The 479,588-nt window shown below is 62.2% G+C and overlaps 36 protein-coding genes and 2 long non-coding RNA genes across 87 annotated transcripts; 18 read left to right on the forward strand and 20 right to left on the reverse strand.

Moving 5' to 3' along the window:
* The first annotated feature begins 229 nt into the window (after positions 1-229).
* PYCR1 (pyrroline-5-carboxylate reductase 1) lies at positions 230-5,575 on the forward strand. The gene is made up of 7 exons (XM_027471404.3): positions 230-444; positions 537-607; positions 690-869; positions 1,549-1,770; positions 2,258-2,350; positions 2,752-2,915; positions 3,029-5,575. Exons 1-7 carry the CDS (start codon positions 378-380, stop codon positions 3,186-3,188), a joined length of 957 nt encoding a protein of 318 aa, XP_027327205.1. The 5' UTR covers positions 230-377; the 3' UTR covers positions 3,189-5,575.
* Positions 5,576-6,174: 599 nt separating this feature from the next.
* Positions 6,175-12,407, forward strand: MAFG (MAF bZIP transcription factor G). Of its 4 annotated transcripts, none has more exons than XM_027471246.3 (3): positions 6,175-6,353; positions 10,750-10,811; positions 10,894-12,407. In XM_027471246.3, exons 2-3 carry the CDS (start codon positions 10,776-10,778, stop codon positions 11,344-11,346), a joined length of 489 nt encoding a protein of 162 aa, XP_027327047.1. In that variant the 5' UTR covers positions 6,175-6,353; positions 10,750-10,775; the 3' UTR covers positions 11,347-12,407. The 4 variants fall into 4 exon arrangements, with proteins under 4 accessions (XP_027327047.1, XP_027327050.1, XP_038021186.1 ...); XM_027471249.3 differs by lacking the exon at positions 6,175-6,353 and adding an exon at positions 6,650-6,668; XM_038165258.2 differs by lacking the exon at positions 6,175-6,353 and adding an exon at positions 7,070-7,088.
* A 3,068-nt stretch (positions 12,408-15,475) lies between these two features.
* Positions 15,476-19,543, forward strand: SIRT7 (sirtuin 7). The gene is made up of 10 exons (XM_027471245.3): positions 15,476-15,635; positions 15,702-15,839; positions 16,329-16,433; positions 17,036-17,106; positions 17,276-17,348; positions 17,835-17,933; positions 18,393-18,629; positions 18,871-18,951; positions 19,137-19,243; positions 19,314-19,543. Exons 1-10 carry the CDS (start codon positions 15,540-15,542, stop codon positions 19,519-19,521), a joined length of 1,215 nt encoding a protein of 404 aa, XP_027327046.1. The 5' UTR covers positions 15,476-15,539; the 3' UTR covers positions 19,522-19,543.
* A 79-nt stretch (positions 19,544-19,622) lies between these two features.
* Positions 19,623-31,048, forward strand: PCYT2 (phosphate cytidylyltransferase 2, ethanolamine). 3 transcript variants are annotated; one of them, XM_027471242.3, is made up of 13 exons: positions 19,623-19,783; positions 20,225-20,313; positions 21,029-21,190; positions 23,088-23,154; positions 23,653-23,737; positions 24,803-24,847; positions 26,288-26,426; positions 27,064-27,146; positions 27,330-27,407; positions 28,091-28,156; positions 28,417-28,482; positions 28,969-29,057; positions 29,737-31,048. In XM_027471242.3, exons 1-13 carry the CDS (start codon positions 19,695-19,697, stop codon positions 29,822-29,824), a joined length of 1,146 nt encoding a protein of 381 aa, XP_027327043.2. In that variant the 5' UTR covers positions 19,623-19,694; the 3' UTR covers positions 29,825-31,048. The 3 variants fall into 3 exon arrangements, with proteins under 3 accessions (XP_027327043.2, XP_027327044.2, XP_027327045.1); XM_027471244.3 differs by lacking the exon at positions 19,623-19,783 and adding an exon at positions 19,896-20,102; XM_027471243.3 differs by lacking the exon at positions 24,803-24,847.
* A 3,359-nt stretch (positions 31,049-34,407) lies between these two features.
* Positions 34,408-35,640, reverse strand: ANAPC11 (anaphase promoting complex subunit 11). Of its 2 annotated transcripts, XM_038165261.2 has the most exons (3): positions 35,482-35,640; positions 35,241-35,401; positions 34,408-34,584 (listed from the first exon to the last, which is right to left on the reverse strand). In XM_038165261.2, exons 1-2 carry the CDS (start codon positions 35,588-35,590, stop codon positions 35,256-35,258), a joined length of 255 nt encoding a protein of 84 aa, XP_038021189.1. In that variant the 5' UTR covers positions 35,591-35,640; the 3' UTR covers positions 34,408-34,584; positions 35,241-35,255. The 2 variants fall into 2 exon arrangements, with proteins under 2 accessions (XP_038021189.1, XP_038021188.1); XM_038165260.2 differs by lacking the exons at positions 35,241-35,401; positions 35,482-35,640 and adding an exon at positions 34,825-35,232.
* Positions 35,641-35,739: 99 nt separating this feature from the next.
* ALYREF (Aly/REF export factor) lies at positions 35,740-40,334 on the forward strand. The gene is made up of 6 exons (XM_038165256.2): positions 35,740-36,006; positions 36,294-36,425; positions 38,570-38,717; positions 38,813-38,876; positions 39,042-39,219; positions 40,063-40,334. The coding sequence occupies exons 1-6, from the start codon at positions 35,776-35,778 to the stop codon at positions 40,075-40,077; spliced, it is 768 nt and encodes a 255-aa protein (XP_038021184.1). The 5' UTR covers positions 35,740-35,775; the 3' UTR covers positions 40,078-40,334.
* A 135-nt stretch (positions 40,335-40,469) lies between these two features.
* ARHGDIA (Rho GDP dissociation inhibitor alpha) lies at positions 40,470-47,899 on the forward strand. The gene is made up of 6 exons (XM_038165257.2): positions 40,470-40,629; positions 44,308-44,517; positions 44,737-44,820; positions 45,417-45,493; positions 45,675-45,738; positions 46,184-47,899. Exons 2-6 carry the CDS (start codon positions 44,328-44,330, stop codon positions 46,381-46,383), a joined length of 615 nt encoding a protein of 204 aa, XP_038021185.1. The 5' UTR covers positions 40,470-40,629; positions 44,308-44,327; the 3' UTR covers positions 46,384-47,899.
* Positions 47,900-51,373: 3,474 nt separating this feature from the next.
* Positions 51,374-60,429, forward strand: P4HB (prolyl 4-hydroxylase subunit beta). The gene is made up of 11 exons (XM_038165285.2): positions 51,374-51,698; positions 51,815-52,021; positions 52,787-52,920; positions 53,138-53,275; positions 55,925-56,029; positions 56,308-56,433; positions 56,827-57,027; positions 57,664-57,784; positions 58,005-58,186; positions 58,636-58,722; positions 59,370-60,429. Exons 1-11 carry the CDS (start codon positions 51,389-51,391, stop codon positions 59,451-59,453), a joined length of 1,695 nt encoding a protein of 564 aa, XP_038021213.2. The 5' UTR covers positions 51,374-51,388; the 3' UTR covers positions 59,454-60,429.
* Positions 59,668-63,992, reverse strand: LOC119713146 (uncharacterized). The gene is made up of 2 exons (XR_005260089.2): positions 63,220-63,992; positions 59,668-62,982 (listed from the first exon to the last, which is right to left on the reverse strand). It is a non-coding gene; the product is annotated as an uncharacterized lncRNA (long non-coding RNA).
* On the forward strand, positions 62,088-64,383 carry PPP1R27 (protein phosphatase 1 regulatory subunit 27). Its single transcript, XM_038165286.2, has 3 exons — positions 62,088-62,942; positions 63,989-64,139; positions 64,240-64,383. The coding sequence occupies exons 1-3, from the start codon at positions 62,756-62,758 to the stop codon at positions 64,361-64,363; spliced, it is 462 nt and encodes a 153-aa protein (XP_038021214.1). The 5' UTR covers positions 62,088-62,755; the 3' UTR covers positions 64,364-64,383.
* A 329-nt stretch (positions 64,384-64,712) lies between these two features.
* On the forward strand, positions 64,713-67,010 carry MCRIP1 (MAPK regulated corepressor interacting protein 1). The gene is made up of 5 exons (XM_038165287.2): positions 64,713-64,855; positions 64,948-64,994; positions 65,082-65,200; positions 65,279-65,377; positions 65,510-67,010. Exons 2-5 carry the CDS (start codon positions 64,987-64,989, stop codon positions 65,572-65,574), a joined length of 291 nt encoding a protein of 96 aa, XP_038021215.1. The 5' UTR covers positions 64,713-64,855; positions 64,948-64,986; the 3' UTR covers positions 65,575-67,010.
* Positions 67,011-70,987: 3,977 nt separating this feature from the next.
* On the reverse strand, positions 70,988-80,370 carry GCGR (glucagon receptor). 2 transcript variants are annotated; one of them, XM_027471594.3, is made up of 14 exons: positions 80,215-80,370; positions 74,717-74,873; positions 74,420-74,516; positions 74,185-74,292; positions 73,893-74,014; positions 73,695-73,801; positions 73,469-73,622; positions 73,243-73,363; positions 73,084-73,144; positions 72,774-72,843; positions 72,567-72,655; positions 72,208-72,346; positions 72,049-72,090; positions 70,988-71,966 (listed from the first exon to the last, which is right to left on the reverse strand). In XM_027471594.3, exons 2-14 carry the CDS (start codon positions 74,765-74,767, stop codon positions 71,670-71,672), a joined length of 1,458 nt encoding a protein of 485 aa, XP_027327395.1. In that variant the 5' UTR covers positions 74,768-74,873; positions 80,215-80,370; the 3' UTR covers positions 70,988-71,669. The 2 variants fall into 2 exon arrangements, with proteins under 2 accessions (XP_027327395.1, XP_027327394.1); XM_027471593.3 differs by having other exon boundaries at positions 73,243-73,402; positions 80,215-80,369.
* Positions 80,371-82,888: 2,518 nt separating this feature from the next.
* SLC25A10 (solute carrier family 25 member 10) lies at positions 82,889-88,089 on the reverse strand. Of its 2 annotated transcripts, XM_027471596.3 has the most exons (12): positions 87,931-88,089; positions 86,077-86,196; positions 85,846-85,960; positions 85,718-85,766; positions 85,336-85,377; positions 85,137-85,180; positions 84,623-84,693; positions 84,431-84,523; positions 84,078-84,155; positions 83,942-83,998; positions 83,426-83,502; positions 83,001-83,142 (listed from the first exon to the last, which is right to left on the reverse strand). In XM_027471596.3, the coding sequence occupies exons 1-11, from the start codon at positions 88,018-88,020 to the stop codon at positions 83,428-83,430; spliced, it is 834 nt and encodes a 277-aa protein (XP_027327397.1). In that variant the 5' UTR covers positions 88,021-88,089; the 3' UTR covers positions 83,001-83,142; positions 83,426-83,427. The 2 variants fall into 2 exon arrangements, with proteins under 2 accessions (XP_027327396.1, XP_027327397.1); XM_027471595.3 differs by lacking the exon at positions 83,426-83,502 and having other exon boundaries at positions 82,889-83,142.
* Positions 88,090-88,432: 343 nt separating this feature from the next.
* Positions 88,433-92,006, reverse strand: MRPL12 (mitochondrial ribosomal protein L12). Its single transcript, XM_027471597.3, has 4 exons — positions 91,665-92,006; positions 91,462-91,542; positions 91,218-91,352; positions 88,433-88,788 (listed from the first exon to the last, which is right to left on the reverse strand). Exons 1-4 carry the CDS (start codon positions 91,917-91,919, stop codon positions 88,672-88,674), a joined length of 588 nt encoding a protein of 195 aa, XP_027327398.1. The 5' UTR covers positions 91,920-92,006; the 3' UTR covers positions 88,433-88,671.
* A 113-nt stretch (positions 92,007-92,119) lies between these two features.
* Positions 92,120-100,756, reverse strand: HGS (hepatocyte growth factor-regulated tyrosine kinase substrate). Of its 2 annotated transcripts, none has more exons than XM_027471603.3 (21): positions 100,623-100,756; positions 100,402-100,486; positions 100,006-100,081; positions 99,386-99,478; positions 97,328-97,451; positions 96,898-96,950; positions 96,377-96,445; positions 96,088-96,212; positions 95,809-95,887; positions 95,623-95,721; positions 95,413-95,508; positions 95,014-95,052; positions 94,785-94,928; positions 94,431-94,641; positions 94,091-94,263; positions 93,784-93,924; positions 93,528-93,705; positions 93,315-93,448; positions 92,883-92,999; positions 92,618-92,713; positions 92,120-92,544 (listed from the first exon to the last, which is right to left on the reverse strand). In XM_027471603.3, exons 1-21 carry the CDS (start codon positions 100,657-100,659, stop codon positions 92,437-92,439), a joined length of 2,277 nt encoding a protein of 758 aa, XP_027327404.1. In that variant the 5' UTR covers positions 100,660-100,756; the 3' UTR covers positions 92,120-92,436. The 2 variants fall into 2 exon arrangements, with proteins under 2 accessions (XP_027327404.1, XP_027327403.1); XM_027471602.3 differs by having other exon boundaries at positions 94,431-94,644.
* Positions 100,757-100,758: 2 nt separating this feature from the next.
* ARL16 (ARF like GTPase 16) lies at positions 100,759-101,912 on the forward strand. The gene is given in 5 exon segments (XM_072025702.1): positions 100,759-100,977; positions 100,980-101,047; positions 101,130-101,243; positions 101,341-101,456; positions 101,634-101,912. Coding segments are annotated over 5 exon segments (663 nt in total). The 5' UTR covers positions 100,759-100,784; the 3' UTR covers positions 101,806-101,912.
* Positions 101,913-102,287: 375 nt separating this feature from the next.
* LOC101791571 (uncharacterized) lies at positions 102,288-106,654 on the reverse strand. 6 transcript variants are annotated; one of them, XM_038165577.2, is made up of 6 exons: positions 105,673-106,654; positions 105,193-105,298; positions 104,786-104,820; positions 104,513-104,645; positions 104,080-104,250; positions 102,288-103,534 (listed from the first exon to the last, which is right to left on the reverse strand). In XM_038165577.2, exons 2-6 carry the CDS (start codon positions 105,214-105,216, stop codon positions 102,851-102,853), a joined length of 1,047 nt encoding a protein of 348 aa, XP_038021505.2. In that variant the 5' UTR covers positions 105,217-105,298; positions 105,673-106,654; the 3' UTR covers positions 102,288-102,850. The 6 variants fall into 6 exon arrangements, with proteins under 6 accessions (XP_038021505.2, XP_038021504.2, XP_038021509.2 ...); XM_038165576.2 differs by having other exon boundaries at positions 104,513-104,648; XM_038165581.2 differs by lacking the exon at positions 105,193-105,298.
* A 324-nt stretch (positions 106,655-106,978) lies between these two features.
* Positions 106,979-108,483, reverse strand: LOC119713243 (uncharacterized). Its single transcript, XM_038165585.2, has 3 exons — positions 108,324-108,483; positions 107,447-108,041; positions 106,979-107,301 (listed from the first exon to the last, which is right to left on the reverse strand). The coding sequence occupies exons 1-3, from the start codon at positions 108,353-108,355 to the stop codon at positions 107,167-107,169; spliced, it is 762 nt and encodes a 253-aa protein (XP_038021513.2). The 5' UTR covers positions 108,356-108,483; the 3' UTR covers positions 106,979-107,166.
* A 544-nt stretch (positions 108,484-109,027) lies between these two features.
* TMC6 (transmembrane channel like 6) lies at positions 109,028-116,396 on the reverse strand. Of its 5 annotated transcripts, none has more exons than XM_027471600.3 (21): positions 116,196-116,396; positions 115,381-115,488; positions 115,062-115,180; positions 114,687-114,815; positions 114,389-114,547; positions 114,164-114,269; positions 113,993-114,089; positions 113,636-113,890; positions 113,261-113,451; positions 113,029-113,173; positions 112,656-112,811; positions 112,297-112,472; positions 112,070-112,151; positions 111,644-111,741; positions 111,429-111,524; positions 110,661-110,736; positions 110,309-110,442; positions 109,756-109,932; positions 109,512-109,590; positions 109,268-109,346; positions 109,028-109,166 (listed from the first exon to the last, which is right to left on the reverse strand). In XM_027471600.3, exons 2-20 carry the CDS (start codon positions 115,434-115,436, stop codon positions 109,275-109,277), a joined length of 2,403 nt encoding a protein of 800 aa, XP_027327401.3. In that variant the 5' UTR covers positions 115,437-115,488; positions 116,196-116,396; the 3' UTR covers positions 109,028-109,166; positions 109,268-109,274. The 5 variants fall into 5 exon arrangements, with proteins under 5 accessions (XP_027327401.3, XP_027327399.3, XP_071881797.1 ...); XM_027471598.3 differs by having other exon boundaries at positions 116,177-116,395; XM_072025696.1 differs by lacking the exon at positions 116,196-116,396 and adding an exon at positions 115,602-116,052.
* Positions 116,397-116,494: 98 nt separating this feature from the next.
* SYNGR2 (synaptogyrin 2) lies at positions 116,495-118,817 on the forward strand. The gene is made up of 4 exons (XM_038165584.2): positions 116,495-116,654; positions 116,857-117,094; positions 117,419-117,558; positions 117,673-118,817. Exons 1-4 carry the CDS (start codon positions 116,550-116,552, stop codon positions 117,868-117,870), a joined length of 681 nt encoding a protein of 226 aa, XP_038021512.2. The 5' UTR covers positions 116,495-116,549; the 3' UTR covers positions 117,871-118,817.
* A 296-nt stretch (positions 118,818-119,113) lies between these two features.
* Positions 119,114-123,297, reverse strand: TK1 (thymidine kinase 1). Of its 2 annotated transcripts, none has more exons than XM_038165587.2 (7): positions 123,043-123,297; positions 121,796-121,827; positions 121,576-121,689; positions 121,414-121,507; positions 121,003-121,092; positions 120,801-120,920; positions 119,114-120,680 (listed from the first exon to the last, which is right to left on the reverse strand). In XM_038165587.2, exons 1-7 carry the CDS (start codon positions 123,064-123,066, stop codon positions 120,522-120,524), a joined length of 633 nt encoding a protein of 210 aa, XP_038021515.1. In that variant the 5' UTR covers positions 123,067-123,297; the 3' UTR covers positions 119,114-120,521. The 2 variants fall into 2 exon arrangements, with proteins under 2 accessions (XP_038021515.1, XP_038021514.1); XM_038165586.2 differs by lacking the exon at positions 123,043-123,297 and adding an exon at positions 121,970-122,144.
* AFMID (arylformamidase) lies at positions 122,257-125,899 on the forward strand. 2 transcript variants are annotated; one of them, XM_038165582.2, is made up of 11 exons: positions 122,259-122,585; positions 122,702-122,792; positions 122,887-122,991; positions 123,086-123,134; positions 123,316-123,401; positions 123,475-123,547; positions 123,898-123,995; positions 124,471-124,549; positions 124,790-124,919; positions 125,108-125,212; positions 125,427-125,899. In XM_038165582.2, the coding sequence occupies exons 1-11, from the start codon at positions 122,550-122,552 to the stop codon at positions 125,454-125,456; spliced, it is 882 nt and encodes a 293-aa protein (XP_038021510.1). In that variant the 5' UTR covers positions 122,259-122,549; the 3' UTR covers positions 125,457-125,899. The 2 variants fall into 2 exon arrangements, with proteins under 2 accessions (XP_038021511.1, XP_038021510.1); XM_038165583.2 differs by lacking the exons at positions 123,316-123,401; positions 123,475-123,547 and having other exon boundaries at positions 122,257-122,585.
* A 300-nt stretch (positions 125,900-126,199) lies between these two features.
* Positions 126,200-129,701, reverse strand: LOC113845562 (uncharacterized). The gene is made up of 8 exons (XM_038165575.2): positions 129,529-129,701; positions 129,189-129,313; positions 128,950-129,033; positions 128,146-128,234; positions 127,760-127,945; positions 127,509-127,646; positions 127,169-127,361; positions 126,200-127,052 (listed from the first exon to the last, which is right to left on the reverse strand). The coding sequence occupies exons 1-8, from the start codon at positions 129,666-129,668 to the stop codon at positions 126,715-126,717; spliced, it is 1,293 nt and encodes a 430-aa protein (XP_038021503.2). The 5' UTR covers positions 129,669-129,701; the 3' UTR covers positions 126,200-126,714.
* Positions 129,702-146,947: 17,246 nt separating this feature from the next.
* On the reverse strand, positions 146,948-149,208 carry SOCS3 (suppressor of cytokine signaling 3). Its single transcript, XM_005031814.5, has 2 exons — positions 149,071-149,208; positions 146,948-148,822 (listed from the first exon to the last, which is right to left on the reverse strand). The coding sequence occupies exon 2, from the start codon at positions 148,753-148,755 to the stop codon at positions 148,126-148,128; it is 630 nt and encodes a 209-aa protein (XP_005031871.4). The 5' UTR covers positions 148,756-148,822; positions 149,071-149,208; the 3' UTR covers positions 146,948-148,125.
* Positions 149,209-149,234: 26 nt separating this feature from the next.
* On the forward strand, positions 149,235-168,200 carry PGS1 (phosphatidylglycerophosphate synthase 1). Of its 3 annotated transcripts, XM_072025697.1 has the most exons (11): positions 150,714-151,001; positions 154,549-154,738; positions 155,881-155,958; positions 156,969-157,068; positions 157,708-157,897; positions 158,266-158,444; positions 158,846-159,219; positions 159,325-159,379; positions 163,028-163,176; positions 165,775-165,917; positions 166,556-168,200. In XM_072025697.1, exons 1-10 carry the CDS (start codon positions 150,829-150,831, stop codon positions 165,892-165,894), a joined length of 1,608 nt encoding a protein of 535 aa, XP_071881798.1. In that variant the 5' UTR covers positions 150,714-150,828; the 3' UTR covers positions 165,895-165,917; positions 166,556-168,200. The 3 variants fall into 3 exon arrangements, with proteins under 3 accessions (XP_027327088.2, XP_071881798.1, XP_027327087.2); XM_027471287.3 differs by lacking the exon at positions 150,714-151,001 and adding an exon at positions 149,235-149,365 and having other exon boundaries at positions 158,846-159,379; XM_027471286.3 differs by having other exon boundaries at positions 150,716-151,001; positions 158,846-159,379.
* Positions 166,362-201,437, reverse strand: DNAH17 (dynein axonemal heavy chain 17). Its single transcript, XM_072025703.1, has 81 exons — positions 201,341-201,437; positions 200,699-201,080; positions 199,925-200,118; positions 199,397-199,589; positions 199,225-199,324; positions 199,052-199,137; positions 198,808-198,933; positions 198,445-198,600; positions 198,288-198,374; positions 197,857-198,024; positions 197,509-197,625; positions 196,605-196,873; positions 196,296-196,491; positions 195,978-196,124; positions 195,561-195,669; positions 195,196-195,299; positions 194,973-195,113; positions 194,483-194,626; positions 194,113-194,295; positions 193,794-194,036; positions 193,528-193,697; positions 193,178-193,400; positions 192,989-193,105; positions 192,778-192,864; positions 192,400-192,552; positions 191,871-192,119; positions 191,580-191,702; positions 191,021-191,368; positions 190,852-190,943; positions 190,545-190,671; positions 190,158-190,310; positions 189,510-189,635; positions 189,040-189,147; positions 188,790-188,921; positions 188,207-188,367; positions 187,968-188,124; positions 187,505-187,609; positions 187,068-187,225; positions 186,336-186,474; positions 185,674-185,901; positions 185,377-185,514; positions 185,086-185,218; positions 184,681-184,808; positions 184,425-184,573; positions 184,025-184,307; positions 183,726-183,899; positions 182,834-183,041; positions 182,587-182,752; positions 181,958-182,060; positions 181,673-181,820; positions 181,302-181,393; positions 180,986-181,147; positions 180,667-180,831; positions 180,326-180,517; positions 179,633-179,899; positions 179,039-179,200; positions 178,340-178,573; positions 177,993-178,157; positions 177,794-177,889; positions 177,466-177,683; positions 177,076-177,283; positions 176,650-176,765; positions 176,112-176,304; positions 175,774-176,009; positions 175,487-175,609; positions 174,624-174,828; positions 173,993-174,157; positions 173,746-173,886; positions 173,437-173,607; positions 173,127-173,249; positions 172,321-172,514; positions 172,067-172,215; positions 171,831-171,958; positions 171,520-171,747; positions 170,854-171,045; positions 170,109-170,288; positions 169,583-169,765; positions 168,680-168,862; positions 168,265-168,408; positions 167,525-167,750; positions 166,362-166,737 (listed from the first exon to the last, which is right to left on the reverse strand). Exons 2-81 carry the CDS (start codon positions 201,065-201,067, stop codon positions 166,490-166,492), a joined length of 13,407 nt encoding a protein of 4,468 aa, XP_071881804.1. The 5' UTR covers positions 201,068-201,080; positions 201,341-201,437; the 3' UTR covers positions 166,362-166,489.
* Positions 201,438-201,819: 382 nt separating this feature from the next.
* On the reverse strand, positions 201,820-216,809 carry CYTH1 (cytohesin 1). Of its 4 annotated transcripts, none has more exons than XM_038165447.2 (13): positions 216,669-216,809; positions 209,826-209,908; positions 208,781-208,845; positions 208,035-208,101; positions 207,808-207,926; positions 207,414-207,494; positions 207,173-207,285; positions 206,952-207,100; positions 206,752-206,863; positions 203,955-204,031; positions 203,697-203,768; positions 203,251-203,405; positions 201,820-203,049 (listed from the first exon to the last, which is right to left on the reverse strand). In XM_038165447.2, the coding sequence occupies exons 1-13, from the start codon at positions 216,688-216,690 to the stop codon at positions 202,971-202,973; spliced, it is 1,194 nt and encodes a 397-aa protein (XP_038021375.1). In that variant the 5' UTR covers positions 216,691-216,809; the 3' UTR covers positions 201,820-202,970. The 4 variants fall into 4 exon arrangements, with proteins under 4 accessions (XP_038021375.1, XP_038021373.1, XP_038021374.1 ...); XM_038165445.2 differs by lacking the exon at positions 216,669-216,809 and adding an exon at positions 213,965-214,871; XM_038165446.2 differs by lacking the exon at positions 216,669-216,809 and adding an exon at positions 212,038-212,278 and having other exon boundaries at positions 203,955-204,033; positions 206,751-206,863.
* Positions 216,810-216,969: 160 nt separating this feature from the next.
* USP36 (ubiquitin specific peptidase 36) lies at positions 216,970-225,368 on the reverse strand. 3 transcript variants are annotated; one of them, XM_038165449.2, is made up of 20 exons: positions 225,262-225,368; positions 224,667-224,932; positions 224,367-224,579; positions 223,760-223,870; positions 223,399-223,501; positions 223,065-223,132; positions 222,632-222,702; positions 222,462-222,544; positions 222,097-222,208; positions 221,705-221,845; positions 221,480-221,580; positions 221,081-221,219; positions 220,316-220,948; positions 219,587-219,714; positions 218,584-219,087; positions 218,325-218,470; positions 218,111-218,221; positions 217,822-217,937; positions 217,594-217,726; positions 216,970-217,498 (listed from the first exon to the last, which is right to left on the reverse strand). In XM_038165449.2, the coding sequence occupies exons 2-19, from the start codon at positions 224,917-224,919 to the stop codon at positions 217,595-217,597; spliced, it is 3,165 nt and encodes a 1,054-aa protein (XP_038021377.1). In that variant the 5' UTR covers positions 224,920-224,932; positions 225,262-225,368; the 3' UTR covers positions 216,970-217,498; position 217,594. The 3 variants fall into 3 exon arrangements, with proteins under 3 accessions (XP_038021377.1, XP_038021379.1, XP_071881865.1); XM_038165451.2 differs by having other exon boundaries at positions 216,971-217,498; positions 218,111-218,224; XM_072025764.1 differs by lacking the exon at positions 224,667-224,932 and having other exon boundaries at positions 216,972-217,498; positions 218,111-218,224; positions 225,262-225,347.
* A 654-nt stretch (positions 225,369-226,022) lies between these two features.
* Positions 226,023-235,440, reverse strand: TIMP2 (TIMP metallopeptidase inhibitor 2). The gene is made up of 5 exons (XM_038165452.2): positions 235,127-235,440; positions 227,931-228,031; positions 227,743-227,851; positions 227,492-227,616; positions 226,023-227,398 (listed from the first exon to the last, which is right to left on the reverse strand). Exons 1-5 carry the CDS (start codon positions 235,251-235,253, stop codon positions 227,201-227,203), a joined length of 660 nt encoding a protein of 219 aa, XP_038021380.2. The 5' UTR covers positions 235,254-235,440; the 3' UTR covers positions 226,023-227,200.
* Positions 235,441-237,375: 1,935 nt separating this feature from the next.
* On the reverse strand, positions 237,376-241,447 carry CANT1 (calcium activated nucleotidase 1). Of its 2 annotated transcripts, none has more exons than XM_038165469.2 (4): positions 241,297-241,447; positions 239,334-239,973; positions 238,923-239,126; positions 237,376-238,567 (listed from the first exon to the last, which is right to left on the reverse strand). In XM_038165469.2, the coding sequence occupies exons 2-4, from the start codon at positions 239,950-239,952 to the stop codon at positions 238,197-238,199; spliced, it is 1,194 nt and encodes a 397-aa protein (XP_038021397.2). In that variant the 5' UTR covers positions 239,953-239,973; positions 241,297-241,447; the 3' UTR covers positions 237,376-238,196. The 2 variants fall into 2 exon arrangements, with proteins under 2 accessions (XP_038021397.2, XP_038021398.2); XM_038165470.2 differs by having other exon boundaries at positions 241,288-241,440.
* A 616-nt stretch (positions 241,448-242,063) lies between these two features.
* On the forward strand, positions 242,064-254,515 carry C1QTNF1 (C1q and TNF related 1). Of its 2 annotated transcripts, none has more exons than XM_038165453.2 (4): positions 242,064-242,304; positions 245,384-245,561; positions 245,681-245,820; positions 245,985-254,515. In XM_038165453.2, exons 2-4 carry the CDS (start codon positions 245,398-245,400, stop codon positions 246,533-246,535), a joined length of 855 nt encoding a protein of 284 aa, XP_038021381.1. In that variant the 5' UTR covers positions 242,064-242,304; positions 245,384-245,397; the 3' UTR covers positions 246,536-254,515. The 2 variants fall into 2 exon arrangements, with proteins under 2 accessions (XP_038021381.1, XP_038021382.1); XM_038165454.2 differs by lacking the exon at positions 242,064-242,304 and adding an exon at positions 243,702-243,821.
* A 680-nt stretch (positions 254,516-255,195) lies between these two features.
* Positions 255,196-259,459, forward strand: ENGASE (endo-beta-N-acetylglucosaminidase). The gene is made up of 14 exons (XM_038165363.2): positions 255,196-255,368; positions 255,521-255,597; positions 255,698-255,899; positions 256,144-256,292; positions 256,405-256,562; positions 256,730-256,878; positions 257,071-257,236; positions 257,561-257,664; positions 257,768-257,876; positions 257,980-258,152; positions 258,390-258,544; positions 258,631-258,733; positions 258,817-258,931; positions 259,036-259,459. The coding sequence occupies exons 1-14, from the start codon at positions 255,265-255,267 to the stop codon at positions 259,429-259,431; spliced, it is 2,160 nt and encodes a 719-aa protein (XP_038021291.2). The 5' UTR covers positions 255,196-255,264; the 3' UTR covers positions 259,432-259,459.
* An 816-nt stretch (positions 259,460-260,275) lies between these two features.
* RBFOX3 (RNA binding fox-1 homolog 3) lies at positions 260,276-424,680 on the reverse strand. 19 transcript variants are annotated; one of them, XM_072025772.1, is made up of 16 exons: positions 424,125-424,680; positions 349,903-350,020; positions 341,983-342,230; positions 294,374-294,418; positions 283,279-283,331; positions 268,832-269,083; positions 267,959-268,096; positions 267,438-267,491; positions 266,705-266,797; positions 265,494-265,554; positions 265,170-265,223; positions 264,742-264,874; positions 264,034-264,073; positions 263,321-263,382; positions 262,949-263,027; positions 261,560-262,102 (listed from the first exon to the last, which is right to left on the reverse strand). In XM_072025772.1, the coding sequence occupies exons 5-16, from the start codon at positions 283,327-283,329 to the stop codon at positions 262,058-262,060; spliced, it is 1,062 nt and encodes a 353-aa protein (XP_071881873.1). In that variant the 5' UTR covers positions 283,330-283,331; positions 294,374-294,418; positions 341,983-342,230; positions 349,903-350,020; positions 424,125-424,680; the 3' UTR covers positions 261,560-262,057. The 19 variants fall into 19 exon arrangements, with proteins under 19 accessions (XP_038021385.2, XP_038021384.2, XP_071881873.1 ...); XM_072025765.1 differs by having other exon boundaries at positions 283,279-283,623; positions 424,125-424,679; XM_072025767.1 differs by lacking the exon at positions 424,125-424,680 and adding an exon at positions 389,132-389,337 and having other exon boundaries at positions 283,279-283,623.
* On the forward strand, positions 389,744-392,988 carry LOC119713200 (uncharacterized). Its single transcript, XR_005260135.2, has 2 exons — positions 389,744-390,799; positions 391,810-392,988. It is a non-coding gene; the product is annotated as an uncharacterized lncRNA (long non-coding RNA).
* Positions 413,807-418,560, forward strand: ENPP7 (ectonucleotide pyrophosphatase/phosphodiesterase 7). The gene is made up of 6 exons (XM_038165551.2): positions 413,807-414,314; positions 415,411-415,556; positions 416,441-417,061; positions 417,195-417,408; positions 417,832-417,935; positions 418,197-418,560. The coding sequence occupies exons 1-5, from the start codon at positions 414,041-414,043 to the stop codon at positions 417,918-417,920; spliced, it is 1,344 nt and encodes a 447-aa protein (XP_038021479.2). The 5' UTR covers positions 413,807-414,040; the 3' UTR covers positions 417,921-417,935; positions 418,197-418,560.
* A 519-nt stretch (positions 424,681-425,199) lies between the features above and the next one.
* Positions 425,200-433,419, forward strand: CBX2 (chromobox 2). The gene is made up of 5 exons (XM_038165506.2): positions 425,200-425,408; positions 425,493-425,536; positions 426,087-426,152; positions 428,146-428,215; positions 428,561-433,419. Exons 1-5 carry the CDS (start codon positions 425,337-425,339, stop codon positions 429,893-429,895), a joined length of 1,587 nt encoding a protein of 528 aa, XP_038021434.1. The 5' UTR covers positions 425,200-425,336; the 3' UTR covers positions 429,896-433,419.
* A 2,299-nt stretch (positions 433,420-435,718) lies between these two features.
* CBX8 (chromobox 8) lies at positions 435,719-440,539 on the reverse strand. 2 transcript variants are annotated; one of them, XM_038165372.2, is made up of 5 exons: positions 440,372-440,539; positions 439,759-439,802; positions 439,488-439,553; positions 439,323-439,413; positions 435,719-439,106 (listed from the first exon to the last, which is right to left on the reverse strand). In XM_038165372.2, exons 1-5 carry the CDS (start codon positions 440,438-440,440, stop codon positions 438,267-438,269), a joined length of 1,110 nt encoding a protein of 369 aa, XP_038021300.1. In that variant the 5' UTR covers positions 440,441-440,539; the 3' UTR covers positions 435,719-438,266. The 2 variants fall into 2 exon arrangements, with proteins under 2 accessions (XP_038021300.1, XP_038021301.1); XM_038165373.2 differs by having other exon boundaries at positions 439,323-439,389; positions 440,372-440,538.
* An 18,660-nt stretch (positions 440,540-459,199) lies between these two features.
* On the reverse strand, positions 459,200-464,043 carry CBX4 (chromobox 4). Of its 2 annotated transcripts, XM_038165370.2 has the most exons (5): positions 463,797-464,043; positions 463,627-463,670; positions 462,744-462,809; positions 461,986-462,052; positions 459,200-461,432 (listed from the first exon to the last, which is right to left on the reverse strand). In XM_038165370.2, exons 1-5 carry the CDS (start codon positions 463,863-463,865, stop codon positions 460,101-460,103), a joined length of 1,578 nt encoding a protein of 525 aa, XP_038021298.2. In that variant the 5' UTR covers positions 463,866-464,043; the 3' UTR covers positions 459,200-460,100. The 2 variants fall into 2 exon arrangements, with proteins under 2 accessions (XP_038021298.2, XP_038021299.2); XM_038165371.2 differs by lacking the exon at positions 463,627-463,670 and having other exon boundaries at positions 463,797-464,041.
* Positions 464,044-479,588: the final 15,545 nt, after the last annotated feature.

Here is a 479,588-nt window from a genome sequence, read left to right on the forward strand (position 1 = left end):
GAAGGCGGCGGGCGGCGGCCGCGGCTCGGGCGTGCCGAGAGCTCCGCCTCGCGGCGCGTGGCGAGCGGCCGCGGCTGGCCCCGCGCGGCCCCCGTCGGCGGCGAATGATGCAAGGCCCGGCGCGGGTTGCGCCAATCGCTGGCGGGGGCTCAGCCCGAGGCCCCGCCCCTCGCCGCTGAGAGGCGGAGGCGCGGCGCGGCCCCGCCCTGCAGCGCTCCCATTCGCTGCGCGCCGCCGCCCCGCCCCCCGCGCCGCGTCATCGCCCGCCCGCGCCGCGCGGGGCCACGTGGACGGCGGCGTGGCCGCAGGTGGGACCCGGCCCAGCCCGCCCCGCACGGACCCGACCGGCTCTGACCCGCTCCGCTCCGCTCCGCACCATGAGCGTGGGGTTCATCGGGGCCGGGCAGCTCGCCTTCGCCTTGGCCAGGGGCTTCACGGCCGCAGGTGGGTGGCGGGGCGCGGGCGAGGTGGGCGGCGCGTCCCGGCCGGTCCCGTCCCGTCCCGGCTGACGCGGTGCCGCCCGGTGCCGTCCGCAGGGGTCCTGGCTGCGCACAAGATCACGGCGAGCTCCCCGGACACCGAGCTACCCACCGTGAGCGGGCTGCGGGTGAGTGCGGGGGCGCGGCGGGGAGCCCGGCGGGTGAGCAGCCCCGGCCCACAGCCCTCCCGTTTGTCCCCGACCGCTGCAGAAAATGGGCGTGAACTTCACGGTGAGCAACAAGGACACGGTGAAGAGCAGCGACGTCCTCTTCCTGGCCGTGAAGCCCCCCATCATCCCCTTCATCCTGGACGAGGTGGGCCCCGACATCGAGGCCCGCCACATCGTGGTCTCCTGCGCTGCCGGCGTCACCATCAGCTCCATCGAGAAGGTGAGGGGAGCCGCGGGCAGGGCCCTCCTGGCGCCACGCCACCGCCGGGCCCGCGTCCCCTGGCCCCGTGCTGCGGCGGCCAGCCTGGGAGTCAAAGCTGGTAGGGCAGGATCCTGCTGGAGACGGCCTCGAGCCTGTCCTGCTGTCATCTTCCAGCAGCTGGTGCAAAGGGCTGGCACTGCTTGCGATTCCCGGTAGTAACGTGTTTATACTGCACCCTCCTGGTGGCTTTGGGCCCCCTCTGCCTGCCCGCATCAAAATAATCTGTAGTAGTTTTTGTGCCAGCTCTTTTATTGTGTGTAATGCTATCAGATCTTTTTTCTCTCAACAGAGGTGGGTCATCTCCCCTGAATTTCTGCAGACTTTCTGCTAAGTGTCTGCAGGAGCTGTTTTGGAGACTTGTGAGTTGATGTGGGAGGTGTTCAGGATATTGTTCCCAACAGTAGCTTTGCTCAGCTTTCTATTTGCTGGTGATACAAAAAACTTCCCTTTCAAGTTTTGCCTGCTTTGGCTAAAAGCAGGGGATTTGGGATACAGGAGTCTGTCCGCTCCTCTGCTTGGATTGCTCTTGCCCCTTGGGAGCCCTTTCCTAGACAGCCTATGTGGTATGCCAGATATACACTAAAGTTTTTTCTTTCTCCTTCTTCTTTCTCTCTCTTCAATAATTTTCTGTCCTAAGAAACTCTCGGCCTTCTGCCCCACCCCTAAAGTAATCAGGTGCATGACGAACACCCCTGTGATTGTCCGGGAAGGTGCTACAGTCTATGCCACTGGGACTCATGCGGACGTGGAGGATGGGAAGCTCTTGGAACAGCTGATGGCCAGTGTAGGCTTCTGCACGGAAGTGGAAGAGGACCTGATAGATGCTGTAACGGGGCTCAGTGGCAGCGGCCCTGCGTATGTATGTGCTGCTTCCTCAACTTGTAAAAATCTAGGGGAGAATGGCGGACTTTGCATGCAGTGAAAATCCGTGCAACTTCAGCATGTGGTTTCTTGTTTTTCTCATTACTCACGTTCGTGATGGGACATGTAATCCAGGTATCTGGTTTATAACCAGCATAGGTCAACAACAAAATTCCATTACCAGATGGATGAGTCTGAAGTCCGTGGTCAGTGTGCAGTGTTCGCATGTCCATGTTGCAAAACCTGGGCCTCTTGTTAGTATGACCTAGAAGCTAAATTTTTCCCATTCCCCCCATAGCTCGGCTGTAACTAGTGGGAGGGAAGCCTGGCATGGCATCAGTACAGTAAAGGGTCTGACTTCTGTCAAGTGTTTGTAAGTGACAGGAGTCACAATGTGATCCTGGATCCCTGGATTCTGTCCTCCATAAGAATATTAGTCTTGGAATGGAGCGTTTCAGTCACTTACTGATTGTGTCTCATCTCAGGCATTCACTGCCCTGGATGCTCTGGCAGATGGAGGTGTGAAAATGGGACTTCCCCGCAGGCTGGCTGTCCGGCTTGGAGCCCAGGCTTTACTGGTCAGTGTTTCTTCTCTGAAATGCACTTGAGTTTGTGCCCACTCTGTGCAGAGAATTCTGCACATCATGGTTTAAAAAGATCTCAGTCCTTAATGAATCTACTTTAAAATATGTTTGGTTTGAATGCACACACATTCTCAGCGAGGGGACATAAGAAGCATCTGCAGCAATCTTCTGGCACTGATGGTGGTGTGGGAGCCTAGGCCTGGGGAACCATCACTCCTGTGCAGGCTTTTTCATCTCTGAAAAGTGTTTTGGCAGCATGCTAATAGTTCTCAGGCAGACAAGTTTTGCCTGCTGTGTGTGTTTAGGTGCTGCTCTGTGCAGCAGAGAACAGGAGTATTAGACAGTGGGTTTCCTCAGTCAGAGTTCTGGTAGCTGTCTTCTCTTCCTCACTACAGGGTGCTGCCAAAATGCTGTTAGAATCTGAACAGCACCCGGGTCAGCTGAAGGACAACGTCTGCTCGCCGGGGGGAGCCACCATCCATGCCCTGCACTTCCTAGAGAGTGGTGGCTTTCGCTCACTCCTGATCAATGCTGTGGAGGCTTCTTGCATCCGGACAAGGTGGGCAACACAAAGTCCTAAAGAGCCTGCAAACTTTCCCTCCCAAACCCTGCTTCTTCCTCTTGCTATGTCTCTCTCTCTCTCTCTCTCTCTCCCCCACTACCCCTCTGCAGGGAGCTGCAGCATTTGGCAGACCAAGAGAAGATCTCCCCAGCAGCCATAAAGAAGACTTTGTTGGATAAGGTGAAACTGGAGTCTCCTTCTCTGTCTTTGGCATCTGCCAGCAAAGTCAGTCTGTTTACCAATAAGAGCCCCAGCAGCAAGAAGAACTGAACAGACTGCTGTAGTCTGGCTTTGCTGAACATCAGTCTCCTCCATGCCCTTTCTTTCTTGTCTAAGGAAAATGCTTACTCTGAATGTCGGTGTCCTCCATACCTGGCTCTTGGCTTGCAGCAGCTGTGGGACAGAGCACAGCTGTAGAAAAGGGTCTGTAACCTCTAGAGGAGTTTGTGCCAACTGTCCCTAGCATTGCTGTTCTCCAGTGGGCAGGTGTGATACCATCATCAGAGTTTATCAAGGGCATCATTTGACCAGAAGCCTTGAATGATTCCAGAACTCAGGCAGTGTTTGTGTCCCATGCAGAAATGGTTTCTAATAGGTTTTTTAAGGAGTCTCCAAATGCTCTTTGATATCAAAGGTTTGAATCAGGCTTGGATCCCACTTAACCCATCTTGCATCTGCTGTCAGAGCTTGTGTCTTGTTGCTGTCTGTATTAGCTAAAGCAGGTACTGCCACAAAAATATAATTCTGTGTGCTATGTTAGAGGCTGGGCTCTAATGTACCTCTTACAAGGTACGAAAGTGCATCTTCTGCATTTCCCATCAGCCTTGACTTTGACAAAGTGATGGTATGAACCCCTGGGCCACACTCCATTTCTTTCTTTGCTGTTTACCATTTTTTTTTCCCACTCCATGCGGTTTGAGGAACTACGAACTGCTCTTGCTGTCCTTCCTGTGCTGCGAGCCTTGCTTGATGGATTAGGCAGGTAGAGGAGTAGTGATTGCTCCGTATTCCCTTCCCTCTCCATGGCCAGGATCTGCTCCCACATACCCATATATGTGTTCTGATTCCACTGTGCTCCCTGATGCTCTGCTCTTTGCACTGCTCCTGAAGCAGCAGGGAGCAAAGCTGCAGGACACCCTCCTACAGAGAAAACTTTGTGTATGTTCCCCTAGGCTTGAGCAGGGTTTGGTACCTGGGTGCTGGGCTACCTGTTGATGTCAGGACTCTTCTCAGCACCTTTCTTTGCTTCAGGCTGTACCTCCTTCTCAGACTGTAGTGTTGATGCTTATTAACACTGCTTAAGCTTGTGCAATCCATCAGTGTTGCAATGAGCTGATTGTCCCTTCCAGACAGCCCTTTTCCCAGTAGAATTTCCCAGCAGCTCCTGGGCTGCTGAATTCCAGCATAGAAGTCCTCAGACTCACTTTATGTTGGCACAATTATGTCTTTTCTTTTACCATTGTTTCTTTGAAGGTGTCATGTTGCTAATGGCTAAAATGGGGAAATGCCTAGAAATGCGTTGGGGGGTGCCTCACGCATTTGCATTCCTACTTCTTTAGGATACAAGACCAAAGGGAAACACTGAGTCACCTGGCCTAGCTTGCGGCTCAGATGTTGTCCCATCTCACCTAACTCATCTTGCATGAGACCCAGGAGGAAAGTCAGTCCCTGCTTGACGCAAAAGTGGTCAAGGTGGGACATGAGTGCCTCATACCTATCTGGCAATAAGGACTTGCTTGGTGAAATACTCCTCTGCAAAAGCATAGTCAGCTGGATGTAAGACTTGCTGTTCCAGTGTGACGAATTTCCCAAGTCTAACTTAAATTCATGAGCAAAAAAAACAGAAGTATGGGGTCTAGAAGCAGTGGTTCCTTCTGCCGGCCAAATTCTAGTATTTGCGAGGGAAGGAATCTGGCCAGCGTTGCAGCTGTAGAAAGCAGAGAGGGAGGCCTTACTCAGTCCTTCCTGGTGCTGGCACAGCCCTGAGCACCAGGCCAGGCGCGAGCTGGTGGTGTGGTGGGCTGGGGGCAGCTGGGGTCAACACAGCAGCTCTCTTCTCTGGACCCACAGGGAGAGGGATGTGTGGTTGTAGCCTCAAAGCACAAGGGACCAATGCTGATCAGACAGATGATGGATGACAGACAGTCACTTGGAAAGGCAGTTAACCTTCAGGCACGGTTCTGGCATTCATCCCCGTAACAGCCCTAAAGAGTTAGCATCTGCTGCTTTATGTGGTTTCTTTATAGCTAACTTCCCTTCATGTTTTCCCTGCCTTTACTCATCTCCCTGAGCCTGAGTCCTGTCTCAAGCCATAAAACTGCACAAAATGTGTGTGCTGCCCTTGTCATTTTTACTGGGCTGCAGGGGGAGCAGCAAACTGGATGGGACAGAATGGATTTGGGTGGATAAATGCGTTATGCCATGTTCTACCTTGAGATACACTGAGGGAGGACTTGGTACAAGTCCCTTGAGGTGGGCTGTCTCCGGAGGAATCCCGTGCATTTAGGGGATGCAGGAAATGCATTTACTGACCAGTGCAGAAGCTGTCAGAGGTGCTCGTGCTGATTGTTCCTAGTGTTAGGCTGGTAGCAGGGCGTGATGCTGTAGGCATGATAGCCACTCCTCCTCGCTCTTTACATAATAAACTGTTTCTCTGACAGGGGTCTGTGCCTGGTGCCGGCTGTTGGGAGTGGGTACGGCTCCTGCCTCCGAGAGCAGCCCCCGGGCCCTCGCTGTGCCGGGTGTGGGGAGCGCCCGGCCTGCCGCCCTCACTGCTGGGGGGCCCCGCGCCCCCGGGTTGTGTTCGGGAGGGAGGGAGGGAGGAAGGCGTCCGGCTGCAGTCCCCACACCGAGGGCTTCGGGCGCTAACCCGTGTCCGCCCGCCCTGACCCGGCGGCTCAGCGGGGCTCTGCCGCTGCCCGCGCCGTTCGCTTGGAGCCGGGCGGGGGCTGCGGGTGCCCAGCGCGGGGCTCTCCGGGACGGGCGGTGCCGGGCCGAGCCCCGCTGCCGAGCTGCGCCCCCCGCCCGCCCCCTCCCCGTCAGGGCCCGGGGGCTTTCCGGTCGAGGCTGCCGGTGGAGCCTCGCTGCCCCTCGGTGCTGCGGCTGAGGGGGTGTCCGGCGCGGACCCGCGGCGCTACCGCGATCCGCCCGCGGGCCCCCGGTGCGGGGCGTGCCCCCTCCCCCTCCCCCCCCCTTGAAGGCGCGGCCCCGGCCCGGCCCCGCCCCTGTCCCCGCCGCCTGTGCCGGCAGCGCGCGGCCCCCTTAAGGCGCGGGGCGGTTGCGCCGGGCGCTTCATGAATGGAGCCACGTGACCCAAACATCACGTGACGCGGCGGCGGACGGCGGCGGCGAGCGGCGTCCCGGTCCCGGTCCCGGTCCCTGCAGCGCGGCCTCTCCGCCCGGCCCGGCCCCGGCCCCCGCCGGCTCCGTCGCGAGGTGGGCGCGGGCGGCGCGGGCCGCGCGGCGGGCGGAGGCGGCGGCGGCCGCGGGAGGCGCGGCGCGGGCGCGGCCCCGGCACCGGGCGGGGCGGGGCGGCGGGGCCGGTCCCCGGGGGCGGGGCGGGGCGGGCGCCGCCGCCCGGGGCCGGGGGGGGCCGGGGGGCGCCGGCGCGGGCGGGGCCGGCGATCGCCGCGCGGGGTCCCCGCCGCTGACTCATGGCGGGGGCTCGGCGGCCGCCCGGCGCCGCCCGTGTCGCGGCGCGGCCCTGCCCTGCCCTGCCCTGCCCGGTGCCCCCCGGCGGCCGGGCAACAGGTGCACGGCCCCGCGCCGCCTCCCCCGCCCCTCCGCGTCCCGCGGGCGGGAGCGTTCCCGGGGACGGGGCCGTCGGGCGGCTCTTCCCGGCGGCTCCTCGGTTCCGCCGCTCCGGGACGAGGCACCCGCGGGCCGGCCCCGGGGCTCGTTCCCCCCCCCGGCCGAGGCCCTCCCGGGACGCCCAGGAGGGAGCTCGCGGCCGCGGGGCTGAGGCCCCTGCCCGGTGCCGGGCCGTGGGCTCGCCGCCCCGGGCAGTCCCCGTGGTCCCGGCAGGCGCCGGGAGCGGCCCGGGGCTGGCCCCGAGCGGAGCGAACGCCCAACGTCGGGAGCGGGAGGCGAGCCCGCCGCCGGGCTGCGGAGCAGGGCGGGAGCCCCGACCGGGGGGGGCTTCGCTCCACGCTGCTGTTCGCGGGGCGCGGGGTGGGTCCTGCAGCTCGCGGACGGGGCCGCCTCCAGGATGGGGCCGTTTGAACCGCGTGGGGGAAGGAAGGCGCTCCCGGGAGGCTGGACGGGCTCTTGGGGCGCTGGCTGTTGCCGTTATCTGTGAAAGCACCGCCAGAGCCGGCTCCGTGGGCAGATTCCTCGAGCGAAGAATTGCTGGGGAAGTGCTCTGGGTTGGACGCGAGTTCACCGGGGACTCCCGAGGGAGAAGTGGGGACGCGCAGCAGCGGCGCTGCCCTGACGTCAGGTGTAATGGGGGAAACTGCCTGATCTGTTCCGAGTCCTGGGAGGACCGCGAACTGATTTGCACAAAAACCAAACAAACAGAACGTGAAATCCACACTGGGGGAGAGCGTCCTCGTGCTGTGTGCCCAACAGCTGGCAGCAAAACCGCCTCTGTGCGTGCTGCGCAGCGGAGGCTGCGGAGGAGCTCGGCCCCTCGCTTTGCCCCCACGTCCCTGCAGATGGGCCTCCCTCCCGGCCTCCCTCCCGGCGCCGTCCCGGCCAGCCTGCGCCTGACGTCACCGTGTTTACACTGGGCTCGTGGCACGGTTCTGCGATCAGGAATGTGGAGAATGGGGCCTGCGTTGAATCATGCGCGGTGCTGTCAGCTCTCTTGTGGTGCTTTCAAGCTGAGGAAAGAATTGGCTGCACTTGTGCTGAGTTCAGGCCTTTAGAGCTCTCGGGAAATGTGTTGAGGCTGCATTTTCTTCACTGCAGTCATCACATTTGGCTCTTTTCAGTGCGATCTTTCTTTGGGAAGCTATCAAATGCTGAGAAATCAGCAGTCTGGAGAGTTGAACCAAGTTTGGTCTGTCTCAGCGCCAGCTCTCTGTGTGTCCTATGGGCCAGCTGCCAGATAGCCCCATCTCCAGTCCTTTAAACGTGACCAGAAGACAGCCACCAGCTAGTTCCCAGGCCGTTCTTCCCATTCTGTTTGGCAGGCTTGTGTGTGGCTGCATCTCCGTTTTGGTCCTTCTGGAAAGGGGGCTGTGGGATAAAGGGGAGGTGAAATCGCCAGGTGCTTTCAGGCATGGCCTTGTTACAGAGTGGAGGCTGCTCTGAGAACAAGGCCTGGCCGAGTTCTGTTCCTCTGGGTAAAAACACTCAATTCAAGAAAGTTAATTCCCTGTTGCAAGGGGGCTGGAACCAGTCTCTTCTTTTGTCTGATTTCTGATAGCTCTCTTGACCCCATCTCAGCTTTTGGGGCTGTCGCAGTCTGCGGGGTAACCCCAGCTGTTGTCTCTCAGCTACAGACCCTTTTGGTTCGCATCTGCACTGACTTTCCTCACAGCAGCTCTCAGGTCTGAAAGTGGTTTGGCTGTGGGTTTGGGAGGTTGCAGTGAGGTTTGTTAAAATTACTCCTCTTGGCAGCCTTGAAAAAGTCACTTCATCACCTTTAGCTATATGATGTAGATAGGAGTTCTAGTGCTTGAGAGACCTCTGAATTCTCCCAGTAAAGGGTTTTGCTGAGCAGATTTGGCTGTAAACTCGAGCATCCGATTTCCTCCCACAGGTTAGTCCATTCTTTAGCATTCCCATTTGTGGGTTTATATAGATTTAACGGAAATCGTAATGCAAAGGATGGAGTAAGTCATTGACTTTGTAGGGTCTAGACTGTGCGAGCACCTCTCCTGATTCTGCAGCCTGCTCCAAGAAGCTCTCTTCCCTGTGCCCTGCCTGGTGCAGCACGGTTGTTGCTTTGTTTGTTTTTTCAGCTCTGCTATAATGAAGGAAGTCTGAGCATTTGCCAGACAGCTGAGAATTGTTTAGCACTGCAAGGCAAACAAATTTCTGCAGCACCATTGACTGTAGCTGCCCTTGGTCCCCTGTGCTCACCAGAGAGCAGTGCAGAGAGGTGCTGAAGTGGTTATATTTTTAGCCTCTCCAGTGATTCCCTTCCTTCTGCTCCTTTCCCCGGTGGGCATTTTGTTTGCCGGGGGGAACAGAGGGGAAAAAAATAGAATGGTATGGGAAAGTGAAGAACTGATCTTCACAAGGCAATATCTTGTGTGTGATCCATCCTCTGTTTGCCTGCTTTGGTGCAGCTGCCTGCTTTGGCTGGCAAAGTGACCCTTTTACACTAGCACTGTCAGGTTGTAGCGGACATCTCATTGCAAGGAACATTGTCCTCTGGGTATAAATAGCCTGCCTCCTGGCAGGCTCGAGTCTTCGGGAACATCTGAATTTTACTTCTCTGCTAGGTGTCCTAGAGAATGCTGAACCCGCTCACCTCTAACAGGCAGTAGATGCACTGTGGGGAGCCTGAGCCACAGCTGCTAGAAGAGCACAAGTTCATATTTGCTGACTTGTACGCCGTGGCTTGTTCTTGGCAACAACTCTAGCCTTTAAATCGAGCAACCAAAATAGTAGCAAACTAAATTGCCGTTGACTGGGACTGAAGGTACAAAGGTGCTTATGGATTGCACTTGTACAAGAATGCTTGCCTTGCTTAAGGACGCCCTCAGCTCCAGATTGTTTGAGACACGATTGTCGAGTGATATCTGGGGGTTCAATCCATTGGGTGGTGCAGTAGCATTCTGAACTAAAGCCTGAGAGGAGGAGGTATGTGGGGACAGAAACAGGAGCTCCAATATGATTCAGTATAAAAACAAGCTTGTGAGTTGCTCGTTCCCCTTCTGAAATCCCACCTTCCCTGGCAGTGAAGGAGTCTGCTCTCCTCTGGGTTTGGTCTCCCTTAATCGTTGTTCTATTGTGAGTGTAACATGGCTCTGAAGATAAGGGAGGGAGACGGTGGTGCTGTCCTGACCTTGCCACAGACTGATAGGGACTTCCTTACAGAAAAGACCTGCAGCTGGGGGTCAGCTTTGGGTGACTGGGAGAGGTGGGGGCTGCTGGGGTGTCAGCACAACCTTGTGATGGCGTCCCAGCGTGCCCACATGCTTGCTTGTGCGGCAGTGTCGGGTTGCAGGTCTTTGACTTTAATCTACGTGTGGTGGCTTTGCTGGGAAGCAGAGAAAGGTTGGAGAGGAGCGACCGCAGTAATGGTGTTCTGTGCCCAGGGAGGTGCGTTGTGGAGGCGAAGGCTTCCCCTCTGCTTGCTACCAGGGCCACCTGCTCATGAACCGCGCTGGTTTGTGTCCTTGGGATCGCCAGGAGTCTGGTAGGACTCTTGTCCTGAGGAGTTCCTGGTTGTGCTCGGGCAGCAGCTGGGCAGGGCGTGCTGCAGCGGCCAGGCGCCTCGCCGTGCCTGGGGGCTGCGAGGATGAGGCTGGGAGCAAGAGGCGCAGGCTGCCAGCGTGCTGAGTCAGCGTGACTGGCCCGGAGCAGGCGTGCTCTGGACGCAGCCTGCTGCCTGCCAGGCTATTTTTAAAGATGTGGCTTCCGTGTATTCTGGCTCCTCCTAGTTTGTTTTAATTTTCCCCCACCCCAAACAAAAAACAGCATTGCTGCAAGTCTCCATGGGCATAGGGGTGTGGAAGGGCAGCAGTTTCTGCTCGGGGACAGAACCTGTCGCTTGTGAGTCCGGTGCAGCTGGGGGCTTGTTGAGCGTTGCCTGGGGAGGCGAGTGGGATGTGCACCAGCACGGGGCGTTGCTGCTGGACTCCGCTCCAGAAGCAGAGCGGTGCAGGCTCTGCTTCATCTTGTGGGGCTAACCTGACCTCCCCTTCCCTTCCAGAACCCGACTGACAAGGCTGTCGTGTTATGACGACCCCCAACAAAGGAAACAAGGCCTTGAAGGTAAAGCAGCAGGGGGAGGGAAGCAGGGGCCGTGTGGGTACCTGCTCTGGGCTTCGTGAACGCATGCGGCCTTCTCTTCCAGGTGAAGCGGGAGCCAGGCGAGAATGGGACCAGCTTGACAGATGAGGAGCTGGTGACCATGTCTGTGCGGGAGCTGAACCAGCATCTACGGGGCCTGTCAAAGGAGGAGATCATCCAGCTGAAGCAGCGTCGCCGCACGCTGAAGAACCGAGGCTACGCAGCCAGCTGTAGGGTCAAGCGTGTTACCCAGAAGGAGGAACTGGAGAAGCAGAAGGCAGAGCTGCAGCAGGAGGTGGAGAAGCTGGCCTCTGAGAACGCCAGCATGAAAATGGAACTCGATGCTCTCCGCTCCAAATACGAGGCACTCCAGAACTTCGCCAGAACCGTGGCCCGGAGCCCTGTCACCCCTGTGCGGGGGCCTCTCGCCTCCAGCATGGGGCCCCTCGTCCCTGGCAAGGTTGCTACTACTAGTGTCATCACAATAGTGAAATCCAAAACGGACGCCCGGTCTTAGTGAAGCGAGTGTTGCCTGAGCTTGTCTGTGCAGGGCAATTAGGCACAAAATCAGCCTGGAATCCCCAAAGCACAAACCCTCCCCACACGGGTCCGGTTTCCTTCTTCTTGGCCCAGGACTGGCCTGCTGATCGCTCTGGTTTTATTTTGTATGAGCAGTGGTGATGCATCCCTTGTCCTGTGCAGACAGAGCCTCCCACCCAGCAGTCTGTAGCCCTCAGCTGCCCCTGGGACAGACTGTGAGATCTTGGTGTTCTGGCCAAAGGAAGTCTGCGCAGCGTGGCCGACGGCGCGGCAAGTGGGCTTTTGGTGGCTTGGGGGAGGCCTGGAGGGAGGCTTTCTTCCTGGGGGTTGGGAACCCTGGTTTTCAGTCACTTCCAAAGGCTTTATTTCATTACTCTTCCAGGTGGTGTATCGCGGTGCCTGACTGCCAGGTGCCTGAGCCTGCTGCTTTTGTCTCATCTGGTACCAGTAGTCGCAGTTGGGGTGTTCTGTGTAATAGATTTGGTATTTGTTTCTAGGTGTGCCTCTGTGCCCGAGCGGTGGGTTTCCTTCAAACTTCTGTTGCGTTAGCAATGTGGACTAGTGGTGGTGGAAGGGAAGATGCTGCCGTGCCCTGCTGCCTCTGCTCCAGCAAAGGGGAGGGAGCCAGGACAGGGCCCACAGAGGGGGCCCAGCACCTGGGGGAGAGGGAGGGAGGGAGGGAGGGAAGGTACCATATTGACTGCAGGCCGGTTTTGTGCCTAATGCGTTGCACTGAACAAGACCAAAATCACTAGTTGTCCCCGTGTTTTGAGGGTATCAAGTGTCTCTAGTGTGATGGTTTACACAACCAGTTTATGTGGTTAAATAGCCCTTTATTTAAAGAGAGAAACATCATTTTAAGAGTTATTAAATTATCTAAGTTTAAAATGAAAATCAGACAGAAGAGAAGAGCGTATTTATAGTCAGCTTTTTTTATCCGAGAGGGTGAGAATATTTGGCCATATAAATGGGGAAATATTCTCGGAGACTTTGCTAGTTAAAAGTTAATAAATAAATAATTTTAAATTTTCTCATGAACCTCCCGCAAACTGATTGTGGCTCTGAGGTTAGTTTTTATAAAGAGTTATCAGACTTTATTTATAAAACTTAGAAAAAGACAAAAAAAGAGGCAAGTCCTGTTTGATATCTTTTTGCAATTGTACCAAAAGTGACTTATTCTCGATCTTGCTGGCTTCCGTTGTGTCCCCTTGTGTTGCGCTCTCTGTGCTCTCTGAGCTCGTGCGTGGCGCTGTGGTGTGGTGGTGCCAGTGGCTGCCTTTGCCATGTGGTGTCGTTTTCATGCTTCCATTGTTTTCCCTGAGCTTAAGTGAGAGATTGACTTGGAGTCTCTCCGAATTCTCCAGGAGGATTCTGGCACACAGGCAAAGTTGCTGCTTTTCTTAAAGGCAAAAAGGAGCAGCTGGTGCAATGAAGTGGTGATGCCTGCCCAGAGAACGCTGTTCTGCAGAGGTGCTTTGCAGGACGAGGTCTGCTTCTCTCTCTGGGTGTTGTAGCAGTTGCTTCTGCACAGACAGCTCAGGCCTCTCGCTACCCAGCCAACGCTGGGTACCCGAGTTACCTGAACGGTGGAAATGTTGCCAGAGGAGCTGCTTTCTCCTTCCTCCAGCAACGCTGGTGGAGAAGTAACACATGGGAGAACTAAGGAGAGGAGGAGACTGATGGGATTGAACTCTGGAACTGGATTTGGGTCCTGTGGTCAGAGCTTGTGTTGCTCTTGTGGCTCCTCTGAGAAGAGGCAAGTCTGCCAGCCATTTGGGGCAGCGTAGGACCTGCACCAGTCCTGGAGCTGCAGCCTCTTGTGCTGAGTGTCTGCATATTACTGAAAAGTAAGCTGTGATGTGGTTGCTTTCTTTCCTGGTTCAGCTTCTGGCTGTGGGTGTTGGTAAGGTGCTTAGACTTACAGTTGCGTGACACAGCTGAGAAACTATTTGTGGTCAGGCTCCGTTTCCACAAACACTTTAACAACCCCTTCCTCCCTCGCCTCCCTGAAAGACTTGAGCTGATTACTGAGTTGTTTTAGAGAAGCAGGACATGGAGCTGAAGTCCATGTGATGATCTCTTGGTTGCTGAAAGTCTCTTGAGCACAGGGGACAGGCAAGAATGGGACAAGCGAAGCTGTAGTCTTGTGGGGAAGTGCAGTTCGCTACACCAGGAGTTTTTTGGTGATGTGTTTCTCACATAGCTGAACTGGTACTGCTCTTCTCTGGGCTGAGAAGCAGGTAAAGCTGATGAAAACTACAGTGGCAGGAGAGGAGCCAGTGGTTGGTGGGGATTTCCTGCTGGAAAGGGAACATCAGCTTTGCACTGGTTGTGAATTTAGAGAGAAGTTGTTTGGGGTGTTTTTCCCAGTGAACTTTGTGGGTGAGAACATTGCCTTCAGGCTTCACCCTCCCGGCCCTTGGGCTTTCTCTTCTCTGAGTTGAGGTGCCTGGGACGCTGCTTCCCTGCTGTTTGCTGGGTGGGCTGCTTGCTGTGCAGCACTTAGCACGGACCTCTGGGCTCCAGCCTTTGTCTTCCACCTGGTGGATGGTGACAGGAGGGAGGGGATGCTCCACAACAGAAGAGTCCTCCAGTTTGGCTCAGGGTGTAAATCTCAACCATGTCCCTACCGGAGCCAGTCTGAGATCTAACCTGGCAAGAGAGCTGTTCTAAACCCAGCTGGAGGCCTGATCCCTGTGGGGTGAGCAGACGAGGTTTTGTGTATGGGACTGGGTAAGAGCTGAGCTCCAGGTGCTGCAGACTGTTGTGAGGAGGGTCCCATCAACAGAGTGGGCGATGGCAGACAGTCCCACAGCCCTGGTGAATTTGCTCTCATTGTACTCTGCACCAAGGAACACCCTGGTCCTTCCCTGCCTGCTGGATGGCAGCTGTTGTTGCCAGTAAGAGCTTGCGCTGCTCTGGAGTGAGGCTGTGAGTCAGGAGGACAAAGAGAGCAGGCATCAGCACTGACTTGACCGGCCATTAATGCTGTCACTTCTCCTCCCCTGTGCTGTATTTGCTAGCTTGTGGTCCCAGTTTGCTTTGAGTGGCTCAATGCATTTGGTGAGGACACTGCTTGACGGGGAGCAGGCGCGAAGCTACTGCTGGAGTGTGCCTGCGTGGTAAACCAGCTCTGTTGGTGTGGGGATCCTTTCCATGCAGGTTCGGGCTCTGGCTGCAGGCGAGATGGTTCCCTGCTCGTGAAGTGCTCTGTCCGGCTCCATCCTGGGGACGTTGGAGGGGATGTGGTCCCCTCGTGAGTGCTGCTTCCCCATGCTAGCGTGGTGTTTTTGGTTTTGTCAGTGAAGTATTGGAATCCAAGTAATGTATTTCTGCAGCGTCCAAGGAATCTCGCGTCATGCTCAAGGGGACCGCGTCCCCCACCTGGCATCCTGTGCCTGTGTGAGACAGCCCCTGCCCCAAGCCCATCACTCCGATCTCTCTCTTTTCTCTCTCTCTCTCTCCCCTCTCTATTTCTCTCGTATATAGCGTTCTGGAGTGTGACAGTTCTTGTTCCTAAGGTGCTCGTCCGTTCGGTTTCCTGCTGTGGAGGGTGTTGTGTTTCCTTTCTCCTTCCCCCGGTGCCCTTTTGATGCAGTGGTTGGGGGGGGGGGGGGCTCCGGCCCCGCCTGCCCGCGGAGCAGCCCCGTGAGGTGTCCCCGGCGCGGGGTTTGTGTATCTTGTGGTGAATTGTGTAAAGTTCCTCTCGCGTTCCGCAGCGCCGCCGGGCACTGAGCGGGGCCCGGCCCTGCCCGGCTCCCCGGCCCCGGCCCCAAGGCGAGGGCGAGGCCGGGGCCGCCGCGCCCGGGGGCTCGGGGGGGGGCCCGGTCCCGGCGGCGGGGCGGGAGGCGGCCGGGCCGGGGGCCGCGCTGGGCGGGCGGGCGGCGGTATTTATTGCTAAGTTATTGCCCCGCGCGGCGGCGGGCGTTATTTATTGCTGTACATAGTGTTGGTGCCGGCGCGGCCGCCGTTGTTTTGTACATGACAATAAAATGCTTTCAAACACCGCGGCCTGCCGCTTCCTTCCGCCGCGCTCCGCCGGCCGCGCGGGGGCGCTGCGGGGCGGGGCGGGGAGGGGGGGGGCGGCCGCTCCCATCGGGCGGCGGAAGCGGCGCCGCGCGGCGGGTGCCGGGGGCGGAAGCGGGGCGCTGGCGGGGCGCTTCCGGGCCCATGGCGGCGGGCGGCAGCCTGAGCCGCTCGGAGCGGAAGGCGGCGGCGCGCGCCGAGCTCCTGCAGCAGGAGGAGCAGCGGGACCGGCGCAGACAGGTAGGGCAGCGCGGCCCCCGCCCCCCGGCCGGCCGGGCCGCCGTGACGCGCTGCGTGTGCCGCCAGGTGTCCCGCATCTGGAGGAAGCCGCCGGCGGAGCGGAGCCCCGAGGAGTGCCAGGTGCTGAGCGAGAGCGACGACATCGTCCGGGAGCTGGAGCGGCGCCGCAAGCGGCGCGAGCGGCTGCGCCGGCGGCAGGAGGAGGTGGGCGGCGGGGCCGGGCCGGGATGGCGGGCGGGAGGGCGGGGACGGCGCCGGGGAGGGGGCCCGGTGCTCCGGGGGGCCCCGGAGCTGTGCCGGCCCCGGCCGCAAGCCGCCGTGCCGCCTTACTCGGAGCGCGCCAGGCCCCTGAGGCGGCGGCGGTGCTCGGCCGTCTCCTGGCACCAGGCGTTCAGAAGCTGCAGAATTTCCACGTTTGCCAAATGCGTGCGGATCTCATCGGGTGTGCCTCCTGGGAGGGTGGGTCTTCGTGTGCCACCACCCAGGAAACTTCTTTCCTCAGTCTTTAATATGTAATGCGGCCAGAAAACGCCCACTTTCTTTTATTTTGGAACTGCCTCTGATCGTATTTGTGCGTCACTTCTTTCAGCTAGGCTAGACCCATGTCAAAATTTCCAGGGAGACAGCAATTCCTTCAGGGTCAGTGATGTGCTCTATCTCGGGAACGTGGAATTGCTCAGTTTTATTTCCTAGGTTTGTGACGAACCAGAGGAGTTGAAGAGAAAGGTCACTGAGCTGGCTGCTGCTGTTCGGAATGCCAAGCACCTTGTCATCTACACGGGAGCAGGGATCAGTACGGTAGGATTCTTTGGGGGTGAGTGGCTGGAGCTTTGGGAGCTCCTTCAGGAGTATTGCAATGTTTGGAGACTTTTTTTTTTTTTTTTTTGTGGAATCCAAATGACGACGTGATTGTAGGATGCTGTATTAATATTGCTGAACTGCAGAGTTCAGGGTGTATGAACACTAATGTCATAAATATGTGCTAACAATCACCGTGTACAAGTTATCAGGAATCAGTTTAGTGAAAATAACGAAAAGATTCAAAAATAGGGTTCTGTCTAGGGAAAGGTGAAGTAACAATTGGAGAAAAAAAAAAGTTCTGGAGGGATTCCATAATGGAGAAAATAAATACTGGGGGTGAAAATGAGAACTGCGAGGTAGGAGAAGAGATGCTGGATAAAAGAAATGTAAAAATACGGGGGGGGGGGGGGGGGGGGGGGAAAAGGTTGCTAAAATTAGGGAGCCGCTAGAAAACTTGGACTGAATAAAAATGCAGCGGTGAATGCATCTCATCCTGGGTGAGAGCAGGCTGATGCGTTTGTGGACAAGAAGCATGAGCTTTCCCATCAAGCCCTGTACGTGACTCAGGGTGTCACGCTTTGTCTCTCCCCATAATGCAGGCAGCTTCGATCCCAGACTACAGAGGCCCTAATGGCATATGGACGTTGCTGCAGAAGGGCAGGAGCATCAGGTAAGGAGGTGACTACTGAACTTCTCTTCCTTTCTCTTTTCTGGAACGACAGTTCTGCAGCCACTCAGGAGACTAATTCTGAGCTGACAATGACAAGCAGAAAGCTGATACTGAAAGAGAAATTAATGTCAATTTCTGCTTTTTTTTGTTTTTTTTTTTTTCTTGTCAGGGCTACAGATCTGAGTGAGGCTGAGCCCACGCTCACCCATATGAGCATTGCTTCCCTACACAAGCATAACTTGGTAAGATTTTTTTTCCCCATGCCTTACTTGAGCTGCACTGCCAAAGTAAGATAAATGAAACCCAAAAGGAATATTTTTTTTTTCATGAGATTGTATAACCAGTGCCCTTACTGAGGTGACTACATCCATGTAGGAACAACTGTCTCGTGTTCCTGTACAGTTGAGTCTTCATCAGGCCAGCTCCAGATGGTAGCTCAGACATGTTTTTTCCCTTGTGCCTTTTCTTCAATAGCTTGTGTTTGCCTCCTTGTGAGGCTGGCCTGAGAACATGGCCACAAAGTAAGCCAGACCTAGTAGAGCTTTGTTTAGCAGGAGGAATCTTCATTTAGCTTTCATAGAGGTCTGTTCTCCATGCTTTTCTTTTGTTAGCTCAGTATACCAGAGCAGATCTATTTAGTGCATATTAGGACACACGTGTTACCTGCATTTCAGTAATACTTTGGGTCCTTTCTGTTTGTGTTAGCTCAGTGTTTTATTCTCTTCAAGGTGCAGCATGTGGTGTCTCAAAACTGTGATGGGCTGCACCTGCGGAGTGGGTTACCCCGAACAGCCATATCTGAGCTTCATGGAAACATGTACATAGAGGTAGGTAGCCAGAACAGGATGAAAATACTGTCAGGTGGCCTCACAAGAAGGTAATGTGAACTATTTGTCTCTCCCTGGAGGGGAAGAATTAGTCCATGGGCTAGTCTCAGCTTAGTTCATATCCTTGGGTCATCATTTTTTTTTTGGATGAACTACTTAGCAAGCCACAAAACTTTTTCTCTGTATTTGCTAGAGCCTTCTGTTTCTGACTGTTCTTCTTCAGGCCTTCCCTGAAATCCCTTCTATCGTATAGCCAGTGTGTACTCCATAGTACTTGCTAGTTGAGCTCTTCTGACTGTTTTCAAGTTAGCATCTGATCCCAGATGATTCGTTCTACTGCTTCCAATTTTTTTGTCCCCAAAAGGTGCTGCTCTTAGAGAAGTGTCTGGTTCCTGGGCTTTAATGGGCTATAGAAGCTAATGATGCAACTGTTCTTTTATTTATTTCTTCCTGTACCAGGTCTGCACTTCCTGTACACCTAACAGAGAGTATGTGCGAGTATTTGATGTGACAGAACGCACAGCCCTGCACAGGCATCACACTGGCAGGATGTGCCACAAGTGTGGGTCACAGTTGAGAGATACAATCGTCCACTTTGGGGAGAAGGGGACGTTGACACAGCCCCTGAACTGGGAAGCAGCAACAGAAGCTGCAAGCAAAGCAGATGTGATTCTTTGTCTGGGTTCCAGCTTAAAGGTAACTTTAGAGACTCGGTGAAGATTGTTAGCAGCATTCCCTCTTGGTGATACACCTTGGTGCTGAGCAGTCTCCTCCCAAACAGACAACTGTAAACTCTGGTGTCAGGATTCGCCCACCATCTGTGATAGTCTCTCTTCCTCCCTCTTTCCCTTCCTGGTAATACAATCCTTTTCCTCTCGCTGATACCGTTCAGTTACACGTGCCTTTGGCTGTGCTGATAATCTCTGTTTTCTGGCAGGTTTTGAAAAAATACCCACGTCTTTGGTGCATGAGCAAGCCACCAACTCGTCGTCCGAAGCTATATATTGTGAACCTACAGGTGAGAGCCTTTCTGGCCCTGGGTTTGCAGGTTTGGGGCAAGCCTCATGTAGGGCGTGGTGATGCGCCTGTCGGTGCAGAGCATGCCGGCAGGGTGCGAGGCTTGGTGCCCCGACCTGCGCCGTGGGGCAGCCGGGCTGTGCAGTGGGTAGGCACGCGGCAGCAGGCCTGCTGTTGCTCCTGCAGTGGACGCCGAAGGACGACCTGGCTGCCCTGAAGCTGCACGGCCGCTGCGATGAGGTGATGCGGCTGCTGATGGAGGAGCTCGGGCTGGACATCCCCAGCTACGACCGGTGAGCGAGGGGGGCCCGCCAGGGCCGTGCCCCGGGCAGCGGCCGGCCCCTCACCTCCGTGTCTCCGCAGGGCGCGGGACCCCATCTTCGCGCTGGCCGAGCCGCTGCGCCCCGGCGAGGAGGGCACGCACTCCCGGAAGCCGGTGGCCCCGCCGCCGGGCGCGGAGCCGCCGCAGGAGTCGCGGGAGGAGCCGCCGCAGGAGCCGCCGCCCGCCCGGCCCGGCGGCTGGCTGGGCCGCGGCTGCGCCAAGGGCACCCGGCGGAGGAAGAGCAACTGAGGGCGGGGGGGGGGAACCGGGGGAGGGGGGGCTCGGGGCCGGCCCGCCCCGCGCCGCCGGTGCTGACGCGCCCCAAGATGGCGGCGGGGGCGGGCGCGGGGCGGGGCGGGGGCGGGCGGGAGGTCCCGGTCCGCGGCGGGGTCGGCGGCGGCGCCGCCGGTGACAGCGGGGCCATGCTGCGTAACGGGGCGGCGGGCGGCGGCGGCCCCGCGGCGGGCGGCGCGGCGGGACAGCGGCCGGTCCGCGTCTGGTGCGACGGCTGGTGAGTGCGGCGGCGGAAATAAACGGCGGCGGCTGCGCTCGTGCCTCAGGCTCCTCTCTGACCGCCGGCGGGGGCGGGCGGGCCGGGGCGGTGACGGCGGGGCGAGCCGGGGCCGGCCGGCGGCGGGGCGCCCGCGGGCATCGGCGGGGCCGCGGGGCGACCGCTGCCCGGGGCCGGCCCCGTGGCGATCGCGGGCAGCCCGGGGCCGCGGCCCGGTCTCCCCCCGGCCGGGGCAGCCTCCGAACGGGCGCCCCGCGGGCAGGCTGAGGGCGCTGCCCCGGCCTCCTGCGAGGAACCGGCCGCGGGTGCGTCGTGGCAGGTAGGAGCGAGACCTTGAACCTGCGGGGCCGTGGCGGGGATCGCCCGGGGGCGAAGGGGAAGGTCACGGCCGCCGAGCGCGGCCTCGAGCCCCCGCCTTCAGCAGGGCCTGTGTCTTTCTAGCTACGACATGGTGCACTACGGGCACTCCAACCAGCTGCGCCAGGCTCGGGCTATGGGGGATTATCTGATTGTCGGCGTCCACACGGATGGTAAGAGGTTTTCTCAGCTTTTCACCTCGTGCTGCCTCTCAAATCAGCCTGCAACATTAGCCCTGAGAGGGGGGAGATCCCGGTACAAAGCCGCTTTCTTCCTACGTGTCCTCAAGGAGCAGCAGCTACCAACAGAAAAAGCATTTCTTCCCCGGGTGAGGCGGCGGAGTTATCCTCACTTTTTCCTCAGCGATGGTTGCGTGGTTCAGAGCTTGCAGGCTTCCTCTGGGGAGGGATCTGCGTTCTGCTCTGCAAAGCGATAGAACCAGTTGAAAATCAATTGGTGTTGCAGGTGCAAACTGCAGAACTGGTATTCCAAACCAAATTACTGTGTGGAGAAAGGTCATTTCAAGCCCACATGAGAGTTAAGTGCTACACGTTAATTCTTGCTTGTAGAGATTGGTTTTTAATTGATTTATGGATGCGTATTTTCTAGCATAAACCAATGTAGCTTGAAGTTACTGTTTAAGAGGAGATGTTCCCCTAGGGGGCTGCCAGGGGGCTGGGTAATCCGCTCAGGAAGAAGTATGAGGTGCAGGGAGTCACAGATACCCTTTGCCTTCAGAGTGAATTCTAAGGCCTTTGCCACATGCTTAAAAAGCAGGCTGAACTAAAACATTTCCTGACCTACCTGGGACTTCCTTCCCTGCTGCAAACCAATTTCAAGCTGAGTTTCGCTCAAACGCTTCTAACTGGATTTTTCTTCCCCACGCAGAAGAGATTGCCAAGCACAAAGGCCCCCCTGTCTTTACACAAGAGGAGAGGTACAAAATGGTGCAAGCCATCAAGTGGGTGGATGAGATTGCTCCAGGCGCTCCCTACGTCACCACACTGGAAACCTTGGACAAGTATAACTGTGACTTCTGTGTGCACGGTGGTGAGTGGTGTTCTGAGGTGGCAGTTGTATTAACAAGGGACCTTCAGGGCCCATGTGTTTTTCCTGCTGCAAAACAAGGAACTTTCTGGCTCAGGGGATACCTCATTTGTACAGATTTCTGTGTTGCCAGTGCCCGCCCTAGTCAATGTAGCTACTCAGGTGTTCAGGTATTTCAGGGAAACATGTTTGTGTTAGGTACTGTGAGAGTGGTCAGATTTCTTGGTTTAAGCATCCCTTTCACTTACAAAGATGAAATGTGTTGTCTGACAATTATCCCGAGATTGTCTTTAACACAAGAAAAAAATTGTGCATGGGAAAAATAGTCATTTATACAACCTAAGCATGAAAAACACTGTTACAGAAGTTCAAAAGTGTGCAAAAACACAATCATGTTTATATCTGCTTATCCTGGGATGAGATCAGATCTGAAAAGCTTCTGTCTCTATCTAGCTGATAAGCTGTTAACGTGCTTAGCTGACTGTGGTCAGAGACTCGGTTCTCGTTATGAACATTCTTCAGGTTGCAGTCAGCGAAGAGAAACAGTGTTCTGATGAAACATTCTTGGTTTTGTACTCTGTCCCTTCCGTGGACTACGTCTCATGTTCATTCAGTTTTGGCCCTCCTCCCTACCCCTCTGAAGGGGGTTTAATTTTGTTAATTGAATCTGCAATAGTCTTTGCAGTTTTTCAGTTTTCCTTTCTCATTTGATCCCAGCTATCTATTATTGATAAGACAAGTATTTTGTTTAATGTAAATAAATTGTTAATGTTCAATTAGATAGATATGCTTTTTTTTCACGTGGACAGGGTGATTATCACATTACTTGCTAACTTAATTGCTTGTCCTGAAAGTGCCTTTGGGGTACGTGACCCTGTACTGGACTTGGTGAGGGATTATGACAACAGAGAAGTGCCTGTGGCCTTTGCTCCAGTTTCCCTGCTTTTATCTCTTTTGTCAAATAATGCAATACTTCTACCTGAATAATACTCTTAGGTGCTGCAGATTTGCAAGGCTGTGTTTATGCAGAAGGTAAGTTTAGAAATAGCTGGGCTTAGCTGGGAAAGTGGCAGTTAGCAAACCCGCTGTTTCTGCCTCTCTTCTGGCACACAGTGTCGTAACTGCAGTATGTTCTCTTCTCCTGTCCCTGTGCCCTGAGGTAGGGGTGTGGAGTTTTAGAACTCATCAGCTTTTCTGAGGGTGCCACTGCTACTATATAAGAGAGAGTACATGTGAGTTACCGATGCCTGCACTGTAAACAGGGTGTTATGCCAACTGAAAGCCAGCTTAGATTTTTGCTGTTGAAGATTTTAAGCTGTCACTAAAAGCAGGTGGTTTTTGTACAGTGAGTCAGCAAACATGCCAAAGGTGAACCAGAGTTAACTCTATAGGAGTTCAAGGGGTATATTAATATCATGGTAAAAGTGCCATCGCTGAGGGGAAGAATTGGGTGTTGAAGGACTGTTTAATTGACTAGGGAAGCCATAACATGAACAGCTAAAAATAGTGCTAGAGAAATTAAAGTTAAGGTGCTTTTTAACACTGGGAATATTTGTAGCTGTTCATGGTCATCCAGACAACAATTCCGTTGTGTCTGCTGTTGGAATTGCTACCAGGGCAACAAGCTCAGATTTTCTGGAGTATCTTAAAAACAATTGGTGAGATGGCTAACGGCCTTTAGCATCCAGGAATATGCTTGTCTCTACAGATAGATTAGTCTTGCAATCCCATGATATATCCATGGGATGCAGGGCATACTACACGTGTAAGCACCATGATTCGGATTGCAGGAATAACAGTCTGGTTTATGTGCTGGATGCATTCAGTTATTGCTATAATTCTAACAGCTCTTGTGCAGGAAGACTTGGAGTGCAGTTCTGAGGCTTTTCTCTTTCTGCAGATGACATCACCTTAACGGTAGATGGCAAGGACACCTATGAGGAAGTGAAGACAGCTGGGCGATACAGGTAACACATTTCTCCTTTGGTTCTTACACAGTTTTGGGCAGTTTCTGAGAGTTCCTGTCCTGAAGGAAAGTCAGATGAAATACAGCTGTCTTCAGGTCACACTTTAATTTTGTTATTAAGTGCGTCAGAGCTTAAGCTGCTCCAGGCATTTTGGTTTCCAGAAGGTGATGCAGACTAGCAGCTGAGTGACAGGGGCTTCCTGTTCCTAGTATATGCTGGTTCTAGTCTTGAAGCCTCACTGGGAGTTAGTTCTGTTGGGAAGTCCGTGCAAGGTAAGTTTTCCTCATACGATGGGTCGCTGTTGTGTGAAGAAGATGCAGAAGTTCAGCAGGCAAGTGGTGTACTTTATATCAAGGGCAGATAGTAGGAAGACTTTCTCTGGATCATCCCTGGTTTGGATTTACCAGGTTTTACACGTGTTCCAGCGGTAACAGTGGGAAGAGAAAGAGGCATATGCTCCTATGGCTTCTGCTTTATCCTTTGCTTGTCTTCCTGCAGGGAATGCAAACGCACCCAAGGTGTGTCCACTACTGACCTTGTTGGCCGCATGCTGCTCATGACTAAGGCTCACCACAGCAACATAGTGAGTCACAGGGCTTTGGGTGGGAGTTTGGAGTCTAGGGCGTATGCCAGCACTTCCCTTTTGCTGTTCCAAAATGGTGGTGCAGCTCCTGGGTCTGGCTCCGAGGCTCATGGAGAACTGGCAAACCAATGATGGGCAGTGACAGCAAAACACCCTGTTTATATTTGCTTAAGTCTGCCTGAGATCACAGTGCAGAGCCTGTGCTGCTTTCAAAAGGTGTATGGAGATGAAAAGCTTTGATCCATCACGATTGGTGTGAGCTTCAGGAACGTTATTGGAAAGGCAGGCTAGTCTACAGCTTCTCTGAGTGTGGAATTACGTTGTGCAGCCCCATTGATCTAGCAGCCCAGTGCTGCCAGAATTGGAAATTCTTTTCCTTCTAACCGAGCTGTATGCTTTTGCCTTCTGCTGTCTCTGAGTCTTATCAGGCCTTTCTCTAGTCTCCTCAGCTCACTATGTGATAAATAGCTAACCTAGCCAAAGCAAAATAAAGGAAGTAGTGTTCTGTTGGTTAACGAGTTAAATTGTCTCAGTAAACAAGCAATCCATTGAATGGAATCGCTGAGATAATAGCAGGGATGAGACAATGGAGGAACAAGAGAATTTGGGGGTAGAGGGAGATCTTTCAGCGTGCTGGGCTGTTAGATTGGCTTAGCAGTAATATGTAAGTTCACATCAAGATTTGACACAGCATCGCTAGCTGTCTGCACAGATCTGAGCCCATCTCTAGTGGAGTGTGTTTGGAAAATGTTGGGACGCTGCCCTATTGGGGGCTTGCATAGTTGAGAGAGGGCATAGGTGTGCAGTGCTATCAGCTGTGAGGTTGGGCAAGAACAAGAACCACTGTCACTGCCAGGTCGAGGTCAGATAAGGAAGTTCCATCTGACTCCAGCTGGGATGTGATTCTGGTTTAGATATTAACTACTTGGTCAGCATTTAGTGCCAGCGATCGATGATGTGCAGTCTAAGCCTGGACTTTCCAGCACTTCTGCCACACACATGCATATTTCTGGTTGGATGAGCTATGTGAGTGCTTAAACATTTTGATTCTTTATCTCCCTTCAGGATGAGGACCTAGACTATCGGAAGCACACTGACAACTTTGGGAAGGTAATGTGAGTTCTAGCCTCAGACGTCTGGTTGTTGTCATGAGAAGGATTCCAAATGTGCTTTCTGGCCTGTATTGCAGGCTTGTTTCTTCCCCTCATGTTTAGTAGTAACCTCACTAAATGTTTGCCACTGCTGTAGGCAGTGAAATGGGCAGGTGTGGCTGCACAGGACCAGCAGTACTGGTGGTGTGAACAGTATGTTAGCGGCACCACAGTGCTGCTGCACTTGTTGAGCTGTTGCTGTTCGTTTGGCTTGCTTGTAAATTCTTTATTGCCACTTCTTTGGGATGCAGGTGCCCAGAGTTCCAGCCTAGTGGCAGCTTCTAGCGATGCTCCTTTTGGTGCTTACATTTTAAAAGGTGTTGCATTAGGTTTGGGAAGCATTTATGTAGCAGGCACATAACTAGCATTCCATACTGCAAAGAATTCAGTTGCCTGGTCTTCAAATAGCAGAGCGTTCCTCCTGGGGCACTCTGCTCTTATGTTCAGCTCTTGTCTTGGTCTGCCTCTAAAGAGCTATCAGCTTTTTTTTTTTTTTTTTCTTTTTCTGGGTGTTAGCTTGTCCCTCATTAACAACCACTTGGTCCTACAGCTTGAGTAAGTATTTTACTCACTGGGATTTTGCTGACCAGGCTGAATTGTTCTCCACCATGTTGTTGGGTGGTGTGTTTGTTTGTTTATTTTGGAGAAGGTTTTGTCAGGCCTGTTGTTCTAATGTGTCTCCTGGTTCTTGGATCTAAGGAAGGATATCTGGGCACTAAGTACTGTGCATGACCCCCGCCAGCAGCATACTCCCTTCTGTATACTGTTGTTTGTGTGGCTTGTCCTGGTCATAGCATAATTGTCTTTGTTTTGTTGCGTCTTTTATTGTTCTAACATCAGGGGAGCAAAGCAGGTGCCAGGGCCAGTGACCTGGTGGCTCTTTCCAGAACTGCCGCATGGTGGGGCTCAAGCTCTATCTTCGATTTCGCTGCAGCTGGGATATTTGGCCCCTGCTGAGTTCTGGGTGATACCAGCCTAGCATACCATTCAGCCAGGTGAAAGGGTAGGCTGCCTTGCAGCTTGAAAAGATTGTATGCCTAAGAAGATATAGGTAGGTTGTGCATTGCGTATCTCTTCTATTAGTAAGTTCTCCCTCTCCTGGAAATCCTGGACTGCCCTGTTGCCTTCTTCTTTCCTAAACTTTCTTCTCACCATCTCCTTAGCTGGCTGTTGAAGGAATGATTTAGGTGGTGTCTGACAAAGTGAAAAAGGCTTTTGTGAGATTGCAGAAATATTTGGTGCCAGGCATGTAGAAAGTGCAAGCTGCTAAGAGCTGCAATACTTGCTAGCAAATTAAGATGCAATCCTGCCTACAGCTGTGTTCTGGCACTGTATGTGTGTGGTCCAAATCTCCTCTTGGAGCTTGAAAAGGAAATGTGTGTGGTGTGTGTTTTCCCAGGGACCAAAGGGTCATAGTCCCTGGACTGGTGTCTCCCAGTTCCTGCAGACATCTCAGAAGATCATCCAGTTTGCATCAGGAAAGGAACCGCAGCCAGGAGACACTATCATCTATGTGGCCGGAGCCTTTGACCTGTTCCGTATCCTTGACTGTTTTGTCATGAGTACAGTGTTGGTGTGCTTGTTCTTGTATTTTAAGGCACTAGACTAGGATATTGACTTAGTTTTTGCTTTGTTTTGTTTTTTAGGTATGCGGGTGAGGGAAAAGGCAGGAGTTTCTAATGACAGTTTCTTAGTCACAGGACACAGAGCAAGGAGTTAGAACTACTCTCTAGAGAGACTTGTGGCTGCTAGAGGATTTCAGAATGATAGTTGGATACTATCCGTGCTCTACTGATCACACGCTTGTCCTTCTTGAGGTCTGGCTGTCACAGACCAAGTGACTGCTGCTAGAAAGCACTGGGTATTTGGAGCAGACACTTCATCCCCAGGACAGTCTTGGAGGCATTGTGCCAGAACACGCAAAATGGGTAGAAATTCTGAACAGAGGCAAAGCTGAGTCCATGTAAAGTGGAACTGAAAAGATGCCTGGCTTTTGTCCAGAGCCTGAGGGCCAGAGGAGGAGGAAGGCAACTGTTCCTAGCACATAGGCAAAAAGCAATACAGAAATAAAATCCTTGGGGTTACTGTCGTCTGCTGTGCTTTCCTGGTACATCTGTTTCTGGCTTCCTTTCCCCATTTTCCATGTTAGGTTCAATTCCTTAAACAGGTCTGCAGATATTGGGCACGTAGATTTCTTGGAGAAGGTTCACCAGCTGTCAGAGAGACCCTACATCATCGCTGGGTTGCACTTTGACCAGGTCTGTATATAATGTTCAGAGATGGAGCAGCTTGGCACATGTTCTTTCTGAAACAAGCAGGCAGTGCGCTGGAAGACAAGAAAGGGTTGTATTGGCCAATATCGGTTTTTCTTACTGGGAGAAGGCGAGAAGGAAAGGAATTGCTTTGTGTTTCTTCTAATTGTGACTGATGCTTTGCCTTAGGAAGTAAATCGTTACAAAGGAAAGAACTATCCCATCATGAACATCCATGAGAGAACACTCAGTGTCTTGGCCTGTAGGGTAAGTGCCTACAGCTCTGTCACCTTCCACTGTTCCAGAAATTGCCTAGGAGCTGATGTTGTTCACCCATAGCTAACAACCTTGTACAAGATCTTTATTATTCATTGAGAAAGCAAAGATAAGACTGATCACTTCATGCTACCAGAGGTGCTGGCACACTCCTGTGAGGAATCACTGGGCTTATCTGTTGTCTTGGTTAATCTGAGCCATTGCACCCACTCACCTCTTCCACCAGCAGTGAAAAGGCAGAGTGCTGCTCTGCTCTATGCAAAGACAACTGTGTTCTTGCAGACAACTATCTACTTTCTGCAGCAGGGTAAAAACAGGGGAAAGAAATGTAGGGTGGCTCAGAGATCCATGCTTTGAGCAATTGATTCTGGGATTTGCTGTATACACCCTACCAGAAAGCATAATCTTTAGTGGAACAAAAAGATCATAGAATCATGGAATGGTTTGGGCTAGAAGGGACCTTCAAGATCATCTAGTTGCAACCCCGTTGCCATGGGCAGGGACACCTTCTGCTAGACAAGGTTGCTCAAAACCCCAACCAACTCACTTTCCTATTTGCCTTATTTGAGTTCCTAAATCTGTAATCAGGTGGCCTGCTCAAGTCCATGTAGAAGATAGGCTGGTCTTTGTTGTGGCTTTTTTTTTTTTTTCTAATCTGGATTCTTTTTTTCTAGTATGTCTCAGAAGTGGTGATTGGAGCCCCATATGCTGTCACTGCTGATCTGCTGGATCACTTCAGGGTGAGAGCCTTTGTATATAGATTTACATAAAGATGCTGGCTTTTGATGTGCTTAAAGAGCTAAAGTGATGGAAAACAGCAATATAGCAGAGGTGGTCCTGCTCAGCATAATAATAGGGAACTCTGGATGAATTGCCAAGCCTGGTACATGAGGGTTGGCTTCCTGATCTTCTGCCTGTGCTGCAGGGAGTGCGGTGGGAAAGTCCCCATCACTTTCTGGAGGGAATGTCATTGTGTCAGTGACTCTGTGCTCCTCTTTAGGTAACACTTGTATGTCATGGAATGACAGAGGTGGTGTCGGACAAGGATGGTTCTGATCCATATGAGGTAAGATGCTAGCTGCTGCCATCTGTGCTTTTTTGCCAGCATTTGTGACAGATACAGCATGGCTTCGTTCATGCTCCTGGGCTGAGAGTTAACATGCAGAGTATTGCAGTGGATGCTACCCAAGCAAGTCTTTGTCAGGTGATTCTGTTTTTTATCAACCTGTCAGGTGGCTACTTGGAGCAGAGCCTGTAAATCATTCACAACTCCATTCTTTTAGTCACAGTTTTATTTTGCCTTTTTCTGATGCCTTCACGACAGAATGAGAAATCCTGTCATCTTTGCTCTATGCAAATCCCTCGCTCAGCTCCCAGATACGTGAAGCTTTGCTTTCATCAGTGATTTATTCAGCTTAGGAGATGATTTTGTGTCGTGCCTGGCTGGGTGCCCACAGGACCTGCCATGACTTCTGCTCAGCTTTCCTTTACTGAGCTGTAAATCCAGAGGTCCTTCATGTTTTTCACAGATGTCTGCTTTGTTTGTTCACAGGAACCGAAGAGACGTGGCATTTTCCAGCTGGTGGACAGTGGCAGCAATCTTACCACAGATTTAATCGTGCAAAGAATCATCAAGAACAGGTAGGCTTTCTTCATCCCCTAGTTCTGTTGCATGCTGTTCAGCTTGTCTGAGGCCTGATTAATGGGATCAAACAGGAAGGGAAGGGATATATGAAGGGCACAGAGGAGGGAAACAGCGAACTGGTCCTTCATCTTCCAAAGCTTTGTTCTGTAAACTATACTACATTAGAATGTGATTCACAGCATGTTTTATTATTTTTCCTCCTTCTCTATCAATGAAAAAATTCCCTTGCTGTATTCTTAAGGATTTAGAATGCAGTTTCTTTCAGCGCTTTGCTCTTTTAAGCCTTTCACCGTTAGTGGAGTCACCGTTAGTGACTCCAGCTCAGGTCAGTTGTAAATTTGAATTTGGTATTGCAGTACTATGTGGTCTGTCCTAGGACAGACCAAGCATGGAACAGCAACAGCAGCAGCAGCAGCATCTTCAGAGGGAGAAGTGTTGTTTGACTGGTGTGGGAGCCTAGGACATCAGAGAGAAGTGATTGTAACACTTGGAAGAAGCTCTGGGTGCTGGCTCTCTCAACGAGGAGGGTGGGAGGTTAATGGTGAAGCTTCTGAAGTACTCTTGTAACAAAACAACGTTTTTGTTACGAGAAGGTGGTGCTCCCGTTCCAGAGGGTTTTGGTTGCCTAGAAGGACAAACAGATAAGACTCTGATAGTGTTTTATGATTGATGCAGGCTGGAGTTTGAAGCTAGGAACCAGAAGAAGGAAGCAAAAGAGCTGGCAGTATTGGAGGCCATGAAGAAACTGGAAGAGAAGCACTAGACCAGCAGAGAGCTGATGCTTGGGTCGCAGAATGCTGCAGCCTCGCCCTCTTCTGGAGGAGCAAAGAGCTCTTCTAGAGAGGACCCTGAACAAGGATGCTGCTGCTGGTGTGCACAGGATGTGCTAGCCTAGCTGTCCTAGCTCCTCCTGCACTAATTATGCAGACATAACGAGTTGGGATCCTGCTGCCTAGTTTTTCCTCCGTTAATCAGCCCCCATTCCCTTTCCCAGGAGAAGATTTTAAAAAGAAAAAAATTGTTTTAATTATAACTAATGTTTTAACATGTTGATGTGCTTTTACTTTCTGCCATTTCTGGCTTTTACAAGGTGGGAAATGAAGCAGCTGCCCAGGCCCTTTCTGCCTCCTTCCACAGTCTGCTGTCCTGACTGGAGTCTGCATTTCAGAACACCCCTTCAGGTGGTGGTGTGGGCTGCTTGACAGACTGGAGAGAACAGCCTTCCTGGGAGAAAGGGGTGGCCAACAATTCCTCTGTGAGCTTTTTGGGTAGGGATGCTAGGCCAATCAGTGTGCCTGCTGCTGGCGGTGCTGACTGCGCCCTGTGCTCTGAGATTGCTGGTGGTGGTGCTTCTCAGCTGAGCTGCTGCCTCTACACAAATACCAGATCGAAAGCTACTTATGGTCTAATTGGATAAAGCTTTCCTCCAGCTGTGACTGTTGCCGGTGAATCATTCACTTCCCCAGTGACAGGCAGCAGCTCAGCATCTGCTGCGGGTTGCGAGGCTCGTGGCACAGAGACCCTCAGGTCTAATGTGTTCCCTGGTGAGTTTGAGGAATTTCTCTGCACAAGGCATGAGAACACTGGCAAGTTTTGCCAAAGGCTCCACCTGCTACGAGATGCGCAGGACTCGACGCTCCTTGTGAACCGTGCTCAGAGCTCTGCTTGCTGTTGCTGCCAGAGTCCACCTTGTGCCTGACAGATGTTACCAAGAGAAGTGACCTTGTGAGCTGGAATTTCAAGACTGTTTTCTTAGGGTTGAAGTGCAGCATGTTTACCTCCTGTGGGAACCTGCAGGGCCTGAGGGAATGAGTCTGGGAAGAGCCAGGTGCTGGGCTGAGCCCTTCTCTGCCTCGTACATTCCAGGGTGCTGTGCTGGGTGTCTCAGCCACTCCCTGCACTGTGCTGTACAGTCCTTCCAAGCCGATTTTTTGTCCTCTCTGTTGTAAATTTCTGTTGCTGATCATTAATAAAATGTTGAAGAGTTGTCTGTTGGTCTCTTCAGGCCTCGAGTCCAGGTGGTAGAAAGGTTTCGGGTCTTTGGGTGGAGGCTTTTCCCTGGAAGCTATGTCAGGAATGGACAAGAGTTCACTGGAGGCATCAAAACAAACTTTGCTGTGGGCAGCTCTGCCTGAGCTCTGTGAAAATCTTAAATTTATTCTGGTACAAGGGTTAGAGATCACTCTAGCTAGAAGCCCTTCTTTTTTGCCAGGTGAACAGATTTTTGCTGAATTCACCCAAAAACTGAACTAGGCCAGGTGAGGGGATCTTTGCTATGCTGTTCTAGGTTTTTGTGCTTTCTGGATTGCAGCACAGCTTGCACTGGAAAGGTGTCCGGGCAGTTCGGCAGTCACTCAAACACCGTGGGTGTGGAGTTAGGATTCTGCTGGTAACTTGGTGCGTTGCAATGCTAAAGCAGTGTCTACGAGCAGCCCTGATGGCTCTGTCCTGCTGCCTGCAGAAGGGCTGCAGTGTGCGCACATCTGCCACAGGGCCTCAGCATCTCACGGCTGTGCAAGTGCTAATCCCAGATCCTGCGTTTGCATATTGGCATCTCCTAATGAATGTGTCATTTGTGACAAGGTGCTACCAGGAGCCAACCCACCCACCTGTGTGGGAGGAGAGCCTCAGGGCAGGAGGGGGAACTGGAGAACTCGAAGCCTCCTGCCCTCTCCCAAAACCTTGCTGGAGCTCCTCAGGTGCCTGACTGTTCGAGCATGGCACCGGCAATGCTCTGAGTGCAGCTGCCTGTCCTGTGCTGCGCCCCCCTCAGCTCTGCAGCTGCTGGGGGGCTGCGGATGCTCCTGCTCTGGGGGATGCAGGGAGCTGAGGCAGGGCCTTCGGCTCCGGCTCTGTCCTGTGTGGGCCACGCTGGTGCTGGTGCTGGTCCTGGAGGAGCAGAGAGGGCTTCTAATGGTGGTGCCGTGTGTGGCAGAAAGCTTTTCTCCAGAGCAGCTCAGCAGCTGGAGGGAGGTTGAGGGCAGCCCTGGGGAAGTGTAGGAACGACCCCACTTCCACCTGCTGTTTTTGGGCAGAAGATGTTTTGTCTCTAGAAAAATGCTGCCCTTGCTGGCTGTCAGCAGGGTCGTGGCTGTGGTGGAAGGGGTGTTGCTGGGCCCTGGGCCTGGCTGGTGCCATGGGGACAAGGACGGGGGTGGCTGCTCTCTGCGGGGCCAGGCCGGTCCCGGCTGCTGGGGCCTGTCCAGCTCCTGCGCAGGCTGCTCCCCCGGGGCTGTTCCCTGCTGCTCTCCAGCTGGGGCTTTTCTCTTCCTGACTGGAGGCGGCCACCGCTGCTGCTTGCTGTCAGAGTGGAGGCCAGGTTACTGCTGGCCGGGATCCTCTGCGGCCCTCGTGGTCCGTGGGGCCGGGCTGAGCCAACAGCACAAAGAGCCCCGCTGTGGCGTGAGCCCCCCCAGAAACTGAGGGGAGTTTGTCATTAAAAACAACTCCACACGGTGACAAACCTACCCCGAGCCAAGCATTTGCGTGTAAATGAGCTGCCTCTGGGACCAAAACAAGTGCTGTTGTTATTAAAAAATGACTAAACAATTTAATTTGCATTCTCAACACTTGTGTGCCTGCCTGCTGGTGTAACTGTTCTGCCTGGAAATTTCAGCTTCACTTGTGCAGATGAGCGAGCCGTGCGTGGTGGAGCTGCCATTCTGCATGTCCTCATTGCTGTTTCTGAGCAGAAAACTTTTGTGTATTTCTTACTTCAAGTGCCTTTGGGCCCTTTTCCTTCCAACCTTGTGTTCGCTGACATCTTGTGAGTCCCGGAGGGCAAAAATGAATGGGGAGTTAAACCAGGGAAATAAATTGCGTGAATTTCAAGTTTGTGACTCAGTTCTCTCTCCTCCTTTCTCTCTCCTCCTTTTACCAAGCACAGACAAGACTGGCTCCTGCACTAATCCTGAGGAGGCCTCCCCTGCAACGTGCAGTAAGTGTCTGACGGTTCTCTCATGGGAATTAATGTGCTGGAACATTTGAATAAGGCTCGCTAAATCTTACAAGAGCAATGGTGACCCTGGTGCAGGAGGGCAGCAGCTCTGGCCCTCACCCTGGGTCGGAGCTGCAGTGCCCAGGACTGCCCCTGCCTCGGGGGGACGCGGTGGTGCGGGCAGCCTTCATCTGGGCAGAGCTCGGGGCCGCCTGTGGCAGCTTCAAACAAAGGGGACACCTCTACAGGGAGGGGCTGCTCCTGCCCGCAGCTCCCAGAGGACTCAGCCTTGCGTCCTGCCCAGGCGACACGCGGGGACTGGGGGCTGCGCTCCTCCTGTTGCCCGGGGCAGGCAGGGTCCCTGCAAGGCTGGGCTGGGGCTGCACTCGCTGGTGGTTTGCCGGGGGTTTGGTGGTGCTGCACCGGGGTTCTGCTGCCAGAGCACAGCCTGGGTGCCCTGGGGCTGGGCACAGCAGGGCCCTCTGGGGGGGATGGCAGGACAGTGATGCTCTGGCTGCAATAATTCACCCAGCAAAACGAGTCAGGTTCTGCTGCTCCCTGCAGCTCCGGCTCTATCACCCCATCACTGCTGCAGGCACCGTGCCTCACAGCCACGGCTGATGGGCATCACACAGCCCTCGGGAGCGTGGGGCCATCTGTGAGTTTCCAGCGGGGTGGTGACTGCTGGTTGTGATCCACAAATGATTTTTCCACCTGGGTTTGAGCAGCCACAGGCACCTGGAAGATGCCAGCCCTGGCCCTCAGAGGCAGCAGGGCTGCAGGTCGCTCAGTGCTCAGCCCCAGCTGCTCCCACACACACCCAGCTGGGCTGTCCTCATCCTCTGAGTCCGCAGCATCACCAGTGCCCTGCGCAGGTTGTCCTGGCCCAGCCCAAGTCCCTCCCAGGCCTTGCTTGGCCTGACCTGGGCAGCCCCCTCAGCCCCAGACAAGGCTCCTGAAGGGTTCAGGGATCCAGACCCTGGGGTGCGAGGTGGGGGACTCAGCAGTGACATGGGGAGCTGCCTCCCCTGCAGCAGCTGTTTGCAGATGATACAGAAATGCTGCTTGGAGCTGTTCTGGGCATGGAACCCCTCCCATGCCTGTCCCACAGACCTCAGGACCCCTCTTCCCAACTAAGTCAGGTGCTGTTCCAGCACCTGGTGCTCCATTTCAATGGGTTCCCTCTCCCTGGGCTGTCCCCTCATCCTGAGCCCAGCAAGTGGGCCCCAGGCTTGGCTCTGTCCCCCTGCCCACAGCACCAGTAAGCCTCTCACCCCACGCCAGCTCTGCTTCCCTGGATCTACGCCCAGTGGGGCAGCCCCTGTGTGCCCCAGACCCCAGTAGGTTTCCTCCACCCCTCCCGGGGCTTTCAGCAGCACCTCCCTTCCCCACAAGGACAGACGAGATCATTCCAGTCCAAGTGCATTTATTGTTGCTGCAGAGCCACAGGTGCTGGCTCAGGCATCCACGCACTCCCTGGGGTCCAGGGACAAGGTCACGTCTGCTTTGCACTGGAGAGTGCCGGGGACTCCCAGCAGCGCCTGGCAGCTCCGCGGCTCGGGGGCGACATCCATCACGCACGGTGCCTGCAGGGGAGACCATCAACAGGACCGGGGGCCCCAGGACGTGGTGCTGCCGGGGGCGCTGGGCTGCCCCAGTGCCCTGGAGCCCTGCGGGCAGCTGAGATCCTGCTCCTGCTGCTCGCTGGAGCACGGGGTCCTGGTGCCCGCAGCTGGGCAGCCCCAGCACACCCCGTGCCCGGCACCCCACGGGGAGCAGCCCCGGTGCCCCCTGTGCCCAGAGCCCCCGGCAGCCCCGGTACTCACCGCGGTGCGGGGCAGCACGGGGGGCCGGGCCGAGCCGGGCGGCAGCGCTCCGGGACGGCTCTCGGCAGCGTCGGAGCGGCGGATGTAGGGCGAGCGGCGGAGGCCGGACAGCAGCCCCGAGGCTCTGCCCACCGAGTAGAGGCGGGGCCCGGCCGCCTGCCGGTACCAGGGCGCGGCGGGGCGGCAGAGGCAGAGCAGCGCCAGCACCAGCCCCAGGCAGCGGGCGGCGCGCATGGTGCCGGTGGGACCGCAGCGCTGCGGGGCGCCGCCGCCGCCGCTTTATAGCCCGACGGGGGGCGCCGCGCCCGCCCCCTCCCCGCCTTGGCCCGGCCCGGCCCCCCCGGGGCGGCGCAGCCCGCGGCAAGGAGCCGCTCGCCCCCGCCCGCCCCCCCCTTCCCCTCCTCCCCGGCTCTTACCGGGGGCGGCGCCGGTCACTCCTTGAACTTCCACTCCTGGCGGCACATGGGGCAGTGCTGCTGCACCTGCTGCGAGTGCAGCCACTTGAGGATGCAGTGCATGTGGAAGCAATGCGAGCACTGCCCCCACACCAGCGGGCAGTCGTCCCCGGGCACTTTGCCTGCGGCGCGGACACGGCGTCAGCCCCGGCCCGGCCCCGGGCCCCCCCCCCGGTCCCGCCCCGCCCGGCCCCGCGCTCACAGTCGGGGCAGCAGCCGTTGAAGGCCATGCGGCAGATGCCGCAGTTTTCGTCGTTCGCCACCCACAGCCACGAGGCGACCCCGTGCCAACTCCGCACCCGCACCCGCATCGCGCCGCCGGAAGTCCCGCCCCGCGCCCCCCTCCCGCCCCGCCGGAAGTGCCGCCCTCCCGCCCCGCGGAGCCCGGCACGCACGCGCGCGCGGCGGCGCGCCTTCCCCGCCGGCCCCGCCCCTTCCGCTTCCGGCGGCGGCGCAGCGCGGCCGGAAGTGCGGGCCCCGGAGCGGAGCCGCCATCATGGCCGACAAGATGGACATGTCCCTGGACGACATCATCAAGCTCAACCGCAGCCAGCGCGGCGCCGGGCGGGGCGGCGGCCGGGGCGGCCGGGGCCGGGGCGGCGCCACCCGCGGGGGCGGGCCCGGCCGGGGCGGCGTGGGAGCCGGGCGAGCGGGCGGCGGCCCCGTGCGGAACCGGCCGGTGATGGCCCGGGGCGGCGGCAGGAACCGGCCCGCGCCCTACAGCCGGGTACGGCCGGGGGCGCCGGGCGGGGGGCGCCGGGAGGGGGGCGCCGCCGCCGCTGCTGCTGCTGCCCGCGGGCCGGCGGCGCCCCGGGGAAACGGGAACGGAACGGGAACGGGCCGGGCCTGGGCAGGGGGCGGCGGCGCGGGGGCAGCCCCGGGACGGGGCCGCGCGGGCGGCGGCGGCGGGGCGGGGGCGGGGGCGGAGGGGGCTGGGCCGGGCCGGGCCCTTTGTGCGCTGCCGGCAGGCGGCGGGGCCCGGCGGCGCTCAGCGAGGTGCCGGTGTCGTTGCAGCCGAAGCAGCTCCCCGAGAAGTGGCAGCACGACCTCTTCGACAGCGGCTTCGGCGCGGGGGCCGGCGTGGAGACCGGCGGGAAGCTGCTCGTCTCCAACCTCGACTTCGGCGTCTCGGACGCGGACATCCAGGTAGGGGCCCGGGGGCGGCCGCGACGCGCGCGCGGGGGCCGTCGGGGGGGGGTTTCATTCATCGCCCCGCGGCCGGGGGCAGGGGGCGGCGGCGGGAGCTGCCCCAGCCCCGGTGCCTGCTGGGGTCGGGCAGGGGGAGCTCCGTTCCGGGTGGCCCCGCGGCCCCGCCTGGTTTTGTGCCGCGGGTGTTTGGGGGCAGCTCCGGCCGTGGCTTCGAGGTGGCTGCGGCTCCGAACGGCCGCGGTGCTGTGCAGAGCTGTGGTTAATCCCCTCGTAAATGGCTCTGCCGCGGTGCGTGGGGGAAGATGCTGCTGGGTGGCTCAGTCCTGCTGTGACTGCAGAGGTTGGAACGGGCCCTGTAAGCTCTCGAGGTCCGTGTAACTCCAGCAGTTCAGTAACTGGATGCGGGCATCCGTTTGCTCTGTTTTTTTGCGTGGCTTCTTTTTTAAAGTCACGTCTTGTTCAGTGCCAAGGTGTTCCTGTAGATGCCTCAACCAGTGACACTGAGGAGACCGATTTGTGAGGGAGAGCCTGCTTCCTTGTGCTGCAACTTCTTTAATTACTTTATCTGTTTTGCAGTAGCTAAATTTCCTAGCCCCGTTACTGGTCCCGGTTATATCGCTCGGTTGAGCAGTGCCTTGGGTAAGAACCTGCCAGGCTCTTTGCTCGGGCGTGCGGTACGGTTCGGCTCTGAGCTGGTTGGGATGGGCTGGGGCTGAGGGCACAGCACTTCCGTGCTTTCTCCATCTGTTAATTTATTCCAGTTTTTCCACATGCTGATCTGTCCGTATCGGGAGAATTGGAAGCAAGGTTTTTTAGGTCACCTAATTACCGGGTGATGTGCTTAAAACGCTTCTTTTTCTCACATAAGTTTGGGATTGGTTTAAGTAAGTTTCCCGTTTGTTGCAGTCAGGCAGATCTGTAGTCAGTAAGAAAGCAGATCTGTGAAGTCTCCTCGGTTTGATGCGTAAAGTCGCATCAAGTACCACGCAGTTTGACCGTCAAGTCCCATCAGTGTAACGAGCCCGCGTGCTCTGCGGGACAGTTGCGTTTCGCCTCTTCCACTGTTGGCTTGGGCTGCAGGAGTGGACGAATTTCCACGAGTGTCTTACACAGCAGCAGAGCTGATGGATGTGTTTGCACCTCGCTCTTACCACCCATCCGTGACGTCGCACTGCCCGAGATGTGCTGCCTGAGATGCGCTGCCTGATTTCTTTGTTTCTGTGCTGATGGTGTCAGCAACGTGGCAGCACAGCTCAGCGAGCGCTGGCAGGAGGGCACTGGAAGGAGCCTCGCATGTGCCTTGCTCGGTGCTGCGGCTCAGGAGGAGCCGGCGGTCCCATGGCACAGTGAGAGGGGTCGCAGCGTCTCCTCCCGTGCTGCACTGCGTTCCGAGAGCTTATTTCGGGTGCTGTGCTGGTGCTCGTGTCCAGTAAACGAATGCGAGGGAGGAGCTCGCCGGCGAGGTTGTCTGAAGCACTGCTGGCTGGCGAAAAGAAAGAATATTTATAGTGCTCTTCTCAAATGCTTGGGTAGTGGTTCTGAGACAGCAGAGCAGTGTCTGGGCTCTGCAGCACAACGCAAAAGGTGGCGTGCGGTGCCCACTGGGGACACCCGGCGGTTCTGCTGTGGGTTTGGAGCTTTGGAAGCACGGGGCGTAGCGGGGCCTCACAGTGTGATGATACATCCCTAGGTGATGCACTAAACGTAGGGCCTGTGAAACAAACCAGGTGGCTCTGTGCATTCTTACAGATTGTTCTTCCTTATAGAAATGGGTTAGGGTCTGGGTAATTCCTAAAACAGTGACTCTGTTGATTCAGCATTGACAAAAAGGCTTGCGGTGTCCCTGGGAAAAGAAACAGGCCAGCGTCCCTTGAGGCTGCGCTGTTGACACCCTTTGTGCGCCCTGAGAGTGGTGAATAAGGAGTCCTGTTTGGTTTTGCCACTGATGGCTCCTTTCTGAAACTCTTCTCATAGCCCAAGCTCCCGTCTGCCATGGCTGCTTTCTCTGAGTTGCCAGGGAAGCTCGGAAAGCCCGTGTAAATCCTGACAGCAAGTGGGGGGGGTCTGCCTCTGCTGCGTCGTGGCTGTTCAGCGTTTGCAGCGCTAATGGAAGCGTGCTCTCTTCTCTCTCTGTTTCTCAGGAACTCTTTGCAGAGTTTGGGACCTTGAAGAAGGCGGCAGTGCACTATGACAGATCTGGCCGCAGCCTAGGGACAGCAGACGTGCATTTTGAGAGGAAGGCAGATGCTCTGAAAGCTATGAAGCAGTACAATGGAGTCCCCTTGGATGGTGAGTCCGCGCGGCTGTTTGAGGCGTTTCCCTGCCTGGCTGGAGGGATCTGCCTTTCCATCGTGCTCCCAAGCTAACCGGCTGCTTTTCCCCAGGGCGCCCCATGAACATACAGCTGGTTACATCACAGATCGACACACAGAGGAGACCGGCACAGAGGTGAGGCGCGGTGCTGCCACGCGCGGGAGTCGCTGTGTGAGTCAGCGCGGGGAGCGAGCTGCCTCCCTCTGCGGGAAGCATGGATTGGTCTCCCGTGCTGAAAACTCTGGGTGCCTGTGTGGGTACCCAGAACGCGCTGTAACGGGTGCTTTTTCAAAATCGCAGTGTAAACAGAGGTGGCATGACCAGAAACCGTGGTGGTTCAGGATTTGGTGGTGGAGGAGGCAACAGGCGAGGTAGTCGTGGCGGGAGCAGAGGAAGAGGCAGAGGAGCTGGGAGAACTTCCAAACAGCAGCTCTCTGCAGAAGAACTAGATGCACAGCTGGATGCTTACAATGCCAGGGTAAGTGCTGCTTGCGCGCTGTGCACAGGTGCCCTGTGGCATCTCCCTGGGCTGGCTGCAAGGAGAAATCATCTTTCAGCTTACTGGGCTGAAATAGTTTCCGTCCAAAGCTGAGCATTGCCCTGTTCCTCTAGTTACCTTAGCTCTCCAGAATTGCTGCTGCTCATAAGAAACGGACCCTTTCCAGCGTCCCCAGACTCGTTAGGGGCTGTGTAGGCCAGGCTCGTCTGTAGCCAAAACAGCTGGGATGAGCGATAGCTGTGTAACAATGCCCGGAGAGACAGTGGGCTGGAAAAATGAGAAACAAAAGGAAAAAAAGTGAAGGAACTGCCTTGGATGCTGAGAGAGATAAAAGTGATGCTGGTCACAGCGTGCAGGTCCCTAATGCAGAACGAGATGAACAGAGCAACGCACCGTGTGTCATTTGGAAAGAGCCCGGATATCGTGCCACAGCAGGGTTAAAATCTTGATAGAGAATCGAGGTTAAACGTGCACCCGGTGTGCTCTGAACCGTGCTGTCTGCGCTGAGGGAAGGGGACACGGTTGGGGCAGTGGCACAGATGCAGTGAGCTGAGTTCCAGAGTTCCAGAGAACATTGGCACGGAGCCGTGTTCTGGAGCAGTGTTCTCTGGAACCCGGGATGCTTCGAGATCGTCTGAGACAGATTTGGGTGGAGGAGGAGGCCGGGGAATGCGGGGAGCGTGCCTGAGCTCCAGGGGCAGCAGGCTGGCCCCGGTCGGGAGGTGTCGTGCGGTGGGGGGTGATGCTGGGGGGGGGGCGGTGCTGGGGGGTGCTGATGCCGGGCGGTGACGGCTCCTCTCTCTCCTCTCTCCTCTCTTGCAGATGGACACCAGCTAAAGCGGCGGGCGCGGCGCGGCGCACGGGGGGGCTGCGGCCGCCCGGCTCCGTGGTGCCGCGGGAAGGCTGCGGCCGGCCCCGAGGACGGGATCGTTTTCCTTTTGGTTGGGATAGGTTTTAACCTCGTGTAAAGGTTTTTTTTAATGCCGAAGCAGACCCGTTTTGTACCGAGTTATTTTGGGATACATTTTACTGGTTGCCTGCCGGCCGGGGGGGCTTTTTCACCTCGGCCGTAATAAACTAGAACCGTGTCTAGAGCCCTGCTGCGTGCCGCGCCCCGCGCGCCTTTCCCGCGCCCGCGCCCCAAGCCCCGCCCCCTCCCCGGGCGCCGCCCCCTTCCTGTGCCCCGCCCGCTCGCCCGGCCCCGCCCTCCATCGCGCGCGCGCACGGCCCGGGCCAATGGGCGCGGCGCTGCCGGGCCGGAAGCGAGGCGCGGGCCCCGCCCTCGCGTAACGGGAAGTGACGGGCGTGGCCCGGAAGTGCGGGGGTGCGCGGGCGGCTGGGCGGATCCCGGCGGCGGTGTCAGCGCGGCGCGGAGCGCGAGCAGGGCCGGTACGGGGCGGGGGGAGCCGGGGCGGGCCGGGGGAGCGGGGCGGGGGGCGCGGGGCCGGGTCCCGCCCGCTGCGGCCCGGCCGGGCCCCGCCGCTCGGCGCCGCGCGAACGGGAGCGGCCGGGGGGGGGGGGGCCCGGCCCCGAGCGCCCTCAAACGACCTTCGGGGGGGGGGGGGGAGGGGCGGCGCCTCCGCTCCCGGGGAGCTCCCGCGGCCCCCGCCCGGCCCCACCCGGCCGGGAGCGCCCCGCGGGCAGGGCGCCGCTGGCGGGAGGAAGCCGCGTCCCGGGGCCGGGCCCTGTGGCGGGGGCAGCCGCGGGCCCCGCCCCGCCCCGGCTGCAGGAAGGGGCCGAGCGGCGGCGCTCCCGCGGGGTCCCGGCGGGTTCCGTGCACCGGGCCCTGCTCCTGGCTGGGGGAAGGGCCCCGCGCTGCGGCCGGGCGGGGGCCGGGTCCGGCCCGCGGCGCTGCGGCCCCGTGCCCGGGGGGAGCCGAGGGAGCTGCAGCGGTGCTGAGCGGAGCCCGTTCCGCCCGGGGCTGCGGGGGGCGGGGCTCAGCGGGGGCCTCCTGGACCCGGTGCGCTACGGGACCGTGCGGGGCTCAGCGCTTCCCTGCCGCGCCGCCCCGGACAGACGGACAGGCAGGCGGCCGGCACCTCGCGGGGGGCTGCGAGCCTCCCCTGTGAGCCAGCGCTGCCCCGAGCTGGTGCCGGGGCTCAGCCCCGGGCGAGGCGGGAGCTCGGCAGGGCCTCGTGCGGGGAGGCAGCGCTCGTGCCTGAGGTCCCCTGGGCCCAGCCCCGCTGTCACCTGTTGTCCTGGGCGGCCGCACGGCCCCGCTGGTGGCAGCACTGGGGGCTTCCTGTGCCCGCAGCTTGTGCAGCCCCGCAGGGAGCTGGGTGGGCGAACTGAGCTGGGGGAAGGCAGCCCCGCAGAAACGGTCGTGGGCTGGATCGGGTCCCTGGGGGTTGCGGGGTGGCTGCGCGGCCTTCCTGAGCCCATAGGGAACGGGGGAAGGGTGGGGGCTGCCGGAATCGGGCCCGCCGTGGACATCCGAAGCAATTCACTGACCCACAGAGGCTCTGAGCAGCTCCTGCCGCTGCTGCCCCGGGGTTTCAGTTCCAGCCTGGGCAGAAGTCACAGTTTTTCGTTTTCTGTCTGGAAACGGAGTGACTTCCCGGGCAGTTTCTTGCTGCAGCAGCAGGTGGGGCTCTCGCGTTCGCTGCTGCTGGCTCCTGGGCGCTGCACGAAAAATACCCAGAAAATGCAGGAGGAACTGCTGCTGTGCGGCTGTCAGATGGGGGAAGTGCTTCGGTGGCTGCTGGGGGCGCTTGGCCCCGCATCCTGCTGCCACCAGCCCCGTGGCTCTGCCTTGCCTGGCGCTGTGACAGCTGCTCTGGCACGCGCCTGGGGAAGAGCCGCTTTGCTGACTGGAGCTGCAACAAACGCACTGTCCTGGAAGCCTGAAGGGTGAGGTTGGGGCCCCCGGAAAGGTTCTTGCGCCACTGGGAGCCTCCTTCCTTCCTCTCTGGCCCAGGGTGCAGGAAGCGGCCACGTGCCAGGAGGAGGCACCCGGGAGGAGCTGCCGCGGGGGGGCTCTGTGCCTGCCCCACGGGGGGGGCTCTGTGCCTGCTCGGGCCCTGCTGCCGGCAGGCCGGGTGCCGGAGGCACGGTGATGTTTTTCCAGTGCTTGCTGGCAGAGCTGGGCCCTGGCTCGAGCTGCTGCCCGGAATTCCGCTCGTCCTTTCCGGGGCTTTGTGTCGGCCGGGAGAGCCGTTTGGTGACGCTGCCGGGGGGGTGCCGGGGCCCAGAACTCGGCTCCCAGCAGTCGGCAGCACCCGGGCGCTGTGCAGCGAGCTCCCGGCCTGGCCCCACTGCGCCGATGCCTGCGGCTGCTGCCTGCTGAGCTCCTGCGGCCCGGGAGCTGTCAGACAGCCGCTGCAGGTGCTCGCCTGCCCCGTGCTGAGGGGTTCTGCCCCTGCCTCTGCCCAGCCCGGGAGCTGAAGGCAGCGCGTGCCTGGGGGTGCTGCTGGAACACCTCATGTGGGCAGGGCTGGGCCTTGCACCACGCCCTCGGGAAGGCTCAGCCTTAGGGACCTCGGGGGTCACCCGCGCCTGCAGTTCTTCGAGGCTCTCGCTGGAGGCCGCCGCTGCCGTTCCCTGGGGGCTGCAGGCGTTGGAGGAGGTCCCGGAGCTCCTCAGCTGGGGGGGGGGCGGCCTGGGGGCGATGCCTGGCTTGGAGCTGAGGCACAGGGCAAAGTAAGGGGCCGAAGCAGGGGAACAAATGCTTGAGGGAGTGTTTGCTGAACACTTCTGGGAGCCTTCAAGGCTGGAGCTTTTTTGGATGGGAGCCCAAAGGAAGTGGCTGGGTTTGATAAGGATTTACCCGGGTGAAATCCAGGCAGTTCACGCACAGTGTGAGCTGAGTGGCCTTTTGAGTACAGATTTCCGTGACATCCCGTGCCAGGCTCTGGGGAGCCCCCGCAGGGGGGGCGGTTTGTTGTGAGCTGAGGGGTGGACGCAGGCTGCTGGGGCTTGGGGGTGCAGAGGTGTGACGGGCACAGCTCCCCCCACAGACCCAGAGCCCCCAGAATGATCTCGAACCCTCGCACCTTCCCCACCCCAAGCCCAGCAGTAACCTTTGGTCACGTTTAACACCCAGCAGCAGCAGGAATGCTCCATCGTACCAGCCGGCTGCCCGGAGAGGCGGGCCATGGGGGGAGCACGGCCGGCCCGGGACAGCTCCGGAGCTGTTCCCAAGTTTGGCTGTGGGCGAGAAGAGCCCCGGCTGCACCTCCCACTCCTGGGGGCTCCAGACTGGGGGCTCTGCGGCTGGGCTCGGCCCCCCCACCCCTGCCCTCCCTCCTCTGCCCCACACGTTTGCTGGCGGGGCTGGAGATGTGCGCGGTGCCATCCGAGCTGGCAGCCTGGCAGAACGCTCCTCATGTTTATGGCCAAAAGCAAGGAGCCGCTGCCAGGCCCCTGCAGGGCTGGGTGTGTCGCTGTGCCCCGAGTGGGGTGAGGAACAGCACCGCTGGGGGATCCTCTCCTGGTCGGGAGGCACCTTGGGAGAAACGGAGCAGCTGAGCTGCGTGCTGCTGGCAGTCACCTCTCAGACGGGAAGAGAAAGGTGCCTGGCTGACCTGCTACAACCTGTGTGGCACGCCGCGGGCAGAGACCTGGCTCTTCTTTAACGAGTCGGCATTTCTTGAGGAAGGGAGAGCAGCCGGGGGCTGCTGGTGCTTGGACCAGTGGTGTGCAGAGCCCTGGTCTCGGCTGGAGCCGTATTGGAGAGAGGCAGAACTGGGCTGGGTTTGCTCTGGGCCTGGGTTTATCACGAGGAAAAGCTTTGCCCGGGTGTTCATGTGGAGGAGTCGTGTTTCCTATAGCCTGGGGGATTTATTTGCCTGTTGCAGCTTATGAACGAAATGCAGAGGCCGATGTTTCTCTTTTGCGTGGGCTGAACGCAAGACCTGAGCTACCGGAGGAATGTGCCCAGGCTGCGGGGTATTGGCGCTTGGCAGGGATGTGTCCCCCCAGGGACAGCCCGAGCAGGGCCCCAGCGTGAGAGGGAGCCCGTGGAGTAACGGGGCCGTGCTGGGCAGGCTCTGTGTGCTGCCAGGCTGTGCCGCTCGGGAAGGAGCCGGCGCGGGTGGGAAGCTGAAGTTTCACTTCTCCTCCCTTCAGTGTAAGTCGCGTGTGTGAGGATGGCGGAGCAGGAGCCAACGGCAGAGCAGCTGGCCCAGATTGCAGCTGAGAACGAGGAGGATGAGCACTCCGTCAACTATAAGCCACCTGCCCAGAAGAGCATCCAGGAGATCCAGGAGCTGGACAAGGACGATGAGAGCCTGCGCAAGTACAAGGAGGCGCTGCTTGGTGCCGTCACCGTGACTGCGGGTGAGCCCTGGGACGCTCTGGTCCCCTGGAGCAGGGTGCGGGGACAGAGAGGTTCCTCCAGCCTTGAGGGGGAGATGCTCAGGGAGGGACTGGGCTGGGCAGAACACAGCAAGGAGCCCCTGCTTCTGTTCTTGCTTTTTCTAAAACTGCCTTGGGAGGAACGATGTGTCGGTTGGTGTGAGGGGTGGGTGTTTGAGAGCCTCTTTCTTTGTCTTCTAGACCCTAACGCTCCAAACGTGGTGGTGACCAAACTGACGTTGGTCTGTGCTACTGCTCCCGGCCCTCTGGAGCTGGACCTGACAGGTGAGCTGGGAACAAAATCGGCCCTTCCAGGTCAAAGCTGCTTTAATGTGGGGCCTTCCAGAAGGTGCTGCCAAGGCACCGGTGGCACGGTGGGCGAGCCCTCCTGCACCCTCGCTGGGTGCAGAGCCACTGCCCCGGCCACAGAGGATTCTCCACGCCAAGCCCCGCTCCTTGTGTCTGAGCTCCCCTGTGTGAGCAGCAGCCTCTCTGCTTCCGCTCCACTGCCTGCCCTGGCGTTGTAGATGTGCGAGCTGCCAGGCGGGGGAGCCAGCTGTCCTCAGCACAGCGACACTGATGGCAGCTTCGAGATGGTGACAGCTTTGGGGCAGACATTACAAAACGACGCCTGTGAATGACCCGCGTTGCTGCCTGCAGTTCCCTTTCGTAGGGTGTTGCTTGCCCACCGCATGTAGCACGAGCAGTGTAACAAGTTGAGTCCTGAAACACGAAATAAAAGGATAAACTGCGTGCTGTGCGTGCAGTAGGGGTCCAGTCCCCAGCTGCTGCACATCCTGTCCTGATCACCTCTTGCAACTTAAATCCATCCCAGAGCATGATAGAAAGGGACCCCGAATCACCATCTCCCTTCTTTGCAGGTGACCTGGAGAGTTACAAGAAGCAGGCGTTTGTGCTGAAGGAGGGTGTGGAATACCGGATAAAAATCTCCTTTAGGGTAAGAATTCAGATCTGGAAAGTGAACAACAGTGAACTTGGGAGCATCTGACTACTGCAATCCCAGCACAGGGAGTGCTTGAGCCCCAAAACGAGTGGGATGGAGCAAATAGGCCATGGTGGGTGGGGCAGGCAGCGTGTGGAAAAGATCTGTCTTCAACGGCCTTTGCTTGTCTCTGCAGGTTAACAGGGAGATTGTGTCAGGGCTGAAGTACATTCAGCACACGTTCCGGAAAGGAGTGAAAAGTAAGTGCCTCGTTGTGGCTCGGGTACTGCTTCGTGTAAGGCTCACAGTGCTTTCCACTGCTGTGGTGGGGGCTTGCCTGCTGCCCCAGCTGCTCGCGATGCAGGAGGCAGACTCTAGTGGGAAGCACGGCCACGTCTGTGCCGCTTGGCCAGTGGCAGCGTGTGAAGGCTCCCAGGCCTGCGCTGGGGTGGCAGCCCGTGGTCCTGGAGCCCCGAGGTGATCACATCAATTGTGTGCGGACAGCGGTGGGGGGAGGCACTGCCTGCAGGGCTGCTCCTGGAGCGAGTGGTGCTGCTAATTGGGGGTGACGTTCGTGTTCTTACAGAGGCCTTTACAGTTTGTGAATTTTTGTAGGAGTAAGAGACCCTTCATTTGCTTTCATTTGCCCCGAATGCAGGGGGGGGCTCTTAAGTAGCTTCCCTACATTCCTTCTTTTTCTCCTAGTTGACAAGACTGAGTACATGGTTGGGAGCTACGGCCCCCGAGCAGAGGAGTACGAGTTCCTGACCCCCATGGAAGAAGCCCCCAAGGGCATGCTGGCCCGGGGCAGCTACAACATCAAATCCAAATTCACAGATGATGATAAGACTGACCACCTGTCCTGGGAGTGGAACCTGACCATCAAGAAGGATTGGAAGGACTAGCCCTTCCCAAAGCCAATCCCCAGAGAGCGTGAATCAGACAGTGGCTACCGTAGAAATCCCTCCCTGTACCAAAGTGCTGACATTGGAACCCTCTTACCTTCCATCCCCTGTTAAATTTGACCAGAGCGCTCGGTTTTGTAATGTGCCCCCTCCCCAGAGAATCACTGAGTCCGTTGACCAAACCCTGCTGTCTGCATCTGATCTCCAGCTGCTCGTCCCAGGGCCGCGCTGTTCCAGCACAGGGGGGAGCGTTCGCTCCCTGCCAGGCGCTTCGCTGCTTCTCACCTTCCTCTCTTCTGGTTGGTGCTGAAGGGGAGAGTCCTGCCCTCGGTGTGGGATCCTGTGCTTAGCTCTCCTGTGCACAGCTCAGGGCAGCTACTGCCTCCAAGTAGCTGAAGAACCTTGATGCCAGGCAGCTATTTGAATCTGTTTGTTGGCTCAAATCATGTCCAGCCTGCCCCTTCCCCCCAGCCAGTGTCCCGAGGACGCTGGCACCTTCATTTGTGGATGTTCCCTGTAACCATGATGCCTTAATGTGTAACACGTATCCTCTAGGGAGGGGGCCCTGCCCTTGTTACACTTTTTAAATGCCACCCACCCTCCCCCTGTTTGTTGGCATGGCACTCAGCTTGGTCACGCCCCTCCTGGGTATTAGGAAAGATTCACAACTTCCTGCTTTGCTGCTGGTCCATTCCTCACCCGAGACTGGACATCTCCGGAGAGGAGGGCATTGTGACACCCCGGGTGACATCCCGCCCCTTCCCAGGCCACCCTCCCAGTGCCCAGAGCTGGCCTGGCAGAGCCCTGTCCCTGTTTGTCTCCGGACTCTCTGGGCAGCCCCGGTACCTCCAGAGGCATAGAGGGGGTTGCAAGGCAGGTGGGTGCGGGAGTCACCAGTGGTGCCATCACCTCAGACTTATTGCAGCCAGAGGAGCTGCAAAGCACTGAAATACCAGGACAGCACCTGCCCTCCCGGCTGTTTTGGGCTGAGGATGGACTAGTCTGTTTCTGCAGCTGCTCTCCTGATGCGATCAACAAAGAGCTTGCAAAGGACAAGTATTCAGAAGCGGTTAATGCCTTATGTATCTGTTCTGCCTTTAAAATCTGTGCCTGGCCTGTCAGTATTTATTGCCTTGACACTCGACTCCGTGCCCCGAGCCCACAGCAGACCCCTGCAGCACTCCAGCCTGCCTCCCGGGGCTGCGCTGACACGGCACTTGGGGCGATGGGGGGGCCTCTGGGGGCCGCGAGCCCCTGACGGCAGGCATGTTCCAGCTCCGCAGCCCTCTTATTTGGATCTTCCCACGTTGAGGTTGTATTAGAACTGGGACCAAGTACATGTGGCTTTCTCGTAGCTACGTCTTTGCCTCTAACTCTCCCTCGCCCTGCCCCTAGAGAGATTTTTGTTAATTTGATTTGGTGCATATTGTCTGTAAATCCTAGACCCGGGTTAACAGGTTTGGAATCATCGTCTGCTTCTCCTTTTATGACAGTTAAATAAAATCTTTGAACTGACTGCCTGCTGTCCCTTCTGGGTCTGTTCTGGGTCTTTGTGGGAGGTGGCAGAACTGCTATCCCAGAGCCAATTCCTGCAAACAGCCGTGGTGGGGAGAAGAGCAGGATCCTTGGGTTGCCTGTGTTGTGCAGCAGCACTTTGGGGAAGTCCTTGCCAGAGGAGAACAGGCAGGAAGCCCACGCTGCCGCGTCCTTTGCTGCTCTCAGGGGCTTGTGTTTAAGATCTGTACGTTGCTGCTCGCTCTGTTCTTTATGGCCTGCAGTATGAGGGGTGAGAAAGGGAGAGAGGGAAAACGGTGGGTGTGAGGCAGTGAGGGGACGCCTCCTGCCAGCTGAGAGCAGCGGGTTCTGAGCCCTGGCCTGCCCGCACCAGCGAGGTGATTCCCGTGCAGGGGAAGGGGGGAAGCAGCTGGAGGGACAGCAGAACCCGGGGGAGGTGATGTGTGGTGAGAGCCTGGGGGGTTACACAGCACGCGGTGTTTGTGCTGCGGGTAAGGAACTTCACGGGGGAGCTGGGAAACGCTGAAAGGAATCCACAGCACTGCAGAAGCCTTAGAGATGGCTCAGCCCTGCTCCTGCGCTCAAGGACTCACAACGGGAAGTGAGAGCTCCAGACACGAGAGGGAACCGACGGTGCCGAGAGCCAGGGCCCCTTCTGGCCCTGGAAAGCCGCCAGGGCTGCCTGAGGCTGCAGCGGGAGGAGACGTCACTCAGAGCCCAAAGGAAAGTGCCAGGGCCCAGCGACAGCAGGGCAGGAGCCGCCTGCAGCCGGGGGGAAGCGCTGCCCAGCACCCTCATGGCCTGCGCCCGCCTCACACCTCACTTCTGTCTCATCCCCCCCGGCTGAGCCCAGCCAGGTGCTGCGGCCGCCTCCCCCCGTGCAGCGGGGCCCGAGGGGCAGCGCTGCGGGCGCCCCGGCATCACCCTCCCGGTGTCGGTTAGCGCCAGCCCAGATGTGCCGATAAAACGAACAAAGGCTCCTTGTGGCGGCCCCCAACAGCCGCTCTGCGGGCAGTTACTGTCAGGGCCGGCTCCTGTCTGATGCAATCTCCGGCTCTTTGGCAAGTCTTCCCAAACGGCCGACGTTGGCGTTGCTGCCAGATGGGTCCTGCGGTGGGGGTGGCGGGGGTGAGTTCGGGGGGCTGCAGGGGGCTGCCACGGCTCAGCGGTCACTGCCCAGCTCCCCCCAGGGCGTGGTGCCGGCCGGGCTCTCCCTCCTGGCAGCTGAGCCCCCACTGCGCACGGGGACAAACCCCGAGGGGCTCTGCTCGGGCGTGGTGGCTGGGTGGGCCACGGGATTCTCCCTGCTTGTGGCTTCCAGGCAGAGGCCTCAGCCCTTTCCAGGAGCTGCACCTTGTAAACCTTGGCTCTGCGTTTGCACAACAGTGGATCCGGGCTGCTCTTCTGGTTTGGCGGCTGCTCACAGTGCAGCAGCTCCATCTTGGACAGTGCAGCGGCTGCGAAGCTGCAGAGCTGCAGGTCCCCGGGCGTGGCGGGGTGCACGCACCTCTACTCAAACGGCAGCCTGGGAAAGCTGAGGTCGGGGGAGAGGTGACGTTAAATCCTGGGTGGTGCTCGATGTTATGGGCCTGGCCCTCCTGCGCTGCCTGGTTGGGTTTGGAAGTCGAGGGCTGCTCTGCCCCAGGCTATGGGCCCAGCAGGGAACAAGAGAGCAGAGGAAACATCCTGTACAGAGCCAGGCCAGGCAGGGCCCCACCTGCGCAACTTTGGTGTTTGTAGCCACAGCAGCAGGGGGATGTTTAAGGGGTTTGAAGAGAGAATTGTGCTGTTTGTGGCATGCTGGAATGTGGGTGTAAGGATGTCACACTCAATGGGGAAAGGCTCCCCACCAGCTCCCAAAAGAACAAGAGGGCTGCAGCATGCCCGAGATGTCAGAGGGCCCCGTCTGCCTCGCCTGCACCACTGAGCAAACACCAGCAGCCCGGCCCCACAGGTGGGCCCCACCGGCAGCACTGACGTGTGGCAGTGCAGCAGTTCCCTGCCTTGAACCCCACAAACTGCTGCCAGCAGCAAACACCACTCTGGCTGCTGGCAAACCCTGCCTCCGGCACCACCGGGTGCAGCTTTTCTGGCACGAGCTGCCTGAGCTCAGAGCCCAGCCTCTACACAAGGGAGCACCCCCCCACTGCACCCCGCTTGCAGGTAGGAGCCGTTCGCTCAGGGCAGCAGCTCCCAAACACTCTTTTGTGTGGAACCAGCCCAGGCAGCCAAGTGTGAATGCAGGATCTTTTTGGCAGCAGCTGATTCCCCACCCTGGCTGCCCGACGTGCCTGGGCCTGCAGCCCCGTGTGGCGTGCTCAAGGTGTTGGCTGCTGCTTCGCCCATGGCACCTTCGTCACCTGGAGTTAACCTGGATCCTTTCTGGGCCACAGCAAGGCGCCCAGCTCTGTTCCCAGCCAGAGCTCCCAGAAAGGCACCTGCTCACAGCACCTGCAGAGAGACCGGGCAGTCAGGGAGCTGGGGAGCGCCGTGCTCCCAGCCCTGCTGGCCTTGGGCACTCGTGGCCCAGCCCTCGCAAGGGGAAGAACGGAGAGCAAAGAGCAGCTCCCGCTGCTCCTTGGACTCGCTGCTCCCCGCGGGTCCCTTCCAACTCAGCCGTTCTCTGACTCCCCGGCAGGTGCCATGCTGGCAGCTGGGCAGGGCGCGGCCGGGCAGCGGGGCCGGCTCCTGCAGCGCCCTTATCAGCGGGCAGGGGGGTGCCGGCCGTGCCCTCGGCCACCCGCCCGCTGCCAACGCCGCAGCCAAAGGCCGGGCGCGCTCCCCGCGGGGGGGGGCAGGGAGAGGCCCTCGTGCCCCGCTGGGGCCTGCGGCAGCCCAGAGCCCGCAGCGGCCCCGCACGAGGCGCGCAGGGCCCGGCACCCACCGGGCCCCGGGGCTCGAGGCCTCCGCTCCCTGCGCGGAGTCGCCCCGCCGCTGCCGCGGGCCCGAGCCGTGGGGAGGCCGCCGGGCGTCGGCGGCACCCGGGGGCCCCTCTGCGCCTCGGCGGGCGGCCGGGAGGGGCCCGGCGGCCTCTTGGAGCCGGAGCCGGGACCGTCCCGCAGCGGGTCCGGGGGTCCCGGCCCGGCCCCGGCCCCGGCCCCGCCGCCCGCTCCGGGCCTGGCGCCACGTGCCCGCGGGCCCCGCGGTGGCGGCGAGGCGCGCGGCGGCGGCAGCGCTTCCGCTTCCGGCCGGGTCAGAGGGCGGCGGCCGCGGCCCAGTCAGATCGCACCACGCGCGTCTGGCCGCGCGCAGGCGCAGTGCCGCCCGCCGGGGCCGCCCCACTGCCACGTCCGAGGACGGGCGGCCGAGGACTGGGCGCGGGCGGCCGCGCGAGACGGCGGCGCCGACCAATGGGAGCCGCCGCAGCGAGGACGGGGACCAATGGCGGCCCGGCGGCGGCGCGGCCGGCCCGGCGGCCAACCCGCGGCGGCGGGCGGGGGGCGCGCCCGAGGCGCCGGCCAATGGGAGCCGCGCGGCCGGCCCCGAGCCAATGGCGGGCGGCGGCGGCGCCAGCGCGGCGCGGCCAATGGGGCGCGGCGGCGGCGGGGGGAGGCGGGTTTATAAAGCGGAGGCGGCGCCGCGGCCGCCCCGTCCCGGCCCGTCCCGTCCCGCCATGGCCGCGCTGCCGCCCGCGATCGCGGCGCTGCTGCTGCTGCTCTGCCTCTGCCCCGCGCTGCCCCGCGCCGAGCCGGGCCCCGGCGGGCAGGAGGAGGCGGAGGAGGAGGACGGCGTCCTGGTGCTGCGCGCGGCCTCCTTCGAGCGGGCGCTGGCGGCGCACCGGTACCTGCTCGTCGAGTTCTGTGAGCGGGGGACGGGGCGGGGGGGTGGGGGTGGGGGTGGGCCGGGGGTGGCGGTGTCGGGCCGGGGCCGCGGGGCCGTTCCGGTCCGGTCCGTGACGGCCCCGCCCCGCCCGCAGACGCGCCGTGGTGCGGGCACTGCAAGGCGCTGGCCCCCGAGTACGCGAAGGCGGCGGCGAAGCTGCGCGAGGAGGGCTCGGAGATCCGCCTGGCCAAGGTGGACGCCACCGAGGAGTCGGAGCTGGCGCAGCAGTTCGGGGTGCGCGGGTACCCCACCATCAAGTTCTTCCGCAACGGCGACCGGGCGGCCCCCCGCGAGTACACAGGTGAGTGCTGGGGGCAGAGGGCAGCGACGTGGCACCGGGCCCCGCGCGGCGCCGCTCCGGGGCCGGACAAGGTCCACGGCGAACTCCTGGGAGCAGAGCCCGCTGTGCCCCGCAGGGCACGTGAGCGGGGCCACGCGTGTTGCGCCTGGCAGGGGGGCGGGGGGGGGCCTCTAATAGCACCCAGCCCGGGGAGCTCCCTGCAGTGGGTGCAGGCAGAGCCGTCCTGCTGGAGGGAAGCAGAGCGCTCCCAGCCTGCGCTGTGCCTTGGTTTGACCCGGCTCAATCAGCGTGGCTCCAATAGCTGAAAAGTGCCCGGGTGGCTGGGTAAAGGGCCACACAGAAAGCTTGAGACAAGAGGGTAATCGAGACTCAGCACAGCAGAGATGAGCCGAGTGAAGCCCCGTGGTTCAGGGCTCTGAGAATAACCTGCAGAGCGCTGAATCTTGAAAGGAAGCCACGGCATGTTTCCCTGAAACAGCAGCAGTATCTCAGCAGTTCTCTGTTGCTGATCAAAGTCTAGGAGCATGCTTGGGCTAGACCAGTTGTGAGGAGAGTGGATTCCTGAGAGCCCTCGCACAGTGACTTGACAATTATGGATGCACTTAATTATGCTAGGAGGGGAAAGACAGAGTTGCGTAAACGATATCTCAGCTTTTCCCCAAGCTATCAGCCAGCTGCTGAGCAGTCTCTCTGAAGACTTAGGATTTTTGTATTCTTAGTCGGGGGATAAAAAGTGCGTTGGTGTTCTCTACCTTTCTGGTGTAGCTGGCAGAGAAGCAGATGACATTGTCAGCTGGCTGAAGAAACGCACCGGCCCGGCTGCAACTACCCTGACAGATGTTGCTGCAGCAGAGACGTTGGTGGACTCCAATGAAGTGGCTGTCATTGGCTTCTTTAAGGTAGAGTTGGTGCTTCCCTCTGCGTGGCTCTTGTGTATGTTCAGCGCCTTTCCTGCTTCTGCCCCATGGGGATCCGACAGCTGGGGAAGGCTCCTCATAAGTTGTGAAACACTTGCTGTCCTGTCCTACTTGATCTTCAAGTTCTCTGGCTGGTAAGCCCTGGGATGTTTATGCTCTGGTTTGTGTCTCATGTGAAATGCTTTCCTTTATTCCCCAGGATTTGACATCAGAGGCTGCTAAGGAGTTTTTGTTGGCAGCAGAATCTGTGGATGACATTCCTTTTGGGATTTCCTCCAGTGACGATGTCTTTTCCAAGTACCAGCTTAGCAAAGATGGAGTGGTTCTCTTCAAGAAGGTACGGGGTGGTGCAAACGTTTCCACCACAACTTGAGTCTTTTTCCTTGTCTTACCTTTTCTGTAAGAACTAGATTTAAGAGGGTGCTCCTGGATGAAACTTCAGAAGATTCGGTGCTGTGTCTAATTTCCAAGCCTTTTCCAAGCCTCGGAGACTGGAGGAGGGGGGAAAAGCCGAGTCCATGGTCCTGTTTGGGGGCAGTGGAGCCAAGTCCCTTGGCAGGGAGCAGGCTGGGGAGTGGCCTTTGGACAGCAGAGGGCGGCCTCGGCAGCTCCCTGGCTGTGTGTGGCCTCTGAGCTTTGTGTTCAGAACCTTTCTTCACTTTCACTTTCCTGTTTCTCGAGTTTCTGGTTGCAGTGCAGTGACGGTCAACACAATCTTTAAAATACTTACGGCTGTAACTAAGGTCTTCTGTGTCCCTTTTTGAGTTGTAAAGGCCTTTAACAGAACGATAGCAGAGTTCTTGATGACTTGCCGTGATATTCTGTTAGATTGTGGCTTAATGAAGTTGCTTTAAATGCACCCATTACTGAGCTCTGCAGTCAGTTGATGGCTGCTTCCAGGAGTTCTGTCTCATTGCTGTGGGCTCTGCTGCACAGCGATTACAGCAAAGTTCCTAAGAGGATTTGCAGCTTCAGCTGACAAGGCTGGGGCTGTTGGATTATGTGTGAAGGGACGTTGGTCATTTACAGAACTGGAAATAAACTTCCTGATGTCATCTTGTCTATTAAAAGCCAAGATGTGGGGATGAAATTTTAAGTTTGAGAAGACAAGTCGAGGTTCCTTAGGTTGGGTTGTACTGCACAGAGGGGTGCAGCAAGGTAGGATAGAGTGCAGCTTTGGGTTCCAACTGGTAAGTGTAATCTAATCACAGTTGTCAGTCTGACCTAAGACAGGCTAAAGAACTTAATGAATTCCTACTTCATTTCTTCTTCCGGCTGAAATAGCCTGTCTCATTTCACTATACATCTGAAATTGTAGTTAACTTTGTGGTGTGAAGTCAGAGGGTTCCTCAGATTAAAATGGTCAAGGGTGCAAGTAGACTATCATAGGATCAGAGAACAGTTTGGGTTGGAAAGGACCTTAAAGATAATCTAGTTTGAACCTCCCTGTCACAGACAGGGATGCCTTCCCCTAGACCAGGTTGCTCAAAGCCCCATCCAGCTATTTTCTGGCTAACAAGTTTGAGATGCTAGGATCTCACAACTGGAGAAGCTGGGGCTGGGGTAGGACAGCAGTGTTTGGATTTGGCTGAATTACTACCTGTACCTTGCTGTTCCTGCAGGTACAGCTTTTGGTATGTGACTCCTGTGTATACTCTATTCATGGGTAATACCCGGCTGAAATAATCCTTGCAAACACAAGTCCAAATAGAAATGTTCTGTTAAAGCCATCTCTTCGGTAGCTGTGGGGAGTAGTAGCATCTGGTTCTGAGTTCAGAGCAACTGAGGATGTTGCCTGAAGTGGCTAGGATGCAGCTAGGACTTCCAGCACTAACAGGTGGTCACGCTGGGTTTAATCTGGTACCTGTGCTACCCATTTTTACATGCTTAGTTCTGTGCAGTGCGTTCCACGGTCTTGGGTGGCTAAGCAACAAAATGGAATTGTGTGGATTTGGTCTGATGTACTATCTGCTGACACTGGTAGTCATTGTAACGTGCCATGAGAGTTCTAAAACGTCTCCAGTCTCCCCCAGACCAAGGTGAAAATGAGCACCATTGGTAACCAAATACAGTGTAAGAACTGACCTGCCTTTTATTTTACCAGCAGTCCTGATTTTGGACTTTGGCTCAGAGTCCCGTGGTTAGCTGAGCTTAAATCAAGAGGGTTTGTTGGCTCTTGTGGCTCATCGTTCTTGCCTTATTCTTTGTGTGCCTTATCCATGCTTCCAAAGACCCTCAAACAACTGCTTTGAAGGCATTAAGGACATGAGCAATACTCTGGAAAGTAACTTCATTGCTATGTTAAAATGTTTAGTGTTTTGCTCAGCTTTTCAGCTGTGACTTTTGCTTCCTCTAGTAGAAGGTTATCTGAGTCCACTATCTTGCTTCTGCCAGTAACTTGAGGGTTGCTGTGCCGTGGGACTGCTGTGTTGTTCTGCACATCCTCTCTTTAACCTTGATGTTCCTTTAAAGCTATTTCGCTCTCCAGGCTGTTGGCTGGTTTCTGAGAATCCTGACCAGATGCAGGTGTTGGTCTGATATAAGAAGGGATTTGGCACCTACAGTGCAATGTGTTGAACATGTGCTGTCTGCTGTAACGATAGAGGCTGAACCAACCGTGTAGAGCTCAGTAAGCTGCTACTTCCACAGCACAGTGAGGCTTTGCTGTCAGACTTCTTTCATAGCACTGGCCAGTTAACGTGTGTGTATCTACTCTGGTGCTGCAAACTCCTAAGCAGGAAGCTGTCTGTGCTGTGGAAGCTCCTCACTGGTCTACCTAATGCCTTTTACAGTGCCGTGAGGCTGCTACAAAAAGTCCTTCTCGGTGACCTGTTTCACAAGTGTTTTCATGCTTCTGCAGAACATTAAGATGTAAGCTGGATGTCTGGCTGGCTGTTAGGGAGTGACTTAAAACGGCTTGCCGGGAGGAAGAGAACCTTGATTCACTCTCTATGTGAAAATGTGGTGACCATATTTCTCTTTGCAGTTTGATGAAGGCCGTAACAACTTTGAAGGAGATCTCACAAAAGATAACTTACTGAACTTCATCAAGTCTAATCAGTTGCCTCTGGTTATAGAGTTCACTGAACAGGTGGGTGCTCAGATATTTGAGGCCTTTCCATAGCTACTGTATGAATGCAACAAAGTTTAAAATGTAGATTCAGCTCTTAGCTCGGAGCTGGCACTAGTTTGATATTATGGAGTGGTCAAAAATTACTTATGCTAGAGCTGAATCAAGTGAAGGAAGAACACAAGGGAAAGGAGGTATAAGCTTGCTGTTTAAAGCAGTCCTGCAGTATTCTGACTTCTGTGGTCTAATGAGAATAGCAGAGCCAAGCTTTATTTTTGGTTTTATTTTCTACTCCTCAGACTGCTCCTAAAATCTTTGGAGGAGAGATCAAGACTCATATTCTGCTGTTCTTACCAAAAAGTGTGTCTGACTATCAAGGGAAACTGGATAATTTCAAGAGCGCAGCTGGAAGCTTCAAAGGGAAGGTAAGATGGATGGCTGGGACTATGAATTATGTGACCACCTCCTACAGAGCTGTAACACTCTGCCTATACCCACTTAACAGCTGTGGAGGAAGACTTGAAGCTAGCACTTCCTCTGCCTCTCTCTTGGTAGTAGGTGTCTGAGTCACTGGTTTGTATAACTGATTAAGGAATAGTAGTTAACTTATGACTTTCCTTCTAGATTTGACTTAAACATTGATGCCAGGCTTGCACATGTGCTGCTTAAAGCACTGCAGCTTTAGCATGCGTGCTGTGACAGGGTGCCCTCCTAACAGGCTTGGCTGTTTAGCTCTTGTCTAGCTCTACAAGTGTCTGTATAAAGTATCTTTAGCCAAGAGATACCTGTCCTCATCATGTTATCTCTTTCCTCCGAAGATCCTGTTCATCTTCATAGACAGTGACCACAGTGACAATCAAAGGATTTTGGAGTTCTTTGGCCTAAAGAAAGAAGAATGTCCAGCTGTACGTCTGATCACCCTGGAGGAAGAAATGACCAAATACAAACCCGAATCAGATGACCTCACAGCAGACAAGATCAGAGAGTTCTGTAATAAATTCCTGGAGGGCAAGATCAAGGTAACAATGCTGCTAATGCTAAACCTACTGGCTGAGCAAGTGCTAAAAATGCTCTCTGTGAAGAGCTGGATGAAATGTGCAAATCACCCAACTGACGTACAGGATATCTAGCAGCCTTTGTGCTGAAAATAGTGTAAAACCATTGGGGCATGGAGACTGTAGGAAAGCAAGTTACATGCTGGTACCTGAGTACAATTGAGGTCTGCTCTTCCTGCTTCTTGGAGATGTGCTGTTCTTTCTGCTAATGAGCCATGGAAGGTACTAACTTGCATGGCACAGTTAAAAGAGCTCTTGGCTCTAATTTGGTGGAGGTGGCTACATGTGTCTGACTCCAGCAGTGACTGTGTAGCTAAGCTCTGTCCTTAGAGAATAACATTGTGGGAAGGAAACAGTATTGCTGCTAGAGCTGAAACTGCATTTCTTCCCACACAACAGCACCCATTTTCACACTTCGGGGTGGGGAGTAGACTTTATATTAGCAGAAGAGGAAGTGACTGATGTATCCGATTTGCTTATAGTCTATGACTGGGGCACTTGGGTATGGTTAACTCAGGCTTTCCAGCCTATGTCACTGATGGACATTCCAAGTAGCTGTACAGCAGATTGCATGTGTCTGAATTTCACTTTCTATTCCAGCCCCATCTGATGAGCCAAGATCTTCCTGAAGACTGGGACAAACAGCCTGTCAAAGTTCTAGTTGGGAAGAATTTTGAAGAAGTTGCTTTTGATGAGAATAAGAACGTTTTTGTGGAGTTCTGTACGTATTTTTCAACAACAAATTCCACGTAACTGGTATAAAAGGAATGCCAAAATACTTCATGACCAGGACTGGGGAGAAAGCATCTTACAGAGTCTAAGCCACAAAGGGAGCGCATCAGTTAAAAACAAATGTGAACTCTTGTCTGGCGTGGGGTCTAGGTGGTGTGTGGTGTTAAATTGTTGGGCTGTTGGTGCTAAATATGTTTGTTAATTAACAGATGCCCCCTGGTGTGGTCACTGTAAGCAGCTGGCTCCTATCTGGGACAAGCTGGGAGAGACCTACAGGGACCATGAGAACATTGTCATTGCCAAGATGGATTCAACAGCCAATGAAGTAGAAGCAGTGAAAATCCACAGCTTTCCCACACTCAAGTTCTTCCCTGCAGGCTCTGGCAGAAATGTAAGAAGGCAGCTGACACTCTTACAGATCAAATAATGAGGGAGCACTAGATATGCTGAAGTTGCCTATTTGAGTTCCTTTTTGGACAGGCTTGTGGGAGGGCTTTCCCTTCTGTAAGGATAGAACACATCAGGTCTACAGGACATCTGAGACCCTTTTGGGAGGGGGGCTGGGTTCTAGGAAACAGTTTGGGGATGGGAAGTGGGAGTGGGGAAAAGAAGAAGTATAGCAGAAGACAGTGTGCTCATCTGCAGGCTATTCTCTCCTCGCAGTGATCTCTGAAGTCTAGTGGCTGAGCTGTTTTCCTTCGTCTCATATGGGTGAAGGTGAATTTTTAAATTCCCTTTTGCTTGGCATGTTAACTGTTGCTCAGAAAGATAATTTTCCTTTCCAGGTGTGTGGTTCTGTAGGTGCACGTAACAGTTATCTTGATGTGTTTTCCTGTGTAGGTAATTGACTATAATGGGGAGAGGACGCTAGAAGGATTCAAAAAATTCTTGGAGAGTGGAGGACAGGATGGGGCAGCAGCTGATGATGTGAGTAATATAAATTAATACAGTACTCTAGCTCTGCAGAATGCAGGGTATGGGTTGCTTTGGGTGGAGTGATCAAATCCTAAGCCCTGAAGATCCTGGGTTATGTGGCAGGAAAAGAGTATTGGTGAGCAAAAGTGTCCACATCATAAAATGTGACCCGTCAATTCACTTGTAGCCTGGCTAGCCTCTGGCCTGTTGTAGTGGACTCCTTTTATTAAGAATACTTGAGGTGGGTGTGAAATAAATGCCTCTTGAGAGGCTAAAATACCAAGAGCATGGAAACTATTGGTACAATAACCTCTAAACTTAAACAGGCTTCCTCTGGTCATTGTGCAAACTGCTGGTGTATGTAGGGCTTGTTCTTTAAGAGCTCTTGCTCGTTGCCTTGAACTTAAGTGCTATGATGAACATCACTTACGCGGTATATTTAGTCAGAAGCTCCTCACCTGCCTGGGTGGGAGGGTGTTACAGGTTATGGTACTGCTTTTCAGAGGGTTCTAACATGTAACTTCCCAAACTGACTACTCCTGGTAGTCTCTGGATGTCTTGTTGACATGGCAGCAGCAAATATGTTAGAGAAACTGTTATTTGGTTTTGGATCTGACTAATATGCCAGAAACAAGTAGTTATCTTTGTCTACGACACAGGATCTGGAGGATCTGGAGACAGATGAAGAAACAGACCTTGAGGAAGGTGATGATGAGCAGAAAATGCAAAAGGATGAGTTGTAAAGAAGACTGATCTACATCACCCAAAAATCAGACACTAAATTGGCTGCTGTTACGCAGCCCAGTGAGTCAGAAACCCATAAAGATTTAAAACAGAAGGTGAATGACTGGAAATCCAGGGATTGGCTTTTAAAGTAACACTTCACCCTCACTTCTCTTTACACTTGACTATCTTTTTCTTTCACTTTCGAAAAGGGATCTGTCACTAGGTAGCCAGCCCTGCCAGCTGGGTTCATTCTTTTTTTATTGTGATGTACTTTTTTTGTACACAGCTTTTTGTTTCAAGTATTCTGTTCTTCTGGATAGAAGCAGGTTGTGAAGTGGTAGCATGAGTTTAATAGCCCAACATTTTGGAGCCTTGCCACTAATACCTTCCAAGAAAGCTTTTTCCTTTTATCTTTGAAAACTAAAGCCTGTAGCTGATTTTTACCACCTGGCAGGTTCCTTATTGGTCTCAGCTGTTCTTCCCTGGAGCCTTCATCTGTAAGGGAAGAAGGATTAGGCTGACTGCATCAGTCCTGGTGGAAGGTGGTTATGAAGGTGCTTCTCTTCATGTAGGCCAGCTTTTCCCTGTACTTTAAGACATTTAGAGATGACTGTTTGAAACACCTGGAAGGGTGGAATACTATGTGCACTGGCTGTGGCAGGCTCTGAGGGTGGAGGTGATTGCTGGCTTACCAGCTTAGATGAGACCTTGCTGTGTTGCCATCCTTTTGATCAAATGCGAGACTATTTTGCAGTCACTTTACATGCATTATTTTGAATGGGTTGACCAGGCAGGTGGGGGGTGGGAGGGCCTGATTAAAAACACATCAAATGCAAAACAAACATGGGACTTCAAATTACTGGGTTTGGGGGAGGAACTTGAACAAGGGAGTGCCTCAAAGGCCTGATCAGTGTCAGGCTTGCTCTTAGCATTCCGCTATAATAACATTGGAACTGCATTTGTCGGCCAAATAAAGTTGAGATTTTAATACTACTCTGTCTTTGTCTATTGGGACCCGGAATAAATATTTGGACCTGAGCTGGAAGAAGATCAGAGTTCCAGGATGGTTCTCAACTGATTCTGCCAAAGTGGTGTTAGAAAAGACCATCACCTTTTCAAGCTCTTACTAGATACTATATTTTTGGGAGAAACTAGTTTCTGAGCACATCCAATTCTGCAGGTGGCTGTTGATGCCTTACGCAGCATGAAGCAACTTCCATTAACTAATCTATACATGGGAAATTTAAGATGACCACATCAGGCTCAGATTAAAAGAGCTGTTGGAGGTACACAATTACCAGCTCTGAGCAGTAAGCATGCATTGGCGGGGCTGCTGAGTGTAAGCTGCTCTGCCTGCCAGCTGGCTTGGGGTGGTGGGACCTCACTGCTCCTGAGCAGTTAACCGAGGAATTTGCCTACAGGGGAACCTGGGACTGCCCCTAGTGCCGCTAGTCAGGCTCACATGATCCAGTGAGCTACACTGCTATTTCCACACCAGTCACTTACTGCTGAAAATATTTTTGTAAGGAAATATGCTATAAATGTCACATGGGGAGGCCTAGTGAATCTGGAGGGCACCTCAGGAGGCTACCGGTGCCAGTCACCTAATGTGGGCGCACTGGAATGGTAGAACACAAGTGTGGCACAACACTGGGCTCTGACTGGGCAGTTACCTGGGAGCAAGGACCCTTCTTGGTCCTGTTCTGGTGTGCAGCAGTGCTGGGGCTGCTGATAAACGCTGTGACACCTGAAGAGGGCAGGGGCTCTCTGGCCTCCAAGGGCTGGCTGTTAGCAGCAGCTTTGAATAAGAAAACTGCTTTGCATTTTGAGGGAGGAGAGAAAGAGAAGTGAGTAAGACTTTCCATGGGAGTGCTCCTGCCTAGAAATCAGCTCAAAAAAGTCCATTTTGTGGAGTGACTAAAAATGTAAACAAGACTGCCGCTCTGTGGCGGTTCTCTTTTGTTTATAGTCTGAGACCTGCTCAGAGGAGGGGAGCTTTTCTCATGCACCACGGCTGCTCTTGGAGCAGGGCTCCATGGGAGGCATCTTGTGTACACAACTCGTCGCTGCTGCGAGACAGCAGGGCTGCAAGTGGTCTGACTTGGCAGCAGCCAGTTCAGCCTCCTGTCGTGTGGTGCCTGAAGCAGGGCTGAGCAGACACAGCGAGAAGATCGCTGTATTTGCCAGAAGACGGAGAGCTGCAGCAGGCAGTTCCCAGGTGTGAGATGGGCCGACCTGGTGGGGGCTTGGCACGGGGTGAAGCTGCAGCAGCGCAGTTGAATGCTCTGACAGCGTGGGACAGGGATTGCTCCTGACGTGCTGCTGGGCAGGCCCCGTCAGTGAGAAACAAGGCACCGTGCTCGTGTGTCTGAAATGCCAGTGCGAAGTCTGAAGCAGGACTGCGGCGCTGGGCACTGAGGGCAGGCACCGTACTCTGGTTCTGTGTCTGCATCAGGAGCAGCAGCAGCAGCCCCGGCCTCACGAGGTCACCGGCGGTACCGCGGTGCTGCAGCGTGCTCCGTGCCTCGCTGCACTCGTCCTGTGGTCGTGTGGGGAAGCACAGCTCATGCTGCTCCCTTCCAGTCAGCTGGCGCACCGACAGGAAAGTGACGTGGCTCCGAATGCATTCGGCACCGCGGCGATGACATGTCTGTTAGGCTCGCTACTCAGTACGTGTGCGGCCAGCTCCCCTCGCCTGCTGAGCAGATTTTTGTCTTCTCCCTGGCGTGCTCATGGTGCTGTGAGGACATACTGTGGGGCAGTTCTGTTTTCGGGGCCCTGGGCTGCTCTGAAGGCTAGCCATGCAATGGATTTGACCCCTTGGATGGGCACATCAACAGGTGGGCAGTAAGATGAGCCGTCATCCTCTGCCCAAAAGTGGGAGGCTACGGGCCTGGGCGGCTCGATTACAAAGTATCACGGCAAATAGCATGAGCTGCACCAACCCAAAATAGCCCGCGGGAGCCTATATAACGCCATGCGCCGGGGGAGCCCTCAGTCCTGGGCCCAGAGCCTGAGGGAGCTGCACGAGGCCAGCACCACCCCTGCACGCTGCGAGGGGCCCTGCGGCGAGGGACAAGCACCTGAGACAGGCCCCAGGAGGGGACAGGCTCCAGCAGGGACAGGCCCCAGGAGGGCCGGCGGCAGCGCCCGGCTCAGCGCCCACCACCCAACTGGTGAAACGGGACCACGAGGCAGAAGAGGAGAGCAGTGCTTCGAGGCCAGCGAGTGCTGAGCACTGACCCACCGGGCTGTCCTACAGCCCCCCACATGCCTCTGCCCCCTTCTTCCTCGGCAGCGGCCTAAGGCTGCGCTCAGCATGAAGGACTATTTCCCCGTCTCGATGCCCCGGTACAGTCGGTATAGACAGAGACTGAGAGCATCGCGCACCGTGCGCTTCCCCAACGACGTCGTCTTTCAGGACCACATCAGGCAGGGGGACCTGGAGCAGGTGGGCAGGTTCATCCGTGCCAGGAAGGTCGCTCTGGACACCATCTACCCTTCTGGTGAGTGCTGCTGGGGCTGGCAGTGGCACGGCTCAGTGGACTGCAAGGGAGACGAGAGAGCAGCGTGGCCAAAGCTCAGACATGGGCCGCCCTGGGCAGGGCAGCAGGTTGAAATCAAGTTGTTTTCCCTCCCCAGTGAGGAGCACTACCCCCTACCATTGCCAGCAGGGCCCAAGTCCGGCTTCACTGCCCCAACGCCCCCCTTAACAGCACTGCAGGAAAGGGGGAGATTTGCCATCAGGGTCCCTTCAAGGCACGACAGTGCACCTACACCTACCCGGTGTGGTGTGGCGTAGGAAAGGAGCAGGCAAAAAGAGAACAAGGGAGAGAACGCAGAGCTCTGGACCGGGCAGCAGGACTCGTGTCTCCTGTCCTGATTTGGTGAAAGGAGCGCGGAGAAGCACGGTTCTGCTTCTTGCTCCTGGCTCTGTCCGTTGCTCACAAACATCGTTCTCTCTCACGCGTGGGTCTGTGGACTTGCAGAATTAATTGTTTAGGAAGGCGGCATTGTGTTATGTTTGTACCCAGCCTCACTAAAAATTGTTTACGGAATGCCTTGAACCACACAGGCTGGTTCAGAGCCCAGATTTGTCTCTTTCTCGTACTTGGCTTCAGCGTCTGCTGTCACATGGCCATGGAGGCACGGTCTCAGATGACCCGGGCTTCCTCCCATGTACGCTGATTGCTTCATCGCTTGCGCTGCAAGGGACTGCTGAAAGGCCAGCAGAGCGAGACCCTCGAGACACCCTCCTGCTGTGCCCATGGGGGTCCTGGAAGGGCCTCAGGTCGGGCTGTTGGCGGGGGGCTCACCTCAGGCACCGCGCTGCAGTCCCTCGGCCTGTGCTGCCTGACCCGGCAGGGGAGCCAGGCGCTGCACCTTGAGCACGGCATTTGGGCTGTGAAAGGGCAACAGGAACCTGCAGCGGCTCCTCTCGCTTCCTCGGTGTTTGTTTCTTTCCCAACTCACCTCCCCGCTAACGCCGCTCCCCCGGCACCCCCCTCCCTGGGCCGCCGCCAACCGCGGTGCTGAGCGTCCCCCCTTGCAGGCATGGCAGCGCTCCACGAGGCCGTGCTCACCGGGAACCTGGACTGCGTCAAGCTGCTGGTCAAGTACGGCGCCGACATCCACCAGCGGGACGAGAACGGCTGGACGCCCCTGCACATGGCCTGCAGCGACGGCTACGCCGACATCGCCCGGTGAGAGCCGGGGGCAGCCCCGGGCCCTGCCCGCAGAGCCCCGCGGGGGGCGGGCGGCGGGGGGGGGGGGCGCGGCCCTTGTCTGACGCTGTCCCCGCAGGTACCTCATGGCCCTGGGGGCCAGCCCCGAGGCCACCACGGACGCCGGGGAGAAGCCGTCGGACCTCATCGACCCCGAGTACCGCGAGCTGCTGCAGCTCTTCCAGGCCGCCACCGTGGGCTGAGGCGGCTCGCGGCCGGGCAGCGGGGCTGGGGCGGGGCGGGGCGGGGCCCGGGCTGGGACCGGGCCGGGGCTGGGGGCCGGGGGCCGGGGGCCGCTCGGTGCCGCCGCCCGGCCCCCCCCTTCCAATAAAGCGCTCTGCAAACAACGCCTCGCGCCACGGCTGGGGCGGGGCCGGGGGGGCGGGGACAAGGGCAGGGGCGGGGCCACGGGAGGGGAGGGGCGGGGCTCAGGGCAGGGACGGCGCCCGTTGAGAGGGAGGGGGCGGGGCTACGGGACGGGGCGGGGCTGGTGGCAACGGGAGGGGCGGGGCTAAGGCCAAGGGCGGGGCCGGCGCAGGGGCGGGGCCGGGCCGAGCGCGCGCCGTGCCGGGGGCGGGGCCGGGTGACGCGCTGTTGTGGGCGGGGCCGGGCCGGCGGCGGGGCGGGGCCGCGCCTGCGCGCTGCGGCGCTTCCGTGGCGGCCCGAGGGCGAGCGGAGGCGGGAGCCGGGCCCAGGTGAGGGGCGCGCGTTGCCATGGCGACGGGCGGCGGGCGGCCCGCGGCCTAGCCCCGGCCTGGCCTGGCCGCCCTCTCCTTTCTCCCCGCAGCCGCGCCGAGCCGAGCCGCGCCGCCGCACGGACGACGCCATGGCCAGGTGAGCTCCGCCCCGGCCCGGCCCCGGGCCCCTCGGGCCCCGCCGCGGCCCGGCCCGGCCCGGCTGAGCCCCGCGCTTGGCTTGCAGCTCCCCCGTGTCCCGCGTGGTGTACAACGGCAAGCGGAGCGGCGGGCCGCGCTCCCCCGGCGCCGGCGGCGAGCTCTTCACGCCGGCCCACGAGGAGAACGTGCGCTTCATCTACGAGGGTGAGCGGCGGGGCGGCGGCGCGGGGCCCTCCCGGCGGCCGGTGCCCCCGGCGAGCCGCCCGTCTCGTGTCCCCGCAGCCTGGCAGTGCGTGGAGCGCGACCTGCGCAGCCAGATGGGCGCCGAGCGCGGCCTGGTCGAGGAGTACGTGGAGAAGATGCCGAACCCCAGCCTGAAAGGTGAGCGCCGCGGCGCCCCCCGCTGGCTGCGGCCGGAGGCGGCGGCGGGGCCCGGCCGGGCCGGGGCGGGGGGGGGCGGCGGCGGCGCGGCCTGTGCCGCCCGAGTGTCTCCCTCCCCTCTCGCCCCGGCAGCGTTCAAGCCCGTGGACCTGAGCGATCTGAAGCGGAGGAACGCACAGGACGCGAAGAAGTCCTAAGGCGGGCCCTCGGCGCGGATTGGCTGTCTCCCAAGGTCCTCAAGCAGATTTAATTTGAGATTTTTGTGTTGATTTCCTCCTCTGGTTACTGTACTCTGCCTGTGGAGAGCCGGCCGGCTTCGGGGCTGGCTTCGATGCTACCTGAATTCCAAGATGCTTAGGGGCTTGCCGAAGGCATCCGGAGCCCCTTGTAAAAGATACCAGCCCCTAACCTGCAGCTTTCTCTGGCCTCCAGCTGTCCTCCTCCACCTCACGCTGGGCTCACAGGTCACTTATTCTCCTTCCATCTCTGTCCCTGGCGCGCTGCGTACTCAGGCTCGCTGGGGTCTGGCGTATGGCAGGGCAGAGCCGAGTAGCTGTGTTGTCAGTAGCGGCAGCGCCAGTTCTCTGCTCCCTTCTGCGAACCAAAGGCTCACAGCTGCTGGAGCAGGCCAAGGGGAGAATGAAGGAGACTTGGTGCTGACCTTGTGCCTCGAGACAGGTGGCCCCAGTTCAACACCAGGTAGTTCAGCACCTTCTGGCAGCTGGCTGCTGCTGCTTTGGCACACTTTGCCTGTTCCTGGCTCCCTGGTGGGAGGGCTTAATTTGTACCCGGGCTGCTAATGCCTGGGACTCATCAGTGCTGCCAAAGCTCTTGGGTCCATATCCGATGCCGGATTTTCCTTGTGCTTAGATTGGGCCAGGTCCCTGCGGTGCTGACGATGAAGCTGCTCCTCTCTCCCTGCAGGTGGAGGGAGAGGAGGGCACCAGCACTGGCCCCAGCCCCAAGCATCCTGGAGGTGCTCGGAGGGGGAGCGCTGGGCTGCTCTCAGCTCCCCCCAGCCTCAGTGCGCTGGCAGCAATGCAGAAGGTGGCGGAAGGGGGCTGGGGGGGCTGGCGCTGACTTTGTGGAAAGAAGCTTATTTCCATCCTTGCCTGAGCGATGCCTCACTGTTCTAGCACTAACACAGCTTTCCAGACACGCACCCTTTGAAGAGACCTGGCCTCCACAGCTGGCAGAAGCGCTGCAGTGTGGCAGCTGTGGTGAGCAGGTCTGACTCGCTGTGGGCATTGGCTTCCCTGGCAAGGCTCAGGTTCCTTCTGCCTAACCACCTCTGCGCAAGGGAGAGTGACTGCACCCTCAGCCGTGCGGGCAGAGAGCTGCGTGGCCGCGGGGCTGCTCGCTGTCCCTGGGACACGCGGGGAGCTGTGGGAGCCGCCTGCTGCCTGCCTGAGCTCAGAGAGCTGGTGGGAGGGGGCTGCTGGGGCTCTGCCCAGCACGAGTGGGCTTCGTGGCGGATGCAGGGTGCAGGGGAGTTGTGGTTGCTGTTAACTTTCCTTTGTTGTCATTGAGCTATACTGTTCCCTTTTTTTTTCTTTTTTTTTTCTTTTTTTTCTTTTTTTTCTGTTGTCTGTCACTTGAGGAGTGTTGTAAATAAAAGCTTGTGTCCTTTTGAGTCTGCCTCTGCGTGGCTCTGCCTGCTCCTCTCGTTGCACACCGCAGCATCCGTCAGCTCGGGGGCCGTGGCTGCCAGACACGCTGCTGCCTGCTGCCCTCCGGGGGCTTCTGTCGGGGCGGTGGCACCCGGCACGGCCCCTGCGTGCCCCTGGCAGTGCTGGTGCCTGGTGCTGGGGAGAGGCCTCGGCCACGTCGCTGCCGTGGGCGCTGGACCTGGTGCACGGGGCCGTGCCCTGCTGAGCCCTCGCTGCTCTGCCCGCCTGTGCCTGCAGCCTGTCTGGTGTAGCGCCCTTGTTCTTCCCTTTTTTAGAGTTCAGAACTTTTCCTGTTTTGTCGCTCAAACCCTGCGCTTCCCATTTTAGACTTGAGTGCTGACAATAAGCGGCAGGGTTTTCCATGCCCCTTCAGACAAGTCCTGAGGACAAGTAAGGTGGAGAACAGAATCCACCTCTTTTATTTATTTATTTTCCAGAAGGGGTCTTGCTCCCGCACTTGCTTGGGGCTCTTAATTTCACTGCGAGCTGGTAGCACAATGCCCTTGGGCTCTGGCAGCCCTCCTGTGAGCCAGCATCCTAGAAGCTGCTGCTAGACCAAAGATTTAAATGTTGAGACTATTAATACACTCGTATCCTTTTCCCTCCCCTGCTTTAATGGCATTTAAACTATACTTAGCATTGCTAGAATTTCTCCTCAAGTGCACCTCCGTGCTGCGGAGTGACCCTGTTTACCTCCCATCTCCAAAACATCGCCGAGGAGGGCGCGTGCCAGCTGTGTTGGCCGCGTGGTGCCCGGGGCCCTGCTCCACCCCAGGCCCTGCAGGAGGTGCCCTCTGCCGGGAGCGGCAGCGAAGGATTTAGGGTCACTGCCCTCACGGCCCGTCTCCCTTGGCCTTTCCTGCCGGGTGGGCCTTTCCCTGGAGCTTCTCAGGGCTGTTTGTGAGCAGCAGCACTTCCAGCGCTTCTCAGGGGCTTGTGCGATGTGCTGGAGGCTTCAGCCCCATGTCCCAGGAGCACGGCAGCCGAGCGGGCTTGCCCTGGCTCTGGGGGCCCCAAACATGCACAGAGCTGCCTTCTCCTGCACTGTGTGCGTTGTCCTGCATTGTCCTGCCTCGAGTGCCTGCAGGGGAGGCGAGGGGCTCTGCTGGTGGTCTGCTGGGTGCTGCAGCTGATGGGTGTGCGCTGGGCAGAGGGGGGGAGGCAGGGAGCGCCTGTGCTGGCTCTGGGCTTTGCTGCTCGGCTGACCCCTGCCAGCAGCACGAGGCTGGGCTGTGGCTGTGCCCCCGTTCCACCGTCATGGAGCTGAGAGAGCCCGAGGCAAGGCACAGGGGTCTGCGGGGAGTGTGTGTGCAGGCGGGTGGGTCGGCCCCATGCCTGCACGTGGGCCCCTGCTGCCAGCGGCGTGTGGAGACCCCGGGCAGCAGCGAGCAGAGACCCCGGGCAGCACCGTGCTGCCATCATCCCCACGGCCATGGGGAGCTGCTGCCCGCTGCTGTGCGGGGCTCTGGCAGCCCAGCCCGACGGCCTCTGCCTTGTTTTTCTCTTGGCTCGGGCGCTGTGGAGCTGGAGGCGAGGCGGTCACTCAGGCAGGCTCTAATGAAATGTCATACAAAAATGATTTTATAAACAGGCGATTTTTATAAAGACTAATAACAAACCACGGGGTGACCGCGGTGAAACAGCAGAAAGGAAGTGTGAAGTTCAGGCTCGGGGGGAGCCCCTGCGAAGGGGGGAGGCCGGAGGCAGTGAGACCGGGCTGTTTACCTATAAAAACCGGACCTGGCCACGGTTTATTTTCGCCGTGACTCGGATGCGGTTTTTATCATTAGATTAAGTTGTGGGAGGAGGAGAGGTATGTGTTGTATCATTGAATTAAGTAGTGGGAAGAGAGAATGGTAACGGGCAGAATCTACTTAGAAGACCAATTTGTGGTCTCCAATTACCTTGATGAAGCAGGAGGATTGCTGCGGGCGGGCGGCGGCCAAGCGCCACGGCCTCACGGGCACCGGGGGGCTGCCCGCCGTGACCCGGGGAGGGGGGCACCCCGCGGGTACCGCTCCCAGGTTGCAGTTTCTCCCCTGTCTTCTGTCTCTGCTGCTCGCTCCTCTCCGTAGCAGCGGCGCTCAGCCCCGCTCAAACAGCCGGCTCTCCCCGGGGTGCCGGGGCCGTGTCTGGGGGCTCGCCCAGCGCTGGTGCCGCGGTGGCGGCTGCCGGGGCGCCCGTGGGTGGGCGAGCGGCGCGGGGCCAGCACGGAACGTCCCCGTCCAGTGCTGCCATGGGAACCCGCAGGCGCCAGCGGCCGCATCGCTGCGCTGCTCTGCCCACAAATGTCAGCCCCGTCGGGCTGGGGGCTGTGTGTACTGGGTGGGGGCTGCGGGTACCGGACCCGGCAGAGTGGTGGGCGAGTGGGTGCGTGTGGGTGAGCGTGGCTGTGAGTGCGTGTGCAGCATGGATGTGTTCAGGTGTGTGTCTGTGTGTGTGTGTCTGTGTGTGTGTGTGTGTGTCTCTGTACTCTGTGTACCTGTGCCTCTGTGTGTGTGTGAGCGCTATGGGGGGTGCGTGTGTGGGGTCTGAGTGTCAGGACCCTGTGTGCACACAGGCAGCTCTGCTGGCCCCCGGCTCTGGGGACAGGGGGTGCTGCTGGGTGCCCGCATTGCCACAGGGCCCCCATGGGCTGGGGGTGCCTTGGGGTGCTGGGGGAGCCGCAGCCACCGCATGGTGCCAGTGGAATCCTGCCGGTGGGGGGGTGCCGGGGTCCCCAAGTCCCCAGTGCTGTGGGGCCAGCCTGGCCCCATCAGGGTGTCGTGGTGTTGTGAGGGGATGGCGGGGGGGACAGGGGGGAGTTGCCATGGCAATGCTGGAGCAACAGGCACTGAGCCCGGCGCCGCGTGATGACCATATTTACCTTCCCAGAAACCGCCTCGTGCTCCAGCAATTTGCTTCAATTAGGCTTGTTACCGCGTCAGGAGGCCACGGTGGCGGCCACAGCCAAGGGGGCGAGCAGCTCGTGTCTGCTTAGGGGCTGCCCTGGCTGGCGTAGGACCACAGCTCTGGGTAGGGTTCATCCCCATCCCCATCCTCACCCCATCCCCGGCCTTGTCCCCATCCCCACGTGGCCCCATGGCACCACTCCCCCATGGGCACTGCCGCCCCGGCACCGGGGTCTTGCAGCCCGGCCGCCCCGGCCATCACAGCTCGGGCCTCACGGCCCCCAGTTGGCGCTGGAGTGGCCACACGGTGGGCAAGCAGAGCAGGGCCCAGCTGGGGCAGCCGGGAACTTGTGAAGTAAACAGAGGAAAATTACTGCGTGCCCGGCACGCCGCTGCTGCCAGGAGCCAAGCACCACACAGCCGGGGCCCATGCCATGGGCAGGCCCTCCCCACCGCGCGCCAGGCCCCTGCCCTCACCGTGCCCAGGGCTGGCTCCCGGCAGGCTCAGGCAGGGCTGGGGCCAGGGCCATGGGGGCGATGCTCGGCTGGGGGGGGTCTGTGGGCTGCGTGGGGCTGAGGATGGCTGCTGGGGCACGGCACCGAGCGTCGCCTCCTCGGCACGCCCCACGTGCTGGGTGTGTGTGGGTCCTGCAGCGTGCCCGGGGCTCGCGGGGCCGTGGAGGTGTCTGAAGCCGGCTGCCTGTCCCAGTGCCCCCCGTCAGCAGGGTGCACCCCCGGCGTGGGGCCATGACTGCGGCTAATCCCCGCACAAAGCGGTTGTGGTTCCTAAAGCCGCGGCATCCGGGCTTAGCGCTCATGTGCGAGGCACAAGCCTCTTAGGGTGCCGGCCCCCCGCGCTGCTCCATGCGCTGGCTGCCTCTGGTCCGATCTGCGGGGCCGTGCGGGCGCCACTCCCGGACCCTGGGTGTGGAACCCCCCGCGGCCCCATGCCCCACGGCCCCGTGCCCCGCAGTGCTCGTGGTGCTCAGCGCCGGCAGCGGCCACCGCAGGCTTGTGCCGTCTCCCAGGAGAGCGCGGGTGCCCAGGGGGCAGATCCAAATGATTTAATTAAGGGCTCCTGGCGGTGTGAGGACAGAGCTGATTAGCAGCCAGAGGAGAACATGTGCTGCTGAGGGGGGGCTGCAGCCCACAGCCCCCTCAGCTCTGCCTCGCTCACCTGCGTGGGGCTGGAGGGCAGGCGGCGTGGCAGCTCCTGGTGCTGCGATGGGCCCCATCCCGCTCTCAGGGCTGTGCCCAGCACCTGGGGGTGCTCAGGGGCATGCTCTGGGGCCGCAGTGTCCCTGGTCCCCCCAACCCCGTTCCCCACAGAGAGGCTCACTCAGAGCTGGCCCTGCAGCCCGGCACGGGCCCACACCTATTTACACAATTACGACAGATAAATTACACCATTGCGCAAAGGGTCTCGCAGGCGCACAAGAGCAGCACCACAGGATGAACCCCCCCCACCCCCCCCACCCCCCCAGATCCCCCAGCCCCACAGGTCTCCCCTCAGCCCCTGGCCCCCTCCCACAGAGGTCCAGGCCCCGCTTGCCTGCCCCAGGCGCTTCCACTGTCCCACACGACCCCAGCCTGTCGCAGCGTCCTCGCCGGGCAGGCAGGGCCCCGTGCAGCACCGGGGGGCGGCCGGACGGGGGGGCAGGCAGTGGCCGCCGCAGCGGGCTCAGTCTGCCGCAGAAGGGCCAGTGCAGCCCTCCCGGTCCATCCACAGGCTCAGAAGTGGCTCTCGGCCGTGGTCTCGGGGAACTCATAGCAGTGGTGCCGGTCCCCCAGGGCGAGGTGCTCGGCGGTGCCGTGGCCGCTCCTCTCGAGGTAGTGGGTGGGGGGCCGCGAGGCGGCCGGGCTGCGCCCCAGCCCGTTGGCACAGCCGCTCACCAGCTGGTGCTTCTCGCAGGCGCTGCCGGTGCCGTTGCGGGCGCTGGGCGCGTGGCTGTAGGTGTGCTTGTACTCCTCCGCCAGGTCCTTCCCCAGCTTCCAGCGCTGCCACCTCTTCAGCAGCTCCGACTGCACCTGGGGGCGGCCGCCATCAGCCTGGTCCTGTGCCCGCGGCCCCCCAGGCCCCCAGCTGCCTGCTCCCCGCCCAGCTGCTCACCTCCTTGTTGACGAAGCAGTAGAGAATGGCCACCAGCATCCCCTGGGCGGAGGCAGGAGAGGTGTGAGAGGTGCGCAGGTGATCCCCAGCCCTGGCCCTGGTCCGGTCCCTCCCAGCAGGGAGGGTCCCCGTGGCCGGTCCCGGCTGAGCTGGGCTCACCTGGAAGGAGCTCAGGAAGAGGTCGAAGAAGAGCTTGACGTAGCGCAGGGTGCCCTGGGCGTGCTCGTCCGTGACAAAGGCGAAGACAACCTCATGGATGCCCAACAGGGGGATCAGCGTCAGCGTGGACTTGGCCAGCCTGCTTGGAGGGGCCAGCGTCAGCGCCGGGGCCAGGGGCTGTGCGCACAAACACACACACACACAAACACACACACACACACACACGCGCGCGCGCGCACACACACGCACACGCACACACACACACTCACACACGCACACATATTCACACGCACACACCCCAAACCAGCACGTGCACTGTGCACAGACAGTGCGGGGCCGGGGCTGCACCCAGCGCCCACCTGAACTTGTAGTCCGTGTAGCGCATCTGGTGCGCACGGAGCTTGGAGATGAGGATCTGGATGATGCGGATGAAGATGAAGAAGTTGATCTGCAGCAGAGCAGAGTGAGCCCGTGAGGGGCCAGCAGGGTGGCGGCAGGGACAGGGCGGCCAGCATTGTCCCCTGCCCAGGGCTGAGCAGAGGCAGAGCTGCGGGCTGGGGACTCACCAGGATGGCCAGGAACACGGGGAAGCGGAGGATCCACCAGAAGCCCATGTTGTTGTTGGTGCTCCAGCACCTGTGGAGGAGGGGGACGGGGACTGCTGGGCAGCCCCTGGCCAGGGTGGCTGCTGGAGCCCAGCGTGGTGTCGGCAGACGCAGCCCAGCCAGCGCTGCAGCCCTGCTCCGTGCTCCCCGCACGTGGATGGCAGCGCAGAGCCTCCCCGGGGCTGTCCCCCCATGGCATGTCCCACGCACGCCTGCCCATGACCCACACCCCCACATGCCCCTTGTGGTGCCATGCACAGGCTGTACTCACTGGATGTTTTCGTAGAGGAACTTCACAACGACCCAGGGGATGAGAAATAGCATGGGTGCCCCTGGGGGGGAGGCAGGGAGGGGCAGGTGAGGCACGGCACGGGCTCGGGGGTGAGGACGGGGCACCAGCCCGCCGCAGCCTGCGCCTGCCTGCACTCACCCCAGCCGATGCACAGGTAGAGGGTGAAGTAGCTCCGCTCGGAGAAGACGGCCACCACCAGGAGGTTGTGCAGGTAGATGCCCTCCACCAGCAGCCAGCAGTAGTTGGCCACGGTGCCGTACTGCATGAAGACCGTGGCCGCCCGGCAGCCTGCGGCAGCCTGCGGGCAGGGGTCAGGGGCTGCCGGCCCCCCGTGCCCCCGCGGCCCCCCTGGCCCCCCACTCACCTCGTCGCTCAGCCAGATGCGCACGTTGTAGTCATCGATCTTGTCGCTGTAGTGCGTCTTCAGCAGGGCGTCGATGACCAGCACGGAGACGCCCTTCAGGATGAAGGAGGCGAAGAGGTTCATGTGGATGTAGTTCCTCATGCAGTGCAGCTTGCTGGGGAGGCAGCGGCTCGCTGTCAGTGCTCTGCCCCGCGCCGCCCCTGCCCGCCCCTGCCCGCGCCCCTACCTGAAGCCCAGCAGCACGGCCAGGGCGAGCAGCAGCGCGCACAGCGACACCGAGTAGCCCACCGTGTACATCACCTTGAAGCTGCCGTAGGTCTTGGCAAACTTTTCCTGGGAGAGAAGGCGCGGGTGAGGGTGGGGTGTAGGGATGTAGAGCACGGGGTGGGGGGGCTGCTCGGAGCCCCCTGCCAGCCCTGCCCACCTGCGCCTCCAGGTCCTCGGCGTCGATCTGGCACTGGGTGGCATCCCGCAGGGACTGCCCCTTGGGGCCCGTCACCCACTCCCCGTCCGGCCCGCAAGTCTTGAAGACGTACCTGTGCCTCACTGTGCAGAGAGGGGGGACACGGGGCTGCTGCGGGCCCCCAGCCGCGGCCGGGCTCCGCGCGCCGGCCCAGGGGAGGTGGCCGGAGCCGCGTGCACGGCACACGAGCACCACGCACAGAGCTGCGCACCCTGCCCCACGCGCCTGGCCCTGCCCCATGCCGTGCCCTCACCTTTCTGGTACCAGGGCAGGAACCAGGGGCAGGAGACGTTGATGGTGGTGTTGGGCAGCGCGTCGGGCCAGCAGGAGAACTTGTCAAAGGTTCGGTTACAGACCAGCTCTGCGGAGGGGTGGGACATGGTGGGACTTTCCAGGATGACCCACAGAGGCTCCCCGCTGTCCCCCTGTGCCCGCCCTCTTGGGGTCCCCATCCCGGCCGGGGCAGCACGTGGGGCACCCGCTCTCACCCGTGGGCGCAGGCATCCGGCTCATGTTGCGGTGACATTCCTCCTTGTAGGCCTTCCAGTTCTCAAAGAGGGAATCTGTGATCTGGGCGGAGGGGCCCTGGGGACAGCACAGAGGTCACCGGGGCTGGGCAGGGGCAGGCGGCCACTGGCCCCGGGGTTCAAGGATGGCTGTGGGCAGGCATGGGCTGAAGAGCTGTGCCGTGCCGTGCCGTGCCGTGCCATGTGGGTGGCAGGGCTGGGCAGTGGCTGCTGCAGCATGGCATGGTGAGGGGCTCCTTGGGGGGTTCCCATCCTTACCTGGCAGCAGAGCAGCAGCAGCAGGAGGGTGAGGAGTCGTGGCTGGGACATCCCTTCGCTGGGCCACAAGCTGCATAGGGAGCAGGGGGCCTGGCTTCCTACTGGCCCTCAGGAGCTCCTCTGCCCTGGGGGTGAGGGCCCTGGTGCCTGGGTGACCCTGAAGGAGAGGACGGGTCATGGGGACGCGTGGTGGGACCTGCCCCAGGGCACAACCCGGGGATGTGCTGCAGGGAGCAGCCCCCGCTCACACCGCCACACTCGTGGCCCCATCCTCTGTCAGCCCACCTGCCTCTGACTTTCACCTTCTTGTTTGTGCACTTTCCCAGCAGACTGCAGCCCTTGAGCACCTGCCATTTCCTACCCAGGATGTCTTTGTGACAGTGGCCAAGTCGCCTCTCTGCCTTCCTAGAGCACACCAAGCAGCCAGCGTGCCTCGGGCTGGCGTTTTCACCAGCCTTGAGCAAGAGGAGCACAGCCACACGCAGGACGTGCCATCCCCTCCCTCCTACACCCCTGCCATGGGGTGCATGTGTTCAGCCTCCCCATGGCCACAGCCAGGGGCACAGCCTCCCTGCCACACAGCACTCACAGACATGGGCCAGGCCCCCCTGTATTGGTGTTGGTGCTTGGCTTTGTGATGGTGCTGACCCCCGAGAGCCCAGGATCTCAAGAGGCAGCCAGGAACGCCCCTCACCTGAGCTGCCCCCTTCCCCTCTACCCCGTGGTGCTGTGGCTCTCAGCATCGCTGATTCTGGATCTACACCCAGGTTGGGTGCCTGTGGAGGTGCCCGGGCCCTTGGGACAGCCCTGGGGTGGCCACAGTGCCCAGAGCCAGCTCAGCCCATGGCTGGGGCACCCGGTCCCTCGCCCCATGGTCCCCCGGCCTCAGCACCCGCGGGGTTTTGAGGTGGCCGTGGAGGTGGCGGAGCCCGATCCGGCAGGGATGCTGCCAGCCCCGGGGTGGTTAACCATTAACCCGCAGGGATCCCCGGCTCACGGGGCTGCTCTGCTGCTGGCTCCGTTGCTCCCAGCCTGGGTGAGCAACGCGGAGCCTCATCTGACGCGGTGCCTGGGAGCTCACCCACAAAGCTCGGCGCACGAGGAGCCGTAATTCTCTCCATCCACCCTAAGCCGGTTACGGGGCTCCTGAGCGGGATTTCAGCCCCTCCGACAAGGGGCCGTTCTGTGGGCAGCCCCATGGCGTGGCCACGGGGCACGAGGGCAGCTGAGGTGGGGGCAGTGCCGCGGCCACTGCAGATGCTGCAGCACCACCGAGCCCCGGCCTCCCCCAGCAGCGGCAGGAGCGCTGTGCTCCTGTGCTCCCCGGCCCGCCGCCGCTCCCAGGGCTCGCCGCGCTGCTCGTGCCTATTTTTATCCCTGGGAAAGTCATGTTTCCTCCGTGCAGACCCACTTGCCATGTCGCAACGGCTGCCTGAGAAGCTCATTAATCAGCCCATGGCGCTCCAGATGCGGCGCGGGGAGCCGGACCTGCCGGCTCGCTGCCTTATTTAGGCAGCCCGGGACGGACGGCGCGGCCGCCGGGGACAGACGGACCCCGTGGCTGGGCTCTGGCAGCGGGGACCTGCCCCGGTGGGTGCCCACCAGCCACCTGCCTGCCCCAGCATCCCCGTCCCACAGCATCCCCACCTGCCCCCCTGTGCTGCCACCCGCGGCGTGGCCCCGCGGGGACCTGCAGGTGCCCGGCCCTGCCCCGAGCATCCCCACACCGGGAGCAGCGACGTGCAGGCAGTGCGGCCCCTCTCCGGGCTGGGCAGGCAGCTCTGGGGCAGAGGTGCCTCTATTTTTAGCGGCCTGCAGTGGGATTTGGTGGTGGGGAGGCCTCTGCCCTAGACTCCCCTCCCTGGCTGGCAGCCGGTCCCCAGGCCCCGGGGCCCTGCTGCGGCCAAGCTGGGCAGACTGCACTGGGTGAGGGGTTCTGGCGCACGGGGCCGGTCACGCTCCTCCGGCACGGGGCCCCCGCCGCACCCTGGCCCTGCAGCGGGCCCTGCCCAAGTCCTTTGCCCCAGCTGCCCGTGGAGCTGCGCTGACCCCGCTCCCCTCTGGGCTGCGGGGCGGGGGGACCCCACCGCTCGGTCACCCCACGCTGAGGTTTCTAGCAGGTGTACAGGCGTGCCAGAGGAACCAAGGGCTGGGTGTCCTGGCTCTGCAGGGTTAGGGAGCGATTCAGGAGGGGTGACAGCCCCACGGGGCCCCTGACAATGTGTTCCCCAGCCCCACCACCTGATGTCCCACCTGCCAGGCCCTGTGGGTGCCCGTTGTGCCGAGCCGTGGGCACCCAGCAGCTGCTGTTCAGGTGGGAGCATCAGCCGGGGGCTGCAGCCTCCGGAACAGGCTGTGCAGGGGACTTTTGCCCCATGTTGGCGTTGGGCAATGCAGCGTGTCCCTGTGTCACGGCCCTGCGGCTGCTGACCCCCGCAGAGGCCGGGCTGCAAACACCGAGCGCAGCAGCAGGGAGGTTTTGTGCCTACAACTGGAGAGGAGGGAAGAGGGATCCGGCTCCGGAGGAAGCTGCACACCTGGGGATTTGGTGCCCCAGCCTGAGGGTGTGCAGCCCCTGCCGCTGGCCTGACGCCACCCTGCCCACCCCCTCGCCCCCCTGGGGCTGCCATCACATGGACAAGGCCACGAGCCCCACATCTGGGATCGCTGCGGCTCGTTGCTACATGGATCAATGGCTTGGTGAAGCCTCCATGGGGACACTCATGGGCATCTGCAACGTGACCTGGCAGCGCTCTGGCACAGCCGCAGCCCCACACAAGCGCCGGGGAGGTTGGCGCAGCCACCTGAAGCCCGGTCCCTCTACACGGCTCTCACCCCCCTGATCCCAGGGGCTGGGGTGGGAGCGCGGCTTTCCGAGAGCTCAGGAGGCGGCGGTGGGGGCTGCTGCCCTCCAGGCGCAGGGATTAGCCCCCAGTGCGCTAATGCAGCGCTTTCCACGGCTGGCTTGGCTTTGAGCTCCAAGCTACAAGCCGGCACAGCAGGGGCTTCGGCACTTGGCAGGGGAGGGGACGGTGGAAGGCCAGGGCTGATGCAACGCCAGCGTGAGCCTGGTCCTGCCGACTGCTCCTCTTTTTTCCCAGGGCCGCAGTGAGCAGGACGAGTGGTGCCCGGGGATGGCTGCGGTGGGGAGGTGTGGGGTCAGGGGGGGCTGTCCCGCACCCGGTGCTGCCCCTGTCTGTGCCCCGGCCCCGAGCTCTGGGACGCCTCCTGCTCCCCACCTGCGACCCACAACTGCCCCAGCCGCCACCTCCCCTCTGAACCAGCACACAGAAGTTCTGTGGCAGAGGAACTGCTGAGCTGCCCGGAGCACCTCGCAGGCTGCAAGACCACGGCTCGTTTGCACAGAGCTGCGTGGCTCTGAAACACGGAGCGGCGGCATGGAGAGAGCCGACGTCACGAGGCACCAACAGCGTTGGGGTCTGTGTCACTTTGGACCAAGAAAACCTAAACCAGCCCTGACAGCATTTTCGTCAACAGAAACACGGGATGCAAGCAAATGTTTTTAGCCCCTGTGCCTTTAGGACGAACGCCGTTTGCATCACCTCCAGCACTGCCCTGGCACTGAAGGAGAAGGGGAAGGGCATCTCCCAGCACAGGAGAGGAGTGGTCTGCAGGTGCAGCCAAGAAGGGGGCAGATAAACCCGCTGCCCGGGGCTCTGGGAGAGGGGCTTTAGCTCCGGGGAACGGGTTTGTCTCGTTCATCACACTGCGTGAGTGGGGATGTGAAAAACCCAGCACAGGAGGACAGCGCGAGAGACGCAGCGGGTGACACGTGTGGTTACCGTGTCGCAGGGGAAGCGCAGGGCTGGGAAAAGCCTAGCAAAAGGTCAGTGCAGGCAGGCGTGTGTGCGTGTGCCTGCACTGGGAGCTCGGCACCTGCCTCCCCAGCCCAGCTCATGGCACGGATGAGCGCCGCGGCCGTCCCTGTGCTGGGGTCTGGGTGTCTCGGTGGTGAGTGACACAAGGTGCCTGCAGCAGCCCCGTCCCAGGAGGGTTCCCCCCATCCCGAGGCAGCATCACGGTGGTGGTGCAGGGCTGCAGGCAGCGCTCCTGGCCAAGCTCCCCAGGCTCCCTGGACCAGGACAGACAGACCCCGGCACGCGGGCCCCTGGAAGGCACTGGGGCCCTGCCTGTGGGGGACACAGGGCCGGGCAGGATACGCTGGAGGAGCACAGGGGGACACGAGCAGTCCCACCCCTCCTGCTGCTGGCTTCCCAGCCCCTGCCTCTGCCTGTGCCTGGCACAGAGAGGTGCACAGAGCAGAGCTGTGCTCCGCAGCTGGTCTCAACGCTGCACTGCTGCTCAGGGCTTGCGGTCACATTTTTTCATTAACTATTTTTAATCCGTATTTTGCCTCTTCTCCGCTCAGCCTTTTTTCTCTTCCCCTCTCCAGGCAACAGAACAAAAAAATCTGCATCACAGTGTGTGGAAAGGAGTGAGGATTGGTGGGAAGGACAGGAGCTCGCAGCTGGGGCGGCACTAACACGACGAGGAGGGGTACTGCAGGCCCTGAATTCTCCCGCGGATGCACAGATAAAGCCGAGGAAATCACAGGGGCAACAGCTGAACTCGTCATGGGTCAGGACACCCACAATGCGTGCAGCTGAGTGCTGTGTGGGGTAAGGCAGACACATTACAGGGTGTGCAGCAAGGCGCTGGGAGGACACAGGGCTCGGCCAGTGCTGGCTGGGCAGCCGCAGCCGCCCGTCCTCTGCCCTCTGTGCCTGAGCCAGCCCGGCACCGGCATGCCCTGCTCCCCCGTCACCCCAGGGAGCAGGTGGGCTGGGAAGCTCAGCGCCGGGCAGAGGTGAGCCCTGCTGCTGCTTTGGAGATGCGCATGCAACCACAAGGCCGGCAAGGTCACATACCCGACATGTCCTGGTTAAACAAAGCCATTTACCAACGCCGTGTTGACACAGCAGAGCTCGGGACAGAGTCACAAAGGGCACTCGCAGCGGGCCCCTGCGGCACCCGGGGAGCCTGGGGAGCGCTGCGAGGGGGGCGAAGGGTCCCCGGCTTCGGTGCCACCAAGAAAGCCGCTCTCTGCCGTGCCCTCCGCGGGGAGAAGAGCGGGCACCGCGCTGCCCAGGGCTGCCCGGGGAGATGCTCCCGCTGCGCCCGAGCCCGGCTGGTGCCGCTTTCCCGGGGAGCACGGAGGCCGCGCCAGCGCCGGGTGCCCGGCGGCTGAGCCCTACCCAGGGGGCTGGAGGCTCCGGAGCGGGCCCGGCCCGCGGGACGCCCCCGGGACCGGACACCCCTCGCCCAGGGGCTCAGCCCCGCCGGCACCGGGCGGCTCGGGGAGCTGCGGCTGCGGAGCGCCGGGGCTCGAGCAGCGGCCCCGGAGCCGAGCGGTCCCGGGCCGGGTCCAGAGCCACGCGTCGGGGCGCGCCGTGTCCGCCGGTGCCGTCCGGGAGCCCCGAGACCGCGGGGATGGGCGCTCGCCTCCCTCCCTCCGCTCCCCCCCCCCCCCCCCGTACCTGTCGGGGCTGCTCTGGCGGCGGATCCCGTGCGCATCTCGGTGCTGGCGGGGGCCGGGACCGGGACCGGGACCGGTGCGCTCGGCCGCTCCGGCGAAAACTTTTGCCGGAGCCGCGACGACGGCGGCGGTGGCGGCTCGGGGGGGAGGGACCGGCGCGGGGGGAGGGACCGCGGGCGAGGAGCCGCTTCCCACCGCCCCGCTCCTCCCGCTGGCACGGGGAGGGGATCGGGGGGGCGGCCCCGTGCCCCCGGACCGGGTGCTCGGCTCTGCCGCGAGGCTCCTCCAGCACCGGTGAGAGCGCCCGAGAGCTGCGAGCACCCGCGCCTGCCGCTGCCGTCGGTCTCCGGTGTCGGCTCCTCCGCTCCGCTCCGCCCCGGTGCCGACCACCCCGGGACCTGCCGGTGGAGCGGCGGGGCCGGGCGGGGGCAGCTGGGCGCGCACCGCCCCGGTGGGGGGGAGGGATGGGGCCGCCCGTGCCTCCGCCGGTACAGCTCCCGCCGGGGGGTGCCCCGCGGATGCTTCCCCGGCCCCAGCCGCGGTGGCCGGGCCCGCCGGTCCCCCCGGCTCCCCCGCGGTCCCAGCGGGTCCCTCGGCACCGCCCGGTGTCCCCGTCCCAGCTCTGGCAGGAGGCGAGGCCCCGCCGCCTCCCGGCTCCGGTGCCCGCTGCCGGCCGCTCCTGCCCGCGGGAGCGGGGCTGCTCCCCTCGGGGCCCGGCCGAGCCTCCGCCGGGCGGCCGGGAGCTGCCGCCACCCTCTCGTTCCGGCCGCCGCTGGCGGTGACGGGTCCGTGTTTGCCTCGCGCCGTCCTGCTGGAGCCCGGTCCGGTAACCACGGCCCGCAGCGCGGCCCCCCCGCAGCACCGGGGCCGGGGCCGGAGCCTGGCCGGGGCTCACCGCGCGTTTGCCTTCGGCTGCCCGCTGCGACCCCGCGCGGGGTCCCGGGGCCGCCTCGAGCCCCCCAGGCCCGGGGGGGGCTGTGCGGGGAGAGGACCGGGGCGGGCGGGGGGCACCGGGCGCCCCTCCGGGGGCCGAGCCCGGGGCAGGGGCCGGGCCGGGAGCGGCGGCAGGAGCGCAGAGTGCCGGCAGCCCCCGGCAGCCCCCGGCCCCCTCCCGCTTCGTGGTGCGCGGAGCGGGGCCGAGCACCGACGGGAGGCGGCCCCGGACTCCGCGACGGAGGCTCCGTGCCTCCGGCGGCGGGAGGGCACCGGGGGGGTTCCGCAGCTCGGGGCATGGCCCCGCGGGGCAAAGCCCCCCTCCCGCCCGGCCTCTTGGAAGCGGTGCCGGGAGGAGCGGGGGCCCGGCTCGCCCCTCGCCCACCTGCCCGCGGCTCTCGCACGGAGCCAGGCACGGGAACAAAGCGGCGGCGCCAGCCGCATCGTTAGGCTTCGTTAAGGTGACGAGCTTTCACTTCGCCGCCGTCCCGGGCTGGCTCCGGGCCGGCTCCGCGCCGCCCGCTGAGCCCAATTAGCGGCAGCCGGGGCTGCGAGCAGGCAGAGGCAGGAGCAGGGGCAGAGGCAGGGACAGAGGCTGGCTCAGCCCGGGAGCCCCCCCCTCCCAGCACGGCCGGGCTCAGCCCGCGGCCCCCCCTGTGCGGGGCTGGGGGCACGGAGCCGGTGAGACCCCGCTCGGTGCAGCGGGGACACGAGCGCTGCGCTCCCACCGCCCCCAGCCCCCCTGCTGCAGGAGGGGGCACACCTCCCCCCCCCCCCCCAAGCAGGATGCCGGTCACCGTGTTTGTTCCGCTGTTTATTTGTCATACATTAAGGTCACAGATATTCCAGTTCTTTGATCCCTCAGAGCCGCCCTGCACAGGGCTGTACACAGCAGGGGGCTGGGGCCCGCAGCCCCCCGAGCAGGGTCGAGGTGGCCACCAGGCAGGGAGGGTGCAGGGGAGGTGTGCGGGGCTGGGTCTGCCCCGGTGCAGTGAGGGACAGGGGGGGTGGCGAGGCTGCGGGGGCGCTGGACGGATGCCGGGTGCTGTCCCGAGGCCGGGGGATCCACGGGCACGCAGCGCCTGGCGCTGGCAGCGGGGTGGTCACCGGCAGCGCCCCAGCAGGGCAGCACGGCCGAGCGGCTGCCCCGCACCCCCCACACCCCCGCTGTCATCATTGGTATAAGGCACAATCCCTGAAGAGCCCAGCGGCCGTCGGGCGCTGGTGAATTTTGGCTGAGCGGACACGGGGTGGGGGGAGGCCGGGGAGCCGAGCAGCAGAGAGAGGAGGCAGAGGCCGGCCTGTGTGAGGGGAGCAGGTGGGGGGCAGAGGCACCAAAGAGGGGACGGTGCCTTGGGCTGAACCTGCGTTCCCCCCCTTGCTGCTTGCAGGAGAGGCAGGGAGCAAAGAGCCCTGGCCCTGCACAGGCCCTGGCTGCGGCGCTGTCACAAGCATTAGGGCCCCCCCAGCCCCTGCCCCTTGAGGCTGCGACCAGGCAGAGGCAGGGGGCTGTTCCCCATCCGCCCCGGGACGAGGCCGTGGGGACAGAGCCGAGGGCCCCTTGCTGAGCCCGCCTCTCCAGCCAGCGCCGGGGGGAGGCAGGGACAGACCTGGAGGCCAGCGGGGCAGGGGAGGATGAAGAAGAAGAAGAAAAAGAGCAGAGTGCAGAGGGGAGGGGGCCTAAGGACAGCCCAGAGGTAACGGAGGTGCTGAGAATGGAGGGGGAGTGAGGGAAGGGCAGCCTGGGACCGGCTGGCCACAGGCCCTGGCAAGGCACGGGAGTGGGGATGAGGGGAGGGGGAACAGCCCTGGCCCCGGACAGGGGGAAGGGTTCTGGGATCCCGGTGGTGACCTGCACGCTCACCCCCAGGGCAAGGCAGGGTCCAGCCCTCCCTCAGGTGACCACTTTGATCCCAAAGTATTTGCGCAGCTGCTCCAGGAAGACAAAGGTGAGGACGGTGTGAGGAATGAGCCGAATGGCAGCAGGAACGAAGCCCTGGAACGGGACAGTGAGAGAAGAGTCAGCACGTGCCTGGCCTCCGGCTTCCCCGTCGGGGCCAAGGGTGCCCAGCAGCCCAGCCCACGGGCAGCAGCACGAACTTGCAAGCACGGGGGAGGCTGGCTGGGCATGCAGCACGAGCCCCAAGCAGCCGGGGCCTGGGTGGCAGGCAAGAGGCTGCCGGAGCAGCAGGGGAGGCACCGCAGCCATCGCTGTGCACGCAGGTGTCAGCAGCATGCATGAGCCCCTCTGCCCCCAAACACATCAGTGCTGGCATCACCACTACGTAGGCAGAATCTCGGTAGAAGCCAGGGTCAGATCCCACAGCCCCCGGATCAGAAGGGGAATGGACGCTGCCTGGGGAAGATGAGCAGACAGGCTGTAACGGGGGGCGCCTGACTGGCCACAGCTGGAAGAAACCTCGGGTCTGAAACCCCACTTCAGGGGCCCTCCCAGGAGCGAGATGTGACACGGGTGACTGCACCCAGCCCTGCACCTCGGGCCCGAGAACCGACCAGCGTCTGCAATGGTCAGCAAGTGCCGGAGCATTGCTGCCAGGACCCGCACTCCTGTCTGGGACCCGAACAACAGCAGAGCTGCTGCAGAACCCGGACCCAGGCAGCGAACCCAAAGGAGGCCACGGCTCACAGCGCTCCGGGGCCAGGACAGGGCCTGGCGCATGAAGCAGTTGGGCTGCAGGCGGCAGAGCCCTGGAAAGCTCTGGCTCCACAACCACTGAGCGCCACCTCCGCTCCCAGCCTCCCCACAGGCCGACCCACGCGCCCCGGGGAGGTACCTTGTAGAAGGCGAGGGGCCCGAGCTTGGCAGTCTCCATGGCACAGTGGGTGACACCCTGCAGAGACAGGGGGGGTGACGAGGTGCCCGGCAGCAGAGGCTGCTGCGCCGAGGGGCCGGGCAGGCCGCACACTCACCCGGTACTCGCCCTGGGAGTTCATGAGGCGCGTCTTGAGCACGTCCAGGGGCTGGCACAGGAATGTGGCGCATCCGCCCTGCGGAGAGGTGGGTGGGGGGTCACCAGCTCCAGCTGGCAGAGCAGACCCAGGCCGCTGGCTGCTGGCATGGCCCGTGTCACCGGGGAGAGGGCCAGGCCCGCAGCCTAGCCTGGGTCTGAGTCCATGCTGGGAGCTGCACAGGAGCCTCAGCACCAAGCCCAAATTCACCAGAGTCCTGACACGCAGCTCTGGCAGCCGTGCCCGGGGTCCTGAGCCCAGCTGCGGGCAAACCCAGTCCCAGCCCTGCCTCCCCCACACCCAGCCCTGCTCACAGCAATGAAGCTGGCCAGAAAGTGAGTGAAGATGTTGTCTGACAGCAACCCAGTCGTGAGAACCAGCTGCTTGGCTTGGTCATAACAGGAAAGCTGCAAAGACACAGCGTGTTAGTGACACAGCCCCTCCTTGCTGTGCCAGGGTCTGTCCTGTCCCTCCCCAGGCACTGCTGCCCAGCAGAACCGTCCTACCTGCCCAACAGTGACCAGGGCCCCTCGACTGGATGCCATCGTAGCTCCTGAGAACAGTTTCTTCAAGCCCTCTGTGGACAGGCAGCGATCAGCACGGTCCTGGCACATTACTCACGCTCCCTTCCCCCAGGGAGCCTCCTTCCCCGCTGATCTGTCCCCTAAACCCCTCACGCGTTAAGTGCCGTTGTGTGTTGCAACAGCGAATACCCCGGACCCCCAAGCGAGGAGCCTCCTCCAGCACAGCGCCTTCTCCCCCTGCCATTCACCCCCCCGACCTGCTCCAGCTCCGTGCTTTGTCCCAGCAGCTCCCTGCAGGCAGCCACCTCCTCCCTGCCCGCACCAGATGTCGGGGGGATGCTGGCCCTGCACAGCCTCGGCTCGCCGGCCCCGCTGCCACCCTCTGGCCCTTTCCCTCCCCACACTGAGTGAGCGCCCACAGAGCCATGTGCCCGTGGCCGCTCCTGCTGATGGAGGAGGCCCCGGGCAGGCTCCCCCCCGGCTGGCACAGCCTCACCTTCCCGGAGGACGCGGTACATGCCATCCAGGGCATGGGAATAGCTGCAAGGGGTGAGAGGGGAAGGTGTCAGGGTTGGGGACTCCCAAAGCTCCCCCCAACCCGCTGGCTCCCACAGCTCCCGACCGCTGCTGGTGCAGCGCTGCCTCCCCGCGGCCCCCCCACATCCCCCGGACCCCAGGGCCCGCACCCCACTCACTTTCGCCGCAGGTGGGCCGGCTGCTTGACGTCGTTCTGCATCCTGCAAGGCAGAGCATGGGGGGCTGCGGGGGGGGGATACCGGGCAGGGGGGCAGGCCCCAGCTCAGGGCTGTGGGGGGAGGCCCAGCAGAGGTCCCACAGTGTCTCTGTCCCAAGGGACGAGAAACCTGCCCCAGGCCTGCGCCTCGGGGGCCCTGCTGAAGGGCAGGAGCCGCGTTCGGCCTGCCAGACACACAGATCCCCACCAGGACCGGGCCAGGGACCACGGGGGGGCTGGGGCAGGAGAGAAGCCAGGCACACGGGCAGCAGCCCAGTGCCCCAGCTGCAAGCCGGCAGCAAACGGCCCTCCCCAGCAGTGCCAGAGGTGCCAGCAGCACTGACCTGACGTTCACCATGTCCGCCGGGGTCCCCACAAAGCCGCCGGTGAAACCTGCGGCCAGAGGAGAGCTGGGGTCGGGGCTCCTCCGGCCAGAGGGAGCCAGGGCCGAGGGTCCCTCTTCCTCGCTCACCTCCCACTGCACCCAGGAGCACTTTTTGGTAGAAGGGGGGAGGCCCCTGGCTGCCCTGGCCCAAGCGGTCCCTCGCAGTCTCATAGATGGCGAAACGGGTCAAGGAGTACGTCATCTGCAGGAGAGAACGAGCTGCCGCGTCCTGCTGGCTGCCTGCCTGCCCCGGCACCACTGGGGCGCTGGTGAGGCTGGGAGGGCAGCGCCGTGCTGTGCCAGCCCCGGGGCACTCACCTGGCGGCACAGCGAGGCGCTGAGCCCGTTGTACAGAGCCAGGAAGCCGTCGGTGCGGACCACGCGCATCGCCATCCCCATCATGCGCATCTTCACCTCCTGCTGCGTCTGCAGGTGGACCTGGGGGAGAGCCTGGCAGGGTCAGCACCAGCCCCGCGCTGCCACAGCCCGGCCCCATGGGCTGGGCAGAAAGGGGTGGGAGCCCCCCTGGGCCGCGTGGTGCTGCAGGCAGGGCAGCCCGTGGGGCAGCTCTCGGTGCTGGCTGGGGGAACTCCTCAGCACCCATGAGGAGCTTCCCTACAAACAGCACCAGCTCCAGGCTCCGCACGCCCACGCGGTGCTTGGAACCTTTCCTGGCCCAGCCCAGAAGCGCGGGGATGGGGACGCCGGAGAAGGCGGAGTGTGAGGCACCTGCCGGTCCCTGCCTCCCACATGGCCGCCAGCTTGGGTGGCCTCAAGAACGTGTCCTAAGACAAAGTCGTGGTGCCCAGCCGTCCAAGAAAAGCCCTGGACTGCACCAGCGAGGGGGAGGACCCAGGAGCACGTGAGCAAGCAAGCAACCGGCACAGGTTTGGTCGGAGGGAACCAGACAGGACCGCTGAATCCGTGACCTCCTGCTGCCCTCCACGCTCGCCACGCAGGCCTCCAGAAATAGCTTCCTCCTCCTGCCGGCCCCAGGAGCGGCACAGGCAGAAGACGGCCCCGCGGTGCTGCTCTGGGTCTGGGCTGCTCCCTGCCACCGCCGGCTGCAGCCCGGGCGCCCCGGCGCTTCCCAGCAGCGGGGGGGGGAGCGGGGCTGCCCCGGGGCCGGCTGCAGCAGAGCCCTCGTGCGCAGGAGCTGCGCCAGCCTCTGCCGGAGCACGTCCTGAGCGCACCCCCAGCTCCGTGCTGCACACACCGCACGTGGGTCAGAGGCCCCAGGAGACCAAACGAAAGCAAACACAGGGCCCCCGGCGGGGACCGGGCCTGGCTCCCGTTACAGACACCCCGCTGCCACCGGGGCGTGGGACACACAGCGGGAGCGTGGCCTCCATCCCCTGCACGTGCAGGGAAGGGGCCCTGCACCCAGTCAGGGGTTTGGGATCTCAGGGACCAGAGCTGGCGGTGTCACAGCTGGGTGAGGGCTGCGGGCAGCCCAGGGCAGTGGGACCCGGTGGGAGCCCCAGGGTCAGCACCGCACGGGGCCAGCTCCGAGGACCCCAGAGGGGCGCGAGCGACCTCCGGCCGGGCTGGGTGGGGCCGCCGAGGGGCCAAGGTCCGCAGGCACGGAGCGGTGCCCTTGGACCCCTGCCTACCAGGCTCAGAGGTCTCCTCCACACCTGGCACCGGCCCCGCGGCCGGAGTCCTGGTCCAAAGGCGGCCCCGCGCCCAGCGCCCAGCTGCGAACGCCCCGGGGCAGCCGGTGCCGGCCCGGGCTGCTCCCGGCATCGGCCACGGGGGAGCCCCGGGGGAAGCACCAGGGGGACCCGGCCCCAGCCCCTCCAGGCGCCCCGGAGCCAGGCCTGCGGGGGCACCGGGGGACTGGGTGGGGGCTGCCCGCCCCGACCCCGCGCAGCCCCAGCACAGGTCCGGGTCCGGGTCCCGGCTGCGCCCGGCACCGGGGGGACGCCGCAGCCGGCGGTCGCGCAGCCCGGCGGGCCCCGGGGCAGCCCAACCCCACCGGGCCCGCCCGCACCCCGGCCCCGCGCCCCCCTGCAGCGCCCCCGGTCCCAGGGGACCCCGCAGCCGCATCCCCCGGCGGCCGTTCCGGGTCCCCGCGGCAGCCGTTCCCGGGGGGCAGCCGTTCCGCGGCCCCCGGCGGCCGTTCCCGAGCCCTCCCGGTAGCCCCCCCCGCACCCCCCGCCCCGTGCCCACCTTGAGCAGGTCCAGCGGGTGGGTGCAGCAGGCGGCGCCGCAGGACGCCAGCCCCCCGAAGTACCAGCGGGACACCCGCCGCTCCGCCATCGGCGCCGCTCTGCGCGCCCCGCCCCGCGCCCGCCCACACCGGCGCCGCCGCCGCCCGCGCCAGGCCCCGCGCGGAGCTGGGGGGGGGCGGGGGCAGGGCCCGGCTGCGGCCGTGCGGTGCCCGCCGGGGGGGCGCTCACCGGGGCCGGGCGCTCACCCGCTCGCGATTAACCGGGGCTCGGCGCCGCTCCCACGCGGCTGCAGGCGCCGGGCCCGCAGCGCGGGGGGCGGAGATGGGCGAGGGGCGGGCAGGCTGCAGCGAGGGGCAGCGCGGAGCAGCCACCGCGGCGTGCTGAGGGGGGAGCAGTGCACCCCGGCAGCCCCTCTGCAGCAGCCCCTCTGCAGCAGCCCCGCTACCACCCGCAGAGCCCAGGGGCAGGCTGGTGTCCCACAGATGACTGCTTCCACAGGCTTTTTCCCACTGGATATTTATGACTGTAAAGTTCGTGGTGCTGCTGGAACATGGCAGCGGCCCCGCCAAACCGTACCCCATCCTTGCACTGAACCCCGCTGCGCGAGCATTCCCCCCACGCAGCCGGGGGACGTCTCGCCCAGAAACGCCCGGGACCCCGGCTCGGTCAGTGAGCGGTGCCCGCTGGGCAGCGGCGATGCTGCTGGTAGGCCAGTCCCCCCGCGGTCAGACGGGGCCCTCTACTCCAGAACCACAGTCCCTCCTGCTGCCTCCAGCGCCGCTTTGATCTTCTCCGCTTCCTCCTTGGACGCGTTCGCCTTGATCTCCTGTGGTAGGGACTCCACCAGCTTCTTTGCCTGTGAGGGGGCAAAGTATGAGACTTGCAAACAAGCTTTCACTAACCAGATTAACAGATTTAGAGACATGAGCCTGACCTCTGCGTAAGCGGACCAGAGAAACTCGCCTAATGCTCTGGAACCCAGACCTCTACATGAACTACGCAGCACATCCTGCTGGAAGGCCACAGCCATGTAGGGCCTTTTTCTGCGTGCAGTTGCCCACAAAGTCCCGTGTCGGGTGCATGACGTGTGCTGTGTTCCCCCATGTTCAGCCTGGCCTGCGAAGGCGCCTGGGGCGCACACAGAGCTACCACGTCATGAGCTAACGCAGCCACTGACCCGGGCTTCTGCAGTGAGAATGTTTTGGTTTACATATTTCTGCCAGCGGGAAGGAGAGGCTCTCTCAAGTTTTGTACACAGCTGTGCTAGGGAAGTCAGAGAATCTGCTGTACTGCGTAGAGTCACGGTACGGACTGTGCTTGACAGCACAATTTGGTATTTTCAGGACTTATAGACAAAACTACCACGAAGTACCACAGGAATTAAGACAATCCGAAAAGTTCTGTAACTGATTTAAAGGGACTCCCTAGAATAGTGGGTTTTTTATTATTATTATTATTTATTTATTTTTATTTTTAAAATGCAGTGAAAAAAGGCAAGAGGGTGCGGGAGGAAAAACACCTGCTGCAGTCTGAGTGCCGCTGCTCTCACACCAAGCAGCAGCAACAAACCCTGGGGGGTTCCACAGTGAGGAGCCGCTGTCAGCTCCCCCCATGGCACTGCGGGAATGCACAACTGCAGTTCTGGAAACTAACGGAGTGACCACTGCTGACAGAAAGGAGCTTTCATTGGCTTAGTTCACGTTGGGTGCTCGTTGACAATGGCAGAAAACATTTTTTTGTTTGCAAGAGCTGCGAAGGCGCAGAGCTGCGCAGGCAAAGCTCTGCCGCGTGGGTGTGCCTGCACTCACAGGAGCCCAGGGCAGGATCTGGAAGAGAGCCTGCTCTGCCTTGCTGCAACAAGGACACGCAACACAATTGCAGTTATTCATGTAAGAACCTTGCTCCCTAACACTTCAACTTTTGTTCTAAAGCAGCCTCAGTCCAAGGAAAGCAGCTTTTCACAGCTCTAGGGAAGAACAGCAGGGCCCTAGATGGGCCCACGCAGTAACAGCCACTAGGCAGGGACAGGACATCTTCATCAGACATCTTCAACCCCAGTCTGAGCAGAAGAGAATTCCAGAGGCAAAGGAGTGAGCTGAGTGTGTGTTGGAGAGGCTTTGGACAAGCTTTCAGAGGTGCAAACAGGTGGGTCCAGCCCACTCTGACTACACGCCTGTCACACTGAGCGGTCATTTCTACAGGACTGACTGACTGGAGTCAATCAAAATCTCTCATCAGCACGCGACGTCCAAGGGCTTTACTGGCAATACCTTCTTCCAAATCATTAACAATCTCACAGCCCAAAGAAAAGATCATTTTAAAACACCTCAAACCTCACGTAAAAGCACCTCACCTGGATGACAACTCCTCACTTACAGTAACGATTTGTCAGCTACACTTTGCATACAACTCCCACAGGCAGAACTACCCTCAGCAGCAGTTCTTGTGTGTGTTTTCAATCAAAATATCACGTTGGGTGAATCGCACTTCACAGAGTTTACCAGCAATAACCTGCATCTAACCGTGTAGCTGCGTTAGAACTGTAACCAGACTGCTTTACAGGTCCCACGTGCTCTGACAGAGCATTAGTTCTGCAAATGGTTTTTAGTTATCTACTGGCTGTACCTGTTACAGGGCTTTGGCATTTTAAGATTTGCTTGGGACGGATAACAGATAAACAACTGTCAGACTAACCAAGCTGACAGTCAGCTAAGGGTCCCAGTGAGCCAATGAAACTACCACCACTACGACCCGAGTTCCTGCTATTGAATTATTTCTTTTACGATACAGCATTAAAAATATTTTGGAGGATGTTCTGCAAACGCTGATGTTCTGGGTTGCACATCAAAGTAGATTTTTACAATGCTTAGCAATCACTTCCTTGCAACTGGGTAAACAGAAAGTGCTGCCACCATCCCCAAGACACGGAAGCACGGTTCAGTACAGAACCGAAGCACGTTAGAGCTCTTTGTTCTGACTCTCCTTTCTCATCTCTCTTCTGCTAGGGGCTTGGCCCTTCACCACTCAGCAGAGCTGTGAAGGAACGGGCTCTTATAAGAGCACCGCACAGACAGGTGCAAGAGGTTCCTGCTCTGTCTCGCCCTCTTTGCTCTGAGGTGCGCACACAGCCCCCAGGCAGGCTGTTCCTCTGAGGACGGTGAAATCCAGGGTCCCTTTTGAGCAGGGAAGTGAGGCCAGGGCCTGCGATGTGCTCTGGAACCTGCCCGTGCATGGCAGCGGGCCCAGGGCTGCAGGGGCGGTGCGGGTGGGCAGCGCCCTCCTCACCTGCACGAGGTTCACTCCGGGCACGAAGTTCTTCACCTCCTTGATCAGCTTCACCTTGTCAGCGGCCTTCAGCTCCGTCAGCCGCACGGAGAACACCATCTTCTCCTTCTTGCGCGGGACCTCCTCCTCCTCCTCCTGGAAGCAGCCGCAGCTCGGTGAGGGCGCCCGGCCCCGGGCCCGCCTAACACCGCCACCCCCACCCCACACCCGCCCCGGGACCCCAGGCCCCGGGCCGGGCCCGTACCTGCGGCGCTGCCGGGGGCGGCACGAGGGCGGCGGCCGCCCCCACGGGCATCACCCCCACGTCCGAGATCTTCAGCGTCTCCTGCGGGAAGAGCGGCGGCGTCACCGGCAGCGGGCACAGCGGCGCCGCGGGCCCGGCCGGGCCGAGCGGGGCCGGAACCGGGCCGGAACCGAGCAGGAACCGGTCCGATCCGAGCCACCCACCTTGAGCAGCGCGTTGAGGTCGGCCACCTCGAGCAGCGTGAGCCCCGCGATGTCCCTCACGAGCTGCTGCACCTTGGGCGAGTACCGCTTGGCGGCCGTGTCCAGCGGCGCCCCGGCCAGCGCCTCGGAGCGCCGCGCGCGGCCCGTGCCCAGCGGCCTGGCGGCGCCCCAGCACCAGGCGGGCGGCGGCAGGGGCCGGGGCCGGGGCCGGGGCAGGGGCAGCAGCGGCAGCGCCCGGCGGGCGGCGGGCAGCATGGCGGCCCAGAGGACACGGCGGCGCCCTCCCTCCCGCGCTCCCGGCGGCCCCCGCGCCGCGCCGGCCGCTCTAGGCCGCGCCGCCTCTCCTCGCTGGCGGGATGCGGGCGGCGCTCTACCCGCGCGGTCCTCCAGCTCTCGCTGGTTCCGGCCCGGTGCGCCCCCTCCCGGCGGTCCCCCCGGCGGCGCAGCGCAGCCCCGTTCGTTCCGCACACTTTATTGTCACCGTTGCGGCTCCGTCGCCTCCGGCTGGGACCGAGCGCGGGAACCGGGGGGCAGGAGGGGGGCGGGGGGGGAGGGAGGGGGGAGCCCGGCGCCGGGCAGCGCCGCTCGCCTGCCCCGGGGGAGGCCGGGCCCGGGGGGGGGCGGCGGGACCGGGGCCGCCCCCGGCCCGCACGGAGCCGGTGCGGGGGCAGGAGCGGGGCCGGGCGGGGGGGAGCGGCGCGGAGCGGTGCTGTCGGTAGTGCCGGTAGTGTCGTTGAGGGTCGGTAAGGGACGGGGCGGCCGCGCGGCGCCGTCAGTCGAAGGAGATGAGCTGCGCCTCGCCGCTGCCCGGGGGCTGCTGCTGCCCCGGGGCTGCCGCCGGCTGCGGCTGCTGCTGGGGAGCGGCTCCGGCGGGCGGCACCTGCGGAGAGGAGGCGGCGCCGTCAGGGCGGCCCCGAGCCCCCCCCCCCCGCCCCTTGGCCCTTGGCACTCACCTGCTGGTAGAGGGGCTGCTGCCCCGGCAGGTAGGGCTGCTGCGGGGGCAGGCTGCTCAGCGCCGCGTCCTGGCCCGGCAGCGCCGACATCAGGCCCTGAGGAAAGGGAGGGAAGGGGGGAGGTCGGGGCGGCTCCCGGCCTCGCAGCGGGGAGAAGGCCCGAAGCAGGCAGCCCCCCTAAGCCTTGCCCACCCCGAGCCTGCTGCTCCCTGCTCCAGGCCTGCCCCGTCCCTGCCCCCAGCAGCGCAGGCCCAGGGGTGCTCACCTGCATGCCGTAGGGCTGGTAGCCCATGGACACGGACTGGCTGCCCATGTAGCCCATCGCACCGGACTGCGGGGCCTGCGAGATGGCAGGGATGCTCTGTGACTGCGACGCTGCGTTCTGGGGAGGAAAGGCTGCTGGTGAGAGGTGGCCCAGGCAGCTTTGGCTCACCTCAAACCACCCAGGAGCTCCGGGACCAGTAGGGCTCTCCCCTGGAAGCGGGGCATACAGCCATACTGCCCCTCTGCACAGCGGGGAGTCCAGAACTGGCTCTGCTCCGTGCCTTTTCCCAGAGGGGAAGCAGCAGTTCCAGGTGTGGGACCAAACAGCTTCCCCCTCCCACTTGAGAACTCGCCCCCAGAGTCAGATCACCTGCACCAGCCCCACACAACTCCCCAGCCCTGCCCCAGCTGGCCACAAGCCGCCTTTGCTTGCCTGGTAGCCCTGCGTTGGAGTGGGTTGGTAGGACGAGTACGCTGGGGTTGTGGTGGGCACCGCCTGGCCCTGCTGAGCCGCCTGCCCACTGCCGGCCCCCGCCTGGTACATGTAGGCGTTCACCATGTTGGGATCTGCAGCGGAGAGAGCAGAGACTGAAGCAGCTCCTTGCTTTTGGCCTCCACCCATGCTGGATCCAGCTCGCTCACGAACCTGTCCCCGTGACGGGCATCGCTGTGTACCCCCCTGTGCCCCCCTGCGCTGCCTGGTTCATGTACACGGTGTGCATGGGAGAGCCCTCCACAGAGCCCGCTGGGCTGAAGGTGCCGGGGAAGCTCGTGGGCCCAGAGGGCTGGTAGATCACCCCGCTGGCTGCTGGCATGGCCTGGAGCTGGTGAGGGAAGAAAAGCAAGCGTTTCTGCCAGGTCCTGGGGGACGCAGCCTCAGGTCTGTGACCCAGCAGCCTTACCTGGGCATAAGGCAGCGAGAAGGCTGGCATCTGGGCTCTCATCTGGATGGTCTGCTTCTGCTGCTCCAGGCGCAGCTGCCTCTCCTTCTCCTGCTCCTGCAGGCGCTGGATGGCCAGCTGACGCTGCATCTCCAGGTACTCCTGTGGCAACAACGCCGCGATAGCCAGGAGCCAGGATGTGGCAGCATCCCCTCCGGCCAGCACAGCTCTCTGTGCCAAACCTGGGCTAGCCTACGGTGCCAGCAGGAGCACAGGCAGGCCTGCTGGCTGGCAAGACCCCGGATCCCTGGAAGTGCTCCTGCCTCACCTGCTTCTTCTGCCTCATGATCTCCAGCTTCTGGGCCAGCTGGATCTGGCGCTGGCGCTCTGCCTCCTCTGCTGCGCGCCGCAGCTTCTCCCGGTGCTCCTCCCGCAGCGCGTTCAGAGCCCCACGCGCGTCCCGGATCTGGGCCAGCTTGTCCTGCAGGCCTTCGTAGTACACTGCGGGGGAAAGGCAGCCTCAGGGACCCTCTAGAGCACTCAGACTGTCCCTGCACACTGCTCTGGCTTCTCTCCGGGCAGGCTGTGCCACGGGAATGCCAAGCACCGGCTCTGGGGGACGCCCTGGCAGCCGCCTGCCCCTCCCCAGGACCCCCAGCACCACGTACGCCTGCGCTCATCCAGCTGGTTGAGCAGCTCCAGCAGCTGGGGGTGCATGTTGTTGATGGACTGGAAGAGGGACAGCACGGCAGAGTCGTTGGTGATGCTGCGGCCTCGCATGTGGTTGCTCTTCATGCGGTTGACAAACGTGGTGACCGCGTTCTGCAGAGCCTTCAGGAACTGCTCGTGGTTCTCCTCCGACTCACCGTTCTGGTACTGCTGCTGGGGAGACAGGGCGGCTGGTCAAGGACATCCTGAGCTGAGGGCCAGCAGCAGCCCCGCAGAGCTGTGCCTGGGCACGCAGACAGGCCGGGTGCTGCTCAGCCCTGCGGGCTGCAGGACAGACCCAGGCCGCCTCTTACCTCGACGACGCCGAGCGGGGTGGGGTGGGCTTCCCCCGGCTGCGCGGCTGGCTCCGTGAGGGACAGAGGTGCCGACGGGGTCGGGCTCTTGCGAACCTCCTCTTGTTTCTTCTCCCAGTAGTTGCGGTTCAGGTACCGAGCCAGCTGCCAGGAAGAGAGGGAAAATGAGCACCACAGCCACGCTGGGAGCAACCCTGTGCCACTGCGCTCACCAGCCCCGCGTCCTTACCTCAGGGTCAATGTCCTCAGCCAGGGGAGCAGAGGAATTCTGTGAGGAAAAAGAAGGAATCCCGTTCAGAGAAACAAGAAAACTGCAACTCCCACGCAGCTATCTTGTCCAGACCTGGCCCTGGCACAGCCACCAGCGCTGAGCACCAGCACTGAGAGGGGGGCAGCCACCTCCTTCCGCCAGGCACAGCCTGCAGCTGCTGCAGGCAGCAACCCGAGCCTCATGCCAGCAACACAGGCACCTAAGTGCCAGCTGAGCACAGAGCTTCTGGCCAAAAAACAATGAAAGGAGCAAAGTTTTTCCCAGAACAGGGATCCAATCTGACCCAAGCAGGGCAGAGCTGGGCTGGGGAACTGGCCTGTGCCCGGCCACTTCGTGCTCAGCAGCCTGTGAACGTACCACAGGTGGGGAGTACAGTGTGCCCGCCGGTGGAGCTGACGATGTGACGGGTGTGGGCTCAGCCTTCGGGTACATGGAGTAGGATGTCTTCTGCCTCTGCAAGAGAGAAAAGAAGTCAACTCAGGGACCGTCCAGACTCCTCTGAATCAACCAGACAGCAACAAGCTGTGTGGCAAAAAAACAGGCCCAGATGCCCAGCAGTGTACAAACCATCCTCTCCTTCTCCTCAGCCTCTGACTGAGACAAAGCAATGGCTAGCTGGAGCTCTTCCTCCTCTTGCAGAGCTGTCTCATCACGCTTCGGGGGCAGCTGCAAGCAGAAAGATGAGGCAGCAGTCAATAAAGGGATGAAGGAGCAGGCCAGTGTCACCAAGTCACCCAGAGGGCAGCCACTCACCTGGGACTGCTGAGAGAGGGGGCTGGTCAGGTACTCGGGGGGCAGTTCGGAGGTTGCAGCAGCTTTACCCTCAGCTTTCCTGCAGTCAGAAAGAGGTGTCAGCACAGACCGAGTGCTCTTTCCCCAGCACTGGAGCCCCAGCTCTGCACAACACTACAGCTGTAAAGCCCACTCCCAGCCTACACAACTGGGAAACCCTTATGCTAATTGCCAGAGAGGTGGCTCCATGCCAAGTTTCTCCCCTCACGGTCCCAGAAACATGCCACAAAGGGTACTGACTTGTTGAGATGCTCATAACAGGGCTCACAGACTCTCACTTCCTTCTCAATCCCAAACTTGGGGATGGTCGAATACTTGGAGGAGCATTTGCCACAGAAGATCTGCCCACAGGCCCTGCAATGATGCTGCAAAGAACGGGAGACATCAGTGTGGCAGCAAGATGCTGCTTCACCGTTAGATGATACCCCTCAAATGGTCCCGGCACGTCCCGGGCAGTGGCTGGGGGCAGTCACCCAGACGCACCTCCACACAGGACCGGGGAACCCAGAAGGGCAGGAGCAGCACCCACCTTCCGTGTCACAACTCCGAACTGCACTCGACATCGGTGACACTCCTCAGCATCTACCCAGTCTGGAGCCTGGCGGGGTTAAGGAAACTCGTGTAAGGCAAGGAGCGAGGCCTCACGGATGATGTCGTCATAGAACCTTTCAGGAGCTCCTACGGCTAACCCAGACACGAATGGGGAGGCAGGAAGCATTTGCATCTACCATGCTGCTAGAAAGCCACCAAGTAGGGCCACTCTGGGGTGTGCTTAGCAGGTTGAGACTAATGTTCTGTCCTGGCCAATTCTCCCCTCCCTCTGGTAATTTTAGGCTAAGCTGCTGCACACCAACCCAGAGCTGCCCATGGGACAGCAGGGAGCAAGCAAGCAATGAACACAGCAAGGTCTCCAATGCGAGTGAAATGGAGGAAAAGCAAGAACTTGGAAATGGAGGCAAGCAAGAACTGAAGGTTTAGTAGCCTGAGGGATACAAGGGCAAGGCCTGTCCCACAGCACCAGCTCCCTCCCCGCCAGCAGCGCTCACTCACCCTTTCCGCAGCGAACATGGCATCGCTCTCTTTGAACTCCGGGAACACATGGCCTGTGGGAGAAGGGACAGCATTCCCCTGTGAAAGGCTTCTGCACTGGGACGCTGTGGTGCCAGGACTCAGCCTAGTGCTGCAGGTCCCAGCCGTACACACCAAACACAGCTCAGCATTTCTACCCCAACCGTTACGTTGTTCTGATAAGAGCAGCAGCAATCTCCCTGCTGCAGAAGGCCAGGTGGCATTGCCAGCGGTGCCTACTGCTCACACAGAGCTGAGAAGAACTGCACAAAAATATGCTGAGAAAAAGCTCAGCACTGTAAATTCAGACTTCACTAATACCTGGCAGGGACCCCAAAACCATTTTTTCCTCCAGCAAGGCTCCTCCAGAGCACGGCCACTTGCCAGCCACCTTCACCCCCAGTTCCCTCACCTTCCACCTTCATTATTTGATAGGTGTCCTGCACCACCTTGTACTTAGGCTCGTTGCGGAAGGCATGAGCCCAGGCCTGGATAAGGTTCAGGATCTTACTGCGCACACTCGCTTCCACTTGCCTCTGCAGGGAAAAAAAAAAAAAAAAAAGCCTGAGAAAAAGACCCTGAAGCCCAAGGGATGTTACAAATCCCTCAGACAGGAGCCAGAAATACCATTCATAGGGAGAGAGACTTCAGAATACTCGTGCAAGGTAAAAGCTGTCAGAAAATTACAAGCAGGACAATCTACAGCAAGGACTACATCCTCCTTCAGCTTCCCGCTCCCCTGCTCCAGCATGAACAGAAGGCTGTCCTCAGAGCAGCACAATAACTTGGAAAGGTGTGCAGGCACAATGCTTTTGGGACACATCCACGGAGACTCACACGGTTACTCCCCAGGGCAGGCACAACATTCTTGTTTACCTCCTCACAAGAGCTGCTGGTCCCTCACTCCACAAACTGCAAGGGTGAGAGCTGCCCGGGGCAGCACCATCATCTCACCCCAGTTCTGACAGGGCACCACAGACACAGCTGGAAGGTGTCTGAGGCTGCTGGTGCCCAGCTGCCAGCAGCTCCAGCTCAGACACTCCTGTGCAGGAATACCCAGAACTACCTCGAGACGTGATGCAATCAGGACAGCTGGGAAGCCTGCCCTTTGGAGGCAAGGGACGGCTGTATCACAGCTCAGGAAGCCAGAGGAAACTTGGCAAGCCCGTTCCTATCCCAGCCCCAGGAGCAGCCCTGCCATCAGCTGACCGAGTCATCGCCGCCTCACATGACCGGTTGCTCCAGAAGTCCCCCAGGAAGCAGAGATCGTCAAGCTCCCGTTTCATCCGAGAGCTCAGCACAGTGTGACCCAGTGACAATTCCTGGAGCTCCTAACTTCTAGGAGATTTGGCAAAACCCCGCATTCCACAAATGGCACAGCCCTGAGCCTCATCAGAGCTAACACCATTTTAAACAGCACGAGGCATTCACAGGCAGCAAATTTCCGAGTGTAGGATGACAACGGGTCTGCGACAGTTATGAAACTGCTGAGGCAGACAAGGACTGGAGAGAATCCCAGAATCTTTGATCTGATCGTATCTGATCCCCTCAGTGCTCAGAGCAGCTGTGCTACAACACCCGGCCTTCACACTGCTGCAGCATTCCCATTTCATCAGGAGAGGCCGTACGAGGACTGAGTAAGCCCTAACAGGAAGTTCACGCAGGAGACACCTGGCTACAGGGCGTGAGGTGGCAGGAGCAGCACAGCTCACTCCACAGATATTTGGGTCATCTACGTGTCTATTTGTGGCAGAAGATAGGGACTACAAGGAAGTAACAGCATTACTGTAACAACCTCTTGTCTGTGAGTTACTGTTCTCAGGACTGGAAACCAAAGACCTGAGTTCTCATTTACCCTTCCCTTGTGGAAGTCTCAAGTCCTGGGGCATAAGGAGCTCCTGCAGGCAGCACGTTGTACCAAACAGACAAGTGATACAGGTCCACAACCTGAAAAGCTCCTCAGGCCAGTTCCACAGGCCAGTGAAATTGTCATAGTAAAGAGGAAACTTCTGTCAGTTTCACCTTGCTACTCACCTTCTTGGTGTCCTACACTGGACTACAGGAATGGTATTCACCTACCCCTGCTCAGATCCTTGGTGAAACTCTGACAGTTGTTTGCTTGTTTGTTTTTTGTTTGTTGGTTTGTTTTCAGTCTCTGGCCAAGCAAAGCACCACACCCATGATCACCCGTCATGAGATGGCCTATGCCTTTACAGCATATTCCTTCCCCACTTCATGGTATAGCCAAACATTATCTTTGCTCTCATGACATCTTCTCTCCCCAGCAGGCACTCTTCAGCTCTCTACACTCACCTCTTCATATTAAACAATACAGGTTGCTCTTCTCTGAGAGACATTTCCAAGTCTCTGTTCCTTATACACAGGGAATGAAACAGAGAACACGTACATTTCCTCCTTTCGTTGCCTTACAACCTCATTCAAAAACCGGAGTAAAACAAGTTAAGTTTACCTTAAGTATTTCCTTCAGCTCCTCCATAGTCTGTTTATTAGCTACTTCATCATGGACTGTTTGGCCACAGTTTTTAACTACAGACTCCATGACCTGCGAGGGCAAAGGACAGCATTAGCCTGCCACTTTCTTCCTTCTCTGTGGCCTACAGAGACTAAACAAAAGAGCGGTGTTTCAGCACCTGTTACAGGTTATTGCAGCAGGTAAGCTAAGAAGGGGGCACTATTTAAATAATGATTAAAGTAAAGAAGTGTCAGTTAAGCCAGAGAAACGCACACCACAAGGCTAAAGCATAAGCTATACTTCAGCTTCATGGTGGCCTTTGGACCTCTGCTATTTAAACACACAGAGGCAAGCAAACAGACCCCCACACAAGCTCTGGCTTGGCCCGTTTCTAGCTCTGAGGTTGAATTCAAGACCAAAACATCACAGCCTGTCACTCAGTCACGATGCCTCTGCGCTAGAGCCAGGAGGCAACTCCAAGTCACGCCCTGATGCTGCTGGGCAGGGCAGAGGGAACGCTGCGCAGGCTGCAGCCCAGCAGGCAGGCTTGGGAAGGATGGGAAGTTCTGGCCTGTGGAACGGGCCCCCAGAGGGCTGGGGGTTCGGGCTGAAGTTACCTCTAGCGCATAGAGTGCCACATGGGGATTCTTGTCGTTGACTTTCTTCTTGATAGCGTTGACTGCGTATTTTGCTCTGGATGGAGACAGAGAGCACATGTTCCTGGGCGAGGACAAGTCTGCAAGGATACTCCCCCTGCCCCTGACAACCCCCCGACCCCCACTAACAAAAGGTGCTGTCAGCTCCCAGCACACCCAGCCCAGCTCCCCCACCGCAAACTGGGACGAGGAGGATCCGACACGCTCCGGCCTGGGTTTCCCCACAGCCTTCGGGCCAGGCCCAGCCTGCAGCCGGGGCCGGGAGGAGGGCGCAGGGCAGGGGGCGGCCGCCTCGCAGCGCCTCCCGGGCACCGCGCGGCCGGAGCTGCGGACAGGGCCCCCCCCGGGGGCACTCACTGCGTGTCGCCCTGGCGGATCATGTCGCAGATCTGCAGGATGGATTCCCAGTCGGTCTCCAGCAGCAGCTGGCTCGTCGCCTTGTCTGCAAGGGAGCGCGGCGCCGTCAGCCCGGCCCCGACAGCCCCGGGCTCTGCCCGGCCCCCGCCGCGCCCCCCCCCCCACCGCCACCGGCCGCGGTCACCGGCGCCGAGCCCCGCGGGGGGCGGCCCGGCCCCTACCCAGGAGCCGCTCGAAGGTGCCTCCGCCGCGCCCCATCGCGTCCCCCGCTGCCGGCCCGGCCCGGCCCAGCCCCGCCGCCAGCCCGCGGCCGCTTCCGCTTCCGCCTTCCGCTCCTTCCGCCTTCCGGCGGGGCGGGCGGCGCCGCTTCCGGCGGGGCGGCGATGGCGGCGGGGGGGCGGCGCGGGGGCGGCTGCCTCCTGCTGGGCGCCGCGGGCGTCGGTAAGAGCCTGCTGGGGAAGCGGCTCCGCCATATCCGCGCGGGGCGGGGGGCACCGGGGGGGCTCCGAGGGTACCGGGGGGCTCCGGGGGGGTCCCGGTGCGGCGGCGCGCCCTCCCCGCCCGTTCCCGTCCTTAACGCCCCGCACAGCTGAGCGCCCGGGACGGCGCCAAGGAGCTGGGCGAGCCCCCGGCCACGCTGCCCACGGTAGGTCGGGGCGGGACAAGCGGGGGCCCGGCTCCGTTCGGTCCCGGTCCCGGCCCGACCCCGCCTTGTCCCGGCCCCGCAGGTGGGCACCAACCTGACGGAGCTGCCGCTGCCGCCGAGGGTGATGGTGAGGGAGCTGGGCGGCTGCATGGGCCCCATCTGGCCCAGCTACTACGGGGACTGCGGCGCCGTGATGGTGAGACCCGGCCCGGGGGGGCGCGGGGGTGCCCGGGGCTCCCGGCCCCCCCCCCAGCCCCGGGACGCCCCCACGGAGCCGCCCCCTCCCTCCGCAGTTCGTGGTCGACGCCGCCAACCCCACGCAGGTGTCCTCGTCCTGCGTGCAGCTGCTGGCCCTGCTGTCCGCCCCGCAGCTCGCCACCGTGCCCGTGCTGGTGCTCTTCAACAAGATGTAAACGGGGGCGAGGGGGGCGCGGAGCTCCCGGGGCACCCCCGGAGGGCAATGCCCCGGGAGGCCGCTGGCTCTGTGGGGTGGCAGTGGGGCTGTGCGCCCCCGGGCCGGCTGTGTGGGTGCTGGGGGGGGGCAGGACCGCGGGGCGGTGGCTGACACGGAGCCCTCTGGCCGCAGTGACCTGCCCTGCTACATGTCGCTGGTGGAGATGCAGTCTCTGTTCCGCATGCAAGACATCGTGTCCTGCGCTACGCAGCCCGTCACGGTGCTGGAGGCCAGCGCGCGCGATGGCACCGGGCTGGCCGACGTCCTGCAGTGGCTGAGGGACACCTTCAGGGACCCCGGCTGACCCGCCCTGCCCTGGGCACTGCCAGGGGCTGGTGGCAGGGGGCAGCTCCCTAGGGCTTTGCCTGTGGTGGATTTTTAGGACTTTACAGTAAAACTGGGAAACTTCCACCTCCGTGTCCGGACTTCCCTGTGCTGGGTGCAAGCCCCGGCCTCTCAGGGAGGGGCTGAGCGGGAGCCTCAGGCCGTGCTCCTGCAGCAAACCGTCCGTAGCCACGTCTGGCTCTGAGCTCTGCCTGGAGCTCTGCAGCGCTGCCACGGGGCTGCCTCGATGCCCGTGCTCCTTTCAGACACCAGGGCAAGCTGCCCCTTCCTCCTGCCTGCTCCAGGCTTTGAGCCCCTGTGAGCAAAGCCTGGCTGAGGGCGTCCTGCGTGCGCAGGCCCTGCTGGCTGCTTGTGTCACCAGGAGGATGCAGCTCCTGTGCCTGAGAGCGGAGCAGTCTGGATCTACACAGAGGCGAAAGGAGGAGGCTTCACAAATGAACGGTCTCTGTTGCAAATCATCAGGTACATAATTTAAAATCACACACATCTTCATTTCCACAGATTGACAGCAGCGCCCTGTGCTGCTGCATCTAGCAAGCAACCAACGGGTGCCCCATCGCTGGGCAGTTTGCAGACATGGAGCTGGGCTGCCTCGTGCCACGCAGAGGCTGCACTTTTGCCTCTTCTGTGTCCTGTCCAGGCTCTGCTGCTGTGAGCACGTAGCCTGGTTTTGGAAGCAACGTAAAGGCAGGGTGAGAAGGCTTTCCTGCCCTCCTGCTGGGGCTGTGCCGGTCCCTTCTGCAAGAGCAGTCATAGTGCTTGGGTCAGTGGGGCTGGGCCCCTGGGCTGGGGCTGCTTGCAGGCAGCACTCTTACTGCTGTGGCCTCGCGTGCCCTGCGCCAGCCAGAGCACAGCAAGGTGGCCCAGGGGAGCCTGTGCAAAGGTGGGGGCCCATGGGTGCTCGTGGGTGGGGGCAGGCAGAGCTGCCAGGGGGCTGCAGTCGGGGGTGTCTCGTGAGCTGCAGCAGGCACCAGCCTGCGGCTGCCTCCAGCGCTCACCTGGGCTCAAAAGAATTGCAGAGGAAGGTGAGAAAAAAAATGTCTTTTCTGGAGCAACTGGACAAGGTGATATCTAAAACTGTTTTCTATGACGTCTGCAAATTCTTGCTCAATGGCCTGGTAGGTGTTTGGCTGGGGGGGAGTGTGTGTGGAGACAACCCTCTCCTGCAGCCCCGGGACGCCCTGCAGCAGCTTGCTCAGGCTCTCGTTCTCGGCACAGTTTCCGTATGGCCATCGGGAATTTTCCGTGGCGCTGCCTGCGGGTGGCCTGAAGTCAACCTTGAACATCTTCCTGCATTTCACGCAGGGCTCCTTTTCCACGAAGGCTCCGTGCATGTAGTAGAAGGCCCGGGACTGTACCCCATCAGGGAACACGATGGCCAGGTCATTCTCCCCGTGGTGCACTGCGAACGCCACCGCCTTGTGCCAGGTCTGTAAGCACAGGATGGCAATCATGATCTTCCTCTCCAGCAGCCCGCTGCAGGACAGGGACGCTCCATAAAAGAGAGGGGTGGCTGCTCCATCCCCAGGGTCTCTGTAGATGCTGAAAGAAACAACTGCAGCTCTGAAGACGAACTGACTGGGCTTCAGGTTGGCTTCTTGCTCCAGTTCTTCTTGCAGAGTTTCGTTAAAGTCACGCAAGAAAGACTCCATTTGCTCTTGGGTGCTGCAGCCCGCTTCTTCAGTGCCCTGGGAACAGACACAGCTCTTTGTACAGACCCCTCCCTGTCTCTTTCATTCCCCAGGAAGCAATACTCTGCAATAGAAGGGGATGAGCGTGGGGTTTAAAGACAAACTCAGAAATTGGCTGTTCCCCTGAGTCCGTTCAGCACCAGCTGGTCAGTGCAGCTCACGGTGACTGCAAAGTCTGAGAGAGAAACTTCTACAAGAAGGGCTCTGACTTAAGAAAACGGGGACATTTAGAGAAGCAGTAAGGAGGTTGGGTTGGCTTTGGCCATGAGTGTGTCTGTCTGTTGAAATGCTGCCTAGTGGCAGCCTGCCTTTGGAGCAGGATTGGCACCGTTGGAAAAAGAGATTGTCGTAAAGGCTAAATGCTGCTGGAGGTGTGTAAGGCTGCTGTTTTGAGGGAAATGGCCCAGCCACTAAATAGACAAAGCAGTGCCCAACAAAGCCAGTGGGCCTCCCCACGGCCGTGCTGGGTTTGTCCCACCACCCGTCCTGTCCCAGCTCCAAGGGAGCCACCTCCGGAGCCGTGCACGTGTGGGGATACTCACAAACTGCAGCAGGATGGAGTAGGGCGTCAGGCTGGGGAGGTGGGTGCTGTACTGTTCGAACGGCCTGGGGAACTTCGCCTGCATGATCTGGCAAGTCTTGGGCCCTAGGAAGTCAACGGGTTTCACCATCCTCTTGTGCAGCCTTCCGAAGAAGAACACCGCGTGCAGCACCTGTTGGCGAGCAGAGACCCCGGCACTGAGCTGTGCCTGGAATGCGGCTGCAGAGCCCCCGCGCCGGCCTGCCAGGACCCCAGCCCCCCGCCCCGTACTGCCCCTCCCTGCCTGCCCGTGCTCCAAGCAGCTTCTCCACTCTGGGCACCAGCTCCCTGCTCAAACCAGCAGCAGTGCCTCTGGCCTGGGGCTGCTGCCGGAGGAGCTGGGACCTGCAGCATGGCCATGGACGGGTGGGGAGGACAGGGGTGGCAGCGCTGACCTTTTCTATGTAGTGCTTTTTGATGTCTTCAGCCAGCTTCTTCTGAGTCAGCAACTTCAAGAAGTGCTTGATGAAGAGATTCCCACTCATCTGTAACTGGCTTTTACACCGCTCCTCTCGCTCTGCCAGCATCCTGCTGAAGCACAGAGGAGCGAGTGGCAGCAGTGCTGGGGTGCTCTGGGCTGTGGGGCGAGCGCTCATCCCCCTGGGGCATGGCCGGGCTGGGGGTGGCTGCTGGCAAGCGGGGAGAGGGGAGGCGAGGCTCAGCCTTACCTCTGAGCGTCCTGCACTGCAGCATGGCCAGGGCCCTGCGGAGGAAGAGGAGGCTTGGTGGCGTGGCACTGCGAGGAGCGTGGCTCCGAGCTGCGGGCAGGCGTGGGAGCAGAGCTTGCCACGGGCTGGTGGCCGCACCGTGCGTATCTGCTGCCTGCCCCAGGGACTGGAGTGCACTGCAGGACACAGCCCGGGCCCAGCCCCTCGGCGTGCCCAATGGCACAGGAAGCCAGGCCCAGCACTGCAGAGGCTTGGGTGCGCCAGAGGCAATGCCACGCACCAGGCACTGCATGGGCTTGGGATGTCCCTCAGCATCTGAAGATGGCAGCACCGGTTCCTGCCGGCCAGGATGCTACACAGGAGCATCCCTCCTGGCCTCCTGGGGAGAAGGGGCAGTGCTCACACACCTGGTTTTGGTGCACAAAGTTCATCGGGAACACGTAGCCTGGTACTGCAGCGGTTGTGTCCTGGTCCGCAGGGCTCCAGGAAAACAGCCCACAGAACGGTGCTGTGCTGGAAGGGCAGGAGGCTGGGTCACCCCGAGGCTGGCCAGCTCCTGCACCTGTGCCTCTGGGGACACCGGGCAGGGGCCGTGGTGCCGGCTGCTTGCTCGGGCAGCGCCATGCAGTGTGTGGCTGGGGGTCCCGGGGCTGCTCCCAGCTGGAGCAGACACCTGAGGGCACCTTCCCTGACAGCAAGCCATCAGCAGAGCTGCTGCAGCCCCAGACTGAGCAAGTTTCACGCTGGGGAGGCTGCCTTGGCATTCCTCTACCTTCAGCTGCAAGCCCAGGAGGGCTTCCCTGGGAGGGTTTGGGGATGGGTTCCTGCTCCCGAGGGGCCTGTCTGCAGGGGAAGCAGGCAGATTGCTTACAAGCAACAGCACGTACCTGGCAGAAGCAAAGGATCCTTGGAGTCTGTGCTGCCTTCAAGCTCTTGAGCCACAGAACAGCGCAGGGTATGCTGTCGTAACGAAGACGCCCAGGTCCCCGCACTGCCACCAGCGCTTGGTGCAAGCACTCCTCCCCCAGTCCCAGCCTGAGGAATCCCACCGGCGTTTGCTCGAACCTGGTGCTTCGCAGCCTGCTGCCGGCACAGCGGCTTTTACAAATGTACTGCTCTGCTGGAGTGTGACGGCAGAGCTGTGCGAGGGAGGAGCAAGACTCTTGCTTCCACTTTCATTTCTCCAGAAACGAAACTCAAAACTCAGAGCTCAGAGCTTCCGCATGGGGACAGGCGGCCAGCGCCCACCGCGCCATCGTGCTGGAGCCCTGGGCGTGGGGAGCCGGAGGGCTCAGCCCCACCAGTGCCCTGGGTGGGGGCTCGCTGGGGCCAGAGACCTTGGCCCCCACTGCCGGCAGGGTGGGTGCTGTCATGGGGCTCCTCAGGGGCACGGAGCCTTTCAGAGGCTGCAGCGCAGTGGCCAGGGAGAGTGGGTGCCAGCAGCACGGAAAGTGAGGAAGGGGGGGGGGGGCTACCCAGGAGAGACAGAGACAACTGAACAGGAGCTAACGAGCTAACGAGCCTTCCCGGTTAGTGGGGATGCCTCCGGGTGTCCCCCTCAGGTCACTCCTATGGGCTAGCCGCTCCCCTGGCACCCGTGACACACAAAATGCCAAAAAGTTGTCAGCATGGGCACAGAGCCAAGGCAAACTGGCAAACAAGTGGTAGGGGTCCCAGCCGCTTGTGCCCCATATGCGCTGTGGAGATCTCCACAAAACAACGATGACATCAGGCCGCCCAACCTATGGCCCTGCCAACGTGTTTTTAAGAGATAACACCACACCCTGCAATCAGCTGCTGTCCACACAGCTGCACACCCTGCTCCCACCCCCAGCGGCAGACACAGCCCCGCAGGGAGCCGCAGGTCTGCCCCAGCCACAGGCACAGCGGGCAAGGCTCAAAACCCACTCCAACCCTGAGCAGGGGGGCGTCAAACGAGGGAGCGTGCTGCCTCCAGGACAGAGGCACAGCCCTGCTCTGCTGGAGTCGCCTGTCCTGAGACAAGGATGGGTTAAGGTCCACTGTTTATTACAAACTTTGTCAGGCAGCATGAGGTAATTCTTGAAGCCTCTCTTTGCTCTGTTACCAGATGGGGAGGCTGGAGCAGCCCCTCTTAGCAGGCCTAAAATCTGGCTGGCATCTCAGCAGACCAAGCCATTTGTCAAGCTCTTAACATGGATAAAGCAGAACACATCAAAAGCCACACGCTTTTTACATGCTTAAATCAATACAAAGCTTCTGGTACTCACTTCCAGAGTTGCTCCCAAAAAATTGTCCTTTAAAATGCAGTTTGACACCACTGAAGCATTTAAGAAATGCAATTTTACAGCGCCAAGATTTGGAGGTACGGTTCCCCGTATCTCTCTGTCCCCCCCACAGTTTTAACAAGCAACAGCAGGCACAGTCTCCAGTAGCTCCAACAGGCTATGGAACTCTTCCTCCCCTTTCTTAATGAATTTATTGACGTTCTCTCTGATCTGCTGGACTGTTGGGTCTTTGTCCCGCTTCTCCTCATCCTGTTGGAAGAACAATCAGGGAACTGTTAGGGACCGAAGCAGGTGGGATCAATGGCACGGCAGACCCCAGCACGCAAGCAAACTCAGGCTGACTCTTTCCAAGGCAAGAAGAGCTGCAGATTCCTTCCCCGCCAGCCCAGCTTACCAGCGGCACTATGTGCTCTCCGCAGCGGTACACCTCCTTCCCCAGGAGCTGCAGCCCTATCTCCAAGAACTCGGCGAAGCTCCGGGCCACCTTGTGCAGCGTCTCCTCCTCGTAGGCGTACACGTCGCCGCTCTCCGCGACGAGGATGACGAGCTGCTGCCCCGTGGCCAGGCAGGGCACGTCATCCACCGTGCCCGCCACGATCATCTGGGTGGGCTGCGGCAGGTAGAGCGCCTGGCACCACCGCAGCAGCTCGTCCTGCCCCTCGTACAACGTCCCCTCCAGGTCGCCCACCCGCAGGCACAGCTGGGGCTGGGCCTTGAAGAACACCAGGGCGCCGCGGTTCTTCTGCACGTACTCAGAGACCATCTCCAGGCTCTGAGGCGCGGGGCCACTGCTGATGGCCGGGGGCTGCCCGCCCGGCTTCTGTGCCACTGTCGAGGGGCTGCTGCAGGGCCGCGGGGGGAGGCGGAAGAGGCCGCAGCGCTGCACCCCTAGGCTGGGGACGGGCCGCCCGAGTCCCGGTGCCAGTGCCTTCGTGGTGCCACCCCGGTGCCCGTACACACGGTCCCCGGTGCCGTTGTGAGCCCTCGACCTGCCCGAGGAACGACAGCGCCTGAGCGGGGGCCGCGACGGCTGCGGCCCGGCGCAGGCCCAGCCACGGCCGCTCCCGGCCTCCCGGTGCCCCCGGCCCGTTCCCGGTCTCCCCCCACCCCCCCAGGCTCCCCGGCCTGTTCCCGGCCTCGTCCCAGCGCCCCCCGGTTCCTGGATCCCCCCGCGCGGCCTCCCCGGTGCCCGCCGCGCCCTTGTTCCGGTTCCAGTCCCGGCCCCCGCGGCGCCCCCGCGGCCCTCCCGGTGCCCCCCCGGTGCCCCCTACCTGCCCCTGCCGAGGTACCGGCGCGGCGCCATCACAGCGAGACCCCCCGCGCCCTGCCCCCCGCGGCCCCCCTCGGCCCGTTCCGTCCCTGCGGTAGCCGCGGCCCGGCTCTGTCCCGGATCCCGGGCGCGGCCCCGGCTCCGCCTCGGGCTGCGGGGGAGGAGCGGGGCCGAGCCGCGGCCGCCGTGCCCCAACCCCCCGGGACCGGGCCGCAGCCGCCACCGGGCGCCCGTTCCCCGGGCTGCCGGCAGCCCCCCGAGCCCGAGCTGCCGCCCCCACAGAGCTGAGGCGCCCACGGCGAGCTGCGGGAGCGGCTTTAATGGTGCTGGGCACGGACCCCCCACACACCCCCAAACCCCCCCCCGGCCCGGGCAGCGCCGCGGCGGCTCCTGAGCCGCTCACCGGGACGGCGGCGGCCGCGCGGTGCTGGGGGCTGGAGGCCGCTGCTCCCCGTCCCGGGGCAGAAACCCTCGGTCCGCGTTCCGGAAGGCTGCAGGCAGCCGGCCAGGAGCAGAGCTGTTCACAACACGGCTCCGCTGCACGCCCCGCGGGGAGCTGGGCCCCCGGACACAGGGCTCCGGTCCTGCCCCGCTCCTGCCCCGCTCCTGCCGTGTCCCTGGGGGCAGTGCCCCCAGCCCTGTGCCGCAGCATCCCCGGGTTGCTGCTGGGTGGCGAGTCCAAGTCAATCCTTGGCCACTGCAGGCCAGTGGAGAGAAAGTGTCCCCGGCCCGCCAGGCCCCGCTGGTTCCAGGGCCGTGCTGCGGTGGCTCCAGGTGGCTGCAGATCCAGGCTCTGGCAGGGAGCGGTCCTGGTCTGTCTCGCTCCTTCCTGGGGGCTGTGACACTGAGGGGGGACACAGAGGGACGGTCTCTGTGAGACGCTGAGGGTCAGGGAAGGGGGTGGCCCCCAACCCTGATGGCCTGTCCCCTTTTTCTGGGCCTTACCTGGGACTCAGGCACGTTCCTCTTTCTGCTGGTAAATGCAGTGAAGCTTCTCAATGAGAAATATTTTATCTTCTCCCTCCTGCAACAGCAGAGATGCCGCAGTGAGCAGCCCTGGGGGCTGTGCTCCTGCAGCTTGGAGGCAGCAGCAGGGGTAGGGCTGGAGCCCAGATCCAGCTGCCCTGGGGCTGGGGGCTGCAGGGACGGGGGCTCAGGGCCCGCAGGGCAGCAGGCAGAGCTCACGCACGTTTGCAATCTGCTCCTTCAGCAGGCAGATGATCCTCCGCTGGCCTTTCACCACCTGGATGTGGCAGTAGGTCATGGCTCTGCAACGACAGGCACGATGGGGATGGTGGCACCGACACATCCCTGGGGCTGGGATGCTGTGTCCCTGGCCTGGGCCAGGAGGGACACCCCAGCTGCCAGGGCCATGGCAGTGACAGGGGACCCACAAAGTGCAGGTTTCAGCCTCGGGTTCTCCCCATACTCACAGCAGCACCCCGGACACGAAGAAGAGGAAGAAGGTGTTCTCCACCAGGTACTGCTGGATCCAGGTCAGCCAGGTGATGTTGGGGCTGGACTTCTCCATCAACTTTGCCCAGACGTTCACGGACTTGTAGATGGTTTCCAGCCCCTGGAAGGGGCCACAGGTTTCTGACGGCTTCACTCTGAGCGGACAGAGCAGTGGAGTCAGTCGGATGCTGTTGAGCGGGGGGTTGTTGGGTTCTGGGCGGCCCAGCTGGCCAGTGCCCCTAGCTCAGGGCAGCGTCCTGGCCCTTGGGGCAAGCTTACAGCCCTCCAGGGGCCAAGCCTTGCCCTGCTCCCAGCGGGGGGGTCCCCATCGCCTTGCCCAGCACTGAGGAGCATCTGGGCATGGCTGGGTGGGAGAAGCAGGCACACACCAGAGGCTGTCACACCACATACGGTGACTGGCAGAGGGCAGCACTTCCCTGCCTGGGACAGTGCCCGCAGCTGGGGACAGCACCTCACAGCCCTGTGCAGGGTGTGGGGCTCTCTGCGCCCTGCGATCTGGCAGGTACTCACGACCAGATGATGTAGGAGATGAAGACGGCAGCGCCCAGGAAGGATGGGAAGCAGAGCAGGGTGATGAACACAGTGCTCATACGAGAAGCTTGCCAGGGCTTGCTGGGGGCCTGGCAGTTCTGCATCAGACTGGTCTGGGGACAAGGAGCAGAGAGCTGCGTGCTGCCGCCTCCCAAGAGACCCCAGGAGCGAACGCAGGGTGGCTGCGCCCTCCTGTCCCCCCGTCCAGCAGCCAACTGAGCTGGGGGACCCCAGCAACACTTCTGCCCTCAGGTGAGGACGGTGCTGCTCACTGTGTGCTGCAGCACTGCCCATGGTGAGGCTGCAGCAGGAGCAGCGGGGTAGCACGCACCTTTTTGATGTAGAAGAGCAGCAGCAGCTTCAGCACCTGCACAGCTGGCAGGAGCGGTGCGAAGAGAACACCCAGCCTGGAAGAGAGGGAGATGGGACTGAGCCCCATGGGAGCTAACGGTGCTTGGAGCCACGAGAGGAGCAGGACAGCAGTGCCAGCTGCAGTCTGGCTTTCATAAAGCAGAGCGGGCACCCCGTGCCCTGTGCTGGGTTTGCTGCACAGCCTGTGCCTGGGGGCTCATCTTGCAGGTCGGGGCTGGGAGCACCTGAGGGTTCACTGACCCCCAGTGCATTTACAGCCTGCGTGTCTGCCAGCTGTGCTGCCACGCAGCAGCACACATCTGGACCTCCTCCTCTGGCTGGGAGTCATGCAGGGTGGCGTGAGGCTGGGGGCTGCAGAGGGGAGCCCTGAGCAGTGAGCACCGTTATGGTTTGGACAAACGAGGGGCTGCACGTGCACCAGGACCTGCTCCTCCTCCAGAGCTCTGGAGGGCACCAGCTGGGCAGGTGACACTGGGCTGGCACCAGGACACTCCACTGATGGCTTTCACCCGTCCTGCCACAGCCAGACCTCCCAGTGTGTGCGTGCGGCTGCACGGTGCCAGCACCAAGCGCTGTGACCACGGTCTGCCAGGCTGCTGCTTCCTTTCCCTTGTCCTTCCCGTGTTGGCCGGGGGGTCTCTGCATGCTGCAGGGCTCGCAGGCAGTATCAGCACTGAGTGGTATTTGCCAGCAGCGGACAAGCCACATCAGGCTGAAGATGTCTCACCAGGTCAGGGTCTGCCCATAGATCAGCTCCAGCACATTTCGGGCAATGTCAAACTCAGGCCTCTGCTTCCTCTTCAGTCTCTTCTCTGAGATCAGCCTGGGAAACGAGAGGAGCTCTGCTCTGACAGCCACTGCAAGAAGTCGGGCACGTGGTCTTCTCTCTCTGGTGGCTGAAAGCAGGGCTGTGCTGGGGGGACCCCTCCTGGGGCACGTTACCTGAAGACCAGCTCCCCAAAGATGGTGTCCAGCAGGATGAACACGAAGTCCATCACCATGAAGCGGTACAGGTCCTGCCCGACACACGTCTCCCAGCACTGGGGAGACAAACACGGGTGGCACGAGGCAGATGGGGAGGTTTCTCCCCTGCCACGGCTCCCCCATGGGCTGTGAAGGGCTGGGTGACCTCTTCCTCTCCCACATGCCCCAGCTTTGGGGTGTCCCTGCCCGGCTGACTGCCCCCTCCCCACCAGCAGTGCTGCCCAGCAGGCCCCGTGCTGCCAGACCCCTGACGGTGCTGGCACGGCGGCCTTGGCTTTGCTGCATGCTCCCTGGGCCAGGGGCAGCCTGGGTGGCACATCCCCTGCCAGCTCAGCTCAGCAGAGCCCGGCCCCACACTGCCCCACATCGCTGGCCAGTGCCAACCTCCTCGTCGGAGCAGACGACTCTCCGGCTGAGCCAGTGGTAGCAGAGCAGGCCGAGGACCAGCATCTTCAGCAGGAGGTTCCTGGAGAGCAGCAGCGGGGACAGGAGGCCCTGAGCCCTAGGCAGAGGGGCTGAACCCCACGTATGGGGGTCCCCCGGCCCCAGGGCCTCTCCCCACAGCAAGCCAGTGGCTGGGGGCTCCCCTGCCCCGTCCCCAGGCAGCCCACCTGCAGATGGCCACGTAGACCTCCACCGCCGGGGAATCCTGCCTCTCACATATCGCCAGCAAGTTGTAGAGATGGGACATCAGCGTGTTGAGGAGTGACACGGTGAGGGGCAGGACCAGCAGGATGCCTTCCCGCTGCCACGTGCTGCCCGCCAGGGCTCGGTGCTCCTGCTGAACCTGGCAAGCAGGCGCCTGGGTGAGCCTGACCGCCTGCAGCCCCGCGCCCTGGGGCTCGCTGTGCCGGCTGTGGAGGTGCAGCAGGGCTGCCCCTGCCTCCTCCGGCTGCGCTGCCCTCCGGTCAGCCTGGAGAGCCCTGCCCAGGCCGGCAGAGCTGCAGCGTGGCGTGGGGGCTGCGCTTACCACATGCATGTGCTCCAAGAGATAGTGCACGGCCACCACGCAGCCCAGCACCGTGCCCAGGGAAAGGACCCAGGCCAGGAGAAGGACAGTGACGCGCCCCAGCCGCTGGCAGAGGCTCAGGGGGCAGGAGCGGGACCGCCGCTCGGCCAGCAGCTCCTGGAAGACAGCAGTGCCAGCGGAGCTGCTGAGCAGCCTGGGGCAGCTGAGAACATGTTCCAGGTCCGAGAAGGTGCACGCGTTGCTGCAGGACCCCCCATGCAGTGGGCAGTGGGGAGCTGAGCCCCATAGCCCGGGCTGGCTCCTGTGCACACCTTCACCTTCCCACCACGGGGTGCAGGGTGCGCACAGACTGAGCTCCAGCCCCGCTCCTCACCTTCAGCTGGGTGCAGATGTTCTCGCACTGCAGCTTCACCGAGCGCCTCTGGACCACCTTGAAGTCCCAGGCACAGAAGACTTTGATGGCCAGGTCCCCCGCAGAGCTGCCCACACGGTAGCTCTCCCCGAAGGAGCGGTACATGCTGCAGCAGGGGGGCAAGGGGTGGCGGCAGGGCTCAGGGCTGGGCGGCCAGGGCACGGCCAGCAGGGCTGAGGCGCTGCCGACTCACCTGTACACCAGCAGGATGCAGGTGGCAAAGAAGGAGACCCCAACGGTGAACAGGTAGGCCAGCGGCATGTTGTAGGGGAGCCGGGGGGGCGCTGAGGGGGCCACGCTGCCGCTGAGGCTGGAGGCAGAGGGGTCATTGAGGGTGATGTTGCTGTAGTAGCCGTAGTACAGCAGCGAGTGGGTGAAGTAGCCCTGTGGGAAAGTGCACAACAAGGCCCACGGTGACCTCAGGGGTGCCCACGGCTCCCAGCCTGGCATGGGGCTGCACCAGCCTGCAGGGGCACAGAGCCCGGGGCAGCATCGGGCACCCTCCTTCGCACCCACAGTGCTGGGGGGTCCAGGGAGGCACAGGCAGGGACGCGCTGGAGGTGCTTACCGCTCCTGTGAGGAGCTCAAAGCCAGCAAAGGGCTGCTGGTTGGCCTTGGCAGGGGGATACGCAGCCTGCAGGGCCACTACGAAGACCAGGAGGATGAGGAGTGAGAAAACATTGAACATGAGGAGCGTCTTGAGGAAGAGGAAGTAGGAGAGGACGCTGGAGCCGAAGCGGCCGCTGATCTGCTTCAGGGCATAGTGCCAGGGCTGTGCAGCGGGCAGCAGCGCGAGGAGCCTGTACCAGAAGTGCCGGCAGCCCTGCGGAAAGGGAGCCTGGTGAGGGCGCCGGGGTCCCCGCAGCAGCAGAGCCCCCACCACCCGCCTGCTCCGGCTGTGCCGGCCGCTGCGCTTCAGACTTACGAGAGTGATGTAGTCCTTGCACCACCCGCAGGGAGACGGGGCGGCTGTGGGGTGGGGGCGCAGCCCCAGGGGGCTCCTCTGCTCATCCAGCTCCCGCCTGCCAGGCAAAGGGGGGGTGTCAGGGGGTGGCTCCGTCTGCGGGACCTGCAGGAGGCTGCCAGGGGGACCTACCAGAGGGCGCGCTTCTCCACCAGGCAGAGGGGCAGCGAGAGCAGCATGTGGCTGCGCTGGCTGGGCGAGAGGCTCAGCAGCTCCTTCGCCAGCAGGCTCCGCTTGTCTGGGGGCACAAGGGGCTCAGTAGGACACGGCTGGCCGGGGTGCAACACGCCCGTCCCGAGCCCTGGTGCAGGGACGATGCCCGGCTCTGCCTGCCCCCACCCCAACGGGAGCTCTCACCTTGCAGCGTGGCGCGGGCCGGGTCGCTCTCCAGGTCGTACTGCCGCAGGCTGGGCCGCGCCGTGCGGCTGAGCTGCTGCAGGGACGGGCGGCTGCGCCGGCGCCGCAGCCGTGCCGTGCGGTTGTAGTACTGGGAGATGATGGCCCCGCGGCTGCGCCCTGCGGGTGGCAGCAGGACACTGGGGTGGGCGGCCGCAGGGAGAGCAGGGCATGCCTGCAGCAGGTGGGAGAGCTCCCAGCCTGGTGTAGCTCGGGCAAGGGTGGCTCCGGGGGGGGCAGGAGGGCAGGCGGCACTCACCGATGGTGCGGCTGGGCATGCTGGCGAGGATGCGCAGGGTGGTGGAGTCGCCCGGGTGCTGCTCGCCCTGCCCAGGCTCCAGCCAGGCAAAGGCAGAGGTGTCCGGGGGGGCCAGGTGGGCCGGGTGGCCTGGGGATGGGGGCAGGATGTGGGCGGTGAGAGATGGGGTGCTCAGGGCCCAGAGGCTGGGTGCCCACCCCGGCATATGCCCTCCCTGCAGCACCCCATCCCTGGGGATGCTCCTCTGTGTCCCCAAAGGCTGGTGCAGCCTGGTGCCACGAGTGCTCTGTCTGTGGCAGCGGTGTGAGCCCCAGCTGGGGCTGCAGCCCCGGGTACACACACTGTCCCCATCCTACCCCTGCTGCGACTGCCTACCTCTGCCCCTCTCCTGCAGCTCCAGCTCTGTGCCCGCCTCTGCCAAGATGCTCTGCTCCTGGATGAGCTCGCGGAAGGAGGTGTGCATGGCTCCTTCATTGTCCGGGCTCAGCTCCTGGCTGCGGGGACACAAAGCTCAAACCAGCAGCCTGGCTCTGGGGATGGCGTCCTGGGAAAGCCCCCAGTGCCAGCCCAAAGCTGGGTGGTGCTGCGTCCCCCAGCCGAGGCTGCAGGATCCCACAGGATCCCACAGGATCCCACAGACTGAGGGTTAGCGAGGGCAGGGCTCGGGGAGTGGAGGAGCAGAGCAGGCACTCACTTGTCGCTCCCGGTGTCCTCGGAGATGTGGAGGGTGATGAGGGGCAGCTGGGACATCCTGCTGGGGCCGAGCAGCCTCGGCAGCACCCGCGGCCTCCCTCACGCCGTCCTGCCACAGCAAGTGGAGGATGTCAGCCCGGCCCCGTGCCGCCCAGCTCACGGCCCCCTGCTCCTCACCCCCCTTCTCCTCACCCCCCTGCTCCTCACCCCCCTGCTCCTCGCCCCCCTGCTCCTCGCCCCCCGCTCCCGCGGCTCGTCCGGGGCGCGCCGGGTGCCGCCTGGCCGCGGGACGGAGCCGAGGGGCCGCGGGGCTCAGGCAGAGCCGCCACAGCCCACGGAGAGCTGCAGCGAGGGCAGGAAGGAAGGGAGGGAGGGAGGAGGAGGAGGAGGAGGCTTTGTGCGGAAGAAAGCGGGGCTGCTGCTCCTGGCAGCTCCGAGGCAGCGCGGAGCCCCCCCCGCAGTGCTCAGCATCCGCTGGGAGCCCGCAGCGGCCCCGGCAGCCCCGGAACCCGCAGCCCCGTCCCGAGCCGGGGGCTGGGGCAGAGACCCCGACCCCCTCCCGGCAGCGCGGCCGAGGGGAAAGCGGGGAGAGAGGGGCGAGAAGGGCTCGGCAGGCGGCGTCCCCTCCGTTCCCCGTCCCGTCCCCTCCCTTCCCGTCCCGTTCCCTTCCCTCCCCGCCCCGTGCAGACAAAGGCTCGGGGCCGGAGGCGGTGCCGGTAGCACCCGGGCCCCCCGCGCCCCCCGGTGGGAGCCGCCCCCGTCCCGCGATCCCCCCCCCTCCCGGTCCCGGGACCTACGGGAGCGCCCCTCCGGTACCCGCAGCCGTCGCAGACCCGTCGGGGTGTCCCGGCGGCGGCTCCCGTGGGCGCCGAGCCCCGTCCCGCAGCGCAGCGGCTCCCGGTGCTGAGCCCCCCTCGGGAGCGCTCGGCAGGAGCCGTGGGCGCGGGGCCGGTTCGCGCGGCGTGGACCCCCCCGGGGCCGCGTCCCCCCCGTCCCGCGGCACTCGCTCGGGACGGACCCCGCCGGCCCCCGGGAGCCCCCCCCGCGTTCCCGCTCCCCCCGCCCCGGGGCGGTCCCGTCCCGTCGGGGCGGGCTCCCGGCAGCTGGGAGCGCCCGGCCCGGCCCCCCCCGGGGCGGCGCCGCGCAGGAGCAGCGGGCGGCGGCGGAGCGATGGAGGGCGGCGGCGGCGCCTACGGGGCGGCCAAGGCCGGCGGCGCCTTCGACCCGGGCCGCTTCGTGCAGCAGCCGCAGGTCCTGGCGCGGATCGCCAGCGCCGTGAGTCGGGGCCGGGGGGCGGCGGGGGGCGGCGGGGGCGGCACGGCCCGGATCGGCCCGGCCCGGCCTGGCCTAACCCTTCCCTTCCCTTCCCGTCCCTTCCCCTTCCTTCCCCGGGCCCTGCCCGCCTCCCCTCGCCTCCCCTCTCCCTTCTCCTCCGGCCCCCCCGCCCCGCTGACGGGGGTCCCGCCGCCCCCCGCAGGTCTTCGCCCTGATCGTGTTCTCCTGCCTGGTCGGGGAGGGCCACACCAACCGGCCCAACTCCGGAGAACTCTTCTGCATCTTCAACCACAACGAGGACGCCTGCCGCTACGGCATCGGCATCGGCGTCCTCGCCTTCCTGGCCTGCATCTTCTTCTTCGTGGTGGACGCCTACTTCCCGCAGATCAGCAACGCCACCGACCGCAAGTACCTGGTGCTGGCAGACCTCGGCTTCTCGGGTACGGGCGCCCCGGGGCAGGGCCGTGCCTCCCGCAATGGCCGCCCGCGTCCCGTGACGTGGCCGCCGCTCGGTGCCTGGCAGAGGGAGCTGCTCCTGGCTCGCTGCCCGCAGGCCACGCGTTGCCAGCCCGAGCTCCTCTGTGGAGCCGGAGCTGGCGGCGTGCAGGCACCTGTGCCGGGCCGTGCGCCTCCGCTGCCTCCAGCCCACCTCAGTGGCAGCTGTTGGCAGGCAGGATCCAGCCGTGCTGCGCTGCCTGCGGCCGGGGACCCGCAGGGACCAGGGGGACGCGGCCCCTGCCACTCACGCTGGCTTCCTCCCGCAGGCCTCTGGACGTTCCTCTGGTTCGTTGGCTTCTGCTTTCTGACCAACCAGTGGGCCTGGACGCAGGCCCAGGACGTGCTTATCGGGGCTGACTCGGCCCGTGCCGTTATCACCTTCAGCTTCTTCTCCATCTTCTCGTGGGTGAGTGACCCCGGGGTGGTCCCTGCCGGCAGGGTCTGGGCAGCGGCTCCTGGCCCTGCAGCCGGGGCCGGCCTCTGCCCGGGCGCCTGGCTCTGACAGCCCCCTGCTCTCCAGGGCCTCCTGCTCGCCTTTGCTTACAAGCGATACAAGATGGGGGTGGAGGACTTTGCTCACAGCTACGTCGACCCCACGCCGGAGGTTTCGACTCCCTACTCCAGTTACCCCAACATCAGCCACGACAGCTACCAGCAGCCGCCCTTCACCCAGACCGCGGACGCCACGGAGGGTTACCAGCCGCCGCCGGTGTACTGAGCCCTGCGCCGGGCGGTCCGGTGGGGACGGCTGTACAAGTGCAATTTTCTCTGGGGTGGGAAGGAAGGGACCTGCAACTTGAACGGGGAAGGGGGCAGGAGGGTGGCAGCTGCTTCGCGTGGAAGCCACCAGGCTTTGGTGTTGGGGCAGAGGAGAGGGCCTGGCGCTTGCGGCGCTGTGAGCTCCCCGCCGCGCAGCGGTGATGGGCAGGTGCCGCGCAGGACCCGCTGCGCTCCTCGGGTGGGTTTGGTGCGCGGGGGCTGGCCGAGCTGCAGCCCTGCTGTTGCCCCTCTGGGGAAGCGGTGGCGAGCACGGCCCGCGCCCCTCCTGGCACTGCCGGCTGCAGTCCTTTAAGTGCCACCTTTCACTGCTGTAGCGAGCCTCACGTCCCCAGCACAGCCGTGTGACACGGTTCAGCTCCTGCCTGCCACTGGGTTCGCGTGCCTTCCTCCCCTCCCTCGGCTGCTGCCGGCTGAGCTTGATGCCAAAGTCCCATCTTCTGAATATGCACCCTTGTGCTGTGCCTTCCCCAGAGCCCGCAGGACAGCAGCTGGCGCTCAGATGAAATTTTTTAGGATCTGTGGGAGCGGTGGGTGTCGGGCTCACAGCAGGGCCCCGGCCCCGGTCTTGTCACAGGTCCAGGTGCTGCCAGGGAAGGTCCCCCTGCAGCACCTTCCCTGCTGACACGAGGCTGTCCCCCTGTGTCCCGCGTGCTGCTCTGAGCCACGCTCTGCTCGGCAGCTGCTGTCCCCGAGCTGGGGCCACACCGTGCCTTTGTGCTGGGCCTGGCGGGCTGGCTTGTCTCAGGTTGTTTGCTGCTGTGCCTGTTGTGAAGCTGTTCCCAGCAGCGGTGTGGGGTATGCGAGCTGTAGCTGCTGGGGCTGATAGTCAAACATGCCTTTGTTTGTCACTGTAGAGATGGAATAAACTTTTTCACCTAGCCACCACCTGCGTTTCTTCTCTGAGGAAGCAGAACCGGGTTCTTCCCCTCGGCCCCAGGAGTCCTGGCTGGGGGTTCCAGGAGGGGAAGCGGTGGAAGCCAGCGGCCTGCTGCTCCACAAACACTGTGCTCAGCGCCTATTTTTAGCAAGTCCTGCTCCTCACGGACAGCTTAGCAGTGAGCAGGCAGCTCCCGCAGCCCCCGTGACCGGGCTGCCGACACGCTGCTGCTCTGAGCGCTCCTTCTGCACGCTGCGAACCGCAGGAACCTGCGGACCAGGCCACTCCAGGAAGACACACGTGGGCAGTTTCAAGTTCTTTATTAACCCAGAACAGTACTACTGCCTCCCCTCGTCCTTCAGGGGAAAGCCCAGGCCTGGCAGTGAAGTGCTTGTGAATACTAAAGCTGTAATTGCTTCAAGGAATGCAGAGCAGAGATTTCAGGCAACTCTCGAAACTATCTTGGCGGGCGCCTCCTCCTCACTCGTGTGTAAGTAAACAAGCACTGGAGACAGGAGGCGGTTTGAGCACGGAGATCTGTCCTAATCAGCCTGACCAGAATCCTGTCGCTTGGAGCTTGAGGATTCTGACTTTAAAAAGCACTTTTACGAGAAGTTAAAAAAAAAAAGAAAAAAAAGAGAAAACCCTTCCAGAAGCTGAGTCAAGCAAAGGGGAGAAGAAAGAAGAAGGTCCTCCAGTTATGTTACAGCAAAGGAAGCAGGCTCAAATTTTTGGAAGGCTCAGGAGGGAGCTGGATATGGGATCTAGAGTCAAGAACCATTTACTCAAAGCAGAGACCCTTTTCCAGGTAGCTGCATTTTAACAGTAACTGTAGCCCAATCCTTTACAAATTCAGTCCTGAGCCTCCAAACCCTTCACAGATAACTAAGCATTGTGAAGTGGCAGCACTTGAGCAGAAAGTCCTGATTTTAGAGAGGTGACTCTTCCTGAAGTGGTGTATTTCCAAAGGAGTCTGCTTTAACATGCAGACTCTTACTAGACTCCGCACTTTTTAACTTCAAAGGCTAGAAAGAGCCTAGGAGTCAGGCAGGCAAATCAAGCCCTCCTTCTCCCCTCTTCTATTTTAAAAAACTTGCAAGACACCTCCAGCAAGTTACCAGCCGGCTGGCAGGCTGCACAGCGTCGTTAAGAGGCTGCTGAGGGCCAGGCTGCTGCTGTGTCAGCTGAGGTTGTGCCACGGCTCCATGGCAAGGAAAGGGCCATCTCCCCAGACTACATTAAAAAGGAAATGGGTTTTGGATACTAAGTTACTGCACATTGTCTTAAAAAAACTGGAATTTAGGAACAGCACAGGAGAGAAAGAACTGGTTGTGTTCACTGCAAGCCACCAGGCTGAACGCACGCTGGGTGCAGAGCCCACGGCTGTGACGAGCGACCAGTGCCCTGCAGCCCAGCGCAGCAGCCTTCCAGTACCTGCTTGTGGGGCAGCGTCAGTCATTAAAACTTTTCCATGCTCTGAGAAAGGACCTCCCGTACTGTCAGCCTCTGTCGTCAGCTCCCCCCGGCATCAGCTCCAGCTGATCCTGGCTCCTGGAGCAGAGGCCCCGCAGGCTGGTTTGGCAGGCAGAGCTCTCAGAGCTGGGACCCTTTACAGTTTTGCTAAAAGCAGGGGAAGCCGGATCTGAAGTCCGGGAGCATTCGGCTTCTTCCCTCGTTCCCCCCCCACCCACCCCCCCACTGAAGCGCAGCAATCAGGAAGTGAAGATCTTTCGGGCGGCAGGCACATCCAGCTGCTTCGCCCCCAGGGGCACGTTCTCTTTGTTGTCTGACCCCAGCTGCTGGGGCCGCTTTTGGAAGTAGCAGGCTCGGCAGACAGAGTGGTATTTGTCTGCGCCTCCGATCACCTCCACCTGGCAAGGAAACGGGAGGAGGGACTCTGCAGGGCCCAGCTCACCCGGGGAGATCCCTTCTAGACCAGCAGGGCTGGCAAACAGAACTAGTGGGGTATTTTCGGTTCCAAGGGAACTCACCTCCCTCTCTGCTCCCAGCCTCTTCGTGTAGGAGGCCTCTCGGTAGCACTCCATGCACACCGCGTTCAGCTTCACCACGCTCTCAGCCAGCGGGACCAGGTTCAGGATGCTCCCAAACGCCTGTGCCAAGACGGGGGCGGTTCTGTTGGCTGGGTTCCACGAGGCTCCCAGTACAGCTACTGGACTGGAGGACGTGCTTTACCTTTCTCTGGAAAGTTCCATCGAGAGCAGCAACAATGACCGTTTTGCCAGCGTTAGCCATCATCTCACAGAACTCCACGATGTCTGGGAACTGCAGGAGGCACAGAAACAGCAGGTTCAGGAGGAAGGGGCAGCGCTTCGCTCCAGATCCAGCAGGATGTGCCCAGGCACAGCACGGGCAAGGAACACGAGAGCCAGGCTGCCCGTGAGGAAATGAGAGCCCCCGAAATGGAGGGGCCCTGTCCTCAGCCTGTGGGACTGGGGAAAGGGAAGGGATTGACTGCAGTGAATGTCATGGAGCAGGATCGAACCGCCCGAAGGTGTCCGAGCACGAAGCCGAGGGTTCCGACCTCCTTCACGGGGCGTCCCGGCAGGGAGCAGAGCCCCCCGGGCTCCCCCGCCATGCACTTACGAACTGCCCCTCGTCGATGCCGATGACCGCGGCGCCCAGCGCCTCCTGGTACACGTCCCTGAGGAGGCAGGCGGGGAGCGCCTCCATGGTGTTCCTGCGGGAAGGGGGCGGTGAGCGGGGCGGCCGGGCTGTAACGGGGGTCCCGCGGCCGCGGGGACTCACCGGTCGTGCGTGGAGAGCCCGGCGGTGCCGTAGCGCGTGTCCTTGGCGTACTTCACCAGCAGGCAGCGGTACTGGGCGAGCTGGAACCGCCGCACCCGCCGCATCAGCTCCGTGCTGCGGGACACAACCGGTCAGCGGCCCCGCACGGCCCCGCTCCCTGCCCCCCCCCCCCCCCCGGTCCCGGTCCCGGTCCCGGTCCCGGTCCCGGTCCCGGCCGTACCTCTTCCCGGAGAACATCGGCCCGAAGATCACCTGCGGGCAGAGCCAGCCGGTCAGCGGGGCACCGGCACCGGCCCCGCAGAGCCCCGGCCCCCGCCCCGCCGTCGCCCCGCGCAGCCCCCGCGCCCTCCCGGTACCGATCGTGCCCCCGGTAACCGACCGGGCCCCGCCGCACCTGGATCTGCCCGCGGGGCCGGCCGGGCGAGCCGGGGTGGACACCGGGCACGGTGAGGCAGCTCATGGTCCCCGCTCCCGCGCTCCCCGCTCCGTTCTCCCGCGCTCCCGCCGGCTCCCGCCGCGCGCCCAACCGGACGCGGCCCCGCGCCCGCGAGCCGCCCGCCCGCCAATCCGGGCAGGGCTGGCAGCGAGCCCGGCCAATGGGGGCGCAGGGCGGGAGAGCTCGGCACGGAGCGGGGCGGGGCCGGGGTGGGCGGGGCCTAATTGGGGGCGGGGCCGAGGGGCGGGCACGGAGCGGCCCCGAACGGCCCCGGGCGGCCCCTGGCGGCCCCGGCTGGCCCCGGCCCCGGCCTCGACCCCAGCGGGCAACGGCCCCGGGGCGGGTCCGGCACGGTACAGCCCGACCCCGGCCCGACCCCGGGCGGCCCCGGCGGCCAATGGCAGCGGGCGGGCACGGCACGGCCCGACCCGGAACGGCCCCGCTGGGCTCGGCACCGCCCGGTGACGGCACGGCCCGGCCCGGTCCGGCTCGGCACGGCTCTGCTCGGCTCGGCTGAGGTGGCGGCGGTGGCGGCGGCATGGGCCGGGGGCGCTGGCAGCACATGGCGGCGGAGGTAGAGGGGCGGGCGGGCGGTGGCGGTGGTGGCGGTGCCGGTACCGGTGCCGCCGGCCCGGTCCCCGCAGCCCCCGCAGCCCCCGCAGCCCCCGCAGCCGCCGCGCGTTCCCGCAGGAGCTGCAGCAGCAGTACTCCCCCAGCCGCTGGGCCCGCCGCCTGCGCGGGGACGCCGCGGTGCAGGCGCACATCGAGGCGGTGACCGCAGGTGAGCGGCGGCACCGGGACACCGACGGGGACACCGGGCCCCGAGGGGGCGGCGGCTGCCCGGTCCCGGCGCTGAGCCTGTCCCCGGCCCGCAGGAACGCAGCGGGCGCGGGCCAGCACCCGGACAGCGCTGCACGTCCCGTACGGGGAGGGGGACGGCGAGAGGCTCGACCTCTACCTGCCCGAGGAGCCCTCCGAAAGTAGGTGGGGGCCGGGGGGCGGCGGGGCCGGGGGGGCTGCCCGCTGCTCACCTCTGCCATCCCATGCTGTCCCATCCCGTGCTGTCCCACGCAGCCTTCCCCGCCTTTGTCTACATCCACGGTGGCTACTGGCAGTCCCTGAGGTAAGGCGGCCCCCCGGTGAGGGCTCCCTTGCAGGAGCTGCCGGCCCTGCCTTTACCTCTCCTTCTCCGGAGAGCGGTGTCCCGCCGGGGCTCGCCGCGGGTGCCCCGGACCCGTGGGTGCCCCCAGGCAGCCCTGCAGGACGCCCGTCCCCGCGGCGTGCCCAGCTTCTGTCCCCCCCAGTAAGGACGCCTCGGGTTTCGCAGCCCTGGCGCTGGTGGCACGGGGCGTCGCGGTGGTGGCGGTGGGTTACGACACAGCTCCCAAAGGTAGGCACTGTCCCGCTGTGGCCGGGACGCCCCTCGCTGGCCCGGTGCCCTCCTGACCCTGCTCTCTGCCCAGGCCACATGGACGCGATGGTGCTGCAGGTGCGGCGCAGCCTCGCCTTCCTGGCGAAGCAGTACCCCGGGATCAGGTGGGCAGCGCACGGCTCCGTGTCCCCGTCCCCTGCTCCTGCAGCCCCTTCAGGCAGTGAGCCCACGTCACTCCCTGGGTGGTTCGGTGCTCGGAGGTGGCTGCAGCAGCAATGGGATGGGGTAAACGAGCCCTGAGCTGTAATAAAACCTCAGTGCCCCAGGCTGAGTGCGGGCAGCACCCATCCACGCTCCTTTGTCACTGCAGAAGGGGTGATTTGGTGTGCTGGGAGCCGTGGCCATGCTGCAGCCTTTGGGGCTGTGCTGCTCCCTCCGCTCTGCCTGGGATGTCCCCAGGCAGCACGTGCTGTGCTGTTCCTTCCCGTGTTTGCTCATGGCTCCTTCTCTTTAGGGGAATTTACTTGTGTGGACACTCGGCAGGGGCTCACCTGGCAGCTATGGTGCTGTGCACAGACTGGACGGAGTTTGGAGTGGTTCCTGATATTCGAGGTAGTGCCCAGAGACCTCTGCTCCCCCTGCTCTGGGAGGCTGGTGCTCAGCACCAGGGGGCTGCACCGGGGCATCTCCTGCTTTCCTGGCCCAGCTGCGTGGCTCTGAGCTGCCAAGGCCCAGGGACACGTGGCAGCGGGGGCTGCTCCCTGCAGGGAACTTCGCCAGTCTGCTGGCGAGGATGGGCCTGGGCAGAAAGTCTGCCCAGGGCAGGGCTGCAGCTGAGCTGGTGTCTGCAGCTGGACATGGCCCTCTCTGCAAAAAAAAAAGCTGAGGGGGCAGTCAATGGGTGCTGACTCAATGGGGGCAGTCCGTGGGTGCCGGGGGGACAAGAACCCGGGCTCCTGGGCAAGCCGCCCTGGGGTCAGCAGCGCTGCCAAGAGCCAAGGTCTTCTTCTGCCCTTTGGAGGCCTGGGATTTGGGCGTGAGGAGGCTGAGCTGCAGGTCCACTCACCCCCCCCATCTGTGCCTGCAGGAGCTGTCCTGGTGAGCGGTGTGTACGACCTGGAGCCCATTCTGCACACCTACGTGAACGACGCTCTGAACATGAGCCGGTGAGGCCGCCCGCTGCAGGGACGGGCTTGGGAAGGGGCCCAGGCCGCCCGTGTGTGCGTGGCTTCGGCCAGGGCAGCCCCTGGGCGAGCAGCAGAGCCGTGCAGCCCGCGCTGCCCTCCTGCAGAGCTCTGCCAGCCTCGGCTCAGGGCCTGCAGCCTCTGCCGAGGGCATGGGGAGCACAAAGGGGCCCCCTCTTGGAGTGAGAGGCCACGTTGGCTGCCACTACGTTTCCTCCGCAGGGAGGTGGCCCAGAGGAACAGCCCCATGCTGTGTGTCACGCAGGCAGTGCCTGCGGCCTGCGAGGTGCTGGTGGCCGTGGCCCAGCACGACTCCCCCGAGTTCCGCAGGCAGTCGCAGGAGTACAGCCAGGTGAGCCCCACAGCGCCTCGCCCAGCGCCCCGGGGTGCTGCTCGGACCTATTCTCCCTCTGCGAACCTCCTGCGGCTGGGGCGGTGGCTGCTGTCAGCAGGGGAGGCTGCTGGTCCTCGATGAACCATCGCCCCTGCTGTGCTCCGGGCCCTGAGCAGGGTGCGCTGCCCCGCGCTGTGTCCCCGCAGGCCCTGCGCTCAGCCGGCTGGGCTGTGTCCCTGCTGGATCTGGCCAGCGTGGATCATTTCGACATCATCGAGAAGCTGTCGGAGGACACCTACATCCTCACGCAGGTGAGGAGCCCCCGTCCCCTGCAGCCAGCATCTTTCGCTGTCCCGAGCACAGCTCAGCCCCGTGGGCCAGGAGGGAGGCTGGTGGTGATGGGCAGCGCGGGACTGCTGCACGGGGCCTGGCTGTCACCTGCAGGGCTCGGGAAGGGGGACTGTTCCCCCGGGTCAGGAGCAGTGGGGCCAGGCACTGTTCACAGCATTTGGTTCCTCATCCCAGATCATTCTGAACATGATTGCAAGAGCCTGATGGCACGCTGGGAGCAAACTGGAGATGGAAACCACAGCGCTGTGCAGGAGATGGAAACCACAGCCTCGGCACCCTGCTCTGCTCCACCCTTGTTCCAGCCTGCTGGGTCTCCTCTGGTGGCACTGGGTGGCTGCTGCCCCAGACACCCCTCTGTAAGGGCTCTCTGGGGCAGATGTGCCTCCTCTGCTCCCCCCAGCCTGCCACCAGGCAGGGGGGCGTGCAGGAGGAGAGTAGCAGTTACCCCCCTGCCACTCCCTGTGCTGATGTTCCCCCACCGAGGTGTTCCTGTGCTTTGGGGCTGTCCTTGGGGCTGGGCCAGCTGCGGTGCACAGGGCTGCAGGCCTGCTGGGCGTCTGGCTGGATGACCAGGTGATGCAGTTTGCTCCCTCGGGTTCCTCTAAACTACTGATTGCCAAAATGAAATAAAATAGGAATAAATGCTGCCTGGGTGTAAATCCTCCAGGGAAGGCGGTGCTGTGCTCAGTTAGAGCACTCTTAGCTGATACACAGAGAAGCTGCCCTCCTGCAGAGCTCAGGTCCAGCAGAAGGGCTCCTCGTGTGACAGTCCTGGTCAGGTACAGATTGTGGTGCTGCAGTGCAGTGGTGTTGGTCCTGTGGCCGTGAGACACGTGCGTGTCCTCAGGTGTGCTCACCCTTCCATGGGGACCTCCGTGCTGTGAAAATATCCCCACTACACAGCAAGGGGAGGGAGCACCCTGGGGAGGAATTACCCTGCACAGCCATAGCACTGCCAGAACACGTTTATTTAGAGCCCAGTTAGAGCAGTAAGAACTGAGCTGAGCACACAGGGCTGCACGGCATGCCTCCTGCCCTGCTGTTCCTGTGCAGCCCGGCCCCTACGGCCCCAGATGCTGGGGTGCCTGGAGCGGGGCTGCCTGCCTCTGCCTCTGGGTGCTGTGCGGGCTGAGGACCAGAGAGTGCTCAGATGGTGTTTGCTGGGTGAGGAGCTGCCTTGGCACAGCCTGGGTGCTGGTGTGAGCTCTGGGCTCCCCTCCATCCCCAGGGCACATCTGGGAAGGAGCTCCCTGCCAGGAGGCGTGGGGCTCGCTAGGGAAGCTGTGACCTGCGCTCTCCTGGGGCTGGGCTGGCTTGGGGGGCTGCAGGCAGGGGTGGGGGGTGTCGTGCTGCAGCCTGGAGCATGCTGCAGGTGGTCCCAGCCCCTCTGCGGGCTGCCCCAGCCTGCAGACCTGCCCGTTGTCCCCCACTGGGGCTGGGGGAGGCACGCTGCCGGCTGGGCTCAGTGCCTCACAGCACTTGGAGGCCCAGGGCCCAGTCCCAGGGCCAGCCTCTCCTGGCACTTCCTGGCCACAAAGCCCAGCTTGTTCAGTGCCAGCTCGGTGTCGTGGGCTGAGACGTCGCGGTGCCAGACCGCACGCAGGGTGTGCGCTGCCCAGGGGAAGAGCAGCACGCTGACAGCATGGCCTGTCTCAGCCAGCTCCTCCTCGCTCACTGCCCGCATGTACGCGCAGAGCTCTGCTGGGGACGGCCACCCCCCCGGCACCGCCACCATCACCATGTTCGTCTCCACGGCCGGGAGGCTGACGGAGCACAGAGGTGACTGCAGCTCCTGGATGCCTGAGGGAGGCAGGGGCTGTCAGGCTGCCAGCCCGGTGCCCGGCTTCCCCGAGGGGAGGCCGCTCGAGCCCTGCCCAGAGCCCATGCTGGGGCCCCCTGCCCAGGACCCGAGGTACCTCGAGCGAAGCGCCGGGCGTTGCTGTGGTCTCTGCGCAGCGTTTCCTCTGCCTGCTCCAGCCCGATGCGGGCAGCGGCTGCCAGCACCCCTGCCTGCCGCATCCCTCCGCCCAGCAGCTTCCGCACGCGCCAGGCCTCCGCCACAAACGCCCGGCTACCGGCCAGCACGGCCCCAGCCGGGGCGCCCAGGCCCTGGGGGTCCGGGAGGGCAGCCTGAGCGCTGCCCTACCCCAGCCATGAGCTGGCTCACAGCCCCTGCCCCGTGTCCCAAAGGAGGGCAAGGCTGCAGCTTGAGCTGCTCCCGTCCAGCCCCGGGCGCTCCCTCCCTGCCCAGCTCACCTTGGAGAAGCAGAGGGACACCGAGTCACAGTGCTGGGTGATCTGCGCCGGCTCCACAGCCTGGGCCACTGCCGCGTTCAGCAGCCGCGCTCCGTCCATGTGCACCCGCAGCCCGTAGCGCTCCGCAAGCTGGTGGACCTGGGATGGGGCAGAGGAGCCACTGGTGTCCCCGGGAGCTGCTGGTGCCCCCTGGAGCCGCTGCCCCCAGCCCCTCCATGAGCCCCTCCGTGCCGCCCGCTGCCGGCTCCCACCTGCTGGAGGTGGGCGAGGGGCAGCGCGCGGCCCCCGGCCGAGCTGTGCGTGTTCTCCAGGCAGATGAGCTCAGGACGGGGATGGTACCGGCTGCCGTGGGCCTCCCGGACGGCCAGCTCCAGCTGCTCCAGGTCCAAGGTGCCGTCGGGCAGGTCCTGCAGCGCCTGGGAGTGCACCCCAGCCACCTGCACCCAGGGAGCGGAGCTGGGGGGGAGCGGCCCTGCCCTCCCCGTCCCCTCCGTCCCTGCCTCCCCGGGCTGCGGCTCGGGCCGTGCTGTCCCGGGCCGGGCCGGAGCCTTCCGTGCGGCCCCGGCAGCCAGAGGAGGGCAGCAGCAAGCCGCCGTGCCCGCAGGGAGCCGTGCTGGGGCCGGAGCCCGGCACCTACCTGCGCCACCCCGCCGTGCTCGTAGACGTGCAGGTGCGCCCCGGCGCCCAGGAGCAGCTGAGCCCCCCTGCGCTGGCAGTGGCACATCACTGCGGCACACAGGGGCCGTGAGGGAGCTGCACGGCCGCGGGCAGCCCCGAGCAGGGCGGCTCAGCTGGGGATGCCCGCGGCCCTGCGGCTCTGCTGCTTTGCAGGGCTCCGGTGCCGGCCGCGGCACCGCTCTGCAGCAGGACATCGCCTGCGGGACGGGGGCACGACCCTGGGGGAGTGCTGGAGCTGCTCCGAGCGTGGGGCAGGTCCTCGGGGGGTCTGACTGCCATGGCAGGAGGCAGGGGAGCAGGGCGAGGATGGGGAGCAGCTGGGGGGGCCCTGCTCGCCCTCCCTGCCTCGTGCACGCACGTGGCCAGAGCTGGAGCGGAGCCCACCCTCCTTGCAGCGCACAGCAGAGCCCTGCTCATGCGCGGGGCAGGAAAGCGAGCTGGGTAAAGGTTAATGGAGCACGAGGGGTGGCCACGGGAGCCCTCTCCACCAGTAAGGGGTTTGGTCATCCGCAACGGGAAGCAGGGCAGCGGCTCTGGGGTCTGGCCGGATTCATGCTGCACTGCTGAAGCTTGTGGTTGAATGGGCTGAGCACACCAGGAGAGGCACCCAGCTGAGCAGGAGCTCCGAGCTGCCTTCTCCACCGGGCTCTCCCCTGTGGCCATTCGGACGTGATGTACCTGGAGCTTTCTGAGCAGGACCGGGGCTCTCCTAGAGAGGAGTGAGGCTGGGGAGGGAGAGCTGCACTGAGCTCTGGGCACTCACCTGCGATGAGGTTTGCCATCGTGGCTGTGGGTACAAAAAGGGCATCTTCCATCCCTAGCAACTTTGCGGCCAGGTGCTGCAGCTCTGCACGGAGGAAAGGCACAGACAGCCTGTGTGAGAGGGAGGTCTGCTGGGCCTCGGAGGGGGCACCGCAGCCCCGTGACCCACAGCCTTGGCCCCCTCCCCAGCCCTGGCCCCGCTGTCCCTTGCAGCTCAGGAGCAGCTTCCCCCGTGCTCACCATTGACTGTGGGATCCTCGCCATAGTCATCATCCCCCACAGCAGCCTGGGCCATGGCACGCCTCATCGCCTCGCTGGGCTGGGTGACGGTGTCACTGCGCAGGTCCACCACGTGCTGCGGGCGCCTGCTGGGGACAGCGGGGTCCCTGCAGCTGCGCCAGTCCCTGAGGACAGGCCTGCCCCTCACCCCTGTGCCCTGCACTAAACCAGACCCCGCAGCAGTGGCTGTGCAGAGCTGGCCCTGCACCAGCACCTGCTCTGGGAGGGTCCCGTGCAGCCCACCCAGGCGGTGCTGAGCCCAGCCGTGCCCCCCAGCCTGCCGCCTGCCGCCTGCACGCACCCCAGGGCCGCTCCGCCCTGCACCGGCCACGCATCGCCCCCGGCTCCGGTGCCCCCATTTGCCCTGCTGCTGCGGCGGGGCCCCGGTCCGTGCAGCCAGGCCCGGCGGAGCGCAGCGCCCGCGCCCCGCACCGCCAGCATCGCCGGGACCGCCGGGATGGCCGGGACCGCCCCACCGCAAGGGCTCCCGGGGCGCGTAGTCCATGCAGGGCCAGGCCGTCCTGCACTGCTGCCTGCGGCCCAGCCAGCCACGCTCCCCGGCGGGGCTGCAGCATGGGGGGCAGCCCGAGGCCACCCAGGCCATGAGGGCTGCAACCCGAGGGACAGCCAAGGATGGCGGGCGCCCCGCTCCTGCCTCACGGGCCCCCAGGCACCCCCCGGGGCCGGCTCAGGGGATGTTGGTGCCCTGCAGCGCCCGGCCCTCTGCAGATCCTCCCCGTCCCATGCCCCTGTGCTGTGCCTGTGGCCACTCGGTTGTCACCATGGGGGCAGGTGGAGGTGCTGGGGCTGTGGGGTGGGCGCTGCTCGATGCCCCCATGCTCCCCTGTGGCCCCTTGTCCCATGGCAGGGCTGCCCGGGGAGCCCGGGTGGCACGAGGCCGCCTGCCCCGCTCAGCTGCGGCTCCGCGGATGGACCTGCGAGTCTGCACGCACAGAGAAGGGTGTTTAATGGCAATTGCTGCCGCCACGCTGCTGACAGGAAAGGCTCGGGGTGACCTTTGCTGCTGGGAATCGTCTCCAGCTTCTGGCTGCATCTGCCCCTGCAAACAGCTGACAAGCAGCCCTGTGGCACTGCCGGATAAACACGGATTAGAGCAGTGCTGCTGTCAGCCGCGGGCAGCTCCGCAGCTCTCAGCACTTTCTGCACTGGGGAGGGGGAACTGTGGGCATCTGGCTGCTGGCACAAATCCCTGCTGCAGCCCGCGGGGCACCGCCTGGCACAGCAGCGAGACCCCCGCCTCCTTGCCCTCGGGCTGGACCGGGTGGGAGGCTGCACACGCGGGATGCTCCATGGACACTGCGGGCCTGCGCGCACGGGGCTGTGCCGGGAGCCCCTGGGCTGTGCCCCTTGTGCTGCAGGAGGAGCAGGGCTGCCACGGGCTGGGCGCTGCAGCTTGCTGGTGCTGGGGGGTGGCAGCACAGGGCCCCAAACCTCCCCTCAGGGGCCTGGTGCCGCTCCTCTCACACATGCTGTGCCCGCAGCCTCCCTGTGCCATGTCCCTGGTGCAGCCACATGCATTGCGGCCCCGCTCTGCTGCTGCCTTCCTCCTCCATCGCCCGGCCCCGGCCCCCGCAGCCCCCCTGGCTCACTGCCCACGCTCCTGGGCGCGGGGCCTCCTCGCTGCCGCCCGCCACAGCCCGCGCTGTCACCCTGCAGATGAGTGAGCCATAAACAGTCCTTCACAGAGACGTTTTTCACACACAGGGCCACATGTTAACAGTTTTTCTTTATTTACTGCCTCCATTTCCTCTTTGTTCCAGGAACTTGTCCTCCAACTTCAAGCTGCTCATGATTAGGCAAAAAGGCCTCTAATCTCCCCGATCTGATTTACCGTCACTGAGAGCAGACGCTTCCCGTTACTGGCCCTGGACCTGGGAGCACGGACAGCCGCGCTCTGCCGGCTCCCCGCGCCTCGCCTCTCCTCCCCGAGGCTTCCCCGCCGCACGCGCTGCCTTCCCAGCAGCTTCCCCTTCCAGTAAGCGTGCGGCAGCCCCGCGGCCAGGCCGTGGGCGAAGGGCTGGGGGAAGCGTGCCCGCGGGCTGGGCACCCGGCACCTCTGGGCGGCTGCCTCGCGCCTTGGCTGCGGCCCCCCCGCCCGCTTGCCCACCCGCTCCTGCTGCTCCCGGTGCTGCCGGCGGGGCCGGGGGTGCCCGTAGGGCGGTCAGGCCAACATCAGCACCATGCACAGCCTGGGGCTGGGAGCGGTGTCTGCAATGCTGCGCTCAGGGACTGGCGGGGCTGTGCGGGGTTTTGCAGCGTGCAGCCTCCCAGCAGCAGCTCCGTGGCGGCCCTGCTCTGGGCCTGGAGTTTGGCGCCAGGCAGGGGACACCGCGCTGGAGGTGGCCGAGCCCTTTGCAGCACCTCGCTGCGTGGTGAGGATCCTCTGCGGACTGCCACGTCCCGCAGCCCCCTCGCTGCGAGCCACCGGGGCTCTGCCTGCGATGCTCAGCACCAGGAGCGGCCTCAGCAGGACCCTGCAGCCACCAGCATCTGCCCCCCCCCCCAGGCCACGTGGAGCCCAGCGGGGCTGTGGGGGGGCTCAGCGGGAGCCAGCACCGGGCACCCAGGGGAAGGCTTGTGGCCGCGTGCGGGGCTGGAGGAGCCAAGGCCACAGGCGCGTGGGCAGCCCGAGGGCAGTGCTGGCGCCTGGCTGGCAGCTGGGGGGCTTGGCTGGTGCCTGGGGGGGCTCAGCCGGGGCCAGGCTGGCCACGGGCTTGTGGCCACCACCTGCCAGCACCGACCCAGCGGCTCCCGGCCCCACCGAGCGTGCAGCCGCCGTTGGGCTGAGCGCATGCTGTGAAGGTGCCTCCCCAGGGCTAAAATTAGCTGCTGGGCCCTGGCCGAGGAGCGGATCCCACATCCCGCTGGGGAGGATCGGGTTTCCCTACGCCCTCCCCCTGCCACAGGAGCTGGCAGCCGCTGGGGCGATTCCCGGAGCCGGGCCGGGCTCCCCCCTGCCTCCGGCCCCACAGGCGGCTCCACAGCAGCCAGGGCCCGGCACCGCGCCCCTGCCCGCACTGGCAGCGCACCTCCTGCCCCCCCGGCAACCACCCTGGGGCTGGGGGCCCTGCTGAGTGTCCTCTCTGTGGGTCCCTCGGGGGGGGCTTGGGCTGGGGGCCGGTGCAGCTCTGGGCTCCTCAGCCATCGCTGCAGCCGGGGCTGAGCCACTGCCCCCCCCCTGCACACACGTGTGCCCAGTGCCGCCAGCCAGGCTGTGCGGACATGGCCTGGGGAGCACCGGGAGCTCTGCTCCCTGCCTCCCAGACAGAGGGCTGAGGGGTCTGGGGGCTGCTGGGGTGCTGGGGTGCAGGGAAAGGTCTCTCAGCGGGGCCATCAGGGGGTTGGGTGCAGCAAGGTGCTGGTTCTGCTCGGGTTTGGGACTGGTCCTACTGGAGCTGTGGAGGCAGCCCTGCCGGGCTGCAGGGTGCCGGTGCCACGGGGCATCCCGTGCCATGGGGAGGTGGGCTGGCTGCAGCACTTGGCAGGGGCCCTGCAGCCCTCGCCACGTGCTGGGGGTGTTTTCCTCCTGTGCTGCCTTGGCCACACGACCTCGCTCTGTGCTCTGAGGGGCGCGATAACTTATCCGGCAGGCTGGAGCTGGCCAGCCCTGGAGGGCCCCGCTAAGGCCTGGGCAAAGGGAGCGTGAGCATCAATCATCCCCGAGTGGTAGGAGCCGTGGAGCCAACTGATTTCCTACTGTCGGGAACCATGGAGCGATGCCTGGAAGCGCTGGGATGTGCTGGGCTCCTGGCTCAGCCTGTCAGGGGGACAGCCAGGCCTCCAACATGCCGTGCTGTGCTGTGCCACGTTGTGCCGTGCTGTGCTGTGCCACGTTGTGCCACGCCATGCCACATTGTGCTGTGCCGTGCCACGTTGCGCTGTCCTGTGCCGTGCCGCACTGTGCAGTGCTGCTGCCCATGCCAGGCCGTGCTGGAGGTGCAGGCTGGCACCGAGGGCGGGGTGCTGCGTGGCCCCTCTGCACCAGCTGCTGGCCCCGGCCCCCCCATGAGTGCCCCCATGTGCAGGAGCCACCAGGGCTGCCCAGCACGGCCAGCCTCATGGCTGTCCCGGTGTGCCGGCACCGTGCTGTGCCATGCCGTGCTGTGCCGTGCCGCGCCTTTGACGTGTTCGGTCCAAGCTCTTTGGGGCGCGCTCCGGCAGCCGTTCGCACGTGCGGCACCCGAACGAGACCGAGCCCCGAACAAACAAAGCCTCGACGGCCCCACCTGGACACCGGGGAGCACCCGGCGGGCGCCGCGGCCCCAGCACGGCTCGGGGGGGCGGCCCGGAGGAGCGGCGGGGGCCCGGCCGGCGGGGGGCCGGGCTCCTCGCCACCGGCGGCCCCCCCCCGAGGAGGCACCGCGGCGGTGCAGGGGCCGGGTCCCCCGGCGGAGCGGGGCCCGGGGCCGGGCGGGGAGGCTCCAGGCGGCAGCCCCGCGGCCGCCGCGTCCCGGCCACCCCGGGCAAGGCAGCGCCGGGGCCGCCCGGTGCCCGCCGAGCTGCGGGCGGCCCGGGAGCGGCGGCGGAGGGGCGGCCGGGCCGGGCGCCCCCATCCAACCTGCCGGCCGCCCGGGTGACCCCTCCCTCCGCCGGCAACAACTTTTCCAGTAAACCCACTGCAGAAATCCCGGCTTCCCGACAGGCCCGCCCCTCGGCTGCCCTGCGGGTGGGGGCCGCGGCGCTTAACCCTTCCCGGCCGGGCGCAGGTGGGAGCGCGCCCGGCGGCGGCTCCGCGCCCGGAGAGGCCCCCCCGGGGCGGTGGGAGAGGGGCCGGGGCCGGAGGCGCCCCGCGGGGCTGCGCGCCCTGGAGGAGCGCGGTGGGCTTCGTGCGCCAGGCGCGGGGCGGCCGTGCCCCGGGGGTCCCACCGGGGGCAGCGGCGGGTCCGGGGGGCCGAGGGAGAGCGCTCAGACCCCCGGCCCCCTCCCGACCCCCCTCCCGGGCGGCCACTGCGCCCCGGCCCCGCGGAGGCGCGGGGGGAAGGCAGGCTGGCATCGCGGTGCGGGGCCGTGCCAAGAGGTCACTGCCAGCGCTGCGAGGCCTTTTCAGGGCGTGGGTGACACCGTGGGGGGGACACCGTGGGGGGGACACCGCAGGGAGGGGGCTCAGCCCCGCAGCAGGGCAGGAGCATCCCAAAAGCTGAGGAGCCAGAGCGCGGTCTGGGATAGCCGCAGATACCCGGGGGGCTCCCGAGTGTGACCCTGCCCGTGGCACAGCGGGGCACTGGGTCCCCCGGCGGGACGGTGTCCTGCCCACCCCCAGCTGAGCAGCAGAGAGGTGCTGTGCAGGGCTGCGTGGTGCCGGTGCTGCTGGGTGGGCATGCAGCCCCCCCATAGGCAGCGGGCACCCCCAGCCAGGCCCAGCTCAGCTGCTGGGAGCAGTGGGTGAGCGTGACCCACAGGGACGGGAGGGAGCCGTGGCCATTGCAGCCCTGCCTGCGCCCTCCTCGCCCCCCGCAGGAGCCAGCCGGCCCGGGGCAGCATCCTGGCTGCATGAGGGGCTGGGCTGGGAGGGGGTCCTGGTGCAGGACGGCTCCTGCGAGGTGGGGAGCAGCTCTTGGGGGCACTCTGTGAGGGAGGTGGCTCTGCACAGGGGCACGGGGGCTGGCGTGCCCTTCCCAGCGCCCCCGGGATCGGGGTTCTGTGCTGGGCTGCCCCTGGCGTGCCCTGCCTGCCGCCAGCCCTGGCCCCACGCTGGCTGCTGCACTGGCCCAGGCAGGGCTGAGGTAAGTGCTGTAATTGTTTTCTCTGTGGCCCGAGATGAATAATTGAGAGGTCTTTGAGGAGAATTAATTAGCCCGTTTATTGGCAGTAAATGCTTTTCTCCAGATGATGAAATAGATCCTGCGCCACACGTGGGGCGGGCGGATGCAGGTCGCTGAGGTTGCTCTGGAGCTCACCAGTGCCAGGTCTGTGCGCTGGCTGTGCTGGTGCCCTGTGCCCACCACGGGGCAGGCATGCTGGTGCCGGTGCCTGCTCCACCACCTCCTGCAGCCCCATGTGCCTGGAGCACGCTGTGCCCACGGGAACCTGGCATGGGCAGGAGCAGGGGCACTGAGGGGCAGGAGACCCCACCTGGGAGCTCCTTCCAGGCTGCTCCGCACAGGGCAGACCAGAGGGTGTCTCTTGGACAAATCCGTCTGTTTTTGGCCGAGCTGTGCCCCGCTGCACAGCACAGCATGGCATGGCACAGGGGTGCAGAGGGGCAGGAGTGAGGCACGGAGTCCCTTGGCTGCCTGAAGCCCTCAGCTGAGCCGCGCTGCCCACCTGAGCCAGTCCCTTGGTCACCCACTGCTGGCACCCCTGCTGTCCCCATGTCCCTCCTGGTCATTTGTGCTGCCACGGTGGTGCTGGAAGGGGAGACCCCGGCGTGTGGCAGGGGGACCCTCTGCCCCCCACCATGCCATGGCTGCCCTCTGCCTCCCGGCTCGCAGCCTGTCCTGGGGGCTCCCACCCTGAGCAGGCCCCCGTGCGTCCCCTTCTGCCTCCTTCCTTGCAGGTGCCAAGGTGGTGCCAGCCGGGAGCTTGGGGCTCGCATCTCTCACATCTCCTGTGCCTCCTCCCCTCCTCCCCCGGGTGTGAGGGGAAGGGCCATGCATGGCCAGAAATGCTTAAACAAGGATTTCCTTGTTGCTGCACGAGCTGTTTGCCTTGCTCCCAGGCCAGCCGTTAATGAGGTTTGGCAGGAGGCACTGGCAGCCCCAGCCATTGGATTTCTATAAATCAACCTGGTGCTAATGCACGGGGCTGGCTGGGATGGATCTGCTCAGCCTCGGTGCACGGGTTCGCAGCCCGCGGGCTGCCCGGCGTTGCCTGCTGTGGAGGGGAGGCTGTGAGCAGCCAGCCCAGCCACCGGGGCTGGGGTTGCTCTGCCACAGCGAGATGTTCATGTTGTTTGTGGGTTGGTGCAGTTGGATGAGCTGTGCCTGGATCCAGGGGCAGGGTGGGTTTGGCAGCACCGGGGCGGCTGTGCAGGCCCCTCTGGGCACGGAGCAGCTCCTTGGGGGAGCCGTAGGCAGCCTCTGGGCACGGAGCATCCTGGAAAGGCGGGGAGGGGGCTGCGGCTTCCCAGCAGGCCGGCTGGAGCGGCCCCTGCAGCTGTTCATTTCCAGGAAAGTGTAAAACAAAATAAAGCAGCTCCCCACGGCCAAAGTCCTGCTGCGTCCTGGTCCTCCCCCCTCGCCCCCCGCCTCCCTTCCCCCAGACCCTGCAGAGGCTGCTGCGTGCTCAGCACCGCTGGGGCAGGGGGATGGTGTGGGGACAGCGTGGGGACGGCTCTGCCCCACGTGTGCCCCGCTGTGGGGCCGGGGCCGCGGCTGCCCCACACCCCAGGCCTCCTGTGGGTGACGCACGCCCTGTGTCCCCCTGCCCCCGGGCAGCGTCAGGCATGCAAAGCAGGGTAAACAAATTACCCAGCCCTACGGGAAGCATCGCCGCAGCTGTGCCTGGTGGCTGCCACCCCGGCCCGTGGCCACTGCCAGGAAACGGCGCCGTGGCCACGGGGCCGCGCACGTGGGCTCCTTGTGCCGGGGCTGCTTGCGGCAGGCGAGCGGCTGCGGCTGGCCCGGTGCTGGGCTGCGTCCCCCCGGCGTGGCTGGGCCTGGGCTCACCACAGGGGATTTGCCCCAGGCCTTCGGGAGGGCGGCTGTCGGCGCCTTTCCCCGGCGCAGAGCTCTCCGCAGCCCTTTGTGCAGGAAAGGAGGCGCCAGGAAGCGGGCCCTGTTATCTCTGCTTCCCCACAGCGATGCGCTCGGCTCTCCAGCACGGGCCCCACCAGAACAAGGGCAGCCAGGGCCGTTTGCTCCCCTCACCTGGGGTTGCTTTTGTTTTGTCTGGGGCCCTACAGGGCTCGTCTCCCCGTGCTGCGCTCGCCAGCCTGGGGCTGTCCCGCAGCAGCTCCTGCCAGCTTGGCATGGCCAGCTTTGTCGGAGCCCCCTTGCCACTGGAGCTTGCTGCCTCCTGCAGCGCTGCCTGGCCCTGCCAGCATGGGGATGTTCTGAGCCCCCTGTGTGCCCCCCCTCACCTGGTGCCCACCCAATCTCCCCTCCCGGCCCTGTGCTGGGAGGGCTCGGTGCAGGTTGGGCGTCGCAGTGCTCGTCATGGGAGCCCCGGCAGCCAGCACCAGGGATGTTGGGCAGGAGAAGGGACCGGGATGAGCCCACCCGGGCAGGGTCTGGAGCAGGATGCTGGAGCAAGCGGGACCCCGCACTGCAATGGGCACGGGCTGGGGGCTGCCACTGTCACTGCTGCGGCCACGTTCACTGCAGAGCTACCAGGGAGCAGCCAGGGCCACAGCCGGCGTCTGGCTTAGAGGAAGAGCTGCCCGTCTCAAAGATGACGTTTCAGTTCCTGCTCAGAATGTGCTTCCCCCTTTATCAAGAAACCCCTCTGCTCTCGCTGGGAAAGAGTTTCTGCAACATGTGGAAACTGAGAGAAACCCCAGTCCCGGCACAGCCCTGCCGCCCGCCTGGGCTCGGCCCAGCAGCTCCCACGGGGCCGGCGCTGGCTGCCCGGAAAGCCCCGGCCACAGCCCCCTCCCCACCGCCCCGCTGGCCCTGCTGGGGGTGCCCCTGGGCTGGCAGCTCCCTGAGCTGTGTGACCCTGCAGGGGGCTGCATGGGGAGGACGGGGGGGCTGCCAGCAGCTGTCCCTCTGTGTGCAGCTGGACGCCTCCTCGGCTCCTGACAGCCCGGGGTGCTGCCAGCACAAACCCGGGCAGGATGCGCAGGGCAGAGGGAAGGTGGGGAAGATGCTGCTGCTGAGACCGTGCTCCCACCGAGGCTGGGTCTGGCCACTTCCCCTCCTGTCAGCACCTGCTCCTGGGTGCGAGAGCAGCTGGGGGCTCCGACCCGCGTCCAACCGCCGCGGTGACAAGCTGCCAGCAGCGGTTGCGCGGTGCTGAGCACAGGCGGTGCCGGCACGCCCGGGGCCCCACGGGGACTTGGTTTTGGCTGTGCAGCTGCAGGGAGCACAGGGGGGGACAGTGTTGTGGGCAGGGGGGCCCGTGCCACCCCGGGAAGCCAGGCTCATCCCTTGGCAGCCCTGGGGTCCCCAGCGGCTCCGAGGGCCCTGGGCAGGGAGCACCCCAGCGGGGTGCCTGTGCCTGTGCCCCGTGGCAGCTGCTGCAGCTGTGGGCACAGGAGCTGGGGACCCCCGTACGTGCAGGGGGCTGGGAACAGGAACCTCCTGCGTGGGAGGTTGTGCAAGGAGGAGGGACACACTCCCGCATGTTGGTTCGCACACACCCAGGGAGGGCACAGGCAGTGACTTCCCTCTGGCCATTTCGAAATTCCACCGCTCTTACAGAAAAGCCCCTGGGCAGAATTCCTGCAATGCGGTGATTCATCCCGCCAGGCTGGAAGCAATGACTTGGTGTCTCCAGTAAACCCTCTTCAGCGAGCAGATGAAAGGGGCAGCGAGCGTCGCTGCGCCCTCGTTATCACCAGAACCAGATGTGGGGTGATTCCCCCCCAGCCCCTGCCCGCCCCGCTGCCTCCCTGCCTTTGGGGGGCCGGAGGAGCCTCCCCAGGGAGGCCCAGGACCATGCAGGGCCATGAACCGCTGGGCAGATGGGACATGGGCACCGAGCACCAAACCCTGCCCTGTCCCCGTCCCCGTGGGGGCTGGATGTCCTGGCAGCCCCTGCCCTGGCTGCAGTTCCCAGCCTGGCACTGGTGAGGGCTGTGGCCAGGTGCTTCGGTGGGACCGTTCCCCCAGCAGTGAGGGCACGCGGGACAGCCCCTTCCAGGAAGCGTGTGCAAGGGCAGCCAGACTGCGGAGTTCCCGACAGCAGCTCTGGTTTTAATAACAGCAAATCAATGGATGCCCGATTCCGGCCAGAGCAAACTCCTGCCGCTTCCTTCCCGGGGCCGCCTGGGCAGGTGGGCTCCGGGCAGGGGTGCAGGGGCTGGGGGCGCAGGCCCCGGGTCCCACCCGTGCGTTTCCCAGTGCCCGGTGACCTGCGCCAGCTGTCCCGCGTGCTTCAGCCCAGTCCCTGTGCTCACCGTACCCCAGCCCTGCTGCACGGGGGTCCTGGCAGCCCCCGTGCCCACCCTGCAGGTGCTGCTCACGGGGCACTGCTCTGCCTTGGGGCATTTCCAGCTGCTCCCAGCTGCTCGCCTTCCTGCAGCTCTGCATTGTGATTCAGCCCCCCTTCCCCGCGGGGTTTGCACAAACCTTTCTGCTCTCTTTGTGCTTGTTTTGAGAACAGATTAGTCATGGTTCTTAGCTGGCTTCCAGCAAACTGCACAACAGCACCATGGAAAAATGAGAACAGCAAAGTGATGACTCAGCAGGGCTCACGCTCCCGTCCCTTGGGTGCCAACTGTCCCCTGCTCCCATGCGGCCCCAAGGATCATTAGGGACCACCCAGCAGCACGGCCGGGCTGGGCAGGCGGCGCGGGGAAGCACAGCTGGGGGGGGCAGCGCCTGCCTGGAAGCAGCCGTGGGCGAGCAAGGGCTGGAGAGGGGCTGGCTGGGCTGGGCGCTGGGTGACCGGGGGGTCCCCAGGGGTACGGGCCCTTGAGCTCAGCCTCCACCCGTCCCTGAGCCCCCTCTTTGCCTCGTGGGTGCAGGGTCCCCTGGTGCCCTGGGACCTCTCCGTGCCCAGGGCTGGTCCTCATGGAGCACCCTGCCCTCCGAGCACCCTGCCCTCCTGCTGGCAGCTCCTGCTCAGGGCCTCGCAAGGTGGCAGCTCCGCTCCTTGGAGCCGCAGGCAGGGGCTCGGCCATCACCCGGGCACCGCGGCCCCTCCTCGCCGGCACCTGCGGGCCAGGGCTGGGCCGGTGACAGGAACTCCCGGGGCGGGCCCTTACCGTACCTCGCACCTCGCTCCCAGCCCTTTATTGCCCTGCCTTGGCCAGCTGCCCGGAGGCACGGTGCGCTGCCAAGTCTCCGTGCCAGGTGGCTTATCGTGATCCCATGGCGCTGGACACCAACTGGTGTCGGCTGCCAAGGATGAACAATGTAATTGCTGGAATTACAGTAAAGTGCTCCCATTCCCACTCGTTAAATGCTGAGATGGGGCCCGCGGGTCCTTCTAGGGAACATCTGCTCCAGCTGTGACCCGTGTCAGCTGCTCCCCCCCCCTCGCCCGGCGTGGTGGCTCCTCCGCCCCATCGCCCCCAGCCCAGCGGGCACCGAGTGGGGTCCGGGGCTGGTGTCCCCACACCACAGCTGGTGGAGGGGTCCCCGCTCCCCAAGTCCCCTGTGTGCGGAGCGTGGTCCAAAGCACCAGGGCATGTGTGGGCTCCTGGGGCTGCGCTGCACCCGGCGGTGGGTTTGGGGTGATGCCTGCAGCCCCCACATCGGTGCCACCAATGCACAGCGGTCACCTAGAGACTGGGACGCAGCCGCTGGGCTTGTGCTCAGCCTGGGAGTGGTGGCACGTGGCTCTCGCTGCTCCCCAGCCAGCCCAGCTGTGGATGTCCCCTGCCCCATCCCCACGTGCCCTTTTCTGTGGCACCGGCAAGAGGGTGGCACCTCCGGGGAGGCTGGTGATGGGTTGATGTGCCCAAGCCAGGGGCCCGCAGCAGCTCCCCTTTGCTCCGTTCCCCTGGGCTGTGAGCGGCCCTCCTGGGGGAACGGAGCTGCTCCCCCAAATCCTGCCCGTGGGACTCGGGAGCCATTGGGTAGACGTGCCCCACCAGGCTCGGGGGACCTCAGTGCCCCCCAGCCTTCTGCACCCATGGGAGCGGGGCAGGGCTGGGGCAGGGGCAGCAGCACCAGCCCCGCAGAGGCAGGGGCCGCGTCCCTGCCCCGAGCCGCGTGTGCAGCTGCCGGCTCCTGTGACGGGGAGGAGGCCGGGGCTGATGCGAAGCCAAGGGTTGCTCCAGGGCTGGGGTTTGGCACCTGCCCACAGCTGCTGCGCCGGGGTCATCTGAGGATGCTGCTCCGTGCTGGGCAAACACACCCACGGCAGCCAGCAGCCGGCAGCATCCACGCGGCCCTGGAGTGACGTGCCCCCAGCGTGCCTGTGCCCAGCCGGCACCGCAGCTGGCAGGCGCCTCGCCAGCTCCGTGCACGTGCAGGTGCTGGAGCGGCACAGCCCCGAGCCGTGGTCACCAAGCAGGAGCAGGAGAGGGTGCAGGAGGGGCTGGCACAGGACGGGACCTGCTTGTGTGGCATCCCCAGCCCACCTCTGGCTCGGGCAGGGGGATGCCCCCGGCACGGGCAGGGCGGGGGCTGGCAGGGCCGTGGCTCGCAGCCGTCCTCCTGCCGGGCAGCCCCGGCACCTCTGGCTCTGGGCTGCTGCTGCTCCCTCATCCTTGGCCGTGTCCCCAGACTCGGCCTGCGGCTTCCATTGCCACAGCAACGTGGCTTTGTTTGAGACGTTCCTCTGAAATGTCAGGACTTTCTACGGGCTGCAGCTTCTGCTGCTGGGATGAAAACTTCCTCTGTTGCTCTGGAGGTGCACGGGGGGCAGGGGGTGCTCCCTGCCGAGCAGCCCCCCGGGGGCAGTGGGAGCTCTGCCCCAGGCAGCTGGGGAGCCCCCGGCCCTGGCAGCAGGACCCGGTCGGTCCCGGTGTGCCGTGGTGGAGGATCTGCCTTTCCCAGCCGTTTGCCCCTGTCTCTGCCCACCCTGGAGCATGGCTCTGTGTGGCAGCTCCCCGGGGCCAGGAGGATTTGCCAGCTGCAGCCTGCAGGCAGCAGGACCCCTCCCCACCTGCTGAGGGGCTGGGAGCCAAGGCTGAGGGGCTGGCAGTGGGTGCAGATACAAGCCCCCCCCCCCCGTCTCCTTCCCCCCCTGCCCCAGCTCCCCATGCACCACCACCTTTCTGTGCTCTCAGCGGGCGGATGAGCCCGGAGCAGGGTGGTGCTGCCGTCAAGCAGGTGCCTGGGCTCCCTGGCACAGCCGGGACGCTTTGTGAGGGCACAGCTGGGACATCCCTCCTGCCCCGGACACCCGGGTGCTGGCCGCCTGCACCCTCCTCTCGCCCGCACATCAGCCGTGGGCTCTGGCACTGGGCTGTGCCCGCGTCCTTCACGGTGCCGCGGCTGGCCCCACGCAGGGCAATGCCCCCGGGAGCAGGGCTCAGGGCAGCTCCGTGCTCACCAGCACCATGCGAGCGCGTGGCCGTGGCCTCCGCTGCCACCAGCCCCGGGGTGCATGGCATGGGGCACGGGGGGACCTGGTGGAGGTGCCTGGTGGGACGTGGCCGGCGCAGCGCAGCTCCCGCGAGGAGCGGGGCTGATGGAAGGAATGAGGAATGCTCGGCTGCTGGCTCCCTCCACCAGTTTACTGCGGGTCTCGCTGGAGATCCAGCAACAGAGAGGAGTTTCCATGGCAACGTACACAGGCCTCTCCGTTAACTTCTGCATCCCAAAATACACCCTGGGCTCACCGCGGGGCCCCGTGGCTCCATGTGCTCCCCGGATGGCTGTCAGCTCTGGCCGGGCAGAGCTGGACACCAAGGCCGGTGGGTGCTGAAGGGGCACGGGGCAGCCCAGCAGCCCCCCGGCCACTGCAGCCCTGCCTGCAGGCAGCGATGGGGCAGTGCCCGCTGAGCCCTGCCGGGGCCGGGGGCTGCGCTGCACCTCGGGGTTGTGCTGCCTGTGCCTGCCGGGGGCAGCCGGGGGGACTCTGCGGGACACGGGGCTCCCGCGGGTGCAGGAGAGGCTGAGCTGTGGAGCTGCTCCCCTGGGAGCTGCCGCTGCCCCAGCCCGCGGTCAGGAACGCAGCGGTGCCACCGCAGCTGAGCTCGGGCTTCCCGGCAGCGCGTGCCGGGAGCAGATGTCTCGGTCCCTGTTCCCAACCGTCCCCACGGCCCTGGCCCCGCAGGAGGAATTGCCATGTAAGGAGCAGGTGGTGCCATTTACAGTAAGTCCCCGGCTGCTGCACAGCACAGCCCTTTCCTGCATCCTACTGGGAAACGCGGCGGTGGATGTGGGAACGTCCTGGCGCTGCGGGGATGGGGAGCGGAGCAGGAGGAAGTGCGCGAGGGCTGTGCCGCGGGGTCGGGGTGTGCACTGCGCTCCCCACCTGCCTCTGTGGCCCCAGTGGAGGCGGTGCTGCTGCTCGCTGACACCGTCCCCGGGTGTCCCAGGTGCAGGCCGGGGCTCACGGCACAGCCTGGGCTGCCAGGAGCCTGCCTGGAGGCAGCTGGCGGGGGCAGAGGGGCTCCGAGCGGGGAGGTGCCCTCGTGCCACAGCCGCTGCTCCAGCCGGGGCACCAGGCTGCTGCCCACGCTCCGGTGGCTGGGGCAGGCTGCTCATCCCCGTGTGGGGCTGCGGTGCCTGGTGAGCCTGCCCTGCTCCCCGGGGATGGCCTCGGGGTGTGCCTGGTCGGGCTTCCCCGCACCCAGGGTGCCCGTGGCAGAACCGCGTGCCCGGCCGAGCTGTGCCAGCTGCCTGTCCTGCTGGGGGCTGTCTGGCGGCGACAATCGCAGGCTGCAGTTGTTTCCTGTTTTTGGGTCTGCAGATGCTGGTACGCACCACGGAGCGGGTTTCCTGCCACCCCCTGACCCCGCAGGGTTCGGGTTCACCATCCCGGTGGATGCTTCCTTCTCGTGCCAGTAACCAGGCGGCAGCATGGTGGGAAGTGTCCTTGGGCTGCTCGCGGTGCGGCCGCTTGCTCCTGTTCCACGCGAACCCTGGAGAGGTGCGCAGTGCCAGGTCCTCTTTTCTCCCTGCTGGGCCCCATGAGCAGAAGCACCAATCCCCAGGGCAGGATCCTGACGCTGCGTGCCCTGTGTGCAGCCCCTGCCCATGCCAGGAGGAAGAGCCCTGCTTGGGGCTGGCTCGTTGGGGCTGGTGCCCAGGACTGGGGCCGTGCACCTTCCCCAGGGCAGTGCCGGGTGGGCTGGGGGAGACAAGACCTAGCACGTGGCAGTGCTGCTTGAGGCACTGGGCACAAAGCCCCTTTGCCCTGCAGCCAGGGGCTGGGATGTTCCCATGCCGAGAGTTTTGTCCCTGCGCCCTCCTGGCACGGCTCTTGGGCACATCCCAAGGACAAGCGGGTTTTGGGGAAGCAGTGGGGCTGTGAGTGCGTCCGTCCCCGGGCTGGCCCCGTTCCCAGGGCACGAGGTGGGTGCTGCTGATGGTCACCAGACGGGGCTGACGGCTGTGGGCAGAGCCCAGCCGCATTGCCCCAGCCTGCAGCCTCCCCGGGGATGCGGCTGGGAACAGGCTGGGGGCAGCGGCACGGGCAGCCCGGTGGGACGGCGGCTCGGTGGCGGTGGCTGCAGCGCCCGGTGTGCCTGTCCCCGCTGTGCCTGGTTTGGGCTGTTAACACACGGGGCTGATGCAGGAGTGGAGGAGAGCCCCAGGGACTGCAGCCTTGGAGCTTTGTTTGCCCATCCAGGGTGGACGGGACGGGGCGTGGGGCTGCTGCCTCACTGGAAGTGCCTGCGCCTGGCCGGGGATGCTGGCTGGGTGGATGAGAGCTGGGACTGGAGGCCGGCTGCAGCATTCCCTGCCCTGCCCCGGCTCCCCGGGCAGGGTGACCCTGTCTCAGCCCCTTCCCAGTCCCTTGTGCTTGCCCTGCTTCCTGCCCCACGCTGCGGCAGTGGTCTGAGCACCGCAGGGACAGCCGTCCCCATCGGAACGAGCACCACGGGGACAGCCGTCCCCATCCAGGAAGGCTCGGGGATGGCACACTCGGCCCGGCCCTGGGCACGGTGGCGCAGCGGGGGGCCGCCTGTCCACGACACGTGGCCTCTTGCGTAAGCCGGGCCAAGTCCGCTCGACTTTTCTGGGGAAGGCGAGAGGTTTGTGAAACCTTAGGCAGGGATTTGCCCACTGGCCGCCGCGTCACCGCTGCTGCGAGGTTGGGTGTATTCCAAGAACCCCGCGGCGCTCACAGGGCTTCCCGGACTCTCGAGTCAGCAGCGGGTTGCAGCACTGCGCCGCAGCCTGAGGCAAGAGGGAAGGGGCCCCGAAAGGCAGCGGACCGGGGCCCTGCTGGGAAGCGGGGCCGGAGCTGTTCCCACAGGGATGCGGGGGCTGCCGGCTCCTGGGGGGCGGCTTCCCCACTCTGCCCCACAGCGGGGCGCTGCCAGCTGCCCCCCAGGAGCCTGGGGGTGCCAAACCCCTCCAGGGACCCCGGGTACCCCTTTTCCATTCCCATCCCCAGGCCATGCGAGGTGGCTGCCCTCCACCCGGAGGGGCTCAGTGAGCGGGGCTGCCCGGTCCTGCTGGCACACCCGGTAAAATATCTTCCAGGTAGAGCTGCACCTTCCGCTGTCATGGAGCCCTGCCGGACCCCCAGACCCGAGGAAGGCAGAGGGGGAGGCGCAGCAATTCCTGGGAGCGATGCTCCTGGTCCCTCCCCAGGGAGGCTGCGAGCTGCAGGAGTGATGCTCTCCTGGGGGCTGCTCTCCTGGGGGCTGCTCTCCTGGGGGCTGCTCTCCCCTGCAGCCCTGCTCCCACCCCGGTCCTGCCGTGGGCTGGGAGCCCGGTGCTGCCGGGGGGCTGGGGCAGGGAGTGGCGGGGGGAGCCCTGACGTCGGGATGAGTCTCAGCAGGGCCTGGCGGGCGGCCACCCGCGCGCATGGACATTCCTCACATAGCTCTGGCGGGTGCCCGGGCAGGCTGCGAGGCGCTTCCTGGCAGCCCACGAGCCGTGGCCCCACAGCACAGCACCAAAATAGTCACTGGGGCCGTGCCGTGCCCACAGCCCGAGGCGGGCGCATTCGCCATCCCTCTGCTCCGGGGCGATTCCTAAGGGAAGCCTTCTCCCAGCGGCTGGGGATCCCTGACAGGAGCGCAGGGCACGATGCCCAGCACCGTGCACGTGGCCCCAGGGCTGGCTGCGGGCTGGGGGTGCTGAGGGGGCTCGCTGGTGATGGAGGGGCTGCGGGGCACCTGGGCACAGCCTGCTCTGTGCTGCCTGGCGGGTGGGCTGGCACCCCTGGAGCTGCCCCTGTCCTGCCAGGCGTCCAGGCACGGAACCCGGGCTCCCTCCTGGAGCTGGAGTTTACTCTCTCAGCTGTTTCACGCACCCAAGGGCCGGCACCTCCTGGCAGCTGCCCGGGGTTCCCGGGGGAATTCCTCCTCTTGCCTTGGGCACCTGCTCTGGGACAGGCTGGGGGCTGCCGGGCTGGGGTCTGGCCCTTCCCTGTGGCACCCGGGCTGGTGGCTCGGGATGGAGCCAGTGTCCCATACCATGGGACAAACACCCTGACCCTGCTTAACCCTTTCTCACCTGAGCCCTCCTCACTTGTAGAAGCGCCACCTGCCCTCGGTGCTGTGTTTTCTAGCCCCGTGCCCCCCGGTGCTTTGCTCTCAGAGCTCTTTGCCCTTTGCTCACCCCTTTGCTCACTGGCAGGGTGGGCTCGCTGCAGCGCACAGCCTCACAGCACACCCCAGGTTGGATGGCTTCATGCCACGGTCTGCCTCCGTGCCACCAGCACCTCCGTGCCCGGGGTGAAGGACCGTGCCCCGCGTCCCAGGGGACCCCTTCCCAGTTGTGTCCGCAGCCGGCCCCGGCCCCGCAGTGCCTCGCGGCCCCGGCGCAGCCAGCAGAGCCGCGTCTGGGCTCAGACATACCTGAGCGATGGAGCAGTGCTTACGCAGGCCGGGCGGTGAGTCACCGCGGCAGGAATCACCCCAGCGCCCAGCGCGGCTCCAGGAAGCCGGCGCTTACGTGGTGTAAACACAATCCCGGCGTCGCAGCGAGGGCAGCGGCCGGGAGGGACGTGCGTCACGCCGCGGGGCCGGGGTGGCCTTGGGGAGCGCAGGGGAGGAAACAGACCAGATTTGGGGGTTTCATTAAAAAATAGTGCTCTTTATTATAAATTATGGAAACATTTCCTTTCTGAATATAAATATAAATATGTGCAAAGTTTCATCTGAGTTTTGTTTTGGTTGAATTTTCAAGCATGGTTTTGCTCAGCCCTCGAGGCTGGAGGTGAAGATGGAATCTTTATAAAAGACAGTGATTCACGTAGACCTGTAAACATCTCTTCGGTAAAAAAAATAAAGAAAAAAGGCCAAAAAAAAACCCACCACAACTGCTTCTCCAGGCAGACGCAGAGGAACGCTCACGGGACAGCGCTCTCAGGGCATCCTCCTGCCGCGTTTCCGCAGGCATCGGTGCCCCAGGGAGCAGCACGGCCAGGGGCCCGGCTGGGATGGAGAGCTGGGGTCCGTGGGGAGGGGCCGGGCAGGTGGGGTGCAACACTCGGAGTAACGGCCCGGTGCCAGCTCCGTGTCCCTTCGGTGCTCCTTGCAGACGTGAGCACGCAGGACTCTGTTGTCAGGACGGGCTGCTTCCCCTCCGGCTTCGCGGCGTGTTGCCGGGACCATCACCACTCCGCGTCGCCAAACAATGTGCAGTAACCCAGACCACGGGACGAGAAGAATATTAAGGCTTAGTCCCTTGGAAAATGGCAACGAGGGCAAAAAGGCAGCGACCTCCAAGTCTGGGGCCTGGTGTGAAAGGAGCTTCCACCCACAAGGAGGCAGCAAGAGGTAAAGTACGGGCAAAAACCACTTTCCCCTTAAAACCGAGGAAAAGCGTCAGGCACCAGCTGGACTCCAGTGCTTCTCATTCTCTCCTGGCGGGAGGGCTGTGGCCAGACCCCTCCGGCGCGGTCCCACCAGGGTGGCCATGCCATGCAGCGGGCGCCGTCCCTGGGCTGCCCGCGCCCCGGGGCTCTGCCGACCCGGCTCCCCCCGTGCCGGGGCGCACTGTAACATCCACAGTTCGACCAGAGCAGTCTCCTTCCCCCAGACAGGGGGTGTCGCGCTTCCTCGGGGTGTGCCCCCCAACACGACGGGCACGAGCCACAGCCCCGGGTCCACCACAGCTCGCCCCCAGTCCCCTCCCCTCCTTCCCAGAGGGAGAGGCTTCTCGCGCCCCGCAAGTCCCTGCTTCTGCGGGGTGTTGTGCCTGTCCCCTGCTCTTGTGCTTGTAGCGTGCGACCTCCCTGTGCGGGCCCCTTAGAGGGGGGCATCGTACTGGTCCAGGAACTCCTTGATGGGGGCCGGCAGCTGAGTCATCTTCTCGTAGGAGTCCAGGTGCCCGTTGACGGTCTTGCGGCAGAGGTGCTGCAGAGTGGAGACGCTGGAGGAGAGCGGGCGGCTGAGCACCAGCGGGATCTTCTCGCCGCCCGAGTAGATGTAGTAGGTGCGCTTGGGGTGCAGGCCCCCCCCCGGCTGCTCGGGGACGGCGCAGGGAGCGGGCGGCATGTAGTGATGGACCAGCTTGAGCACGCAGTCGAAGCGGGGCACGGGCTGGCTGCTGCGGGGGTCGCTCTGCAGGGAGAAGCTGCCCCCCTCGCACTGGATGCGCAGGTTCTTGGTGCCCGACTCCGTCTTGACGCTGAGGGTGAAGAAGTGCCGCTGGTCCGAGCTGTCCCTGATGAGGAAGGTGCCGGCGGGCTCGGCGCTCAGCAGCAGGTTGGCCTCGCCGCCCGTCACCGTGCTCCAGTAGAAGCCGCTCTCCTGCAGCTTGCGCACGGTGTTGACCACCAGCTGGTACTCGCTCTTGGAGCTGAACGTCTTCAGGCGCAGGCTGGTGTCGAGGGGGCGGCTCATCCCGGCGGTGGGGAACTTGCTGTGGGTGACCATGGCGCAGGGAGCCAGCTTTGCGCGCTCGGGGTGCTGCTGCCGGGAGCAGCGGCTGCTACACCATCACCTGCGGCGGACACGGCGGTGAGCGAGCGGCGGACCCTGCCCGGGGCACCCCCGGCCCCGCCGCCCCCGGGGCACGGCGCCCGCTCCCCTCCGCGGATGGCCGCGGCTCCGGTCCAGCCCCGGCCGTCCCTCGCGGGGGGCACCCCCGGCCGTCCCCCCGGTCCCCCCAGTTCCCCCGGTCCCTCCGCCTCCCCCCGATCCGATCCGATCCGGTCCCGTCCCGTCCCGCCCGGTCCCGTCCGTCCGTACCTGGGGCGCGGGTGCCGGTCTCGGCGGCGGCCGGGGCGCGGGGCGCGGGGCTCGGTGCGCGGCGGCGGGCGGCGGCGGAGCTGCCGGGGCCGCCCGGGGAGGCCTCTTATAGCGGGCGGAGAGCCCGCCCTCGGGTTCCTGGAACTGCGCGGCTTCTTGTAACGCTCCCCGGCGCCCTCCCCGCGCCCCGCCCGGCTCGGCCCGGCTCGGCTCGCCGCCAGGCACCGCCGGCCCATTCCGGGCAGCGCGGCCGCCCCCTCCCGCTCCCATTCATGCTCTTTCCTTCTAAGAAGAGGTGAGTCCCCGGCCAGCCCGGGGGCCGCTGCCCCCCGCCCGCTCCGCCCCCCCCCGCCCCGGGGCGCACGGCAGCGGGCGGGGGGCGACACGGCACCGAGTGGGGGGCGCACCCCCGGGCTGCTCCGGGGCGCGGGGACCCCGAGAGCCGCAGCGGGACCCCCGCCCCGCGGCAGCCCCCCCGGACCGGCCCCCGGTGGGCGGCGGCGGGGGGCCCGGCCCGGCGCCCACCGCCCGGAGCCCCGCAGCGCCCCGGGGGGCGCGAGCCCTGCGGGGAGGGGGCCGCAGCCCCCCGGCGGATCGGGTGTCTGCGCCTCGCCGAGGTTATTTCAAGCACCACATTCCAGCCTGTGCTGGCCTCGGTTGCACTTCCCAGCAGACCTGCAGGGAAGAAAACCGCCCTCACTTCGCACGCTTGGGAACGACCGGGGTGACCCCCCCCCCGGCTGGGGCCCGGGGGCTCCGAGGGGCCGCCCAGCTCGCCCGGCCCGCAGCCCCCCCGAACCCCCCCCGGCCGGGACCAGCGCTGCCCGGCACCCCCGGGGCTCCGGGCGGCCGCGGCGCCGGTCTGCGGGGAGCCGCGGCGAGGCCGAGCGGCCACGGCCCTTGTCCCCCCTGGCCGGGAGCCCCGGGGCCGGTCCCGGGGGGCGTCCTCATCGCCTCGGGCCCGGCGGGCGGCGGTGCCGGCGCCCCGGGGGAGGGCAGAGCCCGGTTCGGGGGGGGGGGGGGCTGGGAGCCGGGCGGGGAGCGGCACCGGGACCCCCGGGGGGGCTTCCCCCGTTTATTTCGGGTGTTGTGAGCGGGCCCCGAGCACTGCGGGCTTGGCTCCGTCCTCGGGGCCCGCTTGGAGCCGCGGGGCTCGGCCCGGAGCCGCCGCTGCCAGGCAGGGGCCGAGCGGCGCGGGGCGGTTCTGGGAAGCGAGGCTGCGGGGAAGCCGCGGGGCTGAGCTGCGAACGGGCTCTGGAGCCCTGCCTGGGGCGGGGAGGGGCCGGGAGGCTCCGGCACGGCCGGGCCCAGCGGCGGCTCCTCCCGGGATGGGACGGGGGCGGCCCCCAGCCCCCTGCCCCCAGCCCCCAGCCCCCAGCCCCCGGCCCCCTGCCCAGCCCGGGGGGGCTCCCCCGGGGCCCCTCCTCGCCCGGCCGGGCCCGGGGCAGCCTCGTGTGGGGGGGGGGACGGTGTCGGGGGGGGGGGCGCTCCCCGCACAGCCCCGGGCCCGGGGGGGCCCTGCCGGGATGGGGGGGGGGGGGCGCAGCCAGACGGGGCCGTGCACCGGGGGGGGAACCGGGCACGGCTCGGGGCGTGCGGCCGCGGCCCGTGGGGACGGCGCGGCCCGGGGGGTGCGGGGCCGGGGGACACTGAGTGGGGGGGGGCACTGAGAGGGGGTCGGGGCCGAGCCCCGGGGCCGGGGGCGACCGGCGCGGCGCGGGCAGCCCGGAAGCGGAAGCGCGTGGCGGGCGCGTTGCCATGGCAACGGGCGGAAGCGGAAGGCGCGCGGGGCTGATGGCGGCGGCGGCGGGGGGCGCGGCGCTGTGGCGGCGGCTGTCGGCGTGGCTGCCGCGGGGCCGCCTGGGCCTGGCCGCGCTGCTCGGCCGCCTCTCCGACCGCCTGTCCCGCGGCCGCGACCGCCGCGCCCGCAGGTAAGGAGCCCGGCCCAAGGGGGGGGCCGGTTCCGTGGTCCCCGTGGTCCCGTTACCGCCGATCCGGGCCTGCTGGCGGCTGCCGGGCCTGTACGAGACCGCCGGGAGCGGCCCCCGGAGCCGCCCTGGCCCGGTCCCCCCCCGGCCTCCCGGGCACCGCTCGGGGCCTGCGGGGAGCGGCGGGCGCGGGGCCGGCCCTGGCGGGGCCGAAACCCGAGGCTGCCCCCGCCGCTACCGGGCAGAGGAGGCCGCGTGCTGCAGAACCGCGCCCCGGGGCAGGGCCGGTCGGACAGGGCGGTTTGACAGAACCCCTGAATAAAGAGGGGCCTCGGGCACCCGCGGGCACGGCTCCTGCCCCTCGTGGTGCGGGCGGCAGCGGGGCCCTGTCCGGGGCGGGTTTGTTTCAGTGCCCCCGGTGCAGCCGCCCCCGCGAGGTCATCGGGGTTGTGTGGGGGGCAGCTCCGGTGGCACCGTGCCTGTCCCCCCTTCCCTGCGGGCAGCAGATGCGTGGTGGCCGCGCTCGCTGTCCCAGAGCTCTGTGTTTGCCCAGCGTCTGCTGCTTCCCCTTGGCAAGCCGAGGAGGTGGTTTTCCAACTTCTCGTTTGGTTTGATCGGGGTTTGTTAGCGCAGACAAATTGCTGAACTGAGCCCTGGAAAGGCCTGACGGAATCTGACAAAGGTGAGCAGCGCGTGGATCCCCCGCGGCGGCTGTGGGTGAAAGGACAGCGCCAGATCCTGCAGTTTCACTTCACCTCGGGCTCTGAGGATGAGGTTTTACAGAGAATAAATGTTTCAGCTCCAGCATGAGTTGGTACCAAAACCGCAGCTTTTAAAAATAGAACATGCGAAAAAAAATCCCTCGTTTATATTTAGGGTCAGCTTCTTATGTAGAAAAGATCTGAGGTGGTTCCTCTTGGTTCTGTTTTCTCTTTCCGGTTAACGCGATGATGTGGAATCCGCGGGAAGGGTTTCCCCCCGCCGCTGGTTTCTGTTTCTCTGAAAGCTTCCTTTGTTGAAGTGTGGAATTTTGACGATTTCTTCATAATGTGACAGGGTTTCTATTGTCGTGTGCTGCTGAAGGATTGTGTTACACTCAGGCTGGTGCTTGAGCTTTTTGCAGTCACTTTTGGGTAGAAGTTGCTGCTTTGGTGAGCGGCTGCTGTGCCGTTGTTAGTGCTGGCTGGGGCAAAATACTGCTTTCTGTGATCATTGTACGAGTCTTGGGCGCGTGACGCTAAATGAGTTCAAACAGTTCTGTCTTGGATTACCAGCTCAAACACAGCAGGGATCTCTAAAGCACGGAGGGAGTTTGGTTAGCGGGTAGCAGCACCCGCACAGAATTCATCTGACTGTAAGCTGCTGGTGCTGCAGGCGCAGAGGAGCCCACGAGCCGAGTGTTGGCCTGGTGGAGCGAGGGTGTGGGTGAGGCTGCAGCTCGGGAAATGGCTTGGAATCCTGCTTTAGGAAAGGGGGTTCTCAGCCTTCTGCGAGGGCAATCGGTCAGCTCTGGCCAGTGGAGCAATAAGGAAAACAGCTCTTTTTTCCTGCTGATCAATTATTGTCATATAATGCCTAAAAAATTGCTACTGTTACCTCGGTGGGAATAATCGTAGAGAACATAATTTGCAATCTGCAGGGCGAGGCTCTAGTCCTGAGTTTGTTACTGCTCAGTGAGCTGCGTGCTTTGTTTTCACAGAGTGTGTGGGGATGCTAATTTGAATTCAGGGCGCTCGGGCGTCCTGGCTCCATTCGCCATACGCCCTGGAACGATAAAGGGATGGTGGGACCCTGGGCCCATACGTGGCCGGCGCCTTGAGACATGAGCTGGGCAAGGTCCCAATCAAGTTCTGTAAAAATGGACTTGTGTGGGCTTAAAAACCAGCACTTCTGGTATTCCTTTTCTGCGTTGAAAAAAAAAAAAACGAACTTTTTTTTCCTCCATCTCCTACGGGAGATTTCTGTTGTTCACAGCTGAACTGCGTAATCTGTAAAATTTACGGGTGTCCAGTCTGAGCCTAGTCCCCGTGATCTGTTGAAAGACACAATCCCAGGAATTCTTGCACAAACTGACTCAGACCTTTGTTGCAATGAATAGTCAGTGACAAACTAGTGGATTTTCCAGGAAACACAACTACAAAGTGTCTGGCTTCTGCGTAAGGGTACTCGGAAACCTTGTGAAGATCCAGTGTTTTATCATGAAGCAGTTGGGTGAAATCATCTTCCTGGAATCTGTGGTCATCTGGGCTTTGGATTATGGTAAAACCTAAAAGTTCCTCCTAACGAATTCTGGTAAAGGTCGTTATCAAGTTTCTCCTTGGTTTGTGGTGATGGCAGAATGCGCTGGGGTGGGCCGCAGGCTGGTGGTTGCCTCCTGGCCCCGCGGGACCTGGCGCTCCTCTGGGACGAGGCAGCCGCCCCCGTGCTGGCCTGACCGAAGCCGGGCTCTCGCGAGGAGGTTTCGCAGTCCCAGACCCTTTCTGTCGGCTCTGGGGAGGCAGTTGGGTCACTCGCTCTTTGATTCCTGGACCTCATGGGAGTTGTTGCTGCTAATTGTGCTGAAATGTGGTTTTGTCATGTGGACAGGCTCCTACCGGGGGTTTTTGTGTGACTTGATGATCTTGCATGCATGCGGAGCCTCCAGAGGAGAAAAACACCATTTCCTTCTTGCCATCCCCCTGAGCGGGACTCCTGGCAGTAAGTCGGTTTCTTCGAGTGACTTCAGAGCAATGCAGTTTGTTCTGGAATCTCTTCTTGAAGAACGAGCCTCCTGCTGGTGCCTCGACTTCCCCGTCACTTGGAAGTCTGTGGCAGGAGCGGTGTCCTGCCAGGGCAGCACGGCTGAGTGGGGCTGAGTCGGGCTGTGCCTTGCCTTGTGCCCCCCGAGACACGCTGCCCGTGAGCAGTGCTCTGGTGCTGTGCCTTTTGCTGGGACTGCGTTCAGGCACTTCGCATGTTCGGGATCTTCTTTTGGATGAGTTTGAGGGCTTGAGGCTTGTTCCTTTGTTTCATCGAGGAACTTTTAGAGCAGTGTGCCTTGTTCTGAAACATCTTTACTTGAAGTAGAAACTGGTGAGCCTTAGCCCAGCTGAGAGCTAAGCTAGACATAGAAATCACAGTTAACCACGGAAAAACCATGCGTGTGTGATTGAGATTGAGGCAGAATTCAGAAGCGATTGGTTCCGGGGATGGCTGGCAGCCCCAGCAGCACCGGACTCCTGGTCTGGGGGTGTCTGGAAGAGCTGGCAGCTCAGTCTCTTAAGCTTCTAGCCCCTGTCCTGTTCTGAGTGAGCTGTTTCCCCCTGCCTCCCCTGCTGGTTAGGGGCAGGAGCCGAGGATGTTCAGATCTGTTCTGTCCCCTGTTGTGTATGTTTTCTATCCCAGATTTGGTTTTGATGAATCTGCTGGAAGTATGGGAAGGGCGTTCTTGCTATTGTGAACCCTTCCGATGTATTGGCCCTGCTTGTGGCTCTTCCTTTACCTCCTTGGAGGCTGTTTGTGGGAAGCAAAGGCTGTGTCACACAGAACTCCCCCACCTCTCTTTTCACAGATCCTCATGGCTTCTCCTAGCCCCGCTGCTCACCCCTCCTGTCCCTGTGGTCACTGCCCCGCCGTGCTCCCTGTGTCCGGAAGGAGCACACAGGTTCCAGTGGATCAGGAACCTGGTGCCAGAGTTTGGGATCTCCAGCTCTCACGTCAAGGTGCTTTCATCCCCGGCTGAATTCTATGAACTCTTGAAGGTCAGTTGTGGGTTCCAAGCACGAAAGGGTTTTGGGAACTGCAGTGGTTATGGGCAGTCACAGGCAGGTCAGCGCGAAGGAGCAGCTGCAGGTTAATAATCCTGCCTTCTGCGTGAAACACGATTGCTGTCAGCACTAGGTCAGGTCGGCCAGGCTGGGTCTCGCTGAGTCTTAAAAACTGTCAAGGGCAGAGATTCCGCCCCTCAGTAACCAGTTCCAGTGTTGGGCCATCTTAGTTGTTTATTATTATTATTATTATTTTTGTGTCCAACCTGAACTTTCCAAAGCACTGTCTGTGGCTACCATATGTATATATAAATATTTATATGACTGTAACTACAAAGAAAAACTTGCCTCTGTCTTTGTAACTGCTCCTCAAGTAGCTGTAAGCTGCTGCTAGGTGACTCCTGGCCTTCTCTCTGCCACACTCAGCAAGCACAGCTCCCTCAGTCCCTCCCAAAGGTCTCTGGTCGGTACAGGGTGAGTCCTGTAACTCTGCATCTCGCAGGTGAGTAGCGGGACTGAGGGGAGAATTCCAGCTCAGTTGCTTGAGTCTTTTCACGACGTGTATGTAAAGGAAGTTCAAGTCATTCTGGAACATGATTTAGAAGGTTGCAGTAAGCTGTTGGAGAGCAAGACTTCAGGGTCATGGAATAACACAACAAACGACTTGAGGTTGGGAAAGACCTCTGGAGGTCTGATCCCTCCCACAGAACAGGAACAGCTTTGAGTTTAGATCCAGCTAGGTTCTGGCCAGTTCACAGGGCGGGCTATGGAGAATTAAAGCAGTTGCAGAATGAAAACTGGGATTGCCAGTGTGATAGTGATACATTCCAAAGGCTGCGGCTGGGGCTGTGTAACTGCTCTTGTGTTTAATAGTTTTAAGTGTAGGGAATGCGTTCCTCAGCTTCCCAAAAGCACTTCAGCTTTTGGATGCAGCAGCGGTGCTGATCCTGCTCTGGAAAGACCCGAGTGTTTTACATCCTTGCTGTCAGTGTGTTGGTGTTTCTGTGCAGACTGTGGTGATCTGGCAAAGTGCTCCTCCTCAGGGGGAACCACGGCTTTTCTGTGGTTTGAATTGTTAGCTCCTAGTGATCACAGCGATCGAGGATGAACCTGAATTTATTTTCTGCTCCTCTCAGGTGCAGATAAAAACAGCCAAGCAGCGAGTGGTGATGGCTTCACTGTACCTGGGAACAGGGCTCCTCGAGCAGGAGCTGGTGAGTGTGGGAAGGGATTGGGAAGGGGTGAAAATGAATGCAGAAAGAAAATGCCTACCCTTGCAAAAACATTTACATACATTTTCTCCTCTCCTTGAGAGCTTTCTCACGGTTCCTGGCTGTGTTTGTGTCCTTGTACTTGGGATGGAGAAGGGAGGTGTAGGCAGTTTTTTCTAAGCCCAGTACAGAGCCAAGTAACTCATGAATGTTTTCATGGGGTAATGAGCCTGGATATTTCAGACTGCTAGAGGTTACTGGCATAGTGTTCAAAGGGTTTTTGAAGAACTGTGGGATCACGGGTGATTTTTTTTTTCCTTGCCATTTTTCTTGAACATGATTAAAGTTGTATGTATTTAGTGCTGTGTTTTATCCTGCAAATGGTGAGTTCTGACGCGTTGCTAGCTCTTTGCATTTAAGACAGAGGTCAGTTTTGCTTCATGTTGTTTACCTTTTCTGTTTCCTGTCCTTCCCTCGAGAAACAAAAGCATTCCCTAAGTCCTTTAGGGAGAAGCCTGACCTTGGCCAAATTCTTATGTTTGAATTCAGATTCTGTAGCAGGGTAAAGGTGGATGGAGTCCTGAGCAGCATTTTATGCCTGTCTTTGTCTGGGCTTGCACACAGGATTTGAATTTGCATGTGACAAACAGCCTCAAGGTTAAGGAATAAAACCGCCTCTGTATCGTTTGTGAACTCTCCCAAGGTTTTCCTTTGGTAACACAAATCTGCAGTTTGGGAATGACGTTGGAACTTTTTCTGCTAAAATTAATTGCTGTTCAGAGCCCTGAGTGTATGCACATAGAACTGATGCCCTTTCATATGCTGCTCTAGGCTGATAGAGTAGGATGCCAGTCTGACAGATGCAGAGTGTAAACCACAGTGTTTTGCATGACTAGGAAAGACTTAGAGTAGGGTGTGGAAACTTTCGTGACCACTGACTCCTGGTTTCTGAACACTTTCCTTATAAAGCTTCGTTTGTGTTCTGTAATGAGTGGTACAATCTCTCTGCGCAGGTGGATTGCTTAGAAGAAACACTGGAGAAATCATTGCAAGCAAAAGAATCACCAGACCTCAGAGTTTCCATTCTTCTTGACTACACCAGGGGGTCTCGGGGTAGGTATTATGATGCTCTGCTTTCTTTGAAGGCTTGTTCTATAGTTGTACCGGACGTGCTGTCATTTTTAAGAGAGAGGCTGCCTTGGCTGGTTGGACCTGCAGGCTTAAATCACATCTGTTTCAAAACCTGTCCCCTTGTATACCAGTAACTGCACGTTCCCAGAAAATCTTCAGGATGAGCAGCTTTTTTAAAGGAAATAGGTGTTTGGCCCAGTGATCTTCTGGCTCCTGACTGTGCTCTGTGCAACTTGTTCTTTCTTGCTTGTTCAGTTCACTTGTCAGCACATTTGCCCTTATCCATCATGCTCTTATGTTTTCATTTTTAAAGGGTAGTGGGGGAATTGTTGGAAGCAGCAGTACACTTAACCTTTTGTGGTGACTCCTTGTAGCACGTGTTATTAGTGCTGGGTGTGGGCAGTGTCAGTCCTGCCCATCATTTGCAAGGCCCATTCATCAACAAACGTACAGGTCTGGATATTTTGATATTGACATAAGTGTAAATGAAAGTGATTTTTTAAAAAAAAAAAGTTAGGCACCTGCAGATGAGGCAGGTGCTCATTCTGTAAGCAGCTCCTAGCTGAGGAGTTGTGCCATGCCAAGGTGTGATCCCGTGTGTGTAACTCCTGTATCTCCCAGGCAGGAAGAACTCTCGGACAATGCTAATTCCACTGCTGCAGCGATTCCCCGAACAAGTCCGTGTTTCCCTCTTCCACACCCCAAACCTGCGTGGACTTCTCAAGCTCCTGATTCCGGAGCGTTTTAATGAGACCATTGGGCTGCAGCACATCAAGGTCTATCTCTTTGATGATAATGTGATCCTGAGCGGGTGAGTCCTTGCCTCTCCAGGCCTTTCTGTGATTCATTTAGCTGAGGTTTTGATGCAAGGTATGCATACCACTGGTATTGTCTGAACTTCAGTATTTGCATCTGTTTTTTTCTGTAATGATCATAGCAATGCTCTTCTGATATGGAAGAGCAACCATAGGTCTGTCACACGAGATTCTCATAAGAAAGACAGCCTTTTTCAAAAAACAAAAACAAAACAAAACAAAATCTTCAAGATTCAAAAGGAAATGGCCAGTTTGTGCTTTAGTCTTGTTGTATGTGGAGTGTGATCTGCAGCTTCAGCTGGGGCATTCAGGATCACAAGTATATGCTCTGTTCTGGAACTCAGCTCTCCTTTTTCTCTCCTAGTGCAAACCTGAGTGATTTGTACTTCACCAATCGTCAGGACCGCTATGTTCTCCTGCAGGACTCTCCTGAGATTGCAGACTTCTTCACGGAGCTAGTGGATGCAATTGGAGATGTGTCTCTGCAATTACAGCAGGATGATACAGTCCAGATGATGGAGGGGATGGTGCACCCGTACCAAGGTAGGAGGGAGTCTCCCTGTCTGGTTGGGTAATAGGATCCAGAGGAGAGCCAGCATTTTATTTAAGGAGGATGTGAACTCTATCCATTTGTGAACTGTAGAGCGTCTGACCTCTGTTTACAGGCTGTGGGGCATCCCATTTCTGTGCCATCCATTATGAAAAACAAGGTTGCTAGAGTTTTGCAACGGAATCTATCAGGATGTTTGTAGCACAGTTCCTAGCTGCCTTTGAAACATCTGTTTCTCAGACATAGAGGAGAAAGTTGTTTGATTTTTGTGTCAAAAAACTCCTTTTTGTTCTGATATTGATGTCCTGTCATTAGCGTTTCCTGCTATGTCATAGGTGGTGCATAGCTCGGAACTATTAGGTCCTAAATGCGACCTGTCCTGGCTTTCCTGCAGGGGACAAGGTGGCTTACTGTGAGATAGCAAATCGCAGGGTCATGGAAGTGATCAACTCTGCCAGGACACGACAAGAACTCCTGCATGCAAAGACTTTCCACAGCAGCCAGCAAAGCAACTCCTTGTTATCCCAGCAAGGCTCTCAAGCATCTGGGGATCTGAAACCAGAACCTGACACCTGGATTTATCCCTTAATCCAAATGAAACCTTTTGGCATTCAAATAGACGAGATGGTCACAGAGACGCTGCTGACAGAGGCTGAGCGGGATGCCAGGATATACCTCACCACTGGCTACTTCAACCTGACGCAAGCTTACATGGACCTCATTCTGGGCACTCGGGCAGAGTATCGGATTCTCCTGGCCTCACCAGAGGTGAATGGCTTTTTTGGTGCCAAAGGGGTGGCAGGCGCCATCCCTGCTGCCTATGTTTACATAGAACACCAGTTTTACAGTGAGGTCTGCTACCTTCACCAACAGGAGAGGGTCCAGCTGCAGGAGTACTCGAGGGCTGGGTGGACTTTCCATGCCAAAGGTAAGATGCCCATTTCTCAAGGGGACTCATTCAGAACGCATGTGAGCCTTTCCATATGCTTGGGGTGTGTGACTAGTGAGGGGATGGCTGGGTGCTGAGCCTGGATTTAACCGCCAGATTACTCATCCAGGGCTCGAACACTTGGCTTGCACAAACCTGAGTGTTTGGATCACTCAGGAGACAGCTATGCAGAGTCATGTCTTGCCTCAAATGCAGTTAATTTAAAAATGAAAACAGTTTCTGCCATCATAGTCTTCTGTGGAAGACTCCAGTTTCCTTCTTACTTGATGGAAAGAAAAGGCATAACTTTCACCAGCCCCTCACCACCTTGACCAGAGCATAAATATTTTCCCTCGGCTGGTTGTTGCTGGTTGTCTCTAAATTTGACTGTTCTCTTCTACGTGACGCTGTAGGAACCGCTTGGCCACTCGGCAGTAGTTGTTACCAGTGCAAATAGTTTGGGACGTCTGCTGGAGCCGGGGTGTCTTTTTAAGAAGTCTGACGCCTGTGACTTTACCAGTGCCGTGCCTCTTACGGTCGCCCCGTTGTGAGGCGTGCTGGTGCAGCACCTCCCAGAATGACTCGGAGTCGCGGTTGAGCGCAGCCCTCGGCTCAGCTGAGACATCTGTGCCGCGTGCCGCGGCGCCTTTCCTACCCCAGGCCCCGGCAGGCAGAGCTCCGCTGCGCTGTCACTTCCTGCGGTGGCTCCGGGTCCCCCAGGACAGCTCTGTTCCTGTAAGCGCTGCCCGCCTGGCACTCAGCACCACGCACGTTTCCCCGGCCGGCTCTGCGGCGTGCTGAGGGGCGTTCGTATTGTTTGCAGCGTGTCTGATGGGAAGGTGGAGGATGCAGCCCCGGAGCCAGCGCGGGCCTGTTCAGGGGCCATGACCGGCAGTTCATCCGGGTTTGTTTGTTTAAGGAGATTGTGGGAATGCCTCTATCTGCCCTGCTTCCTGCAGCACTGTTCGGAAGAAGGTTCAGAGGTGGCGGGAGAGAAAGCTGCTGATTCGGCCTTCTCTTGTCTAAAGAAAACAAACGAGTGTTACGGGGCTGCCTATATATAGAAACTACAAATCTTCCTGCCGAGCGCTGTGCCTCGACAGCAGTGACACCGGCACCTCGGGTGCCCTAAAACCCCTATCCCCCGCCGGGGGCTCTGCTGAGGAGGTGCCTGCCTGGCTGGGAAGTCGTGAGTGATCTGCCTTCCAGGAAGCACGTGCTCAAGGGTTCTGTGGTTTGCAGGTTCCTCCTCTTGCCGGGCACTGCTGGCTCCGAGTGGGACTTTGTGGTTTGGCATGGATTGAGCACGGGCTGCTTCTCCAGGCTACCACAGGGCACCCGCCTGGTAGCCAGCCCCTTCCTGGCCTGGCTGTGCCCGTCTCGGGGAGCAGCACGAGGCTCGGGGGCTTGGCAGGAGGGGCAGGCTCTGGTGCCACCGCCTCGTGCCCGCTCCTGCTGTGGAGTGCAGGACGGGGCAGCTTTGGCTCCCTGCTCTGGCACGCTCTGCCCTTTGGCCCATGTTCGATTCCATTCCCTCTGCAGGAGTGATGCAGTGTGTGAGAGAGGACAGGGCAGAAAGGGGAAAGGGGTGATCCTGGGGACAGAGGAAAGGCGCCTGGAGCTTGGCTGCTGGGACACAAGACGTCTGCAGCAGCACAGGGCGCCTGTTATCACCCTGGGCTGAGGTGAAGGCCGCCCTTCAGTCAGCCTCCCGTGGGATCCAGCTGATGCGCGCCCAATGCGGTCGTGCTGCGGCTGGTGTTCTGCAAAGCCTTCCAGCTCCTCCCGAGCGTTTTGTATCCCCCAGCCCAGCTTCCTGCACCATGTACTCCTGCAGGGCTGTGACTGTCCGGAGCTTTGCTGGGTGCGGGTGCAGCTCCAGCAGCCCAGCTCAGCACCGCGCGGCTGCCGGGTGCGTGGGGTGGGAGACACAGCCCTGGGCAGTGGGAGCAGCTTTCCTGGGGGCGATGCCACAAAATGGGCCCATGGAAGCACTCTGGGTGCGGTGCTGCAGGTGAGGCAGGCCTATCTTTTAGGGTTACGGCCCCTTCCACAGAAGCATCAGGTGACAGGGTGCAGGCAGGTGGCTGTTTGCGCCGAGATAAACCTGCAGTGCTGCTATTGAGCGGCGGCTGGGAAACGGCTCTTCCTCTTTCTGGAAAGGTGAGTCACTGTTTGAGCAGATCCTGCCAGGTGGCCATAAAGCTAGAGGCACGGGAAAGGCTGCCGGGCTGCCGCAGGGCCGCTTAGGAAGAGCGTGGCAGCGCAATCCTGGGGGCTGCTGCCCAACACGCCTCTGGCTGGCCGTGGGGAGCCTGCTGCTGCTGCTGGGCTCGGGCACTGGGCAGTTGCTGCAGCTGCTGCCTTTGGTGGCAGGGATGGCCAAACCTGTGCTGTCTGCTGGCCCCTGGCCTCCTCGCCTGGTGGGCACTGTGTCCCTCTGTGGCAGGGGGGTGACAGGAGGGTGGCAGGGGGCTGGCAGGGGGCGCAGCGGCAGCTCAGGGCCGGGAGACGCAACTGAAAGCGGCCGCGGAGCTGCTGAGTGCGTGACGTGGGGGCGGGGAGGAGGTTACAGGAACCAGCGGTGAATCGGCAGCTTCTTACTCAAGGCATTCTTGGAACTGCTCTGGGGTTGAGTTAGGAAACCTGCTTCTATTTTAAGGACTAGGTGGTTTTTTGGCTACGGGTTCTTTGTTGTAGTCCTTGTGTGACTTGCAGTAGGGATAGGGCATCTGGCAGGGACCTGCTGGGGGCCTTGCTGAGCGCTGGTGCGCTCCAGGGGACAGCAAATGCTGCCTGGATCTGTCTGTGGGCTGTGGAGCTGGCCCTTGGCACCCTCAGCTGCTGTTTGCTGCCACGCTCAGCTCTGTGCTTGACAAACCGTCCTGGGCTGTCTCACGCTTGCGCTGCCTTTGTGCTGGTGAAGCTGTGTGTGAGCTGCAGGGGTGGGTGGACCTGGGAGGCTTCATCCTGGCAAGAACCGAATTCATCTTCTGGTTGCTCCTCAGGAAGTGAGTGGGCGTAATAATCTGCACTTCTCTTACTAGTGTTTATTTCATGTGAATTCACCTGGCGGAGCGGCGAGATGCCTCCTCACACCACTGTCTTGTGAGGTCTCAGGAAAGGAGTTACTCACTGCAGCCGCTCTGTTTCGCTCCGAGCTGACAGCTGCAGTGCCGTGTCTGCCTGGTGCTGCTTTTCCTTTCCCTGCTGCAGAGAACACACAAATTGTTTGCCTTATTTCAGTGTTACTGAGATGTTGTGGTGCAAAACGACCTCGGACGTAACAATGGTGACTCATTCTGAATTATTTTTGGGCCCCCCTTGCAGTGCATTTATGTTCCTAAGAACGGGTCCCTGGGGTGGCACTGCGGGTGCCGCAGCCCCTGCAAAGGGCACGCAAGGCTGGGCAGTGCGAGCTCTGCAGGTGTCCCCCAGGGTCTGCACCGAGCTCTGCAAGAGCTCTGCACACTTCACTGGCCAGAAGGAAGCGTGTTTTTGACAACTTGCTTTGTGTCGTGGTCATTTATGGTTACTGTAAATCCAACATGTTTAATTCATTTCTTTTAAGTGAAGCAATTGTTTGAGGCTACCCCAGTCATTTCCTTTGTCTGCCACACTTCCTTTCTTCTCCTGTTTTTCCTGCAGGCCTCTGGCTGTACCTGGCGGGAAGCAACCTTCCCTGCCTAACGCTGATTGGCTCTCCTAATTTTGGGTATCGATCGGTGCATCGTGATTTGGAAGCCCAGGTCGCGATAGTGACAGAAAATAAAGCTTTGCAGCAGCAGCTCCACCAGGTAAGTGGCTGCTCAGGGGAGACGATGTGCATGCCGTGCTTCTTGGTCACGGAGGGAATGCTGATGACGCAGTCGCAATAAAAACCTACAGCCACAATCATTCAAACCCTTCTTGAGCATAGGAAGTCTCAAGGAGCTGTCAGTTAAGTGACTATTGATGAGATGCCTGCTACAAGTGCCTGTTTCTGGGAAATGGAGGCCATAAATGGGCAGGAACATGTGTCCCCAGTGAACTCGAGTATCAGCGCTCAGGCGCTGGATGCTGAGACACGGCGTTCGGAGAGGATCATGCAGCACGTTCTTGGGCCTCATCCCCCGATATTTGGGCATTGCCAAGGCAGCACCGTGCTCTGGGGTGATGAGGTCGGGCCCTCTTAACCACCAATCTCACACCCGTGGAGGACTTTGCTCCTCAGGCATTCGGGAAATCCTCTGTAGGACCATAAATGCCAAGCAGGTAGCTTTTGGGTGGCTGCCCGCAGGCGGTGGAGGTGAACAAGGGCAGGGGATCTTAGTGGAGTGTCTGCAGTAAGAGCATTGCTGGGCTGGTTGTGCTGCCCCTGAAGTTACGTGCTGCAGCTCCCAGTGTTGACACAAGCATTTTTCAGTGGCTTAGTGTTCAGTGTCCCAGGTTTTTCTGTTTTCATTAGGCAGCTCAGTCCGTTAAGCACTCTTCACTCAGTCTTGACTCTGAATCTGCTGCTGGAGCTGACATTGTCCCACGCAGTTCCTCGTGTAGTACTCTGCTACAAAGCATATTGGCTTTTGTTGCCTTTGTGTGTGACTTAAGGATCTGAAAAATGTATTGTAATAAGCTGAGTCTTGGCATAAGAAGGCACGGTTGTCTTCAAGATCAATGGGAATTGCCCTATTGCATCAGGGCTCTTCCACAGAATGAGTCAGAGTATATCTAATCAAAAACAATTCTATTACTGGAAGAGTTGCCTGAATATTTCAATTCATATCTTGCCTCTACTTGTTTCTAATGGAAGGAGAGAATCAATGAAAATATGACAAAGGAATTTTTCTCAACCAGTGCTGCTGCAATGATCTAATTTAAAGGGCTTTAAATGATTCCCGTTTGCTGGAAGCTGATTTTGAGATTGGCTGTCTGTTTACTGTTCTGTGATCGTTGTTTAGAAGACTTAATTTTATGCCAAGGTGATAAAGCCTCTAATGGAGTGTTGTGTTTCTTTCTCTGTGCAAATTGTAACTGTTCAGCACCCTAGCTGAAGTGACATTTCAGCTGTATGAACAACCTGAACACCTAGCTTTTCCAGTGTCTGGTTTCCAAGGAATCTTGACATGTAAAAAAGTGTGTTCTGGGCTTTTCTATTTGACATTTCTTTTTTAAGCGTGTAAGCTTTCAGTCTTCTTAATAATAACCTTCTGAATAATAACTGAGCTTTTAATATTGCAGCTGATGTGCACTAGCTGCTTCTGAATACTTAACGTGTTTGTGCCATGAAATCACTTTGGCTATGTAGCGTTCAGTTCCAAACCTCACCAAGGATTTTTAAAATGGGGAAAAACTGAGTGGTTTGGGTATCTCACTGAGTGAACCGAGTATCCTGGTAAAGTCTCTGAATTTCAGTTCATATAACTGGTCTCATTTCCAGTGGTCGGATTACCTCACTGTATCAGATGGCCATGGCAAAGGTTCTTCATTGCAGGGTTGATCATAGCATTTTGAGCGTTTTGGGTTTCTAAAATTAAACTGATTTGGCACACAAATGTCTGCTGCCTGTTACTGTTTCATCTTCCTGGTGCTCCTTTCCAATGCTTAGTTCCTGCTTCCGTGTTCCACTCTGAATTTTAACAGCACAGTGTTCTTTCTGTTGTTTGTGACAGTTTAACTAGTTAAAAAAAAAAAAGATTAAGAACAGATTTACAGGAGCTGGTCTGCTCTTGTTTGCCTGCAAATCTAGAAATCTAACTACCTTTGATAAGAAAACCACTTCTACCTTTGATCAAGCAGCTGCTTTCACGTGCAATTCGAGCATGTATCATCATCACGATGGTTCATTTCCTTCTTCAGCAGTATTGTGTACACACTGAAGAAGCCTAAGTGTTTCTGGTAATTTAGTTGAAATCATGACTGCATATTCATTTGAAAACACAGAGCTTGAGCTGTGTCTAGAAAGAGCTGCGTAAGCCAGTCTCTTGAGATTATGATAGTTTCCTTTTCTGGCAATTACAGCAAGGGATTTAGGATTCTTCTGAAACTGAAGGTTAGCTCTCTTGAAACTGTAGGGCACAAAAAGGCAAAACGTTCTCTCTTTGCTCTTTGTAGAGTTTAAATTGCTGATTCTCGATGGTCAGTTACTTAGCTCGATGGTAGTCATCAGGAGGAGGAGTAACGTGGCAGGCGGGTATGAAGGACGGATCCTGTGCTAACTCCTTGGTGGTTTGCTTGCTCTGTGAGTTGTACTGCATGGAATGAGACTCCCGTGTTCAGGCTTGTGGGAGAAATGATGCATCCTTTTGGCAGGATCAGTGGCCAGTTTTACCTGAGAACTGCCTTTTCTTAAAGGTCATTATATTAGAAGAAATTGAACACTTAGAATTGACTGGGATGGTGTTTCTTTCCCTGTACAGGAGCAGGAGCAGCTTTACCTCTGCTCAGGTGTAGTCTCATCATCAACATTTGAGCAGCCAAATCGGTATGTGAAGCTGTGGGTGAAGCTAGTAACGCCTCTGATCAAGAATTTCTTTTGAAAGAAGAAAAGTTGCTGCTTTGGGTGAGTTTTCTGCCATTTTCACGGGGAATTTAAATGATACTGACTGTGGTTTATTAGTGGGGTAGACTTTTTCATGTGGAAGAAATGGATGATGGAAATACACAGATGTGGAAAAAAAAAATCAGGTGTCTCTCTTCTCCTGAGTTACTCATCACTTTGACTAGAATCACCTACTAACATTTCTGGAAGCTTTGTGCAACTGTATTTTAGAACCAGTCGCTCAGATATTTAACGGGATGGAGGGTAAAGTTTAATGGGTGATCAAACAAGTAGCTGTGAAGAGAGAGAGCTCCGAGAAGGAAAGGAGTTTAGATGGTTGCAAGCCATTGTTCCATTTGGCTTGCGTCAGTGCCCTGGCTGCCAACCAGCCCTTTATCAAAAACCACCAATTGACTGGTATCTGTCATGAGAAACTACGGGTTGTAAGAGTAGTCTCCACATGACAGCAGTTCCAGCACTATTTTTATTGATACTTTGCTAAAGTAGTATTGGTACAATCAAACTCAGTTACACAACTTTGTTGTTATTTTTGGCAAGTAAAAGCATCTGCTCTTTTCCATAGTCACTCAGTTTTAGATCTGCAAGAGCAGGGCAACAGCAGCAAGGATCCACTTGGCAGCTTTTTCTTTTGTCTTTAGGTTAAAGGTCCAGACATAGGTGGGACCTCGCATCCGTGTCTTATAGACAGGACATTCGTAGACGTTCTTGGTGTCCATGCGGTCCACAGGGATGGCTCTGATGAAGATGACTGGCATCATAGGCGTCAACTCCTTCAGCCGAGCATCTGCGATAGCCCCAGACTGGATGTCCCATCGAGCGCCTGCAATATTACAAAATTGTTGTGGTACCAGCTACCCAAAGGCCTCTTCACTTAGAGGTGGCTGTTTTTGTAACTGTTAATGGGTGGGAAGGAATTTTTCTAGCAGCACAGTCCAGGGATAAAGTGTGCAGGTTGGGGAGCTCTGGCTTAGTAGTCATTAGGGCTAAAGTTATCCTCTCGCTGTGACTCATGAATGCATTTTGCCTTGCTGGGTGTGGGATGTCTAAATAAGTTGTGCCCCTGCTCATCCCTTCAGCATAGGTTTGCATGGAAGGTGCATAGCTGAAGGTAGAACTTGGCCATGGGGGGGAACTACAACAAGCTGTCTGGTGTGCTCCATGCCCTTGTTTAAGTCGGCCCTTTTGGTGCTCAGCTAATGCTACCATCTCATTCCCTCTCATTTTTTTTAACAGTAATTACTTTAGGTTCTGAGTTTCCTGGTTTGTCTTATTCACACATTAAATAGCAGGGTCATATGTTTGTTCACTAGAAACATGTGGCTTCAAACAACCCAGTCCTCAGGTTCACAAAATGCAGTCTGCATTTCCAGAAAATAAATCTGGTTTGTGAAACTCCACTCGTAAACTGGATGGGTGCTGCCCTCAGCTGGCGTGTCTGACACTAGCACGGATCAAGGCTCTGCTGCTTGGAGCTTTTGCAAAAGCTGTACAAATCAAAATTGAGTAAGTTGTAGAGTATTAACACCTGCTCTGTTTGCAGTAATTTTTTAGGCTGACCTGGGATTTCTCAGTGCCTGAAACATCTCACAAAGGATGCAGTCTTTTACCTTCCATGAATAATCCATGTACATAGGAGCCTTCTCTGGGTGGAGCTGTCATATCCTCACGGTTTTTCTTGGTCACTTCCACTGAAAGGCACATCTTGTCCAGTGGCCATTCATTTTTTCTGGCCATGGACTGCATGATAGCAGTGAGGAAAGACTGGGGATTGAAGAATCCTGCCAGCCACACTGTCGCAGGCAGCACAAAGTCCGTTGTCCAGACTTCTAGTTCCTGGAAAATAAAACAGCAAAGTCCTTTAGAGTGAAGCGTGGCCTTTGGACAGTGGAGTGCTGCTTTGCTGTAACAAGGATGTGCCTAACGCACAAGCTTCGGGTAATGGGTGGATGGGGATGGAGTGGTCTTCGATGAGTAAATATCAGATTGCAGTGCAGCAATTAAACTTCAGCTATTAATTTGGATTGCAGTAGATACTGCTGCTATTTCTTTTTAACAAAGCCACTCTTTAAATACATGGTTTTATTAAATATTTTTTCTTCTGGGACTTGAAGTTACTATTGGGATATTTAATGTTCTTTTAAAGCAGCGATATGTGCTAAGGGTGGGCCTTTTCAAACTTCTGCTCTCATTCTTGGGGTTACAGTCCATTTCAGATACTTCAAACTGCTTAAATTAATATTGAAAAATAAAACAGTTAACCACTGTGTACGCTGATGGAAGTGATTCCTGGCCTTCTGTGGTATCTGCTTGCTCCACAAGATCTAACGTTCAAAAGAAATCTGCTCACCCTGATGCGAAGGAGCAGGTCTGCGTACCAGGCTCCTAAGCTAAGAAGAGAGGGGTAGGCGTAACGCGTCCACGACTCGGGCACGTTGTCGTAGAAGAGAGCATTTGCCAGCTCTTCCATATCTGATGTAATCGTTAGTTCTCCCTTTAAAAAAGAGAAAAGTCAGGGCAGTTTTATCTGGAAAAAGCAAGACTGGTGGAAGTATTTGATTCCAGACCCAGTACAAAGCACAGGGCTGGTACTGCCGGGCTGTACCTCACGGGGTGGGGTGTGTAAGGGGGTGAACAATGGTAGCCAACAGCTTTGTACAACACAGGGTTTGAAACAAGCAACGGCCACGTGCAAGTCACGAGAAATTATTTGGGAGGGAGAGGTGCAGGAGAGGTGCTTTCTAGCCAGCTACCTGAACACTTACCTTTAGTCCCAGATCTAGTTCTTTCAGAGAGCGCCTGATTTCGTGGGTCAAGATGTTCATCCTTTCACATTCCTGGAAGGCAACCACCACGTAGGGCGTCTTGTCCTCGGCTTTAGCCATGATCTCCATCATGTTGAATGGCTCTGGCAGCTTCTCAATGATCTCGTCTAGCACTGACTTCACCTGGAAAGAAGAGACCATAAAACTCCTCTTATCTAGGGAAAAAATGCTGCAAGTTAACAGTTTAAGCTAGTAAGATTTTTCTTTTTCTGCCTTTGCCCTTTCCTGTGCTTCCTCCTTAGTAATTCTCTATACTTTTACTAACACCTCTTTAATCTTAAGAAGTGGCAGCTCTTTGTTGAGAGCTAGGAAGATAAGATTTCAAGCTAAGACATCTGAAATTCAACTGTAAAATCCAAGGAGTCAGAAGGAAGACTTTAAAAAAAATAAAAAGTCTGTATTTTTAGTAGTTGTCATCATGCACAGAAATTACTAGGCATGCTCAGGCTGTGGAGGATGCTGCGTGTGAGCCACGCTTTGCCTTTGGCACGTCTCTACCTATCCGAGTAACCTCCCTGACCACTGCTGCCTCTTGTAACTGCACCGTGTGCTCACGTATATGGTCACACAAACCCAGTGCAAACACACTCAAATAAAACCTTGGAGGAGCGTGCAGCTTGTGAGCGCTGAGCTGGCCGCTCCCCGGTGCCAGGCTGGCAGCGTGCAGCCTGTGGCTGTGCTGGCCTTGCAGCTCTGCTCTCCTGCGCTGCAGGGAGCGGGGGTGTCCCTGCCCCTTGCATTCCCTGGGGGGTTGTGCGGGGCCTGGCCCTGCCCTCCCCGGGCACCCCCCTTGTGGCCTCTGCAGCGCCGTGTTCGCTGTGCAGAAGCAGAAGCTGCACTTGCCTTTTCCTCTCGGGAGACACCGGCACCTCCTCCAGCGTCTGACTCTTTGGGCTGCATTTCTAAAACTGTCCGAAAAAGCCTCTCCGAGGTGACGGTCAGGAAGCCAATCTCTGCGTTGGGGTGAAGGCCGTACAAGTAGGGGCTCTCTGGGGGCAGGTTGTCATCGATGTACTCGTGGTAGCCCTGAGCACGAGGCAGTTACTGATGTCACCTCAGCGGGTACTTACGTCTGAGCAGAGTTTCACTTCAGCCTTGAAAGTGCATCATTGCTTTCCTGCTGATGGTGCTTTACAGCTAGTTGGCCTTGCTTATTTAAGACGATTTTCCACTCGTGTCTTAAATAAGCCTTTACCTTACCACACCAGCCACAAGAATTATTTTTCCAGTAATTCTGCCTGTTTCCACTGGATTGAAAAGGCACAACTTTTTTCCTACACTCCCTCTTGGTTTGCACGAGGGAACTTTGGTTTTCCACAGCCAATAGTAATGCTAATTACCACAGCCTATGATGAGAGATCCATCTTACCTTGTAATCCAAGCTGGGAGGGATCTGAAAGCCCGGCGCTAAGTACAGTTCCCCGTCCAGCATCTCTACGCTGATGTATTCACTCAGGTAAGTCCGACACAGCCGGCGGTCCCAGTCGTCTGTGATGTGCCCACCGTACATGATTTCACCAAAGAGGTACCGGAGATCATCCCAGGGGACCTACAAGGAGACAGATGCTCCCCTTGAGCTTCCTGCTGCCTCTGGGGCTCCAAGAAGCCCCTTGCAGGAGGTGAGGGTGGCTGCACACATCACTGTGGAGCCACACGAGCTCTCTTTGACCCACAGAGGTAACAGTGCCCCGGGACCTGCAGAAGCAAAGGGGAAGAGGACACGGGGCTGTGGCCATGGATGTGTCCTGTGCTCGCCCACCGATTGCCCCTGTCCCCATCTGGGCTCCTGCACCCTGCCCTCCGGCTTTGCTCGGGTCAGCAGTGTGCGGCTGAAGGGCAGGGCTGGGCAGGACACTGCTCGGGGGGGAAGCCCAAGCTTGCTCCTTGCACTCCTGTTCTTGGGGCACGCTTTGTGTTTGGGGCAGAAAGGCGTGTTAAAAAAACAGCACAACCCAGCCAGGGGCTGAGCCAGCGTGGGCTCTGCTCCCAGCCCGTGCTCAATGCGTGTGTGCCACAGCCCTGCTGCACAGCTCCCACACGAGCAGGCGTCTGTGCAGCAAACCTGGGCTTTGTCCCTTCCCCTCCCGAGGTATGGTTGTTTGTAAGGCCCTTACCTTTGGGTTCGCCTCCAGGTAGTTGTACAGGACGTTAATGGATATGGTCAGGTCACCGTTATTGAAGGGGTAAGACCTGTTCCAGCCCTGAGCACCAAACTTGCGCCGCTCTGCCACCACGGCGTGGAAGTAGCAGAGTGCAAACAGGATGCATTTGAACTCAATCTCTTTGCTGCACATCTCTAACGTGTCCTGCAGTGGAAGAAAAGAGAGTGGGCTTGCAAGTGAAAAAGTGAATATCACCATCAGCCCCCTGGCTGTTGAAGAAAATTTCAGGAGATGGCAAAGTAGAACTGAAGATGGTATATTTAAAAAGAAAAAAACAACAAACACATAAACTTATCTTTTAAAGCCTTGCTGGGTGGTTAATTATTGCACTTGATTGTTTACTAAAAAAATGAGCAATCTATACACACAGACACGCTCGGGCTCACACCCCCGGCATGCTTGGCTGGGGCAGCGCGGTGCCGCCCGGCTCTGGGGTGAGCCAGCAGCCTCCCAGCACCCACCCTGCCCAGACAGCCCCGGGGGGCTCCGGCTCTCCCCAACGCCCCTGTGAAGGTGCCTGGGTCTGGCTCCTGGTGCAGCACCGCGGGGGCTCGGCGGGGACCAGGGGAGCCAGCAGCACTGGGGGGGGGAAGCATGGGGGGAGCAGGGTGCGGGTACCTGGGAGAAGAGGTCGAGGGCTTTGTGCAGGTTGGCGTACATGCCGGTGGGCGGCTCGTTGGTGATTTTGATGGCGTTCTCCAGCAGGCCCTGCGGGATGATGTGCGCCTCGGGGCTGGGGGCTGGCTCGGCACTCATGAAGACGCGGTAGTCGGCGTGGCTGCCCATGCCGTGCTGCTCCACACGCTTCTCCAGCGTGCCCAGCCAGCGTGCCACCAGGTGGATGTTCTGCAACACAGAGCCCTGCTGTACGGCGTGCTCTGAAATCCAACCTCGGCAATTTGCCATGGGGCCGGGCAGCCCCCACCCACCTGCAGGATGACCCAGTGCCCCTGCTCGGCCGCCACCTCCAGCGCGCGTTCTGCCACCACCTCCTGGCCCTGCCCCAGCGAGACGTTGTGGATCCTCCCGTTGTCGATGGTGAAGTTCAGCTTCTTGCCTGGGGAGGGGAGGAGACGGCCACGATGCGTATTTTGTTAGGAAGATGGGGCTGTGCGGATCCTGCCCAGAGCCTTTGTGAGCTGGTGCTGGCTGGGGACCACCTTACCCAGAGCTTCCACATCCTTCAGAGGGTCGACGCCAGGGGAGAGAATGAAAAACACGGGGGTGGAGGGGCTGCTCTCCTCGTATGACTTGGAGAACTCAACGCTTCTTCCTTCCACAAACTTGCTGCCCATCTTCTCTTCCACGAAGTTCCTACAGAAAGGCAAAGCCCCGCGTGTGAGCCGGGAACAAAGATGCTTGCTGCGGTCTCTCGCCGGGCAGCAGCCGAGCTGCATGCGCCGGGTGGGTTTTGGGCACCTGACGGCGTAGGTCATCCTGTCCGGCCGCATGCAGCGCAGCATGCACAGCTTCTGCAGCGCCGTTTTGTTCTTCCACTCCTTCGGGAACACCTCCTTCTCGGGCACCTCAGACTCGACAAATTTTTTCCATCGCTTTGCTGAGCCCTCGATGTCACTATCCAAGTTCTTGAACTCGTCCATTTCCGAGAGGGCCTGGGGGTCCGGCAGACAAAGACCAGACCCTCGCTGGGCGCTGCTCCACCCAGCCCAGGGGTCACCGCAGCGCCGGGTGCGTGGTGCCACAGATGGGCCCTGGCAGCTGTGAGACCAGCCCGGTGCTGGGCACGGCTGTTTCAGGGTGAGGAGGGGAATGGCCCCCCCAGGATGTGCAGGGTGCCAGTGGAAAGGGGATGCTGAATGTGGGGGCATGGCTGGGACATCCCCTCATGGGGCAAGAAGCCGGGCACACGGGGGGGATGCTGCTACCGATGACAGCCCAAACTGCAGCAAAACACAACTTGTCCATAAGCATCGTTTTGCTGTTGAGCAACCTTTTGTCCATTTTCCCTTACGCCCTCCCCTGCCATGAGCAGGAAAGGCACAGCGAGCACAGAGGGAGGTGCTGCCCCTGGAGCCCCTCGGGCAGTGGCTGTGCTCAGCACCCACCCTCAGCACTGCTGCCCCTGCTCCTTCCCGGTCTCATGGGGCCGAGAGGAAGCCGCCTCTCACCACCTGCAGCCGGTGCTGGCTTCTGTGCTCCCTCCCTGGGTGCCACAGCTCAGCCTGACCCCGCTGCCGCACCGCGCTTGGGAACTCGGGACCCACCTTGATGCCTCCCCAGCCCTGGGACTGCAGGAAATCCACAGGGGACGCAATGCCGGTCTTGAAAGGGAAGCGCAAGAGGAAGTCTAGCTCCAGCGGGCTCACTTCTTTCTTGATGGTCAGGATCTGGTGAGGAGGGAGCGCGTTGCTGTGGCTGCCGCACAGTTGCCTGCAGCCCTGCGGCACGGCGTGCACCGGGCAAGGAGCTCCTGAGCCCCCAGTGGCAGCACAGCAGTAGGAAAATGTGTCTAAAATAACACAGATTCAGAAAAGATACTAAAATACAGCAGCCTGATGCATTTGCTCGTATTACCTGGAAGGCAACCTGGGCCAGGAAGATGAGTTTGTCTCTCTCAAAGAGTCCGCGTGCAGTGTACATGAAGACGGAGTAGGTGATCTCGTCTGTCAGGTTGATCACCCTTTGCTTGACGTCCTCGGCCGGAGCCGTTCGCTGAATGGCTTTCTCAAAGACCACGTTGAAGGCCTAAAGGAGAGCCGGGGTGGGCTCAGCACCCGTGTTCCTGGGTGCTTTATTGGAAGCATAAAGCCGGAACACCGAACCTCCCGCATCCCCCAAACACCCGCCCCATACGCATCAATCACCGCCTCGCTTTATGCTCACCTTCAGGGAGAACTGGTAGATGGGGTTGATTTTGTTGAGGTCGCTCAGGATGAAGTACAGCAGGGATGCTCTTTCTGCCGCTGGCCTGTAGTTCTCCCTAGCAATGTTTATTTCTCCCTCCGTGACTTTTGCTTCTTTCACCTGGAGGCCCAGGAGCGCAGTGTTACTGCCGCATCCCGAGGCAGCTCCCGATCCCCCACTGGTGTCCATGGGGCCACCACTCCCGGTGTGGGGGCCGCTCGCCTACTTTCTCCTCGATTTCCATGGCCGTGCGCTTCGTTGTCTCCAGGTTCTCCACCAGCGCGGTGTCCCCCAGGAAGTTCCCTGACGCGGCAGAGAGCCGGGCGAGCAGGGAGTCCTCCAGCTCCTTCAGGTTGATCTTAAACTCGTTCTGGCTTTTTGTGAGATTTGCCTGCAACACCAAGGCCCAGGGGAGCTGCGACTCCTTCAAGAGCCTGCGGTGACCCCCCCGCCATTGCTGGCCAGGATCTGCACTGGGGGCTCCCCAACAAAGAGTGTGCAGTGGAGTGCAGATCACTGGCAGCATGGCTGGCTTTATCTTCTTTTGCATTAATTATAAATTCTCTGTTCACAAGCACAATCTGGACAAGGGGACGCGCTGGCTGGCTGAGCGATGGGTCCCCGAGAGAACAACCCCAGCTCATGAGACCCCCGAAGTGCAGCTGCAGGGCGCAGCAGCGAGCGCACCGCAGGCGGCAGGCACAGGGAGAACAAAACCCACAAACGATAAATAAACAGAGCAATAGGTCAATAAATAAGCAAAAGCAACCACAAAAAGGAACGAGCCAACCCCCAGAACACACAAAGGACTCGGTCAGCAGACAGAAGCCGTCTCCCCGCCACCGCAGCCCCCGCACCTTCAGGTCCTCCAGGTCCGGGCGCTCCTTGGCCACCACGGCGGCCAGCAGCTGGTCCTCCAGCCCCTCGCGGGTCACCAAGAAGTTGATCAGGGTGCACTGCGCCTGCATCTCGGGCTTGTAGTGGGGGTTGAAGTACTTGGTGTGCAGGATCAGGCGGAAGCGCGGGTGATATTCCACTTCTTTATCGCCTATCTTAATGTATCTGTGCAGGCAGTGAGATTGATCTCTGGATTTTGGCAGCGACTCCTCACAGAGAGGAGCCCTCCACCCGCGTGCTGCTTCCAGCCCCTCGAGATGTTTTTCTCTGCTTGGGAAGTGGCACAGCAAGAGCAGAAGAGCCAAAACAGCCCGGGCAGGGCAAAGCACTGAGGAGCAGAGGGAATCTGAGGCTGCTTCTGGGCTCCTGATGTTGTGGGTGCCGCACCATGAGCCCAGGGAGGGCCACCAGGGGTGCAGCTCCCCATGGCTTCAGCCGGTGGGGGCAGAGCTCCTGTGTCAGGGCTGGGAGCACCAACATGGTGCAGGACATGGGGCAAGAGCCCCATCACTGACCACGCGCCTGTGTCTGCCAGGAAAAAACCTCCTGGTTGATCAGGCGTTATCCTGCAGGTGCACTGGGGAACATCATTTTCTTAAATCACTAAACTCAGCAGACCAGAACAGCCCCAAAGTCCCATGGACTACAAGTGTAAACCATGAGAAAAGTGAGGGATGTGGCCAGGGGCTCCCATGTGAAAAGGGCATGGATGTGGCCCCAGCTGCTGTCATGCAAATGGGGCATAAAGGGACATTTTAGGGCAGCAGTGGGTCTCCCAGCAGGTACAAGTCCTCGGCCACCAGAGACAAGTGTGCGTGCCAACCTGCCCTTCTTGATGGTGTTCCTGCCCAGCAGGTGGTCCAGCACCGGCTCCACGGTCTCACCGATGTCCTCGATCAGCAGCGTGTGTCCCTCAGAAACCGCCTGCTCGATGGTGTCCAGGTAGCTGCAGCCAGGCAGGGAGGGGGGCTTGTGGTGAGCTTGGGCAAACGCCCCCCAGCCAGACCCTGCAGCACACCCTGGCCCCTGTTGCTCTCAGGTGCCTTGGCTCTGATGGGTGTGCAGAGCCTGTAGGGCACAGGGGGTGGGCAGCCGGCCCCCCCGACCCACCTCCTCTGGCCCAGCCGGATGGCTTTCAGCTCCCCCCCGTATTTGTTCTTGATCCACTTGATGCCCTGCAGCTGGGCATCCACGACCAGCGGCCACCGCTGGGTGTTGCAGAGGATGGTGGCGTTCTCGGTGGACGTGCGGTCGCTGGGCAGCCCCTGGTTGCTCCACGCAGCCACGTCGGCAGCATCGGTGAGGAGGCTGAGGGGGTCCAGCCCCGGGGTGGTGGGGATGGGCACCTGCCATGGGGGGACATTGGGTGCCCGGCCCCCGAGCAGTGCAGGCCCCTCGGTGCCGGGGCAGGGGGCAGAAGTGCCCGGGGGGGCTCCGCAGCTGCTCACCTTCAGCGCCTCGAGGTAGGGGATCCAGTACTTCTCCATCAGCTCGGCCCTGTACTTCTTGGTGAAGTAGCCGACATAGGACACGAAGGCGGAGATGAGCAGCACGTCCCCGCACAGCGTCTTCTCCTGCTCTCTGAACATCTCCACCGACTCAGCCCAGCGAACGTTTTCGGACGCCAGCCCCCCAATGAGCCTGCAGGGACGGAGCAGAAGGTGCAGGGACCCAGCCGGGACACACGGCGCAGCCCTCGCCAAACGCCCGGTTCGATGAACCCAGCTCTGCTTGCGAATTTGGCAGAGGGGCAGCTCGGGCAGTGCCTCAGGGCCCGCAGCTCTGTGACTGCACCATCCTGCCCCACCGCATCGCTGTGAGTTTCCAGCCCAATTCACATGTGGGAATTTTTAATCTGGGGGAAGCGAGGAGCCTGAATCTGGCCTTGACCTTTGTGTCGGAGGGAGCGAGGCAAGGCGGGGAGCAGCAGCAGTGCCGGCTGCTTGCCCCCAGCCCCGCGCTGCTGGAGCCCTGCTTGCACAGTACCTGTTGGCCAGCGTGATGACTCTGTTAGTTGCATCAGCCTCTTGCTGACATTTGATTTTCTCGGCCGTAGCTTTCTCAAATTGTGCAGTGAGAGTTGCCAAGTTGGCATTCAGGTCCTTCAAAAGACAACACATTTACAGTTAGCTCCCACACATCCCAAATGCAACTGCAGCAAGCTTGCCGGCCAGGAGAAAGCTTTGCAGACGCTAATGAGCTTGCAGTCCCTGTTGAGAAGACAGCACCTGGACTCCGGGCTGCCCAAATGGTAAGAATCTTTCTAATTCATTGTTGGCATCTCTCCGCGGCCCGCAGCTGAATGGTTAGCGGCTGATCCGGAGCCACGGTGGATGCCGGCCAAGGCAAACAGCCGCGGGCTGCAGCAGCCAGCCCTGGCCGGGGACTGCCCGGGAGGCAGCGCGCACTTACTGCGATCTTGTGCTTAATGCGACTGAGTTTTTCTTGCGCCTCTGCCAGCTCTGCGTTTGCTTCCTCGAGCGCCTGCCGCTTGGGCTCCACGTCACAGTACACCTCGTAGAAGCGGACGATGTTTAAACACCAGGAGCACAGCCCTGCCGCGGCCGTCGACTTTGACATTATGAACTCCGGGTCAAAGCTGGGGTCCGACTGGTAGGGCCTGGAGAGGGAGAACAACACGCCGTGCTGAGCCTCCCCGCCGAGGCCAGCGGTGGCTCCTGTCCCGCTCTGCTTTGTGCAGCTCACAGGCGCAGTTTTGGAGGGCAGAGCCCGTGTCTGGCTTTGGTGCTCGGAGCTGAGCTGCCCCCAGCCCCCCGCCGGTCCTTCCCGGGTGGCACTCACTGGAACGCCTTGAGGCACGCCTCCGGGATGTGCTCCTTGTCAAACTTCTTCAAGGCATCAAGGAAGGTGTCCACCTTTCCCATCATGACCTTTGCCGCCTTCCAGCTCTTATCCTTGGGTATCTTGCCGTTGGGCGCTGTCAGGATCATCACGGCTGCCGTGACATTCACCACCGCTTGTGGTGGGGACCCGAAGGACTTCAGCTCTGTCAGGTTGTTCTGGGGAGGGACCAGGGGCTGCTGAGCATCGCCTGGCACCGGGCAGGGCTGGGGCCCCAGAGCCGTGCCGCCACCCCCGGGGAGCCGCACCCCACCGGGGGCTCTCGCACCTTGTTGAGGGTGTTGAGCGCCTCCTGGGCGGCGATGAGCGCGGGCTCTGCCTTCGCCAGGTCGGTCTCGCAGGCTCGCTGCTTTTCAGCCACGTTCTGGGGAGGCGAGGGGATGGGACAGGGTGAGAGCCGTGCCCGGTGCTGGCTACGGCCACAGCACCACGGTGCTGACAGAGCTCGTGCTGCCCCAGCCTCGTACCGTGTTGATGGCCTGGACCTTCAGCTCCTCCTCATCAGCGATGGCTTTCTCCTTGCTGACCTTCTCTGTTTCAACGCCCACCACGTGGATCAGTTTGTCTGCGTCCTCATTCTTCTGCTTCAGTTCTGCCTCCTGGATCGCCAGTGTGGCTTTCAGGTCATCCACCTGGATGGGGGAGGATGGGAGGTGGTGGGATGCCTACCAAGCCCTGCCGGCCTCACAGCAGCAGCTTGGCATGGCTCGGATCCCCGCACACTGTGACCACCCTGTGTGGGGCAAGCTCTGAGAGCCCGGCTCTGGCTGCCCAGCTCGCTCCCCCCATCCCACCCCAGGAGGGGGGCAGGCACCTGTGATGCTGTGCTCTGCAGCTTCGTCAAGCCATTCTCCAGCCGCTCGATCTTGGCAATGAGCTCACTCCTCTTTTTAGCGAGCAGGTTTTGGTAGAGCTTGATCTGCTCCAGGAAGGTTTTTGGCGTGGTGTAATTGTAGCGCCTCTCGGTGGCCAGGTAGATCTGGGACATCTCCTTGACGCTTGTGTGGACGTAGGACATGAACTGGCTGATGGAGACCTTGACCTCGGGCTGCAGCAGAACAACACAGTGAGCCGCCCTGTGGCACTGCTGCAGCACACACACGAGGGGTAATCCAAGTGTTTGTGCAGTGTTAGCAACACATTTAGTGGCAGAAGCCAGCAGTCAGAGCGCTGCCTCACGACAGCAGCACAGCGCACGGCTGGAAAATGCAGGCAGTCACAACACAAACATTTGTTCTTAAGCCCTGCTTTGGTTTTCCCCAGACTCCCACCACCCAGCTTAGCCTGTGCAGCACTGCGGGAAAGCTGGTCTTGGCTGTTAGTTGTGGTGTCTTTTAAGAGTTTCGTCCCACGTGCACCGCGTGAGGCTGCAGCCTCTGACACCAGCACCAGCTGGGAGCTCGTCCCCGCTCCCATCCCCGGGGTCCCATGAGCAGGGAGCAGGGAGCAGGATGCAGCTGCTGCTCCCCTTGCAGCACGCTGTGCCCTGACCCGGGGCCCCTGCAGAGCTCACCTCGATGTCCCCCGTTTCCTCCAGGAACCTGCTGCTGACGGACACCAGGGCATCCTCGGGCCACTCGTGGAACCAGTCGATGGCTGTGCAGTTGACCACGGCCGGGAACCTCCTCGCCCGCACCCGCAGCGTGGAGCCCACAGGGGAGAAGCACAGGATCACCTGGGCAGGCGGTGCTGCTGAGTGGGGCGGCCGCTGGCACAGCGCTGCCTGCACCCCACTGCTGCACGCGGCGCTGCTGAACGCTGAGGCTTTGCCTCCCACCCATTCAAGTCCTTCCCTGCTCCCAGGGCCGCTGTGCAGCTGCGTGCCCTGCTCTGCTCAGCAGGGGCTGGGCCAGCGCTGCTGCTGGTGCCGAGCTCCCTGTGAGTGCCGCTCGCACCCCTCTGCCTGAGAGGTAAGGACGTGGGCGTCAGCAGCTGCAGCCCTGGGGCCGTGGGGCTTGCAGTTGGCTGAGGATGCTTTGAAAATGTCTTTCACTCAGACTCATTACAGCATAATGAAACCACAGCATTCTGTGTCATGTTTGCAAACAGATTTTGGATTAAGCACGTCAGAGCACTTGCAAAACACCCTTGGTGGGGGCACACCTACCTTTAACTGACGCCTGACTTTTTCTATAAATAATTTCCAGCAGTTTTCCCTTGAGTCTTGCAATCCGAGAAACTTCACTTGCGGCCTCATGGCACTGATAATGTTTTCCAGTTCATCGTCCTGAAAAAGCCCCGGCACCTCCCCAGATGCCAAGAAGTCATTGATTAGGACCAAGAACGATTCCTCGGCAACTTGGGAGTCCGTCATCAGGAACACGGTGGGGATGTTCTTCACAGCTGCCTTGATGTACTGGGAGGCGAGGTCCAGCTGGGCAGGGGAGAGGAGCCGTCAGACCCACGGCCGTTCTGGAGCAGAACCAGGCACGGTGCCCGGTGTCGTGCAGGGGCAGCACCACACCAGGTGCCCTGCGACCAGCCTGGCACCCCTCGGAGATGCAGGGGCTGTGTTCGGGAAGGTGCAGGGTGCCCGATGCTGTGTGCTCAGATGGAGCTGCCCACGGTGCACCCGCCCTATGGGCTGCTCCTGCCTGTCCCCTGGATGGGGAATGCTGTGTGGAGCAGGACCCGAGGGTGTTCAGCAGACACCTTTGTGCAGTGCAGACATGCACAGGGCAGAGCAGGGTGCTGCGTGTGCCCACCTCAGACACAGGGCTGGCTGCAGAGCGTTTGCATCCTCTGTCCCCGCCAGCGGGCTGCACCACCCAAGGAGGTGTGGGAGGAAAGCCACACTCACCTTAAGGTCTGGGATGCCGTATCCCTTCCTCAGCGTTATCTGAAACACATCTAGAGAGCTAATGTAAGCTGCTAGCCGCGAAAGGCTTTGCTTCCCACTGCCTCCTACTCCCACCAACAGCGCATTCCCTCGGGGAGACTCTAAGATCCGACTAATTCTGCAAATATGAGACACCGCGTCTTCAAAGAGCACCTAAAGAAAACACGGGAGAAGGATTAATATTCTGAATCACAGCACCAAACGCTGTGAACGCCCCTAATCGCACAGAGCTGACTGAGAGCGGTGTCACAGCGGTGCCCACATGCTGCCTCGGAGCAGGTGTCCCGCGGCAGGGCGCTCACCAAATTCATCACGGCGTTGACCTCGTTGTAGTTGTCCAGGGCTTCTCCCAGCAGCTTGTTCAGCGACGGCCAGCTTGGCACCGGCAGGTACTTGGGCTCCCCGATGCCCTGGGCGAAGTGGCAGTAGATGTTGGGCTTGGCGAACACCAGATCCTCGCTGAGGTCCTGGGAGAGGCAGGGGCAGCGCTGGGCACGAGGCGCAGGGACGCCGCCTGCCCCCGCGCAGCGCTCCCGGCACGGCCACGCGCTCCGGCTGAGCTCAGCCTGCCACGCAGCCCTGTTGGGCTGGGGCCCTCCCTTGTTTTCCAGCACAACTTACATCAAAGAATTTTTTACAGGTGTCGGTTAGCATTTTTCCAAAGGTTTTTTGATCCTTTTCATCAATGAGCTTGTCTCCATAGACCCGCTCGGCTTCGTGGAGCCAGAGCCGCACCAGGTCAATGGGGCTCTTCAGGCATTCGGGGGTGGAGAACAGCAAGCCCTGGCAAACACACAAATCCTCAAGGTTTATTTTGCTGCTACTCAGAGCAGAGTTAAGAAGTTGGCTTTGGGAAAAGGTCGGGGTACTTACAAGGACATACAGCAAAGGAAAGCATGGACTAAGTGTGTTTTAAAGGGAACAGCCCCACCGGTACCTGGAATATGTTGGAGAGGTCCCGAAGGTTGAAGAGGTAGTGGAACTTGATGGCCGTGGGCAGGAAGGTGGAGGTGACCCTCTGGTGCAGGGCTGTGGGCAGGACACGGGGTAAGTGGGTGGGCAGCACCCCGGGACCATCGGGTGGCTGCACCTCGCTCCGTGCTACCCCCACCCTGTGATCCCTGAGACTTCAGCAGCACAACTCCTAGGGACCCAGTGCTGCATTTGGAACGTAAACTGGAGAGAGGGGGGAGGCCAGGCTTTCACTGCAGGTGCTGCCCACACCCTGCTGCCGGGACCCTGGCACAGGGCACACGACACAGGGGCTGCCGCGCGCTGCCCTCCCCACCCGAGGAGGCAGGGGCTCACCCAGCGCTGCCGCCACCAGCTGGGTCTGCAGCCTCTGCACCGCCAGCGGCACCTTCTGCAGGGCCAGGTGCTGCGTGAGGATGGCGCTGTAAATGGTCAGCAGCGCTTCGTGGCCGGGGAAGCTCACAGCGAAGACGCAGAAGTGTCGCTGCAGCAGGAAGCAGAGACTCAGGGGGGAGCATTGCCCTGCAGGGGCCAACGAAGCCAGCCGGCACCCCGGGGCTCTCCAACCCCGCCTGGGCTCTGGCCCCGGGCTGGGACCCCGGCACTGTGAGCCCTGCGTACCTGCAGCCTGGAGTCGATGGTAAAGGACCCCGCGGTGGGGTTCATGCAGGCCACGTACTGGCAGTTGTGGATGTCCTTCAGTGTCAGTTTGTTCCTGTCGTACCTGTGCCAGGGCCCTCACGGTGATGTTTCCCCTGGGGCACATTCCTCCAGCCCCACCAGCCCCTCTGCGCTCTGCTCTAGGGGTGCCCAGATCCCTGGTGCTCGGTGAAGCCTGGCAGCGCTCCTGGCAGTGCTCTGTGCCAAGACCTCCCTGCTCCCCAGGGCCAGCCCTGGCCCCGTGCACACCCTGCAGCAGTTGGCACTTGTCACCCCCTCCTCGCTTCCCAGCAAACCCTACGTGCCACACGGGGGGTCCCAGCTAGGGGTTATTTGCTTTGGATGGGTCTGTGGGGTTTGGGATAGCTGCCAGCTTTCCTAATTCCTCTGCCAAAGCCTTCCCAGCAGCTGCTGAGCAGGGGCTGCGGGGCTCTGCTGGCTGTGTGACGCCAGAGGCAGCGTGAGCAGGGACACGGCTGCGGGTCCTCCACCAGGACGGGAGGGATCAGCCTGACGGCTGTGCCACGGCACACGCCTCTGTGCCGAGCATCACCGAGCTGCAGTGGCCGTGCCACCAGCCGGCCACCTACCAGTGCCCGTGGTCCATGTGCTGCCGGATGAGCGTGTGCGGTGCCACGGTGCCGTACTTGTCTACCTCGGGCATGTTCATGTCATCGATGAAGTAGATGAGCCTCTTGGTCCCCGGCGGACCGTAGTTCCTCCCCGATTTTTTCTCCAGGGGCTTCTCCAGGATGGCTGCAGAGGGAGGAGAGGGTTTGTGGTGGGGCAGTGCTGCGGGGCCCCCCCAGCACAGGGCTGGCTGTGACCAGCTCTTACCCTGCAGCATGGCCGAGGTGGTGTAGAAGTTAAAGGGCACGGACTGCACGAGGTACTCGTCCGTGCTGAGTGCCTCCAGCTTGTCCCACATCAGCACCGATTTCCCCGTCCCCGCGTTCCCCACCAGCATCACCGGCCACTGCTTCTCCATCAGCATGTCCATGAAGTACCGAATGCGAATGGTCTCCGTCGTGTGCACCATGGAGGCCTGGGGAAAAGAAGCTCTTGGTCCCGCAGAGCTCACCCCGCGCTGCCGAGCTCTGAGTCTGCCTGCAGATCTTCCCTCCGACCCGCTGCCCGGTTCTCCTGGCACTACCAGCTGCTCTAACCAAGATTCCATCCTGCTGTACTAATCTGGTCCCTCTCTACAGCAAAAGGTCTCAGGTGCTTGGTTATTGTAAAAACTTTCTGACCCAGAATAGGAGCTGCTGGAAAAACATGCCATCAGAACAAAACAACACAGCACAGCCGAAACCTGCCCATGTCCCTGCCCAGTTCGGCTGTAACATTTCCCCTTTTCCCTGACATCTTTGATGCAACCACCCCTCCCTCATCACAGCATTTCAAAAGATATATGCAAATACTTTTTTACGTGCATTTTGCATTCAGGTAATAGTTATAATTATTTCATGAAAATCTGTAAAGCCACATGTTAGAGTGAAATTGAAGAAGCAGCGTTGCAACTTGCAGCTCGCACTGAGGTTTCCATGGAAGTAAAGCAAAGCGCAGCGAGCCCCGGGGGGTGCCTGATGCCGTCCTGCACAGCGCCGCGGCAGGGGCAGCCCAGGTACCTGCGCTGCTGCAGATGCTCTGGCCTACGGTTGCTTGGGGGAAACACCACGGGGTAATAAACAAATCAAGGATGCAAATGCAGACAGTTTGTGGGAATTACCTGCAGAGGGACTTCAGGATCGAGTCTGAACGTTGGCACTTTTTCAGTCCACGGCATGAATTTCTTTGTTTCCGAATCAATGTAATAGTCAAAAATTGTCCCCTGAGAAGGAAACTTGATGGTTTTGAACTCGTTCACCCACCACTTGCTGAACTCCACACGGTAATCCACGAGCTGGAAGGAACCAAACAGAGAAAAGCTCCGAAGGCGGCCACCGCGGCTTCCTCCTTCCTGCAGGGACGTGGCCGCGGGAGGAAGCGGGCGCGAGGCTCTCACCAGCGGGCACAGCGGGGCCGTACCTGGTCCTGGAACATGGCCCCGCCGAAGGCCCAGGTGCAGGCGAAAACAAAGTAGAGCTCGTACAGCTCCCGGGGAGAGTCCGGCGGGGTGTTCTGCGGCGTCAGGAGGTACTCCAGCAGGTACAGGATCATCTGTATCACCGTGATCTCAGGGATGGGGGTGATCTTCTTGAACCCAAACTTGAGCTTTTCGAGACACACGGGCAGGTACTTGTCGAACAGGATGGTCAGATTGGCCTTCTCGGACTGCACGGTCCTCTTCTCGATCCAGCTGGTCACAACGCTGTGGAAGGGATGGGCAGGGCTGCAGGCGAGTGCAGGGACTGTGCCCACCCGTCCCATCCCTGTCCCCATCCCCATCCCATCCCTGCCCTTGCCCCCATCCCATCCCTGTGCTCACGGGTTCCAGCCCAGGTCCGCGGGGTTGATGTAGAGGATTCCTGCCCGGGACACCGTGGCCGGCGTGGCGGTGCGCAGGTGGCTGATCTCAAAGAGCAGCCGCATGGTGGGGTTGAGAGGGATGCGCTCATTGCTGGCCAAGGTGAGAACCTGAGGGAAGTGGCCCATCGTGAGGGGGGGCAGCTCCAATTTTGGGGAGCAGGCATGAATGCAAGCTGACTTCACAAGCAAAGCTCCCCAGGTGCGATGGCACCAACCTTATTGTCATCCATGACCGTGTTCAGGGACTCGATCCACATGGGGTCGATGTCTCCATCGAGGATGATCCACTTGGGCCCCTTATGCGTGATGTTGGCCAGGTCACGCATCGTGGAAGAGAAGAGCCCTGCCCGCAAAGAGACGCGTGGGTCATTGCAGTGCGCTCACTGGGGGGGACACACTGCACTGGTGCCTCCCCTGCACACGCCGCCCTCCCTGCTCTCCCCATTGCTCCAGCAAAGAGCCCCAAGGAGAGGCCTTCCCGCTGCTGTCACCGCTCACAGAGGTGTTCTCAGAGATGCATCTCAGGGGGTGTTTGCTTGTGCACCCGCCACTTGCTTGCTGGCTGTATGTGCCAGGTGCCACCCTTCATGGGACCGCCCGTGCCAGCCTTGGTGTCTCACCGTCCTTCCACTCCCGTGTAGCTGGGTGAATAATCCCAAACAGCTCATCGCAGGTCACAGCTTTTGGGTCGAGGTCCACAGTGACCGGCTTCTGCTTCATGTTGCGGTAAGTCTTGTTGAGCGACCTCAGCACCTGCGGGAGAGGGGAACTTGTGCAGCGGCGACGGCTGCTCCTGCAAGGGCGCCCACAGCCCTCGATCTCCTTCTCACTGCCGTCTGCTGCAGCGTGCCCAGGCCTGGGCAGCCCCAGGTGGGATTGCTGCAGACCTCGGGGCTGCGTGTGGCCGCTACCTGGGACTTGCCGCAGCCGGCGTTGCCGATGACGAAGACGGAGTGCCTCACTTGCAGCAGCTCCTCCAGCTGCACCACCTTCAGCACGAAGCTCTCCTCCGCCTGCAGCTTCAGCTCCAGCACGGACTGCTTAATGATCTGGGGGGGGGGAGCAGGCGCCGACCACGCGGAGCTGGATCAGCCCCAGCAAGACCCCAGGGAGCTGCCAGCGCCCGGCGGTGCCAGGGCCGGGCTCATGCCCCAGCCCCGCGCACGCCTCCACCTCTCCCACCCTCCCGGCTGTGCCTGCGCCCAAACCTTCTCAAAGTTCAGATCCCTCTTCCTGGGGACGTCCAGAGCAGGGAACAGGTCTCCGATCAGCCCCATGAACACGGGCAGGTCGTCCGTTACGATCTTGGGGATGTTGAAGTCTCGCAAAGCTCTCATCAGAACCTGGTCCTCAGCGCGGCCGGGGTCCCCCCTCTTCAAGGAGCCCGCTACCACCAGCACGGACTTGATAGCCCGCAGGCCCCAGTCGTAGTGGTCCTGCCGGGTGGGTGCCAAAATGTGAGGATTTCATTTTCATTTCACCCCACGCCCAGGTCATCTACACGGTGCCTGTCCGGCTGCCCTGAAGTGAGCTTGTTTGCAAGGCCAGCCCCAGTCAGCCCAGGAACGAATGTCAGTCTGTCACACATCCAGCCTGTAAATCACTTCTGCTGGGATGCAGAACATCTGGATGCTCGTGCCTCAACGGGCTACGCTCTATTCTATTTTTGAACGTCTTGATTTCTTCCATAAGGCAGAAATATGCCATATGACACACTAGCGTGGAGTGGAACTCGTCCAGCCATAGACATGAACTTCACAGAGCACACGCCAGCACATCACTGCCAGCTGAGAAACTTCTGAACTGTCTCTCAGGGTTGAAATTCGGATTAACTCTTTCACTTAAAGAACCGTGAATATGGTTAAATTACCTGCTTAGAGAGCAGCTCCTTGCAGAGTGTGTACAAAGTAATGAACTTTCTTGCTAGAAGCTTGGCGTCCATAAAACCTTCTGCAACCAGCATGATTTCGCAGATAAGCTCAAAGTCTGGGACAACCATGGCACAGGGTCTGGAGGAGAGCAGTGCTGGGTCAGCAGAGCTGTGCACGCAGCCACAAGCCCCCGCGCCCTCCCGCAGCCAGCAAAAATCTGCACCCCTGTTTTCCATTTAAACCCTTCAGTGCTGCTGTCAGCGTTACAGAATTAGGCAGTAAATTAGGCTGTGGGGGGGGGGTCTCTGGGGGTCACTGGTCCAGCCTCCTGGGGCTGCTCTGGCTGAGGTCTGGGTTCCTCCAAGAACAGAGGTCCCACAGCACCCCTGGGCCACCCCCTCCTGTGCTTGACCACCCCCACGGGGAGCTTTTTTTCATTATTGTTGAATTTTTCTCTTGCTGCAGCTTGTTCCAGCCATCTCCTGTCCTTCCACAGAGCACCTCCAAGGGCCTGGCTCTGTCCTCTCTGCAATCCCTGCTACTGACGGTGGCAATGAACAGCCCCGAGCCTCCCCTGCATGCTGAGCAGCCAAACCCCGCAGCCTCTGACTGCCCCCAGCCACGGGGAGCCAAGGTCTCACAGCAGGCTCAGGACACACGGGTGTCCTCATTTGCTCTAGTAAAGGCTGTGGAGGTTGCTGGTTAGCGGTGCCTCATCTGCCCGCAGGTACCTGAACAGAGCTTTTAAGTTCTCAGGCAGTTCTGTCCGCCCCGCGTAGCCAGGGTTCATCGTGATGAACAGTCCGACCGACGGCACCAGCGCTATTGTCTCTCCAAGAAAATTGAATGTTTTCTTTTTGGCACGAATCGCATCTTGGACGCATTTCACCTGGGCAGGCGAGCAGACGTGTTAGTGCGGACGGCCCCGCGGGTCCCTGCTGCCAGTGCTCGCTGGGGCTGGCTGCTCGTAACCATGCCCAGAGACCCCGCATCGCCACGCTCCCCACCGCGACACGGCACAGACACTGGCTGCAAAGGGTCCCTCTGGAAGCTGGGTTTAACCTGGGGCAAGCTCAGTGCATGGGCTGGGAATTGAGACCAGAGAGTCCGATGGACTCATCCCATACCGGGAGGCACTGCGGTGTGGCTTTGTACGGAGGGCACCTACCTGCACAGCAATCACCGACAGCACCTCCACCGCGATGCGATTGAATTCATCGAAACAGCCCCAGGCTCCGGTCTGAGCCAGCCCTTTGTAGATGTTGCCACAGGACTGGAGATCAAAGCAAAGGGAAGAGGCTTCAGAGACACGGAGCCTCCCCAAGAAGGCTGCAGCCTGGGGATTTGTTACGAAGCTCAATTGTTGGGAGCCGCTCGGCTCTTGTGCTTCGTGAAATGGCCCCCAGCTCCCCCGGGACAGCCTGGCAGCAGCTGCCTGGACCCAAATCCCTCGCTGGCAGCTGAGCCGGGGGAGAGCAGACCAAGAGCCCAGCCTGGCTTCAGGCATCAGCGCGGGGCGCTGCAGCTGGAGGCGGGGGGCGTCCTGCAGGGGTGCCTCCCAAAAGTCTCCCCTCATCCTGGAAGATGGCTCTCACCTGCCTGGCACCACCGCCTGCTCCCTGCGGCCCTACCTTGTAGTCCATCTGCTCGGAGCAGTTGAAGACGTAGACCATCATGCCCACCGCCCGGCCCAGGTCCTTGGTGGTCTCTGTTTTCCCAGTGCCCGCGGGGCCGGCGGGGGCCCCCCCCATGTAGAGGTGCAGGGACTGCGTCAGGGTGATGTAGCACCTGGGGCGAGGCCAGGGGGGCTCAGCGTTGCCCATGCCCCCTGCAGAGCTGAGCACACGGGGCGCGGGGAGCCGAGCCCTACCGGTCGGTCAGCGGGGTGATGACCAGCCGCGGGGTGTTCCCCAGGTACTCGTAGGAGTACTGCAGCTGCGCGTCGCAGATGTTGGCGTAGCAGTGCATCCTGCCCTCGTCCCAGCGGTGCCGCAGCTGCGACTGCCAGGTGAACGCCTGCGCGCTCTCCACCTGTGGGGCAGCCGCCACCTCCTGATGGGGAGCGTGTGCCCACAGCCCACCCGCCCCGGGGACCCGGGCTCCTTTGGGTAAGGAATGCCTAAAGTGACTCCACCAGGGCTCAGGGTCACTGCTCAGGGTCACTGCCTGAGCCTGTGCCACCAGCAGGTCCCAGGCAGCAGCCGCGTGGCCAGGACCCTGCCACCCCCGGAGCTTTGTGTTCCCGGCACGGCTCAGACCCAGCCCGGTGTGAGCCCAGCTGTGCTGCCCCCCCTGCTCCCAGGTACCCCGAACTCTGCACCTTTTTACCTTCTTTGCGCTTTCTCACACTTTGGATACTTTGAAAGTATCAGAAAATAAAAGAATAAGAAGAAAAACTTTGCTCAGAAGAGCCAAGAAAGGAAGCAGTGAAAGCACCATGGTGTAACTTCTACCTTCGCGACGATCATTTTGGCCACCACGTCCCTGGCGTGCACGTCTATGGTACAGATCGTCATGATCTTCATTCTGTCTCCGGCAGTCAGGTTTCCAATGAGGAGTGAAATCAGTGCATTCAGCTGAGTGATCTGAGGGAGGAAAGAAAGGATAATCAGAAAACGGCGTTGTACTTCCCTACCCATCTGAGACGCCTCAGCCTGCTGAGAGCTGGGGGGGGCTGCAGGACAAGGTCCCAGGGATGCAAACCTGCTTTTTGTTATAATCCTTAATTGCATTTTCATAGCCTTCCTCCAGCCTTGCAAAGGCAATGCCAACTTCTGTGGTCCACCAGATCTGGGTGCATGTCAGAGCAACCTGCAACAAATCACAGCGACAAAATGAGGCAATAAGAGGAAACGAGCCCTCCCCACCACGGCCTGGGACAGGCTTTGTCCTTGCTGCCCCAACCAGATTTTCCTGTAAATTACTGCCTGTTCCCACTCTCGGCCAGAATTTTAAAGGAGCCAGGCTGCAGCAGCTCTGCACTGATGTGCAACATCTGGCTTCCCCTGCCCTGCAATCTGCTGCCCGTGCAGAACCAGATTGTTGGATTGTCGCTGTCCCGTTTTGGGGACCCGTGCCGCAGGCAGCAGCAGCCCCGGTTCCTGCATCGCGCCCACCCCTGTGGCGGCTGCCCTGAGCCCCTCAGCTCGGCCCCGGCCCCCCCAGCTCCCCACCTGTGCCGGGTAGTCGAACACCCACTGCTCCCGCGGCTTCTCCTCGTAGGTCACCACGGCCTCGGGGATCAGGTGCCGCAGCGTGGAGCGCATGCTCGCCAGCACGCGGTTCAGCCACACCTCAACCTGGTGCGAGCAGCAAACTCTGAGCGAGCCCTCGGCAGCCCTTTGCTGTCCCGGCTGCCTGCGGCTCCCACCGCCCGCTGCTGTCATGGAGCTGCCCGGCCATGGCTCCACACCACAAGTGGCCTCTTGCTCCAGGCGGGGATGCGGGGATGGGAGCCTCCATCCTGTGCCCCAGCTGCCCCAAGAAGGGGCACGGGGACATCACAGACGGGGAGCGGTGCAGAGCGGGACCGTCCCCCATGGCCCTGGGGACCGCACACCAGGGGAGCCCCCCCTGGCTGAGGGCTGCAAGGCAGCTTGTTTCTGTGTTCGCTTACATTGCTGCAGCTGTTCTATACCTGTAACGTGGGTCCTATTCCTGGTTGTTTGTTTGTTTGGTTTTTGTTTGTTTGTTTTCATGGAAACCTTTATGAAAGCATTTTAAAACCGCTGCCAGTCTGCTACTGCACAAGCAGCAGGTTTGTCTCGGTCCTGAGCCTGCACAGCTCCACCCCCCAGAGCCCTGCCCGAGACCTCGCTGACCTGCCCGGATAAGTCGCACTCCTGGTCCAGAGGCACGTACTCCTCTTCCTTGCTGAACATCCCCAGGGCAGCCTTCAGGGGCTTCTTGTCAGGGCTCATCTTGAACTTCAGTTTAGCAAGACTGTCAAACAGCTTCGACAGGTGACGGGACACCTGCAGACAGAGGCACGACAGCAGAGTCATGAAAAAGGACTCGGCTGTACCTGACCAGTGCACAGAGCTGTTTTACAGCTTTGGTTCACTCCTGTACTGCTCACGGTGCTGCAGCCCTGAGAAGCGGCGTACCAGGGATGCAGTTTTGTCTTTTAGAGTATTTTAAAACTGCCGTAAGAAGTCAGCACGTCAGAGGTGCCGGACTTGTCTCCAGGCTTTGCATTCAACCCGTACCTCAACGGGCTCGTTTCCGTTAGACAAAATGTCAAGCAGGTCTGCAGAGGAAACGAAGTAGAATCTAGGGAAGGCCAGGCGTTTTGTCTCCAGGTACTCAGCCAAAGCCTTCTCACAGATGGCCAGTCTAACAGGAAACCAGGAAGAGAAAAAAAAACAGTTAAAAATGTCCTGGTTTTTAATCTCTGCAAAGTTATTGTTCTGTTGAAGTTGACGTCACTGCTGGAGGAATTAAACGCCTCTTTGGGCTTAGACTGGTCGGTGGAGGCTTCTCCACGATGCTTCATCAGGGTGACTCAAACCTCACCTTTTCTGCAGTGCTTCCAGCTTGTTGTAGAGCCCAGGTTTGTTGGTAGCTTCAATCACGTTGGGAGTTTTTACAGCATCGGCCATTAATTCCTGTGAGACAAAAAAGGATTCAGCCGTACCTGAACCAGTGACAAGCTCGCGGGGGCGCAGGAGGGGAAGTTCCTCACTTTGAAATCCTGATCGATAGAATCGAACTGCTTGGAGTCCTCTGGCAGCTGGCTGCGGATGTCTTCAGAGCCAATGAAGATGCTCTCCAGGTGACACCACGTCCGCTGCACCTCGAACCAGATGCTGATAACGGAGTCGGTGGTCGACAGCTTCTGCTGCCAGCCCGACACCTCCTGAAGGAAGAAGGCCAGGTACTTGGACGTCATCAGGTTCTGCAGCTGCACTTGGTTGTCCTCCAGCGTCTCGATGAGCGCCTCGTCTGACTTGAGCAGCATGACGCCGGTCCTGGGGTGGGGCTCGTGTTCGAACTGCATCGTGGCCCAGGTGGTGTTCAGGGTGCTCAGCACCTTTAGAGCAAGCGTGAGAATGAGCCGAGCTCCGCGCACCGAGGGCAAACCCTGGCAGGGGCCCCGCGGGAAGGCAGGGCAGCCACACAAAAACCTCCTCCAGAGCACGAGCTGCTGGGGCCACGCTGTGCAAGTGCCCCCAGCTGCAGAGCCGCGCTCGAGCACGGGGCTCTCAGCAAACTGGGAACGAACCGAGCCGTGATTGCCGTACCTTCTCCATCCCTGATTCTTTCACAGCTTTGTCCACGATGCCACGAACCTCATCCTCGAACTTGTGCAGGTTCAGCTGCAGCAGATCCGCGAGGGTTGTGTCCTCAGACATGGTGAAGTTCACCTGCGGCAGAACCGGCACCGTTGGGCACTGACACCCCCCCGCAGGCTCCCCAGAGCAGCTTCCTAACAAACATTTAACGAGCCTGCACAAACATTTGTGCACAGCCACCCCGATGCAGCCTGCATGCTTCTTCTGGGGGTGCAGAGCTGGGGACCCCCTGGGGCACACCTTGGTCGCCTGCATCAGCTCGTGCCAGTGCCGGTCCCTGATGGCCGGGTTCTGCAGCTCGTTCACGGCGCGCAGGGATGTGATCATGTTCTTCATGCTGCTGTCCAGCCCTGTGAACGCGTCCCAGCTTCTCATCTCCTTATCCAGGCTCCGAATGTCTTTAGAGAACTTCTTGCAGTCAATATCCATCTGCTCAACGTTGATATCCTTCCACTTGGTGGTCTTCCAGTCATCAATGCTGGTGTTAACCTGAGGTTGGGAACACCCCGTTACAGGACGCGCTCAGCAGGAGCAGCCCTGCCTGGGACAAAGAGCCGTGCTGCCAGCACCCGCACACCCCCCGCACGAGCAGAAATGCACTGGCTGAAAAACTGCCCTGCGCCCACCCCACCCCTCCAGTGCTCCCCGGAGTGCGAGGCCGTCGGTGGCTGCAGGGCGGCTCAGCCCTGTGATGGGGCTGGTCCCGCACGCACACGGAGCTTGCTTTGCCCGTCCCTGTGCCCCTGCTCCTCCGGCTCACAGCACGTACCAGGACGATCATGTCCCAGAGCTGCTTCAGCAAACGCACTTCCCTGTGGCAAGCTTTGAGCTGTTTGTACTCCGGCACTGCCACCTCAAACAGCCCGGCTGACTTGGACAGGGCAGCCAGCTCGCTCTCCATGGCGGCGATGCTTTTTTGTTGCTAGTGGGGAGGAAGAAAAGGGCTCAGCCGGAGGCTGCGTGTCCTGCCCTGGGGACGTGTGTCCTGCCCTGGGGACGTGTGTCCTTCCCGGGGGCAGCACCATCCTGCGGCACTCACTGCGGTGCAGCGGGGACAGAACCTGCTGCAGGGCTGAGCAGCGTGGCACGGGCAGGCATCACCCTCCGCAGGTCCCAGTCCCTGCCCCGACATCCTCACCCTCCCTACCTTGTTCAGGGATTTGTAGGGGTCTGGATCAGTGTACAAAAAGGGGGCTTTTTCCCGGAACTTCTCCCTGAAGGCCTGCTGCTGGACCTGCGGGGGACACAGCGTCTTGGGGGAGCCGGGGCCGTGGGGCTGGTGGCCCATGGAGAGCACAGGGGTGTTCCCGAGCAGCTGCAGGCTCGTCCCCACCCCTTTCCCAGACCCGTGTGGGCACCTCGAATTGCTGGCACTTCCTGCGGATGATGTTGACCTCGTTTGTCTGCAGGGGTGCCACGTTCTGCTTCACGCGGAAGGAGAGCTTCTTGGTGTTGTCCCAGTGCTCGGGGAGCTCCTGCAGCGAGCGCCGTGTCACAGCCCGGCCCCGGGGAACCCCTGCCCAGCCCTGGGGCCTCGAGCACCTCACCTGGAGCTGCAGGTGGATCTCCTCGGGCATCTCCTCTCCGTAGGTGCTGAGCAGCGCAATTGTCTCCTTCAGGGGCTCGAACATGCCGTCGGTGGTGGCCTGCCTGTCCTTTACCCTCATCAAGTGCCCCATCACCTCCACCAGCCCATCGTAGTCTCCCTCTTCCACAGGCTTAGTCAGGCCAGCAGTGGCTTCTTTGATGAAGCCTTCGAGCTCCTGCAGGCTGTGCAGAAGGCAGGGGAGCTCGGCAGGGCTCCCCGCCAGCTCCGTCCCCACGGGGCCAGCCCTGCCCCTGGCCGCAGTGCCCTTGGGTGCCCAGGAGCACCCTGTCCCCATGCCCTGTGCCCTACCTGGTTGTGACGAGGTTGGTGAGGTACTGCTTGAGCACCAGCTCACGTCTCCTGATAGCGCTCAGCAGCGCCTGCTTGAAGGGGCGGCAGTCGCTCTGCAGCCACCCCCCGAACACGCAGGTGTTGGCAAACCCCGACACCTCCTCGCACAGCGCCTCGCACGAGTCAATCTGGGGATGAGAGATGGTTGCAGCCCACGGCTGGTGGTCACCGGGCATCCAGAACCTCCATGGGCACTGCGAGCCCCCTGGAGAACCCCCCGGTACCTCCTGCTTGAAGAGCTGCAGGGGCGGGGGCCCGTGGGGAGGGGGCTCCTCTGGCTCCCCAGGGCTGGAGGCACGGCGAGAGGTGAGGAAGCGCTGCAGGAACTCCTCGGGGTCCTCCAGCCACAGCTGGGAGTGCTCCTCAAAGCTGGCACTGTACTCCTCGCCTTCCTTCATGGCGTTGACCACCAGCGTCACCACCTCCTCCCGCATCCTGCTGAGCTCCCCATGCTCCTCCAGCTCGGTCTGCAGGGATGGGCAGAGCTCCTGGGGACCGGCCGGGGGACACCGCAGCATCCTCGCTCACCTGCCAGGCACCCACCTTGTAGCTCAGTTTGCCCTCCAGCAGGAGGGGCATGCACTCTGCGGCTCCGTAGATGTCGCTGAGAAGGTTTTCCACCAGCTCCAAGAAGCTGTTGTCATCTAACATCTCCAGGGACGGGCGGAACCCCACTCTGCTGTCACACAGATCCATGTGCACCTCGAACAACGGGGCCACGTTGTCCTGAAAGAGGTCAGCACCCTGCGTGGCCGCTGTCCCCGTTCCCATCCCACCCCTGGCCCCAGGATTCCCCCCAGGGAGCCCTGAGCTGGGCACGTTTACCACCGAACAGAACACCCCAGAAAGGAAAGGCACGCAGGGGTGCACCCAAAGCACACAGAGCACGGGCGTGGAGCAAACCTGGACGTACATCAGGGACCATGTTGGTGAGCAGCAGCTCTAGGGATTTGTGAGTAAGTCTGTTGAATCCATCCAACACTATTTTGTGTATATATTCTACGTAGTTCTGCCATATCTGCGATGATGTATCGGCCTTGAACAGGTCTGCATTCTCCTGCAAGCCAAGGAAAACCAACCTAATGTTTGCTGATAAATTCCCAGCAAATGTACCAGTTCCCAACACCCTGGAAGTGAGCCCTCTCGGGACCGATCACAGCTTTATCTCGTGAGGCTGCTCTTCAGATCCTTCTCTCCGCTACACACCACCAGAAGCTGTGGCCGAAGCCCTTCCCGTGAGGAGGCAGCGGATTTCTGCGTGCGGTATTTCACGGTCTCTCCAGGAGTTTTGACTCAGCAGAGACCAGAGGGTTGCACCCAAATTTGCGCCCAACTCTCAGTTACAAAACGTGGGAAGACGCCGGCGTCAGGGTGCGCAGCGCTCCACGCAGGATGTGCCTCACCTTCACCGCGGCCTCGATCCTGTTGCCTGCTGCCCGAATGGCAGCGTAGCGCTTGCTCACGTTGCTCGCCCTCCCGTCCAGGTCCAGGAGCGCCGTCTCCTTGTGGTCTTTCCTTTCAAACATGGGAGTGGCCGAGCACTCCTGCAAGGGAAGGAGGACGGTGTGACTTCTCAGATGCTCACCAGGAAAGGCGTTTGTAAAGCAACCAGCAAAATCCTGCTACCTCCATCAGCTGCTTGACACTTTCCACGTTTAACTTTGTTCTCTGGACTCGGCTGTTTAAGGCATACAAGATATCTCTCATCTCCTGAATGTATTCCATGACACCTGGGAGGAAAGCGCAGCTGGCGGTGTGGGGCTGATGCTGGCACCGCCTGGTCAGCGAGCCTCTGGGGGCACTTTACCACAGCGGGGACACGCTGCCTGCCCCCCACCTGCCCTTGCCTGGGGGCTGGGAACCTGCATTTCAGGTGCAAAGGTGGTGAAAGGCCCTGCTGGGACCCGGTGCGAGGCAGGACGGTGCTGTCCCCTGGGGTGCATGGCTCCCGTCTGCAGGGACCCCCGGATCCTGCCCTGGGGGGCTTTTACCTTCGTGGTGCCAAAACAGGGTTTGCTCCGCAGTGCTCAGACGCCTGTCGATGTCCTCCAGCTCCTCTGTCACCAGCGGGATCTCCACCGGCAGCACTGTGAGCTTCACCTGGGGAGCAGAGGCAGCTGCAGGAGGGAGCTGCGGGCAGGAGGGAACCCGCTCTGCCCTTTGGGACGCGCTCCTCGGGTCAGGCTGGGGGTCCCTGGCCACCAACACAGGGCTGGCAGGAGCCGGTGCCTGGGGTCAGCCACCCCGACATGCCGGTGCTGTGCTGGGGTCCCCTGACCACCCTGGGCTCTTGGGACCTATCTCATCGGACCCCCCTTTGCTGTGAGGCTCTGCCAGGCTCTCAGCGAGGCTCAGGGCATGGGACAGCAGCAAAACCGCAGCAGGTTGCCTCCTGCATTGCAACTTGCCTTGTTGTACCAGCCAGTGATGAGCTCCAGATTATCCACAAACTTTTGGAAAGTCTTATTCTGAGCGAAGAGGCTCTCGGCACTGCCTGGAATATCCTTCTGCTGCTGGAAGTTCAGGTACTTCACCTCCCGCAGGATGGCGGCGAGCTGCGAGACACCACGGTGGAGACAGCGCTCGTTAGGAAAACCCAAAAGGTTTCCCAACAGCCCCGAGAGAAAGTCGGGTGTGCATTCGGGCGAGCTGATGCTGGCGTTACCACAGCACGCAGCGGAGGACTGTGAGGGCTCCGCGGGCAGGGGCTGCGCACCAGCACCCACCTTCCTGCTGAAGTTCACGCTGATGAGGGAGCTGGAGGGGTCCCTGAGGATCAGGGGCTGCTCCAGGTTGAAGCGGCAGCCCTCGTCCACGCCGCTCATCCACCGCCCGTAGGTCTCCTCCCGGTAGCCCTGCAGCAGCGCGATCATTTCCTCAAACTTCCTGGACACCAGCTCGGCTTCGGCACTGCTCAAGGCGCTGTGGGGGCACCGCAAAACGCCGGCTGCCGCAGCAGGCTGCAGGAGGGGCACCGGGACTGCGCCCTGCCCGGCCCCGCACAGAGCCCGCGGAGCAGTGTGAGCCTCACGCACGGGTGGTTGATGGCGAAGAGCTCCTGGTGCGGCCCCTCCAGCCTCTGCTGCAGCTCCAGGGACCACTGCAGCTGCCCGGCCACCGGCGGCATGTTGGTGTGCGCGGGGAGGGCACCGCCACCAGCCCGTGCCAGAGCGATCTGGGTGTCATACAGAACCTTCACCGCGTCCAGCTCAGCACTGAACGCGGCCAGCAGGGATGAGTAGTAGGGGGAAACCTCAGCCTTTATCAGGGGCCGGTCCAGCAGGGAGGAGAACATGTGCACCAGCTGCAAAGGGAAGAGAGGTGCTCGCTGCTGGCCAGCCCGTGCCGCTGGTGAAGGCGATGAGGTGGAAGGATTGAAACTTCAGGGGGAATTCCAGGGAAATTTGCCAGTTTCAGGGAACTGGTGAATTTCTCGTTTTCTCCCAGAAGCCGTTTTGTGCAGGGGATCTTCCAGTGTGGAGGTGAATGCAGCATCACTGAGAAGCTCCAAAATGTGGATTTTTCTTGTTAAACGGAAGAAAACATCACCCACAGCGTTTCCATTGAATAAATTGTTTGGAATTTAACAATTGAACCCGTAACCTTTATGAATTAAAACCATTTGTTTTTTTTTGTCAATTGGTTTTGCTCCTGACAGAGAACTATTTCAAGGGCCTGTTTCCAGCCCACGCCAGCACCCCCCCCCCAGGCTGCCTCTCCCCAGACCCCAGCTTTGTTCCCTTGTTTGAGCCTGATGCCATCCCTGAAACGCTGCTCAGGGCAGGAGCTCGTGCTGGGGCACTCAGCCTCTCCCACAGCTTTAGCCCGTTGTTCGTGGGTTTAATCTCTGCCCCGTTCACCTCCTCCAGCTCATTCATACAGAGCCACCCCCCCAGGTGGGGGGTCCCTCCCACCGAGCTGGCCGCACAGCGCAGGTACCTTCACTGCTGAGGCCAGGCTGTTGCAGTCATCAAACCCCTGGCAGAGGATGGTGGCCAGCCGCCTATCCAAGTCCTGGATCTTGCTCTGGAACTCTGCAAAATCCTTGTCCAATTGCTGTCAGAAAAAGCACAGCGCTCAGGGGGGCGCAGCCTCCAGCCCTCATTCCCCAGCCCCTACAGGAGGATTTGCTTAATCTGATCGGCCAAGAAAACCCACGACTGTCCCCAAAGCAAGCACGTGGGTTGCCGTGGTGACAATTTTACATGCAGGTATTCCAGCATGTTCCATCAAGAGATTTTTTTTTCATTTAGCCAATGCATACGTTCCGTACCATCATTCACTCACCTCTTCTGCAGGATCTAAGGGATCATACTTGCAGTCGGCAAATCCCCTCACGAGCTCAGAGACCTCTTCGTAGATCTGAAACACTTGGCTCCCAAGGATGTTCCCTCTCGCTCCACCCATCTCTGCTTTCTCCAGCTTCAGGAACTCGATGGATATCTCGTACAGCTCCTGGTGGGCACCAACAGCCTCCAGATCTGGCTCGGCTGCGTGCCCAGCCCCGGCTCCCCACTCCCTGGCACTGCTGGTGCCCAAGCTGCAGCACCAGGGCTGGGCTGTGCCCCGTGAGCCAATGTTCCCAAAAGCATCCACCCCGGGACCAGCCCAGCCGGGGGCACCGCCGTGCTGCTGGGTGCCTCTGGCAGCCAGGGCGGTGTTTGCCCCCCCCGTCTGCCCTGGCGCCCCCAGCCCCATGCCCTGTGCTGTGCTGTCACCTCGATGGTCTTCAGCCTGTGCAGGAAGGAGTCCATTCTCCTGAAGACGAGGGAGGGGGGGAACTCCCAGAGCCGGGGCTCCTTGTCCTGGGGGCGGACGGGGTCGTTGGCACAGCGGAGCTGGCGCAGGGAGACCCGCACCCAGCCCAGCACCTACCGTGAACAAGGTGGGCAGCAGGTCAGAGCAGCAGCTGCTGTAGGACTGGAAGAGCTTCTCGATGGTGGCAATGCTCAGTTTGATCCCTCCCAAGGTCTCTTCAAGCTCTCCTTGCAGCCCCTTCATCACCTCCTCAGGGCTCAGGAAGTTTCGGGTCTAGAAAAGACAAAAGCTGCTGTGGGCAGGGGGGCCCCTTGTGCCCCTTGGCTTCCCTGGCTCCCTGCAGCCCCCACCTGCCCCAAGCCCCCCAGCTCGGTGGGGGTGTTATGGGGGCCTCCCGCTGCCCTGGCTGGGTTCCCCCCCCGACCCACGCCACCTCCCCTGGCTCAGGGGTGGCTCGGCACGGCGCAGCCCCGGCAGTACCATCTCAATGAGGAGGTTGCAGATCTCCTGCAGGATGACGATGACCCGGGAGGGAGTGCTGTAGTGCTCCGAGTGCACCCAGGTGAGGCAGACGGTGTACAGGACCCTGTCGATGTAGGACTGGAGCTGCCGGAGCAGGGTCCCCGTTAGCGTGCAGGCCTTGAGCTGACGATGGGCTGGCAGAACCGGGCTGCGCCCCTGCCTGCACCCAGCCTCTGGGGTAATCCCAGCAGCTGTAACCCACCTGGGCGTACTCCGCTTGCTCCATCTCTTCCAGCAGGGTCTGCAGTGGCTGCAGGTAGAGGCTGATGTTGTCGGCTTCCTGCAAGCCTGGCGCAGGTGAGAAGCAGTGTGGGCGGCCGGGAACCCTCGCTGGCGAGGCAAGGGGCAGGGGCCCGCAGCCACCCGGAGCCCTACCCGCACTGACGTCCCGGAACATGGCCTGCAGTGCCGGCCAGTAGCAGCTGTCGGCCTTCTCCAGGATCTCGGCCAGGGCGCTCACCCGGGGCGAGAGGAGCTGTGGGAGAGGCACCGCGGTGGGTTTGGCTGTGGGGGTGCGGTGCCGGCCCCCCCCCGGGTGAGGCGTTACCTGCTCATTGATGCACTGCAGGTTGCTCGTCCTGGTGCGCCAGAAGTCAAACTCTGTCCTGGGCAAGGGGTGCAGCCCCTCCAGCAGCAGCTGCGCCGAGTCCTTGCTCAGGATGTCCCTGATCTGGTGGGACCAGTCGATGACGATGGTCTCGATGGAGTGCAGCACAGACCCCTCCACCGGCCCCGCCAGGCTGGAAGGCAGCCGGGTCAGGGAGCAGCACCACGACCTGCCCCGATCCATCCAGGGAGCCCCGAACCCCCCTGGGGAGCCCCTCCACAGCCACCTCCACCCAGCACGGGCCGCTCAGAGCTGCTGTGCTGCTGAGGAGCTGCTGCACCCGGGGACCTGGGGTAACACCCCCAGATTTCTCCCGTTAACCTGAGCCGAGGTCAGCCTTTGGTGCAGCTCAGCACAGGCAGCCCAAGGCTGGTGCCGGGACGTGGGAGCGGAGCCGACGCGTGGCCGCGGGCTGTGCAGGGAAGGAGCCAGTGTCCTCCCAGGGGGATTCCTGCTGGCGGCACCCACCAGTCCAGGACGGTGCTGGAGCCGTCCCGGCTGTCCAGGTGCTCCGGCAGCGGCAGCAGCGGCTTCCCCTGGATCTTGCCCCCCATCACGAACATCTCGTTCCTCAGCCTGCGGGCTTGTCGCACCACGTCCTCCACCACCACCCGGGGCCAGCCCAACACATTCTCCTTGCTCAGGAGCAGAGAGGACAAGACCTGGAGGACAGGAGCAGGGCTGGGCATGCCGGCTCTCCGTGCCAGCAGCCTTGGCAGCAGCAGCAGCTGCGTTCCTCACGAGCCTGGCTCTGGGACCGGTGCTTCCAGGCTCCGCTCACCCTGCGTGGGGTTTTTCGTGGTTTGGGAGCTCTTGGTGAGCTGCAGCGAGTGCCCGTGGGGGGAATGGGCTGGTGCACAGCCAAAGGCACCAACATTTGGGAAGGGGAGCCCTGTGGCTCCCAGTGCCCCCGCTGGGCAGTTCTCTAAGCAGGAGTATTCACAGCACATCTGAGAGGAATCCACTCTGACATCCCCCGGTGATGGGGTGTGGTGCAGGGGGAATTGAGGTGTTTCTACAACCACACAGGGGAAGGGATCCGGCTGTGCCAGGAGAACACCAGCCCTGTGACCGGCACCAGCGAGGCTTGGGCAGCCCCATGGGTGGCAAGGTCAGGGTGAGCACTGGGGAAAATGTCAGCTCATTTCCTTCGGCTGCTTTTCGAGCCCCCCCTTGAGTGCTGGCTACAGCAGCCCCACGGCAAGGGAGCCCGGGCAGCCGTGTCCCGTGGGGCCGACCCACCTCCTCCACCACCACAATGAGCTGCTCCACCGGCCAGGGGCTGATGTCTCCCACCAGCAGCGCAGCCCGGCAGTTCTCCCGGGTGACGTTCTCCTTCTTCCTCTTCACGAAGTAGATGCCCTTGCCCTTGAGGGTGGGCAGGAAGCAGGTGGAGGGCTGGAGCTGCCCGGCGGGGTTCAGCGACAGCAGCAGCTCCAGCACGTCCGGCTGCCTGAAGAACTCGTCCAGCACGGCCCTGGCATCCTCGCTGCCCTCAAACTTGCTCCACTTGTCCGGCCGCAGCCGCAGCAGCAGCGTGGCGAAGCTCTCCAGGAAGCTGTGCCGCTCATCCGGGGCTGCCGACAGCCTGCGGGCACCGGGCTCGGCCATGGAGCCCCAGCGCCTGCTGGGGGGGGGGTCAGAGCCCGGCTTAGTGGGGGCTGCACCGAGCCCCCCTCCCCTGCCTGCCCTCAGCCTCCTCTTGCTGCACGCTGCAGCCCTGCAGGGGGCTGCCAGGCCCAGCCCCAGCTCCGTTGCCCCCCAACCTTCCCCATCCCTGCCCGGCCCCACCGCCCCCTGGCTCCGCAGCCCCCCCATCCTGCCCCATCCCTGCCCCACAGCCCCCAGCCTGCCCCATCCCTGCCCAGCCCTATTGCTCCCCACCTTGTCGCACCCCCAGCCCCTCAGCAGCCTCCGACCACCTTCCGCAGCCCAACTGGTCCCAGCACCGGCTCCAACTGGTCCCAGCACCGGCCCCAACCGACACTGGCTGCAGCCCAACGGTCTCGGAACCCCGGGGCTCCCCCCAGCTCCCCATCAAATGAGGGGCCAAGGCCTCGGATGGGATCAGGCGGGGGCTCAGCCCAGCACCGTGCTGCCCGCAGAGCCTCCTCCAAACACCCCCCACCCTCCCACAGCCCCCAGACCCCCCCCTGCCCCCTACCAAGCCCCCCTTGCCCGGCCAAGGCTGCCAGCACCCCCTCGCTGCCAGGCTCTCCCCAGCAGCCACACGACATCACTGCGGGGCTGGGCACCAAAATTTTGGGGTGGGAGAAGCGCAAGCCTGGTGGCAAAGGTGGGGGGCGAGGGCTGGGGGCAGGGGGGCCAGGGCCTGACCCACACACAGAGCACAGGAGCCAAGATGAGCGCAGTTTGGTGTTTATTTGCTGCAGATCCTCAGCACTACTTTACAAGGCCGTGGCAAAAAAAAAAAAAAAAAAAAAAAAAAAAAGTTAGAATAAAAAATGCTGCCACACCCCACCCTCCGGAGAGGCCTCTGCACGGAACGACCCCAACATACAAAATAATCTAAAAGGAGAAAACTATACAGGAATATTTACACCTCTGATAAATAGACTAATACTGATCCGGGCGTCTCCCTCCAGACCCTGTGCGGGGGGAGCAGGACAGGGCACGGCGCTTGTGGGGCAGAGGCGGGGGCACAGCCCCGATGGGCACAGCCCCAATGGGCACAGCCCCGTGCTCGGTGCAGCCCCCGGGCACGTCGCCCCCCTGCTCAGGAGCCACCCCTGGCGCAGGGCTCGTGGCTGTGAGCTGTGGCAGGGCAGGGCCAGGTCCGCGGCACCGCGGCACCGTGACAGTGACGACCTCCCTGCGCCCACGGGGCACGGCCGGGGGGCTCCAAGGCAGCAGCGTGGGGGAGCTCAGCACAGACCCAGGCCCGCTACAACGAGGGCCACGAGTCCTGCCTCCGCGGGGCTGTGCCCACCACCCTGGGGCTGCCACCCAGCACCCCAGTGCCTGCAGCACCCCAAAACCGCCAGCTGCTCACCCGCACCGTGGGGCACCCCAAGTGCTTCAGGAGACACGAGTGCTGGGGGGACACAAAAGCACGTCCCCAGCACTGGGTCCCCCCGGGGCCCTCCCCCGAGCCAGGCTCCCCTCCCTCCTGTCCAGTTGCCCCCTCGCCAGTGCCCAGGGCTGGAAGTTGCCACCCGGGGGAACCCGGAGCAGGAAGGGTGCCCGACGGCCCCGCTGCCCAGCCCGGTGCCCGCAGGCAGCATTACCACCCCACAGCCCACCGGGGAGCAAGCAGCGGGGACTCCCCGCGCACACGGGTGTCCCACCTCGAGCCCAGCACTGCCTGGAGGTGAGACGGTGGCACTGGGGCCAGAGCCACCGGAACGCCCTTGCCCCTTCCCTCCCCCCACGGTAAAGAAACTGCGAAGCTGAAGCTGGGTCCTGGCACCGCGGGCCGGGCTGCAGCCCTCCGGGAAGGGGAGATGCTCGCGCTGACGGGGGCACGGCGGTCCCGCAGGGCCAGCGGGGGCTGCTAGTGTCTCTTGGTGGAGGACACCTTCTTCTTCCTGGCGGCCAGCATCTCATAGAAAGGGTCCCGGCTGATCGCTGCCCTGGCAGAGGGAACAGGGCTGGGGTCAGCCACGCAGCCGTCCTGCCCCGAAGGGTCTCAGGAAGGCCCCTTTGTGCCCCTCGGGGAGCCCGCTGCCCCCCTGCCTTGTGGGGTTTCCCAGGATGTGCTGCCCCCACCCCAAATCCAGGGGACGGTTCCCACCACGTCCCTGCCCAGCGCTGTGCCCCCCCCGAGCACTCACTTGATGCACTTGATCCACTCCTCCTTCTCCTCGGGCGTGGGGGCCGAGATGCGGTACACGGTGTGGTTCCCCTCCACCACCCGCCCGTCTGCCTCCGTCTTGCAGGCCTTGATCACCTGGTCCTTGTTGTCGGGGATGTAGAGCTCGAAGCAGTTCTGGGGTGGAAGAGACCCCTCAGGGACAGCCCCCAGGGCAGCGGGGACCCCCGGGCACCCCGAGGCAGGAGGGACGAGGCAGAGCACTGGGGCTGTGGGTGCTCCCTGGCACCCCCCTGCAGCAGGACAGGGACACCCTGACACCCCCAGGCGTCCCCTGCCACCAGCCCCAGATGCTGCCCCAATGGGCAGCAACCCCATGGGGCCCTCCTGCCTCTCCCTGCCTGCTCCTGACCCCCCAAAGCACCGAGATGCTCCTTCCAGCCCCAGGGGACCCTGCCGGGCACTCACGGGCTTCTTGGAGTCCTCCACCTCGCGGATGCTCAGGTTCTCCAGGGGGATGATGCCACGGGGCTCTTTATCCTGGGGGGGCCAAGCAGAGGCTTCAGTCGCAGGCCGGACACCTCCAACCCCTCCGTGTGCACCACGAGGAAGGGCTGGGAGCTGCCAACACCCCCGTGCACAGGCACCGAGTGCTGCTCGCCCCCCGGCCCCCTGGCGCAGCACCCTCCCTGCCCCAGCTCAGCACCCCACACGAAGGCCACTGACCGTGGTGTACTCGAAGTAGTAAAGGCAGTTGTCGGTCAGGATGAACCAGCGCCGCTTCCACGTCTTCACCCTGCCTCCTGGGAGCAGAGAGAGCCGTGTTGGGCACCGCCGGGCTGCGGCACGGCGAGGCCGGGCCCGCGCGGACACACACAGGCAAGCAGCGGGCGCCGGGGCGCAAGCAGAGCCAGGCAGCCCCGTGGTGCCGGGGCGCAGCAGCAGCAGGCAGCACACAGCACGCCGGGCAGCGCACGAGCAAGAGCAGAAAGCAGGCGGATGGGGATGGAGGCGGAGGGTGGCGGGAGGGCAGAGCCGGGCGGGGAGCGCGGTGCCCGGTCGCACCGATGGCACCGAGCTGTGCCAGGCGCCGGCTGCAGCGGGGGGCTCCGGGGGCGCACGGGGCTCCCGCCTGCACCGGCCACGCTCCCACTGCTGTCCCCAGCCCAACGCTGGGCAAAGCAGGAGCCCGGCGTGCAGGTTGTGGGCTGCGGGGAGCTCCACAGCCAGCGCTGCCAAGGAGGAGCTGCTCCCCTGCGCTCGGGGACTGCTCCCAGCTGAGCCCGGCTCCCCTCCGCCACGCTCCGGCCGGCACAGCGGCACCGGCTGCTCTGCTCAGCGCCGCGGGCTGGGCACCCAGGCCATGCTGCTCAGGGTGGGCACAGGCGCAAAGCAGCAGGGTGTGCACAATGGGCTCGTCTCCCCCACCCCGGCTGTGTCTGCAGGACAGCCCTGCCTCGCTGCCCCTCCGTGCCACCTTACCTCCCAGCCCTGCACCTGGCCCAGCCAGAGCCCCTTGCTGGGGAAGGTTCACCCCAGTCCCTGCCCTACAGCCAGGCTGAGACCAGGCTTTCCTAGAAGGACGAGGCTCCCTGCCCTCCTCCAGCCAAGCCCACCCCCCAAACCCCTGGGCTCGATGCCCCCCAGCCCCCAGCCCTCCTAAGGAGCTCCAGCTCCCCCAGGCCCTCCTCCAGGCTGCATCCTCAGCAGGGCTGTGGGTGGAAGAGCCGCATCACAGCAGCTCTGGAGGAGGAACCGTATGGCACCGAGAGGCAGCGCAGCCCCAGATTCAGCACTCCCAGCACCTCGGGGCTGCAGGCGGCCGAGCCGGGGCCGTGCCCAGCTCTGGGACAGCCGCACGGGGCACCGCGCGTGGCTCCTACCTGCTCCCTGCACCCAGCCAGCTCCAGGTGCTCCGTGTCCCAGGCTGGGCCCTTCCTGGGCGCCCCCCAAACACCCCAAACCCGGCCCCATCCCTTGCGGTGCCGGAGACGCAGACCCGCTGCGGCAGTGCCGAGCCACCCGCAGGCGCAGGGAATCGCCAGGGGTGGGTGGCCCGGGCAGCACCCGGGCGAGGAGCGGCCGTGGCCCCGTCTGTCCCCGGGCTCTGGCGTTTGCCCTGCGGGACCGGGGCAGGGGAAGGGCCCGGCAGGCCTCGGGGAGCGTTCGGCATCGGCGGGGACCGGCAGCCCGGCACCCTGCCACGGCGGTGGTGGCGGGCATGGGGCTGTCCCCTCGGCAGGCAGGGTCCCCCGGGCAGCGCGGTGGTTAGCAGCAGCAGCAATGAGACTAATCGCCAGCAATTAAAAACGAAAAGGAAACGAAGCCCCAGAGGCATGAGCAGAGCAGGGGATAGGGGTACGTACCTCCTGGAGTTGGGGGCAAGGAAAGGAAGAGCCAAAATCATGGAAACATACAAATGAGGGAGAAAAGAAAATTAAAAAAAAAGGAAAAAAAAATAAAAAAGAGGAAACCCCGAAGAACCCCCCTCACCCCGCGCAGGGCCACGCATGGCAGCGGGGCAGGGCTGCAGCAGGGAAGCCCAAAGGGGCCGGGCCGCTGAGTTCCCTGGCTCTCTGTGGCTGTGTGGGATGGGGGGGCCCAGCCCCTGCCCCACGGCCTCCCCAGGGGCTCTCAACCCGCCCACAGCCTCACCACCCCCTTACTGGGCTCGGAGGGGCTGGGGCCTGCTCAGGGACAGAAGGGACAGGGGCCTGGGGCTCTCCAGGGCCCCCCAACATGTAGCTGGGGCATGGGTGATGCCTCGTCTGGCACCGGGGCTGGCACGGGGCAGGGCTCCGTGCTGGGCAGGGATAAGGCCCCATTCCCATCACGAGGGGTGGTGGTAAGGTGAAAACACCCCCTGGTGAGAGGACAGAGCCCCCACCCCGGCAGGAGCCCCGGGAAAAGCCGCCTCCAGCCCCTGCTCCTGCCAGCACCCCCAGTCCCCTCTCCTTGCTCGACCCGGGCAGAGATCCCTAAGGAGGTGCTGAGATGAGAAGCCACGGGAGCCAGGGCGTGGGGCAGGCTCGTGGTCTGCGAGAGCTGGGCTGTGCCGCGGGGATGCCATGCACGCTGCCTGCATGTGGAGCTGGGATGCGGAGGTGATAATGCCGTGGGAAGGTGAGGCAGGGACCGGCCGCTGGCATGGAGGGGACGCAGCCTGGGGGCAGCTCGCCGTTCGCTCCCTGGGGCCTGCTCCGGCAGGACCCTGCTGTGCCTCGGTGCCGACAGGAGCCTCACCAGCCCCCTGCTCCCACACCAGGCCCTGGCACCAGCTCTCCCCCCCAGGGCTTGCTCTGAGAGGCAGAGCCCCCCAGGAACCCACCCGGCTGCGGCTCTGCTCCTGCTGCCCAGCCCAGGGAGAGCTGCGGGTGGGAGCTCTCCCTGCCGGCCCGCAGCCTCTCGCCCCTCTCGGGGCCGTGCTCCAAGGAGCCCATCCTGTGGGCAAGGTGAGCCGGGAGCATCGCGCCCCCACCCAGCCCCGTCCCCCAGCTGCACCCACCCGGCTGCCAGCACTCACCCAGCTTCAGGAGCCAGCCCTCCCGGTCGGGGTTGAAGAAGGTGTGGGTGAGGTCGTTGCCATCGTCCTCGGGGATTTTGAAGGGCTCGTTCTTGATGCTCTCATAGAGATTCTGGCACAAGGACACACGGGGTCACCTCTGCTCCCCCCCCCGAGCCCCGGGACAGCCCCGCTGCGCACCCCGGCCCTGAGCCCCTCACCCGCAGCAGCTCCTCGGGCAGGTCCCCCCCGTCGTTGATGCCGCGGTTCATGGCGATGAAGCGCTCCGCCGTGGGCTTGTCCTTGACGTTGGGGTTGTGCAGGCTGGTGTTCAGCATGATGATAGCAAAGGAGAGCACGTAGCAGGTGTCTACAGGGACAGAGGGGAAAATCAGCCTCAAGGCGGGGGGGGGCTGGGGAGTGGGGCCGGGCAGCTGCCCACCTGTGGACTGGAAGACGCCGGGGTTGCACTGGCAGTAGCGCTGGGCAAAGGCCTCCATCATCCGGTCGATCTTCTGCGCCTCCCCAGGCAGCCGAAAGCTCCAGAGGAACTGCCTGCGGAGTGAGGTGCCGCGCTGCTCCTGGGGCCCCCACACCCCCTGGCCACGCTCCCATCTTGCAGCCCCTGCGAGCCCCCTGCCCGCAGGGCCCCACTCCCGGCCCCAGCCCAGCCCCTGGCTCACCGCAGCGCCTGCACGAGGTTGAGGTCGGTGAACTCGTGCAGCTCCACGAAGGCGTGCAGGACTTGGATGTTGAACTCATCCCTGCGGAAACAAAGCCGCAGCACGAGGGGCACACGATCAGCCAGTCCTGTGACTGCCCGGCAGCCCCACGGCTCCCTGCTCTGCTCCAGACCCTGCTGGCCTTCGGGCAGGATCCCTGCGGCTCTGTCCTGCTCGTGGCCCCGCTGGTTTGCACACACCGGCCTCTTCCCAGTGCCAGCCACGGCTCCAACCACCCCGCTGCCAGCCCCGGTGCTCAGTGAGGTGTTGGCACAAGCTACTGGGACTGTGCCGGGGGCTGCCCAGAGAACCCCAGGGGCTGCCAGGTCCCCAAGCTGCCCAAAGCCCCGTGCACCTCTCGCCCAGGTAGTCCCCGATGGCCGTCTTGTTGAGGCCCTCCCCCTTGTAGAGGAACTGCGCGATGTCCTCGCACGTGTTCTTCAGCAAGTCGTTCTCGATCAGGAACTGGATGCCCTGCAGTGGTGCGAGAGGCGCGGCTCAGCCAGGGGGCACCCGGTGCACGGGGTGGCAGAGCTGCAGCGCTGCCCTTGCTGCCCGGAGCCCGGTGCCAGACCCCGATACCTTCTTAGGATCCATGTTGAACTTCTTCCTGCCCATGGCCACCTGCTTGTTCCTCTGCATGTTCTTCCTGCGGAACAGCACAGCCCTGAGCGCTGCGCACAGACCGGGCTCCCCCTGCCCAGCCCCTTGCCCTGCGTGGACTCAAATGGGAGCCGAGCTCTGTGGGCCAGGCCAGGCCCCCAGCCTCAAATTGGGCACAGCCTGCCCGGCGGGGATGCAGTGTAGGGCTCCGGCTCTGCCCCACCCCACAGCTGAGTGGCTGGGGCTGGTCCCAGTCTGCCAGGAGGAGCTGCCACAGCCTGTTTGTGGGGTCACCCCATGCAGGGCATCCCAATGGGTCCCCTTTGCATGGGGAGAGGCTGGAGCGAGCCTGGTGGGGCTCTGAGGACTGCAGCCTTCGTGCCCCAGTGGGGCCGGTGTGAGGGGGATTGGGAACGGTGCCACGAGACAGCTCCCACAAGGACCCCTAATCCCAGAGCGGCACCGCCTGCACCAGCCCAGAACAACAACGTCTCTGCGGCCAGACAGGGGGATGAGGCTTGGACAAACAGACTTTCGGAGGAACAATTCAGGCTGGAATCCTGCTGCTGCTCCACGGCATTAATAGTGCCTGGGAAAGCCACCGGCACCGGCACCCACGGGACGGGGCCACGCCGCTCAGCAGCTCCCAGGCCAAGGGGGTGAGCTCAGGGCTGGGCACGCTGCGGGAAGGGGCCCCGCCAGCTCCGTGCCAGCAGGGGACTCACCTCTCCTCCGTGGAGCCGAGGTTCTCGATCTCATTCGTCACTTCTGCTATCTCATCTTTCAGCCGCTGAGGGGAGAGAGCGTGCGCTGAGCCAGGAGCTGCCTCCCGGCCTCCCCGACCCCAGGCACCCCGGCAGCAGGCGGGGGGTCCCCACAGAACGGGGCTCGGCGGAGGCAGGTGCCAGCCCTGGGCCCCCCCAGCCCCCCACGTGCTGCCCCAGGCTGAACCCCCTCGCAGGGCACTTGGCAGAGGGGGGCTGGCTGTGCCCTGCTGCTAATTCCCTTGCTGCGTCTCTGTGCATGCAGGAAGGAAGAGATTCGGAGGTTAACGACATTACCCCCTAATCCCTTCAGATGGTGCTCAGCATATGGCAGTAATTAGCCTCTGCTGCCCTAATCACAGACGTGACTGACGAGTGTCCCAGATGAGCACTGACCTCGCAGCCACCGGCCAGGGCAGAAACACGGCCCCGAAACACGGCCCCTGCCCGTGCCACGGAGAGATCGACGCCCCGGGCCGCAGGGAACGGCGCAGGCGAGGGCTCAGCCCGGGCCTCTGCAGAGCACGAGGAAGGGCTGGGGCTGCCTCTGCCCTGCGGGACCCCCCCGTGCCCCCACACGGCTCCTGTCCCCTCCCAGGGCCCTCAGGAGGCAGTGCTATCGGGGTGGCAGATGACGGGCTCCCTGCAGCAGCTGCTCGTCGCGTGTGCCCAGCCCTCCCTGCCCTGCGCTTCCAGCAGCTCCAATTTTCTGCCCCAGAAATTCCAGGGGAGCCTGCACAGGCTGCAAGGAGTGGGGCTGGCGGGGAAGGGGATGGGGGCACGATCCTGATCCCAGCCCGGCACGGCTCTGGCATGGGCACTGTGGATCCCAGGCACTGCAGCCTGCTGGGCAGCCCCGGCCAAGGCAGCCTCTCCTTCTGCCTTGTCCCCATGCCCAGGAGCGGGGTAGGGGACTCGGGACACAGGGACGAGCCTGCGCAAGAGGCCACCTTGCCCAGGACAGCCAGGGATGGGGGAGCACGCACGGCAGCCCTGAGCACCGCACCTGAATGTCAGCCAGCAGCTCCTGCTTGCGGCGGCGGATGTTCTCCAGCTCCTGGCACTCCTCTGGGGTTAGGTCGCTGGGCACTGCGAGGGGACAGGGACAGGGACAGGTCAGCGCACACGGACCGTGGGAACCGTCCCCGTGCCGGGCTCCAGACCCGCACCCGTGCGCAGCTCCCAGTGCCCGCCCGGGGCTGGGAGGCTCCGTCAGCAGCGCCCCCGGCCGAGTGCCCCTGACGGCACGCCAGGAATGCGACGGGCACCACGCTCCCCGGGCCGGGCAGCGGCTGCAGCGGGGGAGCCTGGCCCGGCCGAGCCCTGCTGATTCAGCCAGCAGCAGCCGGCAGCGAGCCCCGGCCCCCGCTCCTCCCCGCAGCCCACCCCTGCTCAGCCTCCGTCCCAGCCCTGCAGGGACCTGGAGCTGCACCGGGCGAGCCCCAGAGAAAACCGGCTCCCAGCCGGCCCCTCCATGCTGAACCCCCCCTCCTGAGCTGGGGGCTGGAGGCAGAGCCCCCCACCAGGCGCTGCCTGCACGTGGTGACACCGCTGCCTTGCTGTGCCCCTCGGGAGCCGGACACCCCACAGCCCCTGCAGCCCCCGCAGCCCCCACAGCCGTGCGCTCCCGTCCCCTGTCTCACGCCGCAGCCCACGGGTGACATTCCTGGTGCTCCGCAGCGCGTGACCTCCTGCTTCAGCTGCTCCCGTCCCCAAGGTCACCCTGCTCCTCTGGCAGCCCCCGCCTGCCCCCCACCCTGCCAGCACGCTCCAGCAGCTTGCTCGTGCCCCGTGCCAAGGCCACAGGCAGGGCCCTGGTGTGCCACTGAGCTCCTCGCGCCCTCCTTCCCCCAGCTGCTGCGTTCCGCCAAGGCACCGGGTGCCACCGCAGTCTCCAGGCCCCCTCTGCCCCGTTTGCTCTGTCCCCGTGTCACCACCAGGCCCCGGCTCACCCCAGTGCTCTCCGGGGGTCCGCTGCTGGGGCCCCGTCCCTGTCCCTGCACCCTTGGGTGCTGTCCGCAGCCGCGCGTCACCCCCGAGCCGCTTCCCTCCCCGCGGGTGCCTCTGGGGCGGCCGCGCTCACGCAAAGCGAATCTGTGAGCTCAGCACTTTCCTCGCTCCGCTCGTGTTTTCTGCCGAGCTTCCTCCTTCGCAGAAATCCCCCGCTGCCGAGGTCAGCAACAGCCTCAGCTTGCGACACGACCCCCCCGGACTCGAGAACACTTCCCGATATTTTCGGTCCTCAACACATGGAAGCGTGACCCTGACAGCCCCCAGCCCTGGGTTCTGAGCTACCCACGTCCAAAACGCCGCGGGCTCTGCCCTGCCGCACACCCGGAGCCTCCAGCACAGCCCCCACCAGCGCCGGGGCGCGGAGCCGGTCCCACCGGGGCCCAGCCTCTGCTGCACGGCTGCAGCCGGCACCGACAAGCCGCAGCGTGCCGCGACGGGCCGGGACGGGCCCTGCTCGGAGCCACCCGCACAGCCCCGAGCCCTGCGCGGCCGCGTGGGAAGAGAAATTCGGTGCCAGACTGAGCCCCCCCCGAGCCCGCAGCGGGTGGGTGGGGGTGGGAGGGAGGCTGCAGCAGTGCAGGGACGTGCTGGCACGCGGCGGGCGCGGGGGAGCTGGGGCTGGAGCTGTGCTGCCTCCCTGCCCCCCCCTCCCTCCCCGCCGAGGGGCTGCGTGGGTCCCCTGCAGGACCCAGCCCCCCCCCCCCATGGGGACAAGCACTCGTGACCCTGGGCCAGCCGTGTCAGCAGCAGCAGCAGGAGGAAGAGAAACCCCAGGCACAGCTTCAGCTTCTCTGGGGAAGGAAGAGGGCGGCACCCCCTCCCCGCACCCCGTCCCCGCAGTGCCAGCAGGGTTCTGGGGGGCTCCTGAGCCTCACCCCCCAGCAGCCCAGCGGGGGGCTGCGGGGTGCGAGGGGACCCCACGTGCCAGACTGTCACACACAGGCAGGAGGCTTCCCAGCATGACACGGGGGGGCTGTGTGCCATCCCCCCACCCTCTGCTGCCTCAGCCCCCTGGCCCCCGGTGGTGAGGGGCCCACCAGGCTCCGAGCACAGCGCCTGCGAGCAGCAGCAGCGCACCCACCGCCCCCCCTGTGCCCAGCACCGGGCGCAGCCCCACCACCACCACCACCACCACCACCACCACCACCATGTGGGGGTCCCCGTGGCCTCCTTCCAGCCCCTCCCCACCCTGTGGCCGTGCTCACCGCTGCCCTGTGCGCTCAGGACCATGGTGGGGGGGACGCCTGGGGCCGGCTGTGCCGCCGCAGCTCGGAGCAGCTCCCAGGGGTGCGGGCACCTGCCCGCCCCGCGCCGCCCGGGCTGAGTCAGGGCCGCGCCGCGCCAATGAGCTCGGGGCCGCGCCGGGCGTCACCGCGGCACCGCCGCCACCGCCACCGCCCTGCTCCTGCCATGGCCGGCCCAGGGCCCCGCACGGCTCCGCCACCCCTTGGGTTGCTGCTGCCCACAGGCACCCGGAGCCAGCCCGGCCCTTCCTTCCTTGGGGGCCGCCAGGACGTGTGCGCCTTGGCACGTCTTGAGCTCGCTGTGGTCACGCTGGGGACCCCGCGCAGTGGGACCAGCACAGGACCGGGGGCAGGACCAGCAGCCCTGGGAGCGGTGTCGGTCCCCCTGGGGTGCCACCGCCGTCTCTCTGTCACCCCCAGCTCAGGGCAGATCCCCGCTCAGACTGCGCTGCTGCCCGCAGGACGGTGCCGAGGCAGGGGCTGGGGGCCCACAGGGCTGTGCCTGCAGCAGCAGAGCCCCCGGCACGTCGCTGTCCCGCTGTCAGCTGCCTGGAGAGGCCGCGTGAGCCTCAGCCACCTTGACTCAGCTAAATCCTGCTCCACAGCGTGAGATGGAAAAACAGCACCCGGAACACCGGCTACGGAGATCTCCCCGGAAAGCCTGGGAAGGAAGGGCCTAAAAAAAGGCTCCTGAGGCCTTTCAGCCCCAGCTGCGGAGCCACCCAGTCTCCTGCCGGCCGAGGGCACAGCTCTCACCCATGTCACGTCTGTCGAGCAGCCCCACGTCTCGGACAGACCACGGGGACACCCTGCGGGAAGGGGCTGCCCGTGGGGCCGGCCCCGGTGCAGCGGGGTGTCACCAGTGGGCTCGGCCGTGGCTGTGCTGGGGGGCTCCCGCTGCACCCCACTGCTGGGGGGGGGGCTGCGGGGCCCCAAGAAACTTCCTGCCCCCGCCTCGGCGCACCACATCCTGTTTTCACCGTGCTCTGTGCACATCCTGGGTTGCGTCAGCCCCGTCCTTCCCCAGACAGCCGAGGTGCGTCAGGAGAAGGGCTCGGGGTCAGGGGGCTCCACAAAGACCCTCCCAGGCAGCCAGGTCCAGCGCCGAGGGCTGGCCAGGGCCCTGCCCCCCCCCAGCACCCAGCTCCTGCACCCCACAGCCGCTGCCTCGCTCCCCACTAGTTCCAGGCTTGGGGGCCCAGCCATGGGGCTGGAGCACCACCAGGGCACACGACGTGGCCCACGAGCAGCAGCTTGGCCATGTCCACTCTCACTGAGCCACTGACACAGCCACGGCCTGGTCCTGCAGCCACGGTCCTGCAGCCCCGCATCGTGTGCTGCTCGCCCTGCCATGCACCTCACTCCCCCTCCACTCCCGCACCTCTCACCGTGCTCAGCCTCAGCGCAGGCAGCGCTGCCGCAGGGCTGCCGGGAGCTGCTCTCAGCCTGCGAGCAGGAGCCCAGGGACAGCAGCAGCAGCTCCCAGGCGCTGACAGCCCGCAGTGACAGCCCCGACCTGGGCAGGTTTCCTTTGGAGAGGGCAGCCACGCACGCTCCCCCCTGCTCTCAAGCGGGGCTGCAGCAAGGGCATCGCTCCGGCAGGGCTGGAGGCAGGAGGGGTGAGGGGCTGGGGCAGGATGGGGTTCGGTCCCACCGTGCTGTGTGCACCCCCTGGCTCTGCCGAGGGCTCCCCGGCTCTACCAGCACCGTGGGGAGCGCCCCGCACCCAGCTGTCCCTTGCGGGGGCCTGAGGCCGGCAGCGCGCGGGGGCGGCGAGACAAGCGGGACGCTCCGTGCCGCCGATGGCAGGAGCCATATGGAGCCGGAGCCACGGGCCCTGCCGTGGGGACGGGGTCACTGCGGGAAGCAGAGGGCACGGGGCACCTACCTGCCTTGGTGGCCACTGAGGGGCACAGGAAGGCCTGGAAGCTGGAGGCGCAGAGCTCGCTGACCGTCCCCATGGCGCGCAGACCCCGAGTGGGGCAGGGGGAGCCCGGCGGGCACTGTGCGGCGCGGCGGCAGCTCCCTGCGGCCGGGACCCCGGGCAGCCCGAGGTGTCCCCGCTCTGTCTGGAGCAGGGGAAGGCGGCTCTGGCAGCGGGAGGCTCCAGCGGCAGGAGCCCACGCGCCCGCCGCAGCCAATCCCCGCTCCCTGCCCGCACAGGGGCCCGCTGGGGCGCACGGGCAGCGGCCGGCGGCTCAAAGCCACTTGGAGGACACGGAGCTGGGGAAGTTCATGGCAGCAGCCCCTGGGCCTGGGCTGCCTGCCCCCTGCCAGCCCCCGACCCCCACGGCGGCTGCCGGCGGGGTATTTTTAGAGCGGTTTTATCCCTCCGTATTAGAGCTTTAAGCATCCAGAGCCGCTGGTTGCGTAGCAACCTCCCCTGCATAAAAGGAAGGTGCATAAAGAGACACAACAGGCTGCAGCGAGGCGTGGGGAGCGGGGTGCTGCCAGGCCCCCGGCCACGGGGTGCTGGGTGCTGCCTGCTCCCGGCACAGCCCCATGGGGCCGAGCTGTCCCGCTCCGTGCTTGGGCAGCCCCCGGCGATGGGGCCGGGGCAGTGCGGTGCCGGTGCTGGAGCCGGTTCCCTGCTCCTGGGGTGCTGCTGCAGCAGGATCTTCGGCCCTGCCCCGAGCTCCCGGCCTCTGCATCCTGGCAGAACTGGGGGGCACCCTGCCGGCCCCGCTGCACCCCAACCCGTCGGCCCCACGGGCACCGAGCAGACCCAGCCCGGACAGCCAGCTCCTCCCTTCGCTCCGAGCAGAATTGATGCCCCGGCGGGGGCACGGCTGTGAGTAACAAACCCCAGCGCCTGGAGGGGCACGAGGCAGCGCCCTGCAGACACCCAGCAGCTGGCTGCCAGGCACAGGGAGCGCTGGGACGCGCTGAACCGGGAGGAACCTAAGCAGGACGGGATGGGACGGGTGGCGGGGGACGTGCAGGACACTGATCAGTGCCCCGGGAGGACACAGCACCCAGGCAGGGGGACCCCAGGCGCCAGGAGTGGCACGTGGCTGCGGATGGGTGGGGAGGGAGAACGCTGCTGCTGGGGCACGAGGGCAGCGAGGCGTTCACTGCGAGCAGCCTGCGCTGCTTCCCCTTCCCTGGGGCCGAGGCAGCCGCTGCCACAAGCCGAGGAAGGAAAAGGACGCGAGGAGCCGGAGGGACTCGGGCTGAGCCGGGCACGGGGGCAGCAGCTGGGGAAAGCCCCGCGGTCAGGGCAGCTGTGGGTGCCCAGCACATTTGGGGCAGGGCCGGGCTGTTTCCAGGCTGTGTGAGCTGGGTACCCAGCTCGTTCCTCAAGCCCTGCCCCAGGAAAGCCCCCAGCCTGCACCTGCCCCAAAACAGGGCTTGGGCAGAGCCCCCCTGCTGCCCCCCACACATCGCCCCAGGTGCCCCATGCAGCCCCCAGAGCTCAGCAGCGGGCACCGTGCTGCGTGCCCCAGGCATCGGGGCTGGAACAACGGCTCTGTGGGGCACTACGTGCACCCCAATGTGTGATTGCTGCGTGCCAGCACCGTGGCTCGGTGCGCTCTGCCCCCAAACACCTCAATCATCGCCTTCCCCACGGCGTTACCACCTTCGGAGCCCCGATGGCCCCAGCGCTGCGCTCTGGTCCCTGTGCTGCTGTCCCTGTGTTGTCCCCCTGCCTCCAGCCCAGACCCCACGGCTCTGCTGGGCTCTGCTGGGCTCGGGGGCTCCACGGGCCCCGGGTTTCACCAGCAGCGTCCCCGCTGCACCCTGCGAAGGGCCCCGCTGAGCCCGTGCCGGGGCACCTGCAGGGGAACGGGGCCAGGGAGGGTGGCAGCGGGTGAGGACCCCCCCCAGGAGGCACCGTGCAGCCGCCCCCCCAGCTCGGCCCCCAGCTGGGCATTGGCTGCGCGCAGCAATCCCTTAATTCCCTTAATCCCCGCCGCCCGTAATCCCCCGGGGGTGCGGGATTACCCCGGGGCCGGGCCCCAGCCGCACCAGGGCGCTGGGTGGGGGGAGAACGGAGCCCGCGGGGCCGCCACCGGGGCCGGGTCCCGGCCCTGACACCGGGGGGGGGGGGGCACCGGCCCCGAGCCCCTCACTGTGCCCCCGGTGCCCCCGCAGGGAGGGGACCCGCCGGGAGCCGTCCGGCCCCCCCGGTGCCCCGGGCACAGCCCCGCGGTGGGAGCCTCCCGGGGCTCGCTGCAGGCCCCGGGGAAGCTCCGGGAGCCGCTCCCGGGGCCGCTCCCGCTGCAGGGCCGCGGCCGGCAACGCCCGCGCAGGGCCGGGCCCGGCGCTTATCGCGGCCGGCAGCTCCCGGGCGGCACCGGGCGGGGCCCGGCCCGGAACCGACCGGGACCGAGCGGGGCCGGGGTCCCCCGGTGCCGTCCCCGCACCGCCGGGCTCCGGTCGCTGCCCCCCCCCAGCACCGATCCCGGTGCTACCGGGAGAACGGCGCCCCCCGCCCCGACACCGCCCCGCGCCCGGAGCCGCCCCGGGCGAATCCCGGCCGCAACCGGTGCCCCCCGCCCGGTTCCCCCCCCCTCTGACCGTAGCCCCCCGGCTCCCTCCTCCCGGTGCCCCCCCCCAGCCCGGTGCCCCCTCCCGGCCCCCCCTCTGACCGTAGCCGCCCTCCTCCTCCATTGCCGCCGCCGCCGCCGCTCCGGCCCCGCCCGCGTGACGGCGGCACCGAGGCCGCGCCGGGCGGCAGCGCGTGACGTCAGAAGGGGCGGAGCCACCCCGCACCAGGCCCCGCCCCTCCCTCCCCAAACCCCGCCCCCTCCCTCCAGGCCCCGCCCCCTCCCTACAGGCCCCGCCCCCAGCACTCTCTCGCTCTCAGTCGCGGTTTTATTGCGGGGGGGGGGCGGCTCCACGGGGGGGGGGGGGGGGGGGGGGCACGGTCCGGGGGCTCGGGCTGCGCCCCCCCCTCCCCCCAAAAAAAGCCCCACGGGATAGGGGAGGACGGGAGGGGGCAGACCCCCCCCCACACAGCCCCAGGGCACACGGGGGGGCGCAGGCTGCCTGCAGCGGGCACGGCCCCGGGGTCCCGGGGGGCGGCAGGAGGGGGCTCGGGGGGCCCAGCAAGGACAGCTGGAGGGGGAGGCCCGGGGGGGGTCCCAGGCTTGGGGCTGGGGAAGGCACAGCAGGGCCAGGGCCCCCCCTGCCCACCAGCAAGGCAGAGCCCCCCCCCCCAGAGGTCCTGGACAGAAGCCCCCCCAGCCCCCAGGGCTGCAGGGACCCCCAACCGGGGGGGGGGGGGGGGGGACGACTCAGGAGCTGCCCAGGGCTGGGGCTGCACCGAGCCCCCCTGCAGCAGCACCCACCCGGGGGGGGGCCCTCACTGCAGGCCAGACCCCCCCGGCCCCCCCCCCAGCCCCAGGGGGGGGGCAGCAGTTCCAGGACCCCCCCACGCTGCTCCTCAGGGCCGGACCCGGCGCTGCTCCATCGGCACCTGGGGGGAAGCAGCAGCAGCGTTAGCACCCCTGGGGGCAGAGCTGCCCCCCCCCAGCCCCCCCAGCAGCCCCCCCAGCAGCCCCCCCAGCCCACCTCAGAGCCGGTAGCTGAGGCTGGCCACCTTGGCCGGGTGCGTCACGGCCCAGAAGTTGCGCCTGCTCTGCAGCTGCTGGAAGGGGTTGAGGTGGCGCCGCCGCTCCCGCCTCAGCTTCTTCACCTTCTTCACCTGTGCAGGGGGAGGAAGGCTCTGGGGTCAGGACTGGGGGTGGGGGGGGGGTCCTGCAGCCCCCCACCACCCCCGGGGGCACAGCCAGTGCTCACCTTCCCTCGGTCGAACTCCTCGTCCCACTCATCGATGACGGTCTCGCTGCGGGCCCAGGCCGCGTCCCGGATGGCGTCCTGGCTGACAGCCGACAGCTCGCCCCCCCACGTCAGCACTGCAAAGAGACCCCCCCTCAGCACGGGCAGGGCCCCGGGCTCCTCGCTGCCACCTCCCCCCCCATGAACACACAGCACCTGGCTCCAGGAGCCCCCCCATGGCCGCTCTGCCCCCATCTGGGGCAGGACCTGGGGGCTGCGTGCCCCCCCCCAGACCCCCCAGGTGCGGTACCTTGCTTGCCGTACGCCTTGTCCAAGGAGTTCCTGAGCAGCTCCTGCACCACGCTGCGCTCCTGGCTGCGGGGGGGGCTGCCAGGGCCAGGGCTGCCCCAGGCACCCGCTGCTGCTGCAGGAAGAGCAGGGGGTGAGGACCAGCTGGGGGGGGACACCCTGCATCACCCCCCCCCCAAGGACCATTCCCATGGGGCAGGGGCACGGGGCCGTACCTGGGGTGCTGGGGGCAGCCGCCAGCTCCGCGGGGGGGCTGCCCAGGCTTTCCCTGTGTTTGCGCTTGCGATGCTCGCTCTCTGCAGGGCCGGGGCCTGGGCTCTGCTGCTTCGGCTGCCAGGGCTCTGCCTCGGCCCTCCTGGAGCTGGGGAGGGCAGCAAGGCTTAGCTGGGCCTGGGACAGCCGCGGGGAGGGGGCAAGAGGAGCAAGGAGCCCCTGCCTATGTGCTCAGCGCCCCCCGACCCCCCGTCCCCTCACCTGCCCGAGGGCAGCGTCCCGAGGCAGCGCTCCTCCATCTCCTGCAGCCGCCTCTTCTTCTTCTTCTTCTTGGGCGGGGGCACAGGCTCCGTGCCCGGGAAGCAGCTGGGGGCTGATGTTTGCTGCTTGGGGCGGCTCTGCTGCTCCTCCCGGCCCCCACCACCATCCACAGCGGCCGCCCCCCTCCCCGCAGGGGACAGCGAGCCCTCCTGAGCCACGTTCCTCCTCTTCTTGGGGGGGCTGCAGGCTTCGTCCTTGCCGTTCACAGCCAGAGCGCAGGGGCTGCCGCCTGCTCCAGGGTGCTGCTTGCGATGCTTCTTCTTGAGGGGAGCGGGGGGGCTGTGGCCGGGCCCGTGCTCCCCGCCGCAGGCAGGACGGGGGTGCGAGGAGGGGGCCGTGGAACCGTTGGTCAGGGGGGAGGCCGGGAGCCGAGGGGCTGAGCTGGGGGCGAAGCTGAAGGTGGGCTTTTCGGGGGTTGGCAGTTTGAGAGCAGATGAGGACAGCCTGAGGGACAGAAAGAGAGGCTGACGTGTTCGGAAAGCCAAGGCAGGAGCAGGAGCCCCCCGCTGCCTCCCCACCCGAGGTGCACAGGCACCCAGCGGACACCACCTGAGCCATGAAGCCAAGAAACCCGAGGCAGAGCTGCTCCGGGGCAGCTGCAAGCGCAATTAGGAAGGAGAGAGCGCTGCCATGGCACAGGGTGCAAGGGAGCCCCAGAACAAGATCCAGACCGGGCTGGTGCCTCCCGATGCCATGGGACAGTGACACACGGGCAGAACCTGCGGAGAGCCTGCCTGCCTTGTGCCAAATCAGAGAAACCGCCCCGCTCCTGGGGCTCAGAACGAGCACCGACAGCCCGGGGACGAGGGGCGCGGGTGCCAAGGTGCCCCCGGCCAGCTGCAACACGGGACCAGCACTGCAGGACCAGCTCCAGGACCAGCTCCAGGGCTGCCGCTGGCTTCGGTGTTGTGGGGGAGTCCGGGAGCCCCCCCCGTGCGCTTACCTGGGCTTGCCGAGAGGCCAGGGAGAGGAGTCGGGGTGGGTGGTGGTCGTGGGGAAGGAGAGGCCGGCGGGTGGCGGGTGAGGCTGCGCGCGGCGGTCACTTCCGCTCGCCCTCCGCGGGGTGCTGCCCTGCAGTTATCGACATAAATAAAAACTTGGTGGTCTAACGAAAAAGGTTTCCGAGAGCCAAGAGGAGAAAATAAAAAGGGGAGCCCAGAGAAAGGGGAGGGGAACAGACACAGACGGGGGGAGGAAAGTGGGGGGTGGTAGAAGAAGAATCAGAAGTGTTCTCAGTTAGAAGCACAAAGGAAAAAAGGAAGGAAGGAAATTTAAAAAGCACAAAAACCCCAGCACGACGCCCCGGGCTGCAGGGCAGCACCCAGGGACCCCCCCCCACGCCATCGGCCGGGCAGGGGCAGCCCTGCAGCTGGAGAGCCGCAGGTCCCCCCCACCCCGCCGAGATGCGCCCGGCAGCGGGACGCGCTCCCTCGAGCGAGGAAGGAGGGAAGGAAGGAGCTGCTTCCCTGGGGGGCTCGGGGACACCAACCCTCCGTCAACAGCAGCAGGGGCCTGGCCCCGCGCCCTGCCCCAGCAGGGGGGCAGGAGCCAGCCCTGGGACCGGGGGCTCTCCCACACCAACCCTGGCTTCATGGCCCCACGCCTCCCTGAGCACGCGCACCCAACGCAGGGAGCACCCGGCACCCGCTGACACCCCCAGGCCCGGACTCACCTTTTTGGCAGAGAGTGCCAGCTTCTTGGCCGGGGGCGGTGACATGGTGCTGCCCGGCTCCCCCGCCGCGCTGCCCAGCTGCGAGGATTTCGGTTTCACCACCTTGGAGTCTTCGGGGCCGGCGGGCTCGGCGGGGAGCTCCGCGCCACAGTCCGTGTCCTCAGAGGGGCAGAAGCCTCCTCCCGCTGCGGTTTTGGCTTTCTGGGGCGCCTTGGCCGGGTCCCCCGCCGCGCTGTGTGCCGGGCTGGTGGTGCCGCTCCTGCAGGAGCCCCGCTCCGGAGTGCCAGGGCCGGGCTGTGGCGAGGCGGGTGGCTGCTTGCTGTCCCCAGAGCTCTGCCGGGGCAGATCCGCCGCAGGCCTGGCCGTGCTGCCGGGGCCCTGAGCTGCCCTGGGTGCCTGAGGCTGCTGCGGGGAGGACGGCGGCTTCTTGGGTCTCCGGGTCACATCCTCGGTGGGCGCTGCGGCTGCCTGGGTGGCTCTGAGGGGCAGCTTGGGTGACGGGGACGCAGCGGGTGGCCTCGATGGGGTGCATCCGTTCAGCAGCTTCGGCCCCGTGCCCGGCGCACCGCGGGCCACCGGGACCCCGATCTCCTCTGGCCCCGGCAGCTTCTTGCCCGGCAGCACCTCCGGTCTCTGGGCGAGGAGGAACGGGGAAGTTCAGTGGGGACAGGCTCCGGGGACATGGCGACGCTGCCCCCGCTCCCTTGGCAGGCTGGGTGCCACGGGACCCTCCCCAGGGCCTGCTCCTCGGCCCCTGGGACTCACCCGGCCCAGCAGCGGTGACGGCAGGGGCCCGTTGGTTGAGCTTTTCCTGATCTGGTCAGAGACGGAGGCTGGGCGGCTGGGCAGGCTGCAGCTGGCTTTGGCAACGGCTCCGTCTGAGCCCTTCCTGGGGCTGGGGATTCTGGAGAAGGCAGAGCACAGGGGTTAAAAACCAGGGGGCTCGTCTCAGAGGCGTACAGCAGCAGCAGGAGGCAGCAGCTCAGAGGCACTGACATGCTCCTCATCCACACAGGACCCCTGACCAGCCCCAGACCTCTCCCCCCACGCCTGTCCCAGCCCGTGCACCCCACAACACGGGGCACACGCTGCCGGCCTGGCCCCACAACACAGGAGAGCCGCCGAAGGGCAGGGTGCGGGGCCAGGCGGCGCAGGGCACCTCACCTCAGGTAGAAGAGCACGTAGGCCTGCTGGTTGAGGACCACCTTGATGTTGCTGCAGTGGACCAGGGAGTCGTTCATCTGATACCACTGCCCGTTGCTGGCCTGAGGGAGAGCAGGGGGGGGTCAGGCCCTGCCCAGGGCCCCCCCGGGCCATGTACACCCGCTGAGCACCCGCAGGGACCCAGGAGCGGAGCCAGAGGGGTGCCGGGGAGCAGCCCGGGCTCACCTTCACGTAGCAGTAGTAGTGCCCGGCGTGGCAGCTGTAGCCCGAGTGCACCAGCACCGCGTACAGCCCGTACATGACGGGGTCCCCGTTGTTCTGAGACATGTAGGGCCGGATGTTCAGGAACTCGGGGTACCCCACGTCCTGCGGGGAGAGGGCATCTCAGCAATCTTCCTTGCCAGAGCAAAAGCAGCTCCGGCTGCCCTACGGGCTCATCTCTCGAAGGAGGGGACCCAGCACCGCTGGGGAAAGGCTGCTGGGCTGCGGCTCAGCTCAAGCTGTGCACGGGACCCCTCACAGGACCCCTCACAGGACCCCTCACGGGACCCCTCATGGGACCCCTCACGCCGCTCTGGCCAGCAGGGCCTCGGGCTGGGGGCCCGCCGAGCTCTCACCTTTGTGATTTTGCCTCCGCTGAAGTTAGCAAAGCGTTTCAGCGAGAGCGTGAGGACGTTGGAAGCCCGGTGGATGGTGAAACGTTTGCTGGCTGGGACCTTCTTCTTGCACCTGTAGGGAAAGGGCTCGGGCTACACAAACTACTCCATCCTGACCGCTAGCCAGGGCCAAGGGGAAAACCCCATGGAAGTGGCCACGCTGACACCAGCTCACGGCCGTGAGGGGAGGCAGTGGGAGCAGGGACAGCTCCATCGCAGGCTCTGGGGCCTCATGTCCTGTGCCTCAGCCAGGGCTGCCCCCGCTCTGCAGCAGCCTCCCCCTGCTCCCCCCCGCAGGCTCCGTCCCCCCCGCAGCCCTGGCTCACCGGGCACACATGTAGGCGTTCTCCCCGCTCAGCACGTCTGACTTCACAAACAGCTCCAGCGCCCGCACGATGTTTGCAGCTTGCTGCAGGGACAGAGCAGAGCTCAGGGAACGGGAGGGCTGTCCCGCAGCCCCTCCAAGAGCAGAGCTCGTCCCACCCCACTGACGTACCCGGATCTCCAGCGCCACGTCCAGGTAGGGGTCGTAGGTGTCCGAGACGCTCTTGCACACTGAGCACTTCACTGCAAAGGAAGCAGCAGGGAGCACTCAGCTCTGCGCCCACAGCAGCTGCAGGGCTCCCCCCTCCTGGGCTGCAGGAATTCAGCGCCAGGCCCCCGCTGCGTGCCCGCAGCTGGCGGGGAGGCAGGCTGGCAGTGCCACCACTCGCTGGCACAGCGTCACCAGCCAGCTGCAAGCACTGGCTCCTCTGCTGGGTAACAACGAGCCAGGGGCCCGCAGCCAGCGGCTTCCTGCGCTGCCACAGCAGGGGCTGAGACCCACGGGCACAGCGGGAGCGTAGGGCTGCAGGTCTGGGTAATTCACTCCGGTTTTGTTATTCTCCCCAAAGATTCCTAGTGCCGTGCTCCTGAAGCCACGGACTCACCTCGGGAGCGCAGGTAGCCGCCGAAGATCTGGTGAACCAGCGTCGTGGCCTGGGTCTGGCGATCCAACCTGGGGAAGAAGCCACGGGTCTCACACCGTCCCTGCACAAGGGACACCCCTAAAGGGCCACCATGTCCCCAGGTGCTGCAGCAGCGGGCGCTCAGAGCCTGGTGCTGCAGACAGAGGCGATGCCACCGCACTGGGACTGAGGGCTCAGGGGAAAGCTGCTCCCCCATGGCCACCAACGGGGGCTGCACCATGCATCACACCCGGACCCCCCAGCAGCCACAGCACCTGGGGCCGCAGCACGGCCACCTCCCGCTGCCCCCCGGTACCTGGTGCAGCCGTTGAGGCAGGCCTTCTGCATGGCATCGATGGTGTAGCGCAGGAACTCGTGCGCGTCCTCCTGGCTGCCGAAGCGGAAATGCCGGGCGATCTCTGCAGGGACACAGCCGTCAGCCCCCGGCCTCCCGCGGCCACCAGCACCCCCCCAGCACGACCCAGGCAGGCTCATGCTGGCTGCAGGGGCAGCCCCACGTGGTGCCGGGGCACCCGGTCGGCTCCGTGACTCATCTCGGGAGAGCTCCCGCCGGGACCTGCCCCGGTCTGAGGCTCTGCTCATGCGTTAGTCAGCGCTGGTGAGCGCCGCTGTGGGAGGGAGGCTGCGGGGGGGTGGGGGGGGGCAGGCATCCTTACTCTTGAGGTCTCGGATGAAGGACACCGGCTTGATGGCGTTGCCGCTGTTGGCAAAAGCCTGGATCAGGTGATTCTGCATAACGCACATCATGCAGAAGCCTCCGTGGTGACCTGGAGCAGGAGGGGAGAAGAAAGGACGTTGGGAACAAGGCGGGAGGGATGGAGGCAGCGCAGGGGAAGGGGAATCTCTGCTCCGGTGCATGGGGGCACGACTGCGAGCCCTGCCGGGGAGCTCCCTGCTACAGCAGAGCGCGGGAGCAGCCCAGGTGACAGGGAGCAGGGTAGAGCCCGGGCTGGCACAGCCGGGGACACAGCACAAGGCACAGCGAACCCGACCACAAATGGCCCCACGCGGGCTGTGCTGTGTGCAGCCCCCAGCCCCCCCCATGGGACCCAGGGGTCCCAGCACAGCCACGAGGACACGGAGCTGCCCCGGCCCCGTGTGCGGGGACAGAGGGGGCATCCGGGGGATGGGAAGGCACAACCAGACCCCTGCACACCCACGGGCAGGGCTGCACGCAGGGGAGCTGAGCACAGCCCAGGACCGGGATGGATGAGCACTGCTCCCCCCCACCCCAACCCCCCCGGGGCCGAGCCCCCCACTCACAGGCGCGGCCGTGCTCCTTGGACAGCAGGTAGTTGGCGAGGGGCGGCGTGTAGGTGAGGCACTGCAGGGTGGCGTTGAGGAAGCACGTGTTGCCCAGGTTGTGCAGCCCGGCGCCCACCCGCGACACCCGCTCCCACCTCAGGGACAGGCGCTCGGCGGGGAACAGCACCTTCTGCGGGGCGGGGACCCCGTCCCCCGGCCCATGCTCACCGCCTGCGGGCACCGGGAGGGGGATGAGCGGCGGCGGGTGGGGGCACCGGGCAGCCCCCACACCCCCATCCCCCCGGTGCCCCCACATACCCTGCCTCCCGGGCGGCCCCTCGGGGGGGGCTGTGCGCTGTGGGGCGGGGGTCGGCCGGGGGGGGTTGAGCAGCAGGTACTTGCCCCGCAGCCCCTCCGGCTGCCCCGGGCCGCGGCTGGCGGGCTCGAACTCGATTTTCTGCAGCAGCACCTTCTTGGCCGAGGCGGCCAGCAGCCGGCCCAGCTCCGCGTCCTCGCCCTGCTCCCGGCGGCCCGGCTTCAGCGCCTCGCGGAGCTTCTCCACGATGGGCATGGCGGGGGCCGGGCTACGGGAGGGGGGCGCTCAGCGGGGCCCGGACGCGGCCTAGGCCCGGAGGGGGGGGGAGGGGGGGAGCCCGGGGCCGCCGCCGCCGCCCGCGACCTTCAGCAGCGGCGGCGCCGCCACCGCCCGGCCCCGGCCCCGGCCCCAACCCCGGCCCCGGCCCCCCCGCCACGTGCGGCCGCTACCGGCAGCTCCGGCCGGGACCGCGCAGCGACAGCGCCCGCGGCGCCTCCGGGCCCCGATCCCGATCCGGGTCCCGATCCCGCTCCCGGTGCCGGTCCCGCCCCCGCCGCCCCGGTCCCGCTCCCCCCCCGCCCCCCGGTCCCCGCGCACCATCCGGGTCCCGGCGGCCCGCACGTGTCACCGCCTCCACGGGGCGCTGCCCGCGGGAGCCCTTCCGGCCCCCAGGCCCCGCCCCTCCGGGGGGCGGGCACCGAGCAGGCCCCGCCCCCAGCGCGCGCAGCCGCCACCCGCGCCCCGGTACGGCCCCGCCCCCTCCCCCCGGAGCCCCGCCCCCCGCCCGGTGCCGCCCGGTGCCGCTGTCCCCGTTCGCTGCCGGTGGCGCGGGGCGCTGCAGGGCGGTGCCCGCAGCCCGGTGCGATGCTGGCGGCCCCGTTCACCGCCGGCAGCCCCGGTTTGTTGGCACCGGCCCCGGTTACCGGTGATAGCCCCGGTTACCGCCGTACCCCATCTGTTACCGTACCCCGTTACCACCGGCAGAGCGGCCGTGCTGGATCCCCACCAAACCCCCGGCTCCCGGTGTCCGCGTGCTCCCAGCCCCAGCCCCGTTCCCACCGGCCGGAGCCACCCCATGGGTCCCCCCCGAGCCCCCGGTGCGGGGCCCACCGGGGACGGCGGCAGGTCCCGGGTCAGTGCCTCCCTCCCTCCCTCCCTCCCTCCCTCCCTCCTCCTCCCCGGGTCCAGGCCCCCGGAGCAGGGGGGAACCGGGACCCCCGAGGTGTGGTTGGGGGGCTCTGGGGGTCCCGCTCGGGGCACCCCGCGGTCCCTCCCCGTCCTCCCCCAGCACAACCCCGGAGGAGAAGGGGCCCCCCCGGGCCCCCCCAAATCAAATCACGGCACAGGGAGGCGGCAGCTGACGGCAGCACGGCAGTGTTAAGGGCAGACTACCAGCGGAGCGGGGCGCGAGCTGATACAACCGCACGGGAAGCGAGCGGGACTCTTACATGGCACTGGTTAGAGGGCGGCTGGGGCTTTTTTTTCCTTTAACCTTTTTTTTTTTTTTTTTTCCTTTTTTTTTTTCCTTTAATACGTCGAAGTTGCCCAGACTGGTCCAGTACGACATCGTGGAGCCTTGCGGGGACGCCCAGCATGAAATCGCTGCGGCGGGGGCTGCGCGCACGAGCCGGGGCCGGCCGCGCCACCGAGCGCACGGGGCGCCGCCGCAGAGGGACAATGGCTCAGAGAAAGCGGGGCCCGGGGGGGGGACGGGACAAGGGGACGGGGGTCCTGCACCGCAGGGGGGGCGCCCAGGGGGCCCCGATCCACACAGGGTGCGACGGCGATCGGCAGCCCCGCAGCTGGGGGCTCCCAGCCCTGGTGCCCATCCTGCATGGGGACGGGCTCCAGCACGGCCAGGGGTGCCGGCCCAGCCGGGGTGGGGGGGTCTGAGCCCCTCGGCGGTGGCACCGGAGGGCCCCGGGCGCAGCGCTCGCCCACCCCGGGGCTTGCCCTGGGCCAGAGCCCCCACAACGTGCCCGACCGCGGAGAGGAGCGCACGGGCAGCGGGGCTGCAGCCCATGGCGAGGGGGCACCCGGCTGCACCAACGCCCCCCCCGTGGCTTTTGTGGGTGGGTGGGATGCCTGCGTGGGAGCTGCTGGCGCCGTGCACGCCCGCGGTGCCCTGCTGCAGCCTCCTGGCACCCCCAGGGGAGGGACGGGCGTCGGGACGGGGTCTGGTGAGAGGCGTGGGGGCGGCTCCGTCCCGCGGCGGGGCCCCTGGTAGACCGGCTACGCAGACTGGGGACGGCGCCCGCCGCTCGCGGGCGTTCGCTTCCTTCGCAGCTCTCAGGGGCACAAGGGCTGAGCGGGGCCGGGAGGGGACGTGGCCCCGGCGGGGAGGAAGCCCCCGGCCCCGCTGACCCCGCGGGGGGCGAGGAGCGGGGCAGGGACAGAGCTGAGCGCGGCGCCGCACCCTGGGGACCCGCGGGGCCGAGCGGATTTGCATGCTGTCTCCAGGACTTGATATCAGCGTGGACCAGTCTAACATCTCGCAGGTTTTTTTCTACTGGCTACTGGAATGCGCTCGTTTGGCTTAGGGGTCCTCGATGTCGAGAAACTCTTGCTTGGGGGGGGCCATGCCGCGGTACCAGGCGCACGAGCCGTCGCTCCTCTTGATGCAGGCGTAGTGCTTCGCCTGCCGCCCGCCCACGATCTTCTCCATCGCCCAGTCTGTCCAGAGACACTCATCCGAGGAGGAGACGAAGCACGGGATGGAGAGGCAGCGCGAGATCTGTGCACAGCAGACACCGTCACCACCCGCCCTGGGACGGGGGGCAGCTCCGTGTCCCCCCCCCTCCCCCAAACCCAGCCCCGGTGCGCTCACCTTGCACTCGCAGCCCATCTGGTACCGCTGGTTGAGGCTCTTCTTCTGGGTCGGGCTCAGCGAGTCCCAGGTGGCCACCAGGTCGCACAGCGTGATGTGCATCTTGCCGTTGCCCTCTGACTTGCCTGGGGACACGGAGCCGCTCAGACCGTCCCCGACGGCACCCCGAGACCCCCATGGCAGGCACCAGGTGCCCGGGGGTCTGGGGTCCGCTCCTCCCCAGCCGCCCCCAGTCCCTGCCCAGCACCTACCTGCGATGAGGTACTCCTTCTTCCCTCCCGTGTCCAGCGGCTGGCCGCACACCGCTGTGGACGGCGCCGTGTAGATGAACTCGATGTCCTTGTCAGGGCCCTTAAACATCTGGGGACAGAGCGCAGGCGTGAGCGGCCCCCCGCTGCCTCTCCCTGCCCGCCCCAGGCCCAGGCACCGTGCCCCGTACCTTGATCTGCTTGACTTCGTACTGGATCCGCTTGATGGGGTTCCCGTATATGTCATTCCCCGAATCCACCTCCTTGGCGGAGACAGCCTTTGCTCGGATCACTGCAACAGAGGGTGCAGAGCTCAGCAGGGGTGGTGGGCACCGGAGGAGCTGCCGTGTCCCTGCCCATGCCGGGGGCCGTGCGGAGCTCCCGGTGCCACTGCCCCGTGTGGGACCACCCCGCTTCTCCCCCATCCCACCGGGGCACCACGCACCCACCCCGCTGCCCGTGGAGCTGCCGTCACGCGTGGTGCCCAAAGGGACGGCGCTGGCACACGAAGCACCCTCAGCGGGCGGGGACACGGAAAGGTCTGGGAGCAGGGCTCAGGGAGCTCCCGGCCCCCCTGCACCCAACAACGGGGGCGCAGTGTCCGTCCCTGCCCCCTCCTGCACCATGCAGCCAGGGAGCTGTGTCCTGGTCCAGCCCCAGGGGTGCCCGGTGACCGCGGGGCGATGCTCGGCTGCCAGCTCCCTGCCAGATGTCGGCTGCTGGCCGCGGAGCCTCCACGTCATGCAGGCACAGAAACCGCATCCGCCCCGCGCCGCTTCCTGCCCTCGCTGCCTGCAGCAAGCACCCGGCCGGCTGCACGGGGATGCTGAAGGCTGGGGCAGTGCAAAAATGCAGCCAGGTACAGGGGGCGGTGAGGTGGCCCCCGGGCAGCCTGGGCAAAGCCTGCGCTGAGCTGCGCCCCAGCCTGCTGTCCCTGACCCCCACTTTCGGACCCTCCTTTCCCTACCAGACCTGTGCAAAATGCGGCTCCCCGCAGGGCAGCACCCACCCGGGAGAGGGTCCTGCAGGCTGCGGGAGGGGATGGCAGCGTCCCCCTGCACCCCGCACAGACACTGCCCCCCAGCACTCGCAGCGGCACCGCCGGCAGCAGGACGGGCACGGGCACAGCCGGGGACACACACCAGACCCCTAGTGCTGTGCCGAGGGACAAGGCCGGGTGCCCCCGAGCCGGCGAGGCCGCAGTGCCCCAGAGCCCAGGGGCAGGAGAGCGCTGTGGGGACAGCTCTGCCATGGAAAGGTCCCCGGGGTCACCCCGCCGGCACAGCCCAGGGACACGGGAACCACACGTGAGCGCCCAGCACATGGCCGGGACCTTCCCGGCGGGCGGGCAGCCAGCTCACCCTCACCACAGCTCGGGATGGGGCAGCTGCTTGGGACCTGCCGCACAGCTCTCGGCCGATCCCGGGTCCCTGCCCCGAGAGCTGCGGCCCCGCACCCTGCCTGCCTCCCTCTAGGGCCACCGGGACCCTCCTGGCGGGGACACCGAGGTCCCTTCTGTCCCATCCTGTGGGGGGCTCAGGGGGCACCCTCACAGCTGGGGAGGGGGCCTGGCAGAGGGCAGGGCTCCCTGCTGTGCCGTGGGGTCCCCAGAGGGGCCAACCCCTGTCTCTGGGGGTACCCAGTGCCTGGGCAGCCCCTGCACCCATGTCCCTGGGGGATGGAAGCAGGGAGCTGCGTCAGCCGGGGCAGGCTCCAGCCGAGCTGGGGCACACGGGTCACGTCCCCACAGAGAGGTGCTGGGGGACGGGGCAGAGCTGGGCAGCCTGGGGACGTGCATGGGGCCGCTGCCAGCCCCGCTGCCCCGGAGGCTGCCTTCTTTAGCCTGGCACAGCTCGGAGAGGGGATCTGATCGCGCTCTATAAATACAGCGGGGTGAGCCGGGCACGCAGACGAGCTATTTAGACTCAAGGTCAGCACTGGCACAGTAAGCGCTGACTCAGTTTACTCTGGAAAGGAGAAGCCGGCCACCAGCACGGGCTGGGGACAGGGAAGAGCCTGCCCGGGGCAGCAGCCCCTGGCTGAGGCAGGGCACCCGGTGCCCGCGGCCGTGCCGAAAGCCCCAGCCTGACAAAGGGACAAAGCCCTGGGCACAGCCCCCGGGCCCTGCCCTGGCCGGAGGAGCTCTGCTTGGCAGGATTCAGCCCCCAGGCCCCGTGGGGCCAGCCCAGGCTCCGCGTCCATCAGGGCACCAGGCCCGCGGCGGCCCCGCTCCGTGCGCCTGCGGTGTAACGGCGCTGCCGGCAGCCCTGAGAGCCGGAGCCGCCTCCTGCCCGTGGCTGCAGGCGTGGGGGACGGTTACTGGTTCAGTGGGCTCCAGCCGTTTCCATTCACGTGCTGATGAATCACTTGACAAAAATGCAGCCCAATTCTAGGCGGATTTGTTCTGAACACTGCGGCTTTGTGGAGGGGACGGCTGCGCTGTGCTTTCCCCGCCAAGACCCCAGCAGCGCAGCCAAGCTGCTCCGCAGGCCAGGAACCAGAGCAGGGCAGGGACGGAGGGAGGCAGCGGGGGGAAGCCCAGGTGGGGAGGCGACGCCGAGGTCCCCGGGGAGGAGGAGGGTGGCACAGGACCCCAGCACCTGGGGAGCGGCTCCAGGGCCCCCTCGGGTCTCCACAAAGGCCGGATCACGCAGAGGCCGAGGCTCGGCCACGGCTGCCTCACCCTGCGGCAGAACCGAGCCAGAGGCCCCTGCAGGTCCCAGGCACGACCCCCCCGGCCCGACTGCAAGGCGCAGCCACCTCCCTCCCCCTGCAGACCCCGTGCCCGGGGGGCAGCGCGTCCCCTCGCCACCCTTTGAGCAGGAATGCAGTGTTTGCCCGTAGCTCAGCGCCCTGCACAGAAGCTGCCACCAAAGCACCTCTGTGCCCGCAGCCGTGCCTCGGGAGCACCCCAGGCCCTGCCCGCAGCGTGGGGCTGTGTTACCCCCCTCCCCGTGCCCCTGGCTCGGGGGATGTGGGGCCGGGATCCAAGTGCCTGTGATGACCCCGCTGCACTGACACAGCACGGCCCCAGCAGCGCTGGCCCCACAGCAACACCCCGGGAGCGGGCGCTGGGGAGGCAGAGGAGGGGGCTTCACCCCTGGGCTGAGGAGGGTCCTGGTGGGATTTGGGCAGGGCCGGCACCACAGCGTGGTGGGGAGCACTTGTGCTGCTTGCGGGCACACAGCACCTGCTTGCCAGGAGCGCTGTGGAAGCCTCATGGGATGGGGTGGGGGTGCCCAGCGCCTCCCCGGAGCAGCTCCCCCAGCCTGGCAGCCGATGCCATGTCCTCAGCCATGCCAGACACCCTACAACGTGCCACTAGGAGCTCGGTGGGTGTTCTCCGGGACGTGGCAGCTTTCCACCTTGACCAGCCTGGGCTGGGGGCTGTAAAGGCCCGGGCACCCCTCGGCACACCAGTCCCTGTACAAGGAATGGCCCCGCACCAGGACACGTCCCAGCCCCTCTGTTTGGGAGACGAGCACGGGACCGGCTGGGACACCACGGCTGAGGGGCAGCTCCAGGAGTGGGGCTGGAGGCAGAGGCTGTCACCCGTCACTGCAAAACCCACTGGCACATCGTGCCAGGCTACTGCGGCTCACTGTCCGTCACGATCGCCCTTTTGCTCCCTGTCAGCCCCAGGACCCAGCCTGCAGCTCCCTGTGGGGCTGAGCAGGAGGACAAGCTGCTGCCCTGTGCCGTGGGGTGACCACGGGGCGTGCAGGGCCACCAAGCCAGGTCCCTGCTGCGGGCAGCCCCTACTGCAGCAGGAGCCACCCCAGGCACCTGGTGCAGACTCCCCAGGGGGCTGCAGGGAGATGCGGGTTCTCCCCCCATTTTCTCCTGGGGGAAGGAGGAAACACGGTTTGGGGCTGTGTGCGGGTGCTGCCCTGCAGCGGGGCGAATCCTCCCATTGCCCACCCCAGCTCCGGAGGTCCCCCCCGCGCTTGCCCCAGGGGCTCAGGGCCAGCACGAGGTGCCTCAGCCCCCGCAGCTCCCCTCCCAGCCAGGGGCACTGCGCGCAGCAGCCCCTTCCCGGGACATCCTGCCCCAAACCCACCGCACGGCCCCCGCCCGCGGCCGCCTGGGCAGCGCGGGTGCCCGCAGAGCACGGGAAGCGCTCCCGGCTGAATGGCCGGGGAACAAAGCTCCCTTCTCCGGGGCTGCTGGCAGCCAGCGGAGCCCAGGGGCCGCCTGCCAGTGCCAGCCCTGCCCGCTGCCTGCCCGGCCCCGCTGCGACTGCAGCCCCGGGGTCACCGCAGCCCGCACGGCACCGGCAGAGCCAGAACGCAGCAAAACGTCCCCGGGGAGGGCTCCTCCACCCCAGACCCTCAGCACGGGCTGGGGCCAGCCCCGGGCACCTGCCCGAGCCCTGTGTGCAGAGCAGGGCACCCAGCCCCAGCACGCGGCCAGGGCAGCTTTGGGCATGCAGAGGCCGGGGGACGCGGCGCAGCTCGGGCTGGATGGCGGCTGGGGCTGGGCTGGGCCGGGCTCCCCTTGCTCCCGGCAGCTCCCGGCGGGGAGCACAAGGGCTCAGCCCCAGCCCCAGCCCCACGTCCCGGCCCCGAGGGCAGGGGAAGCGCCCGGGCCAGGCCCGGCTCATCCCGCGGCCTGCGCGGCTGCTGCAGCGTGCGCAGCGCTCCCGAGCGCGGCCTGCGTCATCCCGGCTCTGACGGGAGCGGGATGGGGCCCAATCAGCGGCAGCCCCGAGCCGTCAGCCCACGGCCCCGCTGCCGCAGCTGCACGGGAAGGGCTGGGACCGGCGCTGGGAGCTCCCGGCCGCGCGAGCGCAGCGCAGCGGGGTGGCACCGGGGCGGCAGCGGGGCTGGCGGCCTCCTGCCCGGCCATGGCTCAGCAGGGCCCAAGGGGCAGCGCTGCCCCCGGGGCCAGCAGCGAGGGCCGGTCCCACTTCTGCTCCCCAAACCTTCTCTTTGCCCCAATCCCTGCCTGGCCACCAGGAGCCCTCGCCATTCCTGCCCTGATTGTTGCACCCCATCATGAGGCACCGAGCCCTGGGACAGCCAGGGTCAGCACGGCACTGCCAGGGGTCGGATCCCAGGGGCAGGCCAAGCACCCGCTCTCTGGCTGCCCTGTCACCCCAGCACTGCCCCACACACCCCTCCAGGGCCACCACTGCCCCACGGAGCCAAATCCACAGCCTGAGCATCACCTCCCTCGCCCTCTGCATCTCCACGCTGCGCGAGAAGCTGGAGCCGGGGCTTCTGCTGCTGCAGCCCCCAACTGACACCCGAGCAAACCCCAGAGGGCAGCGAGCAGCTGCCTGGGCACAGCCCCTGCAGGCAGAGCACACGGGGCAGCTCCGCACCCACGCTGAGCCCCTGAGCCCCACAGAAAGCTGCTGCCCGTCTGCCAGGCCGGGAAGCGTGAGCGTGGAGAGGCTGGGTCACTTGTCCCACGCTGCACAAGTCTCCAGCTGTGGTGTGGTGACTCCCAGCCCCTCTGGCACCCCGTGGCCAGCAGCACAGCCACATCGCGCTCTCACCACGCTGGAAGCACAGCTCCGGGCTCCGGCTGCTCCAAACCACAGGCACTGCCTCACAGCCGGCTGCCAGGGCACGAGCGAGGGCAGGGCCCTGGGGTGGCACAGACAGATGGGGGCACCCGGGCACACACGGGGGGCTTCATGGGGAGCCCAGCATGGGGGTCCCAGCCTCCCCCATCCGCTCTCTGTCCCCGTGCCCAGCAGGCGGTGTTTCTGTGGGGCAGCAGAGGAGACCTGGTGGGGAAGCAGCAGCAGCTCCCAGGCCCAGGCCGGCTCACCCCGGGGAGGGAGCTGGCTGCGAGCCTCCCAGCTCCAGAGGGAAGATGAGACGGGAGCCAAAAGGGCAGGGATCACAGGCAGCAGGGACGGGGCTCCTGTTGCGTGGGAGGGAAAGGCTGGCGGGTTCCTGCCGGGATCAAACCCATCCACAGCAGCTGGGAAGGGACCTGGGCTGGGAGCCGGGGGGTGCCAGCACCGGGGGTGGCACCGGGAAGGGGCTGCCTGGGCAGGGTGAGCTGCGAGCGCCAGCGGGGCAGGCACCTGCTGGGGCACTGGGCAAGCGGCTGCTGCCTGGCCCCGGCTTCGCCCTGCCCGGGACTGCCGAGACGCCGAGACAGACGGTGCGTGACTCAGCTGCTGAGTCACGGCCTGAGCCGGCACCCGGGAAGGGCAGGGGAAGTCACCAGAGCTCCGGAAAGATGATCCCGGCGTGAGTGTGACACGAGCGTGACGGGAGCGAGCCTCAGCCCTGCTCCCGGAGCAGCTGCGGGGCATCCGGTGTGCCGGGGACGCCGGCTCACGCGGCAGCTCTGAAACTCTGGAGCTCCATTTTGTCTCAAAACCTCCCCGTCCCCAGCCAGGCCTGGGAGCGCCGGGGGCAGCTGCCGGGTGCTGGGGGGGATTCGCCCTCGTGGAGCAGAAACGTCGCGAGCGGGGCCTGGAAGGGGCGAGGGGAGCCCGGGAATCTCAGGAGCATCCTGGCTGCGGAGCAGGGGCCGGGGCAGGGCCGTGGGCTGCCTAAGGGGTTGGGAATGCTACCTCGCCAGCCCAGCCTGGGAACAGCCCCGCAAAGGAGAGCGTCGGGAACTGGGGCTGGTCTGTTTGTTTAATATGTTAAAATTTAATAAGGGCATTATTCATAGAAAGAGGAATCCAGATCCCGGCGCTGCCAAGCCCTCCCTTTCAGCAGCATCCAAGCCGAACAAAGTGGGACGGGGGAGAGGAAATGCCTGGAAATAAGGAACAGACGGGAGGTGGCCGAGCCCGGCGCTGCTGGCGCTCAGGGGCCGGTGCTGGCTCCGCGCTCGGGGCCGCTCCCGGTGCTCCGCGCAGGACCCGGGGCACTCGCGCTGCCCCCGGGGCTCCCCGCGCTGCCACGTCCCAGCCGCCGCTCCCCGGGCCCGGCTCCTCCGCGCCCCCGGGAGCCGAGCCCCGGCCCGGGCCCCGCCGCCGGGAGCCGGGACCGAGCCGCGCCGGGACCGGAGCGGCCCCGGGGAGCGCTGCGGGGCGCAGCCGAGCGGACCCGGCCGGGCCGGCGAGAGGCTCGGGGAGCCCCGGACACACCCCGGACGGACACACGGACGGACGGGCGGACACACAGACAGCTCCCTGCCGACACACCCCCGGGCCGAGCCGAGCCCCGCACACGCGGGGGGCTCGGGCAGGTGCCGCGGACCGGGACCGGGACCGGGACCGCGACCGCTACCGGGACCGGGCCCGGGTCGCTCCGTCCCCGCCGTGCCGCCCCGAGCCGCCCCTTGCCAACTTGCCGCCCCCCTCCCCGGGAAGTTTGTGCGGGCCGGGCCGGGCCGGGCCGTGCCGGGGCTGCCCCGGGCCGGGGCTCGGCGGGGACAAAGCGGGCGCGGCGGCGGCGGCGGCGCTCACCTACATCGGCGTTGCAGAAAGCCTGCTGCGGGTGGATGGGCGAGCAGCTGCAGCCGTCGGCCGGGGGGGCCCTGGCGAGCAGCAGCACCGCCAGCCAGGCCAGCAGGCCGGGCAGCGCGGCGGGCATGGTGCGGGGGGCTGCGGGGGCTCAGCGACCCGGCCGACAAAGCCTCATCCACCGCCGGGCCCGGCCGAGCCGCCGCCGACCGCCGCCGAAGTTCGGGTCCGCCGCCGCCGCCTCTCCCCGGCCCCTCGCCGCTCTCCGCCGCCTCTCCCCGGAGCTGGAGGCTGCCCCCGGCCGCCGCCGAGCCTCGCGTTTTAATGCGCTCCGGAGCTCCGCTGCTCCTCCTCTGCATGGCGCGGGGCCAGCCCGGCTGCGCGCAGCTCCCGCCCCTCCGCGGGATGCGGCTCCGCGCCCAGCTCGCCCCCCCCTCGGCCCCTCCGCCCCGCCCGGCACCGGGCACCGGGCACCCGCAGCCCCCCGACCCCCGGCCCGCAGCCCATCGGCCGCCGCCCCGGTTCCACCGTCCCGGTCCCGGGCGGGGCCGCGCAGCAGCCGCCGAGGGGCAGCGGCGGGGCCCGGGATGCCCCCCCGGGGGGGCCGGCACCGGGACGGGACGGGGCTGGGGCTGGGGCAGGAGCCGGGCCCTGCTCGCAGAGCTGGCACCCAGCCCGCAGGCGGGGGCCGTGGTTATGTCTGTGCCCAAGCATTTCCTCTCCTGCCGCCTCCTCCTGCTCATCTCACCCCCTTTGTGCTCCCCGTGCTTCCTCCCCCCCCTCCTGCTCCCACCGCCTCCCCTTGGGGGTCACTCCTGGCCCATGACCATCACCGGGGGTCCCACATGGCTCCAAGGTGCCTGCAGCCCTCCAGCCCCTTCCCCGTGGCCCACAGCCCTCCGGCCTGGAGCACATCCCCCAAATCCCCCAGTTCATCCCTGCCCTGGCTGCTGGAGGTGCTGGGGCGCTGCCGCCCCCCCCGTACCCATCCTGCAGGGCCCAGCTCTGCCCCGGGCAGGGCTGTGCAGACCCCAGCATGGCCAAGCCGGGCACCGCGGGCACACGGGATGGTCGGCACTGCAGCCACACAGCCCGCTCCCGGGGCAGCCTCTTGCCGCAGAGCCAGGTCACCGCGGCTGCCCACAGCTGAAGGAGGTGTCGGAGCCTCTGGTGCTGTAGGATGAGAAGGATCAGCGGAAACGTGGGCAGCCAAACCCGGTCCGAGCCCACGGGGAACCTGTGGGAGGTGAATGGTGCTCCTGCTGCTGGCACAGTGGGATGAAAGCTGGCCGTGGGGCTCCAGGGCCCCGGCCTCGCAGAGGCTGTGGCAGCAGGGCCTGGCTCTGAGAGCTCTGTGGGGCTGGGGGTGCAGGGACCCTACAGCCTGGTCCCATTTGTGCTGTATGGCCCGGCAGCCCCCCAGCCCCTGGGGTCCAGCAGCCCGAGGAGGGGTCCTGCCAGCTCTCGGAGATAAGGGCCAGGCTGGGGCAGGAGGGGACGAGGTGCTGCGAGGTCCCGCTGTCTGTGGGGTGGGGGGGACAGCCCCAGGGCCACGATGGGTGCTGCAGGGCCCCGGGCCAGGCCCAGGGGCTGCGCTGAGCCGGGCACAGGCGAGGGCAGAGCGGTCACCGGGGTCAGAGGGCCGGGGCTGGCGCGGGGAGCAGGTTGGTGCCCCCAGACGAGCGCGGCCGCTCGCAGCCGTGAGTCATTGTTGTTTGGGCTAAATGGAAACACATGTCCGGCTGCTAACGTGGTTCTTACGCAGCTCTCCAGAGATGCTGGACACTGTAAACAGGGGCAGAACAGGGGGATGGGACAGGGCCAGCCCAGCTCAGCTCTCCGGAGGCCCCTGGCTCCTCCCTGCGCTCCTCGCCGTGGGTCCTCCCCCCCCCAGCACAACAAAATCACCCCAGGCACGGCCCCCCAGTCCCTGGGCACCACCGGTTCCTGCAGCTGGGGGTGGCACAGGGGGGCTGAGGCCAAGGGACCTGCCTGGACTGTAGCAGCCAGCCCCACGCGTGCATCCACAGCACTGGCTGGCACTGGTGCGTTTGCCCCCTCGCAGCCCTGCTCCGAGCTCCTGTGGCAGCCGGGAGGGCACAGCCCCAGGGAGGGGGTGGCTGCAAGGCCTTTGCCTGCTGCTCCGAGCTCAGCCGTGGCGCAGGGGGATGTGGTGAGATGGGGGCTTCCCCTCAGTCCCTCCCACACGAAGCTTTCCCCAGAAAGCACGAGCCCAAGCAAACCGTTACCCATTCACTTGCCACATGGTTTATGTGAAAGGGGAAGTAAAACCAGCTAACTGGCAAAAAACAGCCTGATGAAATCCCCGGCAGCCACCACCTCAGCGCTGCCCTGCCCTGGCTGACGCCCTGCTGTGGCCGTGTCCCCCCCGGTCGTGTCCTAACCCGGGGCTGGATCTGGCCAATGCCCCCCTCAAGCACGCTCCTGCCCCCACACTCATGGGGGACATGGGGACATCTGTCCCCACACCCCCTGTGTGCTCTCAGCGAGGTGCTGGGGAGCCAGGTCAGGGGCTGCCCCCCAGGACACGCCGCTGGCACTGAGGGGCCCTTGTGCCCAGCTCAGGCCCCGTCCCCAGGCAGGTTGGGGAAGGCACCACCCGAGGCCAGGGAGGCTCCGGATGGCAGCAGGGAGCAGAGGGCAGCATCACCCCCGGCACAGAGCCGCAGGGGTGCGAGGATGGGGCCCCCACAGGGCTGGCACAGGGCAGCGAGCAGGGGCTCCGTCCTTGGCTGCAACCCAGAGCGCGGCCGCCACCAGCGCCAGCAGCCCGCGGAGGTGCCGGGCACCGATGGCTGCAGCGTGGGGAAACCGCCCCGAGCCTGGGCTGGTGGCAGGCGGCAGCACCCTGTGGTGGCAGCCCTTTGCCACCAGGTGCCACTGCCGAAACGCTCGCACCGTGCACGCTGCGGCAAGGCCAAGGCTTTCCGTGGGACGCCAACACCGAGCAGAGCCGGGAGCGCGGCGTCCCTCGGAGCGTGCGCCTCCCCGAGCGCAGGGCCTGCCCCGCAGCCCCCGTCCTCCCCGCCCCTCTGGTCCAGTGCAAAGTCTGTTAAATAAACTCAATGCCCTCGTATTTCACGCTCCCGATCCTGGTCTCCGGCAGGAGGAAGCGTCCGTCCAGCGTGAAGGCCATGATGTAGCTGGCGATCTTGCCGTTGTCCTCCTCCGACTTCAGCGCCACGATGATCTGGTCATCCGTGTCCGGGATGAACTTGAAGGAGGAGAAGCCGTGGGTGGGGACCACCTCGCCCACCCGCCCCACCGTGATGTCCCCGAAGTCCTGGCTGGAGCTGAGCAGCAGGTTGGTGCCTCGCCGCTCGTCTGCCTTCTCGTTGTAGCGCTCGTGGCTGGCGCGGCGCGGCAGGAAGAACCAGCGCTGCAGCGTGTCGCTCCACGACGCCGACTCGTGGATCAGGTAACCTGCAGCAGGGAGCAGGGACTGTGGCACGGGGCAGCACAGACACCCACCCACGGGGCAGGACCCAGCCCCACACAAAAAGACACCACTGTGGGGTCGCAGCCACACACAGACCACAGCTGCCAACATTTTGGCTGCCTCCTGCTGGGTGCTGGCCCCCTCCTGCTGCCCCAGCACCAGCTGAGCCACCCGAGCTGCTCCCAGCACAGACAGAGGGGAGAGCACCAGGCAGGGCAAGCCCCGGCTTCCCCAGCCTCCCTCAAATCCCAGCCGGTCCCGCTGCCTGTGGGGAGACCCCGCCCCAGTCCCAGGCAGGGCGAGGGGCGCACACGGAGGGGAGGGAGCCCGGCTCGGTACCTGGGGGTCGGATCCCAGCCGCAGCCCTCAGCGCGTTGTAGTTTGCCACCCAGCTCTCGTGGCCCACATCGCCCTTGTAGCCGATGACCTTCACCCACTCGGGGTTCTCGTTGACCACCTCGCCCGTGGTGGTGGTCCACTCCTTGCCCAGGCCCCCCACATACAGGTGCTCGTCCTTCACCGCCAGCCACTCCGCCTTGAAGCCTGCAGCACAGAGAGCAGCACAAGCACGAAGCTGTTAGGCCACCCCACGGCCCCGCTCCCCCGGGTGCCAGGTGGGACAGCTCAGCGCTGCATGCAGCCCCCCCAAGCCTGGCCAAGCTCACGGGGTGACAAGGGACGAGGGTTTCACTGCTCTGCACCCGCAGCATCAGGTGGAGCGAGCGGAGTGGAGGTGCAGGGGGGGCTCACCTTTCCCCACGGAGCCGTCCCCATCGGAGAGGATCACCCAGGGCACCACCTTGCTGCCCTCGATCTGGTAGACCACCCCTGTCCGGTCATCCACGGAGTACAGCTTCCCGTTGAAGACGACGAGCTCGGAGAGCTCCATGCCCCTGCCCTTCTCGGCCAGGTGGGACCGCAGCATGCTCTCCTCTTCGTCCCACTCCACCGTCACGCTGTCCCCGCTGGCCGACAGCACCAGGTAGCCCTTCTTCAGGTAACTGAACCAGGTGTGCTCCTCGGAGCCCCGGGACTGAGTGTCCAGGTCCGCGATGACCCCGATGCGGTAGCGCACGCCCTCGGGGTTCCTCTGGGGAGGGGACAGTGGGTAGGTGTCATTGTAGCGGTCCTCTGCCCGCAGCCGCAGCTGCCAGTTGTGAGCGTTGGGTGGGACAGGCCGTGCCGGGGACGGCCGGTGCAAGCAGAAGAGCAGCAGCACGAAGGCCACGCAGGCTGAGGACAGCACGATGGCCTTCCAGCGCGGGCGGAACCGGGGGTCGGCGCCCTTGGTCATGGACGCGAGGACAGGCAGGCCGCCCACGCTGATCCGCAGGGGGCTCATAGACTCATTGCACGCCGGGACGGGCATCAGACTGGGGCCGAGGAGATCCTGGAAGCACAGGGGGGGGAAGCAGAGGGTGAGAGCTGTGGCCTGGAGCCCCGCTGAGCCTGGGGGGGTGGCAGGGGCAGCCCCAGCCCCAGCCCCACAGCAGAAGGCACCGCTGTACCGTGCAGGGCAGCAGCAGCCCCCCAGGGGCCTGCTCTGCTGCAGGAGCCCTCCTGCCATCCTCAGCCCCTCCTCAGCCTCCCCCTTGGCCCCCCCAGACTGGGCAGAGCCCCAGCAGGCAGGCACAGCCGGCCCAGCACCGCTGCCCACCCAGAGGCCTGCAACACACGGGGCAGCAGCGAGCCCCCAGCCCCACATCGGGGCGTCCTGCTGGGCAGCGTCCTCGTCCTCGTGCTGCCCGGGGCGAAGGAGGCTCCTCACGGCAGCACTCCCTGACCACGGACGGCCCTCGCCCCGGGGTGAGGGCAGCCCCAGGCCCGTGGGGACGCGGGGACATCGGGGACACGGGGGCCACGTGGCAGCTCCACCCGAGCAGGATGCCCCGGGCCGAGCAGGAAGTGCAGCGCCCAGGTCCAAGGGACGCGCACCCACACCTGCCCGGCCCCACAGCTGGTTTTAAACAAATTCCGTGGTGCCAGCCCCCCGGCACCACACTCACATCACCACCACGGGCAGGACGCGGGGGGGGCACCTCCAGCTCACCCCCGCTGTGCCCACCGGGGGTCCCGGCCGTGCCTCCTCTCCGCAGGGCACCGTGGCTGGGCGCTGCCCGGTGCCTCCCGTTCTCACCTCACCCCACGGGAGGGGACGGGGACGGGACCCCCGCCGCGCAGGGACCCCCCCCCGGGGCTGGCCGCCCCCAGGGGCCGCACACCGGGCACTGCAGGGCCCCAGCCCGGTGCTGGGCTCCCAGCAGGACCGGGCGGGGCGGGGGGGGGGGCGGCACCGGGCAGCCCCCGGGCACGGCGGGGCCGCGGGCACCGGGAGGGGGCGGCCGGGACGGGGCAGCCCCGGGGGTCCCGTCCCGGGGGGGGGGCGGCCGGACACCGGTGCGGGGCCCAGCGCCCCCGGGACCCCCTCCCGGAGCCCCCCCGGGACCCCGAGCCCCCACCCGGGGCCGCAGCATCGGGGGCTCCGCTGCCCCCGCCCCGGACAGAGCCGCTCGGGCCCCCCCCGGTGCCCCCAGCCCGGCCCGGCCCCCCGGGACCCCGCCGCCGCCCCCCGGTGCCCCCCGGTGCCCCCCAGCGCAGCGGCCCCGGCAGCGCCGGCCCCAGGCCCGGCCGCGCAGCCTCAGCCCCCGGTGTCCCCCGGTAACCGCCGGTAACCGCCGGTACCCCCCCGGTGCCCCCCCCGTACCCCTCTCACCGCGGCGCCGCCCGAGCGCAGCCGCCGCCGCCTCCCCCGCCGCGCGCAGCCGCCGCTGCCGCCGCCTACAACTCCCAGCAGCCCCCGCGCGCCGCCCCGGCTACCGGCAGCGGCCGCCGCCAACCTCCCCCGGGCCTCTCCCCAACGGGACAAAAACTACCGCTCCCAGCACCCCCCGCGCCGCCACCGCCCTCGCCGCGCTGCTCTGCACCGCGGAGCCTGCTGGGAGTTGTAGTCCAGGATACCGGGGGGCTGCCCTGGGAATGGGGGCAGAGGCGCCCTGAGCTGTGTGTGCCCCGGGGGGGGGGGCTGGGGACGGCCCGGAGCCCCCCGGCTCGGCCCCGTGTCCCCCCGGATCACCCCCGGCCACCGCCCCGCAGCAGGGCCCGGGATGTGCCCAGTGCCCCCCAGCACCCCGCTGAGCCGAGCCCCAGTCCTGCCCGGGGGCGGGGGGCGCTGCTCGGGGGCTGCCCAGCACCGGGGGCACCCGGGGGAGCCCCGGCCCTGGGCAGGGCTCTGCGGGGCCCAGGACCCCAAGGGACGGGGCTGGTCGCTGGGCCAGCGTGGGGAGACCCTGCCCCAGAGCAGAGCCACAGCCTCTGGGGACCCTGCCCCTAAAATCTGGGGTGCTTCTGCCCCACCAGCCCCCTCCCCGGCCTTACAGCCCCGTCCCCGGCCTTACAGCCCCCTCCCTGCCCTAACAGCCCCCTCCCTGCCCCCGGGCCCATGTCCCGCTGGCGGCAGGCCCAGGCGCGCACACGCGCTGCTGCGCTGGGCTGCATCTGGCAGGGGGAGGGCTGCTGGCTGTGTTTATCCCGCTGCTGCTTCTTCGCTCCCCTCCTTTTGCTTCCCAGAAAGTTTCCGCCCGGCCAGGGGAGGCGAGGAGGCTGCCAGAGGCAGGGAGCGCGGCCGCTGCGGGCTCTGCCCCGCGCCTTGGGGCTGGTGGTGCGGCTGCGGGGCGATGCTGTAGGGCTGGGGAGGCAGCGCCAGGACAGAGCAGCCCCAGAGGTAGGTGTGGGGCAGGGCTGGGGGCGGCTGCCGACCCGGGACGAGTGCCGTGGAGCTGTGCCCCTGTGCCTGGTGTCAGCGGCGGGCTGCCCAGCAGTGGTGTGGACTCACCCAGGAGGTGGCGTGGGTGCACGGGTGCCCTGGGGCAAGTCCCGTCCCCTTGGCCGTGCCCCAGGTAGCCGGGCAAGGACCTTGTCCTACCCGCAAGGGGGTGGTGGGGACCGCAGGGCTGAGCCTCGCGTGTCCTTTCAGGGGACAGCTCAACCTGCAGCAGCCCTGGGAGACTCAGTGCTGGCGCCTGCAGATCAGGCCCGACATGGTGTGGGGTCACCGCAGCCCCCCCAGCCCTACCTGAGCCCTGTGTCCAAAAAGTCAGCCCCCACGAGCACGTCAAAGCCAGGGCTGGGCCATCCCAGGGCAGCTGCACACCACAGTTACGGGGTGCCCCGCACAGCCTCCCACCGGCACTGCCCGCAGGGGCTGGGGGGCTGCACCCTCCCCATCGGTCCCTGGCTGCCCCCTCCCCGTGCAGCTCCAGCCCCGCTGCCCGCCAGGTCTGGGCTGCTCCCAGTTTGCAAATGGCTCCGCAAACATCCCAGCTGCTGGGGCGAGAGGCTGTTGGAGCCGAACCTCCAACACATCCCTGGACGCCAGAGGCATCCCAGCTCCCGTTGCTGCAGCTCAAGGGGGGCTGCGTCCACCACGGGAGGGTGAGGAGGGTGAGGGGGGGCGTGCCGGTCCTGCAGCGCTCCGAACCCCCTCATCTCTCCCCGGCATTTGCTCTTCTTTCATCCTGCTCTTTCAAGCTGCCTGGAATGTTTTCAGGATGTTTTGACTTGCAGTCCCGGGGCTTCAGCAGCCGCTGGATTTAAATCTCCCAACTGCTCCTGGAGAGCATCCAGCCCCGACAGGAAAAAACAGAATCCCTTCAGCAAGACCGGAGATGCCCGCGCATACGTGCGTGCTGCCTGCCCACCGTGCCTGCGGGGCGCGGGGGGGAGACGCCTGCTGGGGGTGCTGGGGAGCCCCGCGTGCTGCAGGCAGCGCCACGTGCGCAGAGCGCGCTCGCCTCCATTTGCAGCCCTGCAGCAGCCTGCAAGCAGCCTGCCTTTCCCAGGGGGAACATCCTGGCTAAGGATTTCTCCTCCCCGCTGAGCAAAGCTGTGTGCTCCCTGGGGCTGAGCCTGCTGCAGGTTCCCGGGAATCGTCTGGCTCAACGGGAGGCCTGAGCACCGTGGTCCTGGGGCGGGGAGAAAGCCAGGCGCTCCCCAGCAGCGGGCTGCCATCGCCGGCATATGGCTGGCACAGCTGGAGGCCCGGCGGGGCTCAGGGAGCCGGGGCTGCTGCTCCCCGGCTGCTGCCTGCTCACGAGCCCCAGGCTGGGGCTGCTCCTCGCTGCTTCTCCCTGCACGTGAGGCCGTGCGTGGGCAGGCGGCAGGCACGGGGAGGGAGGACACGGCGCCAGGCTGCCCGCGGTGCCGCCAGCCCTGCCTCCTGGCAGTGGGATGTGAGCCAAGGTAGGGCCGGGAGCTGGGGGACAGCCCCACACTGGGGCTTCCTTGGGGCAGGGCAGGCACGGGAGAAGCACGTGAAGGGCTTTGCAGAGGGCGTGAGCGGAGGGAAAGCCCTTTGGAGATTTTCCCCATCCCTCCGCCCCTTCCCTGTTCCATGGATGTGAGTCACCAGCCCGGCATCCTGCCCTTGAACGCCCTCCCAGCCTGCAGCCGGAGCGCGCCTGGCCGGGTCCCCGCAGCCCCGTGCTCTGGGGGCAGCCAGCCCCGGGCTGTCCCACCCTGACAGTCACTTGAGGACCCAGGCAGTCACCAAAAGAGTGGGATTCCGCCCCAAACTCCAGCGAGGCTCCCCACAGCCTCTCAGGATCCCGCTGCCCGTTCACCCCTGGCACTTGGGGGTGCGCTCCCGGTGTGGACCCAGGCCACTGCCCGGCTGTGCCCCAGTGGGACACCGGCTCCTAGCAGGAGCCCCGGCACAGTGCCACTGCCCTGGGCCCCACAACCATGGGTGTGGAGCAGCTGGGCAGAGCCACACGCTCACCTGGCACCTTTGGGGCCATAGGGCACGGCACACCCTGCTCAGCCCCATGGCTCCGCGCGGCCCCAAGCTGATATGGGGGTGATAAAGCAAGGAAGGGCAGGAGCCAGGGCTGGGCCGGGGTGCCACCAGCTACTGCAAATATTAGCTTGGGCCCCACGCAGGATGTGGGCTCCCAGCAAGGTTTCTCCTGGGGGTGGCTGGCTCCCGGCAGCGCCGTGGCTCTGGGGCAGCAGCTCCTGCTCCCTCCTGCCAAGGGCCAAGGCACAGCGCTGCAGGCTGGGGGCCAGCAGCTCCTGGGGCAGGGGCAGCCCCTTCCCTGGGGTTTGTGCAGGGATCCCTGCACAGCATGGGGGTGGGAGGAGGCGTGCAGACCCCCATGGGCAGGGCTGGGACCCCCCCAGGACAGGCAGCGCTGCCGTTTGCCCCGCAGCAGCCGAAGCCACCTCGTTTTCCAGGTGCTGGGGCTCCAAGCTGCTGCTCCTGGGGGTCAGTGGGGGGCAGTCGGAGCAGGGCTGAGCAGGAGCAGCCTCTTGGCTCTGGGCTTGGACCTTCAGCCCAGGACCACTGCTCAGGCCCACCCCTGGATCCCCAGGACCCCAGATCCCAGTTTGATCCCAGAGCCCCCACGCCGCCCTAAACATGGGTATCTCCAGACACCCCCTGGAGCATCGCTGAGGCCAGGTGGGCCCAGGTGGCTGGGTATTAGTTACAGACGGTCCCTGCAGCTGCGGGATGTGCCCCCACGCTGTGGGCTCTGCCGGGGAAGGGCTGCCACAAGAAAAACCTTTTCCAGGCTGGAGCCACGGCTGTGCCCTGCCCGGGGCTGCGAGGTGCTCCAGGCCCTGCGCTGGGGACACTGCAGGGCACAGCCGTGCCGCCAGCCCTCAGAAAGGCCGAGGGGAGCCACAAAGCCCACCAGCTGCACCCCCATCCCGCCGTGGGGCCGGGTCCCTGCCTGCCCCCTGCCCACCCCTGGGTGCTGCTGGGCTTTGCCACCCCCTCAGCCACCCCCGGTGTCTCACAGGGCGCTGCTGCAGCATGAAGGGGCTCGGGGTGCTCGGTGTCCTGCTGCTCTCCTGCTTGTCACTGCCCTCCCCTGCGGGCAGCCAGACCAGCCCCAGCCCCAACCCCAGCCCCAGCCCTGGCCCCGATGGGCGCTCCATGGACCCCGAGGAGGCTCCGTCCCAGCACCACGCTGCCAGGTGAGGGGGCCCCGGGGATGGGGGTGCTTCGTGGGGGCACAGAGCAGGCCTGGCACCACGAAGGGCCGCTGTCCCCACACGTAGCTCCCCGTTGCGCTTTGCTTTCTGCCTCCCCCTAGGCCCCCATGGGAGCAGAAGGCTGGCGGTGCCCAGGAGGGGCTGCCCCCACGGCCCCGCTGCGTTCGCTGCTGTGAGCCGCCTGAGCAGCGCTTCTCCTACCCCCAGTACCAGCCCCAGATCAATATGACCATCCTGAAAGGTGAGGGCTGGGGGGGGGGCTCCATCCCCAGCCAAATCCCGTGCTGCAGGGCACCGCCAGCCCACCTGCAGACCCCGGGAGCGGTGCAGAGCTGGGCTCCTGGTGCTGGGGTTGGAGCTGGCACCCCCCTATGACACCAAAACCGTCCCCTCCGCTCTGCCCAGGTGAGAAGGGAGACCGAGGCGAGCGGGGCATGCAGGGGAAGTACGGCAAGATGGGGGTGGCCGGCAGCAGGGGCCACACGGGGCCCAAGGGACAGAAGGGCAGCGTGGGCGCCCCGGGGGAGCGCTGCAAGAGCCACTACGCTGCCTTCTCGGTGGGCCGCAAGAAACCCCTGCACAGCAATGACTACTACCAGACCCTGATCTTCGACACGGAGTTTGTCAACCTCTACGAGCACTTCAACATGTTCACGGGCAAGTTCTACTGCTACGTCCCCGGCATCTACTACTTCAGCCTGAACGTGCACACCTGGAACCAGAAGGAGACCTACCTGCACATCATGCGCAACGGGGCGGAGGTGGTGATCCTCTACGCCCAGGTGAGCGACCGCAGCATCATGCAGAGCCAGAGCGTCATGCTGGAGCTGCAGGAGCAGGACGAGGTCTGGGTGCGGCTCTACAAGGGCGAGCGCGAGAACGCAGTTTTCAGCGACGAATACGACACCTACATCACCTTCAGCGGCCACCTCATCAAGTACAGCGGGGACCCCTGAGCGCCTGCTGCGCCCTGCTCCCCTCCCCTGGGGCGTGGGGACCCCCCAGCCCCCCGCGTGCCGCTCTGCATTAAGTTGTTAGCCCTCCTACGTGCCACTACCCCAGCAGCTGTGTGAATACCCCCCGCTCCTTCCGAGGCCGAGCAGATGCACCCAGAGGAGACAGAGACACTTCCAGCCTCCGCTGCGTGCGTGCCCTGGGAGGTGGCTGCTGGCCTGGGGCGGGCAGGGACCACAGCCCCTCCTGTGCCTGCTGCAGAGCTGGCTTTGCTGGGGCACAGATTCGTGCGGCTCTGGCCGTGAGCTGGCACCAGCCAAAAGGGTTTGGCCACCAGTGCTGTGTGCGAGGGCACCTCCATCGCCCAGCCCTCATTGTGGGAATAGAAATGTTGTTTTTGCAGAGTTACATTGTTTAGAAGGAGGGAATGTGGTACTGAGATATGCTTACAGTGATAAGAAAGTTTAGCAGGCGACCTTGTAAAATGCAGACAACCAGTCTCCTTAGGACAATTAGGTGAAAATCACGGTGCCAAGTCAAGTCAGATAAGTGAAGAAACATTACCACTTCAAGCAGTAAAAATGTCAAAAGAAATTTGAAATTTAACAGGCCGGCAACTGAAGACTATGCATTGTTTGTGAAGCATCAGATAGATTGTGAACCTGGATTATCCACTCAGTGGGGAAACAGGGGAGGGTCCTGCCATCAAAAGGTATATAAACTGTGTTTTGGAACTAGTAGATGCGCTCTCTCCTGCTTGTGGGGCGCCCGCCATTGCAATCGCGAATAAATTACTACTTCACTGAGATCCTCGCCTGAGCCTAAGTTATTGGCTACAGAGTGTTTCTCACAATTTGGGGGCTCGTCCGGGAGCCAGTCACCTACTGGGGAGCCCCACCGCCGCAGCAGCAGGAAGGCATGCCCCGCTGATTTCAGCGGTCCTGTGCATCGACGGTGGCGGTTCTGCAGAAAGCTGACAGAGGGCCCGAGACTGGTTAAAGAGGCAGGATCCGTGAAGTAGTGGGGAAAGGAAGAAGGTAGGCACTCCGGGTTTTTAAGAATCGATCCGGTAACTCTGTGCACAGACCAAGGTAAGAAATATTAAGTATTGCCTTGGGGGTCGGGTATCTGGTGTATGGTAAGCCCTTGCACGGGGAAGTGCTGGCACTACACCAGGGGAATCTGGTGTACGGTAATCCTTGCACGGGGAAGTGCTTGGAAGTACACCAGGGAATCTGGTAAACTCAGGTGTGCGGTAACGCTGGCACGGGGAAGTGCTTGGCGGTACACCCCCATCTTTCAGTACGTTAGTGTGTGGTAAACTGCAGAAGGGAAATTTCTGTAGCACATACTGGCGAGGGTTAGGAAAGATGGGAAGCACGAGTTCCAGGGAATCTGGTAAACTCATAGGTGTGCGGTAACGCTTGCACGGGGAAGTGCTTGGCGGTACACCCCCATTTTTCAGTACGTTGGTGTGTGGTACACTGCAGAAGGGAAATTTCTGTAGCACATACTGGCGAGGGTTAGGAAAAATGGGAAAATATGAGTTCCAGGGGACAGGGAGATATCCCTGGGGGAGTGCCTACTAATAGTTCTTCCTGAAGAATGATAAGAAATTGGAAACATAATCCCAAAATTAGAGGGATTGTAAAAGAAAAATAATTTTAAAAAGGTTAAATATTGTGTATCAGTCTGGACAAAAGAACAAATTAAGGAAACAGCAGTATTTTGGCCAAAATACGGGTCTGATGAAAATTCAGGCTTTAAATTTATGTGTAAACAAGAAGATTCCTTTTTTTAGAGAAGGAGCCAAGTTATGCTCCCTATAATCTTAATATTGAACTGTTGGCAGCAGCAGTCACTCCGGGAAGGGAGACAGGGACTGTAATTAACACTGTCCCTAAAGAAGGATTGTACCCTAGGCTCCGGCAAGAATTAAAACAAGGTAGAAGAGATATTGAGAATTTTGCCTTCCCTGATACTAACAGTACTAACACTAACTGTGTATCCTCTAAGGTGAACTACCCCCTCCTCCTTACCAGCAGAGAGGTTAGGACTTTTAAGAAGGAGAGGAAGTCTTTATTTGAGGACCCCAACAGCCTAGTTGAACAATTAGACCAGTTCCTACGACCTGATTTATACTCTTGGGGGAGGGAATTATGTCTATAAGTATGTTGTTTACAGGGAAAGAAATGGGAATGATCAGGAGGAGAGCTGCTATACAAGAATGGGAAAGAGCTCATCCTCCAGGACCAGGGGTAATACCAGCAGGGCAGAAATACCCACTTGCCAATCCTGGCTGGAATAATAATAGTGTGCAACACAGAAATCATATGAGAGACTTGGGGTCAGAATGAGAAAGTACTTGGGGATGAGACCTGAGGACCCAGTATCCCAAGGGCTCTTGAAAGTTCATTGTGTGATTAAAGCCTGGCAAAATACGCAGAAAATGCTTCAGAAGGTGGGGGGATGTAGTGAACAGTCACTGGGGGACCCTCCTGCGGGAGGCCCTGGAGGTGTGTGTCCAGAGGGGAGATAAGAAGGAAAAAAAAAAAAAAAAAAAAAGTGAAACTAATGGTATTGACAGTGCAGCGGGTAGTGAGGCAGAGGGTCGGAGAAAGAGGAAGAAAATCTTCAGGGGGAGTTAGGGCCAGGATGGAAAGGAGAGGAAGAGAGATGAAGGAATGGCAGGCAAAGAAGGCTGCCTGTGTTGTGGCCTGAGTCCTAGCAGGGACAGGCTTTGATAAGATGTTTTAAGTGTGGCCAGGCTGGCCACTTCGAATAGGAATATCTGGAGTGGAAGAAGGAGGAAAGAAGGAAAATGGGATGAAATATGCTATATTGATATGTTGTTTATCTTGGAGGGAAAAGGTATGGAATTAAGTTGGACCCAGACTGAGACTTTGGTGCTGGTATTAGAAAAGTACAGGCTGGAGAAAGATAAAGGAAGTGTTAAAAGGGTTGCTGAAGGGGTTAAAGGTGTGGCATGTAATATTTGACAGAGCTGTTTGAAGTTGAATGAGCAGGGAAAGGGGATGTAGGCATTATCTAAGTAACAGTCTAGAAGTTTTGGAATATTTGCATATTTGCTGTGGTGTTTGGTCAGTTTCCCAAACATCGGGGAGGGGGACGGTGGGGGGGAACTGCCTGCTCCACCAGGGGCCTCTCCGGCGGCCACAGGGGGGCTTCGGCTCCAGCGCCTGGAGCGCCTCCTCCCCCTCCTTCTGCACTGACTTTGGTGTCTGCGGGGGGGTTTCTCGCTCTCCCAACTGCTGTTGAGCAGCAGGCTTTTGTTTGTTTCTTTGTTTGTTTGTTTTCGTGGATGTGCTCTCACAGAGGCACGGACTGTATTGCTCATGGCTTGGCTCTGGGCGGCAGTGAGCCCCTTAGGGGCCAGATGAAATTGTCTCTTACCTGCCACGGGGAGGCTTCTGGGTTTTTCTCACGGGGGCTGCCACTGCAGTTTCCCACGCCCCCCCACTCACAGCCCCCGAACCTTGCCATCAAACCCAATACACTGGGGAACAGCTAGGTCATTACTGACTTGTAAAGTATCGGGGATTAAATTAACTAATGAAACCCTAAAAAGTGATGGGGGCAGAAGGGGCTGGGATAACAGTGCCACTTTTGGGGGATACCAAGCTGAGACTAGGGGATAAAATGATCACTGGGTAATTATTGTATGTACCCAAGGCAGGGATTAACTTGTTGGGAAGGGATTTGATGATTAAATTGAGCATTCAAATAGTAAATTGTTAGACTGGAATATCAGTGTTATTAATGGAGTGCTCTCAGGCCCTGAGAGCAAACATACATGTATATTCACCTCTGATTGGAAAGGCCCTGAAATGGGGGCGGAAGCAACAATATAGGTGGACAATTTTAGCTCAGGGGTTTACAGGGCCACCTATCTATTTGGGTAAATTCTAAAAAAAAAAAAAAAAAAAAAAAAAAAAAAAAAATATTTTGGAGCAATTACAACCTCCCAAGGAGGTATTAATGTTAACAAATATGTGGATCATTTTCTATTGTCAGGACAGGAGAAAAGAGTTGTGAAGAAAGCTACTAACAAGCTATTCAACTTTCTGGGAAAGCAGGGCTTGGGAGTATTGAAAAATAAATTACAATACGGAGAAAGAGAAGTCAGGTATTTAAGGCATTTAATGTCTGAAGGAAAACAGAATAAATGCAGAGAGGATTCAGGGAACTGTTGAAAATTAAGAAAGAACTAAAAAAGTTTTAAAAGAAAGATTTTTTAAGGAATCAGGAGCTATGAAGTCTGAAGGAAAATGGATACTCCCTGATGGGAGAGAAATGCTGAATAAAGGGATAATGAGGCAAATATTAACTGTTTTACATCAGAAGAGTCATTGGGAGGTGCAAGCAATGTGTGATGTTGTGCTACAAAAGTATGTCTGTGTAGGAATATACACTTTAGCGAAGCACATATGCAGAGGATGTACTATATGTCAAAAGGTAAATAAAAAGGTCTTCTGTAACCCATCTAGAAGAGGACGGGAGCCAGGGGTTTGACCTTTCCAAAGTATACGGGTAAATTTTACTGGGTTACTTGTTTGTCCTAATTGACCACGTGACTGGATGGGCGTAAAGCTTTACTGCAAGGGTTAAAGCAGGCCTTAGAGATTGAGTGGGATTTTCACAGCCCCTGGCACCCCTCCTCTTCTGGGAAGGTGGAACGAATGAATCAGACATTAAAGAAGCAATTAACTAAACTAGTGTTAGAAACCCAACTTCCTTGGGTAAAATGCTTACTCCTACAGGTTTAAACAGCACCAAGAAAGGATATAGGAATTTCACCATATGAGATGCTGTTCAGATTGCCCTATCTGGGCAGAAGGGATGAGATACCACAATTCAAAACAAGAGAGTTTTCTTAAGAACTGTATTCTGGGTTTGTCCTCTTCTTTGTCATTTCTCAGGACCTGTGGGTTGTTGTCTCAAACCCCACCTTTGGAATTCCCCATTCACCACCATCACCCAGGAAACCGGGTCCTGATTTGGACCTGGAAAGAGTCAACTCCGGCCTGAATGGGAAGGACAATTACTAACCACTGAAACAGCCATAAGAACTGCGGAAAAAGGTTGGACTCACTATACTCGAGTGAAGGCATCCGTCGACGCTAGTACCTGGGAAGCTGTTCCTACAAAAGACTTGTTGGAAGTTGAAATTGAATAGAAAAATCTCATAGTGGACTCTGAGCAGGATAAGAGCTTACAATTGTAAACTAACCTTTATTTTCACAGGTAACTAACGACTGTGACTTGTGATTGAAAGAAAGAACAGACCTATAGCGAAATGCAGTGCTCCCAAGGGGGGGGTTGTTATAGTAGTAGTGTACATCTTATTTTTTGTATTGATAATTATTTGGAAACCTAAGGTTTAAAAATAATGACAGGGAAAAAATGATTACTAATTTTGTTTTTAGTGATTCTAGGCCTCAGAGAAGGCCTCGGTCAATTGGCAACTTGCAAAAGGCATGACCAGATAATAGCAAAAACGGGATACCCCATCAAAATATGGGTGACTGTGACAGAGGGTCATGTACCACATTCTGTCACGTTTGATGTTTGTGAGGTGTTAGCTTGTGGAGATTTAAATGCCCAACGACAATTGAGCAGAGAGAACAAATAACTGGGAGAGACCCAACAGCCAGATTGAGAATAGCTGTATGGAAACAATCCTCTACTGCCATCAGAGAAAGGGAGAAACTCAAGGAGAAAACAGGAGAGAAAACAGGAAGCCCTCTGAAATGTGTCAGTTCAAACAAGGTATGGGGATGTGAATGCTTGGATAGAATGGGTCAAATATACCGTCCAGAGTCTCAACCGTAGCTACTGCTATGCTTGTGCCTCGGGATGACCGATTGCCCAGATAGTGCCCTTCCCATGGTGGTGGACCAAAGACTCCCAAGGGATGCGATGTATGATTGCATTGTACCAAGAAAAGACTGCCTGGGGAAATGAGGCCTGTAAGTCTCTCTTTGCTGTTCCTTGCATGATAACAGTATCACGGTTCCCCCTGCATTCTCTACAGCTATAGGTAACCATACAGCTTGCCTCTCACGGCAGGGTGTGAGTGCTACCTGGCATCTGGGAGAATTTGCCTTGTGCTACCAAGGACTTGATGGGAAACTGCTCAAGACTAGAGATCCCCAGGGCAGATCTCTGGTGGTACGGTGGAGGAAAGATCTTACGGTCCACCCTACCATCTAATTGGGAAGGCACTTGTGCACTTGTTCAATTAGCTATACCCTTCACCCTGGCATTTGAAAGAGAAACATCACAAATACCCAGAAGAAGTAAAAGAGGCTTAGGAATATCATTTGATGATAGAGTATATATAGATTCTATTGGGGTACCTAGAGGAGTTCCAGATGAACATAAAGCCAGAAATCAAATTGCTGCAGGGTTTGAGTCACTGTTCTGGTGGGTAACAATCAATAAAAATGTGGATTGGATTAATTATTTCTATTATAATCAGCAGAGATTCATCAATTATACCAAGGATGCGATGAGAGGAATCGCTGAACAACTAGATGCCATCAGCAAAATGGCTTGGGAAAACAGGATAGCATTAGATATGATGCTCGCAGAGGAAGTAGGTGTGTTTGTGTGTGTAATACTGAGCAACCATTGTTGCACTCTTATAGCCAACAATAGTGTCCCAGATGGCTCGGTAACAAGAGCATTGCAAGGGCTTACCACCCTTGCCAGTGAATTGGCAGAAAAAAAAAAAAAAATAATAATAATAATAAAAAAAAAAAAAGGCATATTTGCAACATTGATCGTAGTTGTAGGAGTTTTGACAGCCATTGGTTGCTGCATTATCCCCTGTGTAAGAGGACTAGTACAGTGGTTAACTGAAACCGCACTATTGAAACAAATGACCATGGAGCTACCACCTTACTCAGATAAGGAGATAGTGAGGAGATGGAAAGCAAAGAAGAAGTCTATCAAATTGCACCTTAGAGAAAGGTTTTGCAAAAATCAACAGTTTATAAAAAAAAAGAAAAGGGGGGAATTGTGGGAATAGAAATGTTGTTTTTGCAGAGTTACATTGTTTAGAAGGAGGGAATGTGGTACTGAGATATGCTTACAGTGATAAGAAAGTTTAGCAGGCGACCTTGTAAAATGCAGACAACCAGTCTCCTTAGGACAATTAGGTGAAAATCACGGTGCCAAGTCAAGTCAGATAAGTGAAGAAACATTACCACTTCAAGCAGTAAAAATGTCAAAAGAAATTTGAAATTTAACAGGCCGGCAACTGAAGACTATGCATTGTTTGTGAAGCATCAGATAGATTGTGAACCTGGATTATCCACTCAGTGGGGAAACAGGGGAGGGTCCTGCCATCAAAAGGTATATAAACTGTGTTTTGGAACTAGTAGATGCGCTCTCTCCTGCTTGTGGGGCGCCCGCCATTGCAATCGCGAATAAATTACTACTTCACTGAGATCCTCGCCTGAGCCTAAGTTATTGGCTACAGAGTGTTTCTCACATCATGGACGTGCTCTACAGGCCTTGTTCCTAGAAACGGGCAGGGGGTTCTCAGTGCCCCACAGGAAAGATAAGGGCGAGCAATGATAACAGCACTAACGGCCACTCTCCTTCCGCAGCACTGGGCCCCAGCGAGGAGGAGGCCGCAGGGCAGCGCTGGGGTGTCCCCGGGCTGGCAGCTCCCCTGTGTGCACCCAGCGGGGAGGGGGCTGCAGCCATCCCCTTGCTGGTGCCCTCCTTGCCCCCGTGTTGCAGCCTCTTCTCATGCTCCACACCTGCTGAGGTGGGGGCTGGCTCCCGGCCTTCAGCCTCAGCTGCTCCTCTTCAGTTAGGCTATGTGCTGGCCAGGCTTTTTGTTTTCCTACACGCAGCAGCAGAGCAGGGCCTGGGGCAGCGTGCTGAACCCCACTCCCTGTACGGCTTGAGATCACATTAAACACCCCCGGGTCAGGTCCCTGCTCACACCTTTGTGCTCCCTGTTCTGTGCCTGCAGGCACTCAGTGTGGGGGCTCCCTGAGGACCACGGGCTGGGCTCCTGGGAGGACCGGGACCCCCGGGACGGGCTGCAGGAGGGCCAGCAGCACCCCAAGGGCCGGGGAGACGGCGCTCAGGGTGTGATGAAGCCGGCAGTGCCTGTCCTACAGCTGCTGAGCGAGCCGGGCAGGGCAGGCCGGGGATGGCGGCTGGGTCACCTGCAACATCCACCGGTCCCGTGGGCATGGGGCAGCCCCGAGGGGAAGCCAGGGAGGCTGCGGGATGGGGGCTGTGGGATGGAGCCTGTGGGATGGGGAGGCTGCGCGATGGGGTCCCTGCAGGATGGGGGTCCCGAGCAGTGGGCCCACAGCCAGGCAGGGCTGAGCTGGAGACCAGCACGGCTCCAGCACGGCTGGGGGAGGAAACACGGACTGGGGCTGAGCTTAAGCAGACCCCAGCGGGGGCTGGAGGGCAGCTCAGGGCCCATTAGGGCCCATTAATTAGGGCCCATTAATTCGGGCCGCGGGCCCACCCGGTGCCTCGGGGCTGGCGGGGGGGGGGGGATCGGACCGGGCCCAGGCCCGGGAGAGGCCCCGGGGGCGCTCGGGGGCCCGGAGCCGGGGCGGGGCCGGGCCTGGCGGCGGGGCCGGGCCGGGGCCGGGCGGAGCTCGGCGGCCGCGCCCCCGGCAGGGCCAGGCCGGGCCGGGCCCCGCGGCCGCCAGTGCGGGAGGCGGCGGCGATGGCGGCGGCGGCGGCGGCGGCGCAGGACGGGCCCGGGCGGCGGGGAAAGAGGCCCGGGGCCGGGGAGGCCGAGGAGGAGCGGGGCGGCCGGCGGCGGAGGAGGTGGGCGGCGGGACGGGGACGGGAGTGGGAGCGGGGCCGGGGCCGGGCCCGGTGCTGCTCGGGGCTCGTCCCGGAGCGCCGGGCGCTGGCCACGGTGCTGCCCCGGCTCGGCGGTGCTGGGCGGCCCCGGCCTCATCCCCATCCCCGGGCAGCCTGCAGCCGGCGGCGGAGCACCGGGGGACCACGGTCCTGCACGAAGCCATCAGCACCCGCCCGCAGCCCCTGCCAGGTGAGGCACCCGTGGGTGGCGGGGCCGAGGCACCCACGGGTGGCGGTGGGACCACCCCGGCCCCGCTGACCACCACCGCCCCGCTTCTCGCCCGCCGCAGCTCGGCACTTCGACACCGGCACGACGGAACCCGTCAGCTTCTTCTTGTCCGGCCTGGAGGAGCTGCTGGCCTGGCAGCCCGATGCCAACGACGACTTCAACATCGCCACCGTGCCGCTGGCCCAGCGCCAGCCCCCGCTGAGCAGCCGGAGGCCCCGGACGCTGGTGTGCCACGACATGCGGGGGGGATACCTGGAGGACCGGTGGGTGCTGCCGGCCACGGGATGCGGTGGCTGGATGCTCCGTGCCCGCTGGGTGCGCTCCCAGCCCGCGGCCAGGCAGGGCTGTGCGCTCTGCTGGGCTGCTCTGAGACAGGGTCCGCAGGGGTGGCAGTGCCGCTGCTCTGCCCGGCTCACGGGGAGTGAGTCAGGCTCCTGCCCAGCCCTGCAGCTGGCCAACAGCATCGCTCCCGCATTGCCTAACCCTCTTCTCTTTCCTCTGCTGCAGGTTCATCCAGGGCTCAGCCACGCGCAACCCCTACGTCTTCTACCACTGGCGGCACATCGACATCTTCGTCTACTTCAGCCACCACACCGTCACCATCCCGCCCGTGTGCTGGACCAACGCGGCTCACCGGAATGGTGTCCCCGTGCTGGGTGAGGGAAGGGCTGGCGGCTGCGAGGTGATGTGGTGCCGAGGCCCGGCACCCCGGGCTGCGTGGTGAGTTCACCGGGGCATGCACTGATACTGCCCTCGCCGCCTCCCCAGGGACCTTCATCACGGAGTGGACGGGTGGGGAGAAGGTGTGCGAGGCGTTCCTGGCTGCTGGGGCTGAAGCGTACGGCGCCGTGAGCGACCAGCTGGCCCGCATCGCCCAGCACTACCGCTTTGATGGGTGGCTGATCAACATTGAGAACACGCTGAGCGTGAGCAGCACCCGCACCCTACCTGCCTCCTGCCCCCGCTCCCTGCCTCTTGCAGGGGCTCAACCCCTGGCTCCGGGGCTCACACGCTGCTCCTGTGGCCGGCGGGTCCCTGTGCAGGGCTCCCGTACCCGGCCCGTGTCCAGCTGCCCTCTGCTCTCTCCTGCCAGGCGGTGGCGGTGGAAAATTTGTCCCCCTTCCTGCGGCGTTTGACCGCGCAGGTGCACAGCGCCGTGCCCGGCGGGCTGGTGATTTGGTATGACAGCGTCCTGGAGAACGGCGCGCTGAGATGGCAGAACGAGCTGAACGAGCAGAATAGGTGAGTGGCTGGGCACACGGCTGGTGTGCTGCTTCACCTGAGCAAGGACAGCCCGGGGAGGGGCCGTGAACCCACCCCACACCTCAGTCCTGGGCTGGGGTGGGCAGGCCACGGCCAGCACAGCCCCTCGGTGGGGTGTCCTGTGGGGAGCAGGCACAGCATCCTCCCTCCCACGCCACCCCTTGTCCCCAGGGTGTTCTTTGATGCCTGTGATGGGCTGTTTGTCAACTACAACTGGAAGGAGGAGCACCTGGAGCGTACGCGCAGGCTGGCCGGGCAGCGCCACGCCGACGTCTATGTTGGCGTTGATGTCTTTGCCCGTGGGGATGTGGTCGGTGGTGGCTTCGACTCTCACAAGGTGCGTGTGGTGAGGCTGGACCAGAGCAGGATCCCAGGTCTCCCCCTGGTGCCGGGCTCTGAGCTTGCATCGATGGCTTGGCCGTACCAGGCTAAATCAGGACGGGGCGGTGAAGTCTGGGCGCTGCCGGGCTGGGAGGTGTGCACGGGGAGGGAGCAGGGGGACCGCGGTGCTGCAGTGCCTGGAGGGGGAGATGCTGCAGGATTTCCTGCGGTGTGATCCTACCCCGCTGCAGGGCCAGCAGGACCTGGGGGGAGAGGGGACGGGGCAGGTGACGAGGTGATCTCGCCTCGTGCCCGTGTTGCTCACAGCTTGTCTCCGCAGTCGCTGAGCCTGATCCGCAAGCACAGCTTGTCCGCGGCCATCTTCGCCCCTGGCTGGGTCTATGAGCACCTCGGGGCAGAGAACTTCCTGCAGAACGAGAACAAGTGAGCACGGGCATGGTGGGGCAGGGGCTGGCCGTAAGGGGCTGCCTGGCCCCCAGGCCTCGGCTGAGGCAAGTGTCTGCTCTAACAACCGCCTTTCCTCCAGGTTCTGGGGCTTGCTGGCAGACTACCTGCCCACACACCGCATCTGCACGCTGCCCCTTGCCACCTCCTTCAGCCTGGGCATGGGCACCAGCAGGTTCCTCACCGGGAAGGTGGGTGCGGAGTGCAGGGTGTGGAGCCGTGGCTCTGCTCCAGCTGGGGAGGCAGGGTCCTGCTCCCAGCTCCCTGCCTGACCCAGTGCTCCCCGTCCTGCAGGAGGAAGAGCCCGGGCCCTGGTACAACCTGAGTGCTCAGGAGATCCAGCCCCTCTACATGGAGAGCAAGGGCCAGCTGCTCACCAGCTGCTGCCTGCAGGACGCCTGCTGCGGGGGCAGCTCCCTGCGGGTGCAGGGGACCATCCCTGCTGGCGAGGAGCGCGTGGCCATCCGGTGAGTTGGGTGACAAAGCCCCATTTCCACCTCCTGAGTGCTGTGCTGGCACCGTGCCGGCCTGGCTCAGCAGCCGGAGGCCTGGGCAGAGCTGTGCCAACCCCGTGGGCCTCGCGGTGAGTGTGCCACGGGGTGCTCCAGCAGGCGCTGCCCAGCAGACCTAACCCAATGCATCTTCTCTTTCTCTCCTCTTTCTCTCTCTCTCTCTCTTTCTCTGGGTGGACTTGGGGTCATCAGCCTGTTCTCTTTCCAGATGCAGGCGCCCCCCAAGCTCTTCCTGAACCTGCTCTATAAGATGGAGGGGCCGCACCGTGACGAATTCACAGTTGCCCTGGAGCTCACCACCTGGGACTCGGATACCTGCCACGAGGGCCACATCACCCCCCTGCCCGGTGAGGACCCTGCCCACCCACCTGTGCTGCCTGCAGTCAGTGCCCCCTGTAGGGCACGGCTCAGCCCCTCGCTCCCCTTCTCGCAGAGCCCCACGGCCGACACCACCCCCGGCTCCTCCCAGCACCACCACCTGGCCTCTCCGCACTGCTCGCTGCCTGCAGCCGCGGCTCCGAGGGCTGGACCAGCCGGTGAGTGCCCCGCAGGTGCCCTGCGCCTCTGGGTGAACGGGGGCAGCTCCAGCCCTGTGCCAGCTCTGCCCCTCTGCTCCCAGGTGCTACGAACTGGAGCTGCAAGGCTGCGTGCTGCGCGACCTCTCCCTGCTGGTGTCCCGCCAGCAGTCCAGCCCGCAGGAGACGCGCTTTACCTGCCTCCTGGGGGAGGTCCGGGTGAGTGCCCCACGCACATCCCTGCACCAGGAGGCTACGGGAGCAGGCTGGGTGCCCGGCTGCTTTCACACCTGCCCCTGATGGTTCCGTGCTCCCTTCTGCAGGTGCTGGATGCGGCCAGCGTGGCAGCCTCCCCACCACAGGTGCAGAGCCTGACGGCCTCGCAGCTGTGGTGGCAGGAGGGTCCCGACGCGCAGCAGCTCTCCCTCAGCCTCACCCTGCGCTGGGACTTCCCTCCAGGGCGCGCCAACCATTTCCGTGTGCTCAGCCTGGGCACGCGGTGCCGCCGGGATGAGCCGCAGCAGCCCCAGCTCCTGGGGCTGGCGCACGCCTGCCTGTTCCGCGTGGTGGGGCTGGCGGTGCCGCGGCCGGCGGCGGGGCAGTCCTGCCAGCTGGAGCTCCTGGTGGAGCCGGTGCAGCCCAACGAGCTGCCCGTGGACCCGGACCGCTGGGGGCGGTTGGTGCTGGTCTACTCCGAGCCGGCTGGCGACAGCAGCTGAGCTGGGCATTAAAGGCAAGCGTGGCACAGCCCTGCCTCCGTCTCCTTCGTGCCGGGTGGGCTGTGGGGTGGGGGATGCAGGGGTGCCACCACTCAGGGCTGAGAGGGTTGATCGAGGCTGCGTTTTGGGGCCGCTCTGCTCAGGGCACCCGGTCACTGTGTGCATCCAGGCTGGGGCATCTGCCCTGGGACCCCTCCCCAGCTCCCAGTCCTCCTGACTGGGGACCAGCCCTGGTGCTGGTGCAGAGCTGCCGGCACGGGCTCCACTTGCAGCCCCAAGGAGCCGCTCTCTGCAGGCAGCTGCTGCTCCCCCCCCCTGCACGGCCCTGCCTTGGCTCTGCCTTGCTCTTGCTGCCCTCTCTCCAGGGCTGGCAGGCAGCGGTTCCACCCGCGCTGCTTCCCCTGGATATCTTATGCAGGGAAGGAGAGAAAATTTATAGCAGCAATTATTTTATCACAGTCTGGTGAGCAAGCAATTAGCAGGCAGGGACGTAGCCGAGCGTGCCGCACAGCGGGGTCGCGCAGCCCCAGCTCCCTTGGAGCACCGGCCCCAGTCCCACAAACAATACTGGCTCCCGTTCAGGAAAATTAATATGTCAGCGTTTAAGCTGCTGCGCCTTCGGTGGGTGAATTGCTCTGAAATAAATTATCTGATGGTTTGAAAAATGAAGGGCTCAGCACTGCAAGGGCTGTGCTCCTGCCACTCTGAGACCCTGCTCTCTTGCTCTGGGGGGGGGAGCCCCAGCAGTGCCCCCCTTGCCCACCGCAGAGTGGGTGATGTGGGTGCAGGGTGCAGTCCCCCCGTGCCCCACACGCGCGCCCCAGTCAAAACCGGAGTCGTCCTGGTTGAAGAAAGAAATCTTTATTAATAATTTCAATAATAATAATAATAATCCTTGTAGTAATAATAATAATAATAATAATAATACTGTTTATTAGAATGGTCACACCTTTGAAGCATACAGGATGGGCCGGCGCCAGCCTGCGTGCCGGCAGCCGGCGCAGGGGCTCTGCTGTAAGGAAGAAGCCAGTACAGCGATGGAGGGAGCTTTGTACAGGGGAGGGGGCGCGGGCCAGGGTGGGGGGGCTATGTACACCGGGAATAGAAAAGGGGGAGCTCGTTGCTGGAGCATCGGGGTGTCTGCAGACTATAAAGTGAGGTTTGACGAGTGGCGGAGCCACGCGGGGTGGTGGGGCAGGGGCTGAGCGCGGCGAGGCCGCCCCGGCCGTGGCGTGGGATGGGGCTGCACCGGGGGGGGGCTCCGTGGCACCCTGTGCCGCCCAACCCTGGCTGCCACAGAGCCACCCCGGGGGCGATGCAACAGCCGAGACCCCGTGCCGAGGGCCGGCAGGGTCCCTGCAGCGGGGTGGGCGGGGAGGGGGTGGCCGCGAGCACCCCGCACATCCCCGTCCCGGCACAGCGCAGGGGTCCCAGTGGGCGGCGTGGGTCAGGATCGCTCCCTGCAGGGTGGGAGCCCCGGGTGCGCCAGGGATGGGGCAGGAGGGGAGGGAAGGGGAACGGGAACGCAAGCGAGTTGCAAGCTCCTCTTAACAAAAATTCCCTTTAAAACGCAGAGGCTCGTCCCCCTGCAACGCCCAGCGCCTCAGCAAAGCTCCGCTCGGGAGCCGCGGCCTCGCACCCTCGACGCGCTGGCGGCCGGCACCGGGGCACCGGAGCCCGGCGACCCCCAGCGCGGGCAGGGCGGTGTGCCGCTGCGCTCCGCCGGCACCCCGCGCCGGGCGGAAAGGAAGACGTGGTGCCCGGGCCTGTGCCGCGGGCTGCCAGGGGCCCCGCGGCCGTCCCCGTGCCTGGCGGCAGCGGCTGCGCCGGGGGCAGCGCTGGGTGCATGCGGCCGGTCCGTGCGCTCCGCGGGCTCCTCCGGGACTCGCTCGCTCGGTGCATGTGTGTGGACAGGATGGGACTTTCACGTCGTTGTTGCCTCTTTGCTTTGTTGTTGCTTTGCGTTTATTTTTTTTATTTTTTTAAATTTTTTTTTTTTAGTTGTGTGGGTGTGTATGTGTGTGTGTGTGTGTGTTTTGTTTTTTTATTTTTTTTTGTTTTGTTTTTGCTTTTTTTGCCCTTCCCGGTCCCAGAAGGAAACGGCTGCAGTTTCACTACAACAGAAACAGAAAGGCAGAGCTGTCGCTGGAGCAACCCCTGGGCACGTGCCCAGCCCCGCACCCCGCTCAGCCCCCATGGCCCTGGGGGGCACCACGCTCGGCCCCGGGGTCCCCCCGCGGCTCAGCCCCATCCCCATGGAGCGTGCAGCAACTGCCTCCTGCCTCTCCTACGGGGTGCAGAGGGGCCGGCTCGGGGCTGCCCGTCCTGCCCTGGGGGGAGACAAGCCCAGGGACCCCCGCGAGCCCAGGCTCCGGGCACCCTCGGCGGGGGGGAGGCGCCGTCCCCGCTCCCTGCCGCCCCCGGGCCGGGCAGGATGGACGCGGTGGGCAGCGGAGGCCGAGCAGCGGGACGGAGCAGCTTGAGGTAAACCTAGCGGAGAGCAGAGCCCGCCCGGGCAGGGGCCCTCAGGTCCTCCGGGAGGCTCAGCCTGGCTTAGTCTGCCTGGTTTGGTTTGGTTTCTAGTGAGCAGTCAGTGTTAGTGCTGTGAGGGGCTGGGTCTGTCTTGCTAGTAGGGAGTGAAGCGGCTGTACCCTCCTCGGTATAGACTAGCCTGCAACATCAAAGATGAAAAAAAAGCCAATCAGTATTCGAGAGAGAGGCAAAGCCCATTTCTTCCCTTTTTTTTTTTTCTCCTTTTTTTTTTTAATTTTTTTTTTTTAAAGTGACACCAAACTGCCTCTGTCTTGGGGGTTGTGCGGGGTGGGCACAGCCAAGGGCCCCCAGCGCTGCCGGGGCTCACTCGGGGATGGAGACGGCGCCGTCCCCAACCCCGCTGCCCCTCGGCACAGCCCTGGGGCTGCCACGGCCGGGGACCTGCTCCCTGGAGCTGGGCTGGTTCCTGCCCTGCCCATCCCGCGGACAGAGGGGCTGCGGGGCCGGGGGTGCCGAGGGGTGCTTGGCACAGCCAGGCCCCAGCCAGGGGGACACAGGGGGGGGAGGGTTTCCAAAAAAAAGAAAAAAAAAAAAAAAAAAAAGGAAGAAAAAGACCATTTGGCTTTGAGATCCCGCCCACAAGGGGGATTTTTCATCTTTGATGCTGGTTGCAAAGCTAGCTACAGACCGCAGCGAGCACGGTGAGCACGCTCGGGTGCCCCCCGCACGCTGCTGATGGGGGCACGGCCCTGAGCCCCCCACACCTGGGGGAGGAGGGGGGGGTCCTTGCCCCCCAGCCGGGCCCTGGGGGCTGCACAGGGCTTCCTCCAGCGGGGGGCTAACGGGGGGGTGTGGGGACGGTGCCCCCTCTCCCTGGGGCCAGCCTGTGTGGGGGCTGCGCTGCTCCTGCCCCCGCCGAGAGCCCGTGCTCCCCCTCCCCGCGGCCCCCAGACCCCCCCGGGCTGGCTGCAGCTCGCGTGGGGCAGGTGGGGAAGCAAAGAAAGGCAGCGGGGGCTGCGCTTACCATGGTGCCGATGCTGTACGTGGCGGCGGGGCCGATGGTGTGGTGGTAGGGGTCTGCCGCTGCGTACACTCTGCCGTAACTAGGAGCAAACACGGGGGGGTGTTAGAGACCCGGGGAGGGGTCCTCCACCCCCAGCAGCTCCCCAGAGGCTGCTGCACCCTATTTCCACCCCCCACTACCCCACGGTCTCCCCACCAGGGCCCCACCACGAACAGCCCAGACCCAGGGGGCACGGGGAGCCGCGGGCACCCCGATATTGCCAGCTCCATCCTCATGGCACGGGGCACGGCTGCTGGCCTGGATGGTGCAGGGGGTGAAATGGGCATCCCCCCCCCCATCCCCCCCAACCCCCCCGTGGGCAGCGGTGCCTACCTGTCGCTGTATGCTGCTGCTGCTGCTGCGGGCTGGGCGTATCTGTAGGCGGCATAGCCCCCCTGCAGTGGTGGGGGAGACAGAGAGAGGCGGTCGTGAGGGTGGGGGCAGCACCCACCAGGCCCTGCCGGGGGAGCTCGGGGGGGCCAGGGCAGCCGGGCACCCCCAGGCACTGGCTGCAGGGACCCCGGAGCAGTGGCAGGACCCTGCGGGGAGCCGGTGCTGGTGGCACCAGGCACACACCAGCCTCATTACCATTCCCCAGGGGCTTTCACAAACATTAACCTTAAAAAATTAAATTTCTAGAGGAGAGAATGTCACCTCCCTGATCGCTTTAATGAGGTGTCACGTTAGATAAATCCTTCAGCCGCCCGCCTGAAATATCGCCAATGGCTTTTTAAACACGGAGGTTAAATGCTGGTGGGAGGCAGCGCGCCGGCGCTCGCCGAGGACATAAATCCCTCGGGGTGCTGCCCCTGCAGGGGGCTGGCCGGGGGCACAGGACCTGAGCGGTGTCACCCAGCACGGCCCTGCCTCGGCTGCCCCCAGCCCCTCACCCGTCCCCCCTGCGCCACGATGCCGAGCCCCAGGAGCCGGGAAGGGGCCGCAGGCTGGGCAGAGCCCCCCGGGGAGCAGCAGGGGGCTGATGGCCCCCACACCCCCCAGGACAGGGTCCCCGGAGGTGGCACCAGCCCCAGTGTGGCTGCACTTACGTAGATCTCGGCTCCGTAGAACCCGTCCTGGTAGACGACCCTGCAGGGAAGCGGAGGGCTCAGTGCCATGGGGCTGCTCAGGGCGCTCGCGGGCACCGCGCTCACGGCCGAACGCCCACCCGGGGTCACACAGAGGGGACGGGGGGAGGTCATGGCAATGGGGGGCTCAGCGCACTCAGCACCACTGGGCACAGGGCTCCAAAACCCGTGGGTGGTACCCCGGGGTTGGGAAGCATCAGGATTGGGGGGTGGGGGAGAACAGGGGATGGACACGTCCCACGCTTGGAGGGCAGGGACACGAGGATGGGCAGAGCACAGCCCGAGGAGCTGACCCGGTCCCGGGGGGGCTTTCAGAGCCATGGAGGCCGGGCAAGTGCTCAGAGAGCTGTGCCTCAGTGCACAACATCCCGGCAGTGCAGGCACTGACAGCAGCAGAATTGAGCAATTCAGCACCAAACGCGGAGCCGAGCACAAGGCGCCTCCTGGGGGGTGCCCAGGGGGGCAGAGTCAGCAGCGCAGCCAGCCAGGAGGCAGCTGCTGCAGGGCGGAGGGGTGCTGGATGAGAAGGGGCTGAGGGGCCCCGGCTGTGCCAGACCGCAGCCCAAGGCGGGACCCCCACCCCAAGGCGGGCAGCACCCAGGGTTTTGGGTCCAGGTAGCGCCATGCCCCCGCCAAGCCCCCCGTGCCCCCCCAGCCCCGGGTACTCACGCGCCGTAGGTGGGGATGGGCGGCGGCGGGGGCGCAGCCCGGAACGTGTTGTAGACGGCGCGTCCTCGGCCCCGTAAGTGCGCCCCTCGGTAGGCCACAGCCGTCCCCGTGGCAGGGTACGGGAACCCCGTTACTGCAGGAGGCAGGGGACAGACACGGGATTTCTGCAGCAGCCCCCGACAGCAACGCGCATGGGGCCTCGCGGTCACCGCGGGGCACCCCGAGCCAGAGCATCCCTCTGTGCCCGCAGCGCTGCTCCGGGGATGGGGCTGCTGGGGAATGGCCCCCGGGGGGTCCCCAGGGTGAGGGTGATGGAGGGGGGAGCGGTGCATGCCATGGGCAGGGGGAGAGGGGCTGGGGGGCACTCAGACCGCGGCAAGGTGGAGCACGGCACAGCCACAGTGTGGGGTTGAGGCTCGAGGAGTTACCTGCATAGAACTCGGGGCCGTAGACAGCTCCCACCACCGGGTTCAGCTTCCAGCCTGCAGGCAGGGAGGGGTGGTGAGCTGGGGGGGAGCCCACCGTGCTGCACCCCGTCCCGGTCACCCCACCACGGCTCCCAGCCCCAGGGTGGCTGCAGGGCACGGGGCACCCCATAGGGCTGTGCCCCACTGTTCAGACAGGAGCAGCCACCCTTGTTTCTGGTCAAGCACCGAGGGGCATTTGCTGCAGCAATGGAGATGCGCCCTGGGGTGCTCAGCCCCTCGGGCTGTGCCCGTGCCAGCCTGGTCTCGGCGTGCTCCGGTTCTTACCGTTGGTGTAGGGGTTCGCAGCCTTCTTGTTCGTCATGACCCGGGCCGTGGCGTTGTTCACCTGAGGAGAGAGGGGACGAGAGAGCTCAGCGCCTGCGGGCAGGGGGCTGGCGAGGCCGCGGTCCTGGCCCGTCCACTCTGTGCACGCTGCTGCTGCTCGGATCGCTGGAGGCAAGGACGAGGGGAGCGGGGACAGCAGGGGGAGGGGACAGCAGGGGGAGGCTCTCCTACAGCTGCACCGCGCGTGGTGCCACCCTGACACAGCGCCGCACCGAGCATCCCTTGGGCTGCTTCCCGATGCTGGGCTCAGGCTGAGCGGTGCTGGGCTCAGCCACCTCCTGTCCCCACCGCACGCCTGCTCCTGGCTGCAGAAGGGATGCAGGAGCCCTGGCAGCTCCCGCCAGCACCTGAAGCTCCTGCCTGGCCATGGATGAGGGCCACATCCTCAGAAGGCAGGGCCCGTCCGTGGGTAGCGCTGAGCCCTGCCGGGCTGCCCCTCCCTGTGCTCAGCGCTGCCGGGGTGCCCGTGTCCAGCTCCCTCCAGGCACTGCCCTGCTTCCCCCCCTCCTCAGAGCTCAGCTCGGTGCCACGCAGCCAAGGGGCAAACCTGCGCCTGCCCGGCTGCCTGAGCAGCCTCTGGGTTGGGAAGCATTGGGTGCAGGAGGGGAGCTGTGGGGAGCACCCTGCCCGCCCCTACAAGGGGAGCTGGCACAGGCACGCGTCCCCGTCCTCCCTGCCACGCACGGGGCAGCTGCCCCCCACCAGGCAGAGGGGCTGGGAGCCTGCTGGGCTCCCCCGGTACCGTCAGGGCACAGCCAGCCCCCGGCTCAGTGCCCCCCAGCTCTCCCTGGGTTCGCCTGAGCCAGTCCCTGCTCGCTGTCTGTGGACACCTCCCTGCAGCTCCAACGCATGCTCCCCGTGCTGCATTCACGGACGCATGCACGCGCCGGGCAAGCACCCCCAGGAACATGCGGGACCCCCGCAGGCTGAGCCGGTGGCCCCGGGGCCGCTCAGCGTGCACGGCCCTGCCCGGGCCCCCCACCATGGGCGCGAGGGCACAGAGGGCACAGGCAGCGCGGGGCAGGGGGGAGCCCGCGCAGCCCCCGGGCAGCTCTGCCCTGCCTGCACCCCCGGCCGGGAGAGGGGCTCGGGGCAGCGCGGGGGATGCACAACACACGGCAGGCAGGGCACTAGCACACTTATCTGAGCACCTCAATCTTCCGGCCCTCTACGATCGTGCCATTCAGCTTCTCTCGTGCCCGGTCGGCATCTGTGCTAGTTTCAAAAGTTACAAACCCAAAACCCTGTGAGCAGAGGAGAAAAGGAGAAAGAAAGAGACAGAGAGAGACAGAGAGAGAGAGAGAGAGAGAGAGAGAGAGAGGGTGTGGGGACAGAGAGAGAGAGGGGGTGAATCAGGAGAGCTGGCAGAGGAGATGAGGCTGCCGCTGTGCGGAGACGGAGCGCCCGGGCCAGGTCCCCGCTGCGCCCGGGGGTCCCGGCTGAGGGCCCGGCATCGCCCGCGAGCTGGGAGAAGAGTCTGGGAGAGGGGCACAGAAAGCAGGGAAGATACAACAGAGACATCCACACACAGAGGGACACGAGCCGCCTCGTGCAGGCGCGGGACAGAGCGAGCCCCCCCCTCCCTCTGGCGCTGGGGCGCAGACACCCACGCGTCCCCTCCGGCTGGCACAGGGCACCAGGAGGCTGCTCCCCAAAACCGGGCACCCTGAGCCTGGGGGCTGCTGGTGCCTGGCCCTGCCCCGGTCCCGTGCCCACCTTGGGGTGCTCCCAAGGGGCGAGGGGCAGCAGCGCAGGGAGCAGGAGGGGAGGGGAGAGCGGGCAGAGCAGCCCCCGGGGCACCCCGGGAGGCACGGACACGTCCCGGGTGAGCCGTGCCCAGCCCTGGGGCTCGCTGCAATGGCCCCGGGCTGGGGCAGCACCCACCTTGGAGCCCCGCTCATTGAAAATGATCTCCACGTCAAGGATCTTCCCGAATTGCTGCAAGCAGAGAGAGCAGAGGGTGAGTGCCTGCAGAGCCCCCCACGGGGACTGCTCCTGGTGGCCCCTTGGTGCCCTGCAGGGCTGAGCCTGAGCACAGCCCCGTGTCCCCCCACGGTAGCCCTCTTTCAGGATCTGGGGGGTGTCACTTTACAGCTAATTAACCTTCCACCACTCTAAATCTTAACGAGGACTGGGAAGGGGGTGAAAGGAGAGGGACAAGGGCTCTGTTCTCATTCCTCCATGCATGGGCCTCGGCCTGGCTGTTAACCAGGGTGGAAAGCCCACTGCCCACCCCCTCTGGCCAGCAGCAGGGGGAGGCTGGAGGTCCTGCAGGCTGGCCCAGGACCCCGCTGGGGCTGTGCAGAGGGGACCCCCAGGGAAGGACGGTGCCAGGGCCCCCGCGGTGACCGAGAGCCGGAGCTGAGGGCAGCGGGACGCGGGTGGCTGCACGGGGCCAGACTCACCCCGAACATTTGCCGCAGGTCGGGGTCCCGGAATCGGAAGGGGATGTTGGAGACGTGTAACCTCTTGGGCTGCTGCTTGTCTGTGTTGTCTGAGGAATGTAGCTGCTGGCTGTCTGTCTGTGCCGCCTCGTCTGTCTGCTGCAGGAGCACCAGCACCTCGTCAGCCCCACGTCTCCTGGGGGGGCCCTGCCCCCTAATCCCCTGCTTGGACCTGCAGCCCCCAGGGGCACCCCCAGTCCCGTGGTCCCCGCTCCCTGGGCAGCACCGTGCCAGCCTCCTGGGTCTCTCCAAGCACCTGGTGCTGAGCAGGGGCCCCCACTCTCGGGAGGGTGCAGAGAGGGTCCTGGTGCTGCCCTGCGAGCTGGGGGATGCTGGAGGGCAGCTCTGTGGGTCACAGCATCACCCCATGAGCAGCACCCGCCCCATAAACAGCACCAGGGAGGAGAGGCTGGGAGAGGGAGGGCAGGAGACCCACGGAGATCCAGCCAGCACCGCGTGGCTCCGTGCCCAGGGACCAGCACCGCAGCACGCGTGCGTGCCCAGGGCAGGGGGCCGGGAGGGGCAGACCCCACACACGAGGCTGCGGTGGCCAGGCTGGGAAGTGCTCAGCTCAGCACTTTCCCCCCGAGCTGCATTACAACCACATAATTGAAGCTATCTGATTGGAAAGCAGCCAAGCAGGTAGATTACAAGTGATTAGAAATGACAGGGGGGCTGCAAGGGAGGCAGGCAGCCAGCGCATGCTCCTGCTGCCCCCGGCCACTGCGGGGACGCGCGGCCCCGGCCCCCCGAGGGGCTGCAGCCCGCTGGGTGCCGCCTGCCCCCACACCCAGCCCGCAGCCCCCCCAGACCCCGTGCCTCTCCCTCCCTTACCGGTACCGTCTGCGTCCCTGCTATGGACTGTGTGCTGGCGTCGGTGCCCGGCTGCTCGGCGTGGCTCTGTGCTGGTGTGTAGAGGGTCATGGCGTGCTCCGGTACTGTGCTTTGCCCCGAGTAGTCCTGCGTGGGGTGGGGGTGCGGCGGCGCGTACTCTGCGGGGATGCCGTTCTGGGGGGGCGGGGGGTACTGGGCCGGGGGGTAGGGCTGAGCCATCGCGTCAGGTGGAGCCGTGGCGTCCTGGTTGCCCTGCAGAGACAGCAGCGCCGTGCCCCTTACCTGCTGGCTCCCGCCGCCCTCCCCGAGGTGCCGGGGCTGCGCCCTGCCTGGGGAGCGCTCTGGGGCTCTACAGATGGACCCCAGAGCCCCCCGACCCCCCCACCTTCGGACGGACCCCCCCTGCCTTCGGTCCCCACGCCAACCTCTGTGCCATCCCCGTGCTGCAGCAGCGCCCGTGCCGCATTGCCCGCTGTGCCTGCCCCGTGGCTGAGCCCCTCTCCGCTCCCCACTCCGAGCAATCCGTGACCACCCTGATGCGCCTTGGGCAGGGGGAGGATGGGGGGGCTGGGGGGCAAGGCATGGAGGGGACCGAGGCCATGGCTCCAGTGGGGACTAGCAGGGGGAGCCTGCACATCGCCCTCTTGGAGATGGAACCAGGGCAGCCTCAGTTTGAAGGCCAACACGGGGCAAAGCGCAGCGGCAGCACCGGCACCCGCCAGCATCCTGCACGCCCTGGAGCCCGGCCAGGAGGGCACTGAGGAAGGAGGGCAGCAGGGAGGGCAGGGCCGTCAGATGGCCTCTTGGCAAGCAGCAGGCGGGCATCAATTAGCTGCTAAATATTTGATGAGGCCCTTTGCTGTAACGCAGCTGGCCTGGCCACCCTGGTCAAACGAGGTGAGCTGTACCTGTGCCATGGCCCCGGGGCTGCTCCACGGCTGCTGCGGGGCTGGGGGATGCCGTGGGGCTGGGGGATGCCGTGAGGCTGCCCTCCTGCCCCCCTCCCTCCTGCACAGCCCCCCGGCCCCGCATGCACCCGCAGGCTCCCGCGCCCCCCACGCACGTGCCCCGCACGCAGGCACCCAGCGCCGAGCGCAGCGCCGGCAGCCCCGCGGATGCTTTACAACCCGCGGCCGCCTCTCGCCCATGAAATACATCTGCGGCTCAGAGCGTGGAGACAAGCTCCTTAATTGTGTGTGTGGCCGATTTATGGTGCGGAGGGACGCTGGGGAAGGGTGGAGAAGCAGGGGGGGGCCGTGCCGCCAGCCGTGATCCCCCACCTGCCGCGGCCGTCGCGCCTGCAGGGGAGGCAGCAGAGCCTGTGCCGGGGGGGCACGGGGGGGGGACCACATGCAAACCCAGCGTGAACGATCCCGCTACAGATCTGCAAGTCATTCACAGGCTCACAAGCGTCTTCCCGTGCTGACTCAGCTGCCCGGGGCCGCGCCAGCCAGCTGCGCCTGCCAGGGGCTGGGGCTGGCGGTGCTGCAGGGCGGCGGAGCCCCGGCCCCCGGCACTGCCCCCGGGGCAATGCTGCTGCCTCGCTGCTCACCCCGCTGCTCGGCCTTTCCCCCGCGCACCCTGTGCCTGAGCCCGCTTTGGGAAGCGAGCAGACGCCCCCGGCCACGCTCCCAGCGCCCAGCTCTCCCTGCCAGCATCCCCAGCACGTGCACGGAGCCGGCAGCGGGAGCATCTTGCAGGGCTCCCGTGCCCCCCTGTGCTCATCTTTGCTGCCACCACAACCAGGAGCAGCCTCCAGCATGCAGGCACTGAATGGCCTCCTGTGGGGGCTCAGCTCGGCCCCTTCTCCAAGCCTTCAGCAGCGAGGTTTTTAGTTTGGGTGGGCAAACCCAGCCCAGACGGCAGAGCCAGTCCCTGCCCCACTCCGTGCCGGTGCCCGGTGGCAGGGCTGCATCCAGCCCCAGGAGCTGGGCACCCCGGCCCCGATGGCTGCAGGCGGCGAGAGCAGAAGCCCTGGGGATGGCCCAAGCAGGAGGAGCTGCAGGGTGGCAATGGGGACACGGACGGGGGCTGGGGCAGGGGCCGGCCCCACCTGCACAGGTCTTGGGCCCCGCTGGCTCCTCGCCAGCCAGCCCCGACAGCCACGTTCATATCCGTTATTAATTAGGGCTGTCGCAGTGCTTGTCAGCCCAAGTATTATTTCATTCAGGGACCATTAGGTTCCCCTGTTTTGCTGCTTGCCATCTCCAGGGCTGCTGGTGCTGCAGAGGCGCAGATCTACGGCTCCCGTGCGCCTCCCTCCCACCACGCGCTGCCCACCAGCCCTGGCCGGGACAGGAGCTGCTCCCTGCTCTGGGGGTCCTGTGCAGGGTTTGGGGTGCTCGGCTCCACGGTGGGCTCTGCAGGGAGAGGGATCATCAGGGGTTTGGCCGAGGGACACCCATTGCTGCCCGCTGCCGCTCAGCTCTCCGCACCCAGCGCTGCCCTGTCCGCCCGTGCTGCCGGCTCCAGGCTGCCTGGCAGAGCCATTGCCAGTGCCTGGCGGGGTTTGGGCTCACAGAGCACAGCCATGGGGTGAGGACGTGGGGACCCCTGCAGCCAGGTGCCCCCATTTCGGGCTGTGTGGCCCGTGAAGTGGTGCCAGCCCCTGGGTGTCGGGGCCGCGGGGCTCCGCCGGGTGTCCCTGCTCGCTCACCGCAATTCCCTGCTGGGGCTGCTCCCGCATGGCGCTTTACAGGGCGGCTTTCCGCATTTTCATTAAAAGATATTCTGGTTATTAATGGCCCGTAGCCCTCATTTAGTAAATGAGACAGGAGATTAGCGCGTTGCCCGAGACCGAGCGTGGAGCAAAGCAGGCGGAGCTCAGCACGGCGCAGGGGGTGCACGCGGTGCCCAGCCGCCTCCGCTCCCCGCACTGCCCAGGCAGGATGAGACCCCCGGGCCCAGCCCCTGCCCTGTCCCCTCATCCTGTCCCCCTGCCCCGTCCCGCTGTCCTGTCCCCCTGGGCCCTGTCCTCCTGCTCTGTCCGCAGCTCAGCCCCATGCAGTCACTGCTGCAGCAGGCCGGCGCTGCCTGCACCCTGGCAGGCAGGGGGTGGATATCATCTTTAGCTGATTAAATGTCCCTCATTAACGAGTTTCTTTAATTAATGAAGTTTTTTTTGTTTGCTCCACTTGCTTTCTCCCCACCGCACTCTGCCTCCTCAGCACAATCCAGGCCATTTCCTTTCAAGTCATTTAGCGCGTGGGGCCGGTTCCTGCCGACGCCGCACTTTGGTGATTGTGCCTGTCAGCGCGGGGCTGACGACGCCATTTTTAACATTTTCTCCTTTTTAAGAAAATAACGCACCAGAACCCCACGAGCACACGGGAGGTGTCTGCACAGCCGGCCGAGCGCAGCGTCACGCTCACGGGAGGTGCCAGTGCCCCGTGGCACAGCAGGGAGCACTGCCTGCCCCTCCAGGGTCGGTGTCGCGCCTGGCTCCCGAGCTCACGGGGTGTTCCCGGGGAGGACAGGCAGCCCGGACAGCAGCGGCTGTGCTGCTGCAGCGAGCCGTTATCAGCTGCTTGTGATAAGGATCTCCCCAGGCCACCAACCTCGGGCAGGCAGTGCGGTGGCCCCGAGGTGGCCGCAGAAGGGGACGCGCGCATTTCTTCACTCCATGCACGTGTGGTCACGGGCTCAGCGCGCTTTGCACGCCACCTGTGGTGGCACGGGGACTCCTGCAGCACTCAAACCCCAACCCCGCACAGCTGGGCCAGGGTCCTGACCCCACCACAGCACCGAGGCGGCCACGAAGCAGCCGCTCCTCCAAGCCACGAGCCCGGGTGCTGTGGGGTCAGCCCCGGATGCTGCTCACAGCCCCTGGGGACCGACCGCCTGCTGCCACGTGCAGGGAAGCAGCGAGGAGCCTTTGCACCCAGAGCAAGGGGAGGCGCAGGGGGCAGTGGAGCTGAGCTCAGGCAATGCCCTGGTGGCAGCAAGACGAGGGTCCCGGCACGGCCCCGGGGCTGCCCCAGCTCCTGTGCGGGCGCAGCGCTCCCGTGCAGCGGGGCTGCCACGAGGCTGTGCCGCTGCGGCCGCCTGCGTGCCAGCCACGCCGTCTCCTCTTCGATCCAGCCGCTCTCTCATGCTAATGACTGTCAACATGAAACAGAGGCCGTGAAGGGGAAGAAAATTACTCCCTGAAAAGGAATTGACTGATCCCCGTCATTTCTCAAGGAATCACTGACCTGTGAATATTTCATTACCCAAAATGCTGCGCCATCCATACAAAGCAGAGCTCTGGGGCCCTGGGGCAGCACAGCCGCAGATCCCAGGCTGGAGGGGGCGCAGGGCCCCACGCGTGGGGGGCTCGCAGCGGGGACGTCCCGGCCGTGGGCAGCCCCTTCCAACCCCACGCTGTGGCACAGCCCACAGCACCCCTCGGCCAGGGAAGAGGCAGTGAAAGGAGGCGCGGAGCTGGGGGCGGCAGCCGCGGCGCTCAACGTCTTCATTAAGGACATGGCAGGGGAGGGGTGAAGAGCCGGCTAATGGCAGCTGCCAAGGATGCTCCGCTGGGGAGCTCTGCAAAGAGCAGGGAGGACACAGATTCAGCAGGCAGGGACCCCGCGGCAACACAAGACTCGGCCTGGGACGTGCGGCTGGAGGAGCCGGAGGGGACGCAGGGCAGCGCAGAGGAGCCATCTCCTGGGTGCACCTCCAGCCATGGGGGAGCCCACCCTGGGCTGGGACCCTGCCGGGGACATCTCCCCTTGCAGCAGGGCTGGCTCCTGCTCGTGCCGTGAGCCTGGGAGGCCGGGTACCACCGACAGCTAGGTGGCACCCGGCGGGAGGGAGGTGGCCACGGAAGCGCCGTGCGCCGGCACAGCCACTCCGGGCACAGCTGGTGACACATCCCTGTCACCTCCGGCACAGGGGGGACGGGGCAGGGGGGGACGGGGTCCAGCATGGGCTCCTGCCTCCATCAGCCGGAAACTTAGGAGCTGAGGCTGCATGAAATATTCATGAAGTAAATGGTGCAATTTCATCTGCATTCAGCCAACTTCATGTATATTTCAGAGTATTATGAAATGATAATGTTGTGTAACTGAGGCGAGACGGGGGTGCTTCGCGGGGGCTCCGGGCTGCCGCCACCTCCCGCCCCCCCCGCACCCCGGTGACATTTCCCGGGCTCACATGTACCTGTGTGGGGAGGGACGGGGCTATGTCACTGCTGGAGACGGGCCAGGATCCGGCCTGCCCAGGGCTGCACCGAGCGGCAGCACCAGGACGCACGGCGCTGCCCTCCGCTGCTGAGCGCTGCCGCCGGTGCCAGGCTCACCCCGCGCAGCCCCAGCTCCCAGCCTGCAGCTCTGGGGATGCCGCCGGAGAGCTGCGTTGTGCTGCCCCCCCCGCACGCAGCTCTTCCTGCAGGCATGCCAGAGCAGCGCAGCCCCAGCGTTTGCGTACACCCGCCAGGATTTCCAGGAGCGCTCGGTCTCCAGCAGCCACTAAAGGGCTTGGGAAAGCCAGGCACACGAGGCACGAGCGTGGCTGCAGAGTCCTGGGCACTGGGACAGGCTGGGAAAGGAGCCGTGGCCCCAGCGGTGTCTGCCCCAGCTGCCTGCTCCTGCTGAGCCCCTGCAAACAGCTGTGCCGCGGCTGGGCACTGCCTGCTGCTGCTCCAGGGCTGGCCCAGACACCACCAAGGCTGGTCCCCGAGGCTGCTGATGCTGAGCAGCACAGGGAGCCCCGCAGCCTCCAAAGAAGCTGCTAGCACCAACACCTGAGCTGCAGCAGCCGTGCATCCTGCACCCTGTCCCACTGTAGGGACAGGCACACCTCCTGCTCCCCACAAGCACCAGGCACCCCTGCAGCACCACCAGCCCCTGCACAGCCCTGCCTGGGAGGATGGACATCCCTGATCTCTGGGTCCCTGCCCATGCTCCCCTCATCCTGCTGGGCAGCGGCGCTGGGCTGGGACCCTGTGCCCAGCTCCCAGCCTCAAGCACCAGCATCAGCAGGAGCCAGCAGCTGCGATGTTGGTTGGTATCAGCACCCCCTGCGCCCAGCTCTCCGGCTGCTCCCTGCGCAGTGCGCGCAGACCCCACGGAGCAGAGCCCAGGCAGGATGCGACAGCGCAGGACTCGGCGAGTTGCAGCCCCGGCAGGACCCAGGGCCTCGTGCCTCCCCCGCGAGCACCACAGCAGCTGCAGCCCACCCGTGCTGCCCATCACAATTTGCACCCTGCAGACACAGCGAGCGTGCAGGGATGGTGCAGGACGGGAGCCAGCTGCTCACAACCCTCCCGATCTCATTTCTGTGACAGTGCCCCTGTGACAGCCACACGTCCCCTGCCACATCCCACCTCTAGACCCCTGCCACCACCACATCACTGCGATGCTGCCGCAGAGCCGCCCATGGCAGGCCCCAGCAGCCGCACGTGGAGCTCGCCGGCACGCAGCCCGCTGACCAGGCGCATGCGCGCGGCAGCAGCGTGGGCGCTCGGTAAACACGCACCCGCGTGTGCACGCGGAGACAAGCTCCCTCACGCAACCCTCTCTAATAGGCAGTCAGGAGCATAATTTTTCCTCTAATTACATATTCAGCACTTCTGAGAAAATGAGATTTTGGTAATTCAATTGGACTGAGAAGCAGGGCTATAATAAAATGAAATTTGTAACAATCGCACAGTTAAATTAGTTAAATGGAGAGGAAGGAGCTGTGGAAAATTGACCCCTCGATCTCCTAAAGACTAATCAGACATTTGAACTGAGTTGTGCTAACAAAGCCCCTGGGGTGTTGCAGAGGCAGAGAGAAGGGAGGAGATCGGAGGTGTGCGAGGGAGGAGCTGGAAAGCAGCCAGGGTGCGGGGTGCCACGGGGCCCTCTGGTCCCGGTGCCGGGTTAGGAGGGGTCTGGCGGGCAGGGTACCAGGCAGTGCCGGTGCTGTGCCCTCTGCAGCAGCCCCACGCTGTCCCGGTGATGCCTGCCCCGTGTGGCCACCAGCTCCCAGCATTGGCCAGTGCCACGGCAGGCACGCGCCGCATCCTTGCCAAATCCTTGGGGCACAAAGGCGCACGGACAGGCAGCAGGTGGCCCCTCTGGAGTGGGAACAGCAGGGGCACGGGGCAGTGGTGCCCAGCGGTGGGACCACAACCTCGGCACAGCAGCACAGCACTGGCCAGAAGCAGGGACAGGCATGGCATGGCACGGCACAGCATCCCATGGCACGGCACAGCACCCCATGGCACGGCACAGCTCGGCACACCGGGTGGGTGCGCTTGTCCTGGGGGGTGGCGGGCAGAGGGGCGTCCCACCAGCTGGAGGGGCTCTGCAGCAGGTACAGAGTAATTAGCCTCAGTATTTATCTTGTTCGTCTTCTTATTTTTTCTTGTAAAGGAAAAGGAGAAAAAGGCGAGTTTCTCATTTGCAAGTTAATTAGTCTAATTAGCTCTAATTAAGAGCTCCCCACACAATGCAGATCACAAATAAGCTGCAACTGTCGCCTGCTCTCGCTCTTCTCTCCCTATTTTTGATTTTATACCAGAGACTTTAGAAGGCCCCAGCCTGCCCCGCAGCACAGCCCTGCTGCCTGCCCTGCGGCTCCCCATCCTGCTCGCTCCCTCCGCATCCTTCTCCATCCCCAAAATCAGGCATTTCCCCCCCTGCTCCCCCACAGCCCCGGCTCCCAGCCCAGTGCCCCTGGCACCAGCCGCAGCCCCACCAGCACGGCGCGTCCCCGGCCACGTGCCCGGGCCAACCGGGCAGAGTGCTGCAAAGAAACAGAGAGAAAGCTGCTGGAAAATGAATTTCCTGGGCCTAAAAGCAGCCGACTGGGCGATGGCAGGTTCGGGAGCACACGCACTGCTGCAGGAGGTGTGGGGATGCTGGGGGCAGAGCACACCCCAGCACCGTGCCGGGTGCGGAGCAGGGGCTGGAAAGTGGCCGTGGCACCCCGAGCACAGCTCCTGCTGCTGCGTCCTGCCTCACGGCCCTGCACCGCCTCGGCACCGCCAGCTCCCGTCCCCTGCTTCGCTGCAGCGCGGCTGGAGGAGGCGCGATGGCAGGAGGGGGGCAAAGGGTGAGAAGTTCGGGGGCCGCGCGGCGCGTCAGCAGCCCCTGCCCACCTTCCCCCGCACCGCCGAGGGAACAGATGTTGCGTGGCGCTGAGAAACAGCAGCAATCATGTCAGTTTATGTGTCATTTTCTACTTGGGTAATGTGAGCAGTGAAGGATCGCTGCTCGGAGACGAGATGAAAATCATGACAAAGTGCTGCAAGCCCAGCACTTTGGCGAGGGGGAGCCGGAGCAGCCAGACCTGCCTCGTGCCTGGCTGCTCACCAGGAGCCCTGCAGCGAGCCCCTGCCGCCAGCACAGCCCGGGCTGGCCGGGCCCTGGGGCACGCACCTGCAGCAGCCCGGGGCCGGGCGCCGTGGGACGAGGTCTGGCACCCGCTGGGCACGCGGCCACCTGGTGCCACGGCCACTTTCCAGCCCCAGCACCCGCTGCAAGCCCGCGAGGGCCAGCAGAGCTCCCCCAGGAGCAGGCACAGCAGCTCCACGGCTCTTGGATGGAGAGGAAATGGCTGAGATGCCCCGAGCACGGGAGCGAGACCCAGCTCTGCAGGGTGCTGTGGCAGCCAGGTGCCAGGTCCCTGGTCACCGGCTGGTCCTGCCCAGTGACACCCACGTGTCCCCGGCGTGGAGGCTGGGGGCTGCCTGAGCGCCGCTCACTCCCGACACCATCTCTGTGAACTCCCTCCTCCGACTGGGTCTCCTTCCAGGGCTCGTCTCACTCTGTTTAATAGGTTCTCGGTGCCAGGGATCACATCTCAGCAGTGCTGCTTACACAGGGGGCTGGAGCGAATCCTGCTGATGCTGTGCAAACCCAATTTGTAAGATCCATGCAGTGCAGACAGGACGTGAAGGCTGCCGGGGTGGGGGCCCTGCTCCGGAGAGGGGGGGGGAAGATGCAGGAGCTGGCGACCGCCAGAGCCAGCTGGATGCTCGGGAAGGTGCGAGAGAGGCAAAGCGAGAACCTGCCGGGGAGACACCGGTCAGGGACAGGGGGGCTTGCAGGGGGGGGTGGAACTGAACCGGACCCCTCTCAGGCAGGGACCACGGCCCAGGGAGCTGCCTGCCCTGTGACAGCCACCAGAGACCCCTCGCCCGGCTGCGACCCCACCTCACCCCGCTGCCTTTCCACGGCTCTGCCCCAGCTCCGTGCTCCGCTCAGCGCCTCCCTGCCCGCAGCCCACGGAGCTCAGCACCGCAGCCTGGGCTGCAGCACCAGCTGCGCCACGGGCTGCTGCAGCACCTGCTCCAGCGCTGCTCCCCTCTGCCTTGCTGAGCGCCAGGGAAGCCGACGCAGGTTAAAGCCCAGCTAAGGGTGCCTGGGGCTCAGCCCCACTCGGCAGCGCAGGTGTGAAGCCCCCCAGGCAGGCTGTCACCCCAAGCCTGCTCCACAGCACTGCTCTTACACCGAGCCGGTCCCGGTCTGGGATTGCAGAGCCCCCGACCACGCTGCTGGGCTCACACCGGGGCAGGGGCTCACAGGGCAAAATCTGCTCCTGCTGAGGGGCCCCAGCAGCCAGCACGTCCCCAGGCACAAGCCGGGCTGTGCTGCACCGCCTTGAAGTCCCCCCAGGCACACAGCATGCAGGTGTCCGCGTGTGCTGCGCACCACCGAGCCCGTCCCCACGCTCAGCCTGCAGCCGGAGCTGCCGCCCGGGGCTGGCATTTAGCAGCATCGTGCTCTGCTCACCCGTGCCGATGGCTCCCCTGCCCCTGCTGCCGCCTGGGTGAGATCGGGGGCGCCGAGGCCAGCCCAGCCTGGGGCCGCCGCTTCAGCAGATGGCACGGCACCAGCAGGAACTTTCCAACCATTGGTTTTGATGGGCTCCGAGTCCCACCGCCCCCAGGCCCTGCATTGCAACGCTGGGGAAAGGCAGTTATCCGCCTCAGACATTTGGGTTCCTCCCGCACAGCCTCCAGCGTTTCCCAGTGACGCCGCTTTTTCTTTTTCCACTCTTTTCCATCCCCTCTCAGCCCCACGTCCTGCCCCGTGCTCCTGCTCGCCCATACAGCTGCCCCGAGGGGACCGAACCACCACGGAAACATTGGAGCAGGGTGGCACCGCTGCTGCTGCCTGCGGGGACACCCCGAGCGCGGGGGCTTGGGGCTGGGACCCCCACCACGACGTGCCCAGCGGTGCCGTGGCCGATGGACGCAGTGTGTCCATGCCGAGCTGGCGGTGGGGAGCTGAGGCTGTGCAGAGCCCAGGAGGAGCCGGGAGCTGGGCCCCAGCTGGGAAATTCACCCCAGGCGCTGCCCCGCTGAAGGTGCAGGAGGGTCTGGGGGCACCCACGGGGCGCGGGCAGGGGGAGCCGGCGGGGGCAGGCTGAGCCTGGCAGCCTAATTAGCCTTTCTTCTGCGTTAAACCCCATCCCTCCGATGACTGCCTGTAATGCTTTAAAGAATGATAGATACTAAATCTAATTTAATCTACTCATTCACCCATCACTATAGCACTAAAATAAGAATATACCTATAAAAAGAGCATCGCCAGGCAGAGTAGGCCTAAATTACAGCTATTGTGGGAAAACCAGCTTCACAAAAGCTAAAATTAATGCCAGTGTTTTCAATATATTAAAAAAAAAGGCAAACATGTTTTTTTGCAGCTTTCAAGCCTGTCCTCCCCTGTGCGGGAGCCGAGGGAGCTGCAGTGCGGGACGTGCCCGGGAGCCACGGAGCCAGCGAGCAGCCGGGTCCCGGCTCCCGGCTCTGCGAAATGCGCAGGCAGGGGGAAGAAACCAGCTTTTAAATGAACCCGCTGCTGCAACACGCTACAAGATCGCTAGGAATAGACTTGCTCCCTAAAAATATAATATGCTAAACTTGGCAGCAGCCCTTTTGGAGAGGAATTTTCCAAGCAGCCTTTTTGCAGAGGCTGTTTCCCCAGCAGGTCGGGCGCTGCTCAGATGAGGCGGCTGCGCCGCGGGCAGCACCCAGGGGACCGCGGGGAGCAGGGACACCCCAATGTGCCGCCCAGTGAGCAGCTCGGGGTCAGCTCCGTGGGACTGAGCCCACCTGGAAGTGAACCCGAGCTCACCAACAGCCCCGGCGTGCCCGTGGCTCCCTGCACAAGATGCCTGCACCCAGGGCTCTGCAGCTCTAACGCTGATGCTGAGTCTGAGCCTGGGGCTGTTCCGGGTCAGCAGGGCGCCTCTTCCCGGAGCGATTTGCTGCTCCTTTATAATTACAGAGCACACTTCCAGCAGTGACTGATTCCTCCCTTAACTGCACGCAACAATTGAGGTCTCCCTGTATGCTGAAGCCCTCCCTGAGCAAGCAGCCCAACATTGCACCAAAGCCCAGTAAGGACAGAGCCTTCCCGGCTCCCTCCCGGCTGCCGGCCCCACTCCCGACCCCGTGTCCTCGCCAGGGGGCTGGCTGTCCTCACACCCCACTGGGCAGGGAGCACGGGGCCGCTCGATCACCCCATATCTGCAGCACAGAGAGCTGGGGTCTGGGCTGGGGCTGGGGCAGGAGCCGAGCTGCCCCGGCTGCGAGGTGCGCGGCTGCTCCCGTGAGCTGCCAAAGCCCCATCACAGCGAGATTTCCCCCGTGTTCGGCTCATCCAAGTTTTTTCAGGCAACTTCGTTTCTTGCTCCTTCCCTCAGAGGCTGTCGCTATTGAAAATACGAGTGCTGGGGCACACGGACACAAGCTGCCTCTGTGGGAACAGGCACAGCAAGTGCCACGGAGCTCCCGCAGGGGCACCCACTGCCTCGGGGGACTTGTGGGGTCAGCGAGCCGCAGGGACTGCTCGTGCCTGCTCGGCACTGGCCCCACAGCTGCACGGCGTCCTGGCCCACCTGCATCCAGCACGGCCACCGGCACGCACCTCCCCGGCCACCTGCAGGGCTCCAGCTCCCCGTGCTGCACCCACGCCGGTGGTGGGACATCTGCCTTGCTACGCAGCCACACGGGCTCCAGGCTCAGGACTGCAACCCAGAAGTCCGAGGTGAACGTCCCCCAGCCAAGCTCAATTCCGAAAAGAAGTTTGTTGAAGTCTTCCAGGTGTCTCCAGCTGTGCACAGGGCAAACGAGCCCACGCTGGCTCGAGGTGAGCTCTGGTGCACCTGGGTACGGGGCACACACCCAGAAGCAGCATCGCTGCCCCGCAGGCTCCTGGTGCATCGAAGCAGCTGCTCCTAAAATCCAGAGTGAAGCCAGGGACAAAGTGCTGACACTGAACGACCTGGGCAGAGACACCGTGCCCCAAGCAGGCCCCTGGCTTGGACAGGCAGACGAGGAGCACCAGCAGCATCCTCCCGTGCCCTTTCCCCACACGACTGCTGCCAGCCATGCCCCTTCCTGACGTCTTGTTGCCAGCTCACCGCAAACAGCATCGTCTCCAGACCCTGGGTACAGAACCCCACCGACAGACAAACTCGGGGGAAAGGACAGAGGCTTTGGCTTCCATCTCACTCCTTAGTGGGTGAAAATCCAACTCCAAATCTCTCGATAAACCCCTCCTCTCTGGCTTGCGAGGCCAAACCCGCTGCCAAGGAGCAGGATGCTTCTGGGAGAGCGGGGAGGAAGAGACGCTGAGCACCGTGTCCGAATTACACGAAATGGGGCCATGAAGGGCCCAGAAACTGCTGGGTGCAAGTGGCCACACGTGGGGAAGAGCCGCGAATGAGCTCATGCTGTTCCTTCCTGCAGACCTCATGCTGCACTCGCACACGTCCCAGCCAGCAGCAGCACCACAGCCCAAACCTGCCCCAAGCACCACCATCCTCTGCTGCCTCGGCACCGGCACCAGAACCGGCACCAGAACCGGCACCAGAACCGGCACCGGCGCGGCCGCAGCCCTGGAGCTGCAGGCAGTGCAGCTGCTCTGCGCACCGTGTGCCTGCGACATGCAGGAGCAGCGGGGCCCTCGCAGGTAGCAGGCACAGAGAGGGGGACAGAAAATAAAATTCTGGACAGAAAATAAAATTCCCCCTGCCCCTGGCTGCTCTGAGAAGTGGCTCCAGGCCCTGCGCTGCCTCCCGGTTCAAAGCAGCCGATGTGCTCCCTTCAGACGCACAGAAAACCTCCCTGGGGACCTGTGGGGGCTTGGGGATGCTTTCTGCTCCGTGCCAGATGCCCCAAGCCTCCCTGGTGCGCCGGGACAGCCGAGCAGCATCCGCGGATCATCTGCTGCGCTCTGCGCAGCCCAGGAAAGCGCAGATCAAAATTCAGCCCAGCCCCAGCTCGCCCACAGCCTCTGCCTGCAGGAAGGTGGAATAAATCACGCACTGTTTCGGCCAGCCTCTGCAGCAGCCCCGCGCGAGCCCCAGGCCCCCTGCGCATGCAGCGGCTGCCCAGCCACTTGTGTAACCGGCAGCAGCGCCGGCTTCACCAGCTCCAGCCCCGGTGTGCCGGCCGGAGCAGCCCAGGCCTTGCCGGCCCCAGCTCCAGCCTGGCTGCACGCTGGCCGTGAGCCCATGCGGATGCAGGCTCTGGGAAATGAAACGCAGCCCCCAGCCCTTCCCCAGCACGGGCGGCGGGGTCTGCGCCCGCGCTGAGCTCTGTCCTCAGCTGCCAGGTGAGCCGCGCAGGCCAGGCGGAGCGCGGTAGGATGCTATGAATTTTTAAACTCCTGAAAGCACAAATGGAGCAGTTAGCCCGGCTGGGAGACTGGGATTTCCGACGCAGAGAAGAGGCTTTTGAAGAAAATGCTGCCTCTCCTGAGCCGCGCTTCCCCCGGGATGGCGAGCCTGGAAACTCATTGTGCTGGGTCCAGGCAGGTCCCAGGAGCCACGAGCCCCGGCGAGAAGTTGGAAGCCAAGCTGAGGGCACAGGGGACCCGCTGGCCGCCAGCAGCCCGGTGCCGGCCACACCAACTCCAGGCTTTCCTGGCCCAGCCGCTGCTCCCGGGATCCATCTGCAGCTCCTCCGTGCCCACAGCCGGGCAAAGCCATTTAAGCTCGACACCGCGTCCCAGCTACAGACACACGCGACGTGAGCGCACAGCGCACACGGACACACGGACACGCACACGTGTGTGCACGCATGCAAACTCCTCGCCCCCCCCTGCTCCCGGGGGCTGCCCAGGCCACGGAGGAGCCGGGTTCCCGTGCGCAGAGCATCGAGCATCTCCCCTGGCCTCTGCCGAAGAGGAGCAGCGCCGAGGAAGGGCAGGTGCTGGACCCGCGCCGGCAGCTCTGCCTGCCGCACCGCCAGCGCCTCGGCCCCCTCCAGCCCCCGCTGCGCTCCCCAGCCCTGCTCGGAGCAGCCTCCTCGGCACAAAAAGCAGAGAAAGCCCCCGGTGAAGTCGCAGCCGAGACCCTCGAGCGGCCGCCGCAACAAAACTCGGTGCCGGTGCCGGCGGGGAGGATGCGCCGGAGAGGCCAGGAGAGGCTGGAGAGGAAGAGGTTAAGCTCTGACCCTTCGCTCGGAGAAAGCACGTGTGAACCGAACGCAAAAAAATTCCCAGAAGAGGGTCACTTACCTGTTGGAGGTAGAGGAAGGCTGGAGGACAGGGGAGAGAGTGAGGAAGCATGCCTGAGTTGGAGACAAGGAGGCAGCCCGAGTTAGCCATGGAGCACAGCATGTGTTGACAGGTAGCCGTGAAGCTGCTCGCAGTTTCGTCCTCTTCTACACACTGCTTATCCTCTGTCTTCCTGGCTCTCCCCTCTGGCTCTCCCCCTCCTCTTCCGTCCCCTCCCGTCCCCCTCGGGCGCTATTTAGGAGGAATTCATCTGAGGAAGGCTGGCCCCGCTCTGCTCTTACACTGAAGGAACAATGCTGGGCTATTTACTTCGGTGCCATTAGACGCTGGCACTGAAGGAGCGGTCTGCAAAGGGTGTGCGTGTGAGAGAGAGAGGAGAAGGGGGAGAGAAAGGAAGGGGAGGAGGCAGGGAGAGGGCGAGGGAGTGAAATAAAAGGGGTGGGAGTTGGAGGAGGAGGGGGAGTCCCCTGTGCATTCAGACATCAAACAGAGCTCTGTATAAAATGAAGAGAATCCGTAATGACATGAGAACAGCTGATCCCGCACTTAACCCCTCCGCTGCCGCCGCCTCGCAGCCGCTTCCCAGCCCCGGGCACGCGCGATGCTGCTGCGGGGAGGGGGGGGGGGGGGGGGCGGAGGGAGCTGATGGGAGGGGGGGGCTGCGGGCAGAGCCGGGTCCCCCCCCCACACACACCCCCACACACCCCCACACACCCCCCCGGGGCTCGGCAGGACGCGAGGGGAGCTCCCGGGGGGCTGCGGGCGCCGCCCCGGGGGCTGCCGAGGGGCCGGGCACACGCACCACGCTCTCCGGGCACACACACGCAGACACGGACGGGCACGCGCGGAGCCCGCAGCCCCCCCCCCCCCCCCCGGCGGGAGGACCCCCGGCACCGATACCCCCCCCTCCTCCATCCCCATTGCCCAAAACCCACCCTCTCCGGGCCGGGGCCGCCCCGCGACCCCCGCCCTGCACGGGAGGCTCGGGGCTGGGGCGCACGGGGGCAGCTCCATGCGCACCTCTGTCGCGGCGGCCACCGCGATAGGGGGGTGGCCACGGCGATAGGGGGGTGGCCACGGCGATAGGGGGACGGCCGTGGCGACAGGGGGGCTGCCGGGCCGTGCACCCGCCTGTGCGCTCCCGGGGGTCCCGTTCCCAGCCGGCGCCCCCCGAGCCGCCGGGCTGGGCGCAGGGGTCCCGGGGGCGGCTCCGGGCCCCGTTGCAGCCGGCAGGGCTTTGTGCGGGGCTGGGTGGGAGAGGCAACCTGGGTTCGGTTCAGTTTCCATCTTGGCCAAACGCGATGCACAAAGGCAGGTCTGTGCCAGCAGCTGCTGATGCTCTGTCTCCTCCGGAGCCTCCAGCACACGAGCAGCCCTATTTGGAGGCTGGGATTTTCCACAGTATCCCTAGACATAGTGACATGCTGCAGTGTCCTGGTACACTCGCAGCGCTTCCAGGTTCTGCTGCAGATACTCAACAGACGAGGCGTATTCATTCCGTGGCCACCCCAGAGCCCCCCAGCAGAACCCCGTGGCAACAACCTGCTCCAGGAAAAGCCATCCTGAACGACTGGCTGGGGGCCAGGGGGGTCCCAGCCCCCCTGTGGGGTCCTGCTGCTGGGGACAACGCGCTGCCAAGGGGACGCGAGCCGAGAAATCGGGGAGCAGACCCCAGGCTGGGGAGGGTTCTCTCCACCATCACCCCTCGCTGTCAAGAACTGAAAGAAGCCGGGCAGCAACACCCACGGCCACCAGCAGCCTCGGGCCGCTGCTCGCACCCTCTGCAGCTCCCCTGTCCCACCATGGCCACTCGCCCTCCAGTCTCAAGGGTCCACGAAGGAGCCCGGTGCAGTGCTCAGCCCCCAGCTCCCTGCTCGCCTCTGGCTCCCCTTCTCCGGAGCCCTGCAGCCATGGGGCCGTGTTCTCCCAGTGACCAGAGCAGCTTTGCAAGGGGTAGGAGGAACTCGTCCCCCACAACCCCTGGTGCAGCCGTGGGGAACGGTCCCACCAGGCGCCCCTGTGCACCCGAGCCCCACGCACCACCCCGGCACGGGGCGAGGGACGCCCTGCATGAACAGACGGGTGCCTCCAAAGGCCCAGGGCCAGGCTGTGGTGTGGCTCCTGCGCTGCTCTTATGCAGAGGTGCAAAGGGAAGGGCACAGCCCAGCACTCTCTGGTTGCAGCGCCCAACCAAGCGAACCACGTGAGGTGCACGCTGGGGAGCGCCGGCTCCAGGATGAGGTAATCTGCCCTTCCTCCCCTCGCCGGATCCTGGCTCCGGGCAGGGTGACTCAAACGCACTCCTGGCCGGTGGCAGCGCAGTGAAGTGAGCCTGGCACCGTCCCGAGCCAGCGGGAACAGCACGGGCTGGCTGCAGCCGAGGGGGCGAGGAGAGGCGGCGCTCCCCTGCGAGGGAGCACAGAGCAGTGTGGGGCAGGGTGCCCATCCCTGTCCCCATTCCCATCCCTTTTCCCATCCCCATCCCCGTCCCCGTCCCTGTCCCCATTGGGCTGCACACCACAGCACCTGCTGCCAGGACCCCTCTGCACCACTGTCACAGCAGGAATTTGCCACAAATTCCCATCTTAGCGCTCCTCTTCCTCCCCAGCAGTGGCTACCTCGGTGCTCCTGCGCATGAGGCAAAATCCCACAGCAGTGGTGGAACCAGGCACGGCTCCAGGAGCTGAGGAGTTCGCGTCTCCTCTCTCCCTCCTCTGGCCATCACCAATGCCTGGCTGCACCTGCCTGGCTGCAGAGACCCCCCCAGCAGCAGGTAGCCCCCCTGGGACACGAGCATAGCAGGGCTGTGCCGACCCACTGCCAGCTCTGGGGTGGGGACACTTCCCCTGCCACCAGCGGCCACTTTCCCTCACCCTGCTGAGGGACGCCGTGCTGCAGCCCCCGCTGGTGGCACGGCCACGCTCGGGTCCCGCTCAGCACCAGGGCTGTGCCTGAGGCCAGGTGCCCACCAACAGGGGAGCCCCGGCCAGAGCTGCCCAGCCCTGCGGAGCTGCAGCCCCAAAGGAACCCCTCCGAAACTCAAGTCTCCTGGAAGGAAAGTTTATTTATCTGTTTAATTAAGATGTGTTCACCAGGCACACAGACCCCGTTCCATCTGTCTCACTTAGAGCCGCGTCCCAGTAAAATTAAACCTAATAAATATCAGACGAGGGAAAGCAAAGGGCACATGTAAGATATATGATCAAAGGCAGAAGTTGCACAGGGCTGCAGTTCTAAGCACATCTTTCTCTCTGCCCTTCGGGGATGGGTTGGCGATGCGCTCCCATGCACAGGATGGGGCTGGCTTTCCTTCAAATCAGCACTATTTTCATTTTTTATTTATTTTAAATGAACCCTTGAGGGCTCCTTGGTTTTGTTTTCTGGAAGAGGGAGAACAACGCGGCACCAGGACAGGAGTGGCCTCGGCCACTGCTTCAGAGCCCAGCGAAGCGCCGGAGCCGAGCAGCAGACCCCGGGCTGGGAGGGCTGTGAGCCTGAGCGCGCTCTGAGCCACGGAGGGTCCCTGCCCACTGGGAAAGCAAAACCCCTTGGGCTGCTCCCAGGCACCTGGGATTCACGGGCTGCCTCGGCTGCGAGCTGGCCGGCAGCAGGGACCGGCTGCGAGGTGCCCAAGGAACAGTGCCCTCAGACCTGCTGCATGCCGAGAGCCTGCCCGGGGCCATCTGGGCTCCCCCTGATAGCAAGCCCTGAGCCCAGCACATCACCCGCTCAGGGATGGAAGAGGAAATCCTGGCTCTAAATGCTGCAGTGCTCAGCAGGACGCCCTCCCACACCCCCTCCCAGCAGAGGGATGACACGGCAGCTCGCAGACCTGCTGGGGACGCAGTGCACAGCCACAGGTGGGCTGGATGTCCCAGGGGGCTTCAAGAGTCCAGTGTTCAGTGGGGCTCCCTCGTACCCCACCAGCACATTTGGGCAGTGCAAGACCAGAGCACGAGCCCGGGGCTGCTGCTCAGGAGGGGCTGCGGGCTGGCGGAGGTGCAGTGGGGGCCGGAGGGCTCCGGGTGCTCAGCCTGCAAGCAGAGCCCAGGCAGCAGCCCAGGAGCAGGGCGCACGTCTGGTCCTCTCCTTCCACCCGCTCCGGAGTGCCCCCAAGCCAAGGCATTCATTAATTAAAAGCTCATTAGTAGTTAGTCATAGACATAAAGCGATTAAGATGAAGGCGCTGATGGATCTGAGCTGCTGTGAAGCAAGGGGAGCTCCAAAGCCAGTGCTGGGGCGAGGGGAAGGTCCCAGGCACCTGCTGGGGTGGCCTCAGGGAGCGAGCGATGCTACACATGGACCAGGGCAGGGCAAGGGACCGACAGAGGTGACAGGCAGGAGCACCACATGCCAGGGGCTCAGCACCACCGCAGGAAGGTCCCTGCCTTGCGCCCTGGCCGCCTCCACACCATCGCCGTGCATGCACCCGGCCCAAGCTCTCCCCAGGCTACTCCAGCCCCTCTGCTGCAGGGCAGCATCAGGGCTTACAGGGACAGCAAAGCCAGCGCAGAGCTCCCAGGACCAGCAGCAGCACAAACCAAAGCACTTTCTCCTGCTTCAGCATCACCATCTCTTGCTGTGCAGCCTGGCTGGCTCTGCTCACACTGTACCCCACAGCCCGGCCCCTGAGCAACAGCCCAGGGGCTGCCCCAAGCCCCAGCACGCTGCCTGCCTCCTACAGACATCTATAGATCACTGGTTTATTGCTCCAGCCCTGAAAGACAGCTGTGGCTTAAACCAACCGCAGGCGGATCGGAATCCGATCCGGCCATCATGTACCAGCCCCGCTGGGGGGGAGCGCGGGCAGGACACTGGGGCACATACCCCAGCCCACGGGAACCCAGGGAACTGGCTGTCCTGGGGGAAGCCACCAGACTCAGGTCCCCAGTGGCCTTCCCTGTGTCAGAGGGGAGCTCGGACAGCTCTGCTGCACCCAGGAACCGGGGGGACTGCAGGTCCTGAGCATCTCCCCAGGAGACGGCAGCCCTGGCCCGTGGTGAGCCCTGGCAGGAGGCTGCAAGCTGGAGTCTCCTCGGCAGGGAAACCCTGATGGCCACGGCCAGGGGCACAGCAGCGAGCACGTGCACGTCTCAGCACGGCAGCAGGGCTGGGGACGAGGCTTGCGCAGGACTGCGCGGCGGCGGCTTCGCGGGGTGCCGGCAGCAGGCGAGCGCAGCGAGGACGCAGCCCTGGGAGGCTCACCCCGCACCAAGCCCCCCAGGGCTTCGCAGCCAAATCACAGACAGCAAGAGCAGATCGAGGAGGAGGAGTTTGCTCCAGCAAGCTGCCAGGGAGGGGGAATCTGGCGGCACCCAAGCGTGCAGAGGCAGGGATGGTGCGCGGCGAACGCTCTGCGGGACGTGGCGCTTGCTGCCGCGCGGGACTCCCGGGTCCAGCACTGCTCTGCGGGGACACCTGGACCAGCCTCCTCTGCAACCAATTAAACCTCCTTCCCGTCTTCCCCACGCTCCTTCCTCCTCCTCCTCTGACGCCGCTGGCTCTCTGGGGGTTGATGAAGCCCCCGCCTGCTCTGAACTCCAAAAACAAGGCGGAAATTTTACTGCGAATCTCGGCGCTGCACCGCTCCCAGCGCACTGCCAGCCGCTGACCCAGATACCAGCCCCTGCTCCAGGCTCCCACCTCCCTCCCACCCGTCACAGCAGCTCGGCGAGGTCACGGCCCCCAGGCGGGGGTGGCAATGTCCCCAGCACCCAAACGTGACCTCGGCAGGTAAGGGGGGGCTGTGACCAGCGGCAGCTGTCGGGGACAGCAGCGGTTAGCAGCTGGGAGAGCAGCAGAAATGCAGAGAAAGCACATGAAAGTTTAATGGGAACTGGGGAAAAATATCTTCCTGCTAAAACTTTGCTCACCCATTGTGAAGAGGGGGAGAAGGAAGGGGGGGGAGCTGGAGAAGCTTCTCCATCTGCTCCGAGCTGCCGGAGCTGGGCAGAGCAGGGGGTGGCTGGGTGCTGCCATGAGCAGGGGTGGCATCCTGCGGTGTCCCACTGCCCCTTGTGCTGTCCCCTCCCCTGTCCCTCATCCGACATGGAAGAGAAGTCAGGGACCTTGGTGCTTTCCACAAAACAGAGCCTGGGTTTTGCAGCCACCCCGTGAGATGCGCGGTGCTGGCTCCCGGTGCAGAGCCCGCAGCCCCGCCTGGGTGTCACCGGAGGCTGGGGCAGCGTGGCTGGGGAAGCACAGCAGGAATTTGGGATATTTACACCCCGGGTGCTTCCCTCCTGGCAGGAGGGCCGGCAGCTCCCCAGGAGCCTGGGGACACCAGACGCAGACGCTGTGCTCGTGGCCGGCCGTGCGCCCAGCTCCGGGCTCACTGTGGGACGCGCGGCCGCTCGCACGGGGGCACAGCTCAGGCTTTTAATGAGGCAGGGCAGGAACAGGCTTGCCACCGCGCCCACGAGAAAGCCTGGCTTCTCTCCTTCAATCAGCACAGCCCTTCCTAAAGCCCTTTCACTTGACAAAATATTTACATGAAAAGGCAATTAGGCTCCCCGGATTTAATGAGAATTAACGTGCAGGCGGCAGAACCGTGGCAGAACAGCTGCTGCCGAGCACCTCCAGCTCCAGGCCGGGTGGGCAGCACCAGCCGGGGCTGCGGCAGGTACAGCCGGGTGAAGCACCACAAGGAACAAGCACCTGCAGACCCGGGGACCCCGAAACACTGCGCTCCCAGAGCTTCCCCCTTCCCTGCCAGCAGCCCTGCTGCCTCACGATGGGTTCCCAAGAGCGCACACACCTCTGACCGGGCGCAGCGCTGCACGCAGGGCCAGCACCTGGGGCTCCAGCTCAAACACCAGGTGGGTGGGCGCAGGCTGCCGGGGGCCAAAAGGGCCCTGGCGAGGGGCAAGAGCAGGGGCACGGGCGGCACCGAGCGGTGCTGGGCACCGGGCAGCCCAAGCTGGGACACCAGTGGCAGCCAGGTGACGTGGGCTGCGTGGGACCGCGAGGCAGGAGGTGCTCTGGAAGCAGACACTCAATCCTCATTATAAGGCTTTTTAAATGCACAGACAGGATATTAGCGTTTAAACAGTCTCTAGGACTCCAGGGCAAACTTTAAAAATCATAATATTTATAGAACCTTCCTTCCACTCGCCCCACATGCTCTTTATTTCTCCTGCAATTACTACTAATTTGAAGACATTTTGCTTTGGCATCTCAGCCTGTTGCAGTGTCGATTACTGAGCCACCCGCTGCCGGCTGCCACCGCAGAGCTCCCGCAGTGCTCCCGGCAGCGGCCCCGCTCCCGCCGTGCAGCGGCACCGAGCCCTCCACCCTCCCACGCTGGCGCTGGGGGGACACCGGTGGTGCCGAGGGACGATGCTCAGGTGCTGCCCGAGGAGCAAAGCAGCCGCCTGCTCTGGCTCACCGGGGGTGCCCCGTGCGCTGCACGATGCTGCTGGCACGGCGTGGGATGGGGATGAGAGCCCCGAGCACTGCTCCGCACCACCAGCGTGTCCCAGGGAGCTGCGCTTTGAGCTCCCGCGGGGACAAACACCCAGGTGCTGCCCCCAGCCCTGCCCCAGCTCCACGAAGCCGCGCAACACCCGCAGAGCTGCAAGCAGAAACTCCAGCAAGCAGTTTGCTTCCAAAGCTGCTCCAGCTCGTTAAGTCCCTGGGCAGAATTAACGCTTTGGCAGGAAAAGCTGCGAGCCCCCACGGGCTCCTGACCAGCGGGGAAAGGCGGCTGCACCAAGATCTCAAATGACAAAGCACCTTACGCCTGCAAGCTGCTTCCCCCAGAAACAATGAACCCGCATTATCCTCCCCTTCCCCGTAAGCTCCTTTCCCCTGCGTCCTGCCTTCATCCCGCTCTATCCTCTCGGCTCCTTGCTCCCTAATCCAGGGGACTGCAGCTCCCCGCTGCCTGCAGCTCGCCGGGAGCCTGTAATCCCCGAGGGGCCGGCACTGCCCCGGTTCCCAGCAGCTCGGCCGGGTCTGGCCGGGAGCAGGGCTGCTGAGGAGCTGGGAGCAGGAGCGAGGAGCTGGAAGGCACTGGTGCTGCTGACCAAAGCTCTGACCCCGTGCCCGGAGAGGGCACCAGGGGAGAGAGGGACGATTCTGGGCAGCCCGTGGCCACCCCACGCTGGATGGGGACTGGGCGAGGGGGCTGCTGCCCATGGCCAGCTGGCCCGGAGGCAGCAGCAGGACAGGGGCTGGGCTTGGTCTTTGCTCCTGAGCAGGGACGAGGCCGCAGTGTGGAGGCAGGGAGCCCTGCCCGGCCCCTCCACGGCCCCGTCCTCCCCGGTGCTGGGCCCTGCCTGCAGCATCGCCAGAGGAGGGACGATTTCCTTGGCAAGCGGCACTGCTGGGAAGCGACAATGGCAGGGAACAACCCAAACCCTGAGCAAAACCCCAGCAAAGAGGGACGGGCAGTGCCCAGGCGGGGCGGTGGTACCTACCCAAAAATACATCATCATGTCGGGGGGCTGCGGGGCTCCGCGGGACCAGCAGGAGGGCTGGGGGCTGCTCCGGGTGCCGCTCCTCGGTGGGCTCTCTCCCCTCGGGCGCTCTCTGTCCAGCTCCAGCCTCCAGGGCTGGCACCGAGGGCCAGCACCGCTGCGTGCCCTGCGCTCTCACCCCCTCCCCGGCACGGTGAGGTTGCTCTCCACGGGCTGCTGAGCGCTTCAGAGCCGGGTGCCAGCGTCCAACATGCTGCCACGGGGCTGCCTTGAGCCCGGGGCCACGGGAAGGGTGCCCGGGTGGGCAGCAGCCACAGGCAGCCCAGTGGGGACTTAGTTCATCATCCAGAAAAAAAAAACGGGAGAGGAAGGAATAAAAAATAAATCCTCGCTGGCGTCTTTAAGCGCGAGGGAAGGGTGAGCGTGCGAGGGGGAGGCTGCAGCAGGGGTCCGGGCAGGGGTCCGGGCGGCAGCAGGAGTGCGTGTGCTGGCGGGAGCAGCGTGGGCTCTGGCTGCCACTCGGAGCAGTTCTGTCCTGCCTCAGCGTTTTCCAGGCTGCCCTGTCAATAAGGGAATCGGCCGCGCTCACAATTAACCTGCGAGGTGCCAGCCGGCTCCCGGCACCTGCCTGCGGGCAGCACAGCACCGGGACCCCCACTGGCACCGGGACCCTTGCCGGGGGCTGCCTGGGCAGGGGGGAAACCTGTCCCCTGTCCCCTGCATCACAACCTGGGCACCCCGCGGAGCATCCCCACGGACCCCGGGATGAAGCCTGCAGGGCCCCCAGTGATGCACGGGGAAGCCGAGGGAGGGGAGCACAGGATGGGCTGGGGTCCCTGGGGGGTCAGCGGGAGTGATGGTGGCAGGGGGACACCCCCCCTGTCCTGCCCGCAGCCCTTGGGGCACACAAACCTGCCCCCCGTGGGCCAGCACAGCAGCGGGCACAGCAGGGCAGCGCCGCTCGCCAGCCACTAAATCTGCGCCCTCGCGGGGCACCGCTGCCAAGGAGAGCAAAGGGACCGCGTGCGCTGAGCCAGGCGCAGCAGCAGGGGAATAAATAAGAGGAAGGGAAGGCAAGGGAGCAAGAGGGGTGGCAGATTGGTCTCTGGGGCCCTGCTGGCTCTGACATCTCCAGCCCCATAATCATATTCAAAGCAGAGCCGGGCTGAGGCATTTCTCCTCCAGCACAGCAATAAAAGAAAGCAACACTCTCAATAATTCAGAACCGGGAGAGGGTGATAAAGCAGAGGAGCCACCACTGCAGGCAGCAGGGGCGGGGGGCTTCCCGCTCCCTCTTATATCTTGGTGATCAAAACCCTCCCCTCTGCCCTGCACCCTGCGAGCTGGCTCCCGGCCGGGGCTGGGGGCACGGCCGGACCCCATGCCGCCGTGGGGCACGCTGCCTGCGTGGGGAGCGGGGCAGGGCGCTCCGCTCCTGGGGCAGAGCCTCACTGCAGCATCGTGAGGCGAACTGAATAAAACCTCCTTCATCACCCTGAGAGCTGGGATCCAGCGAGGGGGGCGCTGGGCAGGGCCCCCCAGCAGCAGCCAGCCAGGGAGCAGCATCGCCCAGCCCAGCCCTGCGGAGCGGCTCTGCTGCCCTGCACCCAGCCAGTGCTGCTCCCAGCGCTGCTCTCCATCCTCTGCCAGCTGTTCCCAGCCCCGTTTCCATCTCTCCTTTCGCCCTGCGGGCTCCTTTGCAAACAGCCCACGTCACCACGCACCCGGACGACACGCTTCCCCTTTTCCACCCAAACGGGGCTCCCTGCACGTCCCTGCACCAGGGGCTGGGGACAGGGGAGCAGAGAGGAGCTGGCACTGGAGGTTCTCCAGCGGCCCCCGCACGCAGCTGGGCACCTGGGAGGAGCAAAGCTCTTGCTTCAGCTTGGGGAATACATCGCAGAGAAATTGTCCCGGGCACACACGGCAGAGCCCCTGCCCCACGGCTGCTGCTCAGCCTCCAGCCTCCCCCCACCAACTTCAGCACCCCTCATCCAAGGAAAACTGTTCCACTTTGCTCAGGGGGTCTCCAGGTCCTTTTGGACTACGACCCCTTCCCAGCCGGCCACTGTCCTCGTCCTGCTGGTGGCAATGCCTGCAGCACTCCCCCCCGCACGTCCCTCCTCCACTGTCATCACCCAGCAGGGACACCATGGGCTGCAGGATGCTGCGAGCAAGGGCCCCCACCCCGGGGCTGGCATCACCCTGGGTGAGGACGCAGCCCCTCAGCAGGCGTCCCGGGAGGCGCACAGAGCACAGACAGACAGACAGCAACGTCAGCACACACGGACAGCTCACAGACACCGCAGCCCCGGCCGTGCCGGCCGCCCGCCCTCCTCGCCCGGACTCACTCCACTCACGCCACGCTGCGCGGGGGCTCGGCTGCGGGGTCGGTGCCCGGGGGGGGGGACCCACCGTGACTGGGGCCCCGCGCAGCGAGTGGGCAGCCGCTGTGCCACCCCCCCGGCCGTGGGGCCGTGGCTCCGTGCCCACCCGCCTGCCCCACACAGCCCCACACATGCAGGTTTCCACCACCCGACTCCTGCTTCCCTTGGGGCCGCCCTGGCATGGACACTGGGGGTGCTGGGGGGGCGCTGGGCTCAGGCCCCGGGGCAGCTGCCCGAGCCACGAAGCCCCATCTCTGCCCGGCTCGGCAGGAGCGGACGTCTCCGTACCTTTTATTCAGCCAAGCTCCTCCTGCGGTGCTCGCGCTGGGCTCTCTAAGAAAAGACAAGAAAGAGGAGGAAGAATTAAAATCAATGATCATTATCGCTAACCTGCTTACGGTCAATGCTATTTGCTCATTGACTGGCAAAATTTTTAGAATCCAAGTATGGCCACGAGCATCGTCTCCCCGGGAGCCCCGGGAAACCTGCCCCGATGCCACCCGGGACGCGGCATCCGGCATGAGGCAGCCCCAGCGAGGCACCTCCAGCTCCTGCCTCCGGCTCCTGCAGGCGTTTTGCCAGGTCCTGGGAACCTGTGAGCGCAGCCCCTGGCTCGGCTCTGCTGGGTGCCCGGCAGCCCCAGGTAGGGCGCAGCCACCACACGCACCCAAGGACGCCCCCATTTGTGCCCCCCGCAGCGCCCGTCTTGCCCCCAGGGTCCCTGCAGGGCGCAGCTCCGGCACCGCCGTCCCAGCTCCGGGTACTTCTTGGAGACCAGCGCCGAGTTTCAAAGAAAACTTCCTGAAAGCTGCACTTCAACTAATTGGCTTTTGCAACATTGCCAACCCGAATGTTCATAAATCATGTCAGACCCTCAAAAATAATGAGAGCAGCTTATACATCACGGGATTTTATTTTTTTTTTTTAAGAGTAAATGAGGGTTGCTTCTGTTTGCTAACTGCTTCTTTGGGGATCTCGAGGTGCCGAGTCCCGCAGCCTCTCCCTGCAGACACTCAGCCACCTCCACTCATCTCACCGGAGCTGTGGCTCTGCTGGGGCCTCCCGTGCACCCATGGGCGCCGCTCCCCAGCCAGCCCAGTGCAGCCAACGCCACCGGAGCCGTGCAGGAGCCGGGCCACGGCCGGCCCCAGGGCACAGCCCCGGAGTGGTGGCAGCGCTGGGAGCGCGGAGCCGGTTCCCAGGCACTTGTGTTAGCAAACACCGCTCTTAGCCGCACAGCAGGATAATCAATTATGGTAATTCCTGCCTCAATGAATCAGATTCATGGAGGAACACAGCTCATTAGGCTGGTGCTGACTTCCATTAGTGCTCTTATGATAAAAACCCTCCAGAAAGCTCTAGCCCAGCTAGACGTGTTTTCCAGGCTCGGAGGGTCTTCCAGCCGCAGCGCGCGGAGGTGTGCGCCCGGGGAAGTTCGTGGGAAGCTCCCGGTCCCCAGCAGCAGGACGACATCCCTGCATCACCACAGGCACCCTGCGCCTGCGCTCCCTGCCTCGTGCTCAGCTCTCCTTCCTCGGCTCCTCCAAGCAAACGCTCACGAGGATCCCTGGGCGAGGAAGGCAGGAGATGGCAAAGCGGGGAGCAGACAGCTCCGGAGCGCGGTCCCCTTCCAGGAGCAGGTCCGGGTGTGCTGGGAACTCAGGCAGCCTGTTTGGCGATGAATAATTGAAGGACGCTCGCTCTCCTCGGGGAAGCACGGTGATGGGTAAAATCTCATTTCCCAAACACATTTCCCAAGGAAGGCGCCTTCTGAGAAATTCCACACAACCAGCCTGGGGCCCCCGCAGCCGGGATGCGCCGCGCTCGCCTGCTGGGGAGCTCACGGAGCCCGGCACCAGCCCGGCACAGATCCCAGGTGGCCCCGAGCACCGCAGGGACCGGGCTGCTCCGCCAGAATCTGTCCTGCTGCATTCACCAAGGGAGGAGAGGAGCGGGCGCAGCAGCGTATCCAAAAGAGGGGAGCCCAGCATGGGGCAGCCCAGCCCCAAAACCCAACCCAAGGAGGGTCCCCGTTCCTGCAGCAGGGGACACCCTGCCGCCAGGCCTCTTCGGCTTCCCTGGGAAACTTCTCAGTAGGAGTTTTCCACAGTATGTTTTGACCCCCCTTCCCTCCACCAAAAATCCTAAATTAATTTTTCTTTTAATTAAATTCATTAGCAAAGATTATTTGGCTGAGGAAAAATAATATCCTGCCCCTCCCCCAGCAGCCCTCTCTATTTATATCCCCTATATACATAAGCAGCAGCGAATATTTCTTTATGGGCCATTAAAGGTTTAATGTTTAATTTATAACCACGTTCTCTGGCGGGCGGGATGGCCAGGCACAATGTCAACACTTTTAATTAAATGAGAAGATTTTTTTTTTTTTAAACTCAGAAAGATGAAATGCCCCGTTCCCAGCAGCGCCTGCAGGTGCTGCCCCGTGGGCCGAGGGGGCACCGCCAACTCCCCGCAGCATTCCTGGCTGGGTGGCCAGCCCGGGCCAAGGGCTGCAGGGGGAGATGTGCAAGCAGCGCCTGGAAGAGCCCCGGGTCTGCCGGGGGACCTGGCGAGGAGCTCATCCCTCCCTGTCCCCTCAGCTCCGCCTGGCTCCGTCCTGAGCCCACAGGCAAGGCAAGGCTGGAAGAGCCCGAAGCCACGCAGGCATCCCAGTGGCGAGGGCTGGCAGCGGGCTTCAGCTTTAGCAGGGGAATAAAGGATGCTGGAGAAATGCTTCGACCTTCAGAGCAGCCACAAAGGCACCCCAGCACCCCAGGGTCTCCTGCCTGCTGATGCGATACCAGCAGCACCGCACCGACCCCGGGCAGGTCCCCGCGGCTTTGTTGCAGGAGCCACGGCACCAGGACGGCTTTAGGGCTGAGTAACCGTTTGGGAGAGTCCCCAAACCGACGGCTCCAATCCAAAAAGTGCAGTCACTTCTTGGCGGACAGCGGCAAAGCCTCAGTGTTGTTCCTTCTCCTGCAGCCTCTCCCCAAATACTGGAACCAGATGCCTCTCGCCAGGACGGAGCAGACGCGCTCTGCTTTGCTGAGCTGAGCTGGCTGGCACACGGAGCTGGCACAGCCCTGGCCGCTCGTTCCCAGGGACAGGCAGGGGCCCTGGCACGGCGCTGACCTTCAGCTCCAGCTGCAGGCTCCTCCGGAGCTCAGGCACGTGCTCTGCGCTGCAGGACGTGGGCTGGATGAGGGCAGGTGATGCTGCAACAACCTGGAGAGCCCGCTCGTGGAGAACCATCCCCTTTGGCAAGGGACAAACGGAGCCCTTCAGCTGAGGGAGGGGACGGTGCGACCTGGGGGGGGTGTGCTCAGCACGGCCCCTGCAAGCGTCCCAGTGCTGACTCCAGTTACCAAACACCTGCCTGAGAACCTGCTGTGGACCTCTGACCCGAAATTCTTCCTGCAACTTCTGCTTATTCCCCTCGCACCTCCTGCCGTCTGCCTGCGTGCTCGATGGCTGCAGCTCCTGCAGGACTGCTGCTGCCTCCCTCAGACGCTGCTGCCCCTCAGAGGAGGAGGAAGAGCTTCCCACGCAGACAGCGCCCGTGAAATCCGCCAGGAAAGCAGCACTGAGGCACCGCAAGAGGAGCCTGACATTCGTGGCTCACCCTGCTGGCATCCTCCCACTCCTTCTCGTCCCAGCCCAGACGTCAGACACAGGGACGCAACAGCAAGAGAAAAACACTCCTGGAGTGCCTGGCCTCACACCCAGCGTGCGTGGGGCCACAGCAGGGCTGGGCATCGTCTCAGCCCCTCGAGGGCCAGCTCTGCCCACGGCTGCGGTGCTGGGTGCGCTCCCAGAAGCGACAGCCTCAGCTCTTGGCCGCCGGGGAGCACGGCCCCCTCTGCCTGGAACAGAGAGAGGGGCGGCTCTGAGTAGGCAGGTTCCCATTAATGGAGTATTTTATCTTACGGGAGAGATTAAATCTCTGTACAGAGAGAGGCGCAAAAGAGATGAGTCAGCAGCTGGCTGAGGGGCGGCCAGGTTCAGCCACGAGCATTTGGCTTCGCCGCAGCGCTTCACCCTCCCGCGGCCACGCGCTGCTGGGGCGCATCCAACCCGGGCACCGAGCGCCAGGCTCACACCCTCCCCTGCTGACCAGCGGAGCCACACGTGGCACAGCCGCCGGGCAGCACTGACACCAGCTCCCTGCACCACCAGGCAGCCCTACACGTGCCCTGCTGGGCACCAGAGCAAAGCAGCTCCAGCAGGCTGCCGACCTCCCTCACCACCCCTGGCGCTGCAAGGGCTGCTTGGCGAACGCATCCGGTGCTGCAGGCACGGCGGCGTGCCAGGACAGCGGGCACAGCCCTGCTGCACCAGTGCAGGTCCCCAGCCTGTCCCTCCTGGTGCACGCCCCTGCCTGCCACGCCGTGCCTGGTGCCCCTTGTGCAGCCGTGCCAGGTTCCCAGGCTCTGCTGCCAGTGCGGCTCTGCGGTGCCACGAAGCTGAGGACGGGTGGGGAACGCGCCCGCTGTCACACGCGTGCAAACACACATGCGTGCATGTAAGGGGCAAGCGTGTGAGGGCCGGCCACCACCATGGTGAGCCAGGGAACAGAGTGGTGATGGCACTGTGCCGCTCACTAAAAGCATGAGTGTCACTAAATCAATAATTCATTTACTTTAATGAGATAAGTACTTTGAAAACTAATTGCAAACCTGCTCCATTTACTCCAATCCGTTACAGCCTTTAATGTAAATGGCAGAAACACTGCTGGAGGAAGGGGAAAGGCTTTGGTAGATCGTGTGTCATCTTTTTCCCTTCTTCTAAGAAAGAGAAATATCAGTCATAAACAGGAACAGCGGAAACCTAAGTAACCGCCCGGATCAATGCGTGGAAGCGGCACTGGCAGAGCGAGCAGAGCGCCCAGGGCCACCACCACCCTGTGAAGGGCTGAGCCACCAGCCCCTGGGTGACAACCAACGGGTCACACTGCTCGGAGCATGGCGGGCCATGGGAGCAGCACAGGGAGATGCTCGGACAGGATCCCCCCGAAGCAGGGCTCCACAGTCAGAGGGGGTGGATGACGGAGGGCCGGGAGGGACACCGAGCACAAGGGAGGTGACAAGAGCTCCAGCGAGCTGCCAAGGGAGCACACTGCTGCTGGAAGCTGCTCAGCCCGGGGCTATGATTAGCCTGTGTATAATTAGCAGAGCTGATGGCCATCCGGCAAAGACAGAAACCAAGCCCGGAGCCGTGGCTGCGGTGCCGCAGGGAGCTCGCCCCCAGCCCACCACCGCCGCTGCCCTGGCACTGCGAGGTCTGGGGAGACCCACGGGTGCTCTCTGCGTGCCACCAGGCTGTCACCCTGTGCCATGGGAAAGCACCACCTGCACCTGTGACAGCACCGAGGGCACACCAGCCTCTGCCCACTGGATGAGCCCATGGCACCCAGAGCCCATCCCAGCCGTGGGGAGCAAGCTGCCCATCCACGAGGGATGCGCCAGTCCCAGGGCCTTGCACTGCTCAGGTGTGGGATGGGATGGGGAACCAGGGGGGGGTCTCCAGCACAGCAGCCCCCTAACCAGGCTGCAGGAAGCACCACGGAGCCGTGCACACTCCAGGTGGTCCCTATAATGGTTCAGGGCTTGCCATAAAAATCGCTGCTGCATGGCTGGCATGGGGTCCTCCCCCACCAGCCGGCAGCTGCCTGCTCCTCCCGCCCCAGCGGGTGCTGCCCCTTCCCACCCCCCCGAGCCCAGGCTGTGCGAGGCAGGGGAGGGGGCAGCCAGGGGTCTGCTGCCAGGCCCCGGCCACGTTCCTGAAAAGGAGCTCGCGGCTCCCGGTGGCGATGCCGCCGCGTTCCCGAATGGCAGTTGGAGCAGGAGCTCGACGCCAAGAGCTCTCTCTTCTTGCTTGCTGGAGCAAATGGCAGGTCATAAAAAGGAACCGTGACAGAAGAGAAAATGTTCCAGAGTCCACAAGGACCAGTCCAGGGTAAATCCATCTGCTCAGCAATTTAGCCAGAAAATCCTTTCCAATCATCCGTGCTGGAGGTCCTTCACCTCGCGCACGCAGCTCTGGGCACAGCCTTTCCACCCTGGCAGGCGCAGGCAGCTCCTGTGCCGGGGGGGCCCTGGCGCTGGTCCCCCCCCGGCCCCGTGGGGATGCTCGGTGCAGGAGGCTCCCCCCGTGCCCCTCTCTGAGCTCCCTCTGGAGCCGCTGTGCCAGGACCCCCCTTGCTCGGTGCGGGGAGGGACGGGGAGCGCATGGCTCCTTCCTTCCACCGCACCACCCTTCCTTCAGCCTGCCAAGGAAAAATGGCAGCAGCGGGCTGCGTTACTGCCTGCAATAATTGACCGGAGCACCGAATCCCCCAGCACATAACTTACCCTGCATAACCATCAGCAGGGAAGGAGGGTTAACAGCAAACACAGCCAGCGCCTCCGCGGGGCTCCACGGGACTGCGGGAGGGCACCCCTGGCACCAGCCCCAGCGGGACCACCCGGTGCCAGCCTGTGCAGTCTCCACGGGCTCACCCCAGGAGATGCATGAGCCACACGCAGGTACCACCTGCCTGCCTCCCAACCCTTGTGCCAAGGAAAGGAGGGAACCCTCAGCAAACCACGCTGCCAACCTCGACACCGGAACCCAGGAGCCGCGGCTGAGGAGCGCCAGGATGCTCCCAGCCTGGCACAGGGCTCAGCACGGCTCAGCCGCGGCTTCGCCACCAGCCCCGAGATCTCCCCGCAGGCATCCTTGTGAATCCCACCTCAGCCGCTCCTGTCTCACAGAAAATCAATGGCGAGCATCTCAATTAATCACACCGGGGGCAAATTGATTAGGAGCCTAAATAAGGTCAACATGGTTGTCTGCTTATAGGGTAGGACCCCTTAATCATCATTTTATCTGCAATAGGCTGCGGAACCCGCAATCACGCTGTCTTTGGGAGCACGGGGGGATTTTTCACTTACCTCCTGCAATTGCTAGGGCAAGCAGAATAGGAGCCATGTCTGTGCAATAAAGGAACGGGATTCGAGCGAGCAGCAAACACCCAGCCGCACACAGCTGCGAGGCCTGAGCATCAGACCCCACGGCCCACCAAGCCCAGCTGTCTCCTTTGATTCAGGGGAAGACAAAAGCAATTAAGCACTGCTGCTCTAGGTGCAGCACATTCCCTCCTGACCCCAAAAGCAACAGCTTATGCTTGAGATTTGATTAGCCCTGTCATTATCTTAGATTGCATACCTGAAAATATTGTTAGTGGTCACACCGGCATTGAACCTTTGCAGAAATCCAGCCACAGGTCTCCTCTCAGCTGCCCTCAGCAGCTGGAAATCCCACAGGCTGCTTCTCTGCTCCTCAAAGTGCCGAGCGCTCGCATCTGCAGAGCCTGCTGCTCATCTCCCCGAGCAGCCCTGAGCAGGCTTCACAGCCTGATCCTGTCCCCCAGCCTCTGCACAGGGCAGGAGGCTTCCCACAGCCCCGTATCTGCGTGTGTGCTGGGCTCTGAGGGCGAGCAGTGGGGCAGGACGGGGCTGGGACTCAGCGTCGTGCCCCCGGTGTGGTGCCGAGTCCCCAAGGGCTGGGGGTGCCGACCCGGTTTCATGGAGAGCGAGCACCTGGCAGAGGCACCCGTTCTCCCTAAAGCCCACCTGGTGCCTGGATGCTGCACCCCCATCCACAGCCGACTGCTTTCATTTTCCACACTCATTCTGGGGACAAAAAGCCCCCACGGGGTGGGAGGAGCTGGCGGGTCAGCGGGGGCCCCTCCGTGCCGCGGGAGGGCAGCCCCCCAGCGCGCTCTTCAGACGAGCGCGGCGTTCAGCTCATTCCGGGTTGATAACACAGTTTGCCTCGCCAATAGACTTCCCAATTGCAAGTGAAATCAATTCAATTGGGTATTTTACTCAGCTGGGACTCTGCTAACAGCAGCCCATTTCCCTGCTCCTCTCCCTCGGCGGCTGCAGAGGGCTGGCACATCGATTGCAGCCTGTCGGCCCTGCTGGGGCAAACGGGGCGCTCCTCATCCTCTCCGGGGGGCCCAGGGGCTCCTCTCCCACCCTCACCGGGGTGCCCAGGGGCTCTCCTCATCCTCACCAGGGTGCCCACGGGGCAGGCAGGGCCAGCAGAACCCAGCAGCGCAGCATCACTGCAGCACTGGGGGGGCTGCACCTCCTGGCAGGGGCTGCAGGCAGCTGGGTTCAGGTTCCTGCCGGCCCCAGGAGCCCCCCCAGCACCCATCAGGGCCACCCCCCTGTGCAGGTGCCGTTGTCCCCAGCAGCATCCCCCTGCCCCCAGCATCACTCCGCACCCTCCTGCAGCATTTGGCTCTGGGTGAAGGCATTCACAGGCTGGGTGGGCTCAGGACACCGAGCTGCTCCCCGTGACCTGGCTGCGCTCCCTGCGGGGGCTGGTGGCTCCTCCTGGCCCCCCCGGTGCAGGCACAGCCCTCACCTGTGCCCGGGCTGGGCTGGCACCCACAGCCCGCACACCACAACCCTGCCCCGGCAGGGCACCGCTCCCCTCCCTTGTTGTACGGTTATAAATACCATAATTCGGTTTAATATTTAATACAGGCAGGTTAAATAAGCATTCGCAGCCCCATAAATAATCATTAACGGAGGGTTCTAATTGTGCTGTTGGGATCCTGCCTCATGACTTATTTAGAGGGCAGACGCTATTCCCATCCTCGGCTCCCTCCTACCCCACAAGCAGCCCCGCAGCCCCCCCTCCTCGGGGAGAACCAGGGGGGCACAGCCAAGGGAGGCAGCTCCGCTCCCAGGGGGGGCCGTGGCCGACCCCCGACCCGGAGCTCGGCACAGAGCGAGGCCGGGATGGGGGCACTGGGGGAGCTGCAGGAGGCTCAGCCTGGGCTGTGGCAGCTCCCAGCAGGGTCCCGGTGGGGTCAGAGCCCGGTGGGGGCTCTGGGTGCACAGCGAGGTGAGAGCGGGGGGGAACTGAGCACGGGGCCACCACCAGGACCCCCCCCCGGCTGTGTCAGGGGGGCACTGCCGGAGTCACGGTGGCACGAAACGTGGCAGGGTGAGCAGGGGAAGGCTTTTATCATAATACAGATCTACGGGAAAATTGACTGGAAACAATAGTCCAAAAAAAAAAGAGAAAGGAAAAAAAAAAAAAGCAGAGAACAGAGGGAATTGGCCAGGGGCGAGCATTTTGAAAGTGCAGGAGAACAGAGACACCAAGGACAGCTAAAGTGCAGGAAAACCTCCGTGTAAGAGTGTTTTTCCCTGAAGGGATGCGTTCATGCATTGCTTTAAAAAAAAAAAAAAGGTTGTGGGTTTGTTTTTTTGTGTGTGGTTTTTTTTTTTTTTTCCCCTCTCCTCTCTGTAGCTTAATTTCATCTTGAAATGAAAAACTACAAAAGTAAATTGAAACAGCCCTCGCCGCCGAGCCCGGGCTGCTGCCTCGCAACCCCTGGGTTGATGGAACCGGAGACGCGGGGGCTCTCCGCTTTGTGCCCGGGAAGAAACGTCCCCGATGCTGGGCAGGAGAGGTGCCGGGCTGCCTGGGGCTCGGCTGCGGGTGCCGGACTCTGGACGGACACACGGCCGTGCTGCTGCCACCCCGAGGAGCGGGGACGCCGGCCTTGGGGCACACCAAAGCCGTTCTGCTGCCCCAAGCCCCTCGGGCCACCGCCTGCCCGGGTGCCCCCTGCCCAACGGGACCAGAGCTCGGCCCCCAGGGGCATCCCGTGCCTTCGCCCCGTGTGCGTGGGGACGCAGAGCCCCTCGGAGGCAGGCTGGCAGCACCCTCCTGGTCCCCCCCCTGCCTCCAGCAGGCCCCGTGCCCGGGCAGTGAGCGGGTTAGCATCGATCCCCCCCCGGCATCGAGTTTCTATCGAGTGCGCGGGACCGAGCTGGAAGGGAGCACGGGGTTTACATTTCATCTCAGCACCGGTTCCTCCTGCTCCAGTCAGCGCATTAATCAAAGGATTGGCCAAGAATTAATGCTAATGAAGCAGCAGCAGCGCGGTGCGCGCGGGGTGCAGGAGCCCTCCTGCAGCACCCGGTGCTGGGGGCAGGGGATGGCGGGGGAGAGCCCCCAGCCCCCTCTGGGACCTCTGGCCACACACTGGGGTGGGCATGGAGCTGGGGACAGCCCGAAGCTGTGTCCTGGGCAGCCTGGTGGCACGGGGCTGTCCTGTTCCCCCAGCCCTCGCTGGGGTCCACGCTCATTCCCTGGGCACAAGGAGCCTTTGACCGCCCGTAGCGCTGCGAGGTGGCACCTGCAGCACCCCCGGGCTGCTTGGCTCCAGCGTGCCACAGACCGTGCACCCTACAACAACACAGACATCAGATGTGACGGACGGGATGCTGGCAGGTGTCAGATTGACATATGGGGCAATTTTTCCAAGCCTGACGCCCGCTCCTTGTTGTTCACAGCTCACACCGCTGCACCGAGCCCCCCAACTTGTCTGGGAGGAGAGGAGAGGACAGGAGAGGAGAGGCCCGTGCTGTGCAGCACAGCCAAGTCTGCAGGAGCTGCCCCAACCTGGTGAGGGGCTGGACCCAGGGGTGGCCCCCTGGGATGTGCCCCTGGCACGTCCGTTTGGGGCCCTCCCAGCCACAGCGCGCCCGTCCTGGGCAGACCTCGGGACCCCTCCCTGAGCCAGCACCAGCCCATCTCCAAGTCTGGGCTGCAGCTCAGTGGAAAGCCGTGTATTTTATCTTTATGTGTCAGGATTTATATAAAAGGGGGATAGTTCAGCTCTAAATGTAATGAGTTGGAAGAACAGCCCTCCAGTGGCTTCCTCCGGCTAGCGCGGCATCAATAACATCGATTGCTAAAAATAACTAATAACCCCGGCCCGCGGGGCTGGGAGCGCTCCGCGAGGGGGCCAAAACCTCCCCACACCCCCACCAAGCAGCGTGGACGCCGGAGCCCAGGCCAGCTGGGGGGGTCCTGGCACCGAGGGCAGCAGGCGCAGAGGGACACGAGAAGCCGGCAGGGATGGTGGCGTGCGAGCCTGATGCTGGCAGGGGGGGCAGAGCCAGGAGGTGATGCCAAGAGAGGACTGAAGGAGAGGGATGGGAGCGAAGAAACTTCCCTTTTGGATTCAGAAACCATCCTGCGCTCACAAGCTGGATGGGCTGGGGGCTGTCCCGGTGCCACCCCCGCTGCCTGAGCCACCCGGTGTGGACAGAGGGGCTCCTGCTCCGGGGGTGACCGATGTGCAGCCCAGCACGAGCTCATCTGTCTGCACGGCACAGACGTGGGGCCGGGCTCCCCTCCCGGGGCAGCAAGCCCTGACGCAGGGCTCTGAAATCCGGGGGAAGCCACTGCAAGGTGAGGTCCCTGCAGGCTCAGCGGATGGGTGAGAAGGGGCGGCTGAAGTTCCCGTTTCTGGTTTCTCTGATCCCTGCCTCCTCTAACATCGCACCTTTCCACAAAAGCACAGGGATGCTCCTCCGCTTCTCGCAGAGGAGACAACACCAGAGCTTTGTCCAGCTGCCCGTGTGTGCCCCCTCACCAAGCGCCTCAGGGAGTACGAGGGATGTGGCTGCATGCTGCAGGAGATGGGGTCACCACCCAGCACCTGCACCCGCAGCCCTCGCACCCCCCCGGTGGGGCAGAGCAGGGCCCGGCCCCCCCAGCAGCTTCCTGCAGGCACCCACGGACCCGACTCGACCAGGCGCAGCGCTGCAGGAGCGCGGGGATGCCCAAGACACCCACGCACCGTGCCAGGCAGCTCCTCCCCATCTCCTCCTTCCATCTTGCCGAGCTTCCCAGAAAGGGAACAAAAACCAAAGAGGGAAGGAAACGATAAAACGCCAGCCCGCGGTTAGGGAGAGAGAGTTATTTAGCCTGTTGGAAATGAGTCTAACTTAATAGAGAAGAAATAAAATGTTTTAAAATTAACGATATAAATGTCAGTCCTGATCACAGGGATATTAAACTATACGGTTATTTGACTGCCTTCTGCAAAGTTACCTCTCCTGCACGCGCCTGGAGTCAGAGCGAGGTGAGCGGGAGCGCACACATCGCCGTGCGCTGCTATGGCACAAAAAGCGCCGCTGCTACCCGAGGACAGCCCTGGCCCTTCGCACACAATGCCCCAGCACCAGCATTAGGACTGCTCACCAGTCTCACCAGCTGTGGGGCCGTGTTCTCCCGTGTCCCCCTGCAGACGGGTCCCCACCAGCCTGGGCGAGCAAAGGGACTGGGCACACACCTGGTCTGGGCGGCACAGCAGCGCCCTGACACTGCAAGAACCTTACAAAACCCACCCAGCACAGAAACGCACGCTGTTCCCGTAAAAGCAATTTCAAACCCCCCAAAGCCTCTCGTCCCCATGCTGGCAGGGATGCTGCCAGGAACTGCCACTGAAAACAAATCAGTAACGGAGCTTGGGCCTCTGCGAGCGAGGTCACTGCGGAGAGCAAGCGGCCGGCTCTGCTGCCACCACGAGCATCCCCGCTCGCCCGCAGCCCTGCCACCCCCTGCCCCAGCGGGACCCCTTCCCGTGGCCCCACGAGAGCCAGGGTGAGGGGCAGGCACCAGCGAGCTCGGGGACGCGTGAGCACACGTGTGTGTGCCAGGAGGGGGCACGCGCGCGTGAATGGGGAGCGTGCACAGCTCTGCGAGAGGGTGGTTATTTGTAAATAATCCTTAATTAATGAGATTCTCGGTAATAGGCGGCTCAGTGTTATTCCAGGCAGGGGCGATGGCAATCTCCATTCTTCCACTTTTCAATTACGTCTTCAGGGAGGGAAGCAGAAACTAGCCAGGGTGAATTAGAGAGACTTTTGTCGCGTTTAATATCAATTCATTTTGCAGACTGCTGACGCAGCGGGATTTCACAGCTCGGAATTTATGGCTCTTTTGAGAGACATGCGCAAAAAAGGGGGAAAAAATACCCTGCTATCAGCACAAAGACACAAACTCCGCCGGGAAGGACCGGGGGTCCCAGGGGACCCCTTGGGGGCTGCCCTGGGGGAGCAGAGCGCAGCGCCGTGCCCACTTGGCACAGCGAGGTCCAGCTGCTCGCCCTCAGGAGGAACACCCCAGCTGTCCCCAAAAACATCCTTTGGAAGGGTGCTCACATCCCATGGCCACCCAGCTCCTGGATCCCCACTGCCCCAGCAGTTGGGCTTTAGGGCTTCAGCAGCTCAAACTCCAGGATGGCAGGCGCTAGGTGAGGGCACGCGGAGCTGCCGGGCACCTGGCTGGAGCCCTGGGGGGGGGGACCCGGCCCCACACTGCCCCCGAGCCCTGCCCACCACGCTCCAGCCCACGCCGCCAGCGGTGCTGAGGCAGAGGCACTGGTAATAAAGGAGCCGTTATTACGCAGCGTTATTCAGCCCCAAGGGGGTTTTATGCAAAATGACACACAATATAAATGACTGTTGTAAACAGAGAGTTTAATAAAGGGCTGTGCGCGAATTTACAGCCTCCCCAAGGATAATTAAAATTATTTATCTACTTACCTAGCTAGCCGCTGGAGCAGTCTATTAATTATTATCTATTATACACGGCCTGCTTTGCATGCTGCCAGTGCATCGCCGAGCACCACCATGCAGCACGGGCGTGCTGCAGCGAGGGGAAGCTGCAGGCAGTGCCCGGCCAGGGGCACGGCCGTGGTCCCGGGGTGGAGGCAGAGCAGGAGGCGATGCTCTGCAGCCGTGCCGCAGCCCCCCACGCAGCGCAGCCACACGCACGAGGGGACGGAGGTGCCACTGACACCCTGGAGAGCTGCAGCCGCTTGGGGCTGGGTGCCCTCGGCTGTGCCACCTGCTGAGACCTCACCAGGGGCCTCTCGGGGTGCCTGGCACGAGGAGCACCTCGGGTCCAGCCATGGGAGCGGTGGGAGCGCATCCCCTGCTCGCAGTGCCGGTGCTACCTGCCCCGCTATTTATTAGCGTGACAGAGCAATCATCAGCTCGGAGGCACTGGGATCCCCCGGCTCCTCTCTGCACATAAAGAGACCTCAGGGGGCTCCAGTGTGCGGATACTTAACATTGTTTTATTAGCTTAATAAACCCAGCTGATGCTACCAGAGTCTCCAAACCAGCCCCGCTCCCCCTCGCTGCAGGGGGGGCTCACGCAGGGCACGCGGGCTCTGGCCGGGGGCACGCCGGGGGCCTGGCTGGCAAGGGGAGCGGGCGCGGGGCTCGCCCTCGGCACCGGTGGCTGGGGAGCCTTCGGAGCAGCTTGTCGGGAGCGGAGCATCCAGCTGCTCATCGGCACTGCGGGCGCAGCGAGCTGTCAGCTCCCGCCAGCACAGCCATTAATCACCGCTGCAATTGCTCTCCCTGCCCCGGCTCGCCCGGCTCCAGCGCTGCCCTCGGCGGCCCCGGTGCGGGTGGGCACAGGGCAGCAGCCCCCAGACCCCCCCAGGGCCGCTGCCAGCAGCAGGGAGAGCTGCGGTGCCAGCAGCGGGGGGGCTCCCAGGGCTGCCCCAGCCCCACAGCCCCCAGTGCCCTGCCTGCCCCGGGGGTGCCACCAGCTCCACGTCCCACCAAGGGCCATGGAGCCCTGCCCGGAGGCTGTGGGGTTTCTCCTGAGATGGAGAGGTGTAAGGGACCCACGGGAAGGAAATTTCCCATTGCCACCAGGGACCAGAGCCCAGCCTGGCAGCAGGAGGGGCCTGGGGGCACCAGGGGGACGGGGGGACCTCTGTGCCTCGGCTGCCTGAGCCCGGCAGCACAGTGCTCCTGGCTGGCAGCAGGGTGGCCCTGGTGGCCCCAGGGGGACAGGGACAGCCCCAGGGCAGCTCAGCAGAGGACCGGGTCCTGCAGCCACGGGGCTGCCCTGGCTTCACGTGCCTGCTGGAGCGCAGCAGTGGCTCCGTCATTAGGCGCTCCAATCCTTCACGGGGTTGCTGGGTTATTTTAATTTGCCAGGGCGGCTGCCAGCACGAGGCTCCTGTCCCTCGGCCCCGCGGTTCTCAGCGCACGGCAGCGCCTGCTTTGCTTTGATCCCGGACGGTTACACTTCCAGGCTCACAATCTAATAAAAGCCTCGTGATCAAATTCCAGGTCATTACTCAAGGAAAGAGACCCCTCCACGGCCGGCAGCGAGAGCTTCAAACCAATTAAAGCGAGCCTCGTGCTCCGGCGAGCTGCCTGCTGCCTGCCACGCGAGGGTCTCTGCGGGCCCGGGCTTGCAATAAGCAAGATGCAAAAATGTTAATGGAAGCGCTTAAAGGCCATGCCAGGGGGATTCTTGTAAATAAGGCCACTCGGCAAGGCGGGGGCAGCTTCTTGGGCTTGGCCGCGAGGCAGCTCCGATAAAAGGCAGCGGGGAGCTCTGTGAGCCGCCTAGGACAGGCTGCGGGGAGGAGAGCTCCAGCGTCTCCTCCGAGCCCTGCAGCGAGCACCTGCGGCTGCAAGAGGGTCCTGCTGGGACGGGCTGCACAGGGGACAGGACAGGGACCCTGCTGGGACCCCCAGCCCAGCCCTTGGGCCCCTGGGGACGAGTCTCCCTTGGAAGAGGCTTGGTGACAGCATCCACACGAGGTCCAGGTCCTCGGTGCCCAGCGCTGGGAATCCTGAAGCGAACACAGCACCGGCCGCCTGCCACCCGCGTCCCCAGGCACTCGCAGGCTCGGATGCGCACGTTTCCGATGCTAAATATCAAACAAAATTGCCACAACCACGCCGGTATCGACCCTGGTGGGAGTCGATGCAGACATTTAGCACCGTGGCTGGGTATCGCCTGCCCCCCACGCTGCATCAATACATCGCTGTGGGGAGGGAGCAGAGCCCTCCCCACAGCAATGGTGCTGGGACAGGGAGTGCTGTGATGGGGAGGGCAGGAAGGCTCCAGACAGAGCTCGGGGGGTGCCCAGTGCCAGAGCAATGCTGCCCAGGCACTGCCCCCCTCTCTACACCCGTCCCCACCACTGCTGTGGGCTCAGGGTGGGCGCACAGGAGCCGGAGCCGCGCTTTGCTCCGCCACCAGCACCCACCTGTGGGGTGAGGAAGGCTCAGACGAGGCAGCACGGACACCCCATAAAGCACACGGGGAAGGACGGCACCTGAGGCACTCACCAAGCAGCACAGCCCTGCCACTAGCCCGCATCTGGCTAGTGAGCCGAGCGGTGTGACTCCATCACCCACAGGCACGCCGGGGGCAGGCAGCCCCCTCGCAGCCCCCTCGCAGCCCCCTCGCAGCCCCCTCGCAGCGGGTCACACAACGCGGCTCTTCCCGAGAGCACCACCGGCCCCCTCCCCTCCCCTCCCGCGGGCTGCTCGCAGCCCCAGCCTCGGGGATATTTATTGTCTGCTCGCTCCTAAATCACGGCTGACGGCGGAGCTGCTCGCACTCCATTACGGAGAGAGCCTGCGCCCAGTCGCAGTTCCGTTTAGCTTGCAGAAAAAGCAGCCTCAGAGGAGAAACCCACCCCGACGCTGTCCGGCGCTCGGCTCGGGATGATGGACGATTATGGACCATCTGCACTTTCAGGAGGGGATAGATTTATGAGCGGCACAGACAGCTAGAAGAGTGTCCATTACTATAACTCACTGGCCTCTTCAGAGATATTGTAATCAGGGCCCTCTGCTGCTGCAGCGGGAAAGTCCAGGTTAAGCACTAGCAGGAAGGAAAATCAATTATGTTTTTTTAATACACTGCTAGCAGCGGGCAGGGGGAGGGCAGCCACCGACCTGCAGCAGGGGATGCCTGGGGACCCGGGGCCGTGCCCCCGACCGGGGCAGCCCTGACGGTGCGGCAGGGACCGGCCCCAGCACCCTGCATGGCCCAGCTCCCCCCTGCCCACGACCACGTTTAGCAGAGGACTGGGGAGGCCGGGACAACGTGGGGTCACCAGCAGCCCCCTCGCCTCTGCCCCTCCTGAGGGAAGCCGGGGGCAGGCATCCTTCCCACAGCAGCAGCGTTAAGCCCTCTCCAGCTAAGCACCCACCGCTCCCAGCTTCATTATTACCATCACCTTGATTAACATTTGATAGAGCCCAGGATTCATTAAGAAAAAAAGTGCCCGAGGGCACCACAAAGCCTTCCTGGCTGGAGCCTGATGCAGACTGAGGATGGGAGCGGCAGCACCAACACCTGAACCTTCCAGTCCCCCTCTCGCCCCATAAAAATTACAGCTGATGCTATTACGCTGCCACCCCATAAACTCAAATTACTTCTGTGCAGACCTTCCTTCATTAAATGCTTCATGCTGCAACCCAGCAGTGAGCGGTGCCCCCCCTGCCCCAGCGAGCCTCTCCACGTGCCCCAGCTGGGATGGTGCCGGGACCTGGCCGTGCCCACAGCCTCCTGAGGGCTCCGTGGGGCCGGGGTGCAGCGAGGCGTCCTGGAGCTGCCCAGCCTGGCACGGCACAGTGGGGCCATGCCCGGTGCTGAGCTCACTGCAGCCGGGCACAAAGCTGCACCCGTCCTTCCTGGTTGCCCCGAGCAGTGGCAGCAGAGCCCGCTCCAAGCAGCCTCCCCCAGGACCCAGCCCGGAGCAGTGCCAGGGGGAGCCCATCACAGGCACCTGCGGTCTCATCCCTGGTTCCCCCCCAGCCCCAAACACCCGGCCCCGGGGGTCTTGCTGTGATCACAGCCCCCAGCTGCAGTTAGATTTGTCCATCAGCTGCAGCAGGGCCTGGGCTGTGGAGCACTGAGACTGATGTCCCCCAGGGGGCACGGGGCAGGGGGGCCAGGGCCGGGCACCACCGCGCTCCGTTTGCTCCCCAGGCTCAGTGCTGCTGCGCTCGTGCGCCCGATCAATACACCCTGCCATGTCAGCCAGCACCATTATTTTTACACAACAGAGAAGTCGAAAAAAAAAGACAAATCATTACTTAGAGCATGAGCAAGATTCGTGCGGAGAGGCGGCCGAGCCCATCTCCTCACCAGCCCCCTCCCCGGCTGGCAGGCAGCAGCGGGGCCCCACGGTGAGAGCTGCTCCCCACCTGCCCCTGCCACTGGGGAGCACCAGGAGTGGGGCAGGACACCGGGTCCCAAACCCCTTCCCGATGAGCCAGCCCCGGGGAGAACAAGGCAGATGCGATGCGTGCGCACAGCCCCACATGCCTCCTCGGCACCCCAGCACCCATCTGGGCACGCAGCCCAGCACACAAAGATCTGCAGCTCAAAAGAAAAAAAGCTTTGCAAAACCCGTATCCAATGTGAAAAGCTATTTTCCAAACTGGCTTTTGCATCTGCAGAGCAGCTCTCTAGCAGCAGCCGTGGGCAGCCAAGGACAGGGAGAGGATGGCTCACCACCGCTCAGGTTGCTTTCATCTCCTGTTCCAAATCGCAGCGGAGGAAGGCAAAGCCTCTAATTCTGGAGAAGCTGGTGTGCGCTGAGCCGCTGCCACCTCCAGGCCTGCCTGTGGCCAGCCCACCTTCCCGGGCAAGGAGAATGCCTACGGCACCGGGATGCACAAAACTGGGATGCAAAAGCAGTTAGTGGGGGGCGCGGGGGCATCCCCACGCGGTGCAGGCTGGCTGCTCCCCTGCTGCGTGGGGACACGAACATCCCCCCACAGGGGGAGATGGGTCCCAAACAAGGTGGCATCAGGATGGAGATGCTCCAGCCTCCCAGCCAGCTCCAGCCCAGAGCTCAGGCCGGGTTTCAGTGCAGCAGTTCCATCCACCAGGCATCGCCCCACACGCCAGCGAGGTGGCATTCTGGCAACGCAGCGCGTCCCGCAGCCGCTCCTCTGCAGCATGCACAGGGTTTGGGGTTGCTGCACGGCCAACAGCCCAGGCCCCCCATTGCTGCCCAGCACAGCACCTGCAGTTACGCACCTCTCCTTACCGGCACCCCCACTTTGTGCTCAGGGGAGGTGCAGAGACGCCGGGTGCCCCCCAGGCGCACGCGGGGGTCACAGCCCGGGGCCGGCGAGGGGCAGAGGAGGCAGCCGGCGGCTGAGGCGAGGGGGAGAGACACGAGGAATAACAATGGTGAATTCCCCTGAGCTTTGGTGTTTTTAATGGTGGATTAGACTGTCAGGCAGCAATTAAATGGTGTAATAAAAAGCTAAGTGCTCGTATTTCAAGGTTCCTGCCTCCCGCTCCGCGGGGAGGCGCGGGGCAGGGGGCTGCTCCCGCTGCCCGTGTGGTCCAGCCCTGGCTTTGCGAGGAAGAGCAAAGGAACTTTTCAAAGGAGATTTGCACACAGTTTACATAGAATTTGCCAAACGTGGGATTACGGAGCATAAATCTGTGCAAACTTCCTCCTGCAGCCTTTGAACGTGCGGCTTTTGAATGAAATGCTTCTTGTTTTGTTTGTGGCCTGCTGTTCGGAGACACGGAGGGACCTGCACAAAGATACGGCCCCGCCGCCGCTTCCCGAGGAGCCTGGGTTTTGTTTTTCTTAAATTGGGTGGAGAGAAGGGAAGGCAAACGGTCGGGAAACTTAAAGGCAGATGAAGCCAGCGGGAGCCTGGTGCTGCGCAGGGAGCTCTGCACAAACCCCGCAGCCACCGCGAGCCCTCGGCAAAACGCGCGGGGGCGGCCCCAGCCTGGGACCCCCAGCGCAGCGGTGAGGGCAGCCCCCAGACCCACCCCCGGCACGGCTCAGCCCTGGCACCGCACACAGCTCGCCGACGCGCTCGAGCCCAAGCAGAGGCAGAGCTGGGGGCTTCCAGAAGGGGCTGGGGGATGCCGGCAGCCCCGGCTGGGACGCTCACGGCTCCAAGGGCTCCTGAAGCCATTTCCCTTCCTCCTCCTCCTCTGCCCCCGGGCTCGTGCCCCCACCGAGCGCCGTTTTCCCCCAGGGAGCTCCGTCTCTCAGCGCAGCCCCTCGGGCAGGAAGAGCCCCTGGAAGCTGCCGCTGCCACCCCTGGCTGGTGAGGGGCCGGGCTGGGGGCTGCGCCGAGCCCCCGCACTCATCAGGCAGGGCCAGCACTGCGACACTGCCACTGCTGGGCTGCGGAGAAATTCAGAGAGATTGTGGGGAGATGAAATAACAGCCCTGCGAGATGGCATTTCCAAGCTGCATTAATATCCATCACGACGCCTCTTCCGACACCCCCTCCCGATCCAGCGGAGAGCTTTGTTTGTTAAACCCTTGCTCGCTTTGCCCCGTGCTTCTGCAGCCCCACGCAGGCGGCGTTTGCCCCCCGAGCAGCACCAGGGCACCCCAGCCCCGGCCACCTCCTGTCCCTGGGCACCCAGCAGCACCCGGCACTCTCCGGACACACCAAGTGCTGCAGAAACACCCCCAAAAACACGTCTGCAGAAGGAGGCATTTTTTCAGGCTGGGTCACCAGGAACTGTTCCCCTCCTGAGGTCTGCTTCTGTGGGCCCTGAGCAACCACACACACAAAACAACCGTGAGTGGAGACCGAGAGCATCCTCCAGCGCTGGTGGCACCCACGGGGACCTGGTGGCACTTGGTGCCAGCCTGGCTCCTGCACCCAGCAGCCAACGCCACCCGCGTGCAGCAGGCAGGGCAGAGGCTGCATTAGGGGAGAGATGCTCGAACAACACCTCAGGACACAGAACAGCTCTGAGGACGCTCCTTATGATCACGGGCATCTCAAATCAGTGCTCGCTCCCAGAAGCAGAGCTTAACAGGTATTTTGTACAGAGGATTACAACAGCAGGGGCTGAGCCTTGGGCACGGTCTCACACTCGGCAAGGGAGGCTGTGAACCTGGGTGGCAGTGAGTAGGGGGCGGCTCTGCCTGTCCCCCCCATCCCCTCGGGGCCAGGAGCATCCCCGCAGTGGCTTCCCCTTCCCCGGCCCCCACCTCCCCAGCCCGTCACGCAGGGTTAGAGGCGATGAAAACCATGTGCTTTCCTAACCTCGTTGTGCATCTTGTGTTTAGGGCCCTTGCTTTATCAGTTTTTATCCTGTGTAATATTCATCACACTGGTTTATTTATGGGCCCCCTCTTCGGGAAGGTATTTTTCAGGCCTGGTGAATAAAACATAAGCCTTTGCTGCTTGTCAGAGCGAATGCGGCTCCTCTGATGTCAGCCTGACTAACGGCCTTTAGTTTTCTCCAACGACTGCACTTTGAGAGAAATTTATTTGTATTTGGGTTCGCGTTGGTTGGGAAGATGTGAATTCTTTTCCCTTCAGAATAAATGAAACTTCAGCTGCACGGCAGCTGGCAAGGCAGGAGCAGGACGGGCGCTGGCGGCCCCCGGGGACGGGTCCCCAGCCCGGGGTGGTCCCCCCGGAGCCCCCCAGAGCAGCCCCTCGGGCAGAGCCGTGCAGAGCCCCGGGCAGCCCGGGGAGCAGGCACCCCACTCAGCCTGATCCCATTATTCCTCTCTTTTCCTCATGGAAGAGGATTAACCAGGTGCTAGCTCCAGGAGGGACTGCTGCGGGCAGATTATCAGCATTAAGCAGAAGGAGGCAGAATCCTTCTTTGCAGCAGAGATCGTTGGAATCAGCCCCCAGCACAGCAGACAGCAGCAGTGAGCTGCAGGCTGAGCCGTGCCGAGCACCCCCGTGGCAGCTCAGCCTCCTGAGCACAACGGGACGGAGCCCGCACGGGCACACATGGGGCCGAGCACTGCGAGCAGCCGGGCATCTGCCCCTGCACCGCGGGGCAAACCCTTCCCTTTGCCAGTTCAGGAACGCCTGGCTGCGACCCAAAACTCCTATTAACAAATCAAACCATAAAACCAACAGAACCAGCCAGGAGATTTCCCTCTATCATCTGCTAATTTATCGGGTTACTGGTGTCAGCAGTTTGAAAGAAGCAGAATTCTATCAAAGAGCCACTAAAACCCGGCGCTGCGCGCTTTAAAACAATCACAAACGTTCATCTGAAAAGACTGCTCGGGATATAATTCCGCGATGTTTAATTATTAATATTCCAGACAAACTAGTTAAATTCCACTGAAGAGAAGGAGAAGCAATCAGAGTTAAAAATTAGCCGAAGGAGTATCATAAATCATTCTGGGGAATATTTTGCAGAAATCTCAGCGGAGCCGCTTGCGCCGAGGAACAGGCCTGCCGCGCTCCTGGAAACTTGGAAGGCAGGGGAGGAAACCAGTCGCGTGTGCCCCTGGGACACAAAAAGCTGCAGAGTATTTTCCGAAGCAGATTTCTGCTCCCTGGACAGACAGGGAGAGGGCACGGAGACGAAGGCATCAGATTCATCTGTCAGGGCTGCGGCTGCATCCCCGACCTGCCTGCATGGCCGTCACCCACCCGGTGCCCGCTGCTGCTCTGCTCGGTCCACACGCTGCCTCCTTCCTCAACACACCTCTCCTGACTCGGATTGATGCGCCTCGCCGCCCTCAGCACCAGATAAGTGCCTCTCAGCTCAGGCATCCCTGCAGCCTGGGATATTTGGAGGTGTCTCTGCCCTGCCCGACCCCTCCACCACCTCCCTGCGCCCTCCAGCACGGTGTGGGGGCCCTGGGCTGGAAGCTCCACAAAGCCAATGCCAGCACTCGGGGTCCACAGGCACCCTTAGGGTTACCTTCAAAACTCTGGCCAAAGCCTCCATCCTCCCCATTGGGGTCAGCCCCCAGCCCCGACACCCCCCTGCTCACAGGAAGGTGGCCCTGCGCACACTCCCGCGGGATGGGGCCGTGGTTTTCCTTCAGCCTGGTTTCTTCCCCTTGCACAGGGCCACAGGCAGCAGCAGCCCACAGTCACAGCCCCCCCGAGTGCCCTCCCATCACCATCACTGCCCCGAGCTTTTCCAAACCCCAGCATCCTCCCCGTCCCCCCAGCGCAGCATCCCCAGCCACCCGAGCCCCCGCCGCGTGGGGCAGGCAGCGTGCGGTGCCTGCACAGCTTCTGGGTTAAAACCCCTGCTTTTCCACGCTTTTTCAGCTTCCAATTTCTTTTTCCAATACGTTCTCAGAAATCCCTCCAAATCCTCTCAGCACAGCTCAGAGGGAACACGGACAGGCACCTCGGTCGAGGCAGCCCCTGGATCTCGCCGGGTTCACAGGAGCCGCACACCGGGGCCCCCCGCTTCCCGCATCAGCCTTCACTTTCGTTCCCCCCCCTTCCCCTCCCCTCCTTGCTGTTTGGTTTTACTTATCCTGCAGAAGATAAGAAAAGCCAAGTTTTCTTGCTGCTTCATCTTGATTCAGTCAGTTTTATATCTCACAAGCACATATGCAGATTTCTCCGCTTCTTTATTTGTTCATTAAGACTTCAATAAAAATGTTACAGAAATGCCCTTTTTTGTTGTTAATTGCGATTTCTGTTTTAATATGCGAGTTGTGCCGGCTCTCCTCAGAGACTCCCCGAGCCTCTCTGTAAATAATACAGCCGCCCCAGCCCAGCGTGCTGCCTGCTGAGTATTTGCACAGTTATCAAAGCGCAGCCGAGGCCGACGGCGGCGCTGCCTCCTCGGGACGGGTTCCCCCGCGCAGCGCAGCCCCCGCAGCACCCCCGGCTGTTGGGGAGCTCCCAGCGCCCCCGTCCCAGTCCCCTCTGCTGGGTCCCCGGGTACCACAGGCAGCAGTGGCCAGGAACGTGCTCTGCTGAAGCTGGGCAAGCCGCGGGGCTGCGCCTTGCAGGGTGGTGCTGCGTGTCCCTGCCCGCCTGCAGCAGTGCCACCGATGCCCAGGGCTGCACAGGGTCGCGGGTGGCCCCGTCACCTCCAGGTTGCTGCAGGCTCTGTGGATCGCAGCGCCACATCCAGCGATCAGCCAGCGCTCTGAGAGACCCCATAATCGCTCGCCTGGATCTCTGCGCGAGGCGAGCCACTTCACTCTGATGTTTTCCATATTGAGCGTCTGCCTCGGGCTGAAATTTTGAGGGAAGTTTTAGCGAGAACGGTTCAGACGTTTCCGAGAACAAGGCTGCAGTAAAATGCTGCTTTGACACATCCACGGAGCGTTCTGCAACCCCGACACCAAACTGCTCCTGCAGGAGGCAGGGGGTGCCCCCAGCCCCGCCACCCCCCGAGGCTCCTGCTGCCCACAGAGCACTCACTGTGGTTACGCGCAGCAGCAACAGCTGCTCTGGGGCTTCTCCCTCTCCCCATAAAATTAGGGAATAGTCAAAACATTAAATCTGCAAATGGCGGAGAGCCCGGAGATGGCAGCACCATGGGCACCGAGCATTGCGCAGCCCCGCAGCCCACCACCCCTCACAGCCCTTCTGGGACATTTGGAGCTCTCCCCTGCTGGTTTCACCGAAGCCAGGCTGTGTGGCACATGGTGAGAGGTGCCAGTGGCGTGGCAGAGCCCGGTGGTGTCACCTCCCCGTGGTGCTGGGACAGCCCCGGCCCCGCACCCGACGGCCACCTCCTGCCACCAGGTTCTGAGCCCGGGGCTGGGCTGGGAGACACAGCCTGGGCTGAAGCAAAATGAGTGCTCCTAAAAAGGAACCTGTGAAAACCAAATCAAATGAGATGGGGCACGGCCAAACACGGGGAAAGGGAGAGAATCAAACTCATTAAGTGGCTGCGATTACACTGTTTTAATGGTACATTTAATTCGTGCTTCATTCCAGAGGAGCTCCGACAGCAACCCCTATGGCATCCACACGAACAGCAGATAAATGGATTGTGCTGAGCGCTGAGACAACGAGCACCCGACAGCTCAGCACAGTCACACATGAAAAATGTGTTAACAGAAAATGCATCCTGTGACGTGTACCACCGGCACATCTGATAACACGTCCTCAAGAAATGGAATTGAAGGGTCAGCCGGATCTGCGTGCCCTGACAATGGAGATCAGCGGGTACCGCACAGGGTCTGTACCTGCGGTTTCTCCCTGCTTTCATGCCTGCAGAATTCACAAAGTACAAGGGGGACCAGAAAAGCAGCGGCACAAAGAGACCAGGAGCTGGAGCGGCAGCAGCAGCACGGCGGCGTGGCGGGCGCTTGCTTGCGAGAGAAGGATTCGGTAGCTGGCAGCAGCAGGAACCGGCTCGTGTAGAAACTCCAACTTCTGGAGTGAGAACAGCTCCTGCCAGAGCTGCTGCAGCAGCAAAAAGAATCCAGAAATTAGCTTGGCATAACAACATCTAACAGCCTACCAGTCAGCAGTAAAATCAACTTTCTGGTTGCTAATTCTGGATGATTGAACTGCACAAAGCTTAGGATTTCTTTATGCCATCATTTTTCACTCTAAAAAATCCAAGAAAATGTTGGACTCTTGTGGCAAATGCCTGTTTTGGAAGCAAGCTGCTCTCGTATATTATATTGTTCTGGTACCGCATCACAATCTATCAAAGTCGGAGTCCCCAGAGCAAAAGAAATCAAAACATCATGAATAAAGTGCAACTTTAAAACTCCGGTAGTCTGACAGTGTTAGACTAAGCCTCCTAACACGCAGCGTCGTATTGATGCTTTCCCCTAATAAAGTCAATGCTGGCCTAGCTCCGCTGCCTACAGCGCATTTGCTCAATTAGAGGAGAACAAATAAGGCAGGGAGCCAAGGTGCTGGTGGTGGTGCTGGTGGTAAACACCGCGCCGGGCTCGCGAGGGCTGCGGCACCCAGAGCACGGGCAGCCGTGGGTGCTGCCTTCAACCTGCCCCCTCCTGGCACCCTGCTGCTGTGGGGCCCGGGACCTGCTGCCCCCAATGCTGCTGGGGCTGGGGGGGCCAAGCACCGACCCGAGCTGGGGGGGCAGCACCCACTGCAGCGTGTGGGGCCGTGGGACCTTGTCTGGAAGCTGCACGGGCTCTGCAGCTGCTCTGGAATCTCTCTCCCCAAATCACAGGCACTATTCACAGGGAAGGGGATGCAAACTTGTGCAAACTCAGCTCAGACTGTAACCGCTGCCCCCCCTCCAGCCCTGCAGAGCTCAGACACCCGCGTCCCCCTGTGACCACTGTCCCTCCTGCGTCCCCTTTGCGCCCAAGCTGCCGGCGCTGCCTTCGAGCGCGGTGCGTGCAGTGCTCAGCCCTGCTGCATGGGCACAGCCCGCTGCCATCTCCAGCCCCCTCTGTGCAGCTGCTCGCCCCCGGGCCACCCTCACAAGCCTCTTCAGGCTGTCCTCTGCTGCAGGAGCAGGATCCCCTGGCACAGATGGATCACTCTGATCCCTCCTGACTTGAGTGCCACGGGCAGCTGCGTTTTCTTGCCCTCTCGTGGTGCTTCTAGCTTTCTGTTTGCATTTTCAGAGGCAATTAGAACAGCCCAAGCTGTGAAATATGTCAGTGATGGCTCAAATGACCAAGCAGCACAGGGGATTCACACTTTCACACCTTTTCTGCTGCTCAGAAGAAGTCCACGTAGGTGCAGGTGCAGAAGGAGAGAGCCCCAGGGAACCAAGTGACAGGAAAGAGCAGCTGGCAGGTTAACGCCTGATTCACCCCCGAAGCCCTGGGGAGACCGGCAGGCAGGGCAGGGTGCCCATTTCACAGGTGGAAACGCATCCTGCAGCAGCACCAGCAGCCGAGCATCTGCAGGCTGCAGCAGGGCCAGTTGGCTGCGCACCCTGCCCCATAGGGACTGGGTGCCACCGGTGGCTCCGTCCTGCCACCAAGCTCCTGCGGGGCCCTGTCCCCCCACTGCCATCTGCGTGGGCATCAAGCACGGCCATGTGGAGCGGAGCACAGCGAGGTACCTGAAGGAAACCTTCCCCTGCCAAGAAGAGTGGGTGGGAGAGCCAGGAGAGCCGGGCAGCCTCAGGGAAGAGCGCGGCGCACCCCACATGCACCCAGCACAGGGGAGAGTGGGGACAGCAAAAGGAGCAGGCTCATTGTGCACGTTTCTCTCTGGCACTGCAGGAGAGGAAGAAAGGCGATGGCTGTGGCAGCTGGGCCGTGCCCTCCCAGGCAGGAGGGAGCAGCACAGCCCCTGCAGGATCTCCTGCAGCCTGGGTGCCAGGGCATGGCCTGCGCCAGGCGCCACGAGCAGCCCATCAGCAGAGAGCGCACGGGAATTAAAACGCCGCCCGCACGGCCAAGTCCATCACCTCTCAGAGCAGCTCTTTTCTGGTCTGGCAAGTAGCAGAGCGACGCTGTAATAGAAAATCTCCCCACGGCTCCATCCAGTCTGAGAAGAATTAGATGAGAGCAGTTGAAATCCCCGGGTGCCAAGAGCTCCCAGGCTCGCCGCCGGCACTGGGTGCAGGGAGAGGCAGGGGCAGCTCGCGGCACGCCGACCTCCTGCGCTCCCTCCCACGGCCCCTCTCACTGCGAGGGCTGCTGCTCCTGCCTGAGGAGGCACACAGATTTTTTTCCCCCACTTTTTAAACCTGTCACATCCCACTGAGCTCCTTCTCTCATCACCAGCTCTAAATCCTCAACCCTGGCCGCAGGATTTCCAGCCAGCCACCTCCTGCTCCGTGGGGGTGGATTATGGCCACACACACACACAACGGGGTGAGGATAATCCCTGCGTTATCTGCGGGGCACAGCAATGAGAAGGGAGACCTGGGGGGGGCACAGGGACCCCAGGACCATGGGGGAGCCCCTGCCCAGCTGGAGGGCACAGCTCTGGGGCAAACCTGCTCACGGCCACCTCACCAAACCCACGAAAAACTTCAAGACCTCGCCAGACAATCAGAGCTTTACCCCCAGGAGATTGGGGCTGGCACGGCGAGGGGACAGCCCTGGGGGGCTGGGCTGCTTTCTGCATTAACGCAATTAACACAGCTAAAACACAACTTGTATTCAGCACCAAACGAGTAATGTCTGCTACGACAGCGCTCCCTCGCAGCCACCTCTGCGCTCCCATCGTGTCTGTCAGCCACTGGCCCCCTGTCCCCTGGATTCCCCCGTCCCAGCTTGTCTCATCCCTGCTGTCCCGTAAAGCCCCCCCTGCCCAGCCTGCCCTGTTGCTGGGAACACGCAGGGCACCAGTACAGCAGAAGGATTTAATTGCATGTCAAAATTAAATCTCTTTTGATGAAGAACAATTCAACTACGGCTCTGCCTAATCAAATTAACAAAGTCTTTTTTGATTTTCAATTATCTTCTTCACTGGAACACTTTATCCGGTGCTCCTGTGATACAGCTGACAAGCCCCGACTAACAATTATGGTGTTTGCTGCACTTCACCAAGGCACGGTGACCGCCAGAGCCCTCCTCCATCTGCCTCCCGTTAACGAAGCAGGGAAACAACTGCAGCAGACCGCGAGGTTCAGGTGAGCTGCGCCCCTCACCGGGATCCCTGCACGGGCAGCTTCGTGCGAGGGCTGCACCGGGAGCAGCGCACCCCCAGCACCCACCTCACACCCTCCTGGTGGCTGGAAGGGCAAACAGCCTGAAACACCCTCGCCATCACCCCAAACCACGGGGCCAGAGGCCACCAGCTCCACCAGTTACCATCTGGGGATGGAGCTCCCCGAGCTCCCCTCCTGACCCCAGAGCCCCGCAGGAGGTAGCAGAGGGGTTTCGGTCTCAGGACCCCATGGAGGGGCAGATCCTGTACCCCGCCTGGCGCTGGCTCCCCCCAGCACCCCCACGCCAGCAGGGCTGCACTGGAGGAGCTCCCAGCTCCCTGCAGCCGGAGAGACATTAAGCTCTGACGGCAGGACAAAATGTATTAGAAGATGCTAATTTAATTAAAAGAACACGACAATGGCTAAATTAGCAAGCGAAGGAGAGCACCTACCCTTAACAAGGGCACAAATACAAGCACAGGGGGACGCAGCAAGGCCCCGTGCGGGCACAGGCCGTGCCTCCCGGCTGCAGGAGGACGGCTCGAAGGACATCTCACCTCCTCACCTCCCCGTGCGGCCGCTCAGCACGTGGGGAAGCGCTCAGGACCCCAGCTCATCCTGCACCTCGCAGCCCCGGGCAGGCACAGGGGGGAACCTCCAGCAATTCCTGCTCCTCTAATGCATTTTCTGCTCCCAAACACAGGCTATGGCACCTAATCCTACAGCACCTAATCCCACTGCGAGGTGTCTGGGGCAGGGAATGTTTTTTTATGTGTGACTCCCACTGCGTTTAGCAGCCGCCAGCAGCTGGGGGGATCAGGACGCACAGAGCCCCCGCTGCTGGGGGAGCCTCACCCCAGCGAGCTCCATCCCAAGCATTTGCTGCCTTCTCTCTTTATGAAGCTGTTTTCAATGGAATCCACCTTAATTTGGCTCAACCTGCAGCACCCCGGTGGCCTTGCTGCGCGCTCAGGGTCAGTGGCCACCCGGGGGTCCCCTCGCTCCAGGGTCCCCCCCCCATCTCCAGCGCACACCGACCCCACACACCGCTGGGAAACGGCCCCGGGGGGGGAGTTCAGGGGCCCGGGGAGCTGCCGGGGGTCGCGGCTGCAGATGCCGGGGGGCTGGGGGAGGCTGCGGCGGGCTCCAGCGGGGGGAGCGCAGCGCAGCGCAGCCCCGGCAGCACGGGCTGCAGCTGCCCCCTGCCGGCAACGCGGCCCCGCCGCCGGGCACAGCCGGGCACGGCCCCCCCCCCGCCGCGGGATGCTGCGCCCTGCGCCCCCCCCCGGGACCCTCCTCTGCTGGACCCCAGCCGTGGGTCCCAGCGCCCGGCTCCTCCCTGCCCCAGGGGCTGCGCACCAACAGGAGATGGAGGGGGGGGGCTGCGGTGCCTGCTCCATGCCCGGCCCCCCCCCATCCTGCACCCATTATAAATGGGCTGCATGCAAGGATAGGGCACGGTGGCACCCCAGGTGATCGGTCACCCATGTGCCAGGTGCCCCCTGCAGCACAGGGCAGGGGCTGGGGGCTCTGCAGGGGGTTGTGCACGGGGCAGGGGACCAGACTGAGTCGGAGCACACCCTGCTGGGCCCCCCCAGTGCTCCCAGCTGCTCTGGTGCAGGGGGTGCTCAGGCTGCCCAAGCACAGGGGCATGGAGCTGAGCATGCAGGGGCAGGAGTCCTGGAAGCCCACCTGGTGCTGCAGCACGGGGTCACAGCACAGCCTGACATTGGGGTTCTGCCTACCCACAGGGGGACTGGGACCAGTGGGTGAGAACCAGCAGCACCACCCCACCATCAGGGGGCACAGCAGAGGGGTGCCCAGACACTGCTCCTCCAGAACATCGCTTCCTTCCAAAGAGATTTGATTCTCCCTGCGTGGACTGAGGGACCGGCTCCCAGTCCCAGGTCTCTCCACTTCCATTCCCTTTTGTGCATTTTCCAAAGAGGGGTTGATCACATCCTGGCAGATGCTGGGAGCAGACGCCTAATGGAGGCCATCTGCCACATTTCACAGGGAAAATTATTCAAACTCACTAGGACTTTAATTTAATCAGCTGGCACTGAAGTGGGCACTGGGCTTTCATGTGAGCAGGTGTGAGCACAAATCGGCAAAGGCAAGGAAAGCATTTCATCTCCCTTCCCCGAGCCCACAGAATAGGAGCTAATGCACACTGCGTGGCCAGCGCCTTCAGCGGCATTTTTCACTAGTGCAAGGCACAGCTCACACAACGCCACACCTCGAGCACTTTGCCACCAAGGCTCAGCGAGTAACCCCCAGCAGTCAGGAACCGCAACACGTAGGGAAGATTCATTGCAGATGACAGGAGACCAGATGGGGCATCGGTTACAAGTGGAACGACTCTGCTGGCCTTGCTCTCTGGCACATCCATCCCCAGCCCTGTCCCTGCACATCCAGGAGTGCTGCTGAGCCAAGGCAGGGCGGCTCAGAGGGACACCAAGAGGGTCCCATCCCCAGGGAGCTGGCAGCGCTGCCCTGGAGCTTCCCTTGGAGCAGCCCTGAGCGCTGCACAGCTCCCCTCCCTCGGTGGAGTTCTGACACCCTCGCTCCCCAGAGGCTCCCCATGGGGTGACAGATCAACGTGCTGCAAGGAAGAGGGGGAAACATCCCCCTGCACTCGGAAAATGGGGCAGTGGGAACGGTGCCGTCTGCGCCGCGTGCTCTGACATTTCTGTGTTACCCAGACATGAAGCAGCTTCCTGGGGCTCAGTGCTCTCAGCTCAGGTGCTCCTGGTACACGTGGTTACCCTCAAGAACAGATAAAAACGTGTCTGTCGCAGAAAGGGGACGAATGCAGCACGGCCTCTGCCCAAAGGCTCAAGCACGCAGTGAGCGGGTAGCTCCCCATGTGCCTGGTGTCTCCTCGCTGTCTGTCTCAGGCCACAGCTGATGTGCAGGAGCATCCCACCACACCACGGGCTCACAGACATGGAACAAACTTGTGCCATGGATTAAAAGGTGAAAATACAAGCACAATACAGCAGAGGAAAGGAGATGGGGACACAAGTACAATACAGCTCCTGGAAATGGTTCATTAAGTCCTCGTTCAATCACAGGACGCAGAACCTGCCTGCACCGTGGAGGACACCATCTCCAGCAATCCCAGTGAATCTGACCTGGGGAAAAGTTCCTCCTGACCCCAAATCCAGGAGCTCATTTAAACCCAAGCCAGTAAACATGACACTGTGCAAACACAAAGCCACTCACCACCTAAACATCAATCATATCGCTCTCTCCCTGGCACTACCACGTGTCCAGACTCAACAACTGCAATGCATTTTATCAAGTGTGAGGTGACTAGCGATTGCCCCAGTGCAGGCTCTGTGCAAACTCACTGTCGGACGTGCTTTGCAGCTTTATAAGTCCAGGCACAGCTAAAATGCTCACTGCCTTCAGCTTCTGCAGCACCACCTTCCCTTCCCTTCTACCAACTTCCCCTGCTGCTACGGTATTGACACACGATAAACCATTCTCCCCCTTATCTGCACTTTACACCAGTTCCCCAGAAGCCTGGTTTGGGGCACATTTCAGCCTTCAAACTCTCTGCTCATGCAGCTGGAGCAGCCCGAGCTGCTTCCCAGCAGGACAGGCACCACGCAGGGGCGAGGTGCAAGCACCCAGACCTTGTGTCCTCAGCACACCGGTATGACCTGGGCAGCAGGAAGGAGCAAAACCAGGTTTCATTCCTGGGACTAGCCAGGAAATCTCAGGCACCTGCCCACTTGGGACTTTTCTGACACAGTAGGGCCCAACTTAGCTGGAGCACCACTGAAATTGGGCAGGGGGAAGGGGGATAACTTGGCAGCTGCTCACATTTAGTTTGCACCTTCTTTGCCAGTGTGGAAGGAAACAAACGACCTGTGAAGGGAATGGAGCGCAGTGATTCATTACCCCTGATGTGTGATGATGGCTTAATTATTTTTCTAACTGGGGAGAGACGCTTTCTGACAGCAGGTGCAAATTAATTCTCCACTGTTTTAAGGAGTGATCGGCCCAGGACAAGCAGAAAACTGGAAAACCTAATTAAATCGGGAGCTGGGTGGAATAAATGGAGCGGGGAGTTTGTTTGCATGGTGCTGATGGATATTAACGATTGCCGGTGAAGGCACCAGGGCTCCCAGCAGGAACGCGGAGCTGTCTTAGTGGCTTCGTGAGCCCCGCCAGCTTTGACAGCTTTGGGCAGGAGGTGTCACGGTCGTCACAGCCAACGCTGCTCCTGCGTGCAGACAGGGAAAAGCAGGGCTCTCCCTGCAGAGATGCTCACCGTGTGTGCTGGACAGGACGGTGCCAGCGCGCCGGCACCGGGGACCCCGCATCCTTTGGGGCTGTGCCTTGCAGGGCAGCAGGACAGGGGGAGATCTGCCCCATTCCTCTGCAACCAGATTGATCAGATTGTGAGGAACCAGAGCCTGGCCAACAGATCTGCACCGCAGGGCTCCTGGAAGCCGGGCAGCACAGCCCTGCGCACCCAGCAGCAGCGCGTTTCGCCTCCACACCACGGCGCCTGCTCGCGCTGCAAGCGCTGGCTGCAAGAGAGCCGAAAAATAACCAACACCTGAAGGGTTTTGCCACGGGGGGGAGCAGCCCGAGACTGACTGGGAGTATCATTAGCTCGGTAATCAGGCAGGAAAGAGTTTATGTTGAGGAGTTGCCATAGGAACAGCATTAGGCTTGCCCGCTGCTGCCCCCGGCTCTGCGCTGCCCGGGGGCGGCTGGGGTCCGGCACACGCTGCTGCCTCCTCTGCCTCAGCCCTGCTGGTTTCTGCCCCTTGGCAGTCACCAGCAAAGAGCTCTGGCAGGCTGACATGAGCAGGATGCCCTCTCCTCTCCTGTCGTCATCCCACTCCTGGGAAGGAGAGAACCTGGAGAGCTGGAGCAGGATTTGGGGGTGCCTGACCCCGCACGCTGCACACTCCTGCACCTACCCCTCCGGCTCCATTTCACCCATGGCCACGTCCAGCTGGGCCCCAAGCCCCTACCTGCAGCCCCAGGGTAAGCCCTTGTCGCCAGTGGGATGGGTCCTGGGCACCGCAGGGCTCCAAGCCCACCCCACGGGGATGCAGCAGCCCGGGACCACTGCTGCCTGTCCCCTCCATGGGGCTGCCACAATCCCGGGCTGCCCACGGCCATAGCTTGGTGTTTGCAGAGGTGCTCAAAGAGAGCAGGGCCAGTCTGCAGTGAAAATGCTGCTCCCAGTGCCCATCTCTGTGGCAACTGGGAGAGGGGACTGGTTACCAGCAGGGCTGAGCCCCCCAAGGTGCCAAAAATGGGGGGGAATCAGCTGCATCCTGCCTGTGGGCACTGCCCGGCCAGCACCACTCCCACTCCTCTGGCAGTGCTGGGAGAGAGCACCCTAATTGCTTTTTGTTTTTCTGTTTCTCCCATCATTAAATCCCTTCTTCATCCCTAATAGTTCGGGATTATATGAAGGTTAATATGTTTCAGGTTCCACACAAGTACAGCTAATTAACAAACAGTCCCCTCAATTCCCTTTAATGCCTACACATGTAATGCGATCGCTGCAATTACCTGCTTCCCAAAGCCATTACAAACCACAGAAAATTAGCCAGAACAGGTGATAAAACCCTTCTTTTACTGGTGTATAAAAGGAGTGATCTCAGGGCAGCAGCTCCACGCTGCCCAGCTGTGCATGGGGAAGGGTCAGCACCATCCCCAAGGGGCCAGGCTGTCCCCGAGCTGCCACGGAGGCACCACAAGCTCCAGGTCCTGCTGGGGGGCTTGGGATGCCACCCCATAGAAGCCAGCCCTGCCTTCCACCTGCAGAGATAATCTGTCCCTAAGCAAACCCCACCCAGATATTCAGGGCACCCCCAGACGAGCGAGCAGAGCTCTGCTCCCAGTGGACACCTTCCCTGCTCACACGGGGTGAAGCAGAACTGGGACCAGTCCCCGCCTGGGGTCCTCGGGGCTGCCACATCCATCAGCACCTTGCAGCATCCCCAGGGATAGGCGTCAGAAGCCCCTGGGGAAGGGTTAGAGCTACTCAACATCACCCCGCAGGGGATGGGGGAACACCTAAGGAAGCAGGGCGCCCTTCCCCATGGGCATCCTGCACACTGCAGGCCGGGGGGGCAGTGCCCAGGCTCCCTCCACCAGCACCGCCTGCGGTCACACCGCTCCCTGCCTGCTCCGGGAAGCCTCCGAGGGAGAGCCCCAGTGCCAAGGAATGCGATGAGCTCCCAGCAAATGGCTCCAGTGGTCTATTAGCCCTCGTTAAAAACCTGTACCTAGCAGGCGAGTTTCAATTTCCAGCTACTGGATCCTGCTCTGCTTGTGCCTGCCAGATTAAAGAGCTCTCTAATAATCAGCATCTCTGCTGCATTATTTATGCTGCGGCAGTGGTACACACCCCCCCCCCCCCCTCCAGGGCTTGTGGCCCAGGAGCAGCATCAGCCACTGGTCCCAGCTGGGCACGGGGTGGCCCCATCACAGCCCCCCCATGCAGGGCACCATCCTGGCCCTCAGCCACAGCACAGCCAACGGAGCTGTGCCCCAGCCTGGGGACACACGGGGATGCTCTGGGCCAGGGCACGGTGCTGAGCAGAGTGGGGAGAGGGGGGGCTGCGTGGCACAGACCTGGCACCTGGGGGTCCCGCTTGCTGCACCCCGTCCCAGGAGCGCTGGATGCCCTCCCCACAGCTCCATCCTGTGCCCCTCGTCTCCTCGGCATCCTCCCCGAGTGCCCAGAGCACCCTCCAGCGTTGGGCCTCCTCTGCAAGAGCTCCTTATAAATGTAAATTGGGAACAGCCTCGCAGCACAGGAGGAAAATCACTGTAAACAAAATCTCCGTTGCTGTGGAAACCATTAAAAATAGATTCCCCACGCTCCCCCTTTTGTGCTGGGTATTATACAGCTGGTCTCCTTCATTCCACATTATTATTACTTTTTAATTATGAATAATTTCCTCCCTTCTATAGGAAGATAGAGTAAAAAACAGAACTTTCCGAACGAGGGGCCTTTAGGATATATTTCAATATGCAAATGGCAGCAAACATGCATTCTGTAGTGTTTACGCCACGGGGTAGAAATCTCTGCGTTAACCCTTCCCACTCCACAGCCCCCATTTCCCCCCCCCTTGGCCAGGGAGGCCGGGTGGCTGTGACCCCCCGTGAGCTGCCCCAGGATGAGCAGGAGCAGCAGCGTGGCCGTGCTTCGTCCTGGAAAACCGAAATGAGCCTGGCTGCAGAGCTCCCACTGCAGCCCTCGGACACCTCAGGGCAGGGGCTCCTTGGGGCATGGACCAGGTTTGCCCCCCCCATGAAGGGTGAGCACCGCAGCCAGGCAGGGGGGGCACGCTGCCCTGCTGAGAAGGGGCGCACCCGGTCCCACCTCACCAACAGGGAGGTCCCCTCTGCCCCAGGACCTGGGCTCTGAAGAGCAGAGAGACTTAAAATCATTGGGAGAAATGCAGGACCAGAAACGTGGTCCCGGTCCAGACTCTGACTCAGGTGCTATTTGTGGCCCTCGTTATCGGAGAGGATGCTCCTCCACCAGGGATGCGGGCAGCACGGTGCCGGGTGCCGGCGGAGCTCTGGCAGCAGCTCCTGGGCTGGGCAGAAGGCTCCCGAGCAGGCTGGCCCCAGCCCACTGCCATCGGGTCACCGGCTCTGCACAAACCCCACGGTGCCACGCAGGAGCAGATGGACGGCACGGGGGATCCATCTCGGCGCATGCTGAGCTGATGTCCTGCCCGCTCTCCTGCTGCTCGTGCTTCCCCCTGCTCCGCAGGGGGGGTGGCAGCCCTCCAGCACCACGGGGCCAGGCCCCCCTCAACCTGCCCTGGGGATGCCAAAAAGCACCGAGAGCACGGGGGTGGGCTGTGGGACAGACGGCTGTCTGTGTGTCCACAGGGACCCAGCACAAGTAACAGCCACCAGCGATTTGTGCAGGATGCCCCAAACTGTTTTCACCCCCCCCCAGAAAGCAGCTGGGTCTGTCAGTGCAGGGACACAGCCCCCCGGGACTTCGGGCAAGTTCCCAGTATCCTCACACAACGCTCACAAACGAGGCAGAGACCTGCCCCTGCAGGAGAGGACGAGGATTTGGTGTGGATCTCATGACAAAACTGACGAGCCTCCACGTGCTGTCCTGCAAAAAGCCAACACCGCACCGAGACCCACGAGAGGAGACCCACGACAGGAGACCCACGACAGGAGTCACCTGCACGGGGCGATGCCACCACCAGCCACAGCTCCACGTCCCCTGGGGCAGCACAGACCCAGCACGCAGCCAGGGTACAACCCAAAACCTCCCCAGGAGCCCACCCTGTGCCGGAGCTGTTTTTTCCAGGGGCTCCGAGAGCCAAACCCCCCCGCCAGCCCGCAGCACTGCTCTTCCTTCCTACCTGACTTCTGAGGGAGATCTCAGCAGCTGCCTCCTTCCAGGAATCCCCAGAGAACACACGATTCCTCCTCTGTGGCTACAAGCTCTGCTCAGGCCCATTTTCAAGCGCTCCAGTGCTCCACCTGCCCCACCATCACCCCAATTTTAACCTAGCCCCAGGTACCAGCACCGAGCGTTAGCACTGCCCGATGACAGCCGCGCTCCCATCCCCTGCTCGTTTGGGCTGTGCTGCCTCTGCCAGGCAGATACCCAGGTTTGATCCGAGGATGTCAAGTGATGTAGAATCCCCCACAGGCTTAAGCTGCTCCGGTAGTTAATTACCTTCCCTGATAAAAATACGTACCTCGTTTCTAGTCAAAATTTGTCTGGCTGGGAGCTTTCAGCGCCTGGATCTTGTTCTGTGTCCCCTGCTAAATCAGCCAGCTCTGCACTCGCAGAAATCTCTTGATCACAGCCTAGAAGTGCCTCCGTCTCCAAGCCACCTCCTAAACTTCTCCTGGAGGAGAAGTTCAGCACACGTGTCTCACATCTCACAGCAAAGCACATTTTCCAGACCAGGAACCATTTTCGTAGCCCTTCTCCGCACAGTCCCCATTTCAGCAGCGTTCTCCCATCCAGGACATGAGGGCGATGCCAGCTCCCCGACCACACCGAGCAGAGGCAGGGCAGCCCCTCACCACACCAGCACCCCCCCCACACCCCCCTGCTCACCCTGCCAGCTCCACGCAGCACATTAATGGAGCAATTAGCAGGCTTCAGCCTTGGTAATGCACAAACTGACTCCAGCATCCTGCCTCCGGGTGCTGGTGGAGAAAACCCCAGCGAGGAGCCACTGCTCAGCCCCAGGCGCTGCTCCCACCAGCACAGCTTTGGGATAGGAAGAGCACAGAGCCAAGGGCGCAGGTGAGGCGGTCGCCACCCCAGCACCATTTCCTCCCCTCCCAGCACGTCCCAGTTACAGGTTTGCCATTGCCACCACAGCGGGGTGGAAGCAGCCACTCAGAAAGCAACGCAAGGAGGACGAACAGAAGCTGCAAATGCCTTAAGGAGTCAGGAGCTTGCTTTAAGGGGCTCAGCACACCCTGCTGGAGATGCCCATCAAGGAAAACCACCCAAAGGTACTGTCCAGCCCCAGGACCAGGAGAAACCAAACCCTGCAGGCTGCAGGGGATACTCACGGGTTGCCCAGCTCCGGTCAGCAAATTCCCTCCGGCCAGCCCTCGGCTGGGACACAGCGGTGCACACAGACCCCAGGGACCCTCCACGGCTCCGGGGCTGAACCAAGGCCACAGCAGCTCCCTGCTGGCACGGGGCGCCGGGGAGCAGCCGGGGGACACAACTTTCTGCGCGCTCAGTCACGCGAGGTCCTGCTCCAGCCACAACTGCATCCTTATTTAATTCCCAGCAATTACGCTCACATTCTGCTAGACAAATAGATTTTACAAGCCCTCAGTTAAATGTGGATAATTACGGCTGCCTGCACCAGGGGACAGCCCTGCCCGGGCTCAGGAGGAAGAATCACATCCCGATTCCACTAATGCTGTAAATTAGCAAGGAGCGTCCCAATGGCAGCAGAGTAATTACCAGCGATTTCCCCCCCCCCTTCCTGTGGGCTGCTGCTCTCGCTCACTCCCCCCCACCCTGCATCTTCCTCCCTCTCAGTGTGTGTGTGTGTTTTCAGGCATATGCTGCTGTTAATGGGGCTTCTGTCACTTCAGCTGCTGGCAGAGATTATTTTATCTTGGGAACCTCTTCCCATGTCAGCGCGCAGACTTCCAGCTCTAAATCATCAGCGAGGGAACGCGCAGGTGTAGGGGAACAACGGGGGAAAGAAGCAACTTCTGGTGGCACCAGGAGCACAGGCTGCAGGCAGGACGAGCCCCCAGCAGCCCCCCCAGGGCACGCACCCCAGGGCTGTGCTGGGGCAGCAGGTCCTGGTCCCAGCCAGGGGGACAGAGGGGACACCGGGGAGGGGGCTCAGCCCCCAGACAGGGGTGAAGGAGGACGCCTGCACCCAGAGCAGCACGGGGAGTGATGCAGGAGGAGCCACCAGGGCCAGGTCCTGCCTCGCCAGGTCACCCAGCAGCAAACACAAACCACACTCTGTCTGCAGGAGGACACCAAACCTGGGCACTGCTTAACAGGCAGGTAAACCAGGACACAAAGTAGGGAAAAAAACCCACCCCAAAACACTGAGAAATTAAAACAAGCACAAAATTCCCCCTGTAACCCCACCAACCTTTTCCATTGCTTCCCAGCACTGCTGCACCTCCAGAGGATGAGCTGAGCCCCCGAGCAGACCTCCCGCAGGCAGCAAAACCCCAGCCCTGCCCTGGGCAGACCCTTTATGGCAGCAGTGCCAGCCCCCTCCCCAAGCCCTCGCTGCCACAACCGCCCGCAGGTGTGCGCAGTGAAGGAGAAAACCCTCTGGGGATGAGGGAAGCTGTGGTTTGGGGGGGCTGCCAGCATCCACAGCACCGAGCCCCCGGAGCGATCCCCACTGCCAGGCAGGGCTGGGGCTGCTCCGTGCTCCCCACCCACAGCAGAATAAGGAGAAATCAAAGAATCAGGATGGAATCACCGCAGTTTTCAAGGCGGTCTGTTGGGGTGAAGCCCTGCGATCTGTCCTCATCAGGCCCCGTGTCCCCGGGATGTCTCCGCCAGCAGAGGCAGGGCCACCTCTCGCCTCCCCCCCCATGTCCAGGGTCAGCGGCACCCGGGCACCTCTGGGCACCCCCCCCAGCCCCACCAGCCGTGATATAAGATGCCACGTGCTGCATGCAGCCGTGCACTGATGCGTTCCCAGAGGACAGGAGGAGCAGGTGGCCGTGGCGAGCTCCCAGCCCGGTGCTCACGGAGCAGGCTCGGCATCTCCCCTTGCCCCAGCCTGCCCGAGCTGCTCTGTGCTGGGCACTTGCAGAAACAATTCAGAGCCTGTGAGCAGGTTTCAGCCCGGAGGCACCTGGGGGAACGGAGAGCTCTTCATTAAAATAATTACTTTAATGTCCATGGGGAGAGGACAGCAGTGTAGCTCCCATCAGTAAGCGCTGGCTGCTGAGCCCCTGCCCGGGGGGGACCTGGTGGCACAGAAAGTGGGCTCACACCACGTCCATCTCCTCAGCCTGCACAATGCCTCTGCCACAGCCCCCGTGACGAGGTTGGGAACATCTCAGACTCTGGGCACCAAGAGCCGTGTGGTGGGGGCACCACCAGCAGGCTTGTGCCCCCCTGGTGCCCCCGGGCAGCAGTGCTGGGGGCTCTGTGCTGCCGGTGCCTCCTGCACCCCAAGCCTTCTGCTGGCAGCAAAGGGGAGGCGGGATGGGATGCACGGCGGCTCCTAGCATAAGGAGGCTCCTGCCAGGGAGAGCTCATGTGCTTTACCACTGCTGAGAAGCTTCTGTGTTCCTGAAATACCATCTTCCCCTGGGCGACTTCACATGCAAGTCTTGGGACTTGCCAGAGCATTAAACTGACATGTAGGTCAGAGGAAGGAATAGCTCAACGCCTCCAGGAAAAAGGGTTTTCCTTTCATATCCCACTGCCTCCTCTGCAGCCTGATACCCAGCCCTGGAACCGGCACTTAACACGGGTGACCATTTCAAGCCCAGCGTCAAGCAGAGTGTGGGGGTGGAAATGGGATTAAAAAAATTTCTGGGACCTGGTCTAGAGATAAGCCACCGTTTCTGGAGGCTCTTCATGGTCCCCAGAGCAGTACATCTGCAGCAAAAAGCACTTGCTGAGTTTAAAGTACCAGGGGAGCCTGGCTGGACACGGATCAAAGCGTCCCACTGGTGCTCAATGGTACGGCACCGGTGTGCGTCTGGCCACTGTCAGGCTGCCCCCAGTTCGACACCACCTGCATGGCTAAAATTGGCCCCATGGGGTGCAGCGGGACCCTTCCTGGTGGTGGAACCCTTCCTGCTGTAAGCACCAACAGAGGTTTGGATGGAGCCAAACGCCTCCACTGCTCGTTTCATGGCCCAAAGCCTGCGTGCACTGCGCCTGAGCAGCACAGGGTGCCAAAACACACCTGGGGGCTGGGAAACTTTGAATTTTCCCAGGTTGGGGTCACACCCCGGCACTGCCCCGCTGGTATCCTAACGCCACGGCACGTTTCCCATGGTAGAAATGGGGACAGCGAGGCAGAAGTTTGCCTGATGAAGTGTCCCCGTGGCTGCGCAGCGGGAGCCGGGCATGATAGATCATAGGAATAAAACCAAGAGAAGGGTGACACAAGCAATCGGCAGAGCCCGGCTGTAAATCTCGGTTCTGATGGGCTCGAGATGAGCTGGCTGGGTTACAGGAGGGGGAGAGCAGCGAGGGAAGAGCTGATAACAAGCGCTGCGAGCAGAGCCTCATCCTGCGTCCCGGCTGATGCAGAGGCCTTGCTGTCAGGGAGACAAAGTGGAAGCGCTCAAGTGCATCATTGATTTTTAATAAAAGCAGGTAACACTCTGGAAACCCAGCACTTAGCCCCACTTTCTCTTCCCTGCTTGCCCAGCCTCCCCCCAGCCCGGTCTCGGCATCCTCCCTGTGCCCACCCCTCAGGGGGGCAATGCCTGGGGGAGGCAGTGCCAGGGGGGCGCAGGGCTCGTCTCCATCACCTCCCCGCTGCCACTGCTGCGGACACGGGGCTGCCAGCAGGACCCTGTGCTTAAACACTGCTGCTGCATGGGGCTGAGCCCCACACGAGGTTAAGCAGTGGTTCTGGGTCCGGCAGCGGGGACGGGAGGGATGGGACGGACGGGACGGGGTGCACCCAGGGGCGAGGAGCAGCGGTGACACCGGCTGGCCCCCCGCGCCCGCAGGGAAGCTCGGCATCCAGCGGCGTGCGCACCGCTCCCCCGGCGTGTCACCATGATTGAGTGCAGGATGCAGGCACCGTAATGGTTTCATCAACTTAGCTACTTTTTATGAGAAATTTGTTCCAATACCTTCACTTTCCCAGGCTGCTGTCACTTTAACGGATGCCAGGCCAGGAAGAAAAATAATCCTGGTAGGGAAACTTTGAACCGGGGCGAGCGGCTTCCCGGGGAGGAGGGCAGGAGGTGGGAGAGAGCTGATTTGTGCGGGAGCTCACAACAACTCAGAACTGCCCCAGCCCGAACCTGCCAGTGTCAGGAGATGCTCTCTGCCCTCCTCTTCCTCCCTGGTGAGGAATACCCATGTGCAGCCGTGCCGCAGCACTCAGGAGACACGTGGCTTCGGGCAACCCAGCTCCATCCATCCTCCTGTACCAGTCCTCCACCCCAGCAAGGGCTGTGCCCCCTCCCCACCCAGCACAACCCCCAGCCCTATTTCTGTCCCTGATGCCTCTCACCCCCTCTTCCAGCCCCGGGCTCCCCCCACACAGCTCTGCCGAAGCGCTCCGTCCCACTTGGCAAAGCACCTGACCTCCGCTCCCCGCTCCCACGCGCTGCTCGAGTGCTCAATTATGCCCCAGAGCACCCTGTCACTGACTCCTTCCACCCACAACTTTGCCAATTAACTCCAGCGCTCGCCTGCTGCCTCCCTGCGCCAGGGAACAGCCGCCTGCAGCCCGCGCCAGCCGGGGCTCTCCAGGCAGGCACACGGGGAGCTCGGAGCCTGTCCTCAGCAGCAAGACACCACATTTTGGGTCAGACGCAGCCATGGGGTGTCCCCACAGCTGCACCTGGTGCTCTGCCACAAGCGGTGCCCGGGGTGCTGGTGCACCAGAAGCCCCCCCCCGGCTGAAGGATGGCTGAGCAGCACCGCAGCCGTGGCGCACGCCGCAGCCTGGGGATGGCCCAGCCTGCCCGAGAGCTTCCCCTTCCCGCACCAAGAGAGGCTTTTACAGAGATAAAGCGAGTGCAAATGGTGACTAAGCAGCCTGCAGGCTACCCCGCTAATTAGCCACAGCTCAGCTTTGCCGCTTGCACTGCGAAATTGCACGCGGGGCTGAGATGAGCCTCATGAGGGCAGGTACTGCGTCCCCCTGCACGCCCCTGCCCTGTGCAGCACCAAAGCAAGGGCAGGATGAGCGAACACAGGCTCCATCCGGGGACATTTGCTCAGCCCCACGTCCCTGCAGCATGCAGACCCCAGGCAGGCAGAGCTGTGCCCCACAGGCCGTGCAGGATGTGCATGGTGCCAGGTCAGTGCTCACCTCGCTGGGCTGACACCTTCCTCAAGTGGGTTGCCCCTGTCCTTCCCCCCCAAATCCCCACTTCAAACCACCCCACTCGCTGCCTCTCCCCACATTTCCCCGTCCCTGCTTCCTTCCAGCCTCTCCTCTTCCTCCTTTCCACACCACGGAGCTGCTCTCACCCATCACCGGGGTGCTCCTGCTGCCAGCTCCTGCCGCATCCACCTGCCCGCTGCTGCCTTTCTGCTGAGCCCACGCCAGCCCAGGGACCTCCGAGACCCTTGGCACCAGCACTAACAGCCCGCAAATTGCTGCTGTGCTGGCAGGCACGGAGCAGCCAGGGCCGGGCATGCTGCCTCGCACAGCCCCGCGCTGCTCCTGGCTGAGCAGAGCTGCTGCGAGGCTGCTCTCCTGCATCTCCTCACTGTGGCATTTAGAGTTGTTTGTTTTTTTTTTTCCTTCCCTTTGGGGAATGAAAAACTGAGAAGCTTCATCCGTCTAACAGCGAGGGCCAGAGATCATCTCCCCAGCAGGCCAAGCCAAACGTTTGGCACTCGCAACCAGCCGGCAGCCTCGTGCGCGGCGCCGCCGGCTGCAGCCCCGCAAGGACGGGCAGGATCCAGCCCCGCCGCCCCAGCTGGGCTCCCCCCAGCCTCCCTCCGCTGCAAGCTGCCAACGACTGCAGGTTGGCTCTGCAATAGTTGTCTCTTCTGGTGCACATCCACATCTGCCTGTGGAGCAAGCAGCCCAGCAGCACGTCTCCTGGAAGGACGGGAGCCACATCTGCCCACCAAAACAGCCACGGAGGTGAGCGCAAACACGAGGACGAGAGCAGCCAAGTAATCGGAGCCAGGCAGAACAAAGACACAGATGTGGCAGAAGGGTAAAAGCCATAAATTAGCGTGCCCCCACGTCCTGCTGCCAGATTCACCCTGCCACTGCTCAGCAAGGTCGGGCACAACCACGCTGCCTGCTAAATGAGTGCTTCTAGAGCTCCCCAAGGCTCTTCTGCTCCCTCCATAGCAGCACTGTGTGCTCTGAGCACAGACTGAGCATTGGCTCCCTGAACCAAGACTCTGTGCACGGGGTTTTTGCCATTTCTGGGGTAAAAAAAAAGGCAGAGGCAGTGGGGCAGGCAGGGGAGGCACCTGGGGCAGCTTCCTCGGGCACAGCGAAGCACCGGGAGCTGATGTGGGGATTCCCGAGGCTGCGAGTGCCAGACCTGCCCCAGTGCTGCCTGCTCCTGCGAGGAGCTGCTGCTTTGATATGAGTCATTGCTGGAAGACGAATTCTATTTAAAGGACGTTATTCGTAGAAAATTGAGTTTTAATAACAGGGCATCAAACGAGGAGAAAATACCAAACTTCCAAGCGGAGCTAAGTTTCCTTATGTTAATTTATACAGCACATTCGCTGCTCGGAGGAATGAAAGTCACTCGGAGAGCTCCTCTCCCTGACAAAAAGGCGCAGGAAGCCCCCGGCTCCTTTCTGCTCCTGGCACCCGTGGGAGCATCCCCGGCCCCAGCAGCTGCTCCAGTGGCCACTCAGGCCATGGCCATGGCCAGACGAGGAGCCAGCTCTGGGCGCGCGCCCCCCGCGCCGGCACCGTGCTCCCTGGAGCCTTCAGGCTGAGTTTAGCCTGCTGGTGGGAGGGCGGTTGGAGACAGCGCTGAGCTTGCTTTAAAAATAGATCAAACCCTCTGCTACGGAGCCATTTTATTAGAGCAGCACAAGCTGTTTGGCTGGTGACACCTCTGCGAACACTCGGGGAAGTTTTCCTTTATGAATTTGAGAAGCAACCGAGGGGAAGAACGACGAGGCAGCAAAACAGCCCTGATTGCCAAAGGAGAAGAAGAGGGGAGAGGAACACCAACCAGCACACCCAGTTTAAAGGGGAGAGAAGCGGCCCCAGGCTTCCCTGTGCTGCAGCAGAGCAGTGGCCAAGCCTCACCTGCTCAGTCCGGCTGCATCCGGGCTTTTTGGGGACTTCCCAACCCCCTGGTGCAGTGTGGCAGCCGCTGCTCAAGGACACTGCCGCGTCCCAAACCTGACACGAGCACGTGCAACTGGAGCACATCAAATCCCCCAGCCCTGACCTCGCACCAGGCTCCTCGGGGCCTCGCCTGCTCCTGCTCACCGTGCACCGGCCCTGCCAGGCAGATGCAGCAGGAAAAGCGCCTCGAGATCACAGCTGACAGAGCTTGCCAGCCTGGCCCCGAGACAATTCATCACCTGATTTATTTCCCTGCCCTCAGCCTCTTCTCCTCCCCTCCCAGCACGCAGCTCTGCCTCCGAGGGGGGGAAATTACTGGGCCAGGTTCCAGCTCTGCCAGAATTTAAAAAGTAATCAGTAACGGGGGTCACCTTTCCCTGGGTGAGGCTCCCGCTGCCATGAATACTGGATGCGGATGCAGAAGGAAGCGTGCTGGCTGCAGCCTGGCGCAGTGCTCGGGAGGGTGATCGGAGGCTCCTGGTACCCCACGGGGCACGGCCAGGAGAGCGGCCAGCCCGTGGGGACAGCATCCTGGCCATGGGGACAGCCGTGGGCTGCATGGGCAGGGAGCTCCAGGAGCAGATCCTGGGCGCTGGGGCACGGTGGGTGCTGGAAGATGGGCGGTGGGGAGGCTCCGGTGGGGGAGCACACCCCAGCTGCCCGGGGCTGTGTCCGTACAGCCGTCCTGTAAAGCACCAGGTGCCACCGTGCCTCAGGGCAGACCGATCCTGCCACCAGACCAGGGCCTGGCGCCTCCCCAAAGGCAACCGAGGGGTCCCCAGGGTCTGGTGAGGCTGAAGGCTTCAGCTCCTCCCACAGAGGCTGTCCCCAGCTGGGCGTTTTGGGCAGAAAGCCCACGATGTGGACCTGGAGGATGCTCAGCCTGACTGAGCCGGAGCAGCCCAGCGAGTGCCAGACCCCGGGGGACACGAGCAGAGCACTGGGGGTGGGTGCTGTGACCCCCACCCCAGCCTGGCCCCTTGCATGGTGTGGGAGCCCCCTGCCCGGCCACCTCGGGGGCTCCGGGACCCCCATGGGGGCAGCTCCAGCTCCTGGCAGAGCCCGTGCCAGGGGGCTGCGGGCACAGCAGAGGGGCCGGGGCCGGGGCTGGGCCATGCAGGATGTATTTCAACACAGCTCCGCAGCACACAGCACCCAGCAGAGGCTCCCAGTATTCCCCTTTTGTGCATGCTACAATTGACTCATGTTTTTAAAAGGAAAATTGTGGGGGGGGAGGGAAAAAAAAAATACAGAAATGCCTCCGAATCAAACCTCAGAGAAAGCGTGGGAGCTCTCCGGAGAGGAGGAAAGCACTTTCTATATAATTCACCTTTTGTCATTTAATCACCACCCCTCTTGCTGCCAGCAGCCGCTGCACGGCTGGGTAATGGCCTGAGCTGGGAAATCCACCTCGCAGCGCCTGGGGAGCGCGGCGGTGCCTGGGAAGGTCTCCCTCCCCAAACTCCGAGCTGCAGCCGAAAACTTCCATCCCCTGGCCCAGTTTGCCAAGGAGACAAGATTATTTCCTCTCCTCTGAAGCAGCTTACAAAGCAGCTGGCAAAACGCCAGAGTCTTTTTAGAGAAATGTTAATGATGCCCAGGGAAGAGCTAATCATGTGTCATGGAAACAACTTTGTGCCAGTCAAAGTGCGACAAGACCAAGCCCGGTGACACGGTGGCCGCAGAGCGGGGCCGGGACCGGGCTCCTCTCCATGGTGCAGCCACAGGTCAGCCGCCGATGTCCTGCCATAGCCCCCGTGACCCCACAGACACTCGGTGACGCTGGCACGGCCCCCCCTGAGCCCACCGGTGTGAGAGTGACCGGCGCTGCTGTGCACCCACACGGGAACCTCGGCATCGCCAGTGCCGGGGGCACCGGGGGCGCAGCTGAGCGCTGCCCTCCGTGGGCAAAATGCAAGGGAAAAAAAATCAGATTTCCATTTTCCTTGGGGCAAAGGGCTACACGTTTCATCACAGCTGGCAGCAGCGGAGCTACAGGGAGGTGAAAAGACCCGACCTCTCCGTGCAGCCACAGCAGCGTGGGGTCCCTCCCGACGCCCTGCGGCTCAGGAAGCGGCGCTGGGCGGGCAGGGTGCTGCCCAAGGACCTGGACCGGGCACATGTCCCCCTGGCCTTAAAAACTGACCAGTCCTTTAGGAAGCCACAGGCTCTTTTGCTTGGTCTCACTGCTGGCATCTTGCATTCAGCACCCGCACGAGTTGTTAGCGGGATGCCTCTGAGCCCGGACGAGTGACCAGGGGCCAGCCCCTCCACCCTGCTCTGTGCTGCCTGCTCCTGCAACTCCATCGGCGCTTGGAGAGGAACCAGAAATGGCACGGTAACATTTCGCAGAGCGCATCTCTGAGACCTCCAGCATTTTGCATCCATTTGTCTTTTCGTCTCTCCCCTGATGGGTAGCATGACTTCCAGCAGGAATCCTTTCAGACCCTTGCAGTAGTTTGCAACTTACAATAAAGGGCATCGTCTACACGTTGCTGGCAGCCTGACATTTCCAGGGATGATGTGGGGCTTCCACACAGTCCTCCTGCCACACCAAGGGCCTGGCACGAGCCCAGTACGGGAGAAATGGAAGCAGAAAACAACCTTGGCTCAAACGGCCATGTGTTGCTTCAAATAACACAATAGTAAACCAAAATATATCTGTAAGGGCGAGCTCCAGGAGTAAAGACAAGAGGACCTCAGAGGCCACCGTCTCCAGCTGTAAGGACAGCAGAGTTTTATTTAATGCAAGAGGAGTAAATAAAGTCCTCAGCAAGAGGAAGAAAGCTCGTGGAGAACAGACCCAGAACTAAGCGGATAAATAACCAAGCCAACAGGATCTGAGCCACAGGGGGAGAGCCTGCGAGGGACGGGGGGAGGAAATATCAGCAGAGAAAACCTTGTGTGTCAGAAGGCACAGGGACAGGGAAAGAATTACCAAGGAGGCTGAACGAGACGCTGCAGCGAAATGGTGAAAGGTTCATTAGGTATGTAAATAAAAAGATAATACAGGAAAAAGTGAGGCTGCTACACAGCATGGATGAGTAGAGATAAAACCAGCCTAGGTGTTGCCTGAAAACTGATTGAACAATTAGCTGCAGCTTTCAGAAGGGATGGTGATTAACACGCTTTCATCTGCAGGCTGCTTTACAGCAGGAAGGCACAGAAATTAAAACCACAGCCTCCAAAGCAGGAGCAAAACTCAAAAGTGTCCGAGGAGTTTAAAGGAGAGGAAGGAGGACACCTCCAGCCCAGCAGCAGGGAGACCTGGCCCAGCTCCCAGCCCCGCCACAGCTTCCCAGCAGGCAGACGGGTGGCGATGGGCGACGGAACTGGGGGCAGCGGTGGGGTGGGCAAGGGGAAGGGGGCAGGGGAAGGGAAGGAGCACACAGACCTCGGAGACCTCAACAACACGCAGAGCAGAAGCTGGAAGAACGACAAGGGGGAAATAAAGGAAAAGCAGATTGAGCGTCGCCTTACCAAAGGCAGGAGATGCCAGGGCAAGCTGGTGCCTTCCTTCAGGCAAGGGACCGCCAGCGGCCGGGCCGTGGGGCCCGCGGGGACAGCGGTGACACCGAGCGCCCGGCTGGGGGTGGCCGGAGGCGAGTCCAGAGCAGGAGGAGGGGGCTCAGCCCAGGGCACCGGCACACCGCGAGGACCGCAGCGACTGGAGAGCACAAAGTTCAAAACGCTGTACATACGGACTACGCGAGAATTTCTGCTCTAACCTGGAAAAACACACAGAGAAACATCTAGGTACATTACTCAGTTCCAAGCTGACTATGAGTCACCATCCCTGCATCTGTGAAAAAAAGCAAGTGTGTTTCTGGGTTGCTTGGGAAAGATATTGCCAGGAGAAGGCAGGCAGCGCTCACACCACTGCGCGGTGCCCTGCTGGGGCACGAGCCACACCACGGGGAGACCACAAAGATGGGGACAGATGGATGGGGAGTGGGGACGGGGACAGGAGCAGCCCCCGGGGAGCAGCCAGGCGGCACCGTGCTGCTGCGCTGTGTTGGGCACCGGTGGGCACGGGGTTGCAGGAGCTCGACCACCGTGCTGGCACAAGTCCCGAGGGGTGCAGGGGGCTGCAGGAACGCACAGGTGGGGAAGCAGAAGGTCCCTGGGCAGGGGGAGGGGGCACTGGGACAGGCACCGACCCTGCTGGGAGCACTGGGACCGTCCCCAGCTTGGTGGGATGGTGGCTGGGGCAGCAGGGGCCAGCCTGACGCTCTGCTCCTCTTCCCTGAAGATGGCTTTGAAGTGATCTAAAATGGTGCTCAGGCATTTCAGTGCTTCTGCTGCTGGAGATGACATGCGGTGGCCCCCAGGGGAGCAGCTCAGCCCTTCCCCTCCCACAGCCGTGACCTGCCATGCCCGTGCTACAGCTGCAGGGCTGCTGCGTTCCCCCAGGCGAGGTCTGCTGGGCCTCCTGTCACTGTCCCTGTCTCTTGAGACCGCTGGGTGTTTTGGAGAGAGGCCGAAAAAACCCCAGGGCGCAGCAGGAGCAGCGCCGAGGTGCGAGCCAGGCACCCCTCACATGCCGGGGGCACGGGACCCCTCCGCTTGTCCCTGCTCTGCACAGGGTCCGCAGCCTGAGGAGCCCTCCCAGAGAGCAGCAGCACCAGGGGATCTCCTCCTGGCCTCCAGCAATGCCGCAGCAGAGCCCCTCGAAATCCCTGGGCCACGCTCCCCTGCTCCATGTCCTGTCCAGATTACTTCCCTAACTCAGTGCAGAAATCCAGGCTGCTAATCAGATGGAAAGTCTCCATCCCATAATAAACAGAATGAACTATTTATAAACCTGAAAACGTCTTTATTATTATTATTATTTTCCCCCAGAAAAAAAAAAAATAAGAATCTCGTACAATACTGTTAAATACACCCCACCAAGGACTCGCAGGTCTGCAGCGCTGGTACCGCTTCCCCAGGCAGTGCCCAGTGGAACAGATGGCAGTGTGGGCGTTAGGTACCAGCCTCCTGGCAATCTGAACATCTGTTACCGTTAGAAAATGCTAATTGCCATCAATCAGGACAGCACCTACCCACATTTACATGCAAGCACAAAAAAATTACGTCTAAATTTCTCTGAGTACAACACTTGCTGCATGTTAAGTAACCGGAGCTGCTCAGATGCTGCACCCGGGCTGGCACCGGCGGCTGCGGGCGATGGCCACTGCCGAGCGCCCGTCCCCACCCCAGCAGCACCCAAGGGTGAGGGCAGGGGTCCCTCTGGGGGCACCAGCACCTCTCCCACCACCGGGGCTCATTGGCCCTGTGCGGGAGTGCGAGACCTTTGGGCAGGGGGCAGCACACGACAGGCTCCGTGCTCAGCACCCTGGTGCCCAAGGCGAGCAGAGCCCCCGGCAGCTTCAGCCCCGCAGCCCAGGCTCTGCTCCGCAGCTCGGTGAGATTGCTGCACGCCTCCTGCCAGGCCTCTCCAGCTCCCCTCTGCATTTTCCCATTGCTCCAGGTCTGAAGCTGCCTACGCAGAGCTGCCAGCCCCACGCAGCCCCCGGGGGCAGGGGGCTCGCATCTCTCCGCACGTAACCCCGCGGTGAACCATCCGGGTCCACCTGAGACTTGCTTCAGCCCCGCTGCTCCTCGTGGTCCGTGCTACAGGAACATGAGCTACTCTGCATCCCCAGAGAGCTCAGGAACAGACAAGAATAAAAATAGCTCCGCTGCAGTTTATCAGATTTCGTTCCAGGCGTGGAGATGCCCACACTGTCACAACGCCGCAGGCAGGCTCCTCCCGGCAGCCCCGGGAAGCGCTGCCCAGCTCCCGTGCGTGGCCGCCTGCAGGCTCCCAAAGAGCCCCCGGGGCTGGACCGGGGGCATCGGAGCTCGGAGCCACCCGCAGGCACCGGGCGCTGATGGAAGGAGGCAACCCCAGGGCCCGAGAAGCAGAGGCACGAATCTGGATCACAAACTGGGAACAAAGTTGGAACAGAAGCAGGAGAACAAGCGAGTGGAGCGGGGCGATCCCCGCGCCGCAGCCCCCTGAGGATGCGCTGAATTTTCTCCTAGAATTAGAGCTCCTGATCTCAACTGCAGGACACGTTGTACTGCACAAAGCACCGGCCGTGGCTAAGCCACGGGCTTCCCTGAACCAAATCCCGCTGCTGCAGAGGCCCCTCTTTGGGCTTTTGGAGCAAGCACGGGCTTTGCCCTAAGAAGAGAGGTGAGAGGGAGGGGGGAGATCCCGCTGCCGAGGCGAAGGAAACGGGGACGGGGGCTGTGGGAGCTGTCAGGGCACATCACGCCGGCTCCACCAGACGCAGCACCGAGCTCCTCGCACGGCCGAGGGAGCAGGATCGTGGGGCACGTTTGCTTTGCTTACAGCCACGACGCCGTGCTGGGCCTTGGCTCCATCCCTGGCTCACCCCACATCCCTCCCCAGCGCTGGCTTCCTGACAAGCTCCCAGTGGCGCGAGCAGGTTGCAACACCGCTGCTCGCTTCCCGTGGCTCCGACCATTACTCAGCATCCGAGGGAACCACTCCGAGCTCCAAGGTCACTCAAAAACACCATCTGTCCAAGCACCGCTCGCCTCACCCCAGAGACAGCGGGAGAGGAATTATTCCAACAACCAAAGGCCACCTCCCTCCCCTTCTCTCCAGCTCCGTGCCCTCCCCTCATGGTGCTCGCCCAGCCCCAGCTGCAGCGAGGCGGGGGGCACAGCACCCCCAGCCCGGGACCCCTGCCCCCCTCAAGGCTGCAGCCAGGACCCTGGGCAGGCAGCACCTGCCTGGGGCAGCCTCCCCGGGTTCGCAGCCACCAGCATGGAGGGAAGCAGAGAGGCAGCACCCAGAGCCTCCAGGATTGGAGACGGGAAAACCTCCCTGCGCGCCCGGCCATGGGGCAGGGGGCCTGGCACGCAGGAGCAGCGGGAGGCCACTGCTATAAATATGAACGCTCCAGGCAGGCAAACACTGGCGAGGTTGCCAAGATAAAATATATTTACCCAAGCCAACAATCTGGCTGCGGATCGCTGGCCAGGCAGCAGGCGAGCCCAACAAGTGGCACAGGGACCGGTGCCCACCAGCACTGCGCAGCCCCTGCCCCAGCGCAGCAGCAGCCGGGCTTGTGGGCGGCCACCGAGGCTCTGCCCTGGCCCCCCCCCCAAGCAGTCCCAGCACCGGGGGGGAGCACTGGTGGGGTGCGACCTGCCTTGTGCAGCGGGCACCAAGCACGTGGGCACGACAGCCCCCGGGATGTGGCTGCTCCAGCCCCCCTCCCTCCAGCACCGCGCCAGGGACTATTTCTGGGGAGCTGAAGTCACTTGCACTCAGGCTCTGAAGTCACATTCGTCTCTGCTTGTGCTACTTCTCCTGTACTTCCAAGTGTCACAACAAGGGAGCTATCTTTATCGAGGCAGTTGTCCCCCACACGCGGTGTCCCAGATGCACTTTGGTGGCTGCTCGCAGCCGCGTGCGTTTCCAGCCCTGCTTTCTCCGCCAGCGCCGGCACCGCGCGGCACAGGGCTGCCAGCACCGGCTGGGCGCCGCGCGGAGGGACTGACTCACACCGAGCCCAGCCAATAAATAAATATTTGACTTGAGTTCATTTGCAAACTCAATAACGGGGAGCCTTTCCAACATGCTCAGCAGGTGCTCAGAGGCACATCCCGATCCGCACGGCTCTCCCGGCGTGCCACCGCCGCACCCCACGGCCCCGGTGCCGATACCCCAGCGGCACGGGCAGCAGGAGCAGTAAGGTCAGCCCGGAGCCCCCCACATCCCCCCCCCAGCTCACAGAAGCCGGGTGCAGCCTGGCCAGGGGGTGCTGGTGGCCAGGGTGGGCATCACCCCCCGCTCCTCGGCAGCCCCCAGAGCCCAGGGCAGCGCCGGGCGCAGCTCGCCGTCCCGCAGCGAGCCCTGCTGCGCCGAGATTGTTTCCATATGGGAGCAGCCAGCGGAGCTGCCAGCTCCCGGCTCCAGCGCTTGCTGCTACATCTGGAAACTCTTCTCACCCTTAATTGTTCTTAATGCTTTAACACGCGGAGTGACTAATAAGACACTAATTGGGCGGCGTTAGCAGCGAGAGACGGTGTGGGGAGCGTGGCTGGCAGTGCCCTCTGTGCTGCTGGTTGTCTCCCAGACACTTAGCTGCCATTGTGCTGCAGATATCAGAAATCACAGCGAAACCGAGTGCTTTTTTCCTTCTTGGCCTTTCCCGAAGCAGCGAGCAAAGCTGTCTCCCACAGGCACGCAGAGCCGAGATGCACAGACAGCAGCTCGCCGTCCCACAGCCTCCCGTGGGCAGAGAGAGGCCACATGGCTGTGCCCCTGGGGGGGACATCCCCCCAGCACTCCTCATCCCCACAGCTCCTCAGGGGTGCCGGCTTCCCTGGCACCGAGCCCTGGGCTTCCAGAGGCCTCAACCCAGCAGCCTGTTGCTGCTGGGGAGCTGGGGGTGAGCACGTTTGTTGCAGCAGGGTGCCTTGGGGCCGGGGGGGCTTTTGCTATGGGGCTGCAAGGCTGGCAGGGCTGTGACCCCATGAGCCTGCACAGCCCCGATGCTGGAGCCATCAGAGGCTGGGCCCTGGGGATGTCGGGCTCTGTGCCAGCGCTGCCGGACCCATCCCAGCCCCGGCAGCCCTCACCCAAGCACTGGGATCCCCTGAGCCCCGGGGAGCCGTGGGTGCCAGCCCCACAGCTCCAGCCCTGTCCGGCCCCGGGCGCACGCTGTGCTCGCCGGAGCTGCTCTGCAGCGGGAAATAGCACAAATCTTGTTACACACTGGCTAAGCCTCCCTGGGCATGTTTTCTATAAATCTCCTGGAATTTATTATATGATAACTAGCCTGGAAAAGCCAAATTAAATCCACAGCCAAGAAACTGACTTCCAAGTGTGACCTAATTTCCTCGCTCGGAGGGGAGGAGGAGAGGGGAGTCCCGGTGACAGGCGCTCCCGGGCTGACCTCCCCCTGCAGCCACGCACCCCCGGCCTCCTCCTCCTCCTCCTCCTCCTCGCCGCAGCCTCACCGGTGACTTTGGGGATGGAGCTGCGCAGCCTTTCATGTCTAAGCGGATCTAGCACTCCCACTCACTGGAACAAAAGCGCCTCGAGGGCTCCCCTTTCAGATGTTTCTCCATTGCTCATCTTCAAGCCTTCCTTTAAGGAGTGCTTTCCTCCCGGGGAGGGCTCGCTTGGATTTCAGGATGACAGCGAGCGCCTCTGCAGGGCTCCTTGATCCGCCGTGCTGCCCCACGGTCAGCACGAGCCTCGTGCGAGGCAGCAGCACCCCTGTGTGATGCTCACGGCCGGCAACCCAAAGCCATCATGTGGCAACAACAAGGAAGATGCTGGCAGCGAAGGGAGGCTCAAGGGAAGCGTGAATGCAGCGGGGAGGAAGGCTGGCTGGGAACAGGCTCAGTGCCCCAGCACAGGCGAGCCCACGTCTGTCCCAGGGTGCCCGGTCCCTACAGCCAGGCTGGAGCCGTGTTCCCATGGCACTGACATTTCCCCCCCAGGGTGACCGCCCCACCTGCTGCACGTGCTCCCACTTGGGGTTTGGCTTCACTTCGCTAAGCCAGAGGCGAAGCTAAGCTCTGTTGGATTGCTGGCTGGAAAAGGGAACCCATTTTTGCTGTGCAGACACATCCGTGGGTACCCTAGGACAAGCACTGAGCGTCTTTACCGAGGCTGGGGAAGCCACACAGCTCCCCAGTGACAGCAGATGGCGGGGACATCGCTGGTGCCACAGCCCTGAGAGCAGCGATGCGTGAATCACCCCAGGTTGCTCGACACCAGGCAAACAATCCCTGGAACAAAACCAGCCATTGGGGTTTGGCTTGCGGCTGATTGCAAATCCCCTGCCGACAAGCAGCACGGCCCCCAGCCCCCTGCCCAGCACACCACAGCACCCTGCAGGACACCGGGTGCTCCAGGCACAGCTGACGCAGCGTGCCGGCTGCCGTGCGGCACGGCGCAGTGGGGCAGCCCCCAGGGCAGCTGGGGGCACTCAGCCCCCTGCTTTTGGCAGGAGCAAGCCTGAGCCCGTGCGCCCCTGACCCGGCCACCTCCACCCCGCAGGGCACAGCGGTGGCCGGGGGCTCGCCCCGTGCAGGAGCGACGTGGGCAGCGGGGGGCCGTGCGCTCCGGCAGCCCTGGGCGCGGGCTGTTGTTCTGGAACGGCGTGCGCTGCCAGAGCTGCATGTGGGAAGCTTGCATAATAGCGCCAGCCCACACTACGCCTGCTCCTACCCAGCATGATCAGACCCTCGCTTTCATGAGCAATAACATCCACCCAAAGTTTTCTAAAAGACAAAAAAAAAAAAAAAAAAAAAAGCTTCAAGGTGATACGCGCAGAGCTCGGCTTCCTCTGCTCTGCCTTCAAGCTGATTAATGCGGCTGGGGAAATACAGCTGCACAGCCTCTTCAGAGAGGGAAGGCTCCTCTTTAATCCTTCTCTCAGGACAACCTCTGCCCCCAGCGGAGGGACGAAGATTCTCAAACCTCGCTCCTTGGCGGTGTCAGAGCACACACGTGGGATGGATGGAGGAGCACAGGAGCCGCGCTCAGGGAGCAGAGCCTGAGGCAGGGCTCGGCCGGAGGGGTGCTGGGGCTGCAGTGTCTCCCCCGGCACCCCCGCTGGGGTGCACGCAGCCGCCGGGCACCGTGCTGTGTCCCACGCAATGCCCTGTCCCCAGGCAATGCCCTGTCCCCAAGCAATTTCCCATCCCCAAGCAATGCCCCGTCCCTGTCCCCACCATCGGGCCAAAAGTGTGGCCGTGGCAGCGCTGCCACAACCCCCCCGAGGCACCGTGCCCTCAGGGCTCAGGGCACTGGGAAGAAACGGGGACAGTGGCATGGCTGGAGGGGGTCACGCTGCCTGTACCTTGCTTTTTAGCTACTCATTAAGACTCTGTGCAAACTCCCAGCACGGGCTGATGTCAGCAGGAGGTGGCTTTTATTTCGTGTCCCTTGAACTGATGGGGCCAGGTTCAAACTAAACCATTGGAAACCAGGCAGATGGCTGCGGGGGGCTGGCAGCATGATCCCTGCTGGGCACCGTGTCCTGAGCATGGCCAGGCTGTGGTGGAGCTGAACAGGGGAGCACCGGGGTCCTGAGCACTCCAGGAGCTTTGTGCCTGGAGGGAATCGCCAGGAGATTGCCCAGGGTGGGCAGCAGGGAGCTGGACATCCCTCCTGCCCTCCTCCTTACACCTCCTCCCTGCGATGCTCCCGTTCTCCAGGTTGTTTCACAGGAGCTTGGACCTCGGGCACGTGCGTGAAGGCAGGGGGCACACGATCTTTACCTGGCACTGGTGCCAAGCACTCGGTGGATTTATGTACGAGCTGAGACACCAGGCACGGCCTTTGGGAAGCAGGAGCTTGGCCTCAAGCAGCCCCCACGCTCCCCCAGCCCGGGCTGCTGGGTGGCACAGACGTACCTGGGCGGCGACAGGAGGTGCCTGGTGCTGCGGGGCGCAGGCGAGAGCTCACGCTGGCGTTTGCCTCTCCGAGCTGTCGGGAAGAGCTGTCGGGGTCTCACAGCAGAGGCTTCTCAGCCTGAAAGACAGAGGGAGAGTCTCCAGTCCTGTCCCCACGCAAGCATCACTACCAGTAAGGGAGGGGGCCGCGGCACAGCTCGCTGCTGCTGAGCGGCCGAGTGCGCAGGGACTTGCGCCCAACCTGTCCCGCTCCCACAGCACAATTTTCTCATGGAGCTTTGGAGTTTGCCCTCGCTGCCCGCAGGCACAACGTGGCCAGCAGCACCAGCCCTGTCCACCCCAACCCACACTGGGCAGAGCTGAGCAGAGCCCCGGAGGGGGCACCGGGTCCTGCCCTGGCTGCGGGGTGTGCATGGCGCAGCCCCCACTCAGGGCTCAGGGGTCCCCCCCCGGGACCACCTCTTGGTCTCTGCACTGACACGGATGCTGTAAGCAGGATGCAGCACGCAGGACGGAGGCGAGGAGAGGCAGAGGCTTTTCCTGAAGGTGTAAAACACCCCCAGCCCACCCGGGCCCTCCTCGGGGGCAGCCCGTGCTCCTGCCTCGCTCCCAGCCACTCCGGTTTGTTTTTCCCCGACCCAGGTTGAACGGAAGATAATTTACCAGCTTGTCCCCTGTTGTAATGGGACTTTTTTTTTCCTGCTCCAGGCGGGGAATGCCATCAATCTCGGCGCTGAGTGTTCGACGTCCACCCCGCGACCTCCGCCAGGCAGCCCCCCCCGCCCCCGCCGTGAGTTATGGAGCCTGCGGCGCGCGGCGGGACGGGCTCGGCGCTCAGCTCCGCGCCGCGAGCAGAGATTTATCCCCTCGGCGGAATAGGGGGCAGAGGCCGGCAGATAAGTCACTGAAAAGCTGCAGGAGCGTCTCTCAAGGTCCTCCAAGGTTGGCTCATTAAAAAGCAAGGAGAGGAGGGAAAAGAAAAAGAGTGCCCACGGTGGCACGGCGCGCGAATAACCCCGCTGCCTTCTGATCAGCCAAACTCGGGGGAGCGGAGGGAGCACGGAGCGCCTGGGGCAGCATCTGCAGCCATCCCAGCTCTGCTCTGCCAGGACAGGGTGCTGGCCGGGGCTGTGCGAAGCTCCCTCAGCACCCCAGGCACCCATCTGAGCAAGATCCCAGGAGCGGGGCAGCGCGGTGCCGGATGGGGCCACCACTCCCCGGGGAGCAGCAGCACGGCCGCCCCGTCCTGCAGAGCCTGCTGTAACCCGGGGAAGGGGCAGGAGAGCCAGCAAGAGGCTGCCACGCAGCCACACCAGGGAAGGAGATGGGTAGTGGGTCCCCAAACACTGCGCTCAGGGTGCCTCCAGCTCCCGGCACGGTCCCGGGGGGGCCCCATCGCTGCAGAAAGCCGTGAGCCACGCAGTCTGGAACGGGCACCGAGCACTGCGCCTGCGAGAGCGCAGAAACCCCCAGAGAGGAGAGGACCTGTGAATAGCACAGGAACTCCCCAGCCTTCCCAAATCTGCTGGAATTCCCCTTCCACCCAATTATTCCTGCTCATTAGGCCCTGCTCCTGATTAGCACGCGTAGCAGCGAGCGCAGCTCAACACAACTGCACGCTTCAAAGCCCCTCCCCAGCCCCCTCCATCACAGTCACCTCTGAAGTCAATCTGTCACAGCCCAATTTCCTAATCCACCCTGCACAGAAACCCATTTGCTGTTCTCCCTTAAATTAAGCTTCTCTTGCAGCTCCGCTCCTCTTTGATTATTTTTGTTACCAGAAACCGAAGCAGAGCGCAGGGTTAAGCGGGGATTCAGCCGGCCGGGTTCCTGAGAGGGCTTTTTTAATCACCCGCACGTCTCCTCTCCTCTCCCACCTGACACAGCTCCCGGGAACCACCAGGGAACTGCTCCCTGGTGGGCGAGGGGACGCACGGCAGGGGGTGGCTGCAGCAGGGACACCCGGCAGAGCCGAGCGCGCGCAGCCCCGCTCACCGGCATCCCCCCAGAGCCGCCTTTGTGCCACCCAGCAGCGAGCAGCCGGCACTGGTGGCCGGGATGGGCACCACCACCAAGCCCAGCACCTGCACCCAGGTCCCCAAAAACGCAGCGGAGAGCCCAGCAGCCCCGGGACACCAGCCTGGGCAGAGGCCCTGTGAGCGTGGCACGTTTCGGCCGCCCACTCAGGGCTGTCCCTGGGCTCTGGCCCCGCAGCAATCCCCTCCTGCAGGTCCCTGTTAACGCAGCTGAACCAGCTGAATTTTGTGAATCCAAAGAGCTGAGATGGCTGAGATCATCGCCTCCGATCTGCTACACGATGCGGGGCAAAAGCTTCACCCAGCAATCCCTGCAGGACCACAGCCTGAGCCCCGGCTTCGCTCCCCCAGCACCTTCCCCCCCTGCAGCCCCCAGGAGCTGGACTCGGTGATCCTTTTGGGTCCCTTACAGCTCCGGATACTCGATGAGTCTATGGCTACGTGCAATGAATTTAGGACACTAAAAACAGAGGGGAAAAAACCCAAACCAAGATGAACCGGTGCTACTTTTTCAGCACCTTGTTCCCAAAAGCAAACCCACATGCATGCGGGGATGGGGCTGGCACGTTCCCCGCCGATGCCGTGTGGGTGCGGGGAGCCCAGCGAGCAGGCGGCCCCATCCAGCAGCAAGCCCCGCGTCTGCAACGTCTCCCCCACAGTCGGGGAAGCCAGCGCAGCCCCCAGAGGGGCGTGCAGACACGGGAGACGGGAAGCGGACTGCCGATCCCTGGGGTGCATCCCTCCCTGTGTGCCGCTGAGCTCCTGCTAGACAATAAACCACCGCGATTACATCTACAAAGCAACCCCTGCAAGGCTGAGAGGTTTTATCAAAGCCTCCTAGGGAGGAGATGGAGCGAGAGCGGGCGCTGCCAGCGGTGTCTGCAATCCCAAGGCCAGCCCTGCCGCTGCTGCATCTGCTCCGTTTTGGGAGCTGGAGCCCCCGCTGCTGCCTCTCACCGCAGGGGCACTGCCAGGAGGCTGCTGTGCCCCTGTCCCTGTCCCTGTCCCTGTCCCTGTCCCTGTCCCTGTCCCTGTCCCAGCCCATCCAACCCATCTTAGTGAGCCAAACACCCGCCCCTGCAGCCCAGCGCTTCCAGCAGCGGGTTCAGAGAGGAGGGCGAGAGGAACAAGATTTGTGATCTGGGTTTCACTGCAGCAGCGGAGTGATGCAGAAATGTCCTTTTGGGCTAGAGGGGGAGAGCTGTGAGGAGGCTGTAAAGGCAAATCCGAGCAGTTATTTCTCCCTTTGTTCCAGCGGCAGGGGAGAGCGGGGACTCTTTCAGCAGAAAATGCACTGAAGCAGCACTCTGAGCCTGTGCAGCCCAAGATACAGCTGCCTGCGCCAAGCGAGATCAGGAGCTATTTCCCACTTATCTGTGCCGAGCCTGCTATCTGTGCAGCAGAACACAGCGTTTGGTAATAGGATTTTGATGCTGAACAGAAGATGTTTTTCCCCGAGTCTCACTTACGTCACACCTGGAGGTATCCATGGCCGTAAAGGTGACACAGAGGAAGGCTAAAGAGTTTGAACTCTTACGCTGAGGGAGCAGCTTCTCCTTTCGCTGCAAAGCAGCAGAATTAAAGCCATCTAATATTAGCTGCCCGCTCGGTGCCCCCAGCCACCTCCTGGGGAGAGGAGGGAGAGGAGCACCTCTCCATGGCAGGGCTGTCCCCGCACCCCACGGCACGAACCGGGCCAGGGGCACTCGCACAAAACCCCCTGGGGGCAGCGGGGCCGGGGCTGCAGGGGGGCGAGGAGCGGCCGAGCCCCGGCCGGGCCATCAGCATGCGGCACCGGGTGCGCGGGAGGCACGGCTGGCGAGGCTGAGATAACGAGTTCCAAAAGGTGCACGCTCGGTGCATGCTGCTCACGATGTGCAACGCGGCGCTCGAAAAGTCCTGAAAAGGCTGCGAGCAGGCAAAGGCTGAGTAAGCCGGAAGGAAAGTGCTCATTAAGGAGCGGAGCGGGGAGGCAACGCGAGGCGCTCGGGGAGCAGGATGCGCCCCGCTTGTGGCATTTGCATTTTCTAGCCCAACTCCAGAGAACAGGGAGTTATCACAGCCTAATTTAGTAAAGATCTCCGCCGTACTGAAGGTGCATTTCTATTAGATGAAAGAGCCGGGAAAGAAGCAAAAGACAGGCGAGGAGTGGAAGGAGAAACCATCTTGAACAAAAGGATGGAGAAAACAGCCTCGGAAAGTGCCTGGGGAGGGGGGCACGGAGGGATCTGCCCACCACCCCCGGCCAGCCGAAACTGCATGCTGCACAACGCACAACGCATCCCATGTTTCACAGCTTTACAGTTCTCTTGCGATTTTCATTTGAATTTCACGATTAGGAACATCACTCCCTGCCTGGTCCTGTGCTCCCCAGCGCTCGGTGGGAGCGCAGCGGGCACTGGGGATGCTCCCCACCTCCAGCACAATGAACACGGGGCACGGGCAGGGCTTTGGGGCTCCTGCTGCCCCATCGGGGCTGGGCACCCCAAGGACTGCGGCACGGCTCCCTCCAAGCCCAAGAAGAACCCTGGAGGTGCCCCCTGCCCCTCTGACAGCCTGGTAATCTCGGGGGTCCCACACCACCGCAGCGGGCGGCCCCGCGAGCAGCCTGCGGGCACCCAGGGGCGCAGCTCCCTGCAGCGGCCTCCAGAGCAGTGCCTGCAGGGAGGGAGGCACGGCGTTGTGCAGGAGGGGAACTGCCACGGCCACGGACCCCAGACCCCATCCCGCAGGGACCTGGTGTGGGCAGCGTGAGCCCAGGAGCCGGGGCCAGGGGGGTGCGAGCGCGGGCAGCACCTGCTGCGGGGGGACACGGGTGCCAAGAGGAGCGTTGCAGTCTGTTTTTCTGCACAAGTGCATTAAGTATTCTGCACAGCACTTTTGCTGTAAATCACTTCCTATTCAGGCTCACTGCTGAGGGTCTCTGAAGGTCGATTTTCCATGGTTATGACAACAAAAACTAAAATTGGGTCAAACCTGAAAGGTATTATCTTCCTCCAAGCTGCTAAATGCACAATAGTAATGAGGTTGGTTAAGCAATTCACCCACAGACTGCATTATTTGCTCTGAAGATGTATTAACCAGTTAAATGAGCGTGATAAGGCAGCTCTGCTTATTTCTCTCACCAGCCGCACAGAAGATCTGAGGCGCTGGGGCTCCGCAGCCCGGCTAATAGCCGCGACCGCAGACATGCCGACAAAGGCGGCCGGCGCCGCACCGCTCCAGGCCAGGCTGTGCCCAGCCTGACCCGCAGTAATACAAAGGGAACTTTAAAGGCACCCAGCAGCTGAGAGCCATTTGAAAAAATAATTACGCTTCCTCCCTCCCCTTTCTTTTTCTTCTTCTTAAACGCTCTCCCCCACCCCAACCTCCTCGTAAAACCCAGCAAATCCCCCGGCCGCCCCAGGCAGCGGCTCGGCAGCTGCTGTTCGTGGCAGAGGCTGCTCCCCGGGGAGCGGCTGCACCGGGGCCACCGGGCACAGCCGAGGACCGTGACCGGGGTGCCAAAAGCAACCTGCCCCTAGCAGGTCCCTGCGTGCAGCAGAGGAGTCCCACGGCTGGTACCGCAGCGCCTGGAAGCTGCCCATACCCACAGCAGCTGCTCGTGCCCACGGCAGTGCGCTCTGCTGGCGCGTGGGGATGTCCTGGGGCACCCTGCCCGGAGCCTCCACCTCCCTGGGCAGCGGTGGCAGTTGTGGGATGCAAGGAACATTTGTTTTTATGGGATTTCTGCTGTTCTTCCACAAACAAACACCCATTAATGTAAATATAACTGGCGTAAACAAGCGTGACCCTAAAATCCATGTGCAGCTGTATGTAACGGGGGAGAAGGAGGGAGGGAGGGAGAAGAAACACTCCAATTAATCCCTAAAATGAACAAGATGGAAAAAACCTCGAAGTGCGGCAGAAAGCATCTGGTCCTGCTGCAGAAAGGGACCGAGTGCTGAGGCTGTGCTCTGCCACACTGCGCCTCCAGCTCTGCTGGGACCCCGTCCCATCCCCGCAAAGCCCTGGCCCCAGTGGGGCTGGTCCCATGGGTGGGGGGCTGGAGGCCAGGAGCAAGGCACACGGGGGTGGCCGCGGGACAAACACCTCGCGCTCAGCTCCTGCGGGAGCCGATCAGTGCCTGGGCTCTGGCATCCATCTCCAGGCGGGCAGGAGGGTGCTCGGCTTTCCTGGCAGCTGGTACCCGCAGCCCGCAACCCCATCTTACTGCCAGGGCAATTACCTGATGTGATCTCAAGGATTTTGCCCAGAAAGGGGCCCAGCACAGCACGGGCCATGGAAGCAAACCCCCACTCACCCCGGCAGGCGCTGGAGGCCACTTTCATGGAGCAGCGCCTGCGGAGGTGCTAAGGCACAGGGCACCGGGGTAGGTGCTGGGGTAGCAGCGCACGGAACTGAAGTCTGATGGGTGCTGCGGGGCCCTACAAGCTGGCTCCATCCCCAAGGCGGGGAGTTTCGGGAAGCCAAGGTGCACCCGCAGCCCCTCTGCCCACGAGCTCAGCACGCCGAGCTGGCCCCAACACCGACGGCAGGCAGGCGGCTTCCCCAACCCGCGAGAGGGACCCGGGCAGCAGCTGGGGAGCGCACGGAGGAAGCCTCCGTTGTTGTCTCCCGGTGCTCCAGCTGGTGCTGTGCCAGCAGGAATGGCTGCGTGGAGAAGTGCCAGCACTTTCTAGCACGGAAGGATGAAGGTATCCTGAAGCGGGATCCTTGTCAGCAGAAGCTCGGGGACCAGCACCGCAACCTCCACCTGCCCCGTGACCGAAACACGGCTGCAGAACGGTACCTGAGGAGTGACGGGGGACAGAGACCACGGGGCAGATCCAGGGAGCTCCAGGACGGGAGGAGAGGGGCTGTTCCCGGGGCTGGCACGGGTCGGGCAGAGGCACCAGGAGATCTGCAGGAGCAGGCGGCAGCGGTCCTCACAGCGGCCTCTTGCAGCCAGGCTCCCTCAAACAGCCAATGTGCCAGGCAGCTCGTCAGGAGGTATCCGAAGAACGGTGGATAAACTTGGAAAGCCAGCTCTGGTGCTCGTGCCCTTCTGAGATCTGCAGCTGCAGAGCGCACCCGGGCTCCCCTCGGAGCAGAGCAGAGATGGAGCCCGAGCGGGAGCCCCACGGAGAGCTGCCCTTCCTGGGCTGCGGCCCCACACCGGTCTCTCAAGGTGACACCTCAGCTATTTGGGGACGTGTTCATCAGCTCCTTCCCTCTCCTCCAGTCATTATTAGATCTTAAACTCTTTCCTTCACCATCTGCCACTCACCACTCACATTTTAAGGACGGAAATGACAGCTTCCCCGTGATCAGCCCTCTGGAAACCCCGTGGGGCTCGGTGCCAGGAAATGAGGGAAATTTGTAATTCTGACTTGAGGAGCACTCGTGACCCCTGGCCACCCCGTGGCCAGGCTCAGAGAGGCTCCAAGCGCCAGCTCCGCTCGGGCTCTGTCCCTGGCCTGTGGCAGCTGGGGACGTCTCAGTGAGCCGTCCTTGCTGCCAAACCCTGGAGAAGCAACGCACAACACACCTCTGGGAGCAACGCTGACCACCAGCGCTCCTCCTCTACCCCAGCTTCCAGTGCCCCTGCCAGCTGTGCACCCCCTCGAGCTCTGCGTGCGCCCAGCTCAACGCACGCCAGCAGCACCCACAAAACGCCGGCCGGTGCCCAAACCCCGGCACATCGCCAGGGCTGGTGCCCAGTCCATGGCTTTGGGGAAGGCAGCCAGCCCGCATCAGGGCTCTCTGCTCGGGGAGCAGGAGCTTCTCCTACCTCCGGGAGGTGTTCATGCTGCCCAGGCTCTGGGACGGGTGGCGTGATGAAGCGATGCCCCCGGGGTTCACCCAAACGCTGCCGCGCTGAGCTCCGCACCTCGGCGGCCCCCTCAGCCACACAGCTCCCAGCCCTGCGTCTTGGGCGGCTGCCGCAGTGCACGAGGCCCCCCCCAGCCCCCCCCAGCACCGTCAGTGAAGGGAGGGAGCCAGAAATGCCAGAAGAAGCGTTCCTCATTCAGAGAAGTCAGATCCTCTGAAGACTGGCAACAGCCCAGCGCCTGGAGAGACAAGCCCCAGATTTATGACCAGCGTGGACGCAGAGACAGAAGAGCTTTAGTGAACCTGTTTAAAACCTCATGGGAAAAGTCGACAGTGAAAGATTGGAGCGGCCGGGCAACTCCACCTCTCTGCACTGAAAACAAAAGTAAGGCAAGAAAGGAGCCCGCCAGCCCCACGCACCGACGGGGAGAGGGCAGCCAGGGGACCGGGCGCTGGGGACCAGCAGGACACCCACGGGGACGTCGGGTCCCTGCTCGGGGACTGGGGACAAGCTCTGGCAGCTGGAGCCCCCCGTGCTGCATGCGGCACTCACCCAGCCTCCCTCCTCCTCCTCCTCCAGGGCTTCTTCCTCTCCTTCCCCCTCTTTGTCATTCCTCTCAGCTCACGCCTCTGCTCTGCTCTCCTTCAGCTGCTCGCAGCAATGAGCCCGGGCAGTGCCGCTCCCGGCCAGGCCTGACCGGGGTTTTAATGCCTGCCCCGCCAGCAGCAGGGGATCCGCACCCCGTGTGCCGGCAGCAGGGCTCTCCCTGCCCTTCCCCTGCTGCCCAACATTTGCACCTAACGAGACCCCAGCACGCCGCGGGGATGATCCAAGAGCATCCCCCGTGCGCTGCGGGGCTCAGCGCAGGGACTCGCACAATCCCCTGCAAAGCCCCGGCACCGCAGCCCCCTGAGACACCAGGCACATTGCTGCCAGCACGGAGAGCTGGAAACAGCACCTGGAGCTCCTCGGGGTGTCCCAGCAGGGTCTGTGCCGAGCAGGAGCTGGCCATGGGGCCACCAGCACCCGCGGCTCCACGCTCTGGCATTTTGCAGCTCTCAGCATGGATGTGAACGCCCTGCCCAATGGTGGCACCAGTGTGGGGTTCCCAGAGCAGGATGGAGAGCACGGATCCGTCCCCCCCCAAGCCCAGGTATTGCAGCAGAGCTGCTGCTCAGACCTTTGAACGTGGGAAGAAGGGGCCAGGAGCAGCCCCACGAAGTCCAGCGAGGGAAAAATGCCAAGTCCTGCACCCAGAGCAGTGCTCGTGGCTCGGCACAAACGGCCCCAGCTCCGAGCTGGGGGTGAGCCAGCAGCAGCCCCCCCCAGTCACCCCCAGGGCTGCCACCACCCCACAGCGCTCAGCACCCGCAAGGCCACAGCCAGATCCTGCGCCCAGCGTTATGCCCCCAGGGGCAGGCAGCAGGGTGGGGAGCTCCAAGCGCATTACCCAATTTCCACACCAAATCTTGCCATCCACGCCAGCAAAGCAAATTAAAACACAAGCTGTGGTCCCAGAGCAGCAAGCCCAGCAGCCACCGTCCGGGAAATGCAGCTCCTGCCCCAGCTGGAGGCGTTAATGCCACGGCCACCCCCTGCACCCCGGGCACCCGGCGCCTGGTGCCGGCCCCTGCAGCCGTGCATTAATTAACATTCTGCATGTAAAGTTGGGATTGTAATTACTGCAACTGATTAACAGGCCGAAGGTAGCCCGTCTCCGAGGGAGCAGATTAACAGAGGCTCTCTCGAGCTCCTGCTCTCACCTCGGCACTGCCAATGCATTTTAAGCAGGGGCCCGATGCCCCCACAGGCAGTGATTAATGGGCGAGCTCGGCTCCGAGGACGTGCGGTGGCTCCGTCCCCGCTGCTCTTCCCACGCTCACCCCGGGCAGGATGGGACGGGGCTGATGTGGGGTCAAGGGGGGACAGGGGGGGCAGGGGGAGCAGCACAGCAGCGCTGGGGGGGGCTGCGGGAGCTGCTGTGCCCAGGCTGAGGGGGATGCAATGCCCAGGAAGCCACAAGCTCCAGCAGTGCAGAAAGCTCGCTGCTTTGCCATGAAGCATTCCCCTTCCCAAGCTACGCAAATTAATAATAATAATTAATTAATAATAGGAACAACGATCATAATAAAGCAGTGGGAGTAGCCTCCCTGCACCCTGGCTACAGCTTGCCCCAGGACACAAATCCCTGCCTGCTCCCGGCCCCGTGGGTGTGCGCCCCTCGCCCCCCACCAGCTCCTCACCTCCCTCCTGCTTCCTCCTGCCCCGGGTGCTGAGTCCGGCCCGGGGACATGGCCAGGGGCCAGCGCCACCCCTGGCACCCCAAAACAGCTCCTCGGTGGGCACCAGGCACTTTCTGGATGTGTCCCCACCTCCAGACCTCTCCCTTCCCCGAAGCACCCCAGGCCCCTCGCTGCGTGCCCGCGGCGCTCCAGGGATCGACCTGGGGAGTGCAAAGGGGAGCGCCAGCAGGAGAGAGCCCGACGAGACTCCAATAATTACAAGCAGATAAGACTATCAGCTGTAATTAAACACTATCCACAGGCAGACCGCTCGGCTGCGGAGACTTTCTTCCCTTCTTTTCCCCCAGACTGCAAAATAAATTATCCTGCAAAGTTAGCAGAGGCTGAGCTATGGAAACAATTAAACAAAAATTAAATCTAATTCATTTATACTCTGAGCACAAAGTGGATAATGTGGGGGTTTTCTTCTCTCTCCTCTCTTTGCCTTGGTGTTACAGAGGACTATTATGGGAAATTAATCACGGGGAAAAGCAATGAACGTGATCTATCGCTCTTTAAAAGTGCACTGTAGTGATTATATAAAAATCTATTAGAGAGGCCAGGAAATTTAAGAGTGACACCATTTAAAAGGAAAAAGGAGACAGGGCTGGTGGCAAAGGGGATCAATTTCTGCACAGACGGATCCTTGAAAGAAGGAGCAGGAGGAGCTCAGGCCTGTGGGGGCGGCTGCGGGGACCCTGCATGGGGGGGGACAGGGCGGCAGCCCCCAGGAAGGCACGCAACCAAACCGCTCCTCACGCTCGGCAACGCTCACGAAAACGCAGCAAAACACCCCAAAGCAGAGCTCAGGCTGCAGCCGCAGGAGCACAGCACGGTGCCAGGGGCTGCAGCCGATGGGGACACCCCCAGAGGTGACCCCGCCAGCCCCAGAGGCTGGCCAGAAGCGTTCCAGCCCCTTTCTGCGTGTGCTTGGATGCCCCCCGAGCACTGCGTGCCCACCCAGCTCAGGGGGGTCCTGGCACTGCCCCCCTCACCAGGGGGTCCCCAGGAGTGATCCCCATCATCAGCTGGGGCTGCGAGAGGAGCCCCCCCCGCATGGCAGTGCCATGGTGCTGCTGCCCCCCAGCACCCTCTTGGCTGTTTAAAAGCTGTGATAAAACCTTCACCGAGGCAGATTCCCAGATTCCTCCATAAATCTTCACCTGCAATGGGTCCGGCTCCAGGCCAGCCTGACGCTTTAACAGCACCATCAATCCTGGGGGAGCCCTGGGGGGGTGGGCTCGTGGTCTCCATCCCCAACACGCCGCCAGCCGGGGGGTCCTCAGCTGCCATCCCCACCACGAGGGATGTGCCCAAGGGGGGACAGCTGACATCCTGCTGCTCCTCATCCTCCCTGCGCCCCAGGGACCTCAGCACAGGCGTCCTGGTGCCAGGGATGCTCCCAGAGGAGCCAAAAAGGGGGTCACAAAGGCAGGACCCCACAACGTGCTGCGGGGCCGGATCCCACTCGTCTCACAGCGAGAATCCTGCACAGGAGCAGCAGCACCAGCAGCACCCGCAGCGTGCCCAGGCCATTACCCCACAAACAATATTTACCAACACTTTGCTTCCGCATTAACATAGGCAAACGCCTTTATGTGAATTTAATGGAAGTTTCTCCTCCCTACCAGGCTAATGGAAACAAAACCCACACCACTCTCCTTTCAATGCATCTTTTCAATGATTTAAAAAAAAAAAATGAAAAAAAAAAAAAAAACTTTGATCTCAGCAGCCCATTTGTTTAGTCCATGCCGGGATTTAATTGAGAAGGGATGTCCTTGAATAAATGCAGAGATGTCCTCGCTCCCCAGGAAGTCTGCTTTAAGTTGTGAAATCCACTGTCTGAGGCTTTCTGTGCGTCCAGAGACACTTTGGGACCGTGTGGCTCGAGGCTGCGGGTGCACGTGGAGCATGCGGGCACCCCCAGGACACCAGGGCAGCGAGCAGGGCTGCGGAGCCAGGGAAGCACCGGGTGCCCCGGGGGACACTGCTCTGCCTGCAAACCCCGCCTGGGACAAATGCAGCAGCCCTGCAGCAGCAGCTCCCTCCCAGGCATCGCTTTGCCAGCACACCACATTTTGGGCACTGAGCTGTGCCCCAGGGGCTGGCCGTGCCGTGCCGCTGCGTGCAGCGAGCTGGTGCCATGCAGGTGACGCTCGGCACACAAACAGCCAGGTGGGGACAAGTCCTGGGGGCAGCTCCCCAGGCTCCCCTCCACGAGAGGGGCCCTTCAAGGCCTCTGCAGCCCCCAAGAGCCCCCTGCTCTTGGCCTCCAGCTGCAGCTCCCCTTGCCCTGTCGAAGGAGCGGCAGCAGCTCCACGGGTTTCGGGATGTGCCCGGGGCACTGGCGGGGAGCACGGCCCTGTGAAAGCGAGGAGATGCCAGGGAGGGAAGGCTGATGCTGCTCCAGCATCGAGGGAAGGTGGGGGTCAGCTCCTGTGGCCAGCTGTCCCAGGGGAACACCTCTGGAGGCTGCAGCAGCCCTGCACTCGTGGGCTCAGCAGGACAGAGGCTTGGTGATGGAAAAGGGGCTGCAGGCTGGACGCTGCGCCCCGGAGCAGCCGTGCCACAACGCAACAGAAGGAGAGGACAGCCTGTCCCCAGGAGCTGGTGCTCGCGCCCGTGCTGCCAGCACCGTCCCTCCCCAAACACCTTCCAGGCTGCCAGGCCTGGCAGGAGAGGAGGAGCTGCCGCAGAGCTCGTGATCCAGGCAGGGAGCTCGGATCCGCTGGCCGCAGCGGGCGCCTTCCTGCTCATTTCCTCCCTGCCTGCCAGCACCGAGCGCCCGCCAGCCCCGTGCATCACCCCGCTGCCCCCCGTGCCCCCAGCAAGGGACAAACCCAGCCCCCTGCCCTGGAAAGGGGAAGCCCCTGGGAGCACCCTGCGAGCGCAGGGGTGGAAGCGGAGCTGCAATGGGGGAACCAAGGCAGAGAGGGGGCTGCCTGCAGCAGTGCTGCGCCTGCAGGTTTGGGGTTTTCATCTCCCACCCGCCTCTCCAGCCCCCATGTCACTGCAGGGGCGAGAAGCTGCAAAGGCAAAGCTGCAGCCCGGGCTGGGAGGGATCCCTCCTGCTGCACGGGGAGCAGGACCGGGGCTTGCCCTCAGCCCCTGCCAGCCAGAAAAGGCGAATTCTGACCCTGGGGAGTAATTAGCGGCGATAAAGGTGAGCGCAGGGAGCTGCCAGAGGGGACACAGGGAGTTCCCAGCTCATTACAGCTTTGGCATCTCTCATCCCAGGGCACCAGCAGCTCCCCTTTGCACCCCTTTGACCCCCCCCGGCCGCAGACCCGCAGCACCCCCCGCCCGCCGCCGAGCGCTGGGTCCCCGCCGAGGGCGCACCTGGGCCTGGAGAGCGGGGCCGGGGCCACCCCGCAGCGGGCGGGCGGAAGGGGAGCAGGAGAGCTCTCAGCCTGCTGGACTCCCGAGCTGCACACAGGCCTAAAGGCGAGCTGATTAAAGCAATTAGGATTTTAAATAGTAACATCAGAGTGGCTCATCAGCGCTGAAGAGGCAGTCAAATGACGAGTCTGAGGATCCTATTTAGGGATGGCAGTTGGCTGAGCATCCTCAGCCCCTTGCCACCAGAGGCTCCGGCCGGTCCCCAGCGCAGCAGCACCCCGCAGCCCTGCCTGCACCCACCCGGGCACGCAGTGGGGTGCCCATGGGGACAGCCCCTGCCCACGGGCACAGTGGGGTCTGCACCACGGGGCACCCCACAGCACGAAGTGGCCAAGCCAGGGCCGTGCAGTGCGCGAGGAGCACCCGGCTGCGCCCCGCTCCCCGTTCTTCAGCCTGTTTGTTCTCTGTAATAAAGGCTCCAGGAAGGAAAACGTGGAAAGAATTCAGCAGCGCTTCTCAGGAGGCAGCACTGCACACCAGCAACTAAAAAGTACCTTTTGCAATAGATAAAACATAACACGCACATTTTGTCTGTTTGGACTCAAAGTCTGATATGCCAGAGATTTAAGGCAGTCTGATGGGAAATCCGTCTATTTTAGTATATAAGAATCTCCAATCACAAAGGAATCTGGACACGAATACAGATGCAAGAGCAGCACAAACAGCCATGAAATGCTCCATTCCCTTCCTTCTGCTGTCTGATTTCCTACCCTCGGATTTGTTTCTCGCTGCTGCTGGCGAACTCCCGCACGCAGATGGATGCGGCGCCCGGGCTGCGCGCCTGCCAGGCCCTGCACGGCCCCGTGCCCGGGGCTGAAGGAGCAGCACAGCCGCCTGTCAGCAGCTCCCAGCCCCATCCCGAGGGACACGCTGCCCCGTGGGACGGGATGGGAGCTTGGAGTGCCCGGGACAGGGCTGCTCCAGACCCACAGGGTCTGCCTGCATGCCCCGAGGCGTGCGCACCGGGGCAATGGCACAAAAACCTGGGGTCCCGTACAGGAAAGCTTTCCCCTTTCTCCATCAGGAGTCAGGGCAAAACAAGAGAAGAATATGAGCAGCCCCGAGCACAGGCAAGCCCTTGATGTGTAACTGCCCGTGCTGATGTCCCTATTTCATGGCAGGCCTTCTGCCTGCCCGCAGAGCAATCCAGCTCCAGTGGGTTTGGGGAGCAGCCGCGGCCACCAGCCCTGCAGGACCCCGAGCTGGCACGGGGAGGGCTGCCACGGGGCCGGATCCCTGCTCTCGGGGGGGAAAGGAGAAAAAGGGCAGGAGCGGGGATCCTGAGCACAAGGCACTCATCTGCTTTCTTGCGAGCTCTGGAGATGCTGTAGGAGGGTACTGGCATAGGCATTTACATTTATTTATAGGCATTTCTGTGGCACTCAATTAAACGCTGTGGTGGAGATATTGCAGCGTGAAGAGTATTTAGAGCCATTTAACACCTCTTAGTCGGCAAAAGCCCATCTGATTCCTGCAGTGAATTGGGAAAGTGCGTGCAGCAAGGGCAGGAGTGAGGAAGGCTGCCCTTTCACAACCCGCTCCCGACTTGTGAAGGGAGATGGGGTGCCTGCACTCGTGCTGGAACATCCCCACGCCTCTCACTTGATGCTCTGCTGCTCCCAGGCCTCCCCCTGGGAAGAGCCCCTGTCCCCAGCTGCTGCATGAAGCCCCCAGTCACACGCTGAGCCCCAACACCACACAGCCCACCGGTGGGTCGGCGTGCAGGGCTCCTGCCCAGCGCGGCCACCAGCACCCCCAGGTGCTCCCCAACCCGGCCGGCGGCTGGGACCTGCCCACAGCAGCACACGGAGGTTTGCTCTGATGCTCAGGGAAGGAAGGCTCCTTCGCAACCATCTCCAGGTTCCTGCTGTTAACCGCTCAGCAAAACCTCGCTGCCACTTGTCAGGATGCTGAAAGACCGAGCCGGTAAATCTCCAGATCTCCGGAAAGCCAGAGAGGGAGAGAGTTCAAAGAGAAGGCTGACAAGTGCATGCCAAGGTTAGCACTAATTGCACCGCTGCAAATTCACCGGTGACACTTTCACTCTCTGATCTGCTCCCTCTCCCTCACCCGTGCTGCTCAGGGGGATTCACCTGCTGGGCTCCGGGGCCCACAGCCCCTAGGTGCAGAGGGGTGCGGGACCACCCGGACACCCCCAGCCCCGTGTGCCGCACGCTGCTCAGCACCAGCGGGGCCAGGTGAAGCCACGGGAGCGCACATGGGCAAAGCGCAGCCGCAGGGAGCAAACCCTGCAGGGAATTAACCCACAGCACAGCAGGGTGCCCACGTCTGGGGCTGCCCCGGGCAGCTCACAGAGATTCCTGCTTGGCCACAGCAGCGACTCTGGGAGATGGAGAGCTGATTTTGTGGGGCACTCTGAAGGAAGACCCGTATCGGAGAGGGACAGAGCACCTGGGGGAGACCTCCCACGCCCCCACAAGGCTCCTCACCTCCAGAGCAGGCATCTCAGAGCCACGGCTCACTGCAGCCGAGCGCATCCAGGAGCCCATCACAACCGCCTCCAGCGTGCTGAGAGCTGGACCACAGCCGGACGGGCTTTTGGGGCAAATGTGCCTCCTGGCATTCAGCAATCCTCCTGCTCAGCCCCACCAGCAAAGCAAGCCAACATCATCCCCAACGCAAAGAGCAGGACAGGGAGCCTACGGTCCTGGTGGGCAAAGGGCTGCATTTATCACTCCTCTGGCATCACCGTTACACAAGGCTTCATTAAAATCCAGGCAAACCGGGCGGAAAGCCTGCAATCAGAGGCAGAAAGCTCCGGTCAATCAAAATGCCGGGATGCCCACCTCCTGGCACCGCCACCTCTCCGTCTGCACCGCAAAATCGGACAACTCCCTGCTCTGCTCCGGCCCCTCTGCGGGCGGGGGGCTGCCCTCAGAGCATCCCACCCCCAGCCCCACGAAGGGGCTGCTGCCACCGGGGTCTCGCTCATCTCACAGGGCCCCCGGAGCCATGTGGGATTTGGTGGGCTGGGGCTGGACGGGCTCTGGCCGTGGCCCCCTCCCTGCCACCACCGGCTCGCCCCGCCAGCTGCTCCGCGCACCCGGGCTCATGTCGCTTGCAAATGGATGCAATTAAGTTGATACTGCAGCGGGGCCGTAATTGCTGTTTCCTTAGCTTGGCAATACGACCCCGGAAACCCCCATTATACTAATCACTGTCAAACGAATACAATCGCAGCACACATAAAAACCTGGTGTACTTCATGGTGAAATATAACACCGCAGAAGGCTGAACCGTTCCATAAATCTGCTTAGCACTTAACACTGCCTGCTAAATGGCCCCGCTTAATTATAGCTCTATAAACATGACTTTATAGCAATATCAATACAGTCAAAAATCAATCGCGCTGATGGACAAATGGACAGACTCACATCCTGACGCCCCGGGGCTGCCCGGGCTCCTGACTGTGTGCCCAGCCAAGGGCACCCATGGGTGCCGCCTGTCCGCGCGCCCGGCCCCGCTCCTCGCCGGCCCCACGGCGCCCGGCCCCCGGCTGGAAGTGGCTCCCAACCCAAGCTGCCTTCGCCCAGCGCTGCCGAAGCCGCAGACAAGACATTAGCATTACAACCCACACTGATCTTTGTCAATTATGCTACAGTATTTGAGCTCTAACCAGCTTTAAATTGAATCAGGACGAAATCATCAGTATGAAAAGAGCCCGCACCAGCCTTTCAATTCCAGCACTGGGGAAAAAAAAGTTATACATCTCATAATGGCCTTCTACCCCATAATGAACAGGAAAAATAAATTAGATTCCCAGCTAAGGGTATATTTATACAATTTCATTATGTGCCCATGAGCAAGTCTGGTTTTCACCAAGATAAAAATGAGCTCTCAGCAATGCTCGTACTAAATAAATGGAGTGATTTAACAGCTTAACAAGAAGTGCGATAGAGGGGTTGAGGAACAATGTCAAAAATGGAAAATAAAAATAAAAAATAAAAAATTTGAAATGCTTGTGCTTTTTGAGCTGCGCTGCTGCTGCACAACAGGGCCGCGCCGCGTCCTGCGCCCGGCCTCCACCCGCAGGCGGCGGAGCTGGGTGCACGTGCCAGGAGCTGCCAGCAGCTGGGGATTTCGGTGGCAGCTTTGGGGCTGGAAAAGCGATATTTGCAATTTGGAAGTTGCTGCGGTCACGGAAACATTCAAGAAAAGCAAGGGCCATGCCTACAGCACGGCAGACACGGATGAGGTTGGCAGGGGCTGGGGGGAGCGGTGCAGCACCCAGCTGCCCACCGGTGCCATGGGGAGCAGAGGCAGCCCCGGGCAGTGGGAAGAGCGGGGCTCGGTGCATGGAAGCCCCCAAGGGGCACAGGGGGCCGCAGCACCCCAGGGATGAACGCAGAACTCACACCCAGCTGGCTGTGGCAGAGGGGCACAGCGAGAGCCTCTTCCTGCTGAAAGAAGAACGGGAATTACTCCGCTTCTTTCTCTTGAAGCTATTCAAATATTTTCTCCTGCTGATTAATTCGCCGCTCCCCAGGGCTCAGCACGGCTGCTCCCGAGCCAGCGCGGATGCCTGCCCCGAGGAGCCCCTCGGCACCCCGGGCAGCGCGCTGAGCGGCGCCCACCCTCCCTGGGAGAGGAGCCCCCGCGCTGCCAACCCTCCCAGGAAGAACCCATTTCCCCTGGGTGCCCCAACACAGCAAAACCAATCGAAGCGGAGCCCAGGCAAGCAACAGCTCCAGTTCTCCATGGCTTGTGCATGCACGGAGCAATCCGGCTCCTTTCCCCCTTTCCCCAAAACCCAGACGCAGTCCGGTGGCAACCTCTGAGGACACGGGGCAGGGTCGAGGAGGGCACAATTCCCTTCACACGCACAGGAGGTGCAGATGGGGGCAGGAGCGTGGCAGGAGGCCGGGCACCGGTGGGCTGGCGGGCTGCGAGGGGGCGAGTGCCTGCCCGAGGGGCTCTCCGGGAGCCCCCTGGGGCTGCAGGCAGCGTGGCACGGCGCGGCTGTCACGGCACAGCACGGCGGTCACAGGGATCAAGCGGCGCCGTCCCTGTCGGCTGACACTTCAAAGCCCAGCTCTTCCAGCCGGCTGCCTCGTGCGCGCAGCCCGTATTCCCTTCCAACCAATTTCACCGAGCCCAGAGGGAAATTCTTAATTCCCTCCTCCAAGTGCAGCCTGTTTAATCAACCTCCTATTATCCAATTCGGCCGCAAGCTGAAACCCGGGCTTGCTTTTCACGCTACTTTTCCAACCTCCCTGCTCCTTGGAGGCTGCAGCGTGTCCTCGCCTCGTGAAGCCGCATGTGCAGCTCGCCGGGGGGACCCAGCCAGGCCCCCGGCACCCAGGGATGGGGGAGATGCAGGGGCTCTGCGCCCTCCTCACGGCTCTGCCCCTGCCCCTGCCCCTGCTCCCCACCTCCTGCCGCTGCCGAAAAGAGCACGTCAGCTCCCCCCGGCCCGGACCACACATCCATCTGGGCTCAGCATTGTGCATCTTCTCCAGCACAGGCAGGCTGATCCTAAATCCATAACCCACACTTGAATAGCTCATCCATTTAATGGCAGATAGCTGCCAGCAGGCAAATCTGTCCTCTCAGCAGCAGCAAAACCAGAGCTAAGCAGTTGCCTTTTTCTTTTTTTTTTCTTTTTTTTTTTTTTTTCCTTTTTAAATCAATTGCGAGGCCACATGGTCCACCGGAGTGATCTGGAGACCAGGAGACATCTCCAAGAAGGAGCTGGCGGACTTGGCTGCGTATCACAGCTCTCCTGCCACAAGGTGACATTTCCCTCTCCATCCTCCCTGCCCCAGGGAGCTGGGAGGATTAATAGTTCAACGGGGCTTTGGAAATATGTGTGCTGAGAGTTATGAGCCTGATTCATAATAGGAGTTCCCTCCCCTGCTGCAGAGATTAATCGCCAGTACAAATGCAAACACCATTTGGGCTCAACTGTCCCAAAACGCAGCACAGCTGGAGAGGAAGAGGAATGCTCTCCCTGTGCGCTCCGCGCAGCTCTTGCCTGATAATGGAGTTTGTGCTGTTCAGTGTTGTCGTAGCCTTTTGTCTGTGCCTTTGCCTCGAATATTATAGAAAAAATAAATTTGTTGTGGAAAGTATCAGTTTAAGAGCTACCGAACGCTGCATGCAAACGAGCCACAAGCTCTGAAGCCTGACCGTGCTTCCTGCTACTGCCAAGAATTACCAAGCAGCTCGGAAGAAGGCTCAGCTCCAGCCCTCTGCACAGGAGAGCCAAGGCAGTTGGCCTGCAGAGGGGCACAGGCTGGTTAACAGCTGGTTTACCTTCAAGACCTCAAAAAACACAGCAGGAGCCCCAAATCACCCCCAGGGGAGCCGCTGCTGGAGCAGTGCCTGAGCACACCTCACTGCCCCCAACCCCAGGGAGACCCCGGGCAGCTGCAGGAACCAGGACTGGGCACCACGCAGTGCCCAGCACCACGGCACTGGGTTCCCACTGGTGAAACGCCCCCAGCCCAGCTCAATGCCTCGACTGGCAGCTCCCCAGATTCACGCCGTCCTCCCTCCTTCCCTCCCAACCTGTGCGCGTTGGATCAAGATCTCTTTCCCCAGGAAGGCAAAGACCAGCAGCACAACGCACCCCCCGGCTGCTTCCAAAGAGTCCTGTCCCTCTAATAGAAGCAATAGCCCGAGCATTTTTAACACGATATTTTAACCAGCCCCAACTCAAGCAGTTTCCTAGGTTGCTGGAACCCTTTACAACCCCCAAAAGGATTAGCAAATGATTTCTCTCTTTCCTTTCGATTCGGGAGAAGGAGAGGTATGTCGGCTCAATAGTAATTAGAGCGAACTGCAGCTTTTAAGCAGCCAAAGCTCATGTTACCACCGAGATGCAGGAATGATCTAATCAGACACTGGGGTCAGATAACCAAAAAAAAAAAATCTTAAAGGAGATCAGAACAGCTCACGCCTGCTCCAAGCGGAGCGTGCCGAACCTGCCTGCTGCCAACAGGCACGATGGCACCGAGCGGCTGCTCGGCCTCCATCCCGGGGGAGGAGGAGGAGGATCCCCCCCTTCCCCACCTCAGCCAGGTGCAGCGCTGCCCACCAGCAGCTGGAGGGAAGGCAATGAGCTCTGCTTTGCTCTCCTTTGCTCTCCCTCCTGCACGGCTCCACCTCGCCTTCCACTCTCCCTTTGCCCTTTTGCGCATTTAATCTGCCCCCTCACCCCCGAATCAAGTAGGATGCAAGTTCAGTTGGGTTGGATGCTACAGATTAGATTGCATCTGTCTGGGTATAAATAATTTACTGCTTGATGGTCAGAGTGAATTTAATTAGTTCTTGTTCTCCTGATAGAATCAGCCCACCGCTGCTAAAGCATTTCACTCCGAATTAGCCTGAAAAGGACTAACAAGGCAGTGCTAATTTTACACACACGACATCCCCCGCAGTCTCTGAAAATACAGCTCCACGGAGCACCATGCGCTGCAGTCCCTGCCTGAGGCTGGGGGAGCCAGGGCGAGGGAGAACAGAGCCCGGCACAACCTGCGAGGAGACGCGGGGTGCGCACGGACACGGGCAGGGGCAGCAGGCACCCAGCTCCCCCCTGCGCTCTGCCTGCTCCCAGCTCCTGGTCCCCGTGTGCTGGGGGGTGCTGTGCCCCCACAGCCCTGGGTCAGAGCCACGCTCACCCGTCCCCCATGGCCCTGCTGGCCATGGCAAGGCTGGGACAGTACAGCAGCACCGCCAACCCCACAGCTACCCTGGGTGCACGATGCAGCCCCCGCTCCAATGTCCCTGCTGCCTGGGGTCCCCCCTGCCCCCTCCATGCCCAGAATCCCACTTGGGTGGGGGCTGGACATCAGCCTCTGCCAAGCCAGCACTGTGCTGCTGCAACGGATTTTGGTACAACCAAAGAAACCAACGGCAGCAGCAATTCCTCTGTGCAAACCACCAGCTACCATTTGCCATGGATGCCAAGAGCGCACCGCACCAGGCTTCACACAGACACGGCCCCAAGTGGTCTTGGCCCCAAAGGCCACTGCACGGGGCAGAGGGGGAGCAGGGAGAGCAGAGTGCCATGGCCCATGGGGCAGGTGGGGATGCCGGAGCCCACCCACAGCACTGGGGCCAGCAGGGGCAGCAGCTCCATGCCCACAGGAGCGGCCCCGGGCAGCGCAGGGCTGTGCGCTCCCCCTGCACCTCGCCACCAGCCCCTGCGCTCTCCTCTGAGGACAGCATCTCATTGACCGTAATGCTTTACTGATCCTGCCTCCCTCCTCTGACCTACCCTGTCTCCACCACGATTTATGCTTCACATTAGCAGTCTAACGAAGCCTCTTCCCACACCGCCGGTGCGAGGTGGCACTGCAGACGTCTGAGCTGCGCAGAGCGCACGGTGCCCGGCCACATCCCCTCCGACAGCCCCAGTCCCCCCCAAACGAAGGGTGATGAAGGCTTGGCGCCCAGGAGCGCAGTGAGGACAGGTCACTTTGCCCCTGGCCCCAGGCACATGGATACTGCTGAGAGCAGGACAAGAGCAGGACTTGCTGAGCCCATCCTGCCCGTGCCCTCAGGTCACACCAGTTCTGCCCTATATCCACCAGCCTCAGGCACAACCCCCCTGCAGACACTAACCTGGGAGATCTCAGCCCAGAAGTGAAATTTTGGGATGCTGGGAAAGCAGGGAAAGGCTCAGTGAGCACCACAAAAGCAGGGATGCTCCCAGGGCCAGTGCCAGAGGGAACCTGCCCGGGGTGACCGCTCTGGGGACCGGGTGCCCTTGCCTGGAGCGGAGGGGGCAGACGGGCACCACCAGCACCAACCCCATGGGTCACCCCCCAGACAGCACCATGCACCAGGACGGTCACACTCCTGCAAAAAGAACTACCAGGCTCATTTTCCCCACTCAGCTCCTAATCGCAAGGCTCTGGCTCTAAGCCTATAATCCAACATGCAGCATCTCACTCAATAAATCACCCCGTAAAGGCGAACCAGCAAACAGCTATCAGCAGCTGTCAAGAGCCTGCAGGCAAAACCCACCATCCCTCCAGTAAGCAGCGGGAGCTCACCACCCCTCCCTGAGCCCTGACAAGCGGCTGGTGGACCACCAGCGCCGAAGGCAGGCGCTGCAGCAGGGACGTGGCACGGGCACGGCTCAGGGCAACGAGTGGTTCCCCAGGCACAACCGGGCAGGGTGGGGGAGGCAGCATCCCTCTCTCCCTCCCTGAGCTCTGCTCCTGTCTCTAATGTGGCAGGCACTCAGCAAGGGAGGGCTGAAAATCCCCAGCCCCAGCTGCTTCTACCTGTAAGGACGTCAGCAGCACCAGGAGAGATGCTCCTGGGAACCATGTGCAGCCCTTGCAGGACCCCGCTCTGACCCCCCGCAGAAACCAGGCAGCCAAGTAGCGAGAGGAGAAATCCATCGCTGGGAGCGCTGCCAGGCAAGGAGAGCAGCGGCCACCACCACGTGAAATGGAGGCTGAGGGAAGGAGAAGAGACTCGAAGGGTTCGAGCTGGAGCCCCGCAGCATCCCCATGTGCTCGGGGCAGACCCAGCGGACAGGTCCCAGCTGCGTTCCCAGGCACTGCTCGTGCTGGGGGACATCAACCACGAGGGCTTCTGCAGAAACACAGCAGGACCAGCACCTGCCGAGACCTTCCCAGCAGGTCTGGGGCACGATCCACCACGGCCACCCCTGCCCAGAGCACGAAGCCTGGCACCAGGCAGCCCCGGCCCCCCTGTGCCTCCCCCCGCCTGCAGCAGGCGGTGGCTGCTGTCGGCTCGCAGAGCTGCCCTCACTCCTATTTACATGTAAGCTGTGCTGACACCTCCTCTTCATCAGTGCCAGGGCCTTCCTCGGAGGCCATGCATCTCAAGCAGGACAGCACCATAAATATTGCATAGGAGGTGTTTCTAATCTAGTTATGGGTTCAGCCTCTCATGCTCTTCCATCAGGGAGCCTTGGATTGAAATTGAAGTGTATTAGTATAATTTTATCAGGTTTTATTAAGCCTGGGGTCTTACGTTTTTGATATATAGTTTTAATTAAGTTTTAAGTCAAAGAATGCAGTTGCTCATATTTTATCTTGCCATGTCACATCAGAGGGAGGCAGTTAATCAGCACGTACAAAAACTTCCCGTTGCCCGTGATGAACGCTCGCGAACTTTTCCTGCAGGGACCCCGCCAGCAGCAGGGACGCACGGCCCTGGGTTCTCCCTTCTCCTGCACACGTCTGTCCTGCCGTCCCTGTGCCACCCGTCCCATCCTCGGGGGGACACATCCCCAGGACCGCTCCTCTCTCAGCCGAACTGCCCTGGACCTGCAGCACCCCCAGGGCTCTGAGGGGACCTGTGAGCATCACCCCCTCGTGCCGAGGGGCCCGCAGCTCTTGCCCTCCATTCGCAGGCTGCTGCAGCAGGCAGGCAGCATGCACTGCCCAGTTTCTGGGGCCTGGGTACCCCCAGCGAGATCGGGCACCAGAAATTCCCCAGCAAACAGAGCAGCCCCGTGCCAGCCTCCTGCAGTGACCCCAGAGCCAGACCCACTCCTGGAAGTTTCCCTCCTACATGGGGAAAGGGAATCCCAGCCCTCGGTGCTGGGCTCTGTGCAGGAGCAGCAGCCCCAGGATGCTGCCAGCCTCACACCAAGGGGACAGCTGCTCTCCTCTCCTCTGCAGATCGTCGTTTGGGGACCCAAGGCCTGGGGACGTTTGCCAGCGAGGGCAGCAGATGGCATCGCAGCTTGCGCTCACCCTCTGCAGCTCCGCTCAGATGGAGCCCGAGGGGCTGCTCCTCCCCGAGGGGGGTGAGCTGGGGGCAGCAGCGAGGGGCAGCCGGACCCTTGTGGGCCACACGGAGAGCCCACAGATGCTAGCAGGGCAGCAGCTGCCCACCCCACAGGCGGGGGCTTTGGGGAGGGCTGCGCACCCGCCGTGTTCCTGCCAGGCTCATCCCCGCTGCTGGGGTGGCAAAAACCTTGGAGGGTGGCTGGGAACGGAGACAGCAGCAGCCAGGGAAGGCTTCAGGTGCTCGGGCTCCTCGGGGCCTGCCCCCGCTCAGTGCCACCAGGTCCCTGCCCCGTGTCCTGCCAGAGCCACGCGAGGCTCGGGGCGGGCGCAGCAGCTGAGCGGGACCTGTCGCTCTGCCTGCAGGTGCTGAAAAATTTATCACCCAACTGGCAGGAACGAACTCAATTAAAAACCATTTTAATGGTATTACATTAAAAAAAAATAACACTCATATTTCCCACGTCAAGGTTCCTCTCCGTGAGAGCGGCAGAAGCCTCCAAGTGTAACATTACAAATGATGGGATCCGCGCTCTGCCAACAAAAGCCTGCGCACGGCCAGCGGGCTCCTGCCGCACGCTGCGATCCTGAGCAAAAAGAGCTTCCCCTGGCACCCTCCTCCCCCAATACAGGGCACGGCCACCCCTTCCCCTTCCCTCACCCGCCTTCCCCTCACCCCCCAGCCTCACGAAGCCCTGGCTGTGGGCTCTGTGGGTCGGGCACAGGGAAGAAACCGACCGCCGGCGGGTGACACCAGATGGGGACGGCAGGGCTTGGCGAGCCCTCGCGGTGCTTCCTCCTCTCCACCTGTGCAATCTGTACCTGCAAACCCCAACCCGATCCAGCCCCAGGGAGGGGAATCCTGGTGGGGAAGGCTCCCCCCTTATTCCCTTTTCTCTCCCGAGCAGAGCAGCGCGCCTCTCCTTGCAGGTGTATAAATCAGCACAGCCTCCTAGCAGCGAGCGCAGTGCCCGACACAGCAGGAGCCCCGCAGAGCCGAGGGCTCTGCTCCAAGCACCCCGGCAGCGGGGCTGAGGAAGGATCGAGGAGCCACCAGCTGCAACCATCCCCCAGGGGGACAAAGCGAGACCCACTGGTGCAGGGGGTGAGGGTACGAGGCCGGGACAGGGGGTGCCCACCGAGGCACCAGCCCCGCTCCACCGCGGGTCACCCACGCGGAGCTGAGCACGGGCTCAGTTCCTGCCTCGCACTCGGCTCCCCGCACCCCGCGGCAGCACGGCCCCCACTGCTCACACAAGCAGTTTCTGTCTATTTTCGGCTGCTCTGAGAGCTCCAGTTTCTATATGAGGAGAGAAACACCAGAAACACGGCCGCTTGGCTGCTTCTGTCGCTCACTGCAATTTAAATTGCTTCTTCCCCAGCCCTGCAGCCCACGTCCCTCACCCCCCTGTGCCCATACCTCCAACCACTGCTGCTGCCCCGGAGCCCCACCAGCACCCACCCCAAGTCCCCCGGGCACCTCAGGGTGCAGGAGGAACGAGGTGGCCCTGAGAGGTCGCCCCAAACCCAGGCCAGCCCTGGGGGGGGCAAGGACCCTGGGAGCCCCCAGCCCTCGGGCAGAGCCCGCTCGGCTGCGTCCTGCTGGCACGGGGGTGCCTCCCTGGGGGTGCCTCTCTGGGGGGCCCACACCTCATCCTGGTGGGGCAACCGAGCCCACAGCCAGGCCAGCAGCGCTACCGAAACACTGTCAGGAACGGCGATGACTTCTTCCCAAAGAGGAGGGAGGGGAATCCCAAGGAGAGCAGGGATGATTTCCTTCATCAGTTGCAAGACTGATAGACTCGGGGGGATGGGAGAGTGTTTTACATTTCCTCCTTTCTCCTTTGCAAAGAAATAGAGATTTGGGGTTGGATTTGAACTTCATCCAGCAGAAAAAAAAGAAGAAAAAAAAAAACCTTTGAAAAGGACTCAGTTTGATTGTTTAACTCTCTCCGTCCCCACATTCCCATTAAAATAGGATTTGGGGTAAGAGGAGAGCTTCGAGCCCAGCAGCCCCAGTGGTGCACAACACCCCCGAGCAGGGTTTAACCCGGGGGCTGCGGCACCAGCCCCAGGAGCTGGTTCCAGCAGAGCTGCCACGCAGCAAGGAGCTCGAGGCACAGCAGAGGGCAGGGACAGCAGGGACACGAGCCCCGTCCTGGGGCAGCCACCTCAGCATCAGCGAGGGACCCCAGGAGAGCAGCGCTGGGCCACGCTCCAACCCGCAGGTGCTACGAGGCAGAAGGCACGGACAGAGCCACATCCAGGCTGCAAAAGGCTTCCCTGGGGGCCCGGGGCTGCACGCACATCCCACACACCGGCTCCCACCGCAGACCCCAGCCACGCTCCCCCGGTGCCCCCTGCGCCACCTCCCTGCCCTCGCCCCCCACCACAAGCCCTGTGGGCACCTCCACGGGGGCCACAGCCACGGCTTAACCGGGCAGCGAGAGAACAGGGGGGAGCGAGCTGGGGAGCGAGCGTGCTGCGTGTCATCTCGCTGCGTGTATTTATATCCTTCCCAGACGCAGCATCCCTTTGTAAAGGCACGGAGCGCGTACAGTCAGGGCTGTCAGTTCAGCGGCATGTTACAAGTGTTTGATATGGAGATTTTGGCAGTGGGAATGGATGTACCTCGCTGAGAGGTTTATGTAAAATGACAGCTTCTGGAAAATGAAGCACTCAGATTAAGGGGAAAAAAAAGAAAAAAATAAAAGTACAAACAAAAGGGAAGAGGGGCTCCCGCCCGGCGGGGCCAGCGCTGCTCTCCGTTCCCCGCCAGCCTGCCTGCGCCTCCCCAGCACCTCGGCTCCTCGGGCTCTGCTCCGCTCCCCCGCTCAGCCCGCTGCCCCATTTTCATCTCAGCGCTCTTCCTCTCCCCCTTGTTTACTGGGCTGAGCCTTTTATCACTGGCTGCGCGTGGGCGAGCGTGGGAGGGAGGCAGGGAGGGAGGCAGGGAGGTGGATGCCTCGCAGAGCGCTGCTGTCAGAGGCCCGGAGCAACTCCTGCCAGCGCGGCGCTGCGCAGGGGGAGCTGCAGAAACCAAGCAGGCTGCGGGCATGGGGAGCGGTGCCCCCGCCGCGGGGACGGGTCCTGAGCTCTGCAGGATGCTCAGAAATCTGCATCCAGAGGATGCAAAGCACCGGCCCCAGGGAGAGCAGAAAGGACCTGGCCCTGGGGGGGCAGCCCACGCAGCGGGCAGTGCAGCAGCTCCCTGCAGCCCAGGCACCGCCGCCCCCTCCCCAGCCACCCCCAGCATCCTGCGACCACCGAGCAAGGAGCAGAGGCTGCCCCACGGGGAGGGACGGAGGCTCCGAGGGAGCCCTGCTCCCAGCTCCACGCCTGCCCTGCCGCGCTTTGCCGTGGCCGTCGCGCTCCTTTGGCTTTACACCCTCCTTGGCTGCCTCCAGCCCGGCGAGGATACGTGCCCATAGCCGGGGTGGAAGCAATCCCTGCTGCAGCAATAATGATCCATAAAGAAGCTGACTTGTTTCTTACCTCTCTGAAATGAAGGATGGTGATTACCCTACATCCCAGTCCACAAAGCTTAATCCAAATTGATGGCCTCCCAGAGATTGCTTCTCTTGCCTATCACCCAATCTAATACCCAACTCTCCTCTACCCACCTCTACTGAGTAGCAAAATGTCAGAGTAACTCATGCAGGCTCTGAACAGAGAGGCCATTCATCCTGAAGCGAAGGGCTCCTAGACCAGACACTAAATTAAGAGCAGGTTAGGACGGGTGGCACACGAGCCTGGCCCTCCCTGAGCCCCAAACTGCCTGGAGCAGGGCAGAGGTCTGCTGGGACCCCTTTGGGAAGGGGATCCCCCACAGCACAGGCTGCTCTGTGCTGATTTTGGGGCAGATCCAGAGGCCAGGAGCTGACCGGGAGGTCCCAGAGCTGCCTGCCCGAGCCCCCCAGTGCTGCCCAAACCTAAGTTAGGTCTTGGTGTAAGCTCAATCCAGGCACAGGAGACCTCCACCCGCTTGGCACGGGGTTAAAGCAGAAGGAAGGAGCAGCCCGGGTCCTGACCTGGGTCACGGTCTGAAGCAGCCTGCTCTGCCCCGCGGCTCCCCGCGTGCAGCAGGAGCTCCGAGGCCGAGTTAGCAAACCCGTCCATCAGAGAGGCTGCACAGAGCAAAGCCACTGCCAGGCTGACCTGCTGCAGGGGTCCCAGCCTCACAGCCACGGTGTGCACCCACACCCCAAAGCCACGCAGCACCCACAAGAGCTCTCATTTCTAACAGCTGCGCTCCTGAGACCTCAAACCTCCGTGCACAGCTCCCAACGAGCCCAAAAACCAGGCTGGCTGCAGCACGCAGCAGGACCCGGGCTGGTGGGATGCTGGTGCGGGTGCAGGCGCAGCAGCACGGTGCCCACGCAGCACCTCAGGCTCCAAACCCTGCTTGCAGGCTCTGGTGGCAGCAGAGCAGCGAGCCAGCACCACTGCCCCATGCTCCCACCCCAGGCACGGTTCCTCGGCACCCAGCCCCGCAGCAGAAACCCCAAGCGCTGCCCATGTCCCCACGCCAGGGCTGCAGCCCCTGCCCGGCTCTCTGGGCACAGCCACACACGGTGCAGAGCTGAAAAGGCCACGTGCTGGGCTGCGCACAGGTCTGGTTAGCCATAAATATCTGGGAGCAGAAGTGACAACGAAGGCTACGGCTGAACTGTGCACCATATATTATGGCACACGGCACAGACACCGAACTTAATTGCACGTATTTCCCCCCACACTTTAATGAAAACTGCGAGAAAAAGCTCTCCCATGTCCTACCCCCTGAGAAGATCCACTGGGGCACCTCTGCCCCTCCACCCATCACCTCCTCGGCTGTCCCCACAGCACGGGACCACCCCTGACCCCGCACAGGACCCAGCACAGGACAAAAACCCCAAGAGGCGCCCGCTGCTTTCTCCCGACAGCTCCAGGCACAGGTCACCAGGCTCAATTCCTGCTCAATTCCCACCTTTGGAATTTCACGCTCCCTCCTTACCAAGAGCATCGCCACCGACCTTGGGCATCACCATGAGCACCCCGGCTGCGCCCGCCGGCTCCTTGCCATGCACGCGGGGGAGCCCGGGCTCCTGCGGCCCCGGCGCCGGGCAGGCGAGTTGATGAACGTTCATAAATCAACCCTGCCTTTTGCTTGCTTAAGATATCCTCATTTATCCCGCACCACAGGTGTGCGTGGCACTTAGAGCCAGAGAAGCAGCCGAGCTCCCCGCCAGGAGAGCTTACTTTCTAATTAGACAGATAACAGCAAATCATGACAACAGACCACCGTGGGGAATGGAAGGGACTGCTGCTCTGCGGCCAGCGGGAGGTTTGGGGGCCTTTCTGACAGATCCTCCACTTGTTTCGCATTCATTTCCCACACCTGATAATGGGAACGCAGCGGCAGCCCACACCACAGCCAGGGCCTGATGAGAAAACATTAGCAGGAGGAGGAGCGAGGGAGTTTGGGGAGAGGCTGCGGAGGGAAGGGGGGTCCCACACCCACTGCCCACCGCAGCCCTTCCTCCCCAGACACTCCGACGTGCTCAGCTGCCCCCCGGACAAGGCAAAGCCACATCCACGCTCCCAGGGGGGCACGTGGGAGACAAAGGCACCTGCAGCAGGACGAGGAGGAGGGCATCCCACGGGCACCCAGCTGTGCCACAGCTTAAGAGCGCGTGGGGAGCATCCCTGGGGAGGCTGCGCCTGCCAGCCCCTGGCAGGGTCTGCAGAGCTGGGGCACTGGGGAGGGATGAGTGCCCCGAGGAGCCCAGCACAGGCTGGCATCGCTCCCACTGCAGCCACACCAGGGGGAATGACCAGTATTTGGGGGGACAGAGCCATGGGGAGAACATCGCTGGGGGAGCAAGGAAAACAAGCCCAACCCCAAAGGACATTCACAGAGCCACCGCAGATGAGGAGCGAGAACATCCATCAAGCAGGAGGATCCCGTGCAACCCCACAAGGCCCCGAGCGCTGCCCTGCTCCCTCCACCATCCCCCAAATTTTCCTTCAAACCAAACTTCCCCTTGCATGGCAAGGCTGCAGCGTGTGTGTGTGCATGTGTTTTCAACCCAGTCTTTAAATGAGGTCTTTGCTGAGAATTTACAATTCCCCCATGGCCTCAATCTTGCAAAGATTGCTTTTTTAACACTGTTGGGCTTTAATTCTAATAAGCCTCCTCTTTATTACGGAACCAGGTCACATTGCCTTGACACTGCAAGAAAATCTTTCATCGGGAGGGAAAACAGAGAAGGGAAAAAAAGAAAGAAAGGAAGGGAGGGAGGAGGACGAAAGGCGACACAAACAAACAGGAGCTGTTCACTTCAGCTGGGGGACTTTCTGAAGCAGCAGAAGCCGGCGGCGGCCCAGCCGCAGGGCTGCGAGGAGCGAGGTGCCTTCCCGCAGCGCCGCCGCACGCCCCAGCTCCCGGAATTATTTCTGGTGCGGCTTCACCTCCCACGCACCCTCCCACCCTCCGCTGCTTAAAAATGCCGAGAGGAGCAGGAGGGGAAGCTTGACAAAACTTTGACAGACATAATGAGGACAAAGTTCAGTCCTGCCCTGGACAGATGGCTCTTATTACCAGCCTGGTGCACGGCTCCTAATTACCTGGCCCGCGCCGCGGGGATGGGAAGCGGCACAGCGGATCCGCGCGGTGGCTCCCAGCACCTGCGGGCCCCAAGCGCCCCTGCCAGCGAAAATCAAAGCCCTTCCCCGGAGGGGGGAGGCAGTGGCACAGCTTCTCTCCCATCAGGAACAACTGCTTGGAGCTGCCACAGGTCGATTTGCCCTTCTGGAGGCTCACCACTCTCCAGCATCCCAGCCGGCACCCGGAGCCCCAGCCAGGCGGGGGGATTTGCCACCTCTTCAGCTCCCCAACTTCTTGGCTTTGCCTAGCTCAGGACACGCCACCACACCACATCTCCTGTTGCTATCTTATGTCATGGCCATCGCCATGGAAACAGACTGATCTCATACCCCACCTCGGCTCCCACGCCTGCATCCTCAGCGGCCCCTGGCTCGGGAAGGGCAGGATGCTCGTTTGGGGTGCGCTGAGCACCCTGCTCCCAGGCGGTGACACCCCAGCAGCCAAAGCACCGAGCACACCACGACTCCTGGGTGCTGGTCCCACTGTCACTGACACCAGTCCCCTGCCTTGTTCCCATCTCACTTCGTGGCACGAGGCAGCTCGGCACAGCTCAGTGCACAAAGCGCCGTCCCCGGCCAGCCAAGCAAGGAGCACCCAGCCCGTGCCAACAGCCAGCACCTTGCAGCCCCAGGAGCCATCCCGGGCTGTGCACAGAGCAAGGTCTGCACTGCCCTGGGCAAGGAGCCAGAGCCCCAGCCCCGGTTTTGGAGGTTGGAGCTGAGGTCTGGATGAAGCCATGGCACCACTGGGCATGGAGACAGAGCTGCAGGGTGTGCAGAGCCACGGCCGTGCACGCCGCATTGCTCCTCCATGTTTCCAAAGGCAGCAGCAAGGCAGCTCAGGCCAGAAACAAGACACGAGCGTCTCTTTCCCATGCTTAAGGGGACCCAAATCCACCCCCCAAATTTTTCCTGCTGGGCTGTTTGATGAGCAGGGGAAGGGCGATGCTTTATGAAGCCGAGCAGTCCAAGCACGGGAGATGAAAAGCCCCTTCCAGGCTCGGTAAAATCAGGGCTCCCTGAATCACAGCCTCTCCCACACGAGAGCACAACCGGGATTCACAGCTGGGGGAGGCCAGGGCTGCTCCAAATGTAGATGTTTTAATTCTTAATGCTAGCAGCTGCACTTAAGGCGCGAGAGGCATGGAAGCCATGCACAGGAGTAACCATGGCAACTTCACGGAAGTTAAATAAAAACTTCTTTAAAAAAAGATAACGAGGTCCCTGAATCATGCTTTATCAGCTATGTTGCTATAAAGATCGAGATACAGCTAGCTCAGGATTCCTAATTACTTCTGCAATATACTGTAGATAGCTTTATTTAAAAAAACCTGGCTCTGCGTATCATTATTTAGGCCCCTCTCCATGCCCGGATTTGCATATTCCATGAAGCACATTCTCACCCGGATCTGCCTGCGAGCGCCTTCCCATGCAGCGCCTGCCTACGCGCGGCGCTTGGGGCTTCTGCAGCGGAGCCCCGACCCCCTCCTCCCGCGGGGGGCACGGGGAAAGCCCCCGCGGCGCCACCGCCCCCGGCCACCCCCGGCACATCCCTGCCGGAGCCACCGGTGCGCAACGGGAGCGCCCCGTGCCCGGGGGCTGCAGCACAGCTTGGAGCGACTGCAGCAGGCGCTGCACCCAAATGCAGATTCCCCGGGCTGCCTGCAGAGCCCCCGGGCGCAGAGCGCTGCGGGCCGGCCACCACCGTGTGCCGAGCCCCCCGCCAGGCAGACCCAGGGGAGCGGTGACACCCCAGCCCCGGGGGTCACCTTGCCACAGCCAGGATGAGAAGCAGAAGCAGCATTTGTCCCTAAATCAGGGAGCAGCATGCAGAATGCATCAGCTCCCTGCGTGCTACCAGCAGGCAGGAATTCCTGCCCTGTCCAGGAGTCAACCTGCGAGCTGTGAGGGATCTGCTGCCCTTTTATTTTCCCCTATAAAATGCTCTCAGACAACCCCAGCCAGTGCTGGGAGAGCGAACGGCCACCCCCAGCCTGCAGAGGGATGCTCGCTGGTACCCTGACTGTGCCATGTCCCTAAGGCATCGTGAGACCCGAGTGGCGTTTGGGGAAGATTCATTAAAACGTACCACGTCCATCAGCCAGAAAACCCGCACGAGGCAGCTGGTGCAGGATCCACCAGCAGCTGGGGACCCTCAGTGCCACCCCCAAACCCCTTGGGTGCCCACCCCAGGGCTCAGCAGGGCCCTGCCGCTGCCCCACGCCTCTCCCCTGCCGTGCTCGGCCCCAGGCAGGGGCACCAAAAGCCCCCAGGCCCCCTCGGGGAGGGCTCAGCCGATGGAAATCGCAGCCCCCCCAGCTGCGCACGGTGCCTCCAGAGCCGCGGACGGTGAGTGATTTATTCCGACCATTGCTGCCTCTCGGAGGCATCGCTCCCTGCCAGCCGTGCAGCACTTTAATTGTCCATCAAGAGGAGCAGGGAAGAGCTGTAAATCTCCCCCCGCAGCCCCCGGAGCCCAGCACTGCAGCCCCCCCATCCCTGGTGGCCTCATCCCCTGCCCGCAATGCTGGGGGCAGACAGCACCGGCCCTCCAAAAAAAATAAATAAAAAAAAATCCTTGCTGCATCTCATCGTGCTGCCGCCTGCACGCCGGGTACCCCCCAAAATTAATTTCTCTTTCTTTTCTCTTTCTCGGTGGTTAATTCACAGACATCACGTTCAACAACAGGATGGCAGCTCTTCTGTTACGGACGTTCTGCACGCAGACTTGAATAGTGATTTCAATTCTTCACTTTCACAGCTTACGTTAAGGCTAAGGGAATTATATTTATTATTTACTATGTTTTTTAAACTCATTTAATTTAAGCCAGTTCTGAATAGAAATTAGAATTCAATTAAATTGTGGGGGAAAAGTCAGCATTTTGAAGCAGATTATTAAGTAAAGCTACATTAAACATGTTGGGAGCATAAATATCTAGGAACAAGTTCTATATTTAAAAGTAGATTTATTCAGCAGAGGAAGTATCATCTGCGGTTCAGGAATTTAAGAACTAGTTATCAAGGTCACAATTTTAGAAGCAGATCTCAAATTCTCGCATCTATGTTTTACCCAGAGCCTGATTAAGAGTTTAGAAATCTGGAAAACTCTTTTTCTCTGGCTCCCTGCACGAGAATTAATTGTTTATTGATCTGACAAGAGGAAAATATTCTCTCTCTGGCTGCAGAGGAGGTGAACCTGTTGTCAAAAGTTGTTTTATCACTTCCATAAATTCTGGCTGTAATGACTTCCTCCGGTTCAATAATTTGAGTTGCTCTAAACACCAGCGGTACACACGACCTCCTCAAGCATTCCTTGAAATTATTTTAACAGATTACAGGAAGCCAGGTCATTACGTTGGTTCCCAATTTCAAGCAGCCTTGAACTCCCAAAGCCAGCCTTGGACCTCCCCAGCCCCAGCCAGCCCGCTCCTCCAGCTGCGCCCCCTCCTCCTGCAGCCAGGCTCTGAGCCCCCCGAGCCGTGGTGAGGGGTCCCACGGCACCGGGCACACCAGTGACGAGGACAAGGGATGCAGGACAGGGCTCAGCATCAGCCCCAGGAGCCGCTGCTGCCCTCCTCTGCCTCCACCTCCAACCCTGGGGGGCTCAGCAGTGTCCCCCCTGCTGCCACCTGACGTGGGGGTGCTGGGTGAGCCCCGTACCCCCTCCCACCAGCTCCCTGGGCCAGAAAGCTTGCAGGATCAGGTGCAGCTTCCAAGCCCAAACCACCTAACAGGGAGCAAGCAGCACAAAGTGCCCCTCGCTGCCAGCCAGGAGCCGCGGGGCTGCTCGGGCTCTCCAGCAGCAGGGAGCCTGTCCTCGCTGCAGGACACAGCCCAGGAACGCGCTTCCCAGCCAGCAGCACAGCTTTGTACCATGGCTATAAATAAAATACCAGGTCTCCTGCCTGCAGCGCTCAGAGGAACATGGAGAGAGAGAGGGAGAGCGCAGCTTGAAAGGGAGCTGGTGGCACGAGGGGCTCGGTGGGGGACAACAGGCAGAGGAGCTCAAAATCATGCGGGTACAGCTGCGTCCCCATGGCACCACTGGGGGCCAAGGAACACGGGGAGGAGACACAAGAGAGGGGCTGGGGCTCGAGCACAGGGACAGGGGCTGCTGTGCGCCCGCACTGGAGAACGAAACATGAAAAGGGATCCCGCACTTGTGTGCTCATTTCTACCCATTAGAAATTCAATCTTGTCGAGTCTGGAAGACACAATGATGCCTGGAGCATCACAGAGTGCGAGCTGAGCAAAGGAGAGAGCTAGTTTTAGATTGCTTTATTAAAAATAAAGTTTCAAAAAAAAAAAATTTAATCTCAATAACTAATGAAATAACAGAGAAGAAAAATGTGCTTCCTCGTCTGGTATCTCAGCCTGTCAATTAATTTGCAAGAATGCACATCCCGAAATACCTCAAACGATTCCAGCAGAAAGCACTGGAACAGCGCTGACAACAAACAGCCCCTGCTGCTACCAAGGGCTCGGGAGGCAAAGCAGCTGCTGCCGGCCGGGCACGGAGGAGCACCCGGGGGCAGAAGCGATGGAGCAGAGGCTGCAGGCCCGAGCTGAGCACCAGCAGAGGGGCAGAAGGGGCTGGGAGGGGAGGGTGGGTCACCATGACCTCGCAGCCAAGACGTGGGAGGGCTGTCAGCTCGCACACTTGGAGACGTCTCCTTTACACCGCGCTGCATTCAGCGGCAGTGAGCAAGAGGCGTTCAAACCCATTTAGAGGCAAATGCTCTGCGGGTCACCTTTAAAACCCAGCTGAGGCACTGACTCACTCCGTAACCTCAGGAAAAGGCACCTGAACCTCTCACGTTTGCTTATTCTGGATGGAAAAGGGGGCGATGTCACCAGCAGAGCCCCCCGGTCCCGCAGCGGGGACCACGCGCTGCGGCACAACCGAGCTGGCTCCCGCACCATTACCAGCCTGCCCCTGCCCAGCCCCAAGCTGCTGTCGGCTTTTGGGAAGAATTTGGGGATGCTCAAGCAGCCAGCACAAGAGAAGAGAGCTGGGTTGGGCTCAGCACACCTCGGCGAGGCACGAGGAGCTGGACTGCCAGCAGCACACGGCTTGGCCGTGCCGGCACCACCTCCTGTTAAAGCGCTCCCTGCTGAGCCTCACCACCAGCTCCCCCTCCTCTGCCACGGAGGGTCCATGGAGAGGCTGGTTCCACGGAGCAGATCATTCATAAGAACTAATTATTCAGCGTGCTCTCACCCCATAACACCATAAATTAAAAGAGAACTCAAATAAATTAAGGAACTTCCCTCATGCCTTTTATTATCTCAATAACCTTCAGAGGCATTTTTCTACCGTCAGCTGATCCATTTGAAAAATTGTGACGACAAACTAATTTAGTAAATGCACACACTTAAAAACCTTTATTTATCTACTGAATAAGCAAATGCAGCCCATGCTAGAAGAGCTGCTTGAGATGCGAGCCTGGAACGGGGACACCCGCTCCCCCCAGGTGCCCAAACCCAGCGCTCCCCTGTGGCTGGGGAGATCCGGGGCATCCCCTAAGGCATCGTGGCAAACGAGCTCAACTGCTGCACACAGGAACTACACCCCGGATGGGAGACGAGCAGCTTGCCTTGCAGGAGGAGGAGGCGAAGCATTAGCAATCAGCAGCAGTAGCACGGAAAGACAGGCTCCAACACCAGCAAACGCAGCGCGCAGGCTGCCCGACCATCCCACCGCCGGGATGTGAGCGCAGTAATTAAGGACGACATGTTCTAGTGATGGGAGATGGAGAAATAAGTGCAACTGGGAGAGAAGCCCTTTATTCTGAAACAGAAAGGGAAAAAATCCATACCTTGATAAAAAGGTACTGCGGGAGTGGGAAACGCGCCGAGTTCACACGACCGGAAAGGTTTGGGAAAGGAGAGCTGGGGGAGCTGGTTTGCCAGGGGAAAAACATGGAGCAAGTGTCAGCAAACCCGGAGACATCACCTAAAACCTCCCAGGCTGCCAGGGCCCCTCCTGCCATCACGAGAAGCAGGAAAGGAACAGACAGGCACCGCAGCAGCCCTGCGGCAAGGCACAGGGTACCCCACGGGGGGATGCCAGCCTCGCGTTTCCAACAGCGCTGCCTCGCACCGACTGGGCTCCAGGAGGAGAAGGCTGCCCGTGGTGCCTCCTTCAGCACCTCCAGCTCTGGAAGTCAGTCCCTGGCTGCTTCCCAAACTGCCACAAACAAGCAAGAGCCACGGCTGCAGGGTGCTGCCCTGCCCGGGTATCCTCTGTGCCCCTTGAGGATCTGGTGCAGTTCAGATCACAGCCACAGCACCAGCCAGCAGGTTTGCATGCCTGGGCCCCCTTATCTGGTGCCCAAAAAGTACCAGCTCAGCTCCCTACACAGAATTTGTGACCCTCTGATCCATGTGAGAGAATCCTAAAGCCATGCCCCAGAAGCGATAGCTGTAACCCTGGCAGGAGTGTACCGAACGCTGCAGCAAAGCATTGATGTGCCCTTGTGCCAAGGCTTTCTGTGGTGCTGAACAATCCTACAGATCACTTCAAAGGAGGAAAAAAAAAAAAAACCTCTCATGTATTTTCTCTGGAATAACAAACAGAGCCTCTTCACGGCTCCCCAGAGCCAAGAACAAGTTCCCAACGACTGGCCAGATTTGGGCAGCCCTGCCAGCCCCAACCCGCTGCAATCATCCCTCGACAAAAATTATAAACTCCAAGCACTTTCTCCATCTATTATACAGAAAAATAGCCTCCGTTTCTCGCTTTGTGCGGCTTTATCACGCCTCAACCATTTTAGCCTGAAGCCAGGAAGCTCTTTGGGGAACGGACTGTCTTAATCTGCATTTGCACAGCACCCAACAGAACAAGGCCTCCAGCCTGACTGCAGCCTTTGGGTACTGTTGTAATACAAATAAAACAGCGGCAGCAGAATACACCTTTCAAAGGCTGCAAGATGAACCGCAAGCCTCCGGACATGCTGGAGAATGGCAGGCAGAAGGAGCAGGGAGCAGGAGCAAGGCATTCCCCGGCTGCAGCCCCCCCGAAGCACACAGCATGGTGCGGCCACCCCCGGCCATGCCCTGAGCCCCACAGGGGACCCAGGGGCAGGCTGGCACCGGGACAGAAAAGCACGCAGCAGGGAACACCCCTGCTCAGAGCCAGGTTTCCGTGGAGGCAGCGAGCAAGTTCCAAACCCTCACAAAAAGCAACCAAAAACAGTCGGTGCTGTTAATGTCATGCTTACTGGAGTGAGAAGCTGAGAAATCCCCGCATCCCTGCTCTCCCCCCTCGCCAACCCCGCCTGCGCACACTGATGCTAGCGAAGCCTCTCCAACCCCCCGGGTGGGAGCTGCGCTGGCTCTGGGTGCTGTGAGGAGAGGGGCAGGGTCTGTCTGTGCCCCCCGCAGGCCTGCCCAGCACCTCGGCAGCTCCAGGACCCCATGCCCATGCTTGTTTACTTCAAACATCTGCGCTGGAACACTTGGACGCGGTGCTGCACGCCGTGCAGCATCCTGGCATGCCCACCGATGGAGGCTTGGCAGCATATGGGCGGCTGAACAACGGCGCTGTGCATTTACACACGCACCACAAATAAAGCAGGTGACTCTGGAAGGCTTCGGCTCCCTCCTTCCCTCCCCGTGCAGGGAGCCCTGGGCACGCCAGCACAGCCTGGCAGCGAAATTCCTGGAGACGGCACCGGCTTCGGGAGGGGAAAAACCACGGGGACAGCTGCCCAAGCTGCGCTCCTCGCCTCGCTCTGCCCCTTCCCGGTGGGGCCGAGCTCTGCCCTGCAGCTTCGCCAGCTCCTGGAGGCTGCTGGCCCCAGCGGGAGCCTCTCCTCCTCCTCCTCCTCCTCACCCCACCGACCCAGGCTCCACCTCGCCCAACTTTTCCTTACGTTTTCCCTTCACCTGGAGGGTGTGATTTTAATTAGCGCAACATCCCCGCTAACAACAGCGGCTAATGAAGCCATCCGCTAAGCACCCGTAACGCAAAACTTAACGAGAAGTTGTGCCGAGGCTTCCTCCGCGGGCACCGGGCAGGGCTGCAGCCGCCAACTCCGGCAGCCGCCGCCGGGAACGCCGCGCCGAGCAGCGCCCGGCCCCGAGCACCGGGAAGGCGCCGCACCCCCGAGGGGAAACCCCCCCCCCCGGCGGCCCCGGGCACGGCGATGCCGCGCTGCACCCCCCCGGTACCCCCAGCCCCGCGGGGCTCCCCCAAACCCCAACCCCGACGGCCCCGGGGACGCCCCGACGGAGCTTCCCCGCCGCCCCCGGCGCAGCACCGGGGCGAGCCGCCCCCCTTCTCCGTTCCCCCCCCCCCCGGTGACTCACTCTCAGAGGTCCCCGCGGCGGCGGAGGCGCAGGGCAGCCGCGGGTCCCCGCCCGCCGAGCGGCATCTCCCGAGCAGCGGCGACCGGGGCAGCCCGGCGGCGGCTGGGGGGGGGGAGGCGGCGCGGCACCGCCTGGGCTGGCCCCGCCTGGGCTCGCCTCGCACGCGGCTGCGCCCGCGCCGCCGCCCCCGGAGCCGCCGAGCGAGAGAAGCAGCGCTGGAACCAACGGGAACGACTGGGAACCAACGGCAACGAACGCGCCCGCCCCCGGCCGCCGCCACCACCGAGAGCCGCGGGCGGGGGCACGTGCGGCCGCGCCGCCCCCCGGCTCCCCCCCGGCCCCCGCCTCCTCCTCCTCCTCCTCCTCCTCTTCCTCCTCCCCGGCCCCGAGCTGCCCCCAGCCCGACCCCCCCCCCGCGGAGCCGCGCGCCCACCTCCTGCTCCTCCCGCCCGGCCGGTGCGCCCCGGGCGCGCTCCCGCCGCAGCCCGGCGCGTTCCCGCGGCGCGAGGCAGCTCCCGGCCCGGCGGGGCACGAGGCGCGCTCCCGGCTCGGAATTAGGGGGGGGGGGCACGGGCCGGTCCTGCCCCCCCCCCCGAGGGGAGGTCGCTGCTGCCTGCGGGTGGGCGAGGGGCTGCGCCCGGGGGCTTCTCCCGGCGCTTTCGGTGGCACCGGCTGCGGGCAGCACAGCGAGGGGTGACCCCCCCCCCGGCAGCACAGCGAGGAGCGAGCCCCCCCGGCTCAGTGCAGGACCCATTTCTACCCCTGCACCCAACGCCCCGGGGATGGGCACCCAGGGCAGCAGCAAGAAGCGAGGTTTTGGTTCCTTGTTGCAAATGTTGCAAAAACCAAGTTGGTGCACGGAGCCCACGGGGTGCAGGCTCACAACACAGCCAGGGTTAATGAAACCTCGCTGCGTGCCTCAGCCCCTCACCCTTCCTTCTCTTCAACTCGAAGGCAAGGACCTCTGGGCGCTGATCTTGGCGCTCCCTCAGCAGCTGGATGCGATCGTCCTCCCCCGAGCTTTCCACAGGAGCAGACCTCTGGCTCCCCCAGCCCTCCCATCCTCCTGCTGTTTGCCTCCTCTCTCAGGAAGCCGGCTGAGCGCTGGTGCAGACCCGCAGTGCAATATTCTGCAAGCCACTGGCTGCTCAAGGCCCTGTTGTTCTGCCCTTTCTCCTCTGGCTCACCAGCGGCTGTGCAAGCTCGCTAAAATAGTAATGAGCGCCATCTGTTTGAGCAGCACAGCTCCATTTAATCAGGTGTGGCCGGACGGTCGTGTCCCCTCTCCTGAACCTGGGAGAGGTTACACAACACAGATGCAGCAATCAGGTCCTCACGGCCCTGCCAGAGTCACCGTAAGCACCTCTGAGCTTTTTCTGGCTCGAGTGATTTGTTTGTGGTTTCCAGCAGCGAAGGTTGTGGCAAAGCTTCCCCAGTTACATTGCCTGGGAAACATCTGGAACACCCGCAGCCTGATGGAGTCAGTGACTTCCCCTGAACTCAGCGCAGGGGCTGTCCCGAGGTGTTATTCCTGTCCTGCAGAGTCCACGTGTGGCACTCCGGGATCAGGCCCCACTCCCCCTTCCCCTCCTGACCCGTTTGTTCCTGCCTCCAAGCGCTTTGAGGAGCCCTCTGAAGAGAACCCTCGGGGTTACGCAGAGCAGCAATGTGAGTGCAGACGATGAAATGCACCAAGCGCACCTCATCCATCCAAACATCCATTCTCTATGATGAACGTGTATATTTTTAGCCCTCGGGGATGCAGCAGCAGCCCAGAGCCCAGCCTCGCTGCCCTGTCAGGGAGGCAGCAGCCTTGTTCTCACGCCCTGCCAAACAATGGGAGCGCTCAGCCAGGATGGCTCCTTGCTATGCCCCGCTGTGCTATTTTCTCACGGTTCATTGAGGCCGAAGATGCTTTAGGCAGCAGATTTGGAGAACGGGGAAGCGGGAAGGCGGGAGAGAGAAGCTCTGCAAAATTTCTCCGCATTCGAGCCCCCGAGCTGGGTCCCTGCCGACATCTGTTCCTGGAAGCTGGTGCCGCTCGGGAGGCGCGCGTGCAGCGGGGCGATGCTGCGGGATTGCTAGGCAACCCCACGCTGCCAGCAGCAAGGGGCTGGGGAGCAGCACGCAGCCGGGGCTTGCACCCGCTCCCCGGCAGGGAAAAGCGGGCAGGGGGAGCGGAGCCCACCGAGGAGCCTCGCTGCGGGGCCAGGAGCAGCACCGGGGCCTGGCCGGGGAGAGGAGGAGGAGGAGGAGGAGCGGCGAGGGGATGGGAACGGAGAATGCGCGAGAGAGGCAGTTGAGGGAAGAGAAGCAGTTAGGAAAACACGAGTCAACAAAACCCTGCCTTTTGGCAAGGTTGTTATGTGAACCAGAAGGAACGAGTATTAATCTGGAAAAAAATATTTGTTTTTCTTAGCTTTTTTTCACAGCCTATTTGCCATTTAGAGCCTCAGTTTGGAGGAAGGCAGAGTTGTTAAATCGCTGCTGCTTTTTTAGCCGTAACGATGAGGTTTTCCTTTTCATAGCTGTGGCTGGGGAAGAGACCTGTTGCGGCTCTGCCTGGGGGTTTTCTTGCACGCAGATGCTATGAGCAGGGGCCACAGCAGAACCACAGCACGCGGGGACCCTCCTCATCCCCAGCACTGAACGTCTCATCCCTGTTTTTCCCTCTGCAGAACCCAAACAAGGAGAGTGCCAAACAGCCAGTTCCAGATCTGCAGAAATCATCTCTGCGATGCAACAGATGGTGCTCGGCCCGAGGAGAGCAGAGCAGAGCAGAGCAGAAGGCTGCAGCAGCCCCCCCGGTCACCCTCAGAGGCTCCTGGGGACCCTCGACCTGCAGGTGCCCAGACCAGGCTCACCCCCCCCCCTAAAGCTTTGCTCGCTCTCCCAGCCCTTCGCTCACCTGGTGCCAAATACCCAAGGAGGCGCTGCCTGCGCAGGTGATGCTCAGTGCTCGTTTGGCTCCAAGGTGGCACAGCTGAGCCCAGCCCTGCGCAGGGGTGAGCGCACCGAGCCCTGCTTCGGATCAAAGGCCCGGAGGCACCTCGCTTCAGGAGCCTCCCCAGAGGTCTGGGGAAGAACACTGGGTGCCCGCACAGCCACGGCATGGACAGGGCAATGACAGAGCAGGGCTCAGATATTTTTTTGGCATGTGTCAGAAGCCCTGACCCAAAAAACCCGAAGCAGAACGTGTAACACCCGATCAGAAAGTGAACGCGTGCCTGGTCATGGACGAGCTCAGCCTACAAAGCATTCTCCAGCACCGGAGAGTCGAGAGCCATGGTAATGTGCTCTGAAATAATGCTGTTTTAAATACAATTTATGATAGATTTCATAGCTAAGTTATGCAACATAATGAGCAAATCTAAAACGTAATTGTCACTGCGCATTAACAGCAAAATCCTGAACCTCTATTATACTAACAAACTTATTAAATCAGTGAACATTGCATTGCATCAGTCAATTACTAAACCGATGCTCAGATCACTGGAACAATCTGATATCCATTAGACAGGCAGAAGGAGGGGAGCACATCACCGGAGCTGCCCACGGGGTGACATGTTTTAAAACATTCAGTGTATTTACGCTTTTGATGCAGTGCTGCACCTGCGGGATGTTTTGCTGCCACTTCCCCTGTTCCCAACGCATCCCTAGAGTGCCGCTGTGCTGCGCATGCACTCGATGGGAAAAGGGCCGGGATCCAGCCTCACAACGGTGCCTTCTCCGAGGAGCCTGAAGTTTGCCAGGGAGCCTGCAGGCCTGGGCCCCCTGGGGCAGGCACAGATCTGAGATCATCCCTGGCTCCAGGGCGGGCTGGCGGACACCCGCCAGGGCCACACGTTTTCAGCAAAGGGCATTTGCTGCAACAGCAGGACACAGCACGTGAAGGCTGGCACGGACTCGGCCGCGTGCCCCCCGCTGCTGAAACCCCGTCCCCAGCAGCGCTCCCTCCTCGCGAGGTTGGGAAGCACGGGGTAAGCCGATCTTGGAAAGGCATCCACGCAAACATCTAAAGCGAAGTGTGCTTTGCACCTTGGTGTAGTGATTTGACACAGCACTAATTATGCAAATTAATCATTGGTAAATCAGGTACGTGTTTACTTATTTATTTTGCGTTTTGCACAGCAACCAGGCAGGAGGAGTGTTGTGAAAGAAAAGCTGCTCTATTTATTCTGATAAGAAATGTTTGGTAACATGTTGCACGATCCAACCTCCCCACGTTCTTTTTCAGATTAAATTCTAAATTGATTTGCTGGTATCATACCGTTCATAGCTCTCAATATGTCATCGCAGCTAATGAACCATGCCAGGGACACATTTATAACCCTCTATTAGCCTCTTCCATCAGGAAGGGATTTTTTTTTTTCCCCTCCTTGCTCTGAGGTTCTGAAAGTTACAAAACAAAATAAATCAAAAACCGACCAAACAAACCACCGGAACCAGAAGCAGCAGCAGACGTTACTGGAACTCAGACACTCCTGTGGCTGCCACCGCTCCCACCTCGGGATGTGGCTTTGACGCGAGCTGCAAAAAGCAGCCCGGGATAAGTCACCCAAACCCCACCGATTCCCTATGCCCAGCCGAGCAGAGCTCGGGCTGCTTTCTGAGCACCGTTTACAAACTTCCTCAAGCAGCAGCCTCAGCGCACAGAAGGCAGAGAAGGAGAAAGGCAGATGCCCAGCCCGTCCTGGGGCTGGTGCTGGGGGCCCTGCTCTGGAGGTGCCCCCGATGCAGCACCACCGAGGTGGCCGTGCCATGCAGAGCCCCCACGCCTGCACTTGGTTTCTCTGCCTGCGTGCTTTCCCAAGTAGGTTTGGGACAAAACTCCCGCGGTTCAGATGCAGCTCGTCTCCAGTGGTGAATGGCTGAGGCTGGGAGATGGAGGTGGGAAGAGAAACTCAGCAGTGATCGAGGGGCTGCCCTCACCTTGTGGTGATTGCTGCGTGTGCTGCAGGAAGACAGCGTTTAAACCATGAGTCGAGTCCCCCTTCATTCCAAATGCAGCGCTTCAGGAACAGAGAGACAACTCTATCGGGGGAACAAGAGCTAATTAAATTTACTGGGATCATTGAAGAGGAAATTATTTAATATTCTGCATGGAATTTAATATCGGAAAGCATGAAGGGCCTTGTTCCATCAGAGATCGGTTCCTTCCCACACCCGAGTTCACGCTGCACACCCAGCCCTGCCGCAGCACAGCAGTGCTGGCTGGCCATGAGAACCTGGGCTGGGGAGCAGCACCCATGGGCTGCTGCTGCAAGAGCACCCTCTGTGCTGCCAGGGCATCCTCTGTGCTCCCGACTGCTGCCACGCTGGGCACCCATGGGGTACGGGGCTGCCTTGTCTCAGGTGAGCACCCACATCCCCACGGGGCCATCAGCACTGACCTTAAACACCGTCATCCAGCCCCGTTCTGACAGACAAAATGTTGCGGCAGCTTAAGCTTCGACATTTTGCTGCTCAGCCCAAGTTGCAGCCTGGGCAGGGTGCTCCAGGTTCTGGGACCAGGAGGACAGGGAGCGAACGCTCTCCCTGGCCGTGCACCTCTGCACTGCAGCAGGATCCGACCGTTCCCATTCCATGCACTTCGTGCCTGCAGCTCTCCAGCTTGCCCCGGCTGCAGGGACCATCCCCACCCCATCCCCACCACCTCGGTGCTATGTGCGTGCCCATCAGGACCCGAGCAAGCTGCCTTCCCTGCCACGCGGGTGGTGACCGGGGACACCACGGCCACAAAGCCCCCACGCCGCGAGTTTCCCCGCTGCAGCTGCACCGCGGCTCTCGCAGCTGCTCATCTGGAACCGTTTTGTTCTCTTCACTACACCCTGGCTCCTTCCTTGGCTGTTTAATGATTTTTTAGAAGCAAAATGTCAGGCTCCGCTCGCTACTGTTAAGAAAAAAAAAAAAAAATTAAAAAGCTCAGTGATCGCTTCCCAGATCGCTCCCCAAGGGCTGGCGCTGGTCCCCGGGACAGGCAGCCCCACAGAGGTGGGCGGTGGGGGGGGGTCTCGCTCCGAGCCAGCAGCCGGGGTTCCTGCAGCCCCCCAGGGCCCTGTTTGGGTGAGGGAGCTCCGTCTGCCCCAGCTCCCAGCCCGCTGAGCCGCTGCCCACGCACCTCCCCGCAGCGCCAGAGCCAGCCGCAGGGAAGTGCTGACTTCACTGGGAGCGCCGAGCAGTGCCGGCCCTTCTGGGGGCTTCCTTCTCCTCCCTCCATCCTTTCCACCACCCTCTCACACACATGAAAGTGATTATAAGTAGCAATAATTTTGCTTCTGTATTTATGTCACCAATACCTTCAGCTAATTCCTGTAACTGCCAGCATGGAAGCACTAATACCTCTGCAAAAGACAAAGCAATTATTTCTAAACATAGCTCCCTTTCCTTGCATTGTCACCACCTAAATCACTAAAATCCTGGTCTGTTGTCAGCATCTTTCTCTAACTAGCAGGGGAAAAAATGATATTTTTTTTTTTTCCCAAAAAAATAACGTATCCATTGGCACAAAGCAAGCAAACCAACACAGCACCATCACCTTCCTGCATCCCCCACACCCTGCCCTCAGCAGGCAGAGCAAGTCCCCTTCTGCTCGGTGTCAGCCCTGGGTGGGATGCTCGGGACGAGGGCTGAGATTCCCCAGTGCCTCCATCTGGAGAGCTCCGGATCCTCCCCGTGGCCTCGCAGCAAACACCCTGGGTGCGATGGAAACCCACGGGGATTAGCGACCCTTGCAAAGGGTGCCCCTTCCCACAGAAACCACAGCCAGAGGAGGAGCAGGGGAAGCACCGAGGCAGGCAGCTGGTTCCCCAGGGGTCCCGAAATCACCGCTGCAGCAGAGAAGCCCCTGCACCTTCCCCAGGTGAGGAGCACGGCACCCACCCGAGGCAGAGGCAGGCAGGTTGGCTGCGCTGCCCGCCTCTGCGTCTGGCTGGAGCCACGCTGTCTGCCTCGGGACCCTCCGCAGCACCAGGCCTTATTATCCTATGGGCCTGCTCTCAAGAAATTAAAATGAGCCATAAAATGACAAGTAAAGTGGAATAAGGGATGTAAAGAGCAGAGAGAATGTAAATGGTGCGATTAGCATATGTACAGCACTTGCAGAGCGCCTGTTCACCACCGGGTCAGCGCCCAGGCTGCAGGAGGGAGGCCGGGCAGCCCCGGGGGGAGGCAGAGGGGATTTCTGCCTGGGGGTGCTCCCCAGCCCCTGCCTCTCCTAGGCACCCGCTGTGTGTATCCATAAGGGCTTTGGGGCCCTCGGACAAGGCACGGTGACCCCAGTCCCTGCAGCCCCAAAGGGCACGGGGCTGAGCGGGGAGGGAGCGGCAGAATTACGGAGCAGGTGGGGGCTCCCCATGGGGGTGGCGTGAGCTGGGACCTGCAGGCAGCACCACGCCTGGGTGACCAGACACCCATCAGGGGGGGAACACCAAACAGGCTCAGTGTCTTTTTTTTTCAGTGGGTTGTGCACAGAAACCTTCCAGGCTCCTGCACGTAGAGGAAGGTGCAGACGAAGCCTCCGTCTCTGGAGCCAGACCCCGCTGCCTGGCCCCAGCCTGAAGCACAATTTAGGTGAGCAGACCAAGGCTGAGCAGGGAGATGAAGGAACAGCAGCGGCACCACTGCACTTTGCTGTTGGCTGGATGCTCACTCGGAAGCACACAGCGGGGCAGCATCCATCCAGGGCGCACCAAACGTCCCCATGGCTCAGCTGGGCCAGAAGGGTCCCCGGGGAGAGCACCCCGGCCAAGCAGAGATGAGGGAGAGAGGCCACGTTCATCCAAACTGCCCTTAAAAACATTTTCATAACATTTCACATCCAACCTACAGTAGCACCTCCAGTAATTAACAGCTATGTTTTAATTAAACATTGATTAACTACTAATTAGTCTAATGATTAGTCACCTGAAGGAGACAAAGCAAAATACTGGATCTGCCAAGATAGGAGAGGGAGAAGGCAAATGATGAAAGATGAGAGGCGACTTAGATTCCTTCTCTGCTTCCCTCTGGGCCAAATGTTTTCTCTTATTCTAGTCCTTTATAAATGATGCCTTCAATGTGAATTTTCCTAATTGTGGCAAGTCTGATAAAGTCTCCAGTGAGTGATGCAGAGAAGACTGATTTTCTTCCCCTTTATCCATCAGATTTCTGCTCGTTAATGCAGCTAAAGAGCCTTTCCCCACCATCAGCGGAATTAGTCTCTGTCGCCATACCCAAGTCAGCTTGGGGAATTTCTGTGCATTTCCTCCTGCAGTGTCCGGAGGACGCAGGCAGCCTGGCAGCCGGGTCCACACACTGCCTGCAAACACCCCCTCAGGCCACAGCACCACGGGACAGTGCCCAGCGGCAGAGCAGGGGCACGGCGGTGCCACCGGTGGGGACACCGAGTTTGTTTCACCCTGAAGAACAGACTCGGGGCGCTCATCCCTGAACAGCTTTGTACTTACAAGGAGACAGAGTCAGGTCCCAAAAAGCAGCTTCCCCACGTGCCAAGGGGCCCCTCGGCAGCACGGCTCCAACCCCACTCCGCTGCACCCCGCAGGGTGCCCTAAGACGGGCGCAGCCGCGGCTCCGTGCTCACCCCTGCAGCTCCCCGGCTCTGGCACGCACCAGGGCATTGCTGTTACAGAGATGTTTCTTATTTTGCTGTTCCCTTTTGTGAGGTGCATTTACCTACATTACTTATCTGTCGGAAGAACCGCTTCTGGGGAAGGCTGTGAACGTGCTGGCAGCAGCATGTGGCTGCTCGAGGATCCCCACGGCCCCTGCTCACCAGCAGCTCCCGAGGTGTGCACAGCCACGGGGCGATGGCACCAGCAGCCTTGTGCCCTCCCTCCTCCAACCACAGTTTTCTTGGCCCTTCTGCACGTTTGAGCCTTTGGAGTCATCGTCCCTTTTCCCCCCTCCCTCCCCTTCCCTTTCCTTCCTCCCCCCACTCTTCCCATGCCCCTCTCTGGAGTTTTCCGAGGAGGCAAAACAAGGCTAAAACATCCCCAAGGAAGCAGGCAGCTCGAAGGCTGGGGCCAGGCAGGCTGGTGGTGCACCCAGCAGGGACAAGCACAGCAGGGGACATCACGGGACACACGGTCAGTGGTAGGGGTGTGATCTGAGCCCCCCCGTGCCCGCTAGCAGGCGGCGGTGATGCACAGACCACAGCCTGAGCAGCCAGACCCGAGTGCCCTGCCAGCACCCCCAGAGGCACAGGGGGGACCCACGGTGGGGAGGGCACAAGGGGTTAAACCCTGCCCGCGCTCGCAGCGCTGCAGGTATATCGATCGCCTCACACATCTCATCAGCCCGGGATCGGCACAGATCGATGGGGTTAGGGCAGCGGGAGAGGCAGCCCAGTGGGTGCCACCCTCCTCCTCCTCCTCCTCCTCCTCCTCTCCCCAGAACAGCATCAGCAGGGAAGCCCCCGGAGCTCCCCAGGCTGCTGCAGAGGGGGGTGCTGGCAGCCCCCCACCTGCCCCCGGGTGTCTTTGCAAAGCGGCTTCAGCCCCTGGAGAGGAGCAGGGCAGGGAGCAGCCGGGGGCTGGCACCTGCACTCCCAACACGCAGCTCCCCAAGATCCAGGAGGGATGGGATCATGCAGCTCCCCCCAACCACCCCGGCCATCCCACAAACGGGGACGGCTGGGAGCTCCCCGCTGGAGCCCGCAGAGGAGCAGGCCCATGAGGAAGAAGAGCATGCGGTGCCTGCACGCCCCCCTGGGCTCCCCCGCCCTCCGCACGCTCACCGAGACGCTCCCAGGAACGCCGCGGAGCCCACAACGCGTGCGCTTCATCCAGCCGAAATGCCTGAGCTGTGCCAGCAGCGGGGAGAGGCGGCAGCCCTGGCTACGGCTGCTCCGTGCTCCTCCACAAAGCAATCTGCTGCTTGGGCTCCTCTCCGCTTCCCTCTTACGCAACTGCACAAAACGGAGAGGGGAAAAAAAAAAAAAAAAAAAAATCCCCTTGATGCTAATTTATCTGAGGAGCTCAAGCAGGTCTGCACAAGAAGGCAGTTTCAGCAGAAAGAAGGTAAAAAAAAAAATAAAAAAGGACCAGCCATGTCTGAAGGGCTGCTTCAGAAACCCAGCGGATGCAGCAGCCCTCCCAGCACCAGCACCGTCACCTGCCCCGTCCCGGCACCCGCTGGGAGAAACCCAGAGCAGCAGCGGGTGCAGCAGCACCCACCAGCCCCCCACGAGCTCGCTGAGCCCCCAGCTGCCCACCCCCAGACACCTCGGGCAGCCCGGGGCGCCTTGCAGCCAGCCTGCCCCCCTTTCCTGGGGCCCGGCGGCAATTACAGGTTTAGCGGTGCAAAGCAGAGTTTAATAGCAGCCAAGGCTGGTGGGATTGATTTCTTGTTTTGTTTTAAGTGCAGCTAATCTAATAGTTAATTTATTTAAATTGATAGGGCAGAGAGAAATTACATTTCTATTTTCTCCGAATAGATTTTACAGTGTCTGGTGACCCAGGCAGGCTCGAGAGCTGGGTTAAAGGCCCTAACATGCCTCTGCAAAAGCTGCCTGTATCAGCCCGTAATATTTTTCAATTCATTACTGCCATTTTAGCAAACAACTGCTATAGATTTTTTTTTGTTACAGCAGCTCTTAACGTGTTAGTCATGAGCACGCTGGTACCTGCCCCAGCCCCTTGCTGGAGGCCCTGCCAGCACCCCGCCAGGCAGCAGCGATGCCTTTGGGCTGCGGGCAGGGAGAGCAGGGACAGGCAGCCCCGAGGCCTCGTCCCGCTGCAGATTCCTTCCTGTTAATTCCTGTTTGTGGGGATTTGCTGCTTGCACTGAAGCCAATCTGCAGTTCAGATGCATGAACAGCGCTCTGCAGCTGAGCGTCTGAAGGAGGGAGCATACCTGGGCTGCAAATTCTGCTCCTCAGCCTTTGGGAATCATCTTTAGTGCTCTCTGCGAGATCCCTGCTGTGCCGTAGCGTGCAGGCTCCCCTGCTGCAGGCTCCAGCGAGCACCTCCAAGGATTTTCCCAGCGGGGGTGAGAAGCACCCAGGACAAGCAGGGATCGGGGGCACCACAGAGCCCACGACAGAGGTGAGAACCCATGGGGCCAGCAGGCGCCCAGCAGCCTCCCACACCCCAGCCCTCCTTAAACAGGGCACATTTAGGAGCCCAGGAGGAGGCAATAAATACAAGGGGGGCTAACAGTGGGTGCTGGGGTATCATGCACTTTGCAGAGCTGCTCCACACGCAGAGCAGAGGCAGGAGCAGGAGCATCCCTGCCCTGCTCCCCCGGCACCGTGAGCTGCTCCACCGCAAGCACTTCTGCAGAGCCTTCGCAGCCCTCGCTCAGCCATAGGTTTCCTGTAAGAGTCAGCACCGTGCCAGATTTATAGAGGATGCTGCTCAGTATTTCATGACTGCTGCAGGCAATCCCACTGCTGCCACTGCGGCTGCACAGAAAGCACTTTGTAGATTTGATTATGCGATAAGGGGCATCAGAAATGCAACTTGTTGCCTATTTCCCAGAGTAATTAATTTCATCTGTATTGAACAAATGACATAATTTGAGGATTTCTGGGTTATGGATTAAGTAAAGACCAGATGAGAGCGTCTTCATTGGCTTGGAGATTAATTAACACCACGAGGTGAAGCGAGCTCTCTGCCCTGCAGGATTGCTTTGCTGGTACATTTTTAATCCACCTGCCTCGCACTGCGGCTCACCCCGGGGGACGGAGCACCCGCACCACAGCCGGGCAGCAGCAGCCCCAATGAATCGGGTGCGGGAGCCCTGACCAGGATTCGTTCCCGTACCAGGACACCGGGAGATGTCCAAGAACAACGCCAGGCTTCGAGGTTTCTGGGCACCTCCCGCTCCCCAGCCTGGGTTAGTGCTGGCTGCTCAAATCAGCTCCCCTGGCCAAGTGGTGGGTGTGATGGAGAGCACGTCCTTGCTGCGCGAGGAAGCACGCCAAGCTCACACAGGCTCATTTCCAAACCGTTTGGGGGCACTGGGGCAACCCCCATCCCACCGGGCTGCCCTCACCTCGCACAGCACCCACCCAAACCCACGCACCCAGGCTGGACCCTCAGTCCTTGCATCTCACCAACCATATCACTCAAAAAATACAAGCCACGCATTAATTTCAAGCTCTCTTACACAGGTTGAGACCAACAGCAGCTGCATACAGAGAACAGAGCTAAATGCCTGGGCTGGGGGGAGGACCAGGGGTTGCTGCAGGGTCCGGGCATGCAGCACCGCACCCAGACCACCACAGCCTCAGCTCCGAGCCTCTCCCAGCAGGGCTGGATCTGGCCCTGGTTGTGCAGGGACCTCAGCAGAGCTCCGGAGGAACTGGGTGCCCTGGCACCCTGTCCCTGTCCCCAGCACCCTGTCGCTGCACTGCACCAGGGCTGCTCTCACCCCAGGAGATGCCCTGCACGGCTCCAGCTTCTCCTCTCATCTCCGCTCTGCTCCCAAGGAAGGCACAGAGGGCTCGGGACAGGAATTTCCCCTCCTCCATCTCAGAGTTAAAATTTTCTGAGTGAGGTCGAAAAAAAAAAAAACAGGACTCTGTGCAGCATTTATTCATGAGCCAGGCATTTTATTTAATGTGCCTTGCCATGCAGGATCAAAGATACAGAGCAGCACCTAATTAATTATTTTTCTCTTCTTCTGTAACATCCCCTAGTTGAGCGCCGAGTCCCAGAATCTAAAAGCCTCTTTCAATGACTCTGCATAATGAGATGGATTTGGACTCCAGCAAATTTGTTCGGTTTTATGGAGTATTACATGAAAATGCTGTGAAATTAAGTTCTGTCTTTACTATCACGCCATGGCCATCAGAGCGCTTTTATGTATGGCACTGAGACTAAAAGATGGGAAAGTGAGTCCTTGCTGCAGTAATGTGGCGAACGGGGAGAGGGAGGAGCCGTGCAATGGGGATGACATGGTGGAGGGTGAGACCCGGGGAAATGATGAAGGAAACAAGAAAGCCGTGCAGATAAAGAGAGCTGCGAGCCCACTGCCGGGCTAACAGACAGAGCAGCAGCAGCCAGGACAAGGGGGTTCGGCTCACCCCAATTTCCCTCCATAAAATGCACCAGGCAGAGCCTGACCCCGCTCCCCCTGCCCCAGCACAGACACCACCCGTGGGTGTCCCACCTCGCTGCCTCTCTCCCAGAGCCCCAGGGACACAAATGGCCCCAGAAGTGGGGTGGGGAGCACTCGGGGACCCCCTGCCCTGGGGGACCTCAGCAGCGGGGATGCCCTGGGCACCCAGGGCATGCCTGGAGAAGCCAGGCTAGGTAAAATGGGATGGTTGAAAGCAGAGGAGCAATGTGGGGAGGAGGCGCCTCAGCCCAGGCTGTTCCCAGCACACTTTCCCCTCTGGACACGTTTCACCACCCCTTGCCAGGAAGGTGCCCAGCGCAGGAGGTGCGGCTCCAGCTCAGGGGCAGGGAGAGGCCTCCCCATATCCCCCCGAGGCAGCTCCCTTTGCCACCTCCTGATCCCTTCCTGTTCTTTCTCCTCCTTTCCCTTTCAGCCCTTCTTATCCCCAGCCTTTCTCCCCTTCCCCTTGCTATCAGCCCCACTCCCTTCCGTTCACCCTAGAGTCATTTATTTCTTCCCTTGGCAACTTTATAACCCATTTCCTTGCCTGACAGCAATTAAGCAAATGCTTCGCTTCCAATCCCATGGCCCATAAACAATGGAAAAATAAAATGTTATAAAGAAAAAAAGCAATGAAATCTGCATGCACACACACGCACAGAGGGAAATCTGTGGAGGACAGGGGGGTGAAGCCGGGGACAATGTCACTCGTGTCAAAGGCTGGAGACATCCTCACACCCCCCCCTCAGCCTCCCAGCCTCCAAAAACACGTGCCAAGAGGAGAGATTTCCAGGCAGCGCAGGGAGCCACGAGCTGCATCCATCCATCTCAGCGGCTCACCGGCCCCGAGATCCACGTGCAGAGGGCTGCTGCCCCTGGCCTCAGAGCTCCGGCACTTCCATGAAATGAAATGGCCAAAAAAAAAAAAAAAAAAAAGAGAGAGGAGGCAGCAACTCTCCCCCCGCCCAGTGATGTATGTGATTTTTTGGTGCCTGACAGGCCCCGAGCCTCTGGGGAGCAGCATTGATAAATCGCACCTTTCAGTTTGCCGTGAACATCTTCACTTTCTCAGGCTTAAAGAAGCCTGACACGTTAAATCGTGGCACTCAGCCCTCAGCACCGGCTTGTCTGGGGAAAGTGGCGGCTGCCCACCGAGAGTCCCAGCCACCTAATGAGAGCTGCTCCCGCATTAGCGCTGCGAGAGGCTTTCTGATGTACAAACCGCTGGGAACACGGAGCCCTGCGCTGAGGAAACTCAAACAGACACACTTTCTAATTTCCATGACAACTGTAATAGGGTATTTGCTCGGTTTGGGAGAGCCTGGGTGTGCAGGAATGCGCTCATTAGGCGCAGAGCGAGGCGAGCTGCTGCTGCAGAGCCCCGGCGCGGGTCGGTGGGGCAGGATGGATGCTGCCAGCCCTGCCCGGCCCAAAACCCCTGCTGGGGAGCCCGGCCGGGAAGGCAGAGGGATGGTAAAGCTGGGGTGCACAGCCTGGGAAGGCAGAGGGATGGTGATGCACCCAGGCTGTGGCTGTCTCTCCCCTTGGCAGCCCAAGGAGCTGCATCCCTGCCTTTTCCCACTGTGAGAGGTGCTGTGAGCACCTGCAGCACCAAGAGGGGCAGCAGGACCAGGGAGCAGAGGGACACGAACCAGAGGTGAGCAAACTCTGCCAGGACACGTGGCTGCTCGCTGCTGGGTGCACAGTCCTGTGCTGCTGCCCTGGGAAGGGACCGAGGGCTCTCGGTGCCACAGCCAGCACAGCTCGGTGGAAATGAGCTCCTTTTCCTTCCCCGGAGTGGCTCAGGCAAGAAGTAAGAAGAAACCAGCAACCAGTTAGCAAGAGAGCGAAATCCAAGCGATTACTGAAAAGCTTGGACATGGCTGTGAATCCTGTTGCTGCCAACAGTATCCCCAAGCTATTAAGAGAAAAATCAAGATGTGGACAGAATTAGATTGGCCATAGGTGAAAAATGGCTCAATTATTTCTAGTGCCAGAACCACAGAAGGACATTTCCCTCTGTTCCTGATCCACAACCTCCCACTAATTAGCAGACCTAGCAGAGAGAAAAATGCTCCAAGCTCTAGAGAGAGCAACAGCTAGAGACAACACAGCTCCTGCCACATGCAGCCGCATTTGTATGCGCTGCGTAAGCCGGGCAACACAGCGACAGGCTTGCAAAATTGCACACTGGCCTGCTAGGAACTTGCCACGAGAGATGCTGGAGTTGATTTTTGCAGTGGTGGGGAGGGCAGGCTCCCCGGCCCAGCCAGCCCTTCACATCACCCCCCCTCCTTCCCATCCCTGAAGCAGGGTCGCCCTGCCCCAGCCATGAGCCCCCGCTGGCTCCTCTCTGCCTGGAGCACGGCTGGCGTGGTGCAGCCCTGCTGGTGTGCAGGGGGTGCCCCCAAGAAAAGGTCAGGGCAGCGAAGCAGCAGCCAGGATCCAACAAACAGCCCTGAGAGGCACGGCCAGGGCCAGCCTGTGATTGCAAACCCAGCCCGGTGCTCTTTGGGAACAGGCAGGAGGACAGAGCCACAGGCACTGATCACCGTCCCCTCTTCTCTTAGGCAGGGATCTTTAAAAACAACTGATGCTTAAAAAAAAAAAGTTACCAGGAGGCCCTGCCCCCTCCCTGACAAACTTCTGAACATGCTGTCATCAAGAAAAATGATGCTGGCAAGAGAGAAATCCGCTGGGGTTGCTGGCAATTTACCAGGCTCCAGCCCCAATGAGTGTTTATCAATAATTTCAGGATCTGCCTGTCGCAGCCACTGACTCGGAGCTCAGGCAGAGATCTCCGGGCAGCCCGGGTGTCAGCACAGCCACAGGGAGAAGAGGCGCAATGAAAAGGGAAATCAATTAACTGCTCCTCAGGAGCAGGGATTTGCCAGCATTACAGGGAAAGGTCTGTTCGCCTCGCTGTAACAGGAAAACGCTTAAATGCTCCTCAATGACACAAAGGCATGTCCCAAGCCGAGACGAGCTGCTGCCGTGGCCGGCTAAGCTCCAGTTAGGGATGGAGATGGTTACAGCGGGTTACTGCAGATGGGGGAGCAACAGATAAAGCAGCAGCAGCATGCCCTGAGCTACCCACAGCCAGGTCCCTGCCAGGCACCGCTCTGCTTCAGGCTCTGCACACCCCACGGGCTCTCTATTCCCCTGCAGCCCTGTGTGGCCATACCCAGCCCATGTTTCCCAGTCCTTGGCCTGCCTTCCACCCCGGGAGAGGAAGGGGGAGCCAAGGGAACCGCAGCCGCAGGTGGGGAGCAGGGCTCTGCCAAGCCACCACCATCCAGATGAAAACAGCCCCGGCACCCAGCTACTGCAGAGTGCTCCCCGAGCCGGGCACTGCGTCTGCATCGCCGTGTGGAGGAGCTGCTAATGCATCCATCTCCCATGAACTTCTCTAATTGCTTTCTGAAGCAGGGGCTGGCGGTCCCTGAACCACCCTGTAGTGCCGAGCTCCACAATGTAATTAAGTCCTGCATGAAGAAAGAAAACAGCTTTCTCTTCTGTTTTAAGTCTGTCGTCTCTTTCATTTGATACCACACATATTTATGAGAAATAGTGAATATTCATTTCCTGTACTCACCTTTATACCACTCCTGAGTTTACAGAACTGTATCATACATCACCTCAATTGTCTCTCTAACCAAGAGAGTCCCAATTTATTAGTCTCTTCTCATACAGAAGCTGTTCTGTGCCTTTGATCAGCCTTGTCATCCTTTCCTAGTTCAGCTATCTCCTTTCTGTGCTCGGGCAACAAGAACTGCACACAACACCTGAAGTGTGACAGTGCCCTGTACCCGAGCACAACGCTGCCGCCTGCTTTGTTTTCAGTCCCTTTCCTAAGGACCACTAACGACCAACCCACCCCATTGGACTGACCCTGGGCACCAAGGTGACATTTGCACAGAACTACCCACAGCAACTGCGAGAAGTCTTTTCCTGAATAGGAAGCACTAAAAGCCTGCTCTGTGTTTTAAGGATGTGTTCTCATCTGTTACTTGGCCTCAGTGACGTTTGTCTGCCCTTTTCGCACCCAACCCCTCACAACACGAGATTCTCCCACAGCCCAGCTCAACCAGCATTAAACTACCCCAGCTATCGCTGGTAACTCCCAGCAGATGAGGTTGATACAGGCAGACGAGGTTAAATTCATGGGTCCCTAGGCCAGCTCTCCTGGGGGGACAAATTCATATGGATCCCCACTGCCTCCCCCCAGCACATTTCCCTCCCTGTTTCTTTGCAGGCAGCGATCCCCCAGAGGCTCTGATCACAACACACATACAGGTGAACATGGTAGGGGCTGTGGAGGCTTTTCCATGCCATTTGAAGTTTTTCCCCCCCCAGGAGTTGACTTCACACCTCCCCAGCAGGAGCACGCCCAGGGCTGGGTGCCGCCAGCCTCAGCACCACGGACAGCACCGGCACAGCGCGCCCCACGCCTGGGGCTGGCACACGGACACCCCACAGGGCACCCCATGGGGCACCAGAGCCAGCACAGCACCCCACGGCCAGGCCCCCTGCACCCCCTGGGGTCCCCCCACAGCCCCCCTTCCCCAAGCAGCAGCAGTGGGCAGCCCGATGCCTTCATACACAGGGAGAGCATCCTCAGCACCCAGCTCTTCTACAAGCACCACCACCCACCCCGACTGCCTCAGGCTCACAGGATATTTTAGCCTGCTGTCTCAGAGCTGTCCAGGCCTGCCAGCTCTGCCGCCAGCAGCAGGAGCAGCCCCCCCAGCATCGCCATGCCTCGGGCAGCCCCCCAGCACTGAGCCACGTCCCTGCCGCAGGGAATTTTGTTCTGAGCAGTCAGGCAGCATCCAAGCTCAGTCCTGCGTTCCCTCCGCTAAACTTCAGATGTCCCTTCTGAAAGGAGGGTTTCTTAATATTAATAGCCTGCATCACGTCAGATCTCCTCATGTATTTATGCTCCCTCCCCAGGCATTTCCCTGCCTGCCCCTCTCCTGACAGGGAGGCGATCACGCAGGAGGGGCTGTTACTGGGTGTGCCTGAGCCGCGGTCCTGGGGCAGCCGTAAATGGGTTGGTGACACCATTTATTTATGGGTATTTCAAGAGAAAGAAAAAGGCTAGTGGGTGTTCATATGTTCTTGTTGTATTATTTAAGAGAAGCCATTTGAGAGCACAGGAGAAGCAGTGTCTGCTCCCAAAAGGAGGAAAAATAATGGAGGGGAATATTTGCAAAAAGCTCAGTTAAGTAAATATTTTATGCCCAATAATGTTATGGCTTTTGAATGATGCATGCAAGAGAGTTGAAAGGAGGTGAGGCACAGAGCGAGGCAACACACAGTGCGTGTGGAGTGTGAAGGTGTTTGTGTGAGGGCAGGCAAAAGGAAACCCAGCGTCCTGGCTGCTGCATCCCCCCGGCTGGGTGGGGGGCTGGGACAGGCAGCAGGGCAGGGCTGCTCCAGCCACTGGACTGGCAATGGCCTTTTGCTGCAGAAGAATTAGGGCTCACCTTATGGGGAGATGTTTTTGCCCTGTTGGATGGCACCTGCTGACATGCTTACCCACCTCCTCCTGTGTCTGGCACCAGACTCCTGGAGGGATCGGGGTAGAAACCCACACCCCACTGGCCAAGACTAACTAAAGCCTCCCCAGCTCTCAAGAGGCTCTGTGGGGTTTGTAAGATGCAACCAGGAGAAAGATCCTAGCAAGAGCTGCAGCCCTGCTGGCCAAGATGCTCCAGAAAGGGAGGGCCAGCCTGCAAGCACTGGGTAAACAGCAAGGAACGAGGCAGAACCAAGCAAAAAAGGAGCTCAGTGCAAGGTCCCCTGCAGGAGATAAGCGCAGACATTAGCACGATGCACTAAGAGCTGTGCAGAGGCAGGGCAGGTACAGCCCCCTTGGTGCTTTGGGCACAGTGGCTGCCTTGTTGCTCTTCCTCTTTCTGGTGGCGCAGGGAGAAAAACAAATCTCTGAGGAGGGCGCAGGAGCAGGGACTCGGGGCAAGGAATTGGAGGACAGGAGCAGGGGGATTGTCCCAGCCCAGGAAGAAAAGGAAGATGGGGAAAGGAAAAGGAAGGCCGGGCAGGCAGAAGCAGGCAGCAGGCGAGGGAAGTGGGGTTGGCACAGCCAGGGACACAGCCTCTGAGCAGAGGAATTCTCCCACTTGCAGTCAGAGGCACAGGACAAGCATCTGGCATGAGGTAAGCACATAAAGGAGTAAAATACCATTAAGCGTAATAAGAAATGTACTTAATCAATGAGCTCCACAGCTGAGGATCAATGGGAGGCAGACACAGCCATTAGCTAAGAAAGCTGAGAAAGAGCCCCGGGCTCTGATGCAGTGGTCGATACGGGGTTTAACCGAGCAGCTGAGGAAGGGTCCCAGGTGGGGGCAGAGCTGGGGCAGAGCCAGGAGAGACGGGGCTGACCCTGCCCCACTCCTCAGGGCCCAGACCCAGCAGAAAGAGCCCAGGGCACGGCTGGCTGAGAAGCCCCAGGAAGCACCCACAGCCCCTGGAACCACACAGAAAACACGCAAACTAGATGGAAAAGTCACCCTCCAAGGCTTTGCATCAGACCCAAGCACAGAGAGCTCCTGCAGAGTCAGGGCTTACCCAGGCCCAGCCTTGAAAGAAGATGCCCCAGTGCCCCCCATGCTTGGAGCCCGTCTGGGTGGTGCCAGCACTCGGCTGAGCCACCACACATGGGGCTTCCTCAGGAGAGAGGCTTGATTTTCACCCTCTGAGCAAATTCAGTGCTCAGGAAAGCCGACAGCCCCAGACAGCGTGTGGGCCCCCCTCCAGGTCCTGCTGACAGCGCTGCAGCTGACTCAGCCCCGGCACCGAGACCCTGCCTCGTGCTCCACCAAACACCCAGCTACTCACAGCATCCTGACCCCATCCCTAACTCCAGCTCCACGCTCCCTTTGCACACCCCCTGAGGCTGTCACCCACAATCCTGACCCATTACCCTGCTTCCCACCTCCCTAAATCCCAATGGCCAGGACCTGACCTGACCCAAGCTACGGAGAGCAGCAGCACCGATGTCTGCAGGTGAGCCCTCAGGGACCAGGCACAACCGGTGCTGTCTCCAGAGCATTAGAGCAGGGGGTTGTGCTGAAGGCAGATTTCTGTGTGTGCATGTGAAGAGAACGTGAGACAAGCGGCTGTCCCCTGAGGTCTCTCCCAGGGGTGGGCTCCTGCCTCCCGCTGGGGCTGAAATCAAAGCCCTGATCCCAGGGGGCTGCTCCTGGCCCCCGCCACTCTGTGCCCACCCTGTGCAGGGCACGCTGCTGCCACTGCCCCCTCCCAGCCCTACAGGGCCAGCTGCCTTGTGGCCCAGACAAGGACTGGGGAGACACACACACACATTTCTGGGGGGACCCGAGCACTGATTTGGGGTAGATGCCAACAGCTCTGCCCCTTCCCTGCAGACCAAAGGCGTTCAGCAGCGCGGTCCCTCCCGGAGGAAGGGGACAGCACGACCCCAGCCCAGCCGATAAGGGCAGCGGGCGGACCCCCGGAGGGGGACCCGGTCCCGGTGGGGGTCCTGTGCCCCCCCCAAGCATCGGCGGCCGAGCGGAGCCCCCGGCCCGGTCCCGGCGGCGGCCGAACAGCAGCACCTGGCGGCCAGGCCGGGCACGGCCGCGCCGGGGTCCCCGTCCCGGGGGGGTCTGCGCCCTCCGTGGGACCCCCTTCGGCTGGGAGGCACCGCCGGGGGCCGTCCTGCAGGGCAGGGGGGAGCTCGCTGGGGACTCCCGGGCATCCTGCGGGGCTTTAGCGCATCCCTGCCCCGCACCGGGCATGGCACTGCCCAGGGGTCATCGTGGTACGGGCACGCAGGGGGAGCAGCACCCCTGCACCTGGGTGTGCAAAGCTCCCGAGCAGCTGAAGCCAGGTCCTGAGCAGCCTGTTGCTGCACTCACCTGGGGAAGGCACAGTTTGGGGGATTCTCAGGGCTGCCCGCAGACCCCACACCATGCTCTTTCAGCCCCCTGGGGCCAGCTCTGCAGCCAGGCTGGAGGTGACACTGCACCCAGAGCAGATCACAGCACCCACACTTGCTCCTGCTGGCCCCAGGACTCTCCAGGTGATGCTGTGAGCACCAAGGGAGCGGTGTCACGGGGGGTAAGGCACCAAGCCATCACCTCCACCTGGCTGCCCCAGACACAGCTCCTACTGACCCCCAACAGCTCCACAAGCCTCTCCTTGCGCTCAGTCCTGGCCCACTCAGCTGCAGAGCTCCTCCTGGTCTTGCTCACTGGGGCAGCATCACGCGAGGTCCTGGCACTAGGTACTTTATGGCATTAATGAACTTATCTAGGCCATTGGTACACATGTAATTATGTGCCCAGAGCCACGAGGAGCACTGCAGATGTTTACCCTGTGTGTCTGAGCTGCACCAAACCAATGAAGGAGGCTGGGTGAGCAGGTGCACACAGGAGCACTTTGCTCAATTTGTTTCTCGCTCTCAGAGCCACCTTCTCCCCTTTCCTTCCTGCCCTCTTTCCAGCAGGCTGCACACACGATGCCTTTACCCCTGGGGTAAGCCAACCTCTCTACAGGACAGAGCTCCTTGGGACTGGGCAGCAAGGCAAGCAGAAGGAATCAGCTCCCTGCTTCCCACCAGCCCACCCCCTGCCCCAGGGTCCCAACTCATCTTCCCGCAGGGGACAGCAGAACCCCCCCCCCCCCCCAAACCCCTGCTCTGTACCTCTTCCAAAACAGCCTGTGGTTGGGTCTGCATCCTTGTTCCCCTTCCTGGGGGTTCTTCCCTCTAGGCTCAGGCAAGGAAACACCAAAAGGGCCCTTAGGCCACAGAGGGCATTTATAAAGTGCCCCAGAATCCCCTCCAGCAGCTGGCGATTCTCACCTGTGGGGCTCTGCCCAGCTCCTTAATCCCTTTAGCAGCAAACAGCTCCAGCTGTGCCAGTAACAAATCCCCTCTGACATGAGCCCTGCAGAGCCAAGTGACTGCTCTGCGGGAGAAAGTGTGAAATTCCTGAGGGAAATTCAAGTGGCAGCTTTTGTACTGCATCTCTGAGAATTTTGCAATTTTATTTTCCATTAAAAAAATAAAGAAGGAAGGAAAGATCCCCTGCCTTTCTGACCCAAGTGTCCAGCACATGCTCAAATTTCGCCCTGATCAGCCCAGCACTGCCTGGGTGCTGCAAAGCAGCAATGCCCTGACCGAGTGGGGAAGCTGCATTTTCACCCAAGGGTGCTGGGTATGTCTGGTTTTGTACAAGCTGGAAACAGAAGCTTGGCCCCAACCAGCATGCTTCAAACTTGGGTTGTTCCACTGGCACTGACTTGTCTGTGCTCATAATTTTTATTTTATAGCACCTTAATCTGTATTTTCTGAGTTAATTAGCACAAAAACGTGGTGAAGGATAGTCTCAGCCCACAAGGCATTTACAGCCGCAAGGAACAGGGAGGAAGAAGCAAAACCCTGGCACGTGGTGGTGGATCGTGCAGCTTCTGCAGGCAGCACTGGGACAGATGCAGCCCCCAGCCAAGCATGGGGACATCCCATGTCCCCTGTGTCCCCCCCAGTGCTGCAGCCAGCGCGGTTCTGCTGCAGGGCTCCAACCTGGGGGCACCAAGCATCCCTGCGCCCAGCGCCTCCAACCCCATTAGGTGCAAGGACTAACGACCTGTGCTGTCCCAGGGCAGCTCGCTGCATGCTCCAGTGGTTGCTTCCAGGCCTTGGGAGGACCAGCGGTGTCAGCAAGGGGCCCACAGCGAGCCCAGCAGGGAAATGATGGCCCCGCAGCAACCACCAGCCTCCGACGCGGCCGCTCGTGGGGCGAGAGCTGGGGTGCTGCTGCTGCAAGATCAACTGCATCAGCCTTTTTAACAGTGTCTCCAGGTAGGGAGGCCAAAGGTAATGTTCTTTATCTGTGCTTCATGCTCCACAGATACTGAATATCAAAATGTGCCTTGAAACACTCCTATTATTAAGTATTCCTCAGAGATTAGAGCAGTGCTTACTTCTCACTATCCTTTTACTTTCCCAGTAGAGCAGATGAACACGATAACTTATCAGGACCTTCCCATGTGCTGTTAGGCAGTAATGGCATGGGGACTTACTGACCCACCTCAGAACAACATGCGGAATATTTAGGACTTCTCCTGAGCTGGGCAGGTGATAAGATCTTTATCGTGCGAACCCTTTAAACCCTCAGTGCCTGGCAGGCCCCTCCGTCCTCACTGAGAGGACAAATTAGACCCAGGGGACAGGCAGCGAATGCTGATAACAAAAGAGTTCCTTCAGCAAACGCGGGGCCGGGGCCTGCAGAGCTGCCTCCAGCCTGGGCCTGCCCCTGCCCTCAGATAGCAGCAGCGGCAGAGCCAGGGCCCGGCCTCCATCGCAGCCTGGGCTCACGGTCATGGCCTGCAAACACAGGGCCCAACACTGCCCCCTGACTCGTGTCAGCCATGGTGGGAAGGCCCAAGCCTCCTGCAATGCCCTTGCACTCTTGTCCCATGCCACACATGGGAAACAGGCACGGAGGATGGGGTGGCAGTGGGATGTTGGGGTCCTGAGGGGTCCAGGCGGGAGTGCTTGGGGTGCTTGGGACTACAAAGGGACTGTCGCAGGCCAGGAAGGAAGAGCCACGGGCACGAAATGCCAAGGAACGAGCCCAGGCAGAGCTGGGGAGGCCCTAAGAGATCGTTGTACGTGGTGAGGCAGGGGAATGGCTCTGCAATTCGGGAGCGAGGCAGATAAGGAATAAATCTGGAACTCAAGCAGAGAGGGAGATGAGCAAAGGCATGAAGGTTGAGAGTTCAGACCCCGGGGACCCATGTCAACCTCTGTTACATAAGTCTAGAAAAACCTTAAACTTGGTTTTGCTGATAAATGAGTCACCGGCAATGATAAAACCCTGGAGATGTCATAAAAATTATAGACATTGATAAAACGGGATATCGATACAGCAAAGCTCAGCAGCATGGCGAATGGACGAGGGCCACCGCCCCATGGCCATGAAGCAGAGCAGGGCTCAGCGCCCACGGCAGCGAGGGAGGTGATGAGGTCCCCACGGGGCTGAGGACAAGATGCTACCCGCGGGCTGGCCACAGGCTCGACCTCTGGAGCACATCTGGAGGCTGCCGGTGTGATCAGGCCCAGGAAAGAGCCCCTTTCCTCACCGTGCAGCTCCACGGAACCACGTTGTGGCACCTCAGGGAAACCAAGCCCCTTTGTGAACCTCTGCGCACCTCCCAGGATGGACAAACAGCTCTGGATGCGAGGCAAGTTGCCTCAGGACCTTCCTCCAGCTCAGACCTTGTCATGGAACAGGAAAAATCATTGAGCTCAGTCCTTCTTACAACCTCCTCCTCCAAGGCTAACCTATCCCATTTTAACACACTCCATCACCTTTTTTTGTTGGTGGCAGAGAACTCATTTCCCCTTCACCAGTAGGAAGAGGCTTTGATCACTTGCTGGGGACCTCCTGCCAGTGCTCACCCCAAACACTGTGTGCCCTGCAGCACTTCAGGCCACTGCTCGCAGGGCACAGAGCGGGGAGAGGGCACAGCACCGGGGGACAGGGGGACAGCACGGGGAGCAGGGAGGCTGTGGAAGGACAGGGCTGCCTGCAGACAGCAGCCTCAGCCACACCAACAATACTTCACGTTCATGAGTGCCATAAAGCAGCACCCAGCCCCACGGAGGAAGGAGGCAGGTTTGGCGTTGGAGTCAGAAGGAAATCCCAGCTAATCCAGCTCAGTTAGACAAAAACAAAGAGGATCATACTGATACAAAGTTCTGGCTAAAGCCCTGCACCTGGTCAGCATTTGCAAGATTAGATAAGGACTGAACTTAGTCCCTTCCAGTATATATTAACACGAGCTCTCTGGATGTCTGGGCTACTCCAGTTCAAGGGCAAGAAGATGTTTGCTTCTCTGGGGTTCCTATTTGCCATCCTCTCTATAGCAAGATGTGTCCCCGTGCAGCAAGCAGCCAGCCGCGATAAAGTTCTCCTGGTGTCCTTCGATGGCTTTCGGTGGAACTATGACCAGGACGTGGACACCCCCAACCTGGATGCCATGGCAGCAGAGGGAGTGAAGGCACGGTACATGACTCCTGCCTTTGTCACCCTCACCAGCCCGTGCCACTTCACGCTGCTGACCGGTGAGTCCCCACCTGCCAGAGCAAGCAGAGCCCCAAAGGGGGGTGCAGTGTGACGTTTAAAGAGCAAATTCAAGGCTTAGGTTTAAGGGAAGCTAAGTCAAGCTAGGACTACCCAAGTACTGGCCTCAGTAGCATGGTAAGCTTTAGCACATATGTATTTTGGCAAAAGAGCCAGAGACATGGCAATAGTTGCATAAGCTGAACCTGTATTCATCAAAGGTAAATAGCATCAGACTAACCTGGTAGCCTCATTTTATAAGATAAATGATTTTTTAAATAAGGGAGATGCAGTAAATCTCATCTTTCTGGACTTCAGCAATGTATTTGATACAGTGCCGCATGGGAAATCATTAGTTAAGACGGAGAAGATGAAGATTAGTACAAAATCTCTAATGTGGGTAAGTAACCGGCTGCAGGGAAGGCAACAGCAGGTAATACTGAAAGGAGACTGACAAGCTAGGGAGGGTAACAGGGGAATTCCTGGGGAATCGATTCTGGAGCCAATCTTATTTAAGATTTTCATTAATAACCTTGGCATAAAAGAGTGGTGCATGCTAATGAAATCTGCTGATGAGAAAAGGCAGGGAGGCGGCATCAATACAAAGGAGGACTGGGATATCATGCAGAAGTAACTGTGCAGTCTTGAGGACTAGAATAATAAAAAATAGCATGAAATGTGACAGTGCAAAGTGCCAGCCTTTCATTTGTAAGGGGAATTTCTGCTTTATGCTGACCTTAATCATTGTGAACAACAGAAAACGAAACACCAAAGCAATTAGTTAAATGCAGCATAACGGTGAACCCTAAATGTGATGAAAAGGGCAGGAGCAACTGCAGGAGGCAGCTGCGCTTCCAGGGGAGAGGGGGGGGCAGGGCAAGAGCCACCCGCACCGTGGGCCCCTGGGACTCACAGCATCCCCCTGCAGCCTCTCACGCTCTGCTCCTGGCCACCCAATGTGATATGAGCCAGGTGGAGGAACGAGGCAAAAGCAAAAGGACAGCCGGGAAAGGGGAAGGAGAGACAGAGAAACAGACACGGACTTGGGAGTCCGGCGGGAGCCTGGCTCACACCCGCCTCGTCCATCTCTTCTGACAGGGAAATACCTCGAGAACCACGGGGTGATACACAACATGTGGTTCAACACCAGCACGGGGGTGAAGATGCCCTATTACGTCACGCAAGGCATCAACAGCTGGTGGGACAACGGCAGCCTGCCCATCTGGATCACAGCTCAGAGACAGGCAAGTGGGGCAGGCTCCTCTCGCACGCAGACCCCGAGACAGAGGCGTCTCCTGCCTGCATTCATGCAGTAAAAGCTACAGGCAAGCCACGATCTCTAGTGGCCATGAGCTAACATCCTCCTTGCAAATGACAGGCTAATTAGAGCAGCAAAAAAATTTAAATCCCCAGACACTGGCAGGAATAATTATGATCATTCTATTAAAAATAGCAAAAAAATAAAAGATGCATTTCAGCTTTATTAAGATATTAATGAAACAGGTTATGCATTTCCTGTTCAAGGAAACCCCAGCCAGTTCTTTAGGGAGCATAACAAGCCCAAGCGCTGTGTGCTCCAAAGCACGTACCTCATTTCCTCGGCCTCACCCAGCACCTTCGGGGGACCGGTGTGGGGGGCTGGTCCCCTCTTCACTGAGCACTGCAGCACTTCACTGAGCACTTCCTCAAATCTCAGCAGGCTTTGAATCTGGCTTTAAGACAGGACACAAGACCTTGCCCCAGACACATACCTTTGCCTGTATTTACCTGCCAAATTGGCCCCATTGACTTCAGTGTGAGTGCTTGTATGACGGCAGCACGGCACACCATAATGCCCTGGTGGTCAGGAGCCAGAGGGGCCATGCAACGTACAAACAAGTCACTTTCTAAAGTGATAACTAATATTAGTAACACAGCGAGAAAACCAGCACATAGGGGTTCTGGGAAGGGCAGAGCTTTCAATTAATCACTTTTAATTGGCAATGAGCAAGAAAACCTCATTAGAGGCAGAGGTAGACATTAGGGGGCTGAATGAACTAACCGCATTAGTAGGTAGTTGTTGTACTGACAGATGGAGAGATGCTGCAGAGTGAGTTCAGGTGGGTTTATGCAATGTCTTCACTAACAGGGTTTAAAGACAGGCTCCATCTATTTCCCTGGGGGGAGAGCAAAATATCAAGGGGAAGAAGTGAATATGAAGATAGTGGAGCCCCCCATATTCAACTACAGCAATGAAACCAATTGGAGACAGAACATCGACACTGTGATGGAATGGTTCACGGTGAACAACCTCGACTTCATCGCCCTCTACTTCGGTGAGCCAGACTCAACGGGACACAAGTACGGCCCCGAGTCCGAGCAGAGGAAAGCCATGGTCAGCCAGGTGGACAGAACCATCGGCTACTTAAGGCAACGTATCAGGGAAAGTGGCTTGGAACCAAAACTCAACCTCATCATCACGTCTGACCACGGCATGGAGACTGTCATAAAGACCAATGAGATTCACATCCAGACAGTAGAGAACTTCACGTTCAGCGACATCCAGTTTGAACTCTTAGACTACGGACCAAACGGACTACTGATACCGAAAGAAGGGAAATTGGAGCACGTGTATTCAGTCCTGAAAAATGCCCACCCAAAGTTACATGTGTACAAAAAAGAAGAGTTTCCAAAGAGATTCCACTATGCCAACAACCCCCGGATCACCCCGCTCCTGATGTACAGCGATCCGGGATATGTGATCCACGGGGTAAGATGCATGCACAGATGCATGTTGCTGTCTTTTCTTGGCTCTGCTTCTTTCTTTCTCTCCTCACGCCACCTCTGGGGAGCTGAGCCAGGGACCGAGGGGTCGGGGCGCTCACCCCCTGCCTCCCTTTCAGCGCTTCAAGGTGCAGTTCAACAAGGGGGAGCACGGCTTTGACAACGAGGCCATGAACATGAAAACCATCTTCCGCGCCGTGGGGCCGGCCTTCAAGCAGGGGCTGCTGGCCGAGCCCTTCGAAAGCGTCAACGTCTACGCGCTGCTCTGCGAGCTGCTGGGCATCGTGCCCGAGCCCCACGACGGCTCCCTGGAGGTCCTCAAGCCCCTGCTGCGTGAGTGCCCCGCGGATGGCTGCGGGAACACCGACATCTAGCGGCGGTCGCCCGACGGCCGCAGCCGCTGCGGGGCTGCTGCGGGGCCGGAGCCTCGCGGGGGGCTCCCTCCGCTCCCCCCCCCCCCACGGCACAGCGGACCCCGGGCCGGCCCTGAGCCAGCCGGCAGCCGGGCAGCTCCCGCTGTAAGGACGTCTAAACGTCCCCAAAACGCCCAGCCAGGCTTTGCGCAGCCGGTAGAGGTTGGAAACGGGCGGTGCTGCGGTGAGCGGAGCAGCATTCTCGCAGGGAGCAGGGGATGCAGAGCGGCTGCTTGCTGTGCCCAGCCCCCTGCACGAGCTCCATGCTGCGGGAGGGGGCTGCTGCTGCTCCCCTGGGCAGAGCCCGGCTCCCCGCTTTAATGCTGAACTTTCACCATTGCAGGTTCAAGCGCTCCTCTCCTTGCTGCCACGAAGCTGTCAGTGATGCTGGGGATTGCTCTCACTCTGCGATGCTGGGGAGGAATATACTAACCCCCCCTAGCAGAGGTAACGTATTCCAAGGATAGCCAGACAGCTCTGTGGAGGTGCTGCCTTGTCTAGGCACGTGCCTGTGTGTTGGCTGCAAGAAAAAGGATAAAAGTTTGCTGTTTGTCTTCAATGTGCATATATGCCTGGAGACCTAGCCGGACGAGCAATTCTCGGTCTCATTTCCTGGCACTTCCAGCACTGTGCATGCACAGCCGACATCCACAGGCTGGACACACAAGAAATAAGCACCAACAGCACCATGCTTTCCTCTCTTGACAGCCTCCAGGTTCCAGGCAGCTCTACCAGAAATGTGTGGGGAGGTGAGGAGGAATGTGTCTGAAGAAGACAGCCAGAGAAGTGTATGGAGACCCCGCTCCAAAACCTCCCCAGTTTTCTCATCCACATTCCTCCAGCGTTACTGAGTCCCAGAGTGGGGAAGCCCTCCCCAGCTGTGGTGTGCACCAGGGATGCACGGCTGTGGAAGCTGACACTGACGCTCAGTGTGACCCTGACAAAAGCATCCTGTGTCGGTGCTGCCCCAACTTCCCCATCTGCTGAAGGGAGAAAAACTCCAGCTTGGTTCGGACGAGGGACAGTTATTACATGATGAGCTTCTAAAGCAATTAAAAGCAAATCTAAGTTCTGCGTGTGCCAAGAAGCCTTCTGTAATTGGTGCTGGACTCCAGCACAGGGTACACGGAAAAGGCAGGGGTCTTGTCCTGTCTCTGCTGGCTGCAGGAGCTGCTTGGGCTGCCCAAGGGCCCCTGGCTGTGGCAGCGGGGTCAGAACAAGCTCAGCTTTGGCAAAGGCAGCGACCGGGCGCAGCAGCCTCAGAGAGATCCCAGCATCGCTCAGCGTCTCCTGCCCCTGCCCTGAGCCCTGGGTGCCTTGAGCATGGTTCTGTTTGTCCAGCCAAAGCTTTCTGTCCCTTATGGCTGCGGACAAAAATGGGCAAACAGCACCCACCCAAGCTCAGAACCCACAGCAGACAGGAGAAGCTGTGGCTGCGGTACTCCAGGCAGCGCTCAGGAAATGTCACCCACCTGCAGCCCTGATCCTGGGCTGTAGATCCTCCTCCTCGGAGCTGTGGGAGGGGGCCTTAATCCCTGCTGTATTTTGGAGAGGCAGAGGGATGGAGCAGCGACGTGGCCTGGGCCCACCTGGGCCTTGTGGCACCCTGTCCCCCTCCTGTGCCGCATGGCTGATGCACCTCGGATGCAGGAGGCCCTTGTACGAGGCCAAAACTCCCTCCCCTTTAGGAAGCAGCCCGGGATCCCTCAGCTGGGGCTCAGGACAGGGAGCAGGACAATCCCACCATCCCAGAGCCCTGGTCCCTGCCCTCCCAGTGGGCACCAGCAGGGCAGCTGCCCCGGCCCCCATCCCAGATGCTGAAGCGCCTCTCCCCAGCCCCCGTGCCTCATCTCAGGGGCTCGATAAACATCTGTTGCCATAGAGACTTGCTCGAGCTGCCTTCCCTGCATTGGTTTCACCCAACAAGATGAAACAAGAGACGCACACTCCACTCAGAAAAACAGGAAGAAAATGTTTGGCTTGAAACCATATTGGGGGTGGGGGTCAGGCCAGCAGCACGCAGAGTAAATGGTCCATTAGGCAAACTACGGGGAGGCTCCGAAAGGGGAGCCACACGGGCCAGCACTGCAAATATCATTTAAAATAATATTAATAATGATAAGAGCTCAGCGACTTTCCCAGTCATCCTGCTGGTGATTTTGGGACTTTCTGCACAGGTCAGTGCAAACAGCGCCCTGGGCTGCGATGGCTGTGCCGGCCGTGCCGCTGCCGTACCGAGCCGTGGGCCACTGTGCTCACCAGGCAGCAGCCGGTGCTGGCTGTGGGCTGGGTGGCTGCTGGTGCTGAGCTTCTGCGAGGCTTCAGCTTGCCTGGCACGGGGAGGGCTGCCCTCTGCAGCACTGCTTGGGGACAACACGGAGCTGGAGCTTCACGCGGAACAAGACGGGGCCACGCAGCCCCATTCCTGTGGCCACTGCAGCCTGGAAGACCACCAAGTGCTCAGCCCAAATTCCAGCCCTGGTTGCAGTATGATGCATGGGCTCGCTTCTAGGGATGCCCTGGAGATTCACATCGTGCACTTGTTCAAATCTTCCAGCCCTCCCCATCCCTCTGACTGTGCAGCCCCGGAGTTACGGATGCTTCATGTCACAGGGTGAGGCCGATTCTCCCCCTCTGCAGGGGTGTAGAGCGGTGTCACCCCACAGACACCCAGAGCTGGCTCAGCCCAAGCCAACCGGTGACCCCCTGCTCCCCAGCCCAGGAAGTTTCCAGCCCAGCCCCTCCCTCTCCCCATGCAAACTCCAAAATGCAGAAACCCAAACCCCAAATGTTGTCCTTCTTTGAGTCCTTCCAGCCTTTCCCTTCGCATCTCACACCGTGCACGTTTACCACGCGACATTTCAGCCACTCAGCCAGCAGACAAACCCCTGCCCAGCCTCGCTGGCAAACCTGGTGCTGGTCGGCACTGCTCAGCCGTGGCTGCCTGCAGCCGGGCTCACCAACATTCCTGCTCTGAGTGCTGCGCCTCCCCCGCCTCCCATCCCCACGTAATTCATTCCCCACCGCCCCCCCTCCCCAGGGCTGGGGGTCACGCAGCAGGGAGAGGCCTGTTGTGTATTGCATCCCAATTTGCTATGCATTTCCACACCATTTGCTTCCCTTTCTTTTTCCTGCGCTAGAAAGATGCTCGCTACCCAGGGGTCCAAACTGCTCCGAGACTGTAGCATAACAACAAACATCTCCATACAGATATTTATTTATTTACAGAGCACATGCAGCTTGCAGGAAACCTACTGCCCTCCTGAAGTGCTCGCGCTGGGGGCAGCGTGCCCGGAGGCGAGGGGCTCTCTCCTGTCCCGTGTCCCCCAGTTCCGTCCCCAGCCCTGTGCCCAAATGAGATGCAAATCTCTGCGCTTCAATTGGCTCGTGCCTCGGGAAAGCAGCCACCATTTGCCCACAACAAACATGGCCACCGTGGCACCCCCCGCCCCCCTGAGCTGGCTCCAGCTTCCTCCCCTGGAGCCAGGAATATTGCGGCTCCTCGGCACCCCCCGGGTACCCCCCGGGCACCCCCGAGCCCGCAGCGCAGGAGCGGAGCACAGCACAGGGCACCGCTGTTTTCCCGGTGGCTCCAACACAAAGACAGAGGCCAGGTGTCCCCGCAGACACCACCCCAACCCCACAGCCTGCCCTTGGGCTCCTCGCACTGCACTGCCCCAGGTCCGTGCTTTGCAAGCTGCAGGCGGTGCCGCTGGGCGCTGGAGCACAGCGCGGATGCACAGCCTGGCCACGGCCACCGCACCAGCAGCGGGCTTCTGCTGCTCCTCACCGTGCTCCGCGGCTCTGCACGCTCACACCGAGCACACCCAGGACATGCTGCAGTCATCACACCACTGCCCCCAGCTGCCAGACCTTGGGGTGTCAGCTCCAAGGGGCAACACGGCACGTCCCTGCTGAGCAGAGGGGCCATCGCCCAGAAATCCCATTCCAGCCAGCAGCAAGGCGTGCAGGAAGCACCTTCCTCTAGCAGCACAGCCACCGAGGGCTGCAGCCCAGGCAAGCCCCAGCCCCTGCCCCAAAAGGCCGGCAGCGTCCCCGCTCCGTGCAGCAAGGAACTGCTCGGTCTGCGCCTCGAAGCCATGGGCTGTGGGCACAACCCTACACTGCCACCAGGAGAAGAGACGCACAGAAAGCCAAGCTGACTTATTCAATATTTTACCAATACGGATTTAACTGCAGCTTCAACTTCTGCTTGCCACAGCGGGCCGTGTAGTCCTCCATGTGGCAGGGCTGGTGAGCAAAAAGACCAAAATCCTGCACTGCTTCACCTCTTGGAAACTATCGTGTGAAAATTTTCCTGGCCAGAGACCCCCACGCTCTCTACTAAAGCCCTGCTTGCTGTGCCCATTCCAAAGTCCTCCAGTCCACCAGAAGCATCATTCACTGCATCCAAAGGTCCTGCTCTTCGGGTGCATCACCTTCCTCTGGCAAGGAATGCTCCCTCCTGCACCTGAGCATGGCACGCCCCCACTACCGGCACCACACGATCCACGGCATTCCTGGGATGTCTGACATGCTTGGGAAGAGCTACAACATTATGTTCCACCAGACTAGTGAAGGGGTCGGAATCGCATTTTTAAGACACCAGAAGTTTTCTCAGTGACTGCCGAGGTTATTGGCTTCGCTGCCACTTAGCCCTGCTGGTGCTACCACAATATTACTGCGCGCTCCTGAGTCCCTCAGAGGTGAAGCCTCCTTCAGGGATGAGGAATCTGAACCCAGCACAGAGGCAGCCTGGGGAGGGCTCCGGGCATTTCCTCCTGCACCCCCCGCAGCTCTGCCCCCAGCAGAAGGCAGAGGCACGGAGCCCTTATGGCCTCAGGGGGGGCTGGCCAGTGCTGCCCAGGAAGGCGCCGCCGCTGGGACCTGGCAGAGCCAGGAGTGGGGAACGTCCCCCTGGGCAAGGGGCTGGGACCCCCCTGCCAGGCACTTGAGCACAGTTTTTTTGTTTTTTGTCTTTTTGTCATTAAAACATCCCGAAATGACGAAGACAAAGGTGGGCTGTGCTGGGCCAGCACCCCGGCACCAGGGAGGGGCAGGCAGCTACGCTTCCATTGCTGAGCCCACAACAAAAGATCAGAATAGCAATGTAAAAACTCATGAGATTTTAACATATACAAAATTGGGAGCTTTTTTATTCACTTCCTGTTTTTGCTACTCTGTAAAGCCACAAGTTCAGTCTGTCAGTGCTTATATTGATTTGTTCTCTTTCTTTTCCTTTCTTTTCTTTTTATTTTCGGAGAAACAACTGAAATTTTTCATTTAACCACACGGCTCGAGGACCTGGAGCTTTATTAAAGACATCAAATAATGGGAAACCCGTGATCGAGCTGAGAAAGCTGCCACAGCACCCCGGACTGGCTCGGAGTGCCTTTGTGCTCCGAGGAGACACTGGCTCTGCCCTTGGACACCCAACGTGGCTTTTAAACTACGCAAAATAACTGCGGCTCCAAATGGAAGCGAGCACAGCGCACGCCGCAGCCCGGGTGCAGACCAGACAGCTTGCTCGCACATTCCCAGTAAAGCCCTGGGGATGGGATGGGATGGGGAGCAAATCTCCAGCTCAGCCTGCAGAAGGTGACCAGGGCGCAAGGCAGAGATTTTCCCCCCGCTCGCGATGGGAACCTGGGGCAGCAGCACCACGGAGGCGGCACACGCGTGGCGCGCTGGATGCACGGCGTTGGGGAAACCCGCTTATTCTGGAAATGAAGTGGACTGTGCTGGCCACGAGGGGTCACACATGAAGCTGCTGAGACAACTGCACCTCAGACACATCCAAACGCTGCCCGCTCGCTCCCCGGCGAGACCCCAGTGCCAGAGGTCTGCCACCACCTCCTACCCTCGCTTCTCCGAGGCTCAGCGAGCAGGAGAACAAAGCACCTGCACCCAGCCCAGCCTTCTCCTCGCTGCTCAGAGAAAGAAGCAAACAGTCACTGCATTTCTGCATCCTCCCGGGGAGCTCTGCAACACCAAGGGGCAGCCGAACGCCCAGGAGAGGAGCCCACCCAGTGCTGCAGGAACCCGGGGTTATTTCCTCGGGTACTTTTCTCGCCGTGCCTGCGAGCCAGATGGAGGCAGCTCGAGCCCGACATTCCTCACCCCGCGCGGCGCGGCCGGTCACTTGAGCTGCCACATAAACGCCGTGAATGCCGTATTGTGCGCGCACACGGCTGGTGTGTGCGGGGATGGAAAGTCTCGCACGTTTTTTTTTTTTTTTTTTTTACTAAAATTTAAGACGTGCTGCACACAAAGACCAGAGCTGATGAAAGCTAAATTAACTTTAAAGGATGAAAAAAGCGCAGCGCTGGGTTACATTTCCATGTCACCTTCGGCTTAAAAAAAAAAACGGTTCCAACTATTCTTCTCGTCGGTGAACAAAACCAGTGAAAAGAAAACAATAAAATGGGGCACCGCTCGACACCAGAGGAGCTCCTAGGAAGGACTCGGCGCCCCAACACCTCTCCTGTGCCCGGGGCAGCGGCCCCCCGCCGCCCCCCCCCCCCGGCCATGCAGGGGCTCCCCCTCGCCACGCCGCCGCCCGCAGCGGGGACGCCGCAACGCCCGGCTGCAGCGCACGGAGGCGCAGAGCGGCTCGCCCAGCCCAGCGGTGCTTACCGGAGGCAGCGGTCCCGGGGGGGGTCTGAGCGGCAGCCCCGCGTGCAGGACACCCCATCGCCCGGGGGGGGCCCGCTCAGTCCGCGCACGCCGCGGGCACCGAAGCGTTCGGGCTACGGGAATTCATTGCCCTGCGGCTGCCGCGCGGTTGCTCGCAGGCTCCGGGCCCGCGGTTGCGAACTCCCCGCGGTGCTGACTCATCTTCTTCATGCCCGTGAAGCACCGAGCCCGGAGCTCCACGCCCACAGCCGCCGTGCGGCGGCCGCTCCCGCTGCCCTGCCCGCCCCGGTGCGCGGGGCCGCGGCGCGCTCCTTGGCTCGGCTCGGCGCGGCTCGGTTCGGCTGGGCTGGGCTCCGGGAAAGCGATTCCGAACCGGGCGCTACCTGGCCGCGAGCCCGCGGGTGGCACCGCGACACGGATGGCCCCGCCGGGTGGCACCCCCCGCCCCGCCGGCCTTTATTCATTCGCTCGCCAACCGCTTCAGAACCACAGCCCCGGCTCCGGCACCGACCGGGGGCTGCGCGGGGGCTGCGTCCCCGTGTCCCGGGGCTGCCCCGCGCCGCTTTGTCCCCGGCCACGCCGCGGCCCGGAGCCGGTGGCCGAGCCCGGCTGGGACCGGGATGCTCGGGGCGGGACAGCGCCGGCACCGGGCGGACACCGGGAGGACACCGGGCGGGACCGGGCCGGGTCTAGGCTCCCCCCGGGCTGTGCCGGGAGCCCCGCAGCAGCCCTGCACCGTGCGGGCCGAGCCGTGCCGGGCCGTGCCCAGCCGTGCCGCACACGCCGCCAGCCGGCCCCGCGCCCAGGGGAACAAAGCGCCGCGCTGCGGCTCTGCGCGCCCGCACCGGGCCGAACCGGGCCGGGCCGAACCGGGCCAGCCCCTGCCCATTGTCCCCGGGCCGGGCCGGGCCGGGCCGCCCCCCGCGCGGGCAGGAAGGGGAGGGGTCGCGGCAGACAATGCCTCCCCCCCCCCCCCCCCGCGCCGTCACGGCCCGCCCTCCGCTCCCCATTGGCCGGCGGGGAATTTGGGGAGCCCCCCTTCTCCCCCCCCGCCGGGGGCGCGCGCGTCGCATTGTGCCGGGGGGCGCGCGGGGATGGGGGGGCGGGGGCGCGCGCGGCCGCCGTCGGGGGCGCGCCCGGGGGCTCCCCTTGTGTGTGCGTGCGTGCGGGGCCGCGGCCGGGGCCGGGGCCGCAGCGGGGCCGGCCGGCGCCATGGAGGAGCTGAGCAGCGTGGGAGAGCAGGTCTTCGCCGCCGAGTGCATCCTCAGCAAGCGGCTCCGCAAGGTGGGCCCCCGCCGCGCCCCCCCCCCAGCGCCCCGGCCCCGCCGCCGCCTCCGCTAACGCGCCTCTCTGTGCCTCTCTCCGCAGGGCAAGCTGGAGTACCTGGTCAAGTGGCGGGGCTGGTCCTCCAAGTGAGCGGGGCGCGGGGCCGGGGGGGGGCGCGGGGCGGTGCGGGGCGCGGGGGGCCGCCCGCCCGGCCGCTTTTGTTCGGGCCGCGCCGCTCCTTTTGTTTACAAATAAGCGCGGCCGCGGCCCGGCCCTCCCCGCCGCCGCGTGGGGCTGAGCCCCCCCCCCCCGACGGGCCGGGCCGCCCCCCCTTCGGCGCCCCCCCCGGCGGGCAGGCACCGGCCGCGCGTCCCCCTCCTGCTCCCCCGGGATGCGCGGGGCTCGCCTCGAGCGGCGCCGCCGTGGCCGCCCCCGGCCCGCGCCCCCCCCGGCCCCTCGTCCCCAGCCGTCGGTGCTGGGATGCCCCGGGCCCCGACGGCGCCCCGAGCCCGGCCACCTCCGTCCCCATCGCCGCCGTTGTGGGAAGCGCGGGGCCCGGCACCGGGTCCTCGGTCCGGGGCTCGCGGAGGGCCCGGGTGTCCTCGGCTGAACTCCCCGGGGCCCGGCCGGTAACGGGGAGGGGGGGGCGGCGAGCGGCGGTCCCGTGCTCTCGCCCAGTCCCGTCTTCTGTTCCAGGCACAACAGCTGGGAACCCGAGGAGAACATCCTTGATCCGAGACTGCTCCTCGCTTTCCAAAAGAAGTGAGCAAACCGTAAATATTTCTAAACGAACGATAAAGTCAATTAACTTCTAATTGGCCGCGCGTGCGGTGGAAGTTGTGGAAACAACAGACCGGGGCTCTCCGTGCCTTTTGTGGCACAGCTCTTTTGTTCATCTCCTGAAATTACAGTTCAGGTCCACCTAGGACGGCTCTCCCCAGGCTGGGTAAACACGGAGAATTTATGGCCCTGTGCACAATCTGTTTGTGCTCGCGCCGCACAATGGGCGCACGGCAGCACCCAGCAGAGACCTTTAGCTCTTGTTCCCCGACCAGCAGCCGGGGCCTCGGCTGTGCTCGGGGGGTGACTGCACGCCCAGGTGGGGAGACCGCTCCTACAGCTACAGAAATGGTGGGCTCAGAAAGGCATCCATGTATTTACGGAGGGCATAGCTGCGAGAGGGGTGAGGAAGGAATGGGTGGGAGAAAATGGTGTCCTCTGCCAGAGCCGGGCTACGACACAGAGCCGAGCTGTGGGCTGCAATTGTTCTGCAGCTATTATACACCGGGAGTCAGGCATGGAGATAGAAAAGTAGCCAGCTGGCTACATTAAGCACAGTGCTGCCAAATATTTTGGCTCCATATTAATAAAAATCATTAAAGTTTACGATAGGATTTAATTATAACTCGTTTCTGGAGCCATTTTTTTTCAAGAATGGAAGCTGGTGGTTATTGCAGGCAGCACGGAGTTTAATCAGCCGTATGTATTACAGCTTAACACTGTCCCTTTTAAATGGAGAAACACCAAGTAGTATCGTGACCTGAACACATTCTCAGTACGGTCACCCCGGGCTTTGCGTGGCTGTTGGCCCGGGCCACCACCTCCCCACCGAGGATGCAGCAAGGGCAAAATGAGCCTGGTGAAAGAGAGAAAGCTGGGACCCCAGGGAGTGCCATCGCTGCCCCTCTCAGCCCCTCAGGGGCTGGCCTGCTTCTCGCCGGGAAGGGGAAGCGCAGCTCTGCGGGTGTGTAAATAAGGAAGGGCTCAGCAGAGACCGTTCAGATGCATCCGTTGTTCTGTTCCCATTCTGCCGGCAAAGCAGCAAATTTCGCTGCGAATTGGAAAGGTCGCTGGCTTGGGATGGGCAACGCTGTGGTGCATCGCTGAGCACTGGAAGCTCCTTGCTGTGGGAATGTTCTTGTAGTAAATGAGGATGCAAACAAACAGCTCTGCCTCGCTGCCACAGCCACCTCGGTGCCCTGGGCCCTACAGGGTGCAGGCTGAGCGCCCACACACCAGGACGCCGCTCCCAGGGGCAGCGTTACAAAACCGATGCCTCCTTTTGGAAGGTCTGTGGCTGGCTCCAGTGGAACAAAGGTACCAGGACCAGGGCAGCCATCAGGACGGTGTTGCCCGGCGGATGGAGCTGTTTGGTAACCGCATTTCAGCCATCCATGCAGTTCAGTCCCATGTTTTATGCAAGAGACTTTTTCTTTTCATCTCTCCGCCAGCATAGCAGGGCAAATGCTTTCTTGCTGAGCCAGCTGAATATCCTGCTGTCTGGACAGCCATCTTTGTCCACCATTTTTTGTAGCCCTTTTCTCAGTTTGTAGTTCTTTTTTCTTCACATTCTTGGCCCAAGTCTTCCAGACGCCGTAGGTCAGCTGGCAGAGCGATGCTCAGAGCTGAGGGAAAGGCTCGTGGTGTTTTCATTCCAAAGCTGCTGCTGAGGTGCACAGCAGCCTGACATATTTTAAATACTGATAGCAATGCGTGGCCCCCAAGTGTTGGAAATGGTCGTGGAAGGGAAGGGTGCTGCTACCTGGCCTGGCCCAGGTACCCCACGGGGAGGCTGCAGGTTGTGGGATGCCTTCCAGCTGCTGCTCAGAGCGGAGCTGAGCCCACAGCATCAGAGCAGGATTTTTTTTAATGACAGAAGAAATGGAAGAATCTGGCTGGGCTTGTTATTTTTTTTATTATTATTTTTTTATGCAAGCTTTGTCCTTAATCGTTTTTTTGTGATTTTTTTTTCCAGGGAACACGAGAAAGAAGTGCAGAACCGCAAGAGAGGCAAACGGCCCAGGGGCAGGCCCAGGAAACACGTGGTAAGTCCTGGAGGTGCTGGAAACCCACAGCAGAGACAGCCCTGGCGAGGCTCTGACCCTGAGGGGCACCAGCGGGTGTCTGTCCCACAGCACAGTGTCGTGGGTGCTGAGCCCACGGAGGGTGGCAAGGACACGGCAGTGCCTGCAGACCCTGTGGTAGAGGCTTTGCAGAGTGCATGTTCCCTGACTCATTTTATGGCAGAGGCCGCGTGAAACACAGGGAAAGAACCTGTGTGCTTGTCCAGGGCACCCTGCCAGACCACGCTGGAGGATTTGCAGTGTCCCTGGCTGTTCTTTGATAATTTGTCTTTACCCTTCTCCCTGTCCCTCCTCATTGCTTCGTAGGAACCAGAGATGCCCTCAAAAAGTAAGTCAAGTAGTTCCTCTTCCTCAACATCCTCCTCTTCTTCCTCCTCCGATGAAGAGGATGAAAGTGACCTGGAAGCAAAGAGAGGTCCCCGCAGCAGAGAGACTCACCCGGTTCCCCAGAAGAAAGCTCAGATCCTGGTGGCAAAGCCAGAAATGAAAGACACTTCCAGAAAGAAGCGTGGGCGGAAACCTCTCCCCCCAGAGCAGAAGGCAGCTCGGAGGACCGTGAACTTGACAAAAGTGCTGAAAACGTCCCGCAAGGAGGTGGGGAGCAGTGCCAAGCTGATGGGGAAGCTGCAGCCCCAGCACAGCACGCAGGGCTCAGGGATGGCTGTGCTGAAGGAAGCGCCGGGCACCTTGGCTGGGCTCAGCTCCGGAGGGTCGTCGGCAGAAAACCTCCCCAGCATGATGAAGAGCGGCTCCACCAGCCCCAACCGGGCCATCAGCTGGCAGAGCTCCATCGTGCACTACATGAACAGGATGTCCCAAAACCAGAGCTCGGCAGAGACCTCGCCCCTGAGCAGGCTCGCGCTGAAGTCGCAGGCATCGAGCAAGAGCGGCTTAGGGCTGGACCTAAAAATGAGGAACCAGAAAGGATCTGGGGAGCTTGGGCTGACCATGCAGGGAGCCAAGACTGCCAAGGTTCCCGGCGGTGGTGCTGGAGGGGACCCGAAGTCTGGGTTCGCTGCAGGAGCCCAAATGCTGCACAACGGCAGCAAGACGCCTGCAAGCTCGGCTGTGCCCGGGAGCCAGCTGGCATCCAGTCAGGAGCTGAACCTCCAAGCTTTAAACTTGCAGAGTGTCAAAAATGGGCAGAACGCAGCCGGGGGAAGCAGCCTCCCTCGCCACGTGTGCAGCGCCCTGTCCAAAAGCGCCGGGGCAGCGGCGAGCGCGGGTGCCGCCGTCACGAAGGGCAGCGGAGCTGGTGCCGGATCGAATGCTGCCAGCGTGGGGGACAGCAGCAAGAGTGAGAAGCAGGCGCACAGAGCGGTCACTGGCGAGAGGGACTTGGCCAAAGGTGGCACGGCCGGCACGCAAGAGGGGCACGTGGCCCCCGAGAGCCGCAAGGCAGCCGCCCTCTCCGAAGTGAGCACAGGCGAAGAGACCAGCTCGGACTCGGATCGGGATTCTGCTTCCTTCCCCAGCGTGGGTCAGAACATGTCCGTCTCCATCCAGACCAGCCAGGACTGGAAGCCCACCCGCAGCCTGATCGAGCACGTCTTCGTCACGGACGTCACCGCTAACCTGATCACAGTGACGGTCAAGGAGTCCCCCACCAGCGTCGGGTTCTTCAACCTGCGGCAATACTGAGCCAGGGAGCGGGAGAGGAGGGAGGCGGTCCCCAGGCCTCTCCCGTAGCCTTGCCCAGCTCTCCCGTCAGGTTTTTCTTTCTTTAGGTGAACGCCCCATGGCAGGGACTCGCATGGTGACCGTCCGCCCCTGCCAGCGGCTGCCTCCGTTCCCTGCAGCGCGGCGCCCAGTGCTGCAGGCAGTGCCAGCTCGGACACTGTCTGCAGCACCCACGCGCACCCCGCGAGACCTGTTGAGACTTGTGCTCAGAGGGCCAGGGAAACGTACGGTGAAACCCGCTCAGAAGTGCCAGCACATGAGGGAGTCCCTTCCTGCTGCCCTTCGTCCTGCCAGAGCCGGGGGCCAGCACCGTGGGCCGGGAGCGGAGGCGTTGTGCTGCCGGGAGGGGACGGGCTGGCAAGTTCTGAGCCAGGCTTCACCGTACGCGGCTCTCCCTGCTTGGCAGCTTGAGATGGCAGAACACAGCGCAGGGCTCTGGTGGCAGGGAGAAGGGGTGGAGGGGCCACGGGCCAGGCTGACGCTCGGGAGAGGAAAGGAGAGGAAAGGAGAGCCTCTTCTCTCCTCTGGGCGCCCCGTGAATCCACCTGCAAGCTGCGAGGACAGTCACAAGTCGATCCAAATAGACAGCTGATGCTCCCAGCACCCAAGGGCTGGGGGATGGCTGTGGTACGGGGGTTTTTCAGGGTACATTAAGTCCAGCCACCCCCCTGGGCTAGGTCAGTTCCAATGATGGTGAAATCCACGATGTCTCCGTTGTGGTTTCCAGCTGATAAGGAAATACTGTTTACATTTTTTATTAAGGGAAAAACCTTTTTTTTAGAGGGAGGGGAATAAACCCAGTCTAGCAAAGGCTGAATGGGAGACACTGATGAGACAGGGTGGCAAAGATGCCTCTTTGAGAGCAAGGGGCAACGGGCAGCAGGCATCGAGTCCTGTTGTACAGCCCAGTGAGCCCAGAGCCGCTCCTCTGCCTCCGCCTTGGCCTCACACTCAGCAGCATCCAGGCACTTGCAGGGACCAAGCTGGGGAATATTTGTTCAGTCCTGCAGAACATTCAAACTCTCTTGACAGCAGGTAGGTTGGTGCTATGGCTCCCAGTTGGCTGAGGTTGGTGCTGGAGTTGGGTTAAAAACCAGCTGGACCCAGTACCGCTGTCAAGCCCCGTGCCTTGGATGCTCATCGGTGTTGAACTGTGCTCAGTGTCCCCGTTTTTCTCCAGCTGGAGGGCTCGGGGGCTGGTGGAGGACAACGCCTGCCCGGGTTGCCCAGAGCAGTCGGCAGCAGGCACCCACTGCTGCTGGCCCCCCAGGCTGCGGCATCTTCTGCGGCCACCTCGCCCTCCCGTCCCGAGCCAGCAGCTGGGTTGTTAATTCTGGCTTGTAATTGCAACCAATAATGGCTTTTTTACTGAGGTCTTTTTCCCTGCTATAGATTACTCTTACAAGCCAAAATTAACAGCAGTAGTTCAGGCAGAGTTTAATAGCATTTGAGGTCATTTTAGTTCTGTTAATGCTGAACTCCTTCTCTGGAGAAGATGCAAAGCCTGCCGCCTGCCAGGTCTCTGGGTACGTTATTAGGAAGTGCCTCCAGGGTCTGCGCCGTGGCTCGGGGTAGCTGCAGGTATGGCATCAGCATGGCTCATCGCTCACCGGACCACTGTGCCCTGCCACGGGGCCGAGCATCTTATTTTGCCATGGAGGGGGCACTTGCGGCCTCGGTACCCACAGGAGCGCAGAGAGGAAAAGAGACCAAATGGAGGGTACATGTTTCTGAAGCCCCAATGCATCAGACCACCACGGCTGCGTTGGCTGCCGGTGGTGCAATTCTCAGGTGAAATGAAAAACCAGCGATGGCAGCGTTTGCTGCCTGGGTGCGAAAGGGACGTTGTTCCCGTTGTTCCCTGCGTGGTGGCTGCCATCTCCAGGAAAAGCTCCTGTGGGCTAGAAACGGATTCCCTTAGCTTGTTATTTAATCTGCAGCCGTCCTGTTGGTCATGGCTTTGAGATGGTTTTGTTCTAGAGCTTGAGTGCAGCATCCTGCGGGAGCTGATGGCGAGCTGGGGTGGGCCAAGGGGTATCCCTGCAGCTCCTGTGCGGTTGTCCCCATGCGCAGCCACGCTGCCTTGAATGTCACTTCGCCACAGTGCCAGGCAGCTGGGGACCAGGGGGATTTGCTGCAAGCCGCCTGCAGAAGGCCTCGTGCAGCCCCAGGCCTGCAGCGGGCTGGGCTCTGCTCCACGAGGCAAAGGGCCCCAGGGAAGAGGTGAGCCTCAGGTGAGCCTCGTCCACAGATGGGGTTCCCAAAGGACAGTGTCCGTGGAGCTCCACAATGCCAAAATGTCAGTCTGTTATGTTTACCTTGTAGTCTTTAACGTTGCCAAACGACGTACGGTTGCTTTGAAAAGTCCAAGGAAACATCAGCCTGTGTTAGCAGAAACGAGCACTCCAGGCGCAGCCTCGCGTTCTGGGGGGGTAACCGAGGGGTTTGTGGGACCTCCGAGGTAATGCCCGGCTCTCTTCCCCACACACCAAATGTTTGCTAGTTGGCCTTTGCAGATCCAAACTACACAACAATGTGCCTTTTGCAACTGTCCTTACTTCAGCCTTGTCCGTGACACCGGTCCTACGACAGGTTTGTGCCTATGCAAAGCTGGGGTGGTCACAGGGTGCTGGGGACAGCCGCGACCCCACAGGACACCCAGCCCCGAGTGCTGGAGGTGGCCGATGGATGCTTCCGAGGGGAAGCCGGCCCGGCAGGGATGCTCTTGCCTAGGATGGGATGTGGGGCTGGTGTCCCAAGCTGGCTGCCGAAGGGGAAAAGCGTTTGAGGATGGTCTGAGAAGGGGTCAGGCACTCAGCACCCCCAGAAGGTGCATGAGGTGAGACAGGAGGGCAGATGGCGTGGGCATTGCTCACCGGCTCCGAGAAGGCTGCTCCCTCCAGAGTGCCCCATCGCAGCCCCAGTGCCTTTCTCCTTCTGGCAGCTTGCTCCTGCCCCGGGCCAGGCTGACGCCCCCCCAGGCTAACACCCCCCTGGGAGGGCGAGCAGCCCCATGGCTTCACCCAGCGTCCCCAGGCATTGCCCTAGGTAGCGGCAGGACTCTGCTGTCACCGCTTTTAGCTATTGTGCCTTTCTGCTCACCAGCTGGTTCGATTCCAAAGGTTTAAGAATGGTGAAAATGATAATCCAGAATTTTTTCTAAACTTCATCTCATCCCTCCCCCCCTTCCCCAGCCCCTCCTGACCTCGTGTTTCAGGACCTTGACTCTCCCAGCGGCGCTGGCGTGCGTCTGAGTGAAAGGTTTGTGTTGAAGTTTGCCTCTCAAAGGCACATTATGTGAGTGATTTACGGAAATCTTTTGTGGACAGAGGTTGAAAGCTGATGCAGACCGTGTTTACCAGTCAGTGCCATTAGTATTCAAGGTCTACCTTTTTATTTTTTATTTTAAGTTTGCTGCTATGGGTTTGAGTGTTCAGTTGTGTGTCAAACAACCAATTAAAGGTTTGTCACTTGTCATTTTCTAAGGGGTTTCCGATGTGGAAAGTCCTGCAGTATTTGTATATTGAATGGATATTTTCTCCAGGCATAATCTGGTTAAGTATACTTGTTGTTTTCCATTGGACTGGAAGAGGTGGCCAATTCAGCCATCTTCCTTAGAAGCCTAGTATATTTTTATATATATATATTTGTACCAAAAAAAAAAAAAAAAAATGGAGCTTGTGGAAGGACGGGGATGGTTTCAGGACGTTCAGTTTGCTTTGAGTTTCTGATCTGAGTGTGAAGGGCTCCAGAGAGGGAGAGGTTTTTACTGAAAGAAATTGGGTGAAAACAAACAATTGTTCTTGTAACTTGCGCCAGTCACTGGTCTGATTTGTATGTTTTAATTAAAGAGAGAGCCAAATCGTTCCTGTATGACACTTATAATTGCTTTAAACTACAGCTGTTTGTTTGCTTTTATTTTCAGAGAACAAAAGTTGGAGATGGTATTACCCTGGGAAAGCTTAAGTGTTTTGCTGGAGCAGGACAGCCGCCCGGCCCGCGGAGCGACGCAGGGCTCCCTGGGCCGCGGTCACCCTCACGCCAGCTCGCTCGGTTCCGTGCTGTGTGGTTCCTGGGACTGCTGGACACTAGTGCTAGTTTAGACCTCTAGGCTACTTTTAATTTATTTGCAGGAAAACACTAGGAGATGCTACGTCGGGCGGTTTTTTTTTTTTTTTTCTTTTTTGTATAACTTTTCCACTGCTCTTTTTTTTTTTAGTATATCAATAAATATTTTTTTTAACTTTTCAGCCTGCTGTGCTCACTGTGCCAGCCCGAGCAGGGGGAGGCAGCATGCAAGCCCCACTGCTGCCTTGCGACCCCGCATCCCCTGGGGCCCCGCGTTCCCTCCCCGCTCCGGGAGGCTGCAGGGAGCCCCCGATCGGTGCTCCCCAACCCCGCGGGGACCGGGGTCGGGCGAGGGAAGGCTGAGGGGAAGCAGAGCCGTGAAACCGCCCCCCCAGCTCCGTCCCGAGCCCGGGCTCCGGCTCCTACCGGCCGGGGGGAGGCTGAGCGTGGCGCATCGGGGGGCTCTGGGGCTGGGGCTGCGCTGGCCCCTGGCTCTCAGGTGCCTCCGCTCCTCGCCCGCCCGGCCCCGGGAGCCGCCCCGCACGTGCTGATGGAGCCGGGCCGGGGGCGGCGGCCGCCGGGAGCCGCGGGGCGCGCAGCGGGCACGGCCGGCCTGGGGAGGGCGCTGCGCGGCCGCGGACGGGCCCGGGCGACGGCGCCTTCCCGGGCCCGGCCGCCCTGGCGGGGCTGGGGGCGAAACGGCCCCGAGGCGGACCGGGCCCGGAGCCTGGGCTCCGCCGTCGGGGCTCCCGTCGGGGCGGCCGCGGAACGGAGGTTCCCGGAGCGGGAGGGGCAAGGAACGGAGCCTCCGGGGCGGGGGGCGAAGGGGGAGAAGCGGGGGGCGTCCGAAACGCCCTGGGGGCGGGGGGGGCTGGGCTCCTCGGGCCGCGTCCCGGGGCTCCGGCAGCCGGGCCCCCGCCCCCCCGCGGGCCGTCCCCACCCCCTCCGCACCGCCCCGGCCTGGGGCCCCGCCGCGCCCGTGTGAAAGGGTCCCCCCCGCTGGGGCCGGGGGAGAAAGGCGCCATTGTGCGGCCCTTTCTCCCGCGCCTACTTGACACTCATTTTCCGCGCACAGATGCTGACAGCTCTGATAATAAGGGGGTCTGCGCCTTTCACCCAGCGGAGCAGAAAAAGGAGGTTAATGAGGACACAGCTTAAAAAAAAAAAAAAAAAATCACAATAAAACCCCCTCGCTTCCCCCCGGCTGCGAGGCCGAGGGAGATTTGAATACAAAGGCCGGGCTCGCCGGGCAGGGGCGGCCGCCGCGCACCGGGGCCCCGGCCCCGCGCCGTCGGAAGGCCGCGCCGTGGCCCCCCCGCCGGCCGGAGCGGCTCAAGGACGGAGCGGAGCGGCCCGGAGCAGTTCCCGTGCCCAGCCCGGCACCCGAACGCCTTCAGCGGGGCGCAGCGGCGGCCCCGGGGCTTTTCTGGGCGCGGAGCGGAGCCGCGCACGGCGCCCGCCGCCGCCGCCGCCCCGTCCGGGCACCGCGGCACAGCCCGGCCCGGCGGCCTCCGTGCTCGGGGGGGCGCCCCGGTGCCGGCTCGGACCCTTCCTTCCCCGGCGGCTCCTGGGGGCCGCCCCCTGTCCCGCACGGCCGCGGCTCCCAGCCCCCCCCACGTCGGGGCCCCGCCGCTGAGCACCCCCGGCCCGGCGCCCCTCGACCGCCCCAGTCCCCTCCGCTCCTCGCCCCCCAGCCACAAACGGGAGAAAGACACGTTTCTATTTACAAAGTATATATTTAAACTCACATAAAAAGCAGGTCTCATATGGACATTCACGGCTGGCAGAAGACACGTAGTTAAGCTTCACTTCTGAGACTGAGATTTAGCCAAATCTTTTTTTTATACAAGTCTTAGATTTAAATAATTCACACACACACACACCCCCACGCACACACTCAGTATATACGTCGCTATATACATACACACATATACACCCACATGTATGTCTTGCTTTGTATACGTGTGTGGTGGCCACACACATATACAGGTACACAGGGCTGGAGTGAAGCACAGCGAGCCTCCACCGGGCCCCGGCAGTGGAGCGAGGCAGGAGCTCTGCTCTGGGCTGTTCCGCAAAGGGAGGTGGGTTTCTGCCTTCAGCATCCCAGCAGGGGGAGGAAGGGCAGCCTACATCCCACCATCGTCCAACCGACAACACCTCCCGTGGCAGCTGCCCAAGCACTAGCGCTGAAACCAGCACGCCGCTTGCCTCGGCTCTTCGTACAAACCAAGTTAAAAAATCTCAATTTTACAAAATATGCCGTACAACAACAACAAAAAAAAATGAAAACAAACAAAAAAATAAATCACAGAAATGGCTCCCTTTGTACAGTCAATACAGCATCCTCTTGCTAGGTCATCTGACAAAGGCAAAGGTCCCAAAAGATGGAAGGGGAAAGGGGCTGAGCAAGGTGGAGCCGCAGTTATCCAGATGGGCCTACCAGAGGCAAAGGCTGCTCCTCGCCCGAGCCCCTTCCTCCCCCCGTCAGGCCCCATGTGCTTTCATCTTATGTGCAGTCCCCAAATTAGAAAGCGTTTAAGAGCTTCACCGGGCCAATCAGAAAGGATGGAAAAGGCCAATCTCTCCCAGCCCTGGCCCTCGGGGGCTGCTGGACAGATTTGTGCTTTTGAACCGACAGAGATGCTCAAATCAATGCGTTAGGACATGAGGACACCTGCTCTACATCAACTAAAAAAAAACACAACGAAACGCTTCTCCTCCTTCCTAGGGAGGGCTAAAAGACCCCGACCTCTCCTCACCTTGGTTAAGCTGCAATGGAGTTTAGAGAGAAAGAGCGAGCGGAGGAGCGGGCGGGCAGAGGGCTGCAGCATCCCGCGCCTCCTGCGAGACGCTGCCACGGGCTTTCTGCAAGGCAGCCGAGGGTTTCTGGTCAATGCTGGCGGAGGGAAGCTGCTGCATTTTGTTCAGAGCCATTAAATCCCGCTGCTATGCCCTGCCTGAGCCCTGGGAGAAAGCTGCACAGTCCTTCAGAGCCAGAAGAAATATGCAGGCAAATAAAAATACAAAAAGCCACCAGAGTCAGCAGGAGCTGCTCTGCGCACAGGAATATTTAGCCTCTTGGCTATTGTTTAACTAGCATAAGAAAAGGGAAATATTTATTGTCTCTGAATGCATAAAGGTGGCTCTGGGATTTGTCAGAGATGTGGATATTAGAAAATGCTTTATCTGGAGTCTTCCAACAGTCTAAAGTGATCTGTGTTTGGAAAAAAAAAAATCCACTTTCTATAGCAGTATAAAGCATCTAAATATGGGCAGTGACATGCTACCCTCCCAAACCTCTCTGGCATTTCAGGAATGTAAACAGAGTTGTTGTTTTTTTTTGAAGTGGGTGGGGGAAAAGAATCAAGCGACCAGACAAAATGAAAACAGATTCTCAGCTCAGTTCTGTCTCCCACAACTGCTATGACAATTCTATTAAAGTGCATTTCAGTATCACCCCTTTCAGGAATCTTACACACACAAACCTCCTCTTCCTTCACAAGAAAAGGTAATTCAAGTTAATACTCCACTAGAACAGTTTTAACCTTTTTATGGACTTCTGCTTTTCCCCGCCCCAATTTTGTAGCAACTTTTTTTTTTTTTTTAAACTGGCAACGCCCCCTCCCCAACAATACTGTAAATTCAAGTGCTTACTTCAACTGTCAAGGGCAACAGTTCTGGATACAGCACACTTGATTGTACAAGCAACACCTTATATCACAATCAAGAAATCTGGGCACTTTGCCCTCCGAGGGAGTAACACTTCCCCCTTCACCATCCATAGCATCATATGAAAAATAATAGTTAAAAAAACCCAGAACATAATTAGCTATGAACATCACTCATTATGTACACCGGCTCCTGCAACAGATGCATGAACTCCGTTAGTTCTCAGTTTTATTGTCCTTTCTAAGAGCAACTGAGCAGTCACTGTTGTCTCCATTTAAATAAAACAACTCAGAGTTGAAATATATATATATAGATATATATAAGCATTTTTTCTTAAATAACATATTTACATCTAATAGAAAATATAACTCTAGAGATAATTTTTCCAACGAAATGTAAGACGTGAAAAAAAAAACAAAAAAAAAAGAATGAGTTAATGAATTTAGGACAGTTTCTAAATCCTCTCCAGGAAATTAAAAAAAAATTTAAAAAAATAAAGAAAAAGGGAAAAAAAAAAGCCCACCAAGCTCTAACCAAGCTTTTGTCTGGATCTAGACCGAAGAAAATCCCCAGCACCACCACTGACAGAAACTCATCGCTTCTCCTTAAAGAATCCTTGGTCCGTGCTGCTCTCCTTAATTGTGACGGTCAAAAAGTTAGAGGTCACGTCAGTTACCACCACTTTCTCCAGGTTGTTGAGGGACGGGCTCCAGGACTCCTCCTCGGGGTCCCCCAGGATCCTGGAGACGGGGATCCTGGCGATGAGGGAGGGCCGCCCCGCCTGGCCGCCCACGCCGTCGCGGTACAGGCTGCCCACGGAGCCGGGGCTCACGGCGCTGTGCAGGATCTTGGGCCCGCCGGGATCCAGCCCTCCTTGCCCCTTGGGGTCCAGAAAGTCCGCCCGGTGCTTGGCGACCCGGGGCGCGTAGCTCTCGGCGGCCCCCAGCTTCATACCCACCTCCACGCGGTTGGGGCTGGACATGGTGCCGGAGAGGTCGGGGTCCGGCCGCCGGGCGAGCTGGATGACGCTGTGTCCCGAGCTGAACTTGGCCGCCCCCGCCGCCGCCTCCTCCATCTTCCTGGCCTTGAGGTAGTCCCCCACCTTGTCCCCCGGCTCCCCCAGTTTCCTCTTGGAGGCATCCAGAGTCTCCGCCAGGTCCTTGTAAAGCTCTTTCCTAGGCTTGGGGCCTCTCTTTTTGGGGGTTTCCCCGGGTTTCTCTTCCACCCTGATAACCCGGTCCCGGATGCTGTCTCCCTTGGGGGTGCTGCTGCTGCTGCTGCCCTGCGGAGCCAGGGCTATGTTTCTGAGTCCTTCCCTAGCCCGGGACGTGGAGCCCAGGTCCTGGGGGGAGCGGCCGGGATACGGCACCCGGATCCCCCTGGAAGAGTCACTGCGGAATTCATAGGTTTTGGCTTTCGCTTTTGCCTGGGCCTGCAAAGAAGATAAATCAACCGGTGATTTTATTGTCCTGCCACCCGGGTGCGTAATTACGACTTACACGACGAGGGGGCTGCCTTTGCACCGAGCGCTCTCCATCCGAGCCGGAGAGGGACCAGCTCCCCGCACGCCTCCCGTGCACGCTCCCTGCAGCCCTCGCCGCTCCCCGGCGCAGCGGCACCGACGCACGCGGGGCTCCTGCCTCCTTACCTTTAACAGGAAGGTTTTGGGCTTGGGGCCTCGCTTTTTAGGCCCGTATAGCTCCATTTCTCGCTCCCTAGAGGTGTTAAAAAAACCAAAGCTTCAATTCAGCATAGCTACAAGACAGCAACATATTTACAAGTGCAATGGCTACGACTAGCAAAGGCCTTGTACCTTTCCTCAAAGGCTGCAAGCAGCCGGGCATCCAGAATGTTTTCCTCGGGCTCCCAAGTGCTGTACCTGGGGGGGGGGGGGGGCGGGGGCACACAGAGAGGGAAAGGCATCGGGAACGAGTAACAGGGGAAGGAAAAAAAGAAACAAAAAATACGTGACCTAGAGAAAGGGATCCAACTTTCCTTTCTGCTACAATGGGAAATAATAGCTACAATGAGCCATCTCCCCCAACAGTTCCTAGCCTGCAAAATTGTATAAACAGCCGACTTACTTCTGAGACCAGCCCTTCCATTTTACGAGATATTCCATGCGCCCCTGCAGATGCAAAGAGAAAAAATAAATATGCATGGAGGGAAATCACGATAAGCGCTTGCAACAAAGCTACACATGCAATTACATGCATGCAACAAATACACGCCTGCACCCAAGGCGTGTGTCAAAAATATGCAAGGGGGGAGGGACGCGGGGCGGGAAGGAGGGAGGGAGGGGGGGCAAAAATGCACCAAAAAAATAAATTCAGATTTAAAAAAAAAAATCACAAAAATGCGCGTGCAGCCACCCCGCGCAGCCCCCCAGCAGCATGCAGCGGGGAGGCCGGCGCGCACAACGCCCGGTTCGCAGCAGCAGCGGCGGCGGAGCCCGCCCCGCTCGGAGGAACCCGTGCATGCGGCGGGGAGGAGACGGGGCCGCCCCCAGCGGGCGCCCGAGCCGCAGCCGGGCCCCCGACCGCCGCCGCCGCCGCCGCCACCGCCGGAGCCGCCGCAGCGCCGCGCGGCCGGGGGAGGGCGCGGGGCGGGCGGCGCGGCCTGGCGCGGGGCTGCGCGGCGGCGGGGCGCGGCGCGGAGGGGGGGGGCGTCGGGGATACGGGAGGGGGGGGCACCTACTTTGCGGATGCGGCGCTTGAGCAGGGCCTCGGCCGCGAAGACGCGCTCCCCGACGGCCGAGAGCTCCATGTTTACGCGGCCGCTCGCAGCACACAGGCAGCCGCCAGCGCAGCCCAGACCATAATACTCCGCCCGCTGACGTCAGCGCCGCGGCCCCCCCCCCCCCTCTCCTCCTCCAGGGCCCCCCCCCGCACTTGTTGCTGGCGGAGCCGGGTGGAATATTCCGCCCGCGCCGCATTGGCCCGGGCCCGGCGCCCGCCCCCGCCGCCGCGCCGCCCCCCGACGTGAGCCGCGTCCCGATGAGCGCGGGGCGGGGCGGCCGCGGGGAGAGAGGGGGGGGGAAGCGGGGGGGGGGGGCGCGGCCGCGCCCCCCCCCCCCGCTTCCCCCCCCCTCTCTCCCCGCGGCCGCCCCGCCCGCTCCGAGGGGGGCGCCCCCCCCCCTCCCCGTCGAGCCCCCCCCCCTTCCAATAGCCCAGCGCAGCACAAAGGAGCCGCCGCCACCGGCAGCCGCCAGCCCCGGGACGGGGCGGAGCGGGGCGGGGCGGACCGCCCCCCCCCCCCTTTCCATCATCCCCCCCCCTCCGGGCATCACCGCTCCGAGCACACCTGGACGGGGCGAACCCGGGGGGGCGGCCGGGCCCCTCCTCCTCCTCTCCCCAGCCACCACCGCGCCCCGCGGGTTTTTGGTGACAAAGCCAGCGGAATTGGGGACCGAAGCGCTGGCGGCTTGCGGAGAAATCACCTCATTGCTGCCGCGCCGGGAGCCGGCGGCCGGCACAGCTCGGCGTCGGCAAAAACCCTTCCCGGGAACAAATGGCCGCGCCGAGCCGTGCCAGCGGGGCAGCTGGTTCTGGTTAAGTTTAAATACTTTCCAACAGTTCGGGTAGTAAAAATAAAGTAGACCTCAACAGCCCATAATACGAGTTTCTGGTTTCCTCGCTCCGGCAGCCCGCGGCTGCCTTCCCCGGCTCGCTCGGGGTGCGGGGGTGTCCCCGGGGCCACCGGAGGGGCTGCCCCCCCCCCCCACATCACATTTCGGCAGAGCTCTGGGGCCCGGTCGCCCCGGTGGCCCCGCGGGACCGCTGTCGCTCCCCCCGCGTGAGTCCGAGCCCGAGGCGGCCACGGGAGACCGGGCCCCGCGAGTCCCCGGGACGGGTCCTGCCCACGGTGGGCGCGGAGGAGCGGGGGGCCCAGCCGCGATGTCCCCCCCGGGGCCGTCGGGGGGAGGCTCGGGGGTGCCCGGCAGCGCCTCGGCTCCGTCTCATCGAGCGGAACCATCCCCGAGCCCCGGAGCAGCTCGGGCCGGGGCCGCCCCGCGGGTGGGCTGCTGCCGCCTGGCCCACGCGGGGCGAGGGCGGACGAGGCCTCCCACGGCTCGGCCCCTCTCCCCCGCGGCTCTCCTCCGCTAAGGGGCTATAAGACGAAGGGGAGCAAGGCTCGGAGGCGGCCGCGCTCACGCGTGGGGGATCCACGCGCCGGTCTCTAAAGGCATCGGCTGAGCCTCGGCTCCGTAAACGAGGCGGAGCGGGGCTTGGGGCCGGCGGCTGCTCGCCTCCGGGGCCGGTGGGGGGGGGACACGACCCTCCGTGCCCGCTCGACGCGGGGGCTGCTCGGCACCGCCTGTCCCCTTCGTGGGTCGCGGCTGCGGGGCCGCGGGTGCACCGGGAGCGGCAGCCACAAGGCTCCGGTGCCGTCCCCATCCCGGAGATCGTTTTCTCCCGGGGCTCCTGCTCGCCGCCACGGAGCGCTGCCCGCTCCCGCCGGCCGGGCTCCGGCCTCCCACGGGGGACACGCGGGAACGGCAGACTCGCGGCCCCACGGGGGGGCTCGCGGGACGCGAGTGGAGGAGCCCGCGGCTGCCTCTCGATGCCGGACCCGGGGCGTGGAGCGGCTCCGTGGGCAAAGCGGGGGCAGGGTCCACGCCGTGCCCCGTCCCGCGCGAAGGGGAACACGCGTGGCGTGGGGGAGGCCGGCGGGGCCCGGCGGAATCCCGCTCCCGGGCGCAGGGGGGAGGTTTCCGAGCCGCGGCTCCCGCTGCCGCGCCCCCCCCCTTGGCCCGCCCCGTGCCGGGGGTCCCCGCGCTGCGCGGGATTTGCGCGCAGTGCCCGGGGCGCTGCGCAGCGCTGGTGCGGAGGGAGGCGGGCGGGGGGGGGCAGCGCAGCCTCCGCGCCCTCCCCGGTCCCCGGCCAGCGGCGTCCTGGGGAGATTTTCGTTAATGTCGAATTAATCGTTGTTAATTAAGGCAGGGCGGCAGGGCGGCTCGTTAACTCGCGTGGACGCACCGGACCGGATTCTGCAGCCCCAAGATGCCGCGCAGAGAGTCCCGGGGGACGGGGAAGGGGAATGGGGGGCGGGCGCAGCTCCCAGACGTGGGGAGGGGGCTCGGGGGGCCGGTCGTGCTCCCCAGCGGGGCCGGACCGATGCCGCCGCCGCCTCGCTCCGCTTCTTGGGGTTTTCGAGACAGCGACTGCGGCGGCGCAGCGGGGCCATGCGGGGCCGTGAGGGGCCGTGCCCCGTGTCCGCGGGGGGGCCGCAGCCCGGGGAACTGGGAGTGAGCCCCACACCTTCGCTCCTGGTGTCCCCGGTGCAGGCGGGAGGCACCGTCCCGAAGGTGCCTCGAGGGGCTGCGGAGCTCCCGGCCGAGCAGTCGCCTTTGCCCCGTAGCCTCCGCAGAGCCACGCGGATTCGCGGAGCCCCACAGCCACGCGTGGCCGCGGAGAGGAAAGAGCCCACGGTTCCCGCTGCCTCCAGCACGCCCATCCGCGGGGGATACAGCTCCAGGCACCGGCACGGACCCACGCTTGACCCACGCGGGTACGGGGACGGGAGATGAGTCCCCGATTGCGGTGCGGGGGGGGGAGGCAGAGAGAAGGCGAGACGCAAACGAGAACGGCTTGGAGAAGGCAGCGGGGAGCGATCGCTGCCGGGGGGGGACCCAGCTGGAGCCGCCGGGGCCGTGGGCGAGCCAGGAGCGGGGCTGCGGCGGCTCGACGGCGGCTTGGCCGGGACAGAGAAGCGGGACGGAGCCGCCCCGGCGCTGCGGGACGAGACCGCGGGCGGGAGCGTGCCCGGTTCCACCGGGCAGTTCCTCCTCCTGCCGGAGGGGGCCCGGGGAGCCCCCGCCGGGGGCGTGCGGAGCTGCGGGGGGGTGGCCTGGTGCTCGGTAGGGGTACCGGGAACAGGAACGGAGCCCGGGCAGGGGCTGCCCTCCACGCTCCGGAGGTCAACGGCAAAAGCTGCCATGGCGCAGCACGGGCTCCCGGCTCCGGGGGGGGAGCCCGGCCCCGCGCCCCTCCCGCCCCTGCCGGCCCCGCCGCGCCCCCAGCTCTGCCCCGAAGTACCGGCGCTCGGAGCTCACTCGTGGACTGCTCCCGGCCGATTCGAGCGCCTGCCGCTGCACAGGCAAACGTGGATCCAGTTTCCGCCCGTTTGACCCCAAATCCCCCCCTCGGTTGCCTTTTATCCCCACGCCCCGCTCGGACTCGCGGAAGGAGCGCTCGGGGTCTCAGCGAGCCGCCCCGGCGCAGCGTCTCCGGCTCCCCCCTCGTTTTTCGCTGTGTGGGGGCTTCCACAGCTGCGAGCTTTGCAACGAAACCGGGGGTCTGCGGCTCCTCCTGGGGCCGCGCGTGGGGGCACCGGGGCGAGCACGCGTGTCCGAGCCCGGGGCCCCAGTGGGGCGGGGGGCAGCTGGCACCGACCCAGCCGCCGGCTCGGCGATCCCCGAGCCACAGCCCGGCTCTTCCCCGCGGCTCCCCGGGAGCTTCTGCGATCGTGCTGCTCCGCCCCTCCCGGCACCGGCGCCCGGGACGGTTCGCATCCAACCCAGGCTCCGGCCCGGCCCGGTTCCCCGGGCGGCCGAGGCTGCCGGTGCCGGTGGGAGTCCCGGCCGGACCGAGGTCGCCCTGCCCCGCGTCCCGTTCTCCTGGGCGGCCCGAGAACAGCCCCAGCGCCGAGACCCCGCGGGAAACCGGAGGCAGAGCCACTCGCCCCTTCGTAGAGCCCGAGCGGCTTCGAGTGCCCGAACGGACACCGCGGCCGGTTCGGCCCTTGTGTCCCGGGAGAAGCAGCCCGCAGCCCGCCCGAGCCGTGGGTACCGCCGGGCAGGGCAGAGCCCAGCCCCGGAGCTCCGATCCGGACGAGCTGTCGGCAAGAGCCGAGACTCCCGGCCCCTCGGGGCCGCCCGTCGGAGCTGCCCGGCAACCCGGCCCATGTCGCCGCCCGGTTCGGCTCCGGGCTTAGCCCGGCCCGCTCCCACCCAGGACCCGGGCGAGAAAACGATTTCCCCTGCCAGCGGCTGAGCGGAGCCGCGACGAGCACCGGGGCAGATTCCTGCCCCCCGGGCCGATGCCGGGCGGGCTCGGTGGTGCGGGCGGGGCACCGGGGACTTCGCGGTGCTGCCGCGGTCCCCGCCGGCCGCCGCAGCTCTGCCCCGGGAGCGGGAGGAGCCCGGCCGCCGGGACGCTGCACTTTCGTTTCCGAGCACCTCGGGGCGAAGAGGGGAGGCAGCGACCGGCCCCGGGCAGCGGCAAATGCCCCCCCCCCCGACCTCCCCCCGCCCCGGTCCCGCGGGACGGAGGCGGCCGGGGCCCCCCAGCGGCGCCGTAGGCACATACGGGACCGGCCCCGGGACGGAAGGCGAATTCGGAGACCGGACCAATAAACGGGGCTGCGTTTACACGCGGCAGCGCTGCAGGCGGGGCTATGCCGGCCCCCGGCGCCCCCGTTTCGCCCCTCTTCCCCCCTGGGCCAACCCCCCCCATGGCATCCTCCGAGGCTGCGGCCGGCCGGGCCCGGGGCTGCCGTCCACCCGAGCAATGGAGCGGCCGGTCCAGGAGAATCGGTGCTGGGGAGGGAGATTACCGGGAATGGCCGGGCAGCCCCCGCGGAAGACAGGAGGCGCGGAGCGGCTTCCTCCCGCTCTGCAGCCCAGAAATCCCCGTGCGAGGACGTGTTCGTGGTTTTGACATCGAATTCAGGCCCGGGCACAGCTTTCCTGGCAGCTCCCGAGACGCTGGTGCCCAGGGCCGGCGGGGGGGGCAGCGCTCCCCGGAGGGCACAGCTCTGCCCGGGAGGCTCCGGGAGGGCAGCGGGCGCCGCGGCTTCCCCTGCCCCGCGCTGCTCCCGCTCCGCCGGGACTCGGCACGGAGCCGCGGCCACGGGGCTCGGTCCCTGCGGTGCGCGCTCCGCGGAGCTTCCACGCCGAGCAGCCTGGCTCGGGGGGGCAGCGCCTGGAGCGGGCCCCTTCTCTCTGCCCGATCGATCGTTATCCCCGGTTACCGGGGCCTCGGCGAGCGGGCAAGGGAGCGACCCCGACGAGGTGCAGCCCGGCGCTGCGGCCGGCCCCCCGACCCCCGGCCTTCCCCGCCGCCCGGGAGCCTCCTCCCCGGGGCAGCTCGGTGCGGGCCGGCGGTGCTGAAGGACAGCGGCGGCCCCCCCGCCCGGGGCGGGCAGCCGTGGCCGAGCCCCGTCCGTCGCCCTTTGGCCCGGCTCGGCCCGGCCCGCCCTCGGGGCGGGCGCTGCGGGGCCGGGGCAGGCGGTGGGCGCGGCGGCGGAGGCGGCCCGGGCTCGTCCCCGGGGGTTCTGCAGGGAAAGGCGACGCTTCCCGGCGCGGCCCCGCCGGCGCGATTAATTCCAGGTGCTCTCCATAGGTGGCACCGTCCTCCTGAAAATCGCGGCTGCGGCCGCCGCGCAGCCAGCGGCGCTCCGGCCGCCCCGGGGGGGCAGGGCCGCCCCCACCGATCCGAGGAGCACGGGGCAGGCGGCCCCGACCGCCGCAGCGCCGCCGGTTGCTGCCCGGTTTGTGCCCGGTGCGTGTCGGCGGGAGACCCGGGAGCTGTGCCAGGCCCCGCGGCCCCGGGGCCGTGCGGGGGGGTCCCCTCCACGACCCCCCGGGGGAGAGCTGCCGTCCCCGATCCTCGCAGCACAACCCCGCCACCCGTCGGGGGGAGCCTCCCGCGTCGTCATTTTGCGTGGGAACCTCTCCACGCGTGTCCCCGCAGCCTCCACAGCCCGGCCCGTGGGGGTGGCGTGCCCCGAGCACAGCCCCTGCTCCGGCTGTCGACAGTCAAGGTGGTGGAGGGGTGGGGGGGCCCGGCCCGGCCTTCTCACGAGGAGCACCCGCGGGGCAGCGCCGCCGCACCGGTCCAGGCGTGCTAAGGGGAGCCGGAGCCCCCCCCGATCCCGCTCCCGGGGCACCCAAGTCGCGGCCGCGGCGCTCCGCGGGCTCGCACCGAGCAAGGTGCCGCTCCTGGGGGTGGGGCGGCCGCGGCGGGGGGGCTTTATCGCAGCTCGCCGGGCCGCGAGCACTTTGCACAAAAGATCTTTTGTTTGGGGGGTTCTGAATTCGCTGCTTATTTGTAGGAACACCAACGCGAGGTGTTTGCAGAGGCCGGGGAAGCAGGAGCCGACCCCAGCTCCCGCGGCGGGCAGGGAAGCCGGGACGGCTCCGGAATCCCCCCCCTCGGGTCCCCCCCGTCTAACCGGCGCGGCTCCGGTTTGCCCGCGCCGCTGCCCGCAGAGCCGAACCGAGGGCCGGGACTGCTCGCTCCCGGCTCGGGCTGCAGCTGCCGCGGCTTCCACCGCAGCGCCACGCGTGGGCAGAGCCCACGGCCCCGCTCCACCGCGGCCGGGCACGAGCGGGAGGGAGCAGCGGGGGAGCCCCTCGACGGGGCGGGGGGCGGCTCCGGGCGATGTGCCCACGGCCCCGCGTGGGAACGGCGGCTCCGGGTGGGGAACCGAAGGGGTCACCCAGGGGTGGTCCCTGCCCCGTGCCCGTGCCCGTGCCCGCGGCCGCGCGCGGCGCCGCGTTTAACAAAAGCAATTAGAGGGGAAGCACGGCCCATTTGCATCGCCGGCGGCTGCACCGGGGCGGGGGCGGCGGGGAACAGCCGGGATCCCGGGTGGGACGGCGGGGTCCTGGGTACGGTCCCGAGTGGGGTCCCGGGTGGGGTCCCGGCCCCCGTGGCGCGCTGGCGGCTCTGCCCCGGCCCCCCCCGTGGCGCGCCCCGCCCCGGCGCGCCCCGCCCAAGGTGGCGGCAGTATTTAGGTTCATGCCCTTATATGGCGATGAGCGCGGCGCCCCGCGGACGGCGCGCACCATATAAGGAAGCGGTGCCAGAGCCCGCGGTGAGGTGGTGCGCGCTCATTGGCCCGCCCGTATCGCAGCAACCGGGCTCGCGCGAGTGGAACGGGCGCGCGCCCCCCCCTCCCGCGCCCGCGGGGCCGGGAGCTGCCCCCCGCCCCCCCACTCCCAAACCCGGTGCCCCCCGACGGGACCCCCGCTTGGCAGCCCCCTGTCCCCACCACGCCCGCCCTCCCGGGGCCGCCCCGCTGCCCCTGTCCGGCCCCGGCGGGCAGCGCTGCCCCGACGCCGCGGGGAGCGTCGCGGGAGGGGGCGGCGGCGCCGTCTTCCGTGGGTCCCGACGGCGCCCCGGGCGGGAGGGGACCGGAGTGGGCTGCGGGAACCCCCCGGGCCTTGCCCCGTCCCGCTGCTGCGGCCGGGACCCGCTCCCTCCGGCCGCGCTCTCCGGGTGTGGGCTGCGGGGAAGGGACCGCCGACGGGGCGGGCAAGGAGCGGCACGGGGGAGCCCCGCGCTCCGCTCCGCCGAGCCGTCACGGGGCGGCTGCAAAGCGTCTCGGGCCGGGCAACGCTGCGGGCGGGGGGCGGGATGTGTCCTTTGCACCGTGCCCCGGCCCCGAAATGCACGGCCAGCCTCAGCCCCGGTGCCCCGGGGGGACAGGCTCACCCCACAGCGGCTCCCCCAGGCACCTTTCAGGGACGTCCCCTCGAAACGCGGACACGCGCGAAAGGCGCCGCGCACACCCGCCGGGAGCGGGACCCCGGCTGCGAGGGAGGCGGGGAGGCGGCGGCCCCGCTCCCACGCGTGTCCGCTCCGGCCCCGCGGGCAGGCGGCGGGGGGCGGCCGCCGCGACGGGCGGGGGGCAGCGGCTGGGCGCGGGGCCGCGGGGCCGAGTTTTCGTTGCGGCTTCGCCACCGAGCCGTGGCCGAGCCGCGTTCTCGCAGCGCCGCTCCCGCCCCGGCTTCTGTTTTATTTTATTGAATTGTATTTATTTTATTTTATTTATTTCCAACCAAGCCGGAGCGCGGCCGCTGCAGGACCGCCTGCGGGAGCGGGCACCTTCGGCGAGGCGCCCTGCGGGAGCTGCCGGCCCGCCCCGCCGCGGCCCCAGCCCCTCCGCCGCGGCGGGCACCGGGGGCGACCGGCACGTGCTGCCCGGCGGGGCTCGGAGCCCCGCGCCCCCCCCGAGCCCCGCCGCAGGTGAGGCCCCGGCGGGCGGCTCCGTACCGGCCCCCGAGCCCCGCCGCCGCCGCCCCGCGGGACCCTCGGCCGCCCCCCGCCGCGGGGCACCGGGGGGGCGCGGCCGCCGGGGAGAGCCTCGGCGCTTCCTCGCCGTTCCCCCCCCGCCGCCCCCCCTGCGCACACACACAGGCACACACACACACGGCAGGATTCAGCGGGCTCCGCCGAGCAGCCATTTTCTGCAGCTGCGGCTGCACCGGAGCGGGGCCGGGCAGCGCGACCGGGCGGCCCGGTGGCCCGGCGGGGGGGACCCCGCTTCGCTGCCTGCGCCGGAACGGGCGCCCCGGGGCCGGCCGGGCGCTGGCGGGGGGCGGGCGGGCAGCGCCGCAGGGCTCGCCGTGACAATCCCACCCTTTCCCCGCCATTTTGTTACCGTGCTGGCGTTTTCCCAAAGCAGACACAGAGCGGGAGCCTTGGGAACGGGCCCCCGGTGGGCCGGGGCGGGCGCTCCCCCCGGCCGGGGACCCGGCACCCCCCCCGCGCCCCGCACCCGCCGGCGGGGCAGGTCCCGGGACGCCCGCCCGCCGCCGGGCTGCTTCCCACCGGGGTCGCCCCGGTCCCCTCCGCGCCCCGTGCGAACAGCAGTCGCCGGTCGCGGCTGGGGGGGACCACGCAGGACCTGGGCACGCCGGGCTGGCGCCGGCCCCCGGGTCGCTGTCCCCGGGCGAGGGAGCCCGGAGCGCGGCCGCCAGCCTCCCTGCCCGGTGCGCCCGGAGCTCGAGGCTGGCCGCCCTTCTCTGCCCGCCCCGCGGGCAGCGCAAGTGCCCCGACGGCGCGGGGACCGTCCCGTCGGGCAGCGTCCGGAGGGGCAGCCCCGGGAGCCCGACCGGCTCGGCACAACGCCCGGCAGCTCTGCCGGGCCCGGTGGCGCTACCGAGCCTCCGCGGGACCGGCCCACGCTCCCGAAGTGGTTCCGGGAAGCCCGGGAGGACGATGCCGGGCAGTGCCTGGTCCACGCAAAACCGGCGGCCCGTCGGGGCGGACAGCTCCGCCTGCCCCGCGGGGACGGGGCAGATTTCTGGTGTCGGGACGAGGCGCTGGGACCGCACCGGGGGGCTCGGGGACAGGCGGGTGGGACGGCGGCTGCCCCGACGGGACGGGCCGCTCCCTCCACTCGCGCGGGGGTAACCGGTGACAGACACCTCCCCGGTCGGCAGGGGGCACAGCACGGTCGTTGCGTGTCCCCCGCCCCACGGCAGCGTTCCCGGGACGGCTCGGTCGTTGCCCGGCTCGGTGACCCGTGCGAGCAGGAGCGGAGCTCGGCGGGGCCGTCCCGCGCCCCGGGCTGCGCTCCCGGAGCCGAACGGCGGCGGAGGGAGGAGAAGGGCGCGGGGAAGGAGGGGGCTCCTGCAGTGCTGCAATGCAGCGCTGCGGAGAGAGCCCAGCCCGGCGGCCCGGGAGCGCTCCGCCGCCCGCCACTGCTGCAATGCAGGTGTGAGCGCCGCGCCGCCCCCCCGGCCGGCCGGGCCGAACCGTGCCGAACCGGGCTGGGCAGCCCGGGAGCCGCCGGGCCGCCAGCCGCCGGCACCACCCCGCGCCTCGGCCCTCCTCGGCTTTCTCGTCCCGGTTTCGTTTTCCTCCCGCTCCTGCCGGGACCGCGGGACGTTTCCTCCCGCGGCGGGATGCGCCCCCCCCAATCGCCCTGTGTTTGCCGAGGTGGGGCCTCATCCTGCCCCCAGAGCCGGACGCCCGCCGCCCGGGCCACGGACGACCCTGACTGTCCTGACATCCCCCTTCTACCCCTCACCCCCCCGCCTCTCATTGCGGCTCCCCCCGACGCCGGGACCGCTGCGAAGTCCCCGGTGCTGCACAGACCCGGGGCAAGTCCCCGAGCTCGGCTCTGATCCGCTCTGGCTTCTCCTCGGGGGAACATCCCCCCCACCCCACCCCGCAGCTCTACCTTCGGGTCCCCCCCCCCGGCTGCCTGCCCGTGGCTAAGCGGGGATTTCCCTCCCGCAGCCCCCCGGCAAACAGCGCCGCGTCTGTCCCAGCCGGGCTCCCGCTGCCTCTTCCGATTTGACCCTTGGCCACGCATGGTGGGGACACGCAGCGTGGGGACACGCAGCGCCACGGCCGCGAGTGGGAGCGCCCGGAGAGGGGGGGCCCCGCAGCCTGCCCGCAGCCCCCTCCCCCCGGCTGCCACCCGGAGGTGCCGGGTGTGCGGGCACGGCGGCCGTGCAATACGAGAACGCCCCGGAGAGAAGGAATTAATCCTATAAAAGCCAAAGGTGGTGAGGGCACAGCCCCGGGGGAGGAAGGCGGCTCACAGGAGTGCACAAAATCCCGGGGGGCGGGCGGGGCGCTTGAACGAGGGGAGCCGTCCCCGTACCGCAGGCTGTGGGTTCCCATCCCCAGCATTTGTACATCCTGCCCGTAACAGCCGGTGGCTGGATGGCAGCAGATCTGTTACACAGATGCCAGGCAGCGCAGATTTTTGTCTTTCCACCTGGATTTTTTTCTGCCGCTGGCTTTCATTCAGTGCTAAAATGGCACCGCATTCCAGTCCCCGCTGCTGCTGCTGCGGACTTCAGCCGCTGGATCCTGTTGTGTCTTCATTTACGAGATGAAAGCTCATCCGAGTCCACGGATTTCCTCCCCGTGCGGAGGTTTACGGGCTGATCAAAATGTCCTAAACCTGCTCTTTGAGGTGCCAAACCAGCCCGCTGCCTCCTGCCGCTCAGGCTCCCCGCGGCCTCACGGCATCCCTCTACCTGTTTCCCGGCTCCCTTTAACGTTTCCGTATCGCTTTGGAGATACCGGAGGCTGTGCTAGACGCAAAAGCGGGCTCACCAGTGCCATACTGAGGCAATTCCGCCAGCCTGCTCTGCCTTGCACTTCCCCCGCTAACACGGGAAATCCTCCTTGTCCACGGTCCTGCTGCTGCCCCGTGGCGCGGCTTGGCCCGGTTCGGCTCGGCACGGCCCGGCCCGGCCCGGCCCGGCTCGGCACGGCACGGCACGGCCCGGAACGGCACGGCACGGCACGGCTCGGCACGGCACGGCACGGCACGGCACGGCACGGCTCGGCACGGCTCGGCTCGGCACGGCTCGGCACGGCACGGCACGGCACGGCACGGCACGGCACGGCACGGCACGGCTCGGCACGGCTCGGCACGGCACGGCACACAGCACCCGCTGTCACGGCGGCTGCAGGAGCGGCCCCTGCCCAGGCTGGTGTGCAGCCCCCCGGGGGGGCCGCTGCCGGCGGGGCGGGCGCCTCCTGTCCCGGGCCAGCCGAGGGACCCCCAGCAAGCGGCCGCTGACACCCCCTGCCCCCCCGCCCTCCTGCAGGAGCCCCTTTAGGAACCCCTTTTCCTGCGGTTCACGGGACGCAGCCCCAGACCCCCCCCGTTCCCCAAAAGCCCCCTCGGCCGAGCCGCCCTGGGCCACCCCGGCTGGCTGCTCCCGGAGCCCGCGCCCTCGAGGTTCCTTCTATTGCCCCTTCCTCTTGGTGCTGTGCTGGCCAGGTGCACGGGGTGCTGCCCCCCGCAGCAAATTCTCGATGAGGGGGGAACGAAGGTGCACACGGCAACGATAAAATTGCCTTCCTAGGGAAGCAGAAAGGAGTTAAGCCTGTTAGTCTGAAACCAGAAAAGACAATGCCACAGCCAAGACTTATTTGTCACACACTCAGGCGAGAGATGGAAGAAATTCCTGTGATAATGCTTGTCTCTACTCAGCCGTTGCTGCTGAACCACAAATTGCTGCTTGCAGCACAAACTATGGAAATGTGATACGTTAGATTAGATGTCTTCTTGTTGGGTCTCTCTGCACTGCGTTTGCTAAGAGTTATTTCTGAGTCCTGAGAGTTAAAGCATCTTCAAGAAATAGAGCATCAAACGCTCAAAAAGTGGGTCTGCCTCAGGTTTCAGAGGTACAGCAATGAAAAACAACAGGAGAGCAGACTCTGTGGAGTGAGTGAAGAATTTTTCAAAGCAGAGAAGGACACCCAGGGGCAGGCTCTTCCCACCTCGGGTTAAAAATGGCTCAGGGTCAGGTTGAGCCCTTAAACTCAAGATAAGGCATCATTCCAACAGGCAGTCAGGAAGATTCAAGGCACCTCTGGTGTCTGGCCACCACATCGTCTTCCTTGCACAACCCACAATGAATCTCCCTATTTTATCTGTCGCTGGTGACTTCATGTGCCAAAAGGAAACAAGCAGAGGAAGGACAGTGTCACGGCTGGACCCAACGGACACAGAGGGCAGTGGCTATAAAACACATTCCTGATGTTAAAATGACAGCCCGGCTCGCACCACGCTGCAAATGGATGGGTACAATCAGGGACACTGCTTCATCCTGTATTTTTTTCAAGCCACGTGGAATTGCTAACGTAAATGAAAATTAACATTTATTTTGTGCTTTCAGGTGCTTTGTTGGCTCCATGATGCCTAAAAAAACACCCCTCTCCAACGTTCATCTTGGGCAGTTAAAAGAACCTGATGCTCTCATTTTTTAACCAAAATATAAATGGTTTCTTTCCTCAAGGCACTAATATCAGGAGCTCTGAACAGCTCCATGGATGGTGACGTGCAAAGTGCATTCCCCTCTACTGCAGCAGCCATGCCAGCAGGCATCCTCCCCTCAGAAAGCAAGAGTCAGAGAAATATCAGGGCAGGTAACAAAAATTCACTGCTGAGAGACAGAGACCCCAGCCCCCAGCCTCTGAAATCCCAATGCCCAGACTTCCACAAGGGGCATTTCTGGGATCTCCTCGTGGGCCACCAGCACCACCTGCCCTGCCTGGGGGCAGCGCGGGGGCTCCCTGTGCCCCAGCAGGACCCCCACAGCCCAGGGGAACCCCCACCCCAGCAGGTGTCCTGTGCAGTGCTGCGTTCCCCATCCCCAGCCTTTTTGGGGGTGGTCCTGGCAGCATGGCAGAGCCCACACACAACACTCTTCTTTCCTTCCCGCAGAAGCTGCTCCTTTCTGCAGCGTGGGCCATGTGCGCCCGGGTCCTGAGGAGAGCTTTGCAGTCTCTCATGCTGCTTGGAGCCATTCCTGCCTTGGGGCTGGTGATCCCCTTGTGGGTCCCGTGGAGGTTGGCCCGGTGCAGCACGGCACCATGGAGCATCGTCTGGCTGCATCCCACCTGCCTGCCCCGGGGCTGGTGCATGCCACGCTCGCCAGCCACTGCCAGCACCTGACAGAAGGGAAACGCTGAGTCCTACTTTCCACGCCAGCCGCTGGTGCTCACAACTCTCTCAGACCAGCTTGTGGTCTGCAATTTTCCATCTTTAGTTTCAGCCAAGAGGTAACTTTTGAAGTCTGAGTCATCTTGGTTTTCCTATTCTTGTGTTTCGTGAGAGAAAAGCGCTCCCTGTGCTGCGCAGCAAGAGGGGAAGGGAGCAACCGAGGCTGGCCCAGGGCCCTTCTGGTGCAGCTCCAGGTGGGACAGGGTGCTCCTGCAAGAGCTAGCTGTGGCTCGTCTCAGGGCTGTTACCAAATGCCTTGTTTCCTGGTGATATAAATCTTGGTCTTGTCCCATTGCAGAAGAAGATGAGCATCCAATAGCTCCAGGAGACAAGGAGATGTGGCTCCACACCAGCGCAGTAATTCCTGCTCAGCACAGTCTTGGTGCCCAGTATTAAATACACACTTGTTAAAGCTTCAGCCCCTCCGTTCACACTGCCTGCTAATGCATTTTATAATAATAACCAAGTCTGTTTAATTTACTTTCTGTATCAGTGATATTTTTCTGCCCCGTATGCTGCAGTACAACAGCAACACTTCTCAAAGGTTTAGCTTTTTCCCTTTCTTACCTCAAACTAGGCACTTCTGCCTGAAGCATGCCCATGCCACAGAGGCTGCATCCCTTCTGGGGCCGTGGCAGCATTTTACAGCCCATGGAGAGCAGGGGTGCAGCCGTGCCTCCCTTCCCAGGGCCTCTCTGGGGCACAGAGCCTCCAACGCTGTCCGTGCCGCATCTCAGCAGCTTGCCCAGGTCAGGAATCACCACTCCAAAAGGTGCCAGGGCTGCCCCTTGCACAGGGGGTGCTGGTGTTCGATGGACACCCCGGGGGTCTGGCAGCTGGTGATTAATTTTTCTCTCTGCTCACCCCTTAAACACCATGTGCCTGCTATTAGCAGGGCCAGCAAGGGACAACACATGGCCGAGCACGCCGAAGTCACAACTCCTGAAATTCAGGGCGCTTCCTACCAGGCTGTGCTGTGTCGCACAGCATGGTTTATATGCCTGCTCCTTCGATAAAAATAAATCTTCATGTTTGCAGTTTACTTTAAACTACATCAAGGTGTCAGCTGAGCTGACGGCTCGCGCTGAGAAATGACTTCAGTGGGTGCCAGCAAACGGCTCCCCGGGTGACCGGAGGTCTTGGCCTGCCGAAGGGAGGCACTGATGGGTCCCAGGGGGAGGAGACCCCCGCCTACCATCACCCCCGCCAGCACCTGCCCCCAACTGTCCTTGTTACTGAGACAGCCTCTTTTCACCCGTTTGCACCCAGAGGTCCACCACGCGCTAGCACCACTTCAGTGCTCACAGGGCTTCCCACGCCGGCACAGCTCCTAGGAGCAGAAGCTCAGCCAGCACCATCCTTCCTCAGCCTCCTTCCCCGTCGTGCCCCCTGCCCGGCAGGCAGGGACCCCCCAGCAGCACGGGGTGGGGATCCCAGCACTGAGCCCCATCCCCTCTGCCTGGACACACACCTCGCTGCCCCACCGGTCCCCTTCTCTGCCCCTGTGCTGCCAAAGCCAGGGCTCTGCACCAGAGCCGCGTTGAGCTCAGATAGCGCTGGTGGCAGGCACCTCATTAGCGAGTGTGCCTGCTTTGTTTTGTGTTTAACTGAATTCTGCCCACGTCACGGCACAGGCAGGAGTGTTTTCCCTGGCAGAGGAACCCCCAGAGCCGCTCACTGAGGTCCTGGGCGCGTTTGGGGCCAGTTTGGGCAGTGCCTGTCACCACGGAGCCTTTTTCCTCTTCTGGTGAAAATGTAAACAGAGCAGTGTCCTTGTGGTCGTCTCTTCCCGACACGGATCTTGTACGAATCTGGGCTGAATCCAAATGATCTTATCTGCGGAGGAGACTGAGGATTTCCTACTGCAAGGCATTTACAACTGCTCAGCCAGGGGTGGCCCCGCGGGCTGGGAGAGGCGAGGGGGCCGGTGGATGGGGCAGGACTGGGGACCCCCACATGCTGCCCCCCTCGTGCAGGGGCTGCATTTTGGCCACCATCATTCACAGCCCTCTGCTGGGCCAAGGGGCACCCACCCCGCAGAAAATGCAGCAACACAGGGCAAAATTCACCCACTGCCAGACCAAACCTGGAGGGTTTGGAAGGCTTTACCCTGGGTCAGAGCACTCGGTCCGATTAGATACAGCCTTACTTAAACCAGTCGATGGCAGCCAACACGTGCAAGGCCACGCTGTGCAGCCCGCGCTGTGCTGGAGGGGACTGGCCTGGAAAACATGCAGCCTCAACAGCGGGCTTGTTTTTTCCCCAGCGTGACCATGAATACTTTACCTTGTTGCCAGCTCCTCCGGCAGGGGAGCGATACCGGGGTCACTGCACTCAGCAGTGAAGTCACAGTCAGCTCACCACGTCGCATAGCAGGATGACAGAGGATGGGAAAAATACAGGAAAAAAAAAAATGCCAGGAGGAGCTCCCCCCGGGAGCAAAAGCACAGAGTGCACTGCCTGCCTGGGAAATCCTCCACCTCCTCACCACCCTCACACCCCTGCTCCCTTCCCTGGGGGAAAATCCCTCTCTCATTCCCAGTTCAGATCTGGGATTCTCCCAGTCCCCACGAGGCCATTTCTTCTTTTGAGTAAAAGAGGCGAGATCCACGTCGCCTGTTTATTTAACATCCTGCTCCTCGACAGCATCCTCAGTCCCTGAGTGAACCCTCTTGCCCGTGCAGCCAGCGACAGAGCCAGGGAGCGAAGGCAGGCGGCCGGACACCAACAGCGGTGGTGGAGCCAGCACAGGTCTCACCGCTGCTGGGGAGGGAAGAATGTGAAACCAGCTTTACAGCGCGAATTTACAGTCTCAGAGCTGCAGTGGCCATGTATGGATGGATGCATCAGACCCTTTTAGAAGAGCTCAAATACGAATACAAATTCTCCTTTTAAATCAGCAAATGTTTCTCTGGAATAAATCCAAACCAAACAGAGGTTAACGTGTTCCTGGGAAATGCATTAAATGTAGCGCACACCAGTCTTCCTAATGGAGAGTGGTGATGCTCCATCTCGTCCTGGATCGTTTTGATAACCATTGGAAGTCATAGCGGACCTCCCATTAATTTTCTCAGTAAGAGACATTTAGGTTTGATGCACTTAATATGGCAAGAGAGCAGTATGAATAAGTAATTTATACCCTCAACACTCATCTTTCTCAGCCAATTGGCACGAACCAAGTGGAGAGCGTATCTTTTAAACCAGTAACTACTTATCACACCTTTCAATGCACAGGAAGCTGCTGGAGTTGTGATAAACATGATCAAACTATTAAACTAAGAAATATCTGGCTATGTGGTTTCCGGGAAATGGTGCCTCAAACAAACCACAGCTACTGCCAACAGAGACAATATTTTAGGTGCTTCTACAGCTAATGGAGCGGTGGTGGGCGTAGGGAAAGGAAGCTGCAGAGAGCACACGCTCAGAGCACCATTATTTCCTTAAAAACTGGCAAACACAGTACAATCCATTTGTTTGAACGTTAATGAGTAAAGCTAACCGTAAACCTGCAAAGAGCTGTTAGCTGCCGCGTCTCACACACCTGCACGCTACAGAAGGGAGCTGCTCGTGAGAGGAGCAGCGATGCTCAGGCTTTGGGCAGGCGTCTGCAAGCCCGCGCTTAGAAGACACATCCCAGTAGTTGTGAGAAACCTCTTTGGTTTCATCTACCTTTGTCTGGGTAAAGCAAAGTTCTCCTTTTGCACACAAGCTGCCCCAGAAGAGAGCCCGCCTGCCCAGCCCCTGCTGCTGGACTGGCTCCTGCCGCTGTCTGTCGAGCAGCACTTCCTCTTTCATAAATCACATTTTGCATTCTGAGCATGCGTCTCCTCTTCCATGCCATTTTTGTTTTCAGATAACCATTAGCTTAATTAATCAAGGGAAATGCATCACTTCTGATTGTCTGCTCTACCAGCTAGGCTGGGATGGTGGGGAGATGCCTCTGACCAAGCCGTCCCCATGCGGGGCTCACCCGTGCACCCTGCGAGCTCCTGCCCCGACGCCAGCGCCGCTGCCTCTGCCCAGCCCTCACGCCCTCCTGGTGACACGTGGTGCTGATCAAAGCCCTCTTAAGATTCAGCACAGCTAACAGGCAAAACGCTGATTTTAATCACAGTTCACCTATTTCCACTTGCTCTCTGCATGCACAGGATGAGATTCTGGGGTCCCCGGTCCTCTCCATGGAGGCAGGTGAAAATCGCGAAACATTGCATGAGTTTCCATCGAGTTTGAAGCATCAGCTGAAACAAGATGAACCCAGATGCCAGTTTTGACCTTGCCCACACTTGGAAGTTTAACAAAATAGCCACGATGAAACCATTTTTATGGTGTAAGCTCCCAGAAGCCATTTCCACCACAATAAGAGCATGCAGAAGAGCAAACCTAACCTACACATCTCAGCAACGGTGCCTACATTCACGATTGTTCCACTTCCACACAGACCCCGACGGCTGTCCAAGCTGGAGAAAATGGCATCCACAAGCTGAACGGCCGCTATTCCTCCAGATCAACTTCAAGCAACAGCCTAAGATGAGCAAGGCCATCACACCACGTCTGTGAGCACAAGGTTCAGAGGGAAGCCTCCCCACGAGCACCCGACCCTGCCTGGAGATGCTGTAAGCAGCCCTGGTGGGGCAGGAGCAGGACAAGGCCAAGGACCATGCACTGTGCCTCATGCAGACGTTGCCATTTTGTAAAATGTTAGCCCTGTGCTGTATTTTCAGCAGATTCCAGCAACTGTTAATCTAGTTCAGAGATGCCTGCAGGCCTACTTATGAAATCTGGACCATCCTGCGTTCTGGAGAAGTTCAGTTCCTCCTCTAATCACGACCCTGCCCAAAGCTGGGGATAATTCTGCTGGAGTGGCACCATCAGGCTAACAGCCAGCGCCTGCCCATCCCCTGCAGCCACCTTCCTGGCCCCCGTTTCCAGAAGCCTTGCAGATTTGCTGCTGCAAGCTCTGCCCAGCCCCTTTTGCCTTGGCACAGCGCAAGCCTCCCCCTGCCCCGCTGGCAGGGAGGGAAGCCCAGCACCAAGCCAGGCACGGAGCCACGTGCTCCTGTGACCTCGTGGTCCTCCTGGGGGGCACCAGGAGAAAACAGGGTGCCCTTTACATATCACAGGCTGCAAGCACTCATCTCTGTGCTTTTGGGGAAAAGACGGAGCTGTTGGATGTGCTGCTCCTGTCCTACGAGACGAAGCCAGCGCCGTGCCTCAGCCCTGTGAGTGCCTCCAGGCCGCCTGGGCACAGCCTGCCCCCCACCCCAAGCAAGCTGCCGTGCTGTTTGTATGCAGTAACAAATGCACTCCAAATCCTTGTAGTTTTTGTAAAGGTTTATAGTCCTTTGCAATGATTGCATGATACATTTCTCCCCCCATGACACAGCCCTCGGACCAGGAAGCGCTGCTGGCAGCTCGCGCTCCACCTACGAGCAGCTGGGCTTTGCAATCCGATCTACACTAGCTGCAGAACATCAAATGCACTTTCAACATCTCCATTTAATATTTACATTCAAGCAATTAATAATTGGAAGCTTATAGTTTAGACATTTCTAATAGCAGCAATTTCTATAATAGCTTGTTTAGCTTTAGATAACGATTTTTTTTTTTTTGCACATAGAAACACCACATGTGTACAGTATCAAAAAATATATACCAGGGATGGTCCTGCGGGTCGTAAGGAGGGCAAGGGGACGAGACTAACAAATGCTGAATGGTTAAAAAGGAAAACAGAAAATATTCGTTTGATATAGTTTATAAGGTGATCTAGGGACTCCATAAATCTAGGCTTTATATTTCATTATATAAATACCTACAAATAAATATATTAGCACGGTCGGAGGGCGACCAGCTTTCAGCTCAAACAATACATTTCAATAACACCACGTACAAACGGGAGCAAGAATCACTCGACAAGTTAGCACTGTTAAAATATAATACTATAACTCTGAGGAACTGGCAGGCCCCGTCCTCGCCAGTCCCGGTGCTTGCAGGTCCCAGCGGCAGCCCCACGACCCGGGGCGGGAGCAGCAGCAGAGGACACCCCGCGTGGCAGGGACGGCCACCGCACCGCGCCCCGGTGTCCCCGCAGCCAGGGCAGGCTCAGCCGCCCCGCAGGGGCTCCGGGGAGGGGGCACCAGTACCTTGGAGGGAGGCGGTGGGGCCGGCGGCCCCGGGGCGGGCAGGCGGCTCCCATGGGGAGCAGCCACCGGCCACCTCACACCGTCACGTACTCCTTGAAGGTCACGGTCAGGCAGTTTGCGGTCACGTCTGTGATAATTATATTCCCAAAGAAGGGCTTGAATTCCTGCAGGGACTCGGCCTCCTCCTCCTCCTCCGCAGCCTCCCGGGGCTGCGGTGGCTCCGCAGCCGGCTTCTCGGCCGGCACCGGTGGCACCTCCGGCTTCACCTGCGCCAGGGCCGGCTCGCCCTCCGCCCGCGGCTTCACGCAGCGCAAGTCTATGGGCTCGTCCAGGTCCGAATCCAGCAGGATGACCTCTGGCTGGGCAGCGGCGGGTGCCTCCGGCCGCTCGGGGCCGGGAGGGCTGAGGCAGGTGGGGGCACTGATGCTCCGGGACGTCAGGCGCTTCTTGCCCGGCTCCCGGTCCCCGTGCGGCTCCGACAGGCAGCGCTTGCGGGCGCCCGGGCTGGAGAGGTTCAGTCCCATGGAGGACGGGCTGTGCTCCTGCCCGGGGCTCAGGGACCAGGGCACGAGGTCCGGCTTGGTGGTGAGCTGCAGGGGCTGCTCTACTGGAGGAAGGGGCAGCTCCTTGGCCGGGGGAGGCTTCCTGGGGCTCTCCTCCAGCTCCGCAGGGGGCTGCCTGCCCTCGGCCTCTGCGGCACCCAGGGCATTGCTGCCCACCACCCTCTCCTCCCCCGGCTTCCTCCAAGCCTCCAGCTTCTCTTCCCCACCCTTCTTAGGAGTCCTCTCCTCCGTGGCCCGCTTCCGGGGTGCCTCCCCGGACTTGATCTTCACCGCCTGCATGCCGTTCTCCATGTACTTGCTCATGACGATCACGATGCGCCCGTTCTTGTTTTTGTTCTTGACGATCTTCATCTTGCCCCCGAGGCCGTTGCTCGTCACCCTGTCCCGAGGGGGGGGCCCGGTACCACTGGACATGTTCTTCTCAGCCCCGTTCTTGCTCTCGGCAGAGAGGTTCTTGACCGGGCCCAGCAAGTTTTTGGCCGGGCCGTGCGCCCACTTGTCCGGATGGGCGACCAGGGGGCTCTTGTTACTGTCCAAGCAGGCCTGGCTCTGCGGCTCCTTGCTGCTGGGCTGGTAATGGGGCTCGTACATCTTGGGGTCCGGCTGGTAGTGGTGGTGCTTCTTGCTGTTCAGCTGGTAGTAATACTTGCCTTTGCTGTGGGACTGGTGCTTCATGCTGCTCTCCTTGCCATTGGGCTGGTACTGGTGGTGCTTCTTGCTGTTGAGTTCATACTGGTGCTGCTGGCTCTTGCCGGAGGAGCCGAGGTCCAGCTTTGGCCTGGTGTCCACAGCAGGGTCCTGCAGCCCCGTCAGGATGTTCGAGCGGCGGGCAAAGGAGGGAAGCTGCAACGCAAAGCCAAGGGCTGTGGTCAGCCAGGGACCTAGAGCAGGGCCCCGGTGCTCCGGCAGGCACTGGGGGCTGCTGTGCAGCGCCCACCCCTCCCGTGGCTCTGCTCGCCGGGCTGCAGCACGGCACGCTCGGTGCACCGCAGAGCCCCAGCCCGCTCCCACTTACAGGCCGTGCATTGCTCCAGATTAATGAAGCAATGAAAAGAAGAAAAGCACCCTTCAATCAGCTGTCTGGGAACGGGGACCAAACAGGGCTGCTGCTGCACAGCTTGCGAGCAGCCTGCTAATGCCGCCCAGCCGCCGGTGCCGTGGGTCTGCCCTGCAGCCCTGGGGGGCTGGGGGGAGGGCTGCATCGTCCCCCCCTGGGGCTGGGAGCTCCTGATGAGCTCAGTGCTGGGGACACGCGTCCCCACGGCACTGCCAAGCGCCAGGCTGCGCACAACAGCTCCTCTGCATGATGAAACCCGCTGCAAGCGGCTCCCTGGGGACACGTGGCACTGCAAACAGGCTGCCCAGGAGCGTGGGGCTGGGCTCCCCCTGCACTCACCTGCATGACGAGCGGCTTTGGCTTGGGCCCCCGCTTGCGGTATCCCATCAGCTGCTCCTGCCGCTCCCTGCAGGAACACAGAGCCACGGTGAGGCCCACAGACCCCACAGACCCCCAGGACGTGCTCACCTGTGCCCCACGCATGCAGCTCCTGCGGTGCCAAGGACCCCATATGGGCGCAGCGAGGGGGTGTGAAGGGGAAGGGGGTGGAACCGGGATCTGCAGGTGCAGGGCTGCTGCACGGGGTCCTGCAGGATGCGGTGGGACAGGGGCACAGCCGGGCTGCTGGGGCAGGACGCGCCTCGCGAGGCGACTTCCCCGCTGCCGCCTCCCCCCGCTGCAGCAAGGGGCTGAAGTTTACAGTTTGCGCCAAAATACTACAGGAAATAAATGCACGGAAAGAAAAAAAAAAAAAAAAAAAAAGAAAAGAAAAAAAAAAAAAAAAGCCAGTTCAAGCGCAGCAGCAGCAGCAGCAGCGCCGCCTCCTTCGCTCGCAGGCATCAAATCCCCGGGCAGGCAGGAGCGCAAGGCGCGGCGTGGGGGGAGCGCGGCGCGGGGGGACCTTGAACCGGAGGCGGCTCCCGGCGGCCCCGCGCCGCCCGCCCGCCCCGCCGGGGCCGCGCCCCCGGGCCCGTCCCGCGCCCGCCGCTGCCCGCCCCTGCCGCGGCCCCCGGTCGGCTCCGTGACGCATCTGCAATTGCACGGGCGGGCACGGGGCGCGGGTGCCCGCAGCCCCCACCGAGCCCCCCGCGGCTCACCTGTTCTGGAAGGCGATCAGCAGCCGGGGGTCCAGGATGTTCTCCTCGGGCTCCCACGTGTTGTATCTTGCGGGAGGGGAGAAGGGCAGCCGTCAGCCGCGGGGCCCGCCGGGCGGGGGCCGGGGTCCCGGGCAGGGGCGCAGCGATCGGGGCCGGTCCCCGCCGGAGCCCCGGGCCCGTTTCGGGGCTCGCGCCCGGGGCCCGGGTCCCCGGGGAGGGGGATGGGCGGGGGAGGAGGGGGTGTGTGGGGGGGGGGCACGGGGACGGAACTGTTTATTTAGCGCAGTTATTATTCCGGAGGAATTCTAAGCATGTCATGATGAAATTTTCCAAATCCCCTTTCCTGGACCCATTAAAGCGGCCCCGGCGCGGAGGAGGGACCCGGCGGCGGAGTCCGGGCGAGCAGCGCGCCCCCTCCCCCGCCGCCCCCCCCCCCCCCGGGCACTGTCATGCAAACCCCAAATACTCCGCAGCCCGCAGCGGCCGCCCTCGCTCCGGCGGCCGGTGCCTCCTCCTCGGCGGCGGCTCCCGGGGCAGCCCCGCCACCGCCCGCCCGCCCGCCCCGGGGCTGCGGGGCTGCGCCTTTCGTTTTGGCGATTATTCCCCCTTTCCCCCCCGCCCCCCCCCGCTCGCTTCTGCAATATGGAGCCTGGCTCCCGAGGAGGGAAAGGGGGAAGGAGCCATTTTCTGGTGCACATCAGCCGCCGCCTGCCTGCCTCGCTCCGCGCCCGCCGCCGCCGGGCCCCGCCGCCGCCTCCCGCCGCCCTCGCCGGGGCCTCGCCGGGGAGCGGAGCGCGGCGGGGCCGGGGGAGCCCCCCACGGGCGGGCCGGGCCGGCAGCCCCCCTGCCTGCCGCCCCTGCCCCGCCGCCGCTCGGTACTCACTTGGGCGACCAGCCCCTCCATTTCACCAGGTACTCCACTCTGCCCTGCGGAGCGCGGGAGGCAAAGACACGGCGTCAGCTGGCCCCGCTGCCCCCCGCTGCCCCCCGGCCGCCCCCCGCCGCCCCCTCCCCTCCGTCCTTCCTCCTCTCCCTCCCTCCCTCCCTCCTCACCTTTCGGATCCGCTTCTTCTCGATGCTCTCCACGGCGAAGACGTGCTCCCCCACCGCCGGCAGCTCCATGCTGCGCCCGGTTAGGGCCGGGCCGGGCCGGGCCGGGGGGGGTCCGCGCTGCCCGCTGCAGCCGAGCCGCGCTCCGGCTCCGGCAGCTCCCGCCGCCGGCCCGACAGACACTGAGCGGCGGCCGCCGCGGCACCGCAACCCGTGCAAATCCCGGAGCGAGACGTCAGGGAGGCGGCGCCTCCCGGGCCCGGCTGCCCGTCAACGGCGGGGCCGGGGGATTGGCGCAGCCCTGCCGGGGAGCGAGGCGGGGAGGGGGCGGGCGGGGGCCGGGCGGCCGCGGGGCGGTGGGGAGGGAGAGGGGGGGGCCGCGAACGGCCCGGCCCCCGCCCCACGCGTGACTCAGCACGGCCCCCACGGGCCCCGCGGCCGGCGGGGGGCGGCAGAGCCCGCGGGGCAGGTGCGCGCCCCGCGCCGCCCGGGGGGGGCGGGCCGGGGCTCGGAGGGGGGGCACCGGAGGGGTCCGGGATAAGGGCACCCAACCCACCCGGCCGGTGGTCGGGGGTCTCCGCGTGGGGGACGAGCCCCCGGGGAGGCTCCGCGCCCCTCCACACCACGGGCTGCCCATGTGCCTGGGGGCGGCAGCACCCTCCCCTCCGTACCCCCCCGGCCCGGGCTCGGGGCTCGCCGCCTCGTCCCGGGGGTCCCGGCCCGCAGCGGGAGCCGGGGGCGAGGGAGCGGCCGCGGGGCCGGGGGGGGAGGACGATCCCACCCCACGCCGGGTGCTGCTGCTGCGAGGGTCCCTGCGGGGTGGGGGGCACATCCCGAGGGGGCCTCCGCGGATAGCCCGGGGCGGCTCCGCGCTGCCACCGCTGGCGTGAGCGGGTTGAGAAGAGCGCAGCGTGGCGTTGGGGGGGGGGGGCGTGGAACGGCACGCGTGGCCCCGCGTGTGTCCCGCCGCGCAGGGCAGCCCCGGCCCCCGCGTGTCGGTGCCGCGGCCCCTGCCTGGAGCGCTCCGTGCGCCGCGGGCGGCCTTCCCCGGGCAGGTGGAGCGCGGCGGCTCCGGGCCTTCCCCGCGCCACGGCACCGCGCGGGGCAGGACACGCGTGGGGCCCCTCCCTGGCGGCGCTGCCGGGGTGGGGGCCGCCGAGTGGAGCCGCCGGGCAGCCCCCGGCCCCGGCCCGGCGGGGCTCGGCCCCCGGTGCTAGGCAGCCCGGCGGCGCGGCCGACTACCGGGGCCGGGGTGGGCGGTGGCAGCGGCCCCCCAGGGCTGTGCCGGTGCTGCCCACGGTGCCCGCGGCGGCGGAGCGCGGCGCCCCCGGCAACTTTCCCCGGGGTGCGGGAGCGGAGGGGCCGAGCCCGAGCGGCGCCGGGGCCCGGAGCGGCTCCGCTGCCAAACGGCCGTAGCCGCGGCCGGAGCCTCCCCCGGGCCGGGAGCGCCCCGAGGAGGGTCCCCGTGCCCCCCGCCCGCAGCCCGGTGCCACCCTCTCCGTGCCCGCGGGCTCCCCGAGCCGCCGCCCCCCGGCGGGGCGGCCCCGGCGGCGGCAGCCGGCGGCTTTCGGGGGCCCTTCCCGGCCCGGAGGTGCGAGGGCACCGCGGAGGCTCCGCTGAATGTCACCGCGCCGGAGACCATAACAAAGACGCAGCCGCCGAGATCGCAGAGCCGAGCCAATAAAAAGCAAACTGATATTACAATTTTGATTTCCCTGGAGGGCCGAAGGGGCTTAATGTAAGAATTATTATCCATTGTGAACAGCAGCCGAAAGAAAGCACAGACAGGAAGATTTAAATTTTTTTTAACTTAGCGGTTTTCCTAAGAAACGTATATTCATTGAAATTTATGCCAGCGGAGTTTGTTAACCCTCCCCTTTGACATTTCAAGCTTCTCCTGTTGCCAGAGGAGACAAGCCGAGCACAAACCACTAATGCTTGCAATAAAACTAAATGCCCAGGGACGAGCGCGATTTGGTGCAATTCCGCTCCAATCTGGGTAAACGGCAAAACGTGCTCCAGGCGCGCACCGGGCGGCCCCGGGCCGGGCGCGGCGGGGAAAGCTCGGCATCTCCCGGCACGCAGCCCGAAGGGAGATAAGGAGGGCAGGAGCTGGCTGGCTGCACGCACAGATGTGTGTATTTTTGTAAAGGTGTGACCAGATATCCTTTGCATCCTTGTAGAACCTGCCTTGAGAGGAGTATGAGAAGCCGTTGACGAAATATATTGAAGAAAAGAAAAGAAAAGAAAAGAAAAGAAAAGAAAAGAAAAGAAAAGAAAAGAAAAGAAAAGAAAAGAAAAGAAAAGAAAAGAAAAGAAAAGAAAAGAAGAAAAGAAAAAGGAAAGGGAGAGGGAAAAGGAGAGGGAAAAGATAGAAAAGAGAGAAAATAAAAGAAAAAAAAAAAAAGAAAAGAGGAGAAAATAAAAAGAAAAATCAGAGTATCAAGGTGAAAGCAACACTGAAAACCATTATTAAAAGCATTTTAATCATTGCCTGGCTCGTGGCTCCTGCAGCTCAGCACCAGTCCCCGTCCTGTAGGTTTCTGCAGGATGTTCATCTGCTTTCTGTTACCGGGCTGATTGCACATGATTCACGGTAATGATTGTAATGGTGGTGATTTTCTATCTCTTACCTTGCTCAGATAGCAGTGGTTCATGAACTGATACATCTTTCCCTTTGTCAATTCGAAAGAGGACACCTTATTTGAACCACATAAAATATCCTAAATAAAGAAAGCAGGAAACGTTTCTAACTGCTGCTTCTTCCTGGCTGGCCGGGGCACATCACAGGGATGAGAAAAGAAAAAGGGTTTCCAACCAGAAGAGATGAGAGCCAACTGCTGCCTGTGGAAGCCAGGGAGAACAGTTGTTAATACCAGGCATTTGTTTATTATTTGACTGCTTATAAGGCAGGTATGAGGTGCAGATGAACATTCGGTGGGTATTTTTTCCCTCTGCCACACACCTGTACAAGAATTCAGATTTCTCTTTACGGGCAGAGCATCGTCAGTGCACGCACTGCTCCTCCCTCAGCTCCTTCTTCCTCCTGACCCTGTTCCTTCGGGCAGCAGGACCCCAGCCCTGGGCGGGCGATGGGGGCTGGCAGCCGGGCACAGCCGTGCACACGCGTGTGCAGCGCACGTTGCTGCAAGGCCTGGTCCTGGGTGGGGAACTGCCTGGGTGCAGCTGTAAGACAAAACCTCTAACAGCCTGAGACAGATGGGCTTCCTGCAGGTGCTAGGAAGCATACCAAGGCAATTTCCCCTCAAATATTTGCTGGCCATGTTCCCTCCTCCTACCCAGAGCTGATGTCTGTCTCGGTTTATTCTTTCCATCATTATTTATAAACTTCTTACCCTGGAGACAGAGCCAGCTCTGTGGCAGTGCCTCACTTGGGGCTGAGTTCTGCCTCTCTAAAATGCAAGATGCTCCGTTTCCCCTCTCCTCTTATGCCAGTAGCTCCTGCAGGCCTGCTGTATGTTTGCTATTGAGCTGCACTGATTACACATGCCATCATTTCTGATGTTGCTCATTAGTCTATATCATTATTAGCAATTCAAACCAGCAATTCTTTTTTTCAGCTGTAATCCTCTAATTCCACCAAGAAGACTCCAAGGCTGCAGTTTGGGCTCTCAGCTTTCCCTCCCGCCTGCCCCAGAAGGGCCAGCGGCACCTCCCGCAGCCCAAACCAGCCAGGAGCATGCCGGGCTGAGCACTAAATAATAACAGAAAGTTAATTCATGGATAGTTCCAGCATTTCCTTCAAGGCCATGCTCGTAGGCGGCCAGGCACGGACTTTGCAACTCTCTTGCATAACGGTGTCCTTGGAGGGGGGGGGAGGGCACTGGCCCCATTCATTCCTACCTGGCTGCCCGCAGCCTTGGCCAGCTGGGCTCGTGGCTGCGCCCTTCTGCTTTTGTCAGGCCTGGCTTACATGTGAAGTTGTGGCCACTCTGAAAACCGGCTCATAATATAGCCCTTGCTGAGGTCAACACCGCGCTGGAGAAAGACAAGAAAAGGATGAGTAGGTAGGCTAGGGAAAAAAAAAAAGAAAAAACCCACCCACCCAACAATCAATAGGATGCCATGAGGTAAGATGCACACAATGAAACCCTGTTCCAGGTTGCCAAGGCAAATCTGTCAATAGAGTATTGAACAAGCAAATCTGACTTGCAATTATTGTCTCCTTCTAAATACAAGCTGCCCCTTTGCCTCGCAGTTCAAACCCAGTGCTAGTGCTGAGCAGCTCAGCTATTGCTGGCCGGGGTTGTTTCAAAACAGTGAGGGAAGAGTCAGCTCAGCTGGAACTGGGGCTGGAATTTATTCCAACGTGAGCTCTGAAAACCCCAGGAGCATCCCCACCACCTTTGCTCCTGTAGCTGACGTGCTGCATGCTCTGCTCCCAGAGTAACAGGCTTTCTGAGGCAGCCAAGACCCCTTTGCAACAAATTTAGCTCTTCAAGGCTTTTAGCAAAATGTACAGGGCCATGGGACATGCAGGAGTGTTTTCAGACGCTGCTTCAGGAAGAAAATCAATGCACAGAGCACCCAGCGGCTTAAAACCAGGCACAGTGGTGGGGGCTGTCGCAGGAGCCCTCAGTGCCCACACAGAGGCAGCAGCAGTGGGAAAATTGGGGGGCAAAACCTCCGTGAAGTGGGGCACCACGTGGAAACCCAACTGGCTTCACCAGCACGGCACTGTGGCTCCTTCTGGCGCACACGGGGCTGTGTCAGGGGAGATCTTTTTTTTTCTTGAGCTGCTTCCAGCACGGACCAGGAGGGGGGCTGCGCGCAGGACCCCTGAGAATGAGATGTGGCCAAGTGCTCAGTGCACGTTCATGGCCATTTCACAAAGCACCCTGGAGCCTGATTTCACGGGGCTGCTGGAGGGGCTGGACGCAGCACACACGTGGCACCGTTGGCAGAAGTGGTTGTGGTGGGCACACAGTTGGGGGCATGGTGGGGCCCCCCCACCCATCCACACCCCCTGGGAAAGGCAGCGCCGAGCAGCAGGGTCCGGGGAGGATCCATCCCTGGGGATGGCAATAAGCGCCCTTCCCCAGAGCCTCACGGATGGGTGCTGGCAAGGGAGGCTCTGAGCCCATCTGCCCTTAATCCTCTTAGAGCCAGGGAAGTCGGGAGGAATGCAGAGGAAACAGGCGCTGTGGCCCCGCTGTCTCTGGTTGTGCCCCTCCTGCCCCTGCGTGGGGCTCAGCACCGACCTGGCCGAATGGATCCCACCCGCCCTGCATCCCCCAGCCCGCTCTGCAACACCTGGGACACCGGGCCCGGGGTGTGCCAGCACCAGAGCAGTGCTCCCACCCCCGAGGGATCCCCATGCAGAGGAGGGGCTGCAGGTCTGGGGCAGGGGGAGATGGAAATCTCCCCTGGTGCAGCGCGGGCGGCCTCATCCTGCACCTTCTCCGTGGTTCCTCTCAGCTCCTCGAGCAGTCCTGGAGAGGGCTGAGCTCTCCTCTGCCTCTTATCGCTTAAGCTGATGCTGTTCTTGGCAGCTGAGTATAATTATGAGATTTTCTCCGTCAGAAATGTGTCTGCGCATGTGTCTCCCGCCGAGGCTGCAATCCGCTGGTGGCAGCAGCGAGGAGCTGCTCAGCTGCCCAGCGAGTTCTGGAAGGGCTGGGGTGTTTTGTGCGAGCTTTTCCAGTCATCTCCATCCACTGGAATCACAGAAAACTTCAATCAGACGATAAACAGCACCAACACGCTGCAAGCCACAGAGAGCTCAACTTTCTGAGCCACTCCATAAAATCAGACAAGGAGCTGCTGGAGGCAGATTTAATTTTGGACAGAAAGCCCCAAGGAAAACACCCTGAGCAAGGATTCCCCCGCACCAAGAGGCAGGCGGGGAGCACCAGAGTCCCATCCACGAGCCAGGAGCTGTGCTGAGAGGCTGCAGCTCGTTTCGTAGCGGAGGGCAAGGACAAACCCCTCCGGGCAGAGCCTTCCACCAGCACCGCAAGGAGAAGCCCGGCCTCCCATCACGCTTCTTAATGAACAAAACCACCAAACGACTTCTAATAGCGGGTCAAAGCACATACCTCCGGGGTCCTGTCCTTTTCTAGGAAGGCGGGCTGAGATTTCCATCTAGCACAAACAAAATCCTGACCTTGCGAAGCCATCGCCGGGCCCAGTGGTTGCCCCGTGTGGTCTGATGGCAGGATAAGGGCAGGCGATGCAGCTGTGCTGGTGGACAGCAAACCACAGCTCCCAGAGCTTCTCAGATGGCTCCAGCTCCACGTGGGAGCCGGGGAGGCAGCTTCCTGGGAAGGATCTGGATTCTGAAAAACACAAGCATCATTTTGACATTCTGGTAACTGGACTCAAAGAAGATTGGACGACCTCTACCCAGAGTTTCTTTTAAAAGCATCATCTTTCTGAGAGCATTAAACACAGGGAAAACCAGCCCCGAACCCATCCTGGGTGAACAAACCACCACCTAAACCTCAGCAATTATGGGTGCTGCTGGAATCGCCGTCTGCAGCAGGAGCTGACTCCTCCGCTCACGTGGCTGCAGAGCAGGCTCGGGCTGCCCGTGCTGGCAGGATCTGGCAGGATCGGCAGCCCCAGACCCGCACCCAATGCTCTTGGTGCTGCTGCCCCTCAGTGCTCCCCGGGGAGGGGCAGCCCGGCCACTTCAGCTCCCAATACAGCAAACCCTCCTGCGAGGGATCAGCCTCCATGCAGCCTCCCAGGCTGAGGAGGAGGCCGAGTTGCTCACCCCAAGCTGCTCACGGGCAGATATTGATGAAATTTTGCCATTGTGCCTGTACCCCAGCGCTGCCACGAGCCACCTGATGGCAGTGGGATGGGTTGGATACAGGGGAGTGTGAGTCTTCATGAGCCACAGGTGCAGGCCAGGGTCCCATCAGCAGCGTCTCCTCTTGCAGTGTGGGGCTGCTGAGTGCTGGCTGGGGTGCAGGCAAAGCCCTTGAGGTCACAGCAGCATTCCCAGCCCTTGCCCAGTGCTGTGGAGCTGAGCCCTGCCCTGTTCACTCCCATCCCACCCCTGTTTAATGGCACCAGGGTGCTGTGGCCCTGGGGACCCTGGGGCGCTGGGTGCTGTGACAGGGACCCTGTTGGTGCCTCTGGGGCCAGGGGCTTGGGGCGGTGGCACCGTGGAGCAGCCGTCATGCAGCGCTGTGGCCATGCAGCGTGGGGGCTTGGGTTGGTGCTTAGCCAGCAGCAGCATCCTTGCTCCTGCAGGGGTGGGCGCGTGGCCACAGCACGGTGAGCAGCCACAGTGCGACCGGGTGCTGCTGCGTGGGCGCAAGGGGCTGCACCCCCCGGGCTTCTTCCCTTTGCCAAAACCATCACCAGGATCCAGCAGCCACTGAACGCAGCCCTTGGCAGAGAGGTCTGGGTTTCAGAATGGCGCGGCTGTTTCACACCATCTGGCCGTGGCCGGGCCCCGCCGCACGCCTGAGCAGCGGAGCTGGGCCGTGCACGCTGCTGCTGCGTGCAGGCAGCGGGAGGAAGCGAGCGTGCAGCTCTGTGGTCAGGCAGTTTCCATCCTCCCTGCACCTGAGCTGCAGCAGCTCCCCGGCAGCCTTCCCTCCGGCCGCCTTCCTTCCGCCCGCCCCGCTCTGCTCCGCGCAGCATCGCCCCTGCAAGTTTAGCCGGAGCCTGCCCGTGGCTGATTGCAACGCGATTTCACCAGCCCGGCCACTGCCCTGACACTTTATCCCTTCAGCGGATTACACCAAGTATTTATGTTTTCAAAGGTTTCGGAAAGATTTACTGGGCATGCTGTCCGCCCTCCGTGCATTACACTGGCAGCAGAGCTCTCTTCCATAAAGCTGCTTAGTCCAACGGAGTCGAGCTGCATTAAACCCTTTGGAAAGCGCGCAGGTTTGCATGGGGGTGGGAGACTGCTTGTGCTTTTAGGGCAGAACCCAGGGACTGGGGGCTTCTGCACCCCACCATGCCTGCAGCTGGACGTGCACGCTTCACCTGCTTGCTTCTTCCAAAGCGCAGGGCTTGCCTGGTGCTTCAGCACCCACACCCAGCGCAGGGCACTGCCGCGGCAAAAAGCTCAGCCCTGGGCCTGGATGGGATTTTCACAGTGTAAAAACTCCTTGCATGACAAGGTTAATAATCCCCGAGTCCTCTGTGTGCCTTAAATAGGGCAAGGCGCCCGTGCGCGGCTCCCACCCTGCTGCAGCAGCCGTGCCGTGCATGGGGCCGGGTGAGCAGCACCAGTAGCACACTGGGCTCCAACTGGTTTGACTGGCTCCTCCGGCCTCGGCCCTGCTGGCAATGCCTGTGTTTGGTTGTGTAAAGCCGAGTGTTTGCTGACAGACCCAAACTGGACTCCTGGGGATCCTGCACTGCGCTCCCCTGGCAGAACAGTCCCGTCCCCGTGCCTGGGGTGACGCTGACCTGGGCTCCGGGTGGTGGCTCTGCCTCGTCCCCTGGTGCCCAGCGGTCGGGTGAAGGTGCTGCGGGAACAAACTGCAGCTCACACACGAGATGGCAAAGCAGCACGCTGAGAACAGGGCGCTGCCTTGCAGAGAAGCCTGAGAAACCCCCACAGCGGGGACCTCGCTGGTAGGGGAACCTCGCAGCTGAGCCCTCCCCTTTTGCTTATTCCATGGGATATTTTGATGGGGACAAGGTCTCCTCGCCAGAGGGATGGCAGCTCCACGGGGAGGTGGGTCCCTCTGTGCGTGGTGTCACCGTGTGAGATGCTGGGATGGCACAAGTGCCATCTCGCAGATTGGGAACAGTTTTCATCAAAGCACGAGCAGCACCAGGATGGAGGACGGGAGCCCAGCAGGAGCTGCTGGGAGCATCCAGGCAGCAGCAGCAGTGCTGAGAGGTGCCCAGCCCCAGCCACCCTGCGCTGCTGAGGGTCACCCCTTGGCACAAGGGCAGCAAGGAGGAGCAAAGGGGGACCTCCGTGTAGCCCAAGGGAGCGGTGAAAGCAGGAAGGGGCAGAGCTGCCTTTCCTCAAAAGGAGGGACATGTCCTTGTGCTGGGCTGCGTGGTGCCACGGCCAGGCTGGGGGCTGCTCCAGGGAAAGCTGCAGACCTGCTCCCTTCTCACTTCTCCTTCTCTCGGGTGAGTGCCTATGCCCTGGGCAGCTATTTTTAGGCTGCTGCTCGCTGTCTGTTTTCCCCTGGGGATGCTGAGCAGGTTCTGGGAACTCCAGCTGTCTCTCGGGCAGTGTGAGAGATGCTTCGCTTCCTGGGCTCTGCCCGCGCTCCTGCAGCTGCCCGGGCATGGCCCGGTGCCTCGCCAGCGCTCCCAGGATGTGCAGCACGGCTGAACTTCACCCCAAAGTCATTTCCCACTGGGGTGGGTGAATGGGGGACGGGGATGCTGCTGGGGCCAGCTCTCAGTGCTGCGTGCGCACTGGCTGCCATGGGGCAGCACCTGAATGCCCCCCATGGTGCCCAGGGAGCCCCAGGGACCCAAAGGGGACATCGCATCACTTCTGTGTCACCTGTGACCCCACGGCTCCAGCACTGGCCCCAAGCCTGAGCTGAGCAGCATTTAGGTTACCGACGGGTCTTCACACGGGAACTTCATGCAGTGGGGAGCTCCACCCAGGCCAGTGAAAGAGGTCGAGAGTTGTTGTCGAAAACAAGCTTTGTTTGTAGGCACAGCTGGGACCAGCTCCACTTCCAGCTGTTGGGGCTGGTTGGGTTTCCCTGTTGGATTAAGGAGCTCGCCCTGCGGTGTGCAGACACTTTTGGGGCCACTGGCCCTTCTCCTGCTCCTGGGCTGGCTGAGATCAGCCCCGGTGCAGGATGCTCCGGGGGCTACAGGAGCCTCCCCAAGCTCTTGGTCTGAGCCCAAAGCAGAAGGGCATTTTAGATGTTTCTCCAAAGTTTTGCTGTTCCTGTTGATCTTTCCAGACTTCGGAAGCCCCGTTCTAAAACGTAACTGGAATCACGGTGCCGGGAAGCCTGGGATCATCTCGCAGGGCACTGACAAACCCTGCACTGTTCCACGGGGCTGCGCTGACCTGGCTGCAGAAGGAAAAGGATGGGAAAACTCATCACAGCCCTCTGCTGAGGTGACACATCCCTGAACCGCAGCCGTGTTCACGTGCCTTCCCCACACACCCCGTTTCCTACCTGTGCCACGCTCCCTTTGTGTTTTACATCTGGCCCTGCCCTGGCCCCAGCCCCAGAGCTGGCCGGGCGCTGGGCGCTGTCCCGGTGCAGCCGCCCTGTTTGGGCGAGTGCTTCTGCAGAAGGAGCCAAAGCAAAGCAGCTCTGCCACTTTGGACAGAAAAGAGCCTCAGGGACACGTGTAAGAGCCCAGAGGACACACGGGCGTGTCAGCCCTAGGAAGGTTTGCTGCTACAGCCCCTCGGCCTGGGGGCTCCAGGACAGGATGCCGACACGCAGGATCCGCCAGGCAGCCGGGGACCGCGGGCGACTGCAACACTGATTCATGGAGGTCTGTCATTAAAAACACAGCCCCTGTCCTAGTCCCCAAGGATTTACTGCCCTCAGCCAGGAAATACAGCCTCCTCGCCTTGCTCACACTTGAGAACCCACACGCAGACCTGGCCCAGCTCTGCCCCTCGTGGCACCAGCCCCCAGCCCTGCTCCCGCTCCCCTTTCTGCCCCGACGTCCCCGCTGAACCCCGCTGCCTGCACCCATGGGGCACCAAGTCCTGGTGGCGGGGACGTGGGACAGCCTCACGCGGTGACAGGCAGCAGCCCTGCTCCCGGGGGTGACACTTTGGGGCCGGCAGAGGCCGTTTCGTTTCTGACACACGCCCGTGGTGCTCGCGGGGGCACACCCTTTCCTCCGGACGGGCGTCCCCAGAGCCCAGCCGCAGGTCCCCCAAGCCCTGCCCGGGTGCCAGGTGGCAGCAGGGTCCCCGTGGCTGGTGGCGGTGCCAGCTGTCCCCTCCCCAGGGCCAAGTGGGGAGCTGGGCTGTGGTTACCCAGCACCCTGCCCCAGCCCCAGCTCGAGCAGCACCGCGGCCGTGCCTCTGCCCCGCTGCGGTGCAAGCCGTGCCCAGGCACTGTAAGGATGATGGGGCCCTGCAGCCTGGGGGGGGACAGGGTGTGTGCAAAGTGACACTGTGAGATGGGACATGGGGACAGGGTGGGGCAAAAGGCAGAGCTGCAGAGGAAAGGATGGGGGCTGGATGGGGAAGGGACGGGGGCTGTGTGGGACAGGGATGGGGTCTGGATGGGGAAAGGATGGGGGCTGGATGGGGAAGGGACGGGGGCTGTGTGGGACAGGGATGGGGTCTGGATGGGGAAAGGATGGGGGTTGGAGAGGGAAGGGATGGGGCTGCGTGGGGCAGGGATAGGGACTGAATGGGGAAAGGATGGGGGCTGCATGGGGGCTGCATGGGGCAGGGATGGGGGCTACGTGGGGAAGGGATAGGGACTGGATGGGGCAGGGATGGGGGCTGCATGGGGACAGGAAGGGGGCTGTGTGGGGAAGGGATGGGGTTTGGATAGGGAAGGGATGGGGGCTGCGTGGGGGCTGTGTGGGGCAGGGATGGGGGCTGGATGGATAAGGGATGGGGGCTGCGAGGGGCCGAGGGTCGGGCGTGCAGAGCTGCAGGGTGCTCGGGGGGGGCCCCCAGGTGCGGACCCTCGGCGGCTCAGCCCCGTCCCCAGGCTGGGGGGGGGGGGCTCGGGGCGGCTCCCGGCCCCGCCGTTCCCGCAGCCCATTTTTGGGCCGCGGCTGCAGCAGGGCCATAAAAGGCGGCGTGGGGAGGGCGCTGGCGTCGGGCCGAGGACCGGGCTCGGGGCGCTCCCCCCGGGGCTGGGGCCCCCCAGCGGGGGATGCTCGGGGCCCCGGCCGAGCCCTGCCCAAACTCCGCCGTCCCTGGAAAGGGCCCGGCTGCTCCCTGCACCCGTGGGTGCTGGGGAGCGTGGTCCTGATGGGTCAGGCTGGGGCCCCCGCAATGCCCGTGCTGTTGGAGCCCTGGGTTGGGGCTCGTTGTCACGGCCCCAAATGCGCCCTGTGGGGCTGGGGAGCCGGGGGTGCCCCCCTCCGGCACCGTCCTCACCCACGGGCAGTGATGCTGCGCGGCACCCAGGGTGTCCGCGGCTGAGACCAGCCCAGGAGGCACTGCAGATGCTGAGATGGGGAAATTGGAGACACGAGGATGAATTCCGGGCTGAAGCCGTGCTGCTAATCCATCCCAGGGGATGCTCGGGCTCCGGGGGGCTCAAGGGGGAGATGCTGGGGCAGGAGCTGAGGTGGGGGACGGAGCGGGAGCTGGGTGCACGCAGGGGTGGCAGAATCAGCAGTGGTGAGCTTGGTGCCAGTGTTTTGGCTGAACCCAGCTGGGGCAGGACCTCCTGGGGCTCGAGCTGGAGACCAGAGCTGGAGGTGTCAGCGAGCTGAGCACCAGCAGATGTGGGGTGGGTGCAGTCCAACCTGCCAGCTCCAGAGGGCAAAATGGGGAAAAAAGTGGAGTTGGTGACGCTGTGGGGTGATGCAAAGATCCCTTTGGGGTCTTGCTCTGATTGACCCCAAGGATTTCCTTGGCAGGGGTTGAAACGCTGACCAAAACCCAGAGGGAACAACAGGGAGAAGCAGATAACCACGGCAGAGTGACTAATTTACAAGGAAAGCCTGAATGTGCCGCATACCTGCCGGTTGGCCAGGGTGGGGTGTGAGCCAGCCCGGAGGAATGTGCAGAAGATAAACAGTGAGAAGGGAGGAAGGGCGATTCCCCAGGTATCGGGGTGGGCACAGCATGAGAGCTGGGAAGATGAGGGCCGTGTGCCAGGCTGGGCTTGCAGCAGGATGGGTGCTGGGGCTCTCCCCAGCTGCCACTTTGGGGACCTTTCGAGTTGGGTTGGGTGCAGGCTGGAAAAACAACCCGAGACGGTGTCCTGCTCATGGCCATGGGCTGCTCCTCCAGCAGCTTCCCTGCTCCTGCGTCCGCCTGCAAGGGTGTTTTGGCAGTGCAGGCATTTTACACTAAGCGCAGCCATTTTAGAGCTGGCATTGCACAAAGCAAAGTAAATCCCCGTTACCTGCACTGCTGGCACCCCACGTGCTGCGGCCACGGGGCTCGGGGGCTGCAGGTGAGCCTCTCTGCCTGCCCCCGCTCAGCCCCTGCGCCGCCGAGGACTCGGGGCTGATTCATCTCTTGCCTCGGCTTCTGCTTACGCACATTCACATTGTTCACTCCCCGCCTGAATGGCTAAATTAAGCCCAGCAACAATGGGCCATCGATTATCCTATTATATTTCCATAGGGCCTGACTTCATGGCTGGCTCCTGGGGGGCAGCAAGGTGGCCGTGGCAGTGGCTCGGTGCAGGCAGCCCCTGGCTCGTGCCCGCTCTCAGAGCCTGGTGCCCCAGGTGAGTGCCGAGTCCCAGCACCACGGCAGCCACTGCCCCGTTCTCTGACAGCAACAGCTCTGCAGAGCTCATGTGCAAGCAGCTGATGCATCTGCAAGGGGAAAGGCTCCCATTTCGGGGTGTCCCTGGTCCCGTGGGGCTCATTGGGACTGTCCCACATCTGGCAAGCTCGGGGCTTGCTCCAGCCATTTGCATGGGCCTGGGGGGTGCTGTGTTGTCACTGTGCTCAGGAGAAGCTCAGGAGAAGCCAAATGATGCGGTGCCATGGACAAGCTGGCTGCCCCCAGGAGGCCACCCCCATGCCATTGCATCCCATCATATCCCATCGCATCCCATCCCATCCCGGACACCCTGAGAACACCACGTCTCCGCTGGCCGTTTCTTCCCATGTCACCAATTCCAGCCTTGCTCCTTCTGAGTCTTTTTATTGCCTGAGCTGCTGACGAGTGATTTTTCAAGAACAGAAAGGTCAGCACGTGCGGGTCCTCATCGACTGCCCCGTGGCACTTGCCCTTTTGGGGTCTGCGGGCAGGGCTCTGTGCAGGGCACTTCCACAGCCCTGTGGTGCCCGGGTGCGTGGTGGTGCCCAGCGCACGCTGACGGTGATGGTTCGCAGGAGAAGGGCTGAGCCAGGGAGCAAGGAGAGGGGTGGGAGCACTCTGGGCCCCCCAGCAGGCTCCTGCCTCCGCAGGACCTTGGGCAGCACCCGGAATTCGGGGTCTTTGGTGGGGAGGAGCAGCCCAAGGAGGGGCCCCTGCTCTGCTGCGCTGCGGGGCTGCCGGTCGCCCGCTGCCCCGTGCACGGCGCGTGCTGCGCAGGGGGAGCTGGCGGCGAGGTGGTGACGCTGCTGTGTCTGTACCAGGGATGCTTCGCCTGCAGATCTCCTACCTGCGTCAGCAGCTGAATTCCCTCGCCTCATCCCCGGGCTGGCAGCTTCTTAACCCTTTCCTCCCGCCGCTGTGCAGGGAGCAGGCAGGGCTGAGCGCACGGAGACGGCGCGCTGCCGGCAGCTTGCGTCACCGTGGCTGTGACCTCCCGGTGCAGGCGGCTGCGGCAGCTGGGCCCGACCCTCTTCCTACATGCCTGCGGGAAGGGACGAAGAGGTTTTCCAGCCTGGGGAGGCTGCCCCTCACCCTGCTCCTGCATCCAGTTCTCCTGCACGAAGCGCAACGCCGTGGCTGCACGCGGTGCCGCTGCCAACAGCTGCTGGCGCGGCATTCCCAGCAGTGGGGCTCGGCCCCTGCTTGGCTCCTCTCTGCAGCCGAGCCCCAGCTGTGCCACATCCCCCTGCACCCCGTGGGGCTGCGCTGGGGCCGCCGAGGCCGGGGCTCGCGCTCCCCGCTGGCCCCCAGCCCCAGGAGAGAGCCATCGGCACGGCTGCTCCGCCTGCGCCCGCCCAGCACTGAGTGCAGCCGCGCAGCCTCTGGGGCAGATTTATTACCCTTGGCAGAAGGCCTAAAGGCCAGCTGGTGTTTGGGCCGTTTCCAAGGTTTCCAGTCACCGCTGGAAGTTCTTCATCGCCCGCACCCCCCCCCCCCGTACAATATGTGGGAATTGGGTTCCTGGGACGGGACCCGGCTGCTGGAGCCACCCGGGGGCTGCCCACCCACTGCGGTGCTCTTGCTCCCCGCTGCTGGTGATGCCCAAAGGCTCTGCCTTCACCCTCAGCACGGGCTCTGCTCGGGGCTGGGACCACACGGAAGGGTTTGCAGTCACCCCACAAAGCCGGGTGCTGCCTGAGCAGGGTGCTGCGTGCCTGGGACTCCCGCATGGCCGCCCTGCACCCCGAGGCTGCAGGCAGCCGGAGGGAAGCTCTGGGTTCTGGAGGCCTTGGAGGTGGCTTTGGCACCTGTGGAGCACCTCGGGGTGCAGGAGGAGATGAGGCACAGCTGTACACAGCCCTGGCTGGCATGGGGTGGCTGGGATGGGTGGGAGGGCTGTGCCGTGGCCGGTCAGGGTCACTGCCCAGAGCAGGGCTGGTGGGGCCCAGCAGAGCCCCAGGAGGGGTACACACAGGCTGCGGGCACGGTGCTGGCACCGTGCCCTGCAGGAGCCATCGGCCCCAACCCCAAATATTTTGGCAAAGCAGCGCTGCCTCCCTCCCGGGGCTGGGAGGAGCCAGGCGGTATCACACCAGCGGGGCCAGGGGAGGTGCGCTTGTGTGCGAACACAGCCCGGACGCGCCGCAGCACCTGCAGCTCCTTGCTGAGCTCAGCCAGAGCTCAAGGCAGAGGTCCTCGGCCCTGCATGCCTGTAGGATGCTGAGCTCTGCAACGCGACAGCACCTGAGAAGCCTGAGGTTTGCAGGATGCCGGCAGTCCGGCCGCGCTGCCGCTGAGCCCCCGCCCTGGGCTCCGGTGCCACCGCCGACGTTGGGCAAGCAGCGGGCAGAGGCAGAAGCGGACGAACTTGTTTGTGGTTCCTAAAAGACAAACCCAAACAGAAACAGAAATCCCAGGAGCAGATTTAGGGT

This window comes from Anas platyrhynchos, chromosome 19, assembly GCF_047663525.1.
Source record: "Anas platyrhynchos isolate ZD024472 breed Pekin duck chromosome 19, IASCAAS_PekinDuck_T2T, whole genome shotgun sequence".
NCBI classification, from domain to species: Eukaryota; Metazoa; Chordata; class Aves; order Anseriformes; family Anatidae; genus Anas; species Anas platyrhynchos.

Coding starts and splice junctions, on each gene's coding strand:
- PYCR1 (XM_027471404.3), top strand. CDS start 378: ATGAGCGTGGGGTTCATCGGGGCCGGGCAGCTCGCCTTCGCCTTGGCC. Junction 445..536: donor CAGGGGCTTCACGGCCGCAG/GTGGGTGGCGGG, acceptor TGCCGTCCGCAG/GGGTCCTGGCTGCGCACAAG. Junction 1,771..2,257: donor GTGGCAGCGGCCCTGCGTAT/GTATGTGCTGCT, acceptor GTCTCATCTCAG/GCATTCACTGCCCTGGATGC.
- MAFG (XM_027471246.3), top strand. CDS start 10,776: ATGACGACCCCCAACAAAGGAAACAAGGCCTTGAAG. Junction 10,812..10,893: donor AAGGAAACAAGGCCTTGAAG/GTAAAGCAGCAG, acceptor CTTCTCTTCCAG/GTGAAGCGGGAGCCAGGCGA.
- SIRT7 (XM_027471245.3), top strand. CDS start 15,540: ATGGCGGCGGGCGGCAGCCTGAGCCGCTCGGAGCGGAAGGCGGCGGCG. Junction 15,636..15,701: donor AGCGGGACCGGCGCAGACAG/GTAGGGCAGCGC, acceptor GTGTGCCGCCAG/GTGTCCCGCATCTGGAGGAA. Junction 16,434..17,035: donor CGGGAGCAGGGATCAGTACG/GTAGGATTCTTT, acceptor CCCATAATGCAG/GCAGCTTCGATCCCAGACTA.
- PCYT2 (XM_027471242.3), top strand. CDS start 19,695: ATGCTGCGTAACGGGGCGGCGGGCGGCGGCGGCCCCGCGGCGGGCGGC. Junction 20,314..21,028: donor TGTCGGCGTCCACACGGATG/GTAAGAGGTTTT, acceptor TTCCCCACGCAG/AAGAGATTGCCAAGCACAAA. Junction 21,191..23,087: donor TGACTTCTGTGTGCACGGTG/GTGAGTGGTGTT, acceptor CTCTTTCTGCAG/ATGACATCACCTTAACGGTA.
- ANAPC11 (XM_038165260.2), bottom strand. CDS start 35,058: ATGCGCGCCGCCCGCTGCCTGGGGCTGGTGCTGGCGCTGCTCTGCCTC. Junction 34,585..34,824: donor CCGTGCTGCCCCGCACCGCG/GTGAGTACCGGG, acceptor TCTCCCCTGCAG/GCACCGTGCGTGATGGATGT.
- ALYREF (XM_038165256.2), top strand. CDS start 35,776: ATGGCCGACAAGATGGACATGTCCCTGGACGACATCATCAAGCTCAAC. Junction 36,426..38,569: donor TCTCGGACGCGGACATCCAG/GTAGGGGCCCGG, acceptor TCTGTTTCTCAG/GAACTCTTTGCAGAGTTTGG. Junction 38,877..39,041: donor CAGAGGAGACCGGCACAGAG/GTGAGGCGCGGT, acceptor TCAAAATCGCAG/TGTAAACAGAGGTGGCATGA.
- ARHGDIA (XM_038165257.2), top strand. CDS start 44,328: ATGGCGGAGCAGGAGCCAACGGCAGAGCAGCTGGCCCAGATTGCAGCT. Junction 45,494..45,674: donor GGATAAAAATCTCCTTTAGG/GTAAGAATTCAG, acceptor TTGTCTCTGCAG/GTTAACAGGGAGATTGTGTC. Junction 45,739..46,183: donor GTTCCGGAAAGGAGTGAAAA/GTAAGTGCCTCG, acceptor TTTTTCTCCTAG/TTGACAAGACTGAGTACATG.
- P4HB (XM_038165285.2), top strand. CDS start 51,389: ATGGCGGGCGGCGGCGGCGCCAGCGCGGCGCGGCCAATGGGGCGCGGC. Junction 52,921..53,137: donor CTGTCATTGGCTTCTTTAAG/GTAGAGTTGGTG, acceptor TTTATTCCCCAG/GATTTGACATCAGAGGCTGC. Junction 53,276..55,924: donor GAGTGGTTCTCTTCAAGAAG/GTACGGGGTGGT, acceptor TTCTCTTTGCAG/TTTGATGAAGGCCGTAACAA.
- PPP1R27 (XM_038165286.2), top strand. CDS start 62,756: ATGAAGGACTATTTCCCCGTCTCGATGCCCCGGTACAGTCGGTATAGA. Junction 62,943..63,988: donor GGACACCATCTACCCTTCTG/GTGAGTGCTGCT, acceptor CCCCCCTTGCAG/GCATGGCAGCGCTCCACGAG. Junction 64,140..64,239: donor GGCTACGCCGACATCGCCCG/GTGAGAGCCGGG, acceptor CTGTCCCCGCAG/GTACCTCATGGCCCTGGGGG.
- MCRIP1 (XM_038165287.2), top strand. Junction 65,201..65,278: donor CGTGCGCTTCATCTACGAGG/GTGAGCGGCGGG, acceptor GTGTCCCCGCAG/CCTGGCAGTGCGTGGAGCGC. Junction 65,378..65,509: donor GCCGAACCCCAGCCTGAAAG/GTGAGCGCCGCG, acceptor TCGCCCCGGCAG/CGTTCAAGCCCGTGGACCTG.
- GCGR (XM_027471593.3), bottom strand. CDS start 74,767: ATGTCCCAGCCACGACTCCTCACCCTCCTGCTGCTGCTGCTCTGCTGC. Junction 74,015..74,184: donor CCTGCCCTGGTACCAGAAAG/GTGAGGGCACGG, acceptor CTCTCTGCACAG/TGAGGCACAGGTACGTCTTC. Junction 73,145..73,242: donor CTACCTGTGCATCGGCTGGG/GTGAGTGCAGGC, acceptor CCTCCCCCCCAG/GGGCACCCATGCTATTTCTC.
- SLC25A10 (XM_027471595.3), bottom strand. CDS start 88,020: ATGGCGGAGCGGCGGGTGTCCCGCTGGTACTTCGGGGGGCTGGCGTCC. Junction 86,197..87,930: donor ACCCGCTGGACCTGCTCAAG/GTGGGCACGGGG, acceptor GCTCTCCCCCAG/GTCCACCTGCAGACGCAGCA. Junction 85,181..85,335: donor CCGGCCCACCTGCGGCGAAA/GTGAGTGGGGTG, acceptor CACCCCTTGCAG/CTATTCCCATGCCCTGGATG.
- MRPL12 (XM_027471597.3), bottom strand. CDS start 91,919: ATGCTGCCCGCCGCCCGCCGGGCGCTGCCGCTGCTGCCCCTGCCCCGG. Junction 91,543..91,664: donor ACCTCAACGCGCTGCTCAAG/GTGGGTGGCTCG, acceptor CTCTTCCCGCAG/GAGACGCTGAAGATCTCGGA. Junction 88,789..91,217: donor CCGGAGTGAACCTCGTGCAG/GTGAGGAGGGCG, acceptor GCCCCCTCACAG/GCAAAGAAGCTGGTGGAGTC.
- HGS (XM_027471602.3), bottom strand. CDS start 100,659: ATGGGGCGCGGCGGAGGCACCTTCGAGCGGCTCCTGG. Junction 100,082..100,401: donor ATCCGCCAGGGCGACACGCA/GTGAGTGCCCCC, acceptor GTCTCCATCCAG/AGCAAAATACGCAGTCAACG. Junction 93,449..93,527: donor GATGCCCGTCACGGGGACAG/GTTCGTGAGCGA, acceptor TCTCCGCTGCAG/ATCCCAACATGGTGAACGCC.
- LOC101791571 (XM_038165576.2), bottom strand. CDS start 105,216: ATGAACTTTGTGCACCAAAACCAG. Junction 104,821..105,192: donor ACTTTGTGCACCAAAACCAG/GTGTGTGAGCAC, acceptor CTTCCTCCGCAG/GGCCCTGGCCATGCTGCAGT. Junction 104,251..104,512: donor AAAAGCACTACATAGAAAAG/GTCAGCGCTGCC, acceptor GCTCGCCAACAG/GTGCTGCACGCGGTGTTCTT.
- LOC119713243 (XM_038165585.2), bottom strand. CDS start 108,355: ATGGCGCCGCGCCGGTACCTCGGCAGGGGCAG. Junction 108,042..108,323: donor CGGTACCTCGGCAGGGGCAG/GTAGGGGGCACC, acceptor TTCCTCGGGCAG/GTCGAGGGCTCACAACGGCA. Junction 107,302..107,446: donor GAGAGCACATAGTGCCGCTG/GTAAGCTGGGCT, acceptor TTCTTCCAACAG/GATGAGGAGAAGCGGGACAA.
- TMC6 (XM_027471600.3), bottom strand. CDS start 115,436: ATGTCCCAGCTGCCCCTCATCACCCTCCACATCTCCGAGGACACCGGG. Junction 114,270..114,388: donor GGCCCGCGCCACGCTGCAAG/GTGAGAGCTCCC, acceptor TTGTGCCCCCAG/ACAAGCGGAGCCTGCTGGCG. Junction 111,742..112,069: donor TCGTCTGCTCCGACGAGGAG/GTTGGCACTGGC, acceptor TTGTCTCCCCAG/TGCTGGGAGACGTGTGTCGG.
- SYNGR2 (XM_038165584.2), top strand. CDS start 116,550: ATGGAGGGCGGCGGCGGCGCCTACGGGGCGGCCAAGGCCGGCGGCGCC. Junction 117,095..117,418: donor GGCAGACCTCGGCTTCTCGG/GTACGGGCGCCC, acceptor TTCCTCCCGCAG/GCCTCTGGACGTTCCTCTGG. Junction 117,559..117,672: donor TCTTCTCCATCTTCTCGTGG/GTGAGTGACCCC, acceptor CCTGCTCTCCAG/GGCCTCCTGCTCGCCTTTGC.
- TK1 (XM_038165586.2), bottom strand. CDS start 122,035: ATGAGCTGCCTCACCGTGCCCGGTGTCCACCCCGGCTCGCCCGGCCGG. Junction 121,093..121,413: donor GCATCGACGAGGGGCAGTTC/GTAAGTGCATGG, acceptor TGCCTCCTGCAG/TTCCCAGACATCGTGGAGTT. Junction 120,921..121,002: donor ATGGAACTTTCCAGAGAAAG/GTAAAGCACGTC, acceptor GTCTTGGCACAG/GCGTTTGGGAGCATCCTGAA.
- AFMID (XM_038165582.2), top strand. CDS start 122,550: ATGGGCCGGGGGCGCTGGCAGCACATGGCGGCGGAG. Junction 122,586..122,701: donor GGCAGCACATGGCGGCGGAG/GTAGAGGGGCGG, acceptor GCGTTCCCGCAG/GAGCTGCAGCAGCAGTACTC. Junction 124,550..124,789: donor GACGCTCTGAACATGAGCCG/GTGAGGCCGCCC, acceptor TTTCCTCCGCAG/GGAGGTGGCCCAGAGGAACA.
- LOC113845562 (XM_038165575.2), bottom strand. CDS start 129,668: ATGCTGGCGGTGCGGGGCGCGGGCGCTGCGCTCCGCCGGGCCTGGCTG. Junction 129,034..129,188: donor CGAGGATCCCACAGTCAATG/GTGAGCACGGGG, acceptor TCCTCCGTGCAG/AGCTGCAGCACCTGGCCGCA. Junction 128,235..128,949: donor GATGGCAAACCTCATCGCAG/GTGAGTGCCCAG, acceptor TGTGTGCCGCAG/TGATGTGCCACTGCCAGCGC.
- SOCS3 (XM_005031814.5), bottom strand. CDS start 148,755: ATGGTCACCCACAGCAAGTTCCCCACCGCCGGGATGAGCCGCCCCCTC.
- PGS1 (XM_027471286.3), top strand. CDS start 150,829: ATGGCAACGGGCGGAAGCGGAAGGCGCGCGGGGCTGATGGCGGCGGCG. Junction 155,959..156,968: donor GGCTCCTCGAGCAGGAGCTG/GTGAGTGTGGGA, acceptor CTCTCTGCGCAG/GTGGATTGCTTAGAAGAAAC. Junction 157,069..157,707: donor CTACACCAGGGGGTCTCGGG/GTAGGTATTATG, acceptor TGTATCTCCCAG/GCAGGAAGAACTCTCGGACA.
- DNAH17 (XM_072025703.1), bottom strand. CDS start 201,067: ATGGCCGAGCCCGGTGCCCGCAGGCTGTCGGCAGCCCCGGATGAGCGG. Junction 196,874..197,508: donor GCCTGGCCTCAGCAGTGAAG/GTACCTGCGCTG, acceptor TTCCCTTTGCAG/CTGGTGCACATGTTCTCCTC. Junction 177,890..177,992: donor AGGTCCAGGCCATCAACACG/GTACGAGGCTGG, acceptor TCGCCTCCCCAG/AACGTGGCTGAAAAGCAGCG.
- CYTH1 (XM_038165445.2), bottom strand. CDS start 214,037: ATGGGGACGGTCAGCGAGCTCTGCGCCTCCAGCTTCCAGGCCTTCCTG. Junction 207,927..208,034: donor TCAACATGGATCCTAAGAAG/GTATCGGGGTCT, acceptor GCACCACTGCAG/GGCATCCAGTTCCTGATCGA. Junction 203,406..203,696: donor TGGAGGACTCCAAGAAGCCC/GTGAGTGCCCGG, acceptor CTTCCACCCCAG/AACTGCTTCGAGCTCTACAT.
- USP36 (XM_038165451.2), bottom strand. CDS start 224,919: ATGCCCATCGTGGAGAAGCTCCGCGAGGCGCTGAAGCCGGGCCGCCGG. Junction 224,580..224,666: donor GGGGCCGCCCGGGAGGCAGG/GTATGTGGGGGC, acceptor CGGTGCCCGCAG/GCGGTGAGCATGGGCCGGGG. Junction 218,225..218,324: donor GGCTGCCCCCAGCACCCCAG/GTACGGCCCCGT, acceptor CTCTTCCTGCAG/CAGCAGCGGGTGCCTGGGGC.
- TIMP2 (XM_038165452.2), bottom strand. CDS start 235,253: ATGCCCGCCGCGCTGCCCGGCCTGCTGGCCTGGCTGGCGGTGCTGCTG. Junction 227,617..227,742: donor GAAGGAGTACCTCATCGCAG/GTAGGTGCTGGG, acceptor CCGTGTCCCCAG/GCAAGTCAGAGGGCAACGGC. Junction 227,399..227,491: donor AGATGGGCTGCGAGTGCAAG/GTGAGCGCACCG, acceptor TGCTGTGCACAG/ATCTCGCGCTGCCTCTCCAT.
- CANT1 (XM_038165469.2), bottom strand. CDS start 239,952: ATGCCCGTCCCGGCGTGCAATGAGTCTATGAGCCCCCTGCGGATCAGC. Junction 239,127..239,333: donor GGACGGCTCCGTGGGGAAAG/GTGAGCCCCCCC, acceptor TCTGTGCTGCAG/GCTTCAAGGCGGAGTGGCTG. Junction 238,568..238,922: donor GGCTGGGATCCGACCCCCAG/GTACCGAGCCGG, acceptor TCCCTGCTGCAG/GTTACCTGATCCACGAGTCG.
- C1QTNF1 (XM_038165453.2), top strand. CDS start 245,398: ATGAAGGGGCTCGGGGTGCTCGGTGTCCTGCTGCTCTCCTGCTTGTCA. Junction 245,562..245,680: donor TCCCAGCACCACGCTGCCAG/GTGAGGGGGCCC, acceptor GCCTCCCCCTAG/GCCCCCATGGGAGCAGAAGG. Junction 245,821..245,984: donor CAATATGACCATCCTGAAAG/GTGAGGGCTGGG, acceptor CGCTCTGCCCAG/GTGAGAAGGGAGACCGAGGC.
- ENGASE (XM_038165363.2), top strand. CDS start 255,265: ATGGCGGCGGCGGCGGCGGCGGCGCAGGACGGGCCCGGGCGGCGGGGA. Junction 258,153..258,389: donor GAGGAGCGCGTGGCCATCCG/GTGAGTTGGGTG, acceptor TGGGGTCATCAG/CCTGTTCTCTTTCCAGATGC. Junction 258,932..259,035: donor GCCTCCTGGGGGAGGTCCGG/GTGAGTGCCCCA, acceptor TCCCTTCTGCAG/GTGCTGGATGCGGCCAGCGT.
- RBFOX3 (XM_038165455.2), bottom strand. CDS start 269,556: ATGCTGGCGGGTGCCGGTGCTGCCGCTGCGCTTTGCCCCGTGTTGGCC. Junction 269,084..269,256: donor AGCACGGGGATGGCACAGAG/GTTGGCGTGGGG, acceptor CTGTCTCTGCAG/GGCAACCAGGACGCCACGGC. Junction 262,103..262,948: donor CGTACAGCATCGGCACCATG/GTAAGCGCAGCC, acceptor TTGATGTTGCAG/GCTAGTCTATACCGAGGAGG.
- ENPP7 (XM_038165551.2), top strand. CDS start 414,041: ATGTCTGGGCTACTCCAGTTCAAGGGCAAGAAGATGTTTGCTTCTCTG. Junction 414,315..415,410: donor CCACTTCACGCTGCTGACCG/GTGAGTCCCCAC, acceptor CTCTTCTGACAG/GGAAATACCTCGAGAACCAC. Junction 415,557..416,440: donor GGATCACAGCTCAGAGACAG/GCAAGTGGGGCA, acceptor CTTCACTAACAG/GGTTTAAAGACAGGCTCCAT.
- CBX2 (XM_038165506.2), top strand. CDS start 425,337: ATGGAGGAGCTGAGCAGCGTGGGAGAGCAGGTCTTCGCCGCCGAGTGC. Junction 425,409..425,492: donor TCAGCAAGCGGCTCCGCAAG/GTGGGCCCCCGC, acceptor CTCTCTCCGCAG/GGCAAGCTGGAGTACCTGGT. Junction 426,153..428,145: donor CTCCTCGCTTTCCAAAAGAA/GTGAGCAAACCG, acceptor TTTTTTTTCCAG/GGAACACGAGAAAGAAGTGC.
- CBX8 (XM_038165372.2), bottom strand. CDS start 440,440: ATGGAGCTCTCGGCCGTCGGGGAGCGCGTCTTCGCGGCCGAGGCCCTG. Junction 439,554..439,758: donor TGGAAGGGCTGGTCTCAGAA/GTAAGTCGGCTG, acceptor CCCCCCCCCCAG/GTACAGCACTTGGGAGCCCG. Junction 439,107..439,322: donor CCAAAACCTTCCTGTTAAAG/GTAAGGAGGCAG, acceptor TCTTCTTTGCAG/GCCCAGGCAAAAGCGAAAGC.
- CBX4 (XM_038165370.2), bottom strand. CDS start 463,865: ATGGAGCTGCCGGCGGTGGGGGAGCACGTCTTCGCCGTGGAGAGCATC. Junction 463,671..463,796: donor AGAAGAAGCGGATCCGAAAG/GTGAGGAGGGAG, acceptor CGCGCTCCGCAG/GGCAGAGTGGAGTACCTGGT. Junction 462,810..463,626: donor TGGAGGGGCTGGTCGCCCAA/GTGAGTACCGAG, acceptor CCCTCCCGCAAG/ATACAACACGTGGGAGCCCG.